This window comes from Filicampus tigris, chromosome 14 (assembly GCF_054856515.1).
Source record: "Filicampus tigris isolate MCC_2025a chromosome 14, RoL_Ftig_1.0, whole genome shotgun sequence".
Classification (NCBI taxonomy): Eukaryota; Metazoa; Chordata; class Actinopteri; order Syngnathiformes; family Syngnathidae; genus Filicampus; species Filicampus tigris.
The window spans coordinates 7,350,571-7,844,754 of record NC_141230.1 but is presented as its reverse complement, the minus strand read 5'-3'; the positions used below and the strand labels follow the sequence as shown (position 1 = coordinate 7,844,754).

At 40.2% G+C, this 494,184-nt stretch overlaps 10 protein-coding genes and 2 long non-coding RNA genes across 19 annotated transcripts in view; 8 read left to right on the top strand and 4 right to left on the bottom strand.

The window, feature by feature from the left end:
- The first annotated feature begins 7,966 nt into the window (after positions 1-7,966).
- Positions 7,967-131,324, top strand: LOC147136186 (contactin-associated protein-like 5). Its single transcript, XM_086051859.1, has 24 exons — positions 7,967-8,307; positions 35,943-36,053; positions 36,596-36,789; positions 55,172-55,319; positions 62,337-62,540; positions 64,843-65,027; positions 65,992-66,135; positions 75,279-75,552; positions 75,716-75,859; positions 77,042-77,195; positions 86,258-86,364; positions 89,589-89,708; positions 91,537-91,737; positions 100,092-100,248; positions 100,752-100,879; positions 104,901-105,071; positions 107,160-107,378; positions 110,351-110,590; positions 117,818-118,036; positions 119,553-119,686; positions 120,993-121,080; positions 121,164-121,364; positions 125,054-125,128; positions 130,278-131,324. The coding sequence occupies exons 1-24, from the start codon at positions 8,232-8,234 to the stop codon at positions 130,469-130,471; spliced, it is 3,888 nt and encodes a 1,295-aa protein (XP_085907985.1). The 5' UTR covers positions 7,967-8,231; the 3' UTR covers positions 130,472-131,324.
- Positions 131,325-143,405: 12,081 nt separating this feature from the next.
- Positions 143,406-150,827, bottom strand: ndufa10 (NADH:ubiquinone oxidoreductase subunit A10). The gene is made up of 10 exons (XM_086052547.1): positions 150,643-150,827; positions 149,621-149,789; positions 149,137-149,352; positions 148,978-149,064; positions 148,786-148,907; positions 144,585-144,664; positions 144,358-144,412; positions 144,196-144,281; positions 143,656-143,764; positions 143,406-143,573 (listed from the first exon to the last, which is right to left on the bottom strand). Exons 1-10 carry the CDS (start codon positions 150,715-150,717, stop codon positions 143,505-143,507), a joined length of 1,068 nt encoding a protein of 355 aa, XP_085908673.1. The 5' UTR covers positions 150,718-150,827; the 3' UTR covers positions 143,406-143,504.
- An 8,454-nt stretch (positions 150,828-159,281) lies between these two features.
- Positions 159,282-209,679, top strand: LOC147136184 (aryl hydrocarbon receptor-like). Its single transcript, XM_086051300.1, has 11 exons — positions 159,282-159,662; positions 178,650-178,840; positions 201,396-201,499; positions 203,697-203,786; positions 203,869-203,977; positions 204,632-204,759; positions 204,846-205,048; positions 205,138-205,247; positions 205,378-205,519; positions 206,060-207,515; positions 209,384-209,679. The coding sequence occupies exons 1-10, from the start codon at positions 159,604-159,606 to the stop codon at positions 207,504-207,506; spliced, it is 2,583 nt and encodes an 860-aa protein (XP_085907426.1). The 5' UTR covers positions 159,282-159,603; the 3' UTR covers positions 207,507-207,515; positions 209,384-209,679.
- An 11,189-nt stretch (positions 209,680-220,868) lies between these two features.
- Positions 220,869-261,447, top strand: LOC147136183 (aryl hydrocarbon receptor-like). Its single transcript, XM_086051548.1, has 11 exons — positions 220,869-221,414; positions 223,157-223,344; positions 239,632-239,741; positions 247,844-247,933; positions 248,802-248,934; positions 251,067-251,200; positions 253,272-253,474; positions 253,566-253,675; positions 255,056-255,197; positions 255,362-256,961; positions 258,177-261,447. The coding sequence occupies exons 1-11, from the start codon at positions 221,374-221,376 to the stop codon at positions 258,315-258,317; spliced, it is 2,892 nt and encodes a 963-aa protein (XP_085907674.1). The 5' UTR covers positions 220,869-221,373; the 3' UTR covers positions 258,318-261,447.
- Positions 261,448-271,773: 10,326 nt separating this feature from the next.
- On the top strand, positions 271,774-273,614 carry LOC147136182 (endogenous retrovirus group FC1 Env polyprotein-like). Its single transcript, XM_086052138.1, has one exon. It carries the CDS (start codon positions 271,792-271,794, stop codon positions 272,947-272,949), a length of 1,158 nt encoding a protein of 385 aa, XP_085908264.1. The 5' UTR covers positions 271,774-271,791; the 3' UTR covers positions 272,950-273,614.
- An 8,129-nt stretch (positions 273,615-281,743) lies between these two features.
- kalrna (kalirin RhoGEF kinase a) lies at positions 281,744-424,208 on the top strand. 4 transcript variants are annotated; one of them, XM_086050859.1, is made up of 69 exons: positions 281,744-282,043; positions 317,876-317,950; positions 320,474-320,588; positions 321,894-322,086; positions 322,171-322,344; positions 322,932-323,015; positions 323,151-323,282; positions 323,574-323,696; positions 325,778-325,900; positions 326,023-326,214; positions 326,971-327,102; positions 331,174-331,272; positions 333,286-333,417; positions 336,886-337,008; positions 340,349-340,540; positions 340,905-341,074; positions 341,895-342,069; positions 343,263-343,521; positions 345,187-345,353; positions 347,464-347,583; positions 347,883-347,951; positions 348,495-348,644; positions 348,720-348,869; positions 350,113-350,227; positions 351,340-351,455; positions 351,621-351,743; positions 353,728-353,910; positions 353,993-354,114; positions 354,449-354,515; positions 354,896-355,005; positions 356,867-356,936; positions 357,028-357,117; positions 358,462-358,554; positions 358,641-358,752; positions 359,312-359,502; positions 359,639-359,740; positions 359,812-359,960; positions 361,064-361,166; positions 379,848-379,926; positions 380,019-380,186; positions 394,782-394,808; positions 394,878-394,988; positions 396,509-396,576; positions 396,679-396,825; positions 397,612-397,707; positions 399,087-399,205; positions 399,957-400,023; positions 401,055-401,158; positions 401,235-401,304; positions 401,374-401,460; positions 401,927-402,019; positions 402,096-402,146; positions 402,256-402,333; positions 402,620-402,805; positions 404,910-405,081; positions 405,174-405,382; positions 406,863-407,149; positions 410,577-410,742; positions 414,016-414,078; positions 414,266-414,293; positions 415,113-415,275; positions 415,349-415,470; positions 417,083-417,214; positions 417,287-417,448; positions 418,606-418,684; positions 418,779-418,830; positions 420,676-420,824; positions 421,059-421,197; positions 421,294-424,208. In XM_086050859.1, the coding sequence occupies exons 1-69, from the start codon at positions 281,977-281,979 to the stop codon at positions 421,849-421,851; spliced, it is 8,994 nt and encodes a 2,997-aa protein (XP_085906985.1). In that variant the 5' UTR covers positions 281,744-281,976; the 3' UTR covers positions 421,852-424,208. The 4 variants fall into 4 exon arrangements, with proteins under 4 accessions (XP_085906985.1, XP_085906984.1, XP_085906986.1 ...); XM_086050858.1 differs by having other exon boundaries at positions 394,782-394,988; XM_086050860.1 differs by lacking the exon at positions 397,612-397,707 and having other exon boundaries at positions 394,782-394,988.
- LOC147136181 (uncharacterized) lies at positions 396,133-399,390 on the bottom strand. The gene is made up of 3 exons (XR_015089474.1): positions 399,089-399,390; positions 397,746-397,845; positions 396,133-397,668 (listed from the first exon to the last, which is right to left on the bottom strand). It is a non-coding gene; the product is annotated as an uncharacterized LOC147136181 (long non-coding RNA).
- An 18,665-nt stretch (positions 424,209-442,873) lies between the features above and the next one.
- Positions 442,874-450,887, bottom strand: LOC147136179 (uncharacterized). The gene is made up of 8 exons (XM_086052577.1): positions 449,862-450,887; positions 447,177-447,455; positions 445,154-445,384; positions 444,900-445,070; positions 444,669-444,800; positions 444,423-444,589; positions 444,042-444,314; positions 442,874-443,675 (listed from the first exon to the last, which is right to left on the bottom strand). The coding sequence occupies exons 1-8, from the start codon at positions 450,100-450,102 to the stop codon at positions 443,499-443,501; spliced, it is 1,671 nt and encodes a 556-aa protein (XP_085908703.1). The 5' UTR covers positions 450,103-450,887; the 3' UTR covers positions 442,874-443,498.
- Positions 450,888-452,445: 1,558 nt separating this feature from the next.
- Positions 452,446-469,258, top strand: ttll4 (tubulin tyrosine ligase-like family, member 4). The gene is made up of 21 exons (XM_086052263.1): positions 452,446-452,575; positions 454,620-455,201; positions 455,887-456,310; positions 456,388-456,514; positions 457,243-457,322; positions 457,435-457,498; positions 459,402-459,520; positions 460,206-460,316; positions 460,390-460,466; positions 460,561-460,752; positions 460,835-460,917; positions 461,649-461,777; positions 461,883-462,005; positions 462,384-462,482; positions 464,149-464,283; positions 464,395-464,517; positions 464,594-464,690; positions 465,946-466,156; positions 467,007-467,074; positions 467,157-467,227; positions 467,308-469,258. The coding sequence occupies exons 2-21, from the start codon at positions 454,797-454,799 to the stop codon at positions 467,456-467,458; spliced, it is 2,889 nt and encodes a 962-aa protein (XP_085908389.1). The 5' UTR covers positions 452,446-452,575; positions 454,620-454,796; the 3' UTR covers positions 467,459-469,258.
- On the bottom strand, positions 457,192-458,292 carry LOC147136178 (uncharacterized). The gene is made up of 2 exons (XR_015089648.1): positions 458,172-458,292; positions 457,192-457,508 (listed from the first exon to the last, which is right to left on the bottom strand). It is a non-coding gene; the product is annotated as an uncharacterized LOC147136178 (long non-coding RNA).
- A 4,138-nt stretch (positions 469,259-473,396) lies between the features above and the next one.
- Positions 473,397-485,418, top strand: prkag3b (protein kinase, AMP-activated, gamma 3b non-catalytic subunit). 5 transcript variants are annotated; one of them, XR_015089627.1, is made up of 15 exons: positions 473,397-473,643; positions 473,740-473,772; positions 476,481-476,544; positions 476,748-476,899; positions 476,994-477,075; positions 479,630-479,688; positions 479,821-479,866; positions 479,970-480,024; positions 480,099-480,225; positions 481,088-481,253; positions 481,637-481,674; positions 481,848-481,994; positions 482,990-483,083; positions 483,145-483,554; positions 484,583-484,729. XR_015089627.1 is itself a non-coding variant. In XM_086052199.1 (13 exons), the coding sequence occupies exons 1-13, from the start codon at positions 473,626-473,628 to the stop codon at positions 484,654-484,656; spliced, it is 1,122 nt and encodes a 373-aa protein (XP_085908325.1). In that variant the 5' UTR covers positions 473,397-473,625; the 3' UTR covers positions 484,657-485,418. The 5 variants fall into 5 exon arrangements, 2 of the variants coding, with proteins under 2 accessions (XP_085908325.1, XP_085908326.1); XR_015089626.1 differs by lacking the exon at positions 473,740-473,772; XM_086052199.1 differs by lacking the exons at positions 473,740-473,772; positions 483,145-483,554 and having other exon boundaries at positions 484,583-485,418.
- Positions 485,419-485,947: 529 nt separating this feature from the next.
- The window catches only part of fer1l6 (fer-1 like family member 6), a 32,914-nt gene continuing 24,677 nt past the window's right edge, over positions 485,948-494,184 (top strand). Inside the window, exons 1-10 of the mRNA XM_086052145.1 lie at positions 485,948-486,014; positions 487,949-488,034; positions 488,605-488,710; positions 489,482-489,536; positions 489,645-489,776; positions 489,890-489,952; positions 490,043-490,121; positions 492,044-492,200; positions 492,314-492,500; positions 493,115-493,216. Coding sequence (XP_085908271.1) covers positions 485,998-486,014; positions 487,949-488,034; positions 488,605-488,710; positions 489,482-489,536; positions 489,645-489,776; positions 489,890-489,952; positions 490,043-490,121; positions 492,044-492,200; positions 492,314-492,500; positions 493,115-493,216 — 984 coding nt within the window. The 5' untranslated portion in view covers positions 485,948-485,997. The remainder of the gene's footprint in view (positions 486,015-487,948; positions 488,035-488,604; positions 488,711-489,481; positions 489,537-489,644; positions 489,777-489,889; positions 489,953-490,042; positions 490,122-492,043; positions 492,201-492,313; positions 492,501-493,114; positions 493,217-494,184) is intronic.

Here is a 494,184-nt window from a genome sequence, read left to right as displayed (position 1 = left end):
AAGCGTCGCCTCATCATTTCCCCCAAATACTGTATTTCTCCCTTTGACCGAATCGCTCCACTGTCGAAATGCCCCTACACGCTACACCACATTTACTTCCGTAAACACAATGTCGTGAGTGACGTCGACCGGCTCTTCTTCTGCGTAGGCGGGTCATTTTAGGGGCACAATTTTGTTCACACAAGAGAAGAGACCGAGGTCGCATTTCTAATGTGATATGAACTCTCACACAAAAAAAATATATTTTTCTTAAAAAGACGGCATCTTACAGTCCTGCGTAAAGATGAAAATGACTTCCCATCCCTGGTTTGCAGACGCTGCATGTGCGCAAAGGTTCAGGTGCAGAGGTTCCATTAACCAGGTCAAATAAATATTCAGGCAGTTATTTTGCATATATTTATTTTGTGCTCAGCTTCTTTATTGCGTAAACGGCATTCATTCACAGACGAGTTCGATCACTGATAACACTTGAAATTATATCACTCCACGCACGTCGCACGGTGCACTGAGGAAATCACAGGGCGAATAACTATGCCTGGAAAAGTAGGTCCATACACTACATGTGTAAGTACGTGAGGAAGTGGCGCGTTTGAAACGTGACCGCAGCGGGTTTGTATAGTAAGTTAGCCAGCTAATTGTCTTTAAACAAACCTCTTCCGTTAGCCTCCCTCCCGTGGGGGCATCGTTCACATTTTTTTATTGGGGGGGGGGGGGGCGCAAGTCGGAACGAGGCGGGGGCCGACAATGTTTACGAATATGGCCATGGGGTCGCTCCCGGAAGGGTACCCAGGTCAAGGGTGGAGGGTTGCGGCCGGCCGGACAAAAAAGGGTCAAATGCCCAGCTCTGATATATATATATATATATATATATATATATATATATATATATATATATATATATATATCCATCCATCCATTATCTGTACCGCTTCTCCTCACAAGGGTCGCGGGGCGTGCTGGAGCCTATCCCAGCTGTCTTTGGGCAGTAGGCGGGGGACACCCTGAACTGGTTGCCAGCCAATCGCAGGGCACACAGAGACAAACATCCGCACTCACAATCACACCTAGGGGCAATTTAGAGTATCCAATCAACTTACCATGCATGTTTTTGGAATGTGGGAGGAAACCGGAGTGCCCGGAGAAAACCCACGCAGGCACGGGGAGAACATGCAAACTCCACACAGGGAGGCCGGAGCCGGGATCGAACCCACGACCTCTGAACTGTGAGGCGGACGTGCTAACCAGTCGACCACCGTGCCGCCTATATATATATATATATATATATATATATATATATATATATATATATATATATATATATATATATATATATATAATATATAGATAGATAGATATATAGATAGATAGATATGTAGATATATACACAGTAGATACACGTCTTCATTTTACATGTCAAAAAGTGTGTGCAGCTCTCTGTGTTTTCGTTTCCGTGGAAACCGGGTCAAAACGGCTCTTTGAGTGTAAAAGGTTGCCGACCCCTGCCCCAGAGAGTCATGTGTCGTGTGTCATCTTCCTCACTGCTTATCTTTCAGGGTCACGGGGAGGTGCTGGAGCCTATTCCAGCTGACTTTGGCCAAAGGCGAACTACACCCTGAACTGGTCGCCAGCCAGTCTCAAGGGGACACACAGACACCGTCACTGAGCGGGAACTGATCCCACACTGCCCGCAGACAACTCGGGCGAGTGTATCACTACACCATCAGCAACAGGCCCCAGAGAGTCTGCACAATCACTTAAACTTCTGCATTTTGCTGTGAAGTCAAATGTTAAGTTGTTTTACACCCTGGACTGCTCCGTGACAGTATTTCTTCATTGTTATCAGAATAGTGGCCGGATGCACAGGAAGTGTTCTGGTTGGGAAGAAGACCTAAGTTCAAATTCAAGAGAGCACAGCAGGTTATGATGCAAAGATATTTATTGCTTGTGGAGGATATGACTGCGGCTGAAGGGAACACCTCCCAGATGAGAAGAAGGTTTGGGAAATCCATGTTCAGGATCCAGGCTGGCACGAAATGGGTTCCCAAAACTGGAAGCATGCTGGGACCAGAAGGCAGACAGGTCAGGTTAAAATGTGAATTTACTCAGTGGATGGTTGCAACAAACTCCACAAAAAGCGTTTTTTTGATCTGGCAACGTGGTAGCGTTGACCGGCTTGTTTGCTGGATAATGTGCAGCTGCTGGTGACTCCAACACAACTGTGTCCAAATCTGCAATCTCACACACAAAGGGGAAGAGGGTGGAGCTCAGGTTGAAGATACAGGAGACCTAACACTGCATCTTGTGCATGTCTGTGCTTAGCTGAACACTATTTACTATGTATTAAGTCTACAGTAACGTTTGCAGTGTTTATGCAGCTTACTTGTTCAGCACTGGAGATGGGGCAGGAAAACGCCACACTTTTGCTTACCTGCCATTATTACTCATTCCTATGTTTGATCGTTTTCTTTGTTTCATCTGTGTTCCAGCTCTTTTTTTTTCTTTCTTTACTCCCGCACCATCTGTAATACCAGATTTTGTTTTCTCAACTTATATCATTAGCTTTTTGTTCCTTTGTTGTCCTTTTACGTCGTCATTCTGTTGGGGCTAGAGCAATCTCTTTCAGTTAGCTTTTTACTGTTTCTTATTTTTCGACCGCCTGGACAGGAATCGGACTAATGTTCAGTCCTGGAGTTTCATGACTTAGACCAACCCATGTTAGTCAACAACGGTTTATTTATGTTATTTATCGGTAACGGTGTAATTTGACCCTTACTTGGGTAAATAAAAATAGCTTACCATTATCTCCAAAATTGATGTTCATGTTGTACTCATATTCTATTTGAAAAACTATTCACACCAATTCCGGTGCACTACTTAGCAGAGTGGCACTAACTTCACAATGGAATATATGCACGGAGTGGTGTGACGTATATCCGTTAAAATCTCACAAGGCACCGCCCTTTCTGGTAAGGGCAGCCGCCGGTGTTTTGAGGGGTTTTACTTCAGAGAATTTCGTCAATTATCAAAATAGTTTTTTTAATTTTTCCATGATTGTATGTGTGCAGAGCTGGGCATTAGTCTATGCTTTACTCCGTCTATAAGTTCCCATCTATATTTCAGACCCGCCTGATCGGTCCGAGTCGGCCAAACGGCGTCGAGAATGGACTTTACTGGTACCACGTCACATGCAGGTGCCCCACTCCTGACACGCAGCTAAACAAATAAAAAATAAAACAGTTTTATATAACTTTTGGTCCCACAGATACAATGAGATGTGCCCCATTTTGTTTTTATTTCATCGATCACCGCACTGCGTGTGCGTGTGTGTGTGTGTGTGTGTGTGTGTGTGTGTGCATGTGTACATCTGTTGTTTTTATTTGATATTTTTTCTTTATTAGGTGGTGTGTCTGCTTGTGCGATGCCTGCGTGTGACAGGAAAATTATGTTCTCTGCGCTGGTTGGCTGTCGCCGACGAGGGACGGACTGGGACCATGTGGGTTGGACAGAAATACCACCTAGACGTTATAGACGGATAGACGATGCCCAGCTCTGTATGTGTGTGGTTACATTTCGTCGTCATGACATCGAAGCAGAGGAGAGAGGACAGTACATCGAGCTATCACTGCTGTGTGCCTGCCCAGATATACACGTTCTTCATGGTGCAACTCCACTTTGATCAGCAGTGGAGGCAGTTAGTTCTGAAATTTTAAAATAAATAAAATGTATTAACATTTGCAGGATTACATTTGTAGTTAGACGGATCACCAAAGTCTGTTCTTGGCATTTTCATCCTGCTCATGCAATACAGCTGTGAACCCGACAAGGCATTTCTTAGAACTCCTAGAACCGTCATTTTGACAGTTTCAAGCTTTCGTGTGTTGTTACTCTGTTTACATAGGTTAATAATGTTCCTGGCTTTCTGGCTTTGCCCGTGTCTGTATGTTTATTATTCCCATGCTGCCATTTTATTGTATTAAAAAGCATAAAACTATTTGTGAATAATTATTCCTATTTCCATAGCAACCACTTTTCAGTGGCGGCATTGATTTTCGAGAAAAGTCGCCATGGTCAATAAAAAAACAGTCATACAGTAGATGAATCACATCTGTTTGAAAATATTGATGCCTGAGTCTATAAGGATGATTGAGACAGTGAGTCCAAGTAAGAGCAGTCTCCCCCAACAAAGAGGAGCCGTACGGTGACACAGTACAATATATTAGCTTACAGTAAAATATTGAGGAGACAACAGGCTTTGTCTGAAGCTCCACCACCTAACCTGCACCCGTCTGCCTCAGAGGGGGAAGGACGGTACTCTGGAGGAGGAGCTAAATTACATAATTTGCATTAAAAGATACTCACAACAGACTTTTAATCAACAAAATACCTTTAAAAGCTACTGAAACAGTGTGTAATAATCATTTTAGGCGATGATATCATTGCCAAAGCACAAGTTGTCAAAATACAGCTCTAGGAAATGTAGTTAGTAGTTTTAGAATTTGGGTAGTCCAACTGTTTAAAAAACGAGTGGTCAATGTTCTTTTTGAGTCAGTTAGGGACTAGGGCAGTGTTACATCAAGTGCGGAAGTGCTGCGTGCATACAGTCCATTGCCACACAGCATCAGGTATGTCGAAGACCATCACGTAAAACATTCACAACAAAATATTGTGATGAAAACAGACTACGGCTAATTGTAACAATGTGTTTGCATGTACTTGAAGTATGTTGACAGTAGGCTACTTACTTTCCTTTTTCCGCACACCGCCTTAGAAACTCACGATATTGCAAGCTACCCTCAAACGTCTGACTGATTGCATCACACATGCGACTATGCTGGGCCAGCTCGAACATAAGGCCACATAGGCACATGCTAAGGGCAACAGGAACTTCAGGGAGCACCAAAACGGGTATAGAGAGGAAAGGAAAATCTACTTTCTATTCTTTACAATAGTTTGTATTAACCCTTAAAATAGAACCTATATTAGGCCTATAGATTCTAATGCAAAGCAATGCCGAATTACTGTAACATGAAAAAAATTATTCCAAATCAGTCCTGAGATGACTCACCGGATCCTTCTCACAATTACTTCCCTCTACCTCCCTCTTATGGCTGATTGCTATCTCTGACGTACTTGATGGTGATGGTTAATCAGTAAATCAATCAACGTTTTTATTTTTATGTAGCTAGGACAGGGGTGCGCAAACTTTTTGATTCGCGGGCCACAATGGCATCTGCAATTTGAAAAAGTGGCCGGGCTAGGAACATTAGGATAGAGGGTTTCGGCCAGTATACTAAAGTGTGTAGTTTGCCCACCTCATAGCACAGTAAGCACAAGCAAATAAATGAACAACCTGATTTACTGACAGTGTGCACTGAGGACTGCGCCTTTCAAATGTGCAAAATAGCTCTCATCCAGGTAGTATGTTTGTGTCAATGAATATGCAAGATGTGGCGTTTACACACCTGTTCATACAAGTCCAATCCTCGCGTTTTCTCCTTCAGCGACTCCATGCTCACAAGCCCTTCTGTTATCTCAAAACTGTCGGTTTCTGCACTTATTTTTGGTTATATGTGGTAATAAATGTAAATTTATTTAAAAATAAAATCTAACAAAAAAAAACCCTTCAACTCTTACTTTTTACATATTAAAATTTGACTCATAACAAAACAATATCAATAATTTAAAAATTAGCCAGAGGATGGAGTAAAAGGGTAGAACATATTACAATAAATAATTTTTAAAAATGCAAAGATAAATAACTGTATTTGGCAGAGGTGAGCATTCCGTGAGACTGACGGACCGGTCCATCAATCCGTCACTGACGGACACACCCTTTGCTGACGAATAATGAGACATCTTTAAAATAGACGGACTGACAAATGACAGAAGTGTGTTTTCATTCGTCAGTGTAATCGTCAGTAACCGCATAGGTCAGCGACGGTCTGCCAGTCTGTCACTGACGGACTGTTAATCCGTAATGGCGGATGCCCGGTTTTTTTATGTTTTTGGGCGGGACGAGTGACGGACCAACAGAATTTTGACGGACATAAATGACGGACTGAATGACGATTACAATTCAGTTCGTCACGGAAAATGACGGACTGGCAAATGACTGACGGATACCCTGGCCGCAGATGGATGACGGACCTGCAAAATTTAACAAAATGCCCACCTCTGGTATTAGTGTTATCTTCGCTCCTTGTGCAGTTGTTCTTCAAGAACGCAAGGCTTGCCGTACGTTGTGCGATAAGTTCGAACCCAGCTTGAAAGAAAAATATTTAAAAAAATAATAATGAGGAAGAAATTAGTGGATGACATCAACAAGAACAACGAGAGTAATTGGGATCTAATTCATTATTTGAATGTATAAACTGACACGAAATGGTCGCTACATTTTGAAAACTCAATGTACTGCACAATGTACTGTACTGCATGTTGCAACGATGGCAAAGCCGCGCACCTTTCAGTCGTATACTGTATTAAGAAAGTGTAAATTGTTGCTACTGTTGATATTTTAATTAATTGCGACTTTTGGTGACACACTTAGAAACAAACAGTGACTGTTATATATATTATATTATATATTATACTGGCAAACCCTCTACATTTAATGTGGAAATGTTGTTTCAACAAGAAGCTGATAACAGAGCTCGGTGTTCCAAAGGCATTTTATTTGCTAGTAATTTTGAAATGAACCCGCGTGTTGTAAGAATAGGTTTCACGGCCCCTAGAAGCCCATAAAGAATCCAAGTCAACCGGGAATTCCGCCAGCGCTTCAGATTGGCCACTCCAAGCTTGTCAACCACTGTTATTGTGGTTTTGTTTATGTTGGTATGTCATGTTTCCATGCTCTTTCTATTCAGTAAAACTCTGCATAATTGTTCAATTTTTACTTTGTAGTATACTTTGCGGTAGATTTGCCGTGCTTGCCGCATTATATTTTGGAAGAGTTTGAAATTATATTCAAGTGGGTGGGGATCACAGTTTGTGATATACTTGAGTTTTAAACTATTAATATAGGACATTATCATCACTTTTAGGCGAGCTCCAATTATTTGCATGAATTTCCTATTGGGAATCGGGCTTAGTCTATATTTTCACGAATAGCATTTCACTACTGGTTATCCAGCAAAATTAAGCATGTGACAAATAAAAACTTGAAACCTAATTTAAAAAGTTTGGTTTTAACTGTTGGTGGAGCAGCCGTTTTGCTCCGTGAATTAATGTGGCAAGCTCATGAGAACAAAAGCAATAAAGGCTTCATTTATTTCTCTAAAAACAAGGTTAACATTGCTTCAGTTCACAAAGAGTCTCAGAACCACTTAGGTTCAGGATTTTTCCCATAGTTTTTCCTTTTCTATCTGTCTGTTTGTCCACTCGCTCTTGAATCTATATGTCAGTCTGTCAATTATGAGCTGTATTGCATCAGCATCAAAAGCAAACAAATTCAATATTGTTCTAATAATACAGTTGTCCCATGTCATGCTTGCACGTATTATCTCTAAGCTATGAATCCATGATCATCCGTATCTGTTATTTAGCCTTTGATACAGTACTGATAGACCAGCATCACATTTTGAGCTACCCTATCACTCTGTATGAAATGCATAGTATCTATCGAGCAATCAATCGTATCACATAATCATGTGTTATGATGCAGTAATTGTGAGTGCATTGAGTGCATAATATATATATATGCTAAATGTGATTGTATAATTGTACAGTATACAGTGTATGATTGATCTGATATTTGTGGTGGTATCATGCTATATTTGTGGTGGTATTATCTACAGTCCGCATCTACAGTTTATCAAATTCAGAGTCTACAAAAAAAGTATGTGCTGCAGGCAGGCATTGCCCGCTCCTCTTGGTGGGTGGGTATTTTTAATAGTGGGAGGAGGATGGAGGCGGGAGAGGGATGCAGGGATGCTGCTGACTGAGTGAGTGAGTGAGTGAGTGAGTGAGCGAGTGAGTGAGTGAGTGAGTGAGTGAGAGCGGATGTTGGCTGCCTCACATCGCCGTCGTTGTTGTGGAGGAAGAGGAGGAGGAGGAGGGTGCAGCCTGTCGCCGTCGTGGGAGCGGTTTGCTCTCCAACGTCACACTCCTTCTCTCCGTGGACAGAGGAAGATGAGGAGCCTCTCTGCGAGTCCTCACCAATCGCTCGCCAACTTGCAGAGGATAAAATAACATTTCAAAAAAGGGGAGCGAAGACAACAGAAGAACAAGGAAAGATGACCGGGCTGGCGCACATGCTTGTCTTCTGCGTGACTTTTTGCGCCTTCCGCGGAGCGTCTGCTGCCAACAACTGTGAGTAATTGAATGCCTTTTTAGACGGGAGGGAGGCAAGAGTTCACCTGTGAGTTGAGGCTCATTGCCGCGTCCAAAAAAAAAGGGTGTCTTTGATGTGGGATATAATGTCATTGTGGCGAGAGCATCATCCTGCACGCAGACCGATGCTGCAGCAGCAGGAGATCAACTTTAGAAAGCCTCAATCGGAGCACATGAATAAGTTATTTTAATCTTGCTGGGAGATCTGGTGATGATGATGCTGATGATGAGGAAACAGGTGGAAGTTAAAATACGGACAGTGCAATGTATGCATGTGCTGTGCAATACATGGGTTAAGGTGGCCTGGGGGAGTTTCTATGTGTGTGTGTGGGGGGTGGGGAGTGTCATTAAGGCTGCTTGTGAGAGTCAATGTGTGCAGGCTCATGTTGAGGAACTGCTGAGTGGCCACAAACGCTGCAGAAGGTTACTGTTATTGGTCGGCCTAATGATGCTCCCGCGGCAATGCCCCATTGTTTCCCGCTTTTATTTATCCCGCCTGCATGACTATGTCCTTTTTTTTCCTTCCCCAAAACCAAGCTGAATTTCATTTGGTAGCCACTTTTACTCATTTCAGCCATTTACACATAGACCCAGGTGAAGATAATGAATCCCACAGAGCCAGGTGAACACTTCCTTGCCATTAATACAAACGGTGCTCAGGTGGATCATAGAAAATGGTGCCAAATTAGCTTTTTTTTTTTTAAATCAAGCATTACCTTGGTGTGAGAAATTGGATCAATAAATACATAGCACAGTAAGTACAGGCCCTAAAACACACTATAAAAATGAATCCGCTCCTCCATACAATGGCTGCAAAAACCAATAAAACCTTTATTACTTCTGTCAAAAAGGTTATGTTCATTGTGTGTGTGTGCAGCTGTCAGACTTTCTGCAAAACACTTCAAAATGTTTTAAATTATTATACAGTATTGGTTTAAAAATCTGGCCTTTTTTATATACAGGCACACATATATCATATATATATATATATATATATATATATATATATATATATATATATATATATATATATATATATATATATATATATACACATACACATACATATATATACATATATATACATACATATATACATATACATATACATACACACATACAGTATATACATATGTATATGTATATATATAATAATAACAATAATAATAATAATAAGTATAAGAATAAAGCAAGATGATGAATGCATAATGACTCAGGCATCTTTGTACATTCTCAATCGTCACACAAAAAATAAGTTAACCACTGTTAGAGGTAATAACAGAAGAGTCGAGTACTTTGATATTTGACGTAAATGCTTCGGGTGAGAATGATACGCTGAAGTCTTAACTGATTGTAATGTGAGTCAGTGGTGTCACTTTGTTGTGTAATATAGTAATATATTTTGTGTCACCTCGTAAATTTACTCATGGTGTGACATCGTAGCATGAGAAGCACTGCTTCATAATGCAAGTATGTAACACCATAAAGCCACAGTGCAATGCCATGTTTTAACGCCACATTTTGAAATCTTGCAAATTTTGATCCAAAAATGCAGGATCACAATAAGAAAATGTGCATAACAAATAACGGAGTAAGACTGTGGAATAGAATGTGGAGCTCAAACAATATCCAAACATCAACTATTTTTAAAAACAAATACAAACACATGGTCTTTTAAAAATATGAGGAGGAAATAGTTGCAATATAAACATAGATAATTATTATATGGGACAATAAATAAAGACATGTATTTGTATATTATTATATAGTTACGGGTGTTTGTTTTTTATGATGCAATCATAATTGTTTTAGTGTTACAATGACAACTTACTATGACAAGTATTGGTGTTTATATGAATGAGGATGTGTATGAAGTATATCGATATTTCTCACCTATTGTTATAGTACTATATTGATATATAAACCATTTTTCTCTCAGGATGTCTATCTATCTGCTAATGTTCATATAAAGTGAAGTAAAGAGTTATAAGTCAGGGCTAAGAGTTTTAAGTAAATAAGTTTGACTTCTTCCTACTCCTTTTCAAATATGTATAGTTCAACTTATAATGTTTTATTTTACTTTAATTTTGTCTGTTTAGTTGTTCTTTTATTATGTCATTCTCATACATGTTCAAAATATAGAATTCATTCATTCATACTATAACGCCGCATTGTAGCGTCCAATTGTAGCATCACCTTGTAGCATCATCTTCTGGCTTCACCTTGTAGTGTCACCTGGTAGTGGAACTTTTTGTCTCTATATTATTCTTCCGTAAACCACGAAAAAAGCCAAAGAAGTGTCATACACCATCAGCGTTAACCCCGTGATGCTTGCTTTACTGCCGTCATACATGTGGCAGTTTTGTGTGTCTTCACTGGCTTATTTTCCCATAAAATCTTAGCTGAGTAATTAAGTATGACCTGGTAAGTTCTGGGCTTTACATGTTCTGTACTTTATCTTTTGGGAGAAAATGACAAGTTGCCTGAAATGTACATATCATACATATTACTGCCAGTAGGGCCACTGTTGTTGAAACAAAAAGGCAAGTTTCGGGTGACCAATTTCCAGAGGAGGGCATTCCGTCAGACTGACGGACCGAACCGTCATTGCCGCACGCCCGTATTGATGGTAATTGAAGAATGATGGGACACCTTGTAAAAATGACGGCCAAATGACGGTTTTCATCCTTCAGTATAATCGTCACTAACCACGTCCGTCAGTAACGGTCTGGCAGTCCATCGCCCGTTTTTCTGCCGTTTTTTTTTTTTTGTGGCGGGGGGACTGATGGACCAACGGATTTAAATGACGGACTGACGAATGATAGACGGGTACCCTGGCCACTGATGGATGACAAATGACGGTCCAGCAAAATTAGTAAAATGCCCACATCTGTCAATTTCTGACATTAGAAATAAGCACAACCATATAAACACAGCACGGGCATACAAAGCTATCCATCCACTTTCTATACCGGTGATCCTTCTCAGTGTCACGGGTGAGCTAGAGCCTATTTGAGCTAAATGGTGAATGGCCTTTCACTTGCATTGCGCTTTTCTACCATCTAGATACGCAAAGTGCTTTTTACCTACTGATGATGCAGCATCAGGAGCAACTGAAGGTTCAGTATCTTGCTCACCATCCGGTTGGTAGACAACCACGATAACACTGAGTCATGCAACCCCAGGGCTGTATTTGGGCGGGACAGGCCAACAACTCACAGGGAGAGCCCCTTCTTTAATCAAGAGGCTCCAGCACATCCGCTACCGAATTAGGAAAAAGCGTATTAAGTGATGAGCATGTTTGAACTCAGTTGCTAAACAAAACAACAGAATGTCTCAAGTTACGTAAACAGTCTGTATTACAGTGGAGACTAACAACACTTCCCACTGTAGTCCAGTATAAAAGATGATGCCGACTTGACGGCTTGAACACCTATTATTATTATTACGTAAAACGTAATAATCATCGGTTTCTGTGCAGGAATCTTTGAAGTGCAAAATATGATCTTAAGTTATGTGAAGATGCCTTTTTTTTAGTCACATATAACATCGTGGTCACGCCACAATGTAATGTGCGCATCCATGTTTATATTACAGGGAGGCTACGTAACTCACTAGTTCGACCCAGTCTGCCTCCACCAGACAAGTCTGGAACAATCTGATGGTTTGCACTTGTTTGTTTCCTGAAAACAATCCCTTGTTTCCCACAATTCCCTGGTGTCATTAGTTTCCATACCTGGAAGCATACTGTTGGAGGGAACAATGGCCCTCCAGACAACACATGGCATAGACACATGTTGCATTAATAGAGGATATTTCCATAGAAATTCTGCAAAGATATGATGGATGGATTGCCAATTTTCCTGAGGTCACTTTTTTTGAGGAGAATCACGCTTCACACCATTCCTAACAAGCCCTGCATTTGTGAAAAATACCAACACAACGCCCACGATGTAATCTAATTTGAAATTGTAATCTTGTCATTGGCAGCTTCTTGCATGCTACCCGGGGCAGAGATTCTCGAACTGCGGCGCACGAGTGCCCTCCAGGGGATGTGCGAGATTAAAAGAGTAATGGCGCTGTGGCATAATAATTACGTATGATTTCTTTTTTTTTTGGAGACTTTTTTTTCACAATTCAGACACTTACAAAGGGGCAGGAAGATACTTTTTGAAAAAACAACAGATATATGTGATGCAATTAAATTGCAAAGTTATGTAGCAAAGTTATGTTATTACATTACACGTTACATAAAAAGATTACAACCGTACATTATAACTTTGTGTTACAAAGTTCCATCAAGAAGCTACACTGCAAAGATATGTTACAAAGCTACATGACAGTTACAAATTTACTTAGCTATGTTGCCATTTTACATTACAATCTTATGACATTTACGGTCCAAGACACGATGCATTTATCCAGTATACCATTTTTCTTCATATAGTGCAGATGGGGAGTGAATTTTACAATGGGAGGTCCGTAATCGTACAAACTAATTTTGTGAATACAGTGGAGCCACTCTATTCGCAGGGAATAGGGACCAGCACATGAGTAGCTGAAATTCGTGATTAAACTGACTCCCACGGAAATGCAGTGGGGGAAAAAAAAAATCCAACACCACAAAAATCTCCCAAAAGCCGTGATAAACCACCACTATGCGTTTTCCACAAAAAATACATGCGACGATTGGGCGGGGTCTGGTGGGTGACATACTTGTAGTGTGACATCTAACCCAGTCCAAGATACAGAACAATATTTATCTGGTACTCTGACAGTGTGAATGTCATGAACGACAACAAAGTCATGTACTTTGTGGTTAGAGAAGATCATAAGGTCCCACTTCCAGGTGAAGAAAAACATTCCCAAAGCATGATTCTGACCACACAATCCGTCACTGCTCACCGGCGCTGTTTTGGTGATTAGCCGGGTTGCTTTTGCACCAAACATACCATTTGGAATTACAGCTAAAAAGTTCAAAGTTGGTTTCTTGGTTTCAAAGTGTGTTTTTGCAAAATAGGGATATTTTTATTTTTTAAGAGGTGCCTTTCCCTTAGCCCAAAAATATAAAGAATACGTGAGATTGTTGCCAGTACTTGCCGGAAATTGTTGCAGCTCCTTCAATGTTGTTGTTGGCCTCTTGGCAGCCCATGACCAGTTTTAATCTCATCTTTTCATCAATTTTGGAGAGACATCCAGTTCTTGGTTATGTCACACTTGTCCGTCTGTTGTCTTTACTGTATTCCATGGTATATTTAACGCCTTGGGAATTCTCTTGTAACCTTCTGACTGATACATTAAAAAAAAATAACCCCTGTGATGCTGTGGAAGCTCTCTGCAGATCATGGCACGTGCTATAAGATGTGACTGCAAAATTGCCAGGAAAAGCCTACTAGAACAGCTGGATTTTAAATGGGGCAGTTGTGTTTTAGAGGCACTTTAAATGTGGCGGATGTGTTTTGACTTCCATTTAAGTCATTCAGTACCAGACTTTTTTCAGACCTATTGTGAAATGACATAAATATGTCTTTAGGATAGAATGAGTTAACATGCTTTTGAATGTGACTGCCACAGCAACATCACCAGTTATAAGAGGCACACTTGTGCCACCAAATTATCATAGTTGTTCGTTTTTACTTCCTCTCACTAAAAGACTTGGTTTGTTAGGTTTAAGGTCACAATGGTGGGAAATGTTTTGAAAGGATTTACCTTAGTCTCCTTTTTATATGACAAAACCCTGACATTTGAACCGAGGTGTGTTGCCTTTGTTCCCCGCTAAACATGGATCGGCTCATGAATCGTTAAGTGTAACTCGTGGGTTATTACTAAATTGCTGATTCCACTTGTGCCGTCTTTATTGGGGTTGGCGTGTGCTTGACAATTCAGACTTGCTTTTTTAGACTCCGTGCTCAGAGCTTTTCACCATAGTAATTTTAACCATACTTAACATTGGCCCCGGTATGTCGGGATTGTGTGAGTGAGCAGGGGTTCGTTTGCATGAGACAGCCCCCTCAAAAAGAGACTCATTTCTGCAAGGCAAAAAAGTGTTCTGTCATTCTTGAACCCTGTGCTGTTTTGACAAAAAGACATCGCAGAAATGTAATAAATACAATTGGGAACTGGCTGAAATTGTGGGGGAAAATGGTATATTATGGGTTCTTTAATTCATTTGATGGACTGTTTAAGTGCTTTAATGTCCGTATGTGTGTCTCTGAAAAGAGAAACTACACTTAGTACAATCATTTTTCCTGAGGAGGAAAGAAATGAGGCTTCTAATTGGGGGAGAGGCGAAAAAATTTGAAATTCTGCTTCAGGGCTTAAAAGTGAAATCAACCCAAACATATGTTTTTAAGAATATATTCCCAGCAGGCCCACTAGTTGAAACGCTACTCATCTCATCTTTCAATTAGCTCATCTTCAGAAAACAGGTCAGCCGTGATTGGTCGTTACCTGAGCCGTGAGCAATTGTGATGTCATTTGCAGTCGACAGAAGTGACAAAATGGCCGCCCCCAGAGATGGCTAATAAGGGGTGGATTAAGTCTTATTCCAGAAATGCAATATTTATCAGAATGCCTTGTTTCAACTAGTGGGCTTGCATAGAACATATTCTTGGAAAAAATATGTTTGGGTTGACTTCCCTTTAAAGCAAACAAATAAACCAAATGTATGGTTGCTTTGGCCTTTTTGTGACCTTTCTTGTCAGTGGCAAATCCCAATGGTCCATCTATGAATACTCCCAATGTGCCGTCACATGTTATGTGATATGACATCAGTGATATGTTGGTTCATCGCTGATGTGTGGACAGGAACATGACTCCTGCTAAGGAGAGCGAATTTGGCATGGAGCTGACCGCTACTCGCTCATTTATGACAGCCGGCTGCTTCTCAAATGTGAGTCGTGATGGCGTCTGACACAACGCCGCCGTGATGAATCGCCACAATGCTCCAAAGAGCTGCCCTCAGAGTTGCCGGGTGAAAAACAACACAGGAAGGAGCAGTGAGGGGTGGGAGGTGGTTTGGGGGATTGAACATGAGTCATGTCCCCTTTATGCCATTTTTCCAATTTTGGGGGGGCTTTACAAAAAAGCAGTGAAAAGAGAGCAGCAGTGCATACATCAGCGTCTGACAGAGAAGCAGATCATTAACACCCTATTGGACTGACCTTTACTGTAATTGACGAGGAGCCAGAGAGTTATTAGACTATGTAGGCAATCAATAATTTCTCCCGTTACTGTCCGCTGAAGTGGAAATTGATTTCTGTTAGTGGGGCGGAACGTCGCCAAGACATGATGTTTTAAGTTAACACTTTGAGCAAACACCGTTGTCTTAGCCCACAATACTAATAGTGTTGGATTGTTTTAGAGATATTGAGAAAAGTAGTTCTATACTACAATTATTTCTTCAACTAGTGATTGTTTGGACTATGGAATGAAGAGATTGATAAATTGTCATTGTTTGTTTCCAAAAAAAATGCAAATCATGTAAACTGCTCAAAAATTGTATTGGACCACCACACAATATGAGGTTTAATCACAGTTGCTCTAAATTTCGTCAACCTTCAAAGCTTCAGATAAAGTGGGTCGTACTCATGTTTTTTGCCAAATTGATTTTTTTGGTGTCATTTTTGGAAAAAAAATATGTACTGAAATGGCAATTTTTTATCTCTTTTTTTTTTTTTTTAAACTGATTTTACAAGAATTTCTTTTACCAAATCTCCTCTTGACAAGTATTGAACAAAGTATTATTTGGTTGTCACTATTTTCTGTGACTTTTGATTTCAAATTCAATTTGTTATTAAAAGTACAGTATATCGTCGCTGTCAGGCGTATCCTTTTTAGCGACGAAATCACAACCTTACAGAAAGTCCAAAAACACGCCAGCTTGTTTGAGTTCCCAGGCAAGTAAAGTTGTATTATACCCTATATTGTTATTGCACACTCACATCCACATAATACTACCGGTACCTACAAACTACATTTAATCACAAATTTAACGCTTGAATTTCTTAATGGAGTACAAAAAACAACCCGGCGACATTCGTGTACTTCAAAGTCCACGCTCATGTGAAGCCCCCATCATTACACAAGGCCGTCACACCAGCAGGCGTCTGCCCAATACAATACATCATTTTGGCTACAACGCCTTCACAAAAGGAGTTCGTGTCCGCGTCTATAAAGTGCATATTAAAATGAAACGGAGACTAATTACCTCACAACACATGATTGAGGGTTATGTATATATGCTCGTTTTTTTTATGCCGAGCGCACATGCTAGTTGACCAAAAATAGGGCCCATGGAGTGGCCTCAGGAATACATGACTTCTTCTTTTCAAATAGTTATACACACTGCATGCAATGCTAATTTTGATGGTATGTTGACGCAGGTGTCGATGGTTGGTGGACGTCTACTAATTCCCAACAAGGCTGCAACATCAACAAGGCGGTGTTGCAGTGTTACATTGGGCTGGAATAATAGGGCTAGGCCCATTTTGGGTGATAATTCATAGTTTCTGATTGACCATTTACATATATATATATACATATATATATATAAAAAACAACAATAGCTAACATTGTTTTACATTAATCATAATCTATTATTACTCCAAAAGACAGCTACCCCATCTGTAATTGAGGATTAACTAAAATCATTCCTGGCCATTATTCGTGGAAATGTGATGGATTAAACGTGTTGTTAATCTTACTTTCCAGAAATGAAGATGTAGCAGTGATGACACATGGACAAAGTAGGGAACATTGCACATTTTCCTCTTCTGCATAACAATAAAATCGTTAGGACAGAAGGCGTAATCGAATGTGAACAAGATTAATTCAAGTCATACAAATTTCGGAGACTGCCCGAGGATCTTATTGATTGCGTACCTCAAAAGGTTAAATGTGACTTTTACAAGGCTGGTTACTGCAGATCTACTGCCACCCATAATTCAAATTTAATTTAATGCATCCCTGATTTAATTTTCACTGGGTGCATCCCTAATTTAATATCCACACCAAAGTCATTGTTGTGAAAATCTCATGCAACTGCGTCATTTACACATGATTAGACTTTTTGTAGGCTCCCTCTTTGAATCACACATTATCATTCGCTGCACAAATTAGCAAGTTATTTTTACTTGAAAGGAAACTTTCAGGTCAAGATTATGGATAAAGCTCCAGTATGCCAGAAATGTGTGACATATTTACACACTCAACGTGCTGTTTTTCATAATCGCATTAATTTTTGATGAGTGATTTGTTTGGAAGAATAATTGGTCCAACGATCATCACACATGAGGAGGATGTGACAACTAGAAGCAACATCAACTGTTAAAAAATGGAAAGGTATTTGCATATTGAGTTACTTGTCGTGTTTAATGAGGAAAAGGCAGCAGGTTGCATTTGAGCTATTTTCCTCCTACGATGTACTGTATTGATTTTACACTTCCATCTATATGTGTTTGAATACACATTACTGCCTATTTGTGAACAAATACACTTTTCCAATACAAGAACTGGAGGATTATATTTTGGGATCAACATATTACAAAGCACCAAAGGCAAAATTACTGTGTATGTGTATTTTATAGAGCGTTTCATCATGAATGACTGGAGGAGTGTGTGTGTTCTGTATTTCAAAGAAGTTTAAATCATTCTATCAAATCAATGGAACAGTACAGGGTACAGTATCTTTAAAGACCCAATCCAATAGGATACATTATGCTCATCTACGAAGGCTGACAATCACAGAGCAACTTGTGAACCAAAATTATTGATATATTTCGAACATAACAACAGTATACAGCCATGATACAGCCATTATGTAGTAAAAATCAATATATTGAAAGACTACAATCAAATAATCTACTCTATATCAGGGATGGGCAACTGGTTTGATTTTTTTCTTTTTTAACAAACCCAAAAAATTCTTCCAAAAACACTGATAAGGCAGTCAATGACAGTGTAGATTGATATTGGATGACAAATTCAGATTTTTGAAAGCTCCGAGCGAATATTTTTCAAGGCATTTCGATAATGAAATGAAAATGAAATGAAAAAATTTTTTAACCGGAATATGTTAAATTGTTATGTATTGAGTTGTAGAATAACTTGCATCACTGTTGACAGCTGGGATTGAAATTCGTTAAAATTTACAGGACTCAGAAACTGTAATATTATGAAAACATTAAGAGTAATGCATTATATTACTCAGTTACTGCCTAATTGTAATATACATTTTTAACATGTTACCCCAACACTTCAGTGTGTATATATATATATATATATATATATATATATATATATATATATATATATATATATATATATATATATATATATATGTATATACATATACAAAGATCACATTTATTAACCCAAGCATCATGTACAACGCTAGCAAGAAATAGCAAAGGACAAAAAAATGACGTCAACAAAAGGTTGATGTGGATAAATAACTACAGTAAAAAAGGAACAGATCACAAGAGGAGATGGACTCCAACAAAGACAAAGAAATGAAAAAGTACTATACAAAATAAATAACATTGAAACGAAGCAAAAACATGGTAAAAAAAAAAAAAAACGGCTGTACAGGGGTAAAAAATAGTGCAAGAGAAGAAAATCCTTACTACACAGCACAATAAGAATGACAAGAGAACGAAACAGAAATGGATTCTAAACTACATAAGCTTATAAAGAGACAAGATAAACCAAACGGGCACATATACTAACCTACACAAGGATGAATAACGAAAATAGAAGTAGAAAAAAACCTGAGCTACTTATGTGAGAGAGACGACTCGAGACCCGAATATTACACGGATGTCATAAAGTATGTGATTGCAAGCTGGCAAATGTCAAAGACTAAACAACATTAAAGGGACGAGGTCCTATCTTTCCAATGCTTCTAAACGTAGGTAATGATGATGACAGGCAAGTGTGCGCTGGAGGCTCCACGCAATCGCCTGTGATTTAACAGAAACAGTTTATCACGCACATAGGGTCATGACACACTTCCTATATTTAAGCACAGTGTTAGTGTTCAAACTGTGGAAAATGGCGACATTCACATTACAAGGCATCCATTTTGCATCCCATTTGGCATAACCCAATCATTTTATGTAGTAGTCCACAATTCACATTAAAACATCAAATGCAACTTCTAATGTGAACGGATTGCATCCATGAAGTGACATAATGTGACGAAGTGTTTTCAGAAAGAAAAACGACCCTCCTCCACTACATTTGAATGTTGGTCATGATAGTGGTATTTGGAGAGCAAAGAATTCTCTAGGTGATAATTGGTGTAAAAGAACTGCTGCACAACAGCCATTAATTTCTGGTGAGTAGTGTCGCCAAATCTCTTGTCTTGGATACAGGCGTACCTTATGAATTGACCTGTGAATCTTTCCTTCATTAGCAGCCTCATGAAAATGTGTGTACCTTGAGATAATATGCTTCAGCGAGTGGTACATCTGCTTTTATTGCAGCTAATCGTCAGCCTGTCATCCCTCAGTGGACCGGCTCCCCTTCCTCGCCGCAATTTGTCAAAAATATCACAAGATGTGTGGAACATACTGCAACTCTTTTGGCAGACACACTCAGTCTCTTATAAGCTGTTTGGTACTTCAGTCAAATATCCCACAGGCTTCCCAGAATGATCAGTCCTGTCAGAAGAAGGATCGGCTGTGGGAGAAATGAATCGCGACAGTCGAACGGGCGGCATTTCTCAAATAAGTTGTATTGACTCGGGAGTGCTTCCTTGAATCCTGCCGCTAATTGTCAGCCGATACCTCAGCTGGCTCGCTGAGGTAGAGGTCACCCAAGAATGAAGCTTGATAGTTCACGCAAAGTATCAAGTAGGCCTTTATCAATAGCACGTGAGTGTTATGCGATACTGTTGCTGTGTCCTTTGATATTATCGATGCTGCGGTTGGGGGCCCACCGAGCGCGTACACGGTGACGCTTGCTTGTTATAGTTTGGATGAGCATGGAACGGCATTCTCAGCGTTATCTCGATTAGCATAAGTGAGGTGAGATAATCAAGTCTTGAGAGTTGGCGCATTGCTCACAAAGTAGAATGATCATTTAGTGGATTACAGTGGTAGCTTCGGTTTTTTTTTCCCTGAGTGTTTTTGGGGGGTTTATTGCTATTGCAAAATGTAGCAGTCATAATGAATAAGAGGAGAGGCGTAATTGCATTATATGATGATTATATGACACATACTTTGTGTGCCCGTGCGTGACTGAGCATCAGAAGTGGGCATTTTACTAAAGTTTGACGATCCGTTATTCGCCATCCGTGAGCAGCCTGGGTACCCGTCCGTCTTCAGTCAGTCCGTCATTTTTTCGAGCCGATCCAAACTCTAATCGTTTGTGGGTCAGTCCGTCATGTTATTTTAACCGCGCTTCCATCAGTAAACATCAAAGGTCCATCAATCGTCAAAAAAAGGTCCAACAGATGAAAAATTCAACCATCCATTCATTTTCTGAACCCATTTGTGTCGGCTTTCTGCTCAAACAGCTTTACACTCATATACATTTGACATTTCACATAGCCTACACTTATTTGCTGTTCTATTGAACTGCTGCCACTTTAACTAAACTATTGCTTGCCTTAACCAGAATCTTTTGTCACGTTGTTGCCAAAGGTACAATCCCGATGGATTAAACCGCTTCCTAGTCCTTGTGCAAACCAAAGTAAAGTTGCCTTTACAATAAATGAATGTTCTTTTCTTCAAATTTGTCTTTTTTTTTCTCCTTTTTCTTTTTAGTCTTTTAGTAGTTGGCAATCAACTTTGGGTGCATTACTGACACCTTCTGAAATGGAGTGTGGGCTGAAATGGACTGTGCAGGTCGGCAAAATACCGTTTCACCACCGCCCAACCCTACTCTTTCCAAAATTAAAAATAGAAATGCAAAACTTAACTAACGAGCTTCTCTGTAAAACCCTCCCTGTATTCAAAGCTACTTAATTACTTCTTCGCATTAGTCAGGATGACTAACGCTATGATTATCTCTTTGGTGCATACCGCCATCTGCTGTACATATAAAGTCAATGCACTCTGAGTCGCGTTTTCATCTCGTCAGCAAAACGGGCATCTGTCAATGATGGACTGTGAGGTCCGTTTGGACTTGACCATGTTAGTGATGATTAGACAGACTGACGAAAATCCACTTCCGTCTGTTCTTAGTCCGTCTTTTTTTTTATACTTTTCCGTCTGCCGTCTAACATCAGCATAACGAATGTCCATCAGTGACGGACAAACGGAATTCCCACCTCAACTAAGTATGTTATAGACTCTTTTTTTTTTTCCTCTGTGAATCATTTGTAGTCATTTGTATACATTCTGCTTCTGCCTGAGCCCGTGTGTGCCATAGATTCTTTTTTGACTCTGTTGATTGTTTCTCTTTTCTTTTTTACATTTCTATTGTTACAATTGACTGTTATCATAAATAATTGGCAAGAGGAGCCCTAGCATTGATTATATGAAACATCCAAATCAATTAACTTTTTGATAAAAATCTGGATTCTATGCGGATGTACATTAGAATGGTACAGCCTTGACAGAGGTCTGCACCCCACTATGTCATTCTAGATTACGTTGTACACTCCTTTAAGATGCACCGTTAAGGTGTTCAGATAGTTGTTGGTAATGGATTAAGTGCCACTAAGGTCTGATGTGGACTGAAAGCAGACAAAAGGTTGAGAAAAACATGGTCCATTTAATCTAGTTGCTACACAAAAGGCCACTCAGCAAGGCGAATGAAACCAAGAAGTCAAAGAAAACAGTCCCAAAAAACATGACAGGAACTACAGAGACTCAACAGAAACAGCAAAGCACTAGAGCTTTAGATGACTGATCACTTTCTCCTCTGTACCTTTATATATATATATATATATATATGTATATATATATATATATATATATCACTATGTTGTTGCAATACACCAGAGGAATCTGTGAGCTGAAGTGCCAGGATGAGGCATTTTGCATGTACATTGTAGCAGACAGCAAAACAATATCATTACTGTGATATTAATTTATGAAAGTGTCAGAACAATTTTATATCTTTACTGTTATTGCAATTGTATAAAGACAAGCGTGTAATAGTAGTTAGGATCATTTATGCACTTATGTCTGCAGAGTTTGAAGGGCATCACATGTAAATTGAGTGTCACGCTCGGCCTCGGATTGATGTGGAGGACGGGGTAGATTTCGGTGTTTTTAATAATACGTGACAGAAGAAACGGAGCTCGATGTGGCTGGAGAAACAGGGCTAGACATGACTGGAGAATCGGGGCTGGATGTGACCGGGGAAGCTGGGCTTGGCGTGATCGGGGAAGCACGACTTGACTTGACTTGGGTGGCAAAACTTAAATCTATGATCAAGAAGAAACATGACTATACTTCACACACATATAAGACATGCACCGACAAAGGCACGCAAGACAACGACAATGACAGCAAGAAAAACTAGGAACCAAATACAGGCATACTGATGATACGACGACGAATACCTAGACAAGACACTCGGGGTAGGAGGGAACTGATATACATATATATATATATTTGGCAATAACATACAAATAGAGAGAAAATATATTCACATAATAGTAACAATACTATTAGCTAAATATGAATTTAAAATGTGCATGTTATTATGCAAAAGTAGACTACAATTGACTGACAACCAGTTGTCTGCTGGGTTAGGCTCCAGCTCACCTGTGACCATAAAGCAGCCACGCTGTTTAGAAAATACTAGGAAAATACTTGTAGTAGTAATAGTCGTAGTAATAATAATAATAATAATAATAATAATAATAATGATAACAATAATAATAATAATGATAACCATAATAATATCCGCTGCCACATACTAACGACTAGTCCAGTAATTATTATTATTATTATTATTATTGACTTTCGTTCTATCAACGGGTGAATGAAGCGAGACAAAGGAGCGAAAACAACACCAGAAGTGACAGCACGATGAACATGAAATGTGAGTAACTAACAATCCAAAGTAGTCAATGACCATTAGAATTTACTCATGCGCATATTGACTGACATTTTTAGCAGCGGCAATCTGCCACACAATAAAGTGCACCGTAGCTAAGTCATTCACATTTAAAAGGAACACACTTCCACATACACACATGCTGTTAGATGTATGCACAGAAAAGGAGAGTTTTAGGGGCCGTAATTATGAGAAACGATCATTTTCACAGGCTTGAGCGAAAAGTATGCCCAATAAAACCTTGACTGAAACCATTATGAGAACATGTAAAATGTCTCCAATTCAAGTGGTGTTTGTTTCACTCTCATTGCACTGCTGAATGTCTCCCGGGTTGTGTAATTCGATGCAAAAAGAAGTGGTGGGAAAAAAGGGAAAAAGAAAAAGCATATCTTTCGGTCACTTAGAGGTTATTGTAATTTTCTTGGTTCAATAAAGGACTGTGGTGAAAATGCCTTGAAGCTAAGTTTATGGGTGCACCTGTGCATTTAAGACACAGAATTGATCCACAGGATTAGCCCGCTCCTCGCTGGTAGCCCGTCTCTATTTTTAGATTTCTTCTTTTTTTTCATACACTGAAAGTATGTTTCCGGAGACTCGATATCTATGTGGAAACGGACGCTTTCTTTTATCTGGCAAAGAAGCATGTTTATCTGATTGCTAGCTTTAAATATTCATTCTATGTGGGCAACAAGAAGCGTGCACTCAGGGCAACGCGGTGGCGAGAGTGTTCAAAATGAATATCCACGCTCCGTGACTGACTGCTCACAAACACTTCATGTTTGCCACAATTAAGGGAAACGAGTGGGTCGTCGCTTAAAATGCAAAACCTACGTGAAGCCCGAGAGTGTCTCTGCTTTGCTTTGCACACAGATGCTGCCACGTAAAAAGAGTAGTTGAATGCAAACAAACGCAGACCTCTACCAAGACATTGCTACCTGTGAAACCATTTTTCGAGGGCAGGGGCGTCCGTATTCCGGTCCTCGAGGGCCCCTGTCCAGCATGTTTTAGATTTCTCCCTCCTCCAACAAACAAGATTCAAATGATCAGCTCATCAGCAAGCTTTGCAGAAGCCTGATAAGGATCCCGATCCTTTGAATCAAATGTGATGGAGGAGGGTGGATATCCAAAACATGCTGCATAGGGGCCCTCGAGGACCGGGGTGGACACCCCTGGTCTAGGGCTAGATTTAGGGTTAAGGGTTAGGGTTGATCATTTTATTTGATTGAGTGGAATTGCATGTTGATTAATTATGACTTGAATGAAGGTGCTGTTTATTCATTTCGACTAAACTTGGCTCCAAATTATTATGCATGTCAGATTTAGGCTGAATCTCTTTTTTTGCATGTTTTTGCTCCTGTTGCTTTAGATCACTGACATCAATATCGGTTTAATAATTACTTTTCCAGGTGAGCATAAATTGAAAGAAAATTAAAGGGTACCTCTGGTTTTTAGCCGAAAACGTAAATATGGTTCATCAAGAAATATTGCATCCAATATTGGTTACACTGGATGACGTATTAAAGAAAGCTTATAATAATGGCTTCCTGTCCAAGACGCCATGGCAGCTAAAACATGCGGTCAAGCAGAACCATGACATACCATTGTTGAAAGGCAAATCTGGATCTGACACTGGCAGTACCTGCTCGCGTAAGAGTCTGGTAAATCACTCCCTCCAATTCAACGAGGCATATGCTCGGTCAGATTCTGACAAATCTGAGTCAGACACCATTTTTATTACCACATTCTTTACTTTAGCCCATTTCTTCTTGATTTTCCTCAGAATACTGCATTTTATCAACACATTATGCTAACAACAACAATCTGGCGTATTCCTCAATAGCAACTAGTGGGTGCAAGGGAAGGCCCAATGTCACCTTGCATTAAAATTAACCGGACTTCACAATATTGCGCCATTTCCCCATCAATACCTCGAAATTGTGCGCCGGAGGCCCAAGTAGTTTGCTCCGTATTACAAGTCACATTCAAAGTCACCATTTTTATACACAATGACAAAACATATCTTTCTGCTTTTGAAAGGAGTGCAGTTTTTCCCATATTTTGTAAAAGGAAGGAACATTTTGCGCATTTCAAGAAAATGATAACAATGTTAAATAATATGTGTGAGTGAAAGGGGAACCTGGATATGGCATTCTTGATGGTTGGTGGCTGGACATCATGTCCCCAAAATGCCGTGTCCCCAGCAAGCAGGTCGCCGAGTAATGTTTTGGGCTGTAATCATGGGGGATGAAGTTTAGGGTGCCTGAAGATGACTTCTGCATAATATGTGGAGTTTCAACTGATGCCTCCCTGCCACAGAATCAGAACTGAGCCTTCCGCAGTAAAATATTTTTCATTCAAGACAACACCATCCAACGCTGCAAAAGATACAATTTATGCTAAGGATATGAAAGGAGAACAATTTATGGCTTGGCCTCCATCATTCCCTGACCTCGATCCGATTGAGAATCTGTGGTCCACCCTTAAAAGAAATATAAATAACGGTACAGCAATTCTCTGGGAGGCAATTCTTCCATCCTCCGATGAGATACAGACAGAAACTATCCACGGGCTTGGAAGTAGAATAGATGAGAGCGTTGTTAAGGTCATATCAAATAGATGTGTTTTTATGGTTGATGTAGCATTTGTTTTTTTTTTTTGTTTATTTATTTTTTTGTTTTTAATCTCAAGGTACTGACCAAAGTACCAGAGATGTTTTTTTCAGACTTCTTTATAGCCTACCTGTTGTGCATTTGAAACACTGTTTAAAGTAATTTTGGGCACAAGAAACACTTGTCATCATGGGGATTTAAAAAAAAAAAAAAAATCCAAAGTAAATATACCCGTTGATAGTCCCACCAAAAATGTCACTGCTTACATGGGCTATTTAAAAAAAAAAAAAAGCATTCAGAGCGACTGGGGTAATCAGTGCTGTAACTGACCAATTGGTGTCACGTACACTAAAATTACAATTCACATAATACTTCATTGTACTTTTAGTACCCCACATTGGATGATTGCATTATTCATGAGTAAGGGCAGAGGGAATGCTGCTATTTGTTCTCTCATCTGTGATTTTCCAACTTGAATAGTTTGGTGCTGCAATGGAGCCATGTGAGAAATAACAATTTCAAACAACTTCAAACAGGGTGCGTGAAAGAGTCCCCGCTGGTCCGACAAGTGCTTTTTTATTTTTATCTGCCACCCCTTCAAGTTTGAGCATTTTCTGTGTTGAATGGTGCAATATGCGCTTGTGTGGGTGTGTGTGCGTGGGCTGGGGTGTGCGTGTGGGTGTGTTCAGTTGATTAAAGATCAAATTAAATCAAGTACTGCTATCAAGAGGAAGAAAATATTACACACAAATTTTCAAGGACTGTACACTGTTGTCTGGAAATGTGTAACTTAATCAAATATGTGTATTTCATACTAAATAACAGTCGCAAAGAGAAAACACTAACATTTTCCTTTTATACATTATGTTTAAACAAGAGTAATGATTGAGGCCCGGTACACAATATGTCATCCTGAATTACATACCCACCCCTCACCCACAATGGCGGTGGTGCCACAATTATTCAAGGGCGGCTCGAGTAAATATTTAGAAGGAGAAGCCGTTCTGAGGAATGGATTGACATCGCGAAAGTCCAAAATGCTTAATGTATCAAAACACAACGTCGGTTAGTGTCAGAAAACTCCCACCAATTGTTATGAAAATTTGCGTGCACATCTATGTATGCCCACATTCATCTCTGAAAAACGTTTACCTCGTGAAGCGACATTACGCTTGAGTGCGCACCTTTCGATAGGAAGATGGTAATGTCCATAAAATCTCAGATATTGGTTTGTTATTTTAAGACATTGATGTGGGCATAAGTAGAGATGTGCATATGAATTTTGGTGGTGATTGATTGTGGTTTTCTAACATTAAGCAACATTAAGCTTTTTCTCGAAAAAATATCGATATTGCGATAATGGCCGATGCAATATGCAAATCGCAAAAACATGCAATAATTTTCTTATGGAATTGTATGCTTTTATCTGAATTAACCAATCAGATGCAAACTTTAGATTTTCTAACTCTCTTCCAACTTTACACATTCTTCTTTCTTTTTTTACCCCAACAAAGCTTATTTGTGTCATCTGCAAAATTCTATATTCGGAAAAATCTGTATTTCTGCAAATTACATGAATGTATTGTATAAATAGTTTTGGGCCAATCACTGACGCTTGTGACCTGTGTAACCCTGAGAAATTCTTGACAATAATCATTTTTACACATTGCTGTCGATTTCCCAAATTGCTTTCTCTCCATGAATAGTCAGCATCCCTTATCCCATACTTCTCCAATTTCCCAATTGTCTGTAATCGATTGTATCAAATGCTTTCTGTAGAGATTGCGATACAAATCAATAGAATATTAATTATTTTCATTTGCATTTGCAATATCCTCTACCATTTGCTTCACTGCATATGACATTGTACTATTTTGTCCAAACCCATATTGGTTCTCATTCAAAATGTTATTTTCAATAATAAACAAATTCAATTGCTTCACAAATAACTTTTCTAATATTTTGGAAAATTGGAGAAGTCGGGATACTGGTCCATAATTGTCTAGGTTTATCTCCATTTTTAAAGATTGAAATAAATTTTGTCAATTTCATCTTATTAGGAAAAACTCCCCTTTGAAGCGAAAAATTACATAGTGTATATTAGAGGTTTGCTTTTGCCAATGCTTCCTATAAGCTTTTTAATAATTTCCACATGAACAGTACTTATTTCAGTGGATTTTTATTTCCGATTTTTCTTAGAGTTTCTATTAAAGCTATTACTGCATATAAGCAGTGAAATTATTGCGAAATAAGTTTTTGTAAAACAAACCAAAAAAAGTTTGACATTTTTGCAAACTGTACTGTACTGTCCGCATCCAACTTTACATCATCCGCCCGTTGAAGCTTCCTATAAATTCCCGATAAGTTCCCTATAAGTGCCTTTTTGGTGTTTCTAGTCCAGCAAATCAGTCTCATTTCTGCCATTCCAATTACTGTGTGCTTCTCACACGCCAATTGATGATGAAAGGAGACGCTTCCATTGGTGGCGAATCAGGTCAGCTCTGTTCACACCCACAACAGCGCAAAACTCTCATTTTAAACGACGGTATGCTGCATGCGTCTGCAAAAACGCCAAAACTAAGTGTAGCCGCCCCTGCATGGATTTAGACCTCGTACCAGACTTAGGCTGGTCATGAAACTAGAGCCCATGGTGGCCATCCACCAACCATCCGCTACTCCATCCATCAAGCATTGCATAGCACTCCTCAGTGAATAATCTCATGTTGTAACTCACTGGCTTCTTAGGGCATAAAAAATAAAAACTCATGGTGTGGCCTCCATCCTACCCTGATCTCAGAACCTGTGGAACATCCTCAAGCAAAAGATCAAAGAGAGTGGGAGGCGCAGTCATATTGAAACAGCAGATCTGGGAGGCTATTCAGACAAGAATTTCAAAGAGAAAAAACCCCTCAAACTCAAGTTTACTGGAGGCAAGAATTGTGAAGCCGCTTTCAATAAGTCGTATGTTAAGATGTAACTTGACCCGTAAAGATGTTTTTGATTGAAGGAGCTTTTGATTTCAGTAAACATGACCCCCTAATGCTGCAAATTCTACAAATAACTATTTTCAGTTCTTTACAACCTAGAACATGTTTTGAAAGTCTGTCATGCGTACTAATTTGCAGCAGTGCATTTTAATTTTTTCTTTTTAATCAAAAAAAAAAAAAAAAACTTTCCGTACAGTCTCATAAAAAAAGGAACATCGCCACACTGCTGCCTTCTTTGTCCATGCAAAATATTTAACTCACCTGGAATGCCTTCCATTATATTTCGTATCACCATAACTTACTCAGCCAACGGCTGCATCTTCTTTGCTGTCGGAGTCACAGCTTCTTTTTTCATCTGTCTTAAAGCAACACTGTCATGTGTCAGTTTTTGTTGATTATGGCGATGCCATGTGGACAAAAGCGGTAGTGTTTTGACAAAAGTCAGCCACATTTCCCATGCACGCCAGCGCGTAGTGTCGTGAAATTCTGAGCGCTCGTTGGCCTGCAAGTTGGACTGGATTGCATATCTATTTCCAGTGGGTGTGTGGAAGATGAATAGAAATGAAGTAATGAATCTAATTTTGTTCAAACAATACTTTTGTTTTTTGGTTTGTTTTGGGGCTTCTGCCATGACACCAGTAATAGCGTGTAGACGTTCGAGTTCCTTATAGTGAAAGGAGGAAGTGAGTATACCATAAAGCAATTCAGGACATTTATAATTTTTTGTGTGCCAGGGTTGCTTCCATCCTCCTCAAAGTTGCTTAGTGCCAGTAAAAATGATACAGACCCCCCAAGGGCATGACAAAAATGCCATTCAACTACTTGTAAGTCAATGTTTCATCAAAAGAGTTGTGAAATGTTTTTATTAAGGTCGATTTCCTGTCCAGTGCTGCTTTAATCAAGCCTATTGGTATAATTTCCTTTTAGTCGGGTCTTGAATGCAGTAATCAAACTTCTGTAAGAATGATTATTGCAGAATAACTACAGGTGTGAAAGCAATTTACTTGGTAAGTCAGTTGTAAAGTGAATTTTGCCGTGAGGTGTTTGGAGTTGTTCATTTGCGCTTGTGTTGCCGGCTTCATTTGGTTACAAGATTTGAAGAAAATATGGGGTCAGCCTCAGAGGATTTTCCGTTATCCCCGAGGCTGAAGAGCAGCTTTGCAGGCAAATCGCCTTCATGAGCCATATTTGGCAGACCACCATGTCTGCAGATTGGAAGGGGACAGGGTGCAGCTGAAAGGTCTTTGATGCACACACATGCCCTCTTGCATCCACCCAGTGACTTGTGCTTCATAAGACTGTACAGCAGTACCTTGAAGTTCGAACACAATACAATTCTTGAGGTTGGGTGACCTTTAGTCTGGATTTATTCTAAACGATTTCCCATTGAGAGCAAATGTATTTGAGGTTTGTACTATAGCATCTTAACTGTCACGACTATAGCACGCTTAAATGTGGCTACTAGTAAGCTATCAACCATGAGGAGCTACAGACCAAAGCTGCACTCAGACTATGACAGCTAATCCTTTGATGCTGGCTAAAATAATGACGTGCGCTGGTATTTTACGGGATTATAATGATGTCACATATTAGGAGGGTTTTGAACGTCAACAATTATTTTGAGTTTGGGTTATGGTTTTCACAAACAAACAAAAAATATTGGTCAAACTATAAATTGTACAACTTTTGGGAAATTTAGAGTACCACTTCAGGAACTCCTTAAGTGCATGAAACCAAAGTCATCCTGCTGTGCACTCCACTGCTTAAGTCTACTCACTGACTTTCAGGTAGTTAAACAATACATCTTAAAAGTGCTAATACGAGTCCACCAATCACTAAACGGTTTAGGCTCAGGAGACCTCAGTAGAATGTATAAAGAATATAAACAAACAAAGAGCTATCGACTAGGCTGACTAAGAGAGCCCCGAGTGCAAACTAAACACGTTCAAGCAGCATTTATTAGACCTGATACAGCACACTACCATGCTGCATTTCAGGCTGCTAGGAAGTCTGGAGCTTATACGGCTTGCCTTCAAAGCCTTCCAGTCAAGCGTAAAAAACAAAACATGGCTGCCGACTGTGATAAACTACTACTTGTTTTGTTCGTGACCTTTTGGTAGGTATTCATTTTGAAAATGAGTTTTTCATAATTTCATTCATGCAGAATCTCTTGAGATGATGGATATGTAGTATAACTAATAATATTATGTATAAATGGATTTTAAAGCGGCGGCACGGTGGGCGACTGGTTAGCACGTCCGCCTCACAGTTCAGAGGTCGTGGGTTCGATCCCGGCTCCGGCCTCCCTGTGCGGAGTTTGCATGTTCTCCCCGTGCCTGCGTGGGTTTTCTCCGGGTACTCCGGTTTCCTCCCACATTCCAAAAACATGCATGGCACGTTAATTGATCACTCTAAATTGCCCCTAGGTGTGATTGTGAGTGCCGATGTTTGTCTCTGCGTGCCCTGCGATTGGCTGGCAACCAATTCAGGGTGTCCCCCGCCAACTGCCCAAAGACAGCTGGGATAGGCTCCAGCACGCCCCGCCACCCTTGTGAGGATAAGCGGTATCGATAATGGATGGGTGGATGGATTTTAAAGTGTCTCTATGGGCATGTTGTGTGACCAGATTTTGCACTTATGAAGTCGAATTACAAATATTTAACCATTCCGACTTTTAGCGGCAAGCCAATGCACTTTCTTTGGTCAGAAGTTGAAAATGTCCAATTTCAGTTGCGTGGAAAACACAAGCTTTGGTTAACCAAAAACGTTGATAACTGTCCTTTCATGATTGAACTTTTATTGTCATTTGAACTAGAAGTTTATTCATATTTTATAATAACAGTTTTTATTGAATTTTACCCCCATTCCATTATATTTTTAAGTTATTTTCTGTGCTTCTGCACTTCCGTTAATTATGTATAGTTATTTTAAATATTTAATTTCACTTATCTTATTTTGCTCTTCTATTTCATTTGTGAAAAGTACACTGAGTTGCCTTTGAAATTGAAATGTGCTATGCAAATAACCTTGCCTATAGCACTCTGCAGTACCCTATGTGGACAAAAGTATTGGAACACGTACAGGAAGTAGAAAAAGGAGAAAATGCAGAGCTGTTCTCCTTTTTGATCTTGTCCTCTCAAGGGCGAAGAGCAATCAAATTTGATTTATGTGGACTGAAAACATTCCCCTGAGGAACTCCACTTGAAATTACCTGTGGTTGTTATTTTTGATGAATGTTGGAGCCTTGTCATGCAAAATCATGTACGTGATGCTGTTACGCCAATATGGACAAATATGGAGTTTTCCATCCATTCAAGTGTGTCTCTGTTACATTACACCCTCTTTCCCTGACCTCCTAGTATCCACATGCCAAAATGTAAAAACTCTCATTTACCAACAAATCCTGTTTAACTGCCGGGTACTTAAGACCGCACGAAACGGTTTACATTCTCCAGGAAATAGAAACCAACCTCAAATAATGTGAAAAGAATGGCAGAAACACGTAGAAAACATACTAGACAAAAGCTTTTGCAACTGGATCAGGTTCACAGGTTCACTTGAGTCGCTTTTCTGGCCGTAAGATTGGCTTAATATGTCACGCACGATTTGTGTTGTCAATTATTATCCAATCTTCATGGTGGTGTTCATTTTAAACATATTCATGCATTTGTGTGAATTTCACATGCCTGTAAAAAAAAAAACTGCCATAAAAATATATTATTACAACAAGGCTGTAAAAAGAGGGTGAACAATGTGCTGTAATTCTCCATCCTGGGTTATTTTAATCAAAGCATGTCGTACAGAGCAGCGGCTCATTTTCCTGGACTGCCGCAGCCTTCAAGAGGGTTGTAAAAATACGGGCAGAAGTGTGCATTACACATAGGACAGACCTCCCAATACACTGGCCAACAATACATTTTTTATCAGAGACGGCTTTATGTGTCTCTAAATGCATTTTTGACGCAGATTTTGAAAATGTCTTTAATCTTTGGGCAACGCATCAGCTTTTCATGATCATTTCCTTTTTGTTTTTAAGTTTGATAAATAAAAGCTTGCGCACTACAAATTTTAGCATGCATTGCAATTCATAGCAATGACGTTTTGGAAGAAAAAATCCATACTATTATTATCAAAACCTGATGTGCTAGAAAAAAAGAGAGCAATCGGAATCAGAGCAAAAAAAACAATCTAGAAAAGTTTACTTGCATCTCTGATTTTTTAAAAAAGGTAAAACATTGACCAGTGATAACATTGTTTTCTAAAAGGCTGTAAAAAGGGGCTAAACGGTCCAATACAATTCTTGAAACTTGGGTTATTTTGAATCAAGCATGACACACAGAGCAGGGGCTCGGTTGCAAGAGATAGGACTGTCCCTCCAAAAACATTGTGATTTTATCAAGAGGGTAATAAGTGGGGTTGGCAACTTTAAATACTCGAAGAGAAAAACAAACGAATGAAAAAAACAGAGGGGGCCACAAAAGTCACATCTAAAGTGAGGATAACACTTTAGAGGTTTTTCTTTTTACCTTTAAAAACGACCGTGTTGCGTTTTTAAATCAATGAATGCAAGACAACATTTTATTTCTGCATGATACAAAAACATATTGAACTCTGAAAAAGATGCTTTGTTGAAACTTAGTTTCAAACAAAATGGTCAGTGTCTAATTGAGTCCTCTGCGTATTCATGAAATTAAATCCAAATTTAAAATATCCACATACAGCGCACCAAAAATGCTGTTTGCTTCTGTGCTCAGTCATTTTACTGCAGAATGTAGTCAGCTGTGAACTTAAATTAAAAAGGACTGTTTCTCTTCTCTGTGTAAAATATATATTTGCAAAAAAAAAAAAAAAAGATAATTAGAATATTTATTCTACCTGGTTGGTGTGATTTTTTGCTCCTGAAGCTTATGGCATCAGCACATGAGGGCTGGAGACGTCATCCCCATTTCAACGCACAATTGTGAGCTGTCACCTGTGAGGCGTGAGCGTTTTTAATGTAGTTCTTGAAATATTAAACGTTGTGCTTTTTTTTCAGAAACGTTTCTTTTCTTGCATTCATCCACGGTTTACTTTGTGAGGTTTGGATAGCTCAGTAAATCAAAATTAGGCACACAAAAAAAATACAATCAATTCATTTTTATGTTATCAGATAATCTTCTTACAGAATTACATTTGAAAACGAAATATGTATCTTACATTGAAATTAAATGCTCATTATTCATTTTCCAAAGTCACAATGAGCCACGGCAGAAGAATAAAAGAGCCACATGTGGCTCCGGACTCGCGGTTTGCAGACCGCCATACTAGATCCTCGAGTCCAAGATTTTACCAAGACAAACTGGGAACTGTTTAACTTGTTGACATACTATGTCCCATTTAAGGTAAAAGCCAATAGCAGCACAAACATGAAAGTCAGCCAAGCCTTTTGCGGTAAAGGGTTGTGCTTGAAAACAAATGGCGAGATAAGACGGTGAAGCTCATCCAGCAGGGGATCAAAAGTGGGAGCCAGGATACTTTTGACAGATTACCAACCCTGTGCTTGCATAATAACCCCGGCTGTGCTGTGTCAAGATGCCATGCCAGTGCTCTCATTTATCCCCCTCGCCAATGAACATCTGCGAGTGCGGTTGCCGCCCCGCCAACAATTTGAGTCTCGGGATAAGACGGCTTGATCCACTTTAGTCACACTTGGAAATCGGGATTAGCGGAGAAATCTCTCGGCGAGCGAGCGCAATCAAACCGGGTCAGTTGGAATGCAGCGGGACGCTCCAAAATGCAAGGGAGCGCATGCTGTCGCCATTGTTCATCAGATGGACGGCCTGTTGCTGGGAGGGACGGGAGGAATAAATAAATAAATGAACTTGACCAAGACTAATACGGCTTTTTGTAGCCTTGAGGCAAAAGGCCTCTCAGGCGCACGGTGATGGAGCGATGATTATAATCAAACTGGCGCCAGTTTTCATTACACTCTGCCATTCTGGGCCTGAATGCAACAACTCAGTTAATCCAAGCTGGGAAGTGGCTATTGTTGTTCCACTAGCTGCACTCATTGTGACGGGGCGGGGGATGTAGAAAGCATCAGGAGGGTGTAAAGGAGGGAGGTAAAAGGGGATGGGAGTGACAGGTTTGGATGGCCAGACTGAACCAGCTCCTGCCTGTTGCATTGCAACATGGGATGCGGATGTGCACGCTCACGCACACGCGCGCACGCACACACACACGCGCGTATACTCAGAGGGAGCGTTTTGTGTCTCGTTTGAAGGGTCACTGCATGGGTTAATAGACTGTTTGAAGCATCTGAGAGCTGGATAAGTGAGGCAGCCTTGTTATTTTCTCTAATCCTCACTTTCAAAGCGGCAACGCAGACAGGTAAAGACGCACTTTGCACCGATGTGTTCAACCGCTCCCAACTTCCTGCATTTTCCACCCTCAAGGTGCAAAGTGGATGAATTTGCAGTCAGGGAAAAAAAGTCAGGGCAAACAGTACTGCTGAGCATGGAAGACTGATGCATGGATGCAAACATCAATTAACAGTGAAAGCTGTAAATTTGAACACAGTGCATTCCGGAATGCTGGTTTGGAAAATTCCAAGCAATTTGTTCCTATATGAATGAATGGAAAGCAATCGGTTGTAGAGTCAATCATGCTGCCATTCTAAAACCTGGAATTTTACAGGTGATGTTTTAAAGTAACATTTTAGGTATGACTGGATATGCCGGCATTGTTCTAGATGTTGATCAAAACCAAAACAAAGATGGTCGCCAACAGTAATGAGGGTATCATTGTCGTGAGCATGATTAAAATCTCAGTGTGTTGCAGTGTATGTATGTAAATATGCCAGTAAAAAAAAAAAAAAAAAAAATCAAAGCTTTATTCTAATACAGCCAAATTAGGATCTTTTTTGCATCTCATTAATTCCAACCCAGCTCATTTGCATTGTTTACATGCGACTAAAAATAAAAGTCACTGTTGTCACTCTCTTGTTGTTGTTCCTTGGCAGATAATTGCAACGGCCCTTTGGTGTCCGCACTGCCGCGCTCGTCCTTTCAGAGCTCGTCACAGTCGTCAGTCAGCTACGCCGCCCACCACGCCAAACTGCACAGGAGAGACGGTGAGTGTCTGTGCTGCTACCAGCTGTTACTTCAGCTGTTGATTTTCTAAAAATAAAAAAAACTAAACTATCAGCGGTTTGAACATTAAATTGTCACTTATATCTCTCCCCCTCCTTCCTCCACGGTGAAACGTTTTCTTTGAAGACGTGAACTGGCTTGAGCCTCGCTCCATCTACATGCTCATGACATCCATTACATTTCAGCCTTGCCATTAATTCACTAACACTTGTAGGGGAGTTTACTTTTGAAGGGTCTACTGTTGTGATTGTGATGGTTCTTTTTCTCTACATAACCTGTGAATGAGTGGGGATCAGTCAGGGCTGTACCCTCCCACAAGCCGCGTCAGCTGGGATTGCCGAGTTCAAAGTTTGCCATGTTCCTATGAACGGCTCACTGATTTATTATATCAAACCCTTTGAAAGTTCCATTCGATTTCCCACATGTGAAGACGTGAAACAACAGTAACATAATGCTAGCAGTGACTCAGCTTAAAACCACAAGAGTTGACCAAATCAATGTTGCCATCGATTTTTACCGTCAGGGGCCGGCGGCTGGTCTCCGATGGCGAGCGACAAGGAGCCGTGGCTCCAGCTGGACCTCAGGGAGCAGATGGAGGTGACAGCGGTGGCCACGCAGGGATGCTACGACAGTTGGGACTGGGTCAGCACGTACGCGCTCCTCTACAGTGACACAGGCCGAGCGTGGAGGCGCTATCGCTATGATGATGGCACAGAGGTCAGTGATTGGAACATTATCTAGCATATCGTTCTCTGTTCTCATAAGTATCGATAAACCAGCATCAAATATCAATATTATCTCTGTTTAATGACACACTTCCCTATATCACATCTATGGTATCTTCATTTGACACTTTTGGTATCTAGTTACAGTTTTGGGTCATGGATCGTAGTCAATTTCCTACAGATCAACCAGGACAAAACAAAGGATTTAGTTATTGGTCGTGAAGGCAAGCGAGAGAAACTGGTTTTGAACTCTCACAATTTGTTAAGAAACTGGGTGTCATTTTTTTCTCTCTGACTTTAATTGTATTCCACACATCAGGAATTTGTAACTAATGTTTGTAACTAATGTAATGTATGTTTTGACTTAAGAATAGCCACAGTCCAGCCGTTTCTCTGACACGCTAACACTGAGGTGCTGATGCATGCTTTTATCGCTGGTCATTTAGACCAGTGTTTCTCAACCTTTATTGATCCAAGGCACAAATTTCACATCGGAAAAAAATCTCACAGCACACCACTTAGCAAAACGATTCACAAAAAGTGGCTCTACAGGGTCATTAAGTACCTTCTGTCATCTAGTGGAAGAAAATTGTATTGTTTTGCCTGTTACTATACGTAACGGCATAAATAAATTAACAAAACAGTTTTTGTTAAAATTAGGAAATATATTTTTTATCAAAATAATTGACATTGGCACTATAACACCTTATGATATCTCACGGCACATTAATGTGGTTGAGAATCACTGGTTTAGACGATTGCAATGCCCTGCTGTCTGGTCTTACCAAAAAGAACTTCTCAATTCATTAAATCCTTCTGAACTCACCTGCTTGTATGCTGATGAAGACCAGAGGGTGCGAGCACATAACACTGCATTGGCTCCCTGTGCGTCTCAGGATCCGTTTTAAGGTTCCTTTGCTAGTCTGTCTTGAAGACCTGAGGCCATAATATCTACAGTGTCTGCCATGCTTTTGTATTATCAATCTTCACGGGTCCTGAGGTCCTCTAGGCCGGCCTTTTAATTGTTCCTAGAGCTAGAACCAAAACTTCATATCTGGAACAACCTGCCAGAGGGCATCAGGAAAACAGAGACTGTTGATGCCTTTAAAGACAGGCGAAAGACTCACTTTTTCGTTCAGCTTTTAACTGATTTATTTATTTATTAGGGGGCAGCACGGTGGCCGACTGGTTAGCACGTCCGCCTCACAGTTCAGAGGTCGTGTGTTCGATCCCGGCTCCGGCCTCCCTGTGTGGAGTTTGCATGTTCTCCCCGTGCATGCGTGGGTTTTCTCCGGGTACTCCGGTTTCCTCCCACATTCCAAAAACATGCTTAGGTCGATTGGACATTCTAAATTGCCCCTAGGTGTGATTGTGAGTGCGAGTGGTTGGTTGTCCTTGTGTGCCCTGCGATTGGCTGGCAACCAATTCGGGGTGTACCCCGCCTACTGCCCGAAGACAGCTGGGATAGGCTCCAGCACTCCCTATTTTTAAAATTTTATACATATATATATATATATATCCATCCATCCATTATCTGTACCGCTTCTCCTCACAAGGGTCGCGGGGCGTGCTGGAGCCTATCCCAGCTGTCTTTGGGCAGTAGGCGGGGGACACCCTGAACCGGTTGCCAGCCAATCGCAGGGCACACAGAGACAAACATCCGCACTCACAATCACACCTAGGGGCAATTTAGAGAGTCCAATCAACTTACCATGCATGTTTTTGGAATGTGGGAGGAAACCGTAGTACCCGGAGGAAACCCACGCAGGCACGGGGAGAACATACAAACTCCACACAGGGAGGCCGGAGCCGGGATCGAACCCACGACCTCTGAACTGTGAGGCGGACGTGCTAACCAGTCGACCACCGTGCCGCCATATATATATATATATATATATATATATATATATTTATATATACAGTTACATTTGTAAAGTAAAACCGCCTTTATTTTGGTAAAATGTTAAGTGAAATCCTGAAATGGATTATTTTTTTAAATTATAATTATTATAAGTCAAAAAGGTTGCTGTCATTAGTTTATTTTTTGATAAAAACAACCTTTGTTCTTAAACATCACTGTTAAATACACATCTTCAATTAACAAAACTGGGTCTAATTTTTATGTTACGCATGATGTTTAGATAGCTAGCCTAGTTGAGTTATTAAGCTAAGTCAAGATACTCAAAATAGGGAAACCATACAAATAAAATCAAACAAATCTTATATGTACTATTTTCAAGGTTAGACGCTTGTCTAAACTGTTTCTGTATGTTAACAGCGCTGTGTAGCACAGGTAATCGCAGGTCTCAACTGTGAGAGGCGTTAACGTTCAATCACTCCAAATCAGTTCCACAAAACATATTGGCAATATGGAAAAATCAAAACAAAACATGATCTGTCTGACAAAGGAGAGAGGGGTTGGCTAATTTTGCTATGGCGCCATTGGGCAATTACACACCCCGCTAATTGGATTGACAGGTAGAAAAAAAGCCACTGGAGAACAATTTACCAGCTTGTTAACAGCTTTTGACATAACTGGGACGAATACAATGAAGACTGGATGACATATGCCAACGTTGAGGCTATTTTGTTCGCTGTGAACTGAGGCCATTTACACGCTTCAGAATGGCACAACGAAACGTGTGAAAAAAATGCGTGAACTAACTCTGGATAAATATACAGATTGAAACCATGTAGCCGGAAATTACCGTTGCATCATTAGCCAAACAATCAGCCCTTTCAGTTAACTGGGGTTCATTCTTTAGACAGGATTTGACAACTTCTCCTATAATTTGTCAGATTTCAGCAGTTCGTAGGTATGGTAATTCATAATTGCAGAACACTTATAGACAAACAGACATTCACTCTCACGTTCACACTTATGGTCAATTCTAGTCTTCAATGAACCTAACATTCATGTTTTTGGAATGCGGGATGAAGGCTGAGTACGCAGCGAACTCCTATTCCACCATGCTGCCCGAAATGTCATACTGTATGTACAATGGGTACGGAAAGTTCAGACCCCTTGAAATGTTTCATTTTCTGTGTCATTGCAGTCATTTGCCAAAATTAAAAAAGTTCAATTTATTTCTCATTAATCCACACTCAGTACCCCATCATGACAGAAAAAAACTGAAATGTATACATTTTTACAAATTTATGAAAAAGGAAAAACTGAAGGCGGCACGGTGGTCGACTGGTTAGCACGTCCGCCTCACAGTTCAGAGGTCGTGGGTTCGATCCCGGCTCCGGCCTCCCTGTGTGGAGTTTGCATGTTCTCCCCGTGCCTGCGTGGGTTTTCTCCGGGCACTCTGGTTTCCTCCCACATTCCAAAAACATGCATGGTAAGTTGATTGGATACTCTAAATTGCCCCTAGGTGTGATTGTGAGTGCGGATGTTTGTCTCTGTGTGCCCTGCGATTGGCTGGCAACCAGTTCAGGGTGTCCCCCGCCTACTGCCCAAAGACAGCTGGGATAGGCTCCGGCACGCCCCGCGACCCTTGTGAGGAGAAGCGGTACAGATAATGGATGGATGGATGGATGGAAAAACTGAAATATCATATGGTCATAAGTAGGGTTGGGCATTGAGATCTGGGAATTGAGTGGAACAGGGACCATCATTCTGGTTCTGCCGGAACCGTTTTCAGATTTTAGAATGTCGGTGCTAAATTTCGATTCCTAGTTAGCTGCAGACAAGTCGAACTAATAAAAAGAATAAAAACCTGTGCGCATGGCACGCAGCACCTCCTCCTGCCAAAGCTGCGTCGCAATAGCACGGAAGCTCGCCCCTCTGCTCTCGCCCCTCTCCTCGCTTCATGCCGGCCGGCAAGCCTGGGCTGGGTTTCTGCCGGGCCCATCCCACGGATCTCAGCAGTGACAGCAGTTGCCCGGGGTCGGTGATCCTGCTGGCTCATTCAGCTGACGCCTAGCCATAGAACTGATGCCATGCGGCTCGTGACCAAAAATCTGAATGTGCTAAGTACGTCTAATGCCAACATTGAGCCAACAACTTATACACACAAATGCACGTATCCAGCTAATATTTAGCTCATAGCATACACAGCTGCAGCATACACATACAGTACATACTGTATAAATACAAATACAGTGTATGATTACATAGACTGCTTGGTTTAGATTGACTTTTCTTGCTTGCCCTTAAAATGCAGCATTGTTTGTTATATATATTTTTTTTCTATAGAAAGACAAGGTTAGCCAATCAATTGGTGTTGAGTAGTATGCTTTCAGTAACAGCTGCATTATTGTATTGTCTTTAACCTCTCAAAAATAAAGCTGTTGTGAAAAATAATACTAAATAATAATTCAAAAATGTATTAAAATAAATATACTGGTTAAAACAACCCTTTGAGTAATTCATAGTAAAGTTCACAAACAATAAAAAAAGGTTAAGAAATTAAAGAACATATAAGTTCATGTGATAGGCGGAATGCCCAGCTCTGGTAACTTGTATCGCCTATATTATATTTTTTCTTCTTTCTACTTGCATGTCGCAGGCATCGGGCCGAAACCTCCTTTGGCCAAATTTAGTAATTATTTTACACAAAATCTAGCCTATAGGTCAGTACACACGTTTGTGCTAGTTTTACAAGTTATTAGGCAATCTACATTGATGAATAGGCCATCATAATCAGCTCGAATTCTTGCACTATTCAAACATCTCTCATTGACTAACTGTGTGCGAAGACACGCGGAAATAAAACCAAGACCATTTGGCAGCATAGCTGAAACAGTCAGAGCGCTGCCATTCCAGTAATCAAAGTAACTAACATTTTGGATGCGCATGTGTGTTTATGCCAATATCCAACCATCCATATATGAATATTGTATAAATATGTCTTTTATGCGAGTCTTGAACTAAGATTTTAACATTGAAAATGTAGATTTCTAACAATACTAAGCATTATAGCTTAACTTCAACATGTTCAGAACAAACACAGATGTATGAACTGAGTATCTTTCTGGGATGGGACCGGCTGTGCTGATTCATAAAACCCCCAATGTCCGTGTTTCCCAAACGTTTCGTTTCTCGCCTTTGTTCAAAATTGGCACCAGTGAATGGTGACTTTGGCTATCAATCAGATTTCTCTTTTCAAACACCCTATCAGACCCGGAACACAACAACGCATCGACCACCAATATGGTGGTAAGTTGCGTCACGGAAAAACTATCTGCACGTTACATCGCAGCACGATAACAGGATAATAATCATACACAATCAATACAGTGCCATAAGTAGAACAACCTTCTATCTCCTTTATGAGAGGTGATAGCAGGTCATGACAGCCGTAACCATGCAACACATCAGGCTTCTTTTGCCATCAACGGCGCTAATGAAATGAGATGTGACAATGTGGCCAAGAAGCTGTGACTGCTCGCGCCGATTTCTCAGCGTGTCGCTCATCGGGCCACAAAGAGCCTTGCCAGCTACGGATATTCAACTCGGAGACATGAATCCGACGCATACGCTTCTTTCCGTCACAGTCTCACTTCGTGGAGAAAGACCGAAAAGTGCATTAGTGGATTATGCTTTTTGTGTGTGTGTTTGCGAGCTCCCCTCTGATAAAATAACTTTAGAGAACAAAATGTGACTCGAATGAACATTTGTGTATCATCTGTTCTTTTCATTTTCAATTGGCAATTAAAAAGTGAAACTGTAACTGCAACTTTTTTTTTTTTTTTTTGCTTTGCGCAGTTTTGCTAATCAATGACTTCATTTTAGGGGCATATTTCTAATTTTGAGGAGCAATTTCTTGCAGGTTAATCCCAATGATTTGAAGCAAGGGTTTAATTAAACGGAAAAAAGAAGACAATATAAAAATCATTCATGTCATTCATGTCAGCGCAGTACACATAAAAGCTACGACCCGGAAGTGGAAGTCTTTTATTCTCCTCCTAAAATAACATAGCGTTATTTGGCAATAATTACTTTTTTGATCCAGGACACACCCCATCCTAAATACTGCTCTACCAATGGCAAGCACAGACTTTTTTACCACGATGAAAACACAAAGCACACAAGCTCCTTCAAGACAGCATGGAATTTATTCTACCTCATGGAGCCAGAACTTCATCACCAAGCCCGAAATTATAATTGTCTATTGTTGTGCAGCTCTGTGTATGTGAAATAGATCACAAAATACAAATGGAGCATCACCAAACACCCTCCCTGCATCGACAACTTCACAGCACACAATTAAGTACAGTATGTGCTGCTTATCAAAAGCTAGCCTAACACTGTTAGCAAATGCTAATCTCTGTCTGTCACAAAGGTCAATGCAGCTGTACTTACTTTTTGGCTTTGATCTAGGTGGAATTCGGAAATTCAATGTGATGCCCTAACTCTACTTGGAGAGTGTGAGTGTTCCAGGTGGCAGAGCAGGCTTCCTTAATGTGAATTTAATTTATAAAGCTTTCATGCTCGTCCTGACGCTCTGATGCTCTGTTTCCTGACTCAAAGTAGCCAAAGCGCACCCCAGCATTCCCAGCATGTGAACAGCACATTCCAACAACACTCTTGAGTTTCTGAACGGAACACATTTGCCAACACACCAGGTAGTGTTTCAGACATTGTCTGCAGTGGCATGTCCTGCATTTGACATGGAATTGGATTCTTAACGGACCTACTGGGTCCTTAACTACTGGTCCACGGCCATTTGTTACCAGTCTGGACAGTGAGACAGACAGAAAAAAAAACAACAACCAAGTTGAAATAATCCAGCCAGCTACAGTAAGTATAGTGTTGGCTGACCTCTCCTCACAATGTCAATTTCCCCTTGAAAAGTTCACCTTGAAAATGAACTTAATGTCAGCCAGTTGTCCTCTCCTGCATAGTCACCTGTGTTCGAATCACATTGGTTTGAACAGCTCCAATCAACCAATCAGAGGAAGTAAAAATGCAGATTTCACTCTCGACCTGACCGAAGGTGTGAGAGTGGGGTTCCTCCAGTATGTATTTTTCATGAAAAATGGTGGTTGTGTCCCTCACTGTTTTAAAGATTGGAAAAATAAAAACCGTGAATATGCAGCAGCCCTCAGTAGTAGAAGAAACATGGATATAATTTCCCCCACCCAAAAATGTTTTGAAAAATATATTTTTTATCAATTCAGGGACCACCCAGAGTGTTATTTGAAGGAATATCACTCCCAGAAATAGATGCTAATTTTCTATTAGGCTGTCAGTGGTATTTCATATTGACTGTTAGCATTAGGGCTAGCGATGTTTCTAAAATGAATTCGGTCTTGTATATAATTTTAAAATATGTGTATTTTTTTTCTGTTGTGTGTTTAGTTTTACAGTAAACTAAACTCCAACTGGGGTGTCATTAAACAGTTTAAAGTACGCTCAGGGTGGGTAAAATAACATTCGTCACACGCTTGCTGAACAAGCAACACGGTGGATTCAGGGTGCTTTCACAACGTAGGGACACACCGTGCCATTCAGATTATAATTTTTATATAATGTGAGAAGCCGAAATGAAATTACATTTTGATTAATTGCTCAGTCCTAATAGTCAGCATTAAATTATCTTAACAAAGGCTGCAAGTGTAAGGAGAGAAACCCCACACAAGCATGGGAGAACAGGAAAACTCAACGCATTACAGCCTGAGTTGAAAATCAAACACCGAGTAGCAGCACAGAGAGGCCGATATACAGTGAGCCCTACTACTATACATCACGTTGAAATGATGCCTCATGCTCATTGTTTAGTTTGCCCTCTGTGCTCGATTAGAAGTACCATATCATATTATCTTTTTAATTATTGTTCTAAGTAGCTATCAGTCCGAAGCCCAATTGCTCCATACGTTGACATGGGAGTACAACAGGGCTTTTCAAAGTAAAGGTAAAGGTGTGCATTTCAACAAAGACAGGTTTTATCCAGATAGATTACATATAATACAATAGAAACAATAATCCAGTTCTACTATACTATACTGTAAAAGCACCTCTCTATATAGCATAGTAGGTATACAGTATAGTTTTAGCTGCATGTGTTATAAATTAGGGACACTACGCAGGTTCTGAACCTAAGCTGCATGTGAGTCTCGTTAAATATGCGTTTGATGTGTGTGAAAAATGAATGACAGGTCATCGTTTGCTATCTGCAATCCGGTCATCACCCACGCTGACTTGTGTAGCTCTTCTCTGAGACCTTTTTGGCTGACGCCAACTCGTGTCTGTCCGTCTGGCATTTTAAGCAAGGAGCTCAAAGGTAGAGAGGCTGCCAGCCAGAAAGTGAACGCCGGGGCACTAATGAGAGCACCCAAGCTTATCACTTATTCCGCGCTAATGCTGAGGCAAATTATCTCTGTGGAAAATTAGCTCCATAAAAAGGCTAAAGGTCGAGCCTTCTGCCTGCGTCCCCGGCACACTTTAAAAAATGAAAGGAAGGACATGGAAAATTTGCTATTTCACTGCTTGATTGATTGATTAAGTTTGTCCTGAGGGGGGCACCAGAGAAAAAAAGGGAAGGGGCTTATTATGGTCGGTCCCGAGTGCATAAAAGTGCTGTAAATTGATGAAAAATGTATTATACTACACACACAAAAAGAAGAATCATATATAGGTGACACATTCAGGGCATATTTGACAAGGGGGTGTATTAGTTTATGACAAGGTACATTATTAGGACAAAAGTATTGAGACAAGTGACCTAATCAATAAATTAATTGTAGGTTGGACCAGGGTTATTAATTCCTAGTTGTTCACCTCGACACAGTGTCTTCTTTGAAAGAAAGGTTTGGCCAAGACTGTTTTCTGTTCCCAATGCACAAAGCAAGGTGCATAACGGCATGCTTCAATGAATTGGTGTGGAAAAGTAAGCTCATCAAAAACTTTTGGGACACGTCCCCGCCCCGAACCCCACCGCCCCACCCCCCGCCCAAAAATGAAAAAAAACAGACAAAACTATTTCCACAGAATGTCTTTCATCACAAACAAATATTTCTACACCTTTCATATTGGTTCTGTGACCCAACAATACTATTGTCCATTTGTGTTGGTCACATACTTAATTTTGCATGTTGACACAACTTGAATTCAAAGTCATAATCAGTCAGACAAAATTTTGTGTCAATGTCCTGAGGGAAATCTTTTAGATACATTTGTCCATCTATCCATCCATTATCCATACCACTTATCCTCACAAGGGTCGCGGGCGTGCCGGAGCCTATCCCAGCTGTCATCGGGCAGTAGGTGGAGTATGGATACATTTGTTTTCAATAATAACTTTTCGATGCTATACACTATCATGCTATATCAGGAAGAGCATTTCCAATCAAACATGCTTATAATTTGAATTTAAAAAACTTGAATTGTACAGAGGCGTTATATAATAAGACTCAAGCAGCAACCTTGTTCTTATGTAAGCGGCACAAAGGGAAGAGCAATATATTATATATCGCAAAACATTTAAAAGCAGCAATTGCAATTGGGGTAAAAAAAAACAAAAAAACAACAACATAAAAGCAATTAAAGAGAATAAGCATGATGTTAGGCAGGTAGGCTGAATGTTTCCCTCCTCCTCCGTGTCTTCTTATTATTGGAGTAATTATTAAGCCTGTCTTTTCCACTCTTCTCCCCGATGGGAAATGTGAAAAACCTAATGAACCACTCTGTTAGAATAACTGCAATGCAGGCACCAAACTATTGCGCTTAACAACAATGAGTCATTAGCATTTTACTGCAACACAAGCAAATCCCAGACGAGTCCATCCTGGCATATGATGTCTGTTTTTGTTTGTTTGTTTGCTAGTCTTTTAAACAATGTTCAATTTTGGTAACTTTTGAAATTTAACATTATCCATGTTTTTACTAAACTGTCTGAATATGTAAAATAGTAATAATAATTCTCCTATGAAGAAATGTTGAATGTACAGCACCTATCATTTTTGGCAATTTCCTGTCACCACTTGGTGGCGCTATGACACGTCTCCTTGGTGCGGCAACTTCTTCATAAAAATCCCTCACAGTCCAGATCAGAGGCTGTGGACGTGAGTTATTAAAGTGTAACATTTCATGACGAATCATCAAACTTTACCAAGTTCCACCCACACCATATGGTAAAAACTCACAACCTTTGCCCTTGTGTCTAGCAGAAATGGGGACCCCGGTCATTGTGACTTGGACTCCAGTCGACTCACTTGACAAAGAATAAAAGACCTGAGACTTGACTTGGCTAGGAGTTAAAGACTCAAGCTTTGACTTGAGACATGATGAGTTGACAGACTTGGTTGTTCATTTTATGTGTTCGGTTTAAAGATGAAGGGCTCTATTTTCGTGACCAGGGCAAGTCTGGTGCGATTTGTGCAGCGGCAAGCTAGACATTTTCGCAGACGCAGGCAGTATAGTGCCGTTGAAAATGTGGGTTTTGCGCTGTTGTGGGCGTGAATTTAGCCCAGCTAAGAAACTGATTTGCTGGAGTCCACGCAGGAGATTGAAGCACACAAATGGCACTTTTCCATTAGCCCAGTTCTATACCGAGACGGCCTTGCTTGGCCCCTGATGGACGTTTTTCCATTAGAGTTTTTCGGGGCCGTGCAGTTACAATGGAACCGCTTTTCTGAACATGAACGAGACAGAGTTACCCGCCACCCGTTGCCAAAGTCATTACATACAAATATAGTATATACAATAAGCCTAATAGTGTTTTACAACAATGCTGAACCATATTTGCATTTCATATGTACTAATATGTTTAGACTTGGGGTGAAGATTTTCAATTGTATTTGCTGGGTTCCATTCACTTGAAGGAGAGATGCCTAACCACCAGAGTACTCAAAACCCTTGAAATGTTTCACTGTCTGTGTCATTGTAGCCAATTGCCAAAATGAAAAAAGTTCATTTTACTTCTCACGAATATACACTCAGTACCCCATCTTGACAGAGAAAAATCAGAAATGTAGAAATGTTTGCAAATTTATGAAAAAAGAAAAACTGAAATATCATATAGTCATAAGTATTCAGACCCTGTGCTCTGTATTGAGTAGAAGCACCCTTTTGAGCTAGTACAGCCATGAATCTTTTGGGACATCCTTAGAGCGTAAAAATCTCTGCCAATCTATGCTGACGTACACTTAAACGACACGGAAGTGGAAGTCTTTCGTTTCCTCCAAAAATAACCTTGCATAATTTGCAATAATTATTTTACTGCAAAATAAAGAAATAAAAACTGAAAACTTAATGCGTTATAACGCAAACATTTGGTAATAAAATGCAATTGTATTGCGTTGAAAAACAATCTTAAATATACTTGTCATATCCCTTGGTGGGCTGCGGTCCAGTGACTGACGTGGTGGGGTTGGCAGCTGAATGCTTGGTTAAACAGTTGTAAACAATCTTAAATATTGTTGTGGCGGGCGCCGTCGTCTGGTGACTGGCGGTATTTGTGTTGGCGGCTAAATGCAATCGTGGTTAAACAATTGTAAACAATTCAATCCACTCACGATACTCCCAGCCGGTAAGTGGGTGTGCACAGGAAATTAGCGAGCTAATGAGCTTTAAATAATGTTTATGAGTGCACTGACTTTTTTTGTGGGGTGGGGACAGTGGTGCGTACCGAGGTAATGTAAGGACGGAAGCGCTTTAAAAGAACGAGGACGGACATGGTCGAAGGACGATTATTTTCATGAATACGGACGGAAGGGTACCCAGGTTGCGGATGGATGGATTCTTCCAAAATTTTGAGTGTCTTAAACCAGACAATTAGGTAATTGAGTTATAAGGAACAAAGCTATTTCTATTGTTTCCTGACACCTACATGCATGCAGGATATTTGTTGTGGAAAAGTGGGAAAAAAACCCTAAAAAAAACCCTGAAGTGGGCCAAAGATTTTTCCACAGGGTTGGGGTGCATAAACAGACATAACCCCGCAGTGACTTCATTATTTCTATTTGTGCGTGTGTCACTGTGGGACAGCTTCCATCCTCATTAAGAGCTCCCTCTCTCTTGGGATGAGCTCTCATGTGTCCCGTTTTCCAGTTTTTATTTATTTGGACAAATTCATCCGGGAGCGAACCCCGTCTGCTGGCTGTGATTGACGCCAGGCTGTGTTCCAACACGTCACTGGCCACTTAAAAGAGCCTGAGGGAGCTTGAGAGCTGGGATTTCACGACCTTGCCGAGAGTCAAATCACTACGCTCATGCATTTCCCTGGAGGACCTCTATACAGTAGCTAACACTAAACCACCATTAGAGGGAAAACTTCAAATAAGACCTTTTGAAATATACTGTAGCGTTCCGAATGCACTGCTGGAGGGAAATAAGCCACGGTGAAGCATCTGAGGTCAAAAAATCCATTTCATTCGTGTGGATTTGGAAGCACTATATTTCCCATTGGAAATAATAAAAAATAGAAATAATCAATTTCAAGGTCAAACTGTTGCCTTTATTAACTGTCGAAGCAAGTAAACAAGTATCATAAAAGAGCAAAAGGAAGTCAACCATTTTAAGAGTAATATGTAAAAGATATGTAAAACTGTCTTAATGACAAAAGTGTAATGCTATGCAGAGAGCATAGATGTGCCTCATGTTTAAATTGTCATACAGGTGTAAAAAGAATTTTACTGCAAATGGGAGTAGAAACAATAAACTGTCTGTCATAACTTTCGTGACGAATGCCTAAGACGTTTAGGCTGCATCACGTCAGAAATATGACGTGGCACGAATGAGAATTTTAATTAGTACAAAGTAAAATTCAGGGGCAGAGGTGAAATATAACAACATTAGTCATAATACAAGTTGTAACTGGGTTATCATCCACGCTAAGGGGGCATCGTCATGTGATTTCGCACTGTCTTTGTGTTTTTAATAGCAGGGCACTGAAGAGATACCCACACATATGATGACCACTCACAGGAACAGATGGTGGTATCACTGTGAAATGACAAATATAGTATAACGCATTCTAGTGAATCGTTACAGTTGGTTAAATGAGGACTGAATGTGTTCATGTTTGCTTGGAAAAGATGAGGTTGATCTCAACATGGCCATTCATCGAAAGAAAATAGCTGCAGCTTCTGGGAGGTTTTTTCACACGCATATGTGTCTGTTGAATTCATGCATCACCAAACTTTTTCTCCTCATTGAACTCTTCTTCAACTGCCTTTTATCGTTCTCATTGTTCCACACCTACACCAGAGATACAATAAACAGTTCAATATGGACCCAACACACTCGGGCTCCCCTCGGAACAAAAAAAGGTTATGAGGTTGTTTATTGCCTTGCTGTCGTCCGACATATGACTTTGGACCCTGAGGACGGATGCTAACTGCTGCAACAATGAATTTTCCACTCCAGCGTGTTCTTTTTTCTTCTGTGGTTTTCAACCTGGCTTGGGTCTTAGATTGTTTAGCCAGTGGCGAGAACTCATCTTTTCTCTTTACCAAAGGCTGGGGCCCAGATTATTTCGACCGCAGGCTTTCTAATGGTGAGACTACAGATGGTTTCATCAGTGGCAAGGAGCTACTTTGCTCTTCTGGTGATGTGGCCTTAGTGTCAGATTGGACCTCATAGGCTTTACTCAGTGTCACGATCTTAGCATGCTCCAAGAAGGGTTACGTTCCAAACTGTTTACTTGGTTCCAAAGCCCTAGCTCTCTTCTAGAGTTGTTTGGTTTTATTTTTTTCTTGAAATAACCCATCTTGGTTTTCCAAGCTGTGGGGTTTTCTCAGTGGTAAGGTTCTAGTTTGCTCCAGTGTCGACTAAGTTCTCGGTTGATTTCTTCATGAAGCAACCCTGCTTGGTTCTCTCCTGAGGTTAGACTCTACAGGGTGTCATAATACTGAGGTCTGAGGTTGTTCTTCCTTTGTTCAGTTCCTTTGTTCAGTGACAAAGGTCCAATTTGTCTTTCTAACACTAAGAAACCACCAAACTGGATGTCAAGGGGTGGTCCTCATCAAGGTTTCACTGTGCTGAGGTTCATCGAGGGCAGAGGTCACTAATGTGGTGTTTGCGGGCACCAGGTACAGGTTTCTAGATTAACACCTGCCAACCCTCAAAATACTGGTTAAAATGTTGACAGGTTGATAAAACCATACCCGCCAGTTTGGCTAGGGTTAGTGATACATGAGGCGATTGCGTCAGTCAGACATGAAGTGACTTCAATAAGTTCGACATGCGTGTCGTGCCGGTGCAACTGGCGCCACAGTGTGGCTTAACTCAGTGCAACACCAACACAAAGAAAAATGCATGACACGTCTAAACGGAGAGCCGTGTCTGACAAGCTTAGTGTTCCTTCACGCTCCGAGGCGAAGCCTCCAGCGTGCTGAACTTCAGTGTCATAGTCGGGTGAATTAAACAATAAAATACATCTGTTGCTAACATTGACGCATCCAACATCTAATGTCCGGTCAATTCAAATGCCAAAAAATAGCTAACAATAGCATACAGTATTTTCTATAGCAAGCGAGCGTGTGTCCACAACATGCACGTTGTAAATTATTATTATTATTATTATCACTGCCCAAAAGTGGGATACTAGGCTTTTTAATTTGGATCTAAGTTTATTTTTACTCACATCAGACAATGAGAGAGAGATGTGGCAATGCAACATCAGTTCCATTCGACGTGACCGATGGTGTCCGTCAGGGTGGATTTCTGTCTCATTTACTTTTTAATGTGTATATGAATGATTTTTTGTTGATTTGAAATGTACGTGGTACAGGATGTAGGATTGGTGATGTACCAATTTACCACCTACTGCACATATTCAAACAATGTAGTCATTTTGAGCCCTTAAAAGCGGAAGTCAACCCGAACATATTTTTTTTCAAAAATATGTTCTATGCAGGCCCACTAGTTGAAACGAGACATTCTGGTTATTATTGCGATTGTGGAATCATAGTTAAACTACCCGTTTTTAGCCATCTCAGCTTTAGAAGACAGCTGAGCTATGATTGGTCATTTACCTGAGCCCTGCGCAACAGTGATGTAATTTTCAGTCGACAGAACTGACCCCCTGAGATGGCTAACCAGGTGCATTTTGCTGCTTAACTCTTATCCCACAAATGCAATAATTATCAGAATGCCTTCTTTCAACTAGTGGGCCTGCAGAGAACATATTCTTGAAAAAAATATGGTTTGACTTCCTCTTCAAAGTGCTGGCCTACAGCAGCTTTTGAGATATGCACACAGTATAGTGCTAATTTTGACATGAATAAATGTAATACAAAATATAATGATAAAAACAGTAAGATCATGATCGTCGGAGAGGACAGACAATCAAGCTTTTCTGACTTCCATCTGTCTGGCGATGCACTTAGTGTGTGCAGTGGGAAAACATGTTTGGGCCGTATTATTGCTAATGACCTGTCTGATTACAAGGACATAGGTCGGAAACTGTATGCTCAAGCGAATATGTTGTCAGACAGGTGGTCACTCCTTAGAGTGTAATGTAGATCTTAGCATTCTGCCCACCTGTAGTGCCATTATAAGCAAGAAACATTAGAAAACTCCCAGTCGCTTATAATGAGAGCATGAGGCTGCTGCTGAGAGCCTCGAGTAGCTCTAGTGCAAGTCAGTTGTTCGTTAGTGTCGACATACCTACCTGATCCCCTGATCTTGCTAATCTGATGCTTAGATTCATGTGTCGGTCTTTCGGGTCAGAAAATGACTTCATCAAGGTTTTGGTTAATCCTGGGCACAGTTCTGTTTGATTGTACTCCAGACACTGTAATCACTAGCAAACATGTCTCTTGGCTGTTGATCACTTGGTATAATTTTTTGCTCTTATTTTTCTTTGTCCTTTTTATCTTTTTCCATTCTTTGTTGTTTCTTTTTGTACTCTGTGATATGGATCCCTCTGTGTCTGAAATAAAGAATAAAGGAAGAAGAATTATTATTATCCATCCATCTAGTCTCTGCGCCACTTATACGCAATAGAGTTGCTGGTGGCCTGGAGCCTATTTCAGCTGACTTTGGGCAACAGGTGGGGTACACCCTGAACTGGTCACCAGCCAATTGCAGGGCACAGACAAACGACCATTCACACTCACTTACATAACCTAGGGAGCTAATCAGTTGTCCACCATAATGGTATTATTATTATTATTATTATTATTATTATCATTATTATTATTATTATTATTATTATTATTATTATTCACTGTACCATTCTGAACAAAAATGAGAAATTCAGGTCCAGAAAGTAAAAACCCTGCCACAGTTTGGCTTTAGCCACAGTTGCTTCTACTCAACCGGCAGGTAAATGAGCACAGTTGATTAGACTCAATACAAACTGTGGCAGGGTTTTTACTTTCTGACCTGAATTTCCCATCTGTGATTCTGAACAACCTTACCAAAAGGTTTTACACTGCATATTGTATTTTGATATCACTTAGAGCTTTACTATACTGAACTGAACCAGACTTTACTGCTGGGGTTGATATGCTCTCACCTGCTTCCAAGCAGACATATTATACATTGGCTTATTCTCTGTCATAAATGTAATGGTGCCGGTGCTGCGGGAAAAAAGATAAGCGCTATGAAAGTGTTTATGTTTTGACAGAGGATGAAATGAGCAGCCAAGCTTTCGGAGCCTTTTGCCAAATTAAACTACACTGTAGCAGTACAAATCAACACATTAGGACTCCATTTTAAGAAAAGACTCATTCCTCCCTGGCAAAAGTGCCAATCTCGCCCTTAACGGCTGCACGCAGGCCCTCGATTATCTTGCAAGAAGCAGCCACTGTATTTAATGATGCCGCGGCTCTGCAGCATCCCGCAGGCGGCATGCGTCTGTGTTTGCTACCATACAGCGAACCGCGGCAACATTTCTGTCCATGTCTTGACTGTGAACTCGTCACAAATGCCACAAGTAAAGATCCATCCTTTGCGGCTCTTTGCTCTGCGGCATGATTCCTTTTTGATTGAATATGTCACCTGGCTAGAATCAGTTAGCAGCATCATTAGTCTTTGGAGAGACTCCATTGTCTCTCTCCCTTAGCCGCTCTCTGTTTGCCAGTCTACAGTACCTCCCTTTGGCTTTGTTGGAAGCTGAAAATGAAAAAGACAAATGATGCTTCACAAATGCGCTCCGACATGTTTTGTTACTGGATGTGAGAATGCCTTTTTTTTTTTTTTTTTTTTTCCAGTGGACACATATGAAAGGATATATCCACAGCAGATGATGATTCTTATCTTTCAGTTGTAAATTGGATAGTGGTGTGTATTTAAAAGGCAGGAGAAAAGACCTCTTCTTCTGTTTAGCCTTGGATTCTGTTGATATTCTTGCTCTATTTTACCTTTTCATCCTCTGTTGCCTCATTTCAGGCAGCATTAGGCTACATGATGTGCTTCAAGATACACATTTCTGATTTTGTACATTAGAGGTGTATATAACGTTAAATATGGTGTAAGCGTGCTACAGGTGTATAGACCATCAAAAAAATGATGTGTACATGGGAGATTAGAGTTGTATAGTTAAATATGACAAAAATGTGAAATATTAGCATACAGAACATTCAATATTTAAATACAGTACATTAGAGGTGTGTAAATTACTAACTATGATGTAAATATTATGCATTAGAGTTGTGAAGAACATTAAATATGAAGTAAATACAGTACATTAGCAGTGTATGGACATTAGATATGACGTCAATATGGTACATTGGAACTATATAGATGATTATCCATCCATTTACCAAGCTGCAGTAATTATGATTATAAATATGGTACATTGGAGATGTCTAGCATGTTAAAGATGCTGCAAATATGGTACATTAGAGGTGTGTAAATCATGAAATGTTATTTAAATATGGTACTGTACATTAGAGCCGCGATCCCCAACCACTGGGGCCAATTAACAGAAAGATAAGTTAAAAATGAAGGAGCGGTGCACATACGTCCAGATTGGGAAAATACGTCAACAACCCCCAATGGTGATGACTCTATGATCATGAATTTTTGTCAGCATCCCCACCCCTCCAGTCATTGACGAATGGTTGCCGTTCCACGAAAAATCTGTACTACCATGAACCAATCCCTGGTGGTAAAAAAGGTTGGGGACCACTTCATTAGAGCAGTAATGTCCATTAACCTTAGCGGTTTGTCAAGGTGATGAAAGCTGTGTTCTCTATCGGTTCTGCGGTAGAGAAGGTGGGAAGAACTGAATTTTCAAGACACAGGACCAACCGTTCAAAACAAGCTACTAAATTCCGGGTGGCCTAAAATGATGGGGTGTATTGGAGTTGGGATGTTTTGACCCATGCATTATGCAGTTATTAATAAATGAGAACTGTTTTGAATTGTGAATGACGTACATTACATGACATTTCTTCTTTAACTGGGAAAGCACTTACCAACAATAAGATTGAATTTGTCTTAGCCTTACATGTCTTGTTTCTAATTCCGACAGACATTTGTCGGGAATATCAATTCGGAGGGTGTCATCCAGAACAAGCTCTCCCACTCTGTAAGAGCTCGTTTCCTTCGATTCGTCCCTCTCGACTGGAATCCAAGTGGCTGGATGGGCCTCAGGGTGGAAGTTTACGGCTGCTCCTATAGTAAGTACCACATGCCGTTAATGTGCTTGCATACCTTGCCCTCTTCTGTAGTTAGGGTCAAAACACTGGCTCCATTTACATGGACACATTCATTCAGATTAAATGCCTGATCGGAATAACAATGCTTCATGTTCTTACCCCATTTTGAATACAGTATTCTGATCTGATCAAGAACATTCTGATCAAGATTTTACTCCGAACAAGAGAAGTAGTTTGTCAGTTTTGAATCCGATTGTCACGCTAGAAAACACTTGGGCGGGCGCAAGACTTAACTGGTACATTTGCAGCTCCATTAAGAAGTGTTAACGCGACGTAATAGCGTGAATACACGAAATACATTTAAAGTAAAAATGGATGGAGCGATATTTTGTTGACGCGGAAGTCGCTACAGCTTCTTTTAATACTACTTCTGGTATATTTGGTCAATCTGCGCATGTCAAAATAATTTGTTTTTTTTAAGATTAGATTTAATTTGCTCCAAAGTGTGATGCATGAACACACAAATCCTAATCGGATCAATATTTTTAGTGTCCATGAAAAGAGTGCATCCGATCATAATTTTAATCCGAGCTCTGATCGGATTAAAGAAATGTTGTCCATGTAAACGTAGCCACTGACAGCTGCTTTTGGAATGTTGATTCTCAAAGTTGCACATAATAGTCGATGAACTTACTGTGAAGATTGTGGCTAAAAAGCCTGATTCCAGTCAGGAGATATTCCATGCAGGTTTTTTTTTTTTTTTTTAAACACTGCCCTAATATATTTGAGATTTTATGGACATTACTCTTTTCCTTTCCTCTCCGTATAGGTGCACACTCAAGCTTGATGGCTTAACGTCCATAAAATCAAAAATATTGAGGCAATTATTTTGATATTTTCAGAGATTGATGTGGGCATAGGTAGATATGTGCATGTGAATTTTGGTGGCAATTAGTCATAGTTTTACAACATTAAGCCACGTTAAGCGTTTTCTCTATAGTGAACATCTATGGGGAGAAAATGGCTTGGTGCCCATAAAATCCAAAATACAGTGGTGATTCATCTGATATTTTGAGAGGTTGAATTAGGTATAGTCCGCTGATAGTGTAGTGGTACACACGCCTGAGTTGTGTGCGGGCAGCGTGGGATCGATTCCCGCTCAGTGACAGTGTCTGTGTGTGCCCTGCGGCTGGCTGGCGACCAGTTCGGGGTGTGGTCTGCCTTCGCCCATTGACGGCTGGGATAGGCTCCAGCAACTCCCCGCGACCCTATATAGGATAAGCGGTTTGGAAGATGACATGACATGAATTAGGTATAAGTGGAGATGTGCATGTGAATTTTGGTGGCAATTGGGCGTAGTTTTCTAACATTAAGCCACGTTAAGAATTTTTAAAAGCACATGAAGCGTTTTAGACTGTCCCCTAAAATCACATTCCACTACCAGCATGGCGCAGAGCCGTCTGCCAAACTCACAAACATGCTAAATGAGGCTTGCACAGCCACGGAAATCAAGATGCACCAGTTTTTACGCTCGAGCGCACCTGCGCTCTCTTCGAATATACAATAGAGCCCTAAGAAACATGTTTTCAGATCACAGACCACAGGCACACAATGCTCTATAAAATAATAGTCCCAGTTGGTTCAGCTGGCGTTTGAGTGAGACGCATTCAGAAAAAGCATCAACAATTGAAAGCACACCTTTGCATATAGAATTGTGCCCACACTTGCTGCCTACAACTCTTGTAAAGCAAAGCCATGTTTTTAATTTACTTTATAATGCCCGCTGAGGCATACCTGTTTATAATGCTTAATGTTGAATGTGTGTGCATGTGTGTGTGTGTGTGTGTGTGAGAGAGAGAGAGCGTGCGTGTGCTCACATTTTCTGCTGTCAGGCTAGCCTCTCTTTGAAAGATGAAGTCAAGCCAGCCTCCACTTAGATTGTCAATATCTCTTTACCACAGTCATTTTCTAGCAATGCAAGTGCATGTTGTGGTACAAGAGATGGATTAGTGTATTAGTTGTTGACAGAAAACGAATATTATCAGCATTTATCGAGTGGCGGAATGTGCCTAATGCCCCCCGGTGAGATGTTCTCTGATGAAATCCACTGCTAAACTTGCATTGTTCATATGCTAATGTTTGACGTTTAATTTTGGATTTTAAAACTCTCATCTTATCTTTGCTCGAGGTCACACGATAGCAAGGAAGTGAAAACATGCAAGCTTTCTCCTAAAAATCATGACGAGAGTTCCTTCACTCTGCATTGCGTCGAGCAGCACATGCTATTGACATAGCTGACACGCTTTAAATGGAAGGCGTCTGGTGTGTGACAGGAGATTGATAATCTCCAAAAGAGAGAGCAATGTGCGTGTTAACTTGACGCCCCTGTACTAGGGAACTGATTATTTTCTAGATGCAATAAATGTGAAAACTTAATATTACATATTTTTTTAAATTTAAAACAAAACAGCTGAACAGCTCAAAATATAATATCGGGCCAAAAATGGAGATGTATGCATACCGTGTGTGCATACTATGCACTCACTGCTATTCATTAGGTATACTATCAAATGAGTTCCAGCACACAAGCTGGAACAACAATTGTGCCTTTATGAAGATAAAAATTCTTAGTTTTAGCCTTCAGTTACCATCGGGTTTATTATTGTGGTTGCAGTTTGCAGTGGTGTCATATTAAACTGCATCAGTTTTGGAGCTGCTTCCAATATTTTGATTCCTTTATTAAAGAACAGCGCATGGTGTGATGCAGCAAAGCTGCAAACTACAAGCAATGATGTTAAATTAGTGCATAAAAATGAGCATTAGATTCCCAGTGATGGCATTTTTGGCTGTTATGAATGTAGGTGTACTTAATGAAGTATCCCCTGAGTTCACATGATAACAGTTTTCCGCAGTTGTTAAAAAAAAACCTGCAAAGGGATTCACTTGAAAATGGAGCAATTAAAAGCAGTGAGCGTGGCGGACAATGTCACAATGAGCAGTTTTATGGCGTCCGGCTGCCTCACACACACTTCAGCATCAGTGTTAGACAAACATAAACGCTGTCTCGCCATTGCCGCCGCCGTCGTATTCTTCAGATGATCAGCTTCAGCCTTCAAAGGAAAATAAGACCGTCTGGTTTAGCAGAGCTCATCTGCAGTCACATTGTCATGCGTGGCCCGCATTGCCACGTTCGAGCGTGGCGTCTCTCACAAGAAGGATTATGTAAAGGTGACGGCCAAAATGCTGCCTCGACGCCAATCGATTGTACACTCTATGAACGATGAGGCGCACAAATGATGAGGGAGGATAAGGTGTTCTTCTCAGCCGCCACGACGTGAGGAAAGACATTTGGAAATTGAAATGTCATTTTCATTGCGAGCGTAACACTTTCCTTTTCTCGTTGAGATCACACTTATTGTTATTATGATTGAACACCCCGCCGTCGGCTCAACTGCAGAGGCCATTCTCAAACAAAGACTAACAGCACAACACAACACGGGTTGGCATCAGATCGTTTGGATGGGCGATAGCATGTAACATGTTATTGTCTATAAAGGGGACCAAAAAATCTTTCTAATTGCTGGTATATAAATAGTTGGGTCTCAAAGGTGCCTGAAAACACATCAAGTGTGATATTAAACATTAAGTACATCTATTGTTATTGACCTGTTTCTAAAATGTTTCAATCAATGAGCTATAATTGCTTCCACAAGCAAAAACAGAATCCATGTTATCTTGTCGGCGCTCTTGTGTGCTTTGCAGCTTGGAGTCTAGATTAGAGTCTAGTCTTGTTTAGATTCGGGGCTCAAAAGGCAGCGATGCTTAGCGCCGCCCTCTTAGTAACGAAATTTGTACTCGCCTTTGGCCCAGCAGTCTGTGAAATGTGGTGTGGAAAGCATAGTAAAATGAATAATCCTTGGGGTCTTTTAATGAAATCATGCCAAAGACATGTGTAAACTTTGCGATTCCAATGCCCCGCCACAGGATGTTCTATATATTCGCTATAGATAGAACAACTTCAAGACATGCCCGGCCATGTTACATATGGTTAGAAAACGGAGTTTCGGATGATACCCAACATTATAAGATACAATCATATCTGCTGGCTCGGCGAGCATTTAAGTCAAACAGTCGCTAACAAAAAAAAAAAATACGGAACTCACCATTTCAGCCTAAATCCATCAAAAATGATCCCAACACATCGACAACGGTCCTGTAAAAGTATTACAGTAATATAGTTAGTCCACAACAAGCCTTACATCCATAAAGCCATGTTATTAGCTGCTGTAATCGTTACATATCTCCATCAGATATATGAAATATGAAGCATATTTTGGACATATTTCAAGTAGGCCTACAACTTCAAATTTACTTTGGGTGCAGCTTTTTAGGCGTTCAGGTAAAAATGCCATGTGGAATTTTAAAGCGTTAAAAAGACATTGTTCATATACAAATGTATGTCTTCATGTAAAATAGAGGCTTGCCTTTTCTTTCAAATTGTCCTCTTCATTATAGCTTGTGAATGTAATTACTCCAACACTTTGAAACCATGATAGCAACAAAATATTTTGGAAATAGTAACATTACCAATGAATACATTCACTTCTTAAAAAACAGCATCTAACTATATATTTTTTTTATAGATATACTGTAGATATAGATCGATACATTATATTAGTTACCATTTTTCTGCTTGCTATTGGGAAGGCTGGTATTGCCAATGCATATACTCAGAGATGGGCACTTTACCCTAGTTTGCCGGTCCATCCTCCGTCCGCAACATATTCATAAACATGATCATCCGTGCATTACGTCAGTCCATCCCCCCCGCCACCAAAAATAAAGAAAAAACGTCTGTGCACTCATAAACATTATTTAAAGCTCATTGGCTGGTTAATTTCCATCCACTTAGTGGCTCGGAGTATCGTGAGTGGATTGTATCGTTTACAACTGTTTAACCACGATTGCATTTAGCTGCCAACACAACTACCGTCAGTCACCAGACGACGGCGCCCGCCACAACAATATTTAAGATTGCGTTACAAAGCAACAATATGCATTTTATTGGAAAACTTTTGCATTGTAACGCAATAATTTTTCAGTTTTTATTGCGTTATTTTGCAATAAAATAATTATTACGAAATAATGCAGTTATTTTAGGTAGCTATAAGTGTACGGCGGCGCTGGCAGAGATTTTTACGCTCTAGGGTCCCAGACACGGATATACTTTGTATGCAAAGGGATAAGGTATGTACTATATATTAACACTTAGTGAACAAAATAAATTTGCTTTCCATCTTTTTTCCTACGCCCCATACACACTTTATCCCGGATTACACACACAAGACAGGTTGGGCGTGTTTCTGCAGGGAACGCACATTGGGGAGTTGTGGCAGGCAGTTAATAAAGGTGGCTCCGTGGTATCTCAGAAGAGAACAGTGGTCTTGCTTTTTAAAAGAACCCAACACAACACGTCAGTGACGGGGTTACAGGACGATTACAGTGATGGACGAAAACCCACTTCTGTGCTTCTTAAGTCCACCCTTTTTAAAAAACTTCTGCATATGCTTACTATAAAAAAAATGTTGAGAAAAAGTGGCGTTTCCATTTCAAATCGTCATCATCATCACAGCAGCTAGTAAATATAATCACTCAAACTCGTTGAAAATTGTTGCACTTCTTTACAAAATATTTTGAAAAAAGAAACACTACAAAAAAACCCCAATGTATTTTGGTGACCAATCCCAGGTGTTGTCCACCCACAATCATCTGGGCAAGACTCCAGCTTCCCTGCAACCCTGACCAGGATGAATTGTAGAAAATTGACATTTGTATTGCAATATTAATATTTCGTCATTGGATGTACTACACAAGTGCATCTGTGCAGTCATGTTGGACTTTTGGCCCAGCGATCAATCCAGGATGCTGTCCGCCCACAGTCATCTGGGGCAGACTCCAGTTTCCCTGTAACAGTGAACAGGATAAACAGTAGAAAGCTGATGTCTGTATCAAGATATTGACGTTTGCTCGCAACCCAACTATACAAGCAGAGCACCTGTGCAGTCATGTGGTCCTGTTTTTCATTTGATTCATCGCAATTGTTGTAATTAGGGCTCCCCGGGTAGCAGGATTAACGTGATTCTAGCCAGTTACTTTGATTAGTTTGTTTCGGTTTGTTAAGAAACAGCTTGTTGGAAAAATATTATGTTTGTTGCTTTTTTTTTGCGTGTGTTTTTATTCTCGCTCCTCTGCGGAGAGTGCCGACTGTGGCGAGCCACAGGCGCAGTCGCTTGCATAGTATTACTTTGTATTTATGGAGCACACCGTAGCGCTCCAGGCAACACAAAGTGCTTCACAGATCACAAAACAAACAGGAGTGGTATAAAACAAACAAGGGGCCTGCAGAGTTAAAGCACACGGTTGAGGAACAAGTTGCCCCGCTGAAGTGGTTTTTTTTTTCACTTTCTGTGTCATGTTCGTTTCCGCGCCATTGTGCCCCTTCAGGAGATAAGCGGGCAGGTCCTGCGACTGCATGCCCCCCGCCTCAGGGGAGACATGAACATTAACACAGATAATGACCATTCTTTTACCCCACAGCCACTGCATATTGGAACCATTTTTCACATGCCGCACTGTAGTAGACCACGTGGGCATTCTGACACCAAAATAGCCTTTTTCTGGGAGACAATAGAAAAGTTTTGTTTTGTTCTGACACATTAAAAAAGTATTTTACACACACACACACACACACACACACACACACACACACACACACACACACCCACACACACACACACACACACACACAAAAGATACTTTTAGGACTTTACGCCATAAAAATGGGCCATCTTAATCCACATTAGTTCTCGTTGATTGCTTAGGTTTGTTAATGAGCTTTGAAAATAGCCAAATGTCCCGATAAATTTCAAAATGAGATCATAAATATCATTTTCACTGTAGGCTCACTCTACATCTCATTGTCATGTTTTTCTGAGCTGTCACACTGATGCAAGCATTGCTCTGTTTTCCCCATCTCAGAGTCCTACGTGGCAGACTTTGATGGCAGAAGCTCCTTGCTGTATCGATTTAACCAAAAGTCCATGTCCACCGTGAAAGATGTCATCTCGCTGCTGTTTAAGAGTCAACAGGCCAACGGGGTTTTGCTGCATGGCGAGGGCCAGAGAGGCGACTACATCACTCTGGAGCTCCACCGGGGGAAACTGGACCTCTACCTCAACTTAGGTGATGCAGATTTTGTGCTTGAATACTTTAAACTAAGATCTCATCTTAAACTGCATCTCTTAAAGCGGAAGTCAACCAAACATATTTTTTTCAAGAATATGTTCCCAGCAGGCCCACTAGTTGAAACACGGCATTCTGATTAATTTTGCGTTTGTCGAACATAAGTTAAGCAGTAAAATGCATTTGTTTTTAGCCATCTCTAGGGGGCGGCCATTTTGTCTTCTATAGACTGAAAATGACATCACAACTGCTCACAACGGCCAATCACGGCTCAGATTCAGAAAACAGGTCAGCCGTGATTTGGTTGTTGTGAGCAGTTGTGATGTCATTTTATGTCGACAGAAGACAAAATGGCCGCCCCCATAGATGGCTAAAAACAAATGCATTTTACTACATAATTTATATTCCACAAATGAAAAATTAATCCGAATGCCGTGTTTCAACTAGTGGGCCTGCTGGGAACATATTCTAGAAAGAAATATGTTTGGGTTGACTTCCGCTTTAAACACACTGACATCATAGCATGCTGTATATATGTAAATTTACATTCTGTGGCTCACATTTTATTAGCATCGAGACATTTTTGTGTTTGTTTTTATAAACACAAATAAGAAAATATTTGGGCTGAGAGTGCTTCACAAATGTATTCAACGGCCTTTTTCCAAATCCAAGGACAGCATCCAGAATCATGAAGTGCTTTGAGGCAGCTTATACGGCTTCTTTGCAAAGTCATAAATTAATAATGCATAACTTTCAATCACAACATTTCGTTTTAGGAGTGTAGGTCAATAACTGTAATTTTGACATTTTAATACAAAACAATCATGCGCTTTACTTTTTTTTTTTTTTTCACTTTTTGGCCATTGGGTGCTGGTTTAATTTGTTAAGCAATGTATATTTTTTGTGCTCTTTTATAAGGCTATACAAGGCAAAAGTGGCATATTAGTATTTTTGAGATGAGAAATTGCAGGGTAACTCTCAATATGATATTATCATGACGTTTTACCAGCGGGGACAGCACTATCCTATCTCATCTGGAAGGATTTGCGCTTTGGAGTCGTGGGGTTTAGGTTGAGTCCCGCTGCGGTCAAAACTATTGCAACTAGATGTTGGAGAGATAGCAGTGTGCTTCCTAACTACTGTCAAGGTGGTCATGAGAAAGGCACCAACCTCACGCCCGAGCTCAAGAGATGCAGCACTGTTTGTGCACCCCTTCATTCTTCAATTTCCCCTTGCGTGCCTGCATGTGTCTGAGGTGGTTCTCTGTGTGGTGTGCAACACAAAATATACAGCATCGTATAAATTGAATTTTCCATTGAGGGATTGTAAACAGAATCATAAATTGTTATACAGGTATATACATCATGCATACATATATGTGTTTTTTTAATTAATCAATTAATGTTTTTTTTCTAATTAATCAATATATACTGCAGTTGGCAAACTGGGATAGGATCCAACTCACACAAGCAGTGTCAAAATTGGATGGACGGGTAATCGATACATACAGTATGGTTTTAAGTTAACATTTTTAATTATAGACAGAAAAAAACAACGCAACGTTAGTAAATAAATAGAACTGCCATAAAAATAATATAAGTATATACAATATTTTCTCAAATACAGACTGCATTGCTAGATCACAATTTGGATATTTTGTCTCATGTGAACTCTATATAGTGTGAACTCGTCTTACACCACAACATTTTTGTCAATTTAATTTTGCATTTATTATTCTTAGAATCACCACATGCAGGCATGCGAGGAGAGATGTCACAGTCAAGGGGCGCACAAACACTGTTGCACCTCTTTAGCTCGGGTTGGGTTTGCGTCATGGAGGGATCGTGCCTTGGTCAAGTTCACTTTGACAGTAGTCAGCAAGCAGACTATTGTATCACTCCAACATCTAGTTGCCATTCTGTCTGTTCCAACGTTCAAGTGCTTACAGATGAGCTACTGTACAATATACGTATAGTATACTGAAGCCTACATATTGGAGTGACCACAAAATTAAGAAATGAAATAAAATAATTGCAAAAAAACAACTGTATAAAAGTGTAGCACTGCAGGGAGCTCTCTCTGTGAAAACAAAAATGAATTGTAACCCTAATCAAGCACAGTATGTCCAATTATTTACTGCTGTGAAAAAAGGTCAAAACAAATCTAGTGGGGTCCTTCTTATATTACCTAACATATTACCTAACAAATAGTTCATGAGTTGGTGTCGTGGATGGCTCCTGATCCCACTTGCACACTTTTGACTTACATAACACCTCACCCCCAACCCCTGCTGTTTTTCCAGACGACAGCCGTCCAAGGTTGAGCGCCCCCCGTAATGCCGTCACGGTGGGCAGTCTTTTAGATGACCAGCATTGGCACGCGGTGCACGTGGAGCGCTTCAACAAGCACGTCAACCTAACAGTGGACGCCCACACGCACCACTTCCAAACCCAAGGGGAGGCCTACTCACTGGAGGTGGACTACGAGGTGAGCAAATTAGCATCAAGTGGCCCGAATCGGTTTGTAAAATGGAGTGCACTTGATGCATTTATCCCGTAAGCAGAGCATTGGTAACACCACGCATGTGAGAAGTGGTTGAAGTCTTCCCTCTCTAGCACCGCAGAGAAAAAAAAAAGCCCAACATTTAATAGTGGAGGAAATGTATAAAGTATGGATTGAACACCTCCATGCTCCTTCTGCATTATGCATGCGGCCGAGTGCATATTCAGCATACCTTTAAAGCCTCCTCCTTTTAAAAGTAGTCAGCCGGACATAATGCTTTCAACTCATGCAGCTAGCATTAATTAGCGGGCCAAAGCTGATAAAATCTCAACTGTTAAAAAGAGACGTTTCAACCGTGCATGCCGCGCAAGAACTGGCGGGCATAAGTAATGGCTCAATTCCTGAAAACCTTACCTTTTAATGACCGCATACTCCATCCCATTAATAATCAGACCCTGGAACAGGCGCAGCCTTCCCGGAAAATGTTTGCCAAACGGCCGTGGGATTTGTTTTGCAGGGAGCCGCATCATCTAAGTGAGCTTGGCTTGCATTCTGGTCTCTGAGATATGAGATTGGATGGGTTGAGGTCAGAGCTCTCAGTTTAGTTCTTGGAATGCCTTTTCGGGGGGTCTCTTTAGGGAAAGTGACTAAGTGAAAGAGACTAAGTGAAAAAAAAATAGCTTAAAATGGAGAATTTGACGGGTTTTTAAACATGCATGGGATCAGTCTGTGCATCCTCCACTTTTCCATTGAACCTTTCAACCGTGGCATGTCATAGTGGTAGAATAACTAGCACTGCTTGAACCATTCAGACAGCCCAACCTTGGGTTTGCATGTTCTCCTCATGCATGTGTGGGTTTTCCCCGGTTTTGCCCACAACCCAAAGGTCCACTGCTTCTCAGGCATGAATATCTTAAATAAAGTATCTTTTCCTTTCTCTTTGTCACAGCTGAGCTTTGGTGGAATCCCACTTCCTGGAAAACCTGGCACATTCCTCAGGAAGAACTTTCATGGATGCATGGAAAACCTTTACTACAACGGCATCAATATCATAGACCTGGCCAAACGACGCAAACCACAGATACACAGTGTGGTAAGTTGGGGATTTTTTTTTCTCCCCAAAATATTTTGATGGCCGCTATTCAACATTCTTTAAGAATTAAACTCATCTCTTTTTTTAATGAAAGTGCACACCAGCATATAGGGCCAACTACAATACTGGCAATATTGTATTTTTTATACTTATAAAATATTAGGCATAATTTTCTTGCAACTCCACCGTGAAGACGATATTGGGAGTACTCCAGAGTTATGTCCTTGGACTATTCTTGTTCTGTTTACAGATTCTGTCTGGTTGAGAAATATTACTATCATATCATTTTAGCCAGCACAGTTTTTCTACTCATGGCAATATTAAGCGTCTGCGGACAGGAAATACACGATGGACCAATCATGTGATCTGTAACTCAACCCATGCAATAAAATGTTTGCATGGGATGAATGGTGCTCCAAGTGAAGCAATTTTTTTGAGGCAGGAAAATATGAGGAAGAAAGTTAAATTGTTAACTTGATTAGGATTGCTTTAAAATGAATATATTTGCAGCTCAGATTACAGCAAATCAATACATTCATCCTTCAAACTTTCCCTTAATTTTCTCAAATCTTTACTTCATTTACAGGCAGTTTAGGATGCTTTGTTCAAAGGCATGCAAACTTTGGAAATGTAATTAACTTTTTTTCAAGTTATTCCTTGTAGTTCCATGTGCGATTCAAATATTGTTGGAATATAATAAATTGTGGTCTTTTTAGTCATAAGTTAAATAATTTATTTATTTATTTTTAAAATGAATTATGATGTTTTCCACCATGATGTTTCTGACCCTGGACTTCTTACATTTATTAGAATTGAGGACCTCTTGTTGTAGCCTTAGGAATTACTCCTTGTTGCTAGATAAAATACATAAGATTAATATTATTGACAGATTAGTTGTCCAGATGAATTTTTGAGAGCTTTCATCAGAACGTTTTACTATATGCAAAAGCATATACTCTTCCCAGTTAATGAAACCATTTTTTTAATATTAATTAAATCACTTTTCTTTGATGGTTGGCCCTCAGAGGTGAAATATTTATGAATTAGGTGCATACTTGTCTGAGGTAGTTGAAAGCACATTTGTTTATCAGTCCACCGAGATGCTTTCACATAAACTCATTAGCCAAACATAGATTTGAGATGTGACAGTGAAAATTTTGCATTTAAGGGATTCTGGGAAGAAAATTGGATGGAGGAATCTATAAAGTGGCCATCATTTCCAACGCGATGAAGCGATTTGGAGGATCCGATAATCAGACAGTAACCCGGCAAACCTTCACACAGCATCTCGCCCAAGCCAACCCTCGGCCTTTAAAGTGTGATTGGGGCATTAAAAGTCCTTTACTGACAACAAAAGCAGGGAGGCGGAGAGAGAGCAGCTGCCATGATGGGAGCTGTAATGGAATTTCAATGGGACAATCTCCCTGAGGTTGATGGAGGGGAATCTCATTGCGAGTCAAGGAGCTGTGATTGCTCTGCTCTGCTCTGTACTGCCCTGCGGGCGCCGATAAGGCCTCGGCCCACTCCACTGCTGCCGGTCGCCAGTCCCGGACATGATGCCTGCACTGTGCAGGATTGGACCCCAGTTTAAATTTAACTCATTTGGCTCCACGGCCGATAAATGAAGTCATTTTTGGCAGTTCCGTGGGGATTTTAGAGTCACTTCAGTGAAGTTTTTCATGTAATTATCTGGGGTTTTACCGATGTCATTCAAATGACTTTTTGGGAAGGACTAGTCAGAATACAACCTTGATGCCACCTGTTCAGGAAGTGTGCATTCATATAACTAATAATAAGTTGTTTCTTAACTCAAAAAATTATTGAAAAAAATGCTGATAAATCGCATGCAAAAAACAGTGTGCCTCCCTATACCCACAAAAACATAAATACATAAATGTAATATCTTTTAAAATATTTTTTTAAATACTGCAAAAAATGTGAATAGGTGAAGCTGAGGGTGTCAGACCGTGAGTGATTTTGCAAAATAAAGTTTAAACTGGGTTTCGACCCTGCACAGTACAGGAATAATATCAGAGATGACGGGCAACCAAAAAGAGGGGAGGAGGTGCCCTTTGTCACTAATTCTGTTTATAACATGAATGGAGGGAAAGGTGCAACTGAAACGTCAAGTTACGATCTTCAACTGTGAGCGAGTGTGAGGCGGTTGGCATGAGGATCAGCACCTCCAAATCTGAGGTCATGATTCTTATCGGTATTTGGAAATGGGTAGACTTGGAATGAGATCCTGCCCAAGCGAAGAAGTTTGAGTTTCTTGAGTTCTTATCATGAGTGAGGGAAGAATGTAGCTGACAATTGACATGCGGAGTGGTGCAGCGCCTACAGTGGTGTGGACTCTGTATCTCTGTGGAATAGTGAAAAAGGAACTGCCCCGAAAAGGCAAAGCCCTTGATTTACCGGTCAATCTTTGGTCCTACCTTCTTCTATGATCATGAGCTGTTGGCCATGACTGAAAGGACCAGATCACGCATACAAGCAGCCTAAATGAGTTTCCTCCACAGGGTTACTGGTTTGGTCTTGTGGGAGAGGCTCAGGTTAAAAGCCGCTGCTCTTCTGCACCGAAAGGAGCCAGGTGAGGCGGCTCAGTCACCCAGTTAAGATGATTCCCTGGTGAGGTATTTTGGGCATATCCCTGGGGATGACCCAAGACTCACTAGCGCAAGGGCCTCAAACTCACGCCCCCCACCTTTTCTGTCGTGTTGCCTTGTGTCAGAACCTAGTATGGACCCGATTGCACTGAGGTGACACCATAGAAGTTAAAACAACTTTTATTGTACAAAAAATTGAGACGGGAATCCTTGACAGGCAGTGGGAACCAAGCAGAGTCTGGAGCTCCTAAGAGGACAATACATATGAGCTTGACTTGATGACAGTTAAGTAAGTCCAAGAAGGTTTACAAACCAAACCAACCCAACCAAGGGTGACACGGGCGGAAGAGGTACTGGCTGAGGTAAACTGGTGGGCTGGAGAAGACACTAAGGGCCCCAAACAGGTTCAGGTAAGACTGAAGAACGCAAGTGACAATATGGCACAGAGTATAAGAGCAGATCTGGTTAAATAGAGCAGGGAACAGGTGAAACCAATGAGGTTACTAAAGAGGGATGGTCAAGCTGGGGCAAAAGAAATGAGTCACAGGAACTTACTCTTCAAAATAAGTGTGAGCAGTAAATGAGCAGAAGATGACACCCGGGTTTTTTTTTTTTTTTAATCACTTACGGGATACCATAGCTCAGGCTCATGACGGCTTTCGGCAAAACATAATTCTGAAGTGACACCATGTAGAAGGAAAAGGCATCCTGTCACCCAGTCTCAGTCATGTCTTTTTCAAAACCAGCCATGAAGAGAAAGGCTGGCGATGAGAACATCCAATTTCGAGAGAAACAGAAGACGTGATGTTTTTTTGTTGAGCACAGCGGCATGATGACATGTCTTAAGTGCAAAGAGGAAGTTGCAGTGCTCAAGAAATCAGACGTCATTACTCTACTAGACATGCTAAGGAGTATGCAAAGTACCGCGAGATGAGAAAGGTGACCATGTCACCAATCTTGTTCACGTTCTGAAGAACCATTAATGTTCCGAACTGTAAGTAGTAAAGATTGAGAAGATTAATTGTACTTTTCTTTTAATACTTGAACTGCTTTTTTGTGGAATATTTGATGTGGCTCCGACATACCTAGACTCCAGCAGTCCCCACATAAGTTGAGTTTGAGACCCCTGCACAAGAGAGATGCCTCCCGGCTGGCCTGAGAACACCTCCCCATCCCCGAAGAGCTGCATGAAACTACTGGGGAGAGGCTGCTTAAACTGATGCCCTTGAAACCCAATCCGGCATAAGACGAAAAAAATGGATGGATGGAAGGGTGTCAAACACAATCACACAGGGGGCCTAAACTCAAAGCGCACCCTATGTCACAGGCAGTACAGGACAAGCATTATTAAATAGACTAAAACCATGAAACAGAACAACATCATACCTGTCAACCCCTGAATGTTACAAAAGTTGTAATTTGCCCTTACATATCTGTATATAATCTTACATATCACACTTTATTTTCGAATCGCTGCAGTCACGTGAACGGAAATCAGCGATGTACGGCTTACATGTTTGAAAAGATGTTTCCAGCTGTAGAAATTACACCGAAAGTCTACAACTTGACAGGTATGCAATATCATTTCATAATAAATCAATTTTGCTCTGAATACAAATACCTCAAAATTATGCAAATTCAAAATATGAACTTGCTGCAGAAAAAAATGAATACAGAAGAAAAAAAAGAAAAACTGTCCTTTTAAATCAAACAATTTCTTTGCTCTTCTGCCGTTTTGTCAAAGGTGGATATTTGGCACCTTTACCTTGATTCTCAAACTGGACTGCAGGTGTTCTGCAGGTGTGATGTTTTGTTCATATTCACCACAAAAACACCTGCTAACACAGATAATATGCTACATTGGTAAATGTTTAAATGCTATATAACCCAAAAGTCTTGGGGCGAGAGACCAGAGTGGGAAGTGCTGGTGCTGATGTTAGTCGAAGATTAAGTACGGGAGTTAAAGGACGATAAAGAGTTGAGATGTTGCCAAAATTCCTCATGTACAAAGACTTTTCATCCTAAAACATGGCGTACGCCAAATCCAGAAAACCCTGCACGCACAAAAAAAATCCAGATGCATGAATCTCAATCAATGCAAAAATGTTGGACTACGAGGCTCCGCCCTCGTCCACGCCCTTATATAATATGCAAATTAGGGTAAACAATGCCTGCCGGTGGGATGAATCACTGTGCATGATGAGATAATCAGATTATCAAGACATGAGTCACCTATTGAAATTGTGGAATTTCACAAAATATGAGCTGGAAAAGCGAAGTTGAGGCCTGAAACTGTTTGGCATGCTGTCAGCAAATTTTGATAGGGTGCCGAGCGAGGAACGCGGCCCGGAGATTTAGTCCAGTGGGCAGTACTCTGCACTCTGAAACCAGAGACGTTGGTGGCCGCGTGAGTTCCATCCCCAAGTTTACTGAACGCCGCAATTTAAAAAACGCCTCCTCTCTCCACTCGTCGACAAAAAATGTTTTCGGGGGCATCGAAACTGGCCGTTCGCCCCGAGCATGTACTGTACTTCGCACGCCACTGCACCTTTCACTGCCTCGATGACTCTCCAATGGTTCTAAAGCAAGAAAAGCATGCGTCCGCCAGTCAAGTAGTTGCTGTGAAGCACCGCACATTCCCATGGTCATTTCACTCTTGATACATCTGAGCGTGGAAAAATATGTACGCCTCGTTTTTGTGCATACACGCCCTTAGTACATGAGGCCCCTGGTTTGTTTTAGCAGGAAACAAACATCAAATGTGCTACTAAAGATATACAGTGTTACAGCCGCGCTGCATTATAAAGTTTGTCATATATGTGTCATTGGCTTCACATCGCATCATTTAAAAAGATATTTTGGTGTGTTCATGATTACCCAGCTGGAGTTTATTTTGTGACAGTTTGAAAGTGTGTGTTGCTGAAAACTGCAAATTGCAGAGCTGGTCTTTATTTGTTCGAGCGTGCTGGGTGGGCCGATTCCAAGCTGTTTGTCAAATTATTACGTGGTCTGGATGTACAGTAATTGCATAGTGGGACCAGGAATTTTACATCTTATTTTGGTTCCTTGGGATATGTTGTCCAAAACATGTTCTTAAAATATGTGGAAACTGTTTACATTTGGGATTAGAAAAGAATCACATCCGTCTCTTCTTCTGTGTTACCTGCTGAGGATGATTTGTATGATTGCTCGCCAAAACAGCAGCATCTAGCGTGGCATGTAAACAGTCTTTCAGATGAAGTGTTTTATATTATTCCAAAAATATGTTTGAACAAACAAATGCTCCTCCCCAAATTTAAGAATCCTTTTCTGTTAGAAAAAAAACCCCAAAACAGATAAGTGTAATTTTCTCTGTTCATAAATGCTATTGTTCATTCATGATCATTAGAGAGTGTTCTGATGAGCCATTAACCACAACAGCAGCAGGCACAGGAAAAGTCTCTCAGATGAATCAAAGTGTAATCTCGTGCTGTAAACGACTTCCCTGCATAATATTACGGATGATCTTACATGTGGAAACGGCTTCTTTAATGACAATTACCGTTTCAGCAGACTGACGTTGCTCCACAGTGTTGTGTGTGTCCATGTTTATGCTCCGGGGAACTACGCAACTTTTGATTTCGCTCCCAGTTGACTCATTACTCTGCATGAAACCAAAAATGTGTTGTGTTTTACAAATGAAGGCTTCTTCCCTACTTGATGGCTCGCCAAATGTGCAGTTGATTAAATTAAGTTCCCTGGCCACCATTTCATGATAACTAGAATGTCACTCAAAACAAGAAAATCAGGGCATGGTTTGCACATCTGTTCATTAGCTTGAAGATCACTTCCTGGTTCATTAACGGAAAGTGCTATTACGATTCAGATTGGAGGTTGGCTGCATCCACCAATGCTATTGTGATGGTGAAACCCAAATCCTGCATCATTTCCAGATCCTCACCAAATATATAATGTCAGAACGTGTTGTTATTACTTTTGTGTAATCTGAACTTTAGGTGTTCTTTTTTCTGTTTTGCTGTGTCATGATGGTTCCACGTAGAGGCTGGTTGTATCAGACTTTTGTCTTTTTGTGAATTAGTGAATATGCAAGGGTTATTTTTTTATGTTGTGTCCTTTTAGGCCCTGTCTACATTTAGCCGGGGGTTTTGAAAGCGGCGGATATAAGCCTGCGGTCAGCCCTATCATCCACACGCCTCCGGAGTTTATTCAGTGAAAACACAAAACTCCGGGCGCAGTGGAGATTTGCGAATACATTCTCAACCTTCTTTTTGCTTACTTATTTGTCCGTAACCAACCACTGCTTCTCGTTGAAAGGTTTAAAAGCCATTCTGACCTCTTGTCGGTTCTCCCGAACGAGTTTGGCGCCGTGTTTTTGGTTTCGTAGAAGTGACGTCAAAGGACAGATGTTCCCTCTGAATGGACAGTATTTGGCTAACTACTGCCACCCAGAGGCTTGGCATGCGTTTGAAAAAGCACTTCCGCGGTTTCGTGTGGATGCGTTTTTTTAATGTGTATTCCAACGCAGGCGGGGGCGTATACGGTTGTTAAAAAACCCCGGCTACGTGTAGACAAGGCCTTAGCCCAATAAGGCCGGCAATATCACATGTCTGTTGAGGCCCCTCCTTACTCTGACATTATTTGCTAGATATTTTTCACCCCACCTTGGAGAATATTGATTTTTGGCTCCAATTAGCACCTCCTGGGAATGACGGGGTGTTGTAGATGTGAGAGGCTGGCCTGGACAGAGCATCTTGCCAAATCAGCTGGAGGTGTGAAAGCTTTAAAAGAGATGGTGTTACCAAGACAAGATCAGTGTTGAAATAGCAATACCAATTAACTCAGTCTGAGCGAATAGATTAGAGAACAAGAGCTGTGTCAAAACATCTGCTTTTACAAAGACAATAATGCTCAGTCTTGATGGACAATTAAAACGAAGTGTTCATAAAGCTCTTTAATTTAATTTTACAGTATTATCTACTTGTCTAGAACCTTGGGAAATTAGTTTGTAAGTGTAGATGAGACCCTTTCATCTATCTATCTTTGGTAGCTATAATACACAATATGCACTGGTACATTTCCTAGGGGGAAACACCACTTTAGGAAGCTAACAAATGTTTAGATACAGGTTTTGTCTTGTTTTGTTTAAAAACATTGATTTCAAACAGACGTTTCAAGCTAATTTTTACACGTTCACTATCTAGTGCAGTGGTCCCCGACCTTTTCTGTTCCACGGACCAGTTCATACAAGTCCATACCCTTTGCAGACTGGCAACTATTCACCGACCAGCGGGTCAGGCGCAATGCTAGTGCGTGGGAATCACCTCTTGCGATTAATCCATATTTCAAGTAGGTATCTTGGTATTGTCCGTGAAAGACACCTTTTTTTTCTTCTGTGGCAGAAGCTCTTGTGTGGAATCCTCACCGGGCCTTTTCCCTACTGCAAATAAACTTTCCAAATGCATCTGTTTCTACTCATTTTGCGTTTGTATTAGTGTTGCGCGACTGAAACAATTATATTCCCACGCGTCAAGAGTCAATATTGACGGATGTAATGGAGAAAATCAAGTCACGTTCAAAATAAAATATTTGTCCGCCTCTGATTATAAACTGGAAATACTGTATATTTGTTTGAAGTTTTTATCAGCCCCCAAAATGTGCATTTGGGCCAATATTAACTTCATTTTTGGGTATGTTATTCCGGAACCAGTAGTCAAGTCAGTGGGTCATTTTACTAAAAAAAAAAAAAAAGAATGATTCTAGTTTTTTTCCATACAATTACATTTTGCAAACCAGATCATGTTCACATTGCATGTTGGGGTGAGCGGACTAAAAATATAATTGTTAAAATGATGCATAAAATCTGACTGGTCTGTCACTTTGTAAAGAGATTTGTTCAGAGGTATATGGATGGATGTATCGCCCATACATCCGACTGACTTCATAAATGGGAACAGGAATATTTCACCAAAAAGTCTTAGATTTATGATATTTTAAAGATGTCATGATTATGCATCAAAGTCCGACGACTTGATGCGATGAAATGACTGGAATTGAATTATTTCAGTCCAGGTGAGAGTAAGCCATGTATCCACCAGACTTCACAAAGGGGAATAATAATATTCCACATGAAAGTCTTCGATTTATGATGTTTTAAAGGTGTCAAGATTTCGCATCAAAGGCATATAACTGTCTGCAGATGCACTGCAACGGTTGCAGCTTAATTATTTGGTGAGTGAGAGAAAATCCAACTGACTTCCCAAATGGGAATACTGTATGACTATTCCACAAAAAGTCTTAGATTTATGATGTTTTAAATGTGTCAGATGCTGTATCAAGGTTTCACGAGCTGATTCACTGAAACGGTTGGAGTTTAATTATTTTGGCCTGGGTGAGAGAAAGGTTTCACTGGCTGGTTCTTTAGCCATATGTTCTGTGCCCGAGCATGTCAACTTGATTTCCATACAAATAGAATTCAATCTCACATGAGACACGCTGTCCTAAAAAGAGGTGTAAATTGGAGCCTGTGTCACACTCTAGGGCAACGTGACCTTCTCGTGCTCGCAGCCCCAGCTGGCGGCTTGTACCTTCCTGAGCGCCAACAGCAGCTTCCTGACACTTCCGTCAGCAGCGGCGGGGGCGTCTGCCACGGGGGGCTTCTCCGCCCGCTTCCACTTCCGCACATGGAACGCCGAGGGGCTGCTGCTGTCTGCGCCGCTCGGCCCAAGGCCCCAGAGAGCACAGCTACACATCCACAACGGCCGGCTCCAGCTGACCCTGCACGCCTCCGGGCACAAGTCGGAGGTCTCCCCAGGTGAGCGGAAAGGTGACACGCAAACAGAATTTAATCAGCTTGTAAAAGAGTGCTCTGAAAACAACATCAATTGCTGTATACTCATTGCCGCCTCGAGGAGCGCATAGAGCGGAAAGACAGAACAAATAACTCTTTGGCTGCCATCTCATTGGTCCTCTTGCAGATTACACAGTCAATGATGGATTGTGGCATTCCGTGAGTCTGGAGACGAGCAATTTCCTCATCCGTCTGACGGTGGATAGCGAGCCGTCGTCTGAGATCGAACTGTCGACAACGCTGGAATCGAGAGGCAACTTTTACTTTGGAGGTTGGTGTGTATGAGACTTTTTTCCCCCTGTGTAGACCTTTTCAAAATGTTTGTCAGCAATACTGTAAGCTACTTCTGAGTAGCAGACTGCAAGTGACTACCACTTACCTGAACTGAAAACAATGACAAAAACTAAACTAAAAGAAAAATTGAAATCAAAATGACTCCATCTGAACCTGTGGATGAAGAGCGTAAATCGAGGGGATGTTATTTATAGTTGTAAAGAGAAGATGGCCAGACTGCCAAATGGCAAATCAAGTGGGCCCAAGGAACGCAGAGGACTATTTCATTTGGAAATTTATTTGAAAGTAAAAAAACCTTTTAGCCCTGAATCAAGTTTCCCTAGAAAGGGAGGAGAACTTCTCCACAGGTGACCCTGGTCGAAGGCAGGCTGAACAGTAAGTAACTGGCACATGGATGAGCACGTGGGCATTATGTAGCAAAAACTGAGTAAGACAAAACACAAAAGTAAGATCACTGGAGGTAAATTAGTATGAAGACACACGGAGCACTACAAAAGCTGGCAGAATTTCTTGCCAGTGGTGAGTCTGACCCAGGCTTTTCCAGATGAGTTGACTTGCAGCTCTGTGAATGGTCTGTCTTACCTACTGCTATGCCAACACTGCGTGAAGAAAAAAAATAACACAAGACCTGACCAAAATTGAAAATACCAAAATCCAAGCAAAATACAGATTATAACAGACACACTCCAAACTTAAACCTTGATCATTGGCTTTGTGGAAGGCATTTTCTCTTAGGTACATATAAAATGTTTGGTTGGGTTGGCTCTGAGTTATTTATCAAAATGTGCCAGTAAACCTAGCTAACATCAGCTTTATAGCATAGTATCTGTTTTCTCATGAAAGGAGCATTTGTGCCATTATTAATCTCAGCTGCAGAAAATGAACTAGCCAGTCCCTCAATGATCATGTTAATTCCAGTGTTTCAATTTCCACCATGTCAATTTTTTTTATCAACTTAAATGTTGAAATGTAAATTACAGCCTCCCTTCCAAGCAATTTACTTTGTATCACATGTACTGTTCATCTGACACGAATTCAAACTAATATGTTTTTATTAATGCATCTTCCCCCAGCCAGAAGTACATCATGGTGAAAATATCTCGAGCGCTAGTAAAACTCAAAAACATGCAGTATCCTACATGGTGTCATTTCCTTCCAGGATGTCCCACTGCTGACTGTCCGTCCCCGGCCTTCCAGGGTTGCATGCAGCTCATCTCAATTAACGGCCAGCCAGTCAACCTCAGCCACGTGGAGCAAGGCATGCTGGGAAACTTTAATCACCTTCACTTTGACACGTGCGCCATAACGGACAGGTAGATGCCAGTTTTGATGTTATGATTTCTCAAATAATGACCTCCACTCTCATTGGTGCCAGATGCATCACCCACTTGGAATAAATAAATACCACATCGCTAATAGGCACCTCCTTCGTTTCCTCAAAATAAAAACAGTTCGTAAGTGTTCAGTAATTAATTATCGATTGTTCATATACTGCTAAACCCATTTCAACTCAAATCAAAACAGCTGTACCTACTGAGACACCTAGGCAGTCCCTCAGAAGAACATCATGGTCCCACATGCTGCAGATTAGTTAAATGAACAGTATTGCAGATAGTCTTACTTTATTTAGAGGCAGCCTCTTAAATGACAATTAGCATTCTGTTGGAGCAAGTATGGGCAATTCCAGCCCTCGAGGGCCGGTATCCGGCATGTTTTCTAAGTCATCCTGGTGCAACCCACCTGATTCGAATGATCAGGATCATTATCCAGCTTCTGCAGACCTTGTTAATTAGTCCTGAATCTTGAAACTCATGACTAATTTGTGAAAACAGATTAAATCACATTAGTGATATTCTATGTATTCAATATACCATATCCATCCATCCATTTTCAGAACCACTTATCCTCAATATGAATGTACTTTTGATCTGCTAAGCCACTCCATACCCCGTACACCATAACATGATCCATCACAAGTCCTGTTATGTATGTGTGTAGGATTTTTTTTGTATAATTTTCTCTCCTGACACTTATTAATTGCCTAGTATTTTGCTGTTCAAAGTTGGATACGCTCCTCCTCCTCCTTACACAGTTCCAGACAGACCTCTGTGCAAAGTGTACTCAATCACCCAAGCATAGGGTGACCGTATTTTGATTTCCCAAAAAGAGGACAGTCGGCCTGGTCTCGAGATACTGTAATGACACTCAAAGATGCCATACTTTATAACTCTAATAATTTTAAAGCAAGGCTGCACGATATTGGAAAAATTTGCAATATGTAATATGGGTGTTGCATTTTGCAATATCAATATTATGGCAATGTTTAACATGTACCTAAAGAAATTACATCTTTATTATCTAATGGGAAAAAAAAATTTTATTCATGGGGAAAATACAATATAAATAATTTATTCATATCTAATTAAGTTCTTTAGTGTTAGTAATGCCCCGACATACTTTACTCTTATTGGATGGATTTAAGGTTGCATCTAATCAGAGGTGGACATTTTGCAAAATTTTGTTGGTCCGTCATTTGTTGTCCGTCAGCGGCCAGGGTACCCATCTGTCATTCGACAAACTGAATTGTAATCGGCAGTCGGTCAATTCGTCAGTCAGTCCGTCATATAGGTCCGTCAGTTAGTTCGTCAGAAGTCCGTTGGTCCGTCAGTCGGTCTCCCCAAAAAAACGTAAGAAACACGGGTAGCCGCGAGTGACGGATTGACAGACCGTTACTGATGGACGCGGTTAGCGACGATTCCACTGACGGATGAAAACCCACTTCCGTCTGTCAGTGACGGACTGAAGGACCAATCTGTCAGTCTGATGGAATGCCCACCTCTGCATCTGATTGGTCAAAGTTAGAGTCAAGCATACAATTCCAAATGAATTTATTTCACGTCTTTTGCATTTTACATTCTGCACAGCATGTGCCATTATTACAGTGGCAGTATTTTTTCAATATGTTGTGCAGCCCTAATTTAAATTATGCCTCCTCTGTATGTGTAGAGAATATATAAAAAAATAATAATAAATAATAGTACCTGTCTTTTGAAAGCCTACTTAAATATGACAATGTTCTAAATAATACCTCTTCTGCAGAAAATCCAGCTTTAACAAAATATTTCTTACTATCTCTTCAGTGTAATAATATAAATAATAAAACAGTATTCTCACAAGGACTTTCATTTAACGAAGGAAAAAATGTCACTTTAGTCTTTTTCCTTTTTCCAGTTTTCTTCCTTAAAAATCTAACAATTAAGGAACTGAGTCAACTTTGCACATGAACTCTCTCCTCGTACAGGTTCTTTGTGTTTTTATGTGTCCACATATAAGCTTTGAGATCTCTGACCAGCACCTTTATTAGACTTTGAAACATGTACGTACGGGTTTTGCATTCTGTTACCTTGTTCGTGTGTCGTCACTGTCTTCAACTTCGAAGTAGTCAGTTAGATTTAATTTTGCACGCTAATGTTGTCATGTAGGGTGGATTGCCACTTCCCTGGTATTTTCTTCAGACTGTCACCTGGTCCCAGCTGTGTGGAACAAGCATAGTAAGGGAAAGCTTTTGTCCATCAAATCAAGCTTCCTCTGCTGTTCTTATTATTCACAGTTTGCCGTAATCTTAAAAATGCAAATATTCAGCTAAAAGTGGACAACAGACGCGATAAGTGGCATGATAGCCTTTCTGTCGTCTTTGCGATATACAAGGATATCATCCTATCGCCCAGCTCTAGCGGGGGATTCCCAATAGGATTCATCTGTCAAAAAACATTAACTTGATTTTAGCCCGTTTAGAAATATTAGAAGGCTGAAATGTGGGCCAGTGCTTCTCATAGTGGTGAATACAGACAAATGCTCATGGTGTTAAAATAACTGTGGATTCAAACAAATGGAAGATGCAATATGGCAGCAAAAGTGTGCCAAGTGCAGTGTGGAAGTCGACTAGCGACACACTCCCCGATGGCGGCGGCAAAAGCGCACTGACAGGAACATCCAATTAAGCGGCAACAAAAAGCGGGTGACGGTCTTCCCTGGCAGAGGTCTATGCTAACGAGCTTGCTACTCGCCGCCCGGCGTGTGGTGCGCCATCCCTCATTAGCTCGCTCAGCTGCAGGGCTGCTGAAACAGGTGTGACGGGCCGACCACCTTTCGTGAAGGTCCGGATGTGGCTGGGAATATCCGTAAAGCTGCTGTTTTCCCTCCTCGTTAACTCCCTGGGGAATGTTGCTGCTTTCCAGCTTCTTCCCTTTGGACACGGTGACTACTAACAGATATTGTATAAATGTACGCATACTTATTTTTAAATCCCTTTTTTTTCTCTCAGCAATACCTTTGATTAACTGAGAAAAATTGGTATACAAGGTTTCAAAATAATGACCCCATTCAAAGTGAAGATTGTAATTGTTTATAATAAACAGTTGGGTTCCGAATAATTTTAGTGTACTTTAAAATGGGTAAAGCTACATATACATATATATGTAGATTAACTGAGAAATTGGAATGTATATATATACATATATACATATATATATATATATATATATATATATATATATATATATATATATATATATATATATATATATATATATATATATATATTGTCAATATGATGTTTTCATTATATGATTTTTCATTAATTGGTTCAATTTCACTTGAAAACATTTATGCTTGTTGAGGTGCTGGAATCCTCTTGGAATAGTTGAGTAGATTAATGTGTTTTCTTAACTGTTCATCTTTTATTAACCTAGAGCCTGAAATAAATAATACAATTGAATTAAATTGACTTGCAGCTTTTATTACCCTACATGCAAGTGCATTGGGAAAACTGTGCATGCTGTTCCAAATTGAAATGAATTAATTTTTTTGCAGAACATAAAGAAGAATTGAATTCCAAGCTATTGAAATACTAGCAACTCTCGCATTTTCTTCACAAACCCGAAGATGTACGGTAGAAACAGAAAAGTCTTTAAAGATTTTACTGTCCTGTCAATCACCTATTTAGTTTCAGTGTAACAGGTCGATATGCTAACAAAAGTGTGTCAAGTGCACTGTGGAAGTCGACTGGCGACACACTCCCCGATGGCGGCGGCAAGCGCGGTGACAGGAACATCCAATTAAGCGGTTATGCCTACTAGAGCCACCTTGGACTGGACAGCCCAATAACACAAATCCAAAAGAGAACTTGTGGGGTGACACCAAAAATGCTGTTTCTGAGGTCAATACCAAAAAATGAAGCCAAATTGGGGAATGTGTTCCAATGGTCCTGGGCTGGAAAAGCAGTTTACAAATGCCAGAAATTGGTCCACCCCATGGAAATTTCATGTTTTTCTTTTCTTCATGTGTTGATTTAGAAGAGAGTGCGTAGTGTTCCCAGTGCATGTATGGAAATAATTTTGTTCTGCTTAACTCAAATTTTTTCAAACACTGCTATTATTCTGAGCACCACTGTATGTGGTTGATGCAGGGTGTATTTTAGTTGACTAGACAGTCCGGCTGCCGCCCTCCACAACAATAAATGTGTACTTTTTAACGATTGAAAAGCGAGGAAATAATCAGATTTAATAACAGCAAGCGGACACTTTATGGCTTTTAAGGCAATTTCAATGTTTATGGGCCATTATGCAGCAAGAAAGTAAGAGCCAAAGGCAGCCCTCAACATAAATAGCGATTGTGTAGTCCTCCGTTAAAGGCTTATTTTTAGCTACAGTTGAGGCCACCTGTGGTGTCGGACTGCACTGCAGGTGTTCCTAATATTTTGGTAACCTTATTCAGCTGTGCAAGAGGGTCAAAACGTTAGAAACAACTGTCAGCAGGATGCAGTGCAGTTCTACGCAGCTATAATGGAGGTAATATGTCTTCCAGGAGATAAAACACGTAGCATTAATCAAGCCTGGCTGCTAATGTAATGCTAATATTTCCGCCGCGGATAAGATATCCATTGTTAATCATGTATGGGAATTTAAAGAAAAACAAGGTGGTTCCTCTGGGGATTAAACCCAGGAACCTCTGTGTGTGTATAGCAGATGGGACTACGACTACACTATGTATCTTGTGTACGTACTGTTTAATACAATAATGTACAACTTGCGCAAAGATTATGGTTGGCGACTGGTTAGCAGTAGCCTTAAAGTTCAGAGGTCAGGTGCTCTAAATAAGGTCTGAAGTACCAGACCGCAAGTACCGGTAGTTGGATTTGTTTCAATTGAGGATTGTTCAACTTTACGGGCAGAATTTCTCGCTGCAGATGAGGCATTGAGGTGGTCCAGTTTGTCGACCTCAGCATTAATTCTCTGCGTTTTGTAGATGATGTGGTTCTGTTGTCTTCATCAAGCCCCATTTTTGGGGTCTTGTTCACAAGCGAGGGAAGAATAGAGCAAGATGGTCGACGGGCAGAATGGTACAGACTCTCCATCTGTCATGTTGAAGAAGAAATATGTTCAACCTTTAGCTTTGGTCAAGAGCTGTGATTCATGACTAAAAGAACAAGATTATAGATACGAGCAGCCAAAATATTTTTTCTCGGCAGGGTGTCCGGCCACCCCCGTAAGCATAGGGTGAAAAGCTTGTATTCTGCAGAAGTCAACATGACATCAACTATGTTTAGTTTGCGAAGCATCCACCCTTTCACAAAATTCCTCAGGGTAGCATTTTTCTGCTCAGTACAATACTGGCATGGAGTTGAGAACAACCAGAGACAAAAAAATATATTAGATACAGTAAACTTGTTACCCCATGTTGCTAACGTTCCCCATAGTCGAGCAGAGGGATGCAGTCAAATGCACGTACCTAATAGCAACCCCGTCTTTTTGTTATTTTTACAACAAACCAAATCATATTTAACATATAACTCAGACAGACATTATTTTATTTTTGTACATGACCCTTTTTTAAATTGTAGGTGAATTCTGCCAAACAAAAAATAGCAACACAGCAAATGTGGCAGGACCAGAAAAACAATAATTTTGTCGATCCATGTTAAAACACAATTCTTACATTTTTTTTCAGTGGTGATAAAGTAAACAGTGTTGTGGAATAAATCATTTGTGTGGCCTGTGACATTTTTTTTCTATTATTACAACAATCAAGTGGTCAGAGGCAGTGATGTCATTTGTCGGGTATGTTTTACTCGCTGAGTCCACTAAACAGATGTTTTTGCCTTCATTGTGATCAACAATGCATGCCAGGTTTTGCAGGGAACAGCAGACTCAATCCATCTGTTTCTCCCAAGACAACGACAGGAATAGCTCGTAATTAAGCTGCAATCGGATAGCCGCGTCGTTTCTGACGCATCACTCAGGGGAAAGTGGGTGAAAGTGTTTGAAATTACAGATGTGTACTTTAAAAACGAGAGATGGTGTCAATCAAGAAGACGTGTGACTTACTCTTTGTGCTGAAATCCAATAAGCGGCTGTTGTGGTGTCAAGGTTAGAGGAATTCTTTTAACAAGCCTCAGCCTTTTACCAAAACTGGACAAGGGCATTATTGTGTATGTGTGTTTTTTTGGGCTGTGTTCCAAAGTGGAGAATAAAGAATGATAGTCAAGAGGGATCCTGTGGATTTGGTGCCAGGACCAGTGTGAGTAAACAAACACTGGAGTTTATGCTCAGGAGATCAAATGAACTGAACAATAATTATTAACAGTAATCATTATTTTGATAACAAGAACTAGAAGAATTCCCAAGACATTTCTTAAAGAACCTGTGTCATTTTGTAACAGTTTTATTCTTATTATGGCTTGCCCTATTGAACTATTTTTGTTTTTTTTCATAGATATGTGCTGATGTGGTGAATGCGATTAAGAATGCGAGAGGTTGAATGGTAACACGCTAACAGTTTGTATGTTGACATTTAATAAGATAGCAACCTGATCAGAGAAATAACTAGAGCTCAATAGATACAGTATTTTACATCATGCCCATTAGTGAGTAAAGACGCACTGAGATTCCTAACGATTCCGATTTAGGAAGCGTCAACCCAAAAAGTATTTTCGCGGCCACCTTTTTCATTTCCAATCCAGGTATTAACAGTATTTTGGAGGGAGGTTTCATTATAGTTCCATAAAATGTTTTAAACAATAAATCGTTCCTTGGCTTATGTTTGCTTGCGGGTGGGGGGGTGGGGATGTTCATCAATGTGGACAGTAATATGAAAAAAATTATGATGAGGGCCAGTTTAAGTAAAGGTTTGTCATTGTTGTTTTGTTTATTTGTACTTGTTTTTAGTTTTAAGTGAGCAAAAAGTCGAATATTTTTAAATATTGTGGCTAAAAAGCCTATTCTGGATTGTATTCGAATAGACAATACTGTACAATGCTGATTAAATTAAGATGTACAGTGTACATCTTATTTTAATCAACGGCTATGAAAAAAGGTCGTTAGTGTTTGATTTTGTATGTTTGCAATTTAATTGGAAAATATATTGTAGGTGTTAAAGAAACATGGCACATTGAGTTGACATTTATGAAGTTTAAAGAAAAAATCCGTATTTGAGGAAATGACATAACGAATACACATTTGAACCACCATAGCATATCATAGTTACCCTAGATACCGTGGGCTCTATTGTCATAGACAGCACATGTGTGCTCTGGTGTAAAACCTGGTGCTTCTTAATTTTCCTATTGGTGCAAGTCTGGTTTAACATGTTTGGGAATTTGGCTGACCGTGCTGCGCCATGCTGCATGCATGCTGGTGCACGTTCCGGCCGACATCAAAGCAAACGTTGGCTTCTTACACCAAAATCCCTAACTTATGTCAGCTTCATAGATGCGGTATGAACTTTATATGAGTGATCAACTGTATCCTCAAAATATCCGTCCAATCAGTTTCTATACCTTGTTCTGTTCTGAGCTGGAACCTATCCCACCTGGCTTTAGGTGAAAGGCTAGACTGGGGCGTGTATATATATATATATATATATATATATATATATATATATATATATATATATATATATATATATATATATATATATATATATATATATATATATAGCGTTAGAAACATATGTTCTAATGCCATAAAATGTTAGTGTTTAATCAAGAATTGCTGACATTTTAGCACCCATTGCACACCATATGGCTCAAAATGACTTTGGACAAGGATGATATACGTGCAATGTTTTAAGTCACATTCACAATTAGTTATTATCTTGGTGGTTATATGTGTGTTAAATTAACCAAGCACTGTCACATAAAGCTAAATAAAAACAAAATTACCCAAAAGCACTCACCCTTTGAAGATGCCTGACAGACATGTAATTAAAAGTAACGGACATTAAATGTATGTTAATGCTAGTCTTTATGTATTCTAAAGTTTTATGTTACTTTCTGCTTGGCAAATATAATAATAAAATGTTACGCAAGTGTACAAATACATCAACAACAGATAATCGTAAAATGTATACAGTCTTAACATTAATGATTAGTGCATAATTTGGCAGTGAGTCTTGTTGCAGGTGCACCTTTTTTTACATTATGAGTTGTCACAAGTGTAAAAATAAGATAATAACTGTGAATAATAAACTTGCAAACAACACTAGGTCTTAATTTTAATGGTGTAGGCATAATGTGAAGGGAAGTCACATCCTGTACCTCAATATCATACCAGTTTTCAAAGATGCTAATCACTGTTAATAATAAAAGACACAAACAATAAAACAATCTGTTAACTTTAATAAGACGTGTCTTAATGTAGGGTGTATGAGTGTTCTGCTTTTTGAATATGGCTTGCTCTGACCAATCAATTTCAGCACGAACAATACTGACGTCTTTGAGGGCCAGCTCTGGCCCTGTGAGGACACATTTGAAATTTGAGTGGTTAAAGAAACAGTCCCATTGTCAGTCAGCACTACTGATTATGAAGATCCTATCCATATTAGATTTACATGGCAGTACACAGAGGCTGAAATCAGACATCCAATCTAAAAAAACAAATCTAGCATCCAAAACAGCACAGTTCTGGAAGCAATGCAGCCAAGACAAATTCTCCGAAATGGAAGGAACAGACAGTTGGTTATAAGCTAAATCAATATAGTTTCATGGAACAAATATTACAATTGGGATGTAAATATAGTCAGTGCTTCTGAGTGTGATTAGGCCAAAAGAGCAGGGCTTGCTGGCCCTAAGTACCTGCAACTGTTGCTTCTATTCTTAACAGGCCTTGTTGAGGTTTTGCAACCTTCTCATCCCCAAATAATAAAAAATAAAATAAAATAGACACAATGCAGGGTCGATTCTTTGATGACCTTCACGCTGTATTTACTCAAATTCCAAATTGTTTTAGAGGATCCACTATATAAACTTAGCTGGTGCATATTAGCAGAGGGTTACCAACATTTTTCAATGTGTTGTTGTGGTGTTGTTGTGTGGCAGGTGTGTTCCCAACAAGTGTGAACACGGCGGCCTTTGCTCGCAGACGTGGAGCACTTTTTCGTGCGACTGCTCCGGAACAGGATACTCGGGAGCGACTTGTCACAACTGTGAGTTGCTTTCATTTTTATCACCTTCCTACCTGCCCGCTCTGACCTGCTTTGTACATTCCCATTACCACTTGCTTTATTTTTGATGTAGATTAAAAGGTTTTGTTTTGACATTGTGTGTATGTACCGGTATACATTAACATATGCATATACATATACATATATGCATGTACATATACATATACACATACATATACATATACAAATATATACATATACAGAGCTGGGCATTTTATTAAAAATTGAGCGTCCGTTATACATCATCCGTCTGTAGCATAAAAACCCTTCTGTCATCCGTCATTTGCCTTTTTTTCCGGAGGGGAAACAATAGTACCTGTCTATAGGCCGGTCCGCCTCTAATTAATATATATATATATATATATATATATATATATATATATATATATATATATATATATATATATATATATATATATATATATATATATATTAGAGGCGGACCGGCCTATATATTATATATATAATATATATTATATATATTATATATATATATATATATATATATATATATATATTAGAGGCGGACCGGCCTATAGACAGGTACTATTTTTATATATATGCAGTGTATTCTTCTGCTCCTCGGCGATGTGTCATTCCTTCAACAGAAAGACACGGGGTAGCAGCCCTGATTGTACTTGGCAAGATGACTAATCTCACTCTGTGGGTTTGTCATACAGGCAATAAATAGCATTATTATTAGACTTTCCTACACTTTTGACATTGTTTTTGTTTTTTATTTTCATATTGACAATCCTGTATCATCACCTTGACATTTACCATGGAGATGCTGGTATCTCTTGCTCCAGAATACTGATTTACTTATTTTTATGCTGGCAAACACAAACCTCTTCCTTTTTTTTTTTTAAATGTGTGATGGAACATGACAGACAGGAGCATCCCTTGAATTAAAAATAGGCAGAAATGAGTATGTATTAAAAGCACAGCCGCCGTGGATGACAGGTGAGAATAAGTAAAGCGTCTTTCTGAGAGGCACATATAGTTTACATTTTTCAAATTGTGATACTTCCACTCTTATCTGCTTCTCACTTAGGAAGCTTAAACTCAAGTGACCCCTAAAAGCAAAACTTTTTCCCATGAGTGGCTGCTAGGGAAAGTTAGGAATGTTGCTGAATTTATGCACGCCACTTGGGGCTAAATAATTTCCTTTGAAAAATTCAAAACACGTATAACCAAACCCTTGAAAATATTGCACTCTTTGGCCACAGCATTAGAAACACCTGCACACTTGGTTGGTTTGTGTAATATTTGTGGGGCTTTTCATTTGTGGGGGGGTTCAAACCCCAAAACAGCCAAAATATTAGAACCAGCTCGCAGTGCAGTTTTAGGACCACAATAATAAATACTGTATAGAGTGAAACACAATTCACTTCATGACTCTATTATACAAGTGCGAACATAAACCAACCACAATAAAATAAAACTAAACAAATGAGTGACTATTCAAACCTTGAAGACACAGAAAAGACCAGAAATGGAGAGTAATGGACAGGATTGTCAGGTGATACTCATGCTAGCCTAGCTTAACCTTTATTAAATGAATTGTATTGCTTATAGTGTACTAATGTCGCAATCATTTATGTGGTTATCAGCACATTTTTTTCTCATTGCATTACCATTACATTGTGGTGGCATCTCAAATAAGAAAAAAAAGCCACGTCTTCTGATGCTTTTAACTTCATTGGATCTCTTTACATTATGCTCAAGTATTATACATGCATACGTATAGCATATGGTTATACTTTAATGGAATTTTGCTTTTGTACTTACTGTTCTTTCAACCAGTACATTGAAACTTACTTTGCCCAATAAGCTGGGCAGTTATCAACGGAGGTGAGTCCGTCAGTATTTCAGGCCGGCCCAGTCCATCCAAGTAGTCGGCGACAGACAAACGGCGTCAAGAACGGATTTACCGGTACTAGGTCGCGCGCAGGTGCTGCACACCTGACACTCAGCCAAATACTGAAGAAAAATACTAAAACTGTGTTGTATACCTTTCAGTCCCACAGACCTCAATGACATGTGTTTTGATTTGGCCAATCACCACGCTGTGCATGTGCATGGTTTTTGTTTATTATTTTTTCTTTATTTGCCAGCGTGTCTGTTTGTCCGGCGCCTGTGTTTGATGTTGAAATTACGTTCTCGAAGCTGATTGGCTGTCGGCGACAAGGGATGGGGTGGGTCGGCACGGGTTGGCCTGAAATACTGACGGAAACACTGACGCACTGGCAGTCTGATGGAACGCCCACCTCTGGCTATGAATTTCCGTCAATTTACTTTTTTTTTAAAAATGCATTATTTTCTGAAACTTCCCACAGTCTCCCAGCTTGGAGTACAAAAGAACAACAACTCTTGGCTCAACATCAAAAATCACCTCAAGTGTTCCCTGGCTCAATGCCACAAGCTTTCATCCTAATCCGCTCAGAACTTTTTGGATACGTCTTGTTCAAACAACAAACAAAAAGCTCCTTGCCAAATGTATGTAAATATAAAATGTTTTATTGATGCTGAAGCTTCCCAGCAGAGTACACTGCCATCACAAGTGAACGTCGAACGATTTTATTAGTATGATCATTCATCTCCATGAGAATATTTGCTTCTTTAAGTGCATTTAAGTGTCAACACCATTAGTTATACCTTCATAAGCAAATGGGTGAGGCAGCAATGTCAAAATACCAGAAACAGCTCTCAGAGTGATTGGGGTGTAGTTCCACACCACAGCAATATGCACCTGCAATAATAATCATATTGACATATTTGTCTTCTTTCTCAGAAATTAACATTGGATGTACAGTATATGTCAAAAGTAATTGGAAAAACTAAAAAAAATACTATTTGCTATTGAGTATATTAGGAGTAAGGATCTCTGAAGGACTAAGACTAAACATAACCTTTGCAAATTGTGGCTTGTGGGCGTAGGCGTTGTATATTTTTTTTAAGGTGAGACTTTTTCTCATAACTATGCCTCATTTCCGAGTACAGTACAATATATAAAACACATCAGCAATCCCTGCCCTCTTTAAAGCTGCTGCACAAAGACAGAGGTCAGCCACAAAGTAGCTGCAGAAGAAATAGATCAGGAAACGGTCGATGAAATCACATCAGGATCATAAAGTCCACCAAGTATTATTTTTCATTTAGAGTTAATGGGACTATTAGAGTTGAAAATTGTTCCACTTTTGCAGCCATCTACGAGTCGTCCTGCGAAGCCTACAAGTTGACCGGCGGCTCCTCAGGGTTTTATTCCATCGACCCAGATGGCAGCGGACCCCTAGGGGCCACGCAGGTGTACTGTAACATGACAGGTGAGCCCTCCCGTGATGAGGACAACAACACGATTCCAGTTATTGAGGTGCAATACTGCAAATATCCTATATTAAATTGAATAAAATGCCAGTATCCTAGAGAGCAATGCTAATACTTTCAAATCATTAAGGTGGATGCTTCGTCTAATAGATCAAAAGGAATTTTCATTACCTTAGTGTTTTTGAGTGTTTAAATTTTTGTGGTTGGTGGAGGTGGGCGTTGGGGTTAAAACTCTAGGTAGAATTTGGGCAAATTGTATAATTATAAAACTACTTAAGAAACAGTTGCATGGATACAAAATTTAGTTTCCACATACATTGTCATGTAACCAAATGTACATCTTTAGAAAATATGATAAACTAAAATTGTCACAAAATATTCACCTACATTTCATGAAATTACTAATCCAGAAACAGAGTCTAAAGTATCCATCGATATTTGAATGAATCCACCTAACACACAAATACTTGCTTTTGACACTGCCCAGAAACTATCTCATCTTCGCGAAGGTAGACGCGCCGCAGGTGGCGAGATGCCACTTTCTCCACCAGCTTTTTTTTTTGTCTTAACTTTACATGAAGATCCCTCGACTTGACCTCAATTATAAAATACATCCCAGATGCAAATAGCTCTCAGCATGACGACCTGTTATGCATAATCATGACGTGAGTGGGGATTTTCTCGAAGGAAGAGTAAACACGCACACACCATGTATTGCAAGCTCGGTTAACATGAACTCCTTGTCTAATTTTACTGTACAAACAAAGGATCAGCGAGATGGAAATACTGTTTGTTTGCTATTTTCTTACTTAGTTTTCACGAGGAGGATTGCGGGGCCCATGGTGGGCGGGGGAACTGACAGGTGCAGAGGGGAATTAATTAGGTTTCGCACGGATGGTAAATGTCAGCGAATGCACAGATGGGCCTCGTCTGTGATGCTGAGATATGTCTGCATTACAAGCCACCTTCATCGTCTCGGCCTGGAGTACGAGCACTTTATGGTGACATTCGCTAAATATATCCAGGAGGATTTACTGATTTGTATTTATTATTATAAAACACATAGAAAAAGATAATTCAGTTCTGTAGAAGAGAAAAGGATCACAACACTGCATTTTCAATTGTGCGCAATACCGTATAAGAAAGAACGTGAGGCTCTTTCCTTTGGCGAAAACCAACCTACAGTATTTCTGAGGGGTATTCATGATGTGTGATATACTGGAAGCAAACAGAATAACTCGAAATAACACGTACCTTTTAACACAGCCAGATGTGTGTATGTAATTATACAAGTATTCAAATCATTTGCCGGCAAAATGTTATGTGTTTTAAATGAACGGTATTTGTAATGTCCAAAAAGGATTTCAAAGATTGTGAACAAACATGCTACGTTGTGCCTTATACAAAGCCATAAGCCATCCTGTGAGATTGGGTTTGGGTGAGAACCAGTCACCAAAAGACAATGTAATATACACCACAGCTGTCAGTTCACTCGACACCTCTCTCTGCTGGCCAGTCGTTACGAGATTCATGACCAATTAATTTATGAGTGGACTGCAGAATTAGATGGTGCAACTGAGCCGAGTAATCACATTTGAAGCGTAGCATTATAAAACACACAGCTGCACTGAGCTCAGGTTGAAAAAATACTGGATGGGAAGGTTAATTATTTAATAGCAGTGTCTTGGTGAGTAAGACCTGCAGCACTAATTTAATTGTTGTTCTGAAACACAAACCTGCTTGAAAATTTACCTTTTTATTTGTGGGGAAATTTGGAGAAGTTGTTTGAAATAGCTATGTGGTCTCAGATAAACGTGTTTCTTGTAGAAGAGAAGGTTTGGACGGTGTTGGCCCACAACAGAACTACTCCAGTCCGAGTCCAGGCTTCATCACTGCAGAGGCCTCACATCATGGTGCTTGACTACGGCGCCTCACCGGAACAACTGCACGCAATCGTGTCAAGGTCAGAGCACTGCCAACAAGAAGTGGTTTACAACTGCAAGAGGTCCCGTCTCTTCAACACAAAAGGTGAAGATTGTTCTGTTAACTTAATTATACTGTATCATTTCTTGATTCGAAACCCTTATTTGTTCTAACTTAATATGGTCGCCCTATAATTCATGCAACTAAATCATGAAGAACCTGACTTTGTGTAACCCAAATACTGAGCACATAACTTCCTGTTACCCATTCAGGAAGTACGTTACTTTCTGTAATCCAGTCATGAAGCTCTCACATTCCTATAACACAGACAGGAAGGACTTTAGTTCTTGGATCCCAAACAGGAAGAACCTGACTTGGATATTTTCCTAGCCAAGCCTTTACAAGTCTCCAACCGACGCATCCTTGGTTTTAGCTACCCGGCAAGAACACCATCTGGGTATTCCGTGCCATTCTTACAGTACTTTGGCCGTGACTGATGACATTTCACAAGATCACAAGGACGTAAGAATGGACAAAAACGCCAATTGAGAAACAGCTCATGTATTGGAAACAGGACGAACTTAATGTAATCCAACCAGGAAGCACATTACTCAGTCTAACCTAATCACGAGGCACTTCACATTCTGTAATCCAATCAGGAAGAGTCTGACATCCTGTAACCCATAATGCAACCTACTTCTTTTAACACCATCCGGAAGTGCATTACTTCTTTTACACCAATCAGGAAGCAATTGTATCCGTGTAACATAGTCAGGAACCACTTCAGTTCCTGTATTACAAACAGGAAGAACCTGACATCTTGTATTCCAATCAGGAAGCACCTTGCTCAATGTAACCCAATCAGTGGCACTTGTATTTTTGAAACCCAGTCAGGAAATATCTTACCTTCTGCAACCCAATCAGGAAGAATCTGACTTCCCTAGCCCCTCGTTCACTACATGGTCACGCACTTCCATCTCGTGATGCATTGTGATCTATATTAACCTGTTGAGTGTCCATCGATGCTCACTACCTTTAAAAGTACATTGTGGGTAATTTGGAGTGCACTACATTTTTCTCTCTGGACGTTCGGACACCCGCACAAAATGCTGTGACAATTAGTGTAGATATTCGGACACAGTCCTGCTGTAATTCAGTCAGAAAACACTCACATCCTGTATCCCAATCAGAGGGTATTTTACTGTACTTCGTTGAAAAAATATGTTAACGCTTAATCCACCAAATCAACGAGGTAGTGCTGAAGTCCTGTCAGCCCAATCATGTAATTGTCTTTTTACCCTTCACCAGTAAGATAGCATTTTATTTCACTACCTTTAACTTAACGGTGTGGGAATTTACCATCATTATCCAACGATGAAGCGCTTAACCTTCTGTAACTCAGTGAGTTAGCACTTAAATTCCTCTAATCAAATAAGGTAGCACTCCCTATTAACTATTCATAATACAGTATACTATATTTTAGTCATCTTTACTTCTATAAACCAATCAGACAGCACTTTGAGGCGGCACGGTGGTCGACTGGTTAGCACGTCCGCCTCACAGTTCAGAGGTCGTGGGTTCGAGCCCGGCCCCGGCCTCCCTGTGCGGAGTTTGCATGTTCTCCCCGTGCCTGCGTGGGTTTTCTCCGGGTACTCCGGTTTCCTCCCACATTCCAAAAACATGCATGGTAAGTTGATTGGACTCTCTAAATTGCCCCTAGGTGTGATTGTGAGTGCGGTTGTTTGTCTTTGTGTGCCCTGCGATTGGCTGGCAACCAATTCAGGGTGTCCCCCGCCTACTGCCCAAAGACAGCTGGGATAGGCTCCAGCATGCCCCGCGACCCTTGTGAGGATAAGCGGTACAGATAATGGATGGATGGATGGACAGCACTTTGATCGCTCTAATATAATCAGGTATTGATTTCGAGTCAAGCAATACTTTACTTCATAGTCAAAACTCAATCACATAACACTTTACTTTCTGTGCAAGCTAATCAGAAAGCATCATAAATTCTAGCGCTCCAAGTCAGGAAACACTAAAGACCTCGCAACCAAATCAGGAGACACTTCTCCCAGTGAGATCTTAGCTCTCCTAAACCCAAAGAATGATTATGATATCTGATCAATTAAGTCGTTGTATTTTTACCATTAACTAAAAGGGTAGGATTTAACTCTCTTACTCTCCCAACCCAAGCAGGAAGCGGTTCTCTCAGAAATAGCATAAATCAAACCTATATTATTACACTGAAATCAAAACCTATTCATCCTTGGTTTGATTGGGATAAGTTGTGACCCATGGAGCTTGATACAGAGTAGACAGGCGAGAAAGCTCTAGCTCCATAAACGCGGTCGCTTAGTTGTATATAAAGATGTTTTGCTTGAAAAACTCCTGTGGAGCCATTCCAAAATGTGTCTTTATTTCTTGCTTGATTGAAACTTGAAGACACAAAGAACATTTGTGTGCCAGGTAAACACTCTCCCTGCGACAGCATCAAGCGACTTTATGGACGTTTATCGCGTTAATTTACAGGAAAGACAATCAACAACAGCTGTTGCAACCAGCCTGCCGGGTTTACAGATGCTTTCCTGTGCCAAGAACATCTGAGCTCGCATCCAAGCAAACTCTGCTTGCCGAGTTGAGGAGGCTGGATTACGTGACCCCCTTCTGCCAGCTTTCCTGTCAGCCGCTGCTGTTCACTTAAGATGCAGATGTTGTTCAGACATTTCATGTCCGTGTTGCTGTGCTCAACTGTGGACGATTCCAGTAGCAGGTGTTCCTCGCCTCGTCTTGTCTGTAATGACTGACGTTCGTCACTGGGGGCCATGCGGTCGTCATTAAGGCAACAGTGAAGAAGTAATTACCTTCCAAAATTCCGCCAACATCCTGCTGCTATATTTAGAGTTATTGTGCGAGTGCTGAGACTCAAGTATTCACCCTAATGATATAGTGTCACAAACAGATTTTTCTTCTATTTATTGTGCAAATCCCAAATTGCTGTTGTGCATACGAAAATACATTATTCTTCCTTTTGTTTTTGTTGGGCTTAATAGCAGTTCCATTTTTTAAAGGGACTATTTTGCTAGGATGGCCCATTTTTAACGCAAAAACTCTGCATTTTTTTATCCTAATGAAAATAGCTTGCATTTTCAAGTTTATCAATTTGTTTTGGATAAATAAGTAAATAACTAGTCTTTTAAAATCTCTTTCTGCTGTGCAATATGGAACCACCGCCCCCTGACCACCTCACCCCCCCCATCCTCCCCGCCCCCTCATTTATTGGTGGGTGTCAGTGGAGAAACTAGACACAATTTGTAAATTTAAAATGATTGTACGTACCTTGCCTATAATGTCCAAAGGCCGCTATCAATCAGCACCAAAATGTATGTGGACATCTCTATGCCGGGCCAGGATGGCCGAACATGGGGTTGGGCTGGCTGCCGACGGAGTCTAAAAAATCTTTAGCTAAGATGAAAATCTGAAAACTATAGTCAATCCTCATCTAACTTTATATGCACATCTCTACTCATGTCCACTCAACCTGTAAAACTATAAAAATGATCAGCACAATATCTGGGATTTTGCAGAGGTGACATGCTTTTTCCACGTAAGAGTTCCCATTTAATGTCAATAAAATACAAAATATTGTGCTGGTAGCTTTTGCATTTTCACAGGTTGAAGTGAACACGAGTAGAGATGTTCATATGAATTGATGTTTAGTTACTGTTTCCGAACACCATCGGCAACGTGAAGTGCTTTTACACCTAAACAGCCAGTGGTGACAGTTATCTGTGAGCCTCGTTGGCCGCAGCGATACGGGGAAGTTGAAGCCCTTGTGTCGAGACGATGTCCACGGAAGAGAATTGAGAAGGCATCTGTCGGCCGAGCCTGAGGAGCTGTATGGTTGTTAAAGGCAGCGCCACACTTTAAGCAGGAAAGAAGCCATTGCTGCAAAGGGGAACATCTGGCCATCCTTGTTTTAAGTGAGCTGTTCCCTTCTTCTGGTGTGTTGTTAAACCCAGCCACGATGCATCTGTTCAGCATATTTGCTGAAATATTCAAAATTTGTTTGAAAACAACAAGACGTAGTCAAAACAAACCAGGAAAAAAATAATAAAATGCTGCTATCCTCCCTTCAATGACATCATCAGGTTGGTGTTTCAATCAAGCAGTCTCAACCCAATTTGTGGGCATCCCAACACGTACTGAAAGCTGCTACCAAAAGAAAAAAGACTAAGTAAGTAGCCAAACAAATTGTTGTAAAGTCATGCTTGCTACTTAAAGGCATACAATCAGAGAATTATTTGTCATCCTAAATTTGGCATTTTGGCTGGACCACTGTGAAGGCCTTGGTGATTTCTCATTTCCTATAACCTGCATTTATTTTAACTACCTGATTGAAAGGAATTTAGGTTACATTCATCATACATTTGTTGCCAGAGGTGAGCATTTTATTTTGTAAGCAGCAAAGCGGCATCAGCAGTTGCTACCAAAAGGTTGACATTTTAGCTGCGACTCCAATAGAACAACAGGCATGAAACTGATTAGTTTGCAGTTTGTATTTTCAGGATTTTCTAAGCTCCAACCAACCAGATTGTGTCATGATAAACACCACAAGGCTCTGCTAGCCGAACCTGGAGCAGCACTTGCCAACAAAATCAAGCTTCTCATTCATTAATTACCGTCTCGCCAAGGTTATCGCGACATCTCGTTCAGGAAGTATTGATTGTCGCCTTTTCTTATTTTCGAGGGGCTGATTAGTGTTTTTAAAATAAACTGCAAAGTAATCAGGCCAATCAAGGATGGCAGCTGATGCTAAAGACAATAAAGAATGTTTTATTTCCAACCTTGGTAGCGCAAACATTAGCTTGAATGCTAATGTTGTTCTCGCCCACATTGCATTTCCTGTTTGCTCTGTTGCCATTGCTTACAAAGGAACTTTTTCTCATTTTGGTCTTAATAAGGCATTAGACTGTTAGTCATAGGTCATTGCATTCTTTTCAGACGTGATTTCAGAGAGAATTGCCGGTGTCTGAGTCCCGCTGTGTGACTTAGACTAATATGACTTTTGTGGCCATACATAAATGCGCTGCCTAATGCGGCCCTAATGCATGCTGGATGGGCAGAGAGCACTGCAGCATGTGACACTTGATTATGTTTAGTGACAAGAGGCTTAATGGGCTTTTCCCTGCATACCGGCTTCATTTGCAATGCAGGCTTACGTGTGTGAGCGATGATTGAGGCCGCTGTACTTAACCCCACAGAGGAGGCGATGAAAGGTCATTTTTTTTATGCCGTAGCTCTTGATTCAGTTACATTCGCTGGGGTCCTGTTAGGTATCGGTAGCTGTTGTGACAGCCCCGACACAAGCATTCTTTAAGCACAACCTTTGTGTTTGTTGAGTCGCGATCACTTTAAATTTCAAGGCCCAAAATGCTAAGATGAAGCAGATTTTATTCTCAAAGCCTTGTAGCCGCATTTAAGTATCAATATTTTACGAGGAAATGAACCTAGCGAAGGACTTTAAACTTTAAAAGAGTTCCAGATCTCATAGCTTCTGTCCAAATGCATTGGTATAAACCCTCTGTGCATGCATGCTGAGTACTGTGTAGATGTTAAAAGCATCTTCAGCATTTGCTTCTCTAAATTTAAACCATGTGAAAAAGAAACACTTGAGATGGACAAAATATAAAAAATACAACTGATGGTCAAACTAATTCAGTATGCACTTTGAGCATCCTCTCAGATCTTTGAGGCGGGCGACAAAAATAAGAGTCATAGTCAGAACGGTGAAAAGAATGACAATTCCAATCAAGTGTAACGATATGCCAGATGGTGTCTGAATTCCGACTCGGCATGCTGATCTTTGGCCCGTTGTCCAAACTTACAAGGTCAAAGCCGCCGTTTTGTCCTTGTGTAAAGTAACGACTGGGTCGCGCTTGGGGATTTCTGCCGGGAATCAGTGCACAACTCAGCTGCAACTTAACAATGGATGTCCTTCACCTCTTCAGTTCAGGCATACAGTTGGTCATTAAACCAGCCTTGTGCTTCATAGCCTAAAGATAGGATGAGCTAACCTCTATTAGTTCTACAATGGGGAAATTTGTGGTTACATGAAATTTAAAAAAAATGCATGCAAAATAAGTCATTCGTAGAAGAATACAAGAAACTGGTACTTATAGTTAACGAAGATGAATGAAACCTACCTAAAACCAAAATTGAAAAAACATTTCCATTAACAAAATAAAATATAAACTACAGTGTTTTTTTTTAACAACATAACTAACTGACAGAGGTGGGCATTTTACTAAATTAAGAAAATATATATAAAATAATTGCCATTTTTCGTGACAAGCTGAATTGTAATCGTCAGTCAATCTGTCAGTTAAGTCCATCATTTAGTCCATCAGAAGGCCCTTGGTCCGTCAGTCGGTCCCCAAAAAACATTAAAAAAACGGGCGTCCACTGACGGACTAACAGTGACGGACTGACGAACTGTCACAGAGGGACCTATCCATCAGTCGGATGGAATACCCACCTCTGCTAACTGAAAGTACATTTTATGTTTATAAAGCTAACTAAAATTAACTGTAATTACAGCGTAAATATCCTTTGTTTTTTGTATTTTTCAATTGATTTCATAAATGACATTTCGTGGCAGATTTGAAATACGTTTATTTCTGTATTATTGTATGTAAGAAGGAAAGTTGACCAGTTGTTTGGGAACTGTAGTTTACTTAATTAAAAAGTAGTTATGACCTTTAACGTAACATTGTATTGTAAATGTATCATGTTAGTGGCAATGTTCTGAGATATTTTCCATACACCACACAATTTTAGACATGTTTCACTCGTGTCGTGTTGTTGTCAGTAGTATGCAACTGTTGACAAAAAAAAAAAAACAGAAAAATATGTTTATGCTATCTATAGACTTGATATGCTAATGCTAAATATAATGTCAACAACAAAGGGTTAGTTGGTTAATGTTTCCCTTGTCAAATATGCCCTGAGCTAGCTAGGGCTGTGCAATTAATCGAAATCCAATTACAATTACAATTACAATTATTACACTCCACGATTACATAATTGGCATAATCGTAAAAAATGATTATTAATATTCATTTACTTACTTAAATGTATTTGTTTTGATGTTTTTAACATTTAAATATTTTGTTGTGTTTTACAAAAAAATAAATGATTGTTTGAATAATGATTTTAGTTATTACCAAAATAATCACGATTAATGTTTTTCATAATCGAGCAGCCCTACCCTGAGCTGTGCTGAAAATTCAAGGAGACGGATATTGAAATGAAAAGTAACTTGCAAAATCACTGTCATGGCTGGTCAATGTTTTGACATGCCAGAAACTCTTCCGGTTGCCACACAACCTGCTGGAAGCGTCCAATCATTCCTCATTTGCCTCTGTACACTTAGCAAACCCAACTCAAACTCAAATCATCTCCAAATCAAATGAGGATTGGCTAACGTGGAATCAGTCTTAAAACTGGCCTGATTCATGATTCCGTTGATGCCAAGTTGTAGGGGCTGGTTCAGGACGAATTACAGTGTATACTCCCATCTTAGAACCCACATATTCACCTACTGTACAAAGTATTTGCACTATTTTTGCAATATTTTTATATTTTATTTATTTGGGGGGCGGGGGCCAACCTCCATTTTTAATTAGTGGTACATCCCCTCTTATGGGTATCAGTTATTCACAGATTTTTGCTATTTGTGGGCTGGGCCAGTCCCTATGCCACACAAATAGAAAGTGTTCATTGTATCTGCCATCTATCAATGTGTAGATTCTTGAAGGATTTTTTTGAAGGTTCTGAGTGGTCTTGAAGCTGGAAAAGGCTACAGATAAATACAAGATTTTGCACCAGCACACTTTGTACCGTACTTATAATATCATAATGTCATACGTTGGGGTTGTGGTAAAACGATGACCACCAATTGGTATACAAGCAATTGAAAAGTCAATTTCCCATAACATGTCCTCTTTGGGCTTGAAAACCCTGGAATTAATGCTAGATTTTGCTCAAGTACTAGATGACTTTCCTTGACCGATTGGTCAGTCGCTGTTGATGTTACTCCGTTGTCCTGGCAAGAGCCATGCAGGCCCACTGGGGAGACTTAATTCGCATAATGTATGCCCAGTTTTAGAGGCCATGCCAAGGACAAACAGCTGGCATGTATTCATGTGTCGATTCTTGAAAGACTGTAGAATTCCCAGATTCGTACAACTTGGCATAACTGTTACATTTTTCCCTAGAACGAGATGATGGCTGTCTGGTCCGTTGCTGTTGTACTCTTGTCAGTTGGCCTGTTTTAGGTTTCACGCCAAGGATGAATTCTTGGCATGTATCCATGTCTAGATGATTCAAGGCAAATTGGTATGAATTTAAAGTTTTGCTTTAGTACTAGATAATCCCTGATTGATGATATATGATTGTAGATGGCAGTCCGTTGTCTTGGTGGCTAGACCGACGCGGTGAGAGACGGAGCTATTGGGGAGGCTTTCTGCCGGGAATCCAGCAGTGCTCCTGCAGCCTGGAGGAGAACTGCGCGGACATGAACTACTTCTGCAATTGTGACGCCGACGCAGACATATGGTATGTTACCAAGAACCCACAGTGATCTCGAGATTTGTTTTCATTCACCTTCATTTAGTGATGTTTTTGTGAAAATGTTAAAACAATGTCAGTAAATGCTTATGATATGCATGCTTACCTAGTGGGATGATTCAACTTTCAAGCTGAACACTCTAGTCTGTTTTGAAGATACAGATAATAATGAAAACCATTGGAAGTTTTGCGGGGAGCAACTAAACCTTCATTTGAATTTTGCTGTATTAAACGCTTGAAGTGTCTTTGCATTTTGTGCGTTAATCCACTCCAAACTCCAAATCCAGCCTGGATTCAGCTCTGTTTGCATATATCCAAAGGCGCTTGTCTCCCTCGTGATGAATTGCTTTAATGTCTTTACTCTGCCTTCTGCACTAATGCAGAAGAATGGGAGCCTTTATCTCGATTCCCGTCGAGGCGTCCGGTCCCTGAGGGACCACCCCCCATGTTTGTGTTTGCTTATTCACTCATTTGTTCGATGTCTGTCACAGGGCCAACGACACAGGCGTCCTCTCCTACAAAGACCACCTACCTGTGAGCCAGCTAGTGATCGGAGATATCGGCAGAGCCGGCTCGCAGGCCGTCTACCACATTGGCTCTCTGCGTTGTTATGGAGACAGTAGGTGATCACTCATTGGATGAAGGCCTTGACCACAGACAGGAAAACAACTCTTAGGGAAACTTGACTTATACACAAGTTAGAGACTGGAGAATTGACTAACTCATTTGCAGAGCTGGGCCTTTTACTAAAAATGTGCGATCTGTTTATCGCCTTTCGCCTACAGCCGGGGTACCCTTCCACCGTCCGTTTATCCGCCATTTTATCCGCCCGCAAAAAATAGTACCCGCCTATGGTCCGCCTATGTTTTTAAACGGGCTTCCGTTAGCATTTCCGACTACAAACTGCAACCAACTACTGCTAAATTTTGATCCGTCTATTCGTCTAATCCCCCCCACCCAAAAAACACATCATATTCGAACAGATAGTGCACTATTATGCGGTTATTTTGTGTACCTACATCATTCTGCCCAAAGAGCTTTACAAAGCCTCACATGCACTAATTTTATTTTAGAGCTTAAAACACCCAAAAGTTTGTTTGAAATGGCTTGGTTTTGAAAGGATCACCTCTTTTCACAGTTTAATCTGCTTAATGATGTTGAGTTCTCCTGCGTTCGACTCTTCCATCTCATTCTTCTTCTTCGTCTTCTTCTTCTTGACACGCCTGTCATGTTCTTTAATTGAACAAATAAAAACGTGGGACAGCTGCGAGCTTGTAGATAGCTTTTTACCGGGGTAGCCGTCATATTGGAGTGCACTGGAGGTGACGAGACTTCTGTTGTTACATGCAAGATGAACTTGCTTTGTTTCTCGCTTGATTTAGACGGCCGAACTATATAAACACGGTGAACCGTTGCTGTTGCTTTTATAGGTTTTCTGCTTGGCGGAAGACCGAGAGAACCCTTGTTTCGGACATGTCAAAATGAAGTCGGATCGCTTGGATACCGTTTGTTTGATGAAAATGTTTCACCATAAACAACCTTCTGTTTTGGGCGAGAGTATGCTCTGTACATTTTCAAAGTGCTAAGTTAAAAATAAAGTTTAGAATCCTCTTGCTTTCTCTCTTTTAGTCACATACGTGCATGCAACTAGTGAGTGAAGTAAAACGAAAGAAGGAATGATCAACGATCACATACACTGTTAAAAAGGAGATAAGTACGTTTGTTTGTGCAGCTTAAGTGGACAGTTCACAAGCAAACACACAACACGTGCCTTAGTCCGAATGACGTTATTCTTCGCCTCCTTCATCATCTGCAGGTCCTGCACCTACCCGTTTGTAAATTGCACATGAGAGGCTAAATATTTCTCATGTTTAAATTGCTCCGAAGCGTAGGCACTCACACCACACTAAAGGTGCGCGAAAATATCCGGCGCACACAAAGTAGGAAGTAGGTCCAGTTCGTAGCTCCACTCAGTTTTGGGAATTCCGTAGGGATCCAAACCATTTATAATTTCCTTTTCTTGCATTTTAACATGTTTTTGAATCAACAAATACACAGCCTTTAACGTACCTTCATTCACCATAGCTCCCAACATGGCGGATGATGAAGTCGTGATGACGCGGTGCACAGGCCCAATTCCTGCTTGAATGCCAACAGCGCATCTACAATGCTTCATGTCAGGTCCATGACCAAAGATCGTCAGTTACCAATATGATAATTCAGTGTCAGTGTAGTGTTATTTCATTCATACCACAATGTGCATGCATAAGCACACACAGCCAAATAACATGTAAAAAACACACACACACACACACAAGGTGTGGTGAAATTAAAAAAAAACAATGTGAAACAACAATCTGTCATGACAAGGAGCAGCAGGCTTGCAGAATTGGGAGCAAGCTAGTTATATAAATCCCTCTAGATGCGAACCTGTCGTCGCCGACAGGAGATGGCACGTTTTTCAAATCACCCTAACTCATGAACCGTTTAAGCTAGCAATGTAATTCCAATGGATTCCTAAAAGCAGAGAAGTGGAGCTTTCTGTCGACACCACATACATTAGGGTAGCTGACTTTTTATGTGTGGGACAGGCTAATCCGTGTGTCATAGTGGAAAGTGACGTAGTGATGTGGTGTTTGCTGGCATAATTCCACCATGGAACTAAGGGTTGAGGGATGTGTTGGGGGACGAGGGTTTTTTATGGTTGGACGACGGTGATGGGTTTCCTGTTTTTCCCTTGGGAGAAATGTTCAGTAAAGTGTTTTGTGATGCACCTCCTGCGTCTCCTTTCAATTGTTTATCACCCACAAAATGGGCGTTCGTCTTATGGCCTTCTCAGACTACACGACTTTTTTGTCGTTCACAACAGTCGCGCTGTCAGACTACAATATATTATCGTTCTGTGTCTTGGACCGGATGAGACGTCACACTACATGTCCGTCACCGATCAGACCCCACCCAATCGTCACGTGCTTCCGCCAAGATTCTGTCCATCGTGGAGGCGGGACAAGCAGATGTCAGTCATGTCAAAGGAGGCAGGACAAGCAGTTGTGTAGTCATGTCGACCGACGGCGGCGTTGTGTGCCAATGCATGTGCGTTGTTCATAAGTTCAGAAAAGGCAAAAAAAAAAAAAAAAGAATATGGATCCATTCCTGGATGGTGGGGAGAGGGCAGCACAGACTGTCTATTCTCCAAAAAGAATGAATATGTTTAATGACACCATGCTTGCTAATCAGCCACTAGCTTTGCAGTTAGCAAAAAACAACAGCGTGAGTTGAAATGCTATGCATGCTTTCCAATATTCCCCCATTTGTTCAAGTCACTTTTTAAATACTGTGCACCAGGATGCCGTTTGTTTGTGCGCGACATCCAGTCGCTCGTCAAGTAGGACGACACTGCCTTCCTATTGGTCAATGCCGAAGAACCAATCGAAGAATCGACATGTCACACTATACGGCAAGATGAACAAAAATTCTGACATTCCAGAATTTCGTGGTGGTGGTCGTGAAGCGTCCCAAACGCCAAACGACCAATCCTTGTGTATGCCACACTACACGGGCCACGATGTGTCAAGACAACTCAAAATCAGCTACGAGCACCTACGTTTGTCTGCGTCATGTCTGTCGGCCCAAAATCGGGTTATATTTGTAAAGTCTGAAATCGGCAATAGGCGGATAGGCGGAACGGTCTGTCATATAGGCGGTTTGCCCAGCTCTGCCCATTTGTTCGGGTTTCTATCATGGCTGGCGCTATTTCGACTTAAAGGTAATGCCACAGGATTCTGTTATAGTCACATTCCCTCCAAGTGGTACAATTCAGTTTGCGGATAACCATACAAGAAATATTTTGAAATATTAATATTTTGAGAATGAAGCCAAATTACTCAATGAAAAGACTTGTTGTTACAACTACAATATGATTACATTCTGAGACAAGTCAGACCTTTTCTAAAATACATAGATCATTATTAGTGCTTTTTCACACAAAAATACAAATGTATTATTGCATGGCATGGTGGCAAAATCTATTGGTACCTTTTCTTCTGGAAAAAAAAATGCACTTTCATTGTCATCCTATGATGTCTTCAAAATGTACCGGATATGTAATTTTATTTTCATTAAATTTTTTTCAAAAACATACAGTACAACTTAATTTTCATAATATTGCTACACATTTTCTTAAAATATAACTTCAGCCTCATAATAGTTGGGCTTTCTTGAAATATATGACTTAATCGTATCATTTAAAAAGACTGTTATCGCATGTTTTATTTTCATATTTTCTATTGACTATTAATTTTTAACTATTTTCATAAACTTTCTTTCGATAAATATTACTTCATCCTTGTAATAGTACAACAGTTTGGGAAAAAATTATTATAATAATATTAATTTTTCTATCAAAATAAAAGTACTTCTAAAGAAATACATGTATTTTTTTCTCAACAAAACTTTATTCTCTCAATTTTACAAATTAGTTCTTGTAATATTGGGAGTATTGCACCTTTTTTCATTTAATTGTGGCCCAGGTACTCATTAATACGTCCTTCACGGTGAGAGCACATTCTACACTCATTCTTCTCCATCCATATTTGATTACATGTATGGTATGCATTGATTTCTCTCTGTTTCTCCTTCAGGGTCCATGTGGAATGCAGCCACCTTCTACCAAGAGTCATCATACCTCTATTTTCCCACCTCACCGGCCGAGCCTGCCTCAGACATCTCCTTCTACTTCAAAACGAGCGCTCCCTCGGGAGTTTTTGTGGAGAGCCTGGGCCTCAAAGACTTTGTCAGAGTGGAGCTCAGCTGTGAGTCAACAGTCATGCGCCGTAACAAACGTAACAATGCACAGGAGCACCACAGTATTCTTGTGTTATGTTATACTGCTGCAAACTATATAAAAGTTTGCTGCGCTGCATGAATATTGTTTGGGCTATTAGTGGGTCTTGCACATTAAAATTAAACAATATTCCTTAAAATGTATAAATTTAATTTAAATTACATATATATATATATATATATATATATATATATATATATATATATATATATTAGGGGTGTAACTGTACACGTGGGTGTATTAATACGTTTCGGTATGGCATGTTCGGTTCGGTCCACTTGCGTTCGGTTCGGTCCACTTAGCGCGAGCTTACGCACGGGCGCTATTGACTGTTGCATACGGGAGAGGAGAGTGGCGGCACAACAGTGAGAGCCAGAAAAGAGCCAGAGCTCAAAGGTCCCCCGTACACTGCGGTCTCCTGTTAAGTCCGAAAGTTATGTGCCGACATTGCTAAATGAGATGGGCGTAAGGTAGCACGTCTAACATACACGGCATCATCCGACTGTGAATGTTTCTTAGACGAGGGAGCAAAAACGTCAAACTTAAATAGCGAGATTTATATTGCAGCGTCTTCCAGGAACACGCCGTCAGAGGTACTTTAATTATCCCGTTTTTACTAATCCAAGTACAACTGCTCGCGCTCTTCTTTCTCAGCTGCACCACTCGCTTGCCGTACGATGCATTCATGAACCTCGGAAACATCACAACTCAGCAACACACAAATCCGACCACAACACAGACAACCCAATTCGTTACAATATGCTGTTGAACATTCAAAGATTTCAATGCCTAAAAAGTGTATACAATTTCATAAAGACTTTTTAAAGTTACTGTATTTTATTCATTATTTAAAGAGTTTTAATATAGTTAGCAATAATTGTAACTGTTATTGTATGTATTTTTTTCATCATGAAAAGTGTATACTGTATGTGTAATGTAATGCCAATTTGTCTTGAATACTTAGGTGTGTCATAGGCTGTTGCTGCTGAGTGTTTAAAGATTTCAGTGTCTTAATAATTTACAAAATTAAGACATCTTTATTGTTAGTGTATTTTTTATTCTGGTGTAATTTCTTAGAATATCACCTGAATGGTTCGCTTTTATTTTTTCGGAAAAAAAGTACAGTTTACTTATATAATATATAATTTTTTTTTTTTTTAAATCAGTTTTTTGTACCGAAAATATACCGTTTCCAGAAAAACAAACTGAACCGAAACGTGATTTAGCGTACCGTTACACCCCTAATGTATATTTATATATATATATATATATATATATATATATATATATATATATATATATATATATATATATATATATATATATATATACTGTATATATATATATATATGTGTGTGTTTTTTATTAGAACATACCCCTGCTATTCGCGGGGATCAGGAGTACCGAAAATACGCGTATAAGCGACACCCATTGAAGATGCATTTTTAAACACAAAAATAATTATCCAAAATATTGTATGCGGAACTACAAATATGCGGTGGTCCACTATATATAACAAAACAACCCCAAAAAACTACAAAAAATAGAGAAAAAATATATATATTGTATTTTACCCTGCTATTTACTTTTTTACCATGACACCACAAGTACTGTGCAAAGCAATATACAGTGTATGTATCAAAATAATTACCGTACCTCAACTCTATGGGGAGAAAATGTTGAAAGCGCTTGAATTTGACCTCGATAAAGGCATACAAAGCCAGCACATGTTAGAATACAGTATTAGAAGCCTCCTTTGAGGGTAATGCAATCTGCTATGAAAATGTATGTAAATAATGGAAGAATGCACTCGGGGCTCTGTGAAGCTTGTACTTGTCTGGAAGCATGACGAGCGCACAGTGCAATTCTATTCAAAAGCAAGTGCAGCCTTGGATTGTTTGTTGTAGTAGATGTGGTGGTGTTATTTACTGTTGATTACAGGGGAGCTTTGTCGACAAACCTGAGCGGTGGGATTGTGCCGTTGTTTGTGTTGAGGGGAGAATACTCATCCGAGTTGTGTTCATCCTATTACGTGTGTTTCTTTGTGGCCAATCAGCTCCATCCATGGTGTCATTTTCCTTTGATGTCGGAAGCGGTGCGGTGGTCCTGTCCATCAAGTCACACATGCCGCTGAATGACCGGCAGTGGCACTACGTGAGGGCTGAGCACAATGTCAAGGAGGCCTCGCTGCAGGTCGACCAGCTTCCTCCACGCTACCTGTCCGCTACCGCGGACCGTCAGCTGCCCTTAAAGCTAAGCAGCCAGCTTTTTGTCGGTAAGCTGACCTTCTCAAACAGACCGGTTGATATCCCGAGTCTTGAACATTTCAGAAGACAGATTATGCGTTTTACTTTTACACTTGATTGTTAAGCGACGTTGTCCTCATGAGGACTGTGTGGATGTTGATGTGTCCGCTCCATGCACCACACACACACTAAATTGACAAGTGCAATTTGGCGGCTTGGTAATGAAGCACTCAGTCGATTAGTGAGACTCACGGGGAGAATCAAGGAGCAGCAGCTTTGCTCAACCGCGGTTGTGTTTGCAGGGGCGAATATCTCCTACTTTGATTCTAGGTTTGGAAGGAGTCACATAGTCTCCAAAAGTCACAACGGGAATAGTCTCTAGATTTGTTATTCGTTGCTGTATGGAAAATGGTCATTAGAGTGCCTAGTCTTTAACACATCATCTCCTGATAAAGTGTCCCTTGTTGAATCAAAACAGTGGGAAATTTGATGAACCTGAAACACACACAGTCAATGTCGTCAACCAAGGCCTCCTCAAGCCATCATTATTAAGTTGCAACCGATTTTTGTTGAACCTCGAACCAAACTAATTTATATTTCAAAATATGTCATTTGTTGTCATCTTTTTCCAACAAAGATACACATTTTGGATGACATTATTAAGAAGTTACAGTGCAAAATAAAATTAGGAATATAAATAGAAATTATCTTGCTTTTAAAGAATACTTAATTCTTGTGAGATTAACACCAACTACAAAAAAACCGACTTATTTTTATTTTTATGGTATAAGTTGATTTTGTTTTACTTTTTTGATTTTGTATACAATTTCATAAAGACCTTTTAAAGTTACTGTATTTTTTCATTATAAAAATAGTTTAAATATAGTTAGCAATAATTGCAACTGTTATTTTATGTATTTTTTTCATCGCAAAAAGTGTATATATGTACTGTAATGACAACTTGTCTTTAACTTGAATACTTAAATGTGTCATAGGCTGTTGCTACTGAATGTTTAAAGATTTCAGTGTCTTAATAATTTACAAAATTAAGAGATCTTTATTGTTAGTGTATTTTTTTATTCTGGTGTAATTTCTTAGAATATCATCCGAATGGATCGCTTTTATTCAGTTTTTCTAAAAAAATGTACCAGTTATTATAATCTTTTCAAAATAAACATATATTTTTTTTAAAATCTGTTTTTTTGTACCGAAAATATACCGAACCAAAGCTTCCAAGAAACCGAACCGAACCGAAATGTGATTCGGCGTACTGTTACACCCCTAATATATATATATATATATATATATATATATATATATATATATATATATATATATATATATATATATATATATATATATATATGTGACTTTATTTTCATATATGTTTGGGAAGGGACTGACTACTGTAAAATGATGACTCTAAATACCACTTTTTTTTTCTAATAGGCCTGCAATTTATGAAAGTGTGGAACTGCCAACATGGAGTAAACATTTTTGATCGGGCTATGTCGATCGAACGCACTGCATGTTCGTTCGAATTAATTGTTTAAGTCGCTCGAACGTCTTGGTAAAGTTGTTCGAGCATATTGGTAAAACATAGGCTAAATGCTAAAAGCATATTTTCTCATAATGCCATGCGGTATTGAGTTGCGAGTTGCAAGTCATTATTGGGGAAAATGCTGTCTAACATATTACAAATACATTTGACTTTGTCAAATATGTTCAATTGACTTTACCAATACGTTCAACTTTATCAATACATTTGAACAACTTTGTGATACTTTACCAACTTATTTGAATAACTTTGCAGTACGTTCAAACAACATAGCCCAGTCAAAAATGTTTAATCCACATTGGCAGTTCCACGCTTCCGTAACTACTAATAAAAAAAAAAAATGTAAAAAGCAAGTTAAACACTGCCCATACTTTATTCACATTAGACACCGGTATTTATTGGCCCTTCTATCATCAATGCGTACAAATCCAAATTTTTGATAGCCTGCATCATAGCAAGCATGTCAAGATTTGTAGGGAAAACACATCAATGGTTATTTACTCCATGAAAAGAGCACAAATATTCAAGTGTGCTTCTAAATATCAAGCTGAATATAAGTTCTAAGTAAGGATAAGCCCCTATTTTGTATACAGGCTCAGTGTAAAAACGGGCACATCTTCATTTTGATGTCAGGGCAAGTCTATTTTTTTCTTTGGGATCGCGTTCCGGCGCACAGAGCTGCCACGCCCCTGACGCACCTGATAATTTGGTCACGGAAAGTAGACTGCGCTTGGTGTGAAAATGAGGGGATCCCATTTCTACCTGTTCAAAGTCTAGGAAAATACCAAAAGAAAGAAAACTTCACCCATTAGTACACTTAGACTATTAGATTGGCTAGACTTGCACTGAGCAGAAAATGGAGCCCACCGTGTCTTATCACTTGCTGCTATCGTGAACCTCAAGTCTTTTGGTAATGCTCGGTTAGTTAGCATAGCGTTAGCTGTCATTTGTCATGGGCCTTTGTCCATTAAGTCCATTTAGGGACAAGTCAAGGCTTGGCCAAATCCCTAAGTCTAGGTTCTGTCCAAATGGTCTTCCTAGATCAGGGCTGCCAGTGATCTACATACTTTCTTTATTTATTCTTTCATTTATTTATTTAAAATATACTTTGAATTCTTTATAAGTACAATTTAACTGCATGAACCCATACTGTATACGCAATCTACTGAGTGGGCGCCCTTGGTCTAGATGCTCGGATAGATTCTGTTGGCTCTTTTTACTGTAGTTTGGGCTTTTTAAAAAAAAATTATTTGTCAGAGTGTGAAGCAGATTGATTTGAAATGATCAAGTCCAAGATGAGAGAGATAATGAGGTAGCATTTCAAATAAATTCATAAATTGATCCATTCTCTTACAGTTAATTATGAATCCACAACAACCATGAAATTAAGTAAATCAAGCAGTTAATTCATCACGACATGTGGCTAAATCGCTGTCGTCGCAGGCGGAACGACTTCACTGCAGCGGGGCTTCTTGGGCTGCATGAGGAGCCTGATGGTGAATGGGCGGAGCTTGGACCTGGAGGAGCGGGCCAAGGTGACGCCGGGTGTGAGCGCCGGGTGCCCAGGGTACTGCAGTGGCTCCAGTAGCCTGTGCCACAACAGGGGGCGGTGTATCGAGAAAAGCAACGGTTACGCGTGTGACTGCTCCCAGTCGGCCTATGCCGGGACCTCATGTAACCAAGGTAACGCTCCATTCGCTCTATTATGGTTAGAGATATCGATGTTCCATAATGTCTGTTACAATATGCATATTCCAGCATCAGGTAGCAATATTTTTGGGGTCTCCTGAAAAACAGATATGTCCATTTATAACCGCCCCCAATTCTCTCTTGAAAATCATTGCTGTCCTATGAAAAACACACAACTCCAATTTTGTAAAAAAAAATAATAATAATAATAACAATGATAAAATAAAAATCTACTCAAAAACAATTAAAATATGTGAAAAGGTTGTTACTTTCAAATGAAAGAAAAAAAACTCACTAAATGTGTATATACCTAATTATTTTCAACAATATCCAAATGAAAACATGTTTTGGTAGCTCCTAAAACATTGCCTATGTTTGTTCTTACGATACGGTAGCAATAATATTGATATTGTTACTGTCAGATGAAAACTATACATGCATCTACAATATTCTCTTTGTTCTGTCAGTGCTACGTATCGTAGTGATCCATGAAAACCCTTTTACTGAAAAACAACATTTTTAAACTTCTGTTTTCCACAAAACTTGGAAAAAAAGACTTTAATTTGAAAACATGATCTTTATTGACCAGCGTTGATATCCAAAGAGATTTTTTTTTTCCTCTATTGTCCTCATTAGGATTGCCAGCCAGCACAGATATTGCAGCTGACGTCAAGCTAGAGGCAGGTTACACCCGAGACTTGTTGTGCCTGCCAAGTGTTCCGGTTTAGTCATATTTTGTTGCGGGCAGTTCCCATCTGTTCACTTTTGCACAGAGGTCGAAAATGTTCCTGAGAGGACAAGACGACGTGCGCTAGATTAACTTAAAGTTTCCAAATACCGCGGCCTAGGATTGGCTGAAATAAGAATTGGAGTCTACCAACTAGCGTAGCTCATGATAGCGTTTGTCGATGTCACGGTATCTTTCTAAATGAAACTAGCATTGCAGCTCCCAGAGTCCACGGCTGCGTCTGGATAGCTTAGTGGCTAAACAGCAGCCACTTCTCTTTGAGACCCTGATCATCCCCTCCATGATGATGATTAAGTGACTCTTCTGACTAGTATCGTTGATACGAAAGGAGGATGAGTAGTGACTTATCAGGGAAGACATGCTAAGGCTAAGCTACGCCAAATTGGAGCTAAGCTATCGTTAAATGCAGAAACACGGGCTAAAATGATTGATGTTAGATTGTGGAGATGCAGTGAATAATGAGATGAGGAGGCGAAGGCGAGTCATGTCCCTTTATGCTCCACAACAAGACTGACAGTTTTCAAAACAAGCAACAGGCCACTCCCTTTAAACCTTTGAACTTAAAAACAATCATTCATTCATTCATTCATTCTCTTAACCGCGTAGAAAACATTTTTGGGATGTATTTTTTGGATGAAAAAAAATATACTAAATTTAGTAATTAAATGTAATGGCTAGCACTTATATATAAACAAAAATCAGTTTCTGAACCTACACTGTATAAGCTTTTCATCAAATTATATTTGTTATTCATTGCCAAGAGTGCATATTATTGTTACCCAATGAAAAATACCCAATTCAAAAATTTCTCAGTACTGTGACTACAAAAGCAACAAGAAATATTTCAATAAATACATGTTTTAGATCAAAAGAAAAAAATATTTGGAGAAATGTGAATGTACATAATTTTTATTGGACAGCAGATTTTATTGGACATCAAAATAAAAAAAAACATTTTGTTAAATAGCATTTTCCTTGCTTGTTAAGCTTTGCATTTGACTTCATGTGGCAAAAATAATGAGCAAAAACTCATTTTGATTTTGATATCAAGCAACTGGCGTAATGCATTTGAAATTTGAATCCATCTGTTTGTTTGGGACCGTTTGACAAAAAATATCACTGAATACAAATGTATACTGCTGTTAGCTTCTCAAATGATGTGCTTGCTAGCTTGTCACTCTGGATGATAGCCTTTAGAGAAAGGCATCGCACTGTGAACTTATTCCTTAAAGTGTTTCATAACAAATTAGCGGATGCAATCCTTTAACCCTGAATTAGGGATCCATGTCATATAAATGCACTCTGTTAATAAATCGGCCAATCAGATCACAACTAAGAGTATTAATCCTCTTTCTGGGCACAAAGGGGTGACAAGTCAAAAGTATAAACAACATTTCCATTCACTTATTACTGAAATGATTTCAATGAAGTTCCGCTGTCACCTTGACGACACATTACGCGTCATATTTGTGTCCTCTCTTGCCACCGTCCTCTGCAAGGATTAAGGCAAGCTTCTTATTTCTCCGGAAGGCCGAGTCCAATCATTTGCTCCCCTTTTTTCCCTGCAGTGTGGAGATTCCCTCGGCCATGTTCCTTTTTTCCTTTTTTTTTTTTTTTTTTTTTAACGGCCCTGTTGGCTCCATTTATTTTATCTACCGCGACCCGCTTCTTTTATCTTGGCGATTCGGTCGGTAGGTTCGCCTAAACGACTTACTGTTTCGGATCATTGACTTTTTTAGTCCCCCCCATCCCTTGCAGGAGAAGACTCTTGAGAGAGGCACATGTTTGCTTTCTTGTGACCACATTGTTACCAGAGACTATTTCTGCTATAAACACCCTGATGGCACTCTATCAGATTTAGGCTACAGAGTGCTGCAAGGCAAGTAGAAGCTCAGAAAAAGACTGCGGAAAAAAAGTAAATAATTGTTCCTTCAGGGGGAACCACATTATTATCTGTGCCACAACTATAACATGAAAATCAACCACGAATCTAATCTCTAATAAGAGTGAGCTGGAATCTATCCCGACTGACTTCCAACAAGAGTCCCCCTGGACTGGTCACCAGTCAATCGGTGGGTATATACACTACAGTGAATCCTTGTTTATTGTGAGGAAATGTTCCAAACCCACCCACACTAGGTAAAAATCAGTGATACAGAGAGGCCATATGAAAAAAAAAAAAATTTTTTAAGTTTGCATGCCATACCTTTTTTTATAATTCTTAATATCCTTTTATCAAATTTGCAAGATAATTTGGGTTGGAAATGCCCAGTATGCCCTTTTTCAAGCTATTCTACTTGGCAGATAAGGATTTCTCAATAATATTCAGTATGTTAATAAGCTTTGCTCTAATTGGTAGCACGTTATATCTCGGCGTATTCTCACATTTTGATCCTTCAGTGTCGACCCTCCTTCCTATCATTGTGAAGCAGAATTCACCAAGCATTGAATTGTTTGCCCTGTCCCTTTCTGCCATTTTAACATGTTTAGTCTAACCCAGGGGTGCCAAAGTCCAAATGATCTACCGTATTTATTTAGAAATATACCAAATTTCACAACGGCTGATAGGTGGGAGTCCATTTTTTTTAACTCATACACTGCCGGCGATAGGCATCAATGTAAGTCGCATAAAACTGGGAGGGCTAGCAGTGATAGTGTCAATGCCATGAGAGCTTCTGACACGCCCTTTGCAAAATTACTGGGTGCTCTACTTCATGAGCACCCTTGGTCTAACCCTTTTGATGTGTTGTCGTAAAACTGATCATGAAAGCTGCTGAGATATACCCTAAATCTGACCGGATGCAAATAGTTACTTCAAGCTGCAATAGTAACAGTGACTGTTTATGCCAGTGTTGTCCAAATGTGCTGATGATTTGATGCAATTAAAATATTCGTTGGAGGGGTAACATTCCTCCACGAAATGTGCCCCAACATAGAACAATTCCGGGTCCAAAACGGTTAGGAATTTGTACAAAAATGAAGTGCACCAAAAAAATGTCATTTATTCCTCTGTGGTTGGCAGGTGGAAAACCAAAAATTTTTGCTTTGCACAGGACACAGTGCGTTGGATCTACGTTCCAACAACACCTAAATCTGATCAACTCGTTTTGCTTCCTTTTGCTATTGATCGGCTATTACATACAGTATAACCTCATATATATCAACCTTGAAACAAGTAATACTCATTTTGAATTCTGCTAGAATTAAAAAAAATATTATTTTGATTGCATAGGACCTTTGGATAGTTTTACCCCTCCCACACACTTTAAAACACACACTTATTAAAACACATTGTCTCTTTAGTCCCCATGTTCTCACTCTCGCACAGTTCTCCAAATAAGGCAAAAGCGGGCTTGCTTTAAGTTATTTACTGTATGTGTCACTCCTAGTTTAGGTTTACTGTAAACTGGAACATAAAACAAAAGAGAATTAAACTGTGCATTTCAACCAAAACTTTCAACCAAACCTTGTCATTTCATCCAACAAAAGTATGCTATCTTAATACTGACACATAATGCAAAACGTCATAGAATGGCTAGCAGAAATTAGCATGGATGTTATGGTAATTATAAACATTCCTGGATCCAACTGCTACTTTAGCACATAGAAAGCCACAACACATGCAAAGAGAGCATACAATGATGCTCACCGGCATAAATTATCTGCACTCTGTGGCAAAAATAACTAATACTGGAGCTTGTGATTTGAGGGCCGACTTCTGACTCCTCTTCCTACTTCGTAGTCTACGTTCACACTGCAGGGCGAGATACCCAATTCAGATTTTCCCCCGAATCTCTTTATATACTCTTTCACATTACAAAAGCAAATGGAACTTCTCATGTAAACACAACGTGTCCATGATGCGACACGCATGCGCACAAAGCATGACGTCCAGTGACATGCACCAAATAAATGTCACATGGAGCAGTGTTTACGGAAGCAAATATTGTCCCGCATGTAGGGGCTCATTTTATCATCCCATATCAACAGAGGAGTGAGGCTGGACAAAATATAAATATTTGGGAGATTTGAAGCAACGCAACTCGATCTCATTCAGTGGAAATGTCGACTAAAGATGACGTCACGTCATTACCGCACGTAAGAAATGCGCTGTGTAACAGAATTACTACCATCACAACAAATGTCCACTTTATGCTTCATGTTTCAAGTGAGATTCAATTAAAGTCAAACGGAAAGACAACAAATGGTACTTGAAACAACCTTGCAGATTCATGGACCATGTCATTAGTCTCCGGAGCTCTCTCTCCTGCCCATGCGGAGCACATATTGAGCTTTTCATGACTTATAGGTCGGATGTGTGCGGATGAGCGTTCATTTTGCAGATGCATACATATCTGATTTATAATCACATAGCCTACCCACATAACCAGGCCCAGGTTGGATTTGAAAAAAAAACCTGAATCATACAGTTCACACTGCATAAAAAAAAATTATAGTTATGGGCAAAAAAAATCGGAATTGAGCTCCAGTGTGAACATAGCCTTAATTATCCTGCATCTCTTTCAGTGGACCTCAGTGCTGCTTGTTTCAGCACAATGTAGTACTGAAGGCGCAACACACAGTTCCTGTATAACTGTAAAAATACATTAAAGCGGAAGTCAAGTCATAAAATGTTCTTTACAATATTTTCTACTTGTCCAAATCCAGAAAACAGCTGAGCCATGACGGTCATTACCTAAGCCCTTAGGCACTGTGATGTCATTTTCATTCGATAGCAAGTGACAATACAAGGCAAAAGAGCAGCTCCTTGAGATGGATAAAAACCGGTGGATTTTGTGCTTAATTCATTTTCTACAAACACACTATTAATCAGATGCCATGTTTAGACTAGTGGGGCACTTAGAGCACACTGTAAAATATAGGATACACAATTCTAGTTGATTCTATCTTGAGTTACACACATGGACCCTTATTTCAAACAGTGCAAGATCTTCAAATGCGTGAAATGTCTTCCGGGCCAAATGTCTTAGTCCACTCACCCAGCCTGGAGAGAAAATATGGCGCTTAAGCCAATGATGTCTGTATGTAGAAAGAAAGAAGCCATGTGGTGTGGTGGGAGGATGATATAAATCAAGCGTGACTTCACAGCGTGACGACAGTTGTTCGATTCTCATTTGCAGCCGCTGTCGTTGACGGCAAACAAATTGTTTTCTGGGGGTCTCGTTGTGTGCTCCTGGCGAGAACGTTTCACGATGAGACCATACGCTGTACGCTTATATTTGATGTGGAACTTGAGACCGAGGGCTTTAAAGGGGGAAATTAACCCAAACATATTTTTATTCCAGAATGCAGGCCCACTAGTTGAAACAAGGCATTCTGATAAATATTGCGGTTCTCGAATAGGAATTAATCCACCTGTTTTTAGCTATCTCCGGGGGCTGCCATTTTGTCACTTCTGTAGACTGAAAATGACATCACAGTTGCTCAGGTAACGACCAATCACAGTTCACCTGTTTTCTGAAGCTGAGCTTGGTCATTAGCTGAGCCCTGAGCAACTGTGATGGTCATTTTTAGTCGACAGAAGTGACAAAATGGCTGCCCGCTGAGATGGCCAAAAACTTGCTTCTTAACTGATATTTCACAAACGCAACATTAATCAGAATGCCGTGTTTTAACTAGTGGGCCTGCATAGAACATATTCTTGAAAAACATATGTTTGGGTGGACTTTCACTTTAATGGGGTTGTTCATGATGTTTTTTGTTTTCATGCCTAATGAAGTTGGGTTGAAGTTCAATATGCATTGGAACCGGCCAGGAGGCCAAACTAAATGTTTAGAAATGAAATGATTTTCCATTGAGTCTAAAGAAGGCAGAGAGGCCTCTCCTGACTTCAATTATGTTTCTTTTCTTGGTGAAAATGTGCATGTAATGTACTTCAAGAAAATAGTGTAAATCATCTAGAATGTTTAAGAAAAAGTCTGGGCTTGCCTGCCTTGGCTGCTGCCTCAGCAGCCTGAGCCCGGATAAGCGGTACAAAATGGATGGACGTATCTTATGTTTATTGAATACTGTACAAAATTTATGAAAACATGATAGGGTAATTGACAACTCAAAATAATCTATGTTTACAACGGTGTACGAAAAACACACGTTAAGTTCATTGATGTGTACATTTTCATAAATATTTCTAAAAACAGAACCTGTTTTGTAAAAATAAAAATCCCAACTAGTGGCTACTAATTACGTGTTCTCTGACAAATTTGCATGCTGTTGGGGAGGATGTTACGCGTGATATAAAAAGTGTTTGTTTTTTTAACTACAATCTCAAATAGCTGGCTCAAAATGACATTTTCACTCCAACAGATTGCTCACGTTAATGGAAACGGGTGTAAGAAGAGCTACAAAACAAAATTGGATATGAGAGATAAGCATTATTAGTTGAACTCTTCCAAGCAAACTACGTCAGCTCAACATTCTGTTTATTTATCCATCTTCTCCTGGTGTGTTTGCAGAGGTGTCTGTGTCCTTCGACAAAGAGTCATCGCTGACCTACACACTTCAGGAGCCTTTCTCTGTGATGCTGAACAAAAGCTTGCAGGCGGAGAGCAGCAGCAGCAGTCGAGCCAGAGAGGACTTTTCATTCAGCTTCATCACCTCGCAGAGTCCCGCCATGCTGTTTTCAGTCAGCACCCTCAGCCGCCAGTACATTGCTGTAATTGTGGCCAGGAACGGTGCGTGCACAGATTGGCTCACATGTATCAATAGAATGTGAAGAATTTAATTGTCTGTGGTGGAAAAACTTTGGGGTTGTTTTTTTTTTTGTAGTGGCTCTGCTATTTTTAAATATAACTCTGCTGTTATGTTGAAGGCAAAACAAAACACTTATGTTGGTTTAATTGAGCACAAAATTGTTTTCACTGGGACAAACTGAGACAAACATTTCTTGAATGCTTACAAGACGCCTTCACAAAAGACTAAATTGTCCTCGAACTTTCCAAAGACAAATTGAATTTTATTCAACGTTCACACAAAGACGTACACTAGGTTTTGAGAATACTCAGCTGTTGAATTCATTACACTAAAATTGTCATCTATGTTTACGACAAACATCTACTTCATGTTAGGTTCATTGAAGACTCATGATTATTAAAATGTCATCAAGGAAAGTCAACCCAAACATATTTTTTCACAGAATATGTTCTATGCAGACCCACTAGTTGAAATACGTCATTCTGATTAATATTGTGTTTGAGGAAAATAAATTCTGCGATTGGCTGGCAACCAGTTCAGGAAGTACCCCGCCTACTGCCCGATTACAGCTGGGATAGGTTTCCGGCACGCCCGTGACCCTTGTGAGGATAAGCGGTAAAGATAATGGATGGATGGGTGGAATATAAGTTAAGCAGCAAAATGCGCCCAGTTTTAGCCATCTCAGGGGGCGGCCACTTTGTCACTTCTGTCGACTGAAAATGACATCACAGTACCTCAGGGCTCAGCTGCAAGTAACCACCAATCACAGCTCACCTGTTTTCTGAAGCTGATCCATGATTGGTCATTATCTGAGCCCTCAGCAACTTCGATGTCATCTTCAGTCGACAGAAGTGACAAAATGGCCGCCCCCTGAGCTAGCTAAAAATGGCTGGATTTCTCATATTCCACAAACGTAATATTAATCACAATCCCGTGTTTAGATTAGGGGGCCTGTATAGAACATATTCTGAAAAAAAATATGTTTGAGGTGACTTACGCTTTAAATGACACTAAGTCCATCAGACATCGAAATTGTCTTCAATTATCACAAAAACCTAATGTTAGGTTTGGCCAAATTGTCGTAAATATCATGCATGTTTATAAACTATATTACATTCTTTGGGTATTATAAATAGTAAATGTGTATGAAACTGTATGTTAGGTTCTGTAAAGACAAAATTCTGGCCAGTCTACAAAAATGCTTGTTTGATTCTTTGAAGGCTTACCTGATCTCATTATTATTCTAAAAAACATATGTTAGGTTCTTTGAAGACTCAAGGCTTCACTGTTTCAAAAGCACATTTGTTTGTTGGACACTGACTCATCTTCAGTGTTTACAAAAACACCTATGTCTGCACAGCACTGCAGCTTTCTTATTTCCTCACACCACTTGTTTTTCACACTTGTTAGTTCCATCAGACAAAAGCGAATGTGACGTAAATAAAGACAAAAGGGGCCACGCGGTTCACATTTGTGCTGTGCGTGCCTTGCATCCAGGGAGTCTGCAGATCTGGTACCACCTGCAGACGGACAGGAAGCCAGACGTCTTCTGCCCCGCTGCCACTAACCTGGCAGATGGACGACTCCACCGAGTACGAATCCACAGAGTGGAGGAGAAAATCTACGTACAGGTGAGAAAGGCACACGTGGGTGGACCCGTGATCAAATGTCGTGCTTTTATTCCAGTGGCAATGTGGGTTCTGTCAGAATGCATTAGCATTGATTAATTAGTTTATTATGCAAATTGAGACTTTTTCGCAAAGGCCTCATGGCCTGGTATTAATGAGGCTGGCTGGGTTGTGGAAAAAACTCCCCCGGGAAGAACTTTTCAAGTGTTTAAAAAGTGCTGTGGGGCATCTGGAGCCAAACACTTTGAAAAGACTTAATGACAAATAGAGGATGTAATGTGCCCTGCTGACTAAGGGCAGCAGCATGGACGGCCAGTTTAGTTTATAGCTTTGAAGAGTAGCCAAACATCATGGAGCTGTTACAGCTTCAAAAGGTGCCAAGGATAACATGAGTTATTTCCACGGTGGTCATCGTAAAGATGGTGTGGCATCGAACGCCAAGTCAGCGCCTCGGGTCAGACGCTAATGCTGTAAGCTAGCTAAGCTTCCGCTACTTTATTGTCATCCATAAGCCAGCTATTATAGTAGGATAGGATGCTTTGAGACAAGCATTCAATTTTCTTTTTTCCGCTTGTTTTTAAAGGGCGTGTGAGATGCATTTGGGTCAGGTGAGCTAATAGCTTTCAGTCAATTATTTCCCCTTAGTTCAACACACCTGGTTGATTAAGACAATAGATTTGTGTTTTATTTTCAATGTTTGTGGAATTATGATCGTTAGATTGATTGAAGACAACGTCTTGAATGTTTTCTAAAGCATTTGTTCGGTTCATTGCATCTTGCTTCAAAGCTTCCAGTGCTTCATTATCATCCATTAGTCAGTAAGCATACACAGCAAAATCAAATAATTAATCATCTTATTATTCAAGACGAAAAGTCAACCCCAAATTTTTATTCACAATAATATGTTCTACGCTGCCCCGCTCGTCTAAACACGGCATTCTGATTGTTATTGTGTTTGTGGAATATGAGTTAAGTCGTAAAATCCAGCCGTTTTTTTTTCTTCCCATCTCAGGGATCGGCCATTTTGTCACTTGCTGTCAACTGAAAATGACATCACAGTTGCTCAGTGCTCAGGTAACAACCAATCATGGCTCAGCTTCAGAAAACAGGAGATGGATAAAAACAGGTGGATTTTGCTGCTTAATTCATATTCCGTAATTGCAAATTTAATCAGAATGCCATACATTAGACTAGTGAAGGTGTATAGAACCTACAATTGTAAAGAAAACGTTTGGGTTGACTTTCCTCTTTAATTAGTAGTGTTATATTTTGTCATTTATATATTTGTTTATGTTTTCTCTTCAAACAGGTGGACCAGGACATCCACCGAAAATATACCCTATCCTTTGATGGGGAACTAGTCTTGATCAGAACTTTGACATTGGGTAAAGTCATCAGTAAGTCCTCCATTTCGTTCAAGGTGCTAACCAAAAGCTACAACTGGGTTTGAGGCAAACATAAACTGTCTGTATCTCCACAGGGTTGGATGCTTTCCACGAGGAGGTAGCTGAAGCTGCTTCGAAGGGTTTCGTGGGCTGCCTCTCGTTGGTACAGTTCAACAACGTGGCACTGCTGAAGGCGGCGCTCACCAACCCCGGGAGTTCATTGGTCACTGTCCGTGGCCCGCTGGTCCAATCGAATTGTGGTGCACTGGCAGACTCATCCTCACGATCTTTGCAAGGTACGCTGAAGGTTGACATTGAAATTTGGTGTGTTTGAGCTCGCAAAATAGGCTAAAAATTGTATATTCAATTTACCATAGAGTAAGGGTGGGCGATATGACGATATTAGATCGTTAAGCGGTTTAACTGTTCACGATCTCATAAAGCCGAAAGATCGTTTGATCATCTACATGGCACATTCCAAATAGTTTAGCTCTATGGCGGCGCAAAGCCGCTGACGCGTATACCCGGCCAACCAATCACAGCACGCACAGTGCACCGTACGTGACACTCCCCGCCTCCCTCTTTGTTTGTATAGCGGGGAGCTATAGCGGAAAGTCACCACAAAGCAGAGTTGGTCTTGAAAAGAAACTGCACATCCACAGTGTCGATTTGGTTTGGCTTTTCCTCGGAGGAGAAAGCGCAAACCAGTTACTTGCAAAGTTTGCAGAGACTCGGTTCGGACGTCAGTGCCGACAGCCAAAGCAAACGGATACATGGTAGCCAGAGGCAGCCGCTAGCTCCAAGCTAACGCAACCCACTGTAACACAGTCATTTAACAAGGGCACTCCATATAAAAAAACAAGCAAGCAGTGTAAAGGAGTAACTGAGTGACTTATTATCTTGCTGAAGACATGATTCCCATTAAAACAGTGGAAAATGAGGGCTTTAAAAGACTCTTCAAAGTACTAGACCTTGTTTACATTCACTGCACATTTTGACAAAAATTGTCACTATTCAAATTAAAACCTGTTCATAAAGCTTAGCTGACTTAAAATGTTTTTTTTTTCTGTTAGAGTTTTATATACATTTTAAATATGTTTTATATCTTTAACATGAGGAAAATGGTCAGAAATGTGCAAATTAGTCTTAAAAAAACAATGTAAAAAAGAGTCATGTTAAAATCGTGACAGTGATTTTATTTTTAAAAATTGAGATATGATATTTTTGCCATTTCGCCCACCCCTACCATAGAGTGAGTTTACGTTGAACTTGTTATTGGAACACGATTTTTTGTTCAACAACTTATGCAACTTTTACATATCCTTGCTATCCAATAAAAAGCATGTACATATCTCCTTATTGTGAATTTATTTTTCTTGTTAAAATCCTTCCACAGGTTCTGAGGCATTTAACAAGAGAGCATTTGCTCACCAAATTCAAACAATAAAATGTGTGACTTCTTTGGGTGAAATGAGCTGTTATTATTCAGTCTTCAATGCGTTTCAAAAGGTCTGTTAATTTGTCTTTGTTTTTTTTCTGTTGGACAAGTTAATTGCATTGAATCAAAATAGATTGTGGAGACAGAATTTTAATTTGATTTTCAAAATCAAACCAGTTTACTTTAGCAACTGAGCTTTCAGAACATGACATGCTTGCTTTTCATTGGCCAGGGACTGATAGTAGGCATTTAATGATTTATAATAGTCATATTTGGTTTTAATTTATATTTATTACATTTTGTTTTTATTTTACTATGTTCAAATCTATACAGAAATATATATACATTTTCTGACATACAGTAAGTGATGACGGATAGTGCATCCCCAAAGTATTCACAGCACTTTACTTTTTCCACATTTCCGCATCAGTCTTCCAAGATTCATTTGTTTTGTCCTCAAAACTGTACACACAACACATCATAATGACAGTGTGAAAAAAAAAAAAAATATATATATATATATATATATATATATATATATATATATATATTTTTTTTTTTTTTTTTTTTTTTTTACGTGTTTCGATGTTATGAAGAAATCACATACTGTACATAACTACATAAATATTAATAGCAACATTAATGACAATAAGAACTTGACGGTCACACTGTCAGAGCTCCAGGGTTCCTCTGTCGAAAGAGGAGCGCTTTCCAGAAGAACCCGCCTGCCTGGAGTTTGTCTAAAGGCACCTGGAGTCACCTGAAGGACTCTCAGACCATGATAGACGAAATTCTCTGTGGAGACAAAGATTATTTTTGCCTGAATTCCAGATGTGATGTTAGGAGAAAATCAGACATTATCTAAAAAAAAACATTCCTACAGTGATGAGTAATGTTAGCGTAATGCTGTGAGGGTACTTACCAGCGGCAGGAACTGGGAGGATAATCAGAATAGAGGAAAATGCAGCAATCTACAGACACCCTAAATGAAAACCTTCTCACCAGCATTCTTGACCTGGCGGAGGGAGTTCATTTTTCAGCAGGACATCGACCCTAAGCACACAGCCCGGACATCAATGGAGTAACTTCAAGATAAGTCTCAATGTCCTTGGGTGGCCCAGCCAGAGCCCAGACTTACACTCAATCTGACTGAACATCTCTGGAGAGATGTGAAAATGGCTGTGCACCAACGCTTCCCATCCAATCTGACTGAGCTTGACAATTTCGGCAAAAGAATAAGCAAAACTGCCCAAAGATAGGTATGCCAAACCTGTGGCATCAAATTCAGAAAGACTTGAGCCTGCAATTGCTGTCAAAGGAGCAAAGGCTGGAAATATGGACATCATTCTTTTTTTCCTACATTTATAAATCTGCCGAAAATAAATAAATAAATCCTATTGTCATTATTAGGCGTTGTATTCAGAACTTTGACGGGGGGAAAAATGAATATATTTCATATTGATTAAGCTAAAGGGCCCTATTTTGGTAGACTGGCGCCCGTGTGCTTGGTGCAAAAACGAGCTTAACGGGCCTAATTTTTGTGCCGGCGCAAGTCTAATCAAATGTGTTTGGGGTTGTGTTGCGCCTGCCTGGGCGTTCCGGCGCAAATTGTGGGGGGAAGGGAGAGGTCTCGCTCAGACGAACGATCGCGGTTGCAAAGCGTTCTCCAATTGCCCACGTTACACGACATACATGGCCAACTACAGCATCTGCAATGGGACAGCTTGACGTTTACCTGCCATTGTCAAGCACGGACCCCAGTGAGTCTATTTCTGTTTTCAAAATGTCAAGCATTGCATACTCGGGTGTACTACACCCACACCGCCCTGATTTTGATGCGAATGCCATATGCCGCTATGATTGGCCTGGGAAAGACTACTTCCAACTCTCAATGGCGCAAACCCCCGTTACACCCAATTCTAACTGTGCAAAGTTTAGCAAAATATCAAAAGAAAGAAAACTCCACTCATGCAGACTGCATTTTGTGCTAGACTTGCGCACAGCACAAAATGTTTCTTATTTGTATATTTTATTTCTGAGAATTTTCATATGATTAAAAATGGGAATTAAATGTTTCCTCATTGAGTATTCCTTTGTTTTGAACAGAGCTGCTGATGCAAGAGTCGTTGTTTTGTAATGTTTTTTTAATGGATGCTTCTAGAATCTTATTTGAATAAAGACTATTAGTGTTGTTGCATTGAGTGTACACACCAGTCCATGCAGGGAAGCTCCCACTAAAGGAGATAAATGCATGTTGGAAATGACACTCAGGAGCTAGACAGTGTTAAAATGCACTTTTGTGTTCAAGCAGCTGCATGGAGAGTCAGCTTCTAGCATCACCTAGCAGGAGGAGGCTAATTTCATTCATGTCATGTTGATTTATGAACATGAGGCTGTGTTTACACCTGGCTGAGATGCAATCGCAGCGTGAGTGAGACTTGCTGCACTGACTTACTTTTACCCCCATAAAACATACAAATCTCACATTGGCACATTTTACAATAACAATAAGTCTCCATTCAGGAAATGTGTTTGGTGTTTTTCCAGATCAAACTGCGACAACAAATAATGGAAAGAAGAAGTACGGACGTGATACACAGAATGATGTGGCTGTCATAGCAGGTATGTCTTGACTCAAAACATATATTTTTAATAATAGCATATGTATCAGTTAGGTCTGTTCGATTTTGCCTAACAAGAAAATCCCGATTATTTTCTCTCAAACCCGATTTTACGATTACGATTTCTTTGTAAAATAAAAAATAATGAAAAATGAAGTACTTTGAATGTCTTTTATTTCAATTTAATTTTTCTTTCTTTGAACTCAAAATGTCAGTCAATTTAACTTAATACACACAGAACAATCCATTGGGATTATCAGCATTGTACTTACACATTAGATTTCAGATCTGTTCTTAATTAAACCAATAATGACAGAAGACAGTGCATATACCATCTGAAATGAAATCATCAACATGAGAGAAGGTAGGCAGTCAAGTCTGTTAACCAAACAGTCTGTCAGCAAGTCATTTTGCCAACCAGCTAGTGACTAGCCTGCTGTCTTTCTCCCTGGTCTTACTTAAACATAAATCAATGATTAGTGCAAAACTGTCACTCAAGCTTAAGTACGGATGCATAGTCCGACTGGAACAATAACAAAATCGAACGTGCCGATTTGAACGTTTTTAAAGTCGTTTTATCCAGAAAATTTGGTTACGTTTCAAAATCGCTTAATCGAGCAGCCCTAGTATCAGTGTTGAGGTGTGGACTCGCTTATACAATGATGGTATTAAAGTAGATACAGTAAATGACAGTATATTTATTATGCTGCATTGTATTATTTATACTGCTTGTATTATAGAGCTACATTTTTATTACTCTTATTCTCCTATTCACTGTGAAGTGGTTATAAAATGAAAAAATATCAACTGATTTCAACCCACTCGATCAGATCGGTGCAAAGTCTAATGACTAGCCATTTTATGCTGCATCCAACTCCCATTACTCTAGATGGTAGATTTTGCCAGACCAAATTATGCTAGTTTTCAGTTTGTTTCAAACCATCCCGAGGGCTAATTTACCGTGGGAAAAAACACACGATACCTGCTGTGCGTCATGCATGGGGAAAAAAGTAAATTATATTTATGAGGCGTGAGAAAAAACACGACATCCATGGCATCCATGCCAAGCTTATTTGTGAACCGGGAGTAGTGCAAAACGAAGCAATACTTGTTCAGCAATTTTGTTCGGAAATCAAATTGTTCGCAAGCCAAGGCGTTCCTGAACCGAGTTTCTACTGTATTGATTAAAAATGTCTATATTATTGTGTTCATTATTTTTCTCCATTTTGCTATGCGACTGTGAGTGCTCGATGATGTAGTACAGCAACCAGTGCCATCTGCGTTTTCTTGATACGTGTCACTGCAAATGTCAGCAGAGAAATCTTTCATATTTGAGGGGGCGGAGAAATTCAAGAGAATCGATTCATGAATGAGGCTTCTACAACACAAATATGGATTTTTGCGCTAGCGAATAGATGAGGTGCCACAGTGCTTTGGTTGCTTGGGCCCACCTCAAAATACTCAATAAAATTATTTAATATGGAACACAAAGTGGTTTCTTTGCATTTGCCTATGTCACGATGGCGTGCCTCCAACATTGTGACTATTTGACTGATTTTATTTCTAGATGTATTGTGTGAAATACGATGAGATCCAATTTGAGATGCCTCCAAAATTCTGCTTTTACATGTGTTTTAATCAATTATTTTGGTTATCAATTATTTTATGGATAAACTAGCCTAAGCAGTAAGTTTCAGTTTATTAAAAAGCAGGTGTCTCAATTTTTCTGGGGGGAAGGTTTCTTTAAAACCTTCTGCTGTTGAAAATGTATTGTTGTCGTCATTGTTATTTTGTGTAAACAAAAAAAGATTTGGGGGTTAAGAATAAAAAAAAAACATGGCTATACACTGAGGAAAATTGTTTGATCCTTTGCTGATCCTTTGTGCACCTGAAAGGCAATTAACAGTCTAAGTTTGAGTTATTTAGCTATAGTTTATTGGTTATGGGAAGACAGAAGAGCACTCAAAAGCACAAAAAAACCACACTTTAAAAGTGGTCAAATGTTTTGTATTTTATTGACTGAAACAAGTGTTTGAAGTCTTTCCCCAAGCAATACCTAAGGTAGTACTTGTGGAAAAAAACTTTTGGCAAGCACAAGGATGAGAGCCCTTTACCCTAATGTGCTTCTTCTTGAGCCACGCCATCATTTGTTGTTCTCTGAATCATTTAGATGTGCACAAACTAAAGTGGAGCCTGTACATGTGCCTTCTTGAGCAACGGGACCTTGCGGGCACTGCAAGATTTCAGTCCATTATGTGTTATATGTTGCCAGCTGTTTTCTTCTCTGAGTTGCCAATTGCCTTCAAATCCTGAACAAGTTCCAGCAATGTACTTAACTTTCTTATGATCGTCCTCACTGCATGAGACAAGCTCTCGCATACTGTAGAACTCCAAACCGAGGGAAATTGATGGTCAATTGATGTGTCTTACACTTTCGAATAATTCCACAAATAATAGTCACCTTGTCAGCAAGCATTTTGCTGGTGGTTTTATAACCTTAAAATCTTTTGACAGCGCTTTAGTCTTGCCCATGGTGGTTTAGAGATTGGAAGGTAAGTAAATGGATAACTAGAACAGGTGTGATTCATACACATGACGGGTTAACATCAGGCCTATTGGTAAATGGTTGATTGTGCACAGCTGTGTGCCACATGGGCACCAGCCAGGGGCGTGCAGAGGCCGGTGCACACGGGCCGGTGGGCCAACGGGCATCCACCCCTGCGAATGGGAATCAATAACACACCCGACTCCCCCGGTCAACGTAAATGTATTAGTTGCACGCTGATTGGCGGATCAATAATAGATGAATGCGGCAGTAGAAGGGGCATCCTGCTGGGACAAAGCGGGCGTATACTTTGAGCAGGGGCGTTACCGAGGGGAGGGGGCGGGGTGTTCACTGCCCACGCCGGACACGCTCTGCCCACCCAAAGAAAACTGGATGTAGTTCTGATGAATGGTATATAAAAAATCAAAATTAAATCAACTTTTATTTGTTTAGCCCAAATCACAACAAAATTTATCTCAATTAAGGAGAAAACAAAACATCTTTTAAGATGCAGTAAGCCCTACACTGGATTTTGACCTACTTGAGCTTTGTAGCACTTTTTTGCCCCCCCAGCGAAGACTAATGCCCACCTACACCTGGTATCCTGGTAACACCACTGACTTTGAGAATGGTTCATCCACCTCCCGAATCTGAAAATATTTCGGGTAATGTAAAATGCCAGCTCATTTCGCAAACATTCAAATACAGTTATAGGGCAAATCTGTGGGCTCAATTTATAGCTCAGTGGCTAGTGCTCTGCGCTCCGAAACCGGCAGTGCGGGTTCGATCCCCAAGTTGGGTGGTCACACACAGCAAGAGTAAAAATGCCATCAGTTAGACGTCAGCAACCGATAGTGGATTCATTCAAATCTGCTTATATTTGAAAATGAATTATTAACCCCCCCCCGTCGGCCAAAAACCATCACGACCAGCCGTTCGCCCGGGGCGTCTTCTCTACCTCGTACGCCCCTGAAGAGAATGGCAACTTTTCTTCTTAGGCACTCCCCCTCTCCCGCCAGACCCCCTCTATTTGCAGGGGGTCGTGAATAGCAAATTTATGCAAATAATTGATGTTTCAAGTGATTATATTTGCCTATATTAATAGTTGGAACCAGTTATTCTCAAATTGTGGTACGAGTGGTACAGGGGAAGTCTTTATTGGTACACAAAAGAATCGCTGAATACAAAACAGATTTACCTTTAAACATGCTATACAATGAAGCTTACATCTGTACGTACAAACTGTTTTTTTTAATCAACTACAGTATAGTTGCATTTAACCTTTAAAAAAATAATTAAACATTTTCGGAATAAAACCTCTGCACCATTGTTGATGAACGCTTGGGGTTGTTGAATTAGTGCTTGTGTAAAACGTGTGACTGGTTTAAACCATAAATATCTCAAACTGTGGTCCCCAAAGTCTTTTCAAACGCTTCCAAACATCTTCAAAAATTGCTGTACCCTCCAAAATACAATCCAGTAAATAGTTTATAACTAATCCCACAGATAAAAAATGTACAGTTCTTGAACGTAAACATCACCAATTCTGATAATAATGATGATGGCAATGAAGACTTACTGTAGCAATTCAGTCTGTTGTAAAACAATGGACATTTGACTGAACAGCAAATCGCAGGATTTAAGATGTTTCCAAAGCTCCGCGGGGTGGCCTGTGTTGACGGCAAACGCAGCTTTGTAGGCCGTCAGGTCCCAGTGATGCTAACAGTTCACAAGGGTGGCAGTAGAATGGCTAGTTTACCGGATCTAAATCACTGGATCCACACAGTGACTTTTGGCTTCATGGCTTTTGCATTAACACAGCTAGAATTGTTCAAAAAAAGGAAGCGAGATGGCCAGAACAGATCCAGGAGGATTGATATTGTGTGGATTAGACGAGACATCGCTGTATAATGCAGTCAGTGCGAACTCCAACCACAATAATGAACATATTACTGAATGAATACTTGCCTGCATTTTTTCTTTTTAAAGGGAGAATGAATACAGTCTTCTTTCTGTAGCAGGCTGGCATTGCAAACGAGAATCTGTTGTCAGTTGCCTTACCTTGATAAATAAATGTTAAATAAAGGAATAAAATTTCAAAAGAAACCATGAATACAGCTCTTGTATTCGATTTTTTCAGTGTACCGAATGTCATACTCGTATCCATTGTCTAATTTGAACCTGAAAGTCTTGCATGAGTAGCTTGAAAAAAAAAAAAAACAGCAAAGGTAATAATAGCGTTAGATGCATCAGAATGGTACGCACATTGTGTGAAATGACTTGATCCGTGACGACCTCTCAAGCGGCGCAATAATCAATAATCATCCAAGCATCTCCAAATCATTTTCATTGTCGTCAATGGCGGCAACATTTGCTCGCTCTCCCATTACATCCCCGCCGCCGCCATTTCCCCCCTAACATCCTGGCCTTTTGTACAGCATATCAGCGTGCCATCCTAATTGACTTTCCACGCTAGCGTTTGCGGGGGCGACAGTCATTTCACGCATGCCTTTATTTATGAGATTGTTAGCAAAAGATGCCTCGCAAATGCTGATTTAATGATCTTTTCTTTTGTACTAATGAATCCTCTCACGCTGTTTGTTAGGAGTGATCACAGCGGCGGCCTTCATCGGTGCGTGTGCTCTGGCCGCCACTACCCGCCTTCTTTACCAGCGGCGGCAGGCCCGGCGTGACGACGTCGTCAAGCGGGAGGGCACACCTGCAGTGTACATGGACTACAGGACTGAGACGTGCCCCCATGGCTCGGTGCGGGACAACATGAAGGAATATTACATCTGATCTTCGCCTGACACAAAGCACCAAAGTCGGTTGTAACGGAGCGTCCCTCACAACATACACCTCGACGCTCACCTCGAAAGTCTCTCAGACACATCCCTGGATTAAAAAAAAAAAATACAAAATTAAAACAAAAGCCTGCAAACTGGAAAAAAGACCACCTCAAACATGTTTCAGCATGCGGCGGCGTCTTTATTTGATGTGGGTGGACCTGCAATTGCTGTTCCTCTCTTGTACACAGCAGAAGATGAATGTTAGCCTTGAGGGGACAACGCCGGTGCAAAAAAAATAAATAAATAAGGCGAATTATAAGCTTTCCGACGTGCCGGATATTCCCGCATTTCCATGGGAACTCCTGAGGGAAAACGTGCACGCGGCCGCCGTCGGAGAAGGAATAAGGTCAATGCTGACCTAAAGTGTACGAGTGCCTCATTTAAATACCAACCTTTTAGAAAAGGAACATTTGAGTTTTTTTGCCCCAGTGACGCTCGCCCTTGCTGTTTGGACGTTATAACGAGCAGAGGACGCCAATTAAATCCAATAGGCTCAGCTCTTTTGTTGACCTTGTGCACGGATCCAAACCCCTTCATGCTTGGGAGTGTTTCTGGGTTTCATGTCGGCTCCCTCGGTATTCCTTAATGCACCCTTCGGGCTGCATACGTTTAGTTGTAGGCTGGCAACTCCTGAAAGTGTGTTCTACCTTTGATAGCTGTGCTCCTTCTTCTCCTTGTGTATTCTTATTTTTCCAGTATAAGAAAAAGATGTATATTGTATCATGAGGGAAACACTGAGGCAGATCATTTAAGCAGAGTAATAAAAGGATTACAGTATGTGAATAAAAATGAATGACTTGTGACACATGAGCAAACGTGAGTTTCTGAGTGTAGTCGGGACAGACTAAGATGTCTTCCCACTGAGCAAGATGGTGGCTTGGCATTTCAGGATTCACTGCTGGTACACTAATGTGATATCGCAGAGATGAAATGTGGCACCAGATGGTGAAACCAAGGCTTCAACATCTGGTCGGGACTCAAATCATGCCTCAACATCTGACAAGACCTAAATATTTGACCAGGTCTTGACATCTGATTTGGCCTAAATCATCTGAGCAGACCTCGACATCTGACCAAGACTTCACAGCTGACATCTTATAAGACCAGACCTCAACACCTAACAAGACCTTGAAATCTGACTAGGCCTTAAATCTCAAAATCTAACCAAACTTCAACGTTTAATTAGTCTAATCTAATCTCAACATTGAGCCTCAGAACCAATACAAAGACCCTGACTTAGATGGTCCAATTCAGTGATGTTGCAGATTCATGATATTGAATGTGTTTGACAACATCTAGAGTTTGGAGTGTCCTTGTGCGTCAAGTCTCTTAAGACTTGAAATACAACGTAATGTTGGCTTTTTCTCTGGTTAGATCCCATAAATGTGACCACATCCACTTAAAACACTGTTTCCTCAGTCACCTGAAGAACTCCCCCAAGGAGACTTTGATGGATTGCCCTGTGATGCCAATTAGGTAATTGATTCCAGTTACCAGCAAAACACGCAGAAACATCATTACGGTTCAGAGTGTATAATGTGCCATGTTTATCAGAGTAAATTTATATGCCCAGGAAATGAGCTCCCTCTGTCAGTTTAATGGTAAATATACCGTTGACGCGTGCAATTACGATGCAGAACGAAAAGCCTGGGAGGCAAAAGTTGCCAAGGAAACGTATCATATTGTGGTAAATGCGTTTACGTGGGCTTTTGTAGACAATCAATATGGTTGTTTAATTGATTAGCTTTAATGACATGGTAGAACAAACAAGTTAAAATCAAGGCAAAGAAAGCTATGGTACCAGATTCCATAGAGATTCTTTCTACACTGTGTTCCAAATTATCATGCATATGATTGTAACGCTCTAGCACAAAACAGATTACATGGGACAAATTTAAGAAATTGAAATACGTACATTGAAAGGGCATTAAAAAGGCTGTGTAATAATGTGGGGTTCTGTGGGAATTGGGTCAAGTCTGGTGAAAATGTCTCAAATTAAAGATCAGGAATTGAGTATGGACAATGGAGAAAATCACAATCAAAGATGGTAAAATGTACTCCTTAGCAATGCATACTAGCACTTAGCAGGAATAAATTGAATTAACATTATTTATTTCCCATAACATAACATGTATAATGCAAATTTTCACACAGATCACCCAACAGGAACTCGTATAATAATTCAGTAAATATATATATATATATATATATATATATATATATATATATATATATATATATATATATATATATATATATATATATATATATATATATGTGTATATATATATATATATATATATATATATATATATATATATATATATATATATATATATATATATATATATATTGTGGATTTTTCTTCCAAGGGCGGTCTAACCGGAATTACAATACAATACAATACAATTGCCATTAACAGGATGTGACTGCAGGTGGAGGAATTCAACAGGTGAGGGCGCTATGCACTAAGCTGGAGTGGCAGCGGCACGTTAAAGGCTATGTATTTGTCGATTCAAAAACATGTTAAAATGCAAGAAATTGGCAGGGCGTTACAAGGATAAATTAGACACTGAAGCCAGAGACTGATATCTTGCAAAAATAGACATTATAAATGGTATAAATGGCTTTGATGCCTGCAGAATTCCCAATACTGAGTGGAGCTACGAACCGGACCTCCTTTCTCCTTTGTGTGTACCGGTATTTTCGCATACCTTGTGTGTTGTGTGAGTGCCTACACTTCGGAGCAATTTAAACATTATAAATCTTTAGCCTCTCATGTGCAATTAAACGGATAGGTGCAGGACCTGCAAATGATGAAGGCGGCGACCAATAACAACACCGTCATTTGGGTACCGTCAAGTTAGGTGCTGCGTGTTTGCTTGTGAACCGTCCACTTGAGCTACACAAATGAACGTACTTATTTCCGTACTTTTTAACAGTGTATGTGATCATTGATCATTCCTTCTTTTCTTTTAGCTCACTCACTGATTGCATGCACGTATGCATGTAACTAAAAGAGAAAAAGCTAGGATTATAAACTTTATTTTTAAAGTGAAATGTGAAAATGGACGGAGCATTCCCAAGACGGAAGGTTGTTTATGGTGAAATGTTTTCATCTTGCAGCAGATAACCAAGCCACCTGACTTTGTTTTGACATGTCAGAAACGAGGGTTCCCTCGGTCTTCCGCCAAGCAGGAAACCGATAAAAAGTCCGTTGTTGAATTATCTTCCTTTGCAATCGTGGGTGGCATTGCTGCACCCCCTAACACAGCAACGGGTCACCATTTTTACATATTTCGGCCATCTAAATCAAGCGAGAAACACAACAATTTCATGTTGTGTGTAGCAAGAGTAGTCACGTCGCCTCCAGTGCGCTCCCAATATACTACCCCGGTAGCGACGGCAGCGATGATGCACCGTGCAGGGGCCCTATTTTTCAACATAGATAGGTGCGGCTTATATATGTTTCTTTCATTGTTTTTGTAAAAATAATATTTTTTAAATAATCCATCTTAAATGTGTTCCAGTTTAAAACCTTTATTAATCACACAGTGGAATATGTTGGGAACAAAACAAAATTAAAAATGAGGAATGTAAAATTAACTTATTATCCCATAGGGTCTGATTTTGAAATCATACTTAAAATATAAGTGGAACATCAAAATACCAGTTGATCCACCTTCAGTGTCAAAAAGTCAAAATGTGCCTCAGTAGTGTGTGTGTGGCCTCCTCGTGGCTGTATGACTTCCCTACGACGCCTGGGAATGCTGCTGATGAAACGGCGAATTGTCTCCTTAGGGATCACCTCCCACGCCTCAATTAAAGCATCCGTCATCTCCTGCTCAGTCTGTGGTGCAACGTGGTGTTGGTTTATGGCAAGAGATATGATCTCCCAAACGTGTTCTATTGGATTTAGGTCTGGGGAACAGGATGTTCCATGGCCAGTCCATAACATCAATGTCTTTCATTATGCGGGAACTGTCGACACACTTCAGCTACATGAGGCTTGGCATTGTTATGCATCAGAAGGAACCCAGGGCTCACTCCACCAGCATATGGTCTTACAATCCTCATATAAAGAAATTGAAAAGTTTATTTGGCACATGTGGTTGACAGAGCGGTAAAGAGCAATGCAACAAAAAAGACTGAAAAGCAAGGCGAGCACACTCATGGCGCTGTCGCTGTAACTTCTCAAGAAAAAAAATGTCAGGCATTACAGTAAGAAATTTACACACTATAACTGGGAAGTGATTTTTACTGTACTTTGAATCACAAATTCGAAAATCGATCATTTTCACGTCAGTGCTTTTTGGGTCTACCTCAAAAAGAGAAAAAAAACAGCCATGCAATATCTGATTGGTTATGTAGTGGAGGGTCACATAAACGTGAACATAAACAAGTTTTGCTTTTCTGGGGTCTGTTTTTGTTTCCACTGTCTATTTAGATCACTGACAAACATCTCAGAACGGTTTAATAATTAATTGAAAATGACTTAAGGTTGTTCCACATGATCAAGCAACTTACAGGTTTCATGCAATATGTGCAAAGAGAATGATTCTCTGTTAATGAACTGCACAAAATATTCCAAGGCTTTGCGAAAGGAATGAAAACACTGGGCGATCCATGAAAATCATCCTACCGTTAAATAATTTGTGTCCGACACCGACGGAAGAAAATGTTTCTGATAAAGAGATATTAAGGAAAAGAAGAAAGAGACACTGCTTGGCAAGAAGTCGTGATTAGAAGCTGCTGGTCTCAAAAATCCCTTCAGGCAGGATCCCCCCACAGGGTTGCAGTCATGCATGCAAGCTGTATTTTGGCCACCCATAACCAATCTCACAAGAAGAGACGATTGCAGTGGGCTCAGAAATGCACAAAGACTTATTTTCAAACACTTGTATTCACTGATGAATGCTACTACCTCTTGGATGGTCCAGATTGAGGCAGTTTCTTCTCCTGTCCTGTTGCGGTCACTATTTTATACATCGCACGACACATACAATTACCTGAATGTTGGAGTTTTGTGTGCGAGGGTTTATTGCCTATAAAATCTATGAGTTGTCCACCTCTTTCTCATGTCTGCTTTTCCGTGTGGTAGGTACCGACACTGAATGGGGGCACAAAGGCGTCCCGTCAATCTCCTGGCTTCAATGACAAGATCTGAGACGGGACACTTGACACTTGTCACTCTCCTACAATTTTTTGATAGTCACGCCATCAGCTGGTTCTGAAATCCTCTTGTCTGGTTGCAGGATGCTATGTCGCCGCGTGAAAGCACACGCAGTTGCCGCACTACCCAGCTAAGTTCTTCTTAAAAGACAGGGACCGATAAATGCCTCTTCTTCTAATAGGGCTGCAATTTGCCAGTTTTTCAAAAACACACAGCAAAAGGTGCCACAGCTGGTTGAGTTCATGGTTGACCATTAATTCATTCCAAGTGCTTGTACAGTAGCAGCATGTGAAATATCCACACAGTTTGATAAGTAATACATTTCCTGAATATTGACTTTGAAAATATGACTTTGAAACACGTCTCATTGTACTTTAGACCACAAAGGTCCAAACCATTGGAGACAGGCGAGAGGCCCGAAGAGGAGTCAACCTTGAATTGGGGATTGACATGTGAGCTTCGGGCTATCTCAGCAGGATGATCCCTTGTGTCCAGCAGGCCTGGCGAGGAAGCGTCGCAGCGGCTGCTGTGTTAACGGGAGCGTCAGCTTGCACGGCAGATGGTCTTGTTATCGGCGTAATGGCCATTTTTCATGTACCCCTTTGACTGGAATTCCTTCATTTAGCCTCCTGCGCGCTAGAGGCGACGCAACGCGGACTTCCATCTCCATCTGCGGTCATGAGGGATGCGATGCCTAATTCTTCATAATGGTCTCCAGTAAATTGGCAGGAAATCTACTGCACCTCTGTCGGATGACGATTATGGCTGGTAACAACCGTGCAGCTGGTACTCGTTAAAAACCACTCACGTTGCCCGTCCGCCATTATGCAAACACACAACAAACCAAAGAAAGAAGCACGAGGTGGATAAAATCCTCTCGGTGGTTTTGATGCCATCTGTTTTGACTCGGGGGCCGCCCCCACTCAAGAGCTCCAGAGAGAAGTGACGCTGTTTTTAGCTTTTAGACAACTCACAGGCAACACACACACACACACAAACACACAAGTCCTCCCCTCATGACACCTCTGAGTTAATGAGCTGTGGCGTGCAGGATGCACTTTCAAGCCACTTCCTGCAAGAGAGGAGAGCTAAAATAGCAGAGGATCCGACGTCAACACAGGCCCCGTGCTCGGCAGGTGCAAGATCAAAATGAGAACGAAGCCGCACTCCTGAAGGGTTGTGGGAGACTGTACGCCTTACAATGACTAGTCTTTACTTATCACGCGCTTGTCTGGAAATGTTGGCGCTGATGAAAAGATTCCGACGCGGTGCATGCGAATCAAACAACTCCCACGCGACGGCTCGTCTTTCAATCCGTTTGTCCAAATATGGAAGCTTCCTCCTGATTTTAGAGTTGCAAGAGAGGTGTGCAGTATGATCATCTTCTTCCATCATTAAGGATGACTTGCGCTTTCAATAACCCTTTATTTTGAGACTAATTTATTGTTTTTCGAAACACGCCTCGTTAGTTTCTGCTGGGCTCGTCAGCTTTTTCTCACCGTGTGTCAGCCAGTCAGCTCCCGGCATATTGTTATGAAATGTGGGAGAGGAAAAACTCATTTTTCCTTTTCTGGGTTCAAAAAGGAGCCTGGGGAAGACAATTAATAAGCTCGGATTAGAATACATACTTTCACATACAGTATGGTGACCGTCAAAGACTGCTTCTTCTATGTCCCTTGTCTATGTGAAGGGTACCGACACGAGTGGGTGGTGTTTTGGCAAAGGTTACCCCTTGATTTGTCACCTTCTGAGGAAGTATTAGATGCAATATTAAAAGGACTACGGGGTCCTTCTGGGGACTACCATTAATCTATGTGAAGTAATGGTTACTGTAATTTTTTTGTATGAAAAACCATCAATTTGAAAACTTCAAATAAAAAAACCGGGCCAAAAAGAGAATGGGCCTCTCCGGAATGTCAAATCTAACCTTTACAACCACCTTTCCTTAACCTTTGTGGAAAATGTCATTGGGTCAAGACGAGATGAAACGGTGCTGCCTTTTAAACATAATAGACAGCACAACTAAAAATAAATTCCAGTCCACTTTTCCTAACTTCATTGCTGACGCAAGGCTCTGGTGTGAAGATGGACTTCAAAAATATCTTTACGGAGAGTCAGTAAATGTCATCAGTGGCCTGTTGCGTTTAATATTACTGCTGGAAAGGATTATGGGTAACTCCTTTACTTTTGTAAAGTTTGGTCAATGGTATCAAATGCTAAGGTGGGTTCAAGGTTGCATTTTGACATCTTTTCCAAGCATTTTTAGATTTCTTGCAGTTCCTCCTAACAGTTCCGGGTCATCTCACTTGGATAGGAGAAGAAAGGAAAGTTCATCAGTAAAAACAAGAACCCAAGGAGGCCCAACAATTCCTTACCTTACTCCTATGCTTGGCTTTCACACTGTAAGGGGTCAAGTGCCGCACAGGGTTATTATCATTAACGAAAACTAACGAAATACCTAAAACTAAAAACATATTTGGTAACAAAGCAAAATGAGAACAAGAGTTCTTTTAATATAACAATAACTAACTGAAACTACATCTTACGTTTATAAAACCATTCATTTATTTTCATTTTCATTTTAAATACATTTATTTGGGTATTTCTGTATGTCCATAAAGAAAGAGGAAGGTCAAATTGGGAATTGTAGTTTATAGGCCTACTTAGTGACCCTTTATTTTTTTTCTTGTACTGAACAAATACTCCATATATAGAAAAAAAACTAATACTAAAAAGCTCAACCAAAAATGAAGAATTTTCAAAAAAATAAAAACTAACAAACCCGCACTGAAACTAATTCAAATTAATTAAATTTAAAAATCAGAAATGAAAATGAAATAAAAAACAAACTATAATGAAAAATCCCAAACTATTACAGTATAACCTAGGTGTCGCATGATGGCATGTGTTTTTTGCATTGCGGGAACTTGTTTGTTTGTTTACTTGTAAACCTTTACGACACAAACATCACAACTTTTCATAGGTCGAGACTATTGTAAACCCCAGGAACCCCTGTCGAAAAAGTGGAAGTTAGCAAAATGAGGAAAATGAAATGCACTACAACTTTTACAGGTGAACTTCATTTGACTTCCTCTAAACTTTCAAATGCACATGTCCAAACCTTCAATATTTCAGTACTTTCTGCACAAGTTGCTGTTCTCAAAAAGGGAACTGAGGAAAATTCACAACAGATGTTTGATCCATGAATTCATCAATACATTTCCCGGTGCAATAAGAATTGGGATTTTAAACAATCCTTTTCATCATGCAGGCCAAAAAAAAAACGGACGCCCTTGCAAAAGGATTAGTCGATTTATGGATCAAACACCTGTTGTAAATTTTGCCATCCAGCTCCTTGTTAAAGAACAGCAAGTTGTGCACAATGCACAAAAGAATTGAACAGGTAGACTTGAGCATTCGAAAGTTTGTTAAAGGTCAAATTAAGTGTAACTGTAAAAGTTAGTGTGTTGCAGGTTCACCATGAAACTTCACTAATATTTTGTGAGGATTGAATACAAGTGGATTTTTTTTTGTGTGTGTTTTTTTTAACGTTTTGTTTGATCATCCTTCCTTCCGTTTTTTTCAATTGTTGAATTTCCATTTGTACTCACCTCGTGCTGATGCTGGAAACCACCAGGGTTCCTCCACAGTTTCCTTTTGTTATTCATATCTTCTTAACCAGTATCTTACTAGCATTTTATTGATCAGCCACTTTTTATTGGGCTTTCGTGTCATTTATAGCTGCTGCACAGCTTCCCCCCTGGAATCAATTAGACCTCATTTTATTGAAGCTAGGCTGTACCGAGATAGCAGCTTGTAGTCATTGTCGAGTATTTGAACAAAACAGCAATCTGGAGCAAAAATGATTGCTTTACCATCAGAACAAGGTATTCCGATGTCGATGCTACACTAAGCACAGCTGTTCGGACGTAAATTACTCAATGATTAGTGTCTATGAGGGAATCTCCAAATGTGGTGTGTGTAATGGCCATCTGTTATTATTACACATTTACGTTGTGTGTCTTTTTAGCCAGGTAGAGGTAACGATGAGGAGAGAGGATGTCGAAGGTGGTGCATGGTGCTTTGTAAAATCTGCTATGTCTATCTTGTAACCATTTTTATTATTTCTTTCTTTTGTATTATTTATTAGTTGGCGTATGGACTTCCTTTTGACTTTTGGTGTGTGCAAGTCAACTCAGACAGTCAGGATGTTGAAGTCAGCGCGTGCCTAAAAACCTTTTGGAAAGACAGATAAATAATTTTCTGTGGCGTGCCTCAGTGCTCCACGGATGCCTTCAGGCTAGCCAGAGAGCAACATTACCACCTACTGGTTGCAAAGTCAAATTTGGCATGATGCGGTGTAGTGAAGACAAGCATCACCAGTTATCTTTGTCAGCATCAGCAACAACCCTAAATAGGCCGTCTACATTCACCTGTTCTCGCTTGTCCCGGCTGGTCCAAAAAGGTTGTGGTGGCAAAATCCGCAGCTCAGACTGATTAACTCCGCGGCGGCATTGCTAATCCGCCTTCAGATTAATCTCAGCGTCGAGCAAGACACCGTGGGCGACAATTTGTAGCGTTAAATTAGTTTTTAGACTTTTTTTTTCCAATGAAAAGTCAACTTTTGGGCGAAAGGCCTTTTCAGACTTTTAATAATGGCTGGGACGAGTGGTTAAAACACTTTGCCAATTGTTATTCAATGCCACTAGTGTGGGTTCTTCAATTATGTTTCTGTATTTTGTAGTGGATGCTTTATATCCCAAAATGCTCAGAGATGGGCATTTTACTAAACTTTGCCAGTCCGTCATCTGTCAATCAATCTATTTATCAAGCCGAACCAAACGGTAAACTATGTACATCCTAATGTGTCAGCTTGCAGCTCAAACAGCTCTACACAAGTTTTTCTTTAAAGTTTTGTCACAGTTGCCAAAGGTACAATCCTGGTGGATTAAAATGTTTCCTAGTCCTTGTGCTTTCTTCTTTTTCTTCTTCTTGTCTTTTCAAGTCGAGTCAAACAAGTTTTGGTACTACTGTATCACAACCTCCTAAAACCACTCTTTCCAGAATAAAAGTAGAAATGTAAAACATAATTCACAAGAACTTCCCTGTAAAACTCTCTGTATTCAAACCTGCTGCTACTGAAAATTTCCCCATTGCGGGATCAATAAAGTCCTTATCTTTTCAGTTTAATAATTCAATATAAATATGTTATGAAACAAATGCGGGAAATAATATTTTTTATTAACTGCTAAATTCAAAGTTTGGTCACTTAAAAAGAAAGTCAGTCTCCAATTTTTATGCTTCTTTGATTACAGTATTGTACAGAAAATCAGTCAAAATGAATTAAAACACACATTTGATTGAGTGAAAATACTAGTATTTGGTCCTCTACAACTCAGCCAGGACTCCAAGTGCTATGGACAGATGAAACCAAAGTCGAGCTAATTGGAGGATGAAAAAAATGTGACAATAACCCAAAGAACACCATTCCTATGATCAAACATAGAGATGAAAATAGCGTGTTTTGGGGCTGTTTTTCTGCAAAGGGTACAAGGTGACTTCCCAGCATTGAGGGACCAATAAAAAGAGTCATGGACCGTAAAATCTTGAATGAAAATCTTCTTTTCTTTTGCAAGAAAACTGAAGATTCTTCCAGCATGATAATGAACCGAAATACAACTGTTTAATAAATAAATAGAACACAAAAATAATACACCCTAGATATCAATTAGGGAAATGTTCCAGTTGAAAATCTTTATTAGTCACACAGTGGAATATGTTGGGAACAAAACAAAATAAAAATGATCAGTGTAAAATTAAATTATCATCCCTTAGGAGTCTGGTTTTGGAATCCTACTTAAAATAAAATCGGAAACTCCGAACACAGCCTGCTTCAACTTCAGTGGAAATTCCTCAGGACACGTTAAAATGAGGCTCGGCATTGTGTGTGGAGATATGTGTGTGCGGTGTGCTCAGTGGGATTCAGGTCTGGAGAAGGGGAAGGCCAGTCCATAGCATAAACGTCATCATCATGCAGGAACTGTTGACACATTTCAGACACAAGAGGCTTGGCGTTGCCATGCATCAGAAGGACCTCGGGGCCCAATGCGCCAGCATGCCATCTCACAATGGGTCTGAGCAGCTCACCCGGCACCTAATGGCAGTCATGGTACCTCTGGCTAACTTAAGGAGGGCTATCAAATATGTGGCCGTCAGGCCCTCATACTGCCTTTTTGAAATCTGTTCCTGACCGTTTGAGCAGAAATATGCACATTAGTGGCCTGCTGAAGCTCCTTTCGCAGGGATCTGACAGTACTCCTCCTTGAACAAAGGAGGTACCGATCCTGCTGATGGGTTGTTTCCCTTCTACGGCGCCCTCCTTGTACATCTCCTGGTGAACTCGCCTGTCTCCTGGTATCTTCTCCATGCTCTGTACACTGTGCTGTGAGACTCCGTCTTGCTAGAGCTCACAGTATGTGCCATCTTGGATGAGCAGCGCTTACCAGAGCAATTTCAGCTCACCTCATGGTACCTCCAGTGGTGGGATACTGACAAAATGCAAATGTGACCAAGACATTAGTCAGAAAGGATGAGAGCACAGTGGTCTGTCGTCAGACAGAAAAGCCGTGGATGGAGCTGCAGCTTTGAGTTGCCAAGCAGCAGCCAAGACACTTGGAAGGATTTTGTGTTTCTGGAAAGAGGAGTGGGACCAAAGCCCGATTGAGCTTTTGTGCAAACCTGATGACCTGCGCCAAGAAATATCTCATTGCTGCGAATCAAAACAGTTTTATATTCCTGCAGGTGTACAAAATAATGTGGTCCTAAATGTTATGGATTATTCATAGATCATTTGGCCTAATATACATTTGTAATATTTGTTGTATCTACATGTACCTGGCTAACTACCGGTAATGTGTTTCCTGCTTTTAATAGTTAATCAAAATGCTAGTCTTAATTTGCCCTTTATCAGATTTTTAACCTAGTTGTTCATTGTGTTACCTTTCAAATTGTCAAAAGCCTGTTCATTATTTTAAACTTTAATTTAGTGTTAAAATGTACAATATTATTGCTACTTAATAGCAATCCCATGTTATATAATAAATTGTGGTTTGCTACTTCGTTGCAGCTGCTTATCAACATTTCAATGTAATGACAATAAAATTGTATTTAATATGCATATGAAATTCATACAATTTGTATCATATATGCATAGTAGACACACATTACAACTTTCATTTTGATATTTGACATTTACATTACTGTAATTATTTAAAATTGTATATTACATTTTCAAATGCATGGCGTTATCTTGCTGTGTACATTCAGACAATGCTAAGAACAATGTGAGTTGATTACTATATTAAACGTATGCCTTTGCTACATAAAGTCTCGCCTAGGGCGCCACATTGGGTCACGCTGGCTCTGCATACAATAACAGATGACAATCAATAGCAGTAACTATAATTTTATGACCTCACTGAGGTATTTTTCACCCACTTGTGTAACTAAATAAGATGTGCGACCATAATAATATACATTGTTAAATGATTACTTCCGAAAACGAGCATTATTTTCTTTGTAAAGGCAGATGTGTGTGTGTGTGTGTGTGTGTCTATGTGTATGTGTATGTGTATATATATATATATAATTAGAGAAAGGTGTCCCTAATGAAGTGGACAATGTATGTAAATAAGTAACCTCCAACATCACATCAAGGATGTGTATGAGAAATTTATTCTTTCAATACATACATAATAGGATGCACAAGTGGAGATGATTGGTCGTTGGCGAGGGCAGAAAGCATTCTTCCTCACTTGAGCCAAATGTACTTGTCTCCGACGTCTGCGTTATAACCCTGAGCATATTTCTTCCCAGGAAGCTAATTAAAAAAAAAAAGATACAGAATTTAATAGGGCGACTAACAATTCGACTAACAGCTAAAAACACATCCTGTTTCGTACCGATTTATAGGCGAAGTACTTTTCATCGAAGTCATGCGCCCCGATGGTGATCTCGGGCAGATACTTGGGAATATGGGTCAAGGACGCCACCCTCTGTTTGTCTTCAGCACTGAAAACAGCAAACGTGCTTAAAACCAGAACACTTCTTAATGTTTTCTCGTATAAAGTGAACCCTTGCCTCTTTGCGATCCAACTTTCTCATGCACCTTCTCGCAAATTTTTCTGTAGAACCTAAATCAGGGGTCAAGGTGGTGCCCACAAGCACCAGGTAGGCCCCAAGGACCATATGAGAAGCCCGCAGGCCTGTACTAAAAATAGCTCACCAGTGATACGTCATTTGAAAGTGTTAATATTTACAGAGATTTCAAAAAATTATGTGTTGCATATTGATAGTTATTTGTTTTATGTTAAATCATTGTTGATAATTATTGTGAAAAATCATATACACGGTCAATATACAATTTTTCTATTTGCATTGGAACCAAGTACCACAAAAAAGAAGCGTTCACTGTATTTGCATTTTGACGACAGAGATCTCACAGCATTCTCATGTAATGGTAAGTGACGTCATCCTGTTCCAGCCACGGGCCTTTTTCAAACTTCAAATACTCAATGTCCTCCGCCACCTGATGGGATGAAAAGCTGTCAATTAAATGTACCACAGAAAACGTGTGCAGGTGCCGCATCGTGAGTGACTCGTACCCTCTCGATGTCTTGGGCTTGGGCTGCATCGTAAGCCAGCATCTCAGACTTTTCACTGAAAGCCAAAAAAAGCCAATACTTGTAGTGTTCAAGGTTAACAAATACTAACATGTACGCATTCCAAAAAGTTACAATTTTAATTTGCATGGACACTAACCATGACCAATATTGGTTAGTTTTTATTTTTTTTTCGATCATAGCAAAAACAGTTGAAAACAACAATGCACCTGGTTTCTGGCAAGTAGATCTTCTTGTAGCTGTCCTCAATGCTCTTTAGATACGCCAACGGCACATTCTGAAGATACAGCTAAGGGGATAGAAATAATACAATACAATTTTATTTATATAGCGCATTTCATAACAGCTAGAGCTGTAACAAAGCACTTTACAAACAACACAATAAATAAAAAAACACTAATGGATACATACGCAGATGGCAATTTTCCGATTTTTATTTTTTTTAAATTTTATTTTATATATATATATACATATACATATTCCTCATTTCACTTCAAAACAGATTGTTTTGTGCAGATCCATCAAATAAAATTCTGATTTAAAGGGACGGTGGGGCCGGGATGGCCATGTTTTCACTAACAAGTTCATTTTATATATTTTTGTATCAGGAAAATGAAAAGAGTTGTCATTTTCTATTTTATCAACAAATTTGGGAGAAATTAGGAAATAAGTAACTCCATGAATAACGCCCCTTGTTAATGAGGAGAATGTCGAGGAGCTAATGTTGTTGTGCTAACACCTTTTGTTTTAACGACCTGAAGCTAGTTGTTGCTATTAGCCGTTCCATTATCCTACCTTTAGCCGGGGAGGGAAGAGGGGGGCGTAAAGCTCCAATCTGCCTGCTGCTGCTGCAAGCCACCATCTCTCTCCCTCCTGAGACACGAGTTTAGTGTCGCTAATTGTCCGAAATATAACCACTCGGGGTTCAGGTGCGCATTCATGATCTTGTCCGCTTCAGCTTGTGAAAGTGGAGGGGCAATTGCCACGGTATTTTTGATTTTGTGGAGGTGATCATGATGAGATCACGTTTTATGTCAATAAATCCAAACTATTGCGCAGAACACTTTTATACTTTCACAGGTTGAAGTGGACAAGAGTAGTAATGTGCATTTGCATTTTGGTGGCAATCGGTCACCGTTTTAGACAACAGAACTGACAAAGCGAGCAATATTACCACGCTTGGCTCCCTCCCGTGACAGCAGAGACCGAAAACATAAGCCACGCCCCAAAAAGGGGCGGGAAATTTTTCGTAAACCTAATCACAAAAAAAGCCCTTAAATCACTACAGAGTCTTTTGAGGTGGGCATTTTAGTACTGATGTCATTTTTACATGCAAACCTATAATATAAGTCCCAATGTTAAGCTCACTCAAGTGTCACTTTAAATATAATTTCAATTAGAGGTTGTAATGTAACATATTAGGTAAAAGGCCAAGGGGGTGAATACTTTTGCAAGGCACTGTATAGTCTGCGTGTGAACAACTGCTTCTATGAGCTACTCTCATATTTGACTGCATTTGGATTTCTGTCACAGTAAACAATACACATATACTTGATTGTCAAACAAATGTCCTTATTTAATTGGTAAAACTCAATGCACCTGCATAGCAGGGGGCTGTGTACTCTACTCGGCTACAAACAATATTAAGTAATTGTCTCGAATGCAACCAGTCGGAAACAAAACTGCTTATCACAAAATTGGCATTTGTTTGACTTGAAGGGAAGTCTGAGTGTGTGTCACAAATGCTAAACTATTGCTATTTGAATTTGTGATACAATTCAGGATGCCGGTCAGTGAATCTCCCTACTGAGAGCTTTCAAATACACCTTGCAGACAGGCTTTGTTGTGCTTTGGCCGTCGGCCATGCGTGCAAAATCATTTCCAATGGCACTGTGCACATCAGGAAGGTCTGCAGGAGTGCAAAAGCTTGTAACCGTACTGTTTTTCTCTGTCTTGCAAGTGCGCATAAAAAAGTGCCACCCACTAGACAATTTAGTTGGAGCACCATCATTGCATTCGTTTTATAAAGTACTTTAAAAAATGTGGAATAGTGTCACTTTTGTCAGTGAAGTACAAAGTACTTTTCTGATCCCCGTTACACTGTGCAACACTAGCCGTGAGTCGTAGGGAGGAGCTGTTCCATCACAGTGGGGCACAATTCAGAATGGCTTGTTCACATACACATTTTCTGACATAGGCAGGCTCAAAAATCTATGTGTAATTTCACACTTTATAACACAAGCAAAATCATTTTCATCAAAACGATTACGTTCCACACAATAATAATTTAAAAAAACAGGACGTAGCAGGAGTGTCAGTAGGTGAACCACAATATACAGTGCGCTGAAAAAGTATTATAACCTATTCTTAATTTCGTACTTTTCTTGCATAGTTTCCCCACTTTGATGTGAAGGATTTGTCCAATATTAGCATCAGGCTGGTAATTACTGACTCTAGATGGATGGCCGAATATTAGCCAATATATTAGCCATATGTTGATCGGACGGTAATTGCATTACACATTTTTGGTCACACACACAAACCTCTAAATGAGAAGAAAGAAAACTATTTAACTAACACACACACACCAACAGGTCTTCACATAACTGCACACATACAGCTTTGTCTAATGTAATGGAATGTGGCTTTGAGAGATATTTGACAGAGCTAGAAGTCCTTGCGACCAAGGATGTCTCCGGACCAGACGACCTGGTCCTTGAAGTGATTAACCATAGATGGAGAAGATCAGAACCAACATTTTTGATTAGACTTATCTGACGGGACAACACTATATATGTGAGGGTTGCATCTGAGACAGCGCCCTTTTCTCACTTCGCCCCCTATGGGTGGTTCGCGAGGTAAGAAAAGAAGCCCAGGTCTGACCTTGTCTGATTCCTGCATTTCAGAGATTGAAAACGAACACGCATTGGAAAATGGCTGTTGTTTGCGTCATCTTCCAAACCGCTTATCCTGGTCAGGGTCGCGGGGAGGAGCTGGAGCCTATCCCAGCTGACAATGGGCGAAAAGCAGACTACACCCCCAACTGGTCGCCAGCCAGTCGCAGGGCACACACACAGACACAGTCACTGAGCGGGAACCGATCCCACGCTGCCCGCACACAACTCAGGCATGTGTACTAGACCATCAGTGACCTGGTTGTTGTTTGTGAACTAATAATTGAGATTACATCCCAAGTGAGTGACATGCTGAAATTTTCCAACAGATGTTTAAGATCATCAAACAAATTTAAATAACAACTCAAGTAAGCATACAATGTAGTTTTTAAATGATTTTATTTATCAAGGAAAAGTGTGGATGTTTGTCTCTGTGTGCCCTGCGATTGGCTGGCAACCAATTCAGGTGAGGCTCCAGCACGCCCCGCGACCCCAGTGACGATAAGCGGTATGTGTATGTATGTGTATGTGTGTGTGTGTATGTATGTATGTATGTATGTATGTATGTATGTATATATATATATATATATATATATATATATATATATATATATATATATATATATATATATATATATATAGATAGATAGATAGATAGATAGATAGATAGATAGATAGAGAGAAATATCTATATCTATCTATATAAAGAATATATCTATATATATATATATATATATATATATATATATATATATATAAATATATATATATCTATATATATATATATATATCTAAATATATATATATCTATATATATATACACACACATACACATACACACGCACACACACAGTTTATACACACACACACACACACACACACCAACAGTCAAACATGGTGATGGGAGTGTGATGGTCAGGGGATGCTTCAGGACTTGGACTACTTGAAGTAACCATGAATTCTGCTCTTTACTCGAAAACATTGAGGGAGAATGTTCGATCATCATTTCATGACCTTAAACTGAAGCACATTTGGGTTCGGCATCAGGTCAAGAATCCAAAAGACAAAGACACCAGCACGTCATCTTCTAAATAGCTTTAAAAAATTATTAAAAGTGTGTGGAGTGGTCAAAGTACGGACTTGAATCCAACTAAAATGATGTGGCATTACATTTAAAGGGATACGTACAGCATTTGCAACAGTTCATATTTTGTCTATATTAATCTGATAACTTCATTATTTTACATGTACACTTGATAACTTTAAAAATTATTTTAAAAATAACACAGCTGGCCGCAATGTTCATTATACACGACATTTGATAACTGTCACGTGTGTAAATGTTGGACTAGAATTCACAATGATATACATCAGTGAATGGGGAAATTTACGAATGCCAAACATGCGGGCGTTCACTGTACATTTAACAATGGCAAAAATTATTAATCCTCAGTATTTTCCACCATCACAAATGATAATTTAGCTGTTATTGACCAGTGACGTTAGTAAGTCTTACCTTGCTGCTTTGTTTCAGCTTCTTCTGCACCTCCTCAGCCGGCACGTCGACATAGATGACGAGGTGCGGAGGCAGGAACTCGCAGATGCTGATGTTTTTGATCTCGTTGTAGTGCTGCACACCTGAGAGTGGAAAGCCAACGTTGACTACATCTGTGTGTATATTTGAAAGAGTGATGTATAGGACACTTACACTCTTTCCTTATGTAGCCCTGTTTAAACATGGCATCCAGGAACACCATATCACTGAACGGGGAACGCTCTAGGATGACACCTTGGCCTTTGACACACGGCATCATAATCTCAATGAGTGTGAAGGGAGGAAACAGGTTGCCGTGAGACTTTATGGTACCTGTGGTGAGCAGATGTTCGATGGCATCAGAGTAATGCAGCAGTCGCATGGTGTACATCCACAACTGGAGCCTGTAGCTGTTCCCGTCAGCGGCTTTCGGGTCCACGTAGAACTTCTCCAAGCTGCACATCCCATTAAAGTCCACCGAGAGGGGTTCCTTGTTTCCTGACATCTTGTCCAAGTAGAAGGTGTCGGGTTCGGCCATGTAGAGCATCCCTGAGGAAACACAGCAATGTTAACTTATTGGGGAAAAAGATGGCCCTCTATGCACTTTCTACAGAACCGTGAGGCTGAAGAAATGCACCACAGCAGACAACAGCAAAGCGTCCCAGAGAGCATCTTTGTGTGTGTGCTACCCAGGATTAAAACACAATATACAAGAGTCATTGCGCCACCTAGTGATGAAGGCTGTAAATTACAGTTTCATCAATGCGTGACTCTGGCAATGTCATGAATGAATTTGCTATGCACACAGACAACTTACCTAGCCTGTCAGCCAGTTTTTGTGCCAGCGCTCCTTTGCCTGATGCTAGGTTACCATCCACTGAAATAATCTTGCTGTACTGTTGCAAGCGCGGCGTGGTCCTTTCGCCCAGTGCGTACGCCAACCAGCCGTACTGCAGCTTCCTCGCCGCCGTCATGTGTATGGACGTCTTGGATGACAAAACAAGCAATAGAGATACTGGCTTCAAGGAGGATAAAAGTGATGACAATTTCTGAAAATAGTAATTTTAACATGCCGCACTTAATTTATGGGGCCAAAACGATTTTTTTTTATCAAGGGGTGGACATGTATGTCATATATAAGACATATGACGCTAATAAAGTTCTGTTTTCAGTTCACGTTGTTAATTTTACACACTAAAACTACATACGTCGCTGTCCTATGAAAAACACGTCCAGTTTTGTATATTTTTTTTTTGTCAGTAAGTCGGAAATCCCATTCACGTAAAAATGTTTTTAAAAATGAAAAAGAAATGGACATAAGTGTTTTTCACGGGACTGCGACGAGATAATGCGACGAGATAATGCAGACCACATGACTAGCCTTATAAAAAAAAAATCTCACCAGCGATGGGACATTATTTTCTAGAAATGTTGAAAATGTAAACACTTTAAGTGATTTCTAGAAACCAAGTGTTACCATCATTGTGTGAATTGAAAAACACAAGTCGGGGGCGCAAAAATGTAAACAAAGTATAGTTTACCATTAAATTAAAAAGGTCTTCAATGAAATAACAAAATTAACCCATAAGCGACGGAGCTAGCTTTATTGACGCTATTATCTTCGTTGCTAAAAGAAATCAAATGCCACACGTAGCATTTAAATAACATGTTATGTATGTAGTGACGCGCTACCTAAATAACACTAAACTTGTGGTATTAGCTATTTAGCGACAGTCTGTAGTGCTGGTAACTGGATAGGTAGCTAGCCTGTTAGTTTAGCATGTCCTTGTAGAAGCGAACCGCCAAAGACACCAGCGTTCATGCATTTAATGTCCGTACCTTCTGAACAACATTCACGGTTTTGACAGCGTCTGCCACCGATGGGAAGACCAACCGGATCGCCCTCAGGGCCATGATCAACTGTCCTCCACAATCCCTCCGATCTGACCTGACAACACAACTAACTGGTAACAAAATTCTACGTCACACGACGGGGTCCTTACACAACTGTTGTCTCAGTCGATGTACGTAGGTAGATGGCTAATCGCTGCCTGATTTATATTGCTGTTTTTTTACGTTTATTGACGAACTGTTTCTCAAAATATATTTATAATTGATTTGTAAATTAACGGAATATAATCATGTAACATTTTTTTTACTATTATTAAATGATTTTTTTAAACTGATGAGTGCCTCTGGCTTTTCACCTACAGGTGGTAGCATGGTAGTATATATTTAACTTAAAGACAGTCCAACCAGAACGCTTATCTAGCAAGCCCCAAAAAAAAGAAAGAAAAGAAAATTGTATTCTTATTTCACATTGCAGTTATGAGATCGAAATCGCTATTTTTTTGTACAATTGATAATAAATATTTGTAGGTAAACAAACGTTTTCTTTTTTGCAGCAGACTGCAACCAGTGCCACCTAAATATGGATGGTTGTCAACAACCACAATGTATTCCACAAGGCATCCTTATCTCCACTGGTTCAGATGTAAATGTATAATTTAAAACAGTCAGATTAAAAATAATAACTTCATTTTGACTTAAACTGTTAAGCGTCTTTGTACCTTGAATCAATGAGGGAAAATACTGCAGCGATGGAACTGATGGCCGACGTTCACCATTAAGCCAGTGGTATTCGATTGGAAATCAACAACCAAAAATTTTACTCTCTTCTAATGTTTCGTATGTTGTGTCGGAGGAGATAGTGTTTGAAATAGGCTACTTTTTTCCTTTTTTTTTTTTTTTAGGTTTTATTCCGACATTTAGGTGTTTGTTTCGTGTTTGTATGACATTCCTACTGGGAGTTGTGTCTGTGTTTTTTTCTTAGGAGGCGCTAAAGCGCAATTTTTGGGTTTGTGTGTTTTTAGTTACAAGTTACAAGTTATTTTTATCATAATTTTATTTTGTGTATTTATTTGTATCGGGATTGTGTTGGGAAATGTTATTTACGTGTTGTTATTTATGTTATGGTGGTTAAGGTTTATATAGGTATAATAGGTTCCACAATAGTGGTGTCCCTCTAATTAAATAATTATTTGTTAATTATTATTATTATTAATGTATTTAATAAAAAACATTCTTGAAACTCACTGTGTCATAGTTGATAATGACACCCCATTTGTAACATTTACACCCTGTTAGTCACTTTAAAAATTAAAAAAAAAAAACAATTCATTAAAAATTATGTACGTGTTTATATTCATTTGTGGATCTGAAAGAGATCAACTCTTATTTTATTTTATTTTTTGTTTTCTTTTATTTATTTATTTTTCAGCAAATTTGCCATTTTTAACCCTTTTGGATAGATTAGGTACAAAATTCTGAAGGTCCTAAACCGAACCAAAGATCTTTACAATAATATGTTCTATGCGCCTTCACTAGTCTAAACATGGCATTCTGATTAATATTGCATTTGTGGAATATGAATTAAGCAGGAACTTGTTTCTAGTCATTTCAGAGCTCACTTGTTTCCTGAAGCTGAGCCATGATTGGTCATTATCTGAGCCTTGAGCAACTGTGATGTATTTTTCAGTCGACAGAAGTGACAAAATGGCAACCCACAAATGAAAGAAAATGGGTGGATTTTACTTCTCAATTCATATTTTACAAACGCAAGATTAATCAGAATGCCATGTTTCGACTTGTGTGCCTGCATAGAACCTATTCTTGTAAAGAAGATTTTTGTGTTGACTACCTCTTTAAGCTCTATCAATAACGTTTCTGAAGGTTAAGCACCTGATAAAGGACTAATTGTAAAAAATATTGTTTTGACAAAGGTTAAGGCATTGAAAAGTTACCAGTATTCAAGAATGACCCATCTTGTCATACTCATCCATTGCAAGGTATCAGTCACAACCTTTCCTATAAACGTGGTTGTTCAAAGAAGGCAAATGACAAAAGGTGAGTGAGAAATAGTCAGTCAGTTACCTTGTTTTCAACTTTGCCTAATATTTCCTTGTACTTGTGCCCCTCCAGCAAGCAGCTGTCAGTGTTCATACTTGAAACCTTTACATAGCTATTCCAAGGCGTGTCTGCGTGTGTGTTTGTGTGTGCACGTGTGGGGGTGTGTGCGTGGTGTGTGTGTGTGTGTGTGTGTGTGTGTGTGTGTGAGACTCATTGGCTCACTTCACTCTTAAAACAACTGACAGTCACCTCATGTTTCATGGGTGGGCCGCCGGGTTTTAGCAACTACTACCCTTTACTTGTGCGCACAAGTCACCTTCAATTCTTTTATTCATCTATTGAGTTACTACAATGACTGAGCACCTAAGTAAAAACTCCAATTAATCAGGCATACAATGAACAGGTTACTTACTTTTTAATTCCTGTGAAACAAGCAGGAAGAGGCTCAATCAGATGTGTCTGCTTCACTACATCTGGCACAGGTTGTCTTGATCTTGTGCATGGTATGTTAAAATATTAAAACTAACAATGCATTCTGGAGTGAAATGTGCTGCAGAAAGTTTGGTCACAGGGTCATAGAGGTCATGGGTCCTCCAACATGATAACTACCCAAAACACACAGCTACAAATATCCAACAAAAAACAAAAACAAAAAATCTGTCTTTTCTGATGAGACCTGATATATACATATTATGTAACGTCTGTGAGAATAACTGAATCCACATCAGTCCTTAGAGGACCCCTTTAAAGCGGAACTCAACCCAAACATATATTTTTCCAGAATATGTTCTATGCAGGACCACTAGTTGAAACACAGCATTCTGATGAATATTGCATTTGTGGAATATGAGTTAAGCAGCAAAATCCACTACTTTTTCGCTATCTCAGGGGGCGGCTATTTTGTCAATTCTGTCGACTGAAAATGACATCACAACTACTTAGGTAATGACCAATCACGGCTCAGCTTCAGAAAACAGGTCAGTTCCTGAGCAACTGTAATGTCATTTTCAAAATGACAAAATGGCCGCTCCCCAAACATGGCTAAAAACGGGTGAATTAACTCCACAGATGCAATATTTATCATAATGCCTTGTTTCAACTAGTGGTCCTGCATAGAACATATTCTTGAAAAAAATATGTTTGGGTTGACTTCCCCTATAAAGACAGACCTGAGAGCAGGAGCAGTTTGCTATTACATGCAAATTACATTTAAAATGCATATTTTCTATGTTGTGTTTAGTGTAAAATGTGCTCCTTTTACTTATTTATTTTTTTTGCCCTTTATTTCTGAGTGCAAGCCCTCTTAGTGAGGTGTGTTCCTGTTTTGCAATAACTAACAAAAGCCATAAAAGCCAAAGAAAAATGTAAAACACACTGAAAGTTTGTCATTTGCTTTCAACCTTTTGCTGAACTGAATTTGAATTCGGAATTCCACAACTTGGTGTTATTTGATTTTCTGTGCCATTCTTTGGTATGAGACCATTGCTGCTGAAAAATATGTATATTTCCCAATATAACAAAACAGCCAATTAGGTTCGTGATGGTGGCTGTTTGCCTCTAATACCCACTTTGTACTATAAATAGTGGAAAAAAACGAATAAGTCTGTCCTCTATGTTACCCCAAATGCTTCCTTTCTTAACAAAAACCCACATGAGGGAACCAGTAAGATTATTAGTAATTATCAAACAACAATGGTCGACTATTAAACATAAATCCCAGCAATATAAATATAAAACGGGCTGGATAGTCTGGTCAAGTCAAAAGGATTAAGGCCGAAAGTCCTATAGTTTAATGTCTATTTTCTTTGGACTCAAGTGTGCCAGCAACATTGTTCAAAACTCAAAAAGTAGTCTAACTCTATTGTTCTTTATCTATGACTTGGAAGCATTTAGTGAGTTACAACTAGATGAATCAGAGTAGGTTTTCCGCTGTTTATCATTTAACTTCCTGTAAAAACACAAACACACACACAGAAATGTTTCAGCTACACTTCAATATGATTTCCAATGTAAAAATGGCAGCTGGAGTGCATGTTATGTTCATGTAATTACTATAATGGAACAATAAATTTTATTACAAATCTAATACTCACTGGCTCGACATGTTTAAATGTTGTACATGAGATGATGAGTGGTGTGGTTTTTCTTCTGTGAATCATGACGTGAGTGACTCAGTGCAGGTCTTATTTCATTTCCTGTTGATGTAAATCTTCGTGGTCAATTGACAAACATGTTTCCACGTGGAAGGCATTGTCCGTCCTGCAAACTGTTGAACAGATGGGGGAGAAGGGGGTAGAGGGGGTTCAAGTTTGTTTTGAAGTTAGATACATAGCTTTGTCTTACCCTCTGCAGTAAATTGGGATTGAAATAAAGCCTAGATGTTATTTGCTACCATATGTATCTCCATATATAACTAAAAGAGTTTTTCCCAGAAGAAATAACGGAAATAGAAATGATCCGTCAAACTTCCAGCATTGGAAATGTGAAAAAAAAAGCTAACAGTATTATTGTATGTACACACAACTACAGTACATAAAAGCACAACTTTGCCGCCTTTTAAGAAAGTGAATGAAGAACACTTGATGAAGGCATTGTGCTTTGTAACCTTCTTGTCATATGAGTGTAAAAAGTAGTAAGCGTTGTATCAAAACATTATGTAGAACTGAAGTCAAACAAAACTACTTGCTGTAGGCATCACGCCTTTTAAAACTCATTCACTTCCATTGACCAGTAGTTGTCCCTTACATTTTTTGCAGCGGGGTTGGGTGAGGGAGCATCTGATGCTACTCCACTGCAAATTTCAAACTTGGAATCAACTTCACCGATGCACAACCACCCATAGATGACATCAATGCACCATTTTAGATATGAGATCAGCACAGTTTGTGAGTCCACTTGGAGAAGTGGTGGCATTTTGTGCAACCTACCTTTACAGCTGCTGATTTCATAAGGACAGAAAAAGGCAGAATCCAATTTTTTTCCTTCCTACTGAAAGGAGAGAGTCTATTCTTTCAATTGGTAGTTTGGTGTATGTACCGTATAATCATTGACCACAATATCCTGTGGGTCTTGAAAATGTCAAAATGGTCTAAAATGGTTGGCAGGGAATGAGTTCATATTCTTCTCATATTCTCTGTAGGTTATAAAACTAAGTTCAACGCTGTGTGTTAAAACTTAAAAAGAAAAGGATCAGCATTAACCCTGATTGACCTAGTGGTTCATGTACAGAGGGAGGATCACAGCAGCAATCCTTTTTTTTTTAGGTGAATATGTTTAATAGCTCTCATTTCAGTTACGTTTTGATCAAACACTGAGCGCTGGCTCTTGAAAAACAGACATGGTACCTACGTAGTGCAGTGAACAAGAGAGACACCATGGAAAAATTTGTAACAGCGGTGAATAGAAAGGTGGAGAGGGACTAAAAAACAACGGTAATAAAGTTATTCATTGTTGTAAGTTGATTTTGTATTTAGTTTCTTATTTCATTTTGTTAATAAGGCTGCAGTGTTATGCAGAGGTGCTCTTATAACAATTTATAGCCAGATGATACTATTTACAGTCATAACGGAGAGTTGGAGCGGCATGAAATATTTTCCTCTTCTTCGGGGTAACTAAATCATTTAGAAACACTGAACTAATGTCAACAATGTAGTGTAAGTGTTATGGTCTGTGTTTTAAGTTTTGTTTTTGAGTTTAGTTTCATGCTTTTCCTTGTTTTCCTTTGTCTCTCGTTAAGTTGTTGAGTCCACCTGTGCTTATCATCCCAGTCCCTTGTGTTAACCAACCAGCTTCCTCCTACCCTGCGTGTCTTGTCCAGGTGTCCTCGTTGTATCGTCAACTTGTCTGTATTTAGTTGCCAGCTTTCTTTCAGCCCATGTTGGTTTGTCTGTTCTGTCCTGTCTTGTCACTGTTCAAAGTCAAGGTCAGTCCAGTTTAGTCCTCGTGTTTGTTTAGTTGTTTTGTTCCTTGTTGTTTATTTGGGTCTTCAACATTTTTGTTAGTTTAGTATTATCCCAGCACCTTGTTTGCCTTTTGTTAGATTAAATACTTTATTTTTGGGTCCTCCTCCACGATAACCTAACTGTATAGTTGTTGTGCTAGGCAACAATTTTGACTCTTCAGTTGCATACAGTATCAGCGCATGACTGCTGCATCGTGAAATAATTTGTGGTCTCAAAATATTGTGATTATCTGTTTTTATTATTTCCAGTGGTGGGAGGTGACGAATACAAATACTTTATTTCACATACAGTAAGTAGAGTTTTCAGATATCTTTACCTAGCTTGAGTTTTTATTTTTCTAAAAACGTTTTACTTTTACTCCCTACATTTGAAAACAACCAACTGTCCTTTCCAATCTTTGTCAAAATAGGCTTGTTACTTTTTCAACCTCCACGGGTGAGGATTATATCATAAAAAAAAAACAGATCGGGAGGTCAGCCGCAGTTCAGCTCTTGATTGATTGAGATCTTGTGATCCTATAGGGCAGAAAAAAAAAACAGGGACAACAGCGACACAGACAAATGTGAACTGTGGAGCGTGAACTATGGAGCATGAAGGTTCACACATTCGAGTAAGGTTTATTTTCAGTTATAATTTGGTACTACTCTAACATTTTTTGTTAGTCAGTTCACAACATTAGCAAAGTTATGGAAACACATTTGTTGAGCTAGCTAACCATTGAACAACCAAAATCCAACATAAAATGATTTCTTTTCCTGAGCACAAGCATTTTGTGTAGCCCAATTTTCTTTTCTTACACTGCAAATTTTAACGGAGACCCTAAGGCACATATGCTAACCTCAATGCCCAGGGACATTTGTGGACAACAACTTCAGATCATGTGCGTCAAATTCAGATTTCTTGAAAACTACTGTCATAGTCGGTCTTTTGAGTTTGACTTTAGTTTCATGTTTTCCTTGTGTTCCTCTGTCTGCCCCGCGGTCGCCACCTGAGCGTCTTCCAGAGGCGCGAGCCCCGTGGCCGCCACCCGAGGCTGTTCCGACGGCAGGACCCCTGCGGCCACCACCTAAGCCTATTCCACCACCCGAGCCTGTCTGGCTTACGGGACGTCCACAGGACTGGCTCCGACGGCGACCTCTGGTCTGGTGTCCAGGACACCCACCTGATTGGCGCACTGTGGTTCCACCTCCTGGCCCCCTCTCCACCCGCCCCTCTTTTTGGCCTTTTTGTTGGACATCTGGGATCTGTCCTTTAAAATGGGGGGTACTGTCATAGTCTGTCTTTTGAGTTTTTTTTTTAACTTTAGTTTCATGTTTTCCTTGTGTTCCTCTGTCTGCCCCACGGTCGCCACCTGAGCCTCTTCCGGAGGTGCGAACCCCGTGGCCGCCACCCGAGGCTGTTCCGACTGTAGGACCCTTGCGGCCACCACCTAAGCCTATTACACCACCCGAGCCTGTTTGGCTTCCGGGACGTCCACCGGACTGGGTCCGACAGTGACCTCTGGTCTGGTGTCCAGGACACCCACCTGATTGGTACACTGTGGTCCCATCTCCTGGCCCCCTCTCCACCCGCACATCTTTTTGGCCTGTTTTGTTGGACGTCTTTGATCTGTCCTTTAAAATGGGGTGGGGGGGGGGGGGGTGTACTGTCATAGTCTGTCTTTGGCGTTTGTTTTTTTTACTTTAATGTGTTTCCTTGTGTTACTTGTTGAGTCCGCCTGTGCTTTTCATCCCGGTCCCTTGTGGTAGCCAACCAGCTCCCTCCTACCCTGTGTATCTTGTCCAGGGGTTCCTTGTTGCTTGTTGTATCGTCAACTTGTCTGTATTTAGTTCCCTGCTTTCTTTCAGTCCTTGTTGGTTTGTTGTGGTTTGTCATTTGTCAAAGTCAAGTCCTAGTGTTTGTGTAGTTTGTTTTGGTCCTTGTTCATTTGGTATTATCCCAGTACTTGTTGCTTTTTTTTTTTCTTCTTTAAATTAAATACTTAATATTGCACTTCATTTTTGCCTCATGCATTTGGGCCCGCTACCCCGCACTCGTAACAACTACTGTATCTTCACTTTTACCAATGCTGAGAAATGAGATATTGCAAGCATTTTTATTACCAATCTCTCCTCTAAAATAAATAAAAAAATAGTTCAATATTTACTGGCTTTAAAACTAATTCATAAATCAATTTATTGTGTATATGTGATAATAGAAGGCGATCGTACATTTATATGGGCTCACAGTCATGAGGGGTTGAGGGCTACTATAACTATTAGTGACATGGTAGAGAAAAAAACCCTGCTTTCTCTCGCAAAAAAACCTTTGTATCCGGTCGCAAAAAGCCCCGAAAAAAACTGTTTTTTCCCCACTCGCGGAAAGGTTCTTTAATATCCATAAGTTTTAATAACAGTAAATGAAAAACATATGTTAATTTTCGTACTATGACATTTGCCACTTCTGATTTAATTTAAGGTGAAAGCAAATGTTAAATGTTTGGTGTTAAGCTGTAAATATTTAGGAGGCCGTGATAAACGAAAATAGCATCAATTGCAGCAGCAAACAGAAAGTTAAATATATATAGGGTGTGCTGTTTGTGCGAAGAGGAGGCCTCTACATAGGTTCAACCCCCAACTCAACTTTGCCTCCTCCTCCTCCTCCACTTGGGTCACAGCCATTCCGCTTCAGCCCCCACACCACTACACCGCCGACCAAGACCACGCCACACTGACCGACCGGGGAGCCTGTCAACACGGCAACAAACCACTGTGGGTTCGGCTTGTGTTGTTTTTTGCACTCTCACCGGGCTTAACATGTCGGGTGTATCCCGTCGGGAGTGACTTTATTTTTACACTCCGGAGACACGAGCGTGTCCTCGCTCGGGAGGAGAAAAGGTCGTCTCAGAAGACGAACTCTAGGTGAAGTTTGCGTGGCAAGCGGCTCACAAATGTTGGCTACCTCTGGGACTTACGCCAACAAGAAGAGGAAGAAACCCGTCCTCAAACAGTAGGTCCACTTTGTTTTTGTAAAAACGAAGTCGTGAAACTATTATAGCCATAACATTTCAAGCCGAGCGGCCATGTTTGCGCATGACTTAAGTGAAAGTTTGCAAAGTGCAGAATTCTCTAGTTCGTAATGGTTTACATGTATTAATTTGTAATACATTTTGTGACTGTAATAGTAAGCTGAAAAGTTTGTACCGCACAGAGCATTTCAGCTGCAAGGAAGAACCGTGTTAAGGTGGACTTTTCATGCGCCCCGTCAACGTCTAGCGCGAGACAGTCGCCAAAGAAATGATTGTCAGTGGTGGATTGTAACATTTCATGAGACTAACATTTTAGCAAACAAATTACATTGGGTGGGTTTACTTGAAACGGCGCTGGATTGTTATTTCAGTTGCGGACCACCTTAAGAATGTGCGCCGCTCGTTTCTGGCACGGGTGCGTTGCCCTGGCGCATTAATCACAATCAAGTTGGAGAGTCCACTGCTGCTCTCACGCGATGCATCGGGGAGGGCGGGGCAGTCTCGCGAGCCGCGCTCTGTTATTGTAATCTGATATCCCCCCTTTCCTCCCCCCCTCTCTCCATGCTTCAACTTTCTTCGAGCACGTCCCGCTTCCTCTTTGGCTTTGAAAAGAACTGTACAGAAGTCTGCCAAGTTTGATATTAGTGGATACAATGCTTGTGAGTTAGCTTTAGTCATGTCTGCCCGTATATAGTCATGCAATTGCTGTTATGTTGGCTAACTTGTTGATTCATCTTTACGAGCTAATAAGGAAATTATATTACTCTATTAAATGTGCATATTTAGTTGAGTGTCTGTTTGCCCAATGTTTGATACAAAAAAAAACCCCAGAAATTACTCTGGCTTATGGTTGGAACCAACCACCTGTTCCTAAGGTTTATAATAATTAGACTGCTATTTTCTCCATCTCCATTTCTCTTCTCATTTTGTATTAAACGTAATACATTATCAACTAGAGCCCAACCAGTATTGATTTTTTTTTCTTAGACCGTCCCCCGATTTTTGGCAGAAAAAAAAAATCATTAAAAAAACTTCCATCTAGTGCTCGATTTTGAACAGAAACCAAATTTTCTTGATAAAAAGATGTTACAAAACGTTAATCGGCACGTTCGATTTTTTTATTTTTATTTTTGGTGTATCTAAGCCACCGTAGTTTCCTCTGCATTTCCGTTTCCTCCCACGAGCGTGCATATCGGAAAAACTACAACACCATCCATGGCTACCGGCGATTCTGCTATTTGCCCAGGCAAGTGAGCGTATAGTTAATAAATGGGGCAAATATAGATCTGTAGTGTAGTGTGTGCCCCGCATGTACAATACAACCCACGAGCAAGTAACTCAACGTCTGAAAGGCGTCCCTTTTTTTTCTCCTCGACAACGGACCTCTGGCCAGCCGGTTATCACATACTTAAGCTTGACAGTGCATTGTATTATTGAGTGACAGTTTTGCACTAATCATTGATTTATGTTTAAGTAAGTCCAGGGAGAAAGGTGAGCGGCTTGTCACTAGCTGGTTGGCAAAATGACTTGCTGACAGACTGTTTGGTTTACAGAATTGACTATCTACCTTCTCTCATGTTGATTTAGTTTCAGATGGTATATGCACTTTATTCTTTCAGTATTGGTTTAATTAAGAACAGATCTGAAATCTATTGTGTAAGTAAAATGCTGTTAATCCCAATGGATTGTTCTGTGTGTATTGAGTTAAATTGACTGGCATTTTGAGTTCAAAGAAAGAAAAGTTAAGTTTAAATAAAAGACATTCAAAATACTTAATTTTTCATTAATTTTTTATATTACAAAGATATCGTAAATTCGGGTTTGAGAGAAAATAATCGGGATTTTCTTGTTAGGCAAAATCGAACAGCCCTACTTCCATCCATCCATTATCTGAAACGCTCACCCTCACGGGGGTCGTGACCGTGCTGGAGCCTACCCCAGCTCTTCGGGCAGTAGGTGGGGTACACCCTGAACTGGTTGCCAGCAAATCACAAGATACACATAGGGATGGAAAATTAAAACAAAACAAAAACATTGATTGATTAATTGACATAATTAAAATAATGGCTAATTGCAGGCCCACATGATTATAAATCATTAACATACGGTATATACTTACAGGCATTGGATCACAATGGGCATATGAGAGGATGGAGAAGGATTTCGCCATGCATATCCATTACTTCCTGCCCATACGTACTCGTAGTTACGTAACACTCATGCAAGATTAAATAAATAAATAAATAAGAAAAAAAGACACAAAGTTGATCAACAACTTAATACATTTATGAATTGCGTCAATTTGTGCATGAATGCGTTATCTCTCCCGCTGGGTCCATTCCGGGTTGGTTCGTTCTGTCAGGAGCTGGCGTGGAGAGGACCCAAAAGCAGGGAGGCAGGAGGTGAAAATGGAGTGTAATCAAAAATATTTCATTTAAAGAAAACAAAAAGGCAAACAAGGTACTCGGATACTACTAAAGGGCAAAACAACAAGGATCAAATGAAACTAAACACTTGGGAAAAGGGTTGGACTTGACATTGACCTAACAACTGACACGGAACCGACAAGGACTTAAAGAAAGCAGGGAACTAAATACAGACAAATTGACGAGACAACACACAATCTGGACAAGGCACAAATGGTTCGAGGGAGCTGATTGGCTGGGAACACTAGGGACTGGAATGATAAGCACAGGTGGACCCACTAACCCAATAGGACAGGCAAAGGAACACAAGGAAAAACATGAAATTGAAGTCCAAAAAACAAACCACAGTTAATACAGAACACAAATAAACCACATTTCTACTTAACGGGGAAGTCAACCCAAACATCTTTTTTTCTAGAATATGTTCTATGGTCGACTGGTTAGCACGTCCGCCTCACAGTTCAGAGGTTGTGGGTTCGATCCCAGCTCCGGCCTCCCTGTGTGGAGTTTGCATGTTCTCCCCGTGCCTGCGTGGGTTTTCTCCGGTTACTCCGGTTTCCTCCCACATTCCAAAAATATGCATGGCAGGTTAATTGATCGCTCTAAATTGCCCCTAGGTGTGATTGTGAGTGCGGATGTTTGTCTTTGTGTGCCCTGCGATTGGCTGGCAACCAATTCAGGGTGTCCCCCGCCTACTGCCCAAAGACAGCTGGGATAGGCTCCAGTACGCCCCGCGACCCTTGTGAGGACAAGTGGTATCGATAATGGATGGATGGACGTTCTATGCAAGCCCAGTAGTTGAAACAAGACATTCTTATAAATATTGCAGTTGCGGGATAAGAGTTAATCTACATTAAATCATCCACCTCGCTCAACTTCAGAAAACAGGTCGGCCGTGATTGTTCATTACCTGAGCCCTGAGCAGTTGCGATGTAATTTTCAGTCAACAGAAGTGACAAAATGGCCACCCCCAGAGATGGCTAAAAAGGGGTGGATTTCACATCTTAACTCATATTCCACAAACGCAATATTAATCAGAATGCAGTGTTTCAACTTGTGGGCCTGCTGGGAACATATCCTTGGAAAAAAAATGTGTTTGGGTTGATTTCCACTTTAATGATGAATGACCAACTGGTTTTCGTTTTCCACGTAAAAATCCATGTATATTTGATGGTCGTTGTAATTGCACGGATAAAAAACATTACATATTTGTACCCCCGACCCCCCAAAAATGTTTGAATAAGAGTTGATATACAGTATACAGGGAGTTCTCATTTTACGAATGAGTTACGTTCCTACACTGGCGATGTAACCTGAATTTCGGCGTATGTCGGATTTCATCATTAAAGTCTAAATTTACGTCAAAATACTTTGTATAAAAAACGAAAATACATTAAAATAAAAACATAAGATGCTGTGCTTAGCATTACTGCTGAGAAGTGGATGGAGAAGGACGAGTGGAGGGCGAAAGAGGCAAAGATACAGCCGGCGCGCACAGACACGATCGATGCCGGTATTCAGAATGTTTCAGAAAATCTGACTTTTGATTTTAACCTGAATATTGACTGCATGTAAACGTAGTCACTATGGTGCTGGGGACATAATGGAGGAGGAGCTACGGGCGTGGTAAAATCGAAACGTCCTAGTTCGCGTACGTCATAATACGAGGACTGCCTGTATAACAATTTTCTACGTAAAATAGGGGTTTCCCCTCCCCCAAAATGAAAAAGAATCATTGATGAATTAGAAAAAATATTTTAAAACAATTGGAGCGCGACTCCAAACACATCCGATGCTAAACGTTTACCGCATGTCACACACTTACTTTGCAGCCATATTCATTTGAAGTGTGTGTCTTCAAATTTGTCAAAAGGTCATAGTGAATGCGTGTAAAAGCAAACAATTAAGGGCAAATTATTGGTATTATGCTACAATTGTAGATTTTTTTTTTAACTAAATATGCCGCATGGCATTGTAAAGTGTAATCGTTTTTCCTAATGTTGGCAACAACATTTGGCCGAGGCAGTTTAGTGTTTGCTCAAGTGTGACTCACAGACAAGCGTTGAATGTGATTTATGTAAAACATTTGAATGTGGACAGCTGTATAAGGCCCACAGAGTCTGATGGATGATGTTGTTTCCAACCAGCTAGTGAGTGTGACGAATAGAAGAATCATACAGTTGGGAGCCTGTCCAGGTTCTCCTCTGTGGTTTCCTCCAGTGCGTGCTAACCAGAATTCCCAGTAACTGAGCGCCTGATTATATAAACAAATGTTGGGAGCATCACTTGTGATGAGTTGTTTGTGGTGACACAGATGCAGATGTTTAAGTAGTAAGACTACTCTCAACTCTAGAGCCTTCTTTGTTATGTGTTATTATGCTACGGTATTTATCGGTCCCTGCAGGACTTTGCTGGCATTTTTTTATGATTGTTGCGGCCTAAAATGCCTCATTTCATGGGCAATTTTCCAAAAAGTTGCTATTAAGGTTACTTTTGTTTCTTGGTCAAAACCTCATTTGTTTACAATCAAGCACTTTTTCAAAAATGTTGAAGTGGATTTTTACAAAAGATGTTTGCAAAAGCAACAGAGAGAGAACGGATATTTAGCACAGATCTCCTCTCAGCGTCTGGAGTTTCATGATGGCAAAAGTCTTTGTCTCAATTTGTCTCCTCAGTACTGCTTCTTTCTGGTGGACTGTAGCTAAATATTTTTTTAAGCCAGTGATAACCCAGAATGGCTCCTACATTGATGACTTTCTCTCTCAGGGATCTTCTCATTGCTGGGTCGTTAATAGCAGACAGTGGGATGTTGATAGCTTCACAGATCTGATGAGGAAGCGAAATCCTTTAGCACTCTTAGACTTTTTTTTCCCAACTGCGTGCCTTGATAAAATGTAATGTATAACATTATCAGCCTGTACTGTGAAACAACTACAGGTGGGTGATAGATAAAATTTTCAAAACAATTTGTGAATGTTGTTAGGAGCATGTCAAAACATGTTATAGTACATTTAGTCAATTTTAGTGTGATTAGAATAAAGTAAAGTTTTGTACACAAGTAACATTTTGTACACAAGGGAGTTAGTGATACTTCTGCAGTTGATTATTTCGAACATATTCCAAATTTGTCTGGATGATTACATTTCAACTCACACATTTAAAGACAGGTTTAATTATTGATTTATGTCAGCATATTGCCCAACTCTAGACTTGATACTTATTTACATACACATTCTATATAAGTAAGTTTCTCATCTTAATTCGTTCTGTGCTCCCGACAGACCTCGATTCCGTCGCCTCCGTGAGGATTTCTAGAGAGTGCATGGTTTTTAAACCTTTCACGTGTAATTGGAACGATACAATGGTGAAGTGCTTGTTGATGGATGACTTTCTTTATAATCTATTATTACATTTCATCTAGAACAAAATAGTTTACCCGTGCTTTTGTACAGGAGGTCTGGATATTGGTCTGCAAGGTCCTGTGCTGTGTTTTTAGTTGGTAAATGCTTTATTTTCTCAGCTCCACATCTTTTTGCTGTTTATAGTTTACATTGTTTAAAACAGAATGTGATGTGGGGATTTTCTTCTTCGTGAATTCAGCTACCGCTACTATTTCCAGTGGGGTGCCTGCGGAGCATGTCAAAGACGGGGATCTTTACTTGTACATCATGTTTCTGTCCAGAGATATTTAATCGGGTTAGTATGTACTAGGGGTGTAACGGTACACGTGGGTGTATTAATACAGTAATTTCAGTATGGCATGTTCGGTTCGGTCCACTTGCGTTCGGTTCGGTCCACTTATTAGTGCGAGCTTACGCACGGGCGCTATTGACTGTTGCATGCGGGAGAGGAGACTGGCGGCACAACAGTGAGAGCCAGAAAAGAGCCAGAGCTCGAAGGCCCCCGTACACTGCGGTCTCCTGTTTGGGAAAATTCTGGCTGTCCTGTTAAAATCGCCGATGGGGAAAGGTACGTGGTTAAGTCCGAAAGTTGTGTGCCGACATTGCTACATGAGATGCACGGTATGTCCGACTGTGAATGTTTCTTAGAAAAAATGTCAAACTTAAATAGCGAGATTTATCATATTGTAGCGTCTTTCAGGAACATGCCGTCAGATGTAGTTTAATTATCACATTTTTATATTATTTTTAATCCAAGTACAACTGCTCGCGCTCTTCTTTCTCCGCTGCTTCACTCGCTTGCTGTACGATGCATTCATGAATCATCACAACTCAGTAACACACAAATCCGACCACAACACAGATAACCCAATTCGTTACAATATGCTGTTGAACATTCAAAGATTTCAATGTCTAAAAAGTGTATACAATTTCATAAAGACTTTTAAAGTTACTGTATTTTTTTCATTATAAAAAGAGTTTAAATATAGTTAGCAATAATTGTAACTGTTATTTTATGTATTTTTTTCATCACAAAAAGTGTATATATGTACTGTAATGCCAACTTGTCTTTAACTTGAATACTTACGTGTGTCATTGGGTGTTGCTGCTGAGTGTTTAAAGATTTCAGTGCCTTAATAATTTACAAAATTAAGAGATCTTTATTGTTAGTGTATTTTTTATTCTGGTGTAATTTCTTAGAATATCACCCAAATGGTTCGCATTTATTATTTTTTTTTCCGAAAAAAAAAGTAGTTTACTTGACATCTTTTCAAATTAAAAATATTACCAAAAAAAAAATCTGTTTTTTTTACTAAAAATATACCGAACCGAAGTTTCCAATAAAATGAACCGAACCGAAACATGATTTAGTGTACCATTACACCCCTAGTATGTACAATATCTTATTTCAAAAATTATGCTGAGTCGACTTGTCATTTATTTGAACAAAATTAGGCCACACTCTCGTTCGTCCTGAGTACGTCTCACGTAGAGGTGGGCGATGCATATTGTCATTGATATTATCCTCAATCTTTCTTTCAAATCACGGAGTCGCTCACGTATCGCCACATCCATGTTGCGACTGTTGTCGGTCACAACATGGATGTGGCAATACGTGAGGCTGGCTTTGAGCCACACATTAATTGCTTATTGTGCAGGCAATGAACGCAACGCTAGTGCAGCTGGTCCAAAGTTGGCCGCGTATCGTGCTTGTTTAGACGTGTCAAGCGTATAGTTTCTTTTTTTCACCGATGCTCAACAGCAGCATCACCTTTGACGTCAAAATAAAGACAGCTCGAGCTGCCCCCGCAAATCAGTGTGCATAGACTACAAAGGAGAAGTAAGTGATAAACATTTGCCGAATCAGCGGTCAGGACCCAGTCACGTGACTCTGTTAGCAGCCACGCAAACATGTTTCAAATACGGATGATTGTCCCATCGTCTAAGCGGGTGAATTCATAGCAAGGCGCAAATCCACGTCCCTATTCTGTAAATAGTTTGGGCTTGACAAGATTTACGTAGGTGGGAATAACATTGTTAAATGTGTCAAAACGGTCACCGCGATGTGCAATTTGTTCCACCACGAGCCATATGGATTACGAGGAAAAACTTTGCAACTGCCCAAGCACACTAAACAAAAGCTAAATAAACAAACACACACTTAGAAAACCCTTTCCAAGTTGAGCAAACAAACACAAACACACACTCTGCTTTAGGCGAGCACGTTAAACGTGGCAGCCAGGATGTTCGATATTCGCTTAATATTCAGTTTACACGCTTGTAGTCCGCATCATAACTACATTTGTGAATATATCACGTGCAGGACAATTTCGGAAACTGTCTTGTCAAAAGATCACGGCTGAATTTGTTGTCATTACAATTGCATGTGTAATAACAGTGCTAGTTGTTGCTATTAGCCGTCCCATTATCCTACCTTTAGCCGGGGAGGGAAGAAGGGGACGTAAAGCTCCAATCTGCCGGCTGCTGCTGCAAGCCGCCGTCTCTCTCCCTCCTGAGACACGAGTTTACGTCGCTAAATGTCCGAAATATAACCAGTCGGGGTACGTGTGCGCATTCATGCTCTTGTCCGCTTCAGCTTGTGAAAGTCGAGGAGCAATCGCCACGGTATTTTTTATTTTGTGGAGGTGATCATGATGAGATCCCGTTTTATGTCAATAAATCCAAACTATAGTGCAGAACACTTTTATACTTTCACAGGTTGAAGTGGACAAGAATAGTAATGTGCTTTTGAGTTTTGGTGGCGATCGGTCACCGTTTTAGACAACAGAACTGACAAAGCGAGCAATATTACCAAGCATGCCTTCCTCGCGTGACGTAGACTGCTGAGACCGAAAACATAACATAAGCCACGCTCGCTTTTGGCGCGGTGAAATTTGTCATAAACGAAATCACAAAAAAAGCCCTTAAATCACTACAGAGTCTTTTGAGGTGAGCATTTTAGTACTTATGTCATTTTTACATGCAAACCTATAATATAAGAGCCAATGTTAAGCTCACCCAAGTGTCTCTTTAAGGACAGTCCACAAATTACATGCCTGTTTGCCTGAGTGACACGTGGCACAAATCTACGACAGCGTATTAGTGTCACCCAGCGAGGAAAAAAAAAAAAGACATGATTTAAATTCACCATGAAACTGAACATGAGCTGACTTTAGATCTGAGATTTAAAGTCATCGCGCTAGTTAACGAGGCCTGAAGTAGGACACGTGCACGGCAACATGAAGTCGACCAGTCACATGCTCGGTTTGACGCCAGGATTAGGGATGTGTGCGACTAACAGTTTAACCGTCTACGATTTATTAAACGTTTTGTATTTTGCTAGTCGGTTAAACGCGGCATTATCACACATCTTGTTCCACACGCCTCGGCCTCTGTAAACATGCTGAGCACCAAGAGAGAGAATTTCTCCCTCCCCCCTAAAAAAATTCAATTTTTTTGTCTAAGTGTTCATATTACATTAAAAATGCGACCCCTGTCTTGTCTGCTGTATGAACACATCGTCAAAGTGGCCCGCCTGCGCAGAAGAGGAGACGACGTCACAAACGACGTTGTGTTTGCGGAAGTAAATGTGGTCGAGCGTGTCGGGGCATTCAAGCGATTGAGGTAGCAGGTAGAAATAAATCCAGTATTTGGGGGAAATTATGAGGCGAAGTTTTATTATCTCATTTCATGCAGACATTACTAACGATGACGTCACGTCATAACCGTGCGTAAAAAATCAATCACTCTGAGCCGTGGCTGAATTACTACGATCGCCATAAATGTCCACTTTATGCTTCACGTTTCAAGTGGGATTAAATTAAAGTAAAATATAAAGTCAATAGTGTTACTCAAAACAACTTTGCAGATTTGATCCCCCTGCTGCCAGCACTCTCCCTCCGCCTGCGCGGAGCGCATCTTGGGCTCGTCAATGTCGTATACAGTATATGCGACCTGGCCGTTCAGACCGCGAACGCATTGGAAAAGATCGTATACGTATCTGATCTAGGACCACATGTGAAAGCGACCCAGGTCGCATTTGAAAAAATCGGAATTGAGCCGTTCAGACTGTCATAAAAAATCAGATACAGGTCGCATATGGGCAAAAAAATCCGATCTGGGTCGCATTTGCCTGCGGTGTGAACCTAGCCTTAGAGGAAAGACACACATCGGAAAAACTTGGCTGCTCTCCTGCGGAGTGTGATGGGTACGTGGGCACTACAAAATAAAGTCGTCGCCTGTGTACATGATAATGCAGCTAACATGGTGCTAGCGAATGAGATCCTGCTGCACTCGGTACCATTAGTCATTACATTATTCATAATAAATGCCATGCATTGCATTGGAAAATGTATCCGAAATTAAGAAATCAGGCAAAAGAAATGTGTGTGTGTGTGTGTGTGTATATATATATATATATATATATATATATATATATATATATATATATATATATATATATATATATATATATATATATATATATATATATATATATATATATATATATATATATATATATATATATATATATATATATATATATGCAAAACCTTTCAAAAACAGTGACACCGAATAGAATGAATACATGGCAACTTGTATAGCACACTGTACAGTATATGTTTGTGGCCATGTCACTTAAAATGCCTGCGATCCAATTTTAACTCATTCTGTCAGTAGAATTATAGCATGTGTGTCCGTCGTGTTTTACACTCTTGATACTGCATGTTTGCAGCACTTGCCTGGCAAATTGCATACACCAGACAGCTCCCAGTGTTTTAATCCCAAAATAAAAAGGTGGCCTGTGTCTGAAGATGTGGAGGTTATTTTCCCCATGGACAGCCAGCTGGACTTGGGACGCACAAAGGCACCATTGAGCAGATGCTATAAAACGTCCATGGTTGTCACCCGGGAGCATTCCGACGCTGATCTGCTCATCCAGATTGTCTTTTACGAGCCTCATGCTTTTGCTCTGACTTGCTTTTTATAACATTTTTTAAAAAAATAGTTAATGCTGTAGTTCCCAGTCCCACCAGTCAGAATCCATTAGCGAGTGTTCCCAATGCGCACACCGCAGTACTAACTTGGTTCTTCATCAGAAAATTCACTTGGTTGGGTACACAATTACTTGTTTGGAGCCTCTGGCCACACCCCCACAAATGTATAGCAATGAATTAAACCAGTGCAGCATGGCGGTGGTTCAATAATTTACTTGTAAAAATCATTTATACATCGTAATTTCCGGATTACAAATACATACCTGATTAAACTGCCACAGCTAAATTAGGCCATAAAAACATGTTTGTATATACAATAGAACGGCTACTTCGTATTCATAGTTGCGGGTCTCCACGTTGTAACATGGGATATTTGCAGAGAAAGAGGTTACACAGATGGATTAAAAAAAGAAAAAAGTTTATCTTACACACAGCAGAAACTTTTTTTTCTGTAAAAAATATGCAGAATGTAGCTAGTTACACAGTAGAATCCAAACCTTTTTCAGTCTCTTGTTGTCACATGAGGCTAATTCGCAGGCGAGCTTCACCATGCAGCAGTGCTTTGGAAACCAGTTTGTTCCAGGTTGGGGAGACGCAAGACAGTGGTCGCCAAGCTTTTTCTGCCACAGACAGGTTCATACAAGTCTATACCTTTCGCGGCCCTGTAACTAATCCCCGTCGGGGGGAGAATAGAAACTTTCCAAATACGTCTGCTTATTTTACTCATTTGCTAGCTTGTGCATTTAATATTAGCGTTGCGCGACGGAGACAACTTGACATGCGTTAAGAGTCAGTGATAGATGGATGTAACGGAGAGAATCTGGTCACTTTTCAAAATAAGATGTTTTTCAGCCTCGCATAATAAATAAAAGGGAAGTACTGTACTTTTTTTCTTTATTTTTTTTTCTTTCCATCTGTGCGGCCCGCCGCGGCCACTGGCCACTTTGCCAGCTGACCTGTGTTTGAAGCTGAGCCGTGATTGGTCGTTACCCTAGCCCTGAGTAGTTGTGATGTCATTTTCAGTCGACAGAAGTGACTAAATGGCCGCCCCCTGATATGGCTAAAAAGGGATGGATTTTGCTGCTTAACTCATATTCCACAAATGCAATATTAATCAGAATGCCGTGTTTCAACTAGTGGACCTGCTGGGAAAATATTCTGAAAAAAATGTGTTTGGATTGATTTTTTCCCCTTTAAGGGTTTGTGGTAAATGAGTCCTGTTGTTTTACCTTTGAGTAGTGGGATTTCCCAGTTCTTAAACGCAACACTTGGTACGTGGTCAGAGTGACCATGAGGCAGCGCATATCCTCTCGCTGTTTGATGTCAACCGCGGGTATACAAAAACTGTTTTGGTTTTTAATAAACGTCAGTTTGCTGACTAATGCATCCTTAATTCGTAGTCGATGTGAAAATGTTAGCGTACCACAACAGGGCATGCGTGCAGTGTTCACTCAGACGCCCACAGTAGCCTGTGCGTGCTAACTAGCTAGTTTCCAGAAACGACTGTCCCTGTGCCATAAATGAAATTGGGCATCAGCCACAATGTGCTTCCTTTTTAGATGCTCATTTCAATAATGAATCAATAATGTTGGAATATGGGAGGTAGTGATGGTCCTGCAAATAAATGCAAAAAGAGACTGCATTTTCCTGTAAGAATTGAATGGTCCTTTTTAATTGGTGTATATTTATTTTTGAATCATACACATTCATAGCTTACTAGAATGCAACCTTTTTCATACTAGCACACTACACGCATACACAAAGGTGTGGCAACAAGCCAAGTAAAACAACTCCCAGTCAAGGGTAACACAGTGGCCTTTTGTTCTCTGCCCTTTGTTTCACTGTGAAAGTGTGCTGACACACACCTGACACCTGCCGCTCCAATTTCTAAGATGATGCTTCAAGTCAAGCCTAATATAAAAAAGAGTGTATAATTTATACTCTCAAACATTTGTCTCCAAGTCATGGAAACATCAGAGAATGTGAAAAACATCAGAGTTCCATTTTCTTGTTCACTTTTTTTAAATCGCCTATAAATCTCTTTGTAAGCCAGAGCTGGCTTTTATAAACCGTCCCTCTTCCAACTTGCAATCGGTGTTGGCTTGCAGCCAAAAAAAGCAAAAAAAAACTGCATTGCTGAGTCATTCTGAAGCTGGTCGGCGCTGCGCTAGTGTCAAAGTAGACAACAGTGTTTTAGTGAAAGACAAAAGTGTGTTATTGTGGTGAATTGTGTATTTACCATGGTAACAACTGAATAAAATAAAATAATCTTTGTGATTCGTAAAAGATGACAGTGTTGTCAATGTGCAATTACATTTGCATAGGTACTGAAAGGCACTAAACTACATTTTAATGAAACTGGGTTTATTTTAAATTTAGGTCAATTGGAGCAGAGGTTTGGGAGCTACGGCCAGCCGAATTTTTCACATTGAGGGAAAAAAGGGCATGGTCATGGCAAAACGTTACCCAATGAATATAATATTTTGTTTCTACTCTGAATTTCCTGCAGGAGACCAGTCCTCTTTTAGATGTTTTAGATTGGTGAAAGTATTTAGTTTCATGGGCAGTTCATAAAACCAAGATTAATATCCTATAATTCAATGCTTCAAATTTAGCATCATGGAACTGCCTGCTTACGCTGCCCACATTGTTAGAAGGATACATTGTTAATTAACTGAACCGCAAAGACAAATCTCAGTTCACCTACACAAAGCTGTCTAGTTATTCACTGTGTTTACATGTGTAGCAATGAGAAGAGCACATAAGTTAATGTAGCAGTTAAATAATCAATCAAGTTGCACTCTAACCCTGTTGCCCCTTTTACATTACATGGTACCTCACAGAAAATAGAACTAAATGTAGGAGATATTCATTTGCCTCCACCGATGTTGTTTGTTGGCATGTCTTATTCAGGCTAATATGTTCAATACAGCTTGGTTTTCACAGTTTCTCACAGTATTATTTTGAAATGGAATCAAGGCGAGTTAAGCCAAGACGGTAGTTTGCAGAGGAAAAGCATCTTAAGAACTTTAAGCCTTACTTAGTCATCTTAGCAAGAAACAATTTTTTACCATGCACTAAAGTTACAATAAAACCCCCCAGAAAAAACACTTTGTTTTCATCGCTCTAACTGTGGCAGTCATCGCCACGCAAGACCTTCCCATCTCTGATTCTCCACCCAGAGCATGTGTGTCTGATTTCAGTCATGTGTGAGCAATTGGGACTCGGACGCCTCCTCGTAGGCCACAGCCGAGCAGAGTGAGTAAAGTTTTAAATAGGCAGAGCTGGGCACTTTACCCTTTTTGTCCGTCCTTTTGAAAAGAATTCTTGTTCTCCGTCCCAGATGGACAGTTCCGTTCCAGGGACAAAATGCCCTCCACTGTAAATAGTTCAGACGTGGCTGCTGTTTTAGTTACCGGCGGAATGAGGAGTAGCAGTAGTAAGGAACGCATGAAGAAGGGAAGGATGGAGGTACCATAAAACAGGCCGCTATTGGCAAAGTTCAAGAGTGATGATTGTTTCTTTCTTCAACTTTCAGTGTAAACTTTCAGAAATACTAAATTAACTTGGTTACAGTGTGAACTTAAAGAGACACAACATTGGCACTTACATAATAGGTTTGCATGTAACAACAGCAGTAGTACTAAAATGCCCACCTCAAAAGATTCTAGTGATTTAAGATCTTTTTTTGTGATTAGGTTTAGAACAAATTTCCCCGCCACTTTTTGGGGCGTGGCTTATGTTATGTTTTCGGTCTCAGCTGTCTACGTCACGGGAGGTAGCCAAGCGTGGTAATATTGCTCGCTTTGTCAGTTCTGTTGTCTAAAACGGTGACTGATCGCCACCAAAATGCAAATGCACATTACTACTCTTGTCCACTTCAAACTGTGAAAGTATAAAAGTGTTCTGCACAATAGTTTGGATTTATTGACATAAAACGTGATCTCATCATGATCACTTCCACAAAATCAAAAATACCGTGGCGATTGCTCCTCCACTTTCACAAGCCGAAGCGGACAAGAGCATGAATGCGCACACGAACCCCGACTGGTTATATTTCGGACATTTAGCGACGCTAAACTCGTGTCTCAGGAGGGAAAGAGACGCGGCTTGCAGCAGCAGCAGGCAGATTGGAGCCCCCCGCTTCCCTCCCCGGTTAAAGGTAGGATTGGGACAGCGGACGTTTAGCAACAACTAGCTTCAGGCTGTTAAAACAAAAGGCGTTAGCACAACAATATGGATTGCCCTTGTTGAATGACTGTGTTACTGTGGGTTGTGTTAGCTTGGAGCTAGCGGCTGTCTCTGGCTAACGTGTCTGATCTCCGTTTGCTTTGGCTGTCGGCGTAGTTTTTCTGGGTGCTGTCCCCGCAAGTGATTAAACAGGTTCGTAGTGTTGCCATCTGACGTCCGAACCGAGTCTCTGCAAACTTTGCAAATAACTGGTTTGCGCTTTTTCCTCCAAACCAAATCGACGCTGTGGATGTGGAGTTTCTTTTCGGGACCAACTCTGCTTCGTGGTGACTTTCCGCTATAGCTTCCTGCGATACAAACAAACAGGGAGCGTCACGTACGGTGCACTATGCGTGCTATGACTGGCTTTGAGCCACCATGGAGCTAAACTGTATAGAATGTGCCCTGTAGACGATCAAACGATCTTTCGGCTTTATGAGATCGTCAACACGTCAAAGTCCTTAACGATCTAATATCGTCATATCGCCCACCCCTACCACAACCTTAATATGAAATTTGTTGGTAAGGTCATTCTATGGACCTGTCATTCAAAACAAAGCAAATCTTAATTTTTACACACAATTATTTGTTGAGCAATGCAAGGAACTGACCTGAATGTCACTAGTTTACACACAACCTAAAGTCACAGTTTGCTGAAAAAAAAAAATAACAACAACAACAACAACAACAAAATAAAAACAGTGCAACATGAATCAATTATGTGTTCAATATGACACATATTCAACTACTGGTAATTAGGGCTGCAACTAAGGGTGGGCGATATGGGCAAAAAAAAATTAAAAAATCTCTATTTAAAAAAACAAACTAGATAACGATAATTTGACAATATTCTACAAAAAATATTTTAAATCTGCACTTGCTTCACAGACCAATTGTGGGTAGACAGCGTTTGTATTTTTTAAATTGCTAAATACAGCTTCTGTAAAACATAATGAAATTCTACGACAATATTTAACAGAAAAGAACAAAAAAATATGTATAGAGTTACATTGATTTTTGGGAATATTTATGTCATTTAAATGTCTCTGCTGTTATTCCATAATGTGACATTTTGAGCTGCAGTAAGAACTGATGTACCACTGCCAACTGCTAGAGCAATAAGATTGAGGAAAAGAGTGTTAACTACAGCAATCAGAATGAGAAAAAATGTATTTGATATGTGACGTGTGACAAAGTGTCACCCAGTGAGGGGAAAAAAAGACGTTGTCATGACAACACCCATTTTCATACATTGCCCAACGTATTCAGAATAAAGTTGAATAACAAAACTGCAATTTGCCGAAAAGTGCATTTTCCTACTCGTCCATCACTGTGATATGTAGACTTGTGACTTTATTCATGTTTGGGTGTGTACTGGCGTCACACTAATAAACCGTCGTAGTTTGTGCAACATGCCTTGGGAATACAGGCTAGTTATGAATGATGCGGACTAAAAGCGTGTAAATTGAATCATCCAGGATGTCACGTTTGACTTGCTCGCTAAAGTCCTGAGTGTGTATGTGCGTGCGTGAGTGTGTGAGTGCGTGCGTTTATATTTGTTGGTTTAACTCGGCGACTCTTTTCTGAGTGTGTGTGTGTTTAAGCTTTTGTTTAGCGTGCTTGCGCGGTCGCCAAGTTTTCCTCATAATCCACATGGCTAGGGGTACAACAGAATTGCTCTTTGATGTGACCGTTTTGGCACATCTAACAATGTTATTCCCACCGACGTCAGTCTTGTCAACTCCAAACCATTTACAGACTACGGATGACGCGGACTCTCGCCTTGCTATTATTCCCCGCTGGACACTCCTCCATACTTGAAACGTAGCTTGGCTGCAGTGCGGACAGAGTCAGTTGATCGGGTCCTGCCCGCTGATTCAGCGAATGATTATCACTTCCTCCTCCTCTGCCGTCAATGCACACTGATTTTTCAGCATTTCCTCATACTTTGCGGCCGTCGACTGACTCGAGTCAGAGGCAGTATTAATACTCGATAATGTAAAATTACACATAGTGAAAGAAAGATTGACGATGATATCGATAACGATATATATCGCCCACCTCTAGCTGCAGCTATCAAATATTGGTATTGGTATTTTAGGCCATAGGCTAGCTCTGAGAAAGTGCCAAGAAAATGACTTTCATTCCAGCGTCGGGGAAATACCTTATATCATGGTTTTTGTTAATTAAACTAGTTGGTCTTCTTCCCCAAAAAAGTTCCACAAGAAGATTCCCTGCAGTTAGTAAGTAATCATGTTCCAAAATCTGGGACTATACTGCATGAAAAATTGGGGATTTTAGCCTCTGACAGCACTTTTGGCTCCAATCATCTCAGAAAGTAATGCCATAATTTCACACTCATGCAAACAATGCAAAATACATTCAATATGTGGAATATTAGGTGGAAAGGAGCACTGCTTGTGAAGAAATTGTTTATGGAAAAAAGGTATTTTTTAATTCTTTAATTTAAGTCAAACTGAACAATCAACATCACTGTTGTCAGACATGTCCTCTTGACTAGCAGTACTGGTGACATTATGACACTTCTGACCAATCACGGCTGACCTGTTTTCTGCATCTGAGTCGTGATTGGCCGTTACCTGAGCCCTGAGCAGTTGTGATGTCACTTTCAGTCGACAGAAGTGACAAAATGGCAGCCCCCAGAGACGGTTAAAAACGGGTGGATTATTTAATGTGGATTTAACTCTTATTCCACAAACGCAATATTGATCAGAATGGCTTGTTTCAACTAGTGGGCTTGCATAGAACAGATTCTGGAAAAAAAAAAATATGTCCAACTGGTTTTCATTTTTAGATAATCAACATTTTATACTTACTTTTAATCTATGCATAGCAGCACACTAGTGAGAAACATTGAGATTTTGGTGTACGAGATGAAATTGCGATCCTAGAATGGATGAAAACACAAATGTTTTGTTGGGTTCTGCACTTAAACTATGGGCGTGTTCAGAAATTTAATGTCACCTGTGCACTAATCTGAGTGTGCACATGTTCGGAGAGGCAGAGGGCGCTCCGCTCCCATTCATTTCCATCAGCCCAGTCGCAGCACCTATCGTGCACACCGGCACTCTGCAAATTTGAGTAACGCCTTAAAAATAATAAATCAAAAGCTTCAACTCAGAGGTATGTAGATCCTTAAAGGGTGGTGACGAAAATGACGGCCACCATTTTTTTGTTTTCTTCGATATTGTCCCTCCTGACTATAAGCTCACTCGAAATTTGATGAGCCGAGTACGGTGTTGACAATTGCTAAGCTTACGAGTTGCTACGGGTCTTTCGCAATGTGATTTCCTAACAGCTGAAATATGATATGGTTGTTTTGTTCCAAATTTATTTGTAGTTTGTCAAATTATTGACATTTTAAAGGAGACATACAATGCAATCACATCACACGTATCACACTTTCTCAACAGCCCTGTTTAGAAGGGGTTTGCAATTCTGTCTCATGCAAATCAGCCACTGCTCAGCCCACCCTTTTCTGCCTTACCTTCTCCGGCAAGTCATGGAGTGGTATTATTTTAAGTAGCCATACTTTTTTTTAAATGTTATATAATTAAGTGGATTTAGCACAGTCAGATCTCTAATCTTAAGGTTTTGCCAGTCGATGATTTTTACTGACATAAACAAAAGGTCGCAAAAATGTAGTCACTTGGATGTGTAATTAAACTCTTGACGAGTGAGCAGGAACCCCATAGAGCCAATTATTATTGCATCAATTAAAAACTATTTTCTAATTATGCCCCCTTTAATTAATAAGATCTTGATGTTATTTACACTTGGTAACTTGACGTGTATCCAGCATTCATAAGATATATGATCAGTTTGGGAAGTTTACCTGTCCAAAACTGCTATATCAACAAACCATGTCATTTTGTTCTCCTCTTGATCTGCAGAAAAAAGGTTAAGGACGCCAATGAAGTCATAAAATCCAACCCGTCCAAGCGTCACCGGGACCGGCTGAACGGGGAGCTGGACCGGCTGACGGACCTGCTACCTTTTTCCGAGGATGTTCGCTCCTGTCTGGACAAACTATCTGTCCTACGCCTCAGTGTGGGATACCTGCGAGTCAAGAGTTATTTCAAAGGTTAGTTCTTGGTCTGTGTAGCTGTGTACGCGTGACTCCTGTGCCCCGCACAACTGGGCGCCAAAGGCGCATGAGTGCCGAAATGATCAAAAATGTTTGACACTCAGCGCCAATGGTGCAGCGCCATCCTTGCTCAAAAAATGCTCCCACACACAAGGCGCGGAAGGTGAAATATACAGCACGGATGGCGATAAGCTCCAATGGCGCCTCGTGTACCCTGGGCTTAAGTGGATACAATTCAAAATATTGAATATTACATATCAAGCATTAAAGTGACACTTGGATGAGCTTAACCTTGGCACTTATATAATAGGTTTGCATGTAAAAATGACAATAGTACTAAAATGCCCACCTCAAAAGACTCTGTAGTGATTTAACGGCTTTTTTTGTGATTAGGTTTACGACAAATTTCCCCGCCCCTTTTTGGGGTGTGGCTTATGTTATTTTTTCGGTCTCAGCAGTCTACGTCACGGGAGGGAGCCAAGCGTGGTAATATTGCTCGCTTTGTCAGTTCTGTTCTTACTACTCTTGTCCACTTCAACCTGTGAAAATATTAAAGTGTTCTACACAATAGTTTGGATTTATTGACATAAAACATGATCTCATCAGGATCACCTCCACAAAATCAAAAATACCGTGGCGATCGCTTCTCCACTTACACAGGCTGAAGCGAACAAGAGCATGAATGCGAACCCTGACTGGTTTATATTTCTTAGCGACGCTAAACTCGTGTCAACTCTCATGAGGCAGACGACGACTAGCAGTGGGCAAGCAATCAGGCAAGGATGGATCTTTATACCCCCTTCCCTCCCCTCCCCAGCTAACAGTAGGATAACAGTACAGCTAATAGCAACAACTAGCTTCAGGCCGTTAAAACAAAAGGCGTTAGCATAACAACATTAGCTCCTTACTGTCCGCATAGCGTGCGGAGGTGATCATTAACCTGTGTCTTCATGTCGCGGGGATGCCTCCCGAGCAGTCACGGGCGTTGTCCGACACCGCTTGCAGCCGCCAGCTTCGGCGTCAGTGAAGCAGCGTGACAGTGAGGTAAGACCTCATCGCACAAGCGTCAATGTTCAGCAAACAAAAAGTTCCAGCGAGGAGGCTGACTGCACAGCCGAGTGTGGCCGCATTGTAACGTATCGTTTCGGCTGTTATGTTCCACGCCGTGTTGTCAGTCGAAAAACTGTGGCCATTCCTCATCCAAATAAATGTGCACGTCCACTCATTCCCACTTCAGTCTCTGTAAATATCCTGACTGGTGTTAAATGCCTCGCTTGTCCTAACTGTGATCAGCAAAGAAGCAGTGTTTTTTTTTTTTTTTTTAAGCGAAGAATCAATGTGCGCTGGTCCTAGCCTATGTAGCTCTGCTCACTTCCACAGCCACGGAGAGGTTACTCCTTTTGATATGTTGAAGTGGGCATTAGTAGAGATGTCCACATCAATTTTGGTGTTGTAAGCAATGAAAGTACAATGATTTCCAATGGAGAGTTTGGAATCGGTCCTCGCGTGATTCCGGCCGAACAAGGATAGAACGGTAGGGGGCGCGGCCATTCTGCTCATTAACAAGGGGCGTTATTCATAGAGTCACTTATTTCCTAATTTCTCCCAAATTTATTGATAAAATAGAAAATGACAACTTTTTTCATTTTCCTGATCAAAAAATACATAAAATGAACTTGTTAGTGAAAACATGGCCATCCCGGCCCCACCGTCCCTTTAACTTCAGGTGGCCCAACATAATGACGTGGTGGTCCCGGGCCATCGGGCCACTGTTAATGTCTTGTTAATGACTTCATGCAAATCATGACCTCTCTACCAGACTTAATTTGATTGCAGCGTGAAACATGTGTGAGTCAGTTTGATTTATTGAATAGCAAGTTCCCATTCATATGGACTTTTTGGCCCTGTGAAAAACATATTCATTTTGTGGGATGTGCACTGTGTTTTAGCACCCAAAATACAGTGGTACTTTGGTACAAGTTGAATTGGTTCTGTGACCAAGCAACTAAATTTACTTCTACTGTATGCCAAACAGTTGTCCCCATTAAAATTAATTCAAATGCCATTAATCCATTTCAGCCCCCCCCAAAAATGAATATTTTTAATTTTAAAAATGTCAGTACAACACAACAAGTTAATGTGCAGAATTTAACTGGTTTTACAAAGTGTAATAATTGTAGATACTGTAGTATTCATGTGTTGAATGATTGTGTGCCTCTAAGGGATATTGTCTTATGAATGACATCAAGATCTTGAGTTGGGTGTTGGTTCAGTTTCAGCCGCTGGATATGAGCTGTGCTACCACGGACTGCTTTCGGACTGTAAATCATGCTTTTTTTCATAGTTTGGATGGACTTGCAACTGATGCACGCTAAAGAATGTGGCAGTAATGTACCAAAAGTGTACGCCAGTGATATGTTTTTTTTTTTCCCCTTCTTAATGGTGCATCTTAGTCAGAAAAATATGGTATTCTCATTTTGTATTTGTGTGTTTGACTGTTTGTCCTGTTCAATTAACACTTCAAATTGAGCAATTGCATAATCAATAGCATTCCTTGCCCACATGCAGGGCACTACCTTACTTTGCTCTAGGGGTGGGCGATCTGGCAAAAATATCATATCACAATTTAAAAAAAAATAAAATCACGATCATGATTATATCATGATTCTTTTTTTACATCGTTTTTTAAGACTAATTTGCACATTTCTAACCATTTTCCTCATGTTAAACATATAAAACATATTTAAAATGTGTATAAAACTAAAAGAAAAAAAATACATTTTAAGTCAACTAAGCTTTCTGAACAGGTTTTAATTTGAATAGTCAAATTTTTTCTCAAAATGTGCAGTGAATGTAAACATAAAAGGTAACATAATGTAAACATAAAAACACAGCTCACAATGCAGGTCTAGTACTTTGAAGAGTCTTTCAAACCCCTCGTTTTCCACTGTTTTAATGTGAATCATGTCTTCAGCAAGGTAATAAGTCACTGCCTCAGTTACTTCTTTACACTTCTTGCTTGTTTATTCATATGGAGTGCTCTTGTTAAATGACTCTGTTACCGTGGGTTGTGTTAGCTTGGAGCTAGCGGCTGCCTCTGGCTACCATGTGTCCGTATGCTTTGGCTGTCGGTGCTGACGTCCGAACAGAGTCCCTGCAAACTTTGCAAATAACTGGTTTGCGCTTTCTCCTTCGAGGAAAAGCCAAACCATATCGACACTGTGGATGTGGAGTTTCTTTTCGGGACCAACTCTGCTTCGTGGTGACTTTCCGCTATTGCTCCCCGCTATACAAACAAACAGGGAGGCGGGGACGTACGGTGCACTGTGCGTGCTGTCATTGGTTGGTCAGGTATATGCGTCAGCGGTTTTGCGCCGCCATAGAGCTAAACTGTTTAGAATGTGCCATGTAGACGATCAAACGATCTTTCGGCTTCATGAGATCGTTAAACCGCTTAACGGTCTAATATCGTCATACCGCCCACCCCTACTTTGCTCCATATTTCTTTCAATCCACTCGAATGGCAGCATATCTGAAGCTTGCTTTACTCATATTTTTGGCTCGCAACACAAAGCAAAAAATTGGCCAAGCGATGACTCTCAATTCAAAATAACTCTGAAGTTGGGTCGCCTGTTAGTCAAGCTACCACTGTACTGTATATGCATGAGCCACAGCGCACACAACCAAGTTCGTGATTTGAGTCGGTCACGTCTGATAAATATTTACTCCCCGCCAAAGATAGGAGGATATGTTCTCTTCGCAGGGTTACACACAGCTTTTCGAGATGCTCGAGTTCGAGGAAAAACACATCAACAACGCTGATGGATCTGACTCGCAGGGCGGTTGTTTGTTCCTTTTTGCTAACATCCCCATTCAGAGTAGATTCACCTCTCCATTTACATAGCTCTCTTTGCCCCTAACTAAGTTTCAGGACAAAAACCAGCAGTCACGTTGAAGCGTAAATAAATTGGATCCCTAATCAAGTTTAATGGTGAATGCAGCACAGTTCTCATGCTCTGTAACACTGTGGGAAAGGGAAACTACAAATGTGAACCTCCAATCTATTTTCCATGAAAAACGGGAACCCCCCCATTAAAAAAATTAAAAATAAAATCTGCAATAGGTGAATCTGCGAGTGCAGAACTGTGAGTATGTGCCGGTCCACTGTAGTAGAGTTTCCTACTACATAATAGCTCCACCAAAATAAAATTCATAATAATACAATGGGTAGTCAAAAAGTAATGAATGAGCCCTGTTATTTTTATTTATTCATTTTATTGGTCATATTTTTTTTTTCATAAATTTTTTCCAAAAAAGAAAAAACAGCGGGTAGTTAAAAACCTTATTTAGATTTAAACTGTTAAAACATTTTGTTTGAAAACATTCCCTTCCTGTTAGCCATTTTGGAAATGACATAGTCATTGGATGTCCTTTAGAAGCAAAAGGCTGTGATTGCATTGCTTGTTTTGTAAGGGGAACCAACAATAAACTTCTTCAAATATTGGAAATTGTTTATGGGGATGCTGCAGTATGCACAGCACTGTCAAATGGCGGGTATCTAGGATTAAAGTTAAATATGATGGTTCAAGCTAAATCTGGGACGGAAAGAAGCGGAAGACTATCCTCAGCGGTTAATCTACGCTTGTGCTACGGTTGAGAAACTGGTGGGTTTCAAGACAACTCACGGACGTACACAAGCAAGCCCATTTCGAGCCTTGTTTGGAGCTCACTGAGTGTCACAAAAATGATGAAAATTTCCTCAAAGGTATAGTGACAGGAAATGAGACCTGGGTTCCAATCTTTTGAAAATGGCGCCCCTTCCAAAACAAGGAATTCAATAACAGCTCTTAAATATGAATCTTAAGTCAGGAAAATTGAACAGGGCTAATTTTTTGACTGCCCCTAATAAATAAATAAACAAACAAATAATGAATCAAGGGAATCAAGTGTGTGGGCGTGGACTGCCACCAGTTGCCCATCCATGCTCGAAAAGTGAAATGCAATCCATTCCAAGAAGACATTCAGATGCGTCTTTGTCTTGCCTCATTGGTCACACAGAAATTAAACCTCCTGCCATTTTAGAGCATTTTGATATTTTCAAGGCCTATAAGATACTGTGATTAATGATTATATATATTATATACCAAACTACCAAATAAAAGAATAAGCTCTCTCACCAGGAAAGAAAAGTTGGATTCTACCTTTTTACGTTCTTTTATCATCCACAGTAGCAAAAAGTACGTTATGCAAAATGCAGCCGTTTCTCCCAGTGGACTCACAAACAGTGCTGATCTCAAAACTAAATTGGGACATCAATGCCATCGACTGGTGGTTGTGCATCAGCAAAATTGCTTCCAAGAGGGGTCATTCCACGTCAAGTCACACACACACAAATATGGTGTGCCCACTAGTTAAAACTTATTATTGATATTGCCTTTTGTGGAATATGAGTTAAGCAGCAAAATCCGCCCATTTTTAGCAGTCTCCGGTGACAGCCATTTTGGCACTTGTCCACTGTCCACTGAAAGTGACACCAAAGTTGCTCAGGGCTCTGTTAACGGCCAATCGTGGCTTAGATTGAGAAAACAGGTGAGCCATGATTGGTCGTTACCTAAGCCCTGAACAGTTGTGATGTCATTTTCAGTCGACAGAAGTGACAAAATGTGAGATGGCAAAAAACGGGTGGATTTAGCTGCTTAACTCAAACGTAATATTAATCAGAATGCCTTGTTTCAACCATACTTGTTTCGAAAATATGTTTGGCTTGACTTCCCCTTTAAAAAAAAACAGATGAGGCCCTCCAAATATGGTTAAAAATTATGTGTGCAATTCCTGGATCCCAAAAGTAGGCGTGGCACTCAAACTTTGACGGGCCATAACTCAAAAATCGTTAGAGCTAAGAGGCTCAAACTTAGAATTTTTTGACATCACGCAACACTGCACGCATGCTGGTCTCTCATAGCTGTGCGGTATCTACGGTCACGACCCGTTTTGGGTTTTTTTTTGGAGGGGGGATTTTTTTCTTATTTTTAAAAATATTTTTATTAAATTCTCTAGAAAACTTCTTGGGCGGCCGTCGGTTTACTTGGGCGACCCGCCCAAGTATTAACATGGTGTGGGAAACACTGACACATTATCATTCAATTGATGTCATATTGATGCTGAATTGACATCAGATGCCCACTGGGGGACAAGTATACTTGTCAATGGCAGTAATTATAGAGCTAACTGTGGATGCCATTTCAACTCTGTGCAATTACCCTTTTAACCAAAGCAGCAGCACCTACCAAGGCACGTAACCAGCATCTCAGTGGCACACTGCATGCATGTTGTCAATGAGATCCTTTTATTTCGTAATCACAACAACATACCACGGCTACACTGGGAGCTTTTTAAAACAATACAATTTACCTTTTTCTTTTTTTAAATACATCAAATTCATATTTACTTGCATGTTCGAAAAAATAATTGCCCACCACTGACTTGCAGTTGAACCCTATGATCACCTAGCTTAGGACACTTCTCTTCTGGGGAAGTGGTCCCATGGCCAATATTTTTTTTTTGCACCATGGACCACGAGGACATATTTTTACGGACCATAGGAGCAACACTGAGATAATCGCGTCGCTGTCACCTCTCCTACGGTGCGTTTGTCCACCGTCTATTACAGTGAATGTAGTTGGTAGCGCCGCATCCAGTTGAGTCAAGCCAGCCGCCAAATCAACAGTTATTCATATGCTACGTAATGCAACACGAGGCTCAACTTGAAAATAAAAGCACAATAAGTAGGACTGTACATTGATAGCAATGCTTCACTTAGCTTTTCTTTTGAAGTTTGCCCATTGCTCCAAGCACGCTCCATTGCGCAAAATTGTGGTGACAGTCTTGAACTGGAGCACATTATTCAATTTAAAGTGCTCATGTGCACTGGCACACTATTTGCACACTTTTATCCACCATTTTTAATGGCATACTGTACTGATGTGCTAATTAGGGCTGCCACAAACAATTATTTTGCTAATCGACTAATCACTAACAGTAGTAACGATTAGTCGACTAATTGGATAATATATAAATCGCGGCAAATCGCAGCAGCAAGCTGCTGCTCTTATAATAACCACCATTCGCTTACAGCTTGAATTCTTTATGTACAAACTAATCATGAAGACAAACAAGACAATAGTACATTCAACTTGTATTAAACTTTGCAACTCAAGCCAGCATTCCTGACATGTTTATAAATAAGGGAGCGACTTAAATTGATGGTGATACTCTGGCCTTAAAATTTTTAGCTGTAATTCTTTAGTGCATTTTGAAATGAAACCAAAACTATACACTATGCAAAGTTGCACTAATACAATAAAGTTGCACTAATACAATTATCTATGAAAATAAAAAGAAGCACTTGTATACTTGTATATTTCACTCTTCTCGGGCACTAAGACTTTTTTTTTAATGGAAGGTAGTGAAATCAGAAGAGTAAATTGGGAAAATGCTCTGTACTAAAGAAAACCAAAATAAACACTTGTATTGGTTTTTAATTTTGTCTTAATTTAAACTTTATCAAAAAGGTTTTGTTTTTCTTCACTAGTGTGCATAATTCAAAAGTAGTAAATTGATCTACACAATCAAAATGTGGTATGCACCTGTAACAAAAAAAAGGAAAGATATGAAATCAGGCATAAGGAAGGACCTTTTTTTGCACTATAACGTAGTATATTCCAACAAACCTAATTATGGGTTTTGTTATGTGATGCCGATGAGTGACACATATGTTGTTTTTGTGCTGAGTGCTGATATTTCCCAGTTCGTGAGTGAGAGAGAAAGAAAGACAGTAACCGTGCGCCACGGGCATAAACACACAGTTTTGGTTGTTAACTGAATAATGGCTGCTTAATCCATAGAAGATGCAACGATGTGTTAGCGTACCAAATATGACATTCTGTTACAGCGTTACATCAAACACACACCGTAACATGTGTGCTAACTGCAGCTAGCTTCAAGGCACAACTGTGCGACTGTCAGATATGAAATCAGGCATAAGCCATAACTTGCTTCCTTTTTTTTAAATGATCCGGCATATCTATTGTGCTGCCACGAAAGGCAGGTTTGCATTGTATTAAGTATATTTGGTGAAATGCACCGTAACTTTCGGACTCTGTTGCCAACACGAATTAGCCCTGACACTACTTTACCCACTATGCCTGTGTTTACATCAGATTGGACCTGGATTACAACCACTGCGTATGTGCGTTGCAGATGGGAAAACAGCCAGGAAGAGCGAGACGCAGTCTTGAGAGAAAAATAATGTGCTAAATAAATAAATAAACAATAGATGCCTTCCTCCATCCACAGTTAAGTATCATACCGCCATTTTGCGAAATCTGTTAAATTGCATGCAGATCCAATATCAACTGATATTCCTATGAATTATTTGAGTAGCTGTGTACTCTCTTACCATGTTTTCGACACAGTCACAGTGGTAACTCCTCCCCTGGAATTATATTACTTAAATACAGACGAAATTGTAAGTATACAAACTTTGTGTACATATAGTGATTATACACGATTCAAGACACAGTGTCATGCCACATGCTTTGTTGTGTGTCTGCATGAGATCACCAGGACAGCCTCTGCGGGGTACTTCTGGTCAAAACACCAGCCATGGTTGGGTGCTCAAGTGGGGACATGTCTGAAACCTCAGACTAAGATCTTGCAAAATCCTCGAGTGGAAGAAAAGAACAAACGCGGCCGGTGCGCGGGAGATTTAAAGAGCCGATAGTGTGCGACAAGCTATTTATGGCTGTAGACTTTGTAGCGTGACTTTGAGGCCTAGCTGGATTTTTTTGAAAGCTTTGTGGCTCACTGCTGCTGACATATTTGTGTTAAAAGAAAGAATGGGGGAGAAAAAGCCTCATTGAAAACATCCAAGGCCTGTTAACAATCAGAGGCAATGTGGTAACACCGACTCGTGTGCTAGTGTTGTTTGGGATATCTGAAGCATGTACGCACAACCCCAAACACATGACACAAATGGAACAGAAATAAAGAGCGGCTTGTTGTGTCCTGGCGGCTCCCTGAAGGTAGTGCTTACAGGGGGAAGCCCGCTCTTGTGGAGATGTAGCTTTTGAATAAGTCGCCAGGACTTAACTGGGTTTCCTCTTGATTCATTACTTGATGTTTAAGGATGGCGTGAGAATGCAAGTAACCACTTTTAATCGTGTTTTCATTGTTACCATATCCCCATTCCGCAGAGGTTTGGGCCTCCCAAGCACTACATTGCGTATGCTTTCGGGAACCCAGCTCACCCCACAGTGCTGTTGGCCTCAATTTTAGGGTTCAAGAAGTTTGTTTTTGAAAGACAAAAATCATTTGTTTTTTCATTTTCATTCCAATTCTCAACTAAAACTCAAGGATTTATTGTTGTGCCAAAGCGGAAAACGCTATTTTGGAACCCCTTAAATCAAACATAATCCTTTACAACACACTTCTCAACTTTCAATTTGTTTGGATTTCATACCACTTTTTTCCCATAGTAAATAATAAAATATGAATAATTTGTTCAACTGCTGCAATAAAAAAGATATATTAATTCCACAGTCTCAAGGGGGGAAATACATTTCTTCTAAATTTGACACATCACAGATAATAGTATTGTTAACAACCCTGCAAAACTTAAATGTTTAAAAACAATCGCTAATTATATAAAAATACGGCTTCAAAAAATGAAAATTGTACTTGTTGTCTCCGTGTGGGCATGTCGTGGGGTTTTTCACACCGTGATGAGAAGCACTAGCCACCAGCTAGCTCACGTGCTAGCAGGCTTTTAGGACTGCTGTTGGCCAGCGTGGACGGGTAGCGGGGGACATTACATTTTTTGTGAGGGCAGGGTGGGGGGCACACTTCAACGTAAATTTGATGTGCTAAATCACCATTTCTGGAAACAACCATGTCTGAATGAATGACTCTCTGCCCGCCCATAACGCCAGGACTGCCCACGTCATCATCAAAAAACAATTGACTGCTATAGTACACGACCTATTCTATGGCCCACACTGCATGGTTAAAAAAAAAAAGCTTGAGGCACTTTTTCTGTGTCGAGTACCCGCTTATTTATTATTAAATGGATGTTTTTTGTCTACTGTGTTTGTAATGATGCAAAAATATTGATATTTTTATCCAAATACACGATTATGTGGTATTCAATAGCTGGAGTCGTAGTTCAAGAATAAAGTGTACAACGTTCAGGGATGATGATTGTGATAATGATAGTTTTGAGTAGTTAAGTTTTAGTAGTTGAATAAATACTCAGTTTTTAAATCAATGAATAATCGTTTTAAGAATTGTTGTCACTCTCAGTCAAAATAATTATTTTTCCATTATCATCCAGCCCTAATGTGTTGCTGTTAAGGGGTTGTGGCAAACATGTCAGGTTACTACTGCTACTTTGTGTGCCCCTGTTTCGAGTTCTTGAGTGCATCAATCAGTTCAAGAGTGTGAGAACCAGAGTGAGAGGGTAAGCCCGAGCGAGCGTGTATACTGTTCGCATTTCGGAATCACTACGGCCAAAAGCGTGCTGTGTTTTGGTTGTCAATAAACGGAAGTTCACTGACTAATGCCTCTGCAATTCATAGTTGATGCAACAATATGTTAGCGTACCAAACAGGATATCGTGTTGCAACATTATCAAACACACACCGTAACCTGTGTTTGCTCATGCTAGCTTCCACACACTGTCCCTATGTCAGAATTAATGCTGTGCTGCTATGAAAAGGCAGGTTTGCATTTTCGGTAAGATTTTCCCTAACCTAACCAAGACTCTGTTGCTAATACTGGTTAGCCATGACACTATTAGCGACAGTGCTTCTGTATACATCATGACACGGATTACCACTATTGCGCATGTGCGCCGCAGACAGCCATACAGCCAGCAGGAAAGTAACGGCGGGAGACGAGATAGTTTTGAGAGGAAAAACAAAACTGCAAAAATAATAATGATGATGGAAACTGTTAAATTAGCCGTCGAATAATTTGGCCACAGACGTAGACGTGACTAATCGACTAACCTTGGCAGCACTACTTAACTGTGCCCCAAGTGTAAAAGGAAGTGAGCCTCTGTTAAACATGAAAACAGAACACTCTATTTAACTTTGACAAGTCTTCCTGTTTTAAATGTGAGTGTGCTTACTTCACTTAACTTCCTGTGTATATTCTTCTCCTCTCACATTTTTTTTCTCTTAACACTCCCCGTGGGGTGAGCTGCTTTTTTCCAGTAAGTGCTGCACCTCATAGATCCTCTTGAATTAAATACGCTTCGTTTTCGCTTCATTTTCCCTGTCCTGTTCTTAACCTTTGCCATGATGAATATATACTTTTTGACTGCTTGTAATTAACTTCTTGAAAGGAGCAATAATATTAACAGGGTACCATCATAACTGGAAAATGATAACATTTACAATACAAGGTGCCTTTACTATCCAGAGTTTCTTGTATAAATCAAAAAAATACTCAGGACTTCAAACTAGTCTACTGTTCTTGTATTTGTTGTCATTTCTTGAACTTGTGAGTGAAAATTGTTCTTATAGTTTTTCTAATTTTTAAAAATTGAATTTGCCTTATTTGCTTTGTATGTTAATATAAAGTAGAGTTTTAATATTGAACATGAAGAGTATTGTTTTAAGAGCGACATTTGAGCAGAGTATTCAGTCCTGCCAAGTTTTATATTGTTAAAAATCGTATTGTTTATAACTTGAAACGACTGCATGTATTACATTGAATAACAATATAGTTGTTATTGAAGATGATGCACATTTGCAAGTGGCAGTAATCTTAACCCCATATGTAGATTCATAACTTTAAAATTATAGCGCCCACATTTCAAGGCATCTACATTATCGCTGAAGGAGCCACTGTGTTTATTTTGGGTCTTGCATACCTGCTAAAACGCTATGTCAAGACGAAACTTGTTCACCACGTTATTTGACTGCTTTTGTTATACTGATGGGTTGAAAATTTGTAAACAATATAATAAATGTAAAAATCAATATCAGGTGATAAGAAAATTAATCGTGATCTTATTTTATTTTTTATTTTTATTTTGGTGGGGGCATATGGCCCAGCCCTAGATAGCAAGCAGTTTTAAGAAAGATGTGAAGACTAAAAGGCGTTTATACTTCAAGTAAATAAACAACCCCAACAATTGGTTGTTTTGTACAAAAAAAACTAAAAGTTGGGTCTAATTGAGCCAATTAGTGTATCGGTCCGTTTTTGACCCAAATTGGGTTATTTTTGACCAAAGTGTTTTTAGAGTGTAGAGTTGCATCTCGCTCTTTGAGGGCAACCATTATGTTGATGTGTTGCTGAAAATGAGTTTGACGCCCCTGGTCTATATAATATTTTATGGTGGCCATTATGAGCTACAGCAAGTATAAGATTTTTTAAATGTTTTTGTTTAGTAGGGGATTGATAATCATCACATTGACGCAAGTTGAACGATTGGTTTTTCCTCTGTGAGGAAGGCCGGCTGAAACCTGATTTCTTTTCATACAGATACAAAGAACGCAGACAGCAGAGAGTAGCTCGGTTTGTTTATCCAAAGGCCAGATGTTACCGTACACCAGTTGCCTGCTCCACCTTTACCTCCACGTACTGTAGATATCGGGACTTGAATGCTGTTTGATCACTCTTGATTTTAAGGTGGATTTTGCTTATCGAGGTTAGCCTGTAGCACGTGAACCCACAGTACAACCTTCTGGGTTCTGGAACATAGACCATGGTTTTAAAGTATGTACTATGCATTAGGAAGAATGGGATGACAGATTACATTAACACTTATAATTCCTTGTTGTGGCATGTCATTTCTGACATTGTTAAAGTGCCGTTTACTGGACGAGGCAGGCACTTTGTTACGATCTTAGGGTATTTTTAGCTGTCAAAATGTGCATTTTTTTGTGCGACCCTCATGAGGATAAGCTATACAGATAATCGATAGATAGATGTTGGAGTTACCTGCTGTTACGTTTGGGCTGGCTCTGTTAACGCAGTGGCAAGACAACAGTTCTTTGTCCCCTCCTCCACTTAAGTCAGAATAAAAATGTTTTTTTCTTCTCGTTTCATCAAATAAGTAAAGAAATCTTTCTAAAGTGCCAACTGAAACGCAGGAGTCAGGAAGCTGCACTCGTCTTAAACAAAAAAAGTCCTTTCCCTGAAACATCTGCATGACACTGTTGTTGAATCAACAAAATAAAAGGATGTTTCCTGTCTGGAAGTCCTGGAGGTAAACTGGGTGATTTGTCACATGACTGAAGGGGGGATTGAACCTCTGGAGTGAGCGACCAGTAACTGTGCTGGCTGCCATTTGCAGCTCTTTCCTTGCACATTTGCGTGAGAAGAGCAATCTCTGTACAGGATCAACTGGAACTAAATGTTTTCAAATCAAGATAATATCCCCCTTTGCATTGCCGGCATGCTTTATACTCGCTCGCAGTCTGGCAGATCGCCAAGCCGTGACTGCATTTCCTCGCCCCACCCCTTCCCCCTCTTCCCTTCTGACTCTCCTTGTGCCCCAGCGACAGACAACATGCTACCACTCTCAAGAAGACTGCACAAGTTGCACATGTAAGGGGCTGTTGTACTGAATTCAAACAAAAATGAGCCATTCATTAACATGACATGAGCGTTTTTGATGCAGAAAAACACACACATGCATTATGTTACAGCTAACTGTACAGGATGTGAATGAAGGCTATTCAGACGACAACTTTAAGAGGACAAGAAATTTGTGTCGGGTTTCGTTACAGACTGGCATTTCCAACTCGTGTCCTGGCATAAATATAGTTTTTTTCTGATGCGTTTCCCAAGCCCTTGTGAATGGGCGATTGTTTTGAAGTTGTGATTTGGATTGTTGTCATGTCAAGGTAACCCTGAGTTTCACCTAAATTCCCAGCAGTGGATTTAACGTAACAATGATGCACTGGCGTCAGACACTATGAATGCAACTCATTCCCAGTCTGACAGCAATGTTTGCCTGGAGTCAAATGTGTTCATTTCTCCAATCCCATAATGGCCCATCATTATTGCAAAGAGGAAGCTGCAGAGAAGAGGGCCTCTTGTGGTGTCAAATTACACTTGGCTTAAAAAAAGACAAAGAAAGTACTGGAAGAAGCTCCCCGGCTGCATGTTAAGTACAAGCTTGTAGTCAAATATGATATACCCTTTTTAGTTGGTCAAAACTGATGAGTGATGGGGCTGTGGTTGGTGGTCATGCACGGCGATAAACAACTCACGGTGGTTGTATTAAAATGTTCCTTATTTGTGTTTTACACAGAACGTAGTGAAGCGGGATATTGCCAGAGGTGGGTCATTTGACTAGAATGAGTCAGACTCACAATGCCAATATTAGGACTTGGGGCTTGCTTATGAAAGACTCGAAACATGATTAGATAAGTCTTGCCTGTTTACAGTTGAAAATCTGCATATTCAACAGTGTAATAGTTCTTCTGTTTGTGAAGGAAAAGTATTTTTTTGCGCTTTGCTTGCAAAACAAGTAACTCACCACCAGCATGCTATGAAGCCTTAGTATTAATATTATGGTGGGAGATTCTAAGCTTGGTACATAAGAATTATATTTTTGATGAAATCAGGAAAAAGAAAAGTGCAACATGTAATATTTGCATCTGGAACAAATATGACTCCTAACTTACTCTCTCAGTAAAATAAAAAACAAATAAAGGTAAGCTACATCAAATTGACAACATTAAAGGGACGGTGGGTCTGGGATGGCCATTGTTGGAGTTTTGTAGGTCTGTAGTCCATAAGTCCAATCAGCAATTTACAAAACAACTACTTACTCAATGCATGTTCGTTTTATCTTTCAAGACGGTATCCAATATAAATAAAGACTCACACAAATCGATTGCATTTTCTCGTCAGTTTTCTTTACCATCTCTTAAGTTCAGGAATCATACAATGATCAGATCTGGGCAGCTTTTCCATCCTCGCGAATGCTCTCACCCGAGACGGGCGAGGGCAGAAAAGGGGCGAGGTCTAACATGCAGCCCTCACATTTATTCTCTTCAAATCTAAACATAATGTGGGTTGGTCTCCTCCCTGGCTGGCCCTGCCTATGGGGCTGATCTTCACCAGCTGGTCCCATGCTCAGATCAGGGCACGCTGACTCTGAGACTTTGAACTGATTATGCGATGTGTAATTCCCAATTTGGTTTTTGGTTAACCTGTTGGCTAATAAAAAGCCATTCATATAGATTTAGATCCTTCACCATGTTTTCACTAACAAGTTCATTTTGTATATTTTTTGATCAGGAAAATGAAGCGTTGTCATTTTCTATTTTATCAATAAATTGTGGAGAAATTAGGAAATAAGTGACTCCGTGAATAACGCCTCTTGTTAATGAGGAGAATGGCCGCGCCCCCTACCGTTCTATCCTTGTTCGGTCGGAGTCACTGGAGGAACCGATTACAAACTCTCTGTAACCCAGTGGATATTGAGCCAAAGCATTCAGGAAAGCTGATATATAAAGAGGGTGCTACATCTCCATTGGAAATCATTGTACGTTCATTGCTTATAACGTCGAAAAACAGTGATCAATTGGCACCAAAATTTATGTGGACATCCTTACTAATGACCACTTCAACATATCAAAAGGATTAACCTCCCCATGGCTGATTTATGTGAGAATGAGGAAATGTGGAAGTGAGCACACACTGCTTCTTGCTAAAAAAACAAACAAAAAAAAAAACACTGCTTCTTTGCAACACACCGTAAAGTAACAGCCGAAAAGGTACGTTCCAACGCGGCCACGCTCGGCTGTGCAGTCAGCCTCCTCGCTCTCACGCCAGCTTCACTCACGCCGAAGCTGGCAACTGCAAGCGGTGTCGGACAACACACGCGTCTGCTTGGGAGGCAACCCAAGACGCAGGCTCATGATCACCTCCACACGCTGAGCGGACAGTAAGGAGCTAATGTTGTTGTGCTAACTCCTTTTGTTTTAACGGCCTGAAGCTAGTTGTTGCTATTAGCTATACTGTTATCCTACTGTTAGCTGGGGAGGGGAGGTAAAGGGGTGGATAAAGATCCATGCTTGCCTGATTGCTTGCTCACTGCCAGTCGTCGTCTGCCTCCTCAGAGTTGACACGAGTTTAGCGTCGCTAAATGTCTGAAATATAAATTAATTGGGGTTTGTGTGCGCATTCATGCTCTTGTCCGCTTCAGCCTGTGTAAGTGGAGAAGCGATCGCCACTGTATTTTTGATTTTGTGGTGATGATCATGATGAGATCACCTTTTATGTCTATAAATCCAAACTATTGTGCACAACACTTTTATACATTCACAGGTTGAAGTGGACAAGAGTAGTAATGTGCTTTTTCATTTTGGTGGCGATCGGTCGCCGTTTTAGACAACAGAACTGGCAAAGCGACCAATATTACAACGCTTGGCTCCCTCTCGTGACCTGGACAGCTGAGACCGAAAACACGCCCCAAAAAGCAGTGGGGCAATTTGTTGTAAACCTAATCACAAAAAAAACCTTAAATCACTTCAATCAGTCTTTTGAGGTGGGCATTTTAGTACTGATGTCATTTTTACATGCAAACCTATTATATAAGGGACAATGTTAAGCTCATCCAAGTGGATCTTTAAGTTTCAAGTTGGTTATGCGTTTAAATTGAGTCAGTAGGTCTAATAGCAACATTGAGCCAATAAGTGCAACACACAAATGCATTAGCCTAGCTTTACATTACTCATGGTTTCCTATGTTTGGTACTACAAATAGGTTAATAAATTACAGTACATCCTGAATAAATGACAGAGATGGCCACTTTACCCTATTTTGCTTCTTTGTCCTCCGTCAGCGACCTGGACACCCTTCCATCATTGTCCCTACGTCGTTAATCGTAAAATAATTGTTCTCCCTCCCTGTCCGTCCTCGTCCTTTTAAAGCGCGTCAGTCCTTACAGTTGACCAATCTGTCCCCCCGGCCCAAAAAATAAAATAAAAAATAAAAAAATCATCCGTGCATGATGCCGTGGGAGAGAGGCTAACGGAAGAGGTTTCATAATTCATAAACATTATATAAAGTTCATTAGCTGGCTACTTTCCTATTCACATCCACTTAACTTATGGGCACCCACTTCTCGGTTAACAGTTTGACGAACTACTTGCCACCATACATTGTACGTGCACTAGTCCCCCACACTGTTTACAACTGTTTAAGTGTCAACCAAAATAGCATTTAGCTGCTAACACAACCACCGCCGGTCACCACACTGACTGGAAATGTGCAAACTTTTATTGACGGAGGACGAGTGCTCCTCCTTTTGTCTGCTTGAAGCAAAGTGAAGACCCCCCCCCCCCTCCAATCTCAACCTCCCAACCCAACCCCCCACAAACTTACACAGTGAATATGCCAGATGTGCTCACTGGCTGCCCACAAGTGTATATTCTTTCCCCGATGGTATTCCCACTTTTTACAAATAAATTTATGGTCAATGACACTTATCTTAAATTAAGTATGCGGATGACATGTCCTTAGTTGGCCTTCTTCAAAAACAAGATCCTGTAGGTGAAGCAACCTACCTGTCTTATACTCAGACACTTCAAACATGATGTCACACTAGCTGTCGGGAAATTAATGTGGCTAAAACAATAGAGCTTGTTATCTGTTCAAAACAAGATTTGAAAACGGAACCAGTTTTGCTTGATGGTCAGCAATTTGAAACTGGATAACTTTAATTACCTTGGCACATTTTTAGACTCCCAGCTGAGCTTCTCTGGAAACACAGAGTTTATTTCTAAGAGATGCTCACAGCGTCTTAATTTCCTCAGGTAACTCTGTGGACTTGGAGTTAGTCAGCAGATTTTGGAGCTTGTCTATAAAACTATGGGTGAACCAACAAGTTTGAGCTTCTAAACTCTGGGAGACGCTACAAAGTCCCTCTGGCAACTAAGGAAGTATTTAAGAAATCCTTTGTCCCCAGTGCTTTTATAATTCTTAACTCTGCAAAGTGACTGATATGATGCAGCCCACACCTATGACAGGAACTGCTCTTAATAATTCACGGTCAGTGCCAGTGGTTATGATTTTTTTATTTATATGTATCCCGTTGTATTCTATTCTATTCTAGTCACCATTTATTTAGAAAAAAAACATTTTATATAGAAAGCACAATTAAACGAATAAAAGAAAATTAAAATAAAATACATAAAACCACACAAATATTCATCCATCCATCCATCATCTATACCGCTTATCCTCACAAGGGTCGCGGGGCGTGCTGGAGCCTATCCCAGCTGTCTTTGGGCAGTAGGCGGGGGACACCCTGAATTGGTTGCCAGCCAATCGCAGGGCACACAAAGACAAACATCCGCACTCACAATCACACCAAGGGGCAATTTAGAGAGTCCAATGAACTTACCATGCATGTTTTTGGAATGTGGGAGGAAACCGGAGTACCCGGAGGAAAACCACGCAGGCACGGGGAGAACATGCAAACTCCACACAGGGAGGCCGGGGCCGGGATCGAACCCACGACCTCTGAACTGTGAGGCGGACGTGCTAACCAGTCGACCACCGTGCTGCCCACAAACTTGTATTGTACACATTTTTTTTTTAACATCCATGCTCCTCTTACGGTGCAGTTCAACAGTATTTGCAGTTTTTACATCAAATGCTAAGTCGTAGCATTGCTACCAAAGTTCCCTCTAATTTTCTAAGTGTCTGAGAATTCTGACAAATACCCTTGCGCATTCCATGTGCGACTGTGAGCAACAGCTGTGCCCATGTCGGCTAAACCAGTATTAGACCTGTCCAAAACCTGAGATCATAAGTTACACGATGTAGGTAGTAGGGATGGGAATTTCGACTAATTTGCCTGCCGACTAGTCTCAAATTTTATTTGCGACTAGTCGACTAGTCTATAAGCAAGACAACTTGAAATTTAATACATATTGAATTCAAACTTTAAAAATGCAAATGTTTTGTGTATTTAGGGGCTATTTTAGCCCAAACATCAAGGGCAGTTTGTTAATTTAAATTTTATTGCTGTAACAACAACTGACTGAATTAAAGTGAACAATTGAAATAAAAATTGATTTCTGATACATTTGCCAATGCAATGCATGGCATTTATGAATAATGTAATGAGTAATGGTACTGACTTCCAGTCCAGCAGGGTCTCATTTGCCATGTTAGGTGCATTATCATGCACACAGGCGACAACTTTATTTTCTAGTGTCACGTACCCATCACACTCCGCAGGAAAGCAGCCAAGTTTTCAGCTGTGTGTCCTTCCTCCAAGGCGCATGAAGCACACAGCTACAGAGATGTCCTTCGTCCACATACGTTATACACATTATAGTCATGTAAGATTCGGTGGCTATGGACGTCCATCCTTCTGTACTTATGGCCACATAGTTGACCCACATAGCATCTCCTTTCATTTGGTTATGGCTACTCTCGAGTTGGACCGTTATTGTTTTGCGACTTGGCACAACGTACTCACGGGCTCAATATGAAATTTTCAGACCCTTTGCCCTCAACAAAAGAAAGCGACAGCATATCGCGTCATTTTACAAATTAGTTGGGTAATCTTTGCTTTGCGGTGAGCATGACTGCGCCAGTCCGGCTGGAACAAACACTCTCATGCTCGTCTGCCTGGCCCCGCCGCTGTGTGGTTTCTCATCGCTCCGGGAGAGTGGTCTTAAGCGACTTTATGCTTACAAAGCCTACAGCCGACCTTGTTGCCATCTGCTGCATCAAAATACTGCCAAACGGTGCCGTTGTTTTTCGTGGTAGCTTCGACACCTTCAGAATTGACTTTTCTTCCCCAAACTTAGTGTCCCCGCCCCCTACTATGTGGGCGGGGGCGGAGGGGAGCAATTCTCTCTCTTGGTGCTCAGCTTGTTGACAGAGTTAGAGGCGTGAGGAACAAGATGCGTGATACAGCAAATGCGGCGTTTAACCGACTAGTAAAACACTAAACGTTTTACAAATCGTAGACGGTTAAATGGTTAAATGACTAGCGGTGCACATCCCTAGTAGATAGGTTACTAAAAAATTCAAGCCATAAAAAAAAAAATCTAAACTATTGGTCAGTCCATGTGTGTGTGTGTTATTTTTACAAATTATGTATTTTGGAGGTACAAGGTTTTGGCCCGACACCAGGAAAGTCACTCCTGAATACAAATTGCAGGACCAGCATTGTTGTTGTTGTTAACCAAAACAACAACAGCATTGTTTTTTCCAACAATGAAAAAAAGTGCAACTTATAGTATGAAAAATACGGTACTCACAATCAAGTGACTTGATTCGGACTGGGTGCAAATAAAAAAAAATGTGATCAGGACTAAGCAAGATCTGTATGTATGACTTAACTTGCTTGACTTGGTTAACGCAAGTAATCACTTTACTTGGCTTGCTTGAAATTTGGGTTGTACTTACCTTGCAAATTGTTGCCACAATAACTTGGGACTTGCTTGAAATTTGAAAATTAAGGATTGAGATTTGCTTGTGACTCACACACGTCTCTCCTCTGGATATTGCTGCAACTGTGTGTACTTTCACAGAGTTGGTGTTCTGGATAATTAGATTTGTGATGTATGTATGCGCTCATGCAACAGGTCAAGTGAGTCTTCAAAACAAAAATTGTGGGGTTGACTTACAGAATCGCAACAGGCTAAAAGGCAGGCAAGTTTCATTGTTAAAATGATATAGTTTGTTGTTGTACCGTTACCAAATTCAACCTGGGCTGCAAATCTGACTTGTGCTCCCTGAAATCTAAAAATCAGGGACTGATCAATTAAAACAAGTTCTCGTTTGCAAGAGATGCTGGCAGAGATCCATGAGGCATCGAGCCCTATCTTGCAGGGAATTCTTGTTGGACATTTGCACCGAGCGGCACCAGAAACTGTCAAGCGGGTTAATAATGGAAAGAGATGGAAGAGAACGTTCAGCACTGGGGAAGAAAACTCGAATGAAAACAAACATGAGGCCCCTGAGAGGCCCACTTACTCACGCGAGGTCTGAATGGAAGGGGAAAAAACAGTAGAGGGACTCTTGGTGGGTTTTCCAGATATGGATTAGGAGCGGCCAGTCTGTATTCAGTTTTTTTGGAGTGGATTTGTTAGAATTGAACCATTAAAGGGATATACTTTTTGTTATTTCTGATGACATTGTACTGTAGCTAGTGGTTGCATTCAGGGGCTGCAATGCAAGTTTGTTTGAGGAAGTGGGTGTCTCCTTCCCTTCAGAATGAGTTGGTGTGACTTGACTGGATGGTCCATTTGGGAAAGACCATTTCCTGGGATGTTCCTGTAGTGGTCATCCGCATCAGGGAAGTTCTCACGTAAACGATTACTTACAAAAGGACGACAAAAGCTATGTACACATGCAGGAAGGGAGGTTTTTCTTTCTTTTGTTTTGTTTTTTTGCATGTGAGACATTTAAACTAGACGCCAGTGAGAGTTCCTGATAGCCTTGTGGTGGCAGCTGACAAACAAGTCAAAGAAACTAAATGCGTTTTATTGACTTAACCTCCCCCATAGTAGATCACACTACCCTCTACCCTACTCCATCTACAGTTGAGGGAATGAAACCTCTGGACAATATTATATTTGCATACATTTGAATCTGTAAACTAAAGAGTCACTCACTAGAGACCAGATCTCCGCTAAGGACACGCAATCTCAAATACTGTATGTCGCTCTGACTCCCTAAAATATAAACCATGATGTACTGTCCTATATTTGGCATTAATGTGCCTTACAAAATCAGTGGTCAAACATTTTTTTATCCACAGCGCCATCTGCTGGATGTGGTAGATCACTCCCACCCTGTGGTCCAAAATAAGTAGACTGTAACAACAAAAAGTGCTAATAGAGTCAGCACTGTGCACCAATCGGCACTACATTGTCCCACTAGGCCTACTGTTGGATAAAGTTGTGTCGAAATTGTTTATTTAGAACAAATGCTTATCAAAATACAAATCATTGTGCTTGGAGGAGGTAACAAACAAAATGATCTCCATGTTTTCCATAAGCTACAATAGTCTTTTGAATTGCAGCCTCATGGGAAGTGTTTCAAGTGCACTGATAAGCAGCTCCGCCCATAACAGCGATGTGCTTACACAATAGTGGCACAAGATGCCAAAGTAAATATGCAGCCGTGAACCTGACGAGTCGCTGGACTCGATGTGCAAGTGGAAAAGCGCTGCAGCACGTGCACTCAAACAAGAACTAGCTCGTACTCAGTTTAAATGTCATTGGTCCTCTGGTTTGTGGCATTGAAAAGAAGCAAGTGGTGAACTATTACCCCTTGTCCTTTACCTCTTTTATAATGTCCTGTCAAAGTGTGGATTACAAGGCGAGATTTTGTCTCAAACAAGCCAAGGCACATTTTTGTTGCTCTCCTGCCACTGAGTGGATAATCACACCAGCTGCACAAGCAGTCAATTGTCTTCTTCAAACTCTGCAACTGCCATGAATAGTAGTGCCACTACGTATCACACTTTTGATGCTTACCCTTATCTCTCTTGCAGCGAAGATAAAGAACAGCACAAGCAGTGGATTTCCTGCAGCCAACGCGCCCAATGGGAACAACTTGGTGTCCAAAGGCTTCTCCGAGGGAGACTTGCTACTCCAGGTAATAGACAAAGCCAAGTCCAAGCATGCTGCCATGTTTCACAACTTATTATCTTGCAGTGTGTTTCTGTGTAGCGTTATACAATCACACTATTAGGTACAGCTGAACAAGGTATCAAGCTCCATTGCAAGCGGTGTATCAAACATTCTGTCTGTACGTATTCGTTGAATATGTTGGTTAGCAATAGTAGGGGTGACAGTAGGGGTGTAACGGTACACTCGGGTGTATTAATACGTTTCGGTATGGCATGTTCGGTCCGGTCCACTTATTAGCGCAAGTTTACGCACGGACGCTGACTGTTTGCATGCGGGAGACGAGAGTGGCGGCACAAAGGAGAGAGCCAGAGCTCGGAAGGTGCCCGCGTACACTGCGGTCTCCTGTTTTGGAACACTCTGGCTTTCCTGTTCCCCATCGCTGATGGGGAAAGGTGCGTGGATTTGCGAGATTTATCATATTGTAGCGTCTTCCATGAACACGCCGTCAGATGTAGTTTAATTATCACGTTTTTATTAATCCAAGTACAACTGCTCGCGCTCTTTTTTCTCTGCTGCTCCACTCACTTGCCGTACGATGCACTCATGAACCTCGGAAACATCACAACTCAGCAACACACAAATCCGACCACAACACAGATAACCCAATTCGTTACAATATGCTGTTGAACATTCAAAGATTTCAATGTCTAAAATGTGTATACAACTTCATAAAGACTTTTAAAAGTTACTGTATTTTTTTTCATTATAAAAATAATTTTAATATAGTTAGCAATAATTGTAACTGTTATTGTATGTATTTTTTTTCATCACGAAAAGTGTATACTGTATATGTACTGTAATGCCAACTTGTCTTTAACTTGAATACTTTGGTGTGTCATAGGCTGTTGCTGCTGAGTGTTTAAAGATTTCAGTGTCTTAATAATTTACAATATTAATACATCTTTATTGTTAGTGTATTTTTTATTCTGGTGTAATTTCTTAGAATATCACCCGAATGGTTCACTTTTATTTATTTTTTCTAAAAAATGTACCATTTACTTGTCATCTTCTCAAAATAAACATATTCAACAAAAATATATATATATATTTGTTTTTGTACCGAAAATATACCGAACCGAAGTTTCCCAAAAACCGAACCGAACCGAAATGTGATTTAGCGTACCGTTACACCCCTAGTAGACAGTAATTATAATTAGTGTTGTTCCGATGCCATTTTTTGAGCATTTTTTTTCTTGTAATTCTAAAGAACTGCATACTCACTTGGATGTAAAACCATTGCTATCATGGCTTGGTCAGACTTAAAAACCTTTGTGAAACAGGAAAAAATAAGAAATAATATACACGAGGTATCTTTGAGAGAGATTGTTTCGGATTCATTACAAAAGCTAGAGGACATTATTATAAAAGTTTGTTTTGAGTATTAGTGACCCATCGCAACAACCTCTGCTCCCAAATCCACTTTCAAAACCAAAAACAAGCAGTAGAAAAATCCAATAAGTTCAACTCCAAAATCCAAAATTGAGCAGGGTTTGTTGTCACGGTCCATTCCCCTTGTTCATGCTCGCTGCCGCTGCCATCGCCGTCGCAAAGTCTTGGTGCTTGTTCACGTGGTGCGTCCTCAAATATTTTATCAGATTTGACGTATTGAACCTGGCCACTTTAGTTCCACCTCTTGCAACTTTCGCACCGCTAATTTTAATGCTCGCTGCCGCCACAAACTCTTGGTGCTCGTTCACATGTTTCGTTCTCAAATGTTGCATCAGGTTTAACGTATTGAACCAGGCCACTTTGGTTCCGCCTCTTGCAACATTCGCTCTAGCTGGAGTTTCTATGTTGAAGTAGTTACATATCGCCAACATGCCTCCACTCACACACACACATGAAAAAGCAGCAGAGAGCAAGATACAAAGCGCTGCATTCAATGTTCTTTACTAGTACAGCAACGGGAAATGGCATCGGCACGTTATTTGTACGTACTCGCAGATACCGATAACAGTGTTTTAATGTGGTATCGTGATACGTCCCGGTACCAGTATCGGTATCGGAACAACACTAATTATAATATGAGAGCGTTTTGTAAAATATATACTTTTTTGACAGTGTCTGTCAAAACCGAGCATTATCTTTGTAAAGGCAGAAGATAAAGTGGCACATGGCACATCAGGAAATGTCTGTAAGTTGTAACTTTTGTAACTGCGCAGGCGCTGAATGGCTTTGTGCTGGTGGTCACGTCCGAGGGGTACGTGTTCTACACGTCGCCAACCATCAAAGAGTACCTGGGCTTCCAGCAGGTGAATGTTCATCTTGAACGTTATTAGCGCAATACGGAATTACGTAGGCTAGTGTCGGCTAACATGGTCTTTCCCCATGCAGTCGGACGTGGTCCACCAGAGCGTGTTTGAGCTCATCCACACGGACGACCGCGCCACGTTCAGGCAGAACCTCCACTTTGCTCTAAACCCACCTGACACAGATGGACAAGGTATGTGGCCTTGGATCTCGCAACATTGTCAGGTACAGGATTTTGCGCGACAGAGCCATTGAATGCAAAAATCAGAACATTTTAAAAAATGGAGATTTTCGGGAAAATGTTTGGAGTGCATTTTTGATTTTCTATAAAGTCAAGTATAATTGATGAGGGTCTCAAAACTCTGACTTCCACAAATGTTCTCTTGGTGGAATGGACTAAAAAAAGTCACACATGTCTTCCCAGATTTTGGAAGCTGTTATAGCTGGAAAGGGGGAATGACTCCACTATTTCTTCACATTTCTCCTACTGTAGGTGGTCTGTTTACCAAAAATCAGGTGTGTTGGAAGAAGGAAACCTTGTAAAACAGGTTGGATAGGGGCTTGGGCCTTGGGACTTGGGCACTTCTGCTTTAGTGTAGTTGTGGAATGTAGTCTAATGGTCCTGGACTAGAATTGGAGTTCCCGGTTGAGTTATCAAAAAGCTTATACAATAAGTGCTTGGAATTTGAAAAGTAAAAGGTTTAACAGCGTCTTTTTTTGTTCTCTTTCTCTAACGGAATGAATAGCTACAATAAGAATTTTGAGCATTACTTACTATTTTAAACACCTAGACTATTATTATGAACTTGAAATGTAAATAACTGTTGCGATCGTCTTGTGTTGTCAGGCCTGGGGGAATGCATGAACACAGAGTTCTACAATCCTGATCAACTTCCTCCGGAGAATTCGTCCTTCCTGGAGAGAGGTTTTGTGTGTCGCTTCCGTTGCCTTCTGGACAACTCGTCTGGCTTTTTAGTGAGAAATCCCATCACATTTACAGTAAATGTCCTAAAAAGTACCTTGATTTAATTGTGCGGTTTACCCTGTCATCTTTGCACCAGGCTCTCAAGTTCCAGGGACGACTCAAGTACCTGCATGGCCAAAACGTCTTCAGGGAAAACGGGTCGCACGGCAAACCGCAGCTCGCGCTCTTTGCCATCGCCACGCCTGTTCAGTCTCCGTCCATTGTCGAGATCCGTTCCAAAATGTTGCTCTTTCAGACCAAGCACAAGCTGGACTTCACACCTATGGGTGTTGACAACAGGTGACACACAACACTCCAATCTGCCAACGTTTTTTTTTTTTTTTTACATATCGTCCAAGAAAATGTGTGACCTGGTTTCTTCCCTGTAGGGGGAAGATTATTTTGGGCTATTCAGAGACAGAGCTGTGCATGAAAGGCTCCGGCTACCAGTTTATCCATGCTGCTGACATGATGTACTGCGCTGACAACCACCTGCGCAGTATGTTGGACAATTTTGATTCTTTGCAATGTGGATTGAAGACTCATCAACTGCTTGCTACTGCTAACTGCAGAACATGGTGTGCATGTTTGTGTGTGTGCGTGTGTGTGTGTGTGCGCGCACTTCACAGTGATTAAAACTGGAGAAAGCGGCATGACGACTTTCCGTCTCCTGAGCAAGTCGGGAAGCTGGGTTTGGGTCAAAGCCAACGCCAAGCTGATCTACAAAGGAGGAAGACCCGACTTCATCATCGCCTATCAGCGAGCTATAGTGTGAGTGTTGCTGTCCTAATAGTTTTACTCCTTGCAGCTCACATACAGTCAAACATCTAAGGTCAGAAACTAAATCTGTACAGGAACGCTGTTTTACCCTCTGATGACATCAGATCTTGAAACAATTTTTCCAATGATAAATAATAAAATGGGGGGAAAAAACAATCACCATAATAACATATGAATCTATACAGGCATGTTTTGCGTAATGTTACTTGACTCTCATACAAGTGTAAAAAACAGTTAACAATTGTTGAGATACTACTGATGAGGTGACGCTAGAATTGTATTGTTGAGGTCGCTCAGTAAAAGAGCAAAAAAAAAAAAAAAGTAGCTGAGTAGCAAAAACTGAGCTATGCTTTTACCTGTAAAAAGTCTACACACCGCTGTTGAAATGCCAGGTTTTTGTGTAGTAAAAAATGAACCCAAGATAAACCATTTCAAGACTTTTTTTCCAACATTGCGACTTACAACATGGTTTCTAAATGGATGCTCTACATCTTTTTGTCATTAACGTGACCTCTGCTTTGTGTGTTCCAGCAACGCCGAGGGCGAGGACTACCTCCGCCAGAGGAGGATGCAGCTGCCCTTCAGCTTCACCACGGGCGAGGCTGTGCTTTACAACACCGGCCCAACCATGGACCTCACCCAGACGCAGTTCAATAAAAAGTTTAACAATAACGATGACATGGACGCCAGCAAGGAGACGCAGATGCCCCGCTCGCTACTCGACTGCTTCCTCAGGCAGGACGAGTCCGCCTACAGGCCAACGCCAGAGGTGCCCTTTCCCGTGGATCAGGTCTTCATGGACAGTCGAGCGCTGGTGAGCGTGCCCAGTAATGCTTGGAAGGACACGGGCGTGGGGCCCGCTTCCAGCGCTCCCACGGTTGTGAAGGAGGAGGCTAAGCAGTCGGTGATGGCTGTGATCGACAGCCTGCAGGAGATGGCGCAGAAGGGCGACTTCTGCAGCGCCTTGGATGACCTGGAGGTGGACGATTCCGAGCTGATGCAGTGGGAGGAGTCCCTCAAGCGCTTGGGCCAGGCGGGCGACCAGCAGGACAGCGTGCAGTCCGAGTTGGATAACGTCCTCATCAACGAGATATTCGACCAAATTGATTCTGTTTTGTTCAAGGCGAATGGTGACGAGTGCCCTCCCGCTTGCCTAAAGCAGGATGCATTCATGCAACCACAGCAGCAGTTCCTGACTCCGTCCCAGGGTGGGATTTTCCCCGAAAGCAACAGCTTCTACACGGCGCAAACCTTAGCGGGATCTGCTCCAGCTTTCAGCAGCGGCCAGAAACTTTCCCACTGCGGACCTCTGCCGGGTCCTGCGAATGAGCACCATTCTGCTCTTCAGCAGTTGCAACTTCAGGACATTTTCAGCCCAGAAATAGAACTGCCAGAACTTATTATGCCTGATTCTTCTGCTGGTAGTGCTTCAGTCCACTTTCCAGGCGTTGGGCAGCAGCAGCAGCAGCAGCAGCAGCCGCCGATTCAACGTCATCAGAATAACATATACTCTGTGACGCCACCCTCGATTCCTTGCAATGACTTTAACAACCGCAATGACCCTACAACTTGTCCTCCTCCGTGGTCGCAGGGCCAGTACAAGCCTCCCCATGCGCCCGTTATGCAAAACGGTCGGGTTGTTGAAAGCCGATCGATGCCATGTGCCGGCCCCTGGCCGAGTGCTGTCAACGGACCGGACCACGCTCAGCAGAATGTGCTGGAGTGCGGCCAGGTGGTCAATCACAGCAGCTGCATGTACGCGCAGCCCCTGACGCTCGCACAGTCCTCCTGCCAGAGGGGACCGTGCCTGGACAAGAGTCCTCTGCAGGGCGACTGCTACATCCAGTGGGGTAGCAGTCAGCCCGTGGTGGGCACATCAGCCATCAGCCAGGAGAACGCCAACATCAGTCCCTTGACGGCGCCGTCCAACACGTCAACGTCGGCGCAAGTATTTAACCTTCAGTGCTACCAGGAATGATATGTGCAGGTAAAAGTACATCTTATCTTGTTGATTTGACCAAATCACTAGAAGTTACGCACTACTTATTGTTTGATGGTTTAGTTAGTTACTTAGTTAGTTAGTTAGTTAGTTAGTTAGTTTCCACATGAAAAAAAATGAAACTGAAGACCAATGTCGATAATTGAAACGCCCATATAAATTATAATACTTGCTTTAAAAACCTTGAAAAAATGTCCTCGGCTGGATCATTTTCAGTATTCTGCCAAATTTGTTTCAGGGTCTATTCATACTGGAGTTCAATTCAATTTTTTTTTTTTTTGCTTTTTTTTTTCCAGTGTGTAGATTTACATGTCAATGTGAACAGTAGAATTTTTTTCACAGCCGACCTAGACCTCTTTTGTTTGTGGATGTAAATGATTTACATATACAATGCAATTGCAAGGTGAACGTGTAATGACGTTGAGTGTCTGTTCTATTTGGGGCAGTAATTTGGGCCATCGCACACTCCGCGATGCTCCAAATCTGACGAGGATCCGACCATCGTAAAAAATGTCACTTGGCCACTCACCCCCACATTCCGCCATATAGTATAAAGACTGGTTGCGATGTCAACTGTGCAAAGGGATTAACCAGCAAAAAAATTGCTCCAACAAATTAAAGTTGCTAGTCAATTGAAGTCATTGATTTGACAAACTGCTCAGCGAAGGAAATTATTGCGAGCGTTGCATAAGCAACATATCCACACTTTATACATGTCTGTTCTGAGTACATTTGAATGTCAATTATGTACATGAGCTCCTCCCCTGGAACCACAAGTTCATTGAGTCCCATCATTCCCCCTCTGAGACGGCAGACGGGTGTGGGTGTCGCCGTAGCTCCTCTTTACTGGAGCGAGGCTGCTCTTGCATCCGTAGACTCAGCCTTGTCTACGTTTTGAAGCAGATGTAGTGCTTCCTCTACTGTAAAATCTTTTTTTTTTTTTTTTATTGCCACTGAAAAGTGTAATAAGGACTCAAACATTTTATATATTTTTTAATACAAAAAATGGCAGCATGAGAATAATATCTATACAGACACAGATAACGTTGAAAGGCCAGGAACACCGTTAATTTATTCACACCGAGTAACAATAACGCATCAAAAGCTTGAGTACTGTCAAACTCATGCAGTGGGAGTTATAATTAAACAAACAGCGCCCTTGTGTGGTTGACGGCTGCATTATTACATGTGCCGGGCCACATTAGTGTACCATGAGTGTTCATCAGGTGTGCTGCGGGAAATTATCAAATTTCACTCGGACCGAACAAATATTTATTTATAACAAATAGTGTATTTTTGTAAATCTATCTATTCCAGACATTTATAGAGACAGACAGAACAAATTAATGATCTTCTACAGTGTATTAGATGGCTGAAAATATATACCGTATTTTCCAAACTATAAGCCGCTACGTTTTTGCTAGGTTTTGAACCATGTGGCTTATATAAAGGTGTGACTATTCTATGGACTTTTCTTCCTCCACTAGGGGTGGTCTAAGCAGAATTACAATACACTGCCATTAACAGGTATTCTTTGATCTTGGTTAACTGTACTCTGCCTTGATATGTAACAATACATACATACATACATATAATAATTTATTGCAATATCGGTAGTTTGTCGCACCCCTTATTTAGGTTTGTCGTGAACAGTATGATGATGATCCATCTTGGTTCACCTCAAAAGCCCATAATCTTTTAGCCAGACACGTCATCACATATAAACATCCTAAAAAATAGAGTTCTCAAATTTTATTACCTGGCTGTCTTTACCAAACACAAATGTGGTGCACCCTGCTGCATTTTGCTTTGCTGCACAGTCTTATTCATGTTTTACTTCTTTTTTTTACACGTAGGTGGAGCAGTCTTCGCTCGTCATCCATGTGGCTGCCACCGATGTTGCCTCTGCAACGGGCCGGCAGCACCCCCTCCCCCATGCAGTATCAGCGCTCATTCGCCGACCCTCGCACTTACTTTCACATATATTCTCCCTTGTGTCTGTCTCATATTTACTCACATGAAACTTTTGTATAATAGGAATTAAGTATGAAGATGTGAATGAAAACAGCCAAAGATTTTGTTTTTTACAAAACAAAACTAATTTGTTGCAATTTTGTTTCATATATATATATATATATATATATATATATATATATATATATATATATATATATATATATATATATATATACACACACACACACACACACAACACACACATACACATACACACGTTATTAAAATAGTCACCCTAGACAAGTTATACATGGTGGGCCTAAAAGTATACATATCGGTTGGTACATAGGGGAAACAAATTAAGCAGGTATTTGAAGTTATCTGAAACTTACAATAAGAGAACATGTTAAAAAAAATCCAGTTATCCATTTTCTCTCGCACATTTGGGTCGTGGGTGAGTTGGAATCTGTCCCATTTGACTTTGGGTGGGAGGTGGCTTACACCCCTGGACTGGTTGCGAGCCATTCACCAGACACATGACATCAAACTAGATGAGATTTAGACTTGTGACCTTTGAACTGTGAGGCAGACGGGCTCAGCAGTCCAGCGAGCTGCCCATGGCACATGTATGGTTTTTAACTTTTTAACATGTTCTTTTTATGTTTCAGATAATATAGTTCTTTTCCATTAGCCCCAAACAGCCCCACACCACTCCGCTTGGCCCCAGACCACACAGCCTCCTTTGTTTTCCCATTACAACAGCCGCGGAGCGGGACCAAATAAACTTGCAGCGTGTGGGGTTCTGCCGTGACATTTCACGAGTGGCGAGTCTCCACTGCTTTTGCAGAGATTCAAATTTAACTTGCTGTTGCATGATGTGTGCCACGCGGCAAAGTACAGCCAATCAAATGCACAGAAGCTTTCACATTCACATACAGACAAAAATCTATGTCTGGGTTTAAGCCAGTGAGTCACAGCTGCCCACCGGCTGGCCGCCGTCGAGACAAAAACACACTGCACACAGTACACCTTTTGTGTTTTACATCAAAATTTAACCATATTTGCAATTTCATAGGTACCATCTGTGAAATTGTTCAATAGTGATTGATCGCGAGCGGCACTCAAAGACTGCGGACTTCCGCCATCCTTAAAGTGGGAGCCACAACTGTCAGGCCGGGGGAGCGCCGATACTCCGCTCTGTGGCTGGATACTTTTTATTCAAGCGAATGGGACCTGGCGATTGGTTCGTGCGATTTGGTAAATGTTTACCCAAAGCGTCAAAATTTAATCCAGTGGCACATCTGACATGGTAAATATTGGTCAGCATTGTTGTAAAACGCAATCTTGTTTAGTGTATATAGCCATCCTTTTATTACTTTGGCAACAGCCGGTGGGAGTCTGTGCCTCGCTCGTGTAAAACCAGGAAATGGGGGTGTGCAATGGAGTTGGTTGCTGCAGCCAAGGCTCGAAATAGCGGTTTTGCATCACGGTTTCCAGTGAAAATGTGTATTTTACACCTCATGAATACACCGAATAGCAAAACTGAGAATCAAACGCTGATCGTCAAAAGTAGTGACGTGTATTGTGAGCCGTTCTCATATTCATTTAAAAGAGCTGCACGATTGTCAATTACTAATTGTCAGAGACTAATTGTCAATTAGTCACTGACTGCAGAGGGAAAGTGCTGGCAGTAAGAGCACAAAGGTGAGACAACAGGAATAGTGGAGAAAATGAGGGACAGCAGGAAAAGGAGTTATGACTAACTGAACGGCACATTTGAATAACGTTATGCGTTTTCGAACAGAACATTGTTCAAAAATGCCGTTTGTTTAATAGCGTCAATGAGACTGGTGAGACAGAACAAGGAAATTCCCGGGTGAGGCTGCGCATCATCGCAACCAACCAGCTCACAAGATGAATCCACCTGTGCTCTTCGGCGATTTCGCGCCGGGAACTAATCACGGCCCTTGTACTGCCCGTGGGTATGTGCAAAGCCTCAGAGTCAACTATCTATTTCAAACAACACGTTTTTCTGCAATATTTATTTTTTGATGAGTACTTTTTGAAAACCCGCGATGCACTGAGGCGAACCCCGAATCGCGAAGCAGCGAGGGATTGCTGTATTTTTTGGAGTGATTCGGTTTTGTCTTTAAATTAGTTTGCAGAAAAAAGTTAAAAGCTTAAATTATTAAAAGTTCAATTGAAAATAAGGATTTTTGTACTTGATTTTTTTGTAGCTCTATTAAAGGATTTTTTTTTCAAATTTTATTTATAAAATTCCATTACAGCAGAGCTTTTTAAAGAATCAATTTAGGTTTGCTTCTTGACAAGAACAAGTTTACTGCTATACACAATGTGAATTTTAGAAATAAAAAGTGTTGATTCTATTCAAGAAAACCAGTGGTTCGTTTATTATACAGTGATATTTTTGTATAATAAAACCCCCGCACCAGTTCCCTGGTGCTACACAAATCTTGAAAGTTGCGCCTGAAATAAAGTCATTGATTCGCAAAACTGCTCTGCAAAGAAAAAAAAAATAGCCTTGCTGTCAGCCGCAGACCATCCAAACGAATAAAACGTGTTGCGGTTGCACCGGTTCTGTTCACCTGAATCCATGATGTAGTTCAAGTGCAGTCCACTTTTGACCATCCGAATTGGAAAAAGAATTGTGATGCTATCCATGGGTCGGAGTTGTCTTGTCACTCAAAGGACATTAGTGTGTGTAAAGAATGCAACCTTCAGGCGAGATAAAGTACTTATGTCATGAACTGTAACCCCTATCACACTGTCTGTAAAAGCCGGCCGGAATTTTCCTGGTTTCTTCCACGTCGCTGTGTAGACGGCACCTATGTAGAACAATGGGACACATTGATATCCATCCTAAGGACCATGCACTAGTACACTCTGTTTTCACTGGTCAGACAATTCAGCGCAGTAGTGGTAACTATCATGTCTTAACAGTCATCTGTTTTCCATTGTGATGGAAATGATCAGCTGCAACAGCTTTATGGAAATATTTAATATCTATGGCTATCTCTTTGTCCTTACTAGCAGGACAGCTTTGGCGTTTTGGGAAGACAATCTCATTACTGGTGAGGCAAAACTTTGCACTAGTTGATGACTGTGCGCGACTAATAAATAGTGATATAAATTCTACCGGTTAACATGTAGCAACTAGTGCCTAGCTTTGCCTCTTTAGTAGCGTGTTTTTCCAACTAGCATGCAAACAACGTGATGCAGATGTGAAAAAAATATTACTTGTCGTTCTACTAGTGTGCTGAATTGTGAGGACAAAGCGTGTACTAGTACATGGACTTTTGTAGCATGGCCTCCTACTAGCATCATCACTACTTGACACGCTACGCCTTCCCTCGCTTGTGCCTTCACGCCGTAGGAATATATATGTATGTATATATATATATATATATATGTATATGTGTGTATATATATATGTGTATATGTATATGTGTATATATATATATATATATGTGTGTATATATATATATATATATATGTGTATATATATATATATATATGTGTATATGTGTATGTATATATATATATGTGTATGTATGTATATATATATGTGTATGTATGTATATATATATATGTGTGAATGTATGTATATATATATATATATGTGTGTGTGTATGTATATGTATGTATATATATGTGTGTATAATCAGTGGCCTTGACAAGAACATATGTTCATATGTTTTTGTATCCTTTGTTAAGGGAACGTTTTTTTTCAGTGACTTTTCCGCTAGCAAGAAGTACACTTCATAAAACGCCAGAAATCCCATCAGCATAAGCATCTCACTGTGAACGCCCTCCTCAGACATCGTGGCAGCTTTGACCAGTATTGATCGATAATTCTCTATCTGTATCTATCTATCTGTCTATCTATGTGTATGTGGAAGATGGAGGAAAAACATGTTGACGTGATCACTCAGTTAAGATGAAAAAAAAACTAGCCTAAGGGACGTCCTGTTTTAAGACTGGAGCCACTTAAACCACCTCAGCCAAATTTATGTATAAATAATATGCTTCACATTCATGTAACCCAATTATTTTAGTCATTATTATCATGTCTTGTATCAAGCAATTATCTTTTATTTTTGCTTCTGTATAATATATTTTTTAATAAATATGAATATATGCGTATAATCATTTGAAAATGGTGCAGTGTGATTTTTTTTTTTTTTTTCATATATATTTGCTGAATAATGGAGCTAAATCTATCCCAGATTGTTCAGGGGGGAAAAATCCACTACCGTGGCTTTTCACATGCTGGACATGTGCGCATCATTTCATTTTGTAAATAACTTACCGGCCTAGCCAATCCAAGATGCGGTAAAACGGCAATATCTGTCTAGATCAATGAGAAGCGCTGTCCTGTTGGTAATTGCGAAACACAAGAAAGCTAATATTGCGCAATAAAAATACAAGACAAGTTTGTTGATGGACGAAAGGTTATAAAACGGCAAAAGCGACAGAGTCTTGCAAGAAACATTGCTAAATGCATATTTCCTCTGCAAAGAAATTCAATGTACAGTGCTGACATGCAATTATAAGACATGGGCTCGTTTTATAGAATTTGTGCTTCAGCAGCAAAAACGTATTGCCACGAGCAAAGATGTACTTGGAAGTAGTGCCGCCAGTACAGAAAACGTTTTTTTGTTTGTTTTTAACTTCAGTTTAAGCATATAAATAGTTTTAAGGTTTTATTGTGCAGACATGGACTGTGAGCGTTCCATATCAGGACATATTCGTATACTGCAAAGTTTTAATCATGTAAGTATTTAACAATACTGTACTTTTGTTTTTATAATACTTTTATGTGTCCCTTATTCCATCCATCCATCGATTATCTTTACCGCTTATCCTCACAAGGGTCGCGGGACTGCTGGAGCCTATCCCAGCTGTTTACGGGCAGTAGGCGGGGGACACCCTGAATTGGTTGTCAGCCATTCGCAGGGTACACAGAGACAAACAAACATCCGCACTAACAATCACACCCTGGGGGCAATTTAGGGTGTCCAATCAACCTACAATGCATGTTTCTGGAATGTGGGAGGACACCGGAGTACCCGGAGAAAACCCACGCAGGCACGGGGAGAACATGAAAACTCCACACAGGGAGGCCAGGGCCGAATTCAAACCTCTGCACTGAGGCGGATGTGCTCACCAGCCGACCACCGTGCCGCCCGCCTTATTCCATGGTATCTTTTTTTCTGTTTGAATTTTGTTTTCGCTTGTTTACCATTGAAAATTGGAAAACACAAAAAGTTGCTAAAATCTCCAACGATTCCTCTGATGAAAGACTTCTACATGACTTGATAAGAAGTTCACTCATTTACCTCCGTAGTAACAAGTTACCCCCCAGAATTCAATTGCATGTCAAAAAAGTGCAATTCCAGCAGTGGGAGATTGTACAAGCGTTTCAAATGAAGGCACTAAGAATTTTAAGACCAGTCTCCTACATACGCGTACTCCACTAGAATGTTGACGTTTCTGTTCAAATTAATGGTCTCAATGTGTTCTGAAATACGAACATACACTTTGTGTCATCTGATACTTGTTGGAATAGTACTCGTTAATATGCAACATTTAAAACTGTGAAAAAATATGTTCTTGTTTGTAAAGTTCTTTGTTACAGCTCTAGCTGTTATGAAATGCACTATATAAATAAAATTGTATGTATTAAGAAGCTTTTTGGGCCCCATTTTAGCACATTTTCAACCCCACCCCACCAGATGGTGGTCACGGACCTGAAAAACGGAAACTATATTTACCCCATGGCCCACACTCTATAAGCCACACCCAAAAATGCAGATGACGCAATCTCAATTATCATAAAGCCACTATGGCTTAAGATGGGCGGACCTTTTCAAAGCTCAAGTTGGCCAAAACCTACTTGAGGTCAAACGTGTCCCAGATACATTTTAGTGGTCATCCTAAGCAACGACCACACAATTGGGGAGCCGATATCATACAAAGACAATTCATCGTGGATGAGTTTGCATCAAGGGAGGCCAAAATGCAGAACTTGAAACACGTGAAAAATGCAACAATCAAATCCATAACGAAAGAAAGCAAAAATGCTGGGAATCAATGCCAAAATGTTTGCCTTTCAGGAAGTCAACCCCCAAATTTTCTTTACAACAATATGTTCTATGCAGCCCCATGTCCATCTCAGGGGGCGGCCATTTTACCACTTGCTGAAAGTCACAGAAAATGACATCACAGTTATTCAGGGCTCAGATAACAACCAATCATGGCTCAGCTTCAGAAAACAGCTGAGCCATTAATGGTAATTGCAAACAATTTTTGGAGGGAAGTAGGGTTGACTTCCTAATTAAGCTTCCCATTTTTTTTTTTCATCCGTGTAATACAAGTTTGTCAATCACAGGGCACGTGAAAATCTACAGTTCACATCTATGTACTACTTCAAAGCACAAACATGCATGGAAGTCAGGGCTATGCAGAAAAGGAAAACAAAAACCTCATGCAACTGGAAAATTGTTTTGTTTTTCACTTCCACTACATTACTGCACACTCGCAGGACAACTTTGGCATTCAAGTTGAACAACTACTGCAAGTGTTATTTCTAAGTCAAAACTAATAGTGGGTATTTTGGTGCTATTAGGGTCCAGGAGGCTATTTGTGCATGACACATGGTTTTTCATATAGTGCAAGCACAGCAGTTAACAGTATTTGGAAGGTTAAATTGTGTAGTAACGTTGCCTAAAAGAGCCACTAGTAGGAGAAAAAACACAAAACTAAAAAGACACAGTCAGTCATCTAGTGTGCTGACTCAAGCGGCTTTCCATATACAGTATATATACTAGATTATGCCAATGTTCAACACATAAAGTGTATCATCAATGAAATTTACTCAGTTCAGATTACGGTATTATGTTTTGCAAGATACAGTATAAGCGTTTAAAATGTGGCGTGTCATTGTGACGCAATCACATGACGTCATCTGGCAACAATGCGGGCAAACCCACGCACACAATGTGGGGTTAATTTGGGTCACTGCCCAACCGTGCAAAATGAAGGGAAGCCTTAATTTATAGAAAAGAAAAAAAAAAATTTTCATTGTTGTGATGGAGACTTTTTTTTTTTTAATTCTCTGGTATACCTGCTAGAAACCTATGTTTATATATAATACAATGTGTATATATAATAATAATTCCATCTGTCAATCAATAGTTAACTTTAATGCTTGCTCCAAAAACAAAAATGTGAAGGCAGGAGTTAGCAAGATTTAGAAAAAAAACCCAACAACAATAACAATTTCAACAGGACTTCAATGAGGGAGTGAATCTGAACATTTTTACAATCCATAAACTTGATGTGGCATCTAAACCTGGCAAGCCCCACCCACTAAGAAAGTGGGTCTGGAGAAATGTGTTTACAACAAAAACAACAGTTCTTACAACCAAATGCAACAGTGGAATGAATGAACAAAACACATATCTTCTTGTAAATTACTGGTACAGCGTTACGTTTCGATTTCTGGATTTGGCTAGTGTGGCAGTACTTGCTACCAGTAACATGCAAACTATACCAATGATGAAAATTGTTGACTTAGCCATATTGTATGAAGCAGCCAAGACAGACGTCTTTCCTTCCTTACTTGCTATCCGTCTCATTTTCTGTACTCTGGTTTTCCTCACATATTTCGTCCTTGCCCTCACTGATACACTTCTCTATCACATTTGGGGGGTTCAACATTGGATGTTTCGTTTTAACACAAAATTCCTCGTTTGCACATGTTTGTCTGCTGATTTGTTGTCCTCTCAACCTTTATCACCATCAAAGAGAGAGACCTGATCTGTTGACAGTGAACCTTCCACACTAACAACACACCCCTTCTGCTCACTGGCCTGGTTTGGTGTGTGTGTGTGTGTGTGTCTTTGCATAAGTGTATGCACCCTTAGGGGGCTGTGAACCGGTCATGTGACCCCAATGTTTGTGTTTGAGCCCAGAGATGTATCTTGTGTGTCTTTGTGCGCTGTCAAAACATACACGTGTCACATAACCACATGGAAATGCTCACTCGCTATGACAGCGTAGCTACCATTTTACTGAGGCCTCTGGACCTTATGTTTTATCCATTGATTCACTCTCAAATTGGGAGTCAAAATATTAGATGAACACATTTAAGGCTGTTGTACAAAGTTCGGTGATGACAAGGCACATATTTTAAGATAATTATCGCAACACCCCACTAAACAGAAATGTCACAAAAGGTATATACAACAGTGCATTGAGATACAAGTCACCTGACTTTTCGAGGTGCGAGCCGTTTTTTGGCAGATTTTTATTTATTTGTTTTTACTTCGGCGGCACGGTGGTCGACTGGTTAGCACGTCCGCCTCACAGTTCAGAGGTCGTGGGTTCGATCCTGGCTCCGGCCTCCCTGTGTGGAGTTTGCATGTTCTCCCCGTGCCTGCGTGGGTTTTCTCCGGGCACTCCGGTTTCCTCCCACATTCCAAAAAAACATGCATGGTAAGTTGATTGGATACTCTAAATTGCCCCTAGGTGTGATTGTGAGTGCGGATGTTTGTCTCTGTGTGCCCTGCGATTGGCTGGCAACCAGTTCAGGGTGTCCCCCGCCTACTGCCCAAAGACAGCTGGGATAGGCTCCAGCACGCCCCGCGACCCTTGTGAGGAGAAGCGGTACAGATAATGGATGGATGGATGGATGTTTTTACTTCGACCTATGAGCAAAAATTTGAGATACGAAAATTGTGGAAGTGAACTAAACTACTCACTTTGCACCATGCAGCAGTTTGGCAGATAGAGGCTCAAAAAAGAAGCTTCAACCTGTTGAATGTCATTCTTATTTGAAGTTTACTGACTAAATAAGAGATTTTACGCATTGTGAATTAAAAAACAACAACATTGCTTTGCCTCAAGAAAGACTGCATGGCTTAATTCTGACAAACAATGCAAAAGGCCATAAATGGGCTAATAAATATTATTGCTGTCGCGATGTTATAATCCCTTAAACAACAAATATTTTAACAGAAATGGTGGAGCAACACATGTGGACAGCCAATATAACAATACTTACAGGCATATATACTTAATCCTGTGGAAAAAAAACAACTATAACTGCAGATTACTGAGTAGTTGTTGCCATTTCCATGTACAACTGTATGTCTGGATTTTACTGCCCTTTAGGTGGCCAATTTCTTTCCTATTTTCCTTATTAGAAAACACTAAAAATTTGCATTGTTTTTTTGTTTTTTTGGGAGTAGGCTGGAACCGATTTGAATTGAATTAATTAAAATTTCCATTAATTTCAACAGCAATAATTGGTTAATAAACAGTAGTCCAAAAAATAGAATTTTCAATAAACCTTTCTGAAAAAATTTTTTTTATCCGATTATGCAATTAAGGCCCACATTCCTTTGTGGACTGCTGCAGTTGGTTATCACTTTTTCATCACAAATGTAAAAAATAGTCTGATCATATTTACAAGCATTGCATAAGTTTTAAAAATGCAGTGGAAACTCGACCTATGAATGTCCCTAATAAGAACAATTACTTACGCAGTTCAAGTAAAAATGTAAATTTTCATCGAAAATTACCTCTAAAACGTTCTAATTTCAATGTACAAATGGTCTTGGCATGCACTAGCGTATGGATCTATATTATGCTTCTTCTCGGGCTATAGCCACTTCTGGCAGTTGAAAAATAGTTGTATCGCTCCACGGCAGAAGTCGGAAAGCCTTTGCATATGTAGGCACATCCTTGATTATCCAATCACAAATTATTGACGTGGTAACCAAATAGAAGTCTAAAAATCATTTAATATTCCTCAGAAAATACTATCGACAGTATGTGTGTTTTTAAAAAAAAATTTTTTATTGAACTGTAGTGTCTATTTAAAGAGGAAATCAACCCAAACATAGTTTCATATATGTTTCCAGCAGGCCCACTAGTTGAAACACGGCATTCTGATTAATATTGCGTTTGTGGAATATGAGTTCCACAAACGAATATGAGCAGCAAAATCCCCCCGTTTTTGGCCATCTCAGGGGGTGGCCATTTTGTTAGTTATGTCGACTGAAAATGACATCATAACTGCTCAGAGTTCAGGTAACGGCCAATTACGGCTCAGCTTGAGAAAACTGGTCAGGTCATACATGTATGTATGTATATGTATACATATATGTATGTATGTATATGTATACATATATGTATGTATGTATATGTATACATATATGTATGTATGTATATGTATACATATATATGTATATGTATATGTATATATATGTATGTATACATATATGTATGTATGTATATGTATACATATATATATGTATATGTATATATATGTATGTATACATATGTACGTGTATATGTATGTATGTATACATGTATGTATAATGTATGTATGTACGTATGTATATATGTATGTCTGTATGCATATGTATGTATGTGTATGTGTGTATATATATATATATATATATATATATATATATATATATATATATATATATAATACATATATTATAATTGTGGATAAAGTGTTCTGGAAGTGAATTTCTATAAATTGGCAGTTCTGCAAGGTTGCAGGAGTCGACCGTAGTTGTAATATCACCATACACGACTAGATGGCAGACATGGCTAAGTTGCGCCTAGACCATCATCAGTTGTTGTTTTTACTCTGTGCTATTAGTTAACACAAACTGGTTTGCTCAGTTGGTTAGAGTGCGGTGATAATAATGCCAAGGCAACTTGATCCATATGGGGATCAATAACGTTTTAAGGTTTGTTACCCATAAGCATTGCATTTGAACGTCAGAGGCCTCAGTGCTTGATTACAGCAAAGATCTTGCTCATTTGCATGAGGCAATATCATTTCAAACACACTCTTATGTTGAAACACCACATGATAGCTTTTTTTCTCTTTATTATAGCTTATTTTTACAAGCATAATTCAATTAAGGAGTGATTGATTTGACAATTAAACATGAACGGATATATTACCATTGTCAATATTCTTAAATAAGATAACGTGAATTATTAACAACAATTACAATCAAGTGAGGAGAATAGACACGTCATGAAAGAGTCTCACCCCTGACCCATATTCACACATAAAACCTTCATCGCTCATGCTTGGCGCTCATTGGTCCTGGAGAGTCGCTTGGGTACGCGCTCACGCGCACGCAAACGGCCCGTGTTTCCAGGAGATTTTCCCTCATGCGCGCGCACGCGCTCGCCGCTATAGCGTTTTTAAGTTTCTTTCCGAGCGAGCGAGATCGCGCGCACGTCGTCAATCTGTGCTGGCGTACCCGCCGGTGGAATGCGCGCCCCCGCGGACCTCCCCACCCCGTCCCTGCCCTGCTCTCCCCCGCCTTCACCGCAGTTTGCATCCGGGCCGCTGATTCTGCAGCGCAGCGCCGATGATTGTGTATAACATGTTAATTGTTTTCATATTTGTCTCTGTTTTGTTTCTTTTGCGAACTTTTTGTTTTCGCCATCTTTAAATATAGGATGGAGCGAGTGTGCGTACACCTGGTGCATCTTTTGTGACTGCTGTGGCCGCGCATGGACGTGACAAGTTGAGCGTATGTGCCCGGAACAAGTGCATCTATCCAAATGGGACAACTATTGTGGATTATCCCGACGATTCTGAAACATTTTGGTGCATTTTAAAGGACCGAAAATCCGTCCAGCTGGGAGCTCTCTTCAACAGCCAGACCTGCGGTTTCTTTCGAATATTTTTTGTTTTAAAACAAAATGTTTTTATAGCGTTGATTTGTCGAGATAAAAGCTGTATATTTGCACCGGTCGTCCATGTAGCGCAAGAAAGAGGCGCAGAGTGTTTGCGGCTCATCAGGCTTACATAAGCAGCAGCGTCATGTATGCAGGACGCAAGAGGAGAAAACCGGTCCAGAGAGCGTAAGTTATTTCTATTTTATTGTATTTTTTCTAATTCGATTTACTGTTACATGAATGAAAATAAAAGTAATGGCGAAACAATGTATATTTTTAAACAGAAAAAAAAATCAAATAGTCGCCTTGCAATTTCATATTTCAAATATGCATTCTTTTTCTGATTTAATCAAAAACACAAACAATAAAGCCTAAATTTTCGCATTTAGATTGAAAGTGCATGTTGTTTGTTTACAATTGAAACGAGCTTTACATTCAATGTTGTGCATCAGGCTGCTTTAATGCCTGAGGATTATATCGTAGGCCCTCTATTTCCAAGGCCGGATTTTGACCTTCAAAACAAACATGCATGGAAAAAAATAAATCCACACACAATTTCAACACATTGCTGCAAATAAATGAAAACGAACAATGTACATTTAACTCTTTATATTGCTTTATTCAGCCTCCTTAAATTCTTTCGATCGAGGGCGTTCTCATTCGCCCTTTTGAAGATATTATCGTTATTTCAATGGATGAAAAAAGCCGTACGATTTTATTTGTACCATTACAATAAAGTTATTTTACAGTAAAGTAAGAATATTTATACTAAATGACTTGCAGCTTTTATATGTTTTTCTCTTTAACGTTTCAATTAATTAATTGAAAAAAAATACACGAACGGATGATGCACATCAGTTATACGCACAACAGAACGCGAGTTTAATCAAATTATTATTATTAGGGGTACTTTAAAGTGGCAATTTCTTACAAAATAAAATAAAAATGAGAAACAAATACATAAATAAATATAAACACACTCAAGTAGGCGTTATACTGTTCATATTCAATTATAGTGTAGCGTTTCCAACTAAATTGGTAAATGTTAAAATGCATGCTTTTTCTCGTTTTGTTTGTTTTTGGGGGGGAGGGGTGGAAACGCCTTTGCTTATCGAATAAATACACTTTAGGGAGCATATGTGGCATGACCTATCAGCTGAAAACAAATAAAACAAGCAAAAAGCCAAGGTCCTGCAGGACAGGCCAAGTATGCTGACATCCATCACAGATGCAGTCTAAACACAACTCATGGTAGCTGATAAAACTGATAGAGGAAAAAAAATTGAAAGGAAGAAAAAGAAATCCTTCATGTTGTGTGTTTTTGTTAGGGACAATATCATTTATTTTATTATATTAATTGTACGACAAGATATTTTCATTTAATGTTCCATCTAAATGTTTTAATTTACAGCCATGAACAGCACTTTGTAAAGGAATATGTGTTCAAAAGGACGTTGGATAGCCTGACCTAATTAAAGCTGTATCAAATATTCACAAATATAATAATGCTCACTTCTGATTGACACTGTCATAAATGTTTGGCAGATGCATGAGGGATAAATTGTGGCTTTCTGCTACCATGCATTTGTAGTTGGATCAATGTGTTCAACGGTGTTCAATTGTAGTGCATCATATATTTTATCCGACAAAAAAAACCATATAACCAAAATATCAAAAACAACTCACAGTGTGACACAAATTACAACCACAATGTACGTTGATGGTCAATTTATTGGCAGAGTGCAAACTAACCAATACAGTACAGTACCCTAAAAACATACCTTTCGATTCAGGATGACTACTTGAATTCAAATCAACAATTTAGCATAAACTGTAATTTAATGCACATTAGAAAATATATATTGTATACCATCAACAAAAAAGCAACTGTGCTTGGTAATTAATAATAATTTTGTCCTGTCCGGTAGGGTGAAACAGCCGCCCAACGAGGGGGCAAAGTCCAACCCGTCCAAGCGGCACCGGGATCGCCTCAATGGGGAGTTGGAGAGGCTGGCTAGCCTCCTGCCATTTCCCGAGGAGGTCACGGCCAGCCTGGACAAACTGTCCATCCTGCGACTAAGTGTCAGCTACCTGCGAGCCAAGAACTTCTTCTCTGGTACGTTCCGTCCACAACGTCTGTAGCTGGATCAATCGACTTTGCGGCCTTGACGTACTGCATTGCCATAGAAAGTGCATGAGAACAGGACAAGGGACAGGACAGCAGATGACAAGAATAATTCAGGCCCAGTTAGTTTCCTGCAAATGGATTGCAATAGAAACCGAAACAAAATAATCAAGAAGACCATTTGACTACTTGGCAGACACCAACAGAGGGCTAAGTTAGGTCAGGCAAGATACCGAAGAAATGAGATAAACAATAGTTTGTTTGCTTTGTCTTTTGTTCTGGCGTTGGATATGTTTGTTGGCCAACATCTTCCAGTTGATCGGAGTTGTTGTGATGACAAGAGCGAGCAGCCACCGCCTTATTCCACTGATTTCCTCGCAGGGGGGGAAGTAGCCCTCAATATTTCATTGCGACAGCATGTCTACGCGCGGCAGTGACGTCAAGCGATTTGAAGGAGAGGATGAAGAGCGACCATTAAAACTCGGCGAGCGCGTGTGCATCGCACGCAAAAGACAAGTGTGTACGCTCTCCAGCGTAGGATTCGCAAAGACGGTAGAAGGCGCCGTCATTTCGGGAAATGATCTTCCAGAGAGAAAAGCTGCAATGCGGCCGTCAGCTGCTCTCGACGGATGAATAATTCACAGGAACTTTTGACGTTTAAAGAATTTATGAAATGGAGGCAGAGCCATGTTTGTTTAAGGCAACGGCTGTTTGGGACAGGACAGAGGTGGGCAGGGTGGAGGCAGCCAGGATCTTTCGATACAAACTCCAGTGCACGTATGCGCAAGGTGTTGGGTTTGAGAATCCGCTGGGACTTTATTTTTAATATTTCATGAGCTTCTTTAGATTTCCCCTTCAACAACATATGGGCATTTTTAGCCTCGTCTGACTGAATTATTGATTATGGGTTTTTCCATAGCAATAGGTCAAAATGTCTTATTAGACATATAGACTAGTCCTCTTGTCTAAATGCATTAGCCTACTTCCTGTACACGCTTGCTAAGTAATTAACGAGCTCAAGGACTCTTTCGTTAGACAAGTAGCTCCACTTGAGGGCTTCGTCGCTTTGGGCTGCCTTTGTGGTCAACCATAATTTGTTGGATGTAAACACACTAAATCTCGCTTGTCAGAGGCATCTCGGTGGAGACACTCTGAGGAGGAGGAGGGGGTCGTGGGTACGCTTCATATGATGTCCACTTTGGGCCGCTTGCAATCGCTGTTGTTATGAAAACACATAAATGCATCAAAGTATGCATATTATTTCTAAAGCAGTTAAGATGGCGATTATTCAGTATGCTGCACGATTTTGAACAATGCCAGCTTAACGGGCGAGGCGTTAAGCTGGCATTATCCAGCACGTCGGCCATCTTGGTTGTTGTCAGGAGCTATAATGGACTGGCACTTCTCGGCCAAGCTGAAGAAAGAAAAACTGGGGTGTTTGGTGGGGGATGGAGGCGGTGGGTTAACACATTAAAGCATACAACACAACCTAGGATCTCCCTAGCACGAGCAGCAGCAGAAGCAGCATCAAGCTGCCGTTTGAATCGGAAAGTGTATACATACATATATATGTATACCTGTATATGTATATGTATATATATATATATATATTATATATATATATGTATTTGTATATCTGTATATATATATAATATATATATATATATGTATATGTATGTATATATATATATGTATATGTATGTATATATATATATGTATATGTATGTATATATATATGTATATGTATGTATATATATATGTATATGTATGTATATGTATATGTATGTATGTATATATATGTATATGTATGTATATATATGTATATGTATGTATATGTATATGTATGTATATATATATGTATATATATATATATATATATATATATATATATATATATATATATATATATATATATATATATATATATATATATATATATATATATATATATATATATATATATGTATATATATATACACGCATACACACACGCAGGCAACGTAAACTTTTGACCAGGAATCACAAATTCAGCAATATTAATAATGAACAAACCAGGTAATCAAAGTGATTTAAAAAAAAAAAAAAAGCAATTATTTCTTTGTATTATTTTACTCTTTAGGCAGGAGGAGGCTCTTCCCTTTTCGCTTGACTGCAATTTTCTGGTAATGTTGATCCATATACTATACGTACCGTGCAGTTATTGGGTGTAACCATAAGTTTTTGGGACCGAGACGATACATATTGATATAAGGCTTAACGATTCGACACGAAGCTATATATCTTTTTTTTTTTTTAACGATGCAATTTGAGACAGTAAATACGATTTCCATACGATATTTCTTTTTATGCATTGAAGCATCAACCCTTTTTGATGAAGTGCTTCATACATGAACAATATCTTATATAAATACAATATATAATAAAATCTTATATCTCAATATTTCTCTTTTGTGAAACGAAAAAAAAAATTAAGTAGAATTTATTATATATAATTAAAAAGTATTAAACGTGTATATTTTCCACATTCAATTAACTTGTATAAAGAACATCTTTATGTAACAGTCAACAATTTTGCCAAAGGCTTACATATTCTATTTCAAAAATATCAGGAGGTCTGCAAGGTCTGGCAGCAAGACACTTCCGTGCTTGATCTCAGTGGACCTCATTTACTAACCAATTGATTAAAATAATGTTAAAAAAAAATAACATTCAAACTTGAATATAAAATAAAAGGGTGTTGGGAATTTTGAGTATAAAATTATTTTATTAATTAAAATGATTGACTTGATCAATCATTTGTAAAAAATGATATTGTGTCAGTGTGGCCAGCATCCATGTAAACTAGTCCAGCACGATCGATGTAACTGGATCGCATGGCAGACGCATCAATACGTCAATTAAATCGATATACAACGCCGCTTCCTATTCGTATTGCTTAGTTTCTGTAGTTGTCACCGTGGTTGTGTGATGGTTAATACTTAATAATGCATTCCATTTAGCTGAAAAAAACAACAACATTATTTCCCGCTCATGGGATGAATAATGTCATTTTATATTCACTGTTCTTCTTACTTTTTCGGTGTTATCTATGAGAAGCTATTCTAAACAATTTGGTTTTGATGAATCAATTATTTGTACAAAGTATGCTCTCTGTGTTGTTAACGGTTTTCCCGGACAAGTGTGATATGGTTGACAGATTAGGATTATTGCGAAACAAAGACAGAAGAGTTCTAAAATCCATTTTGCTGACTAATGTGTAGAGCATTATCCAATGTGACAGATGGCTCGATTGTCACGGTTTGCAGTTAGCCTAGCGCCTCGCTTCTTCCTGACTACTACTTGATATTTTTGGTCTGTTTGAAGTTAATCTGGTTTGGACTGTTTTTTTCTTTGGGATATTTCAAGCGGACAACATGCAGAGTCAGCAGTTTTAGATTTGTGAGCTGTATGTGTTTGCTAAAACTTTTTACACAACACAATCAGGCAAATGTGGATCAGTGCTTCTGTTTCTGGTGGTGTTGCTCCACCGCCAATGTCCTGACGAGATCCAGGATGACACAAGTAAGCCAAAAAGGGCTTTCCTAGCTTTCTCAGAAGTACCCCCACCCCCAACGCCCCTCCTTGTCTTAAACCCGTGGTCACATGACCACCACGGCGTGACTATCATTCTTCCCATGGCCAGCCTTATGTGCCTACATGAGACGATGTCCTACGTGTAGCTGTGATATTGATACCATTATTGCGAAAAGAAGACCTTTGCGGTGGAATATAACAATTGCCATATTTCAAGATGTTCTGGTTGACTGAATCACATTATTTATAATTATGAATGTACTTGTTACTTTGGAAATTAGGATTTTCCACATATGCTGATACAAGGCATTTACTGTATTAATAGATGAAGTGAAAAATAGTATGAATTGAAATCAAATTCTTATCTGTGTATACTGAAGAAAGAATGTGTATAGAGTGATGATTTAAAAATGTAACGATCAAAATAGTGCATACATTCTGTCAGTATGCTATATTCTAGATTTCAATGCTGCTTGTGGTTTAGGTCTCATTATTACCAAATACAAATTGCCTATTAAGAGACTTTAACATACATGACATCTCAACAATGAGGTGTGTGTATGCATGAACATATTTACAGTATGTAAACTGTCTGTTGTGAATGCGACATTCCCAAATTTGACAAACTAGCGATGGGCAAAGCATTAAGGTGAGGATTAACCTAACATTATTGTGCTATCAAAAATCCAAAGGTTCAGTGCGGATGCTTCGATTTCGTTCCAAATACAGAAGAGTGAAGTGTCTGGCCATGAACCCAACTCTTGGGATTCAAAATTACAATCATCTTTTTTTCCCTCAATTTTTAAAAATGTATTCTGCTCCCGAAAACATACAGTAGATACCAAACACAATTGAGACAAGTGGTGTGAATATTTAACATGTATCCATAATGTAGAGCGTTATATTGCTTATAAATTCATTCCATTAATAGAGTGATGGCAAGCATGGTGTTGTGCACACATTGTGTAAGTCCCACTGGAGGTAGCCATAGATATGGACAATGAATTATGCACATCTCCAACAAAGAGTGCATACTCATGAACTTCATGATAACCAGGCCAACTGAATAAAAGTGGCACGTGAAATTTTCAATCGATTTGTCTGCGCCATGAAGAAAGCAAGGCCTCTGTCAACGTAATTAAAACCCATATTGTTAGCCTGATAGCATAGTTGCTCAAGTCATATTTGAATGTTTATAAAACAAGAAAAAAAATCATCAAACAAGAGTTTAGTTGCCTCCATTGCCTTTGCAGATGATCATGACATGGATGTGAGAGAATCTACATAGATGCATACCTATCAAATTGTACGTTTTCGGCGTAATTTATACAAGCGGAAGCAACTTTTCAAACATGTATGCCGTACATCGCAAATCTGTACGGCTAATGTCAATTTTATCAGTGTTATCCATTCCTGTTTTTGTCCCGTAGTCGGGGGACGCAGGGAAGAGCTTTCTCCAAACGGTGCGTCCGTCGCACCTCATCGAAAAGGGGGAGCCCAGTAGCCCAACAACACACGTCAGAGGGAGACAAGGGTCTTCCGCACTCTTCCTCACGGGTCACAAATATCCGCAACATCATGTTTACTTTTTTTTTTTTTTTCAAAGCTGATTTCCGATCATGTGACAGCAGCCATTCGAAAATAATGTGGATTGTGTAAGATGATACACAGATATGTACGGGAAAATTACAACTGTTGTAAGATTCAGACCACCCTGGGGTTGACAGGTTTGTATGTAGATGTAGAGTAATAATAATAATTTTTAGTGGTATTTCTTTAAAAGGGAAGTCAACCCCAAATTTTTCTTTACAAGAATATGTTGAATGCAGGCCCACTAGTCGAAACATGGCATTCTGATTAATATTGTGTTTGTGAAATATGAGATCGGCAGTAAAATTCACCCGTTTTTGTCCATCTCATGGGGCGGCCATTTTGCCACTTGCTATAGACTTAAAATGACATCACAGTTGCTCAGGGCTCTGCTGATTGGCCGTTACCTGTGACAAAATGGCCGCCCCTGAGATGGCGAAAAACGGGTGGATTTTGCTGCTTAACTCATATTCCACAAGGACAAGGAGAATGCCGTGCTTAGACTAGTGAAGGCATAGAGAACATATTGCAAAGACTTTTGGGGGGTTGACTTCCCCTTTCAAATTGACTTTTTGTATATTCTAAATCTGACAATAAGTTAAAAAGGACTTGCGCTATTGATAGGTGGATGTGGTGGCATAGCACGCACATGCTCGGCACACAGCTGCTCCCATACGGGGGCAGCCATGTTTTTGGAGCATGTGGAGCAGCTCGCTATCGTCGCTGTAATGATTGCCCCCCCGCTGTGTTGCTTATGTAAGCTGTATAGTCCTAACATGTCATGACATTTGTTTGTGTTTATGTCATGTATAAAGTGACCATCCTCCACATTTTCCTGTACGGAGCGCTATGTAGGCTACATGATCAGCAGTGGGTCATCCCTTCATAATCAGCCCCCATCCCGGCCTTCCGTACGTCCTTCCCCCACCCTCCCAGCGACATAAAACGCCACTGTAAGGAATGCAGGCCAACGAAAGGGAGAACCTGTTAATCATCGGTGACCCCGCCCAAATCCCTTCACCCCCACCCGACCCCACACACCCACTCCACAAGCAAATATGCAAAAGCATGTGATGGAGAAAAACCTCGGGAGACACGAAATCAGCACAGGGTGTGCGTGCCCACCCCACTACGCTGCATTAGTGACTGTGTGTTCTTCATGTGAGTTTTGTGCATCCATGTGTATGTGTGTGGCGCGTATATGTGTGTGAGGCCAGTGGGGGCGGGACGTGTACATCGCGTGTTCACTCTGCAATGTTGGAGGGGTGAAGGAGTTGAAACATTCTATATTTACTCGCTGCCATTCACACACTCTGTTAGAATAATTAGCACACAAACACACGTGCACAATGTGTGTGTAAGCATGGATCGGATGCATTTCATGCTGAGACACACATTCACTCCGCCGCCAAACTTTACGTTGAGAATGAGTTTTACGTTACATTACGCAGAGTAAACAAGAATTTGGTTGACAGTGGCGGAATTGTCAACTCCTGTCGCAGGCACGTACAGTAGTTCACAGGTGTCAAACTAAAGGCCCGGGTGCCAGATTTGGCCCACGACATCATTTTATGCGGGCCGCGAAGGCCAATCATGTGCGTCAACTTTATGGTTCTTGCGACTTGTTTTCACTTTCAACAACACTGAGATATTGCAAGCATTTTTTTGTTACCAATCCCTCCCTTAGAATGCATTGAAAAACATTTGAACAAACAATTATTTACTGGCTTGTGATTTCAAAACTAATCATCCATCAATTTGTTGTGTACATGAGATAATATAAGGCGATCATACATTTATATGGGCTCACAGTCCGAGGGACACCGTAACTATGATGAGGACTGTGACAAATGTAAATTTGACACTCCTGATGTACTCAGTTGATTTCTACATCACAGACAGAGCTGGGCATTCCGTCTTTGTGACGGACCGGTCTGTCCATCCGCCTATGACGGATGCCCATTTTACTACTTTTTTCCCCGTGTAAAAAAAGGCGTATGACTGACGAGTGAAGGGTACCCACGCTGCAGACGAATTACGAATAACAAACACTCAATATTTAGTAAAATGCCCAGCTCTGATCAAAGACTACATAAAGCAGTAAAAATGACACTTTTCAGACAGATTTCTAAGATCTCAACTGATTTTTAAAATGGGAAAAGGAAAAAAACCTGCCATGTGTATTGTTACTGTTCTTACGGTGAGTGGTGTAATCGAGGTGATCAAATCACCACACCACTCACAATGATACTGTATTTCCATCCTCCAATTGCGAGTCTCCTCCCCCAACCCAGATGTCTGTTATGGTACTGACCAAATAGGCCACAGGACATAACAGACTTCTGGAAAATAGAAAGAAGAGGGAAGAGTACTAGTAATATGATCAATATAAGTAGTAGAAGCAACAGAAGAAGCTATACAGTTTTTTAGCTTATCTTATTGTTGTGAATGACCTGGGAGACGTATTATGCAAACGCTCAGCAAAACTAGTTGCTCCTCTTTTTGTGTCCAGCAACAGTACAATCTCCAGGTCGCATCCTAATTGGCTATTTATCATTTCACATCACAATCCATCCATCCATCCATTCATCTGAGGATTGGCCAAACTTGGTGCCTACCACACACATGTGACTGGGAATGTTGACCAGGATTTTTAGCACTTAGCGTTTTCGGCCCTGACCATTTTTGAGCATATCGAGGAGGAAAATCACTTTTAACAAACTGCACACCGCAGAATAACTGCGCAGGATTGTTCTATAGACACATCCCATAACACAATGTTAGTGACAAGTGACCACGTCAGTGTGACAGCTGAAATGCTATCCCAATGCTACGCCACTGTCCGGTCGCAATTATTAGCTCTGCGTCTAAGCGGCATGGAAGCTGAAGGCAGCTTAAGCGCGTTTAGTCTCGACTCTGGGAACAGCCAGTAATCCCAAATCAGCCGACCTCCAAGAAGTCTGCAATGTTTCGTAATGGGTCAGGAGATCCGATAAGTATCTGGGACCTAAACCATTCACTGGTTGGAGGTTTTGAGGTTGATTCTGTGAAACGCTGGCAGTTAGTAGCTCCAGTTCTAGGAAATTTTAGTTTTCGGGAGTTGGTACTTGGTTTATGGTACTTGTTAATTTTGTTTCATGGATTCTGCGGCCCAATTTGCAGGAATCAAACAGTTGACTCCATATTGCAAATATCATGTCCTGAACCACATCACATGGACAAACATCACGCTTGTATTACTGAGTGAGTTTCGTTGCGCGTGTTGTCGACCAAACAAGTAGCTTGCGAGTAGAAAATTGAAATACTTTCAAGCTATTATCTTTGAAAAACAACAAAGTATTTGTACAGTGTTGGTGTTTTGGGTCAAATGGCACTTATGAAGTATAAAATTAAGTTAATAGACACAATCTGTCAAAGAAAATCCAAATCATCTTCATTGTGTTTTGGTTAAAAATAAAAGCAAAATTCCCCAAAACAAATTGAAATCAAATTTCCATGTCTTTTGCATAAGAACAAACATATTTTGTAAGAATCGAAATATCTCCGTTTTTTTATTGCAAAAATTCCAAGGCACTGGAATTTCAGTATTGAACATAAAAAACTGCTGTTTTGAAATTAGCAGTAAACATTATTCACCATCTGGGTAGGCAAGTCTGGAGATTTCAAACAAATCAGCCTTGGGGCTTCTTGCATAAAACAGCAGCAAACGTATGCACAATGATGCCCACTTTGTCCTGTGGCCTACATTTTCAAATCTGGCTTGCAGCCACGGCCGATTGCAGTCAACTTTAGTGAACTCACGGATTTATTTTTAATTTTGGCACACATTCCGACATGTTGCGTCTAGGGACATTAGATTTGGATCATTTGCCATAATTCTCTGAATGGCTCTGTTATTTTGACCCGAGAAATGCTCCTTGGATTTTGAACATATTTTGTAGTGTCAAAAAGGTTTTTGTCACACAGCTCTATTTCCGTCCAATATGCAATTGTTTTGGTCTGTGTGGGTGGGGCTTGTCTTGTCATGGCCCCCGTCACTGTTCATTGCTTGTCCAGCTCTGCCTTTATCACGCTTAATACGGCGGGTTAATGCTGTCCAAATATAGCAGCGTTTCATGATTCGGAGCGCTGCGATGGTTATCTCATGTGACCTGACAGTGGAAACATGCAATATATGATGTAAACAAACAAGTTAACTCTCCACAAAGAGAGCAGTGTTTGAATTATGTATTGCCTTTTAGCGTTTCAAGGCACAGACGCGACGCCACAATGCTACAGAACAAAGCTTGTCCATCATGCTAATGGCAACTGAATCCATCCATCTAAAAATACTTACTTAATGACCAATAAGTGAAAGTGTAGTTATTTTCCTTCTGCAGCAGCTTGTTGTTGCGCATCCGAAGTCAAAATAGATTTTGCTAAGTCTTCTTTGGCTGAGTTGTGTGTTTTTGTTATCAAGCGGCATACTGGAACGACGCCAAGACGACATGTCGGGTTTGGCGAGTGAATTGAAGCAGCACAAGCCCAGAACATCCCCTCTAATCCGAGTGTAAATAGCATGATGGGACAAATTGAAAATGGTCAAATATTTACTAAATATTTGCAGTCGCTTAATGTTTTTATTTTAATATTAATGGCTAACCCAGGTTGGCGCTGGCTCTGCATGAAGCCATGTTGCTAAGCTTCATGCTGGAGGCTGGATGACAAAGCCAAGTTGCCCTTTCTGTCAAAAAGCAATGTTCAGATGCTAGCAGCAAGGCCTTAAAGGCCTTTGTTTTTCAAGCAGCATATTCGTTAATATGTAGCAAAGACAAGGTTTGACCAAGACAGTGTTGTCACTATAAAAGAAGGTTTAAACAATTGAAAACTGTCTTTATTGTTGCTATGTTATGTTATATGTAAAGTGTTTTTGTGACAGCTGCAGCTGTTGTGAAATGTGCTATGTAAATAAAGTTGTATTGTATTGTATTGTAAGTGGAGGTCCTGGGCTGGTGTGGTTACATGTGTTCTGCGGTTGTGCCTGTTTAAAGTATCACATCAAAATGGATAAAAAGGAGTTGGTAAAAATGGCCAAGCTACAGTCGTAGGTCACAGTTTGGCATGCTGTATTATGTGCTAGCACAAAACAAGCTAGGATGCTATGTTTACAAAAAAGTTGTAATCTGTATCAGTCAAACTTTTCATTTACTATATTCATATGTATATACATATATATATACATATGAATATAGTAAATGAAAAGTTTGACTGATACAGATTACAACTTTTTTGTAATATATATATATATATATATATATATCCATGGCGGCACGGTGGTCGACTGGTTAGCACGTCCGCCTCACAGTTCAGAGGTCGTGGGTTCCATCCCGGCTCCGGCCTCCCTGTGTGGAGTTTGCATGTTCTCCCCGTGCCTGCGTGGGTTTTCTCCGGGCACTCCGGTTTCCTCCCACATTCCAAAAACATGCATGGTAAGTTGATTGGATACTCTAAATTGCCCCTAGGTGTGATTGTGAGTGCGGATGTTTGTCTCTGTGTGCCCTGCGATTGGCTGGCAACCAGTTCAGGGTGTCCCCCGCCTACTGCCCAAAGACAGCTGGGATAGGCTCCAGCACGCCCCGCGACCCTTGTGAGGAGAAGCGGTACAGATAATGGATGGATGGATGGATATATATCCATATCTCTCTCTCTCTCTCTCTATATATATATATATATATGTACAGATAATGGATGGATGGATGGATATATATCCATATCTCTCTCTCTCTCTCTCTCTATATATATATATATATATATATATATATATATATATATATATATATATATATATGTATTTGACTTCCCTTTTAAGCATGTTCCTTCAATAATGTTTGACTAGATTGGTTTGGAGTATATTATAGGGTGGCTGTAGTTTACGTTTTTATTTTTTGATGCCTTAACCATTTACAATAAAACACAAATTCACCTTAAAACTAGTGACTGAATTATGTATTAGAACAAAAATCAAGCCCTATTTCATGCAAAGTCAACATCATCAAGGACAAACAGTGAATTTAAAAAATATATATCCTGAAGGCAGCTGATATGGCAGTATGATGAACTGTTTGATTTCAGGGTCACTGCTCATCTGTCAGCTTTCATTTTTATCAATCAGAGCATACGTCAAATCTCATGAAGTCTTCCTTGTCGTCCAAGCACATTAAAGACGATATCAATATGTTATTGCATTCATTTTATTCAATCAGGATCACTGTCTGACAGTAATGAGGCACTAAGATGCATTTGTATCATTGACAGTGGCATGCACACATGCAGTAGCCTCAAAATGTTAGCGCTTATTCACTGGTAACAATTTCACGAAGAAATAGCCAACAAAATTCAGAAATATGAAACATCATTATTATTAGTGGCAATAATAATATAGTGTCTGCCTGACAGTTGGTTCAAATCTCAGCCACCACCTTCCTTTGAGGAGTTCGCAATGCACACAAGCACATGGAGTGGCATGGCTTTTGTGCTACAGTATGTATGTACTCTGACTGACTGACTTCCTCCCAACTTCCGAAAACAGACCATGTTAGGTTCATTGTTAGAGCCATAAGTAAAATTTGTTTCCGTGTTTTAACTATGTGTTCAAAGAAATCTTTAAATTGGCAATAGGTTCATGTGAGTGCTCAACCAAAGTCAGCCGTGAGGGGCTCCAGCTCACCTGTGTCTCTAAGGTGGGCAATGAAAATAGAAAACTGAGGATGGTTGGAAAAAATTGTATTTTAATTTGTTTCTGAAATGCTTGGTTGATTGACCATTCATTGGTGGAAGTACCTAAATTAATTAAAAGTCTGCTGGTGTTACTGTAATATGACTTGTGTTGACATGCAATTTAATTTCGTAAAAAAAAAAATTAAAGCAGCAATAATGCTTGAAGTTTGCGGTGCATGTGTTTTTCAACTTTGCCTTTGTGGTTTTGATTATTGTCTGATCACTATACTGTAAAGTGTGACCCTTCAAAATCAAACCCTCTCAATGGAAATGACTGCCTTCGCTTTTTAATCGCTTAGCTTGCTTCTTTTGTAGTTTGTTTTTGGGGTGCAGCAAAACAAAGCAAAGGCAAACGTAGTGAGGACACTAGAGTTGTAGCGTCGTGTCATACAAGGTCACTGGGGTGTTTTCCATGTATGATCTTTATTTTTGTGGCACCCCATTATACTAAAATAAGCCCATTTGAGAACGGCAAGATGCTCCATGCAGTTAACTGGAAACACCCGTGGGTGACTGCTGCAGCGCTAGCTATTATGCCACATGTATGTTATGGCAGTAGAGAATGTAAATTTTTCATAGCGTACACTTCTGCCCACTGAAGCTTGCTAACGAGATCTGCTCTTTGTCCTCCTCTGGCCATTCAAGAGGCTTTGTGTTGGCCCACTTTTACGAGCAGTATTCCGCTACTAGCCATGCTGCAGCATACTTGCAATTTATGACGTGTTTGGTAAATCAACAAAAGACGACAAACAATAGGATATTAATAGGAATGCTTTTGGAACATTTTGAAGCCAAAATGAAAATGATAGATGGAATTTGAATGTAAATATTGAAATTAGCTTGTTTTAAAGGATACAATAGCCATACAGTATACTTTCTCAGTTCCCAGGTGCCTGAATAACATGTCTTGTTAATTAAGGCCCAAGAATCACAGCACACATTTCTATTTTTAGCCATACTGAACTCAGCTCATTTTAAAGGGGCGGGCAAATAGGTCGCTGCTCATCCAACTTCCCTCTACTGCAGGGCCAACTGCGAGTATGTTTTTGACGCCATGACGACCGCTGGCAGATTGAGGGACTTGCATGACGTCGCCATAGATGTCACGATCACGACATGCATGACGTCACTCATGTCTGCTACAAGCTAAGTTTGAAAACAAACAAGCAATTGTGTTGCTTTCTAACAGCCGAAGGTTCACACCAACGGCGATCTTAGATTCTGGAGGGAAAACTTACGCGAATTCCAAACAAGATGGCCTGAGCCGGGTTTCGAGCCCATGACGTCGCAATTGTGAGCATATGCCATCCTTAATTCATCTGATTTGACATTGGTAAACCCAAGACAAATGACTAATCTGAACGACTTTGATAAAAATATCTGAATTCGAATGCATAAAATGAATAAGAAGATAACCGGGATTCTCACCGATGAGGTCTCCACATTGTGAGACAGTATCGGCCCAGTCGATCATGAGGTGATGTCATGAGAAAGAGAGCAATGGGCTAGCACATTAATCTCTGACCCTGCAGGAGCACCGTGCCACGACCCATGATGACCGCTGACCTGGGTGCTCGGGGAGGGGAGCGAAGTATGACATGATGGGGCAATGAGGTTTTGGGTCAGCTCTTTTGTTGTCTGCAAAGGAGGGTTAACAAGCAGTCCATGTGTGAATGGTGGGGTGGGCTGCTCGGCTATCATATGGACTTTCTGCGACAGAGCGCTTGGACCTTCACACGGGACACAGCTTTGGTCTGACACCCCTGACCTTATTCTCAAACAAACTGCATGTGACATAATCCAACACGCTTGGCCGCCAATGGCATGGGGAGTTGTTACGCATACTAACTTGTTGCCGTGATTGCCTTGTTATGACTTCTGGAAGCTAGTGGCAAGAAACCCATAACCCCAAACTGTAGGAGCCTTTTAGCCAGCCACGGTCCCGAAGAAAGTCATTTCCAGCAAAGGCAATGGTAATGTGTGGAAAGGGAAAATATGCATGTGGCAATAAAGACTGGGCTCTATTTTGTTAGACTGGCTCCTGTGGGTTTTGATGCAAAAATGGGTGTAACACTAACTCCATTTTCCTGCCGTGCAAGTCTAGTTTACTGTGTTTGGGGCCATGATGCGCCTCGCTGGGCGTTCCGGCTCACGGAGTTGTCTCGCCCCCTAATTATCCTAAAATTTGGTAAAGCCCGGCGCTCTGTATTTCCCCATTGGCGAAGAGTATCAAACATGTTTGATAACTTCGGCACTCAGGCGCCATTCGTGCTAGGTGTGCAGGGCAACTGGAGCCAACTGGACACGGCTGTTAGCCACAGCGTATGCGCTCTTCTTAAACCAAATATGGCGGCGCTCTGTCAGTACATTTCGGAGGCTCAGCTGGAAGATAAATTAGTTGATCTTTGGCAAGATTACTCCTGTCTTTATGACGTCAGGTCCTCAGAATATAAGGACAAGCACAAACAGGGCGAGGCGATACAATATCTCTTCAACTTCGACATCGCTTTACACTGACTCGGATGTCTCAATCTTGAATGGTCACATGATCTCAAACGCATGATCAACGCAACTTTAAGCAGCTATGCCAACGGCGCCTAGTGTGCGGAGAACAGCGCCATCCACACAACGAGCCGATGTCGTTATGCAATCTCCTCATGTGCGCCGGGTTTAACAGAAGGTAGTCTACGCTCCGTATAAAAATGGGCACATTGTCATTTTCGTGCTGGGGCAATTGTCTAGTTCAGAGTGTTTGTGAATTTGGTAGAAGCACTACGCCTCACTGGGTGTCCCTGCCGCGCCCCCAGTGCATCTGCAAATTTGGTTACAAAAATTTGGCTAATTAATTAGGCTATTTAAGACTCCGCAAAAGCAGGTCTAACTTGTGGCGCAGGTGGTGTAACAAGATTTTGAAGTATTTGATAGAGGCGCAGTCAGACAAATTGTATCGTGGATGTCATCAGATTTAATTCGTAAATATGACAAGCGATGGGCAGTCCCTCTGAATCATTGTATAAATCAATTCATTGAACGAATTATAATCATTGTCATCGTAAAAATATTTTAATAGCACGCCTGTCACTATTGAAGGTGGGGTTGAGGGTGGATTTGGACGCACGATTGAGGGTGCAAAGCAGTCTCCAATTGCCCACGTCACATGCACAGCCGACTACTTCATCTGCAAGGGGAGATCTTGCAGTTTACTGCTGCCAATGTCATGAACGGACCGCAGAGAGTATATTTTTGTTTCCACAATATCAAGCACGACGCACTCAGGCATACGGCGCTCCGACCGCCCTGATTTTGTGGCAAATCAGCAACGCCTCTAATATTGGCCAGGAAAAGACTACTTCCATCCCACAACGGCGCACAAAGGTGCAAACGCCCCATTACGTACAATTTTACCTGCGCAAAGTCTAGCAAAATACCAAGCGAAAGACAACTCTATGCATGCGTAAAGTTAGACTACGCTTTGCACTCGACTTGCGCTGGGAACTAAAATAGGGCCTTATGAATGAAAACACTACCTTTTGCGTGTGGCCTTGTACTTTGTAAACGTAACGATAGACACAACTAGCTGACCTCAGTGTATCCCAGTAGAGTCAATTAGGATGCAGTGATACATTCTACAGTGGTGGCCAAGTCAATGAATTTCCGTCGTTCACCAGTGGACCCGGAAGTCTGCCATCATAATTTCAGACCGACCCAGTCAGTCACTGCGTCATCATTATTTTTATTTTTATTTCCTTCATCGGGAAATTACATTTCGTCACCGCTATCCTAGGATTGTCATTAAAACACTGTTTACAATAGTATTAGTACACAATTTTATTCATTTAAAACAGTTTGGACTATTTTAAACAAAAAATATACAAGTTCTTAAACTATACTTTAAAAAGTATTACTCTTTGTCCTCCTACTTCTCATCCCCAAAATAGCCCTCGTGTTTCTTTTTGGGGTTCGTGGCAGTCCGGGCGACAGCTGAAAATCGCTTCCATAGCGCTTATTCCGGGAGTCTTTTAAAGTTACCATCAGTCATCAGTCCACCAGCGAAAACAGCAATCCATCAGTGACGGACAAACTCCGTTGGTACTGAGAGACGGGTGCGAATGCCCACTTCCGACATTGTGTGTGCACATATAACATGCAAAATGTCAAATAAAACAACTAAGATAAAATGAAACTCTTAACTGTCTTTTGAATAACTTTGCTGCAATTAGCTGGAGACCAGTCCAGGGTGTACACTGCCTCTTACCCAAAGTCAGCGTAGGCTCAGCTTCATCTTACCCGTAACCTGTAAAGAAAACTGATGGATCAATGTATGATCCAACCCAGCTTCATATTCTCCTTTCTCCTCAGTGGCCCTGACCAACCAGGACAGAGTCACTCCAGTCAGCATCAATAATGTCGATGGGAAAACTCCAGAAGCTGTGGATGCCAAGATTCCTGAAGGAGAACTTTTGTTGCAGGTCAGTAAAGACGTAATGTGATCAAACTATTATTTGATGACAGCGTCACTGAATGCCAACAACTATTCATTGTCTAACAACCTCTCCCGATCTTCCCCATGTATTCATTCATCAATCTCTGAAAAGTACCCAAAATTCTATTTAGGACATCTATTTGGATGCCAAAATCCTCATGGCGGCTTTTCACTCGACCCATCTGGCACTGTCTGGCATGCACTCATACAACAATACTGCACTGTTTTGTGCACGTGCATAGTCTGCTGATTGTTGACTAAAGTATTTCTAATCCGAACCTGCACTAAAGCGCTCAGTGTTTGAGGTTGCTTACGATGATCTGCAACTGAGTGTTTGTCACAGGAATAATGGAAAATTATGTTTAGGCCAGTTTTGCAGATATTTTTGCCTTACAATGTCAAGGAGGAAGCCATTTCAATGTAGAGTAATTCGATCCATTTTCAAAACTGCTTATCCTGTTTAGCGTCATGGGGCTCTGGCATCTATCCAATCTGATTTCGGGTGAAAAGCAGACTCCAACCGAGACTGTTTGTCAATGTGTTGGGGCTTCACACTTCAAGTGTGCGCCTACCGACTCAGGCGCACCCTCTGCCTCCAGCCAACGTGATATCACTGCCAATGCACAATCCACGTAAACTGGACCTGCTCGAATAACAAATATACAAATGAACACTAAAGTAATAAATAATGAAGACACTTAAATTATAGAGGTGAACATATTTGTCATAACAATGGATGCATTTGTGGCCTTTTCTACAGGCTGTTTGTCCCAGTCCATACTTGCTTAACCAAAACACATAAAGGAGAAAACAAAAATTCAATTAGGACACATAACCTTAATTACTTTTAAGAATCTAATGTAAGAATGTAAACAATGCTGGATACTGTCAGGCAGAAGTTTATTGGAAGTGAACATTTGACAGCGTTAGTCAGGGTAGCGCCATGTGTTTTCTACTAATTGGTTGATCTAATTGACTGGGACACACCCTCAACCTGTGATCAATCACTTTTCAAGTTTTCTATCAGAGATTTTCACATTAGTAAATGGCTGATATGGGTACAAAGTCGACCTGACAGTAGGCGGCTCGCTGTCTGCCAACTATTTTATACATTACACAGACCAAGGGTGGGCAATTCCGGTCCTCGAGGGTCGGTATCCTGCATGTTTTCTATGTCTCCTGCAACACACCTGATTCAACGGATGGATCATATAATCAGCAAGTTCTGCAGAAGTTGGATAACGATCCTGATCATTTGAATCAAGTGGGTTGCATCAGGGTGACATATAAAACATGCAGGATACCGGCCCTCAATTGCCCACCCCTGCACCAGACTCTGACTTCGTCACAAATCTAATTGTTTCAATGCATAATTCCATTGTAACTGTGGCTGTGTGAAACCACACACTGTCTAGAACAGGGATGTGCAACTGGGCAAAAAAAAAAAAAAAAATGAAAAAGCTGATAAACATTCAATATACGTTTTCCACTAAAAATGTGGTTGGAAATTGAGAAAAAAGTCTGGAAAAAAAACAGAAAAATCCAAAATGTGAAAAAAATATTGAACAAGAAAAAACTGAAAAACTCCAAGAATATTTGGATATGTGGATGCTGAACTGCGAATAAGCAGTGGTTGGCTGTAGTTTTAAGTTGTAATTTGATCAATCACCACTAGATGGCAGGCATGTCTTAGTTGTGCTTACACTGGGTCTTATACTGCCACGTGAGTAGCCCTAATATTTTGGGGTGGATTTGGGATGATATGCACGACAAACATAATACTATTAATATTATAATAATATTAACATTTTGAGTGAGTACATTTTTATTAAAAAAATGTACAAAATGAGTTCTTTCCCTTATTGTTGGCTTCTTGTTCAGCGGTTTTGTACCATCCTTGAATGGTAAATGTTTATGCAAGAGAGCCCTTTGCACTGGGGGGGGAAATACAGTATGTGGTTATTTTGTTGTTTGCTTCAAACTCTTTGCTGTTGACTTTTGAACTTTGGATAGTGGATCTTTTATACATGCATGCATTGTCAAAAATGAAATATATCAAGAACACACATTTCACACTTTTGTCCATAGTTAAACTAGAATTTTTGTCCTCCATCTGGTTAGGAAGTGCCTGGTCCTTTGTGGCCTCCCAGTAGTACTGACGAAAAAAAAAATTGTGACTCACTCCATCATTTAAATTGCCCAATCCTGGTCTAGGAAATATCTAGGGGTACTGTTCTTTTGCTTCAACTTCAAATGTAGTGAATCTCTGTAAAAGAGGCTTTATTAAGCCTCACAGGCTCTATGAGATCTTTTCCACGTGGTCAAATGTTTTGTGATACCAACCATCTGGCACATCAGGTTAATTAAATCTGTCTGATGTGAACATCTGCCGGAAGTCTCGCCTCAAATTTGCCCCAAATTAAATAGTATTTAGTACTCTATTTAATTTTGGCTGGTCTTATCATAGCACAGACATTTCAGTGATACTATATAATGGTCTTCAATTATTTTCTTTGTAAATGCCTTTAAATGTGCATTTTTGATCATGTGAAATACATTGAGTTAACTTGTGTATGAAATACGCTATATAAATAAAGCTGCCTTGCCTTGCCTAATTTTGCATATTGTATGTTGATATTGATGCTTAAAAAAGGCTAAACACAGTGCATCCAGCCTTGGTTCATGGCAGTTTTGTACTGTATGTGTGATTGGATGGAGTGAAAACTCACTGGCTGCCAGATCGCTTTTGATCTGCTGGAGTCATTGATTTTCCAGTCCAATTCCTCCCAATGTGCACCACACTGGCATTCCAGGAGGGGAAGGAGACGCCTACCCACCCATCGCAGCCCGATCGTACCAGGGAGGTTTCGTTATGTCGTTATAGTCTGCAATTCTTTTGGCTAGCTCATAATCAAACATGAAAGCTCATATGGAGAAACAGTCTCGGTCAGGCGGTGACCATTACAAAAAGCGGGGCCTTGTCCTGCTTGTTTCTGACTGTTTGTGAAAAAAAAAAAATTCTTTGATGCATATCATTTTGTATCTGTCTGAAATACACAATGCCACCATTACTTCAAAACATAAGATGGCCAGTGGTCCAGTTTAGCTTATTTCTCAAAATGCTTTGGACGGTTAAATACTGATCAAACTTGTGTTACCACCACAATGTAGGCGATTTTTGCATCGGCTATGTGTCAAACTCATTTTTGTTGCATTCCCCATTGTAGTTCCAGTTTCCCTCGGAAGGCCGGTATGACTGTAAAACCATATAAATGTTTAATCATTTCCGGTATATGGGCCTCTGACTGTATATTACATATAAAGTGCACAACAAATTGATGGATAACTAGTTTTGAAATCAGAAGTCAAGAATAATAGCTTGTTCAACTATTGTTCAAATTACTGTAATAACGTGAGAAGAAAACACTTGCAATATCTCTACATTATTATTTATTGCATATCCATACATATGGAAGTTGATATGCTTGATTGGCTTTCACGGGCTACATAAAATGATGTGCCGGGCCAGATCTGGCCCGTGGGCCTTGGGTTTCATACCTGTGGGCTATGTTCACAGTGCGACAATGGACAGAAGTCGGCAATAAAAAAGATAATCGCTGCTAAAAGCAGTGCTGCATGTGTAACACAAACAGCAGAGGAATCCAATCCCTTTTGTTGTCTTTGTAGTCGTTGTCAACAAATAAGTGACAATCAATGGTCAGCAGTGTATATATACTGTAGCATCACCCGACATGAGCAATTCATACCAACCGATCAATGACCAGTCCCGAGAGCATGCTGATAAGTGCAGATGTTTATGATGGAAGTAATTAAAAATACGTATCGTGCAAATTCAACATGATATGCCAATCTCAAGTAGAGTTCACTTGATGAAAGTACAAATGGTTTACCATTAGAAGTAAAAAGTGAAGAGGATCACCTGGACCCAAATGTCAGAATGCTGAAAATTGGGAAAGTAGGGAAGCTATATTTTGTGATTTTTGGGAAACAAAGAAAAATGTTTACTGTGCTGAACATTGCTGTACGGTACTGCTTGTTGGAAACGGCTAGAGTGACTACATAACTTAGCTTGACAAAATGAATGAATTAGTAATTCAATAATATGTAGTAAAGCTGTCAGTTGACAGAAATCAATCAATTTTAACTAAATAGTATTGGTATATTTATCACAAAAGTAGATTGTTTTTCATACAGAACTATAACTTTCATATCATTTAACAGTTTTTATTAGTTTGGTGGCCGCTAATGTGAAATCCTCAGCTTTGACATTTGGGTGTTGATGTTTATCTTGGAGGAAGTGTGGCAGATAATTATGGTGACTGTGTATGTAGTGTGGTGTGTGCATGTGTGTGTGTGCGTGGGGGTGTGCGTGTGTGTGTGTGTGTGTGTGTCCAAAAGAATAACATGAAGTCTCCAGCATTAGTCACTTGCTCAACCCCCGCAGCCGCCCCTGGCCTGGTTTGGGAATGAGATGCCTGGGCTTCTATGCATGTTAGTGTTGACATTTTTGTGTTTGTTGTGACCTGTTTGTTTACGGAATGTTGGTAAATGGAGAAAGGGCATGTGTGCACCAGGTGAGCTGGAAATATCAGTGCTCCTGTTCACCTAAAAGCCTTCTTCTTTCCTCCTGTTTTTTTCTCATCCTTTTGCGAGGTTTTCAATATTGATGTCTGTGTTAGCCTCATGAAGTAAAGAAGATCCCATAGCAAATTCTGGACACCAATTAAATAACAATAAAAACATGGGAGCACCTAGAACGGGAGTGAACAATAACAATAGGGTAACAACAAAAAAAAGACAAGTTGTTGCCTGAAAAAAAAAAAAGACAAAGTGTTGCCTGAAAACGATCCAAAGTATACAGTATTACTACAGGTGATGGACGGAGCCACAGCAAAAAGTAGACACCAAAAACAAAAATGCAATTAAAATATCAAATTGGACCTGCACAATGTACAAAACAGAAATCAAGATGTTCTTATTGTAAAATGGATAAAAAACAATAAAATAGAAGGCATGCTGGAGGATAAATGGGGGAAAATATATGGAATGCTAGACACAGTGGCTACATTTACATGGACAAAATTTCTTTAATCCCACCAGAGTTCAGATTGAAATTATGATCGGGTGCACTGTTTTCATGGACACTAAAAATTTTGATACGATTAGGACTCGAGTGTTCTTGCATTTACAAATTATTTTGACATGCGTACATTGACCAAATATAACGGAAGTAGTTGTAGAAGAAGCCATAGTGACTTCCGTGTCAACAAAACATCGCTCCGTCCATTTATACTTGAAATGTTAGCGTTATTTCACATATTTTTCCCATTTGTCCTGTTACGTCAGGTTAACACTTTCTAAAGGAGCTGCAAATGTACCAATTCAGTCTTGCGTCCGCCATTTGTTTCGCTCGCTTTACTTCTTTTTTTTTTTCTTTCAAACTTTATTGAATCAAACAGCAAACAACACTCGCTCTGCTTCTACTATCTTCCAGCAACAACAGAAACGCGTATACTGACGTCACAGACGTGCGGTAAAGACAGTTTGTTACGAAATGTCGGAATAAGTGTTTTCATGCGCGTCGGACTAACGATCGACATAAACTCTCTCGTTCGGAATAAAAACTTCAGAATATTATGAATGGGGTGTTTACATGAAGCCTCTTAATTCCGATCAGGCATTTAATTCCGAATAAATGTGTCAATGTAAACATAGCCAGTGATTAGACAAGTGGAAGTAATTGAAATGGTGCAATGTCTCCTTTCCGCCACAGTTGCACTCATAATCCAGTTGTTTGACAAATGGAAAGCAGGTGTGCAACAAAGAGACTCCGCTCACCAAGTATATTGTGTAAGTGTTCATTTGAAAACGTAAATACTAGCAGAGATTTATCAAATCAAGTGTTGCACATTAGTGTCAGTGTGTATCAAGCAGCTTCGAGGACTTTCTGGACCAGCATTAGGCACCTCAGAATGGGGAAACAGTGCACCATCAACACTGGATGGGGTGCTGCTGATGTCGACCTGGAAAGTTGTGGGTCAGCGGGCAGAATACTTTGAATGCTTCAATTCCACCAACACCCTTTCCATTGAGGAAGCAGAGTCTGCGGACTCTCAAGTGGGCTCTCCTATCTCCAGGATTGCGGGCACTGACGTGGTTAATAACATCCTGGTAGCAGGACCTCAAGCTTGATGACTTCAAGCCAAAGTTCGTAAAGGCTATGATGTACTGGGGTCCCTGCAACATCATGTGGACATCAAGGACAGTATTGGCAGACCAGGTGGTGGGCCACCTTAAGAAGGCGGCTGTATTTCAACTACAGGGGAATCACATATTGCTAGGTTCAGGAGAGAAGGATCTGTTGGATATTTGAACCTCATAGGACCAGCTGTGTGCCATCCGCCCTGGCTGTGGAACGCGTGTTATACAAATTAGCCTACAGCTTAAATTCCTGCCTTTATGTTTTTGTCAGTCTTTATATGTCTTGTTTTACCTAACATATTGCGTATCAACCCCTTCTGGATGAGAAAATGTCCGCCTCACAGTTCAGAGGTCGTGGGTTCGATTCCTGCTCCGGCCTTCCTGTGTGGAGTTTTCATGTTCTCCACGTGCCTGTGTAGGGTGCTGGGATAGGCTCCAGCACCAAGGTGACCTTTGGGAGGATAAAGCGCTATAGATAATGGATGGATAGATGGATAATAAAGAATTAAACGTGCTTTTGTTTTATCATTAATGGTTTAGTTTTTGTATACTTGTTTTATTTGTTCCAGTTTCTTTTGTTTATCTGAGCTATAAGGTTCACATAGGTCAAAGCATTCACAGTAATCACAGTAATAAAATTTGTACAATAGAAAACAAGACAAAAAAATGGATGGATCGGCGGATGAATGAATAGTTTGCTGCCGAAAGGTATTACCGTAGTGACGGAAAATCATTTTAGCCAGCATCAACACAATCACTCACTGTGAACCGTAATACTGACATGAGATGGTGATGGCACAAACACACTGCTTGTGGCACGAGGCAACATTTATTGGTTCCAGTCAGCCCCCACAGGTTCACGTATTTCCATTTTTTTTTTCAATATTATGTTGTCGTTTTAGGGGCCCAGTTTCCCCGTTTTTTTGTTGTTGTGGAAAACCTGTATTGAATGTTTAATTGCATTTTTAAAAGAGTTTTGGGGGTTATTTTTCCCCCCATTGCATTTTAATGGGCATCAATTGTATGCAGATTTTTGCGACTCGAGCACCGACTCGATCTCTATCCCTCGTGAATAGTGGGAGTCGACCACATTTGATAATTGTTATATATTATTTCGTTGATCCTGTAGAATTTAAATGCTTACATTCATATTAACAATACTTTGTAGTTGGCCTTTTATGAATGAGCAAATAAAAAAAGGAAAAAAAGCAACAAGGATGTTGGCACTAATTGTCTGCCTACATGTGTTGCTATCCATCCATCCATGATCCGAAATGCTTATCCTCACGAGGGTCGCGGGCGTGCATTAAGATCCAAATTTAATGAAGTTAGCTCATCAGTACTGACACTATGCCCATAGTGACCCATGATATTTTGGTAGTTTCTGAGTGGGTGTTTTCAGTTCCTGTCACTGTTCACATCACATCCATACGCGGTCATTGTTGAATTTCTTAACAATAATCTGAATTCTGGAGCAGTATGCTTCTTCTTGCAGGCTTCTACGTATACATAGCCCAAACATACTGCCATCGCTGAACAAACAAGCAAATAAAATCAAAGCAATTGCATACCTTAATTATATGGGAAGAAAAAAGCTTCAGCTAATAGTCACTTTTAGTATGGCTAAAGAATTGTCGGTGACCTGATAAAGCGGTGCTTACAAGATACCACCCTTAAAAAAAATCCTCACACTACATATTACTACAACTTGAGATGACCTAAATGTGCACACTGATGTTTGTTGTGTTAATTTCATTCTGGGTAAACATTACGCAACAATCATATGTGACTAAAATTAGCAGCATGACTTTGCCCTTCTGTTCACTGCTGCTAGACTGAACGCTAACTCTGTGTTTCCTCCTCAAGGCTCTCAATGGGTTTGTCCTGGTCATCACTGCCAGTGGTACCATCTTCTTCTCCTCTCACACCATCCAGGATTATTTGGGCTTCCATCAGGTCACTCATTACATTTGTCATTCAGTGTTGTGCAATTTACCTTTATGACTGTATGACCTCACGTTTGGATGGGTAGGTTGCGTGCAACATCTGCAGGAAACTGTTCAGCATCCCGGGGTTCACTCCCTGCATGGTACAACGAATCACCCCCCCCCCCCCCCCCCCCCCGAAAAACAATGAAAATCTGACCTTATCAGGTTTGGCCTTTTGCAGGAACAGCTCCAGCAGTAGTCCACGTCAATCACCTATCTAGACTATTTAGGTCAATATTTCCCAAACTTTATTGAGCCAAGGCACCCATTTTCCATAAGAAAATCGCACGGCACACCAACATACAAAAACACTAAAATAATGATGATCTCGTCTCAATTTACTCACGTAGTGACAGACTCAGTGTGAAATCTCGGTCTGTAAAATTGAACACAAAGCTGGTGTAGTCGCATGAAGCCATGATTGTTTCTGGTGTATGAATGCAAACAGGTGAATGCAGTTTTATTGCACCTTCTATTGGAAGAGCATTTAATTGTTGTGCCTTTCACTTTACGTCTCCCCGGCATAGGATAGATGATCAAAAATATATTTAGAATTCGTAAATTATCATTTTTGCACAAATGAAGTGAAAATACCGGCAGCACCCCGGATATCACAGGGCACACGAGGGTGCCAGAGCCCTCTAGATAAGAATCGTTGATCTAGGATATAGGTTGATAGGTCACTACAATTTAATTCACGAATCCACATCCAATTAGTATTAAGTACCCATCAAGTAACAGGTGGAGAATGACAGTTGTCTGTTAAATTTAGGATGCTGGCATGGCTTCAAGTCGTGACTCAGACTTTGACTCCCCACTTGTTCTTTTTTCCCTAGACCGACGTCATGCACCAGAGTGTGTATGAGCTGGTCCATACAGAAGACCAGCAGGAGCTCAGGAGAAACTTACACTGGGCGTTGAATCCTCCTCCTGCAGCACCATCAGCGATCAGCCAGGACTCGCCTCAAGGTTGTTAGTTTGTTCTGGATGTTGTCATTTCATCAAGACCATATCAAAATGAAGAGCCAGCTAAAACTTCAGAAGGGGAAACTAAATCTTGAAGGTTCTTACTGCTGATGTCTGCCAAGGTCTTATAGTAAGGCTAGTTTAACCCCCTCAAGAGGCCATGGCATGTCCAAGAACTTTCTTCTAAGACTACTGAATGAGTGAGTGATTCTGAGATACAAGTGAGAGACGGCTCCATCTCTGGCATGTTATCGCTACATTTGTTTGTCCTGAAACTGTGGAATTTAGTTGAGACAAAGTTTGGAGTAAACTGTGGTTATCTACAAACCTCAAATTCAATGAAGTTGGGACATTGTGTGAAACAAAAATAAAAACAGAATACAATAATTTGCAAATCCTTTTCAACCTATATTCATAAATCAACTTTATTGTTTATTTGTAAGTATTCAGTCATTTTTAATTTGATGCCTGCAACATGTTCCAAAAAAGCAGGGACAGGGACATGTTTACTATGGTGTCACATTGCCTTTCCTTTTAACAACACTCAATACGCATCTGGAAAGCGAAGAGACTAATTGTTAAAGCTTTTCCAGTGGGATTCTTTCCCATTCTTGCTTGATGTACAACTACAGTTGCTCAACAGTCTTGGGTCTCTATTTTGCGCTTTATCATGCACCCCAGTGGGAGACAGGTCTGGACTGCTGGAAGGGTAGCCCAATAGTCACCCTCTTTTACTACGAAGCCACTTAACACATGAGGAATGTGGCTTGACATTGTCTAGCTGAAATAAGCAGGAACGCCCCTGAAAAAGACGTTACTACTTGGATTGCAGTTTATGTTGCTCCAAACCCTGTATGCACATTTCAGCATTAGAGGTGCCTTTGCCGCAAGTTACCCATGCCATGGTCACTAACACCCTCCAAGACCATCACATATGTTAGCTTTGTGCTGATAACAACCCGGATGGTCCTTTTCCACTTTGGCCTACAGGACACAACATCCACAATTTTCAAAACAAATTTATGAATGTGGGCTCGTCAGACCACAGCACACTTTTTCACTTTGTGTCAGTCCATCTCATGAGCTTGGGCCCAAAGGAGCCGGCGGCGTTTCTGTGTGTTGTTGATACTGAATATGGTTTTCGCTTTACACTGTAGAGTTCTAACTTGCATTTGTAGATGTAGCAACAAACTGTGTTACAATGGTTTTCGGTAGTTTTCCTTAGCCCACGCGGCAATAACGTTTACACAATGATGGCGTTTTTTTAATGCAGTCCCGCATAAGGGATCAAAGGTCACAAGCATTCAATTTTAGTTTTCGGCCTTGCTGTTTTCATGCAAAGATTTCTCCAGATTCTTGTTCCAGTTTTTTTTAAATACGTTGCAGGGATCAAGTTAAAAATAACAGAATGTCTGAATATTAACATTAAAGTTTATCAGTTTGAAGATGAAATATTTTGTCTTTGTACTCTGGCCAATTGAATAGAGGTTGAAAAGGATTTGAACATTACTGAATTCGGTTTTTACCTATATTTCACAAAACATCCTTTCATTTCATTTCATCAACATTGGATTTGGGGTTTGTAATAAGACAGCAATGTGTCTTATAGCAATTGTAGTGGAAGGGGCTCCCTTTTTTGACGATGGCTTAACTACCACAAAGAGCCCATGTTGGCATACAAACATTGTGAATTCAAAATCAGATGGTTAAGTACACACAGTTTAGGCAGTAAGCCATAAGACTGTCCCTCAGGTCGGGTCACATGACCTCATAATCTTCAGCGGGCTTATGAGGTGAAGTGGTCCCCTTCTGTATTTTGGTTGTAAGATGCTTACAGTATGTCTGTGTCTTTGGGTTTTAGCAAGATAAGACCCATAGCTCTGACACAAACTCTTGATCCCAAGCCACAAGTGTTATCGCTGTAGTGCAAGTTGGACCAACACAAGGTGTTTTTAATGGTAGAAATTAGTCATTAAGCCCAAGGTTAAATATGATTCAGACATGATGGCAACAAAATCATTTCCCTTTTTAGCTCTTGAATCCTAAAGCGCAATTGACTGTGTGAAAGCAAGCCAATGACAGTCATCATGTTTTGCGTTGAATTTACCAACAATTAGATTTTCTTGCATTCACAGAGCTGGAACCGGACAGCAACTCATCCTTGGTCACATATAACCCTGAGCAACTTCCACCAGAAAACTCGTCATTCCTGGAGAGGAGTTTTGTGTGTCGCTTCCGCTGCCTCCTGGACAATTCCTCCGGCTTTCTGGTAGGTTTCACGGCAAACCATATGGTGCGTACAAAATCTACAAAGTGAAGAAATTAACATACTAAATGGACTCTAGTTAGATTGGGCAATCTTTTTTTTTTTTATTAATTTAAATTTTTGGCTGAAAATGTGTTTTCTTACCTAGCTGAGGTGCAATGCTCATACCAAAACAACATGGCTGAGACAGAGAGGGTATATAATCGAAAAGAGGCACAGCTTTACCAGTAATTTGGAATTGGTTCAGGTTGGCAGCGTCAGACATGAGTTGTCAAGTACAGTATGTTTAAAGACCAACACCTTTCTAGAGCAGGGGTCACCAAGTCCGGTCCATCGCAGGGGCTCCTTAGGTCCGGGTGGCCGGGGGCCTCTACACTTTGTGTGGGGCCCACCCGGTTGATCCGGGCCGGGTCTCTGTGGTGGTGGCACCCCTGTGGCCCTGGGCTGTCATTCCTCGCAGCGTGGGTGAGCTCCCCTTGGGTAGCCTTTTCTCATATGGTTTCTCTGTGCCTTGTCATGTCTTTCTAACACAGTTTATCAGGTTGTGTGCTTTGTGTGTGTGTGGGTGTGTGAGTGCTGATGTACTGGTGGCAATATGTCTTTGGGTTTGTTGGGAGGGAGGGCGTGAACGGGTCTTCTTTGTATGTTGTGTTTTGGATGTTTTTATGTATGAAAAGTGCTATATAAATAAAATGTGATTGATTGATTGATTGATTGATCCGTACAGTCCTAAAAGTGCTCCGACACTACACACTGATAGCACATAACCACCCTAGCATATACTTTCCGGGTAGGAGCCACGTTAGCTATGTGGAGCGAAGCGACTGCAAATGATGTTTTGAAAATGCATAATAAACTGTAATCTTGGCTTGAGTGGTGATCACGCTCCCGTCACAAAGCTGGGATGGAGGCTGCCGCCCAAAGAGCACAGGGTTTTTTAGCCTCGTTGCCCACAAGGCACTAACGCTCCCATCATGAACCCGTGATGGAGGTAAGCGGGCCGTGCAAAGCCTTGTCGCATGGCATGTCGAGTAAAGGCAAGCAAGCAATGGTGTGATCAAGTCTGCATCTGCATCTGCTTGGACAAAGAAATGAGGATGAGCAGTGTGCGATCAACCATCTCTTTATTGTGAAAATAAACACTGTCCGTTATAATCACGCTAAAATGACATTCAACTCATGTTGTTTTCAACCATCAGTCTTTATCTGTCTCTACACACACACGCACACACACACACACACCCCTGCTCCTCTTCACTCATCCAGTCACAAATGATTGTCATCAGCACAGCCCTACACACAGTGGGACATTTCTGAACCGTAGTAACGATCCACATAACACAACTGCAGATTTACGTTACGTCCTTGTGATCTCATGAAACGTTATCAGTCGTTCCAATTGACAGTACAAATAAACCATGAACGCACCGAATACCCGGCTGTGTTTCTTGTCAGCTATCTTAAACCAAGGGTGCATCCGTTGGGTCTTGTGAAGGCTTGGCAGGGAAATATCCCAAGATGCATTTCATACCGCCGTCACAGAAACATATCAGAGTCGGGCGGGGGAGTTAAGTACACAGCTGTTCCAAAGACACTCACCGTCTTAGGAAGAACGTTCTTGTATATGTTCTTAGGAAGACCGTACTTGGTGTTTTCATGAGATCATACTCTGCCATCTTCATATTGAGAAACGGCCTCTATGTTCTTTTTAATCTGTTATTTCTTCTCTTCATCTCATTTCAACCGTATGTACTGTCCTTAGTGTTCAGACTGAAACAACACATCACTCAAGACCACCCAACTCAGCTTTATTTATACTATAGAACACTTTAAAGATGAACCACAGTTGTAACAAAGTGTTGTGCTCAAGACTGAACACAACACATAAGATGACACAATTTAGTAGAATGTGTAGAATGTGGCGCAAAAGAAAAACATTGAACCGTGTGTTTTAGCAACTGGCTGTTATAAATGCCGTCTACTACAATTCAATCAAACGTTTGCTTCATTTAAACAATACCATCATGCTAAGGTGTGACAATAAGGTCAGGAGTAAACTTTGCCTTCTTTACAGGCTCTGAACTTCCAAGGCAGGCTGAAATTTTTACACGGACAGAACCAGCGACAAGAAAACGGAGGAAAGGCGCCACCACAACTTGCACTTTTTGCGATCGCAACTCCTTTGCAACCTCCATCCATCCTGGAGATCAGGACTAAGAACATGATCTTCAGAACCAAGCATAAACTGGACTTTACACCAGTGGCTTGTGATGCAAAGTAGGTTTCAAAATTTTGGTTCCAGTGCAGGACATGTAACATATTAAGAGAATGCCAAGACCACTGATCTGGATTGCCTGTCTCTCTTCAGGGGGAAGATAGTCTTGGGGTACACAGAGGCTGAACTGCGGGTACGAGGATCTGGTTATCAGTTTATCCATGCTGCAGATATGCTGTACTGTGCAGAAAATCATGTCAGAAGTAAGTTTCATTTACTTGCAATATACAAATCATGTCTATGGAGATCTAAAACAGTACAGTATTTCCCAACCTGTTTTGTGCCAGCAATTGAGATTTATCACGCAAAGCAGTATCTTTTCATGGACCAACATAGAAGTGTTTATAACTACTTTAAATGATGAAAAATCCAACTCAGCAATACACTGAATGCAGTTGTCATAATTAGGGAGGCCCCTCTTCAACGAGCCAGTCCCATTTAGGATTTATTTTCTTTCAAAAAACTCCAAAAGCTTGGCAGATGTGTGTGGTGGATGTCAATATATTTCATTCATCAATATGCCAACAACATAGGACTATCCCTCGGTATAATTGTAGAAATGAATTCGTTGAATTATTATTATTATTATCATCATCTTAAAAATATTTTAATGGCACCTCCTTGACCGTGCAACACAACTATGGGCACGATAGGGGGTTCATAGCGGTCTCCAACTGCCTCCATCCATGTGCCGCCGACTATCACACCTCCAAAGGGAGATCTTGCAGTTTACCTGTATAACTGTACAAACACACTTTGCGCACGACAATCTCATGCACAGACCCCAGTGAGTCAATTTCTGTTTCTGCAATGTCAAGCACTACGTGCACTTCCATCGCTCTGATTTCAAAAGGAATGAGGGGAGCTGCTTCGTTTGGCCGGGAGTTGGCTGCCTTCTGTCCCACAATGGCGCAAACGCCCTCTTCCACCTGTGCGAGTCTAGGAAAATACAAAATGAAAGAAAACTCTGCCTTTGCGTACAGCTATTGATGAGCAAGAGCAAGACTATGACACAAAGAATCAAGAATGAAATTCATAATTTAACACTTTTTTGTCGTAGCCCAAATTCAGTTTGTGTGTGCAGCTGGATGGCAACCAAATGGCACACTGATCTAAATCACTGACACATAAACGCTAGAAGGTGTTCGTTCAAGAGATGTCCGTCCACCAAATACGTACGAAACAGCGCATTTTGATTGTAGTGTTGTCAAAAAAGTTGGGGATGACCAGTCAAACACAGTCAGAGAGTTAAAACAGCTTTTGCTAGTAATCCCCTGGGATTACGGAGCAGATTGAGTAAAGCTGTAGAGCTGCCAGAGTAGAAGATGGGGAAGGGGGGGGGGGGGGTAAAAAATCCACTGCATAAGCAAAGCATCACAGATGACCCAGCACTAACACATTGTGAGGACAGATATCTCATAGGCCAGATATGTTAGTCTCACCAGTGCGGTTCAAGGGTCAATGTACTTAATTCAACGTGCAAAACAAACAAACAAACACAAAATTATCTTGTACATTAAACCACACTGCCCCGTAAGGGCCAGCAGGTGCAACAATACTGATTTTATGTCTTTGATCTGCAGTGATGAAGACTGGGGAGAGTGGACTGACGGTGTTCAGGCTGCTGACCAAGGAGAATCGCTGGAAATGGGTGCAGGCCAACGCTCGTCTGGTTTACAAAAATGGCAAACCCGACTACATCATTGCCACCCAGAGGCCTCTTTTGTATGTTTCTTTACAGTTAGACTCAAAACTGAAAATTTGATTGTTGTTGGTATATGGAGCTACTATTGGAACCTTAGGTTTACCATTTCAGATACTTAACTTGTATAACGTTTAAACTAAACCCACTGAAGTTCTTCTTAATAATCCTGTTTTCTGCTTTGCAGGGATGAGGAGGGAGGAGAACACTTGCGTAAACGCTCGATGCATTTACCCTTTACATACGCTACAGGCGAGGCATTGCTTTACCAGTCGAACCATCCCATTGCAGGCTTTAGAGATGGTATTTCTGAGAAGAACGGTAGTAAGTCAAAGAAGAGCCGGACTGACAGGTTGTTGAGGGATGGTCTGGACCCAGGATCACTTCTTGGGGCCCTCATGAGCCAGGATGAGTCGGTGTATGTTTGCCAGCCTGCCCTGGAGCCCAAAATCTCCTTTCACAGCAGCTTCTTTGGAGACCAAATGGGCTTCTCTGACTCCAAATCCAGTTTGCACAGAAGCTGGGACACACCAAGCAATGGTGATGTGGATCAAAGTATCACAGAACCGGGCACCAGCTTTGACCCACTGCTCGCTACTCTGGACTCCCTCTCACTGGAAGGCCAAGGGGTCGTGGATTCGGAGGATGGCGGCTGTTCAAACGGGGAGTTGTTTGGAGCTCTGGAGGGTTTGGGACTAAGCGCTGAGGATCTTGAGCTTCTCCTGTTGGATGAGCGGATGATTCGAGTTGAGATGGACCCAGAGCGGGTGCCCACCTTGGATGACCTGCTAACGAATGATGAAATCCTTTCATACATCTATGACTCCATTGAAGGAAAGACTGATTCCGCAGACCAGGGAGGACAGGTGCCACCCTGCAATTCCTCAGTGAGTGCAACAACTGTGTCAGTTTCTGAAAGCACTCTCACCTCTGACACAAATGTGAAAATGCCATTTCCTCACCATAAGCCTCCCGTGGCCGGGAAGGCTCCCATCGTTCAGTTGTCCCAGCAGATGCAAAAGCACCTCAGCATGTGCTCAGGCAAAGGGGCACACAACTGGGGCCATCAGAGTGACCATTTGGCCAATACCTTAGTCAACGGAGACCTGATAATAGGGCATGCTGAAACTGCCTCCAACGGACAATGGTCAGCCCAAGACATTCTCATGAATGCCGGGATACAATTAGAACACATGAACTCACAAGAAACTGTTTTCAATGGCAAGACGTCAGAACTAGATGTGGAGCTTCATCAACAGCATCAAACCTACCTTCATCAGCAGCAACCCCTGATACAGAACCAGCTCTCACAACAGTGCCATGCCAAACAGAAGGCCGCCAACCTAAACAGACTGTGTGGCATCTCCAGCACCGAACAGTCGGCAGTAAAATCCCCGTGGCAGGACTTTGGCTTTGGAGAGAGGCTGGGTCCGTGCCTCAATAACAGCCAAAAAACTCTTGAGGACACCTCGCTAGATTCCTGCATGGATTACAGCATCCCCAACATGGACAATTCGGATTACCCCGTTAACGGGGGAGGGTTGTTCGGGAGCAGTGCGCTTCAGCACAGGGCTGAGTCCACAGTTTCATCATTCCAGGGGATTTCCCAGAAGCTGCAGCAGGAGCCGATCCCAGTTCCTTTAGCACAGGTCATCTCTAGCCTGTCCCAGTGTCCGCCTTCGAATGCCTCGCTGGAACAAATCCTGGCAGTTGGCAAACCTTGTCGGCAGTTGGACCATTACAGCATGGTGGCCTCGGACATGCCTCACGAACCCAATCATGGCAAGGTAAGAAACAATAAATTTGGATCTTACTGTACTCAGGGAAGTACATTTAATGACATTGTCAGGAAGCTTTTGTCATGATCATTTTTGGTTGGTTTCAGTTCAGGATTTAGTTTCATGTTTTTCTGGTGTTCCTTTTTCTGTCTGTCTCGTTAGGTTATTGGGTCCACCTGTGCTTGTCATCCCAGTTCCTAGTGTTAGCCAATCAGCTGCCTCCAACCCTTTGTGTCTTGTCCAGGTGATCCTCATTGTCTTGTCACCTTGTCTGTATTTAATTCCCTGCTTTCTTTCAGTCCTTGTCGGTTCATTGTAATTTGTCCTTTGTGGTGTCAATATCATGTCCAAGTCCTTTTTCCTAGTGTTGTTTTGATTCTTTGATCAGTGTTGTTTTGGACTTTAGTATTTTTTATTATCCGAAGTACATTGTTTGCCTTTTGTTTTCTATAAAGTAAATACATTTGATTGCACTTTGTTTTTGCCTCTTGCCGCCCTGCTTTTGGGTCTTCCTCCTTGCCAATCGTGACAGCTTTACTTAATACAATTCTTCAACACCAAGTTTGTCTCATTTATTCATATTTATTTCAGGTAGCTATAATACTTCAGTAATATTTCTAGTTGATGATATTGTATTTGAACCAGTGACTTTTGACTTCACTAAGCTAAATACAAATTATTCCAGAAGCACTGGTGGAAGAATGGCTTGAAATCAAATGCATCCACCTAGGTCCTGATGGCGTACAATAAAACTTAAATTAGTAGGGTAAAGTGTACTGTACTGTAATACCAACCATGTACCTGCATTAGGAAATGTAACTTTATAACACTGCTGTACTTTACCTTCTACTGAGTGTTGCTAATATTTTGGTATTAAGGTAAAAGGGTCCAAGTATTAGACACATCGTTCAGCATGATGCAGTACAGTTGTATGCTATGTTATTGGTTATTTAAACAGGTAAAAAAAACAAAACTCAGATATTTACAATCTCTTTTGCAGGAGTAACTCGGTCACATTCCAGAGTATATGAAGAGGACGTCGTGTTGTTTATATAATGATATTACATAATCCACTATATGAGTCAGAAATAAATAAATCTCGTCATATTACCGCTTCAGTAAAAAGCTACATGAATGTTACATGATATAATATGCTGGAACCACCACATTGCATCACTTCCTGCCCTTCTGTTCTTCTTCTGTCCTACCTCCTGGACTGTGCAGATGGAGAATGGCGGCATCCTGACCACAGCATACCCAGCAATGTCCAATGGGAACGGCACACCGCCCCCTGCTGTCCAGATACCCTGCTCGGAAACTTTGACTGCCCTCCCTGATCCACCAGCCACTGGCTTCTACCTCTGACCAGCTGGCCCGTGCACTGCACATGGCCAGAGACACGAACACATGCACGCACGCACACACACACACACACACACACACACACACACACACACACACACACACACACGCACACACAAACTGAATGGACTAGCCTTATAACACACAGATAAGACAACAAACAAAACTCATAAATGCTGTCCTGTTTTTTGTTGTTGTTGTTTTCTTTTCTTTTTTGGGCCAATGGGGTTGAGCGATCATTGCATTATTTTTCAAGTCATATTATCATAAGAGTCCTTTGTTTACAATAATGCAGTTAGAGAGTTATGTGAATGAATACAGATGCGACAGATGATTCAGGGTTTTCTTTTAGTGAAGGAGTTGCAGATGAACAAACAGGTTTGGAGTCTGTGTGTTTGTCTGCACTTCATGAATGTACAGAAACACTCAAGTGGGAAAAGGGAGGGAGGCTTTAGCACTAAATGCAACTTTTACTTTATCCGTATTTCCATCAAACACCTGCGGCTCTTCCTGTTGATAACATACGTTCGCCAGCCAGTTCCTTAGATACACCTGAACAATCAAATCCAGTATGAAATCTGCCTTTTTTAAGATCACAATGCTAAATTATGGTTGACACGATAGTCAGGTATTGGCTGGTAACTTAGGCCGCCACATAAAATTTGGACAGGATTGGAGCACGTTTGGGGGGAGGATGTGAGTGGTACCAAACATTACTTGGGGCACCACTGGATTTAATGTGAACATGCAGTCGGGTCCCGGCTCTTTCCCTAAACCCAACATGTAATAAAAATGTTGTCAGAGTAGAATGGCCACACCACAGGGCGTTGAACTCTGCCAAAGTTGAACTATCTAATTTGATTTTATTTGTACACCTGCATAGAATATGCACTTCTATCAGGATTTGTGCCATAATTGAATAGTTTCTTGCTTGCTTGTCTTTACCATACCCAAGATTCCCACAACAAAGATTCAGATTCATAAAAAAATAAACCCACTATTAATTAAACTAATATTTAAAAAAATACTGGTATCTATGTTCTATCACAAACATACTTTTATTTTAAATATATAATCATAGGTATAGCAATCGCTAATATTACATGGGTTGCACCTCTCTTTACAGGATAGCCAAAGACAACAAATCATTCCATCAAAAATTTGCAAATGTTGCGAAATCTGGTCTCTCTGAGGAGCCGCCGTGTGCACGCTTAAAAAAAAGGCGCTTCGAATTTAGGTTGTTGCATTGTATTAGTTCACCACTAGATGCCGAAGTGCGTTTTACACAATGCATCCATTATCGATACCGCTTATCCTCACAAGGGTCGCGGGGCGTGCCAGAGCCTATCCCAGCTGTCTTGGGGCAGTAGGCGGGGGACACCCTGAATTGGTTGCCAGCCAATCGCAGGGCACACAGAGACAAACATCCGCACTCACAATCACACTTAGGGGCAATTTAGAGAGTCCAATCAACTTACCATGCATGTTTTTGGAATGCGGGAGGAAACCGGAGTACCCGGAGAAAACCCACGCAGGCACGGGGAGAACATGCGAACTCCACACAGGGAGGCCGGAGCCGGGATCGAACCCACGACCTCTGAACTGTGAGGCGGACATGCTAACCAGTCGATCACTGTGTCGCCATGTACCTAAGTAGTTTTATTTAAATCTTTTTGATTACTAACAATTAACAAACATCAAAGAAAACCCATCATCATTTCAGTGGAGGTCATACTTGAGCATATTTCAGTTTAAGAAGGCAGACTTGTTCATAGCTCGTGCAGGTGTACCTAACGAAGTGTCCTGGGTGAGCGTCATTTGGTTATTTGCTACACTTTACGTCTCGATGCTCACAAAAAAACAAAAAAAAAGCGAGCAAACAAAACAGTTGTCCGTCAGGCAACAAGAATGTAGTGTTTCATTTCTTTGTTGAAAACTTGTCCTCGTCAACAATGAGATTAAATGTTTTCAAGGAAGTTTAGAATATGAAGAAAAATGATGCTTGGATGATATCCTGCACTTTATTTCAAGCAGCCATTTAACGCAGCAGCTCTGCAGTCACGTCAAAACAAACCCTGATTTGTTTTGGTTTTATTTTATTTTTACTGATTTATGAGGTGACTATAATGCTAATTAGCCATGTTGGCATCCATTTTCAGATGACGCCCTCACAAGCACAAACATTTAAGTACAATTGTTCGTGTTACTGTTCTCTTTATATTTCTCAAAGTTGAATTATTCAGTATACAGTATGCGTTGTTCTTTTTATTATTATTGTTGTTGACCATGTTGCTCAACGATAACCTTGGGGTGATTTTTGGGTGTAAATGCATTGAACTGACCCGATTAGAGGATTTATTTAGAATTTTTGTATTTATTCACAGGCTGCCGCAATAATGGGGTTTCAATTGTTCTGAAGATAAAAGACATACCTGTACACACAAAAGTCAAAAGAAGGAAAAATTGTTTTGTCCTGCATTGATGTAGTGTGGGTTACTAGCGCCCCATTAACCTGTTGAACTCTACCGCTCCCAACTTCCACCAGACCTGTGTTGCGCTTTTCTTTTAACCTTTAGGGCCACTGTAGTGCTTGCTCATGTTCATTAAGTGTGCAAAGTACTTTACATTTGTTTGAAGTATTGGACTTCACTCTATACATACTGTAGCGTGTAGACATGTAATGCAAATGTCAGTCTGAGAAGGAAAAGAAAACAGTATGAATCACCGAATGCAGGAACTCTTAAATGGGGGCGGGTCCAAGTAGGTGGAGTGAGACAACAACTCTGAAATTCAGATTTATTATTATCGCAAACCATTTTGAAGCACTGGTTGACCACCAATTTCTTTAGACACAACAAAATGCCATTAACATTTGAAAGTGACAACAATATCCCATTAACAATTGAAAATGAATTATAAAATTGAAAACTGTTGCCACTATAAAACCATTATTAACTATTCATGCAATGCTTAATGGGGAAGTAAACCAAACATTTTTTTTTTCCAGAAAATGTTCAGTAGAGGGCCACTGGTTGAAACAAAGCATTCTGATTAATACTGCGTTTGTGCAGTATGAGTTAAGCAGTAAAATACATCAGTTTTTATCCATTGGAGGGGGCGGCCATTTTGTCACTTTTGTCGACTGAAAATGACATCAAAGTTGCTCCAGGCTCAGGTAACGACCAATCATAGCTCATCTGTTTTTTGAAGCTGAGCCATGATTGGTCGTTATCAGAGTCTTGAGCAACTTCGATATCATCTTCAGTCGACAGAAGTGTCAAATTGGCCGCCCCCTGGGATAGCTAAAAATGGGTGGATTTCTCATATTCCACAAACACAATATTAATCAGAATGCCTTGTTTCAACTAGTGGGCTTGCATAGAACATATTCTGGAAAAAATATGTTTGGGTTGACTTCCACTTTAAAAGAAACTTTTCAACATTCTTAGCAGCCATACATGTTTAAAATTAATTGAACCGATGTTAAAATAATGTAGCACTCTTAACTTACACGATCAATGATGAATAGTAGCCTCACATTTTTTACAGAAGTTAACCACAATAAAACACACTCTGCTTTTAATAGCAACTAACAATAGCAGATAGCAAGAAGGCCGAGGGATGAGGGTTCAACGTTATTGTTTTTGTATGACTTTGAATTCCCCCAAATTTTTTTGACAAATTGCAAGGCGGTATACACTGTATGTATTTTTTCCACACCATTCACTGACCCTCCCTTTGCTACGCCACTTTGATTTAGCTTTTCTAAAGCATGGGCTTTGCTCTTATGCACCTCAGAATCCATTGCAGTACCAGTTAGGCAATGCATAAAAACTGAATAGTCAAGTAATCGATTGTTAATGATTTGGGAGATTGTTTGGAAGTGATGTTTGACAAATGGAGGCAAAGTGGCGAGCGTTACTTAGCTGCAACCAGAAAAGATGTTGTCGAGTCAGTCTTAAGTTTGCAGTCTGAAGAACGTAACCTCAGCTCATGCCATTTGTTACATTTACTTAGCATTTGTTGATTTTTATCGAACAATTTTGTTTTTTAACATATCTATGGGGAGAAATATACATTAAACATTCAAATTAATACAGAATACTATCGCACAAATAAATACTTAAATGATCGTTAGAGCAAATGTAGTCAAATGTTCATCCTAATACCCACAAATGACCCCCAGGAGGCATAAGAACTGAAGTTAGATATATACTGTATAAGATAGTGAACGCACAGAAATAAGAAGATTGTATCAATCTTGTCACCTGACTTGTCATCTGACTAAAGTGACTAAAGAGCCTAATTCTCAAAATGGCACACTTTTTTTAAGAGAGACTTTTGCGTCAAAAAGCAGCACCTGTTGATCACCAATACGAGTTTTGGGAGCAGTTAACGAGCAGTTACGAGCAAAACCAAATGTGAGGATTCAATGGAGATCCCTAAAGGAAGGACACAGTTGTGAATGTTTCTTATTCCTAGTTTAAAAATAATTTTTTACAAAATGGCTGACGGGTGGCGATGGGCGGCGGAGGAGAAATGCTGAAAAGAGATTTTAATTGTTGCGATAATGTCATTACTAGTGGTATTAATATTATTGTTCTCAATGGTTTATGTTAAAAAGTGATTCACACGTGGTTACATGTCATTCGGATTGACTGATTTCATTCCCGCTTATTTTTTCTTATTTTTTTTTCTACAGCAGAACAGTTTTTTTGCTATATTTAATATGATTGATGTGACTTATTAAAGATGTGAAGTCAAATATGTGTTCTGTAAATATTTTTGAAAATAATAATAATACAGGCGTGTACATTGTTCAGTGTCACTAGTTTCATACACTGTTTTTGCGACACTTGCTCCTTTGTCCAATTCATTTCTTTTTGCTCTGTTGTTTTTTTTTTGTTTTTTTTAAATATGTGTAAATAGTGCAGCTCACACGAATGAGAACAAAACACTATGACAGCCTGGAAATGGTGCCATACTGCTGAGTCTTCTAACGTAGGCGATATAACGTGAAGTTGAACATGCAACAACGACAAGGTTGTCTTCTGTTCTTCCTTCTTACAAATAAAAAAAGATCTCAGTGATCACATTGTTGGACAAATAAATAAATAAAGAACAACTTGTTTGGGAGTCTGTTTCACTGACATCCTCCTCAAACAAGGGGGCGCCCTACAATCTCCGTCAGTGACGATTTCCTGTGTGGAGCCCGAACATGTAAAGGTGCTTTGTGTAGCATTTTAACATCAATAAATCATCATTGCCACATTGAGCTTGGGGAGTATGCATTACTACACATTTAGCATTTTGTCACAAGAATGTACTTTGAGCATGGAGATGTATTTTTTTTTCCCAACAGAAGACTGTTAATTGTAAATTATGGTGACACAAAATATTGACAGTTGCTACTAACTAACCACTTCTGAAGAGACAGACTGGGGACCAAACCTCCTTCATTGTGGGTTGAAGACATTTTCCCACAAGTTTGTATAAAATGTTTGGTTGGGCTGCCATAAAGTAATTTAAAACATAATGGCTAACATGCTACCTACAGTAGCATTTGCTTAACTGTATCCATGACATCGTCAAAACCGCACATTTGTGCCATTAAAATAAAGGAGAGAAACTGTCCGGAAAGGGTCACATAGAGTTATGGAGTTGGACAGAGTGCTGCTGCCCTCTTGTGTGTAAATGTGAAATAGCATTTAGAGTGTATTTTATGCGCTTGTCAACGGGGCTACGGGCACATACGTTATTAATTGTATGACAGAGGCTGCGGGCTGGATAAAATTTGACCGCGGACCGCATTTGGCCCCTGGGCCGGACTTTGAACATACCTACAATATGTTATAGCCCCCGTACAACCGGCTTCTTTGTCAACTTTTGCAGCAAGTGACTGACAGTAAGTTCAAAAAGTGGCAGAATAATATTAAACTATTAAGACTATTAACACACTGACCAACGGCCAAGACCAGAGATGGGAAGAATGGAATATGGGAGCTGGGAACAAGATTACTCAAGTAGAGTAATGAAGCACGAATACTTTGTTACTCTACTTGAGTATTTTTTCCAGTAAGTTCACGGACTATTTATTTTATTAGATTGCTTTTTACTTTTATCCGTTACATTTTATCACCAGTATCTGTACTTATTACTCGTTACATTTTCAAAACAGAGTTGTTACTTTTGTTTTACATGATGCATGACGATTAAAAATAAATTAGACCAATGTTCGTTGCTCCGCCACACAGATGAAGGGTTACACCCAGTCCCGGACTTCCCAGCTCCTAGCTCTATATTAAACTATGACATCACCCGAGAAGATGCTATGCTACCCGCTACAGAATATAAGCTGAGGAGAAGTAAAATGATTTCAAGAGGTTGGTCTCCCTGCATGGTGTGTTTAGTGACAATCTTTCAAATTTAATGAGAAGGGTACGGCTGCAGCCGGGTCGTTCCTGTTGGGACACAAGAACGCCCACTGGGCGTTCCTGTCAGCATTTTGTCGACCAATGAGAAGGATCCAGTTACAGCCGGGGTGTTCCCAACACCACACGGGGTGAGGGACGTGCAGTCGCAGTGGGTCTTCGTGATCAATATTGGCGACTTCAATCAAACCTCTATATCAACAGTTACTAAAAATGTGGTGAATTGACAAAGCATCATGTCAGTAAGTAAATAATTGTTTATTTCGACAACACTGACTGTAAAGCATTATATTCACATAAAATGCCTGTCTTGTCATCTTACATTATATGTATTCGAATACGATGTAAATAAGCCAAAGGAAAGCGGCGCATTGGACTCTTTCTGGTAGTGCTGCTAACGTTGTAGCTAGTATTGCAATATTGTCCGTGTCTCTTTTGGTCATTGGATGTTCCGTTTGAAACAAGATATTAAAAAATTGAAAAACAAATGGTTATTTGATTTTTGTTTTAAAACGGAAACATGAAAATTGAAATACAGATTGATTTTATTGTTTCTTTTCCGGAACGAGTAAGAAAAACTGTGAAAACAATTACATTTTCTGTTTTTGTTTTTAAAACGAAAATAGAGTATGGCACGAGACACTAAATGAACAATTGTCCGTTTATTTGTTTGGTTTTATCGGAAGTTGTCGCCGACAAGAATATATTCCTCTGCTGACCGATAGATGGCGACAGCGTGGGGCCCACACTTGCCTACCAGTGGAAAACACAATACAGAAGGAAAGACCGCAATCAATTATAGGTTCCAGGTTGGGGAGAAATTGAATTAGTAGTTCAAAGTTTGCTGTTGTGATATGGAAATTTATTATTATATCGTCGTCACAAAGGACAAACGTGTGTCTCTACGTGAGACAGACATGTCTGCGCAAAAACTCATTCGCATATTCCAGATATAACAATGTTGGTATACACTGTGCAAAATGTAGAAGTAACACTTCAGACAACGTCATCTTTGAAGTTACAGGGAAGTTACAGTCAGATGCCTTTTTCTGTGCTGAGATCCTTTAGTGAAGAGCAGTAACTCTTAACACTGTTAACCAGGAGTTTCTGTTCAGGTTAAATATTTCAGACTAGTGTTGACTTTTACTACAAACACCACCAAAATATATCCTTCAAAGAGCTTGTTTAAAAAAAAAAAAAACAATACCTTTTTTTCCCATCAACTTTGATCTTATACTTAGGTTACGAGCAGAAATTCTGAAATGTGAAATCAACTTTTTCTGCGGCCAAACAAGGGGCGAAAAAAGCTGTTAAACACAAATATTTCTGTTACAATTATTCAGGTACTATTTAAAGCAACCTTGCATTTGTTCTGACAAAGGGTGGTCAAAAAGAGTTTTTACACATTACGCTGTGTTGTGTTTAAAAAATGTTGGTATCCTCTGTTAAAGAGTTGATAATAATAATAATAATAATAATAATAATAATAATAATAATAATAATAATAATAATAATAATAATGTAAGAAAAGTATTTAAAAAAACAAATAAAAGTTTAATGAAAACGAACTAATGAAAATCAGAAATAGCTTTTGAAATATGGTTGAACAGATTTTAAAAATGGTAATATAAACTCATGAAACAGGCATAGACAAAAAATGTTGGTAATCTGAGAAAAGATTGAAAATAATTTGACCGTATGGACATGTTCAACCAATGTGTCGTCGAATTAGCATCACAAATGCCAACATTTTCGGGCATACATACTCCACTCCAACCATGGGGAAAGACCAACATTCTCGCCTGGATGATTGTAAGGATAATATATAATTCTTATCATGTTATGATGCTCGCATTTTCTGTCCCACATTTCAACATGCAGAATAGAAGTTTGATTACTGGCTTTAGCCTTGTTGTAGTCTAGACGTTAGCCTCGTTCTAATCTAGCCTTGTAGGAATAGATGATCATCTTTAGCCTTGTTTTTGGTATTGGGCCTCGCCCTGGTCCCTTCTCCCGAGGGGAATATAGCCGTGAGAAGAAGGAGTGAGTTGCAGGAAGGACAACTCCCTGTACATCATGGGGAACATCCTGCCCTTTACTATTACACGCTAGACTTGCAAAAAAAAAACACCTGCAACTCAGCGTGACATCCTATTAAAGGGTCACGAAATGATTGACAAACAAGAGAGTGAAATGGATGCTGATTCATTACATATAACGATGTAGCATAATAACATGCAGGGATCAGATGACAGTTATGAGACCAAATTATCACGAGCGACACCGACGAACAGTACAGTTGATTATCTGTACTCCGATGGAATTTCAACTGTAGCAGCTGGTGTTAAGGTGTCAGCTGAACTAACACATCTTTATAGAGAATGTCACGTTCCACATGTTCCGCTCTATAAAAGTAGACACTTAGATTGGAGTGACTTGGGGGCCATTGTTCATGCAGCACAAAGTGCTACTGATTGGAAACCGACGGGAGAAGGCCTTGACTACAGTGAGGGGGTAGAAATGTACAGAATGGCACTTTTTTTGTCTGTGCAAGGTGCAAATGGGTGTGAATATATATCGATATCAACTAATATGAAACACTTATATCGTGATATACTTTTCAGTCATATCGCCCATCCCTAGAGGGGATACTACGAAACGTGCCACAAGAATTATGGTCACAGTAGCCGTCTGATGTAGGATTGATTAAAGTGGCATTATCAGTTCAAATAAAACCCAAAACTGAACATAGACCTTGTGTGCGTCAAGATCCATTGAAACCAGACGCATACGAGGGAATAAGGCCTGTGATAGATGATTTGATTAAAGCAGGTGTGATAATCGAGTGTAATGACTCACCTTGCAACACACCGATATTCCCCGTAAAAAAGGCGCCACCTTCAGTTGGATGGAGGATGGTACAGGATTTGAAAGCTGTTAACTCAGCTGTGATTCAGAGAGCGCCCTCTGTCCCGGATCCGCATACATTGTTAAACTCATTGCTACCTGATGCTGCTGTCTTTACTGTGGTGGACATAAGTAATGCATTTTTCTCTGTACCTGTTGATAAAGATAGTCAGTTTTGGTTTGCGTTCACATTTCAGGCAGAAGAAATATACGTTCACGCGTCTGTCACAGGGGTATTGTGAAAGTCCGACCATTTATTCACAAGTAATGACAGCAAGCATGCCTAAATTTACTCCTCCAGGGGGGAGCCAAATTTTGCCGTATGTTGATGATGTGCTTTTAGCATCACCAGATGAGAACACCTGCACGACAGACACACTAGCTCTATTGCATCATTTGGCTGCAGAGGGGCACAAAGTAAGCAAAAGCAAGTTGCAATTTTGCAGAAGGCAAGTCAGATATCTGAGACATAATCTCAGTGCTGAAGGCCGAACAATTTTGGAGGACAGGGAAGCAACCAAAACCGCAAACAAAGAAACAGCTGATGTCATTTCTAGGTTTAACTAATTCTTGCCGAATGTGGATTCCAAATTATGCAGAATTGATTGCACCGTTGTCTAAGTTAATGTACGCGGATAACCTAAAAATGACATCATTGATTAGCTGGACATCACAGGCTGAGAGTGCCTTTTGCGAGGTTAAACAAATGCTTGTGTCGAGCGCAGCCTTGGCATTGCCTGATTATTCCAAACCTTTTGTCCAGATGGTAGACTGTAAAGGGAAATATATGACATCTGTGCTTTCTCAAAAACATGCTGACAAATTGAGGCCTGTAGCTTACTTCTCGTCTCAACTAGATAGTGTGGCGTGTACACTTCCTGTTTGTGTTGGCGCTATGGTTGCGGCCTCTACGGCAGTGGAATGTTCTTCCGCTATAGTTCTGTATCATCCGCTTACACTGAAAGTCCCACATGCAGTAGCGGCCTTGCTCCTACAGACTAACATGGTGTTTTTATCGCCGGCCAGACACTTATCATGCATGGCCATACTGTTGTCCCAATCGCATCTCACCTTGGAACGGTTTTGCCGCTTGCTGGTGAAGGTGTACAGCACGATTGCCAGGAATTGGCTGAAACAACGACAAAATGCAGACCGGACCTAAAAGACCAACCATTAGAGACAGGAGCCACTCTATTCGTTGATGGGTCATCTAAAAAGGATGTTTTGGGGAAAACACAGACAGGCTGTGCTGCTGTCACAAATGATAAGGTTCTGAAAGCTGAACCGTTGCCGTCACATTATTCTGCGCAAGCTGCGTTACTAGTTGCGCTGACAGAAGCATGTGGTCCGATGAGGGGCAAAGATGTCACTATTTACACTGATAGCCAATACGCATACGCAACGGTACACGTCTTCGCGCAATACTGGCGCAATAGAGGCATGATTACATCGACGGGAAAAGCAGTACGACACGCTCAATTGCTCCAATGATTATTGGATACAGTACAGTTGCCACACCATATTGCAATTTGTAAATGTGCAGCACACACATCGGGGACAGACATTGTGTCACTGGGGAATGCTTTTGCAGACAAAACGGCCAGGGATGCAGCTTTGTGGGATTATCAGACCACATTCCTGACACACAGATGCTAACTAACCAAACCTTGATAGATATGCAATAACAGAGCCCACAGGCAGAACAAAAAATGTGGATAGATAAGGGGGCTACCCTGCAGGCCCATGTTTATGTCAGCACTGAAGGCAAACCCATACTGCCAAAGAATTTGTTCAAGTGGGCAGCAATATTGAGCCATGGTGTGTCTCATGTCTCAACTGGTGGCGGCCCTTGTAAACAGGCATTACGCAACTTATGGGTTTAACCTCTACTCCAAGAATTTTTGCGGGGCTTGTTTGACCTGAGCCCGTCATAATCCGGAGGGTAATCTGCGCCCAACGCGAGGGAGGTTTCCCCCGGCAACCTATCCTTTTCAAAGGATTCATATGGACTTTATTGAATTGAACCAAAGTGTGGGGAAGATGTACTGTTTGGTCATTATTGATGCATTTTCTAAGTGGGTCGAGATTTTTCCGTCTAAACAACCAGATGCACTAACAGCGGCAAAGGCTTTGTGCAAAGACATTATAACGCGATATGGTATTCCGCAGACGATTTACGGTGACAATGGCACACACTTTGTTAACAGGGTTATTGACAAAAGAGGTCTCTTGTTTCATATTGATTTAAAACACCATTGTTCCTATCATCCACAAGAGGATGAATGGAACTGTTAAAAATAGGTTAAAAAAGTGCATGGAGGAAACAGGGAGACCTTGGACACAATGTATTGATCTTCCATCCATCCATTATCTGTACCGCTTCTCCTCACAAGGGTCGCGGGGCGTGCTGGAGCCTATCCCAGCTGTCTTTGGGCAGTAGGCGGGGGACACCCTGAACTGGTTGCCAGCCAATCGCAGGGCACACAGAGACAAACATCCGCACTCACAATCACACCTAGGGCCAATTTAGAGTATCCAATCAACTTACCATGCATGTTTTTGGAATGTGGGAGGAAACCGGAGTGCCCGGAGAAAACCCACGCAGGCACGGGGAGAACATGCAAACTCCACACAGGGAGGCCGGAGCCGGGATCGAACCCACGACCTCTGAACTGTGAGGCGGACGTGCTAACCAGTCGACCACCGTGCCGCAGTGTATTGATCTTGCGCTATATAAATAAAATTGTATTGTATAGTATTGTATTTTATTGTCAAACTGTATATCAACATTACTAGCACAACTGCGCCTACTCCGTTTGAAACACTCTTTGGTAGGCCCTATAAACTACCTTCATTCGCTGAACACTGGGAACTGGATGATGAGGCGAATTTAGCTGATTACATGAGAAAAACCTTGGAGAAACGTGAAGAACTTAAATGACCTGAGAACGATTGTGTTTTCCAACGGAAGCAACAGCTGGTGCGACCAGGAGACTGGGTCCAGGTCCGGGGCATTAAGAGAAAACACTGGCACCCTCCCAAGTGGGAAGGCCCTTACCAGGTGTTGCTGACAACCCCGACAGCTGTGAGAATTGCGGAGAGAAACACGTGGATACACTTATCACATTGTAAGAAGCTCATTTCTGCTGACTGCTCCTCCGGGGAAGGTGAGCCAAAGTCTGACAAGAAGGTGGGTGCAGATTTATAGTATCTGAAAATACTTGACGGTCAGTGAAGAAATTGAAGGACACCGACCCCTTTTAGCGGAGCTACGGCGGAAATGGCGATGCCAAAATGGCTTAAAAATGCTATTGGGTGTTGGGCGGCTGCACTGACGGCATTTTTTATATATTTGTTCATTTGGTACATGTGGGAGCCCCAGAGGGGCGACTATTTAAGTACTGCTGTGACAACTCCTACTAAATTAAATAGAACTAGGCGCAGCACTTTGACATCATCCCGATCATTTGTTCCTTGGATAGTGTCTTGGGCTTATACTTATTCCATCAGAGTTACCGTGGCACCCAATAGCACGACAGAATTGAGACTTCCAATTGCAACCCTGAAGGGGTTTGTGAAAGGGTGCGGCGGTACCACGCCGACTAATACTGTACGAAAAATACTGGTGGTACCTCACTGGACATGTGTTGGATTTGAGTTGGAATTCTTTGATCACAACACAACAGGGTAATTATTGGGCCCCGGGACAGAGTCGGGAAGCTAAATATTTTCATAACAAGATGTTTCTTTCAAAAACAGGGGTAACACTCAACCTCAGGGTCGATGTGGGGAGTGGTCCTTTCCGGCCTCCTACTGCAACTATCTTTAATACATCTTGTTGGGGTTTTCTTTTGTGGGCTTATTCATCAGGCTTTGACCCTTATTTTCCTATTGTAATTTGTGTTAACAGTACCATGTCCCCATCTGAGATTCCTAGAGTAAGTTCGTATATTAATGATTCGAAGAATGTGACAAAACATATTACTCAGGATGATTATAGCTGGGAAATGCAGCAAATTACTGGAGTATTGGTTCAACATAACAATTGGATGTTATTGGTCAATTTTAGTTGCATTACGTGTATGGAACCTAGGCCATTGTTACGTGTCGTGCCCGCGAAAATAGATCACGTTTGTCTGATGGAAATTATGACCAAAACAAATCCAAATTCCAATTGCATTTTCTGGGATTCGATTTATCCACTGGCGAAGGCTGTACAGGATAAACCTATCTTTTCTAGCGTAGTTGCCAAAAATAACTTTTCTTGTGTCAACCTCACCGGTACAGGCCCACATTTGGGGTCCATCGATGACGCCTGGCGTGTCACCTGGTGCGACCGCCAGGACATGCGTGCCGCGCCTTTCGTCCCACGCAGTGACGTGTGGTGGTGGTGTGGCGGTAACCGATTATATGACACATTGAAAGATGCATCAGGAGTTTGTGCACTTGTATCATTACTCTTGCCTATTGCTATTTTCCCATCTACTGCAGAGGACATCCAGAGGGCAGCTCTGACGCACACTCCGCGAGACAATCTCTTTAGGAGTCGGCGCAGTGCTTCCTGGAGGGATGGAGACCCGACCTATATTGATGCAATTGGCGTACCTCGTGGTGTACCAGATGAGTATAAACTGGTTGATCAGATTGCAGCTGGTTGGGGGCCCATTTTTATTTGGATTACGCCGAATAAAAATGTTGATAGGATCAACTACCTCCATTACAATGTACAGAAACTGGGTAACTATACTGAAGCAGGATTTCTTGCTATCAAGGAACAATTGGCAGCCACCTCTCTCATGACGTTCCAGAACCGCATAGCGGTTGACATGCTCCTGGCGGAAAAAGGTGGGGAATGCGCAATGTATGGCGACCAGTGTTGTACGTTCATACCTAACGACACGGCCCCGGAGGGGTCCCTCACCAGGGCCATTGATGGCCTCCGCATCCTCAACCACAAGATGAGGGAGCGCTCTGGTGTGGACGCGTCTCTTTGGACGGATTGGTGGGATAATACATTTGGTAAATCCAAGCGCTTGATTTGCTCTGTCCTGGTTTCGGTAGCTGTGTTTTGGGCTATTCTTACATTGTGCGGCTGTTGTTGCATCCCTTGTATTAGGGCGCTGCTCAACCGGTTGATCACTACAGCTATTGCACCTACGACGTCCAAATTGGATGAATTGGATGCATTGTTAGTTTATCGTGCAGGTGGGAGTAATGATGACGATTGCCCTAATGCTCCTGATGACGTTTCGTTTTCTCTTCCAGATCTTTTTCCCGATCTTGGAGGCTCTGAGTAGATTGCGTTACATTGTCAGCCTCGGGTGTTTCTACGTTTGTTTTCATGAAAATGATTCGGTGGACTAAAGCCTTTTTGGAGGGTCTATTCGATGATATGAGGATTTGTGCAAATGTAGGACAGACAGGGGGGAATGTAAGGATAATATATAATACTTATCATGTTATGAGGCTTGCCGTTTCTGTTCCACATTTCAACATACAGAATAGAAGTTTGATTACTGGCCTTAGCCTTGTTGTAGTCTAGACGTTAGCCTCGTTCTAATCTAGCCTTGTAGGAATAGATGATCATCTTTAGCCTTGTTTTTGCTTTGCGTGCCTTATTGCTTTCATACATGCATAATGATGACTCACACACACACGCACACACATAGACATACCAGACTCTGAATGTCCAAACTGCTTTCGCCCTCCCTTCCTTGAGAGTTGGTACACCTTTGTAACCAGGGATTCCTAAGACAATAAAAGCGAGACGGCGGAGGGGCCGATTAGAGCATAGAGTGGAATTGTAACTGTACATTTCCCTGTATCCTCCTCGCGAGCAAAATCACAATATTGTGTTGAATGTCTTCTCTTCTCATTTTGTGCATTGTTTACTAATCTCTAATTAGTGTGAACCTGACAATGATGAAGGATCCAAAAGTGATAAGTTGAAGAAAATGTACATGTATGCTCCACTACCCAAATAAACAAATAAACACATTTTTATAAATAAGTATGTATGTACTGTATGTATGTATGTATGTATGCATGTATGTATGTATGTATGCTTTCATGGAGGACTAAGGAAATAATGTATTCATTCACATTTGACTGTAAATCAGAGGATTTTGACTCGTAATTAAAAATTAAAAATACTGTAATGCCAACCACTCCAACCCCACCCTTTCTGTTTTGTGTGCAAAAAGCTTGGTGGCAACAATGATGTTTTACTTTTTTTGTTGTTGTTACCCATTCTGCAATACATTATCTTGAGACTTGTGCTTCTTTGTGTTGAACCTCATGGCCGTAGTGCACTTTAAATGCATGCCCCCCTTTAAGGGAATGGTTGAGTAGGATCAGTCCAGATTAGATGAGTTCTGAATACATTGAGATTTTTTTTTTTAATTGTAATGTTCATACATATGAATAAGTTTAAATCTTAGGTGTCTCACTTTGCTCTAAGAAGCAATGCTACGCTGTGGATGGAGAATGTGAGATGGACCACCTTCTCACTCAATTGTTTGTTTCACTTAAAACAAGAACAGCTACCAGCAAAAGATTCACTTACATCAATGGAGATCCAAACATTACATGAGATTTTTTTATTCATTTGTGGCCACATTATTAATATACCATGGACACAAAATGCTATTGTGTGACCATAAAATAGTCACATATAATGGGTGAACATCATTTTTTTTATAAATAAACCTGCTAAACCACAATACAAAAGCAATGTCTGATTTTCAATGGTTAATTTGAATTAACTTATGTATTATTATTATTATTTTAACAGAGGGGAACCAACAATTTTCTCCAAGTGTAGCGTTTGTGGATGAGGCTGGAGATGGAGCATTACAGTACATATCGCCATCTTCTGGTCAGTATGAGAAATGCTGTCAGTAACAACTTCCGAAAATCTAAAACAGATATACGAGCCGTATTTCGATTTGTGTCACGTGCATATTCTATTTTCGTTTTTGAATTAAAAATGGAAAATAAAACAGTTTTTTTTTTTACTTTTCCTTAATCATTACAGACAACAAAATTGAAAATCAAGCTATATTGCAATTTTGTTTTTTTGTATTTTAAAATGAAACTCAAATAAAGGGTCGTTTTTCCATTTTTCACAACTGCTTCCAAACATAATATCCAATGACCAAAAGAGACCCAATATGGGTCTGCGTAGGTCCGTGTACCTTACGTTCATTCTATTTCCGATTTTGGTACGGAAATCTGTTTTTCGTTTTGCTTTACATACGAAACTACAGTATTTCAACTGAGACGACTATACATCAACAAATATGGTCATGCTGTACCACACCAAAAAAGGGTGCAACCAGATCATGTGCCGGTGCGACCAACTGAAAAAGTGCAAAGGTCCTGCAGTAGGAAAAATTTTTTTTGAGAAAATAGAGAGCCTTTGAGGAGGGAGCGACAAACTATTTAATACATGAGGAAAATGCAACTTTATTTATTCATTATTTATTGTACCTCTAAAATAGGGAGCGGTACGGGAGTGGGAGTCATGCTGAACGAGCAGGTCGGGATAGAAGTCGCTTTCACGGGGACGGGATGGGACAGGATTTTAAAAAATTTTTAAATGTATTTATTTATTTATTTATATACTGTACTGTGGTCTGGGACTGAGATTTTTTTTTTCCAGTGGGAGTCGGATGGTACGCGAGTAAAAATCCACTCCGGTGTCATCTATCCCACACACAGTAGTTGTCAACATTCACATGTGTTTTAAAGGCCATCCCTCTTCAGTCCGCTAGAGGGTAGTGTCACTGTCTCCAACAATCCGTGTATCATTTGTTCATTAGTTGTTGTTCTTTTTTTCACAAAACGGGTAGGTTTTTTAAATTTATTTATTTATTTTTAACTTCAAATGTACAAAACGTATTGGCATAGTACAATGTTTACATAAAACAGAAAAAGTAACAGACACACCTCAAGAGGGGTCACAAAACACCACCATAAAAATAAAATAAATAAATAAAATAAACACAATAATCAATAAAGAAATAAAAGAAGAAACGAAGGGGCACGCTCGGGGTTTTCAGCAAGGTTAAGCTCCTCTACTAATCTACACAATGTCACAGCATTTTTCTTTATCATACATTTCAATGATGAAAAGTAATGACACAGTTCTTTATGAAAAAACAAAAAAACTAGGTTGAGATTTGATCAAATCTATTTTTATATCTAAAATATTTTCCGAGAATTATAAATGTGTTAATTATTAGGTCATGGGTTGACTCTTTGACAGAAATACCATACAAAACATTTTCTTTTGACAAAGTAGAAAGATTGGGCAATTTAGGGAACAAACAGTCAAACAAATCTTTCCTCCGGGTACTCCGGTTTCCTCCCACATTCCAAAAACATGCATGGTAAGTTGATTGGACTGTCTAAATTGCCCCTAGGTGTGATTGTGAGTGCGGATGTTTGTCTCTGTGTGCCCTGCGATTGGCTGGCAACCAATTCAGGGTGTCCCCCGCCTACTGCCCAAAGACAGCTGGGATAGGCTCCAGCACGCCCGTGACCCTTGTGAGGATAAGCGGTATGGAAAATGAATGAATGAATGAATGAATATATATATATATATATATATATATATATATATATATATATATATATTGTCATTGATCACCACCGTAGCCCAGCCCTATTTTCCAGCTTCATAGTTTCACGCTTTACAGTAAAGAGTTTAACCTGTTATTTTTCAATTGAATTTATTTTGGACAAAAAAAAAGTAGGGGAGTTATGAATTTTATTTTTCACTTTTGTTAATTTATTACAAATGATTACTAAGTCACAGTTGAGTTTGTGTTTTATTTTGAACGTTAATTCTCTACTGCAGAGTGACTGTTCTGCCTGTTGTCAGAAGAATGTGAAATGCCGTTCTTTAATATTTTCAGTTATCTACTGTAAAGTGAAACCCAAAATATACCAACATAAATACACATGCATATGCTTACTGCTTATACAAAATGTCTTAACATTTAACACCGAGTAAAACTATGTTGTGATTCATATTACATTGTTATATTAACGCTAACGTTATTAAATTGCTACGCTGTGCTGCAACCACGAAAAGATGTAGTGGGCCCACTTATAATTAGACCATGTTGCTCCATATGTAAAATGTAAAACGTTAGTGCGACATTACGCACTTGGAGCCTCAAGGGAGAAATTGAGAGGAAAAAAATTGCATTCCCACACAATCATTTAATTCTTTTCAGGGAACGCGAAGTTTTTCGAGGGAATGAACACAATATTTTTGCGATGGAAACAATTTTTTTCCATGTCGTTTTCGGGCTCCACACGGACTCAAACTTGTGAATAGTATTGCTATTTGACCAAGAGCTATTTGTTGCATTTTTAGAAGTGTCTTATATGCTAACATTCATTAAATAAAAGACAGTACATTTACAATACACCACTTACATTCTGCTTGCGAGCCGTCATTTTGTCAACTGTAAAATGTGGGTACCGGTCACTGCAAGACACAAGACTGCATTACTCCCACCCATTGGGTATAGGGGCGTGGTGTTACCGTAGGCGTTTCGTGTCCTGGCGAGAAGAGGCGTTCCGTGCCGTGGTCTGCGGTCTGCAGTCAGACCCCTCTCGAAAATTGAGTGTCATTGCGCAATCGTGTGACTGTCATGTGTATTTCTGCCCTCTAGATGGCAGCAGCACATTACTGAATTGGGCTGACATCGCTTGCCCTTGCAGACCAGTGAGACCACTAACACTCAATACGCCCTATGTCCAGACGTTTATGGACCTGCACGGAAATAGGAACAATGCTGTGCTTTATTGAATGACAATCTCTACACAATTACATTACCTGGATGAATAAAGGTTAAGCGCGCTTGCTCTCTACTAGAATTGTCTTCGTTGTGAGGACATGCACGTCAATTAGTCAATTCAAAGAGCGTACTAGTCTGGAAATAAAGGATATTCAATCAATGCTCAAACGCCTTTCCATACCATAAGACGTTGTAAACTTTTAGAGTCTTTATTTTCGTTGTTTCTTCGGTCCTCGATCAGGTCGTTATTGTTGGAAAAACCTTTAAATGGAAATTCACAAAGGGATGAATTTAAGTTCAAACGTCATAATATCATATAGGAATGAATTTCACATTTGTATTTTATTTAGTCAAATGATCTTGGTGATTATAGGTTTTGACCAGTTTGACTGAGAAAGTAGTTTCAGTTTGGAGTGTTCAGTCTGGCTTTAATTGCTGACACCTGCCGAATGATACATCTTTGACATTTGACACAGTTTTGCTTTCTTTTAACATGACCTTCTTTTCCTGCTAAGGAAAGTGATAGGGAACCACACAATGGTGTTGTTACCCAGTCAAAGGAGCCTCAAAAACAAAGTTTGCGAGGCAGTTGCAGCATGTCTACATAACTGCACCACGTTTTTCACAGTATGTCACAGTCAATGCTCGTCAAACTCGTAGATGTTCCCAGTAGTCGGCCGGCCGGCATACACACTGCAAACGTAGTGTTTTGTTGACTGTGAGACTTTTTTTTTGTGTTCACTCTTGTGTAAAAAAAAAAGAGATGAATTATGATGCGGGTAACATCTGAGCTCTCTGGAGTCTTTGGTGGTTTGCTTTTCATGAAGGTGCAGTTAAGGCTAATATATTTCAAACTGTGGTGGTACATTTCAAATGTGATCGTACATCAAGACCTGCTGTTTCTGCAAGTTGATTCATTGCTACAGTTATGTTTGTTATGTGTTTAGAAGTTAGATATACATAAAATTCCTGTTCAAATGGCCAATTCATTCATCATGAGGCAACTGTTGGACACACTGATGATAAATTGTAATGAATAATCACTGCATGGCGTAATTCATAGTTTCTTCAGTCGGGTATGAATTTCTGAATTACTCCATAGCCAAATTTGGGGTGCCAAAAATGGTACAGCTGACTTATTATGGTACTGCTGAAATTTTTTGACACAGGAAATGCAAACAATGGAGTGAACCAAAATTTAAAAAGACTCACGGGAGAGCGCAGTAAAACGGCAGGAAACTAACCAGACTCAATGGAAATCTTGTAGTTCCCTGGATTGTAAACATGGACATTATGGATCAATCACGTCAACCCATGACAGCGCTGTTCATCGATGAAGGCTCTACTCTATCTCTACGTAATCTGTGATCACTTTTAATACTTCACAGGGAGTTCATTATTGTTAAGATTCCATTGCTTATTTGTCTTAAGTGCATCTGGTGACAGATTGGTGTGCGGCGTCTTGTATTGTTTTCATTGCAGTCAACTTGAATCTATGGGTGCGTTCATGACATTGACCTCTGTTTTGTTTCTTTCCATGATTCACATAAAGACAACAACAATGACAAAAAAGAATCCCCATTCCCACAGACCTGCATTTCTGGAAATACAATAAGTTGTGTGCCAGGCCGGTTGTTGGCTCAGACAAAAAAAAAAAACATATTTTGAAACATTCATCGGCGTGTGTATGCATTTAGATTAGAATGTAATGTATTGTAGACAAGTAATGCACAGACATTGCAGCTCTGTAGTAAATGTACATGTTCAGCCATTGTTGTTTTGGACCCTCATAACTATCTTCTGACTTTTCAGAATTTAGAACAGACCTGGGAAAAATACAACCCGGGGGCCACAAACTGGCCCGCTTGCAGTCTCTGACCTTACTTCACAGTTACCATAAAGCCAAGTAAAAAGTAAAACATGCGGTGCTTTTATTTTGAAAGTTGTGCTTTGTATGCTAGCAAGAGCTACAACTTGTGTCTCATGTGTTGCCATTTTAGTTTTCACTATATTGAGCGACTTGTCAGACCCCTCTTGCAAGCACAGTAGTTTTTCCAAAATAAGAGATTAAAGAGGAAGTCAACCCAAACTTTTTTTCCAGACTATGTTCTATGCAGGCCAATCACAGCTCAGCTTCAGAAAACAGGTGAGCCGTGATTGTTTGTTACCTGAGGCCTGAGCAACTGTGATGTCATTTTCAGTCGACAGCAAGTGACAAAATGTCCGCCCCTGAGATGGCTAAAAATGGGTGGATTTTGCCCCTTAATTTATATTCCACAAATGCAATATCAATCAGAATGACATGTTTAGACTAGTGAAGGCGCTTAGAACATATTATTGCAAAGAATTTTGGGGGTTTGACTTCACCTTTTACAAAATTGACAACAGTGGACCTAATGCCTATCCTAACGTTCACAAGCAGTGCCGTGATTGTTTGTTGTTACCTGTGTTGTTACCTTTAAAGTATTTTTTTAAGATGATGATGATTATAATCTGTTCAATCAATGATTTAGAGGGATTGTCCCAGGCTGGTGTCATGTTTAAGAATGAAATGCATGATGTCCACCACTCACATCCGTGAAGTGCCGATTTGTCTGCGCCTGAGTCTTGATCAAATACACCAAAAATCGCCTGCACCTCAAATTAGATCTGCTTTTTGCGAGCCCAAAATCTAGTCTACTTTTTGTCACCGGTTTGCAGATGCGCTGGGGGCAGAAATGCCCAGTGAGGCGTAGTGCATCTTCCAAATTCACAAACATGCCAAACTAAACCATTTTCCCTGCGTGAAAATGACGACACACCCACTTTTACACCTAGCGCAGACTACTTTCTATTATTAGGTGCATCGGGGACAAGGCTGCTTTGTGCGCCGGCATGACCAGATGAGCACAACAACACCTCAAACATGCTAGACTAGATTTGAACTGGCACAGAACTGAAGTTACGCCCGTTTTTACACCGAGCGCACGGGCGCCAGTCTACCTGAATAAGGCCCTTACAGTTGACACAGTATGAACAACATTTCTTTGCAGGGGTCACCAACCTTTTTGAAAACTGTGGGCTACTTCTTGGGCGCTGATTACATGAACGGCTGCCTGTTTGGTGCACACTCATGAAATAACAAATGTGCTCAAATTATCTTTAATAATATACCATTATTAATAATTAATGCCACGACCATAATAAGTATAAGCAGTACAGAAAAAGAAACGAGTGATAGAAATTCATCCATATGACACACTCATCATTAGGTGTGTGCAACTCTGCAATATAAGACGATTCAATACGTATCTCAGTACGTGCGATACGATTCAAGGATGTTCATTTAAAAGTGGAACGATTAAATTCAGTAGGATTACGATTAGATTCTATTTACGGCTCAGTTTGAGAGGGTATATGACACAATGAGATTCTTGTTGTCAATTTTACAATATGAATGAACTTTTCAGTACTGTAATGTAAATGGGGCATTTCCTTCAAATATATGTTTGAAATCAGCCCGTGGACCGTGCCCGACAATCTCCTGCATGAACTCCAGAGTCTGTATGCTTTTCACAATCTAAACCTCTCCTGCTCTGAATTTAAAGGGAATGAAGGTTTGAAGGGAATGAAGGGAAAGGCTGCTTTGATTGGCCGAGAATCGAGTTGACTGTGTTCACTCTCGCAGCGGCGCAAATGCCCATTTATACCTGTGCGTGTCTCCGAAAATACCAATTATAGTGCGCTAGACTTGCACAGGGCATGCAAACGAGGTCTAAAATAGCATTAGTGTGAATGCTCGACTCAATTACCAGCTCTCACCATTCATACAATATGATAAAACAAAGTTTGAATGTATGACTTAGCACTCAGTATTAATTCATGTGTGATGTAATAGGATGAAGGATTGACGTTGATTGATGTAGCTTGAATGATTGACGAATAACATTAAAAACACGCTTTATTTTTTAACATATGAATGTAAACCATTGACTCTCAGCATCCACACAGCAATATGAGAAGAAAACAAATAAGTTTCCTAACACACAATCGCATTATGTCTGACTCTCAAGTCTCAACATTCATTCACACTAAATCACATATCATCATGACGATCCATCCGCATGCAAGCGTCTTCGCTGCCTGTATTTGGTCATAGTCGAACACGAAACAACACATATGATGCTAATAAAGGTCAGTGGACTGAATGAAGGGAGCGTAGGGGAGGAGGAGGGGGGGGGGGGTGGAGGAGGCGGGCGGCTGGAAGGAGGGAGGGGGGAGGCAGAGAGACCCTGGCGGAGCAGCGGGGAGGTTGGACGGGGAACAATAGAGAGGAGCGCCGCCAGCCTTCAGGCTCCAAACAAACGCAGAAGGCGACAGAAAGCGAGCCCAGGAGCGGGATGGAGGCCACCGAAAGTGGACCCTGGACATGTGAGGACTAACACCGAGTGGATTTGTTTTTTGGACCTTCGCGTCTCTCTTTTGTTTTGACTCATTTGTCGGTGGGGTTGTGCTGAACCGGAATCCGGCATGAACCCCGCAGAAGCGGCCGAGGAGGCGCCCAGCGACCCCGACACTGATGCATTCTTCAAAACAGGTAGGAAGACAGGGAGGGAAGGACATGAAAAAAATGGCCAGATCTGGGACCTTAACGCCTGTCCTCAACGTGAGGAGGGGAGCTGGTTTGTTTCACATCAGCCCGGTGTCGTTCTGCAGCTTTTAACATCTCGTCCCTACGTGCTTCTTCGCGTTTGTGCACGTCCACTTTCTGTCAATGTGTGTGTCTGCGTAAAGTGCGCGCGCGTGCGTGCGTGTGTTCACATCTAAAAAGCAAGAAGACTCCCATGCTTGAATCAGCTGCTCCAAGACGCCAGGAAATGTGTTCCCTAATGTGCAACTCAATGACGTTATCGCAATGATGTTCAAGCCTCTGCAGACGGCGCGTGCGTGCGTGCCCGCGCGTGGTGTCTGTGTTGATGTCTCCTGCGTTCACGGAGACATCACGTGATGTGTGTGCGCGTTTTATGGTAAAAATTGCCCTTATAAGCAGCCTTTTAGATGTCATTAGTGTTTTTTTTTTTTCTTCTAGGGACTGGAGTGTCAATCAATCGATGGTCCCTCGAATAGATCGGTTTTGAGGGTCAGCGAAATTGTAGGCATTGGTAGATATGAAATAATTATAGGGCCTCACTGCATGTAACTGCTGAATGTAGAGCATTTTAGAATTTTGGAAAATTTTGACATGTGTATAAAATGGACGATAGGGTGAACTGAGGTTTTTACTCCCCACTCTTGACTATGCAGTTACAAGTGCAAGTTAAAGGCATGAATTGAGACTTGTTGACTTGATTCAAAGAGCAGAGGCTCATTATGTTACTGTAATATTCGATGGTGCCCTACCACCAAGCCATCCTCTTTCAACTTGAGCGACACTGTGATGCTCTTATCAAAATACCTGCAAGAGGCAGGGCCAAGTTGCCATGGCAACACAATGTGATCAAGTTAAAAGCAAGGACGTACTCCCTGATGGGTGAATGATTTAAAACAGCAGACCAAAGAATAGATTTGTGTGTGATTTGGGTTGTGTATTTATGAATTATGAACAGAAGTCTGAACAGTTCCATATAGCAATCAGTATTAGCACAAAACCTTCAGGCTTCTGCTAGGAAAAAACAGGAAAAGGAAAAACTAGAACAACTACAAGATCTTTATTTGGGGTTAATCAGAGACATTTTAAATGATGGCAGGATTGTTCTGACTCCAATTTACTTAACATAAGTTTCAATGTGATTGATTAATTCTATAAACAGCCACATCCTCGTTATAAGGCCGAGTGTGCACCATCTACATTATTTCATTTGTTTATTCTCCCTCTTAAAAAGATTTTTTAATTGAGTTCCGTGGGGTTTTGGGATTTGGCCACATTAATTCTGGAAAAATGATTTATCTTGGACACATTTTTAGTTCACAAAAGCCTTGCATTCGAACAGGGGTGTGTAGACTTTTTATACTTACTATCTTTTTTATGTGGCTTGACATTGTGTGTGGGGAGCATGCATGTGGTAAAAGGTGAGATCCTCAACATCCCCCCTGCCGACCAATTGTCCCCTTATCAGATGTGTTCTGGCACCAAAACTGTCAACACCCCTAAACTTCTGATTGTAGAATAAAGAGCAAACATCTTGGTAAGATTCTCAGGGCAGTGTTGACATTGAAATTTCCCAAAATGTCAGATACTAATGGGATGAAAAAAACCCCAAAAAAACACTGCTTGCTAAATAAGCCTTCTTCAAAATGAGAACATGTAACACACTTTACTTTGGTTATTACTTTTTGGAGAAAATTTCCTATTCCAATGGCGTCTGACCTATTTAAACAGCACACATCTATTTTAACGGACTGGGATGAACCTAAAGAAGGCACCTTCCAAGTTTCGCAGCAGCACATCTGACCCATTGGCGTTGCCTCACAGCACGGCCAAACGCCTCGTCACTTCCTGGTTTGTGCATCCAGGCGTGCAGAGCTTGTTAACAAGGCGCGTGTGTATCCATTTCCTTCAAGTTCCCGGTGAGGTCTCATTAGCTGTCTATGATTCATGTGAAATGCATCTCGGCCCCGCTGCCGCCGTAATGGACGCTCTCTCTGCGTCTTGAGTCCATCAGATTTAATAATGTCTTATAAGCGCCACCGTGTCTCTCCTTCACTTGACACTTTGCCGAGATCTTGAAGCTAGGCGATTGAGAAAGTCTTGTTCCAAAAGAAGGAGCATTCAAACTAGGCCGGTTCAGTTACTCGTTACCGGTACTTACCAGCATTGCTATCAAAGTGACGCTAAACCGTCTATTTGATTTGACCTTGATTGTTATACTTCTTTTTGCATTTGTGTGACCGTTAAAAATGTTAAAATGTTACATAAACACTGCCTGTGTGGTTAATGAAGGTTTTATGACAGCTTGAGCCCTGTTTGGATCTTTTTTTTTTTCCATATTCCATATTATTTTGACATATTTTTTTCGGATTCAGATCTACATCACAAGTGTCACTACTCCTACAAATGTATGCAAATGAGCCCCATTTGCTGATAGATGAACTTACAAAAGCACACAAGAGAAGTTGATTGCGTGGGTGCATGCATATTAAGTGTATACACAAGCAGAAAAATGCTGCGTGTCAATGTTAATCAGCCGTTTTATAAATAGAAAGTAGGATTATCAGTCGGCGACAGGAAGTGCCGTGCACATGCGCGCCCGCGCACCTTCATATCTACATGCATGCTCTTTAGCAGACGCCATCCGTTACATGCGTTAGCATGTCAGTAAAGTACCTTCTGTCTTTGCAAATTTAGACTCACCTGTTGTTATTGTACCCTAAACGATTGACGTGTTGAGTTACAAAAAGGCAAAAAACCTCCCAGATTTTAGTTGTTGCTGAGAATTTGTCTTCAGCTCAAAATCCGTCATGATTTGTCGGGTCGTATTTTTTATGAGGTTACTGGAATTTTGAAGATACATATTCGCCGAAGAATCTGGTGCCCCGGCTGACACGGGGTAACACACACACAGAGTTTGTGTTGTCCGCTATTTGGCTACTAAGGCCAACGATGGGGGCTGCGGCTGCTTCATCATGTTGAGTGTCATTTAGTGGTCTGGACCAAGATGAAATCATCACTCTTAAATTCACCTCAGATGGGACATTTTAACGATGAGGCGTTCTATTTGTTCATCAGTTTTCAGTAAACTGGAACCTACAATCCATATTTGTATTATATAAGTGCTCTCATTGATTTATGTGGAACATTCAGTGTGATTTCAGTACTGGCTGCAAATGACACTTCAACATGATACGAACATTGTCAATGTCAAAAGTTTCCGTAAGTTTATTCACATGTCAACAAACAGTACAGCTGCACAGTGCACAAACATCAGCATACTCAAGTATACCACACAACGTGTGGAAAGAGACACCCCAGAGCAGATACTCAAAGCTTGGGTGGAGGCTGAGGACGTTTTACACATAAGAACAAAGGAACCCCCCCCCCCCCCCCCCGACCCCCCAAAAAAAAAAATCCAGCAATGTAAAATACACCAACAAATAATACAATGTTAAAAAAGACTTATCGTGAAATACTCTTTATGTAGAGTGTATTAGTACACACTTCTTTATTAGTTAATCGATCAGAAGTTGGACTAGAGTCCTTAAAGCGGAAGTCAACCCAAACATATTTTTTTCCGGAGCATGTTCTGTGCAGGCCCACTAGTTAAGACACGGCATTCTGATTAATATTGCGTTCGCGGAATATGAGTTAAGCGACAAAATCCACCCGCTTTTAGCCATCTCAGGGGGCGGCCATTTTGTTACTTCTGTCGACTGAAAATGACATCACAGGTGCTCAGGGCTCAGGTAACGACCAATCATGGCACAGCTTCAGAAAACAGGTGAGCTGTGATTGGTCGTTACGTGAGCCCTATATATATATATATATATATATATATATATATATATATATATATATATATATATATATATATATATATATATATATATATATATATACACTATATGCATATATATAGGTCTGGGAGTTGTTCAGTTTGCGTGTGTGCGGGGGTTGGAGGGGGTGGGGTGTGCGGGTGGTGGTGCGCCTGGTGAACAGAGACATTACACGGCCGAGTAACCAGTAATCCGTTCATTGACTTGGATTCAAACACACATAAAGCACATTGCTTTCCTCCATCTTTCATCCAGATGAACCTTCAATGTAAAGCAGATGGGGGGAGGGTGTGTGTAACCATGTGATTTATTTAGGAAAGGGTTGTGTGGGGGGTTCATATTACTAATCAGACTCCCACTGGTGGCGCAGTGTCCAATTTGTGGGGTCAACTTAATCAATTAGTAAGTTCATGTAAATGGATTCAAGCGTGCAACAAAGACTTTTGTTTGAAAACACAATTATGCGATCAGACAGGAATAGATGAAAATAAATCAATTCTTATGGTAATCATTTTGAAACAATTTACAAATGAATAGAAGTAAATCTCTTCCAGGGTGAGACTATCAGCATCATAAAATGTATACTAACTTTACGGATGCTTTTAAAGTAAACATTTAACAACATAATTGTCATAATAATAAACATAAACAATAACATAGTTTATTGTTTTCTAAGTGTAAAAAAGTGGTAAGCTTAACCATTGTTAATGGTTTCATCAATAGAACCTTGACAAAGTTATGTCTCCGATGAGCCTCATGCATCTAATTTTTTCACATTCATAATTGTCAAATAAGTTTAAAAAAAAGATGTTAGCAACTGTAAAAGTAAAAACAGCAAAACACTGGTTTTATTTAGATAAAAATAGAAGTAGTCTGTTCAAACACAAATCTGGAGCCTTCTGTCTATGACTATTGTTTTATGTTAGCATTGCAAAAAAGGTGATAGTCGATTAATCAGCAACTGATCGATTATCAAATTAATCAATAATTATCTTGATAAGCGGTTAAGTTTCAGTTTAGAGACATTTAATTTGAAATAGTCCTAATCCTTTCAGCCTCTCAACAGTAAATATTCTCCAATTTCTGAAGTCATCAATGAAAGCAGACTGATTAGCTTTGTGGGTTTTTTCTTTTCAAAATGAGACAATTGCAAACATCTGCTTTTGCTTTGGAAAACAATAATCAACATTTTAGCCAATTTTCTGATGAATTTTCAGACCAAAACAGAAACTGAATCATCCTCAATTTGTTTTGGTATTTTCTCTATTTGCATGAAATAATGTTCTGTTTTTGAATAAAGGGGTGGAAATTGAAACATAGTAACCTCTTCAAGTTTTTCTACTAACAGTGACAAAACCCTCCTTCAAAAGCCAAAGAAAAAGCAAAACATACAGGTTCATCTTTTGATGCTTGCTTCACTGCAAGTCTTGTCTTAAACAGTATTTGCTGATGTCCTGCTTGACTGAGTGCATGAGCGTTGGGCATCGTTTGAATATGGATGATTCCGGTTCTTCGATTTGATTTCGGTTCCTAACGATTCTCAATTACAATTCTTAACAAAAAAAGGAGGGCGGTCACCAGATTTTTGGGGGGGATAAAATCATACGAGTGTCTCTGTTCTTCATATTCTTGAACGTATAGTATGTATGTATGTATATGCTGTGTATGCTACAAGCTAAAATGAGTACAATTTGCGTTTGTGTCGTGACTCACTGCTTTAGTGCGTCGGCCGAGGCGGGGCAGCTGACCCCGCGAAGGGTAACCCGCGCCACTGCGTCCCACCGTTTCAAACGCATCATTCGCACCGCCCCGCCCGCGCGAACTAAATAGACTCCAATTGAAACGCACCACCAGAAACGCTCCCAACGCAGTTGGTGTGAACGTAGCAATACAGTAGTGAGGACGGATGATAGGCTGGCGATCTACACACGACTCCTTTACGATCGCGATCGACGTAATGGGCACCCCAGGTGTACTGCCAGGTTGCTTTACTGTACATTGAGTGAATGTCACATGTGCTACACTGTTGGGTATGAATCAGCACGCTAGCTTTTATGTCTATGCTCCAAGCGGGTTAATACATGCAATTATACGATCTGCTAGGTAATGCCTAGTGTGACAATTTCATCCTCCCAATCCGTGTTGGGTGTCATCTAATTCCATACATTCTGGTCGACGGCTGTGTATAACGTCAGTATTAGTGTGGTTACTACACAAAAGCAGATTGCGTCAATAATGAATATGCAAATAAAAGAAGTGGAAGAGCAATTCCAAGCTGCTTGATGTGGGTACTATTTAAAATCAATAGAGTGCTTGTTAATGGTGCTCCGATCGATCAGCCACTGATCTTCCGTGAAAAAGTATGTGATCGGCATATGTTGATCAATGCTTTTCATTACCCATCACAAAAGACGATCACATCGAAAGTCCTCTTAAAGGTGTCTCATCCGTCTCTTTATGAAAAAGACTCATATACAAGTCCCAACAGTAAATATTGTCATCTTTCTGTAGTCGCCCATGTAGGCACCATCTCCTTCCCGTTTTATAGCTCTGACGCCGCCTCAGAGGACAGAATATTCCCTGTCCAATGTCCCCGTTCTACCCCCCACACTTCCACCCCATCCCCATATTGTGTCAGTGCCATTCTTTGGTTACGGGAGCGGCACAGAAGAAGAGTGGAAAAATGTCGGCTTCTCCAGACAGCGTCAAATGTGCCAACTCACCTCTGTTACATTCCTAATACTACCTTGGAACATAAAATGTCACTGAGGTGATTTCCGGTCCACCCCCCCCCCCCCCCGCCTCCCATTCCGTGTCAGTGCCATTTATACAGGCCAGTGGAAAAATAGTAGCTTTTACAGGCAGTGTTAAATGGGAAGTCAACCCCAACATATTTTTAGCAGAATATGTTCTATGCAGGCCCACTAGTCTACACACGGCATTCTGATTAATATTGCGTTTGTGGAATATGAGTGCTACTAGCACAGGGGGCGGCCATTTGATCACTTCTGTCGTCTGAAAATGACATCACAACTACCCAGGGGTCAGGTAACGACCAATCACGGCTCAGCTTTAGAAAACAGGCGAGCTGTGATCAGTGGTTACGTCAGCCCTGAGCAACTTCGATCTTCAGTCGACAGAAGTGACAAAATGGCCGCCCCCTGAGATGGCTAGAAGTGGGTGCATTTTGCTGCTTAACCTATATTCCACAAATGCAATATTAATATATCGACTAGTGGGCCTGCATAGAACATATTCTGGCAAAAAATATGTTTGGGTTGACTTCCACTTTAAAGGGTCTGAGTCCTTGTGTGAGGCATGTGATCCAATCACTTCCTGTCACATGTTCAGGGTCAAAATGTTCACCAGCAGGCCACCGCCCTGATTCCTGAGTCATGGTGAGGACACTCACAGGGAAGTGCTACTGAACCGTGATTTATTTACGTGTGTGTGTGTGTGCCCGGCGTGTGCGTGTGTGCTTACGCTGTCATCACAAACAATGCGGTGGTGCTGAGGAGAGAGCAGGGAATCCCTCCCTCCATCCAGCCCTTTGTCTCCTCTACACACCCACTGGCAGATGGGTGTGAAGTGAGTGTGTGCGTGCGTGTGCTTGCGTGTGTCAAGCAGACACAAGTGCTTCTGATGTGGATTAGCCCTTATTAACCACCAGGGGACGAGTGAGAGTGTTAAATAGATAAATACAAAGAAATGACTTCCTTTTCGTCCTCCTCTTCCTCCCCCTTCTTCTTCCCTTTGTCTCCTCTTCTTTCCGTAAAAGCTTCCTTGCGTCCACACACATGCAGCCATATGTTGTGTGCGCGTGGACTGCGCGCGTTCGTGTAATGAGCATCTGTTTTCAATGTAATCGATCACAAAGGGATCTGGTGCGCGGGTGCATGTGTGTGTGTGTGTGTTACTAGCCGGTTAGCAGTGCTAGCTAATAGACCCTGATGTTATTAACCGCTGTGAGCAGGTGTGTGCGTGTGACCTGTGTCACAGGATGCTTTTATTTTGATTGACAGCTGATGGATAAAAGCCTCACATAATCAAATCAACCCTCAATCACAAAATAAATACAGTGGCGCTTTGAGATGCGAGTGACCCGACTTATCTTTCTGAGATAGGAGCCGTCGTTCGGCCGACAGTGAACAATTTCAAGGCTTCAACCTGATTATTTCCACTCCCAGTTGAAGTTTACAGTCAAACTGAACATAAAACAAAGATAACTGTATCTTGTGTGTTAAAACAACCACATAACTTTTCTTGAGTAAAGCATGTTTAGCTTAATGCAAACAATGCGAAACACCTTTAAGAAACAGAAATTTAAACACAAACAGTGGAGCTACACATGTAGACAAACAACATAATACTTATAGACATATTATATATTCTTTTGTGAAAAATGCCAAATATTATTGGAGTGTACATACTTCCCACAGGTGGCTAAGGCGCGCCCACCACAAGGGGCAGCATCATGTTCACAGAAATGAAGCACTAAATGTATAATACATATCCATATAATACAAAATCTGTTATACATTATAATACATATAATATGGAGGTGCAATGATTGATCGACGACTAATCGAGTATAAAACTAATTGATTTTGGATAATCAATTAATCGTTTAGAGTCCTAAAACTGTCCAAATCCGCAGAATTTAAACCTCTCGGCAGTAAATATTCTCAGATTTCTTGAGACCTCTATGAAAGCTGACAGATTGTTATTGATTCATAATAAGACGTTTACAAACATCTGCTTCTACTTTGGAAAGTAATAATCAACATATTTGGCCCCATACTAACATGTTTTGGCCCAAACCACGAACCAAATCATGAACAAAATTATATTTGTGTGTTTTATGCACTGCAATTTGAAAAAAAACCCAACCTGTTTTTGAATATAGTGATGGAAATTAAAACATGTTATTTAAAACCCAATTCATCAAATAATGAACAAAATAATCGACAGATTAATCCAGAATTAAAATAATCATTATAATACATATCCCGTTGACACATGAATTATATATATCAACACATGAATTATATAATCAACTAGGGCTGGACGATTAATCAAAATTTAATCAGGATTTAAATTTTGGCTTCTCTCAATCTTTAAAACATTGTAATCAAAGAAAAAACTGTAATGTGCAGAGTGGCGCATTGTGTTTATGAATTTCCGATGATGTGAAAGTACCCTGAATGCACCATACTGCTTGCGTAGCAAGCATGTAGCGTATGTGAATGATTGTGGAAAATAATCTAATTTGCAATTTTTTGCCTGGAAATATCAGTTGCGATTTTTTTCAAGGTAATTTTCGAATGTATTTTTCAACAATTAATCTTTTTTACAAGAAACAATATCAGATCGGTTAGCCATTATAGAATACTGAGGTAAAGGCAAATGAAGCATTAATTATTATGAAAGACAGTTTATCTACCATTAATTAGAGGTATAAACTTACTAAATATTTTGATGTGCAGTTTGGTAAGCGTTCACCACGACAGCATAATTCTGACACACAGGTGTGGTGTAAACATAACAAGTATAAACAGATTCTATACCGTAAAGGCACAAAATCAAGGGCAGATTGCAACAAGAATGTAAACAAATCAGTTGCTTTGCCACTTCCTACATATCACTTTCCTTCATGAAACATAATGTAAAGGTCGACTGCACTTCATAATCACTCAACTTTATAAAAAAACAATTTCGAAAAACAATCCAGTGGCCAGTGACCACTCAATACACGTCACTTCATTTCATGAAACATATGTCAATGTGGACTGCTCATCTTGAAGCACTCACTCAAATGACCATATAGATGAATAAATAAATAAAATATACATGTATAAAATTAAAGCTTGCATGATCTCCACTTACTAACATCGCACACGTCAACCGGTAGGAAAAGTAAGATAATGACAACCTTTTGACGTAATATCAAGTGCCAGCGGGCATTACAACTCAGCGGTGTCTCATGCTCATCATCTCATCATTAAACATCTTTTTGCGAGTTGAAAGCTAGCATGGAGCTAGCGCAGCAGCGTTCAGTTTTCTGTGAATCCCCATCACCCCGCCACTGTCAGTAAAGTATCGATCATTTAAACTGCAGTCTTTGCGATTGCAAATAAAATTACTCAAATCGCGATTATATTGCAAACATATTTGATCGTCTAGATCTCGTTTATTGTAAAACTAAACACATAACACAAACAATCACACGTATTGTGTATTTAAATGAAAAGGCAAAATAACGCGTTTTTAAATCATCGCTTGCGCTAATGCTAAAGTCAATGGATCCATTCGAATGCTAACAGGGAAATTAGCATAGACTCTGGGAGTGATACAGTAGTCCTTCAAATAACAACTATTCAGACACGAACACATACACACATGCAGGTAAGATAACACTTCCCAATCTGTGAAACAGAAGTAATACTAATAGAGTTCAATCACATCTTTCTCCTGAGGTCACCCTAAATGTGTACTCCTAACCTTGGATGCAATCTGAATTCTCGTGGTATTTGTGAGTAAACAAATCCTTGTTTATTTAACTCAAACACCACACGCACCATCATTTTGTTTCATGGCCATTCCGAGTCTTTCTGGAGGTTGTGTTCGGCACATTGAGATTGACAGTATGAAAATGGGCCTCGAGTACGAGGCAAGAATGTAGAATGAGTTTTTACCCCGCGCCTCACCATGTGAGAGGAACCACAAGTCATTCCTTCCTCTTACCGGCTCATCCCAGAAATCTCTTCTTGACCAATGAGGGCATGCCTTGGACACACACAAACACACGCACACACACGTCCAAACACAAATACGCTGTCTAAATAGAGCTTGCTTGACAAGCGACAGCATGCTTGACCCTGTGCAATTACTCTCCAGCATTCGTTTAAATGTGTGTGTGCTTGTGTGTGTGAGTGATGGCTCCCCAGTGGCTGGTTGAGCAGATAAGAATCCTTGAAGCCGGTCAGACCCCAACACCATTTAGTTGATCTCCAACACTCTTACTGTGTATTGATCACAGGCCTCTGTCAAATATCACGTCCAGTAATTGTGTGTTACCTCCACCAAGAAACTCATGATTTATAGCAAGCGAATTTGTTATGTTTGTTTGTGACTTATTAGGGATTTTTTTTTGTGGGCAGCTCAAGATGGTCTTTCCCATACAATTTGACTTTGCACATCGGATTGTCAGATATTTCACATTTTATCCAAAATCTGTGATATGTTGATGTGTAGGGCTGCTCGATTATGAAAAAAATATTAATCATGATTATTTTTGGTAATAGTTGAAATCATGATTATTCAAAGGATCATTTATTTTTTGGTACAAAGCAAAAACATTTTAACACTATAATTATGTAAGTTACTTTTGGACCAAATAAAATGTATAGAATTAGTTGTTGTAAAATAAATTTAAAAAATGTGCAAATGTATAAATTCAAGTATGATTTCCTTGTGTAAACAAACATATATTAATAATATTTTTTTACAATTATGCCAATTTTGTAATCGTGGAGTGTAATAATCGTAATTGTAATTGAATTTCGATTAATTGCACAGCCCTATTGAAATGTCATAATTTACCGATTAATCAATGACCCCATTGATCAGATCCGCAAAATAAGACTTTACAGCAAACACGATCTCGGTCACTCCAGGGATATTCTTTCTCGGGTTTCTCGGGCATGTACAGTCTGAAAAAGGTAACACAGGTGGTCATTGATTTCACAGGGGACTAATGTTGATGCCCGTACTGCTGAAGCCACTAAACGTGTGTTGATGGAATAATTACAAACGAGGTTGATTCGTTGTCACAGTTTTTGCTCATGTGTTCCATTTTGATAAGATGTTGCCTCAGTCTAGAAATAGAACCAGATAGATCTGAGCTATAATACGCTCTTATGTGGTTCAAGTGTTACCAATTAGTACTGCTGACGGTTTTGGACTTTTAGTGCGGTTTTATTTACGAGTTTCCACATACTTTGTTGCCACTGCTAATTGGTGCGTTATCCTGAGCTACGCCGCTAGCAAAAATCTACTCTGCATCAACAAGGAAATGACTGCTGTAGTGTGTATGTGCTGATGAGTGTGCGTTATGGAGAAACACAATGGAGGTGGCATGTGTTCTCTATCAAATTTGACCTCAAATTAAATGTAATTCCCTATTGCAGTTGCACGTTTACAAGTTAACAAAGTTATGGCCTGCTAATTGGTACTCGCAGGAAATGTTAACGCTCAAAGACATACTGATGCTGATAACTACGTTTGATGTCAGTCTGACAAATTTTAACTCTTAATTTTGTAAGTTAGCTATCCTAGTGGAATATTGCTAAAATCTACAATGCACAATATAAGTGCAAACTAAATTTGTGTTGTATAGAAAGCATAAGATTTTTTAAAAGTGCCAATAAGAATCTGCAATTTGCTTCTGAATTAGAACTTTGCCAACCCTATCGTGTAGGTGCATTAGCTATACTGGGAACAGCAATATCCTGTGCAGAATCAAGCTTTTTATTATTAATATTTTGAATGTATACAAGGCTCAAAATAACTTATTTTTTCTTTGAGGAGCAATTTTGCTAATCAATGAATTTGAGGAGCAAATTACAAATTTTGAGAAGTAATTTTTTCGCAAGGTTTTTTATGGAAACAACAACAAATGCAAAGGCCGACAGTATATCAGGGTGGTTGAATGTAGGGCTGCAGCCATCAAATATTTCAGTATTCGAGTATCCTACTGAAAATTCTGCAGAATAATCATGTATTTGGGTAAAGCATTTTTTTATACTAAATACATCTCACTTTATAACGAACAGCCTCTCCTTTTTGATTTAATCAACAGATGTTATTTCTTAAATCCACACTGTGCATAGCAGCAAACTGTATTCTATTGTTGAAAAGCATTTTTTATTGGGGCAATTTCAAACAAATATAAACTCAAACCTAGCATTTCTTGTATCAATAAGATGAGGCGATAAATACAAAAATGCTTTAATAGCCTTCACGCAACTTTACTTGAGCAGCTAGCAGCATGCTTAGACTAGCTAACTAGGAATAAGACCAATATTCAGGACTACAAGTTTTGGAAGTGCGAAAGGCTCGAAAATGAAGACACTTTGAAAGGAGAAAGTTGAAATGGTAAACTAGATTAAATGTTGATTAATATTCTCATCAATTTCAGTTCAAGTGAGTAGATAAGGGGTGCCCATTACGTAGATCGCGATCGACCGGCCGATCGCAAAGGCATTCTGGGTAGATCGCCAGACTATCATCCGTCCTCACTACTGTATTGCTACGTTCATGCTACGCTCACACTAACTGCGTTGGGAGCGTTTCTGGCGGCGCGTTTGAGTTGGAGTCAATGTAGAGGGCGCGGTTGCGTGCGGGGCGGCGCGAATGATGCGTTTGGATCGGTGGGATGCAGACCGAAGCACCGGAAATCCGCCCATTCGCTCCATTCGGCTCGTGTAAAACAAGTTAACTTTTTTTGCCATTGCGCCTCGTGGCAGCCAATCAGCATCGGGCATACTAAGTCACACACAGCCACTCAGCGTCCTGTTCACTCGACGGCCGGCAATATTGTTAGCATTAGCATAGTGTACAAAAAGGTTGACTTGTTTTATACGCGCCGAATGGAGCGAATGGGCGGATTGTTGTTGCTGCAAATCTACTTGAGGCTAGCTATCAGCAGCTACTGTCCGGACTATGCGTTCCTGGCTGATTCCATTCAGTGCAAGTCATCAGAGTAAGGTAATTACAAAACATTTTTGTTGTTGTATTGTGCTGTATATGTTAATGCAGTCATGCAAGGTACACCAGCATATACGGTAGATATAAAAATAATTCTCAATATATTTATAAATAATGTGTTTTGCATTTTTAGTAGGTGCTGGATCATTTTGACTCGGTCATGTCATAAGTAGCTCTCAGGCTAAAAAAGTGTGGGCACCCCTGGTGTAGACGGTTCATTTGTTACATACCAATCCTCAAGAAGGAGTTGAATCATTTTTGAACATTATGTTCTACTGACCTCCAGCTCACCTATGACGATGAAGTCAGAAGTGTCATTGTTGGCGAATACAATCATGATGAAGAAGAGCAGTGGAGCAGCGAATGACAATGACTACATGTCTTGATGGGTTGCAGAAATAAATCCGTGCAGCATGTTGCTCAGGTCCGAAAATAGCTCAATCTTCCTGGAGCCGTTCCTTTCTGGGGAGAAAAACAACAACACAATCAGCCGCAAATCAGCGAAGGTCAAGTGTGGGAGAAACAAATGCAGGGGGAAAAAAGGACTTTGCAAAGAGTTGGAATCATGTTGAAATTGTCACCAGCTGCATGCCGCTTGCTCGCTAAACTTTGAAAAATTGTATTATTTCTGAACATCATCTTACCATTGTCCGGCCTCCCTGTGTGGAGTTTGCATGTTCTCCCCATGCCTGCGTGGGTTTTCTCCGGGTACTCCGGTTTCCTCCCACATTCCAAAAACATGCATGGTAAGTTGATTGGACTCTCTAAATTGCCCCTAGGTGTGATTGTGAGTGTGAGTGGTTGTTTGTCTTTGTGTGCCCTGCGATTGGCTGGCAACCAATTCAGGGTGTCCCCCGCCTACTGCCCTTAGACAGCTGGGATAGGCTCCAGCACGCCCGCGACCCTTGTGAGGATAAGCGGTATAGATAATGGATGGATCTTACCATTGTTGTCATCATTTAAAGCGAGAGTCAACCCAAACATATTTTTTTTTACAGAATATGTTCCATGCAGGCCCACTAGTTGAAATACGGCATTCTGATTAATATTGTGTTGTGGAGTATAAATTAAGCAGCAAAATGCAGCCACTTTTAGCCATCTCAGGGGGCGGCCATTTTGTGAGTTAATAAAGGCTTTATGATGGAAATTTGACCCTCGGTTGTGAATAGAAATTTACAGTGATTAAAAAAAGAAAAATTGCCTTTTTTATGTTAATGGCATGGAAATTTCTTACATACAGAAGCAGTGTCTATTCCTTGACGATCAGTTAGTTTGGTTGAACCTTTTGGTGCAGGCTGCGGATAAAGAAGAAACGAGCTTCCAGGATGAAACTATCATGGTACCGTAGAGAGGGGCAAAAAAGACTGCTTTTTGATTCTTTAATGAATTTTGGATGAGTATCATTAAAGCATCAAACAGCGAGACGACAGTGCCAGAATATTTCAAAGATCACAGCATAACTGCACCCTCCTCGACCTGCTCATAGCGCGGATTAATGTTTCCACTCACACGCTCTATTAATAGGCTACACCCAGCCAGGTTTTGTCCGCTCAATTACTGCCTGACACATATGTTCCTCTGCATGTGTGTGTTGGCTCAGGTTAACTGTGCTTTCATTCCAAATCAAACGCAGGATTAGAAAGAAAGAAAGACAAGACAAAAAAATGTCGGAAAAGGCTATGTTACTTGACAACACAAAGGAGACACAAGAACACAAGAAGGAGATACTGTACGAGATGGAAGGAGTGTTGAATTGGTCCCAGATGATTCGTTCATTCGCTTAGTCATTCCACCAACAACTTTTGGAAAATGAATGACACTTGGTTGGTTTTAATATGCGCATACCAGTGCTGCATTATGCCGCTGCAAAATGCTGGTGGTTATGGTGGAGCACATACGCACGCACTACACTTCACCCCGATGTGCTTCTAATTAGGGGTGTACCAAAAACCGGCTTGAACCGGAAGACAGTTTTTTGATTTAAAAGGTGCGAGTGCATCAATCAAATCGAATCAAATTGTTCCACTTTGAAATGTATCGAGATCCGTATCGAATCGTCTTTTATAGGAGAGATATATCTTCGAAGGAATCGGCACATTTAAAGTACTGGCAAATTCATTCGAATGTGTGTCAAATAACAAATACACTGTCGAACTGAGCCACACTATATCAAATCGAATCGTGATCTCACCGAGGCGAACCGAACCGAATCGTTCCTCTTTCAAATCGAAACATCCTTGAATCGTTTCACACCTATCGAAAACCGTATGGAATGTTCGTTTGTGGAGAGATGCACACCCTACTTCTAATACATCATATTAACATCACATTTAATGTTTATGTGCACCTCTTATGAGCCATATTCACATCATATTTAATTGTCTCTGCACCTCTAATGTACCATTTTCACCTAATATGTAATGTCTATACAACTAATGTCCCTCACACGGTATTAATCAAAATCATAATAGCAGTGCTTGTATAGAGAAAAAACATTCACATGCTAGTTCACATTCACACATTTTTGAATCTCCAATGATACATGATACATGTAATTTTCATTATATTTAACGTTCTGTACCTGTACACCTAATGAGTAATGCGTTGTACACAGTATACAGTACATCCCCAAAAAAGGTATTCAAAGCACAAGACTAAAGAGGACAAACAGTTTGTGTAGTTGTGTGTCTTTTGTGTCAAACTTTCGGAAGGTGCGCACAACACTTTGGGATTCCCGGTTGTCAATGATGGAATAAAACTGGGAAAAAATCTACGTGCATCCAATTGTAACTGGTAGTAGTCTCTTTTAATTTCATTTTACCGGCTGAAAACATGTACATGCAACCTATGCCACCTCCACAAACACACTAAACTGCCACTGTCCATTTTACACACATACACATTCCAGGTTTGACCACCGCGTCTTAAGTTTTTCCTCTGCGCAGCTGCTGTCTGCACACTGAAAGCGGATCTAATGGGCGAGAGACAGCAAACGGAGCATGTGAGGGCCAGAGAGAATTTCATCTGATAGCTGCAACACGTGTTCCATGTTTTAATGTTCACTTCCTCTAGGAAGGCACCTATATGGCATCCTCTTGACCTCTGACATCGCCGCTTAATTAAGCCCACATGTGTGTACACAGTGAATGCTTGTGTACACATAATGGGCCCTATTTTCGTAGACACGCGCCCGCATGCTCGGCGTTAAAAACAGGCGCAATTTCCTTTTTGTGTCCGGACAAGCGTAGGTTAGCGTGTTTGTGAAGTTGTGAAGTCTGCGTTCCGGCAGACCGATGCCATTTTCTATTACACTTCCCCAGCGCACTTGCCAATTTGATGAGCAAAAATTAGACAATTTTACAAACAAAAAACCTAAAAGCAGGTCTAAATGGTGGCGCAGATGGTGTAACACCCTTTTGATGTATTTAATCAAGGCACAGACATGTGTGGCGAAAGTCACCGTATTTCATTCATAAATATGACAACAGCATGCATCGATCCCTCTGAATCACTGTAGAAATCGAACGAATTATAATCATTAGCGTCTTAAAAATATTTGAATAGCACCCCAATTGGTGGGGATGCAAAGGTGGTCTCCAATTGCCCACGTCACATGCGCGGCCAACTACGTCATCCGCAAGGGGAGATCTTGCAGTTTACCTGTATATATGCACCTTGCACATGCCTATGTTATGCACGACTATTTCTGCTTCCGCGACGTTTAACGCTATGTGCGCTTCGACCGCCCTTATTTTAATGCAAATGAGGGGAGCCGCTACGATTGGTCGGGAGTCTGCAACTTTCCATCCCACAATGGCGCACAACAGCACAAACATACACCTTTACGCCCAATTCTACCTGTGCAAAGTCCAGGAAAATATGCCAAAAAGAAGACTCCACCCATGCGCAGACTGCGCTTTGTGCTAGACTTGCGCTGGTCAAGAAAATAGGGCCCATAAGTGTACAGTCGGGTGGCACGGTGGTTAGCACGTCCGCCTCACAGTTGAGAGGTCGTGGGTTCGATTCCGGCCCTGCCCTTCCTGTGTGGAGTTTGCATGTGTTCTCCCCGTGCCTGTGTGGGTTTTCTCCGGGTACTCCGGTTTCCTCCCACATTCCAAAAACATGCATGGTAGGTTAATTGGACACTCTAAATTGCCCCTAGGTGTGATTGTGAGTGCGGTTGTTTGTTTGTATTTGTGTGCCCTGCGATTGGCTGGCAACCAGTTCAGGGTGTACCCCTCCTACTGCCCGATGACAGCTGGGATAGGTTCCAGCACTCCCCGCGGCCCTTGTGGCGATAAGCGGTCTAGATAATGGATGGATGCGTACAGTCACATTATGTTCAGGTGTTCGCACATGGATCAAACATGATTGGTGGGTATTTAATAGGGGTGTAACGGTACACGTGGGTGTATTAATACAGTAATTTCAGTATGGCATGTCCGGTTCGGTCCACTTGTGTTCGGTTCGGTCCACTTATTAGCGCGAGCTTACGCACGGGCGCTATTGACTGTTGCATGCGGGAGAGGAGAGTGGCGGCACAACAGTGAGAGCCAGAAAAGAGCCAGAGCTCGAAAGTCCCCCCGTACACTGCGGTATCCTGTTTGGGAACATTCTGGCTGTCCTGTTAAAATCGCCGATGGGCAAAGCTACGTGGTTAAGTCGGAAAGTTGCATGCCGACATTGCTACATGAAATCAGCGGCAGGTAGCACGTCTAAAATGCACGGCATCATCCGACTGTGAATGTTTCTTAGACGAGGGAGCAAAAACGTCAAATTTAAATAGCGAGATGTATCATGTTCTAGCGTCTTTCAGGAACATGCTGTCAGATATAGTTTAATTATCACGTTTTTATTAATCAAAGTACAACTGCTCGCGCTCTTCTTTCTCCGCTGCTCCACTCGCTTGCCGTACGATGCATTCAAGAACCTCGGAAACATCACAACTCAGCAACACACAAATCCGACCACAACACAGATAACCCAATTCGTTACAATATGCTGTTGAACATTGAAAGATTTCAATGTCTAAAAAGTGTATACAATTTCATAAAGACTTTTTCAAGTTACTGTATTTTTTTTCATTATAAAAAGAGTTTTAAAATAGTTAGCAATAATTTTAACAGTTATTGTATGTATTTTTTTCATCACAAAAAGTGTATATATGTACTGTAATGACAACTTGGCTTTAACTTGAATACTTAGATCTGTCATAGGCTGTTGCTGCTGAGTGTTTAAAGATTTCAGTGTTTTAATAATTTACAAAATTAAGAGAACTTTATTGTTAGTGTATTTTTTATTCTGGTGTAGAATATCACCCGAATGGTTCGCTTTTATTCATTTATTTGAAAAAAAGTACAGTTTACTTCACATCTTTTTAAAATAAGAATATTTTAAAAAAAATAAATCTGTTTTTTTGTACTGAAAATATACCGAACAGAACCGAAACGTGATTTAGCGTAGTGTTACATCCCTAGTATTTAATGTACTTTACGTGGCTTATTTATTTTGCAATACGGGAGCGTTTGTTTGGTTCATCCCAAGGATAAAATGTTGAATAATGACAGATCCCTGTGGGAGCACTTTGTTATATGTGTGTGTGTGTGTGTGTGTTGTGCTGAGTCAGCTGCATCCAGATGGCATCTCTGTGTGTGGTTGGAGCATCGCACAAATGACTTCACCCTGCACCCTCAAAGCACCACACTCCCACCAGCCTCTATAACCCTTGATGTGATTGGCTGAAACTGAATGGCTCACACGTTGCCAACGATAAGAAGAGTGGAGCAACACACACATGAAACAAATGAAAAGGCATACACACAAGGTCGTTGTTGGTTCATGGGGCTGTTGAGAGTTGTAGTGTTGTTTGTCGCCTGCATTTAAGGAAGCGTGTCACAGGAAGTGCATGGATGGCAACACCGAGGGTTTATTAGGAGGAAGAGACCATTGTTATTGTCTTTGTTGCAATGGAAACACAGGAGAGTGCCAAACTGACACACGATAGATGGATATACATGTGCAGTATAATAGGGCTGGGCAATTAATCGAAATTGAATGATGATTTGGATTTTGCTGTATTATAAAAAACGTAATACAAGAAAAACTATGCTGAATGTGCGGTGAGTTTGCAAGTTCCCGACTTTGTGAAACAACCCTGAACACACCGTGTTGCTTGCATGCGCAGCAAATGTGATGCATAATGTAAACTTCTGTGAATAACACACAAAAAAAATCAGGGGGTATTGTATTATACAGGCTTAATAAGAAATTAGTCATTTTCACTTTGTTTTGATGTTTTCAAGTACCTGGGCAGTACCTTGTCATAAAAAAAATATATAGAATGACTGATTAATAGTGCATACACAACGTAACTCAATATTCTTCACATTTACTTTTATTAAACGTAAAACATTTAAAAGAATTTACACATAGAGTTAAATAGATTCAAAAGCAAAGTAATGAAATAAAAAAAAAAATCGAACTAAAAGTGCGTACAGTGCAAGAACAAGATTTTCAAACACATGATCTTGAGAATACTTTGAAAGACCTCAATCATAATTATGGGAAAAGAGCATAGTTTTTACCTAGATTTAAAATATTTAAACTTTATTGGTATGTTTTTAATCAAATCCGGGAATATCATACACAAGTACAGCGGAAAAAATGCTTTTTAAGGCTGATTTTGGAGGGGGCGGTATTATGTACGTGTTTTTCAAGGGATTTTACGGTATGCGATTCTGCCCTGAGTGTGCGTCAAGCTGTTTAATGACATCCCAGTTGGAGTTTACTGTAAACTTAAAGACACAACATAAATAATTAAATACACTGTATATTTAAATACAACACATGCATGCATGACACCACACTTACACTAAGAGGCCACGTGCACAGCAGGAACAGCTGGTATGTATTTGTGTTTATAGTTTAGTTTTTATTGCTATGATTATAGTATATTATTATTTTACTTCCTTCATTATTTTTTTCTTGTACTTCTTTCAAGTTACTATTTAAAGTTGAGTTTTCAATGGTTTCCACATTATATGGCAGTAAATACTAGAGGTGTAACGGTACGCTAAATCACATTTCGGTTCTGTTCGGTTTCTTGGAAACTTCGGTTCGGTATATTTTCGGTACAAAAAAAAAAAACAGATTTTTTTTTTTAAATATGTTTATTTTGAAAAGATGACAAGTAAACAGTATATTCTTTAGAAAAAATAAATAAAAGTGAACTATTCGGGTGATATTCTAAGAAATTACACCAGAATAAAAAAGACACTAACAATAAAGATCTCTTAATTTTGTAAATTAAGACACTGAAATCTTTAAACACTCAGCAGCAACAGCCTATGACACATCTAAGTATTCTAGTTAAAGACAAGTTGTCATTACTGTACATTTATACACTTTTTGTGATGAAAAAAATACACACAATAACAATGTTACAATTATTACTAACTTTATTAAAACTCTTTTTATAATGAAATATAGTAACTTTAAAGTCTATATGAAATTATTTACACTTTTTAGGCATTAAAATCTTTGAATGTGCAACAGCATATTGTAACGAATTGGGTTATCTGTGTTGTGGTCGGATTTGTGTGTTGCTGAGTTGTGATGTTTCCGAGGTTCTTGAATGCATCGTACGGCAAGCGAGTGGAGCAGCGGAGAAAGAAGAGCGCGAGCAGTTGTACTTTGATTAATAAAAACGTGATAATTAAACTATATCTGACAGCATGTTCCTGAAAGACGCTACAATATGATAAATTTCGCGATTTAAATTTGACGTTTTTGCTCCCTCGTCTAAGAAACATTCACAGTCGGATGATGCCGTGCATTTTAGACGTGCTACCTGCCGCTGATTTCATGTAGCAATGTCGGCATGCAACTTTCCGACTTAACCACGTAGCTTTGCCATTCCCCAGCCGTCTATCCGCCTGTTTGTCAAGCTGGACCAAATATGACCGTATCTTCTGGAGTATAAGCCGCACCTTTATATAAACCGCATCCACTCCATTAAAAAAAAATAAATAAATGAAAAAACGATTTACAAGCCACACCTATTTATGTTGAAAAATTTAATATTTACTGCATTTATAGAATGATTTTGGAACTGTAAATGTTGATGTATGTACCTGAACAGACTCTTTCCTAACAGTGCCTTTTAACACGGCAGCAACTTTGCTGATTAAAACGGAACAGAACCAAGAGAAAACAACCAGTACTTACCTTCATTTCACTTAAGTTATTCTTTAATTAAATGTAATTCATTTTATTGGTTGGATGGACTTTAATTTGCCTGAAGATGATTTTGTATTTTCATCTGATTGAATGGTTGTTTTTTACAGTTACTCAGTACTTGATTAATTTTTTCACCAAGTACTTTTTTACTTTTACTTAAGTACTTATTTGAATGACGACTTTTTACTTCTACTTGAGTCGTATTATTCTGAAGTAACAGTACTCTTACTTGAGTACAATTTTTGACTACTCTACCCACCTCTGCCCTTACTGCACTGAATGTAAACCAAACTGTGACCTTAAAACCAAGATGCCGACTGACCTGTGGTTTCTGGCGTACTGTTACATCCCAAATAGATACCTAGACTGATACCATAAATAAATAGCATTGATACCATAGATATACAATACATGCTGTATATCATTGATACCAGAGCAAAAAAACATTGATTGATACCGTAGATTGATACTGTGCTGCTTTTCATTATTTCTGCAGTGTTTGTGACCTGGGTGTGATGCCTGGAAAGGACTTAAGTGTTACAAGCACTTTTTCTCTTTGTGTGTGTCCACATGCGTGTGTGTGTGTTTCAGATCAGTGTGTGGTTTTTGTTCTGTAGAAGAGTGATGGATGTGGTTTTCCTCTGCAGGGAAATCTGGAGCCAAGACCATTAATGTGTGTGTGTGTGTGTGGCAGGAAACTGTCACACTGTGCTTGGAGCATTAAAAATACACGCACGTTTATAATATGTTATAATATTTAAGAAATAAATTATTCTGCATGGCGGTATCCATTCGGTTTCTTGGGATTAAGACCACTGTCATCACCATAGTGGAATTCTGATTCATTCTCATGCAAAAATATACACTAAATACTTTGCATCGCTTAGAATTTCACCACATGGAAAAATGTTGTCATCTGTGAATTGATTTAGAGGCATAAGCACTCACTTATTTAACTCACTGACCGGCAGGGGAAGGTCAAAATACAAATTAGAATCAGCTCTCAATATGATGCAAACCATCCGTTGACGTGTACAAATGAAGTCTGCAACTCACTTTTGTATTACGCCTTCATCATTTTGATGAGGGCCGAATTCACAGAATGAACCGTGGCCACTCATAGCGCCTTCAATAGCACTTCATTTGCACCCGCAGTTTGCTCCATCTTAACGTGCTATTCACAAAGGATATTGCGCTATCAACGCAAATGCCGGCAAAGTTTGCCAGCGGAGCGCAATTTTTTTTCCCCCTGGTTGCAATAAGCCACACATGACAAAGTACAAATGCTGGCTGTGCTCCAAGAACACCGTGGCAGAACAATGGCAGTTAGGAAAAGAAAGAGAAAATTTCCCGAACACAAGCTCGGGATCCCCTAACCCTAACCACCTGTCAGAAAGCTGTTATCAATAGTCACTAAAATTCGCACGCACATCTGATTGCTTGAGTTTGATTGATATTTTGGAGTTTATGGACATCATGATTTTCCTCCTGAAGCGACATTATGCTGTAGTGCGTGCCTATGGAGAGGAAGACATCACATTACAGTGCCCAAAAAAATCCAAAATGTGGTGACGATTGTTTCGATATTTTACAAAGTTGAAATAGGCATGAGTATAGATGTGCATGTGAATTTTTATAACTACTGGTTGTACAGTAGCGATTAAGGGCGTACATTAAGGGCCCTGTTTTGTGTTGAGCACAAGTCTAGCGCAAAGCGCAGTCTATCTGTGCACATGGGTTTCTTTGTTATTTTGGTATTTGGTATTTTGCTGGACTCCCACAACGATTCAAACACCCCTTTCAACCTATGAAAATGCCAAGGGAAAGCAATCTCCAACCATGCGCCCGATTGTGACTGTCCTTTGCATTTGACTTGCGCTGGGCATGAAAATATGTTTTTATAAAGTGCAATATTATAGAATGCTATTTGTTTTATTATTGGTCACTCGGCGAAATATGATTTTCTTTTACGTTTTTTTTCCATTTTTTTACAGCATTTTCACGGAACAAACTAAACGCATTTTAAGGCACCACTGTACTGTTAATTAACCAGTTTCCAATGATAAGGGGATGGTAGCGAACATATGTTAATATTGTCTGAAATTACAGTATATGTATTACCATTTGGTTCTTATGAATAATTAACAGTTATTCTGCTATATGTGTGTGTCGTCTGAGTTGGATCATTATCCTCCAAGGGACCCCCTAGGAGAGGCCAGGAGCAGCTGTGCCACCACATGCGCCACAGTCTGACACCTCACATTATTGTTATGTATACTGTATGTCTATAAATATGTATTTATGTACTGTAGATGTTAATTAGCAGCATAGAGCTTCAAATGAAGCTTGAAGTTTTACATGCGGTACATAATGGTACTACTACTAAGTTTCCTGGAGAACATAATAGGTGTCACAGTTTTGCATTCTTGCATGTCAACAAAGTCTCCGATTCAGTAGGACACCGACTGTCACTGTGGCAACATAAGTTCTGGCAGCCGGTTGTCGGGGCAGCTGTTTCCAGGCTACGTGCTGCCTCACCTGTCGCCCTCTAAAGACATGTAGACATGCACGCACACACACACAGCCACACACGCACACACACACACACACACAGACACACATAGTCTAATGGGGGTGTGATGGTATTAGTCTTAAGAGCGCCAGCCAAAACGCCCACACAGTAAAAGTTGACATGGCATGACATGCACACACACACACACACCTGCAATTTAGTAGTCCAAGCATCATCAGTGCGCTGATACTACTATGTGAGCAGAATTTTGAAGCTGGGAACATACCACAACCTACCCTGATGCAATATAGGTAAAATACATTGGCAGTCCTCCTACCAGTAATCCTGGGTTATTATTTTTCTGTGTGTGCTGATTTTCTAGGTTGGATGAGTGTGTGTGTGTGTGTGTGTGTGTGTGTGTGTGTGTGGTGGGTTGGTGTCAGTGGTAATGGCTCTAGCAGGACTGCGTGTCAACCTTTAACATGCACATGTCTGGAAACTTTGAGCGAGTGCATGCGTGCGCGTGTATGTGTGTGTGTGTAGTAGCAGCTACCATGACCTTAACCCTCCTGTTTGTCATGTGAATAGTCAGCGATAAGATAAATCCAACACACACATGCTGTATACTTGCTCCCACAATATTAGGTACCAGTGTACAATCACACTCTCATGACCTCCTGTTTAGGTTAGCTAATTCAAATATACATACTTTTCAACATGTGGGGGACAAACCGGGCAAGCAGAGGCTCATAAAAAAGTCAGGACAGGGTTGGTTCCTGTCGTTGACATGACCTTGTGCTGGCAACTGAAACATACTTCAAACATACATTCGACATGTTTTCATCTCCTAGTTTTGTATTCAATGTCCCGTGTATATTTAACACCCACCTTGCCTACCCACTACTTGCTCTTACGGTAAGTTAGTTTAAGTATTCTGACAATGGGCCTCACTCACTAAGAAATGTGTAGTAATTAGGACTGTTTTGATTTAAGTTAGATTAAAGCATACAATTCCATATGAATTTATTGCACGTGCATTCTGCTTTGCTTATGCCATTATCACAATGACGTTTTTCAATATATTGTGCAGCCCTAATTTAAAATATGCCTCCTCTGTATAGGTAGAACCTCCCCCCCCAAAAAAAACATAATAGTAGCTCTCTTTTTCAAGTCTTACTTCAATATGACAATGTTCTATTCTATTTTCGAAAATGTGATCTTACAGTTACGTTATTAACAACCAAATAAATCATATAGCGTAAACATGTCCTTACAATCCGAGTTCCTTTTAATGGCTGCAGCAATATTGGCCCGCTGTCAGTGGTCGTGATGACTTATATATTACAAAAAAAACAAACAAAAAAAAAAGAAATGAAGAAAGATCCAGCCGTGGCAGTCACGCTCCTCTGCTTTTCATACACATTTCGAAGGAAAAATCACATAACTTTACACTCACGCTCTCTGCTTAGCAATGGAACAAGCTATACTAAGCTAAGTTAGCTGGATAAGCTTTCACTTGAACCAAGACAGGCACAATGATTTAGTGGCAGATGCTTTGCTCCTGCAAAGTAGTGATGGGATGCACTGCGATGAGGCTTTAGCCAAGATTGGGCAATTAATTTTTGCAAAGGGACCTCATGACAAACTGAAATGCTTGCCGAGGGCCAAGCCAACATCTTGAACTCAACTTTGTCAATTTTTTTTTTTTTTACGCATCTAGGGAAAGTGTATTGTCTCGATAAGCAGCTATATGTGTACATATGGTATGTATTGTTATAATTATGAAATACACGGTTTCAAAAATGACAGTGCTCAACAAATGTTTACTTTTTTTTTTAATCAAAGATGCAAGTAAACCTTTCTTGATACATTTTTTGTGCTGATTCCGACTGCCCTAATTTTTTTCAAGCACATCAGGTTTTCATAATAATAATCAGAGATGGGCACTTGACCCTATTTTGCCAGTCCGTTTTCCGTCCTCCGTCCGTGACCTGGGCACCCTTCCGTTATCGTCCCTCTGTCATTATTCATAGAAATAATCGTCCTCCATCCCCGTCCGTCCTTGTCCTTTTAAAGGTCTTCCATCCTTACATTTCATTACTTTTGCATTATAATGCAAGAAGTTTTTTGTTTTTATTGCATTATTTTGCAATAAAAATAAATTACTGCAAAATAACACAATGTTATTTTAGGAGGAGAACAAAAGACTTCCACTTCTGGGTCCGAGCTTTACCTGGATGGCGGCGCTGGCATGAGCATGAATGACGGTATGGAGAGATTTTTACACTCTAGAGATGTCCTTGACAAGGGCATACTTTGCATGCAAAGGGATAAGGTATGTACTTAATGTTAACAGTTAGTTAATAAAAAAAAATTGCTCCTCCGTCCCCAAAATGGCCGTCAATCCGGGACTCCCCCTTTCTGCTCATGGACACTTTGAGTTTTTCTTTTCCCCTACTGGATAATCCCAGTCCTGTCTGTGAGATTTTTATCCTGTACGGTCCAAATCCCGTGATTAACGGTAAAGTTGACTCCCATCCCATGTGAATCCCGTGGGATTCCCGTGACCCGCGGGATTCCCCCAAAAATGTCACCCTCTACCTTAAGGCACAAAAGAAGAAGTGACTTACCGTAATATTTTATTTATTAATTGTCCAATGAATCAGCTATTGGAATTTTATCCTCTCACATATGGGAAACCACATTAACCTAAAAAAAAAACAACTTTTAGGCCAGGCCCGAATTTAAAATAAAACAATCAATATTTGATAGAACTGGAGCTTATCTGCTTTAATCTATTTGTCTGCATTTGCTTTGGCCAAACATTTTTTTGACTTGAGGTCCCAAGCAAACCATCAATATTTGAATGCTATTTGACACAAAAATTACTGAAGTTAAAGAGCAAATTGTTTTTGTTGTTGGCGCTATACCGGTCACAGTTTTCTACCGCTTGGTATCGTTTCAGTGGTTATTGATAGGTCAGCGCAAGTTCCATATGCTCTTGATTTTGACGAATACCCCACACAAGACTGTAGTCAGTTCGAAGATCAGATCACATTTGTTTTTGGTGCTCTACCAGTCACAGTCTTGACTCTAATGTGCCTTGACTGAAGTACCGTAGGCCTATTTTGTATTCTCTCCTTTCCTCTTTTACTGGCATGTAAATGAAGTGACAGTGAATGCTTATTTGGACCAGTCATTCATTCACGCTTATTAGACTTTCATTCCACTCAGTGTTTTACTGCTAACTTGAGAAAGTCAGAGTTCCACCAACTCTTTTCTGCTTGTGTCTTATTGATGTGTGCATGATTCTGAAGGCTAAAAAGAACCATGAAAAATACGGATTTTCTTTGTCTTTTATGGTACACTTAAAGACAAAAAGTTGTGAAGGATTCCAAAATATCCATTCTATTCAATGTCACTTCCTGGCACCCTTCCATTGGCATACTAGGCACAGTGGAAGTATAACAAAAGAGCTGAATGTGCAATGGGTTGATTGGCGGACAGAGAGAGGCCACTTCCAGATGGGGACAGTGACAAAATGCTCTGCAATGCTCCAATGCTTGTATGCTTGTAATTGTTGAATTACTGCAGCGTGGGTACCCTTCCGTAGTCCGTCATTCACCTTTTTTTCCGGGGCTGAAAAAAAATAGTATATACCGTATTTTCCGGACTATAAGTCACAGTTTTTTCATAGTTTGGCAGGTGGTGCGTCTTATACCCTGGAGCGACTTATGTGTGAAATTATTAACACATTATATTGTATCTCTTTCTTTTTCAACGTCAGCAAACAATACACCAAACAACCACAGGAGGGCGTTCTAAGGCTGCATATAAACCTGCATTACATATTGACTTTACAACGGGCAGAATAACTTGTATAGTGTATATCATTTCACATCTTATTGTCCATCCATCCATCCATTATCTGTACCGCTTCTCCTCACAAGGGTCGCGGGGCGTGCTGGAGCCTATCCCAGCTGTACATCTTATTGTAACCCACATAAAGAAACATAAAGGTAAATCCTAAAAGCTATTAAAATGAATGAATAATTTAAACGGTTAAAATCCAACATTTTGATGAATAAGTAATTAAAATAGTATGATAAAGACAATTTGACTGTCTATCAATGTACATCCATACAAAATAGTGTACTGTTGCTTTAAGACACTGGCTGGGGTCTTGCATCAGCTGCACTTACGAAGCTGAGAGTGGGGAAGAGAACAAAGAGATAATTACGACCAATACAAAAATACTTTTGCAGACTTGGAAACATTCTACACGGTCGGGGATAAATAAAAGACTTAATCGACCTACAACCGTTTTGGTGAGTTTAAAATTATCTTACCGGAACTTTCTTGTATGCTACATGTGTGAATGTTAGCTAAATGTAACCATCGTAGCTCGATGGAAACAATGTGTACTAAGAGCACAATTAAATCCCTCCAAAAATGAGACTTATACTCCAGTGCGACTCATATATGTTTTTTTCTTCTTTATTATCCAGAGCGACTTATAATCCGGAAAATTTGGTACTATAAACTGGTCCGCCTCTAATTTCAAAAGAGCGTCCTTCGACGATTCCGACTAAACATTACTAAACTCCAATGTGGAAACACTGCAGGAATACAGTTGAAACGTGATGAAAAATGAGATGTGATCTAAATGTGATTGAAAAGCAGTGGAAACATTGGGTTTAGTTACTCACTGGAAAATTGCACTTGATGCTGCGTCATGACAAGTACGACAAAAGTCCAAATGTGCATGTGGTGTTGTCTGTTTTTTTTTTTGTTTTTTTTGGGGGGGTGATAATGTTTGTGTGTCCAGTCAATTCACTGGCCACAAGCTGTTTAGTTAACATCCATATGCTGCTGCAATCACATCTGTAATGTATTCCTACTGTGTACACACGCGTGGATGTAGAAAACACATGCTGGATGAAAGTTGTGCATATGAGACAGAAAGGGAAGACAAAAACTGTTCAAAAAAAAAAAAGTTGAAGATAAAAAGCGGTAAGGCCAGACAGGTTTGATGAGAATCTTAAACACACTGGTGATAAAATGTGTGAATGCAAAAGAGATGTAAGGTTGAGGATACTTTAGCCTCGACATGAAAGCAACATTTTGGTATTCTTGTCCTGCGGGAGAAGTGGCAGGAAGTGTGTATTTATGTTTACTTCACTTCCTGATGTAAAAAACTTCCACAGTTACTGTCACAGTCAACGCAAATTATTATTATATATTGCAGCTTTTTATTGTGGTTTATTTTGGTGAATGACTTGGGAGGCATTTAGCACGACCGGCTGCTCTTCTGTTTCTGTCCATCAAAAGTGCAAGGCTATCATTCCGTTTCACGTCACAATCATGGGGTCATGAGGATTTGAAATGATTAATGTTGAACAGATTTAATATTTAAAAAGTAAAGTAAAGGAAAAAGAAAATCACTCCTAGCACACCCAATAACACAAGACAATCACTCAGGTTGATCTAGAGCAGATCAGATAATCAGGAATTTGCTGACTTTGATAGTTAAGGGGGAAAATGATCAAATTTGACCAGATTGTAAGTATGTGTTTTCAATGTGTGCGCACAACTGCCAAAATAAAAGGGCGAAAGTGTTGAGGCCACTATAGGCCCTGATAGACCAAACCGACGTCGGAGGTCGTGATGCGTTGTGGCGTCTGAATGCGCCGTCTGTTTCGTGTAGTGGCCACCGTCGTAGTGTCGTAACCCATCTGTAAGCGTCTTGGGGCCGTTTACGTATGTTGAATCGGAGTCGCCAGTCGTGACATTTGGTCACTCTGATTAGCTGTTAGCTAGCAAATCAGTGCTCGGAGCACCAACGGGAAGTGACAAATGCGGAAAAACAGTGAGCATGCCTCCGCTGCCTTAATCTTCTTACAAGTACAAGAGCGAGGGTTGACAATGTAAGTATTTCACAATACCGTGTCAAGAACGTGATGGTTTACTTCGTGTGGGAGTTCATCGTGAGCGAAAAATATAGCTGAATGCATTGTTTACGTTTATATAATTCGCCCCCGGCCAACAGCTTTCCGGTTGGATTTTTCTAACCATGAGAAATGGTGACTATCGCCGCCGATGCTATGGAAGGGTATTACATCTTATGCATGTGCAGAGGGTACTTTAGTGGTCTGTCGTTGCGGTGTATTTCTCCTGCGTGACATGTCGACAGCCGGCCAGACGCCACAGGGGGTGTGCGTCTGTCACTGTTAGCCAGCGTCGTTTTGGTCTATCTAGGCCTTATGGGACAAATGCGTCCCATAGCCATTTTAAGCCAGGTAAAATTCTTCCCATAAGGAATGGCTTGAACACAAAAAATAAATATCTGAGTCTGGATTTAGATTTACCACGTTCAGGGTCTAGCCATCTAACTAAATTAGCACAATTTGCTTTTAATAGAGGATTTTAAGCCGACTTCTTTGATCACCCCCATTCACTGATGCTCACATGCTATACAGTATGTACCCGCTCTGTGCATTTTGGTGATGGCGTGGACACTTATCCATGTGCATGTGGAACTATAAATCCTTATATTTAATGACAGCGCATGTGCGCTCGCCATAAAACCTGGCGCACCCTCATTTTTATAATCTGGAAAGTCTAGTTTACCATGTTAGGGAATTCTGTAGACCGCGCTGAGCCAAGCTGGCGGACCGAGGGTATTTTCTTTAACACCTACATCACCCACCCCACCCCCCGTTGTTTCCTGACAATTTGGTGACTGGAAGCCCTAGACTTTAGACCAGGTGAAACCAGGTCTAAGTTGTGGCGCAGGTGGTGTAACGCGATTTTGGTGAATTTGATCGAAGCAAAGTCAGACAGATTCTGTTCTCCACTCATATGTGTGGTGGATGTCATTGTATTTGATCCATAAATATAACAACAGCATGCAGCGAACCCACTGAATCATTGTAGAAATCAATTAATTGAATGCATCATTGTTATTATCATCTTTTTTATATATTTTATCATTATTATGACATATTTTTTATTCATGGACACCTATTACTTTTTTTGTAATGTCAAAGATTTTTTGGGTATACGGTGGATAAAAATATCAGTAGTGTGTAAAAAACGTTACGTTTCATGTTCAACTGTTCCGAAGTGTTTAAAAATTTTCAAAATGTATTTTTGGTTTTTTTTTCATTAGTGTTCTAATTAATGTTGTCATAGTCATTTATACCATATATTAATATACTGTGATTGGCTGGCAACCAGTTCAGGGTGTACCCTGCCTACTGCCCGAAGACGGCTGGGATACGCTCCAGCATGCCCGCGACCCTTGTGAGTAGAGGTGGGCGATATATATCGTCATCGATATCATCGTCAACCTTGCTTTCACGATGTGTAATTTTACATTATCGAGTATTAATACTGCCTAGAAAAGCGAGTGAGTCGACGGCCGCAAAGTACGAGGAAATGCTGAAAATCAGTGTGCATTGCCGGCAGAGGAGGAGGAAGTGATAATCAATCGCCGAACCAGCGGGCAGGACCCGGTCACGTGACTCTGTCCGCACTGCAGCCGAGCTACGTTTCAAGTATGGAGGAATGTCCAGCGGGGAATAATAGCAAGGCGCGAGTCCACGTCGTCCGTAGTGTGTAAATGGTTTAGGGTTGACAAGACTGACGTTGGTGGGAATAACATTGTTAGATGTGCCAAAACGGTCACATCGAAGAGCAATTCTGTTGCACCACTAGCCATATGGGTTACGAGGAAAACTTGGCGACCGTGCAAGCACACTAAACAAAAGCTTAAACACACACACTCAGAAAACAGTTGCAGAGTTGAACCAACAAATATAAACGCACGCATGCACTCACTCACGCACGCAAACACACAGTACTAACAGCAGAGACATTTCAATGACATAAATATTCCCAAAAATCAATGTAAGTCTATACACCATTATTTTGTTCTTTATTGTTAAATATTGTCGTAGAATAGCATTATGTTTTGCAGAAGCTGTATTTAGCAATTTAAAAATAGAAGTTGTTCACAACAAACGCTGTCTATCCACAATTGGTCTGTGAAGCAAGTGCAGATTTGAAATATTTTTTGTAGAATATCGTCAAATTATCGTTAGCGAGTTTTTTGAAAAAAAAAAAAAATATTTTTTTTTGCCCATATCGCCCACCGCTACTTGTGATTATAAGCAGTTTGGATAATGGATATATGTTAATAGATAAATAATAAAATAAAAACATAAAATTAATTTGAAGTTGTTTAGCTGTCAGCTAATATTTCACTGCTTTTTACTGATTTTTTAAGTTGTTGCCATGGTATCGTTTCTGTACAGGTATTCAGGTATTTTCTGAAGGTATAGTATAAAAGTCAAACTTTTGGGATTGTGAAAATGCTATAACATAGGGTATTTCCAGAAATTACTGGAAGGGGAGCGCGCACTGCCTCTTCGAAGATACCACTCTCAGAGTCGTGTTAGGGAGTCAGAGTGACTTTTCTAACACACTCTAGATATGCCAGCATGTTGAATCAGCTCAGCTAAAGGTAGCGCCTATGTGGCGGCCATTTTGAAAGGGTCAACATTCCCATCAAAGGCAATGCATTCACACTGAAATTAAGTCATAACAGAACATTTGGGGAAAAAAGCCCATCATAATTTTTAACTGTGAAATGTTATTCCCAGTTCCCTTGTAGGACATTGTGAGCAACCGTATAGAGCACAATCTGCCATCAGTCCAACATATGTTGTGACTAAGACAGATTTTATAACTTCACTTGTGACTTTCTTGAACCAAGTAATGACTTGACTTGCTTGAAATTTGGTGGCGCCTCGACTTGACTTGCTTAATTTTTTTTCCACAGCGACTTGGCACTTGCTTGAGACTTTCTTGTAACTCGCACTGCAGTGATTTATTCCCACCTATATTTAATACATTCATCTTTTTCAAAACTTGTTAGCATGCTAGAATATGCCTAGCTGTCTTGTCAATGAGCTAACTGATGTTGATTCTGCACAAGGATTGGAGACACTGTGGTCAGTGTATACTCTGATTTAGCAAAACTATTATTAATCTTTAGCGTATGTGATATTTAGAGCTGTTAACTGGTAGTATCACATCTGGATTATGTCCTATCCAGTTTCTTTTGGTAAAGACAAATTAAATAACAGGTCTTAGCACAGCATCCACTCTCAAGTAGCTGTGTTTGTACTTGGAGACAAGTCAGACAGTTTCCTGTGTATGTTAAAATGGCAAAGAAATTCTGCACACAATTTATTTCACGCACACATGCACACACACTCTTTGTCTCTGTCTCTCTCTCTCACACACACACACACACACACACACACACACACACACACGCACACACACACACACACACACACACACACACTCACGCACGCATGCCCTCAGATTTGCTGATGTTGGCAGCAGACTCGCTTCTCACTTTTCCTTCCTTCATTTCCTTAAAACATAAACAGTTTTTAATGCAAATCAAATCAGTTCTAATGTCAAATGACTCAGGGCAAGCTGTACAGAGTGTTGCCTAACAGCTGAGCACAATGGCTTTGTCACTGAAATGCTGTCTTTTATTAAATGCGTGGACAAAGGTTTTGTGATACACCTCATAATTAACTAATTCATTAGGTGTTGGGCGAGGCCCCTCAGTTGTCAGTTCTTCATCTTATCAAGGCATGTTGGACAATTACATGCTTCCAGTTTTCGGGGACAGTTTCAGGGAGACCCTGTTTCATTTTCACAAAGCAAGGTCCGGGGTTCCTTGGATGAGTTTGCGCCTTAGGCCTTTGCAGAAGAGCTCTTATAGATGCAAAGTGGGGGAACAACTCGCATTTTCTCATTACAGTATTCACTACCTGCAGTTGGGATGGTCACATATTCCAATACTTTTGTCCATATCTATGGTATGTACATTAAGTAGACCCTCAGAGGTTGAACACAATCAATTCTGGGAGGTTACTTAACATTTGATTTCTTTGAATTTTATGAAATAAAGTATTAAGAAAATCGAAAGTGTATTCATCCAATGGGAAAACAAGTATACAAATAATCTATTAAGTACGGGAAAATGGAAATATGAATGGTAAATGTTTTATATGTGATATGCACTGCAGTTGTGCCTCACTTTTTAGTGTTCCTAATTGTGTAAATAAATACATAAGGTTTGTGTAAATATTGGAAAAGACATTCAATGTGAGTGCACATTCTTCATGAAACTTCATCTGTAACTTTTTCTTCTCTTCTCACCCCCTCCTTCAGCTACACTGGCCTATAGCCCCATCACAAATTTGTGTAGCCCCAGTCAGCATTTTATTTTATGTCGTAAAATATATTTATAAATACTTTTTTTTAGCTCCCCTATCGGTCAAGCACCCCTCTTGCCCAGGGAGAGAAAACAATCCTTGCGCTGTTAACACCCCTTGTTGAGGGTGGCTGCTCCTGTTTTGGAATAAGTATCTCAAAAGTAGTCAAAGAAAAAGCAAAACTCACTACAGAGATAACGAAATTGGCTAATCTCATTAGCATGCGTACAAAGCACTTTCAAAAGTCTTTCATTGTGTTTAACTGTTTGATAGTATTGGGGTGGGCGACTGGTTAGCACGTCCGCCTCACAGTTCAGAGGTCGTGGGTTCGATCCCGGCTCCGGCCTCCCTGTGTGGAGTTTGCATGTTCTCCCCGTGCCTGTGTGGGTTTTCTCCGGATACTCTGGTTTCCTCCCACATTCCAAAAACATGCATGATAAGTTGATTGGAGTCTAAATTGCCCCTAGGTGTGATTGTGAGTGCGGATGTTTGTCTTTGTGTGCCCTGCGATTGGCTGGCAACCAATTCAGGGTGTCCCCCGCCTACTGCCCGAAGACAGCTGGGATAGGCTCCAGCACGCCCCGCAACCCTTGCGAGGATAAGCGGTATCGATAATGGATGGATAGTATTGGGGTTATGTTAGACAACAAATACAAACATAAAAACACATTTTGTAAACGTTTTAACGTGTCGAGTCGTGCGAAGGCAGCGCTGAGAACTCAATTTTTTAATCCGAATTAAAAACATGGGATTTAAAAACATTAATCTTTAGCACAGCAGGAGTCGGACATTCGGTCACATCCCCCTCCCCTCATAAGAGAATATTACGATCTTGAGAACGGGCAAAATGATGGATTACAGACCACATTCTCTGCTCACAACTGTCCCGCAAAGGCTGAAGTTTCGAGTGTTCCAGTTATGAAACACAAAAATGCTGTTTGAAAGGCAATAAGATGAAGCGGCAGAGGAACACTTTTTCCACCGCATTTTCGTAAAGCGCTTGTGTCAGCGTGCGACTGTTTTTCCCAAGCAGGAATGTTGATCTGATAATTGGATTAATTATAAAATCATAAAGCTTCACTGACTGTCTCTTTCCCTTTTTTTCATGTTGCTGCAGGGTCTCTGAGGACTGAAGGCATCAAGGCGTCTGATGTTCTGCCTGTCTTGAAGGAGAAAGTGGCCTTTGTGTCCGGTGAGTGTCATCGAAATCATCACCTGCCCACAAAAGCAATAGGCCTGTGGAATTGCTGCAACCAGTAGCTCACCTCTTGAGCTGGGATACTAACTAGGCCTCACTATGATAACATAACTGCAGTATTTTGGTTCAGGAGCTACCAACGGCATTATTTTACAAATATTAAATTACTAACCTTGGAGCAGGTAAATGTGTACCTTTTGGTTTTGAGGCATTCAACTAACTTTGACCCAGGTCCGTCGTTTAATAAGTGAGTTGCAAACGCAAAAGTACACATCTCCAGTTTTTAAAACTACTATTATACTATACTATACTATACTATACTATTTGAGGGTTTTTTTTACATTTCTGGTTCCAAGTTAATGCCAATAAATTTTATTTAGGGTATTAGTTAATAGAAATTAAGCAATTACAAAATAATTTTGAAAAAAACATTAAAAAAAAAAGTGGCTGCTCATTTTTTTGTTCCTTTAACTGATTTTTTTACCAAATGATATGTAAATGACTAATTTAAAAATACATTATTTTGAAATGCATTACTTATTTTTTTTTTACTCATTATCAATTCATATACACCGAGTGTAGTGAATTGTTTTTCATGCGGTAAAATAAGGAAGATCATTGTGTTCTTAGCTAATACATTGTAATTTCCATAGATAATGTTCAACTATTGGATGGCGTTGCACATTTAAGTTTGCGTCTGATCAAATTCAGATAAAAACGTAAAATTCGATAAGAAATGTCTTGCATATTTTCATGATATGCATATTTTATATGCCAATATTGCTACATCGATATTTTTCCGATATATTGTGCAGCCGAAGTCACATTCACATCTATAAACAATTTAGAGTCTTTAATGAACCCAGCATGCAATGCAACATGTTTTGGTAATGTGGGACGAAGCCAGAGCACCAAGAACCGAGATTCAAAGACAGACCCGCGATCTGTCGTTTGATTCTTGGATTAAATCCCACGTGTGTTTCAATTAAGGCTGGAACTCACTCCTCGTCACGGTCATTTAACTGATGTAATGAAGTGTCAGGTGTACAAAGTGCTGCACTCAAACCATCAGAAATGGTCAGTGTAACAAGAGAAGAAAGACAGCAGAAGAAAGCTTGCTGCATCTTTACACACAAAGCTCCAAAGGACACATTTGCATATTTCTTTTGTGCTGAGCTAAATGTCAGCATTTCTTTCTTACCACAGTATGCTTTGGGACAGTAAACCCTCATCTGGTCTACAATTCTTTGTCGACCAATTAACAGAGCGCTATTTACGTAGCTGCAGCAAAATATCAATATTGTGATCGTGGGTTGGCATAGTATCTTATTAATTGTCAATTGTGTGAATTGATCATTAATTAATCCCGTCGTGAGGCAAAATAGAACGCGTTACTTGGCTGCAACCGGCAGAGGCGCTGCTGGTTCACTCTCAACTGGTCTCAACTAAAGTCTAGCATGACGTCAAATCGAGCTACAGTATATCCAAGGGGGCGTGTTCCGCTCGAACCGTTCCCTTTTCTTTGGCCGACAAGTGAAAAGGCATGTAACGTTTCCAGTCCAGTACCTTGTTTTAATGAACAATAACTTTGACAATGTTGAAAAATGAACAAAGTTTTTGTGCAAATGATTAAAGATTAGAGATTTGAACCCGGGACCTCTCTGTGGTGAGGGCCTTCCATCTACTTTCTGTACTGCTTATCCTCGCTTGGATCACGTGCGCTGTGTAGCCTATCCTAGCTGACTTGGCAAGAGACGGGGTACATCCTGAATTGGGTAACAGCCCATTACAGATTTTTTGATTATAGTTAAATACATATTTTGCATTTTTTTTTCTGAATAATTACGTTAGTTTGTGATTACAGACCGATGTAAGCACCAAGTGGTACCAAAATGTGGTTCCAATTAAAACATTTGACAAAAACGAGGTTGGAGCTAAAGCTTTTTCGGGGGAAGGCTAACTACAGTAAAAAAATGGGCTTCCAGAAAAAATCATTAGCATTCTCCCTCCCGGCAGGATTTGCCCAGGCAGGAAACAGCCAGGGAAAATCATCCAGGGCGCTTAACACCCCGAACATATGACTTATGTGAAATTCTTGCATCTGGCAGGCGTTACCTATGTGTGTGTGCCAAAACAAGCAGATGCGAAAAGCGCCTTGCTGCACTCACCACTCAGATGACCCTAACGCGATTTGCACGCTGAGCTTTGGGGCTCTTTAAGGCCGAAGGATGGTTGTAATTGCTTTCTTTGTTCTTGCTTCATTATTATTCTTCTTAGGCCAGACCAATTGCAGTCATGTTCATCCAGGTGAACTTTACATCTAAAAATAGTTTCAGAACTGTCACCTAAAATTTTCAGCCCCAAAAGCCATTTTGACTGAGCACCATGAAATTTGGTAGGTGTCAAGCATGTGTTAGGGCTTATTGCGTGTAATTGGTTTGTGTTGTGTGTTGTGATTTATTTTACCAATGAATGTTTGTGTGAATGCTGAAACTAAATGTTTGTGTATGGGCGCAGGTGGGCGGGACAAGCGAGGAGGACCCATCTTGACGTTCCCTGCACGAAGTAACCACGACCGAATAAAACAAGAGGACCTGAGAAGGCTGGTCACGTACCTGTCTACAGTTCCCAGGTAGACACATAGACACACACAGATGCATGCACACACAGAGACCCCCCCCCTCCACACACACACACACACACACATTCTTCCCATTAGAAATACATGCTTTTTAAATCAATGCATTGATGAGAGGCAATTGTGCCAAATGGAAGGAGGATGAAGTGGCCGGTGGAGTGCTTGATGGTGGAATCAAAGCAACAGATGGAGCCCTGTGTTTGATTTGCATCAGCATGAAAGCGCTCCAGTGTGCAGAGTCTGTGTCACTTCAAGCCTATTCAGTGCTTGGGCTAGCCTGAATTGGCCGACAATGCTACTAGACTGAATTAAGACAACAAGAAACTACCAAAAAGCAATATAAGCATGTTGGCATCAAGTCCTTGGCAAGTATCTCCAGTTTCATATTTAATGTTCAATGTACCTCTACCATATTTAATGGTCTATGTACTGGTAATGTCCTGTATATACATCATGTTTAATTGTCTACGCACCTGCATTGTACCATATGTCTCATATTTAACGGTCTGGCTAACACTGAAAGTTCACTATAGTTCTAATTTACTACAGATATGTTACTTGGGTGCACAGGATGTGTTTTTATATATCATCCAACCATGTATTCTGTCATATGTTAGTTTCCTCCGCTGACACGGCCTTCACCATTCAGCCTACACACTCCTGACAATAACATAAATTAGATCAGGATCAACAACTATGTCGTTGCGTACTGAACTGGAGGGAACTGCTTGGAGGAATCGTTGGTAATCATTCAATAATGGAGGGAACTGCTTGGAGGAATCGTTGGTAATCATTCATCAATCTTCAGCCAGTAAATAGCAGTCTTGTCTAATCCACTTGAACTGAATCGATACCACGCATATACTGTACCTGTTGTACACACAAAATTAATTTGGTTCATGTCAAAAAGCAATACGTCCCCACAACATATGTACCTGGCGAATGAGAACATAGAAAAACAGGACCAAAGTGGCCTGTAATAGGTCTTGTTCTTCCATAGCAGCAATACTGTGCTAATCCAACAGTTTCCATGGTGACTTTGGGGAACCTTGAATTCCCCGAGGCAGACTACATGCATTTACATGAACGGTGAGCAAGGTGTCTGCCTGTGACTCCAGTTGGCAGCACGTGGATTTGAAACTCCAAATGAATTGTGATTCTTCCTGACAAACATGACAAAGCATTGTTCATTCTTATGTTAGTTTATACTTCTGTCCGGCAGTTGCAGACTGAATGAGAAAAGTCAACAAAGCTTCTTTCATAACCTCTGATGCCCGAACAAACATGTCTCGATTGTAGTGAGGATGTGTGCAAGAGAGGCTTCACTGTCATCATTGACATGCGGGGCTCCAAGTGGGAGCTAATCAAGCCTCTCCTGAAGACGCTCCAGGAGTTTTTCCCGGTCGAGATCTGCGTGGCGCTCATCATCAAACCGGACAACTTCTGGCAGAAGCAGAAGACCAACTTTGGCAGTGCGAAGTTCTCCTTTGAAGTGAGTGGTCTCATTAAATTAGAAAAATGACACTTTGCTCAAGAGAATCTCCTGCTGAGGTCTCTCCAAACTGCTTTCCACCAGACCAGCATGGTGTCAGTGGAAGGTCTGGCCAAGTTGGTGGATCCCTCGCAACTGACGGATGACTTTGAAGGCTCCCTGGATTACAACCACGAGGAGTGGATGGACCTGAGAGTCTCCCTGGAGGAGTTCATATCCAATGCGGTTCATCTTCTGTCCCGGTTGGAGGACCTGCAGGTGGGACGATGGATTGATGCTGGACTGATGAACAGATGAATGGACGCAAGAGTCAAGAGTGTCTTGATAAATGGATATACAGTATGTGTGACTGGATGGATTGGTTGGCAATTGGATAAACTGGTTGGTTGATGAATGAATGAAATGGCATAATGGGTGGATGACAAGGTGGAGGGATAAGTGAATGGATGGGTGAGTGAATGACTGGGTGGAGGAATGTATGAAAGTACTGGATGGCTTGAAGGCTGGTGGGTATGCACAGTATTAGATCAATAAATGATTGATTCTTTGTTGAAGGGATATCTTCTTGGATGGATTGGTGAGTGGATGGATGTCTTGAAGGATGGATGGAATGGTGGTTGGATGATTGAATGTCGTTGAAAGTGAATGTGCTTTGATTGTTCAATGGACGGATGACCATCTAAATGAATAAATTGACTGGGCATGGCTTCAGGTAGATGGATTACTTCACACTAGAACACTAAATGGGTGCCAGTAGTTGGATGGATGGCTGTGTGACTTAAAGGAAGGATGATGTGATGGAGGGAAGACTGAAATTTAATAAGTAATTTGCTTCATGTCAAAAGGAGGTATTGTCCAAGAAAGAATTTCCTTCCGATGTTGAAGGATCTCGTCGGCTAATAGAAGAGCACACACAGTTGAAGAAGAAGGTGAGCACTATCAATGCGTTATGCATCTTAATGTTCCTCAACATACTTCACCTTGGTTTTACCTGGTCCATTTGCTATTATTGTCATAGTTTTTAAGATTATTGATGTTCGTCTTTTTTACCGACTCTGCTGAAGGTGCTGAAGGCTCCTGTTGAAGATTTGGACCGGGAAGGCCAGCGCTTGCTACAGTGTATTCGATGTAGTGACGGTTACTCTGGGAGGAGTTGCATCTCCGGCTCTGCTGATTTCCAGAGCCTTGTGCCCAAGGTAACATGTTCTGCCGCCTCTAAACCCAGAACGGGCAAAATATTGCTACGACTGTCGTGCCTTTTACAATTCAGAATGTTTGTAAACAACAGTTGCAAGGATACCTCCAGGTGGCACAATCTGAATGACTACAGTTGACCTGAACTGAAATGATGACTAAAAATGTGTTTGCGGTTCTGCCCCCAAAAAGAACCAACAACTCCACCCCCAAAGTTGTAGTTGTTTTTCTATCGTATGATATTGTAAATATTATGTATTTAGTGTGTGTACGCGTGTGTGCATATGTGTCAGGTGGCCAGTCTGCTGGACAAGCTCCACTCCACCAGGCAACAGCTCCATCAGACGTGGCATGTCCGGAAGCTGAAGCTGGACCAGTGTTTCCAGCTACGACTCTTTGAGCAGGATGCAGAAAAAGTAAGGAAGAATTAACTTTATGAACAATTACAAAGAGGGAACAGTAAAGATTTGTGACCATGAGAACTAGTTTCAGATGACCTAAAGCGAAGATTAGTGTTCATTGAAAAGTAGGTGTAAAAATCAAATATTTGAGGCAACTAGTTGATCAGCTGCAGCTGTGACTCTATATTCATCATTAACATGGGGGTCATGCGTACGTGAAACATCAAAGTCACATCTTCAAATAGATTTATAGGTGTACCGTTAGCTTACGAAACATGGTCATTTTGTTGCCTCTCCTTGACGTTTGTTTGGGAGAACATGAAGCGTTGATGTCTCGTGTTCACTTGCACACGCACAAAACCGGCAGACGGTAATTCGGTGACATTGGGTGTGTTCCTCCAATAAATATTTACAAAGCCTAGAGAATAAATGCAACAGTTTAGTCCACATCGGCGTTAGCGTGCGTGAGGACCAAAGCCTCACAAAGATGCACATTTTGGGGAGGACACAGCTTGAAAGATGAGTCATTACCACGATAACCACACGTCTGTACACTTGTGTGAATCTACGTCAATCACAACTGTGCATGAAATCTTCAGAGAAATAATGTTGCGTTTATCAATTCTACTAAATATATCTTTCACATTTTGAAAAAAAAAGACAAACGAACTATAATTTGGTCAAATCCCAAATTGTACTACTTTAGATGAGACTTGGTTCCATGGCAGGAATTCCATTCCAAAAGTCAAACATTCAGCATTATACAATTGTAAACAGTAAAGATAACCTTTTAATATTTTAATTCATGTTAGTGCAAGTAACTGGTGGTTTTACATCTAAAAAAAATATGTCAATCAGACGTGAAGGAACACATATCTTTGAGCTCTACGAGCTTCCTTCTGTCAGGGTTCGTAGAACCCAGAAGAGTGGATCCCAAAAATTCAGACCAGCGAGAAAGATTTAACAATATTTACACAACACAGGATTACTACCGTATAAAGTACAACACAAAGCGCAGGCGATAGCCTGGAAAAACTCGGGGTAAAACAAAAAACACTTGCAAAAGGCAAGGAGAAATAACCAACGTAAAATCACCTGCCACAACAGGAGGTTGTGACAAGTCCAATTATGAAATAAACAAAACGCTGAACGAGAACAAATACAAGAGCCAAATACTAAGGAAAAACACGCAATCAAAAAGTACAGGAAAACTAAACAGATTGGATCAAGGCAAAACAGGCACGAGCTCGATGGAATCAAGCAAGGTGAATACTCTCAAGACGAGCCCTCGACGCCGCAGTCCTTTTAAAGTCCTTGATTGTTAATGCCGCGGCGCCGAAGGACACGCCCTGACAGCTAATCAGCTGGAACACAGAGCAGAGTATGACATCAATACAAAACAGACCATGACGCCTTCTGTCCATGTTTTGATTCTTTTCTTATCATGTGCATATTTTTTGATAGCTTATGATCACTGATAACCTTGTAAAAGGATTACACTTGCAAAAAAGTCAAAGATAATCCTATTGCACTTTTTAGACTACGTATAAGACTGAACTTTATCTCACCTTATCCCAAGAAGGTATAGATTTTGGATTCTTTTTCATCTTTTGGTCCATGTCTTTTCTTAAGATTTAAAATTGTAATTACAAGTTGACGATCGACCATCACCAATCGCCACCATGTCGACGAGTACATTTTGGCTCAAGGCGGTTGCCGTCCAATGAGTACACCCCCCTCACGCACACACACGACACCCCCGCCCCCAGTTGACAATTGCGTTTTTCCGAGTATCTTCTAAATTGTTATTCTCATCCCTGTTTAATTTGGGGTTCAATGAGAGGGACTACCTTTCTATGAACTTATTTCTTTGTTGCAAAATGCAGGGAAGCCATTTTCACAATAGCAAAATGTAAATCATTTAATTGAAGTGCCCAACTCATAAATGTTATCGAAGTTTGTTGTCTTTAAATTTTGAGTTCATCCAACAGTCTTTTTTTACAGTATGGATAATCTTCAAGTTACTTGGAGGTTATATGGAGAAGTGAGGTGATGCTAAACTAGCTGTTAGCGATAATCAAGCCTTTTGTGTGCAGATGTTTGACTGGATCAGCCACAACAAGGAGTTGTTCCTGCAGAGCCATACTGAGATCGGCCGAGCGTACCAACATGCTGCCGAGCTGCAGACGCAACACAACCACTTTGCCATGAACTCTATGGTAAACAACACATACACACACACGTAACCCCCCCCCCACACACACACACACACACTCACTCAACTCACACAATGATACCACACAGCACAAACACTATATTTTTACATTTCTCTTCCTTCTAGAATGCTTACGTCAACATCAATAGGATCATGTCAGTAGCGAGTCGCCTAGCGGAGGCAGGACACTATGCCTCCACACAGATTAAACAGATATCAAATCAGCTGGACCTGGACTGGAAAAGCTTTGCCGCTGCTCTTGATGAACGCTCTACTATCCTCGCTATGTCTGCTGTTTTCCACCAAAAAGCGGAACAGGTGAGCAGAACAAAAAAGGTCTAGACTTTGGGATGAAGTATTTTATGGTTTTGTTTCTTAAAACACACACAAAAAAACAAGTCTAACTCAGTTGTGACACCTTTGTCCATAATCTATCATTTAAATTCACATATAGCTAAACTGTGCCCCCAAAATGCAAATTGTCGAACAGTGAACAACATTAATGCTGACCCGTTGTCCTGAGGCTGCCACACGATTTGCTTGGGCGCCTACCTATATACACACTGGCTGGGCCAGTACACATTTCAAATTCACCCAAAATGTTACTGCGTATATTTACATTGGTTTTTGATTCTGAATGTTTACTGTTAATGTTATACATTAACGGCTACATTATGCCGCCGTCTCTGTGTGACCTATATCTTTGCTGCTGTAACGATGGAAATTTCCCCACTGTGGGATCAATAAAGGCCTTCTTATTCTTATTCTTATTCTTATTCTTAAAGCTTGTTGGACTGCTGTCTAGCAGTGTTGACATGGCAACTAGGTTTCTTTCCTGCTGGGTCTGGGTATTAGCTACAAGTACCTGTATATTTGAACATTTTGAGATACCGTGCTATTTGTGGTTCTGTGGGGTGGTGGGGTTGGCTCTAAGTAAGAGGCAGCCTGGAAGGAAACTTAATAGATGAAAACAAAATGTGATTGGCAGGTGAGTACGAAAGACACAAAATTGATGTAAAGAGGATTTTTCAGTTATCATTTAACCCGTTTGCTCCAATTTCTTTGTCTGTGCAGTTCTTGTCAGAGGTGGAGGCATGGTGCAAAGTCTGCAGTGAGGGGGGGCTCCCAACCGAGATGCAAGAGTTGGAGCTGGCCATTCACCGCCACCAGAGCCTCTATGAGCAGGTCACACAGGCCTACACTGAGGTAAAACGCGCCGGAACCTCAGCAAAACCAAAGCCAGAACCCAAAGAAAAAGCCCCAGACATTAGTAACAATTTCTGCGGGGTTCTAAAACATTTAAACTGATTTTAAGAAAGGCATTTTAATTTAGAGCCTTCTGAAGTCAATTTAAGTCAATAGGTCTCTCGCGCAGCCAAAGAACAACAAACCGTAATAGATGATAACTTCATATTTTTTCATTTCTTCATTATTATTTCCTGATTTAACCTCAGCTACTTTTCGTAATGTTGTTTCCATTTCATGATGGGGTGAAAATGTTCTGATTTAAAGAGCATTGAAAAAAAATGAGTTATTCATGAACATCTTGGTTATTTTCTTTTTTTAAAAGAAAAGTTCACCTTTAAAGTTCATCATGTCATTGAAAATGCCTGACTATAACAAGTGGTTGATGAAAAAAAGAGGAGAAACGAAGTTAGCATTTGAAAAGTGTGACTGCTGAATAGTGAATTTGAATTTGACTATAGACTACTGGATGGTGAAATTAAAAAAAAGAAACTTAACTTCTGAAAATTGTGTCAAATAGAATGCCAAATTGAATAGAATCACATCTGGATCCCGCAAGAGGCATGGTTGAGAGCCTCTGCATTCCACCTCAAATGGCTGGATGGTGGTCTTCCCGCCAACCTCCCTGGCCTCAGCAGCCACCTCCGCATACAGTATTTGGTCTTCTTGCGCTTGGAGGCTGCCACAATCTATGGAATCATGAGCTCAGATCCGCTCTACCAATCTGGCATTGCAGTCTGCCGACAGCTTTTTTGGCCTTAGGTTGAGTGCTCTTCTTTTGGGCCATAGGAACCTTGGTGTTTGTAAAGAACTGTACTTTTCAGGGAGTTGGCTTTGGTCAATCCTTGCCAGGCCATCTGAGCTGTTTCGTGACAGTTATCTATTCATCAAATAGTTGGGCATTATACTACCTACGTAGGCTTTTGGAGGGTTATACAAAGGTGGTGGAGTCATCTGTGACTACCCTAGAGTGACAGGTTACTTCACTTGACAGACTTAATCTTCATTCTCGCCCAATACATCACCTATCTGTCTTTTTCAGCAATCTATACGTACATGGTGCTGTCTTAAGGAGGTTGGTCACATCTGCGTTGCTTCTCAATGGGGATAGTTTCTGAGCAGATGGTAGTTTGATCCCTTCAACCATTTATCTTGCCCCACTGAGGATTATTTCAAAGGCCGCTACAAACAGGATTGGATAAATGGCACATTCCTAATTGTGGCTGCTGTTACGCTGTGTTAAAGTCTAGAAGGACAAAGCACATCTGCTGGTAATTGAAGAAGGATAGATCCAGGTTCTTGATGTAGGGTTAGTGGAAGAAATGGTGTAGTTAATCAACTCTTGTGTAACTGAACCATGTGTTGCAAGGTTAGGCCAGACGACAAGCAGGTCAGTATACTCCCACTTGGCTTTTTGGGTCCCGTCCAAGATCATTAGGCATGTTTGCATGCAGACTTTTTTTGTTATTCCCATCAAAATCATTCTGATGGAAGATCTATTATTCTATCTATGTTGACACGATCTATTCCGACCAGGTTTGTACATGTTGCAGTAGGTTTAACTGGAAGAGCACAGACGTGACTTGCACAATTCTATGTCAACATCATGTGTCTAATCAAGATGGTGGTCAGTTGTCTATTTAGCATTGTAGTTGTTTTTATACTTGATTAAACAAGTTACGAGTACAGTAGTTAAAAACAAGCTCTCTCATCACAGACCAGCTCTGGTTGAAAGTCGTCATATTTTCAAGCGCATAAACAACGCCATCACTGCACATTTACATCAAGATAGAGCATTCGCAAACAGGATGCAGTATGGCTACTCTGATTGAACGGTATAAATGACTTCTGATCGGCTTGGCAAAAGGAATATATTATGGACCACCGCTCTGAACTTGAATGAAATTCCATTTGGATAGGCTTCTTTATTCCAATTGATGTGTTTAAATGGAGAATTTAAATTCAGTTTTAGCATTCTGTTTCTTTTTAATCGGAATACAAGGCTCCATGTAAACTCTGCTACTGTCCCAGGTCATTGTGAAGTCCTCAACACACCTCTTGCTTTCTGCTGGTTGTCAATGTAGCCACATAGACGATTTTTCCTTCTACATTTAACAGGGTGTTGTTTTTGAATTGGCTGATGACTCACTTTCATGGGAGTGAAGACAGCAACTGCATTTTACGCCTCTGATGGAATGATTTTCCCACGCAGTTTTGTGTAAGTACCATTGTAGCTGGAGTGCCTTGTTGGAGTTCCTTATACTGTAGTGGGACTCGATTGGGGCTAAGTCTGGGTGAAGAGCTTGCAGGCAACTTACCTAACTTTTTTTTATGTTGGGGGTGTGATCTCAGCTGTCGGTGGTGCAGGCTGAGGCACATACCCTGGTGTTCCCAAGGGGATGATCCTGAAAGTGTTACTCTTCGGACTTTTGACATGCTGCTCCATTTGTTCCTTGTTGATTTTAAACATGCTGCTATTCTCTTTACCAGTTATCTGACATGCTTGAAAAGATCCTTAAAGAAGCTGGCTTCCTTTTCTTGTTTCTGTTTGCTGTTGTTGCAGATGCATTCAACTCTGTGAAGCCTAGTTGGCCTTTTTTTAACCTCCTCCCACAAAACTGGCTGTGTTGCCTTCCTCCAGTTGATGCAGAGTTGTCATTGCCTTTGCACACGTTTGATGATCTCCTATACATACCTCCTCTTCTCTCTCTGGGTGGTTCTCTGTTCGGGGATAATTTCATCAAACCTTTACTTGCAGGTCTGGTTTATGATGTCCTCAATCACCTTGAGGTTGACTTCTCCTTCCAGCATCTTGGTCAGGTCAGAGTCCAAATTGTGCCACGCCTCAGCTCCATTTGACTTTAGTCATTTGATCTTGTTTCTTCCAGCTGGCTTGTTGGTCTCTGCTTGTGGCTTTGTGCTGTGGGAGAATGGATCCTGATGCTCACGTGGGGGCCCAGCCTTTGCAAGGGGGATCTTTCTCTCTGTATCATTCATACAATACAAGCAATATTGGGTCATTGAGCTTTGTGGCTTTCAACCTGTTTTTTGCGTCCCTCTTGTCTCACTCGCTGAAGTGATGACAGGTTACTGTGTGCTCTTCTGACAATACTTTGCTTCCCTTTTGGTGGATACGTAATCCCCTTAAAGAGCCGACCACTGCCATTTTCAGCCTACCATGCCAGATGTTTTGCTGCCTTCCTCAGTTTCTCTACCATCACTCTTGCATCCCTCAGGAGTTGTTTACCTCACATTAGTGTGCTTTGGGAAATAATCAAATTTCACTTAATTTGTCAGAAAAGTGAAGTATAGTTAAACGCCATTGCTCAATTAGACCAAACTGGATTAAAAAAAAAAAATCACAGTTTTTGTTGTATACCTACTAACTTGCTGCAACAAAAATGTGACCATTGGCTTTCTTATTTGCAACACCATTTTCAAGCATTACCCATATTATTTTATTGAATGACAAACAGTATGGCCTAAGTGTCAGGGGAAAATTGGAATGCCATAGCCTCTGTACCTGTATTTCTCCATCAGTGGTAAAATATAAAGAGAGGAAATGTCTGAGAGGAAGAAGAACATTGATATTTGAGAGGACGCTGGCAAGGATATCCCCATTCACTGACTGCACTAAGCATTAACTTTTGTGCATCCATTTTGGTGGCAGAAAGACTACCTACACTTCGCTTTTTAGTCGCAGGTACTGTACATAGGTACTATACATAAAATACAGTTAAGTATTTTTGAAAAAAAGCACAATATGTTGTATTGATACTGCGCAGCGGCAGGCTGAATTTCTCTTGGTATGAGAAAATGTGAAAGATTATGTGCAGAACCTGGCGTTCGGATTGGCTGCACTGTTGCGACATTATACATTTGTAATCAAAGCCAAACTAGCTGCAGCATTATTTCTAATGTAAAATAAGTGTCTTTGCTATTTATAGGTTGGGAAACACTGGCTTAGAACAACTTCTTTCTGTTCATCTCTCATCTTGTCCCTACTTATCCTTCTTTCTTGCATGTGTCCAGGTGAGTCAGGATGGAAAAGCTCTCCTGGATGTCCTGCAAAGACCTCTCAGTCCCGGCAACTCAGAGTCTCTGACGGCCACTGCCAACTACTCCAAAGCGGTTGGTAACTTTTTGTAAAATATCCCCTTTGGAATTTTTGTCGATGTGTTGACAAAATGTTCAAATTTGGGGTGAGTGAGGATAATGAATTGGACATTTTGGAGTTTCAATACTCCACATCACATATGTCAAAGTCAAGGCCCGCGGGCCACATCCGGCCCGCTAGAAGGTTTTCTACGGCCCCTGGGATGATATTGCTTTATTATCAGATCCGGCCCGCAGCCCGCAGTAAGTCGGTGTGTGTAGCAGATCTGATCGGGTCCTTCGCGCCTGCCGAAGACATCACGCTTTAAAATATATTGTAGCGACTTCAAAGAACACGCCGTCAGACGTAGTTTAATTATGTTTTTATTAGTCCAACTGGCTAATAAGGGCCGGAGCCGACGCCAATACAGTACGACAACCGTTCAGTCAAAAAAGAGCAACGGCTCTCCTGTTCGTCCTCCGCTACTCTCGCTCGCATGCCCTCCCATCCAGCGAGCCGCACGATGCATTCAATAACCTCGGAAACAAAACAACTTGGCATGACACAAATTTGACCACAACACAGATAACCCAATTCGTTACACGATTTCTGTAATATATTTCTTTGCATCAATGTTTGCCACTCCATGGTTGTTCTACATGCTGACTGAAGACTTCACGTCACTTTTTGTGGCTTTCAGAATCAGATTGTGGTGAAAAGTTATTTGGAGTAAAACACACTTCATTAGAAATACTTCATGTTAGAAATCTCACTTTGTTTTATTATTAGTAATTGTTGGCATTTGATAAATTCATTGAGTTTCGACGTAGTGCTGAGATGTCCCACACTGTGAGCAGGCATTGAACGCTATTCAAGCGCTAAGTGTTGATAGTGAGTGACTTTTTTTTTTTGTCTTTCCTCCTTCGACACAGCTCGTAGTTTGTTCGTGCCAGCAAACTCAGTAGTTGCAGATTGCCCGTGTTTCACCACGTTTGTTGTTGTGTGTAAATGTTAAAAGGTGAATTTAATCATTTAAGTTCGTGTCAGGTAACAATTGTACATAATAGCCTGGATATGTTCTCGTGAGTGATGTCACGTTGATGAACACTAGTTAGTTATTTGGCTCATATGCTAACTATTCTAGTGATGAAACGTGTGAATGTGTATTGTATGTATTGTATGTCTGATTAATTTCTTAATACAGTGAATTGTAATATTTAGGCATATTGTTAACAAATGGATATGCATTGGATGATGTTGCTAGGTTATTCTTTGTCTGTGTTGTTGCAGACCACAATAAATAGACGTGTCAAGTGAAATACGGGCCTGTGTTTTCTGACAGGAGCACCCACATTCATACCTTGCCACTCTAAAATAGGGTCAGCTGGAGACATCATACCAATCATATGGTCCTCTACGTTTTACTTCACATTATGTACAGTTCATCCAATCTTGCAGCCCGAGTCAACCAGAAAATTGTTTACAGTTTCAAAGTCAAACGGAAGTGACGTACGAGCTGCCTTGCAAAAGTAGCAGTAGTGTACTTTATTTTATTTTTTATTTAGTAACTCCGAAGATAAAAACACAACAGTCAGGGGGATGACAAACATAGACGCAAAGAAATATATTACAGATATATAAAACGTGACATCATCAGCAGGCGCGAAGAAAAATTTAAAAACATTTCTATGAACATTCTATCAGTCCGGCCCTCGGCTTGTCGCAAAGTTTTTTATTTGGCCCTCCGTCTATTTGACTTTGACACCCCTGCTCTACATCATCTATATGTATCATAATTATATAAACATAATAATAAATATTTTGTCATAAGCAGACATACTGTACATCCAATTTCCTTTGCCATTGGTTATTCGGCACGCATTCGCACCCATTTCTCACCCCTGGCCCATTCTGAGTTTTGCTACTTTGATTAGTTCATCGAGAAATGTTAAAATAAGATACATTTATTAATATTATTATTATTATTTTTACATTATTAATTTATTTATTTGCAAAAGGAATAGATGGTATATGTTTTTTATCTGTAGGTTCATTGTATACTGGATGTGGTCCATGAAGTGCTCCACCATCAGCGCCGTCTTGAAAACATTTGGCAGCACCGAAAGGTCCGACTGCACCAGAGATTGCAGCTGTGCGTGTTTCAGCAGGACGTCCAACAGGTACACAGGACACACACACGCATACACACACACACATGAATGTGCATGCACGCACACATTCTTTATGGACTTAGTAAGTGAAAACAATACAAAACAAAGAGGGGTGAATATTTCTTGAAGCCGCAGTGGAGTGTGTCATCTTGAAATGACATGTGTTTCCCATCAGCTCTCTTCATCCATCGGTTTCCCAAACCCGGAAAACTTTTCAGATCCGAATGGATCTTTGCTCCACTGGCTCTGCCGCTGACGCTTAGGCAGATAAATGAAGCATGGAAACATGTCTGAAGATCAGGAGATGACATTTTAAAACCACCATAAAGAACAGGTCACTATCAAAGGATGCCCAAATAGATGGGCAAAAGTACAGGGACTAATGCCTAAATAAATTGGATTAATCAATCAGAGATTTCCAAACCCTCATAACACAAACATTTCCTCCCTCCCCAAGTTCTAAAAGTTTCGGTGCACACAAAAATGTACTAACAGCCTGTCAAGTGAATGCCAAAGCAACAGGTGGTGCTATAGCCAACGCTACAACAACCATAAAGTTTCTGTAGCCAACAAGAAACTTGAGTCCCTTGCTGAATAAGTCACTGTGAAAAACAATACTGAATTTAGGAAAAGGCTTTTAGTAAGGGGAATGACTCCTGTGCATCACACAATAAATAAAAGCTATAATAATAAATCAGTATAGTGAAAACAAATCATTCATTAATAAAAAAGAGCCCACACTATGACATCATACAGCATTTTTTTCAGTTTTAAATCAGTTTAAATTGATCCTTTACATACTTCTTATGTAAATAAAACACTTAGAAGTATGGTTTGTTTTTAAAATAATCCTTGTTTTAGCAAGACTTTGTTCACAGTCTGCTTCCAACTTTGTGGGAACAGTTCGGGGAAGGCCAATCCACTCTCTCAATAAACCCTCTTCATCCTTACTGCAACAACATCAAGTCAAAGTAGGACTTGCAGCAGTGCCAGTGACCTACCAAATGGGAAAAAAATCCCAAAGACATTATCCAAAATGTTGCAGAATGACTAAAATGCTATTAGCTGCAAAAAAGGCTCACAACTTCATATTTTCTTGACTTAAAATTTTCTTGTAGGTGGAATTTGTAGATCAAATACATTCTTCTGTGACATTCTAACATTCATCCAAAGTAACATGGACCCTGGGCAACATGCTTTTTTACAAATGCTTACAGCTTAAACAAGGATATTATTATTTTTTGAATTTCAGGCAAATCAAATAATGGTAATAATGTTATTCTTGTAAGTTGAACTACAGTATATCTCTTTCTTTTTGTTTTCTTTATGTTAACAAGGATACGATGTTATGCAGAGGTGTACCTATAACTATTTTATAGACTGCTATTTAGTTGCTATTATTTATAGTTGCGGCGAGTGGGCGGTGGGGTGGGGGGCGTGAATTGTTTTCTTCTTGCTGGGGGGGGCGTAACAGAAAATAATTGAGAAGCACTGTTGTAGAGGCATTCTTCAACAGCTACAAGTTGACATTTCTGCCCAAAATGCATTTTTTTCTGATATCCTTTTGTCAAGTTTAGAAAGGTCAGTCTCGGGCTATGCTGTTGCTCAATTGACAGAATCTCACGTGGTGATGCAAAGACCTCCATAGCGTAGGTAATACATGGAAATAAACGGATGTTTTGACTGCTTTTAGCACACAATGCTCAAATTCTTAAAAAAAAAAAAAACGGAGCAAATAGCCAACACCAACACCATTAACAGCCAAGAGTCATTTTCTATATGTGAAAGAATTGGGTGAGAATTACTATCCACATATGAAGGCTGCTTATGGAGTCCCATAGGGGAGAAGGACACGAGCGAAATACCGAACAAAGAAGAGATCACATCGGCGGGGGCAGTAAATTCAGCGAGAGAACACAGTTTCGCCAAAAACAGCCGTCACATATCGACGGCTATGAGGCCCCCGAGACACCCGTTGAGCAAGTGGTGCCTGGCGTAGAGGCGCACACGTGGAAAGCGCAGCACGCTTCCAACGGCAAATAAATCACGGCCGAGCAACAGATGATGTTTCCACCCGAGAGAGGAAGACGCATGAGCAAAGGTGGAGCTGCAGCATATGAGGTGTGCAGTTTGATTTGGCACTTATGACCTTCAACTGACTTTGTGCTTGCCCAAACAAATCATTTTAAAAACAGCTGATGACACGTTCACCTTCCAACGTTTTACTTGTTGTGGATGGGGCTTGCCAAGTGTGGCACACAGGGGTGAACTTTAACCTTTCTTTTCAAAATTGCTCTGGTATCTTGACTTACAAGTACCCCATTTTAAAGGTTTTGAGTTAAGAGCTGTCACTATGTCATTTTCTTTGCCTTGTGTTGCCAGCCAAAATTTGAATTATGGGCAAGCTTTCGAGTGAAGAGAAAATAGGACAATCAGTCAAAAACACAAATAGAATACTATAACATTCCCAAGCAGCATGATGAAGACCTTTAGGCAGTGTGCCAGCCAAAATTTGATTTTTCGCCCAACCAGTTTGGAACTGTATGGCTCTTTTGTAATCTGAATAGTCACAAAGCACATGAAATCCGATTTTTGAGAGACAAATTGAAACCACATCCGGGAGGTCGTTTCACAGTGGGTACGGAAAGTTTTCAAACCCTTTGAAATTTTTCACTTTTTGTGTCATTGCAGCCATTTTCCCAAAACAGTTCATTTTAATTTTCATTAAGGTGCACTCAGCACCCCATCTTGACAGGAAAAAACTGAAATGTAAAAATATTTGCAAATTTATGACAATGCCTCCATTCCGACGTCGATGTTTCAGCAACATGACAGATGGTTCAATAATGTGGCCCAGTCAGGCCAAGATCCCATTTCGACACTTGCTAAAGACAGTGTGGACTGTCAGCCCAATTGGGATAAAATATGCTTTCATTCTGAATGCAGCCTTAGATGCTTTTATTTATGTTTTACAGTTTGATGTTATAAAACATGAAACAAAAAAAGTGGTGTGTTTTGGTTGGCTGGAACCAAGAGATTATAGTTCAGGAAAAAAAAAACTCTAACTGTAACTCTCGACTCTCGTTGACTATAAAACTAACCAAATGCCGAATCCATTAGAATGGTTTATTAATTGTACTTTTGCCGAAAAACACGTAATAATGGTCCAAAAATGTTCAAAAATACAATTTGATCATAATGATAAATGGAATGCACTTATGTAGTGCTTTATCTACACCATATGTTTAGGGTCTCAAATATGCGATTGTTTGCACAGAATAATAATAATTCCTACAAAAACAAATAGAGACCTCGCAGCTCACCTCACTGCTCGGGCCCTAATAAACCACATTTATTGTAAATGTATAGTATAGTAATAATCTGATTTATTTTGTGTGGTGGCCACTCCAACAGAAGTGATTTTCTTAGTTTGACTAAATGTGCTCTGAATTGCAAATTCCTTTTTTTCCCCGTCAGGTGATGGACTGGATCGAAAACCATGGCGAGGCTTTCCTCAGCAAGCACACTGGAGTGGGAAAGTCTCTTCATCGGGCTCGTGCCCTGCAGAAACGACACGACGACTTTGAAGACGTCGCTCAGGTTGGACATTATTCTCTCTCATTTGTCTTAACAAGGATAACAATATAATGATAGTTTTAAAATGCCAGGCAGCACACATTTAAGTTTTCTACGAGCAAGCATTTCTGGTTTAACAAAGTATTTATTATTGTGGTTGGTGTTGCACGGTGCTGCAAATACACAGAGTTGCTTTTAATTCTCTAATGATTTGAAGGTTATCAAAAGATTTCTTACTGAACAACTCTCAGTAAAATGCAGCGCAGTAATAATAAATATAACATTGAATTAAAAATGGGCTTTATCTTTTTTTAAGGCTGATTTTTTTTTCAGGTGTATGCAGAACGAAGTGGCTGGTCAGTGAATTAGCCATTGAGAATCAGGCGTGTTAATTTTATAAAGAATGTGCAGTTGTGTAAATTACAATTTACAGTGTTTGTGCGGATTAACTCTTAAAGTGGAAGTCAACCCAAACATATTTTTTTAATAATGTTCTATGCAAGACCACTGGTTGGAACAAGGCATTCTGATAAATATTGTGTTTGTGGAATAAGAGTTAATCCACCCGGTTTTAGCCCTCTCTGGGGGGCGGCCATTTTGTCACTTCTGACATCACAGTTGCTCATGGCTCAGGTAATGACCAATCACGGCTGATCTGTTTTCTGAAGCTGAGCCGTGATTGGCTGTTACCTGAGCCCTGAGCAGTTGTGATGTCATTTTGAGTGGACAGAAGTGACAAAATGGCCGCCCCCTGAGATGGCTAAAAAGGGGTGGATTTTGCTGCTTAACTCATATTCTACAAACGAGGGAAAAAGAAACAACAAACAAGGTGTCTAATGAGCACAAATGTGACATATTGCTGCTAAAAAAACATCCATTTTACACCATGCTAAAAAGAAATGACGATATCACATGTATGTTTTCATTTTGGGTCATGGTAATGACATTTTAGCTTTAAGATGACATTTATTTGTATCGGTTGTCATTACAACCATTTTCACTGTGCGCAGAAATCCTTGGTTTTGTCTTTTACTTTTGGCAGCTTTTTGTATTCAGTTGATGTGGATGATTATCCATTTTCAATAATCCTTCACCCCCCCCCCAAACCAAAGCAGTCATGCAGCACAAAGTATTAATCTCCTGTAAATTATAATCTTTATCTTCTGACTAATCCTCCCCCTACACGCGGGAATATCCAGACGTCTCATCCAAGATAAAGATGCCGAGACGTGATGTGTGTTTAAAGAGGAAGAAGAGGAAGTATGGCAGCTGTGATGGTTCATACTTAGCGAAACAGAACCACACTTTCGTTCATTATGGATCATGAGAGATTTAACATTTGATGAACGTTTAATCTCTTTCAGGCACATAGAGGGAGAAACGTTAAGATTTACAAATGGGAATTAACATTTAATATAACATAATCTGATATAAATTGTTAGTATAATGTGTGCGTGCGCATGTCGCGCGTGTGCCGGGGTGTGTATGTATGTGTGGGTGTGTGTGTGTCTGTGTGTGTGCGTGTGACTGTTAAGTCACCAGAAGTGTTTAAAAGTAAATCTCATTAAACCACATCCAAGGTGATTGAAAGAGTTAGATTTATTTATTTTTTTATAGTCACTTGTCTTTATCTCTCATTTCAGGCCCCCCACTATTGCAATATATTTAGTTTGTTGTTTTGTTCTTTTATATTTTTATATTTAAAATGTATTAGTTTTACATTATCCCGTTTTTTTTTTTTTTTTTAAACAAATCCCTGTCAGTAGTGTTTAGTGGTAAAGCTCATTAAACCACATCAAAGATGATGAGACCATTTTTGTTGTTGTTGTTTCTTTTCCTCAGCTCTTATGTCATGGTTCAACCCTCTTGCTAAGCAACGTCTGTGTTTAAGAAGTGGCTGGGTCTGCAACTCACTTCTTCTACCATGTTGTGTTGAATGCATTTGTAATATCCTGGCAATATTACGCTTGGATGGGATCTGTTTAAAATTAAAGATGTCATTGTGAAATAGGCTGCATAAAGACTGTGTGAGGGAGCCCCCCAATCAGGATGAATTTACACTGCAGGTCAAAGCACATACTTTGATGCTTTTATTCAGTTACTGGATTGTCTGTTTATGTGTACATTTCAAGTGACACACATCCTAATGTGTGTGCACTTACTGAACGCATGAAACAACCCATATGTACAGATGCCAAATTGTACTTAGATACTGTCTCTACAGCAGTGTCAACACCTGGCAGTGATAACACGCCAGTAAACAATTTTATGTAAATAATGCTAAAATTAAATGTTAAACAAATTGATATGATTGAGGGTAACCTCCATAACTGTACTCCACTGACTGTGGTTGGCAGTTATTTTTCTTATTTAAAGGGGAAGTCAATCCCCTAAAAATCTTTACAATAATATCTTCAATGCAACCTCACGAGTCTAAACATGGCATTCTAATTGATTTTGTCAACTGCTGTCAACTGAACATGACATCACAGTTGCTCAGGGCTCAGGTAACAACCAATAATGGCTCAGCTTCAGAAAACAGGTGATATGTGATTGGTAACGCGTTACCTGAGCCCTGAGCAACTGTGATGTTATTTTCAGTCAACAGAAATTAAACAAAATGGCCGCTCCCTTAGATGGCTAAAAATTGGGGTATTTTGCTGTTTAACTACTATTCCACGAATTCAATATTAATCAGAATGTCCTATTTCTGCTAATCGTGGCGCATAGAACATATTTTGAAGAACATTTTTAAATTGACTTCACTTTAATGATCAACACTCTTGTAATGCACTGTACTGAATTATATATGCTTTTGCTGTAGTTTAGATTCTTATCTGTTTTTTTTAACATGTGTAATCGTGTTGTGTATTATTTATTGGCAGACTCATTGATGAGGCTGCAATTTTCATCTGAGCATTCTTTTTTTCCCAACAGTTTAGGCTGCCATGATGCACAAACTAATTGTGTCAGTTGAGAGCAAAACATTTAAATTATGTCACATGAACCCTGCAGTCTAAATCCAGTCTCAGAGGTGATGCCTGTTATGATAGACATGCATACATTACAGCAAATGCCTGACCGGTGACTTCTTCACAAACAATGGAGAACAGCTTCTCCCCCAAAATCGGTAAATAGATGAATTTATGAATGCCAAACCCTGGTTCACCGAAGATCCATTGCCAGATAGTGGTCGATTAAGAGAAATGTTAGTCACACATCTTGGGAAAAATACATACACACGTGCTGAAATGCACGTTTTTGTTTTTTTTAGTTCTCCAAAAGGCAACATCTGGGCTACTGAATCATAACATTTTGCAAAATAAACATCAGTCATAGTAATGGTTGTATGTTTCCCATCCAGAACACATATACTAATGCAGACAAGCTACTGGAGGCTGCTGAGCAGCTTGCCCAGACGGGTGAATGCGACCCGGAGGAGATCTACAAGGCGGCGCGCCACCTGGAAGTTCGAATACAAGACTTTGTCCGCCGTGTTGAGCACAGGAAGCTGCTGCTTGACATGTCTGTGTCCTTCCACACGCACACTAAAGAGGTGAGACACCGTCACATCACCATCACCAATGAATGAATGAAAACCAATTTGAATTGGGAAATCGGATCGTAGCATTTTAAAACATAACATTCACATAACATTCCTGAATTGTATGTATATATATATATATATATATATATATATATATATATATATATATATATATATACTATCTATACTATACTAACTAGCCTAGTTAACTAGTGTGTGGCATGCCTAGCTTGGAACAAATGTCAAGGAAACATTGAGGCAAGCTTTGACGTGCCTTTGTGAAACTATAGTACTAGCTACAGTGTAAAGTACTACTAGTTTTAGAGTTTTACTTTCATTGGTATTCACCTCACTGCTTTGTATTGTGGTCCAGCTGTGGTCTTGGATGGAGGAGCTCCAGAAGCAGCTGCTGGATGATGTGAGCTGCGACTCTGTAGATTCTGTGCAGACACTCATTCAGCAGTTCCAGCAGCAGCAGACAGCCACTCTGGAAGCCACGCTCAATGTCATCAAGGAGGGGGAGGAGCTTATGCAGCAGCTCAGGTAATATAATCATACAGTACTATGGATACATTCCAAACCCAGCTTTGATAGGTGAAAATCTGCAATACAGAGAAAGCACATGCATTATACACATTTAATGTAGTAAAACAAAAATGCCCGTTCTCACTCTTGCCCTCTCAAGGAATGGGAAACAAACAAAAAGACTCTGATGCATACAGTTCCCCAAATAAAAAGTGTGCTTGCTTCAAGATATTATTTTGAAGTTGATGTTTACTGCAAAATGGACATAAAACAAACGAGAATTAAACATTGTTTATTTGCACAGTGAAATGTTAAACCAAACCATGTACAGTAATTTTTTCTAACAAAAGGCATCTAGCCTAATGCTAACATTAGCATTAAATAAAATCTAATGCTAACATTAGGCTAGCTAACCATTACTAACCATAGAAGGGCTAACGGAATTTAGGATGAATGTCATTATTATTGTAAACCTTCACGCAACTGCTACTTTTACTCGTATGGGGCAGTAACGCATATAAAGGAAGCATTCAACAAAACTCACAAGCATGCAGTATATTCTCTCTGCTCTCAAGCTTACAGTAGTTGGGAGCCTTTTCTGCCTTATCTTCTTGATATTTATTGTGCTGCATCTTTTCCTGTAGACTTCAATTCGAACAAGCATGTTGTGCGATTCTAATTTCAGATTTTCCTGTTTACTGTAAAATCCGATATACGATTGTTCACAAATCTGCGATATAGCAGGGTTGCAAGCAATAAATTGCAATATAGCGGGGTTCACTGTATTAGCCTTTACAATGACACTGTTTGAGCAATGTTTCCCCTCCGTCTCCTGCAGAGATGCTGCCATGTCCACCAATAAGACGCCACACTGCAGTTCCATCGCTCACATCCAGGGAGTGCTGCAGCAATTGGATGAGGCCCAGGGCCAGATGGAGGAGCTGTTCCATGAGCGCAAAATCAAACTCGACATCTTTCTCCAGCTACGCGTCTTCGAGCAGTACACCATAGAGGTAACCATCCCATTCTTTTTTTTAAGTTTGACATATCTGTAGCGATCAATTTTGGCAGCATTTTTGTGGTTTGGTCTGAATTGTTGTTACTAATTAAATGCTCATTTTTATGTTAGTAAATAACGAAAATTATTTCCTCAGCAATTAAATCTTAATTTTAAGTATGAATTAAAATAAAATCTAAAAAATAATGATTACAAATCTAGAAATTATTCGAACCTGAGTTAAAAAGTGGAACAAAACCTGTTAAGATAATCATTTAATGATACTCTGAAGGTAAATGTATTGTTTGCACAGCACATTATTAAAAATAAATAAATAAATATAGATCAAAAAAACATTTAGCAAAAATTTCAAATAGCTACAACAGCCTTTTGAAGGAATAAATGCAAATGCAATGTGATTTTTCTTAACCACAGATAAAAACAGAGTAAATAAAATATATCTGCATTTATTTTGATTGGTGAACATAATATTTTTGTATTAAATTATACGTTTTGTAGTCAAGTCCACGCACTTCCTGTTTACTTCCTGTTTACTTCCTGTTTGATTTCTTCACCAGCCCGTTTAGGCAGCATATTAGTCTGCCCAGAATTGTTGATGGTAATTAATTGTTCATTTTAACTTGTTCATTTATTGAAGATTTTATTTACCGGTAATAAAAAAAACACAATTCTGTTTTGTTGTTGTTTGATTTTTATTAATATGTCTTAGGTGATTTTTTTTTTTTTTTTGTAGAAAATGATCACCACCATTCTTTATGTATTGTTTCGATTTCAACTGACTCACCGATGTGCCTCACGGATCAAAATTTTTCAACATTCTTCATTGTCTTATAAGTGTAAAAAGAAGTCATTGGTACATTACCTGTATTCAAGGTACTGTTAATTTTTCCTTAAAGTATTTATAACGTGAATCGCCTTCTTTGTACATAATTGGAAACATAAATGTTGGTATTATTTCTTTATTTATTTATATTTTTTTTGCAGATTTTTGTGAAAATGAATTTATAGATATTTTTTCTGTTGTAATATTATTACTATTACTTTTTTTTATATTATTGTTTTTTTTCTTTTAAGATAAAACCACCTATTTTGGCAACAAACTAGCTCGGTCCACTGATTGCTGTCACCACGCTTCCGTTGCCTTTTCAAACTATGCAACATAAAACAATGAGTGATCCATTTGCTCAGGTGACGGCTGAGTTAGACGCCTGGAACGAGGACCTGTCCCGGCAGCTGAACGATGCGGGACGCTCGAGCAGTAGCAGCAGTAGTGGTGGGAGCGCAGGGAGCAGCGGCGCTTCCTCTGGCGGCGCGGAGGACATTGGCCTGGCTGAGCAGAGGCTGAAGAGGCATGCTGAGAGAAAGGCAGCCATGAACAACATGACCTTTGAAGTTATGCAGCAGGGTCAGGACTTGCACCAGTACATCATGGAGGTGCAGGCCTCAGGTAGGCTCCTCAGTCGCTTTGCAGAGAATGAATTTCCTTGATTATTGGCTGGGAGCATTACTAATCGTTTGATTTTGAACAATAAAATGAAAACAAATCTTCTTGTCTGAGTAGATTCTTAGTTGTCCAGGTCATGATAAATGTTGAATCAAGGCAACTGGACTGTTCTTGTTTGTTAATCCAAAAGGCATGGACTTTACATCGGAGAAGACTATGTAACCATTTCAAAGGCGCTTGTCGCAGTAGGTGGCTTCTTTGGGTCCAGAATCAGTGATTCATTTACATCTCAAGGCGAAAGGACATTCCTTTGAGGTCAATAATGTCCGAATTATGGATAGGGAGGACCCCTGGTTTGAAAGAGGTGTAAAAGAAGCCATGACCAAGGAACACATTAACCGAGGCATGAATTCAAGGACTCCACATCTAAATTTTAGAAATTGAGAAGTCTTCTACCAACAACAACAATCCAGTTGTCTTGATTCAACCTTTGCGAATCACAAATCTTGTTCTTCTTCTAAAGCACTCTGCCTTAATCTGCCTTATCATTCTCCACACACAGTTCTCCATATGTTATTCCTCCCTTGATGGTAACCAGTAGCGTAGTTCTTTTTCTTCCTCTTTCCCATTTCCCTTCAAGCGTTTCTTCAATGACTACGCTATAAACTCTCTCTCTGTAATGTGTGTCCTAGCCACTTTTCTTTCCCAGCTTTCAATGTTTTCAGCAGTTCTATTTTCTCTCCAACTTCCTGTCGTACACTTTCATTTGCTCTGCTCGTCTCCCATGTCACTCATAACATCCTATTCCGCAGCCTTCAGTGCATCACTCATATCGTCTTTCTTCTTTAGCGCCCATGTCTCTGCTCCATAAAAGGCCACAGTCAAGACTACACATTTTCTCAGCAAAGTTTAAAGCTTAGTTCTTTGGGTAGTCCTTTTTGTCAGTATGCTCATCTTTCTTTTGAATGCTGATTTGGCCATTGCTATTCTAGCTCTTAACCTATTTCTGGATTGTTCGATCTACTGAAAGTATGCTTCTGAGATACTTAAATTACTTAATATCTTCCGGGCATTTCCATTGACTCTTTAGTGGCTATTCTCTTTTCCTGCTAATGCATTGTACCTTTGTTTAAAAAAAAAAAGAAAAATCATCTGCAAACCACACAGATTTCCCTTATAGGAGCTATGGGGTCAATATTGGTCCATTTTTCACAAACTAGCTCCTTTTAGTATTTTGGCATCAATTGGCATTCGTTTTCAATAATATCAATCCATTTTGGAGCAATCTGGAAATAACTACTTGCCCCTGGAACGCCCCTGTTTCATCGCCAAATTCGACATGCCCCCATGTCCTAGTGTGATGCCAGCGGCAAAATTGGACACTGTATTTGCTGTACAGCCGGTGTGGACAAAGGAATGTAATACACTATAATGTGGGATTACTTGTGTCAAGATGTCACTGTCGCAATTATGCCGCACATCTTAAGATAAACTGGTACTAAATGGTAATCAACCGGTAGAAAGTACATGGAAAGTAGAAAGTTAACACAGTTGTCGCAATGTGTTGCCGACTCACACGGACAAAGAACAACAAGCGCCGATATTCTGCACCAAAAACTATCACCTAAAAAAATCACTTTCACTGATTGTGACAATTGTGTCTGCCAGGAATTGAGCTGACGGGGGAAAAGGACATGGACTTGGCCTCTCAGGTTCAGGAGCTGCTGGAGTTCCTGCACGAGAAGCAACAGGAAGTGGAGCTCAGCGCCCAGCACACACATGCTCGACTGGAGCAAAGCCTGCAACTGCGTCACTTGCAGGCTGAGGTCAAACAGGTACACACATCTCTTGAGTGCTAGCACAATTTGGCACTATGAAGGAATGAATGCGATGTTTATTTGCACTTTGTCATAACAATCTGGCGGTAGCTCTAAAAATATGTGACAATCTCCGATTGGAAGTGCACAGCCTGTTGCCGTTGCAGATGGAGGCAGCTGAATTATTGATGAGCTTTTATGGTAAAATGCTAATAAACACGCCGCTCTGTCGCCGCTTTCACTTGAAGCTCTTCTGCGAATCCTGGTCTATATTTCTGACGAAGTATTTTCATCTGTGAAGACACAACTGCGAGGAATCGCATGATAACGCTCACTGAATCATAAAATAATGATCACTCAGTGGAGTGCAAATTGCGGGCAAATCTGACAATCCTGATTTGGATTTAGCAGCACACTTCTGTGGGTTGTAATCTTGGTTCCTGCCTTCTTTTGTGGCGTTTGTATATTCTCCTTGTGCTTGCGTGGCTTTTTTTCTGGGTTCTCCGGCTTCCTCCCACATTCCAAAAACATGCATGTTAGGCCCACTGCATACCGAGCGACGTGGCCAAAACCGGTTAAACCGTTGCGTAATATGTGGAGTTTGGCAGCTCATTTTCATCCAGCAACCACTGGTTTTGCTGTGATTCAAAATTTTAATTGCTAGTGAATGACATCTAAGGATTCAGAAGTGCTCAAATTTAGCATAACATGAATGTAACAGCCAATCCAAAAGGACTTTCACAAAAAAAAAAAAAAAAAATTTTCGGGATTTTAACTCATTCACTGCCAAAGAAAAATTTATTTGTAACAAGTGTGGAACGTGGCTGAGCGTAGTCTTGCCCAAATCAGCCGAGAAAAGAACGCTGCTTGCATGGCAACATATGTTACTCCAATACCTGTATGCACCTTTCAACATTAATTGTGCCTTCAAAGATTTGCAATTTACCCACGCAATGGGCACTAGGACCTTCCCATACCATCACAGATGCTGGCTTTTGAACTCTACGTTGATAACAAGGATGGTCCTCATTGGCCTGAGCGCACAACAACCATGGTTTCCAAAAACAATTCAAAATGTGGACTTGTCAGACCACAACACACTTTTCCACTTTGCGTCACGCCGGCGGTGTTTGTGGGTGTTGTTCATATATGGCTTTCGCTTTGCATGGTAGAATTTATCCTGCATTTGTAGACGTAGGAACAAACTGTGTTAACTGACAAGGGCTTTCTGAAGTGTCCCTGAGTCCACGTGGCAATAGCCGTTACACAATGACGGTGGTTTTTAATGCAGTGCTGCCTGAGGAATTGAAGGTAATGGGCATTCAATCTTTCTTTAAGGCCTTGCCACTTACAGTATGTGCAGACATTTCCACCCGTTCTCTGAATCATTTGATATTATGAACGGTAGATGAAGAAATCCCTAAATTTATTGTAATCTTACGTTGAGAAACGTTGTTCTTAAACTGTTGGACTCACGCAGTTGTTCACAAAGTGATAAACCTCGACCCATCCTTACTCATGAGCACTTAAAGCGCAAGTCAACCCAAACATATTTTTTTCAAGAATATGGTCCCAGCAGGCCCACCAGTTGAAACACTGCATTTTGATTAATTTTGCGTTTGTGGAATATAAGTTAAGCAGCAAAATGCACTAGTTTTAGCCATCCCTGGGGGCGGTCATTTTGTCTTCTGTCGACTGAAAATGACATCACAACTGCTCACACGAACCAATCACGGCTCCGATTAGGAAAACAGGTCAGCCGTGATTGGTCGCTGTGAGTAGATGTGATTTTTCATTTCATCTAATTCCAATTAACCTGTTCACCTGTGGAATATTCAAAACGGGTGTTGTTTGAGCATTCATTAACTTTCCCAGTCTTTTGTTGCCCCCTTCCCAGCTTTTTGAAATGTGTTAATAGTCATCAAATTCAAAATGATAGAATATTTTCAAAAAACAAAAACATTCAGCAGATTAAATATCTTGTTTTTGTTGGGTTTTCAACTGATTATACCATAAATAGGATTTGGAAATTCCGTTTTTATTTACGTTTTACGCACTGATACATTGGCATTGAGCTTGAGCTTGCAGATGACATCACTTATCATCATCTCCTCTTCGTATCCTCGAGGTGCTCGGATGGATCCGTAATGGCGAGTCCATGTTGAACGCCAGCTTGGTGAATGCCAGCTCGTTGTCTGAGGCAGAGCAGCTGCAGAGGGAGCACGAACAGTTCCAGATGGCGATAGAGGTGTGTGCACGTGCATACACACACACGCACACGCAGAAACACACAACACCCACACACACACACATAAAAATGACGGCCGCTGCCAGTCTCACTGTACTTGAGCAATAATTGTTTCTGCATGTTTTCAACAGTAGCAGATGTGCAATCTGTCATACACCCACACACTCTATTGAACTTAAAACACACACACACATCAGTCACAAAATTAGGTACACATACAATCAAATAATAATCTCATCCTTTGTTTCAATTAAGTCATTAACAACGTATTTCCCATTGTCTCCTCTTCTCTCCTTTAGTCTCTTTTTCATGCTAACTCCCTCCAGAAGACCCATCAGAGTGCTCTGCAAGTCCAGCAGAAAGCAGAGGTATACTTTTAGCTAGTAAGCTAGCTAGCTAACTAACCAACTAACTTTAAAATTAAAAGCAGCATCAAGAGACTTCTAAATGAAATGGTTGCATCTCAAATTTGTTCTTCTTTTATCTGGTGTTTTTTGAATCAGAAGAAAAAAAACTGCAAAATGTGGATATTCATTCTCCATTGCATCTTTACTGCTTATAGTCATTGTACAATGAAAAGCATCTGCTTGTTTTTAGATTAATAAGCATAAGGTGCACCGTACAAAGCATGCTATTTCTTTCTGAAACAATTTGCCGCGTGGTGGCAAGTATTACTGACTTTTCCTGTACATTTTTACCACTGCAACTTCTTCTGCGTTGAAATGAATTAGGAAATGCTTAAATTCAGTATGACGTGTATCCTCACCATTTGTAGTGTCGTTTGCTACATTTCTAAATAAGCTGTTTGGTCGACTGACTATGATTGAATAGTGAGTGTAGTTTCTCGCAAGTTCAACTCTGTGTGTGCTACACAAATCAGCGGAATATTCAATTGGCCTCCTTCTTTCCAGATGATGCTTCAGGGCGGCCACTATGACCCAGAGGCCATTCGCAGCTGCGCTGAGAAGGTGGCCGTCCACTGGCAGCAGCTGATGCTGAAGATGGAGGACCGCCTGAAGCTGGTCAACGCCTCGGTGGCCTTCTACAAGACATCGGAACAGGTACACATGCTCTTGTTGGTGTCTGACTCACTTATACAGTAGCATCGCTAATGTAGATGCCATGGCCTCATCCAGGTTTGCAGCGTGTTAGAGAGCCTGGAGCAGGAATACCGACGGGATGAGGACTGGTGCGGAACTCACGAAAACGTGGGAACACCGGCCGACTGTGACCACCTTGTACCTTTGATCAGCAAACACCTGGAACAGAAAGAAGCCTTTCTCAAGGTCAGTCCATTTTTCACATTTCACTATAGACAAGATATGACCGTGAACAAGGCTTTAAATATTGTCAACGTGATGTAAAATAAAGTAAGTATATAATGTAGCTAATATACGATACCAAACAATACATTCAAAAACATAAAATAATGACGATGAAGATATGATATGAAACTATAGGGTGCGCTAACATGTTGTGGTAAAATGATGACTTAATAAAATGACATGACCATATAATTAGTGAATCTTATGGTAAGATATGCAGTAATGTATGTAAGATAGGAAATAATGCGATGTAATACGATATCATTCAATTGCATACAATTAATAAAATATGATACAAAAATGTGCCAAATAGTAGATAAGAGATGCTATAATCAAATCTGACATAATCTAGCTAAAATACAACGTGATACAATGCAATACGGTATGATACGTTACTGTGTGATACAACACAATACGACAGATCAAACACGATGATACAATTAGATAAGATATGATTGGATTATATATGGTACGATTAGATAAGATATAACTACTGGTATACGATAAGCAATAAATTAATATAGCAAAAAATATAGAGGTGAAACGACTCATCGATTAATTGACAACTACTGCATGATAAAATTAATCGATCGTTACTTTGATAATCGATCAATTGTTCAGAGACGTTATTTAACTTAAAGTTGTCCAAAACTTCAGATTTTCAGCCTTGTAACTGTAAATATTGTCAGACATCTGTAGTCCTTCATGACAGCAAATTGATTATCTTTGTCTTGAATCAAAATAAAACATTTGCAAACATCCGCTGTTACTTTGGAAAACAATAATAAACAGTTTCATGGACCAAATCAGTACCTCAATCTTAAATATTTGTTTGTGCATTTTTTTGCCCTTCTCAATTTGAAATAATGTCCTCTGTCCTGTTTTTGTATGTAGTGATAAAAATTTTTAAAATCTGATTCATCGATTAATTGACAAAATAATCGTGAGATTAATGGATTATTAAAATAATCATTAGTTGCAGTAATAATTAAATATTAACTAATCTAGTTAAGGTATGATAAAATGCATTAAAATAAACTTAATCTTGGGAGGTATAACACAGATAAAACCTGAATATAAATATTTGTATAAATAATGCAAGGTTTACTTTAGCAAATGGTCAAACCTTATCAATGATGACATGTCACATATGATGTGAAAAGAAGCATGTTAGCTTTTTAACCGCCATGTTGCTGGTCCTTAGGCGTGCACGCTGGCCCGGAGGAACGCCGAGGTTTTCCTCAAGTACATCCACAGGAACAACGTCAGCATCCCAGGAGCCGCCAGTCATGCCAGAGGTCCTGAGCAGCAGGTCAAAGGTAGAACAACACATATTTAGACGACCAGAAAAATAAAACTCGAATGCATTATAATACAGTTATAACTTGACTTACAAGTTGAATTCCTTTCGTGAGCAAGCACCTGATGATTTCGGACTTGGTCTTTGGTTTCTAAGGAGAGTAACTCTGGGTGTTTTCTAACAGCAGTCCTTTCTTCATGGCTGAAAAAATAACCTCTGTTTTGTTTTGGTTTAGCTGATGGGAAATTTTGGTTCATCCAGTTGTTAATTTGCTCTAGACAGTGACACAATATGTTTATTGAATGGATATAATTTGAGGACATTGATACATGTAGATATAGCTGTGTGTCATCTGCATAGCTGTGGTAGTCAACATTGGTGTTCTGAAATATTTGACCCAAAGGTAACATATACAGACTGAACAGAAGGGTTCCAAGGATTGACCCTTGAGGGATCCCAGATGTCATGGCCATTTGATCTGATTGAAAACTTCCAATGGCCACAAAGTAACTCCTTTCCGCTAAGTAAGACCTAAACTATTTTAGGACTGTTCCATTTAATCCCACCCAAGTTTCCAAGGCGTTCAACAGTACGTTATGATCAATTGTATCAAATGCTACTGAGATCCAATAAGACTAGCACCGACACCTCCCCTGCGTCAGTGGTCAATCTTATAAAATAAGAGCTGTACTGTGATGAGCATGCCCAAATCCAATCTTTCACCCAATCTGCTGGATCAAAAAAAATAACAGTCTGCTCAAAATCCAAAGCTACCCAGTGAATGGGTTTCAAAACAACGAAACGTAACGTAAAACGATGAAACGTAAAAGCATAAAAACAACGATAGAAACAATGGTGATGACAAATAGTGGCAAGTAATACAATGATCATCTTCCTTGCGCTTCTCCTGCACTTAGGAACCCAGCTGATTATCATTATCAGCATCACCCAGAAGGCTGGAGAAACAAAACAAAACAAAACATTAGAATTAGAACCACGCAGACCAATAACCAGAATCATGAAAATTAATCCATTCCAGCACTATGAAAAAACACATTTTTGTTGCGTTTACAAAATTAGCCCGTGTTGCAAAATATGAGAAATCGACCACTTTGCGATTTTGTTTTTCAGCTATTCTGAATGAGCTGCTGCAGAGGGAGAACAGAGTCCTGCACTTCTGGACTCTGAAGAAGAGAAGACTGGACCAATGTCAGCAGTTCCTCGTCTTTGAACGCAGCGCCAAGCAGGTGTGTGTGTGTGTATGTGTGTGTGTGTGTGTGTGTACACACTGAGCTAAAGTGCAGCACGGAAGAGACATCTGGTGTATTTTATGATGGGAAATTTTTTTGAAGAGCCACTATCATATCATAAATATTGTGTCTGTGTGTGTGTGTGCGTGTGTGTGTGCACAGGCTCTGGAATGGATCCAGGAGACTGGTGAGGTCTACCTGGCTACACACGTGTCTTCTGGTGACAGCAGCAAGGAAACACAGCAGCTCCTCAATGACCATCGTCACTTTAGACTCACCGCCAAGGTACATCCCGTGTTCGCGCGTGTGTCTGCTGCAGTTGGATTACCAGGTCACTTCATTAGGTACTCCTCCACATGCGATCTAATGAGATCCAATAAAAGCGACAATTCTGCGTGTACAAGATAAGAATGCTCACTTGTGATTGACAGTGTCATAAATGCATCTGGATTGTACAAGTAGGAAAGGAGGGTGCGATGTGGTTGTCTGACAATATTTGCGTTTCTCAAGGTGGGTGTACGACTGCGCAGCGGCATACTGGCAGCTGTTTGTGATATTTCGGTCACCTTGATTTAGCTCAAGTCAAATATTGGAAGCAGCTCGCAGTGTGATGCAGTGCAGTTGTACATTAACCACAACGATAAATAAGGTTTAGAAAGCAACAGTCAAAACAAAATCAATTGAAGCAAATCGTGCAAACATAATAAAGTGGGGACAAAATCACACTAGGGAGACTATGTAGAAGAGATGCCGTTACACATTTTAGAAATGGAGTATTAAAAAAAACAAAAAAACTTCAGAAAAAAAAAATTACCCTTACAAGTTTTTTTTTCCAAAAATGAATTCATATTTTTATAAGAAAAAAAATAGTCCTAATTTGACAAAGGGAAACCAAGACAAAACATGACGTTCATGTACAATTCAACTTTTTTCCCGCAACTGTGTTGTCATTTTCAATCGACAGCAGGTGACAAAATGGCCGCCCCCTGAATTGGACAAAAATGGGTGAGTTACTGCTTAACCCATTAAGGCCTAAATCGCCTGGCTCAAGATCTCCCCAAAACCTAAGGGCGACTATAGAATCACCCTCTTAAAACTGAGGTTCTCCCAGAAATTCAACACCTACAAAATAATTGAGATCTCAACCGCTGTAGCAGATAGAAACATAATTCCAAAAGAATTTGAGAGGTTAGACATGTGGCTTTCACACAGGCCGAGTTTATTATTATTTACTGTTTCAATTGAAGATTTAAAAATAAAGTATCAATGCAAGCGAAGCACTATTTTTAATTAAAACAAAATCGAGTGGTGATTACCATCTTCTATTCTGTTACAAAGACATCAATATTGTCAGTGTCTACAAACATACTCCCAAACATATTTTTATTCAAGAATATGTTCTATGCAGGCCCACTAGTCTAAACATGGCATTCTGATTAATATTGCGTTTGTGCAATATGAGAAATCCACCCGTTTTTAGCTAGCTCACGGGGGTGGCCATTTTGTCACTTGTGTCGACTGAAGATGACATCAAAGTTGCTCAGGGCTCAGATAACGACCAATCATTGCTCAGCTTCAGAAAACAGGTGAGCCATGATTGGTCGTTCACCTGTTCACCACAAAGGCAATATTAATCAGAATGCCGCATTAGTGGGGCTGCATAGAACATATTCTGGAAAAAAATATGTTTGGGTTGACTTCCTCTTTAACCATATTGAATTGGATTTAAAAAAGAAAATGATGTAAACGCTCTCACAGCTTTAAGGGTAGAAAGACGCAACAGCCCTTCCGGTTTAAGGGGTGGATACGCTGTTATGCGCTTTTGGTCTTCACGGTTTAACTCGTATTCCGCAAACACAATATCAATCAGAATAATACACTTACACAAAAACACACAAAAGTGTCAGTGCAACAACAACAAAAATTGTAGTTTACAAATGTTTCAATAAAGACCAAAGACCAGGGTCTCCATATTAATCTTAATCTGGATCTCAACATTTACTGAGATGCAAAATAAATGTTTACAGTCACATGTTCTAAAATCTAAAAACAATACAACTTTTTTCAGTGTGGTCCTATCACTCCTTTGACCTTTTGACATTGGGCACCCATCTTGGGGATCCTTGCATTACAGTGTAGTTGCTCTACCTAGTGGTGAAATTGAAAACATGTCAGAATTTGTCAAAATGAAAGAAGACGATCCCATTTCTGACCCATGTTGAGAGCCCAACAAAAAAGCGAGCTATTGAGTGTGTTCTCGTGTCACCAGCAAACAAAGGAGAAGGTGAAGCTCCTTATCCAGCTGGCCGACAACCTGGTGGAGAAAGGCCACGTCCACGTTGTGGAGCTGAAGCGATGGGTGAGCACGGTAGACCGCCGCTACCGCGACTTCTCCCTGCGGATGGCCAAGTACCAGGAGAGCCTGGAGAGGAGCCTGGGCGTCTCCTCCGAGGTGGGAATATCTCCTCGGTCGCATTCGTCGAACAGCACATGTTTAATCACTCGATGTTTTTGCTTTTCCTCATCATCTTCAGGACAACAAAGACTTAGAGTTGGATATTATTCCCGCCATCTTGTCGGACGACCCCGAGATCAAACTGCGGGAGCCCAGCGATGAGGTCAACGAGGAGAAGAGGAAGTCAGCGAGGAAGAAAGAGTGAGTGCTTCTCGGAGCCAAACAAGCCGGAGTGATGATGAGTCCGCAATTTTGGCTGCACAATCGCCGCTTTAACTGAACTTGCAATATGTGTTACACAAATTGTTCCAGGTTGGCTCTGCCTTGTAAATAACATTGCATGTGTTGCCCAATCAGTGGACCAGAAAAAGAACTGGTTCCTGTTTTAACTGAACTCACAATAATGTGAATGCAAAGTGGTCTACTTGTTTAACCTGTTCGAGGCTGTAACATTTGGAAGCATGAATCCACTTGACATCATTGACATCTACAAAACAAAGCGAGACAAGTAAAAGTCAAAACTGTCTTTCGTTAGGTTCATCATGGCCGAGCTCCTGCAGACAGAGAAGACCTACGTCAGAGATCTCCAGGAATGTCTGGAGGTGAGAAAACCAGCCACCTGCCTTCAAATTTTATTTGCAGGAAAAATCCTGCACGTATTATGTGTGAGCAACTTCCTGTGTACCGTTTTAAAAACAACATGCCTTTGTCAGATCTTCTCCAGTTGCTATGTATGATCACATTTAATCCACATCTGATCCAGATTACACATTTGGCAGCAGTATAGAGAATTCCACGTAATATATGAAGACTCTGTAAAATGTAATCTGATCTGATTGTATTTTTTTGTGTTTATGTAGGTTCTTATTACATTTCTCCTCATTTTAACCAGTCTGACAAATGTTTAAGCCTTGGTGGAGTTTCTGTGTTTTTGCTGGTAGTGTTTTTGTAAGACCTTAACTGATAGTCATACGTACTCCAGACCTACTTGTGTGAGATGACCAGGGGCGGGGACGAGATCCCATCTGCCATCGCCAATAAGGAACAGGTCATCTTCGGCAACATGCAGGAGATCTACGACTTCCACAACAAGTGAGGGCCTTCTGCGAATTATTATTTGCCGATTTACCTTTTAATTCTATTTCGGAATGGAATACCCTTCATCACATACAGTATTGTTATTTCTAGAAAGAAAAACAGAGGCAGCTTCAAACTTTTAAGGACATTAGAAACCTAAACCTATCCATGAGGAACTCCACTCAAAATTGTGTGAATTTTGGATTGTTGTAGAGAATCACGTAGTGTGTGAGGGACTATTTGGACAAATGTTGGGAGCTAAAACAGCTTCCACTCTGTTGGTAGGATTCTTCACAAAATGTTTCAGTGTGTCACTGATGTTGGTTGTGGCAAAATAATTAGAGTGTTTTAGGGGCGAAACAAAATATAATGACAAAATAGTGCAATTCTGTGGGAAACAACCACTTCCCTGGTTAAATATATTAAAATCTGTTTTTTGTGTCCCAATGGAGATTTATCTACTCACTGATTGGTAATGGCAACATATTTTGAGGCAAAATATAAATGCTCTCATATGGAATTTTTTGCCACCAAATATAGTTTTTGAATGGAAAAATACAATCATTACATGGGGGAATGACCCTGTTTGAAAAGAAATTCATCATTTTAAGGGCAAAATATGGCCTTTTGAGGTGAACTATACAAATATTGCTGTAAACTCTTTATTTTTAAGGCAAAACATATTGCCTGATATTAACCGCATATAATACTTATATTATTTATTATTATATTATTTTCAAAATATTTAGGTTTGTCATTATCAAATATTTTTTAATCGATTATTCTAACAATTAATTAATTCATTGATTAATTGGATACATTTTGATTTTTAATGAAAGTGTATTACAATTTTTTTACTGTTTATTAACCAATTTTTGTTGTTTATTTGGTATTGTTTAGTATTAAAAATGACAACTAAACAACAATTAACCAATATCACACAATAGTGATTGATGCTGTACCCCCCAACCTTTTTGAAACTGGTTGAATTACTGGTTCGGTCATTGTTTTCCAAAGTAAAAGCACACGTTTGCAAATGTCTCATTTTGATTAAGCAAAAAAGATAATCGGTCCGTTTTCATGAAGAACTACAAAAACCAATGAATGATTATTGTTGAGAGGCTGAAATTAGAGGATTTGGATATTTATAAATTAAACAAACGATTATTACTTGTTTATTAAAAGAGTTGCTGGTTAATTTGTAATTGATTAGTTATCAATTAATTTTGACAGCTCTGACAATAGTCTTCACTTCTTCACTTTTCTATCCAAATTCATCATTTTAGTGACAATATAACATTTTTGTTGTGCAAGTATAGCATTCATTGGAAGGTTAACTCTGTTACATTCACACTAACGTCATCTAGACACATCTTTCTGGTTTCTGGTCCTTGCTTTGAACACTGGGAAGTGAAGTGAAGTGAAGAAAAATACTTCTACAAAGTATTCCCACAAAGCTGAACGCATACAATTGTCTATAATATCTTGGTAAGATAAACAATTAAGAATTTAAGTCCAATCCAACCTTTGGTTGGTTAATATATTGACTATGTGTTCCATATCTGTAACTGCTCTCGTGAACGCTTGTTTGGTTGAGCATGAAGGTGAAATCCATCGAAAACTGTGATATGGAAAATGTCGCTGTTCAACATGAACTTGAAGTGAACTAGCGTCTTTTTCATCTGTTCTACTTCTTCTTTAAATCCATTATCTCCCAAAGTTTCTGACATTCACTGGCAATTTTTCTCTTCTGGGGATTTGTCAGGACACGCTTGTTTTTGTTGGAGAACAAGCTTATGAAAGTAGTGCTGAACAAGGGCCCAGTGTGTTCATTGAGAACATATGACTGCTATGTTTCTTCTGTGTGCACTCGCAGTATTTTCTTGAAGGAGCTTGTCAACTATGAGCAGTTGCCAGAGGATGTGGGACATTGCTTCGTTACCTGGGTAAAACTTTATTCGTATTCATTTGATTCATATTAAAACGAATCGCCCGCCACAAATGAGCATCGTCTCGTTCCTTCTGATTCTAATGCAGGCTGATAAATTCCACATTTATGTGGATTACTGCAAGAACAAACCCGATTCTAGCCAGCTAATCCTAGAGCACGCCGGCACCTTTTTTGATGTAAGTATTTTTGTTTTATTGATTACATTTTAAAGGGGGAAGTCAACCACAACATATTTTTTCCAGAACATGTTCTATGCAGGCCCACTAGTCTAAACATGGCATTCTGATTAATATTGCGTTTGCGGAATTTGAGAAATCCACCTGTTTTTAGCTAGCTCAGGGGGCGGCCATTTTGTCAGTTGTGTTGACTGAAGATGACATCAAAGTTGCTCAGGGCTGAGATAACGACCAATCATGGCTGAGCTTCAGAAAAATGAGCCGTGATTGGTCATTATCTGAGTCCTGAGCAACTTCAATGTCATCCTCAGTCGACAGAAGTGACAAAATGGCCGCCCCCTGAGATGGCTAAAAGTGAGTACAGTTTGCTGCTTAACTTATATTCCACCAACGCAATATTAATCAGAATGCCGTGTTTCAACTAGTGGGCCTGCATAGAACATATTCTGGAAAAAATATATATTTGGGTTGACTTTCACTTTAAGTAATTACCTAAATAGGCTCCAGCTCATGTGTTACCATAAGGAGAATAAGTGCTTTAGGAAATGCATGAAAGATACACAATTTAATAAATAAAAATAAATATTTATGTCAGGGGCAGAACGGTTCTTAGAACCTCTGCTAAGGTTGCGGGTTGGAATCTGAGCTCCCATGTGGAGTTTGCATGTTCTCCCTGTGCTTGCGGTGTTTTTTTTTTCAGAGTATCCAGCTTCCTCACACATTCTAAAATATGCATTTTAAATTCATTGAAGACTCTAAAGATGTAAATATAAATGGCTGTTTGTCTGTATGTGCCCTGTGATTGGTTGCTGATCAGCGCAAAGTGTTCCCTGCCTCTCACCCAAAGTCAGCTGGAATAGGCTGTCACCTGTGGCCCTATCAAGGCCACGCGCTATAGAAAATGCTCATCTACACTATATCAGAATCAGAATCACCTTTATTGGCCAAGTATATGAAACACACATGGAATTTGTAGCATAAGCTGCACAAGGTCAAACGACGTTTAATGATACATTTGTAGTTACCTTAAATTTCCAGCAGGGGGTACTATTGTAATGTAAGCTATCAATAGCCCCCGTCACTGCACTTTTTTAAGTGTAGAATTAGGAGAGAAAAGAGAGAACAATAATTAAATAATAATGCGAAAGTAATAGTAATAAATAATAATGATAATAATAATAATAATAATGTATGTGTATAAGTAATGTATGTGTATAAGTATAAATGTGTATGTATGTTTAATATGTCTTTATAATTTATATACTATGTTATTAGTCTGAGTCATTCTATTTTTGCAGATAAGTGCTGTCCTAATTTGTGATTCTGTATGTATTGCATGAGCAGGACATCCAGCAGCGACGCGGCCTGGCTAACTCAATCTCGTCTTACCTCATTAAACCGGTGCAGAGAATCACCAAGTACCAGCTGCTGCTCAAGGTGGGACATAGGTGTAGTAATAATAATCATAATAATATGCCTGCGTCAATGATGACGTATACTGCATGTAAACCGGCGTACTGTAGGAGTTGCTGTCATGTTGCGAGGAGGGCAAAGGGGAGATCAAAGATGGGCTGGAGGTTATGCTCAGTGTGCCCAAGAGAGCCAACGATGCCATGCACCTCGCCATGTTGGAAGGTAGTCGCCCGACAACCGCTACATCTTCAAAACACTAATACAATAATAATGGGCTCACTGAAAAATGACACACCTCAATTAATCACCCGGGGCATCATACAATTAATAAATGCCGTACCTCAATTAATGCCTCAGCAAATAGTGTAATATTAATTTCATTAATACAATACATTACAATATATTGTTATGTATAGTGATCACTTTTACTTATATATAAATATATAAGAAAAAATATATATACATAAAACAATGTCTTTCAATATCAAACTAGAAATGGATTTGTACAAATGATACATTTATACAATTCCCAAAATTTATTTTTGAATTTCTTTTTTTTTTTTATTCATTTGTGGAAAAAAAAAAAAGTATTTCTCCCTCCCTATTCCTCTCTCTCTAATAATACAGTAGTCTAAAAAGCCTTCTAATAAGATTCTCTGCAGGAACAAAACCACCATTTTAGGAAACTGCACAAATTCCAGTCTTTGTGGTTCCTCTCCAATTAAACCTTGACTTCTAATAAGGCTCAGGTGGAGGTAAACTTGACCGTCTTCCTCTCCAGGTTTTGAGGACAACTTGGAGGTGCAGGGCGAGTTGCTCCTGCAAGACAGTTTCCAGGTTTGGGATCCGCGCTCTCTCATCCGAAAGGGGCGGGACCGACACCTCTTCCTGTTTGAATTCTCGCTGGTCTTCAGCAAGGAGTTCAAAGACTCGGCGGGCAGAACCAAGTACCAGTACAAACACAGACTACTGGTCAGTGTGGAAAACAATTGTTGCCTATATCAACTCCTGTAGATGTCAGTTAGCAGTGGCAGTCGCCTCTCTGGTGTATCACAACAACTATAACAGAACTTTTGTGGTCACATCACATTCTTTATTTCTACTGCAGACATCAGAGTTGGGGGTGACGGAGCACGTAGAAGGCGACCCATGTAAATTTGCACTCTGGGCCGGGCGAACCCCCTCCTCCGATAATAAAACTGTACTAAAGGCAAGTAGACATACAATACACATTATGTATAGTAAACAATACGTTGGGTAAATGTGATGGTTCTCATGCAGGCGTCCAGTGTCGAAGCCAAACAGGAGTGGCTAAAGAACATCAGGGAGGTGATCCAGGAGAGAATGACTCACCTGAAAGGGGCGCTGAAGGAGCCCGTTCAGCTACCCAAAACGGCAACACTCACCAAACCTCGCAATAATGCCAAGAGGTGACGTATTTAGTACTTCAAACAAGAACCATAAATTCAATGTTAATGCGCGTCATAAGAAAATATCACAGCTTATCCCCTCAAACCCATCAACCAGGCTGCCTGTTAGCTGGAAGTAGCCTTGCACTAATATCTGATTGGATGTTTGTTGTTGATGTTTTCTCATCCTCCAAGAGGAAATGGAATAACAGATTATAAAATACAGAAAACTCTCATTCATCACAAGGGATAAGTTGCAGACGTACCCATGATAGGTGAAAATCCGCGATATAAAGAAACCCATATAACCCACACACTTTAAAACCCTTGAACTTGAACACAGCACTACTTAATAAACAGATAGGAAATCCAAGTTCAGTAAGTAACAACCCTGCCACAGTTTGGCTTGAGCTGCAGGTGCTTCTAATCAACTGAGCTCGTTTACCTGCCGCTTGAGTAGAAGCACCCGTGGTTAAAGCCAAACCGTGGCAGGCATTTTACGTTCTGGACCTGGATTTCCCAGCTCTGTTATTAAATCACTTTGAGGAAACAAAAAGTATTAAGACCCCTTTGCTCAAACAGTTCTCCAAATAAAAGGTAACGTGTGCTTGCTTTAAACTCTTCATTTGTCACTCCCAGTTAAAGTTTACTGTAAAATTTACATATAAAACAAAATACAATTAATCATCGTACACCAGACTGTTCAGCAATTTAGTTTGGTTTCATGAAAGTCCACTTGCTTAATGCTGACATACTGTTGGCAAGGGCTAATGGAAATTAGCATCGATGTTACGGTAATTACAATGCTTCAAACAGCGGCTACTTTAACGTGTATGCAAAAAGAGCATATGACATTACTCATTGTCATATTGGATATTCTCTATGATGTGTGGGAATTACTATTACTGCAGTTTAGTAGGCGGACTTGAAGGCACTAGCCACATAAAGCTAGCTAATATAGCGATTTATGGTCACAGCCAAAGTTTTTATACACGTTCCCAAGGGACTGAATGAGAAGTGATTTCACCAAGCAGCGTCACTGTGCTCTTTTTCGACAGAGGTCTTGCTTTGTTGTTGTCACAAAAGCTACTTCTCATTATTAATGCATGTGTGTGTATGATTAGGGATGGAGGGGAGGACGGTGACAGTCAGGGAGACGGTAGTAGCCAACCGGACACCATCTCCATCGCATCCAGAACCTCGCAGAACACAGTGGACAGTGACAAGGTAAGGTAGCAAGTTCACGCTTTTGAGTCATAAGCTGTGTTTGGAATCACTCCCTACCCCTACTATGCAGTACTCAATATAGTGTAATGAGTTCAGCATTTTGTAGAGCTCTTCAAGTGTGTTGTGAATTGCGCATGGTTTCTCTCCTAGGGCTTGGGGCGCTTGGCCGAGATGTGGGCGGAGTGAGGAAATAATTAATTTTCATCACTTTATGTTCTTCATTCAGAGGTTCTTGTTTTTTCAATGAAAGGATCATAAACAGCACAAGCATGCTCAATATTAAAGTATTTTTAACTGGATCTGGCCATCCAACAAAACAAGAACATCCAACAAAATAGTTAGCCTTATACAAGTTAGGCTAGTACAAGTGACTACAGTTCAGTGGCAAAATATTTCACCTACAGCACAAGTAAATGAAAGACTCCCACATGGGATTGTTATCATTCTGCTGCAAAGCTTGCTGGTGAGCTGATCAATTGAATCATGTGTGATGAAGGAGGGAAATATCTAAAACGGGCTGGATAGGGCTCTCAAGGACCTGGACTTGGGCATCTCTGCCCTTGCCCCAGTGTAGCGCTGTTATCTGCTACGTATATAGTGTCATGAATGTATCCTACATCCATCCATCCATCCATGAGAAATGTAAAAAAGAAATAGTGAACAACTGATGGTAAGCAACAAGTCTATGATGGCAAGTCACTATTAACACATTTCACAACAAGTAGCAGTTTGGCTGATATAATCAGTCAATATTCTGAAAATTATTTTCTATTCTTCCATCTAGCATAGAAATGGAAATGCCATAGCTACAAGCGCTAACAATTAGCATCTATGTGATGATGCTGTTAGCCTTTTAAACATTGCGATCTCATCAAGGTCCCCGTGTACACTGCGGTCTCCTGTTCGGTAACATTCTGGCTTTCCTGTTCCTCATCGCTGATGGGGAAAGGTCCGTGGATAAATCCGAAAATTGTGTGCCGACATTGTTACATGAAATCAAAGTAGAACTTGATGCAGTGCATGTAAAAAAATGTATGCGCAAATTGCAACCTTGCTGCTACAGGGTCTCCCAGGCTCTTATAAATGGCAACAACAGGGGGTGTATATGTTCAGTGAACGGTAAGTAGGGATTGTAGTCATGCTTGTACTAGCTAGCTAGCTACCTTGCTACCTGTACATGAGTGTTTAGCACTGATGTCTATGAGCACACCAAGACCTCGCTGGATATGAAAAACGTGGTCTTGTGTGCGTGCGTCTCTCAGGAGGCTTCCTATCAAGCAGCCCCTCATGTTCGAGAGTGAGGGCCTTTAGTCAAATATTTTTTGAAGGGCAGGTCATATTTCTATTTTATTATTTCATTTCACAGTTTGAAGTCAACTTTTAATGCATTTGTCCAATTGTGTGACCATTAGCCATGTCTTTGCTTTTCTATGCATATTATTGTGCTGTATTTTTGAAAGTGCAGTTGAGTACAGGTGTAACTTTGAATTAGATGTATGCAAAAGTGCAGGGTTGATCATGTGTAGGGTTTGTATACTTATGATACATTCGATACCCAGGGTATCTGAAACATATAATTATATACATTCAACATTTTCATGTTTGGAAACTTATGGCCCACCCTGTAGATAGTAACTCACAGTCATGGATTAAAAGGTCAGCAGTCTTGTTCTGTTTGGGAGCTTTAATTTTAAACAAACCAAACAAACATTTGCAGATTTTCAAAAGAGTTTGGTATGGCAATGTTCATTGTTTTGGGTTTCTACTGTTACTGCTTATACTTTCATTAGGACTGTGCAGCATGGCACAAGTCATCAAGCCCCATAGTTAATGTTTTTGTTGATCTGCTTTTATTGCAAACATGTGACACACCCTAAAACAATGACCAGTTTTTCACCTGAGTTTAATGTGCCAGTAATTTAAACGTTCTGATTTCACAGTTTTTAAATTACTCATACCTGTGAATATTGTCATTCAGTCAGGCCACTTCAATCTCAGGGTATTGAATTGATTGGAACCAGACCAATCAATCAGTCCAGTTGAGATTGAATCAACGCCCTGAGAATTTTGAATTAGATGTAATGGTTTCTTTGAATGGCGGCACGGTGGTCGACTGGTTAGCACGTCCGCCTCACAGTTCAGAGGTCGTGGGTTCGATCCCGGCTCCGGCCTCCCTGTGTGGAGTTTGCATGTTCTCCCCGTGCCTGCGTGGGTTTTCTCCGGGTACTCCGGTTTCCTCCCACATTCCAAAAACATGCATGGTAAGTTGATTGGACTCTCTAAATTGCCCCTAGGTGTGATTGTGAGTGCGGATGTTTGTCTCTGTGTGCCCTGCGATTGGCTGGCAACCAGTTCAGGGTGTCCCCCGCCGACTGCCCAAAGACAGCTGGGATAGGCTCCAGCACACCCCGCGACCCTTGTGAGAATAAGCGGTACAGATAATGGATGGATGGATGGTTTCTTTGAATGTCCACAATCATGTTTTAATTGCACACAAGCAACAAAGCTTAAAATGGCCACTTTTTCAATGGGTCTTAGTGTGACAGTGTATCATTTCTTTGTGTCTATTTTTTTTTTTTTTTTGCAACATTGCAATGTAGTAGAATGCAATTTTCAAATTGCAAAGGCTGCAATTTGGGAAAGATTTCAGTTGGTCAGTAGGATTAATACAATATTGCTTATTTTTCAAATTAAGAATCAAACTCAGTATTTGAATTCAGAGGAATTCCAAAATTAAGTCCACAAATATAAAAGAAATATATACAGAACTGATCATATAAAAATACTGTAATTCAAAACACATTTGAATTCGTTTTTTGTAATCCGCGTACTATTTGACAAATGCATATCGTCGCTGTCCTGTGAAAAACATGTATATCCAATTTTGGAATTAAAAAAACAATCACATTATTGCAATGTCTGAAATGTGGAAACACCATTCACGTAAAAAAAATAAATAAATAAAAATGGACATAGGTGTTTTTCACAGGACAGCGACGATATGCTATATTTAAGTACAAATCCTGGGTCCTTTTCTCTATGTTTAATTCTCGACTCTGCTAATTGACACTTGCGATTGCCTACTCACACACACACTGATGTGAACCATGGCCAACCTCTGTAGTATGACACAGTGCGGCCTTTTCACTGTGCAACCCCACGCCCACACACTGCTTGGCCCTCAAATGTCAATGCAGTGAACACGCACACATGCACGCACACACATTTTGTGTTGCTGCATCTTTTCCTGTATCCTGGAGCATTTTTCACACAATGGGGACTAAGGAGTTGGGGAGGTGTTTAAACTAAAAGGTTCTCCTGAATTTATGGGGGTTGGATATCTGATGGGACAAATTATATTCTTTTACATTCTGCGCATTTGTTGGTTAAATGTTTTGGGGCTATTTGTAACAGTAGGGACTTTGTAGAACACTCTTCAATCCCTCTTTTTCATATTGCTCAAATTAGCCTGTTTTAAGGGGGGAAGTCCTTCATGTTATGAGCCACTGCTCACCCAAGCCCATATATTGCTGGGCCAATGGCAAAGACCATGATGGCTATGGTTGGGACGAGGGGTGGCTGCGTGTTAAGCACTGAGTCTGAAAAAGGGGTTGATAACCGCAAAGCCTCTACATATTATATTTCATTGCATTTTCCCTCTTGGAGTCAACACTTCATCTCCAATTTGCTGTATTCCACGTGTCAATTTGTGTGCATCAGTGTATGTGTTTTTTTTTTTTTTGGGCTGAACATCCATCCATCCATTATCTGTACCGCTTCTCCTCACAAGGGTCGCGGGGCGTGCTGGAGCCTATCCCAGCTGTCTTTGGGCAGTAGGCGGGGGACACCCTGAACTGGTTGCCAGCCAATCGCAGGGCACACAGAGACAAACATCCGCACTCACAATCACACCTAGGGGCAATTTAGAGTATCCAATCAACCTACCATGCATGTTTTTTTTTTGGAATGTGGGAGGAAACCGGAGTGCCCGGAGAAAACCCACGCAGGCACGGGGAGTTGGGCTGAACAATTATTGCAAATTTCCCCCATTAGTATTGCGATTTAATATACGACAATTTTTTCAAGGTCATCTTCCCATGTATTTTTTTTCACAAGTACAGTAATCCCTCGCCACTTTGCGGTTTGAGTTTCGCGGCATCAGTGTGTCTCAGGGATTTAAAAAATATTCATCAAAAAATAAAAATGATAAAATACAGGCATATCGGCATCCATATTGTTTCATGTTGATGCACGAGAGAGGTTTTCCAGCATGCCAAACAAAGAGAGGAGTTGACTCAGAGGCTTTGTACATACCCACAGGCACTCATACAAGGCACGTGATTGGTTCCCAGCACGTGATCGACCAGCTGATTGGTTGCGCATCATCGCAGCCTCACCCAGCATCTCCCCTTGTTATATCCCGCCAGTCTCGTCCACGCTCATAAACGAACGGCACTTTTGAACAACGTTCTGTTCGGCAACTCATAACGTTATTCAAATGTGCCGTTCAGTTCGTCAAACTCGAGCCGGATAAGTGGATAGTAAACAGTAAACAGTAAAGATTAATAAACTTCTTTGTCTTTATACGTCTTTTTAACAGAATAGAAGATGGTAATCACCACTGGATTTCGTTTTAATTAAAAATAGTGCTTCTCTTGCATTGACACTTGAAAAAGTAAATAATAGTAAACTTGGACCTGTGTGAAAGCTACGTCTAAGATCTCAAATTCTTATGGAATTATGTTTCTTTATTTATTATGTTTATCTGCTACAGGGGCTGAGATCTCAATTATTTTGTAGGTGTTGAATTTCTGGGAGAATTACGAGTGTGATTCTCTTAGGTTTGGGAGAGATGTTGAGCCAGGCGTTTTAGGCGTAAATGGTTTAATGAGGCATAAAATTGCGATTTTTCCAAACAAATGAAGATAATGATGATGATTATGATTATTTATATACAGGGTGAAAAAAAACAAAAACGGGCCCAGAAAGATTTGGATTTGGAAATTTGAAATTGATTTCCGAAGAAGGAAATGCCAATGAGTACAACATTTTAATGTGATGTTTTTAACCCAAGAAACTAATTCTACCTCAAGTTGCATTTGATTCTGTCCATTTTTTTGGGTCACCCTGTATTATGACTGTGGGTTAAATGTTTTGGAGGATTTTTAACAGTTCGTGTGAGGTTGCACATCCCTATGTGGCTGTTTTCTGGCAATGAGAGCATCTTTCTTGGAATCCTGATGGCCCATTATACGGTCATTAGAAAAGTTGTGCCTATTTTTTCCCACTTTAATTATCGTGCTCTGCTGTTTTCCTAAAAGCATCAAAAGAGTGGAAAAAAACAAATTCAGATCCAATTACATTTGCTTCATTTAAACAACTTCTTAGATAAGGTTACCTCGGGCCACGTCACATGCAAAGCATCACGTGTTGAGTGCTAGGCTTCCTCGTTTCATCACGCTACATAATTTTATATTTAGCTGTCTTTTACAGTCAAATAAAAAGCACGGCTGACAATTAAATCTGGAAAAATGTAGGTTTAAAACACAATACTTGATTTCATAATCTTCGAAAACAGAGTGTACAGTGACGCTTTTTCAGAGGGAGAACTAGAAACTGATGATAGTGCTATGTAAAAGTTTTTTAAAAGATCACGGAGCACCGCAACACACTAAAAGACGCCAAACTGAATAATAGCAGCACCATGCTGACATAGTCATATGTTCCACTGTGCATGTGCGTGTGTGGGGGCGTGTATGTGTGTGTGTGCGTGTATGTGCAGGGCGGGAAGCTACTGTTTCTGGTTGTTGGAAAACCTTTTTTTAACAACCTTGTTTTTTTTCCTCTTTGTCTCAGTGGAACTTCAGTCAATAACAGTGAAAACTCACAAAAGTAAAACACACTCTGTTCCAGATTCAACTTTAAAGCAGCACTGGGCAAGAAATCGACCTTAATAAAAACATTTCACAACCCTTTTGATGAAACATTGACTTACAAGTACAGTAGTTGAATGGGATTTCATGCCCGGAGGGGGTCTGTATCGTTTTTACTGGCACAAAGCAACTTTGAGGAGGATGGGATCAACCGTGGCACACAAAAAAAATACAAATGTCCTGTATTGCTTTACGGCATACTTACTTCCTCCTTTCGCTATAAGGACGGCTCAGGATTTCACGACACTACGCGCTGGCACGCATGGGAAATGTGGTTGATTTTTGTCAAAACACTACCGCTTTTGTCCACATGGCGCCGCCATAATCAACGAAAACTGACAGATGACACAGCTTTAAATATCAGATAATATAATGAGACATAATTTGTTCCACTGTGGCCATCATAATGCCTTTATTAATTGTACAGGGTGATTTTTCAACTCATGTTTTAAAATCTGTTATTTTATGGTTTTAACTTTTCAACTGTTAAAGTCAAAGTCGGGATTCAAGACAGGTTTAGGATTTTAAGATTGGGTTTCCAATAAGGATTGCAAATTATATAGATCATAGAGGGAAAGGAAATCTAACTATTGTTAATGCTAAGATCGATCCATCCATTTTCTATACCGCTCATTAGGCTGGCAGGTGAGCTAGAGCTGAACCCAGCTGACTTTGGGCGAGAGGCTGTCACCGATCATTTAAGATAAGATAAGATAAGAATGCCTTTATTGATCCCACAGTGGGGAAATTTTCATTGTTACAGCAGCAAAGATATAGGTCACACAGCATAATGTAGCCATTAATGTATAACATTGACGGCAAACATTCGGGATCAAACCTATGTAAATATAAGCAGTAACATGTGTATATACACATGTATATCCACACCAACATTCATCTACATAAAAAGTATGAAGAACACTCATTTTGGCCTGTACATGGTACAGAGGAAAAATACTCTAAGTAAGTGACAGTGCTGCAGTGCTGTAGTGAAATGTAAGGAACAGCATTGGATAAAAATAAAACTAGACTAACAGTAGTGGGGAATGTTGAGTATTGCACGGTATTACAGTAGTGGGGAATATTGGGTATTGCACGATATGGGCTCAGGTGCAGGACTGCACAATTGCACTAATGTCCGCCAGTTTGTAAGGAACATAGACAAACAACCATTCACATCATGAACAATTTAGAATAGGGGTGTCAAACTCATTTTTGTTGTGGGCCACTTTGTCATTGCGGCTTCCCTCAGTGGGCCTTTATGCAACCCAAATAAATGTTTTATCGTCTCATCGTATTATTGCATAATACGCAACAAATTAAAAGACTACTAGTTTTGAAATCAGAAGTCAAGAATAGTTGTTTGTCCTATTATTAAAGTTACTGTGAAAAGGGTAACAAAAAATTCTTGCAAATCTCTCTTATTTAATACACATGACAATTTTGAATTTTGGTACAGATGGGCGTTTACACAAATGGTTTGCTTTCGCAGACCACATAAAATGATGTGACAGGCTGGCTCTGGCCCCTGGGCCTTAAGTTTGAGTTCTGTGATTGTGTGTTCTTCAATTAATCGAACATGGAAATGAATGTGGGAGGAAACCGCAGTTGGTTGGAATGGAAATTTGAATCCCTAATATTGGAACTTTACAATTAGCGCTCCGTAAATATTAGCACTTTTAATCTCATATCGCTCATCACTTTTTTAAACACTTAAATCACCAGCCGCGTTTGAAAAGAATTATACCTGTGTAATTTGCAATATGAAAACATAAAGAAAAAAAACTGCACCTGATTTACTAAGATGCCAAACAGTAGGGCTTTTGTGATTTATTCTTTTTTGACATAAATGAAGAAAATTCTTTAAAAAAAATAAATAAATAAAGTGGCAGGGGAGAACAACATTTAAAATCTGGACATACCGTAAAATCCCACGAATAACACGTATCTGTGTGTATTATGCCCTCGCACCCCCAAAATCAATCATCACCTTACATTTATTTATTTATTACTCTGTACTTGTGTATAATACAGTCCCCCGATTTGCTGGTATCAGAGTGAATAATATGAATGAATAAAGATTCAAAATATAGCAATAAAGTGTAAATGCTCTTCAATCCAGTTTAAAAACTATCCTCTTTTCACAAACCTATAATTAAGGTCTTTTAAAGTTTCTTTATAATCATGTTTTAGAAAATCTTGTTCTTGCATTGTATGCACATTTAGTAATTTTAATAAGCTATTTGTTTTATTTCTTTACTTTGTTTTCAAATCTCAATTTGTAACTGTCACTGTAAATGTTGTACTTTTTAATTACAGTATGCGAAGCATATTGAGTTACATTGTGTTTGAAGTGCACTATAAATCAGTAATTCCTTTTTTCTTTTTGCTCCTTTTTTTTTTTTTAAACAAAACTGAGGTTCGGCCTAGACACTGGTACACGTCTAAACAATGTGAAAATTGTGTGTCTTATTAAGCCCCGTGTATATTAACCCTTCCCCTCAATTTTGGATTTGTTTTCCTTTTCTTTTCATTCATTTTGTTTAGCAAAAATATGAGTGTTATTCAGAGGATTTTATAGTAAGTACATGCACATAAACTGATATCGCCTATGATACATTTTTGCTTTCTCTGGTGAAAATTGAAAATTCATCTCTAAGCGTGTAAATTGCACGGAAGTGGTAGGAAGTAAGAGTGTGGCCACTAGAGTTAATGTTTTGTTTCGGACAGTCCGACTTCCTTGAAATGGCTCGCACGTGTTCTCATGAATCAAATGCATTCAGTGTAGCACAGCAACCATCTGTTGGACGTATGACTGTTGTACACACGCATACACACAAAGCAGCAGCAGAGCACTGATCCCGCCACGCACACTCCAGCTGTTTGTTCATCAAGCCAGCGAGCAAGCAAGCAAGGGAGGGAGGGAGGGAGGTAGTGAGTGAGTGAGCATGAGGGCGTGTTTGTGAGACCAAAAGTGGTCGCTAGTCATAGAAGGCGAGAAACGACGAGGAGCCCTGGACATGCCAAAGTGGATGAGATTTAAACTGTTCAAAGAGAGCAGCAGAGTGAGTACGTGCGCTGGGGAAACTTATATTCGCAGGATAGACCTTGACTGGGAGGCAATATAACTGCAGGCTGTACTGTTGCTCTTTGACCGCATTACACTACTTGTTCTGGAAGTGACAAAAAGTTATTGATAAATTCATTTTGGGGAACTCACTTGGAATAGTTTGAGAAAATAATAATTGGAGAATATGGTGTACAAAAAACAGCTTTCAAAAAAAATTGTTTTCGTAAGATCATATTTTAATTACACATTTAGTGTCGTCATCATAGTCATCTGCCTCATTTTTAGATATGCTGTGTGCAAATTGTACTTTTTCTAGATTTGTAGCAATAAAATGAGTGAAAAAATGCTTTTGAAAGTTGAGCCTTGTATTTTTTTAAAAAGTGCTGCCAGGGGGAGCATTTTTAGTCAATTTGGAAAAAAAAAAAAGTTTAATCATTGATTACGTAGGCTAATGTGGATCATAGCGCCGTGTTGACATTCACTTAGCGTGTCGTAAAAGTGCACGGCTGGTGGGACGGTGTCATGCAAGTGTGTGTGTGTGTGTGTGTGTGTGTGTGATTGAGAGGGAGATTAATGGTTAAACAGGGCGTGTGTGCACGCGCCTGGCAGGACAGGCGCGGAGACAGGAAGCGGGCCATTAGCCACGGCCGCTGCAAGACGTGCTGAGTGAAATCTGAGCATCCAGACACTTTTGCATTGGGGTTTGCCCTTTTTCGCAGCAATCTTTTTGACATGATCAAACAATAAATGGTCAAATACCGTAAACCTTATTGAAGGTGGTGCAAATCTTTTGGTGAGAGTCAAGATAAAAGTGCATCTACAATGCATGTACTTGTATGTACATGTATAGTGTTTTTAGAAGTGTACATCTTCCCTGGCATTTTGAAATGTACGTCCATGCACGATGACATAACAAAATCCCAAATGAACGTGCATGTGCTGGCTAGCAAATGCTGGCTAGCAAATGCTAATTGCTAGTCACACATTCTGACAAGTGTGTCGCTCAATACGGTGGCACCTTGAATTACAAGTGGCACAAGATATAGATTCAGGTACGCATGAGTGAAATGAAAGAGAAAATAGAAAGGAGAGCCACAATCGCCCGTGCACTTTCAGCCGTTTATTGATCGATACAAACAGTCAAACGCATAAATGCAAAATGAGAACACTCAGCAGCTACAGTCGGTCAAATTTCAAATCCAAATCTCAAATTAACCTGCATGTTCCTCACGTCACTCACTTGGCCATTCCCTTTCGCATGGTTGTGGCTTTCCTCTTGCCCCAATATATGGAAATTTCATTTTATAAAACCCAGGTAGACTCTTTACATTCTCTTTTATGTTTTCATAGAATACAGTGCTGTTTTGGGATATAATGGGCAATAATGACCATCACAGAAATATAATAATAATAATATGATATATAAAATAATATAATAATAATTCTTAAAGTCCCTGTAAAGTAAAAATATTTCTTTTGAATTTCACACATCACAGAAGAGTGTTGTTCACAACTCTATATAACTCGGTATATAAAATATTAGTCTTTAAAATCATGAGAAATCAGGCCATTCCCTTGAACACTGAATGCTGAATGCGCTTAAACCTCACCACTATGTACGGTCAGCTGTCAATAGTGTACAACTAAAATCTTTCTTATTGCTACACATCCCTCCGTATTTGAGCTGCGGAAATCTATCTACTTAATTCCTCTGTTGGCTGGAATATAACCCGCTGAGTTGTTGCAGGGCTTTCTACATTGCGGAGAGAGGCACTAGCCGCTAGCTAGCTCACGAGCTAACGGGCTTCCAGAGGCTCATCAGAGCTGACAGGGTGGTGAGGCGGCGTCCGATTCAAAAGTGCATTACACCAGGATTGTATCTTTAGCTAAAATTCACAGCGTTGCCATTCCAACCACCCACGGGTGGTTTTGCGGGTCGTGCACGCGGGACATTCACTACATACTGAACAACTTCAAAGCATTCCTGGGCATGTTATATATGGTTAGAAAACTGAATTTCCGCAGATTCGAATGATACCAAACATTGTAAGATACAATCATATCTGCAGGCTCGGCGAGCATTTAAATCAAAATAATCCTAACACACAAAAAATGTGCAACTCACCATTTCATCCTCAAATGTCCTACACAATTTCATAATCCATCATCAATGATCATATTACGTCGACAAGGGTCCAGTAAAAGTATTCCAGTAATATAGTTAGTCCACAACAAGCCTGACATCCATAAAGCCACGTTATTAGCTGCTGCAACCGTTACTGGTTGCTATCAGATACATATACATATTACATATGTACATATTTTCCATCGTAGATTGAGTTACCTTCCACGGATTTAGACACACGAGCTTTCAAAACATAGGCTGGACCTTACTTTGATTGATTGCATACTTGATCCAATAAACTAATGTTTCCCATGTCAGAGTTCAACAACAGCCAAAGAACATATTCCATGTGTAAATAGTACCACCCCTGCATATGGATGATTCGTCAGTTATGTTTGCAGTCACACCCAAACTTGCTAAGATGGTGATTGACGCATTCAACGGCCAATGAAATTCTTTAAAAAAAAAAAACAGGGAAACTGTTTTCAACAAAAACACCGGGCGTAACTTGCGTAACACACACTTCATCGGTTCTGTGCGTCAGAGCGCACGTCATATCGCGTCACCTTCTTTGATTTTTCTGCGTTTTTTAAAAAATCTGGATGTAGGATATGATAGCGCCAAGTCTTACTTTTCAATAGAACTCATGATTGTTGAAGCATTCCACAATAGCAGCCTACGTATGTGAACATGGTTGCAACATGATTGCAATGGGATTCAAATGGCACACTTTTGGTTCGCCTGAACATCCCCTTAGTAAAACTTGTGTAAAATGCTCATTTTCTGTCGTATTATTGTCAAATTTGGAATGGAATTGGAGGAGCCTTTGAGCTGTAACCATGTTGTGTTATTTTAGTCCACCACCTAATACAAAATCTTCCAGGCAGATTTTTGGAAAAGAAAGAAATGAAGCGGACATACAATCCGCCTTCTCTTATGTATTCAAACTTCCATAATTCAGTGCCGGTCGCACTTAAAAGGATTCTGACAGTTGAGGAGAAAAATTCAAAGTGTTATCTTCAAAAAGAGACCAAAACTGTGCTCCAAATGGTTCAATTAGAGCTTCAGTTTTACTTTGGGTACACCTTTTTAAGCGTTCGGGTAAAAATACCAGGGGAGTGGCAAGGTAAGCCAATTTTAGGATACAAATGAAAACTTTAACATAGTTATTAGCCAACCTTCCATCGTAATCGTAGCTCACGTTCCTCTCAAAGCCTGCCGCTTGGTATTTATACTTCATTCTGCACTTTTAATATTAAATTTTTGTAACAAGTATTTGAAAAGTGGGAAACATGTCGGGGGGTTCGCAACTGCATAAAAGAGGTGTAAAATCCCCCCCAAAAAAACTTTAAAATAAATGTAATATAAAAATAATAATAAGTCAACTTCGACGACAAACGAGGCATTACTGTTATATGAAAAACTATTATAAACAGTATTTTTTTTAAATATATGAAAAAACCCTTACCTCAATGTCAAGTACATAAGCAATGTCACAACACTTTCATTCAGACTTTTCATTATGACACATGTTCATATTATTTATTGACTAAACTATAGATTAGTTATCCAGGTCGGGCTGAGCCCATCATGCGCCGAAATGTCGTCGTCAGGGTGCCGTCATGCGCCGAATTCGTCAAATTTGAAGGTGGCATTAAAGATTTGCACAATTCTGAGTTTAGATGTGCCACACACAGCTGTATTGAAATACATGTCGATGAAAATGTGTTGTCAGTCCAGACAAAACAGACTTCCTCTTGAGCTGTTTTCTAAGCATCGTTGCCTCTGTGGTTTCTAAGGCCTCATTTTAGTTTTCTTCTGTTTGTAGTTAAGTTGGAGTTGTGACATACAGCCAGTTTTGGTCACACTGGTTTTCTTTTTCTTTCTTTTTTCTTATTTATTTTTCCATCCTTACAATTTGAGTGAGCTGGAGAGGCTGAGGTTAAGACATCATGTGTCATAACTGATCTCACTGACTCCTATCTGTCCATCTCTCTATCCGGAAAAATGTTTTTCTGGGTTTTAAAAAAAAATGGTTTTTTTTTTTTTTTTTTACTCTTAACACTTACAGTATATGAAAGTTGGTGATATGATTGATGCAAATGACAAATACAGTATCATCTATGTTGCTTTGTTGGAAGATGCCTTGAAAATTATAGAGGACTGACTGCGGTTGTGTAAGGTTAGGGTTAGAGCCATACTTGGCTAGGGCAAGGGTTAGAGAAAAGGAATGAGAAGGGCTTTATGGTCCTCTGTTGAGTCCTCCTGGGCAAGAGGAGGTAAGTGAACCATATTAGGGTTACGGAAGGGTTGGTGTGTTGGTGAACCACCCCTGCTTAGGGCAAGGGTTGAGGAAAGTTTGCCTTGCCTTCGAGCCATTCACCCACATGGGTTAGGTTTAAGGAACAGTAATGAGGGGGCATGTATGGCCTTCCATTGAGCCACCCTATCCAAGTTTTGATGAGTTAACCCAAAGTAGGATTAGGTGTTGCAGTTAAGGTTGCAACCCTTGCTGATTAAGAATGGGGTTAGGGTTAAAAACATGATTTAAGATATCCATCCATCCATTATCTGTACCGCTTATCCTCACAAGGGTCGCGGGGCGTGCTGGAGCCTATCCCAGCTGTCTTCGGGCAGTAGGCGGGGGACACCCTGAATTGGTTGCCAGCCAATCGCAGGGCACACAGAGACAAACATCCGCACTCACAATCACACCTAGGGGCAATTTAGAGAGTCCAATCAACTTACCATGCATGTTTTTGGAATGTGGGAGGAAACCGGAGTACCCGGAGAAAACCCACGCAGGCACGGGGAGAACATGCAAACTCCACACAGGGAGGCCGGAGCCGGGATCGAACCCACGACCTCTGAACTTTGAGGCGGACGTGCTAACCAGTCGACCACCGTGCCGCTGATTTAAGATATTAGTTTGTCAAATTCATGCCAAACCAACATGTGGCTTTGTGACCCTGCACCATAGGGCATTATCAATCAGGGCCCAACCGATTTATCGGCTGGCCACTTTACTCGGCCGATATTAGTTTTTTTTAAATTGGCAGAATTTTTTTTTTTTTTTCGATCAGACTTCGGATTAAAATTACGATACAAGTATTCACTCTCAGCCTACTCACCAATAGAGAGAACCGATACCACTAGTAATTTTCATATATAACATTTTATTTAACACCACTTTAAGACCTTTCTCTCTGACGCAGATGATGGTTCGCTGATGAGTTAACCCATTAAAGCCTGAAGCCCCTCGTGAGACATCTCTCTAAAACCTGCGGTCCTCTTATGAGTCACCCTTGAAAACTTGACATTTTCGCCACCTACAAAATAATACCTCATGCCCCTCACACAGGCATGAGTTTATTAATCTTTACTGTTTCAATCGAAGATGCAAGTGAAGTACTATTTTTAATTTAAAAAATCGAGTGGTTATTACCATGCTGTGTTCTCGTAATACAATACAATACAAATTTATTTATACAGCGCATTTCGTAACAGCTAGAGCTGTAACAAAGCACTGGCCCTGATACACCAAAATGACGTTCACCAAGACGACTTTCACCAACAGTGACAGACGCTTACCGCCTGTGGCGTCCGGCCGGCTGTCGGCACGTCACGCTGGCAAAGCACACCGCAACGACAGACAGCGACGCTGACCATTAAAGTACCTTCTGCGCATGCATAAGATGTAATACCCTTCCATACCATCGGCGGCGATAGTCACCATTTCTCATGGTTAGAAAACTCCAACCGGAAAGATGTTGGCAGGGGGCTGATTATAACAACGTAAACATCGCGTTGGGCTCTATTCTTCGCTCACGATGAACTCCCACGCGAAGTCGTAGATCGATTAAATAAATCTTTTATTTATCGCCAACCGTGTAGAATGTTTCCAAGTCTCCAAAAGTATTTTTGTATTCGGTCGTAATTATCTGTTATCTCCTCCGCTCTCGTGCGTGCGTGTGTGTGTGTGTGTGTGTGGGTGTGTGTGCGTGTGTGTGTGTGACTGGCTGATGATGCAAGACCATGAACTGCCAGGCACGGTGTCTTTTAAAGGAACAGTACACTATTTTGTATAGACGGATTGATAGACAGTCAAATTGTCTTTCTCACCGTTTAAATTATTCATGCATTTTAATAGCTTTTAAGATGTATTTTATGCTTCTTTATGTGGGGTACAATAACATGTGAAATAATATACACTACAGCTTATTCTGCCCATTGTAAAGTCAATATGTAATGTAATGTACGCCCTCCTGTGGTTGTTTGGAGTATTGTTTGCTGACCTTGAAAAGGACAGGGACGCGATATAATGTGTTAATAATTTCACACATAGGTCGCTCCAGAGTATAAATCCCCCCACGGCCAAACTATGAAAATAAACGTGACTAATAGTCCGGAAAATACAGTATCTGTAATGTCATATACAGGAATTTTTTTTTTTTTTATATAAGTCATTATTTAGTGACCTGAAGTGCATGTGCATGCTGATAAAAGCATGAGAAAAATTTGCTTTTTTGTGAGCGGACATGGACTATTAGCATTTAAGTGAGTAAGGAGTGCAGATTACACCGTCGCTTCCTTCTCGTCCTCTTTCACATTACAGTTGCTGCACTAACTTTGCCTCTGTCATTCTTTTTTCCCCCCTCAATCTAAAACCCTCACAAAGTAAAAGACTTGCTGTGTCAGCAGGAATGTGATACTTGAGGGGTGCAAATGGGATTCATGCCCCACCACGTCTGGTCACGGGACTGTCTAAGAGTGACTGTGGCAATGGGTTAAACATGGGTTGTGCCGCACTGTGAGGTCATAGCGGGAAAAACACATCATGGTTGGCGCTGCTAATGCAGACCATCCCAAGCTTTTTGGAAATCCCCCTTCAATTTGTCACCAAGAGCTGATTCATTCATGCTTAGGTGTTGCTTTTGCTGATAAACAGAAACTCATTTAGCAGTAAAATTAATACATCAGGCAATAACACAAGCATGTGTGGTGGGCGTAATTCAAAAGCTTTACTGTGTAGAAAGCCACAAGCACGCTAAATAAAATCAATAGTGTGATTGTGCGGCAAGCAATTTCATTCACTGTGCTGCTGTCACGCTGCACCCTCGAAGCATATGACCCTCACAAGCCGGCGCCGCACGCACGTGTACTTCCTGTTGAGTGCAATCACATGACAGATAACAACAACTTACGCCCACTGACAACAAACACGAGTGTTTGATCAGATTTGAAGCTGTTGAAAAAAGAAATTATGATTTTTGAATTTCGATTATGACTGAATGCCAATGGTAATTTCTTTTTTTTTTCTTTGCTTTTTTTTTTTTTTCCTTTTCTCACTTCACCTTCCACGGGTGTAAAGTGTTCGCAAAGTAAGAAAACAACCCAGATCTGACCTTGTACTCCGGTTTCCTCCCACATTCCAAAAACATGCTTGGTAGGTTAATTGAACACTCTAAATTGCCCCTATATGTGATTGCGAGAGCGAATGTTTGTTTGTCTCTGTGTGCCCTGTGATTGGCTGGAAACCAGTTCAGGGTGTAACTACTGCCCGAAGGCAGCTGAGATAGGCTCCAGCATGCCCGCGACCCTTGTGAGGAGAAGCGGATTGGACGATGGATGGATAGATACTACGCTACTGTATTTTAATGTTAGTTGTTATGGTGGTACTTGGAGCTGTCAGTATTTTTTTGATGGTAAAAGGTTTGAGAACAAGCGGTCTACTCCTTGCGAGTGTTTTCATTTTGCCATGGTGTGTTTGACTGTTTGTCTGGCTGAAATGGCATCGCCGACTGTAGCTCTTAATTTTTTTTCTCCACTTGATTAGAGCAGCAGCGTATCTGAACCTTGCTCGTACCGTAATTCAAATTTGGACTCATAATCCAAAGCAAAAAACAGACCAAGCAAAGGCTCGAGAATTGGAAAACTCTTGTTGGAGCACGCTAGTTGTGAAGTCAAGGGACCATTGTACTTCATAAATTAAATTTTAATATTTAGCATACAAGACATGCTAACTCGGTTGCTTCAGTCAGGGTATCAAAAGTCAAGACACCTGCTTTGTCTTGTTGTCGTCGGGTATAAAGTAACCTGCAGCTGTGGCGTAGCCTGGCCGGCTGTTGCTACGCAACCTTAAGCCCCGTAAAGAGCGCCTGCTTGCGCACATTAGCAAGCACATATACACGCACTCAATCGGACATTTTTAAAGTAGAGGCGAATGCTTTGCATCCTTACTGTGTTTTCAGACTGTATCTGAAAGGTAAATGTTAGCTTTGCATCTTGTTAGCTGTGTTTGCATTGAGACAAGTCTCCAGCTCTTAAAGCCTGCGTGCACCATATGTGACTCTGCAAGAACTCCAAAGTCACCGCAAGGCTTTTTCTTTTCTTATTTTCAAGTAGCACATGTTTGTTTGGCTGTGTTGCTTGAACATGGAGGAATCATTTCCTGTGTCAACATTGATGCTAATCATGACTTAGGGCGTAAAGGTGACACTTTCGTCCACGTAAACACTGGTAGTTGCTGCTAATTACCCCACAAAATGTTGGTCAGAAAGCAAAGCAACAGTATACGGACTGTGGAAATGAAAATGGATCAGTTAAAGAAAAGAAAGACACACCGATCACCTTATAGCATATAAAAGTACAGTCCCAAATTACCAAAATGTGCTGAAAATTCACAACTGAACATCAGCCATTACTTTTGTCATCCAACAGAAATAAAATGCTTTTTATTTTTATCCTTACTTTGGTGGTCGGTTTGAAATGAGTTCAGTTTCCTTTCTGTAACAGAAGTGTGCGTACCGACAAACTCATCCTCATGTGTATGCGTTGTTTGTTGGGAACATGAGTAACAACACAACTAGAATGTCACTCAGTAGAATATCGTTGTCAAGACCTAAAAAAAGTCAACATGTCTGTTTGATTTATTTTTTTTGTAAATTAAAAAAAAAAAAAAATTAAAACTTATGCAATACCCTGGACGGGTCTTCCATCAGCCGCAGGGTCATTGTGAATGCGACCGGCACATTGAGTGGTAATCATTAATCAACTGCCCGTCAAGTCAGGTTTGTGAACAATTACACGACCAATGCCATTTTCTAGGTGGACTATACATGGGATTGTGCGCCTGGCAATTGCAGGGCAAATGAATGAGGCTTATTGTGCTAATCAACCCCACACCAAGTTAGCTACAGAATGCAAGTCACTACACTATCAGTGACGCATTCAACCCCGGCTGGCTGGCTGTGTGGACGACAGGCAGAGTACAAACTTCATTGGTTGCTAGTCGATCACAGCGAGATTGGGAATGAGGCATTGAGTTTGGCTTAACCGCTCACCTTGTGAGCTATGTGAATCACTACACGACCAATGGCATTTTCACATTTCAGGCCAACTGTACCCCGGACTGATCGCCAGTCAATCGCAGGCTGATTGTGATGATCAGCTCTGTGAATCACTACACAAACATTTGGCCTCGTTACCACTTCAGTCTTTTTCTTCATTGTACTGTCGACTGCTATTTTTCTAACCTGTTTTTATGTCTGCAGCTCTCTGGTGGTTGTGAGTTGACGGTGATCTTGCAGGACTTCACGGCGGGATGTAGCAGTGAGATATCCGTCAGCACCGGTAAGCGCCTGCCCACGACCTTATCGTCATTTGTGATTGTGCGTTTTCTTTAAGACGTCTTTTTTGATGACTATTTGTCTCTCTCGCTCCAGGCCAGACAGTGGAGCTGCTGGAGAGGCCCAGCGAGCGGCCCGGCTGGTGTCTGGTTCGGACCACCGACCGCAGCCCACCTCAGGAGGGTCTGGTACCCAGTTCAGCACTGTGTGTGTCCCACTCCCGCTCCAGTGTGGAAATGGACTGCTTCTTTAACTCAGGGAAAGGTAGGCAGAAGTGACCCGGGGCATGTTTTTAGAACATTTACGACATGTAATTTTCCAAGGTCTTTAAACATACTTTTAAAATGATAGAAACATGTTGAAACACTTCAAATATATTGAGAGGGACAAAGAGCAATGATTAACACATTTCATACAGTGTACCGATCCCTCTGTGTTTACAGTAAACAAATCGGTGTTCTTACAAACCAACAAACTTAACTTACTCACAATATACATCAGTCCACATACATTATAAAATGAACCTACATCCATCACTTTCTGTAGGCATAGAAATAGGTTTTAAAGCGGAAGTCAACCCAAGCATATTTTTTTCAAGAGTATGTTCACAGCAGGCCCACTAGTTGAAACACGGCATTCTGATTAATTTTGAGTTTGTGGAATATAGGTTAAGCAGCAAAACGTACTCGTTTTTAGCCATCTCTGGGGGCGGCCATTTCGTCTTCTGTCAACTGAAAATTACATCACAGCTGCTCACAACGACCAATCACGGCTCAGATTCAGAAAACAGGTCAGCCGTGATTGGTCGTTGTGAGTAATTGTAATGTCATTTTCAGTCGACAGAAGACAAAATGGCCGCCCCCAGAGATGGCTAAAAACAAGTAGATTAACACTTATTCCACAAGCGTAATATTTATCAGAATGCCGTGTTTCAACTAGTGGGCCTGCTGGGAACATATTCTTGAAAAAAAGATGTTTGGGTTGACTTCCGCTTTAAAGAGGATTTGACATTCAATATTTTTCAGCAAGGGCTGTGTCCGAATGTGCACACTATTCCTTATACAGAGCACCATTAAGGGGCTACGCCATTTTGTGGGGGTGTCCGAATATCCAGGGAGGATAAATGTAGGGCACTCAAAGTTACCTAGAATGCACTTGGAAAAGTAGTGAGTGTCGATTACTATGTATGTAAAAATAAAAAAGTGTAAAAATAATTTAAGCACTATTAAAAAATATCACTGAAAATGATGACGGAAAAACATGAAAGTGGTTTACATCGCAGATGCCATTTTTAACATTGTCATAGAAGTGTACAAAAACTTAAATCTTAAACTTTGTTAAACCTAAAGACAGGTCAACACATATTTGATCCACGTCACCTCACGCATTTCAATATGGAACCGTTATAGCAAGTTTTTAAAAATGATATGAAACAGTTCATCAATATGTAAATCCAATAAAGTACTCATATTTAACATTCATATTAAAGTCATAACATGGCACACATTTGCCAGATGTATGTGTCATACATCTTAAGGGTTAGGGTTAACCACTCTTAATGCAGTATTATAACCAATAAAACTGTAATGGCAAGTGTGTGTGCTGTAGGTGAGTCACGTCGCAGGTGCTCATCTCATTTTGTAACATTCTTCGTTGTCACGCAAGCGTAAAGTGAAATTGTCCACTGCAAAAAGATAAAAATGATCAAACGCCTCGTTTCCTTGACGACAAGTGTTAGTGAACCCCTCAGGTCTGTTCAACAAGATTCTCCAGCACTAATCTTCATATGAACACAGTTTCACACCTCAAGCAAACGAAAACCAGGCTTGTGTCAACTGCATGTTGACACATACTTTGTATCTGCTTGGCAACCCAATATATGTGTCAATACATTGTTATATAATAATCGAATATTAGTCATGGATTAATATTAATATGTCTAAATATGACAATTTTGTCCGAGACTGCCACTCCCCCATTGGATTTACGAGCCACAGCTGGCGCTGCAGTTGATCTGAATACTGACTCTCTTTAAAGTGGCACAATATTAGTCAACAACGACTGAAGAAGGCCTGAATGAGGATGATAAATATGACATTGTGAAGGAGTATTAGAAACACACTGAAAATAAAAAAATAAAAACTTAATTATTGTGAGAACAAAGTACTGTAGTATATTTTCCTAGTATGATTTTATGAAGCTGATTTTGTACACGGGGAATAGAAAAAGAACTTCCCAAAACATTTCCCACAAAGTTAGAAGCATACAGTTGTACACAATATCTTGTATTGGACCTATCCAATACTTTTGTTCTTAGAGTGGGCGTGTGTTTGTGTGTGTGTGTGCGCGTGTGTGCGTGCATGCAACATTTTTTTCAACAACTACTGGTAACTTCCAGGTAATCTTACCAATACTGACCCCTATTGTTGTGTTTGGGTCATTACAACATTGTGTATGTCTGCCATGCAAAACGTGTCCAAGAATTAGATTTGACATCTTTACACACCCACTGCTTTTAAAAAAAAAAAAAAAAATTAAATATAAATGAAAATTCATTTTGTAGCATTTCGTTTTATAGCAAAGAACAATTTTCCGGTTCGCACTAGTTTTTGTTACACCCCTGGGTTTGACCCATCCCTACATATAATTTTGTTGTGGCAAGACTGACAGCATCTCATCTCATCTCATGTGAAGTAGGGCTGAACGATTATGGAAAATAGACAAATTCTGTTTTTTTTTTTCCTAAAAATTGCAAATGCGATATGAGTTGCGATTTTTTTGTGAAGGTCCTTTTCTAATGTATTTTTCATCAATAACCTTTATTACAACAAACTATCAGATCTGTTATGCATTATAGAATACTGAGTTAAAGGCAAACAAAGCATTAATTAACATAAAAGACAGTTTACTACAATTAAAGATTCATAAACCTTACTAAATTAGCATAGACTTACTAAATATTTTGATGTGCAGTTTGCTAAGCGTTCACCACGACAACATAATTCTGCCACACAAGTGTGGTGAAAACATAAGTACTGATACTATACTTTAAATGCACAAACTCAAGTGCAGATTACAGCAATAATGTAACCAAATCAGTAACTTTGCCACTTCATACATATCACTTTGTTTCATGATACGGGATGTAAACATAGACTGCACTTCTTTATCAACTCCTTATATAGATCGCTAAACAATAGTCCAGTGGCTCTACGACTCCCTACACGTCACTTCATTTCATGCAACATGTGAAACATGATATTTAAACATGGACTGCACATTTTAAATCATTCACTCAATTTACCATATAGACGGATAAATAAATAAAACATACATGTATAATATTAAAGCTTACCCGATCTCCACTTACGAACATCACACATGCCAACCGGTAGGAAAAGTAAGATAATGCCTACTTTTGACGTAATATCAATACAATCCAATACAGTTTTATTTATACAGCGCATTTCATAACATAGAGCTGTAACAAAGCACTTTACAAACAATACAATAAATAGAACAAAAACAATAAAAAGCGCTAGTGGGCATTACAATTTGGCGGCGTCTCATCATTAATCATCTTTTCGTCTGTATTTTGTTTTGGATTGAAACATTCGGAAACTTGGAAGACATGTAAATCGAAATCAACACGGATCCAATTCATTCGTTCAGCCCAAATGTGAAGGGCTATTGAGCCCTCTTTAATGGATAATGCTGACGCCGGTCCGCAGACTAACAAGCCACACACACTAGCAGGCAAGGGAGGCCCGCTAGCGTGCGGACTGACGTCAGTGTTGTACAATTAGTCACAGCCTCACTCGGTTTTGTGTCGTGTGGATTCACATAAGCTTGACACTTGAGGGAAAGTTAACTCTTAGTTGAACACAGGAATGTATTTTAGTGACAGATAAAACTCTGGTAGCAGAACTACCAAAGCTACGACTAGAGGTGACTGTGAGTTTTCCTTCAGACGTATCTGGCTTGGTGAACTGGCTTGAATACATGATACATATACGTCTGTAGCCCGTGCCAAGACTGTCAAAATGGCTTCACATTTTTACTCTGTTGTCTAGCACTGCATGTACATGCGGTACTCTATTCATGTGTATGCACGCATTGTGTGTGCTTATCAGGTATTCTATGACCTAAGCAGGGCTGTCAAACTCATTTTAATTCATGGGCCACAATCAATTTCCAGGTGGACCTGACCGGTGAAATCATGGTATATAACTTAAAACATTATACCTCAATATACCATTTTACCTTAAAGGGGAAGTCAACCCAAACATATTTTTTCAAGAATATGTTCTATGCAGGCCCAGTAGTTGAAACACGGCATTCTGATTAATATTGTGTTTGTGCAATATAAGTTAAGCAGCAAAATCCACCCCTTTTTAGCTACGATAGGGCGCGGCCATTTTGTCACTTCTGTCGACTGAAAAGGACATTACAGTTGCCCAGGGCTCAGATAATGACCAATCATAGCTCAGCTTCAGAAAATAGTAGACGACTCACAGCTCAGCTTTAGAAAACAGGCCAGCTGTGATTGGTAGTCCCTGAGCCCTGGGTAGTTGTGATGTCATTTTCAGTCGACAAAATGACGCCCCCCTGAGATGGCTAAAAATAGGTGGATTTTGCTGCTTCACTCCTATTGCACAAACGCAATATTAATGAGAATGCCGTGTTTGAACTAGTAGGCCTGCTGGGAACATATTCTTGAAAAAAATATGTTTGGGTTTATTCCTACTTTAATGTATCTTTTTCATTTTTAATTCAGTCAAATTTGGTGCGCTTGTTAACAACACAATTCTCTGTGGTGCGAAAAATTTAGAAAGACATTTTCTTTTTACTCTAAAGAGACCTACCATATTTTCCGGACTATAAGTCGCTCGGAGTACAAGTTGCACCAGCCATAAAATGCATAATAAAGAGGAAAAAACATATATAAGTTGCACTTATAAGTCGCATTTTTGGAGGAAATTAATTGTGCTCTTAGTACACATCATTTCCGCCGCGCTACGATGGTAACATTTAGCTAACAGTCACACATGTAGCATACAAGAAAGTTACGGTAAGATAACTTGAAACTCACCAAAACGGTTGTAGATCGATTAAATAAGTATTTTATTTATCCCCGACCGTGTAGAATGTTTCCAAGTCTCCAAAAGTATTTATGTATTCGGTCATAATTATCTCTTTGTTCTCTTCCCCGCAATCAGCTCCGTCCGTATGGCCTTGCAAGATCCCAGCCAGTGTCTTAAAGCAACAGTACACTATTTTGTATACAGTCAAATTGTCTTTATCATACTATTTTAATTACTTATTTATCAAAATGTTAGATTTTAACCGTTTAAATTATTCATGCATTTTAATAGCTTTTAGGATTTATCTTTATGTTTCTTTATGTGGGTTACAATAAGATGTGAAATGATATACACTATACATGTTATTCTGCCCGTTGTAAAGTCAATATGTAATGCAGGTTTATATGCAGCCTTAGAACGCCCTCCTGTGGTTGTTTGGTGTATTGTTTGCTGATGTTGAAAAGAAAAGATACAACATAATGTGTTAATAATTTCACACATAAGTCGCTCCAGAGTATAAGTTACACCCCTGCCCAAACTATGAAAAAAAAACTGCGACTTATAGTCCAGAAAATATGGTAAGTATAGAGGAATAGCAGTTGAACATGAAACTTGATTTGTGCAGGTTAAGGGAGGGAGTTGTGATTACAACTCCTCCTCTTCCTCCTCCTCTTTCTACTACTCCTCTCTCAATCTCAGTCTGCTCTCAGTCTGGCTGCCTGAACTTGTATAATATACATTTATGTGTGAGAGAGATACAGCTGTGTGAATGTAGCCTCTATTGCACATGCACGCTTGTGTGCGTGTATGAGAATGAAGCGAGGCTGGCATTGCTGCAGATGGATCTTGGACCACTGCTGTTGCTGCTGCACAGGTGAGCTGAACTGTGTGTTTGTTTGGGCGTGGGTGTCTTTGCGTGTCTGCACCTATGTAAAAAATGAAACCAAAACTACAATAATAACCGAGACGACTTTGTGGAATGTGTGACACGGGAGTGGAGAAGCAGGAATGTGTGTAGTGGCTCGCCTCTCAATCTTTGACATCTGACCTTTTTTTATCTTCACAGTTTGATTGGTCCACATAAGGACAATTTCAGGATGACGTCCTTTCACTTTTTTAGACTGCTTGTGACGTGTGAGGATGTGTGTTCTTGTCTTTCTGTCTGAGTATCAGCAAACCTTTGACCGCACCTTTTTTTTTCAGATGACATTTTCACTGGTCCACACAAGCAAAATGCTATGTGTGTGCGTGCGTAGGTTTACCAGCACGAGCAATTTTTCAGAACTGGAAAAATAATGAGCGCACTTGTTCAGAGTTGGACCAGGTCCTTCCGTTGAACTGAAACTTGTTGGGTATTTTATTTATTCATTTATATTTTTGTATCATTACATGCTATTCATTTTCATGGATGCCAGCCAGCTCTCAAGAAATTAAGATATTTAGACCTCTAGTTTTGATTTACTTATTTTTTGAAAGGCATTTAAGATCATGACATGATCAGGATTGTGCTAATCAGAGGGACAGCACAGACTGGAAGGTTTGGAGACAAAGCCAGAGAGGCCAGATTGAGATGGTATTAACATGTGCACAGGATGGACAGTATACAGTATATATGGGGCAAAGGATGCGGGAAACGGAGCTGATCTGTTTGAGGCAGAGAAGAGTTAGAGCAGAAGATACAGAGAACAGGGAGAGATTAGGAAGATTGGAACATTTGAGCATAGTGTACATTGCACATTACATTATACACATTAACCTCAACTTAATCTGTTGTTGTGCTGTGTTCAATGTGTTGCAATAGAGTATTATAGTCCACAGTCTCCACATTGCTGCAGCTGCCCTGAGTCTCTTCTGTGAATAACACCTGGAGATACATGACAAGAATGAGCAAAAATTGAACACAAATGCTTACATTAACTCATCCTGTTGTTTTTCTTTGGACTCTGCATTATTATGGTATTATTGTATTTGCTGCAGTGATCCCTTTTCTTGAGGCCCTGAGTCTCCTCTTCAATAAAATGTTTGCGTCGTTGCTACATTTGAAGGTACACACTCCTTTAGAATATAAATTGTGAGAAATTGAGAAGTAAATAAATAAGCCATTATGCGTCGAATGTAGGATGGATGTTGCTATTTCACGCAATACTTTGGGTATAAAAAATTAACCCAGAGTTGTATTCTTGTATTTGTCAGTCCAATAAAACAAGCCAAGGTATGCACAATGTTTATCGTGCGGCTCACCATGCCTGCTAAATGTTAACTTTGTGGCTTTGCTTGCACAACCGCAGCGGACTTTGGCCCGTGTTGCCCCAAGTTGTATTGTGACTGTGCAAGATTGCTCCTATATGTGGCCAAACTGGTTGTACTGGTTGCATACAGCCAAGCTAGCGCTAGTTTGTGGCTCTGTGACGAGAGGTCATCAGCATCAAATGGGGACCCATAAAACAGCTCACCGGAGACTTTACAGACAATAAATGACATGTTAGCTGTGTTTGATCTCAGGAAAAGGAGCGGCCACTTGGAAAAAGAAAGTGTTTACTAGCAGGAATCACATGGAAAAAATCTTTCTGTGCAAGTCAGCAATAATAATAGACTTCCTGTTTTCTTGTGCGTGATGACTCATTTAATAGCGTCAACCGCTCGCTTGTCAGAATCCATCCCGATGTGATGTCATCACAAGAGCTGCCAGTAACCACACTGTAACATATATTCAGAGGATGTATGAATTGAATCACACTATGGAATATACTGAAGAAATATGAATAGGATAGGTGCTGATTCATCCTAATTTACAATGTCTTAAAAGGCAACATGCCATCATATTTCAGCACTTAATCTATCTGATATAATTATCACTCAACATGTCCAAGTGACTGTTTACTGCTCAAAGTTGGACTGGACGTTGACTGAACTTGGCAAAAGTTCCTCTTTTTCTAGCTACCAAGAGAGAAAGCAAAGTTATATAGCTTCATTTTTAAAGGTTCTTCTTTTAATGTTGTATTTCATTTTAATGTTTACATTTCAATGGCAAAACAGTAGTGTGGAATTGGCACATCTCCCACACCGTTGAGATGTTCTGGGTTTGAATCTGGACTTGGGCCGACATAGCTGCAGCCTTATTAACGATTGCCTCATCGGTTTTTACTCTTCCCATCATTTTTTTTTTTTTAAATCAATACCAGGAAGACTCAGGAATCCCGACATTGGCATTCTTTGCATAGCTCCCTTTTACATTCTCGAAAAACAAGCTTATGCTTGAATGTTTGCATGGCAGCATATGTATCCATCAGGCAAGGAAGCAGATGTTAAACGCTGGTGTGATTTGTACAAGGAAAACGATAGCAGTTACAATGACACATTATAAACCATAATATAATAACAATAACAAAATCATTTAAGTCCCAAACATTAAAAAAATGTCTTGTACACAGTAGGTTTAGGGTTTAAATGTTAGTCATGAACAGATTAATTCTTTTTAGGGCTTCTCTTTGAAGATACCATCTCTTGATAAATTAATCAATAATTCAGAGGCTGGGCTATTGATCCATTTTCTATAATCGTATTCTTGGGTGAGAAGCGGTGTATGCCCTGGACTGGTCAGTAGGACTGAGCTTGGACTAGAACACTTCATTGTTGTGATTTTTGATATTTTGGCTGATTTATATGTTTTCAGCATTGTGTGAAAGGTTTGGGAGAGTTCCTTTTCTCTCTCAGTGCACAAAGCAAGGCACGCCAAGATGGGATTGGTGTGGAATTACGAGCCTATCAAACAAGTCTTGGAAGAAGAGCGGAAGCTGTTTTTTAGTGAGCTAATGCTTGGCTAATGTGCCTTAACTTGTTTGGCCTAGAATGCATGGGGAGAGTGCAGTTGCAATGAGAGTTGAGAGGGTCTTCCGCCATGGTGGAATGTTGATCCTATCGCTGCCAAATTTTAGAAAATGTAGTTCGTTCTAAAAAAAAAAAAAAGATGCACATGCCAATGTAAAACCAGAGCTCCTTTTCATATTGAAGTCATTTGTTTGTTAAGTGCACAGCTTTTAAGTGTTTGCAAAGTAAGTGGTTGAATACTGTATCTGGCTGGCGGTCAAAGTGGAGAGATGATCTGTGCGTGTTGTCAAAGGAGCTATTCACATATGTGGGGCGGGGGTGAGGCTTCGAGGTGTATGTGCTGTAATTACAGAATGAAACAGACTGTGTGTGTAACAGGGTGTGTTGTGAGGGTGATAGAAAGCGGGCTGGGATGAGACAAGAGGCTTGCTCTGTTCAAAGAGATTGAGTGACGGCCACCGCAGCAGTCCATGCTCTGTCTTTTGTTTTGGCCTGCAACAGTAGCGCCGTTGTTCCATCTCACCTGACTTTTAGCAGCAGACTACACTCTCTCATCAAAACTCTGCCCTCTTTTAACACATAGATGAAAAAAGAGTAATAACTGTGATAGCCTCATTTCATACATGCTACATCATTCACACATGGACATTAAAAAGTTTACTGATGCTGCACCTACAGAGGCATAAAATAGTCTCTCAAATGAATTGAAATGCGGAGGCTTGTACGTGCATGTTTGTTTCTGGGAGTCATGCAACTTATTAATTCCAACGCAAATATTGTGGTACTATTGCTCAATGTTCGCCAAAATTGCGCTCGTGCAAATAAAAGCTTAAGAGACTTCCCCCTATCTTCAGTACATAATTGTCCCAGGCCACTAAGTGTGGAAATATTTAACATAGGAAGGTTTACAATTTGGATTTGTTTTTGGCATTCGAGGAGGGTCACGCTCTACTCAGTGTCATCCTTGGGGAGGGAAATGTTCACATTCAGTTGTGTGTGCGTGCGCATGTGCGTGTTTTGTGTTGTCAAGCAACTGTCAAGGACACTCAAGAGCTCACATAGCTTTTGCTGAATATGCACAAGTCACATGACGCTGCATTTGCACAACAGCACTTAAGGGAGTACCTGGTGAAGTGTTTAGCTAATGTAAGGGCAGGCTTGCGTGTGTGCGTCAGGGGCGGAGCCATGGGTGGGCCTGGGTGTGCAGACCCACCTAGATTGACAGACAGCCCACCCAGTGAGATTCATGATTTTTATTATTATTTTTAATTAACATTAAATTATTATTAAATTATCTTTTAATTTGCGTTTTGTTGTGTTTTTTATTTTTATTGAATACTTAGAATGGCATAATTGTGGATGTCTTAGGAAGATCTGAATTTCATATTCAGTTTGTCATTTTATTTGAATATATGAGAGAAATGTTTTGGCCCACCCAGATTTTTCCAGGCCCACCCATGAGCCACGTTCTGGCTCCGCCTCTGGTGTGCGTGCGCGTGTATTGTGTGTATCACAAGAATTATCAACTAATCTTACTCAGTAAATTTCAAGTCTCAAGGATTAAGTGTGGGATTAAAATGTGTGATGATAACTATAGAATCAGAAATAGAACTTCCTGTGACTTTTTCATCTTAGTTCACTGAAAGAAAACATAATTAATTAAATAGTCATTACATTCCCAATCACTAAGCTGATTGTATTATACTTAGCATGGAGCTGAAACTGCTTATGTACCGGTATATGGATGTGCAAAGTATCTATATCTATGTATGTGCAACAGCTACTGAGGAATTTCTCCTCCGCACAACACTTATTGTAACACTTTTTCCTTGTGTCAGCATGTTTTAATCAGACAGTTTCAATCAGGCCTTACTGGAAAGTGATGCGCATTGTTTTTGGGAAACCAAAACACATTTTGGGTGGTCACAACTGTCTCCGAGGTGACACACACACACAAAATGTCAGCGCGGCGGATTTTCTTCCCTCGGCTGAATGTGAATGAAAATAAGGTTACTCCTTCACTGTTTCAATTGTGCAGTTGCTGTTAATCTGAAAACATTACTTTCTGAGATTTAGTTAGCCCTTAATCACAAAAGACTCAAAGGGCTTCACAATCCCACTGTTGCCGAATTTTAGTCCATTTAATAAGATGAAGTGCTGCAGGGGGATGCCTTCGGAGAAGTGGGTCCTCTTCAAAACCTGGACTGGTTAGTCAATGTGGAAATCTCCATAGCAGCGCCACCGAGCAGGTGGTCAACCTTGGATCTATCCCGGTCAGTTGGTGCAGAATCCGTACTGCGACATTCAATTTGCTTATCGTCACATAGCCCTTTCTCCCTCCGTTTACCTGTTTAACCCATTAAGGCCTAAAGCGCCTGGCTCAACCGGTCCCCAAAACCTAAGGTCGTCTTTGGAATTACCCTTGCAAACCTGAAGTTTTCCCAGAAATTCAACACTTACAAAATAATCTCAGCCCCTGTAGCAGACAGAAACATAATTCTAAAAGAATTAGAGATCTTCGACATGTGGCTTTCACACAGGCAGAGTTTATTATTATTTACTGTTTCAATCGAAGATGTAAAAATAACGTGTCAGTGCAAGAGAAGCACTATTTTAATTTAAAAAAAATCGAGTGGTAACTACCATCGTCTATTCTGACATCAATATCGTCATTGTCTACAAACCATATCATATTACGTTCGACTGGTTCTACTGGTTCAACTGGTTCAAAGTCCACAAGCGCGTCGTCTATGTGATATAGCACTGACGTTACTTATTTCAGAGCTCCCGGCGATCTATGGTGTCCGCCATTAGCCTACGGCTCAAAAAGATTCGTCACTGTCACGTATATATTCTGATGCATTCATCAGGCATTGTCTAAGGGCCGGCGATTTGGATTAAAAAAAGACACATACGTATCTGCTCTCCCGGCTTTAAAGGTAGAAAGACGCAACAGCGTAGAGTGGTAGGAACGCGGTTATGCGCTCCTTAATGGGTTGAAATGATAGGCGATTACTATTTGGTCCAGCCGGACAAAAAGGCGGATGGACGGACAGCAGAAGGGTACCCCGGCTGCAGACAGAAGACGATAGATGGAGCGGGAAATTTTAGTAAAATGTCCAGCTCTGAGTATATACAGTATGTACAGTATATGAGGATAGGCCAACCAACACTGTTGCTGTGTGGCTTGTTTCAACCAGGAAATTGATTGTTTTATTATTTTTATTATTAGTATATTAGCAATATTATTATTTTATTATTATCATTTCAGAGTATTATGTATGAGAGCATTATGTATGAGTGAAACTGTTATCTTACACAGACAGGTAGGAGCCTCTGCATTAGCGTCAAGTTATTAATATTGATTGCGAGCTGCTATATTGTAGTGTAGAGGTTTGGAGGTGATGTATTGGAAGATAAAGATAACTGTGTTTTTTGCATTAGTAATAAGGGTATTCATCCTGAAATGTGTAATGCCTCTGTCTCTTTTTTAATGCCACTCATTATCGTCTTTTGAATGTGGATATACTTTGTAAATCCAATATGTATGCAATGTGTCTGCAGTACGATCACTCATCCGTACAGAACTGACCTATACATCACCAAAAGCCCAAAATGCGCTCCGCGTGGGCAGGGGAGAGCACTTGGGTGGGAGACTACTGACAATCATTTGTGAATCTGCAAAGTTGTTTTTAGTAACGGTGTTGACTTTGTTTGACTTAAATGTAATGGCGTCAACTTTAGTAAACGTCTCCATGAAATGAGGAGATCAAATAGCGTTGCCTCATTTCCCCCAAATATTTCTACCTTCTCCCTTGCGCCTCTGTCAATCTGAGATGAGCCCCTACATGTAGGACCACATTTACTTCCGTATACATTGTGCTGCGTGGCGTTTTTGTTTTGGTTTTTTTTTCTTCTATTTGTGTCACTCGACCGCATGCTTTTTGCACATGCTTGTCACATCATGGACACGTTCCGTTCACGTTAGAAAAAAAAAAAAGTGTTTTTTGTAATGTGAATGGATACATTAAGTGGAGATTAATTCAAAATGTATAATAAATTAACTCAGTTAACTCAATTTTATTTACTTCCTGTAGCAGCTGACTTCTGCTCACTGAGCAGCCAAATTTAGAGGAGAGTCACTGTCGCAAAGACGGACTTTTACATAGTTTTACTTTAAAAAGTTGCTCGACGGCTCATTGGAGAAATCGAAAATAATTTGCACAATTTGCTAAGGCAAATTCAAATACCATATTAGTTGTACGTCGTTGGTGTATTGTTCAACTGTTGTATTTTACAGGAAAAGGATTGTATTCAAGGATCAAAGAAAGCTATTAGAACAGTCTTTGAATCAAAATATACTTTTTTTTCCCCACATTATTTCCAAGATTTTACTGAAGTAAATATTGACTACAAGCTTCATAAAAAAATTGTAGTTGAAAAATGCGATTAATCACGATCAATTATAGACAATTTTGCGATTAATTACTTTATATTATTTTATTAATTACTTAATTACTTTAAATTTTAATCGCTTGACAGCACTAGTATTTATTTATTTATTTATTTATTTTAGACACAAAGTAAATCCAAACTGATATAAAACAAATAAGATGTCTATTGTAATCTCTCAAAACTATTAAAGGAAAGAAATATAAAGAAAATATGTGTTGTTGGAAGTCTTTCTGGTGGCGTGTGTTTATTTTGGCACAGACACAAATGTTCCTAAGAAAATATCCAGAATGTTCTTGAGAGGTGATGATAAGGGTTGGCATCTCTGGACACATGAGATTATTATCCATGAATTATGGCACTTATCTATATTTTTTGTGCTCCATTCACCTACCGTACTTTGTACTTGATGAACTCTTAATTCTGATGAAATACTTTTAACACGAGCACAACTGTTGCAGCATGTTTAGCAAAGCAAGAGCACACTGATTGAGAGGAGGGAGGACAAACTGTACGTAGCAGTGAAAACATGAAGCTTTGGGGGTAAAAAAGAAAATAGTTTATTGTTCAGCGAAGAACACCTCAGGAGATCCCCCTGACCCTTGAACTTTCATTTCCTGTCTAAGACACACTGTACTGTACGCACGGCCGCAACCCTTCGCTCCCAGCTGTGTGCGAGAGCGCAGCTGATCCACCGCACTGCTGACACATGACTGCACACACACACACACACACGCACACACACACACACGCACCCCCCCCCCCACACACACACACAGACTGCAGAACAAAGATGTTTTTTTTCTTCTGCATTGTTCTCCACATCATATTCACTCAGATGAATGACAACTGGCAAGACAAGTGAGACTACGCAATAGTGATTAATTCCGGGTGTCATCTTGTCATTTTGTGTTGACGCTTGAATGAATTGTGCAAATCCTGTGGTCACATTGAGCAAGGCCCAAAATACAGCCAATTGTACCAAGTACTCGAAACTAAAGTTTTCTGGAAATCTTTGCTTTCACGCTTCCTTTAAATGTACACATTATCACCGATCAATGAAAAGCAAATTTGGACTTTTCATCCAATAAAAAACAACAATGGGTTTTGTTTTCTTTCTTTTGGAATTAAAAAAAACAACACTGAATTATGGAAAAAATAGAACTAATAAAAACCACAACATTTTAAAAACTAAAATAAAGAAACTATATATTATAAAATACTAAAAAAATCGTGGAAAAAAAGTACTTTAGGGATGAACTTGGCACATTTCATCCATTAGAACTTTGCCCTGGGAATAGAAAGTTTTGGAGGACCAATGTGTGCATGGACCATGGGAAGTGTGGTCTAAATGTAGTTCTGGGGTGCTATTTTTGGTTCAGTAACCATTGGAATCATATATTTTACTTCCAATTGTACTTCAAGTGCTCTACCGGTAAACTGTACCTTATAATGTTGACAGTGTTTTTTTTGTTTGTTTTTTCTTCTTCTTCAGAAAATTATCCTGTGAGCGGCTCTGATGGTAAGACTGAGTCTGTGGCAAACCTCCAGCCGCAATCGTCCCTCAACTCACTGCAGTCCAACTCGCCAGGACCCAAACGGAGCGGAAACACGCTCCGGAAATGGCTCACCAATCCCGTCCGACGCCTCAGTCACGGCAGCTCGGTGAAGAAACTCCCCAGTAATAAGCAGAAGAAGACAGGTAAGAGTTCATTCATTCATTATCTCTACCGCTTCTCCTCACAAGGGTCGCGGAACAGGTAAGAGTTCCGATACATATTTCCAGTCAATGTGGACAACTGGATTGCTCTTCGGACACCGGGGACTGGGGATTGAATTCTGATCAGGGTGAACGGTAGCAACCAATTAGGTCCCTTGGCAAGACAATTTCAACCCCTGACTTAAAAGCACTAAGATGAAAGTCAAATAAGAACATTTACATTCTAGAGTATGTGACCAAGTTCGGATAATGTATGTACAGTATTAAACATCACAGTGGTGTTGTAAATAAGGATAGATGCAGTAGGCCGAATTATGTCGTATATGCGTGTATACCCAAACAACACACTTGTGTACAACAAAATTTCACAAACTCAAAGGAAAAAGTAGAATGACGACTTTAGCTCCTCCAATTGTGTGTCAATGCCATAAGAACAGAAAAACAACGGAAAAAAAGAAAGGGCTTTGTAACTACTTTCAGAGGCCGACTTCCTTCCCCAGTTTCTTGTCTGTGCTGTATATACATAACAGCGATAATGGTAAAAAGTGAAAAATGCCACCTTTTGCAAGTAATGTGAAAGGGACTTCAAATGACCTTTGAAGGTGAAAAATTGCTAGCGCGATTCATACAAAACAGTAACATCTAAAAAGCAGGGGAAATTAGTGTGTTTTTACGCAAAGTATGAAAAAGGGGGTTATAAAAACTTGAGAAAGCAAAAAAAAGAAATGCCATGTTTGCTATTCCTTTTTAGTGCTTATTGTACAGAAGATCCATCCATTCCGTTTCTATACCGCCTAGATTCATGAGGGCCCCAGGTGAGCTGGAGCCTCTACTAGCTGAGTTTGTGCAAGAGGTGGACTGAACTGGACTGAACTGGTTGCATGTCAATCAGATGGCACATATAGACAAAGAACCATTCACACGCTAATTCCATATAGGAAGGCTGGAGCCTGGATTTGAACCCCAGACCTGAAAACTGTGACACTGCTGACCACTTGTTCATTTTGCCGCCTATTACACAACAACATGGGGAAAAAAATTGGGATTTTTTTTTTTTTTGAAAGTTGTGTGAAAGGGTCTTTATATTACCTCCAGTTGCAGAAAGTAGCTGTTTTGGCTTTCGCCCTCACTGGAGTTAGCGATGGGATACACCACTGTACTCTGAAAGCAATTAGGACACCAAACTGTTTTCTCTAGCTACTGTCACATGTCGAGTCCATTCATGTCAGCTGACTAATACAAAGTGTTTGCCCACACAACATGACGGCATCGTCCCAGCACAGATAATTTAGATGGCCATTAGCTTGTACTCTTGGTTTACAACGACGTACGCTCACACTGGCGCCGTTGTTATCTCCTGATCGTGTACCCTCGGGCGTAACACACAAATGAGCTATCTTCATAAAATGAATAAATAAGTAAATAGATTTAAAAAATGCTTGCTCATTCAAATTGAGTAAACACTGAGTCATGTGTTAATATGTGTCCTGATTGATTGACAGGGGAGGTAAGAGATGAGAGCAGGAAGGGTCAGCCTGACCTTAACCCGCAGGATGACATCATCAATGAGGTATCCGATCATGAAGAATTCCATATAATGCCATATTTTTCTGTTTTTAATATCATTTAATGGAACAATATTATATGAGTGCCTCCTTTTATCCCACCTCAGCACATCCTGGGCAAGGAGGGTAACCTCCTCTCCAAGACGCCGTCCGGCATGCAGAGCGGCGGCGAGGAGGAGCAGGATGAGGAGGCACACACTCCCCTGCCTCCACCCATGGAGATCATCAAGGACCCCTCAGCGCAGGATGACAAGGTGACTCACATTAAATAAAAAGTTCAAAAATTGTACCTGTAAACCGCAATTGCCTTTTGAAACGATGCGGATGCGGAGTTGCCGGGGTAAAATAAAGTACACTGTTCCCCAATTAAGTATGTTTCATTTCTCACGCCCCCAATCAACACAACTTGTTGAGTGGTTGTTTTTTATGGGTTTTCACAGTATACAGGCAAGTTCAATTTTAGAGTCATTGTAGTACCACTTGGTGCCACAGCATGCCCAGCAGCGCTGAGAGCTACTGGAAGACATGAAAAAAAGGGTCCTCCAGAATATGCTGTATCCTTGTGAGAGTTGGTATATGCTGTGTTTGTCAGGGTAGCAGTTGTTTGAAGGTTTAGAATTGCCATAATACTTTTCTATGAGACAAAAGAATTTCAGATATCTTCGGAGCTGATAAGACTTGTGATTGAGAAAAACAATAACACAACCGCCCCAAATGAGAAGCATTTTTTTCCCGTTGAGTTCTCATCGAAACTGCGGCGGTATTATGTGCTATTTAGATTTAGCACATAGCTTTTTTGTGTGTTGAAAAACAGAATATTGTTGGTGGTTGTCTCTCAGCATTCACAAAATGACCTGAGTTTGTAGTTATTCAGGTGGCAACTTTTGTTTTGTGCCGGCTACTAACCCTCTCCTCCTCAAGCCAGGTTTCACTTTACTGTCAATTTTCCCTTTCCAATCTTTTTCCTACCTTGACTATCGCCATCCTTCCTAACATGCTGTTGTTGTTTTTTTCCTTCTTTTGTCGTCTTCCCCTCTCAGTCGTCGTCCTTGCTAACATCTCTGCAATCGTCCTCTGAGGTGCCCTGCGCTGCCGAGCTGGTTAGCGCCATAGAAAAACTGGTTAAAACCAAAATGGTGAGTGTGTACGTGCATGCGTGTGTCTGTCTGTTTACCTTCAATGTGAAAAATTTTTGCCTTGCTCTTATACGGTATTCATACTGTTTTTGTGTGACACTGTCCTCTGCTGGCTGGTGCTGGTAAACCTCCCTGGTTCTAACACAAACATGAAGAACTGCTAGTAGGGGTGGGACGAAAAAACGTATATGTATTGAATCGTGTTTTATTGGAGATATATCTTTGAAAGAAACGCCACATTTGCAGTACTGGCACGTTCCTTCAAATATATGCAAAATGACAGCAAAAAAGTCATTGCATCATACCCTCTCGAACTGAGCCGTATAATATCGAATCGTAATCCCACTGAGTCGAAACAAATCAAATCGTTCCACTTTTAAATTGAACCGTCCTTGGATCATTTTGCAACCCATGTATCGAAAACCGTTTCGTTTGTGGATGCACACCCCTGACTACTAGGGTGAACGCATAGCTCCTGAGTCCTCCAATAAAGTGGTATTTCACAAACTTAACCGACTAGTACCGAATCCTGGATCTGGATTCAGCTAATTAACTAATGATAATTCAGCTATGGCACATAGCACCAACGCACAACTTTATTTGTTGTTGATCCAGATCTAGATTATGCATCTGTTTCCACATAATTTTCAGATCTTCATCATATAGTATTGTGGCATACCAAAGATAAGATACAAGATTTGCCACAATGTCTTCATTGCCTCAATTCAGATAGTGTTGCAAAAATGATGTGTTACGGATCAAAAGCAACTTCAAAGCTTGATCAAGTCACCCTTGTGTCATACCAAATGTTGCAAAAACAATCCGTGTGGCAATGCAGACTTTTATTGGTTGTATCCAAACCCCAATATTGTCCAAACCCGTATGACACCTTTTTTAATGATGTTTGTGTTACAAATATTATCCTGATTTAGAATACAGATCTGTATCCAGCACAAGTTAATACAGTCCTGTTGGTGTTATACCAAAGTGGAACATAACAATCCATCCACTGTTTTGTCATCTTTTAAATTATGTTTGTATTCAAATAATCCAGATCTATGTTGTGTCTCCAGATCATTATCAAGTCTTAATACGTTTCACCTTGCGTCACAGCAAATTCCATCCACCTCCGTCCACAATGCTCAGTTGAATTGAATCACTTTCCCAAAAATTGAAATACTGATAATGAGTGGAAGTCAACAAACATAATCGAGAATAGTAGCAAAGAACATCGCACCACTCATCTCTAATTCCACTCAGGTTTTTGCGTAATGCTGCTAACAAACAAATTCAGAGACCTAAAACATTGCCTCCTCGGTAGAGGTAGCGCCTATTTAGCTATACTTTAAACCGACATCTCTGTCCTTTTTTTCCAACAGACCTTAGAGCCAGGAGCGCACCCGGTCTTCCCACCACTCTCCCCACCGGAACAAGGCACTCCGGTCCAGCCCCGGAACCCTGAGCTGGAACAGAGAGCCAAAGCCATGAGGGGCCGCATGTGAGTGTAACCGGTTCTCTGCGTTGTGTTCTGTGCGTTGGTTGAGTAGACTCAGACTGGGTCTCACGCAGTGTTTTATTAGTCCACCAGGGTGCATATAATGACGCGTGAGACTGATGTGCATCTACAGCCCTGCTGGCTCCCCTCAGCCACACGGAGTACGAGAGTCCAGGGAAAACAAAAACAGCAAAATATACAATAAAAAAAACATACCTGGGTACATATAATGACGCGTGAGACTGATGTGCATCTACGGCCCTGCTGGCTCCCCTGGAGATCACAAAAAATGCGAGTAAGGTGTGTGCTAATCGGCGTTAGCAGTATTAGCTTGGTCCGCGATGGACAACGGCCCCAAATGTCAGCGCTAATGACCACAGCACGACCCATTTGTCGGAACACCGAGCTCTACCACGTCAATTAGTGCGGCTATCGGGAGAGAACGACGCGTGTATCTTACCTCAGCCACATGCATTACGAGAGTGACCGGGCTCGCGCACGCAGCGTGACGTCACTACGCGATCGCTCCCAGCAGCACGTAGATCAGCTCACGTCATTAATGTACAGGTATGAACATATAAACAGTAACAAAATAAAGAAAAATATACAATCAATCCCAACAGCAATACAAGTGTTTTGGTGATATTAATAATATACTGTAACCTGTTACATGAGTCCACCACCTGGGCTGACTCCGTCACAAATGCGCTTGATATCGTTCCGATAATAAGGCCACCTTTGTGTTTCTACTTAGGTTTGTTCTTAACGAGTTGATACAGACGGAGAAGGACTATGTCAAAGACTTGGGCATCGTGGTTGAGGTGAGTTAGTCATGAGTCATTTTTAACACCGCATGATCACACGCACATGAGGGAACAGGATGCCTGTCTTTTCGATGAACAGGCTTCGTTATGACTTCTCTTTTTGTGGAGGGGCGGGTCTGCTTCAAGGAAATTGAAGTGTCGCTTGGTCCATGATCACGCACCGTCCTTTATTTTGTGGTTTTGATGAGCGTCACTGGCTGTGTAGTGATTCACTCGCCTCACTTTTGTGCAGGCATCATGTTCACTTCCCACTTGATGATGACGTGAATATGAGTGTGAATGTTTGTCTGTCGCTGTGTTTCCTTAGATGAAAAATCTTTTTAGACTTGATGATCAACCCAAACATATTTTTGGGGAGAATATGTTCTGTGTCATTGAAACACGGCATTCTGATTCATGTGTTTGTGGAAGATGAGTTAAGAAGCCAAATCCACCCGTTTTTAGCCATCTCATGGGGCGGCCATTTTAGTCACTTCTGTCGACTGAAAATGACATCATAACTACTCAGGGCTCAGCGAACAACCAATCACGGCTCACCTTGAGAAAACAGGTCAGCCGTGATTGGTTGTTACCTGAGCCCTGAGTAGTTGTGATGTCATTTTCAGTGGACAGAAGTGACAAAATGGCCGCCCCCAGAGATGGCTTAAACGAGTGGATTTAACTCTTATTCCACAAATGCAATATTTATCAGAATGCTTTTCAACTAGTGGGCTTGCATAGAACATATTCTTGAAAAAAATATGTTTTGGTTGACTTCCCCCTTTAAGGTATCAGTACCCGCAATGGTGGCCAATACTAGTATTGGAAATGCATTATGAAAAATGAAATATATTAAGAGCACAAATTTTGCACATATTTTGTCCATATCGAAAATATTATTATTGCCATACATCTGGTTTGGAAGTGCGTTCTCCTATGTGGCACCGGAGTAACACTGACTTTTGTGGTCCCCTCCAACATTTAAGTAGCAGGTCCCTGGGCTACATAGACAATCTGTATAGTCTATTCTGATTTCAACCACCTTGCAGGGTTTCATGAAGAGAATCGAGGAAAAAGGCATTCCCGATGACATGAAAGGAAAAGAGAAAATCGTCTTTGGCAACATCCATAAGATCTTCGACTGGCACAGAGAGTAAGCCAGTGAGAATTTGGGAATTGAACGTTGGTGGATTTAGCTAATAGATAACAACACTGCTCTGTGCTGGCAGCTTCTTTGTGGGAGAGTTGGAGAAATGTCTGGATGACCACGAGCACCTCGCCGAGCTCTTCATCAAACATGTGAGTGAGGGAGGCCCTTGCCCTCCGTGAGTTTCTACCTGCTAAACCTTTGTTGTTTTTGTTTCCCAGGAGAGAAGACTGCACATGTATGTGATCTACTGTCAGAACAAACCCAAGTCTGAGTTCATTGTAGCAGAATATGACAATTATTTTGACGTGAGTTGCATTTTATACTCTGGTTCACAAGGCACACCGTTTGCTTGTGTTGCAACACAGCTCTGACCTCACGAATGGACAAAAAATGACCCCAGTCACACATTTTGTATAAAGTCATGCCTACCTGCAAAGACCTTCACTCCTTTTTGTCTTCCTGTACTTTTTACTTTGACTTTTTATAATACATTTATATATTGGAAAGTACATGCCGTGTACAGTTACATGATTTTGCACATTGACCCTCCAACATTCAGTAACTTGCTTAGAGAAATGTTTTACTCATTTTCTATTAACTTTCCGTGTCCTTATAGCAAGAACTGCAAGGAACTTCCTCTACCCGTTCTGCCCACATTTCCTCAAACTTCATACTATATTCCTCCCTCAGTGTTTGCTTTTATTATAACCATAGTTGTTATGTTGTTTAGGGTTGACTAGACTTTGTGGTCCTTTTTGCTTCTCCATGCAGGGAGTCCAGCAGGACATTCAGTCCCGGTTAACCATTAGCGACTTCCTTATCAAACCAATCCAAAGAATCACCAAATACCACCTGCTACTGAACGTATGTGATCAGATCTGTATTTGTTACAAGTGGAGACTTTTCGTTTTTTTTCACGTCATGCCATAATTTGTCGTAGGATTTTCTGAAGTTCAGCTCCAAGGCGGGAATGGACTGTGAACAGATAGAGGTGAAAACTACTTCAACTTTCTTACTCTAGGATGGAAATATCTTGGCATTATTACACGTATCACGCTGCCGTCACTGCCTAAAAACAGCATTGTGTCTTTCTCTCACAGCAAGCAGTGCATTTGATGTCTCAGGTTCCCAAATTGTGTAACGACATGATGAACTTAGGTCGGCTACAGGGATACGAGGTACGTTTGTTTTACCTGGAACGCAATATATAGTGAACCCCACGGATAGAGAGAATATATAAAAATATTGCGGCACATCACGGAAAGGGCTCAATTTTCGCTTAAATGAGTAACTCGACAGAAATGTGTTTAAAATAATGTTTTACTGTGTGTTTACAACCTTTGAAAGTATGCATAAACCCTTCAGACATTGTGTGCCAGTTTTAGGATAGGAATCTTAAGAATAAAGAGCATGTGGTCACTAGTAAGTATTGACTTGGTTTTAACCAATAATGTTCCTGCCCAGGGCAAGCTAACCAGTCAGGGCAAGCTGCTGCAACAGGAGACTTTCTTCGTGACAGAGCAGGACTCCGGCGTCTTGTCGCGCTCGAAAGAACGGCGGGTGTTCCTCTTTGAGCAGATCGTCATCTTCAGTGAGCTGCTCAGAAAAGGCTCATCCACGCCCGGATACCAGTTCAAAAAGAGCATCAAGGTACTCTACCCAGTGTTACACAGCCACTGTACAAACAGAGGGAAGGAGGGAGAGAGAGAGAGAGAGAGAGAGAGAGAGGGAGTTTGGGGGACTTCTGACAATCGTATGTGAATCTGTAAAGTTGTTTAAAGGAACAGTGTTTACATTTAAATGTGACGTGAATTTAATCCTACCTGAAACATGAAGCATAAAGTGGACGTTTGTGGTGATAGGAGTAATCCAACCAAACAGGACAGTTCAATTGTGACTCGCGGCAATGACGTGACGTCAGTTTTAGTTGACGTCTCCATGAAACGAGATCGAGGAGTGTCGTCTCTTATCCCCCAAATATTTCGACCTCCTCCCGCCTCGCTCTTTTCATTCTGAAATGAGCCGCTACACACGGGACTATGTTTAGTCCTGTAAATCGTTTTGTTTGCACGTCACTCGAATTAGTGTTTTATGGGCTTGCATTACGGACGCGTTGTATTCACATTAGAAGAAGAGATTTGTTTTTATAATGTGAATGAGTGCAAAAAAAGATCAGATTTAACAAAAAATGTTAATACAATACAATACAATGTTATTTATATAGCGCATTTCAAAACAGCCATTGGGCATCATTCCCTGCATAATAAGAATCATTTTAAAAGTGTATCATTCAAAACAATAGGCACCGAACCGTGATCACTGAATCGAATCTTAAATAATAATTTATCAAACATTTAATGCCAACATCTATAGTGTTATGTGTCCCAAATGATGTTTGAACATTTTTTTCTGAAGTTGCTAAATATGTGATACAGTATGTATTAGGGCTGCTCGATTATGAAAAGAATATTAATCACTATTATTTTGGTAATAATTGAAAACACGATTATTCAAACGATTATTTATTTTTTGCTAGAAAACAAGAACAGGTTTAAATATGTAAAAAGTTTGTTTTGGACCCAACAACATTTATTAAATTAATTACTTTAAAAAAATGTATAGTGCAAATGTATAAATTAAAGTATGGTTTCCATGTATAAACAAACGAGTTAACTTGCTATGCACTTATAAATTGCCAAAGTAGTAAACTGCCAAGCAGTAAAATGCCAATTTTAAGATAAGATAAGAATGCCTTTATTGATCCCACAGTGGGGAAATTTTCAAATGACAGAATAACAGACATGCTATTCATCTATACATTTAGACATTTGTCTGGAGCCTTTTTTGTTTTGTTTTTAAAGTAATATTTACACATACTAAACAAAGTTAAAGTAATTTGCTTCTGATCAATTATAAATTGAATATGATGATTGGGTCAAATTAATTAAATGTTGACTGTTACATACTACGTATTACATAATCTATACAATACTTCTAAATTACAGTAGGCCATATAAAAACTGTATTACAATATAATGACCAATAATATGTTTGCAAATTACATTTGAAGCAATTTGAAACAAAAATGAACACAAGAAATTTAACTTAAGTCACAGTAATAATGTTTAGCATGGTTTCTATTTTTGTGCTAGTTAAAGTAGGGTATATTTAAGATAAGATATGTTATTTAAAATAAATTCCTCGTGCCGATTGATGACGACATAAATCTAACTCGCTGTTTTCTTGCTTTGGTGTATCATAACATCATCGTTAACCAAACGATGGTTGAATAGATTCGTTGTGTTGCCGGTGGATGCAGAGACAACTTGCACTTTATACGTCTTTGCTTGCCGTCACTTGCCTTGCTTTGTTTACAAGTCGTTTCTGTGGCGGGTCTTGTGCCATTTTTAGGTCTGTTACTCTGTTAAAGCGTTGAGTAGGAGCGTGTGTAGTGTGATTTGCGGGCTGGCTGGCAAGCTAGCTAGCTAGCTAGCTTGGAGAGGGCGGCGCGGCGGAGTAACTCGTGTGCGAATGCCTCAAAACAACAAAAAAATTGTATAAATAACCTTTTTTTCGACGATTATGCCAATTTTGTAATCGTGGAGTGTAATAATCGAAATCGTAATTGAATTTCGATTAATTGCACAGCCCTAGTATGTATATATATTTGCTATTTTAGTGGCTTTTGAACTATATCTTTCAGACTTCAAATGTACGAAGGGGTTTCTAGTAGTAATGATGGTCTTCACTTCAGGTGTCCTACTTGGGTCTGGAGGAGAGCGTGGACATCGATCCGTGTAAGTTCGTCTTGTCGTGCCGTGGCTCGTCGGAGCATTTCACCCTGCAGGCGGCCAACGTTGACACCAAGCGGGTCTGGGTCGAACACATCCAGGCACTACTGGATGCTCAAAGCAACTTCCTGTCTGGTGAGACTACAACGCTCACATTCATATTATCCCTGAGCCTTTGAACCAAGTGGTCATTATTCGTTGCTAACATTTTGTGTCCTCCAACACAGCACTCGTGTCTCCCATCGAGTACCAGCAGAAGCGCGGCGGCAGCTCGTCGCTGACCAGAAACCGCTCAACCGCCAGCAATCGCTCAACCACGCCTTCTCACAGCCGGCCCTCGTCGGCGGTCGGCCTCGGCGAAAAGGAGAGTGAGAGAGGACGGAGCCAGTTGACCACGTCAACCTCCAATGGCAGCACGTCGTGCTTCGACTCCAGGGTGAGTCCTCTTAATGCTCTCAAGAAACAATAGTTTTACCTCCACCATTGTGTTTCATCCCCAATTTTTTGTTATTTTGCGCAATTACCTTTTCTCTTGTAATGTATCTGTGCCACTACTTATGTTCATTGTTTTTCCCCAAAACATTGACTATTTTTAGTACAGCAAACCCATTGAATACATGGTCTGTTGTTTCCGTGTCCGTTAAATCGAGTTTTCCCTCCCAAGGGGGAGTCAACCCAAAAAATGTATTTACAGTACTATGTTCTATGCGCCTCCACTAGTCAAAACACGGCATTCTGATTAATATTGCATTTGTGGAATATGAGTTAATCAGTAAAATCCACCCGTTTTTGTCCATCGCAGCGGGCGGCCATTTTGCCACTTCCTGTCGACTAAAATTGACATCACAAGTTGCTCAGGGCTGAGATAACGACCAATCATGGTTCAGCTTCAGAAAACAGGTGAGCCGCGATTGATCGTTACCTGAGCCCTGGGCAACTCTGATGTCATTTTCGGTTGACAGAAGTGACAAAATGGCCACACCCTGAGATGGCTAAAAATGGGTGGATTAACTCATATTCCACAAACGCAATGCTAATCAGAATGCAGTGTTTTGACTCGTGGAGGCTCTAAGAACATATTTTTGTAAATACGCGTTTTGGGTTGATTCCGTCTTTAAATAAATTGAGTCACCGGTTCATCTCTTGTCACCACTTTAATTACAATGGTCAACAAATTAAAAAAAAAAAATTATAATATAAACAGCGATGCAAGTTAGCTGTTATACTTTTTTGGGCGCCAAAGTTGTCCTCATTCTTGCTCAAGCACATCATGTTTTCAAAATAATAATAATAATAATAATAATAATAATAATAATTATGTGAATAATAATAACAATACTGTAATATACAATGTAGTACATTTATTACTTTGTACTATTTTTGACAGGTTATAGGTTCAACACTAAACATGGCAAAAATGAAAATATCTCAAAAACCTGATGTGATAGAAAAAAAAGAAAATACATTTTTTGAAATCAGAGTCAAAATACATTCAGGGGCACAAAAAGCCTTCTCTGATTGAACGAATTTGATGTTGACAAATGTCCGTACGTTGTCCGTACATGCGTGTGTGTTGTTTCAGGTGTTCAGCAAAACACTGTAAAAACAGTGATATTGAATATGGATTACATGAACATATGTGTAAACAGTAACATACTGGATTGGGCGCTTAGACCTATAATGTTAATGATGACTGACAATTGTTGGTGTTCTTCCTCCTCCTCCTCCTCCTCTTCTTCCTTGATCCCGACCTCTAACCTCCCCCCCCCCTCAGGACGACGTCCGTAGCGGCGTGCCAGCCGTCCGCACCGTCGTCCAGCCCTCGTAGCCGCGCCCTATAACCTTGTCCTCCTCTTCCTCCTCTTTTCCTCCATGCGCTGCCCATCCTTGTCGCCATCCCCGTCCGTCTTCCTCAGGAGAGCGACGGCGGCTTCTGCAACGGCGCCTCGTCCAGCATGCGCGTCACTCAGGACTACTCGGCGCTCAAGGAGAACGAGATATGCGTGAGTCAGGGCGAGACGGTGCAGGTCCTGGCGACCAATCAGCAGAACATGTACCTCGTTTACCGGCCCGCCGACAGCCAGTCTCCCGCCGCCGAGGGCTGGGTGCCGGGGCACGTCCTGGGCCCGGCCCACAAGCCCTTAAAAGACTCCTCCTCCGCCACGTCCTTCTCTGCGGCAGTGGCCGACGCCAACAACATCAAGTAAGTCCCAGCCCCGCCCCCTCACCCCCCTCCCAGCACCACCACCACAGCACTTGTTTACCCGCAGCACTTGGATGGGATCGGATGGCCTCCGTTTTTTTTACAAATCTCCACACTGGCATCATGTTGCCCATAGTGACGCTTTTTGAGTCACTGGCTGTCAACAAACTTGAGCACTAGACTGGATAGAATCTCGTAGCTGATCTGGAATGTGGAGCTTAAAAACCGGACTTATTTCAGTTCCTAACACCCTGCTTTTTCTTCTTTTCTTTTTGTTGTTGTTGTTGCTTGTTTTCTCCTGTTTTTTATTTTTTTTTGCGGGGGTTGTTTTTTTTTTTTTTTTTAAAGAAAAAAAAAAGAGGACTGGGTTCTCCGGACTGGAGATTTTTGTTGTTGTCTGTGGCAATCTTTAAGCTATTTGTGTTAACCCCTCCTGTTGCCTTATTATCATTATTAATTATTATTTGTACTTGATGGACAAAGTTGGATCTTTTTCCTCCTCCATGTTGATTTATGTTGTTTAAGTATGTCGGTAGTTCACTGTACAAATATGTCTCGACTGAGGCTCTGGAGCATTCCTGTTTATAAAAAAAACAAAAAAAAAACAAAGACGGAAAATCCTTTTTGCACTATTTAAGAAAATAATGAAGTCAAGCTGTGCAATATGTTTTTCGTCGAAATGGCCACGGGCAGTAGTGTACTGTTGCTAGTCTCTAAGAAGAATAATTTTAAATGTATTTTAAATATGTAAAATAAAACCTTTTTGGGGATGTGAGCATGTGGTAGCGAAATAAGCAAATGTGACGGGAGAACTTTGTTTTCTTCCGCGTCACGAAGATGAAGGCGATGGACAGTTTGTAGTTTTTAACAATTTGTAAATAAACTACAAGAGCGAACATGCAGCAAACATGACAAGTCTGCTACTTTGTTTTCTATTTCATCTACCGTAGGTGTGTTGACTTCAGAAAATGTCATCTTTATAAATCTATAAAATGCATTTTATACCCTTTTCATCACCCTTATTTATTTTCAAGTATTTTAAGTTTTTACTAACATCAGCGGTTTGCAACTCCACTAATGGTTTGGTACACAGACCTTTAAAAAATACATGTTTATTTTGTCTGTCTGTATACAGAATCATACAGAAATACGAGCTCTGTACCATTAGCTCATTTTTATCATCAAAATGTTCTGTATTATGTGGAATTCAATTTAGAAAAGGACATTATAAACAACTCATAAACAGTTACATAGTTGAAAATCTTATTCAAGGTTTTAAATGAATGGCAGTGTTGTAACACGTAATGGTGTAAAAAGTACACCACTGTGAAAAATGAAATACATCTATTTTTTATAAATCACAACAAATTGTGGACTTGCATGTCAATGCTGTCCAACGAATGTATCTCCAAATTTTGGGATTTTTATATGGCGCACAAATGAAAACATTTTTGTGTTTGTTTTGTTTTGGGATGAAAACTAAAAACTTTGATGGATGAAAACTAAAAACCTTATGTTAGACAGTGATAATATAAATTCTGAATGAGCCAAGGGTCATGGTAGCAAAAATATTTATTTGTGACTCTTTGGTGCCATCCATGGTGGTTTGAGTGAAAAGGTAAATGTGACTTTTTAACATCTTGCCTCTCTTCCTCCCTGGTAATTATATTTACCAGTGTTAACAATAATAAAGAGCGACCAGCAACTGTCTCTCCCCCTATTCTCACGCACCAACACAGTCTGGCTGCAGTTTCAGGAATCAATGTCACCTCTCCGAGTACGACCACACATTTTAGCTGCGTGATTAAAAACAATGTCATCAAATAATTTTATTCCAGATGGAAGCACCACATTTTCCATTTTTATTTTCAATTTAAGTTAGAAATTATTCAATTGTATTGTATTTTTTGACTGTAATGTATTAATGTTATATTTAATTATATTATTTGTGTGTTGTATTACTGTTGTTTTGTATTATTTAAGTTTAATACATTGTTATTACCATACAGTACATGAACTTATTTTGCTAAATTTATTCGGCAATAGACGTCATTTTATTATGCATTACTATTATTATTTTATTTTATTTTAATATACTTTGAGGATAGCGGTTTGGATAATGGATGTATTATTTAATATTTTACTTAAGGCAAGTCGTTTTTTTGTAATTTTTTTGTATTTTTTGTTGTTAATGGCTTATTGCATCTCGCTAGCGTTGCATGCTGATATTCAAGTTTTAATATACTGCGCTGCAAAAAAAAACCAAAAAAACAAAAAGAGTCATGAAATTGATTAATTTAAGCAAAATCATCTGCCAGTAGCACAGGAAAAGAGCAATTTGGAGAAACATGCTTTTTGTTGGACAGGGACAATGACATTGCATTTGAAAAATATGAACCTAGCAGCTACAGCATCATATATACTGTATACACACACACACACACACGTCATTATGTCATTCTAACTCAATTTTAAAATTATAATTATAATGGCTACCAATGGCCACATCCAATATGGTGGAAGCGCTGACAGGCTGCTCAATTCAACGGGTGTAAAAAGATCGATCCTCATTTTACATGTCGAAAGGCTTTGTGGACCCCGTATGTTTTTGTTTTTTTGTTTTTTTATGAAATGGGTTCAAATGGCGCTTGAGTTGCTATTACCAATGTAATATGTCCCTCTCAATTACCATAACTGTGATTGTGCCAGGACCAGTCTAAATGCATAATGTACAGAAACTAAATGTCGCCCGATGTCTGAAAACTGCGATCAATCGTCACCAAAATTGAAGAAGACCCATCTCCCATTGAAAATTTGTGGCGCATTATGAAGCGCAAAATACGATAATGGAGACCCTGGACTGTTGAGCAGCTGAAGTTGTACATCAAGCAAGAATGAGAAAGAATTCAGCCAACAAAGCTTCAACAAAAAGTGTCCTCAGTTCCCAAACGCTTATTGGGTGTTGTTATAATGAAAGGTGACATAACATGACAGTGGCAGTGGTAAACTAAACGTGTCCCTGTCCCAACATTTTTTTAATGTGGTGCAGGCCTCTACTTCGAAAAGTTGCACCAAAAAAAACCTACCCAAAAAAATCAAATGAAATTGATGAGTTTGAACAATAAATCACTTGTCTTGATAGTGTATTCAATTGAATATAGGTTGCACAATCATTATATTCTGTTTTTACTTACGTACATTTTACATAAGGTCCCTTCTTCACTGGAATTGGGATTTGTACGTATTACATATTTATCGTACATCATCTCCACTCTAAGACTTAATAACGCACACGTAACAATTGTATAAGTTAACAATCTGTTTTTGTGTTCAAAGAGTGATGTCACCTACGCAGCCAAAACCCGCTGGTTACATCCGGGATCCTCTGTGACCTTCCGTTGACATGTCTTGTTCCTGTACCATACAGGAAGTCTCTATCATGGAACACGCTGCGCGCGAGGAAGCGCGCAGAAGCTAAGGAGGTCTCGGTGTTGGGGGTCAGAGGTCAGGAGAATGGCCTCCTACGTAAGACAAAAGAAACCACGCCCCCTCCCCCGCTGCTCGCCTCCCCTGTTTCCAGGGCGAAGGGCAAAGTGAGTAACGGTGACGCGCGCCTGTCGCCTGCCTGCCCCTTGACACACTATTCACAAAATGTTAGTGATATTCGGCTTTCGAGTCAAATTTCAAAATTAAACTAAAGTAAAGGTTTTGGTGCATTTTAGATTCATCATAAATTTTCTACCGAAAGTAGAATATTGCTAACTTGTTGTGAGTAACGTAGTTTTATGCTAACACGTGTGCGTGTCTCTGTGCGCATGTTTGTGTGGTGTGACCCCACAATGACACAGCATAGCTTTTCTGCCCAACCCCATTACAATGGTTCTCAACCAGGTATGAGCATTAACTTTGCTAGCGTGAGAGCGTGAAATGAACTTTTTTTTTTAATTGAAAATTTGCAGTGTCGCTAGTTGTCTTTGTTAATTTTTGAACCGGATTGGATTCATCAAATTAAATGTGTTGTTAAGTCAGAAAACTAGTCAATTAGAAACACAGCTGGCTGACTTGTCTATGCTAAACTTACAGTAACTGCATCATTCATTCTGTTAGTTATTTAATGTGAGTGAAGAAAATCAGTTTGATTGTTAGCTGTGTCTTTTGAGCATGTGAAGTTGAGAACCACTGAATTTCCAATTATTTTTCATTTATATGTGACCTTTTTATTTTATTTTATTTTTTCATTTTCCCAATTTGTTTTTCCTTAAATGCGGCGGTTTAAAACAACCATGTCACATCTACATTTCAGGTTATGGCTATTATGACAGACATAGATTAAATACTTAATATTATTTAAAGATTTATAGTTACAGTAAACGTGTTCAATGCACTGACAGTTGTAAACACTCATGAAATCATTGAAAATACATTGTTTTGGTGCTTACCTACAGTATATCCTAAACATAAAAGGAGTACACAGTTATAGTCATAAGAATGTTACATACATTGTCTCTGGTGTCTGTCGTCTTTGGGTGAACGAGCGGCATTATCGTAGTGCTCTTAATATAAGTGCACTCAATTTACCATTTAAGAGAATACACTTTATGATGATCACTTCATTAAACCTCCTTGCATTAGTTGACCGGGCAAATAAGCCACATAGAGAGTATGGTGGACACACTGACGTATCGCAGCAACATCTTATATTTCTATGGTTGGATAGCTAGTTAGCAGCTAGAGAGCACTGATTCACTAAGATGGCTCTTCTACACTAAACTTAGTGGCTCATTCACTGTTTGTTGTAATTCGTTAAGAAAGTCAGATAAATTACTTTGACTTCTAGCTCTTTGAAATGTGATCTTGTGAAAACAAAGACAATTTGAATGTCATAAATTTATTTTTCACCAACCTTTCCCTTGAATGCTAGTTGACTGCTTGCAAGCCTATATGAATCAAGACAGTTGACCTGTTTGCACTCAAGTTAAAGCGGAAGTCAACCCACACATATTTTTTTCAAGAATATGTTCCCAGCAGGTCCACTAATATCGCGTTTGTGGAATATGAGTTAAGCAGCGAAATCCACCCCTTTTTAGCCATCTCAGGGGGCGGCCATTTTGTCACTTCTGTCGACTGAAAATGACATCACAACTGCTCAGGGCTCAGGTAATGACCAATCATGACTCAGCTTCAGAAAACGGGTCAGCCGTGATTGGTCATTACCTGAGCAACTGAGATTTTATTTTCAGTCAACAGAAGTGACAAAATGGCCGCCACCAGAGATGGCTAAAAAGGGGTGGATTAACTCATATTCCGCAAACGCAATATTTATCAGAATGCCTTGTTTTAACTAGTGGGCTTCCATAGAACATATTCTTGAAAAAAATATGTTTGGGTTGACTTTTCCCTTTAAGTGTTTAATGTGGCATGCCCTATTAATAATGAATTGTTCTTTAAAGCTTATTGTTGAGTGATTAAGATGGTAAAACAAGCATTGGTTTATTGTGTTAGCTCTTAAAGTTGATCATATGAAGTCAAAGACGGTAAAGAAATACTGAATTTTTGTTGTTGTTTTGTTTTAATCTTACCAAGTTAACCCCTTTTGTATTCAATGTTTTACAACTTAAACTGGGTGTGGTTTTCCCTTTTTTTTTTTTAAATAAAGTTATTTTTCTGTTTCGTCTCATTCGATATTTCTGTTACCCTGCATGACTGCTCGTGAAAGACTTTGTGATTAGCTAATTCATTTAGGCTTGGTTTTGGTACTTTTTTTTGGACTAACAGTAGTGAGTACAGTAGTGTTTTCATGTAAAACATCATCCCATAGACCAGTGGTTCTCAACCTTTATCAATGATGTACCCCCTGTGAAATATTTTTTAGCCAAGTATCCCCTAACAAGCGCAAAGCATTTTTGCATGGGAAAAAAAAAAGTGCTGTGCCATCAGTGTCTGGTTTACTAAACTTTGGAACGGAGATAAAACAATATAACTAAAAAATGGAAAGAAAGAATGAACTTATATTTTTGGTTGATTCATATATAACAGACAATCGTGATTTAGGTCATTTAATTACCTGACATGTTTCGGTGTGTACTTCCGCCTTCATCAGAGTGTCACCAGAGTGTCATAGTGACACTCTGATGAAGACGGAAGTACACGCCGAATCATGTCAGGTAATTAAATGACCTAAATCACAATTTTCTGTTATATATGAATCAACCAAAATGTAGATAACAAGGAAGACAAAATGAAGTTAATACAACTAAGAATGAACTTAGTTGTAAATAAATATTTGTGCACATCATTATTATCAACACACAGTGTCCTCCGTTGGCATCATAGTTGTTCTCAAAAAGAAGTCCTTCACTTAATTTTAAACAAAAGCAGAAACTGATTTAAAAAGTAATCCTTTTAAAATGGCTATTTAATAATTAAAAAGAAGACTGACAACATAACTGTCAACACTGTTGTATTTTAAAATGTCACGTACCCCCTAAAGTGCCTTCACATACCTCAATTTGAGAACCACTGCTGTAGACTAACATCAGTGGAACTATTTAAACGCATGAAAATGATCATGGTCGTATCACAAATTTTAAAAAGGTAAGTATCAACAAACATTCTCCTGTGCTGATGGACACTAAATCTAAAGGACTCAAATTAATTTAATCCTTTTCAATCTTCACTTTTTCTTTTTTTGCTTCCTCTTGTGTTATTTTCTCTGTGGTATTCCTACTTGTTCTTTTTCACTCTTCCTCATTACTCCCTGTGCTATTCCTTTAACCCCCCCCCCACACACACACACACACGCCCACCATGCATTTCCATTATTGCATAATTCTCTTTTCCACTCCCTTGCCTGCTTCCCCAACCAGGAGGTTCATACTTCAGATGAATCAGACTGTGATGATGACCTTGACCCAAAAACTGGCATGGAGGTACTTTGAGGAATTATATAGATGTATATTGTCACTATTCAATGCAAAACATATCTTCCAATGATTTCTCATCAGAAAAAGCATTTCTTTGTGTTTTAGTTGAAAGTTAAAAGTGATATTTTTTAAAATAAAATAACGGGGGAATTCGTGAATGAAATAAAAGCTTGTTTTAATGTCTCTTTTCCAGCTTCTCAACCCAAACTTCATCCAGGAAGGTAAGAAAAGTATAAGAAGATAAAATATTACTTTAAATGCTTGGTTAGAAACACAAATTTCCACTGAAACTGCTGAGAGATTATTTCACTGAACTAACGTGCAACTGAAAAACTGCCCTGCTGGGATAGGCTCCAGCAAGCCCACGACACTCATGAGGATAAGAGCTTCAGATAATGGATGGACGGAATAAAAAGCGTAGCAAGCCCAGATGCCATGACTATGAAAATATGCCACCTCAAGGCTGGGGATGGCATTGCAATAATTTTATGGGGTACTTGGAAAGTGCAATGATCAAAAGCTTAACATCATTGTTACTTTTTTTTGTACTTGTACCACAGTTTATGAGTTTTTTTAAGGCAAAGAAGTAGAATGTTATGAAATAACAAGACAATCACCTGACCCCAATCCTATTGAGCATGCATTTCACTTGCTGAAGAAAGAACTGAAGGTAAAAATGCCCCAAGAACAAGAAGGAACTGAAGACAGTTGCAGTCGAGGCCGGGCAGAGCATCACCAGGGATGAAATCCAGTGTTTGGATCGGCGGCCGTCACACACCAATAAATATTTGTCGAGTGGCGGGAGGGCGACGGGGTCTCGTACCGAAACGTAATCGGCGCCGGCGGGCCATGGGTGGCGCGATGGACATGACGCTATGAAAGTTAATCGGCGACGGCGGTGGGGCGTCCATCACACGGTTCGACCGGCCCGAATACAGATTTGAGAAAATCCAAACATTTCATCCAAATTCCCGATGGCCACCATGCCCCTGGACACACTACATGTTCTCTCTTTGATCCCATATGCTTCCTGTGTCTAGTGGCTCCAGAGTTCCTGGTGCCGCTCTCCGACGTCGTGTGTGCCTTTGGGGAGACGGTGGTCCTCTGTTGCAAAGTGTGTGGACGACCCAAACCCTCCGTCACCCTGAAGGGCCCCGACCAGAACCCGGTGACCAGCAACAGCCGTTTCACTATTGACATCAGGTGCCGGCAACATTCTAGTCTTTGTAGCTTTCCTGTCCCATCTGCTTTTTTCTGATCCATTTTTCATCTTCAGGGACACGGGTGACATCTTGTTAAAGATTTGTAACCTGATGCCGCAGGACACCGGCATCTACACCTGCGTGGCCATCAATGATCATGGGTCGGCCTCGTCATCCGCCTCCATCAAAGTGCAAGGTAATGGACCGTCAGCTGCCTGAGTTCCTGTCCGTCATTCGTCAGTCCATCATTTTTGACATGACGAACGAATTGTAATCATCAGTCCGTCAGTCAGTCTTTCAGTTAGTCCGTCAGAACTCCGTCGGTCCGTCAGTCCGTCCCCCCCAAAAAATGTCAGCAAAACAGGCATCCGTCAGTGGCGGACTGACGGACCATCGGTTAGTGATGATTACTCTGACGGACAAAAATCCACAATTCCATCAGTGCTTGATTCGTAATTTTTTAAAAGTATCCCGTCAATCGTCAGCAAACTGAGCATCCGTCAGTGACGGATTGATGAAACGGTGCATCTGTCTAACGGGATTCCCACCTCTGCAAATCGTATTTCAAATTTGTCCTCACAGGGCCAGCCAGGGCCAACAAGCTGGCGTTTGATGACGTTAGCATTCAATTCAATGCCCTCCAATTGGCTTGTTACTGCCAACTTTCACTAACAAAATTTTTTGCGGCCATCTGCACACATTAATATGTTTAATAATCAACATACAGTATCTGGTGAACATGATGTCGATGTAAATTCATGTTTTTGTCATATTATTATACAAAATATTGATTCTGAACTGCTCCAGATGATGTAGCTATGTTGCACAGTTGTGGTATAGGTTTTTGCATAATATTGATGGCTTTTATAATTGGGATGTGATAGTGGTGGTATTAAGAAGTGAATTAAGCCAGATAATTCCGCATTGAAGGCTCCAGTAAAATTCAACATGCTTTTTTTTTTTTCCCCATACCTTACTTTCCTGAAGTCCCTGTTGGTCATGGCCGTAACCGTCAATGTTGCTGAGGCCGTAATGCAGTCTGAACCACTAGTGGTAGACCCCTCGCATGACAAGAAAATTGGCACACAATATAGCACACCACACACATAGGCTAGCGATATCTCCACCAAAAATTGTGAGTCTCCGTGCCCAAACTGGTTGTCGTAATACCAAAACAGACCTGTGAGAAACAAACTGGTGCCACAGGACATTCAGACTAGCACAAAATATGAAGGTGAAATAGAAGACCCAAGGTTAAATTTGATCTTATCTGCTAACTAAATTGCAGTTGCAAACTTGAGCAACAGCGCAAGCCTCAGGTTGCTTTCTAATTTGGCATTTCACATCACAATCACAAAGACTGCGGCAAGGCTGAACTTGTTGTTGACAAACATAAGGATTTACAATAGTAAGTATTGAACAGATTGAACATTTACAATTGCCCAACCGTATACACCACACACCACAGGACAATCGGTCAGGATAAAACCTTTACTGACTTGAATTGGAAAAGGGAGTAAATGCTCCACTTTGTCCCAATTATTGGTACTGTATGGGCAGTATGTAACCAGCTTTTCTGGTTTTGCCTTGTTCCACATTGCTGAGCGCAAATCAGACTTATGGTGGTCCTAAAGCACCATAGATGCTAAATCTTGAATTGCTCGATCCATGGAGTGCTTCAGACTAGATATGTGTCACATATTTGGCTCTGGAAACTCAAGCTGTGTCATTGCTAACCCTGGTTGGCAACTTGGCACACAACCACTGTCTATGTTGCTGATGTACATTATATTTTTGCTGCGTTGAAGGTATCCCAGCAGCCCCTGGGAGACCGGTGGCTCAGGAGGCCAGCAGTACAGCCGTGATGCTCCACTGGCCGCCTCCGGCCTCCTCTGCTCACTGTGCAGTCAGCAGCTACACGGTGGAGTACCGCCAGGAAGGTACGACCTTTGTTGGTTTGTGACGTCGAAAGATTTTGAAATGCCGAGGCTGACCTCTCCTCCTCTGCCCAGACTCGCTACTATGGCAACAAGTGTCCAACAGCATGGAGGAGTGTCTTCAGATCGACACCCTCATCCCCGGCGGTCATTACCAGTTCAGAGTGCGAGCGTCCAACCGCTGGGGGCTCGGACCGCCGTCAGAGCCTTCCAATATGGTTTCACTGTCCAGCAGTAGTAAGAACACTACACACATGCATACACAAAAAAGTAACTGCCAAATGCCCGTCATGTAACAAATCTTGATCGAAATCATTGGTGTATGTTTATGTAAAAATTAAACAGGATAAACAAGCTTACTATTTGCTATTATCTGATGTATTTTTAATCCAAATGTCTCTTACAATTGCAATAAATGAAAGAGGAAGTCAACCCAAACATATTTTAATATGCTGTATACCGGTATATTTAATATGTTCTATGCAGGACCAGTAGTTGAAATATGGCATTCTGATTAATATTGCGTTTGTGGAATATAAGGCAAGGCAAGTTTTATTTATGTACATTTCATACAGTAAACAAGGCAACTCAGTGTGCTTCACACAAGCAAAGACACAACACTTACAAGCATTTACAAACACAACAGTTAAAAACATTCAAAAGTAAAGCAGAGAAAGTAGCTAGCAAAAATTACTAGAATGTTTGTTGACAACATTCAAACACACTGACAGAAAACTTTAAAAACCTTTTTAAAAATAAATTAAAGAAGTAAAAGTGGGTTTTTAAAATATATACATGAAAAAAAAGATCTAAAATTGTTTAGAGGACCTTATCAAAGGTATGAGGAAAAAAAAGGAACGATTTTAATCTGGATTTAAAAGCATTTACACTCGAGGCTGACTGTGTGCAGCATAACAGCTAAATGCAGCTTCAGCTTCAGAAAACAGGTGAGCCATGGTCGTTATCTGTGCCCTGAACAACTTCAATGTTATCTTCAATCGATAGAAGTGACAAAATGGCTGCCCCGTGAGCTAGCTAAAAACGGGTGGTCTCATATTCCACAAACGCAATATTAATCATATTTCCTTGTTTCAACTAGTGGGCCTGCATAGAACATATTCCCTGAAAAAAAAAATGTTCTCGTTGACTTCCGCTTTAAATTAGACCACCAACAACAACAATATTAATGACTTAGAGTTTACTATAACACCTGTTATTTAATGGAATTGCCCAAATTCCGTTTGGTGGGGCACAGTCATGCACAATGAACATTGAATGAATTTGAAATGAAATTTTAATGCCGCTCCCTGGTGATTTTACTGTTCACTGAGAATAAATGTAAATTATGGTTTGAAAAATTATTTCTTTAATCAATTTACTTTTTCCTTGTTTAGACTCTGCTTATGACGGAACAGGAATCCAGTGGAAAGAAAACTTTGAGTCGACATTCTCCGAGATTTGTGAGATTGGAAGGTAAACTCTGCACATAATCCAAACATTGTTGTTAAAATTTTAGTTGAAACATGGATGATTATGTGAACCATATTTCTTTCACTGTTTTCACCAGGGGACGTTTCTCTGTGGTGCGGAAATGTCTCAACAAGTCCACAAAGAAAGAGGTGAGACTTCATTGAACTGCACCATCCAATACAAACATTCTTTTTGTAAAAACAAACATAATCATGCTCACTTATGCTCAGTTTTGATTGATAATTTCAAAGAGATATTTATTTAACAATAAACGAATGTGGTAAAGCAACTTGGCATCATACCAGGAGCTGTTTCTAGTATGACCCTCTCATGGGGCACAAAAAGGTACCCAAAATATAAGAAACACTTAATGTTGTGGCCCATGTGTGTAAATACGGTACTTTTATTATTTTTATGCAGTTTCTGGGCATTTTTCAAATGTTATTCAAGTTCATTTTGTTTATGGGTACAAAAAACAATGGTGTTGTGGTTCTCAATAGAGCACAAGAGGTTGTTGCCTGGTGCTCATTTTTTTCCCCGACACACCGGCAGTGGTGAGTCTATGATATACTGTAATATATCGCAATACATATAGGCCATAGCAAGAGTCCGCAGGCACCAGGTAGACCCCAAGGACGACATTAGTAGCCCGCAGGCCTGTTTGAAAAAATAGCTGAGTAGTAATGCAACAATATTTTCTATGAATGTTGTAGAAGTGAGCATTTCAAAATGTAAGCACTAGCAGAGATTTATAGAAATATAATGTTGCATTCCTAATTATTGGGAAAAATCATGATCATAATCAGTGTCCTCACATAAATGAATATCATTGAGCAAATGATTTATTATAAGTTTAGTATCAAACGGGTATCCTTTCCCTTAATCGGTACCCAAGAAGTAGCTTGCACTTTCTAAAAAGTTGGTGACTTCAGATGTGTGTATGAGTGTGTTTTTTTTGTTTGTTTGGTTTTGTTTTTTTTTGTATGTATTCACATTGTCTAAGTTAATATAGCCCTTGAAATATTATCTGGAAAAGGTTACTGGTCTGAACATACTGTAATTGTACAAAATGAAATAGTAGTCGGACTGGTTCAAAATAAAGGATTTATTGGAGTACAATGAACAGTGAATAGTTGCAAGTGAACTGCTTAAAGGAAATCACCGCCTCTGTCATTTCCACTTTTCAGCTCAAGCCCCATCGTTCTAGTGATATGCAAATGCACCTTGGCACACTTGACTCGAGTGCGCATGCGCACCTGAGCGCCACTTATATGCACCCCAATAATGTTGCATTTAATGTTGATATTTTAATGCTTGTTGCTTACAAATAGTTGCATCACTCAAAATGTGTGCCCATCAAGAGTGAAATTAAACTTAACAATTATATCTCAACTGTTCCGCGATGCTTTTAACATCTTTTAATCTTTGTTACTCATTTCTTGCTTTGTATTTCTTTTCTTGACATTAGTGGGATTTGGAATTTGTGTGTATCTTTTTTTAAATTGTAGCTTTTATTTATTTCTGTTCCAAAGTGTCTTTGAGTGCTATGAAAAGTGCTTTCATGTAAAATGTATTATTATTATTATTATTATTATTGTTATTATTATATTTATCTGACATTTCTGAGAATGTGTATGTGACTGTGAGTGAGCTGTTCTGAACCCCCTTTACAACTGCTACAAAACAGTGGGGCTAATTAGCATGACAGCGGGTTTCTCCGTAAATGACTTCGCAGTGAGGCAGGACAAAGAACCACTTTGATGCGGCGGCCAAAGCACTATCATGCCAAAGCTGAAAGGTCAACCAAACAACAGTGTTAGCACATATTAGCAAAAGATGAAACTGTTAGCAACATTACCATCCATCCATCTTCCATGCAACTTATCCTCACTCAAGCTAACTTCTGCTAATAACGTTCGGCTGAGCTTAAGATGTCCATGTGTGGATGTTTTAAGATTAATTTCACGTTGTCTTGCTGCCTGTGTCACTGGAAGGTGGCAGTCAAGTTTGTCAGCAAGAAAATGCAGAAGAAGGAGCAGGCGGCTCATGAGGCTGACATCCTCCAACATGTGCAGAACCACCAGCTGGTGGCACTGTTGGACACTTACGAGTCCCCCGCGTCAGTGATGCTGATCCTCGAGCTGTAAGTGACCACATTATACTAGGAACTAGCACACGTCTAGCTTGTAAAGGATTGTTCCACACACTGAGGGTTAATTCAAAGAACTAAATTACCTGCGATTGAGTCCAGGTTGTACACCCCACATTCAACCAAAATGGGGTAGGCTTGATCTCACCTGTTACCCTAAAAAGGAAAAGCGCAATAGAAAACGGGTGGGTAAGCTAAATGATGTTTCGTACGAAATGTGGTTGTCAGGCTGGAGGACGGTCGTCTCCTTGACTACCTGGTCGCTCACGATGAGTTGATGGAGGAAAAGGTGGCCTTCTTTATCCGGGAAATACTGGAAGCCTTGCAGCACCTTCACACGTGCCGAGTTGCACACCTGGACCTGAAGGTGAGAACACATTGTTTTCGACTTGATGTGTTTCAGGCATCTGATATCAGATTGTTCGTGAGCTTCTGGATTTTTTTTTTTCCGTCTCTCTCCAAGCCTGAGAACATCATGGTGGAGCTTCACACTCCCACCCCGTGCATAAAGCTCATTGACTTTGGAGATGCTGTGCAGCTGTCGGCACACCGCCGCTACGTCCACCTGTTGCTGGGAAACCCGGAGTTCGCCGCGCCCGAGCTCATCTGCGGCACCCCGGTCTCTGTGGCAACCGACGTGTGGAGCGTCGGCGTCCTGGCTTACGTCATGCTCAGCGGTGTGTCGCCCTTTCTCGACGAGTCTCCAGAAGAAACCTGCGTCAATATCTGCCGCCTTGACTTCTGCTTCCCTGACGATTACTTCAGGGACGTGAGCCAGGCAGCGAGGGATTTTGTGTCCTCTGTGCTCCAGCAGGATCCAAGGAAGAGGCCAAGCGCCACTTCCTGTTTGCAGCACCCATGGGTGGGCCGCGGAGGAGCTCACGGCGGGGAGTACTCCAAGACACCTCTGGACACAACGCGATTGGCCACATTTATTGATCGAAGACGGCAACTTCATGATGTGCGTCCCATCACCAACATCAAGGGACTGGTGAGCAACAGTATGGGGAATTCACTGTGACGAAGATGAGTGTCGGGACGCTTGGTAGCAAAAACCTGCCACAAGATCGGAAATATATTTTCTGGATTTAATTATCAGATGTATTTATTAATATATGGGTGCCTAAGTCATGGATGTGAAAGATTTTAGTTTCAAAGACACTGTGAATGCTCTTGGACAAAAATTATATTCGCCTCTGGTCCTTCAACCTGCTGAATGACTCCACCTAGAGACAACATTGTGTTGCTTCATGACACTCAGAAAAAAAGATCAGTATCGAGGCTGCTCTTCTAGTTGTTTGGCCAGAGAAATCATGCCCATCTGGCAAGTGCTGTTATTTTAGAACAAAAGGGAGGAGATGATAAACCTAGCTAGGAAAACATGCTAGTCAAGGACACTCGGGTCGTACTCGGACGAGAACTGAGACTGCTTAGTTATGTGGCCAGAGAAATCATCCTCACTCAAGGACCACCACAGGGAGCAAGAGATCTTGGTGTCCTTTAAGTTATTCCACCTTGAGACAACCTGTGGTGCTTAGCTACACTTGGCTGGAACTTGGATCAGTACCGAGGTGGCTTCGGTAGTCGTTTAGCTAGCGAGCCAGCAAGCGAGCGAGTAAGTGAGTGGGCAATGGTGAGGAGGTGAGTTTCATTTCTGGTTGTTAAACTTGACTGGAGTTATTTCATCTGAAGACAACTAGCTGTTGCTCAGGAACACTCAAATAGCATTTGAATCAGGAAATGAGTTTGGTCTTTTGTCCTCAAGCCCGACCAATTATTTCATATAATGATAACGTGCTTTCGCTCAGAAACATTCAAACAGAACTTGGATCAGCATTGATGTTGCCTCGCAGTCTTCAAGCCAGAGGAAGGATCTTCTGAGGAGAATGTTATCACTCAAGGACAAAATGGAGAAGATGATATTCATCACCGGGCCTTCAGCCATCCTAGCATGCTATATCGAAGGACAACGTACTGATGCTCAGTGTCATTCAGATGGCATTTGGATCACCACCATTGGTAGTCTGTTGGCTGGCGTGTCAACCCTAACTGAGGGGAGCATTTCAACTCGAGAATAGCCCAAATTGGTATTGTTTTACAGCAACCCTTTCCTGTCATCAATATTAGGTTAGTGGTCTGTCCCCATATCATTGAAACCTATGCTCTTCTCTCTTGTGTTGTACAATCTTCAGGCAGTCAAGTGAGAGCCAGTGAAGAAACCTTGCTATTTAGTCGAAGCCACTGGCGGAGCTAGAGGTTGGGCTGGGAGGACATTGGCCCCCTTGAAATATGGTTGAACCTCCCCAAGTGCCACGCCTAAATAATTGACTCTTGGGTAGTTTCTGATTTATCCAGGATTTATTCCCCACATTCCCTTCTGTTCTCTGTATGTAACATACAATGAACATTTATTGGCATTTTCTGAAGATGTTGGGGGGTTTGTTAAAAAAAAAAAAGGTGGGGTGCGGCTAGTGTGGATAAAATCAAAGGGCCACTTAAAGTGTGGCCTGCAGGCCGCCGCCAGTTGCCCATCCCTGCTCTATACACTCCCACAATGTGTCAACTAACTGGAAAGTTTGAAAATTGAATTAACCATCTATAGAAGAAGTAGAAGTAACTAGAAGTAACAATAGGCTACTGTCTTATCTTTTTCATAGGGTGCTTAGAAAATTAAAAGATGGTGGGGGGATTAAATATGAATGATTTCTAAAGAGAAACAACATTAATTACAGCTTCATCTATTTTATTATTATTATTTTTAATGTTATTATAAAATGTTTTGTCAGTTGCCAATGTTTTGAACGTGTGCGGGTGTGTGCGCAAGCGCATGCATGCAAATATGATTCACTTTAATAATGGCTGTTGATTGTTGATAATGTGTTTCCAAGTTTTTGTTTTGCAACACCCCCCCCCCAGCCTTGGCCATCCCATGGTCCCCCCGCCCCATGGAAAAAAGTCTAGCTCCGCCACTGGTCGAAGCAGATCTGTCAATGAAAGCGAATGGGTTATGGTTAGGACCTAATGAATTACAGTGCTAGTGCAGTTGCTCTCAACTATTCGTGTTCGACGTTTTGTTAGCTTTAGTGGAGCTAACTTTAGCTTTGGCTAACCATGAACTTAAGCTTCAACAGTAAATATGGTCCATCCCTCAGTTTATAGAAGTAGAGTAAGAGAGCTTTTACACTAGGACCCTTTAGTTCATTTGAATCTAACTCTTGTTTGTTTCCTTTCCGGTGCGATTTAGTTGGTCAGGTCTGAACACAGCAAACTCCAGTGCGGATGTGCTCCATTCTCATGCTTTTAATGTGCACTCGGCTACTTACTGGTGTGTTGTAGCCTGCTTGATTGTCTAGATATTAATTAAAATTATCAACAAGCGGCAGTTTTCCTCTATTTTGTGTTCATTCATGGTGATTGTTACCATTATTGAGTCCACGCTGCAAACCTTCTTCCTGTAACCAATGAGAAGTGCACAACGTCACATGGTTAGTTGTTTGGCAAACCAAACCAGGGGTGACAAAGACATTGTTTACAAACCCATCAACTGTTTTGAACCAGAGTACATGAGGTACAGGCGTGAAATCGCCTTGAGTCAAAGATGTTACCACAGATGTATTCTTTGGATTATTATGTGTGCAGAAAACAGGTCACATTGTTTACATTTTACTTAAGATCACAACATGGGCCAAACATGTGTACAGCGAACCCCCTTATACAGCACCCGCAGAATCACCTACTTTGCATTTTTTTGGTAATTTTTTTTTTTTATTCATTTATTTGTTTGTTTGATTGATTTTTGGGAGGAGCCAACCCCAGTTTTTCGTGGAACCGCTTATTGTAGGTTTATCCCCATTTTTCCAAGAATTTGGGTGGTTTAAAATGGAGGGTCCACTTTATCTCCTTCTATAATTGTGAACAATTTAGGACATTTTTAGTCAAAGCTCGACTGAGACTGTAGACTACCTTCCCCACTGCAACATAAAAACAATGTAATGTTAATCCTTATTCATTCATTCATTCAATCAAATGATAACAACAATAGAGTGTTTTGCTTGTCATGGTTTTGACCCTGATATAATTTGTGGTGCTTGCAGCTTTTTCCTCAATGCGTTTCCAAACTTTGCTTACTTTTAATCAACAATTTCACAATTTATTTTTCAACACCTCTATTATGGACATAGGTAAGCTCTTGGTTCCTATGGTTATGATGGACTGAATCCACTCCGTAAACACTGAATGTTTTCTATGCCATCCTGTATGTTGTTTGGAGTCGGTTCAAAATAAGCAAAAACTGGTTCTCAACAACAGACTGAACTGAGCTCTTCTCTCCCTCCACTTGTCGATCATGGACTTTGGGATTAACTGGACCTATTGCTACATGGAGGTTGGGGGATTCCTTGATTGTCCTGATCTGGACATCATGTGAACACTGGAACACCACCATGGAGTCTTAGCTTTAGCTTTTATGCTCAATGTTTACAACTAAATGTGTGGCGTCTTATGTAGAATGTAGAATCAGGGGCACTGTGCATGTCAAATCACAGACGATGTTTGAAAAATCTGAATCTAGAACATGTCAATAGTGGGAAATGATTTCCCACACTGTAACTTTGTGCTTTTTATCTAACAGCATCTGAAGGCTTGTAATTTATCGTCTGAATGTAATTTCATTGTTAATTTTGTTCTTTTCATAGCTGGCCCGAGGCTCTGTTTCCTGGCAATGCCCATTCAGAATGATCCTGTGATTGACTGTCCTGGGTCTAGTCTGCCTTTAGCTCCAAGTCAGCAACCTCCAACAAGATATACAGTATAAGCATTTTATACACAATTGTAAGCATTTATTTTGGAGCAGGGAGAGCCTTTGGTGGCTTAAAACAATTATTTGTGTTTTTGCATCAAAGTTCGAAAGAGTTGACCAAAAAGTCACGGCAGTAAAACTCAACTTCCCTTCTCATGAAAAACCTGCTGATCTGAGTTGTATATTCTGATGATGTTGATGCATAGTCATTAGTCATCAATGCTGTCAGTCACATTGCCGAATAAAGCGACCCACGTCTGTGCATCTTTAACCAACCTGCTGGTTTGTTTACTAATAAAAACCGTTTTATTTATATTTACATCTGTGCCTGATGTGATTTTTGTTTGTACTGCAACTGCTTGCTGATTTTGTACTGACTGATCTATAGATGGCAGCACACACTTAATTACAGGACAGTATTGTAACAGAATACTGAATACAAAAATAGGAACCGTTTCTACCTTGTCGTTTAGGAGTAAATGCACAAATACTTTGCTGTACTATTGTCAATTTAGTCATTAAAAAAAAAGTTGTTTTTTTACTTACAACTTTACATTTACAGTTAAACACCTCACACTTGAAGTGTAGAATACTTGTACATTATTTCACATTCAAAGGCAGAAAATAAAGATCAAATAAAATAATTTCATTTTAATAATGGTTTAAAAAGTAATTTCAAGTTCTTTGTGTTATTTCTAATCCGAGAATTTAAATGGTGTGTCTCAATGAAGATTGATGGCTGCTGGACTTTGGACTGTTGCATTAAGATTTTTATGGGAATTTTGATCTTCACTTGTCACAATTATGACCCTTCTCATAAGAGTACTTTTTTCTGGTAATACCACAACCTTTTCCATGAAAAATATAACTTTTTTTCTTGTGCCATTTATTCCTTTTTTTGTAATATAACTTTTTTTGTAAAAGGGAATCATACTTCATTGCCATATTAAGTATACCCGGAAAAAAAATAGGTACTCATAACATAACTTTTTTTTTTTTTTTTAGTGGGGACAATTTACAATGATTATTTTCCCCTCCCATTTTGAATCTGAAAAACAGCAAGCACCTGAGAATATAAAAAATTATATTTCCAGGAGGCAGCAACTCATATACTGTATACTGTACTGTGTGTAAGTGAAGAATGGAGGTAACACAAAATGCATACGCAAAAATCCCCAACATCTTGTCAACAACTCGAGTACAGCACGTATAAATTCTCAGAAGCTAACTGCTATCGTTGATCTGTGCATCCAATAATACTCAGTGCAGCTCTGCTTACCTTTTGGCTTTGACTTGTTAGCTTGTTAGCCTACTGTATAGGTGCTTCAGTGTGACTGTCTCTTTATAAGGATTTCAGACAGAGCATTCGGGCGGTTGTTTCTTGAAAGTGGCTCTGGATCTTGGCCCCAGCCTAGCTGATCAGATCATGTGTGGAGGAGCAGAGTGTGGAGCCAGGTATTATGTTAAGTAAGAATCACAGAATCATTTTCAGACATGGGCAAGTAAAAGATGTGTGGTTGTTAATTTCAAACTTGCTGGGGGCAGGAACCTGAACCTCTCATCAAACTGTATAAGAACTGTCCTGCCTCCAGAACATAAAATGTATAAAACAAGTGAAAATGGTCGTGTTTGAAGTAAAATCCAAGTTGGAAAGGTTGTCATCATTGTGAAGGTTTTCCGTTGTTCTATAGCAAACTGGTTGGCACAGGCCTCAATTTCCATCAAAGTCAGCATCCATTTTGTCTTTTCAGAAAGGCGTGCGTTTGGCTTTTGGAGAGACTTGAAAGCGTTAGCCAGTATGACGAGAAGGCGGAGGCGGCGGTCCGCTTTGTGTGGCAAGGACTGGAAGTCGGAGCATTTTTTGGAAGGTCGCCGCTGCTGCCACTCATGCTTAGGCAGCATTAGATGCCTTTTGCTGGCGTGAACACACCGCTACAACGGACGTTTTGTCCCTCAGGCCCTGACCCCCTCCTTGGTAGCCCAACGTGCCAATGAGTTGAAAATACCCCCTGCAGAAGAACGTTAAAGAGGCACGCAAATTCAAATCTTTCTTCAACTTTTTTTTTCCTATTCCTGCTCCTCCTCCTCTCTTTATCTATTTATTCATTTAATTCCAGTTGAACCTCTTTGACAGGAATGAATTAGAATGTGTGTGTGTGACTGTGCGTCATTGCCTTCTGATCCCGATTCATAGGCCACATTTTCAAGAATACTTAAAATGTTCTACCACGATGCCATTTCGTTTCAGTTTTTACCTTCTTTTCTTTTAATCGCCAGCACAGTTACCTTAAATTACTTTACCACCTCAATCATCATCATACTACATTGTTTTCAGTGATGACCGTAATTATTTATAGGAAACGTATTTTCAGACATTTCTAACGGAAAGGTGAAACCTTGCTAGCTCACCAGCTAACCTTGAGTAATCAGTCTTCAAAAACAGCATTAATGAAATGTTGGCATTCATTGTTAAATATCACTGTATTCTTTTTTCAAAATCGTTGTTTGTTTGTTTTGACTTTCGGCTTAGTCCCTTCCAATCAGGGGTTGCCACAGCAAGTTACTGCATGAAATGTTTTGCACAGTTGTTAAGCCGAATGCCCTTCTGGACACAGCAATCAATTAAATTAAAATGTAACTTTAAGTAGTTCATTGTTTTAAATGTCTTCCAATAAAACAACTTGTTTCTTTTTTTTTTATATATGTATACCTTGAGACACCCTGAAATTTGAGTTAATTGTTGGTCTTTCAACGAACCGTAACATTCTAATATGCCAGAAAAACAGCCTAAAATATCAAGCTTGCTAAAATGAAAGTAATGGTACCATACAGATATCGCACATTCTAAATAAAAATGTAATGTTTTCAATGGGTTTTGTAACCCACCTAAAAGGGGGTTAACTAACAATTTACTAATCCTTATTTTATTATTAAGTACTCAATATAGCTTCACATCGCTAGTACGATCGAGCAATGGCTTCTGATTTCTCCCCAGTAAAAACTCATGAGCAGCTGATCTTATGGTACGATTGTGCCAATCTTGTTGACCAAGACCAACAAGGGCCCCTTCCTGGAAATTTTCCATGACTTTTGACTTCTCCCCTTGACCTTTAACTTGACCAAATCTTGGATCATCAAAGAACAACTTCCATAAGGAACAATTTTGAAAAGGAGATTTTTTTTCCATTTTAGCACTTATTGGGCCCTTACGAGTTGCGCACATGTTATAAATTGTTTGCATACTGTATTTTGTAAAACTAAAAGTTCACATTTTTGCAACGTTAAACTTGTGTCAGTCCGATATTGCTTCAACTCTCGGCTCCTTACGAACCTAGCCGTGCCGTGTACATACTTTGAAGAGTGTTACAGCTTATTCACAAGACACGTTTGTGTTTTTTTGCACTAAGGAGTAGTCTATACAATAGTAGCTAGCCAGCTGACGTTGGCTAAACAGCTCACGCTAACCACTATCTTAAAAACCAGCACTTATTATTGGTCAAACCATACATCACCCATAAATTTACATCATTGTTAATGTTAGTAATGCATAATGTAATACAGTATTTGTAATATGTACTGCAGCAGTCATTTTTAATTTTGCTTCATCTGCATAGATATACAAAATAACAATAATGACTGTGAAGCCGTTTAAGGTAAATCTTTTCTTTGTATATTTTTAGTGAGGTCACAACACTAAAAGAGCATTTATATTGTAAAACAATTGCTCAATAAATGCCCAAGTAAGCATTAAAGCTGAAATCAACCCAAACATATTTTTTCAAGAATATTTTCCCAGCAGGCCCACGAGTTGAAACACGGCATTCTGATTAATATTGCGTTTGTGGAATATGAGTTAAGCAGCAAAATCTAGCCCTTTTTAGCCATCTCAGGGGGCGGCCATTTTGTCACTTCTGTCGACTGAAAATGACATCACAACTTCTCAGGGCTCAGGTAATGACCAGTCATGGCTCAGCTTCAGAAAACAGGTCAGCCGTGATTGGTCACTGAGCCATGAGCAACTGTGATGAAGTGACAAAATGGCCGCCCCAGGATATGTCTAAAAACAGGTGGATTAACTCCTATTCCACAAATACTATATTTATCAGAATGCCTTGTTTCAACGAGTGCATAGAACATATTCTTGAAAATATATGTTGGGTTGACTTCCCTTTTAAGTAAAACGTGGTGCATCTCTCATGCTACACTAGAAATGTACATGCTAACTTGCCACTTGAACAACACAACAATGGACCCCCACTGTTTGCGATTGTTGAACTGGAGGAATTCTGACTGGGCTAAAGCGTGCACCCTCACTCGAAGAAGGTTTGACCAACGTCTCACTGAGGAACTAGCTCAAGCTAATCTAAACTGTAAGAAGATTAGGCCTATATGATATAATAAAGCACGATAGCAGCTGCATAGCAACTGATACATCACGGAACAACCAGTCATAACACATTGAGTGAAAAAAAAATACCCCCGAAAAATTCTTGAATGATGTATACAGGGACATTCAGCCAATAAGCGTTTTCCCCAAAAAATGGGGGTTTCACCCTCAAATATTTTAAATATATATATTTTTTTCAATATTGAAAAAATAATCTCCGAATATGTGAACCACGAGAGTGCGGGGATACACTATAGCTATAGTACTGTATTTAATAATGTACTTACTACATTATTTCAATGGACCTTTTTCACAGTTATTAATAGCAGCACCACAACAATTTGAATTAAAACTCAGTCAAAGAAAATTCAGCAATTTAAGAAAGAAGTGTGCCAAATGTTTGGCACACGTGTGCAATTATTGTTCTCAACCCAAAACGTGAAACATGAAATACATTTTCCCCCCACACATTCGCCATTTACTTTTTATAAATTTGCCTTTGCAAAATCTAATGTTTATTGTTCATTGCTTTCACACAGTCTTGAGGCAGCTTGGCAACTAATGTTGCAGTGACCCTTTAACAGCAGGAGAATACTGCCTTGAACTTTTTGTCGATAAGATCCCATGCGAAATAATGCGCAAAAGAGAAAAGATTGCCTTAGCATTGCGTCAAAGTACACATACAATGATGCTATGACCTATACTTCTCAGAGCCACTAGAGGGATATATTTGCATGCTATTGCTAAGATGTGCTGTGATACGAAAAAAGCCGCAGTTCATGTTGACCGCCTCTTCATCCACAATTTTACAATGTTTTGGACTCAAACACCTGAAGCATACACAATAAGTCGGAAATGAAAACAGCACTCTCCTTGATTTAAAAAAAACAAAAAAACAAAAAACGGTTTAATATTCATTGAAACCGATCTTTCCTTCTTGTTTGTTATCCTGGAACAGGTGTGTGTCTGTGTGTGTTATAAAGATAATGTTTTCTTTTTCTTGAGACCATACATCTCAAAGGCACACAAACACACAGACACACACATCTGGCGTCTGGACTCGATGCATTATTCAGGAACCTTTTACTATGATTTATTCACAGTATGACCGGAGTGTGTGTATGCGTGTGTGTGTGTGTAAAGACAAGCTGCGTGCAGAAAGAGCAGACGGTGATAAAGGCAAGGAGGAATGACAACACAGACTCATGAAGACGAGAAGTGAAAGGTCACAGGGAAGTGATGGTGACATGACAACAACTCGGCGTGTCTTCGATTGATTCTCTGATCTGACTTTGGCAAGATTAAGTGTCGTTGCAGTAACAACCAGGGGTAGGCAAGTTTTATTTTAGTTTTGCTTAACATAGTATTACTTAACATAACATGTTTGTAGCAATCCCTCCACCCACGGTAACACATAACAATAAAACATCCATAACCCATTTTATTACAATATACTGAGTTGTTACATTGCTTAAAAAAAAACAACACTTTCTTCAATCTTTAATTTTTTTTTTTTTTTTGCGTACCACATTTTGATTTTGTTGAACAATTTGGTACTTTTAAATTTGACATACTAGTGAAGCAAAGCAACATTTTTGGGAGGAATTAAGGTAACATAAAAGTGGAAAATAAAAAAAAAAAATGATACTAAAAGTGTTTATTTTACTTTCTTTTGACACGGTCCATTTTTCATAATTTTACTCATTCTTCTACATTAAGAGAATGCTTGATACCCGAGAAGAGAGAAATGTTTATTTTTGGATTTAGTTTAATCAAAGTTGAATGTACTATAATCTTAATTGTCTTTATTATTAATTTGGGGGGGGCATCCAAAATACTTGGGAACCCTGTCTGTGGTGTAATAAATGTACAAGAATTTTCCCTTTCCGGGGTCTTTACTTTTTTGAGGCATATTTTTTTTTTTCCAGAAAATGCTTGAACTGCACATTGTTCGACTTTCAACTTTTGGGGAACTTGACTAGTGCCACTCTATTGCATTGAATGTGGCCGGCTCCATGCACACGCACACGCACACGCACGCGCAGACCTGACATACTGCCACTTCCCAAGCCTGCTGCGTCTTTAAGGTGCTTTCGGCGCTTTTGTCGACATTCATGTGGCTGTTTACCATATCAAGGGCCAGTGAATTTGTCAGCCTTTGGGGAGGATTTTTCCCATCGCCGCACACAAGCACACGCACGCACACACACAAATAGCAGAAATGTTTCTTACCTTGCTCTTTTCCTGAGTTTTCAATCTAGCAATGTGCAAAGACAATTAGTGACAGACTGGTGGATTTGCATATATATATATACAGTATATACAGAGCTGGGCATTATACTAAAATTTCCCGGTCCGTTTATCGCCTTCCGTCTGCAGTTGAGGTACCCTTCCGGCGTCCATCTATCCATCTTTTTGTCCGTCCGGAACAAACAGTAATTGCCCATAGGCCAGTCCGCCTATCATTTTAAACGGGCTACCGTTTGCGTTTCTATTCCAACTTTGTCCAACTTCCACTAGCCCCCAGCCCCAAGAGATTTTGTTTTATATTTCTCCTTTGTTTAGCGGCGTGTCAAGATTTTAATGAGGCTCTGTTCTATTTCAACATCTATCAGAAAATAGGATGTTGAATGCAAAGAGGGAGTTTATGCATTTTCTAAAAGGCCGAATGTCACTTTAAGATGCTGTCAGTTGCCGCTGCGCTTGCATGACAGTGAGGCTATCTTTGGATGGCCAAACTCAATATTTCATAGAAAACCTCGGTCACAGGTAGAAATATGTCTCCCCCACAGAGACTGCAGACCTCTGCGGCTCTGTGCTCCATCCATTCAGGTTATGTTGTTGGATATTTTTTGTACTATACTTAAACTACAATAAAATATATGAGATCCATGTGTACACTAAGCGTATGTAAAAAAAAAAAAATGAAAACACATTTGCAGGGTGTCCCAAAACATAACACGATGCAATTCAAGGCTTTTTATTTGGGTAAGGGAAGAACAATCTTTTCAGAAGTCGTGTTGACTTCCATCTCTGTTTTTTTTTCATGAACTAACATAGAGATATATCAATGCAATTTAATTCTGCAAGTTTTAATGACTAGCAAAAAAGATAATGTTTCATACCACCAATATTATTACGTTTTGTAATTTGCGGTTTCTTGAGAGATTCCTTGTGCTTTCTGTTATTATGACCACATGTACAAAATTTTTGTTCATGGAACTGCCATTTTTTTTGCTCCCCTTACTTTCTAGGGGGCAGTAATCAGGGATGATACTCCTAGCAAGTAATAATAATTTTCAGATGACTTTTTTTCTTGAGCTCTAATAAAACAAAATCCCCCCTGGAATGCACTTCTTTTGTGGGTTCAAAAAAAAAAAATGGCGAGAATACAAATAAAAAGATAATCTCATTACAATGGTATTGATTAATATTGTTAATAGTTGAATTGATCCGCCCACTACTATTTTATATGGAATAAGACTTTCAAGGTACGACAGATACAAGATCACACCTTTCCTTTATGTATGTGCGACCTTTCTAAATCGTAGGTTTAGGACTGAAGACTGTACATGGGGCTGGATTTTATCAACAGACAGCTGGCAGGCACAGACAAAACGTTCCCTCAATCCAATATCAGAAATGGATGGAGCCTTGATCCAAAGACAAGAGTCCATCTGGTGCTGCCATTGAAGGATTAACCATTAAATAGGCCTCATGAATGACATGATGTTATGATGACAGCCCTTTCGCCAAAGTGGAGGCTTACATGGACAAAAAACAACCAATGAGCTAAAATGATTCGATGGAATCAAACATCAATGTGGAATATTTTCTGTGCCATTGCAGTGAATAATTAGGATGGATTACTTAATTGAGTGGTTGTTATTGATGAAGACATTTTACATTTATTAAAAAAGGTCTTTTCAGTTATACATTTTAAGTGCGGAGTTTCAATATACTGTATGTTCTTGATCAGTGTGTTCCCTGTGAGGTGGTCACTTGGGGGTAGTTGTTGAATTTGTCTGGAAATTGTATTTAAAGGGGAAATCAACCCAAACATATTTTTTTCATTGCTCACTAATTGAAACACTCCATTCTGATTAATACTGTATTGCGTTTGTGGAATATGAGTTAAGGAACAAAATCCACCCCTTTTTAGCCATCTCAGGGGGCGGCCATTTTGTCACTTCTTTTGACTGAAAATGACATTAAATTACTCGGGGCTCAGGTAATGACCAATCACGGCTCAGCATCAGAAAACAGGTCAGCCGTGATTGGTCGTTACCTGGGCCCTGAGCACTGAGCAGACACACATGACATCTTTATTATATTATTAAAATCACACCGCATGCTATGGCGGGTGGGTCACACACAAACAATCAGGGTGGAAGACGGTCTTCAAGTACCCATTCCACAGCGGTGACTTGTGATCACCCTGGCCAACTTTTCATGATCAGCAAGTGGAGGTCTGCTTGCAGTAAAAATGTTCTTTTCACGCTTCAATCTTCTGCATGGACTCCAGTGAGTCACTTTCTGCTTCCGCCATGCAGACCGTGCACATCTCCTGTACTGAATAATGGTATTTGCCCGAAAGCGAGACGGCTGTGTTCACATCTGCATCGGTGCAGTTTCCAACTGTGCACATCTGTGAAAATACAAAAAGAAAGAAAACTCCACCCATGAGCGGTGTTAATTTTAACAAGAAATCTTATTTAATCTTATTATAGTCTTTGCACTAAAATGCATTAAAGCTTTGGTCCGTGCGTCAGTGATGCGATCGTCCCTCCCACCCCAAAAGTGACAGGGGTGCTATGGATGAGTCGGGGACGAGGCAACTCCGTGCGCTGGAACGCCCAGAGAGTCCTAACATGGCCCCAAACATGCTAGTCTCGACTTGCGCTGGCATGAAAATGAAGTTACATCAGACCGGTGCACGGGCGCCAGTCTGCCAGAAAAGGGCCATTTGTCTTTTTTTCTTCATCCTTGTCACTTTTTTCCAACTGTGGAGTGGGGACATTATCTTGCACTTTCACCATGAAACCATTCTCTTCTAACAACTGCTTTCTTGCTGAGAGCGTGGTTGACGCTGCATGGTGACTGACTTCCGTTCACCGCTCAAGTCGGCCTCTGATTGTTTCTCTTCTCACTTAGTCCAGATTCCCGTCTGCTCCATTTTCTGAGAGGTTCTTTTCTCATCTGATTCCTTCTTCTGATTGGACTGTGTTTTTTCAGTTCGTCTATTTGTTGACGAGATTGTCATTGAATTTAGTTACCGTTGTCATATCATTGAATGACTTCTATTTTAGTTTTTGTTTCGGTTTCGTCTGAAAGCAAATTCATGATGAAATAAATGACGTAAACTTTGAGAAATTAACACTGACCGTGCGCCCATGTTAGACCGCGCTTTGCGCTAGACTTGCGCTGGGCACGAAAATAGAACCCTTTGTCTTTGAGATGGTGACGAATTCCCCAAAATTTCAGGAGTTATGTTATTGTTCAATGCCAGAGCAAGAACCATACTCATTTTATACAGTGTTGATGCTTGAGCTAACTAGGATTAAATGTCAACATTGGTACATGGTGGCTCTACGGAATACATCCTCCTGCTGAGCAACCAGACATCTGTTCCCTTTGTGTCGAGCTGTCATATTTTCATCTAATCTCTGCCTATGTCTCTTTTGTCGACTATAAATAATCCATCTTTCTGTCCAACACAAATGTTGTCTTGCTTTTATCCCATCGGCTTTGTACCATATTACTGTCATTCATTTTTCTTGAGAACAGGAAGGCCTTTGCCAAGCGATGTCACCACTGTCCCCTATGATATTTTACACAGTAGGTGTTGATGGAATTATTAAGAGTTATGTCTGTCAGCTGTTGTGTGTCTACTGTACTTTTTAAATATCCGCTGGAAACCCAGTCTGGAAGTACTGTAATGTATTCTGTAATTATGATCACAAACTAAAAAAAAAAAAGCCCACCGGAACAATGTTTCCCAATGAAATTTATTGAGATAGATAATCCATTCCAGCCTAGAGTTATGTTTACCTCGTTTTTTTTTGGTTTTTTTGTATTGGTGATTTGTAAAAAAAAAAAAAAAAAAAACTGCCCTATTACAAAATAGTGTGTTTTTTCAAAGTCTTTAATTTTTTTGGTCGAATCAACAAATTTTGTGACTTGTGACTTGCTTGCCAAAAACGTCTGAAAGACCAGCCTTGACTTTGACTTGAACTCCATGACTCATCAAGTCATTCTCTGTCAACTTTTGATATACAGTAGTGTGCCTTTTGTTGTGAAACAAAAGCTACTTTTTCGGGTTGTGAACTCTGTAGACCTGGTAACCCGGCAACCAGTAGGCTATGCTATGAGACAAGGGCTGAGACTGCTTCGTTGAACAAGTTATCACGGAGTAAGCGCCAAAAATAAATACATTTGGATTGGAGGATTATCTTTTTGATGAAGTCAGGAAAAACACTTGCAAGGTTTGCAACTTGAAGGTAAGAGACACAACATCTATGATGTTTACCTTCATCTGTCAGGCGCAGGTAAGCTAGCTGTATTAACTGTGAAGCTAAACTAGCTAGGTTAAACTGGTGGAGCTAGAGGGGGGGCAGAGGGGTCACTGGTCCCCCCCTGATATATGCTTGGACCAGGACCAGGTGCCAGGCCAGATAATTGGCTTTGGGGTATTTTGCGATTTTTCAGGTAATCCTTTTGTTCTCACTAATCAACGACATAATTGTCATTTTCTTAATTGTCATTCTCGCGCACTTTATGTCATGATGCACGAGGGAAGGAGTTCGGGGTTTCAGTGTCCATGTCCATCACTATGACAGTAGACAACATTTTCTATAATATTACAGTATTTTATCTATTATGGTGTTTATTCATGAACTGCGGAGGCCTTTATTGGATAGAAGGCCTTTAATTATACAAATACATTTTTGATACAGTGCTAGTATGTGCAGGAGTTCCTAATGTTGTAGTGGCTGAATGTTGTGTCGAGAAACGTTTTATTTCATGCACACATGTACGCACACACACACATACACACAGTATATACTGCATATACATGAATGTTGCATGGCCCAGTCCATATATTCTACATAATGCATGTTGCCCGGGTCACAAATTTTTCTGTCCCACACTTAGTTTTAGCATCTGTGGATCGTGGCACTTTTAATTCCTTGATGACACACAGATCAACAAATGCACGCACACACGCAGACACACGCACTCACACAACCAAGTCTTCAGCTTGCTGAAAGTTTTATCTAGAGCTGGGGACCTGAGTTTTACAAAGATCCCTGAATGTCTCCAAAAAACTGATTCAAGAGGAAGTCAAAAGCAAAATTTTCTTTACAATAATATGTTGTATGCGCCCACACTAGTTTAAATACAGCATTTTGATGACAATTGCGTTTGAGGTATCTCAGAGGGCGGCCATTTTGTCACTTGCTGTCGCCTTAAAATGACATCACAGTTGGTCAGGTAACAATCAATCACAGTTCACCTGCTTTCTCTCTCTCTCTCTCTCTCTCTCTCACCCTCTCGATATATATATATATATATATATATATATATATATATATATATATATATATATATATATATATATATATATATATATATATATATATATATAAAATTGTATTATTTTCCAGTGGCTGCAGGTCATTTTTCGTGTGACTTTGTGCACATGGCATGTGAAAAACTGTGTGTGTGTGAAATACGCATGACTGACCCTTTTTGCTGATTAATCTATAGATCAAAATCTCTGTGTTTGTTTTTGCATGTGTAAATCTGCTGGTGTCTTTTTCAGGCCCAGAGGCTCTCTCTCTCACACACACACACGCACACGCACGCACAGATGAAGAGCCACTTGAACTGCTGAGGCGTACAGTCCTTTGATATTTGAGATGAGTAGGAAGACTTCCTGTCTCACACGCAGAGGTCACACACAAAAGTCCTTTTACTGACCACGTAAAGTTGATGTTAATAATCAGGAACTTCAAAACCAAGTTCGATCAATGGAGTCTGATCAATCTTCTTATAAGTTCAACTAAAGTATCGTAATCGTACAGTATAGTTCAAAATATACTGTATCGTACAAAGGTCATGTAAAGGAGACCTAAAAGTGTTTTTAAGTTCTATTACTGGTACTAGTAAGCATCCATGTTAATTAAATGTCCCCTGTAATATCTTAATATTCCTGCAAAACATAATTGGTCCTCTGTGTGTGACTAATTAGTCGCAGTCGATATAAGCGTGTGTTCATGTGATGTAAACATAAAACAAGACCATTTCACCTCCGGTGTCAGAATACACCAGCCGCCATTGCCACACACCACCCTATGATCGCACATAGACGGGAAGTAAATGTTCATCCCATCCTCAAGCTGACCTTAGCAGCCTTCCCCAAAGACCGCCTACCCCTAAATCCTGTTAATCATGGCTAAAGATCACTGTCAACACACTGAGAAAAGATGTAAAATATAAAAACTAAATAAAATAAAATGAAAAATTCAGCGGGCAGCACGGTGGTCGACTGGTTAGCACATCCGCCTCACAGTTCAGAGGTCGTGGGTTCGATCCCGGCTTCGGCCTCCCTGTTTGGAGTTTGCATATTCTCCCCGTGCCTGCGTGGGTTTTCTCCGGGTACTCCGGTTTCCTCCCACATTCCAAAAACATGCTTGGTAGGTCGATTGGACACTAAATTGCCCTTGGTGTGATTGTGAGTGTGAGTGGTTGTTTGTCTTTGTGTGTGTGCCCTGCGATTGGCTGGCAACCAATTCAGGGTGTCCCCCGCCTACTGCCCGAAGACAGCTGGGATAGGCTCCTGCACTCCCAGCGACCCTTGTGAGGATAGGCGGTATAGACAATGCATGGATGAATGGAAAAATTCAGCAAAAAAGCAAAAAGTGCCTCCTGTTTGCGTACCCCATTCTCTAGTTCTTTGCATCATCCATTTCAAAACTTCCCCCTCTCCTTCACTCCGTCTGGCAGCCCAGACAGTAGCAGACTTGTGTTTTGATTAATTCATAGTAAAGTCGCTTCAAGTCTGCATGACCATTTTAAGATCCATCCATCCATTATCGATACCGCTTATCCTCACAAGGGTCGCGGGGCGTGCTGGAGCCTATCCCAGCTGTCTTTGGGCAGTAGGCAGGGGACACCCTGAATTGGTTGCCAGCCAATCGCAGGGCATACAAAGACAAACATACGTAATCACAATCACACCTAGGGGCAATTTAGAGAGTCCAATCAACTTACCATGCATGTTTTTGGAATGTGGGAGGAAACCGGAGTACCTGGAGAAAACCCACACGGGCCACATCCAGCCCACCCACAGTCTCTGACAGGGCGTCACGGTAACCGTGTAAAATATGCGGCACTTTTATTTTGAAAGGTGCTTTTATTTTACGTTCACACGTGTGGACGCTAGTACAAGCGAGGTAGCAAGCGAAGGCTACAAGTTGTCAACATTTTCGCTATACGTGTATTTATTTGATTTATTCCTTGTTTTATTAATAACATTTTTCAAACCCTTCTAACAAGTATCTTTCTGAAACGGAAATGAAAACAGTGGTCCTAATTTTAGCAACATTCTTATTTGGAGGGAAGAAGGCAAAGAGTATTTTGGGCCGTTAATACTGTATGCAAATCTACAGCTTCATATACTGTACATATTGGGTGTATGATAAGTCATCACTGCAAAATTAATTGCCCAGCCATCTTTTAGAGGACTTTGAAAAACTACAGTAATCATACCTAACCATACATATTTAGTTCGGTTTAAAACTGAAGTTGTTTGTGCCAACACAAATAACATCCATTTGTAGGTTCAAGGATTTTTTTTCTGAGCTAGGCAACCTCTCTGCTCTCTATATTGTGTGTTAACGAGACCCGCTATGTTTGGTACCATTGTGTCAAAGAGTCATGCCACTCATTATTCGCTGAGCTGGTTGTGTTACTGGGCTTGTTTTGGTAAAAACATCCTGGATGGACCGTGAGTGCTGGTGTCAAAGGTTAGTGTTTGGAGTAAAACTATATGAGTGGCCTGAGGGCGACTTTGACAGAGACAGATGGCACGTTGCTGTGAGAACATTATCTCAAAGGGACCTGGCTAGAAAAACACAACGGGCCACATAACATGTCACATTTTTCTTGGGGTATGAAACTGACGCATGGCAACGGACCAGTGTTCCATTTCTCGTAGGGTATCCAAGCTAGTGCCTGTTAGTACTATATTATTGTTTCTGCCAGTTCCCATGCACAATTTGTTTGCATTTTAAACTTTTGACAGCTGATCTTTACTGTACCACTTTCGGACACCCTTCCGCTCAAAGATTATATTCATGCTTTATTTTTTGTTAGCAACTCATTAACTGCCACCCAGTCAGGAGCTTCAAGCTGGGAGTGCCCAAAGAAGAGCGTTCAATCAGTAGTGACCAAATAGGAGCAAACACATAGGAGGGATCAAATTGTAGCGGCCAAACGGGAAAAATTGTTCAACAGCGACAAGTTGGCAGTGCTGACATCCACAAACTGCACCCGAATGAGAGCGCCCAAAAGAGAGAGAGATTGAGAGAGCTCAAATGGGATCAATTGGTAGTCAAACAAATGAGAGTGACCAATCAGGACTGTTGAAGCATCCATGTTGGAATTGCGACCACTCGGGACAGTTGAAGAATCCACAAAATGTTCCCAATAAACTCCAGCATGCAATCATTAGTGCCTGATGAAAACGACTTATCTTGAGCAATTATTAAGGAAATAAAAAATCAATACTGCTGGAGTAAGTACGAGTCAAAAATGGAGTGCTCAAATGTGAATAACCAATCAGAAGCAAGCAACCTGAGCATCCAAATGGACTCATTCCATTAATTTACATGGTTAATAAACGAATTGATGAAAAGAATAAGCACTGAACAAGTGGAGCACAGACATACAGTAAAGGTTTGTATAAGATCTTTATTGGCTAGATTCTGTGAAATACTGCATGCCACGAGAAACATTTCTGCTTAACTGCCATTTAATAATCTGTACACAAACGCGTGAATTGCACACACAGCTACTTTTTGGACACAATCTTGGCGGATGGTCCAATCTGCACATTTGGGAATCTTTTCCTAAGCTTCCATCTTTAACATGATATAAACAAACATCAACGCAAAACAACATACACTATCTGGACAAAAGGATTACGAGCCACACCCCTTACTCAGTTAAATAAGCTATAAGGGATTCCCATTCCCAGTGCACAAGACAGTGCTCAAAACAAGCTTGTCCATCAGGCATTGGGATGAACAAAAAAAAAAAAAATCTCATAGACACCACAAGTCTTCCCAAAGTACAGTTGTATTAGCAACATTTTCTTTTCATTTCTCGTAAAATGGAATGTGTCATACTGTATCACTTTTTGTCCATGTGTCTATGTTGTTAGTTGGTGGTTGAAAAAACACGGCAAGAGGTCAGGTCAGGTCATGTCAGGTAAACAACAAATACGATTAAAAGGTTGTCAGTGATGAGTTCCGAGCAAAGAGTCTGCACCAGTTCAAGTGATTCAGCATTCACCCACACACACACACACACACACACACACACACACACACAGGAGCGGTGCCCTTATTAAAAAGCCATGGCCAGCCGGTGTAGCAGTGAGGGCAGTCTCAGTGCTTCATATCTAAATCATGAGCTTTGCAGGCCAATCTCAGCCTCTCCTTCCATGTCCTCAGCGTCCCTCACTCTTCTTCCCTTATTCCAGACACGGAAAGACACCTCTATGATTTAAACTCTGATATCATTCTGGGATGTAAAATATTCAAAATTTGATTTTATGTGAGTCTTCTCACTGTTGGTTTTTCTACTTGAAAAAAAAAATAGATTGATAAAACCGGAGTGAACTTTTTTTTCTGGGAAAAATCTCATCCTTCCACTTGTTTTCAATTTCTATTTTCATTGTAGGGTGAGCTGCAGCCATCATCCCATCTGATTTTTAGCCAAGGGATTTGGTGCACCCTGCACTGGTTGCCAGCCAATTGCAGGCTAAAAATTCAGAATACCATATTTCCTCAAATAGTGGCTGTCCCTCTGGACGCCTTTCCCCAAACATTCATAGTGCGCTTCATCAATTTAAAATAAACTCATCCCTTAAAAACCTGGTTTCTTTTTCCATTATGGAAAATAAACAAAAAGTAATAACTGACAGAATGTGTCAGAAAAGCTCCAGGACTGGTGTCACAAAAATATATATTTCAACTCCACTCTACATTTTTTTTCCTCTTCAGGGTAGTTCATGCACTCCTGGTTTTGTCAGATCCCCTTTTAAAAATAGAGGCAGACCGAACTATGGTAGTTTTTTTCCCCCGGAAAAAAAGGTAACTGTTGGAGACGGACGGGGACCCACGCTGCAGACGGATGACAAATAACAGATGCTCAATTTTTAGTAAAGTGCCCAGCTCTGTAACCTAACATGCGGAATTGGAAATGTGAGAGCACACCTGAGTACCTGGGTAAAATCCTGATTTAAACCTTAAAGACATGCTCACCACTTGATCACTGTGCTACTTGTTATCGCCCCTAACATTAATTGTCAAATACCTGTAATCAGTCCATCCATCCATTTTGTATATCACTGTCACAACGGCCTGTGAATGAACTAGGGCACTTGCCAACCACAGGAGTTAAAGTATGGAATTGTTCTCTGTTTACACAATTGATTTTAACTTGATTATTTTGTATTTAAGCCATGTGTTTTTCATGCAAATGTTGTAACTGTAATTAATTACTCATGTGATCCACTTCGGGTTACATCAGTGTTGTAGGTACGTTACCCCCTGTATCCCCAGTTCCTTATTTTATTTTATTTTATTTTATTTTATTTTATTTTATTTTATTTTAAATAAAGGCCTTCCATCATTTGTCTCAAAATTACAAACTATTTGTGGACACACACGGTACTATATATTCAAATAGTGGATGGTAGATTGAATGAGTGGTGAGTAATGGGTGAAAAACAGGAAGCAAATAAATTTTAAAAAACCAAACTCTTATACGGACTAAAATAGGAGTCGAGTGATCGGTTGTGAAATGTCGAAGACTCGCACACACACAGACAAACACACTCTCTGACCCAAGTGGCTGTCCTTTTGCTGAACCCCCACACACATACATATCAACACAAATGGCGTTCAGGTTCAGGACACCCCCTTGGGATGAGCTGTCATCGCCATGGTTGCAGTCCGAGTTCAGTGTTAGGGCAGAAAAAACACACGTACAAAAACACACACACACACACACACACTATGCATACATACCCACACGCACAGACCCAAGAAACACACACAAATTGCAGCTACTGTCCATCTACACATGCATATGATCAACTCTAACATTTTATGTGTAATTTATGTGCATGTGATGTCTTTTCCACTCTCGCTCCCTGTCTGGTCAGTCGTTTAGTGTCTCTCTCCCTTTTTTAGTTGATCCTTCGGTACTTCCTGTGCCACAGTGCGGTCGGCAGGTTCTGGCATCCCTGGTACCACCGCCGCATCTCGCTGTCCGTTAGCGGAGGCGTGGCGTTGCATGGAGCTCCTGCTAGGGTGATGTTTAAGAGGCCGGCCCACTGGCCCAACAGGTGGGAATCGCCAGCACTCTGCAATCAGTTTGGGACAATTTTTATTAGGAAAATTCTGCGTGGGCGGACTTGAAAGTGATTGAAGTTTTTCTTTACAATAGTGTAGAGTGTAGGAATGCAAATTCTGTCATCAAGCCATAGGTGGTTAGTACATAAATGATTATTATATCTAATCAAAAAAATCCCTAAAAGTAGTAGTAGTAGTAGTAGTAGATGAGCGCTTAGATCTAATCCAATGATGTTACTGGCGCATCATTGATATTATTTCTCTTACAATGCAGAAAATGTCTGATCTAAAAACACAAACAAATGTTCCAAACAATCTTTCCTTGACTGAATTTGAATTTGTTGAGAGAGGGTGTAAAGCTTGTCTGAATAAAATACCGTCTCCAGGTAGTCCAACAAGCAGGTTGACGGACCAATATGAGCCCAGCTGCTGTCCTCCCAGCTCATGCTCACCCTCTGGTTCGGGTAGTTTTGAGTCAACAATTTCTGGTTCTGGATTAGAACTACATTGAGATGTTTCTGGGAGCCTCTCAGCCTTTTGGACAGAACGCCGCTGTAGCTCTGATCCACGAACAACAAAACACGAGTTGCCCTACAGCCAGCCAGGTCAGTCAAGAGCTCATTGACTGAGTAGCGCTCCTTCAGATCAGCCTGGAAGGAGAAACAATTACCTGAACAGGTCAAAATCCCTTTACTGCTCAGTGCTCAGTGCAGTCTGATCAACAACAGTATCTGGCTATGTATTTCCTTCAACCTTACAATGCCATTGAGGTTGGCATCCCACAGGAGGATGGTCCCATCGTTTCGCGTAGGCGAGTTCAGGTAGAGCACCAGTGTGTCGGCGCAGTGTTGTTTCCTGCAGACATATGACACATGGTTACGGATCGCCGCCTTCTCCGTGGCTGAGTAGGCACCCTCCAGCTCCTCTGCAGTGGAAGAACATGGACAAAGAAGTTACAGACGCCGTCCAATTTAGAATAGCATAATATCTGTTGGAAGTCCTACCTGGAATGTGCCCACTGCTGGCAAAGAAGGTCTTGATGTGGTCTTTGTGAAAACCGTTGATACGCAGCATTCTGTAAAACCTCTGAAGATTCTGTACATGTCGCTGGAATGTCATCTGTTGCCGCCAGCCACCTGACGCAAAGAAATAAACAAAAACGTTAACCGCATGTCAATGAGGCAAAAATGTTCTCGCTGATTTGCCAACAGTGTGTAAATTGGTTTGCATCATACCAGAGATAAGCACAGCATGGTCACATGTCTGGTAAAGGCGGCAGGAGAGGTGAGTGGCCAATGGCTGCTGGTGACAGCGTCTCGTGTTTTTGTTCAGCTCACAACTTGAGATGGGCAAACTGGGCGAGCCCATGGGCACCAATTGAGGACACCTGGAAAATTCTGTTTGGTCTGTCAGAAACAAGCGTATGAGATATCTCCAATATGACACATCAACATGTCCTCATATCGGCCTCGGCAACGTTGAAACTGACCTACACATCTGAGTCTCTGGGTCCGGTTGCTGTCTCCGACTCCAACCACCAAGGGAAGAAAGTGGACCTCACAGAGCCGTCCACTAACCGGACTGCTAAAGGTGCCGCTGCGTGGAGCTCCTCCCACCAGCCAGCTGTGCCCGTGTCCCATAAGCCTCTCGGGCCCGGCCTGCTGACGCTTCAGCTGATTCTGACAGCGACCCTTCAAGGCCTGAGTCAAACACTCGTCTCCTGAAGATGCAGACATAGAGCACACATTTGCCACACTGAATTTTCAAAATGATCTTGAAACATTGATAATGGGATGATGAGAAAAGTTGCTTTCGAAAGATTGTATCTAAGGACCAATGACTTTCCAGTCAAGGTCATGCAGGTTCTGGCTCAAGTGGTGATAGATCATTTCTTCTTTATTCAGCCCAATGTGCACTCAAGAGGTGACATCAGATGTTGCTTGACTTTCCACCCATGCATTCCAGTTGGTGAAAAAGAGTGTAATAGGGGTCCATCCTTCCAACCATCCACTCACCCATTTCCTACATACCATTTATTCTGCTCAGGGTCACAGGAGCCTAGCCTAGATGACAGTCAGTCAGACAGAAGTACTACACATCTCCATGAACTAATAGTTTTGGTCGTTGACAGTGGATTCATCCATACTGTACTGTACATTTCACTCGAGACCAGGAGAAAACATTGCTCTGGACCCAAATGTCTCAAAGACGGCGGATAGGGATGCTGCTTTTTGGATTTCTTTGCCTCAAAGACTTTTATGAGTCAGTTTTCCTCTTCAGTTTAAAATGGGTTCAAGAGAGCTCATCTTAAAAATATGCTATCCCAAATCTATCCTTAGAAACCAGCGGGGGGCATAACCTTGTGAGGGTGTGTGTGTGTGTGTGTGTGTGTATAAATAATTGACTGGTGTGTCTTCGTGAGGCACACAGGCCACCTTAACATCTGGTCGCAACCCTTTTCACAGTGGGGGGTCAGCAATTTGCACTTTACCACTTTCTTTTACTAGGTTTGTGGGGATACGATATTCACTTCCTTTCCCCCCCTGACTATTTAATGCTTTGAAGCATTTTTTTCACTCTCCCTGATGGCCATCTCTCTTTAGCTGTAACGTGTTATCAAACTACCAAAAAGTACAAGTTTACAAGCTGTCAACCCGTCAGCAAGTTTGACCTGCATGCCTCAAATGGACCAGAATGCTGCTGATGTTTACCTGCAGAATCGAATGAGATCTTTGATGTTTGTCAGAGAAAAACAACTTTTACAATGATATAATACTTACTAACAACTGGTTACCTTTAGCTGTACGATAAGTGGGGACAGCATTGTGCACCGTACAAACGACAACGATAATCACATTAGATGAATATCTTTTTAAGGCTGCATTCGTGATGTCTTTCATAAAGCAATGAGCTATAAAAGGGTGCTTTCAAACATGCCCAACTTTCACTGTCTCTTCTGCTTCAGTTAAAGACAGAATTACTTACTCGAACACACTAAATAAAACACACTCGGAGGCTCGGCCACCTTTGGAAAACAGATACTACTGCGACAAAACTACTTAACGTTCACAATACTGCATTTGATGTATGGACAGCTGAAGAGTGATTTTATTAGGAGTGTTGGTCCTGCTGTTTCTATTGCTTATGCATTTTTCATTATTTCTGTTGTACAGTGAAACCTCCAAAGTTGAACACATTGGGCCCTATCTTCCTAGTTTCAGTCCGCGCAAGAGTGTAATTTTCTTTCTTTTGGTATTTTCCTAGACTGGAAGGTGGAAGAGGGCTTGCGTTTTTATGTCACAGTAAATTCAAATTTTTTTTTTTCATTACACTTTTCTTCTTTGGCATCCCTTGACCAGTGCCCTCCAACGCTGGTACAATCTGCACATTTGGGAATTTTGGGTATCTATGCAAGTTCTGACTTTAGTGGAGGTCTGTTCTTTACTGAATTGCATGAATTGCAGTGTTTAGTACAAACAAGATGCAACCGATACCAAATCAACCAGACTCACCCAAGTAAATGCCATCCAGGTGGGAGCATCTCTTCTTTGTCACGTTGAGGTCCACGTAGAAGAGGGCAACTGGGTGTCCAAAGTTCTCGCCAGGACTCGGGTCCAGCACCAGGACCGCGTCGTGACTCATGGAGGCGGGGAAAGGCGGTTGGTACCTGTGTCGGCTCTCCCTCCCTTTCACCAATGAGCCGATGCTGAAAGCACTCCGGAATTTGGAGCTAATCATTCCACTGGATGAGTAAGAGTCTGGGAGGATGGCCAGCACTTTGTCAGAGGCACCTGAGTCACAATTTAAATCAATCACAGTCATCTATCCATCCATTTTCTATGCTGCTTTTCCTGTACTGAGTCACAGGAAACTGGACCTTATGGCGAGCTGCCAATTGTTTGTGATATACGGTATACATACGGAATACATACCAGTGATGATTGTATGCAATGAGATTTTGATAATTATGTCAATTCAATGAAAATGTGTTCTACTGTATTTGAATGACATTGAATCACTTAAAGCTGAAGTCAACCCAAACATATATTTTTTAAGTTTTAAGTTGTTCTTTGCAGGCCCGCTAGTATGAGCTTAATATGAGTTAAGCAGAAAAATCCACCTGTTTTTAGCCGTCTCAGGGGGTGGCCATTTTTTCACTTGCTGTCGACTGAAAATGACGTCACACACCCTCAGGGTGCAGATAACGAACAATCTTAGCTCAGCTTCAGAAAACAGGTCAGCCGTGATTGGTCGTTATGGGGGCCCTGAGGGTCTGTGAGGTCATTTTCAGTTGACACAAGTAACAAGATGGCCCCCTGAGATGGCTAAAAACTGAAAAATTATAACGGTATGCCCATGGTTCCAAGGTTAACAGAAAAGTCAGCACTAATATTCTTAATTTTTACTATGTTAGCTTTCTAGTTATATATATATATATATATATATATATATATATATATATATATATATATATATATATATATATATATATATATATATATATATATATATATATATATACAGTGGATACGAGAAGTATTCAGACCCCTTGGACTTTTTCACTTTTTGTGTCATTGCAGCCAAAAAAAGTTCATTTTAATTCTCAAACATGTACACTCAGCACCCCATCGAAAAAGACAGATATGTAGAAATGTTTGCAACTTTATGAAAAAAGAAAAAACTGAAATATCATATGGTCATAAGTATTCAGACCCTTTGCAGCGACCTTCATATTTAACTCACATGCTGTCCATTTCTTCTGATCTTCCTTGAGATGGTTCGGCTCTTTTGTTGGAGTCCAGCTGTGTTTAATTAAACTGATTGGCCTTGATTTGGGAACATCTATAAGACCTTACATCTCACAGTGCATGTCAGAGCAAATGAGAATCATGAGGTCGAAGGACCTGCCCAAGGCAATCAGAAACAGAATTGTGGCAAGGCACAGATCTGGCCAAGGTTACAAAACAATTTCTGCAGCACTCGAGGTTCATATCCTTGAGGAAAACCTCTTCCAGATCGCTCAGGACCTCAGACTGGGCTGAAGGTTCACCTTGCAACAGGACAATGACCCGAAGCACAAATAGCTAAAATAACAAAGGAGTAGCTTCAGAACAACTCTGTGACCGTTCTTGACTGGCCCAGCCAGAGCCCTGACCTAAACCCGATCCCTGCAGAGACCTGAAAATCGCTGTCCACCACCATTCACCATCCAACCTGACAGAACAGGAGAGGATCCGCAAGGTAGAATGGCAGGGGATCCCCAAATCCAGGTGTGAAAAACATGTTGCATCATTCCCAAGAAGACTCATTGCTGTACTAGCTCAAAAGGCTGAGCACAGGGTTGGAATACTTCTGACCATATAATATTTTAGTTTTTCTTTCTTCATAAATTTGCAAATTTCTACATTTCTGATTTGTTTCTGTCAAGATGGGGTGCTGAGTGCACATTAATGAGAAATAAAATGACCTTTTTTGTTTTTGGAAATGGCTGCAATGACACAAAGTGAAAAATTTCAAGGGGTCGGAATACTTTCTGTACCCACTGTATGTGTGTGTATGTATATCTATCTATCTATATATATCTATATATATCTATATCTATATATATATATATATATATATATATATATATATATATATATATATATATATATATATATATATATATATATATATATATATATATATATATACACTGAAAGCCAAATGTCTATCACCCAGAAAAACTAAGTTTAACATTTTAACATTGTGTAAGAACTCAAGTGTGAACAATAAGAGCACCTTTACATAAATAAAAATAAGTGCGTAAAACTGAAAATCAAGTTCATATTTTAGACAACAGAAGTAGTGTAACTGGGATTTTCCTATACTGCATACAGCATAAAAATATTTTAATTTAGATTAAGCTTGATTCAGGTTTAAGCAAATTTGTATTATTCATGTTTATATGGAGTCTCAATCTTTCTTATTGTGACGAGCTAAACAACATTAAAGAACAACAGCTACATCTTTTCGTCTACAGGCATAATATATGACAGTCTAGTCTTCTTACCTCATTTGTTTTGTGAGAAACCGCTGTGATTGTTTTTTGTTTCTTAATTTTTTTTTCTTATTTGTGAACACAAACTGGCACTGCAAGTACACCTGTTCCTGTTGTCTGACAGTCACTATCAAAGGTGTGACCTTTGATCTCTCACCTGCTGCGGCGGTGCGCGGTTCAGAGGCGTAGACAGCCACGGCGGAGGGAGGCAGGTGGGCGAGCCGCCGGCACTCCGTTTCGGAGTGAGAGGAAGCGCGGAGGCAGCGGTGCAGCTGGTCCCACTGCAGAGACTGCAGGCCCGAGCGCACCCAGCGCCCCAGCTGCACCTGAGGCACGCCTTTCGCCATCAACGTCGCCGCTGCCAAGTGGAGGATGAAGATGAGGAGAGGATGTTTCATTGTCCCAGGCAGCTTTTTCTGGTTCTTGGTTTTGCTCTGATGTCCTTGAGCTTTTTTCAGATCACTTTCTATTGTTGCTTTATCTTTACTTGTCGTCTTTTGTCAGCCTTTTCTCACTTTCAACTTTTTAGTTGCCTCTCCTTTTCCCTTGAAATATATTTATTGTGTTTTTATTCATCCATTTTAAAACGAATTTCTTGGGATTTTGACTTGGTTGCTAGTCCTTTAGTGTCACAAGTGAGCTTTTTCTTTCAATACAGCTTCCTGAGTTTTGCTTTCGTTTTCCGAAGTGGGATTCCTGCATCCCATTTGCTCCTTAGATATATATATCCTTTTTGCCTTCTCGTTTCTTTTTGTCCCCGTCTGTAGGTATAAAAATACATTCAAATATAGTTAATACTAGATATTCTGATACTTTTAAGTGATTTTTCTTCTTTGGGAAACCACACGCACACACACACACACACACACACACGCACACACACGCACACACACACACACACACACACACACACAAATTCCTCTTTACTTTCCTTTAAGTCTTTGTCTTTATTCTTGTTTTCTTCTAGATGTCGAAGAAAAAATTGTGTTCCATTGTCATGCCAGCACAGAAAAAAGTAGTGTCCTCTTCTGTTATATTCCCAGGTCAGGTTCACAAGTTAAAAGAACATCTGGGAGGAGGACAGTAAGATTTGACTTCTCCTCTTTTTTATCCTTTGCACTCTTTATTCTCAGTGACTGGGCTGTAGCAGCTCTTCAGCAGACTCTCTCCCTACCTCTCTGTCTCTCTCTCTCTCTCTCTCTCTCTCTTGCTCGAGGTTGGGCTTGCATATGGAAGAGAAAGAAGGGAGGTGATAAGTGAAAGATGAGAAAGGAAGGAAAAGGGTGATGGGCAAAGGCAATAGTGAAAAGAGGTAGGTTGACCATATGGGATGAAAGATGGGGCGCAGAACAAAGAGATGCAGAAAGTTGTGCAAAGAAAAGAGGGAGGAGAAAGACTGGAAACACTGATGGGAATAGAACGGGAATAGAATAGAATAGAATAGAATAGAATAGAATAGAATAGTGTTTACTTCTTTGTCTATATGTGCCCAGGCATTGGCTGGCACACTTCATTTTTACTGTTGCAAAAACAATGCAAAGCAGTTTAGTGGCTCTCTGAAAGAAATCAAGAAGAAAAACGGAAAAACTATTTAGAATTTTGGGACAGGCTGAAAGTCACACAACGGGGATATCAGAAAAAAAACGCATTTTACATAAACACAATAGCTACTAGCTACGCAGGTGGCAGTATACCACAGGATTGTGTGTTGTGTGGTATGTGTTATACGCTATTGCAATGTGCTTATGCACGGGTAAAACAAACAGTGAAGTGATGTAGAAAAGGCACACCACATTATGTGTTACTTTAAGGGTTGTATACTATTGTTTGAAATGGGGACCTACAGTTAAAGGGAAAATATGAACAAAAACAAGAAAAAGAAGATAAGATGGATGTAAATTGGGGATACTGTAGTACACTAGAGGAGATGATCGCTATTCGGGGGGGATATGGACCGGGCCGGCCTGCGAATAGCTAAAATCAGCATATCAATAACAGCCATTGAAATGAATTGGACATTTTTTTGTGTTAAAAAAAATAAAATCAAAGAGTGCTGATAAATCTCCAGCATGTGTTTGCCACAAAAATGGGTGTTGTACCCCCATTGATCTAATTGAAAGTTTAAAAAAATTATACTATTAGCCAGTTCACAGGCGTGGGTGTTATTTTTTCATATTACTGACCAATCTAAAGTGTTGAAAATGGCTTTCTCCCTTTCACGATGCAATGCAGATGGTTCAACAAGCTTGCCATTTTGGGGGTCTCCTGAAAAGTGACTAATTTGGAGGTACAAGGTGGTTTTGGCCCAACGCCAGCGGTAGGTGAATACGCGGATGCCAAATAGCGAGTTTGCGGGGGTCCACCGTACTGTACCGAATGAAAGCAAAGTGGGACTCAAAGAAGATGGTGTTACCATACTCGCTTCGACAGTACCCTCTGCTGGTGAAATAACTGATAGACAAGTAATTGCAATGTAAAAATAAATCTTGTTTACATTGTTTTCATTAATAATGCTTTTTTTTAATAAACCCTTAATGTTCATCACAATTTGGTTTTGCATTATTATCATTTTTGTTGTTGTTGTAAGCGATTAATAAAAAACAGACATCCACTGTCCAGTATTTTTTTATGGAAGGCTCTGACGTGCGTTGACGTTGGAGACCAGCTGAGGGCGCGCCACCGAACTGGCAAACCGGAAGTCACCAGCATTCATAGCTGCTCTATTGCCGTGATGCGTCACTCCCTGCCCGGATACTCCGGTCAGCCCCCTGTCAGACTCTTGCCATGTGAAAGTGGAGCGATTCACTCCTCTGGGGGTGGAAAGAGGAACTGCCACACAACGTGCTGGCCTCTTTCACCACGTCCAAGCCGGTAAGTTTAGTATCAGTTTTCCCAACTTTTATAAAAGGTGGTGTTTTGTTGTTGAATATTTGCAACGCGGTGGCCCTTGTTGCCATGGCGTAACGGTGATAAACACACGATTGAAAGCTAGCATCACGTGGCTAGCTAGCTGCTGATTCTGTTCTAAAAAAAAAAAGGCTGACTCGCAGGTGTCCGTTAAAGATTTATTGTAAATACGACATAACATCCATTTTTCGCGTATTTGTATGTCACAAATAAAAATGAAATTCTCCCACGAATCGACCGACTTGAACATGGTAACAAGTCGTAGATCTGTCATTTGAACTTGTTGGTGTTATGCATCCATCAACAGTAACTTCAGTAACTTTGTTGACATGGTCATCACTGTCATACTCCGTATGACTTATCCTTTGTTTATTGTTACTGTTGTTAAGATAAAACTCACGGTTGATTTTAGCAGTATAGTGCATTCGGTGCTTTCTAGCCATCACATGGAGCTGATACATAGGTATTGACCGTGTTGTAGTGTGCAATGCATTTTTATTGAACAGAATTGTGTGTAAAATATTAAACTGAACTGTCACATATATAGCATTTTCACTATATCCACCGTTGCCACCATTTCAGTATGTATCATACATAGTGAAAATGGTCGAAGTTTGGCAACAGCATTGCAGAGTTCCAGGTGTAAAATATGATATGCATGTAGGGGTGTTTACTAGGGGTGTAAAAGGGGTGCTAAATCACATGTCGGTTCGTTTCGTTTTTTTGGAAACCTCGGTTCGGTATATTTTCGGTACAAAAAACAGATTGTTTTTTGAAATGTTTATTTTGAAAAGATGACAAGTAAATGGTACATTTAAAAAAAAAATTTAACCAGTCGGGGTTCGTGTGCGCATTCATGCTCTTGTCTGCTTCAGCCTGTGTATGTGGAGAAGCGATCGCCACTGTATTTTTGATTTTGTGGAGGTGATCATGATGGGATCACGTATTATGTCAATAAATCCAAACTATCGTGCAGAACACTTTTATACTTTCACAGGTTGAAGTGGACAAGAGTAGTAATGTGCATTTGCATTTTGGCGGCGATTGGTCACCGTTTTAGACAACAGAACTGACAAAGCGAGCAATATTACCACGCTTGGCTCCCTCCCGTGAGGGGACAACTGAGACCGAAAACATAACATAAGCCAAATTTGTCGTAAACCTAATCACAAAAAAAGCCCTTAAATCACTACAGAGTCTTTTGAGGTGGGCATTTTAGTACTGAAGTCATATTTACATGCACACCTGTTATATAAGTGCCAATGTTAAGCTCACAGTTCACAATCGGATGATGCCGTGCATGTTAGACGAGCTACCTGCCGCTGATCTCATGTAACAATGTCGGCACACAAATTTGGGACTCCTCCACGTACCTTTCCCCATCGGCGATTTTAACAGGAAAGCCAGAATGTTACCAAACAGGAGACCGCATTACACGGGTGGACCTTCGAGCTCTGGCAATTTTCTAGCTCTCTCCTTTGTGCCTCTACCCTCCTCTCTCACGTGCAAAAGTCAGTAGCGCCCGTAAACTCGCGCTAATAAGTGGACCGAACCGAACATGCCATACCGAAACGTATGAATACACCCACGTTTACCGTTACACCCCTAGTATTTACTATTTGTACATAATGTTACTATTTTTTAAACTAATTATTTTCCCACAAATCCAAGTGGTTAACATTTCCGCCTCACGGTTTAAGACAAGTCAAATTTATTTATATAGTCCTTCATCCCAAAAGAGTCTCAAAGGGTTCTGAGGTTGGGCGTTCCGTTCTGGGCTCCAGCCTTCCTGTGTGAAATTTGCATAGGTTAGGTTTGTGCAGGCGGTGTGCCACAAAAAAAAACAAAAGATCTATGCGGACGGTGTGCCACACAAAAAACAAAAAGATCTATATCTGTACTTTGTCTTGAATGTGATTCCGAACCACTTCGGGAAAACAAAAAACATTCATGCCTGCCTGTGTGAGCCTGCGTGCAAGGCAGTCACTTTGCTTTGTCTTCTTTGCAGGCATTTGAGCTTGGTTCGCAGTGATGATTGCTGGCGCTCAGCAGCACCTAGCAAGAACTTCCTGTTTAAATCAATCTGGGAAGTACCCAAATTTGTCCCATTTGAGCTGACATCTCCAAAAACCTCAAGTGTCTGTTCAAAGGAGAATAATTTGTCATCGTCTCATTTTGGAGTGCCATGCCTACCAACAAGTCCCCACCCTGTGACGGCGGTAGCCCCCAGGCCAGCTGCAACGCCGTCATGGTTCCCATCGTGTCAGTCAACATCGACCTAGGGACCGTTGCGACTGCTCAAGTGCCTTTGCCTAACCAACAGCGCGCCAAACTTCCTGCTTCCTCATCCGCTCCGGAACAAGGAAATGTAACCAAGAGTCAGTCCGCAGCCATGCCAAGTCAGCTGCTGAAGTTTAACGGCATTCCAAGTGCAATCAAGTCAACGGGGGCAAAGCTAGTTGGCAGCAGCGCCCTCGACACAGGTGACCATTCTTCTTCCGCCCGCAAAAGGGAAATCCTCAACGGCCTGAGTGGTGACATCTTGCAACGAGTCCAAGGACATCCCTCTATGCAGATGAATATGTTTGAGGTACAAAATACATTTAGCAGAAACTCGTTTGCTACACTTGTACATTTTAGTAAGAGAAAATTCTCAATGTACATGGATCATAATGCTCATTTTTAATTGACCGTCTGCAGTCAGAGAAGTATTAAAGCATCCCACCACTATTCATTGGGGATATGGCCTGCTACGAATAGCAAAAAAAAACCCCAAAAAACCCTGATCCGACCCCTAACAATAACCTACCTTTTTAAAGTATTTAAACCGTAAATATGCCACATACTCTGATCCCAAATAGTTTCATATCATTTCAAACTCATTAAAAACCCTGAAAGGTTTATGGCTTACTTTACTAATGATTTGATTTTGATCAATTGCACCAGAAGAGCACATCTACATGCATGTACAACAAAGACTGTAACTTCCACTAACAACCCAGGCTAAAGTTAGCTCCTCTCCAGTAGTTTGCAAAAGAGATGCAGAGAGACTAGCAGAATCACAGAAGCGACAGAGAAGTGAACATTTCAGGAAATGAATGTCTTTGATGATTAATGCATCAAACACCTGTTGTGAATTTTATTGTGTCCTTGCTGTAAACTGTACAAAAATGACTAAAACATTGCACGACCATAATGACTAGTGCGATAGAACTAAATGGATGGAAGAGATATTTCTGGTTCACGATCTCATTTTGGTTGTTTTGTCGTCTTAGATTGAAACTGCAGAACTTTCCTCCACACCTTCGGTGCCTTTGATATGCATTACCCCTTTTGACCACCAAGGAACCAAGATTGGAAAAGATACCTCCAGCCTTAACACCAAAGTGGAAATGAGCAGGAGATATCCCTTGACTTTTACCAACCAGCGGAACTCAGCAGCAAAGTTCAGTCAGACACAAAACGGTCATGCTAAATCGGCTGCGGTAAACAATCCCCTTCAAGTCATTGGTTTTTGTCCACCAACTGTTAGTATTAAGCCTCTAACGCCGATAGCTTTGGATGCAAACAAGAAAATCCCACAAAGTGCACTGGATGAGTATAGAACTGGATTTGGGAAGCTCAGTGGTCAGATGCCAAATGGCCTCACTGTCATTGCCGTACAAAAGGAACAGCCCGGACCGTCGGACACCCTCCCAGGTAATCTGAACCAGACCAGTCTCGGAGATTTCAAACACGTGGATGACATTCTTAACCACCATCCCGTCTCGCCTCAGGCGCTCTGGTGGGCTCTGTGACCACCAAGATCTCCACCATCCACCTGACCAAGCAAGCACAAACTGCCTCTGTCCCAGATTTGTGCTTGTCCCCCCCTCCCCCTCAGTGTGAGTCCAGAGATGCGAGGTAAGATTGTCAAAAGATTAACGCACATTTTGTTCTTGTCCCCTGAACTTTTTTCACTTATTTATTTTTAACTGTATTTCATAAAAATGCTGTGTTCCAAACGATGCTTACAATGGTACGTTTGACTTTTCCCTGTTGAATTTGCCCTCTGACCCCAAAGCACAAATATGTTTTTAATAAAGGAAAATAAAAGGGTAACAAAGCCGAAAGTCACTCACACACAGACACACTGAAATACTGCTTTTTGCTTCTCTTAAACTAGTTCACAATTCAGATTCTGCCTCGAACCATAGGCGACAGCTTGTAACTGAAAAAAATTGTTAGATTGGGCACTTGTAAGTCAAGGTAAACCCGTATAGTGTTCAAGTTTTAAAGACCTCTAAAGAATATGTGGAGTTTGTTACTGAACTTTTCCAGTCATGGTCTAAAAAGGTATCAAATAATTCTTCATGCAAGAAAATGCAGCCTCCCACACTGACAAATAACTGTTGAATATTTAGCTGCTATGGGTATGAGGAGAAGTGAGGAAAAAAAATGTACGGTGTGGCCACCATCATCCATTGACATCAACCTTATTGACATCTTGGGGCGCATTCTTAAAATCAAGATCAATAATGGGACAGGGATCAGGCCTACTTGTGAAAAGCAAAAATGTCCGTAAAATTGACAGCCATAAATCTGTTGAGGGAAAATTTTATTTTTTTTACTACTGTATTTGTATCTTCCAGCTCAGACTGTGACATGCAGGTGGATTGCAGCGGTGAGGAGGAGCTGCCTTACGAGTTGGAGACTGCCTGCAGCGATGACGGTAAAATCGTTGACGTTCGAACGCTTGCGATGGAATTACTTGTCAATTCCTCCAGAGCGCCGTCACATCGCCTACAATCTGCGGGCTCATTTTCAGTTTACTTCGATTCCAGATTGTTTGGAGTTGTCCTGTGGCAACAGTACTTCATCCACTCCATTGCAAGGGCACCTGTCTGGGTGAGGCTTCCTGTTTACGCAAACACACACACATACACCAAGTTTAGAATAGTTTGGTATTTTTCATTATAGTTTGTTTTTATTTCATTTAGACTTTTTTTTATTCAGTTTTAAGAGCAAGTGAGTTCGTTTTTTATTAAAGATGGGCGAGAACGATACCAGGTATCGGTTTCAGGCCCGATACCGGTCTTATTTTCAAGGTATTGGGTACTCCCAATAGAGGCCAATACAAAGGCACCCTCAGTAAGTATAGGTACCGTATTTTCCGGACTATGAACCGCACCTTTATATAAGTCGCACCCACTCTATTTAAAAAAAAATAATGAAAAAAAAACGTATATATGCCGCACCTTTGTAAAAGCCCCACCTATGTTGAAAAATTAGATATTTACTGCATTTACAGAATGATTTTGAACTGTAAATATACATGTATGTACCTGAATAGTTTCTTTCCTAACAGTACGTTTTGATATGGCAGTAACTTTGCTGATTAAAACGGTACGGAACAAAGAGAAAATAAACTATTTATTTATCTTCATTTCCCCTGTGTTTGAAATCACAAGTCACTTTAATCATCTTCACTGAAACCCATGAAGTTGAATTCTATGTTGAAAAATTAGATATTTACTACATTTACAGAACGATTTTGAACTGTAAATGTACATGTAGGTACCTGAACAGATTCTTTCCTAACAGTGCCTTTTAACACGGCAGCAGCTTTGCTGATTAAAACGGAACAGAATCAAGAGAAAATAAACAGTACTTATTGTCATTTCACTGCCCGCTGACTCTCCAGTTGTTAATGGCCACCTTTTATTGTTCTACTACATACTACATACCACCTAATGCTATAACCTAGTGCATAGCGCCCTCGCCTGCTGAACTCCTGCGCCTGCAGTTACATCATGTTAATGGCAAATGTCTTTTATTGAATTGCCGCACCGGACTATATGCTGTATGGTTCAAAACGTAGGGGAAAAAAGTAGCGACTTATAGTCTGGAAAATACATTATGTATATTTATAGGATTTCCATGAATACTTAGATATCACTATTTTACACACCACCTAAAGTTGTGGTATGTTAAAAAAAAATAGTGCATACATAAATCAAAAACAGAGTGCAACATACTTTGTGGATCCTTTAATGACTTACGGTGTGGTCATTGAACTGACACCTGCTTCTAGTGTGTAATTTGCGCCGCCCCCTTCAATGACATAGCCACACATCCATCCGTTCCTGTGTCCATTCTCTGCACGGGCATTGTTTGATGAGGCTGAAAGCAGCAGAGTGCCGTGGAAAGCTCTGTAGCATTGTGCACCACATTGTTGTTGCTCAACTGTACAAGTGTCCACCAAACACTCGTAGGTGCTTCTCCGCGAAATGGCTCACCCGCCATTGTTGGCTTTGTGGCCATTTAGTCAATCTGCAAGCCCCTGCCCTCGACGGAGAGCTGTGGCTCATGCAGGTGTAGTAAACGTACGTTAGCTGCCTCGAGAGCGGGAAGCAAAGATCCACTCGTCCTTCGTGTGTTTATTTCACTTCACCTTCCATATGACTGTCATGTGAGTGCTCGTCATTTTGATTTCATTTTTGGTTGGCCAACTTTCTCTAGTTGGCGCATCTCACCATTATGATGGGATTGCAAGTTGTAATGGTTAATTGATTTTGATGCATTATATTTCGCCTTTGGCAACAAATGCTCACCAGCCGTGACATTGCGTACATTCAGTGAGATCCAATACAAACGTATGTATAAAAAAAAAAAAAAAAAATCTAGCTTTTGACAGTGCTTAATAATGACTCTTGATTGTGCTTTTCGGTGAATATTTTAGGGGACTCAAAGGCACTTTGTATTGTGATAAATGAAGTAGATTTTTCGAATGTTCTTCTCTGTCTTACAGTGTGGAAGAGCCCATGTTGTTGGAGGCGGAGGACAGTCAGGTGAAGAAACCGGCTCTCGTTCCCAGCCTGTTCTCTTTCATCCCTCCCACACTCTATTTCAGTACTGCCAATGAACAAGGTATGCACACACATACAATCACACACAAGAGCTTCCTCATCCTCCCTGCTCTGAAAAGACACCCGAAGCCTAAAGCCAACTTTTACCCCCACCACTTAAGAGTGAAGCATACATTAACCGATTTAAGGCTGTGAATCGAAATGTTCAGCAAGTGACTTCTAGTGTGAGATGCTGATTCATTTAGTCTACACCAGTCAGTCAAAAGACTTAGTAACCTTTACCTACCCAAGCTCGCATGATTGTGCATTCATGGCAATTGTCCTGTATGAGTGTACTACCCTTTCCGTTTCTAAAGTCATTCTGTAATTTTCAAGATTGTTATTGTTTTTGTTTTTTTTTGCTGCTTAAAGTTTTTAACTAATACCAGTTCTTGTTATAAGTATAAATTGCTCATTAACTATTATTTTTGGAACACTTTAAATTCCAGTTTGTTTGCGTAATTTGTGTTTGTTTGGAGAACAACCTTAAAAATAACAACAGAAAATGAATACATTTTCAAATGCACCGTACAGAATAAAACCCATTTGACCTACATTTGTATGATTTGTATGACACTGATCTGATGTCACCACAATGTTTTTGTGCGACCATGTTTTTATGTTTCGGAGAACAACTTATTTTTTTGTCTCTCACTTCTCTCTTCATTGTAGTGATTTTTTTTTTTATTTTGTTGTGTGTCCTGCAGTTGAAATGCTGCCTGAAGAGCAAATGCGACTTTTAAAGTGGAAAATTAGCACTGTCACGCCCAATGTGGTGAAAAACGCCATCGCTAGGTCACACTTCATACACACCAAGAGTAGGTCGCCTCAAGTGCATGTTTCGTCTTAATTTTTACAAGATCAAAACACTTACCATTGAGTGTCTGATAGAAAGCCACGACTGGTTGGGCTGCTGGGGCCACCACATGAAGTCTGCGTGTTTCAAGACTCTTCAAGAGCACCAGAAGGTGAATACGTGTCACTGTTTGGAATCATTGTCCAAATAAAATGCCATTTGTTTTCCCACTTAACTCCATTGTGCCCCTTTCTGCCACTCTCTAGTTGAACCATTTCCCCGGAACATTCCAGATTGGCAGAAAGGACCGACTGTGGAAGAATCTGTCCAAGATGCAGAGCCGCTTCGGCAAGCCGGAGTTCAACTTTTTCCCACGCACCTTTGTCCTTCCTCAGGACATCCTGCAGCTACGCAAGGCCTGGAAGGATGGGTCCAGACAGAAGTGGATCATCAAACCTGTAAATTCACAATGGATAACTTGATCAAGTTTTGCCCCCACAATTGTAGATATTTTTTACAGGATTTATCATTTCCCAACAGCCCGCCTCAGCCAGAGGAATGGGAATTCAGGTCATTCACAAATGGAGCCAGATGCCACGCAGGAAGTCACTTCTGGTCCAGAAGTAAGTCATGAAGTAGATGTGTGTAGTGACAAAAGTCTTGGGATACTACTCTTAATTATTTCAGGGTTTGCACTTTGCACCACCGCTTTCTTTCAGTGCTTTTTTAGCCAAGGGGCTAAGAAACCATCTAAAACAATAATAATAATAATAATCATTATTATTATTATTAACATTATATTATTAATAATAATTATTTTTATTTCTCTCCACACAAGATGATTCAATAGGATTCTTGATATATGGTGTGCGATACAATTCAAGAATGTAACCATTTAAAAATATAATAATTCAGTTCAAATTAGTGGGATTGCGAGTCGATTTTAATATTGTACGGCTGAAGCGTTTGGCTTGGTTATCATGTAAAAGCTTTCCAAAGCCCAAACTATCCAAGTTAATTAAATTCAAAGAAGCATCAAGTAATAAACAGCAATGTCAACCCAATTTATATCTGGTGTACATCCATCATTAAAAGACGATTCAATACGATTCTCAGTACATGGGTTGCGATAGGCTTCAAGAATGCAACGATTTTAAATCGTAACGAATTGACTCAAATCAAAACAGATTCACTGATTCAAGTCGGCTTTTGTTGCACCCCTAATAATTATTCAGTTATTATTTAATCGGGGCAACCATTCCGTATTTCCCAATACTTTTGTCCACAGATGATGACATATACAGCATTTTAGTAGCAGCGTTTTTCTATCAATGCCAAACTTTGTGTTTGTCAGGTATCTGCACAAGCCCTACCTCATCAGTGGTAACAAGTTTGACCTGCGCATCTATGTCTATGTGACATGCTACGACCCGCTCAGAATATACATCTTCTCAGATGGACTAGTCCGCTTTGCTAGCTGCAAGTCAGTGTTCACCAACCATTTACCATAGTGACATTTTACCTCTCATATGGAAATTGTACAGCAGACGACTAATATTTTAAATGTCCATGTTGTCTTCCTCTGCAGATATTCGTCCTCCATGAAGACGCTGAGTAACAAATTCATGCATCTGACCAACTACAGCGTCAACAAGAAAAATTCAGAGTACCAGGCCAACAGCGATGACAAAGCCTGCCAGGGACACAAATGGTAACACAAAATGGCAATACAGTTGAAGGCTCATTTTTTGGAAAACTCTAGTCAGGGCAAAGAGTTTACTTACTTTAAACATAGATTTGACAAAAATGTTCCCCCTTTTTTTTTTCCTTGTCGCCTTTTGTGTGTTTTTAATCATACATTGCTGATTTAATTTTTTTATGTGCTTATTGCATAAATCCATGTTTGCAAAAATTTGTTTTTGTTTGCAAGGACACATTTTTAAAATGCCATTGGTGTTTTTCATGCTAAACGAAAGAAAAAAAAAAAGCTCATCTAATTGCTGTATATGTTTGAGCAACGAAAGGAAAAAAAAGAGTTCATCTAATTCTTGTATATTTTTGAACATATAAAACACGTGTGTGTTTTCAGGGCTGTGAAGGCCTTGTGGCAGTATCTTGGCTCCAGGGGAGTAAACACCACCTTGATTTGGGAGAAGATTAAAGACATCGTCATCAAAACAATAATTGCGTAAGAAAATGATTTTTTTTTTTTTTCTTTTACCTGAATTCGAGTAGAATGGGCTCCGTCTATCATACGCACCTCCGCAGCTCTGTCTTCCATCTTCCCATGTATTGTATGCACCCCAGAATTGCTTTGTATCCTTGCTCAAAAATGGAAGTATTATTCATTTGGTCATTTATATTTTAATTGGTGGAAGTCATGGTTGGAGGTCACAGGTGATCTCACAAAAACAAGAATGGAAACTACCAAAGATGTGTACTTTACCCTATTTTGCCGATCAGTCCCCTGTCCGCAACCTGGGCACCCTTTCGTCATCGTCCCTCTGTCCTTATTCATGAAAATAATCGTCCTGTGACCCTGTCCGTTCCTCGTCATTCTAAAAGGGCTTCTGTCCTTGTATTCCGTCAGTCCGTCCTCTCTGCCGCCCCCAAAAAATGCCATGGGAGAGATGCCAACGGCAGAGGTTTCATCATTCATAAACATTATTTAAAGCTTATTAGCTGGCTAATTTCCTATTCACATCCACTTACCGGCTGGGAGTATCGTGTGAGTGGATTGAATTGTTTACAACTGTTTAACCACGATAGCATTTAGTTGCCAAGACAACCACCGTCCGTCACCAGACGACGGGGCCCGCCAGGGGACATCACGAGAATATTAAAGATTGTGTTATAATGCAATGCTATTACGTTTTACTCCAAAACTTTTGCGTTTTGCAATATGTTTTCAGTTTTTATCGCGTTATTTCGCAATAAAATGATTGTTGCAAAATAACACAATGTTATTATAGGAGGAGAACAAAAGACTTCCATTTCCGGGTGGCGCTGGCATGAGCATGAATGACGTTTTGGAGATATTTTTACGCCTTAGAGATGTCTCAGACAAGGACATACTTCGCATGCAAAGGGATAAGTTATGTACAAAATGTTAACAAAAAACATTGCTATCCACCTTTTTCCCTTGTCAATGATATGGGCGTCCTGTGGCGTGTCTATGTGTGCAGATAGACAGGTAAATAGATATGTCTATGCAGCGTCCTCGTCATTCGCCCCTCGGGCCATGAGGTGTTCCGATAGTTTTACGTGAATTAGAAATGAGGATAAGAAAAAAAAAAGGAGAAAATCATTTTTTTTGTCCATACAAACAAGCAAGAGATAAAAGAAAAGTATGAAATGGATGCGTTTGGTTGATCTCGCCAAAGAATATGACCGTAATGTATCGACAGTCGCCACGTTATTAAATCAATTGTTAACAAAACGCCAGGCAAAAACCACTTCTGAGAGAACATGAACCAAAGAGGGCAAAAAGCGATGAGGACAGCAATTAAAAGGCAAACGACAATCATTTTTATTCCTTACTCTATTTTTTGTTTTTTTTACATTATGCACAACTCTCATTTATTGTGCAATAATCTAATTGTAACATGTATTTGTTACATGTTTTCATGCATTTTTATGCTTTATAAAACATTTATGTCTCAATATTGGGGGGCTTGGAACGGATTAGGGCATTTACATGGAAAACGCGTCTCTACTTACAAATTTTTGTACTACTTCCAGATCCAATTAATTTCGTAAGTAGAGGCACCACTGTACTTTACAGATAATTAACATGCTGGATTTTGAAGGTATCTTCCTTTCTCTCTCTCTCTCTCTTGTATATGTGCCAACAGGTCAGAACCATATGTGAACTCTCTGCTCAGGATGCATGTGCGTACACCTTACAGCTGCCACGAGCTGTTCGGCTTCGACATCATGCTAGATGAAAACCTGAAACCCTGGATCCTAGAGGTCAACATTTCGCCCAGGTACCATTGGCTACACAAAGAGTCCTCAATTTCCGCTTTTACACATCTTGACCGTTCATCAATAAATAACCATGGTTCTGTGTTAACATTTTTTTTGTTTCCATCATGCAGCCTCCATTCCAACACAGCACTGGATGTTTCCGTCAAGGGCCAAATGGTTCGCGACCTCTTGAACCTGGCGGGCTTTCGTATTCCGCTTCGAGAGGATGTTGTCGCCTCCGGCTCCAACAGCAGGTGTGAGGAGGGAACGTGTTGCACCAGAGACATGTATGAGTTGCGATGCGTACTGATGGTTTTGCCGTGTGCGTAGCCTGGGCGGCGTTGGCAAGGAGACGACCAATCTGGAGGTCTCGGTCGACGAGAAGGTGAAACGGGCCTTCTACCTCAAACATCGCTTTGCTGACCAGGTACACAAACAGGCTAACCTGAAATGAAGCTAAGGAAAAACACTCAACCCACTTTCTTACCAAAGCGTGCGACCTTAACTAACAGTTACACTATTTAACGTCGTTTGGAAACACTTTCAAATTCAAACGGTCTCAAACACATAAAGGGGTCAAGAAATTCAAGCCGTTAACTTTTGATAATGGACAGCTGTGAACTGAAATTCATGGCAGGTCATAAAGTGAATGCAAATGAATTTTTTTTAAGAAATGAAAAATGAATGAATTGTTTGTTTCCAAACTTTTGACTGGTACCCTACATGCTACACATGTACACGCATGCACACAGGAGCATAATGATTTCATCTACCTGCGTTGAAATACATTTTTCATCACTATGGAATACATTATTGCAGTAATCAACCATACATTTTTAGCTACTTTTGGAAAAGGAAAAGGTTTGGATTGGATTGTACAGCTTGTATTAGAATGTAAATTTCCTGTCCACCCAAAGTAACTCAACATGTCTGAACTGCTGACAGCAAAAGTGAATATGCCCTCTAAATAAAAATGCGTGTGAGTTTGGAGCAGGTGTGCTCTCTCATGCTTCTCAAAGTTCAATATGGTACCTCATGGAAAAGAACTCTTTATGTGGAGCCCCCCCCAAAAAAACCCACTTTGGTCTACATAAAGATAGCAGAGGGGCTGTAAAATTGAGTTGTGTCCCATGAAAATAATTATTTTTCTCAGAAAATATTTTTTAAAATGTGAAGGGTTTACTCACTTTTGTGAGATTCTGTATATATTATTATACTGTAAAATCCTGTGAATAACACTTTTTTTAAAAGCAGTTACAAACAGAGTTAAAGAGATTTAAAAGCAAAGAAATAAAAAATAGCTTATTAAAATGACTAAATGTGCGTACAGTGCAAGAACAAGATTTTCAGAAACATGATTTGAAAAATACTTTGAATGACCTTAATCATAAGTATTGGAAAAGAGCATTGTTTTTAACCTGTATTTAAAAGCATTTACGCTTTATTGATATGTTTTGGATCTTCATTCGTTCCTATTATTCACTCGGATAATGAAGGATATCAGCAAATGGTAAAATACCGTATTTTAAACAAGTATAGAGTTAAAAAAAAGCTTTTTAAGGGCTTGGGCAGTGGCGGGGTCCATGTGCGTGTTATTCACAGGATCTTACGGTTGGATTGTGTGGATACCAAATGCCTGTGACTCCAACACTACAATATTCAAATTGTCTTTCTTCTGCCAGAGCATGCTGGCGACAGTGTTGGATGTTTTGACTCCCAACGACGTCCGCGTGCTCGCCGAGAGCGAAGACGAGTTGAGCCGCCGCGGAGAGTTTGAGCGCATTTTCCCCTCGGCGTCGTCATCCAGATACCTGCGATTCTTTGAGTGTCCGCGGTACCTCAGCATTGTGTTGGACCAGTGGGAGCGCAAGTATTGCAACAACAGGACAAAAGGTTTGTCACTCTTATGTTATGACCACCGCTAGGGCTGCTTGATTATGAAAGAATATTAATCACGATTATTTTGGTAATAATTTGAAATCACCATTATTCAAACGATCATTTATTTTTTGAAGAAAATGTTTAAACGTTTGGACCAAACAAAATTGATCAAATTAGTTATTATAAAAAAATGTTTCAAAAATAAAATCAAGCAAAGCTATTAGAGCAGTCTTTGAATCAAAATATACTTTTAATTTTTCCCCATATTAAATTCTAAGATTTTACTGAAGTAAATATCGGTTCCAAGCTTTGTAAAAAATTGTAGTTGAAAAATACGATTAATCGCGATTAATTTTGGTAAATTTTAATTAGTTAATAAATTTTAATCGTTTGACAACACTAGTGCAAATGTATAAATTCAAGTATGCTTTCTTTGTGTAAACAAACACAGTGCGTTGGATATAAATTAATATTAATAATTGTTTCTTTACGATTATGCCAGTTTGGTAATCATGGAGTGTAACAATCGTAATTGTAATAGAATTTCAATTAATTGCACAGCCCTAACCACTACTAATGGTGGAAGGTTTGGTTGTTTAATTGAGTTAGTCAACATTTTCCCGATCCCAAAAATGATGGAAATAGAAATAATTGTTTTAGTTTGTTTGTTTGCTTTTTTTTTGGGGGGGGGGGAGGTTGTAACGTGTGACATGATGCTTAGAAGACGGTGTACGTAACCGCCACCTATATGATACACATGTTCGACCTCATTCGTCACACGTGGGCCATTTGTTGTATTATTTATGAGATGACTAAACTGACAGAGTCTGAGTTGTTTTCATGGTCAACTGTATGTGTGCAGGTGTCAATGTGCTCATGCCTTTGTGTCAGAAAGGAGTCCATCTTGGTACCAATGATCCCGCTCACATGGTAAGGAGCACAACCGTGTTGATCTCTACGAACACACACTGAATTCCAAATGCTTAACCTCTGCGTTGGTTTATCCACCTAGTGGTCCAAGTGTAACTACATCTCCAAATTTGAACACCACCGAGAATCACCAGTTACCCCTTCTAAATCCAGGTGTGCACGCTGACCGATGTGTTCTCAATGTTATCAAATGCACACGTCACATTTGAAAGGTAACTGCTCTCATCTTCCAGGGTGGTGGTCATCCATCAGCAACTGACGGAACACATGGACACGGATGAAGGCTCAGACGGGGATGCCTTTGCTCCCAGCCCGCCCAATTTGCAAAGTCCCACATCCAGTGCCGGCAGTAGCCCCTGTGCCAGTCCTCAACTTAGTTTGTGAGGCCTCCTCGCACGTGCAACGACATGCTCAGGGTCTTCTACTGCCTCCTGCTAATGTCCTCACCTCGGATTACATCGAGCAACATCCGATATCACAGGAATTGACATCATTTTATTAGACTGTTTTGTTGACGGTACCTTAAAAAAAAAAAAGAAAAAAGGCAATTTTGACAGGCTGCTCTATAGTCATGAAATATCACTCACACGTGCAGAGAAGAAAAAAAAAAGTCAGAGCAGGGTGCTGGATGGGCCACATACAGCCAGCTATAGTATTTAATCTGTCCCACCATGCAATTCTAAAAACAAGTGCATACATGTATTATGTTAATAATAATTTATTATTATTATTATACAGATTTTTGTTCTGACAGTTTTGTGACACTGTGATTTGAAGGGTTTAGAAGCGCCTAAAACAAAATGCCTGAATACGTCAGTCACTTGGAGTGTTCTTGGAGTGACGAGTCCTGCTTGACTTTCAGATTTGTGCAACGATACGGAACGCTCTCTGTCGAACGGATGGATCAAACAAAAGCATGTTCCCATTCCGACCGCTCTTAGTGTGTGCTATCAGGAGTAAATGTTTACATTTTGAAGTGATTTCCTGACATTTGATAGGGCTGGCATCCAATTCAGACTTGCCCCTGGCGGGTTCCTGCACAAGTGGCCTTTGTGACTGGCCTGTTGCCACTTTTAATAATACAGTAGTCCAAACTATAATCCCCGTAAACTCCTAAAATGAGCAGTCTTGTTTGTCAAAAGCGAATGGGAGTTTGATGAACGTTGAATGGCCACCCTGTGACTGTGACACTAAGGACATTGGTTGCTTTTGGAACCACCGTAACCCTTCCCCCAATTGTTGCTTTTGGATGCTGCTGAAATAAGTCCTCAGTTGAGCCAGATGCAAACCCACCGGAAGCACACTGCCTTTCTGATTTAGAGCACTGGACCTACCGGCCATTATTGGCTGGCAGTTTTGGGTTCTTATCCGTAGTAAAAGTATCTTTGTATCAACTACGGCGAAAACACCTTCAGAAAACTGCAAGTGTTTACACATGCAGTAAGAAGTTGTTCAATTCTGGTGAAGATCTGGATAAAGGTGTATTTTCACCCTTTCATTCACAATAATGGAAGCATCCACCCTCCAGAATCACAATGGCACCACCAGCCCATAAACCAGAAGTAGCCTGATAGCTAGCAAACAGATAGGCAAACAAATCAAATGTTTAGCAATCCATTTGTTTGTGGCCAAAGTCTGCATTCAACATACTGTACATATATACACAAAGGTTTCCAAGACTGTCAAACAAAAACTTCCACAATTTGTGACTTTTTCTTGGACAGTAATTGCTCAAACAAATGTAATGTTAGCATACAATTTTTGCAGAGTGCAAATTTTACGAGGCATTGTACGATCAGAGTCCGCATGAAAAGACCTTTACTGGATTATTTTTTCAATCTACCTCTCAGATTAAACTTGATTTATTCTGTTCTTTGAAAAATCACAAGTTACATGCAAACACATCCGGATTGTTTGGAACCTAATTTGCCAGCACTTCCAAATCATCGCACACTTTCGTCTCCCGATGCTGATCGGCGTCAGTGCCGCTGCGACGGCACATTTATTGGCCGCTTTGAAAAAGTTTGCTGTTGTTGTTGAGAAAAAAAATATTTGTTCCAAACATAACTGAAGGGTAATGTTATATGTGAGATTGTAATATTTTTACTAACTGGACAAATGTAGCATTTTTTTGAAAATATTGCTCAGGATAACACTTTCAAAATAAAAGTTAAGATTGAAGTACTTTGTTTTTTTTGTGTGTGTATTTGGTGCTGTTGCAATTAATTTTTTTATGATTGTTGGAGTCTTCGCTATAAGGTAATGACCACGTAGAGTGGGGGCTGCTCAGCTTTTGCAGCAGGACATGGTTGTAAACTATTAATATCTTGGCTTTTCACTCTTGAGCGGCAGGCCTGTTTGGATAACCACATGTATTAATAGTAAGATACTAGAAAACAGCTGTTCTTGCCTTCTGCTTACTGTATGCTACATGAACCTCCAGTAAGGTAATGTTTTTCTTTGGCTGATTCAGGTTTTGGAGCGATTTTGGTTTTTGACCCTCTTTAGATTACAGGCGGTATGAAAGATAGTTTATGAAACCCAATTCTAATGAATTTAGGACATTGTGTAAAATGTAAATAAAAACAGATGATTTGCAAATCCTTTTCAACTCAGATTCTTTTGGATACACTGTAAAGACAACATATTTAAGGGAAATGATGAACAAATGGTTGTTGAGTATGTGGGGGCAATGTGTAGGTTACCTTGTTAGTCCGTGTGTATTGTAAAGATTGTGAAAGGCAATAAAATATAAATTAGGAAAAAAAAATATGGAAAGGTGATGTAACAGTAGTAAAAAAAAAACCAAAAACTCCATAGCTCAGCTTTTTGGGAACTAAAAAGTTTATCAGTTTGAACATGAATCACCAGGCCTTTACATTTCAATTTGTACACCTTAATGAAGACAATGACGATGACATTATATAAAGAGGAAGTCAACCCAAACTTCCCCTATGCAAGTCTATGCAATTCCACTAGTTGAAACAAGGCATTCTGATAAATATTGCGGTTGTGGATAATCCATCCGTTTTTGAAGCTGAGCCGGGATTGGTCGTTACCTGAGCCCTGAGCATTTGTGATTTTCAGTCGACAGAAGTGACAAAATGGCTGCCCCCTGAGATGGCTAAAAAGGGGTGGATTTTGCTGCTTAACTCATATTTCCCCTTTAGCATGAACAAAATTACAAAATGTCTTATTCTAAAATAAGAAAAGTAATCAAAGGAGGTAAAAACATAGTAGCTTTAAACGAGGTGTTATAAATAAGTGTTTTTTCCCCTCTAACAAAACCTATTAGGCACATCCTAAACAAAATTCGATCTGTTGTCTGACATAACCGTCCTTTCCAGACCTTAATTAATTTATCTACTTCCAATCTAAGAGATGCAGTGCGCTTCTCCATGTTATAAATACCTAACATTACATCTCTCCATTCATCTACTTTAGGTGCCCAATCATTTCGCCATCTTGTGGTTGTTGCTTTTTTGGATGCCAATAACATGATCCTCAGCATTGTATCGTCTTCACTTTTTCTTCAATTTAAAATCTCTATATTCCTCAACTACATTTCTAATGAATTTGGAATCTTTGTTTTCATAACTACTTCAATAACCGTATTTGACCTCTATCCAATATTGACTTATCAAGGGGCATCCGCAGAAAACATGGAAGTAATCCGCTCTCACTTCACCACAAGACCTCCAACATTTGGTCTATTTTTGGTCCATATTTTCTCTGCACAGGGGTTGCAAAGTACCGTATAGTATATTTCCAACCGTACTCCTCCAGAAATTTGAGTTTGTAGTTTTCCACTGGTCTTCATCTATTTTTCCCCATCATTCGCAGGCAGCTTTACATTTGCTTCTCCTTCACATCTTTCTTTCACCTATTCAGTGATGTCTGGTTTTAAATCCTCCAGAATGGTATACAGTTTTGAAAGTGCCTTTTGTATCTGTGATCCATACGTATCCATTATCATTTTTTTTTATAATATTAGGCCATGAAAAATCTATTTCTAATTCACTTTTCTAATTTCCTGCCTCAGATAGTGTCATAACTGCAGATATATGTAAAAATCCTTATCATGCAAATTATGTTTATCTTTTAGATTTTGAAAACTTGCAACAGCATGAGTTTTTATAACCTCCAGGTACAACCATTTTTTTCCTATTACCTCCACACATTTTGCTAGTTATAATGTTCTGTATTTAATTCTTGGTCTAGCCTCTTGCCATATAAATCTAAATATAATTTTGTTCCACACTCTACATTTGTTACCTGATATTCATATTGGAAAATTATGAAACAGCCGGTATAGCAGTCGGGGTAAAACGTTCATTTTAATCACATCCACTCTCCAAGCCAAACTCATATATGGTACTATGTTTCATTTACCCAAGTCAGTTTTTATCTTGGAAATTATTAAATCATAAGTTGTTGACTTTAGTTTTCCAAGTTTTTTTGGTAAATGAATACCCAAGTACTTCATAGATTTCATACTCCAATCAATATTGTATCTCTGTTTTATGTATTGGTCTCGATTATAGTTAAAGCAGCACTGGGCAAGAAATCAACCGTAATAATTTTTTTTCCCAACTCTTCTGATGAAACATTGACTTACAAGTACACTAGTTGAATGGGACGTCATGCCCTGAGGGGTCTGTATCGTTTTTACTGGCACAAAGCAACTTTGAGCAGGATGGGATCAACCCTGGCACACAAAAAAATACAAATGTCCTGAATTGCTTTACGGCATACTCACTTCCTCCTTTCACTACAAGGACGGCTCAGGATTTCACGACACTACGCGCTGGCACGCATGGGAAATGTGGTTGATTTTTGGCAAAACACTACCACTTTTGTCCACATTGCGCCGACATATTCAACAAAAACTGACATATGACAGTGTTGCTTTAAACTTCATGACTTGGTGGGGTTTTTTTTTCACATTAACCGTATACCCCGACAGTTTAGCAAATTCTTCAAAAGAATATGGTCAAACATGAATTAGGATTCTCCAGATCAATCAAAATATCGTCTGCAAACATTGCGATCTTCTTCTACATCCCTGCCGTATCGACACCTTTGATAATGTCATTTTGTTTTATCCATTTGTCTTAGAAAGATTGCAGGGGGCTTACTGAACATCCCTGTCTACAACCTCTCTTAAGTTTAATGACAAGACAAACAAACTATACATTCACCTTGATCCTTGCTATAGGACTTGTATTCACCTTGATCCTTGCTATAGGACTTGTATATAAAGTCGGAATGGTCTTAATATATCTTTTGTGAAAGTTAAACTTTTAAATAATCACCTTTCCTTTTAACAATACTGAATAAGCGTTTGGGAACTGAGGACACTAATTTTTGATATCCAGGTGGAATTCTTTACCTTTCTTACTTGATGTACAACTTGAGTTGCTCAACAGTCCAGGGTCTCTGTTGTTGTATTTTGCGCTTCATAATGCACCACACATTTTCATGGTTGCATTTGTAGATGTGTGGACCAACAACCTTAACCTTAAAGGGCAGTCAACGCAAAAAAAAAAATGTTTCAAGAATATGTTCTATGCAAACCCACTAGTTGAAACAGGGCATTCTGATAAACATTGCGTTTGTGGAATAAGTGTTAATCTACTCGTTTTTAGCCATCTCCGGGGGCGGCCATTTTGTCTTCTGTCGACTTGAAAATGACATCACAACTGCTCACAACGACCAATCACGGCTCAGATTCAGAAAACAGGTCAGCCGTGATTGGTCGTTGTGAGCAGTTTTTATGTCATTTTCAGTTGACGGAAGACAAAATGGCCCCGGAGATGGCTAAAAACGAGTGCATTTTGCTGCTTAATTTATATTCCACAAACGCAAAATTAATCAGAATGCCGTGTTTATTGCCGTCAACTAGTGGGCCTGCTGGGAACATATTCTTGAAAAATATGTTTGGGTTGACTTCCGCTTTAACGCTAATTGCTCAACTAAAGGTGCTGCCTTGAAATCTACCTTTTAATAAAATACTTATCGCCGGAACGATGTGTTGTACATGTTTCTGCGCTTATACTGATAGGGTTTGGGGGAATTTTTCACCCTGACTTGCATTCAAGCAGCTGAAGGAATAGTGTTACAGTGAAAGGGTTCACTGAAACATAATCCCTTCAAAGACAAACATGACAGCTTCTGTCCTGGATCACATCCGATTTTGTAAGTGGTCCTAATGTGTATACCCTGACTGTTTTTAGCTACCGGATCTCCCTCCCTTCCTGACTCTTGGCTGTTGCATGTTTTCACCCACCTCTCCTCGCCTCCCCTCTCTGGCTGTCTTGCAGTGAATGCCACAGGCCTCCCACCACTCAGTCCACATTTAGAACTCAACTTTTCCCAGACTTTCAGGCCCAGCTGGTTGTATCGTGCTGTATACTGCTCCACTAGCTCACCACGTCTCATCCTCCTCGACAACATGGGCGCGGAACCTTCCAGATATCGGGCGGCGGAATAGAGGATGTCTAGCTTTGTGTTTTGATGCCGAGGGAGTCTGTGCCACCACTTCCCCAATCATGGAGCCTCATGCCGAGGTAGGACTGCTGTCAACAATTAGTCCGTTTTTGCTACTTTTATACCTAAGAAGAGTGGTTGTTAAACTTTTTTCCCTGACATGCCAACCTGTTGAGGATGACAAGTAACATGTTGTGGGAGCCAGCCGGGTAAGTGACATGGAAGGGCTCCCAAAAATAAATTGAAACAACAAAGCTTTTTGCAGTTTTCTGTATCTGGTTTAGCCTACTGATTTATGTGGATCTAAGACTTCAGTGCACAAAATTAACAAACAGCCGAATAATAAAATGATTCTGACAAAAAACCCATCCGTGCATGACGCCGTGGGAAAGATGCTAATGCTAATGGCAGAGGTTTCATTATTTAAAGATCATTATATGGCTAATTTCCGATTCACATCCATTTACCAGCTGGGAGTATCTTGAGTGGACTGACTTGTTTACAACTGTTTAAGTGTCACCCAAGATAGCATTTAGCTGCCAACTCAACTACCATCGGGACGTCACAAGAATATTTAAGATTGCGTTATAAAGCAATACTGTTGCATTTTATTGCAAAACGTTTGCGTTATAACACAATAAGTTTTCAGTTTTTATGGCATTAGTTTGCAATAAAATAATTATTGCAAAACATCCATCCGGTATCTATACCGCTTATCCTCACAAGAGTGCTGGAGCCCATCCCAGCTGTCAATGGACAGTAGGCGGTTGACACCCCGAATTGGTTGCCAGCCAATCGCAGGGCGCACAGAGACAAACAAACATTTGCACTCACAACCACACTTAGGGGCAATTTAGAGTGTCCAATCAACCTACCGTGCATGTTTTTGGAATGTGGAAGGAAAAACCCACGCAGGCAAGGGGAGAACATGCAAACTCCACACAGGAAGGCCGGGGCCGGATTCGAAACCACGACCTCTCCATTGTGAGGCGGACGTGCTAACCAGTAGACCGCCGTGCCGCCCAATTGCAAAACAATGCAGTGTTATTTGAGAGGAAAACGAAAGACTTCCTCTGCCAGGTCGTAGCTTTAGGTGTACGGCGGTGCTCTTTTTATGCTCTCGAGATGTCCCAGACAATTAGGACATACTTCGCATGCATAAGATATGAACTAATTGTTATTCCTTGTCAGTGAAATGGTTGTCCTGTGGCGCAATCCATGCTATTACATGTGTTGAGCCACTAGAGGGCAGACTATGTCTGGGAGTACAATGTTACTGCAGGTAACGCACATAAAACAGAAAAGGCATTTCCGTGGTATTGCAGAAGAGAACAGTGGTCTTTCTTTTTAAAAGAACCCAACACAACACGTCAGTCGGTACTTGACGCATTTAGGGACGATTACAGGGACGGACGAAAACCCATTTCCGTCCTTGCTTAATCCGTCCTTTAAAAAAAACGTCAGGGACAGGATGCCCATCCTTGTTTTTACCTGGGCGCTGAGCAACTGTGATGTCATTTTCAGTCAACAACAAGTGACAAAATGGATGAAAACGGGTGGATTTTGCTTCTTTAACTTATATTCCACAAACGCAATTGTAATCAGAATGTCATGTTTAGGCTAGTGGGGACACATACAACATATTATTGTAAAGAACTTTTTTAGGTTGACCTCTTTAATGTCATTCCAGCGTACCACCCAGTTTGGGAATCACTGACTTAAACCAACATATTTTGTTCATGCTTGTTAAAACAAAACAAATTACAAATCATCAACTCTCACCAGGACGTAGGCATTAAGGCTAGGAGGTGAATGGTCCACTCCAAAACTGGTGCTGCTCAAATACTGCCTCTAGAAGACTAAGTTGACCATTTCTCAGAAGAGAATTTAAAGTCCTATATACCGAGCTGTGGCTCCATTGTCTTATAAAGTTTATAGTGCCTTATCAATCTACTAGCACACAAGAGTTCATATCTATTTTTGATTCTCAGAAGCTCTTGAAGAGAAGGCAGAGCCTCAGCTATCCTACACTTCTGGGCTCATCTCCCAGGAGGGGCCGTGCTCCTCTGGCGTGTCCTGTGTTCATGAAGCGTCATTACTAGGTTGCGCGGCTTGCGCCTATATAGCTGAGAAGTTGCTATCTCAAAAAATGTTCTCACATCGATACATCTGTTCTTCTGCCAGGTGTGCCATTTGACACGGTTGGCCCGGGTCATGTCAAGCCCTGATAATACACTTAAAGCCATGGGAGGGTGTCAGACAGCACTCAAGACCGTGCCAGAGACAGTTAAACATGAGACAAGGCACAGCTTTTAAATCACTCGGCTGAAATTTGATGAGAATATGACTCAGGAAAACTCATGCCCCTCATTCTTATTAAGTTCATGGTGACAGAAAGTGGAAGTCAACCCAAACATCAAGAATATGTTCCCAGCAGGCCCACTACTTGAAACACGGCATTCTGGTTAATTTTGCGTTTGTGGAATATAAATTAAGCAGCAAAATGCACTCGTTTTTAGCCATCACCGGGGGCGGCCATTTTGTCTTCTGTCGACTGAAAATGACATCACAACTGCTCACAACGACCAGTCGCGGCTGACCTGTTTTCTGAATCTGAGCCGTGATTGGTCGTTTTGAGCAGTTGCGATGTCATTTTCAGTCAACAGAAGACAAAATGGCCGCCCCCGGAGGTGGCTAAAAACGAGTGGATTAACACTTACTCCACACACGCAATATTTATCAGAATGCCCTGTTTCAACTAGTGTTCTTGCATAGAACATATTCTTGAAAAAAAACATGTTTGCGTTGACTTTAATGTTGCTTGTAATGAGCTAGCCAAACTACAATGCTTTTATTTGGTGTCACGTTAGATTGTGCAAATGTACCTAACGTTTTGTCTAATATTCTTCTTTTCCAGGTGCCGTTATTTGAGATGGAGTTGGAAGAGGACATGGCTGCTGATGTATTCATGGCAAACACAGGTAATGAAGTGTCCCAATAATGATTAGTCATTGGCCTTCTCATTGTGAATTAAGTCACATGTACTGTACTTCCGAGTGGCAAACGACACCTTTCTTTGATGGTAAACAACCCCTTCTATGTCAGTTGGCCAATGCGACGTATCCTGGCGCCTGTTTTTTACACACATCATGAAATGGTTAATAGAGCGTGTGTCCTCTGACAGGTAGTTGTTCGCCAACATGGATGGATTCCACGGCGCCCCCTGCAGGCCCAGAGCGAGATGCCTTTATTTACATGAACTTCATGAAGAACCACAGCTGCTATGATGCCATTCCCACCAGTTCTAAACTGGTCATCTTTGACACCGCACTGGAGGTAGTGCATACGAGCGCAGCCTGATGTCATGCATTTGTAACTTCATTGAGTGAAAAAAAATGTTTAATTGTCATTTGTGTGCATTTGTGTGAAGGTGAAGAAGGCTTTCTTTGCTCTGGTGGCTAACGGTGTACGAGCAGCACCTCTGTGGGACAATAAGCGCAAATGTTTTGTCGGTGAGCCATGTGTTTTGTGTTTATTTATTTACACCTTTTTCTCTCTCTCTTACCTGCTTACAAGTGTTCCACTCACTGCTGACTCACAAGTTCAGCTCCTCAACTTTCAGAAGGGATGCACACACACACTGGCCACAACATTAGGTACACTTGCCAGCCACTTCCAGCAAGTGTACAGTACCAAGCCACTGATTAGCAGGCTGTGTGCTTAGTTGTTCAATGTGTGTGTGTGTGTGTGCGTGGGTGTGTTTTATATACAGTGCCCTGAAAAAGTATTTCCCCCCTTCCTGATTTCTGATTTTTTTCCATATTCATCACACTTAAATGTTTTCAATCATCAAGCAAATTTTACAATTTTTCTCAGCCGCTTTGGTACATTTCTCAAATCAGAATTGAAATTTGGAAAAAAATAGTCAATTCAGTTCTCGAAACAATTTGTACAAATAGCAAAATATTATGGTTCCATTGCAAAAGCCATTTTCTTTCTCAAAATCATTAGTAGCCTACATTTGCTTAGTCATGTTGTCAATATAACAATGTGCTCTGGAGGGATATTCAAATGTAAACTGCTGTTTAAGTTTTGATGACAAATTCTTTTTTTTTTTTTTAATTGAAAGTTGCACCTATGTGTATGTGGAAACTTGATTTAAGAGACTGGGCAACATTGGGGTAATCATGTTTATTTTCAGAGGTTTAAGTGGGCATGAGTTGAGATGTGCGTATGAATTTTGTTGACAATTGATCGTTGTTTTCGGACATTTAGCGATGTTAAAGGAAGGCTTCACTAGTAATTTTACATGTGTGGCTTAATTGGTCGTAATTAGTTAGTTTAGTTTGGAAAAATGCCTCCATCCATTCATCCGCTATCCATACCACTTGTCCTCACAAGGGTCGCGGGGAGTGCTGGAGCCTATCCCAGCTGTCTTCGGGCAGTAGGCGGGGGACACCCTGAATTGGTTGCCAGCCAATCGCAGGGCACACAGAGACAAACAAACATCCGCACTCACAATCACACCTAGGGGCAATTTAGAGTGTCCAATCAATTTACCATGCATGTTTGGGAATGTAGGAGGAAACTGGAGCACCAGGAGAAAACCCACACAGGCACGGGGAGAACATGCAAACTCCACACAGGGAGGCCGGTGCCGGGATCGAACCCACAACCTCTAGAAAAATGCATGAGTTGAAAAATACACCTCTATATTGATATACTTCTATTTTCTGGCAACACATGGGTATGTCCATATTGGGTCCAAGGAGACATAACGTGTTTAATTTACAGCTGGTCAATACACTCACATTGGACAGAGAAGAGGACACAAGATGCCATAATGCACTGCAAAAATTTGCAACTGGTCAACCAGAAACAGCAAACAAGGTGCACAATGGAATGTTATTCCACTATTTTTCCCAAAAAGTGTACTTGCACACTTTTGTCGAGCTCCCGTTTGCACAAGGAGAGGAACCAACGTGCGTGTGCAGTGGACATTTCAGCGAAGAAGTGGTAGTTTGCCGAAGTTGGTAGTTGTAAATGCTAACGGAAGTTTAAAATAATAGTCGGACGGGCCCATAGGCAATTACTATTTGGTCTGGCCGGAAAAAATGGCGGATAAATGGACAGCGGAAGGATACCGTAGCCAAGGACTGTAGGTGGAAGGCGATAAACGGACCGCAATTTTTGGGTAAAATGCCCAGCTCTGGTTAAGTCCACAATGAGAACAGAGAAGCACTAATAAATGAAGTCACTTTCCTCATTCTCATAAGTGAGTATATGGAGAAGCTTATTGTGATATTTTTTGAGGTTGAAGGGGGAATAGGAATAGATGTCCACAAAAATGTTGATGACGATTGATCGCAGTTTCCAGACATTATAAGCGACTGATGTTACGTTTTAGAAGTACTAATTGTCGCCACTTCCTTTGCTGATGTCACACCAAGACATTGGGGGCCATATCGATTTTACTGATGGAAAAAGGGGCGTTTCAGGTGAAATTCATTATTTATAGATTTTTCCAAAATTGATTGATAGTGAAAATGACAATTTGATATTCCTGAGCAAAAAATACATAGTTTGGTAGTGAAAATTTGACCTTTTTGACAACAAAGTTCTTTGAATCTGCACGCAGTTTGTAACCCAGAAATACATGTCGAAAGTGTCTGAAATAGAAGATCCCTTGCACCCCTTCAACAACAACTTGTGAGTGACATAGAATAGTCAGAGTTGAGCATTCCGTGAGATTGACGGACGCCCGTTTTGCTGCCAATCGATGAGTGACATTAGTCCGTCATGGTGGACACACGTTTTTCTGATGTTTTTTTGGGGACCGATTGACGGACCAACTGAGGGACTTAAATGACGGACTGACTGACGATTACAATTCAGTTCGTCACGATAAATAAAGGACTGACCAATGACAGACGAGTACCTTGCCCGCTGACAGATGACAAATGACGGACCAGCAAAATGTAGTAAAATGCCCACCTCTGAGAATAGTGAATTCTCTTGTGGACCATCATTCAGAACGTAACATTTACAACTGATGTTTGCATGCAGGAATGCTGACCATCACAGACTTCATCAACATTCTCCATCGTTATTACAAATCTCCTCTGGTGAGCCAAGTGATGTTTCCTTTTTGTATCAAATAAATGTTCAGCTGTCCATTTTGCCATGCCTTTTTACCGTGTTGGAGGCCATGTCCTATAAAGCAGGGAGCCATTGATGGATATTTGTGTTGACTACAGGTTCAGATCTACGAGTTGGAGGAGCACAAGATAGAGACGTGGCGAGGCACGTATACATGACACAGAAGTGTAATAATAGCGCACAAGCAGTACTTGTCCTCGAATTTCAAGTTCAAGTTGTGTTCTGAACTTGCCTCCCCTCTCGGCAGAAATCTATCTGCAGTACTCCACCAACAGGCTCATCAGCATCACGCCCGAGGCCAGGTCAATGCCCCCTTTTTTGAAATCGTAAAAAAGTTATGTACATTTGTTGAAAGACCATATTATCCTCCCCCTAGTCTGTTTGATGCCATCTACTCCCTGTTAAAGAACAAGATCCACCGACTTCCCGTCATCGACCCGGCATCTGGGAATGTCCTGCATATCCTGACACACAAGCGCATCCTCAAGTTCCTCCACATTTTCGTAAGTAAAACGATTCTAATGTTCGCTCACAAGTTTGTGGTTTGCACAATTTTTTTTTCGTCTTCAGTTATCCACTGGACCCGAATATTCAGTGTTTTTGTGCTCTGGCCAAAGCCCTGTCTAATATACAGTACAAAATATTGCTTCGGTGCCAGCTTGTGGCATCCTGGCATAAAGAAACTATAGGATGTCCGAAAAGTCCCTATAAATGTCCTTTTTACCCCCAAAAATTGTGTCCGGTATCATTTGGACAGACATGAACAGCTGAAATCTTCGGCCTTGCCGAAATGTCAATGAAATGTCAGCATTTCATTCCCTTTCCCATGGCTCGCCAAGTTACATAGGAGCTGCGTTGAATAAAGTGACACAAGCAAGAGGGTTTTCTGTCCCAGTTGCGGTTCAGTGGCTAAAGCTCGATTCAAACGACTCTTCAGAGAGTCATAAAGCTTTACCTGTCCCGACGTCAACTTGCTGAACATTGTAATATTCCACTTGAACCCTTTGAACTTTAGCCAACCATGGGCAAGGAATGATGTTTACAAAAATGTAAAAGCTGAAGATATCAGATGATGGCCTCACATTTGTCTGAAACTTTTCTTTTTTTTAAGGAAATTGTATAATGACTTTTGGGACACCCTGTATAATGTGTAATTCAGGGGAAGAGTATCATTTGGTCAGGCCATAGCCTTGTTTAATAGGAAATTAGTGCTTTGCCACCATCTTGTGGCATTTATAGGCAACTGTAAAACATTTTTCGGGTGAATTACTCACTGATTTTTGCTATTCGAAGCAGCGATTAATCCCACTGTGTGTCACCTTTATTGTGATTGTCTATTTTTATTTAATATGTCTCCTTCACCAGGGTTCTATGATTCCAAAGCCGTGGTTCCTGCAAAAACAGATCGGTCAACTGGCTATCGGTACCTTTAAGCAGATCGCAACAGTGCAGGAATCGGCGTCGGTCTACGACGCTCTGAGCATCTTTGTGGAGCGACGAGTGTCCGCTCTGCCTGTGGTCAATGAGCAAGGTAGTTAGTTCACCGATCCACAAGAGCCTCTTTCACGCAGAGGTCCGCAGCATCAGAACCAGAGTCATAACATAACATCTGGCAATTAACAGCGACATGAAGAAGGAGGAACAATCCTTGTTTTTCCAGGCCGTGTAAAGGAGGCTACAGCAAAACTAGCATCAACTGTAGCTCCAAGGGGTTTTTCTTCTGTACATTTTGAACAATGTGGGTTGGGTTGACTAATTAGCATAAATATTTAGCTCATCTTTTGCGAAAATGTTATTTCCATCCATTTTGAGAAATTAGTAATAATTGAGAAATTTTTGCAAGTGTAGTTCAACAACTTCTCTACTAGGGAGAGCTACTATACTGTTAACGTTTCTTCTCTACTTCTTTCTCAGGTAAAGTGGTGGCGCTATACTCCAGATTTGATGTCATTGTAAGTTTCACAAGTTCATACTGTTCATGAAGTTCCTAAAATGTTACTGCAAATTCATATACTTGGATTTAGGGCCACAAAACTAGTAACTGCATCTTGTCACATGCAGACATAGATGAAAAAGTTCAACTTGCTTAAGCCACATTATAATTTCGCTTTGGTCTGTATGAAAGAATCTTGCAGCCCAGAAGAACTACAACAACTTGGACATGACCATGACAGAGGCCGTTGCCTCTCGAGCCTGCTGCATGGAAGGAGTGCTTAAATGTTACCCTCATGAAACCTTAGAGACCATCATTGACCGCATCGCAAAGGCTGAGGTAAGAGAGTTCTTTTTTCCTGCTTTTTTGCGACTACACTCTGACTGCACATTTAGCCAGCAAACTACTACAGTCGGTGTTCTGCCAAACCGAAAGGCTGATTTGACAGCCTACTTTGCCAAAATGTCCTACCCTTTGTGAAACTTCCGGCTAATTTGACAGCCAAAATACTACTGTGCACTTTCAGCTTGTTTTGTTTTGATGCAGACTGGTAGGTACAACTTAAAAAAAAAAATCCTTAAAGGGGAAATCAACGCAAACACCTTTTTTTGTCAATAATATGTTCCCAGCAGGGTTGAAACACAGCATTCTGATTAATATTGCGTTTGTGGAATATGAGTTAAGCAGCAAAATTCACCTCTTTTTAGCCATTTCACAGGGCGGCCATTTTGTCACTTCTGTCGACTGAAAATGACATCACAACTGCTCAGGGCTTCGGTAACGACCAATAACGGCTGACCTGTTTTCTGAAGTTGAGCCGTGATTGGTCGTTACCTGAGCCCTGGGCAGTTGTGATGTCATTTTCAGTCGACAGAAGTGACAAAATGGCCGCCCTCAGAGATGGCTTAAATGGGTGGATTAACTCTTTTTCTTATAGTTTCATTTCCATGTAGTCTATAAATATACATAATCAAGTGTAGAAAGAAACAGCTTCATATATTTATCTTACTTCCCCATATGTGTGCAAATGTTCAAGTGTTTAACACTGTTTATAGTGTTATTTTCTTATCAGGCATATCCTAATATTTTAAATTAATAACAATTGTTCTAAAATTTGAAGTTCTTTTGTCGGATTGGATTTTGCTACTTTTGCTGATTTTTGTCGAGGTACGGTTTCGGTACCGGTATCAAGGTATTTTATGCCGGTTATAATATCAAAGTCAAAATGTTGGTATCATGACAACCCTAAGCCACACAGCTGACCAAAATATAGTGACAAAGTTGTTTACTATCAAGTAGTAATGTGGCATTGATTTGTGTTGCGGCTTTGCTAGGTGCATCGTTTAGTGTTGGTGGATGCCAAGGATGTGGTGAGAGGAATCGTCTCACTGTCGGACCTCCTCCAGGCCCTGGTCCTCAGCCCAGCAGGTATTGACGCACTGTGCACCTAACCACCACCTCCATACGTGTGCCTTGCTTTCTCTCTCAGTCCCACCCCGGATGTGTGGCAGGCCCACTCCTCATCCACAAAGGCCACGACTGGCTTCTCGTGGTCAACGCGCCATCTTCTCCACTAGTGGTTTATGTTCCGAGCGCTTTTTCCATTCCCAAATATTAGCATCTCCAAAGTCAAGAAAACATTGTGTTTATCTACAAAAACATCTAAACCAGTGTCCAACGACTGCCTGCTACCTTGATGCTACTCAACCCTGAACTGCCTGTTTACGTCAGCACTGTGTGCACCTTTGGCTAAAAAAAAAAAAAAAAAAAAAAATTAAAAAAAAGGCAATCAGTCCACCACCTTCTGCAAAAGGCAGAGTCCCCCTTCTGCAGCTTTTGCAAAAACCTTCATGACTCCAGCAGAAAATGTTGGCAGCTCCCCGGCTCCTCACTTTGCAGGTATGAAGCCGCGAGCAGGCCCATGCTATAAGCTTGTATTTATTTTCAGTTTTTCAACTTACGAGCTGTCACTTGATTATGTTGTTGTTTTTTGTTTTGTGTTTTTGCTTTGCCTTTTGAGCCAAAGTTTGATTTGTACGAGCAGTGCTTGACATTTGAGGTTTTGGCTGGTGATGGTGACAAAAAGCTGGAGGACCCAAGTGCAGGGAAGCATGGGAGGCAAGGAGTGCGGGAGTCTCAGAAAGAGGATCTATTTAAAAAAAAAAAAAAAAAAAAAATACAATCCAGGCACATGGGATAACCAAAAAATACTGGCGGCTGATAGGTTGACACAAGGTACCGGGGTGATGAGAACAAGTGGAAAGAAAACCTCATGAGCATGACAAGACATGAAAAGAGACACGAGGAAAACATAACAAAACAACATCAATTTTTTCAAATATGAGATTTTGAGAAAAAAAAAGGATTATGCCAAATGATTATTATCACCCAAGGGTAAAATTGATGCAAAGTAATAATATTGCTCTTTTCTTGGTGTGAAAGTTAAAGATTTAATGTCAAGCCCTACTTATGAACCAGCTTCGGTGAAGTGGAAAAAAAGAATAGCCACAGTTTCCGCTGCACTTTCAGCCGTTCAGCGAGTGAAAACACTCGCCAGGAGCATGGCGAAGACGCCAACACCGGCCCAATCAAACTGTTTTTATATACGATGGTCACAGAGCAAACTAAACTTGCAAGTCAAGTACCACCGTAGTTTGTATTGTGGGGTTGTCAGTGTACTGTGGAGCCTCCAAACTGTAGTCAGCTTTCGAGTTCGACCTAAGCTTTCTGCCAAAAATGCATGTCCCTGCATTGTCTGTCAGGGTGCTTGCTTTTTTCCACTTTGTGGGCTGTGCCGCTGCAAGTCGACGCACGCTGGTTGTCCAGCACGTCATTTTCGTACAAATCTAAAGTCTCGTTAAATGCACAAGTTGTTCTTGCGTATTGCAGAATGATTGCTCTTGACTTTTCACATTTTTATCTTTCAGATTTTATGAGTGGTCGTGTTTTCAAGAGGGGGGAAAATGAGATGACTGAGGAGAGTGGTTGTGAACAAGTGTGACCAACCAAACCCAGGTTAAATTCACCTGGGAAAATGAGATTCAATGTGAAGAAAAAGACAACTGTGGGACTTCAATCAACTTCTCTTTATAGAGACACTTTATTGTATGGAATGGAGCATGTCTGAATGATGTGGACTTTGACAGAAAATGGTTCATCTCTTTCAGACTGAATTAGATGGTGTGAAACAAACAACCGTCAAAATAGTCGTGATGTTTTGTGCTTTGTACATTTTGCCTTGAGATTGTTCACATTTTGAAAGTAGTTTTTCAGTTTTATTTAGAAGCACCTACACTCATAATTTTACTGTGCAAAAAAATCTTAAATACCTTTCTCCATAGCCATGCAAAACACTTTTTTTTTTCTCCACACAATAATGTATGCTAACAATACAGCAATGCTGTATATGATTTAGCATTATCTGCAATATTAGTCTTAAGAAGTGTTGGATGTCTTACGTTGATCAAATCTCCTTTTGTTTTTAATTGAAAGTCTTGTATTGAACCTTACAAGTGAACGTTTGACTCTGTTGTGAAATTAGCATCAGCCATCATGCCACATCTATGTTGTGCTTTTTTTCTCTCCACCTGCAATGTCTTGAATTGATTTTTTTAAATGTATGAATTGGTAGATTTTTTTTTTAATCCCTGAATTTTTTCAAGCCCGCAAGTGACTCTCAAGGGCCTTCACCATATAGGCTAGTCAGCCACTAAGGTTACATTTTGTCTGTGCATTCATATAACAATAAAGGAAAAAGGTCTCATCTTCTGTTTGCTTTATCATGGCAGATGTCCTCTATGAGCGTGAGCTCGGCTGACTGCTTTGTTTACAAGAGGAGGGTTTGTTAACTCTGACAGTTTCTTACATCCTGGTCCCATGGTTACACCCACGCGTAATTCCCTGCATTGGTATTCAAGCGGAATGTTTTTTGAGGCCTCAAAAGGATAACACAGGGTCATTTAGTGTCAGAATCACGGCATCATTGCAAATACTGATACTAATCCACAAAAGACATTGTGACACAACTATGATACTTTTACATTTATACTGCTATTGTCCTTATTAGCAGTCCTATAGTACAAAAAAAAAATGTTAAAGAATAAGCAAGTCAATTCAGTCACAAACAGAATCGACTTTGTCACTCTTAATCAAGGAGTCACGGGCATGCCTTGGCTCCATCCTTTGGACAAACATAAGAACCAATCACTCACTCAGCCGCACTTTCGTTTGTTCGTAAATGTCTCGTTGTGATGTAACTTTTGACATTGCGTCAGCCACATGATCAAGACACCATCCAGCTGCTCGTGCTTACTGCAAGCACCCACCAGCTGCACCCGCGACCATGGATCCTGCACTCAGGTAAGAGTCTGGCTCATGAACGAACAGAGTGCTCATTTGAATTTGTTGCGTTATGGATTCAAATGTCTACACTTGGCGATGCACTTCTGACACACTAGAAACACATGTATATGTAAATGTGTGCGTATCTACTAATGTATATTTATTTATGCTGTGTGTGATCCATGCGAGTCATGCGAGAAGGTGGGCAGGTCCATGTGTTAAAATCACAATTTAACAACACAAAATGTTTTGTTTGGCATGAGGAGGAGGTTTGACCAACACACTATGTGTAAATATAAAAGATCAGCATGAAGGTCTTAGATTTGGAGAAGAGAACAAATGCCGTCGAAGGTGGAAGGATGTCCATCTCTGTAATTGTTTGCATTGAGAGGCGCCGTCCGGATCAGTTTGCACTAGAACTAGTTTCATTATATTTTTGTATTCAGTGGTGAGCAAAAGTAATGAATAAAGGTTCTTTAGTGTAATGTAGAACAAGATGGACACTACAGAGAGTCCTGCAACACAACGGCGGTGAGCAGCTTTTTTTTTTTTTGGGGGGTGCGTTTGAACAGCTTTTTTGTTTTGTGCATACAGTTATTTGTTCTAACAGTTTGTACTAATAGACCCAGAATGAAACTCAGAAGAGCACAGACCTCCACCAAGGTTCAACAATCCCAATTTGGATTATAATCCTCATAGAGAAAAAGAATTACAATTTTGTCAATAAGAGGTCTCATTACAGAGTCTAAGGGTTAAAACAATGTTTTATTGCTGCCTCAAATTTTAGAAATCCAAATGTGAACCAATTTTATCCACATTTTTTTCTTACATTAAAAAAAAATGGTGTGTTGAATTTACTCAATTTCATTTCATAAAGTGGTTACACAAAAATAAAAACTGGATACATTCCTTAAAAAATGTATCAAAATCAATTTGATTCAATTGTGTGCATCCACTTGACAAAATAAAATTGAGTAAATTCAATACACCAATTTTTCAGCGTAGCCAATGAGTGGTCATCTGTTAATTTCTATGCAAATCAATTTTGTGTTATCCTGCCCTCTAAAGAAAAAAAAACTGAAGAAAATAAAACCTACTTGGTAGATAGGCCCAATTTTTTGCAATTTCAAAATCGTTTTATTTTTTCAATATATATTTTTCCCCAAAGAGAAGATTGTATTTAAATGGACCAATATCTATTTATTTTTATTCCTTTATGATGACAGGTCGACATCTTCTGGACACGCGAAACAGAGACTGGTGAAAGTTCTTATTTTCTACAATTTAATATGTAAACATAAAACTTCATCCTTCAGATAGGAATTGAATATTCAATAATCCATGATTAATCAATTAAAAAAAAAATCCTTGCTCCTGCAGGTGGGAATTGAACAGTGGGCTACTGTAAATCGTGGTCTTTACAGTGAAGATAACGCTGGCTTTTAATTGACAAAAAGGTGTTACGCCTGCTGAAAAAAAACTGCATAAACCAGCATGGTTTTATTGTGTTTTGGTGAACCAGCAAGACCAGCAGCTAAAGCAAAACAACATGTTGTTGTTGCCCTGCTGGTTGCTGGTGACACCAGCAAGACTCCAGCTGGTCACCAGCTCCTGGCAGGGCCCCAGCAACAGGCTGGCCTATGGTGTGACTTTGTGCCTCTGTTCATAGAGTGGGTTGTCCAGTTAACGAAGGTTTGGCTCTTCCAATCTTGGCTCTTTTGTTTTGCTGCTTATCTTGCTGGTGCACGAAAACATAACCAAAACATTCTGGTCCATGCTGGTTTTTTTTGTTTTTTTGTTATTGTTTTTTTTATCAGTGAATTAAATGTCTTTAATAACATGATATGATTGGATCTCGGTAAGGTTGCATTTCTGATACAACATTTGTTTTAGATTGTGCCGGTATACAGACATGGTTCTAAGAGTGATTTGTTGTCTTCTGCTGTGAGCAGAAAGGCGAAGCTGATGTTCGGCCTGAAAGGGAAGAAGAAGAAGAAGGCCCACTCAGACTTGGTCCTGGCAAACAAGGCGGCTCTGGGTAAGACCTCACACACACTTAATGCAAATAAAACTGTGATAACATTAATCACGTGCGAGAGAGAGAGAGACAGACTAACCTTTGTCAAACAGTCACATGGTCACGATCATGATGTATCACTTTTGTTTATTTCTCAACTCAACTGTATTTATAGAGCGCTTTGAAACAACCACCGCTGTATACAAAGTGCTGTATATGGAGCAAAAATGATTCATACAAGAACAACAAAGACAAAACAATAAATTAATAACAGAATTAATAAAATCAGTAAAAAGCACACAATACGAACACAAAACTGAGTATATATTTCTATATGTATTTATGTATATGTATATACTGTATATACAGTACTGTATATAAAGTGCAAAATTTTAAGGGGTCTGAATACTTTTCGTACCCACTGTATATACGCACATATATGGTGTTTTCACGACTTCTGGCTGAAAAATATACAGTACATACTTGTGAATATGTGTGTGTTTATGTATGTGTAATTACAGTATGTGTATGTATGCGCACATCTACTTTTATTTTTAAACCTGTACATAATTTTCCTTTTTATTTGAATAGACAGTGAAGGGGAGGTCAGTTCTGAAGCATCTCAGTTGCTGGAGGAAAAAAACGACGAGGATGGATTCTCGGCCATCAGAACCAGAATCATGCCCAACACCAAAAGGTTCTTCTCACATGTGATTTGCTTTGATGATGTCACACTTACACAGTTTACGGGTCTAGGTCTTGACCTCTTCCTTTTTTTTTTCTTTCATTATTTTTCAGTTTATTGTGATCACTGACTTAACTGTGGTCATTAACCTGTACATATGCGAAATAGATTATTGAACAAAAGGGGTTTTTTTTATTGACAGAAATCCACATGATAAATGGCTAATTGAATGAACAGAAAGTATGAAGTGGTCATATCAACTCAATATTTCCATTGTATACTGAAACCAATAATTTTAATGGCCAGTGTTTTCTCCAAAGACATATTTAAGACTTTGATTGGGCAATTTATCTGTGGAACCTAATGAACTATGTGCACAAAATGCACCAAAAATTGAGTTGTGGGGTTGATGCTGCTTATGAAACTATAGAAACAATGTTTAAAAAAAAAGGGTTATATTCAAAGCATAAAAGGTAGTGAAAAAAATGGTGGAGATATTGTTGTTTCGTTTGACCCTGATGACTACACTGTCACTGCATGTACAGTATATATTGTGCTTTCACTTTAGTTTAATTTTCAAATGATCTTTTTATAATAAATGCTTAACATGTTAATGTTGCTGTTTTACTATTTTATTATACTACTATAGATTCAGATTCATGTATTTTTGTTTTAATATTGTATTTATTTTTTACACAGCATCACATCACATGGCACGCTTCACTAATTGTTCAATATTCCTGTTCCTGCCCATTGTGCTTCTATTGCACTGACTTTGTTCAGGTCCAAACTCAACACGCGTATTCAGGACAGTGAAGAGAAACCACAGAGCTTCCAGGTAAACAACACACACACACTTCTGTGTTTGGGTTCTGTATAGGGACACTAAGTGAGACGTGAAATATTGTGGTTGAATATATTGTATGTTTTATTTTTATGGCTGCAGATTGCTATTAACATCACGGAGGCCAAGCAGCTGGTGGGTGAGAACATCGACCCCAGCGTGATGATTGAGATTGGTGACGACAAGAAACAGACAACAGTCAAAGAGGGTACCAACGCTCCCTTTTACAATGAGGTAGGAAAATGAACAAAGTTAAATGACAAAATCACACTGCATATTAATAACAATGAGCATTCCAACTAAGTGTGAGTAGTCTAATTAAGTCGTCCCTCCTTTCATTCTCCCAGTATTTTGTGTTTGACTTCTTTTCCCACAAAGAGATCTTCTTCGACAAAGTCATCAGGCTGACGGTGAGTTCAAATGCGTCAGGTCAAAGTATAGTTGATCGTTTTGTCAGGCGCTTGAGCGCCTCATTGTTGTTTTCTCTTCCGATCTGAAAGGTGATGCACTCCAAGATGCTGAGGAGCTTCTGCATAGGCTCATTTAAGCTGGATGTGTGGACAGTCTACAAACAACAAGGTGGACATTATAGCAATGTTTCTTGTTATTGCTTATGTTACATTATCAATACAACTGGTTTAAATGTTGATAATCCAATCCAACATTTGTGGAAATTTTGAATTACTACCCCAAAACTGTTTTCATACCAATGACTTGATAAATGTTTTTTTTATTCATTATAATAAGCTTAACTCTCCTCCGTTGTGATTTTTGCAGTATCACAATGCTATCTGAAAAGAAATTGTGATTTTTTTTTTTATCATTTTTTCAAAAATGGTATTAATTCACTTTCGTTCACTTTGATAAACTTTTCTTTTATCGTAATTAATTATACCTTTCCTTTGATTATTATTTTACCTTTCGTCTTTGCGTTTCTGAGGAATTCTGTCACCTGGCCAGTACACATACGACAGTTGGATATGGACTCAAATATTGAGCAGCTTTGACAGGTTTCACACCTCTGGCAAGAATACCAGAATGTTTTGAAATTAGGATCCGACAATTTGACCAGATTTTTCAGGTCAGCTGGGTTTCCACCTTTATATAAAATGAATGGATCTAAAACACTTCCCTGGGGAATTCCACTTATAATTGCTTACAATATGACCACATTTATCAGGTCAGCGGGATTTCCACCATTATATAAAATGAATGGATCTAGAACATTTCTCTGAGGAATTCCATTTATAATTGTACGTGACTTATTTGTAGTTGGCATGAATGTCAAGCATTGTGCATTGTACCGGCACCTCTGCCAAGGTGGCCGGCCTCCCCGGCTGGAGCGCCGTAGCTCTGAAATTTTTATTATCTATTTTTTAAAGTCCACCTTTTGTGCGCTTGCCCACACATGCACTTCCGATGAAGGCACGCTCCGAGCGACGTCACCGGCTGAAGCGCTGGCCTCGCCGCCTGAAGCTTCGCTCTTTAGAATTTTACTAAGACCACCTCCAGGTGGGACGCCTGACAAGTGTGTCTGAGAAAGAGGCACTATGACCGGCCTCCCAGGTGACGAACCTCCCAGTAGATGTTTGACTGTGATCGTCATTTCTCAGGGGACTGCCTGGTGAACCTTGGCCGGTACAAAAGAACATCAGGAAAGGGGCAAGACAGCCACACAGGGAGAGGCAGGTTTTAGTGAGCCAGGCTTCTTATTTCCGGGTTAAAAAAATAGCCCCTATAATAACTCATATTTCATAAGAAATAAGATTGCCATCGCATGATATAGGGCTATAGGCTCTGAATTTTCAAACGTACATGCGCAAGTCAATACACGTGGCATTATGGGAAAAAAATGCTGATTTTGCCATTTAACCTATATTTTATCAGTATGTTTGAATGTACTTTACAAATATGTTCAAATGGGTGTGCCAGTCAAAAATGTTTACTCCTCATTGGCTGTTCAACTCTCCCGTACGAACATGTTTGTGGTGTCAGTCTTACTAAAATCGAGAGATCCTCTCAAGTAAGTGAAGCCATGAAAATATAGTCAGGTTTTTTTTTCCTCGGCCCCCCACATATCGGTCAAGCCCAGCTTTAGCCCCGGGAGAGAAAAAATCCTGGCGCCCTTTCTGCCAAATGGAGCCTATCCCAGCTACTTTGGGCGAGAGACGGTGTCCACCCTGGACTCGTCACCAAGACAAATATTGACAAACTAATATTCACACACACATATTCACATGTATAGGCAATTTAGAGCATATTCATTTATGAACATTAAGAAATGTGGTAGAAAGCAACGAACATGCAAACTCCGCACAGGAGGGACTGAGCCCGTGGGTACCTGACATGGCTATACATTATATGAACAAATGTTTTGGGATACATTCCACTTCTCAAAAGTAAAAATGGAAGATTGAGGTCTGCTTACTCTTTTCCACACAGTGTAAAATTAATAATGACTGTGTGCTTTCCTTTACATCCTTTTTATTTTTCTATTTGAGGTCACCAATTCATCAACAAGTGGGCAATGCTGACGGCCCCTGGTGACATTAGCACAGGGTGCAAAGGTTACGTCAAGTGTGACATTAGTGTTTCGGCAAAGGGGGACGCCATGCAGCCCGGGATTAAAGCCAGTGATGCAGAGGAGCAAATAGAAAAGTATGTAAACAAGCTTTATTATTTATTTGTGTTTGTTTTGGAGCGGCTAAATGTCAGTTATCTCTTTAAATGCAAATGACGCTGTGTTCTTTTTGACGACATACTTTTCCCAGGAACCTCTTGATACCAGAAGGATTCCCGTCGGAACGCCCCTGGGCTCGTTTTTCTGTGAGGGTGTATCGAGCGGAAGGTCTTCCCCGCAACAATTCCAGCATCATGGCCAACGTCACCAAGGCTTTCATAGGAGACAACACAGCACTCATAGACCCTTTCGTGGTTGTTAGCTTCTTCAAACAAACGGTGGGTAGCCTACCGTATCAATTGTGTGCAGATCGTTACTGATAACAAAAACTATTGAAATACAGCAATTTAACGAAATAAAATTGAGATTGAGAATGCTTTAAAAAAAAAAAAATGAAAAAAAGTAACTGAAAATAAAACTACTTACTAAGTACTTTGTTTTTGTCTTCATCAATTAATTTCATGCATGGCCTTTCAGTGTTTATTTTCTGTATTACTGTTCAGGAAAGAACAAGAAAGGTTGAATAGTTGTTCGAGAAGTGTTGTTTACTTTTTACACAATTTGTATTGTGGCCTTTTGTTTATCTTGCGCTCAACAAATACTCCACATATACAGTAAAACTAATACTAAAGCTAATAAAAAAAAAAAAACTAAAACCAATCATCTTAAAATGTTTTTTTTAAACAATTAAAACTAATGAACCTCCTCTAAAACCTAATTAAAACTAACTGAATTTTTTTTTTTAAAAAGTAAAAACAAAATAAAAACTATATTTAATGATCCAAAACTATTATATCCCTGGTGCAGATGTGTGAATACCTTTGTTGAAAAATGGTCCTCTACTCAAATGACACATAACAGAACCCGCCATCTTCTTTGTCTCACCTTTAAGGGTCGCACTTCCACACAGAAGTCCAACGCTGATCCAGTGTGGAATGAGCAGATCGTCTTCACAGAGATGTTTCCTCCGCTGTGTCAGAGGATGAAGATCCAGGTGTGAAAGCTCCTGCCTTTCAGTCCATATGTTTTTTGCTTCCTGTTTGAGTAAATCGGTTGAACAATTGAGCAACTCCACTTGACAATTCACCACCTCGGTTCGACATATGACCTACTGGGTTAGAAACAAAGCAACTCTGTTCGGTGCATCAGAGATTGGGTCGGACCAGGGGTGCCCACACTTTTTCAGCCTGAGAGCTACTTATGACATGACCGAATCAAAATGATCTACCGCCCACTAAAAATGCAAAACACATTAATTATAAATACTGTATATTGAGAATTATTTTTATATGTACCATATATGCTGGTGTACCTTGCATGAATGCATCAACCTATATACAGTATAGCACAATACAACAACAAAAATGTTTTGTAATTACTTTACTCTGATGACTTGCACTGAATGGAATTAGCCAGGGACGCATAGTCCGGACAGTAGCTGCTGATAGCCAGCCTCAAGCAGATTTGCAGCAACAACAATCCACCCATTCGCTCCATTCGGCGCGTATAAAACAAGTCAACTTTTTTGCACACAATGCTAATGCTATCAATATTGCTGTCTTGGTAAAGTTCAAGAACTGTTAAAAAAAAAAGGCCGCCGAGTGAACAGGACGCTGTGTGGCTGTGTCGGATGAATATTGGCTGCCACGAGACGGAATGGCAAAAAAGTTGACTTGTTTACACGCGCCGAGTGAGCAAAGCGGATTTCCGGTGCTTCGCTCCGCGTCCCACCGCTCCAAACGCATTAGCAAAATTTTTTTGAACACCTCTATTTTGCGATTGGGCAACTTGATTGAACAGTTTGAAATTGTAGGCCCGATTGTTGATCAACTCTGTTGGACATATGAGCAAGTGGGTTATACAGCTTATCTGGTTTCACAGTTGGTTGAAAAACTGTTGGATGGTCCAGCAAATGGGTTTAATGGTTGAGCAACTCGTTTCAGCAACCTGTGGTTTAGCATT

Coding starts and splice junctions, on each gene's coding strand:
- kalrna (XM_086050858.1), top strand. CDS start 281,977: ATGAACCCCGCAGAAGCGGCCGAGGAGGCGCCCAGCGACCCCGACACT. Junction 322,087..322,170: donor GTGCGAAGTTCTCCTTTGAA/GTGAGTGGTCTC, acceptor GCTTTCCACCAG/ACCAGCATGGTGTCAGTGGA. Junction 418,831..420,675: donor ACAAGTCCACAAAGAAAGAG/GTGAGACTTCAT, acceptor TGTCACTGGAAG/GTGGCAGTCAAGTTTGTCAG.
- LOC147136182 (XM_086052138.1), top strand. CDS start 271,792: ATGGAAATTATGACCAAAACAAATCCAAATTCCAATTGCATTTTCTGG.
- LOC147136179 (XM_086052577.1), bottom strand. CDS start 450,102: ATGAAACATCCTCTCCTCATCTTCATCCTCCACTTGGCAGCGGCGACG. Junction 447,456..449,861: donor ACCGCGCACCGCCGCAGCAG/GTGAGAGATCAA, acceptor ATTGTGACTCAG/GTGCCTCTGACAAAGTGCTG. Junction 444,590..444,668: donor CAGCAGTGGGCACATTCCAG/GTAGGACTTCCA, acceptor CTTCCACTGCAG/AGGAGCTGGAGGGTGCCTAC.
- prkag3b (XM_086052199.1), top strand. Junction 477,076..479,629: donor TAAGCGCAAATGTTTTGTCG/GTGAGCCATGTG, acceptor GTTTGCATGCAG/GAATGCTGACCATCACAGAC. Junction 480,025..480,098: donor AGCATCACGCCCGAGGCCAG/GTCAATGCCCCC, acceptor TCCTCCCCCTAG/TCTGTTTGATGCCATCTACT.
- LOC147136184 (XM_086051300.1), top strand. CDS start 159,604: ATGTTGGCTACCTCTGGGACTTACGCCAACAAGAAGAGGAAGAAACCC. Junction 159,663..178,649: donor AAGAAACCCGTCCTCAAACA/GTAGGTCCACTT, acceptor CTTGATCTGCAG/AAAAAAGGTTAAGGACGCCA. Junction 203,787..203,868: donor AGTACCTGGGCTTCCAGCAG/GTGAATGTTCAT, acceptor TTCCCCATGCAG/TCGGACGTGGTCCACCAGAG.
- ndufa10 (XM_086052547.1), bottom strand. CDS start 150,717: ATGGCCCTGAGGGCGATCCGGTTGGTCTTCCCATCGGTGGCAGACGCT. Junction 149,065..149,136: donor CGAACATCTGCTCACCACAG/GTACCATAAAGT, acceptor CGTGTGTCAAAG/GCCAAGGTGTCATCCTAGAG. Junction 144,282..144,357: donor AAGCCCAAGACATCGAGAGG/GTACGAGTCACT, acceptor TCATCCCATCAG/GTGGCGGAGGACATTGAGTA.
- LOC147136183 (XM_086051548.1), top strand. CDS start 221,374: ATGTATGCAGGACGCAAGAGGAGAAAACCGGTCCAGAGAGC. Junction 223,345..239,631: donor AGCCAAGAACTTCTTCTCTG/GTACGTTCCGTC, acceptor CTTTCTCCTCAG/TGGCCCTGACCAACCAGGAC. Junction 256,962..258,176: donor ACGAACCCAATCATGGCAAG/GTAAGAAACAAT, acceptor TGGACTGTGCAG/ATGGAGAATGGCGGCATCCT.
- ttll4 (XM_086052263.1), top strand. CDS start 454,797: ATGCCTACCAACAAGTCCCCACCCTGTGACGGCGGTAGCCCCCAGGCC. Junction 464,284..464,394: donor GAGGTCAACATTTCGCCCAG/GTACCATTGGCT, acceptor TCCATCATGCAG/CCTCCATTCCAACACAGCAC. Junction 466,157..467,006: donor TTGCAACAACAGGACAAAAG/GTTTGTCACTCT, acceptor GTATGTGTGCAG/GTGTCAATGTGCTCATGCCT.
- LOC147136186 (XM_086051859.1), top strand. CDS start 8,232: ATGACCGGGCTGGCGCACATGCTTGTCTTCTGCGTGACTTTTTGCGCC. Junction 65,028..65,991: donor CACTGGAGGTGGACTACGAG/GTGAGCAAATTA, acceptor TCTTTGTCACAG/CTGAGCTTTGGTGGAATCCC. Junction 107,379..110,350: donor AAGCAGCCAGCTTTTTGTCG/GTAAGCTGACCT, acceptor CTGTCGTCGCAG/GCGGAACGACTTCACTGCAG.